Raw genomic sequence first — 567,849 nt, forward strand, 5'->3', positions numbered from 1 at the left:
GGATGGCAGGTATATTTTTTTTAAAACGTTTTATTTATTTTTGAGACAGGGAGAGATAGAGCATGAACAGGGGAGGGTCAGAGAGAGGGAGACACAGAATCTGAAACAGGCTCCAGGCTCTAAGCTGTCAGCACAGAGCCCGACGCGGGGCTTGAACCCACGAACTGTGAGATCATGACCTGAGCCGAAGTCGGCTGCTTAACCGACTGAGCCACCCAGGTGCCCCGGCAGGTATAATTAAGAGGTATTTGATAAGGCTTGGTAAAGCCTTCTAATTGTATTTCCCAGAAAATGAAAAAGTTAATACTTCTAAGACCTAGGTAAAAAAGTACTTGGGAAGTCAGCACTTTTCTATATTTGCCTTCAACAAAATTAAAAATAGGTATAGCAGCAGTCTGTAGCTAAACTTTTAAATATAAGTCTTGACATATTATTGTGAATTTGAGTATATAACTTGGAAGAATTGCTAAGAATTGAGTGATATTATAAAAATTATTCAATTTCCTTCCATTTACTGTGTAAATAATTCTCATTACATACATAAAAATGGGGATATAGTTGATGCTGAATCCTGTCTCATTCTAGCAATGTCATATTTACCTATGGATACATGACCTAATTAGAAAAAAACTTTCTCAAAAAGCAATGCAGTTCCCAAAAAAATTTACTTTCTAGATTTAATAATTATCATTATATATAACAAATTCATTTTATAATCATGTATTAAAAATAAGTATAACTTACATTAAGACATACTGCCTTATCTTTGAGAAAAACACAAAAATTTCCATTTATATACATGTTTTCTTACAGGGAATTTTGATAAAATGATACATAAGATTATTAAGCATAAAATTATATTACATTAGGATACAATTCTGTGGGGTAAAAGGAATGAAAATACTTCAAGGAGAAAAGGTAATGATGGAAATTTTTCATTGGTTAAAGAAGAGTTCATATACATATTTTTAAAAAATAGATGATGGTGAATATCAAATCATTGTGAAATTTAGATTTCCTTGTTTACATTTGAGAGAGTGATGTCACAGTTTTGTCTTTTAAATGAGACATTTACATGCAGCAGAAATTACATCCTTTTCAACTATTTAAACTTAGGATGAAGAATTTTAGATATTTTCATGAAAATATGTAAGGGGGTACATAGTTTTTAAAAATTTATTTAGAAGTTATGTGGGCAAAAATATTTGAAAACCACTGTATTAGTTTCCTTTTGCTTCTGTGACAATCACAAACTTGGTGACTTAAAACAATACACATTTATTCTACACAGTTCTGTAGATCAGAAGTCTGATATGAGTCTGTCTGGGTTTAAAGCAAGATGTTGGCAGAGCTGTATTCCTTCAGTGGGGAATCTAGGAGAAAACCCATTTCCTAGTTTTTCTAGCCCCAATTCCTTAACTCCTGACCCTGTTTCTCCATCTGAAAAGCCTGCAATGTTAGGCCGAGTCCCTCTCACACCGCCGTCTATGTCTCTTCTGCCTCCCTCTTCCATGTACAAGGATGCTTGTGATTACATTGGGCCCACCTAATCAAACATAGTCTTTCCATCTCAAGGTCAGTAGATTCGCAAACTCTAATCTCAACTGCAACCCACATTTGCTTCTGCCATAACATAACCTAACATGTTCTTCAGGTCAAAGATTAGGACATGGACATCCTTGTGGGGCCATTATTCTGCCTACCACAACCATCTCTTTCTTCATTTTCTGGTTATTCACCTTGTGCCCCAATGGTTGCACATAAATGAATTAATAAAAATCATTTAACAAAGACTTCTCTCCAGTTTAAACTCCCCACGTCGAATGCCCCAGATGCCGCCCTTTTTCTCTCTCCCCTTCACAGCCAAATATCTTGAAATAGCTATTGCTTTCTCATTCAGTTTCTCTACTTGTGACCCTTAAATCACAACCTGGCTTTCATCTATGAAAACGATCCTCCCCCAGTGGCAAACAATGGAGTATGTCATTACATCCAAAGGCCATTTGACACAATTTTGATCAGTTTCTCCATCCTGAAACTCCTGATTCGCTTGGTTTTTTTGGCCCCACAGTCCTGGCTTTCTTCCTATGTCTGTGTTAGGTACTGCCAGTCTCCTTTGTGGAATCCTCTCCTCATGCCTAGTCCATACATTTTGCTGTTCATCAGGATCCTGTCCTAACCCGTATCATAATTCTGCACACTCTCTAGGCAGTCACATAGCTTGATAAGCCAACTACAGGTAAATTGCTCCCAAATTCTTATCTCCAGTCAGACCTGTCTCCTGAGCTTCAGAAATACATATTCTACTGTTTATTAAATGTCTCCATATGATGTTTGACAGGTACCTCAATTTTAACATACTGAAATCTGAATTTGTCATTTGCTACTACATGTCAACCTACTTTAACTCTTATATTCTCTATCTCAATAAATGCCACACCAATTCCCTGGTTGAACAAGACAGAACCCTAAGTGTCATAATCTCCACTCTCATGAATCATCATCAAGTTCTGTCAGTTCTACCTCCTAAATATATCTTGAATCCTCCATACAGCCACTTCTCAAGTTTATTTCTTGCTCAGATTTCACCATTATTTCTTGCTTGGATTACTGGTCTTCCTGCTTCCAACTTTGACACCCCCTTTGTTTTCTCCATACTGGACGCCCACAGTAGCCAAAATGATTTTTCTAGAAGACAAATAGCATCATATCATTTCCCAATTAAATCACTTCAATGGCTCCCTACTGCCATTAGGATCAAGACCCTAGCCTGATCTCTTACTCCAAATATGCTAAACTTTTTTCACTTCCTTGAACTTGTCATCTTGCTTCTCTTATCCACACCATCTTACATGCTGTTACCCCTGCCAGACATGAGCTTCCCACACTCCTTGCCTCCTGTTTAACTCTTACTTAATCTTGATCAGGAATGCATTTCATTTTCTGAAATTGGAGAGGGAAAGGAGTGGATGGGTAGGAGAATAAATTATCTTGTAGTTTGGAAGTAAGGAATTGGAATGCATACCTGATGCACTTCTTAGTGAAGTGGTAAAGGCATTCCCTTGGAGTGCAATAAGTAAAAGTAGGTAGAGAATACAGAGGCAGGTGAAGTTTTCCTGATGTCATCCTTTATGGGAAATAGGAAAGAGGATGAGCCAAAGACAAGTAAAAGGATTGTCAAATGGAACCTAGTAATGATCCATCTGTAGCTTTCAGTCTGTTTGCTTGAATGGATTTTTCCAGCAATGCTAAATCAAGCCTGTCCTTCTAAAGCCCATCTACCTGATGTCCAAATAAAATAACCAGATTGTTGACAATTCAGACCTCTTTTTAATATCTTTACAATTCTTCACATGTTCTGTTTTCATTTTTGCTGAAAATAATAATTTGATCATTGTAATCAAAACGTGTTTTGATATATGTATATACTGTGAAAAAATTACCACAGTAAATTTAGTTACCATCCAGTACCTCACATAGTTAAAATCTTTTTCTGGTGGGGACTGACAACTTTTAAGATTTGCTCCAGTATTGTTCACTATAGTCACCATGCTTTACTTCATATCCCTAGGGCTTATTTGTCTTGTAACTGGAAGCTTGTCCCTTCTCACAACCTTCACCCATTTTGCTCACTTCCTACACCCTCCCTCTGGCAAAAACCCATCTGTTCTCCATATCTTTTAGTTCAGTGTTTTTTGATTCCAAATATAAGTAAGGTCATACAGTACTTATCTTTCTCTGTATGACTTACTTTATTTAGTGTAACACCCTCGAGTTCCATCAGTGTTGTTGCAAATGTCAAATTTTCTTTCTTTATGTCCAAATAATATTCCATTGTAGATATACCCCACATCTTTCTCCATTCATCTGTTGATAGACATGTAGATTGTTTTCATGTCTTGGCTATTCTGAATAATGCTGCAATGAATATGGGGGTGCAGATATGTTTTCAAGATATTGATTTCTTTCCTTCAGATAAATACCCAGAAGTGGAATTGCTGGTATGGTATGGTATTTCTATTTTTAATTTTTACTTCAGTTTGAGAAACCTCCATACTGTCTTTCACAGTGGCCATACCAATTTACATTCCCACCATCAGTGCAGGGGGTTTCCTTTTTCTCTATATCCTCACCAACAATTATTATTATTTTTTTTATTTGAGAGAGAGAGAATGTGGCGGGGTGCAAGTGGGGCAGAGGGAGAGAGACAGAATCTTAAGCAGGCGCCATGCAGAGCTTGACGTGAGGCTCAACTCCATGACTCTGGGATCATGACCTGAGCTGAAATCAAGAGTTCAACCTTCAACCAGCTGAGCCACCCACGCGTCCCAACAATTATTATTTCTTGTCTTTTTTATAATAGCTACGTTCTAATAGATCTGAGGCAAAATTCATTGTGTTTATTTTATTGAGATATAATTGACATATGACATTATATTTTCAGGCATACAACATAATGATTCAATATTTGTATAATTTGCAAAATGATCACCACAACAAGTCTAGTTAACATCTATTACCACACACAATTACAAATTTTTGCTTCTTGTGTTAAGAACTTTTGAGATGTTCTCTCTCAGCAACTTTTAAATATACATTGCAGGATTATTAACTATAGTCACCATGCTGTACATTGCATTCCCATGACTTATTTATTTCATAACTAGAAGTTTGTAACTTTGACCATCTTCACCATTTTGCCCATTCCCCACCCCCATCTGGCAATAACCAATCTGTTCTCCATATCCATGAGTTTGGGAGGAGGTTGGGGGTTAGATTCCACATATAAGTGAGATCATGTGGTATTTGTCTTTCTCTGTCTGACTTATTTCACTTAGCATTTTATTGCAGTTTTGATTTGCATTTCCCTGATATTGTTGATCACCTTTTTAATGTACCTGTTGTCCATTTTTATGTCTTCTCTGGAAGAAGGTCAACTCAGATCCTCTGCCCATTGTTTGTCTGTTTTTGTATTGAAATTTGCTTGACACACAAGGTTATATTAGTTTCAGGTTTACAACATATTTATTCAACAATTCTATACATTATTCAATGCTCACCATGATAAATGTAGCCATTTTCTGTCAACATACATTATTACAATATTATTGACCATATTCCCTATGCTGTACTTTTCATCTCCAACTTATTTATTTTATAACTGGAAGTTTGTACCTCTTTATTCTCTTTATCTATTTTGCCTATCCTCCCACCCACTGCCCTCTGGCAATCACCAATTTGTTCTCTGTATTTGACTTCTGTTTTTTTGTTTGCTTGTTTTACTTTTTATTTTCCACATATAAGTAAAAGCATAGGTTAGCTATCTTTCTTGTTTGAATTAGCATAATAACCTCTATTCCATCCATGTGGTTCCAAATGGCAAAATCTCATTTTTTTATGTGGCTGAATAATATTCCATGATAGATGGATAGATGGATAGATAATCACATCTTCTTTTTCCATTCATCTATCAATGGACAGTTGAGTTGCTTCCATAGTTTGGCTATTATAAGTAATGCTGTAATAAACATAGGGGTAAATATATCTTTTCCAGTTAGTATTTTGTTTTGGGGGAGTAAATATCCAGTAATAGAGTTTCTGGATCATATGGCATTTTCATTTTTACTTTTTTGAGGAATCTCCATACTATTTTCACAGTGATTGCACCAATTTACATTCCCATCAACAGTGCACAAGGGTTCTTTTTTATCCACATCATTCCAACACTTGTTATTTCTTGTCTTTTCAATATTAGCTATTCTGACAGATGTGAGGTGATATCCCATTGTAGTTTTGATTTGCATTTCCCTGATGATGCTGAGCATCTTTTCATATGTCTTTTGGCCACCTATATGTATTCTTTGCAGAAATGTGTTTCAGGTCCTGTGCCCATTTTTAATTGGATTATCTGTTTTTCTGGTGTTGAGTTATGTAAGTTTTTCATATATTTTGGATATTAAACCCTTATCAGATATATCATTTACAAGTATCTTCTCCCATTAACTACGCTACCTTTTCATTTTGTTGATGGTTTCCTTTTCTGTGCAAAAGGTTTTTATTATCTAAAAACTATCCCATTATTTTATTTTTATGTTTGTTTACCTTGCCTCAGGAGACTTATCCATAAATTTGTTGCTAAAATGATGTCCAAGAGATTACGGTCTGCTTTCTTTTAGGATCTTTACAGCTTTAGGTCTTATATTTAGGTCTGTAATCCATTTTTAATTTATTTTTATGCATGGTGTAAAAAAATGATCCAGTTTCATTCTTTTGTATCTGGCCGTCCAGTATTCCCAGAACCATCTGTTCAAAATACTGTCTTTCCCCATTGTATATTCTTGCCTCCTTTGTTGTAGAGTAATTGACCACATAGGTGTGGGTTTATTTCTGGGCTCTGTATTCTGTTATGTTGGTCTATGTATCTGTTTTTGTGCCAGTACCATATTGGTACTTTATGCACCAAACCATATATATAGTTTGATTACTATAGCTTTGTAGTATATCTTGAAATCTCAGTTTGTGATACCTCGAGTATTTTTCTTCTTTCTTAAGACTGCTTTGGTTATTTGAGGTCTTTTGTGGTTCCATACAAGTTGTAGGACTACTCTAGTTCTATGGGGCGGGGAGAATGCTGTTGGCATTTTGATAGGGCTTTCATTGAATCTGTAGATTGAATCTGTAGTATGGAAATTTAAGAATATTAATTGCTCTAATCCATGAGTATGGTATATCTTTCCTTTGCGTCATCAATCAATATCTTACTGTTTTTAGAGGATAGGTCTATTACCTTCTTGGGTAAATTTATTCCTATGTATTTTATCCTTTTAGGTAAAATTGTAAATAGGATTTTTATTAATTTCTCTCTCCAATACTTTTTATTTTATTAGTATATAGAAATGCAGCAGGTTTCTCCATATTACTCTTCTATCCTGTGACTTTACTGAATTAATTTTTCATTTTAGTTGTTTTTTGGTGTTTTGGTTTTAGGGTTTTCTATATATAGTATCACCCATCTTCAAATAGTGACCATTTTACTTCTTCATTACCAATGTGGATACCTTTTTTTTCGTTATTATTGTTGTTGTTGTTTTACTTTAAGTAGGCTCCATGCCCAATGTGGGGCTTCAACTTACAACCCAGAGATCAAGAGTCACGCACACTACCAACTGAGCCAGTCAGGTGCCGCTGATTCCAGTCTTCTTAAATTTGAGACTTTTTCTATGGCCTGACATATGGTATATCCTGGAGAACATTCCATGTGCTCTTGGAAAAATGTATATTGTTTTGAATGGAAGGTTCTCTGTATATCTCTGAGGTCCATCTGGTCTAATGTGTTGTTCAAAACCACTGTTTCTTTATTGATTTTCTGTCCCAGTGATCTATCCATTGCAGTAAGTGGGGTATAAAAGTCCCCTACTATTATTGTTTTGCTGTACATTTTTTCATTTATATCCATTAATATTTGCTTTGTATATTTACGTGCTCCTATGTTGGGTGCATAGATATTTACAATTGTTATATCCTCTTGTCAAATTGATTACTGCATCATTATGTAGTGACCTTTGAATATGTTCATCCATCCCTTCACTCTGTCTCTATGCGTCTTTAAATCTGAAATGAGTCTCTTTAGACAGCATATAGATGATGGGTCTAGTTTTTTTTAATCCATTTAGTCACTCTATATATTCTGATTGGAGCATTTAGTCCATTTACATTTAAAATAAGTAATAGGTATGTACTTACTGCTATTTTGTTCATTGTTTTCTGGTTCGTTTTGTAGTTCTTCTCTGTTCCTTCTTTTCCTCTCTTCCTTTTGGGGATGGCTTTATTCAAGGGTATGCTTGAATTCCTTCCTCTTTGTTTTTTATATATCTATTATAGGTTTTTGACTTGTCATTATGCTTGGGTTCATATATAACTTCTTATATGTATAGCAGTCTATATTGAGTTGATGATGATTTAAGTTCAAACGCACTCTAGAAGCACTAAATTTTTACTTCCCTCTCCAATTTTTATGTGTATAAGGTCATATTTTTTACACTTTTATACTGTGTATCCTTTGGATAATTTTTATAGGTAGTTATTTTACTACTTTTGTGTTTTAACCTCCATACTGGCTTTATAAGTAATTAATCTACTACTGCCTTTATTATATGTTTGCTTTTACCTGTGAAATTTTTTTCATAATTTTCTTCTAGGGTATGGCCTTTTTCTTTTTCCACTGAAAGAATTCTCTTTAACATTCTTGTAAGAGTGGTTTAGTGGTAATAAACTCTTTTAAACTTTGTTGGGAAACTCTTTATCTCTTTTTTTCTGAATCATAACATTTCTGGGTAAAGTATTCTTGGTCGTAGGTTTCTTTTCCTTCAATTGCTTTGAATTTGTCATGCCACTGCCCTTTGGCATGGAAAGTTTCAGCTGAAAAATCACCTGATCAACTTATGTAGTTCCCCTTGTCTGTAACTGTTTTTTCTTACCTCTGTTAAAATTATTTTCTTATCATTACTTTTGGACATTTTAATTAACATGTGTCTTGGTGTGAGTCTCCTTGGTTTTATCTTATTAGAGGCTCTCTCTGATTCCTGGGCCTGGATGTCTGTTTTCTTCCCCTGGATTAGGAAGGATTTCAGTTATCATTTCTTAAATAAATTTTTTGCCCCCTCTCTCTTCTTTTATTGGGATCCTTATAATGTGAATGTTATTGTGCTTAATGATATCAGAATTCCCTTAGCCTATTTTCCTTTTTCATTCTTTTTCTTTTCACTGTTCAGCTTGGATGCTTTCCATTATCCTTTCTTCCAGATTGCTGATTCAGTCTTCTGCGTCCTCTAACCTGCTGTTTATATTCTCTACTGTATTTTTTAATTTCTATTATTGAATTCTTCAGCTTTGACTGGTTCTTTTTTATATCTTTTATCTTTCTATTGAAGTTCTCACTGAGTTCATCCACTCTTTCCTCAAGTTCACTGAGTATCTTTATGACCATTACTTTGAATTCTCAAATCAGCATTATCTTTTTTTCATTTAGCTCTTTTACTATGATTTGTCCTGTTCTTCAATTTGGGACATACTCTTCTGTCTCCTCATTCTGCCTAACTCTCTGTGTTTCCATGTATTCATAGGTCAGCTATATCTCCTGGTCTTGAAAGTAGTGGCATTGTATAGAAGTACTGTGGTGCTCTATGGTGCAGTCCCCCCTGGTCACCAGAAACAAGCACTTTAGGGGGTGTCCCCTGTATGGGCTGCAAGCATCCTCCTGCTATGGGTGAGCTAGACTGCCTTTAGTCCAGCCAGCTGCAGTGACCTGCTTGGCCTCCTGTGGGCATCTAGTGAGGGTTTGCTCCTGTCACTGTTGAGAGGCTGGTCTGTGGCAGTCATGGACTCATTAGTGGTTGAGGCCAGCAGTCAGCCTTGCTGTCTGCAATCAGCCTCTCTGCCACAGTCATACCAAAGTACAGAGTTTTCTCCCTGTGTAGCCAGCTAAGACACATGCCTACAGGAACTTTAGGCATGCTGATGTGTGTGCTTTTCCCTCCTCCCCCTCCCACAGGGCAGGAGCTACTTAGGAATGGCATCATCTCCAGCAGGGGTTGCCACCCAGGTTTGGTGGGGCAGGAGCTATTTTGGAGTGGCATCTACTGAGGCAGTCAGGTTGGATGTGGGAGGTTCACAGGGGAATGCCAGGACAGGGCACATGGTGCTAGCAAGACAGATGGAGAACCTTAGTGCTCACTCTCACAAGCACCCAGCTAGGGTGGGAGAGGGGAAGACAAATGGCATCCACCAGCACTCTTATTCCCAGGGAAATCTGCAATTCCCCGCCACGCCAGCACATGCTGTAAGATTAGTCAATATACCTCCTTCATGTAGGGGCACCTCGGTGGCTCAGTCAGTTGAGTATCTGACTTCGGCTCAGGTCATGATCTCACCTTGGTGGGTTTGAGCCTCACATTGGGCTCTGTGCTGACAGCTCAGAGACTGGAGCCTGCTTTGGATTCTGTGTCTCCCTCTCTCTCTGCCTCTCCCCCATGTGTGCTCTGTCTCTCTCTGTCAAAAATGAAAATAAACATTAAAAAAATGTTTTAAATATATCTCTTTCATGTATACCCCAGGCACTTTTTAGGCTGTTATTTCAATGCTGTGTCTTGGGCCAAGTTATTTAGTTTGCTGGCCCTTTAGGGTGGGGACTTAGTTTCTTACTGCCTTCCAGCTTTCCCAGAGTTAATCCCATTGATTTTTTAAATCTCCCAGAGTTAAACCCCACTGATTTTTAAAGCTCCTGGCATTAAGTCCATCTGGTTTTCAAAGCCAGATATTTTGGGGACTCAGTTTCCCAGTGCAGTTCCCCAGTGCCTGTAGCAACTGGTGTGGGGGCTGATCTGGCTTCCCTGTGTTTGTGATAGCCTGGGATTTGGTTCCCAACCAGGTATCCACTCCTCCTACCCTTTTTGGTGTGACTTTCTCTACATGATCAAAAATGGATTCTGCCAGTCTCTGGATCATTGTCAGAGTTCACTACATAGATGCATATCCATGGGACAAGGTGAGCTCAGGATCGTCCTACTCTGCCATCTTCCTCAAACCCTTACTTGTTTTATTCTATTGATTTGTATGCATTCTTGATACATTTTGGATATTAACCCCTTATCAGATATCAGAAGCTTTTTAGTTTGATGTAGTCCCACTTGTTTATTTTTACAGTTGTTGCCCTTGTTTTTGGTGTCAAATCCAATTCATACCCAATTAGTCAAGCGTAAGTGAGAATCTGCACTTAAAATTGGCATCTGAAGTCAGGGGGCAGGGGGGTTGTCTTGTGGAACTGAGCCTATAACCTATGGGATTTGATGCTATCACAAAGTGAATACTGTCAGAATGGAGTTCAATTGTAGGGCACCCAGCTGGTGTCACAGAAACACTTCATATAGGAAACCCCCACACACATTTGGTAACCAGAAGTGTTCTGAGTATGGTAGTAGTGTGAGAAGTAAAGAGACACATAGGAGAGAAAGACTGGATATTTTTTCCAAAAACAACCATACCGTTTTGATTATTATAGCTTTATAACATAATTGGAAATCAGGAAGTATGACACCTCCAGATTTTTTCTTTCTCAAGATTACTTTGGCTATGGTGTGGTTCCATACAAATTTTTGGATTTTTTTCTGTGAAAAATGCCATTGAAATATTGATAATGCCATTGAAATTTTGATAAGGAATGCATTGAACCTGTACATTGCTTTTTGTGCTATGGACATTAACAATATGAATTCTTCCAATCCATGAGCAAGGTATATCTTTCCATTTATGTGTGTGTTCTTTAAGTTTTTCATCAATGTCCAATAGTTTTCAGTGTACAGGTCTTTGACCTCCTTCGTTAAATTTGTTCCTAGGTATTTTGTTCTTTTTGATTCAGTTATAAAAGGAATTGTTTTCTTAATTTCTCTTTCTGCTATCCCATTTTTAGCATATAGAAACACAACTCATTGGGGCGTCTCAGTTGGTTAAGTGTTTTGACTTTGGCTCAGGTCATGATCTCACAGTTCGTGAGTCCAAGCTCCACATCAGACTGTATGCTGACAGCTCACAGCCTGGAGCCTGCTTCAGATTCTGTGTCTCCTTCTCTCTCTGGCTCTTTACCACTCGTGCTCTATCTCTCTCCCTCAACAATAAATACTAAAAAAAATTAAAGAAACACAAATGATTTTTGTATACTGATTTCATCTCCTGCAACTATAATGCATTTGTCTCTTAGTTCTAACAATTTTTTGATAGTCTTTAAGGTTTTCTATATGTAATATCAATGCATCTGAAATAGTTTTACTTTTTCTGTTCCAGTTTGAATGTCTTTTAGTTTTCTTGCCAAATTTATCCAGCTAGAACATTTTGTAATATGTTGAGTAAAAGTGGTAAAATGGGTATACTTTTTTAAATTATTTTTTAAAATTATTCTTTAATTACAGCATGATTAACATTTGTTGTATTAGTTTCAGTGTACAATATAGTGATTCAACAATTCTATACAAAATTCAGTGCTTATTATAATTGCACTCTTAATCCACTTCACCTATTTTACCCATCCACCTACCATCTCGCCCCTGGCAATCACCAGTTTTTTTTCTGTATTTAACAGTCTACTTTTGTCCATCTCTTTTTTTTTTTATGTTTTTTCTTTTTTTTTTCTGTATGTTTTGTTTCTTAAATTCCACATATGGGTGAAATCATATGGTATTTGTCTTTCTCTACACTTCACTCAGCATTATATCTTCTAGATCCATTCGTGTTGTTGCAAATGGCAAGATTTCATTCTTTTCATGGCTTAATAATATTCCATTGTGTATATATACCACATCTTCTTTATCCATTTGTCTATCAATGGACACATCTATCAGTGGGTTCTTCTATATTTTGGCCACTGTAAATAATGCTGAAATAAACATAGGGGATATATATCTTTTCCAATTACTGTTTCTGCATTCCTTGGGTAAATGCCCAGTAGTGAAAACACTGGATCATTTGGTAATTATATTTTTAATTTTTTGATGTACCACTGTACTATTTTCCACAAAGGCTGCACCAGTTTGCATTCCCACTAATTGTACATAAGAATTCCTTTTTCTTCATATCCTCACCACTATTTTTTGTGTTTTTTATTTTACTGTTTTTTGTGTTTTTTAACACAGGTGTGAGGTGATATTTCATTGTGGTTTTGATTTGCATTTCCCTGATGAGTGAGTGATCTTGAGCATCTTTTCATATGTCTATTGGCTATACGTATGTCTTCTTTGGAGAAATATCTCTTCATATCTTCTTCCCATGCTTAATTGGATTACTTGTTTATTGGTGTTGTATGAGTTCTTTATATATGTTGGATACTAACCTTTATTGAATTAATTGAACATATTTGCAAATATCTTCTCCCATTCAGTAGGCTGTCTTTTGTTGTGTTGATTGTTCCCTTAGCTGTGCAAAAGTTTTTATTTTGGTGTAGTCTCAATAGTTTATTTTTGCTTGTGTCTCCCTTGCCTTAGGAGACAAAACTAGAAAATTTTGCTATGACCAATGTCAGAGAAATTCGTGCCTGTGCTCTCTTATAGGATTTTTATGGTTTTAGGTTTTAGGTTTGAATTTATTTTTGTGTATGATGTATGATAGTGGTCTAGTTTCATTCTTTTTGCATATGGCTGTTCAGTTTTTCGAGCACCATTTATTTCAGAAACTGACTTTTCTCAATTATATATTCTTGTCTCATTTGTCATAGATTAATTGACCATATACACATGGTTTTATTTCTGGGATCTGTATTCTGGTCCATTGATCTATGTGTTCATTTTTGTGCCAGTACCATACTGTTTTGATTACTATAGTATTGTTTGATTACATACTGTTTGATTACATTGGAGTAGATCTTGAAATTGTGATATTTCCAGTTTTGTTCTTCCTTTTCAAGATTGCTTCGGTTAGTCAGAGTATTTGGGGGTTCGATACAAACAGTGGAATTATGTATTCTAGTTCTGTGAAAAATGCTGTTGGTATTTTGAGAAGGATTGCATTAAATCAGTAGATTGTTTTGGATAGTATGGACATTTTAACAATATTTGTTTCCCATTCCATCAACATGATGGCATATCTTGCCACTTGTTTGTGTCAGGTATTCCACCTAATTGTTTATTTATAGGTATTTTATTATTTTTAGTACAATTGTAAATAGAATTATTTTCTTAATTTCTATTTATATTACTTCATTATTAGTGTATAGAATTACAAAGGACTTCTGTATATTAATTTTGTATCCTGCAACCTTACTGAATCCATTTATCAGTTCCGGTAGTTTTTTGGTAGATTCTATAGATTTTCTACATATGGTATTATGTCATCTGCAACAGTAAAAGTTTTACTTCTTAATTACCAGTTTGGATGCCTTTTATTTCTTTTCTTGTCTGATTGCTGTTACTAGGTTTCTAAGTACTGTGTTAAATAAAAGTGGTGAGAGTGGACATCCTTGTCTTATTCCTGATCTTAAAGGAAAAACTCTCATATTTTCACCATTGAGTCTGATGTAGGCTGTGAGTTTTTCAGATATGGCCTTTGCTATGTTGAGATATGTTCCCTCTAAACCTACTTTGTTGAGGGTTTGTACCATGAATGGATGGTGTACTTTGTCAAATGCTTTTACTACACCTATTGAAATGATTATATGTTTTTTAGTCTATCTTTTATTTATGTGATGTATCACGTTGATTCATTTGCAAATATTGAACCACCCTTGCATTCCAGGAATAAATCATACTTGATCATGGTGAATGATTTTTTAATGTATTGTTGGATTTGGTTTGCTAATATTTTGGTGATTATTTTTGCACTTATGCTCATCAGAGATATTGGACTGTAGTCCTCTTATTTGTATTCTCATTATCTGCTGTTGGTATCAGAGTAGTGCTGGTCTCAGAGAATGAACTTGGAAGCCTTAATTCCTCTTCTGTTTTCTGGAAATTTTTGAAAACAGTAAGTATTAACTCTTTAAATCCTTGGTAGAATTTGCCTGTGAATCTATCTGGTCTTAGATTCATTTTTATTGGGAGGTTTTTACTATTATTATTATCAATATTATTATTATTACTATTATTATTAGTTCAATTTCATTGCTGGTAATTGATCTGTTCAAATTCTCTATTATTCAATTTTGTGAGGCTATATGTTTCTAGGATTTTATCCATTTCTTCTAGGTTGGGCAATTTGTTGGCATATAATTTTTCCATAATATTCTCTTATAATCCTTTCTATTTCTGTAGTATTGGTTGTTATTTCTCCTCTTTCGGTTCCAATGTATTTGAGTCCTCTCTCTTTTTTGTTTTTCTTTTAAGCTTGCTTATTTATTTATTTATTTATTTTCAAATCAATGTTTTTATTTTTTTCTTGTTTTGCTTTTTTTTTTACATGTAATTTATTGTCAAATTGGTTTCCATACAACATCCAGTGCTCATCCCAACAGGTGCCCTCCTCAATGCCCATCACCCACTTTCCCCTCTCTCCCACCTCACATCAACCCTCAGTTTGTTCTCAGTATTTAAGAGTCTCTTATGGTTTGCCTCCTTCCCTCTCTGTAACTTTTTTTTCCTCCTTCCCCTCCCCCATGGTCTTCTGTTGAGTTTCTCAGGATCCATATATGAGTGAAAACATATGGCATCTGTCTTTCTTTGCCTGACTTATATCACTTAGCATAATACTCTCCAGTTCCATCCACATTCCATCCATACATGGCCAGATTTCATCCTTTCTCATTGCCAAGTAGTATTCCATTGTGTATATAAACCACATCTTCTTTATCCATTCATCAGTTGATGGATATTTAGGCTCTATCCATAATTTGGCTAATATGGCTGAGATTAGTAAATAAATCTCTTCCCTGTATACCTTTTTCAAACGACTGCTTCTATAGTGTATCTCAGCAGGGTTGCTTGTTTGGTGTCTCTTTAAGGGTAGTGAATCAGTGTCCTCTCACCCTCCAGCTCTCTCAGAGCTGAGTCTTTGATTTTTAAAACTCATAAAGTTAAGCCCTCTGGTTTTCAAAGCCAAACATTATGGGGATTCATCTTCTCAGTGTGAGTCCGATGTGTTTGGGGTGCCTGGTGTAGGGACTACTTATCTCCCTTTTCCATTCTTGCAATGTCCCTCCCTCCTACATGTCAATGGTTCTCAACTGTATCTCTATCCTTCCTACAATTTTTTATATGGTCTCTTCTCTACCATTTGCTGTGAAGAGTCTGGTATGCCAGGGTTTGTTTTATTGTTTTCTGGGTTTTTTACACTGACATGGGTGTTATCTAGGTATATCCATTGGAAGGTTAGCTTAGGATCCCCTAACAACCATATCTAATCCAGAACTGCTGAGATGTGAATCCTTGTGTCTTATTCCTTATTTTAAGAGAAAACAATTTAAGATTTTCACCATTGAGTATTATGTTAAAAATGGACTTGTCATAAAATGGCCTTTATTATGTTGAGTTACATTCCCTCTATACCCATTTCATTGAGAGTTTTTATCATAAATGGATGTTGAATTTTGTCAAATGCCTTTTCTCCATCTATTGAGATGTTCGTATGATTTTTATCCTTCATTTTGTTAATGTGTCATATCACTATATCATATTGTTGTGTGGATGTTGAACCATCCTCATGTCCCTGGAATAAATTTTTCTTGATCAGGTTGAATATCTTTTTAATGTATTGCTGAACTCAGTTTGTTAACATTTTAATTGAGGATTTTTATTTACATCTACGTTCATCAGGGATATTGGACTATAATTTTCTTTTCCGTGGCATCCTTACTTTGGGTATCCAGATAATTCCAGCCTTGTAAAATGAATTTGGAAGTGTTTCCTCCTCATATTTTTTGGAAGAGTTTGAGAATAATTTTTATTAATTCTTATTTGAATGTTTGGTAGAATTTATCAATGAAGTTGTCTTGTCCTGGACTTGGTTTGTTGGGAGATTTTTGACCCTTACTGGTTACTGTTCTGCTCAAAATTTCTATTTCTTAATGATTCAGTCTTAGTAGGTTGTGTGTATCTTAGAATTTATCCATTTCTTCTAAATTATCCAATTTGTTGGCCTATCATTGTGCACAGAGGTTTCTCTTGCTCCATTGTATTTCTGTTGTATTAATCTTAATATCTCTTTCATTTCTAATTTTGAGTCCTCTCTCTTTTTTTATAAGGTGAGTCTAGCTAAAGGTTTGTCAGTTTTATCTTTTTGAGAAACAAGTTCTTATTTTCATGGATCTTTTATTTTGTCTTTTTAGTCTCTATTTCATTTATTTCTACTTTTTTCTTTACGTTATTGCTTCTACCAAATTGGGACTCGTTATATTTTTGGAGTTGTTTGGGGTTTAAAGTTGGATTGTTTATTTGAGATTCATCTTATTTTTGATGTAGGCACTTATTTCCATGAACTTCCCTCTTAGAACTGCTTTTGTCATATGTCCTAGCATGTGTTTTTATTTTCATTTGTCTTCAGGTTTTATTTCTCTTTTGATCTCTTCTCTGACCCATTTGTTTTTCAGTAGCAAGTTGTTTAATCTCCATATTTTTCCAGGTTTCTTTTTGTAATTGACTTCTAGTTTTATATCATTGTGGTTGGAAAAGATGTTTGATCTGATTTCAATATTTTTAAATTTATTAAGTCTTATTGTATGATCTAGCATATGCCCTATCCTGGATTATGTTTCATGTGTGCTTGAGAAGAATGTGTATTCTGCTGTTGGATAAAATGTTCTGTTTATGTCTGTTAAGTCCATCTTGTCTAATGTATCATTTAAGGCCAATGTTTTCTTATAGATTTTCTGTCTAAATGTAGACAAAAAGATCCATCCATTTTTGAAAGTGGGGTCTGTAAGCCCCCTACTATTATTGTATTGCTGTCTATTAATATTAATCTGGTCTGTTAGTGTTTATATATTTAGGTGCTTCTATTTTGGGGTGCATAAATATTTACAATTATTTGTCTTGCTGAATTGACCTTGTTATTATGTAGTGTCCTTCTTTGTATTAGTCTTTTTTTAAGTTTTTAATGTTTTATTTTATTTTTGAAAGAGAGACAGGGTGCAAATGGGGAGGGGCAGAAAGAGAGAGAGAGAGGGAGACAGTATCTGAAGCAGGCTCCAGGCTCTGAGTTGTCAGCACAGAGCCTGACGCAGGGTTCGAACCCACAAACCATGAGATCATGTCCTGAGCCAAAGTCAAACCCTTAACCAACTGAGCCACCCAGTTGCCCCTGTTTTGTTTTGGTCTTTAGCTTAAAGTCTAATTTGTCTGATATAAATATAGGTACTCCAGCTTTCATTTGGTTTCTATATACATGAAATATCTTTTCCCTCTCTTCACTTTAAACCTGTGTGTTTTCTAATATCTGAAGTCAGTCTCTGGCAGACAGCTTATAGATGGGGATTTTTTTCCCATAAACTCAGTCTTTTGATTGAATAATTTATTCCATTTGCATTTAAAGTATTTATTGATAAGAATGGGCTTATTGCCATGTTGTTCATTGTTTTCTAGCTACTTAGTAGTTCCTTTTCTCTTGTTCTGTTCCTTTATGATTTGATGATTTTCTGTAGTCAAATGCTTAGAGCCTTCTTTTCATCTTTTATATATCTCAATAAGTTTTTGTTTACCATGAGGTTTACATAAAACAACTTAAACACTCTATTTAAGTTGCTAATGACCTAAATTTGAACACATTCTAAAGCTCTGCATTTTATTACCCCCAACTTTCATGTTTTTGACATAACAATTAAACATCTTTCTTGTATATCTCTTAACAAATTATTAGTTATCTTTACTACTTTTGTTTTTTACGATTCATACCAGCTTTATAAGTGATTAACTCACCACCTTTACAAGATTATTCTGAATTTTTACTAGATATTTATATTTGCCTGTGAGATTTATACTTTCATACATTTTTCTATTACTAATTAGCACACTTTCTTGTCAGTTTTTAAAAGTTCCTTTTACATCATTTGGAAGGCTGATGTAGTGGCGATGAACTCCTTTAGCTTTTGCCTGTCTGGAAAACTATTGTCCTTATTCTAAAGGACAGTTTTGCTGGGTATAAAATTCCTGGTTGGCAGTTTTTTCTTTCAGCACTTTGAAAATATCATACCACTCCCTCCTGGCCTGCAAAATTTCTGATAAAAATATGCTTATAGTTTTATGGGGGTTGTCTGGTATATAAAAATCTGTGTTTCTCTTGTTACTTTTCAGATTCTCTCCTTTGACAATTAAACAAATTGACAAATTAACATTTGACAATTAAATTATGTACTCTGTGTGGGCTTTTTGAATTCATTTTGTTTAGAACACTTTGGACTTCCCAGATCTAGATGTCTGTTCTTTTCCCAGGTTAGGGAAGTTTTCAGCCAGTATTTATTCAATTAACTTTTCTTCCCCTTTCTCTCTCTCCTCTTCTTCTGGGACACCTATAAAATAAATATTGAAATACCTAATGTTTTCCCATAAGACCCTTAATATGTCTTCACTCTTTTCATTTATTTTTCTTTTCCTCTTTTTATTGAATGAACTCCTCTGCTGTGTCTTTGTGTTTGCTGATTTTTTTTCTTTTGCTTTATCTAGTCTGTTGTTGAAACTATTAAACTTTTCAGTTCAGTTATTGCATTCTTCAACTCTGTGATTTCTGTTCGGTACTTATATTTTTTATCTATGTTAAAATTCTCACTTTATTCATTCACTGTTCTCCAGACCTCAGTAAATATCTTTGTGACCATTATTTTAAACTCTTTATCAGATAAAACACATCTCCTTTTTATGAAGGTCTTTTTCTGAGGTTTTATCTTGTTTTTATTTTGAAACATATCCCTCTGTTTCTTCATTTTCTTTGATTCTCTATGTTGGTTTCTATGCATTACATAAAACATCTACCTCTCCCAGTCTTGACACAGTAACATTATGTAAAGAATGAATCTTAACATTCAACTCTGCCCTAGTTCCTGGTCATGTCTCAAAACTTTGTGATTATACAAGCTGCTTCTTTATTGTTAATGGTTCCCAGTAGTTGAGGAAGTGTTAAAACCTTTCAGTGTCCCAAAAGGGAGGCTCTCATTTAGCACCTAGATACAGGCTGATTGGAGTCTGGATTCTCAGGCAGGAGCTTTTCAAGGTTGGTATGCTTCTTTCAGGGATGACTTGAAGATGGGTGTTTGTGCCTGTTCCTTCTTCATTTATCCCTGGCTTGAAAGAAGTTAAGAATGACTTACTTGTTTGCTATTATCTCATTGGACCTAAGATCCCCAGCCCTTGGGCCACGAGAGTCAAGCTATCAAGGGATGTATCCTCTGGGCAGCAGCCATAAAAGCCTGGATATCAGATATGTACAAAACTCCTTTTGCAGAGACATTAGTGACCTGGTGGGGGCATGGGGGACTAGGCAGAAATAGATTATAAACATAGTGCCCACTGACCTGCCTGATCTCTGGGGAGGATTTCAGTCAGCCCCTAAATGTGTGTTAAATTAGAAGTATATCCCTCAGGGGGCACCTGGGTGACTCAGTCGGTTAAGCATCCAACTTCAGCTCAGGTCATGAACTTGCGGCTTGTGAGTTTGAGCCCCACGTGGGGCTCTGTGCTGACAGCTCAGAGCCTGAAGCCTGCTTTGGTTCTGTGTCTCCCTCTCTCTCTGCCCCTCTCCTACTCACGATCTATCTCTCTCTGTCTCGCAAAAATAAACGTTAAAAAATTTTTTTTAAAAAGGAGTGTATCCCTCAGGCCACAAGTTTTAAGATCTACAAATATGCCTCTTTTATGGAAAGACTGAGAGTTTGTCTGTTGTCTTTGTGTTGTGCCCTGGTGGGATAACTGTTTAAGAACTGTTTCTCTGTTACAGTCCTATGGAACTCATGAATGTAAGCCCTTGGCCACCAGAGCCAGGTGATCAAGGAATGTGTTCCCTGGGTGGCAGCCACAAAAGCTGGGGAGTCAGACATGTACACAAGTGCCTTTCCAAGAGATACCAGAAATCTGGGGCAAGGCAAAAGGAGAGTACAAAGATGGCACCCACTGGCCCCCCAGTCTCTGGAGAGTATTGCAATCAACTCCTAGATCTATGTTAAATTAGGAGACTGCCACTCAGACCAGAACTTTTAAGATAAGTGAATAGGCCTCTTTTGTGGAAAGATTTTCAGTCTTCTGTCTTTCAGACTGCATTTCAGTCTGTTGCCTCTTCACTAAGCCTGAGTCAATAGTCACAGCAACTCTTCACAAGGCTGTTAAGAACTATATTTTGGTTTGTGATAATCTTGTGGGTCTTGTGAATAGATAAGCCCTACTGACTTTCAGAGCTAAATGCTTCAGGGGCCCACCTCTCAGGTAGAAGTCTTAAAAGTTTGGGCCCCAGATGAAGGTCCAAACACTTCCCTTCTCAGGGACAAGCTGAGAGCCATGCATTCCCTACCAATTGTATGTTGTCACACCATGGGATGGGTTTACAGTGAGATTGTGTCTCAGCCCCTCTTACCTATTTCAATGTGGATTTTTTTTTTACCTATCTGCCTGATGTGTAGGAATTACTCAGCTAGTTTCTGCATTTATTTCATAGGAAATTATTCCATATGTTTCTATAGATTTGGTATGTGTCTATAAGGAAGTAAGTTTAGGATGTCACCATCTTGAACCAATCTCTCCTGATCTCTGGAATTTAAATTTTTTTTACCATTCCCATGTGTGTTCTTTTATAGGGCTATTATTAAACCTTTAAAGAGCATTTCAGTATGACATTTCTAATTTCTATAAATATTTATCAAATTTGTAATTCTGTGTAAATTATGGGACTATTTTATATCTTTATAGTTGACTTTTTTTCTATTTTTCTTTTGAACCCTTTAAATAACTATTAGCCAGTTTGTACATAGTAGCTATGTTTAATCATAATTATTATATATTTTGCACCATTTATCTTATCATTAAAATAAATTAAGTTATGAAACTCTTTGGACACCAGAATATACATTCCCAAGGCAGAGAAGCTAGGATCACAGCAGGTGTTATACATGTTTTCACCGCCTGAGGTGTGCTGTGGGGATTTCCCTATGGCAGAGACCAAAGGGCAAGCTTCTCACTGAAGGCTTTTATAAAATGCTAACAAATAACCACTGGGTATATTTACAAGAAATGTGAGAGAACATGACTGGTGCTGTCATGCACAAATTGATGGGCACCAAAATCCCATGCACTCAAAATAACAGTTAAATGAGGTTTGCTTAGTTTTTATTTCCTATTTACCTACAAGGAGAAACAATCAAACAGCTGTAGTGAAAACTTAGGATTTTTCTTACTAGATTCCATCACTTGAAATAATCACAGAATTTTTCCCTGGAAATGTCTTTAGAGCTCATCTAGATCAACAACACCTCCTCCTGGGTTTTATTTCATACTCCATTTACCCATTTGCTGGCATGGACAATGCTTCTTTTTAAAAATATCTGTACATATAAATATTTGTGCATGAATACCCAGTGTGAAAGTTACACAGGTTGTGCTTATTATAGATTATGTGATTTCCTTTGCATCTTTCCTCCTTAAAGCTATAATGCAATGACCTTTCCTGAGTAAACATTAGAAAAAGCACATTAAATACTTGATTTTGTGATGCCTAAATGTTAGGGGAACAAGGAGTAGTTTGGAATGCAGAAAAGGCAAAACCATAGCAGACACATATGAGAATCTGAGGGCCAAAGGAGGTGTAGGACAAAGACTCTGGTTCTCCCCAAGCACTCACTTGAACTAAGTAGGTGATCAGAGTGGCTCACCAAGTAGAGGTAGGAAATGAGTCAGGCTACAGTAATTAAGACCCTCAGTTTGGAAAAATACATCTTAGTCAATTTTCCTTCCATGTCCAATTATTTGCATTTGAAGTAAGAGAGATTTAATGTGTCCATCCCCTTTTCTTGCCACCCCTATGCTTACTGAGCAGCAAAGAAAGTATAGGGCTGGATATAAAGAGCAGTGAATAACCTGGTATTGGGAAGTGGGAAGGTATTTCAGGTTCCAATTTTAGCTCTGATACTAGCTTGTTGGGTTACCTGGAGCTTTGCTCAAACTTTTCTAACCTCAATTTCCCCATTTGATTAGTTGACATTCAACTGGTGATTTCTATAAGATCCCTTCCAGCTCTAATATCCCATGATTACAGGTGTTGATCATCTCTTGACCAGAGACTTGCCTTAACATAAACTGCCTTGCATGGGCTCTGTGAAACTTTATCCCAATGAGCCTCTGAGTGTGGTAGAAGGACCTTATGAGAACCCTGTATCTTTTATAAAGCCATCACCTAAAACAAGAGTCACACAAACTCAGTTTTAGAAGTTTCATCTCCCACAAGGCTTAACGGCATGCCTATAAACTGCAAACCTGAAATACAATTCATTCACTCATTAAGTACAAATGCCAAGATTACCCTCAGGAAACCACATATAACTTTTATTCTGTGAGTACTGGAGAGACAATGTGCACAGAGGGCTAAGAATGCCAGATGGAATCATGAACCATTTGCAAGGAGGAAGAGATGATCCAGAGAAGGCTACATGAGCATTGTAAGCATTTGTGAAGGATATCAGAAGGCTCCACAGCCTTTGCAAGGGTTAGAGAAGCATGAGCATTTGTAAGATAGTAATGGCAGAGAACATTTTCAGGCTGAAGGAACAATTTGGATAAAGGCAGAGTGAAGGCCATTGCTGTTTCAAGAAATGCTTAAAAATGAACTGAAGCTAAAATGTAGGGGCATAGGATAATAGTGACCAGGAAGAAAAGGTGTGAACAAGGCTGAGACCAAATTGTAAATGTTCTGATATGCCTGACAAAGGAATTTGGAATTACTCATGTGGGCAACAACTGGGGGTTGAGATGTTTGCAAGCATGTGCTAGACACAGATTTGTGTCTAGGAGGAAAATGTGCTGATAGCAGCAAGGAGGATCAAAGAGACTAAGAAAAGACTAGTGGAAGGGAAACCAGAGAGGGGGCTACTGCAGAGAAGATATCTAGCTCATCCTGGCTCGCACCACTTGCCATTTGTAGGGCGGAGTCTGAATTATATTAGCATATCCATTCTGGTCTGATCAGGAGTATAAACAGAGATATAGAAAGACTTACCAGGAATCATAATGGGAATAACACATGTCGCTAGACAAATAGTGGCAGTCTTTTATAAAATTTTTAATTCCAGTGTAATTAATGTATAGTGTTCTATTAGTTTCAGGTGTAAAATATGGCGATTTAACAATTCTATACAAAACTCAGTGCTTATCATGGTAGGTGCACTCTTAATCTTCACCGATTTCACCCTTCCAGCCACCCATCTCTCTTCTGGTAATCACCAGTTTGTTCTCTATGTATAAGAGTCTGTGGTTTGGGTTTTTTTTTTTATTTGGAGAGAGAGAGAGAGTAGGGCAGAGGGAGAGAGAGAGAATTCCACGACCCTAGCATCATGGCTTGAACCGAAATCAAGAGTTGGACACCCAACTGACTGGACCACCCAGGTGCCCCAGATCTGGTTTTTTGTCTCTCTTTTATTTATTTCTTTGTCTTACTTCTTAAATTCTACATGTGGATGAAATCATATGGTATTTGTCTTTCTGTGACTGATTTCACTCAACATTATAGACTCTAGGTTTATCCATGTTGTTGCAAATACCAAGATTTCATTCCTTTTTATGGCTAAGTAATATTCCATTGTTTATATATACACCACATCTTCTGTATCCATTAATCCATTTATGGACAATGCTTCAATATTTTCACTATCGTAAATAATTATGCAATAATCATAGGGGTGCATATATCTTTTTAATGTAGTGTTTTTATTTTCTTTGGGTGAATACTAGTAGTGAAATTACTGGATCATATGGTAGTTCTATTTTTAATTTCTTGAGAAACCTCCATACTGTTTTTCACAGGGGCTGCACCAGTTTGCATATCCACCAATAGTGCATGAAGGTTACCTTTTCTCTACATCTTTTCCAACGCTTGTTATTTCTTGAGTTTTTAACTTTAGTCATTCTGACAGGTGTAAGGTAACATCTCATTGCGATTTTGATTTGCTTTTCTCTGATAAGTGACGTTAAGTATCTTTTCATGTATCTGTTAACAATCTATATGTCTACTTTGGAGAAATGTCTGTTCATATTTTCTGACCATTTGTTAATTGGATTATTTTGGGGGTGGAGTTTGGTTTGAGTTGTAGAAGTTCGTCATATATTTTGGATACTAACCCCTTATTGGATGTATCATTTACAAATATCTTGTCCCATTCAGTAGTTGTCTTTTTGTTTTGTTGATTTTTTTTTCCTTAGGTGTGCAGAAGCTTTTTATTTTGATGTAGTCCTAAAAGTTTATTTTGACTTTTGTTTCCCTTGCCTTAGGAAACATATCTAGAAAAATATTCCTTCAGCCAATGTCAAAGAAATTACTGCCTGTGCTCTCTTGTAGCATTGTTACAGTTTCAGGTCTCACATTTATGACTTTAATCCATTTTGAGTTTATTTTTGTGAATGGTGTAAGAAAGTGGTTCAGTTTCATTCTTTGCATGTAGCTGTCCAGTTTTCCCAACAAGTTCATTGAAGAGACTTTTTTTTCCCATTGCATGGTTCTTGCTTTGTTATAGATTAATTGACCATATAGGTGTGGGTTTAATTCTGGTTTAAGTCTCTGTATTCTGTTCCATTGATCTGTGTGTCTATTTTTGTGCCAGTATGCCAGTTCCATACTGTTTTGATTACTACAGCTTTGTAGTACATCTTGAAATCTGGGATTGTGATACTTCCCATTTTGTTCTTCTTTTTTAATATTGCTTTGCCTATTTGGGATCTTTTGTGGCTCCATACAAATTGTAGGATTATTTTTTCTAGTTCTGTTAAAAAAAATTAAAAAGAAAGTTGGTATTTTGATGGGGATTGCACTATATCTGTAGATTTCTTTGTGTAGTATGGACATTGTAACAATATTTGTTCTCCCAGTCCATCAGCATGGAATATCTTTCCATTTGTTTATGTCATCTTTGATTTCTTTCGTCAATACTTTTCAGAGTACAGGTATTTCACCTCCTTAGATAAGTTTATTCCTAGGTATTTTAATATTTTGGGTACAATTGTAAATGAGATTGTTTCCTTAATTTCTCTTTCTGCCACTTGATTAGTGTATAGAAATGCAATGGATTTCTTTATATTGATTGGGTATTCTGAGATTTTACTGAATTTACTACTTCTAGTAGTTTTTTGGTGGAGTCTTTAGGGTTTTCTATATACAGTATCATGTCATCTGCAAATAGTGAGAGTTTTACTTCTGCCTGACCAATTTGGATGCCTATTATTTCTTTTTGTTGTCTGATTTCTGTCACTAGGACTTCCAGTACTATGTTGAATAAAAATGGTGAGAATGGGGGGAAAAAACAATAGTTATGGAGGTTTCTCAAAAAATTGCCCTATGACCCAGCAACTCAATACTAGGCATTTATCCAAAGGATACAAAAATGCAGATTTAAAGGGGCACATGCACCCCAATCTTTATAGCAGTGTTATCAACAATAGCCAAATTATGGAGAGAGCCAAATGTCCATCAACTGATGAATGGATAAAGAAGATGTGGTTTATATATACAATGGAATACTACTTGAAAATGAGAAAGAATAAAATTTATTACTGGGTTTTTATTTGTGGTTACCATTATTTTTATATATAACATCTTATACATATAACAGTCTATATTAAGTTGACAGTTGCTTAAGTTTGAGCCTATTCTAAAAGCACTAAAATTGTACTCCTATTCCACCCTCCTAAGGTTTTCAGTAAATAACAGCATAGTGTACATCTTTTTATTTTGTAAATCTTTTGATTTTTATAGATATACTTAATTTCACTGCTTTTGCACTTCCTACTTTTCTTACTCCTGCTTATGGTGTTTTCTTTCTACTCAAAGAATCCCCTGTAACATTTCTTATAAGGCTGGTTTAGTGGTGATGAGTTCCTTTAACTTTTGTCTGGGTAACTCTATCTGTCTTTCTGAAGAGATAGCCTTGCTGTATAGAGTACCCTTGGTTGCAGGGTTGTTTTTTTTTTCTTTCAGCACTCTGAATGAATCATGCCACTCCTTTCCAGCCTGTAATATTTCTGCCAAAAATCCAGCTGGTAACCTTATGGGGTTTCCCTTGTACGGAACTGTTGTTCCTTTCTGTTGCTACTTTTAAAATTCTCTCTTTGTCACTACTTTTTGCTAGTTTAATTACTATGTGCCTTGGTGTAGATCTCCTTGGGTTGATTTTGTTGGGAGGACTCTGTGCCTCCTAGATCTGGATATGTTTCCTTCCCCAGAGTCAAGAAGTTTTCAGCTATTATTTCTTCAAATAAATTTTCTGCCCCCTTTTGTCTCTCTTTGCCTTCTGGGATCCCTATAATGTGAATGTTACTATACCTGGTAGTGTCACTGGTTCCCTATGTCTATTTTCTTTTTCTTTTTTTTTTTTTTTTTAAGATTTTTTAAGTAGGTTCCATGCACAACATGGAGCCCAGAGTAGGACTCAAACTCACAACCCTGAGATCAATACCTGAGCTGAGATCTGAGTTGGATGTTAACCAACTGAGCCACCCAGGTGCCTCTCATTTTTTATTATGATTTTTTTCTTTCTGCTGTTCAGCTTGATTGCTTTCCATTACTCTGTCCTCCAGGTGTTACAACCCCACTGCTGTCACTGAGCTACGTTTGCCTTCAGTTCAGCTGTCTACAGTTTGCCTCTTGTGGGTAGGGTTTGGTCCACATGTTGTTAATGGGCCAGTCTAGGGCCACCTTGGTCTTAAGTTGGGTCAGACCAGATGTTTTCTAGAGCTGCTGTCACACCAAAATGCAAGGCCCTTTCCTGTGTTGTCCCTAAGAGGCTTTCATTGGTGGGTGGGGCTTGTAGTCAGACCAGCTGTCTGCACCCAGCCCTGCTGTGTGTGCTTATATTCTCCTCTCATCTCCTCTCTAAAGGGACAGGAGTCACTTTAGAGTGGGGCTAGCCTCTGTTGGTGCTGCTTACACAATGTCATGCTTCTGGCACTGCTTTGGATGGACTTCAATGTAGGACAGGTTGGAGAGGGGTGGATCACAGAAAAGCATAGGTGTGGGGCATGCTGTTAGCAAGCTAAAAGGAGAGTCTTCACACTACACTGGTTCCCACAGATGTCAGTGTATCTGTGGCGGGGGGCAGGGAAGAGAAATGGCACCCACCAGATCTTTTGTTCTTGTAGAAATCTCCTAAAGATCCCTACCCCTTCAGCACACATTCTGAGATTAGTAAAATAAATCTTCCTATTTACCTCAGGCATTTTTCAAACTGCTGCTTCTATGCTACATCTCAGTGGGGCTGTTTGTTGTACTGTCTCTTTAAGGGAGGAACTCAGTTTCCTATATCACCCTCTGGCTCTCCCACAGCCAAGCTGCTGTTTTTTAAAGTTCCAAGTGTTAAGCCCCACTGACTGCAAAAACTTGCAAAATTAAGCCCCTCTGGTTTTCTTTTTTTTTTTTTTTTTAATATTTTTTTAACGTTTATTTATTTTTGAGACAGAGAGAGGCAGAGCATGAACGGGGGAGGGTCAGAGAGAGAGGGAGACACAGAATCGGAAGCAGGCTCCAGGCTCTGGGCCATCATCAGCCCAGAGCCCGACGCGGGGCTCGAACTCACGGACCGTGAGATCGTGACCTGAGCCGAAGTCAGACGCTCAACCGACTGAGCCACCCAGGCACCCCAAGCCCCTCTGGTTTTCAAAGCCAAATATTTTGGGGATTTGTCTTCCCAGTGCAGGCCCCCATGCCTGGGGTTCCCAGCGTGAGGTCTGCTCCTCTCCTTTCTCCCATTTTGCAGTTACCCTCCCTCCTGTGGACAATCTCATAGGTCAGCTTGGTTCCTGACTGCATCTCTGCCCCTCTTCCTATCTTCAATATGACCTCTTCTCTATGTTAATCTTAGTCTGTTCTGCCAGTCTTTAAGCCATTTTCTTTCTTTTTTAAAAATTTTTTAGGTTTATTTACTTAAAAGACAGAGAGAGAGAGAATGAGCATGGGAGAGACAGAGAGAGAATCCCAAGCAGGCTCAGTGCTGTCAGCACAGAGCCCAATGCGGGCCTCAAACTCAAAAACCATGAGATCATGTCCTGAGCCAAAATTAAGAGCCAGACACTTAACCAACTGAGCTACCCCGGTGCCCTTGAATCTTTGGGTCATTTTCTGAGTTATTTACACTAAGATGGTTGTTCTCTATGTGTTTCCATGGCACAAGGTGAGTTTAGCTGACAGTCTTACTACATGAATAAAACCATCATATCTCTTATTATATAATTTGTTACACAAATTCATTCCATAATTCTTAATACATAATTTATTACAGAAATTAGTAGTATGCTACTATCTGTGTTATAATCCACATCCTTAAGGAGGTCTTCCAGAATGAATGTCCATTTCACCATCATCATTCTCTTTCCTCTAATGCTGGCCTTGTCTGAACTGTAGAATTTTGGGTATTGATACTTGCCTTGTTAGAAATAAAACAGATATTTCCAAGCTTTATTTTGTTTTTATTTTATAAGGAATAACCAAGATAACTAATTTTATAGAATCACATAGGTATACAGAAAACTCAGGTCTTGGGTAAATATGAAAAATATTTTAAGATTTCCAGATTTCCAGTTTCTTCCTACTAAATTCCACTTCTTATTTATTTATTTTTTTTAGATAGAGTGAACAAGCTGGGGAGAGGCAGTGGCAGTGGGAGAGGGAGAGAAAATCTTAAGCAGGTTCCACACTCAGTATGGAACCCAAGGTGGGGCTTGATCCCACAACCCTGAGATCATGACCTGAGTCAAAATCAAGAGCCAGATGCTCAACCTACTGAGCCACCCAGGTGCCCCATCTACTTCTTATTATTAACAATAATTTAAAAGCTGATAGTGTTATTGCTGTCGTGCTGAGAGAATACATTTGAAATACCAAAAATAAGGGTACTTTTCTGTTTCTACAGCTGCCCAAACTCTCCCAGCACCCCTTGCCTCAGGATCTCACAATGCTTTACAAAAGTAAAATTCATTAAGGCTTCCCTTGTAAAGTGGGAAGCATTATTATTCTCATTTCTCACACTGACAAGACAAAATAGAGAGATGTCTTTCAGTTTCCTGCCCAAAGTCAAATCTAGTGGCAAAACTAGAAACAACTCAGTTATCGGCCATCAACTATTATCAAGCAGCTGTGCACTTTCAAGTAAAGCTGAAGTAACTTACCTATAACTAGAGTAAATTGCATTTCAAAATAGAAATAAGAACGTGGGCTACTGCTAGCTCTTACACATTACCTGTATCTTCTCCACTGAGCACCAACTGACCTTCCCCAGAAGGATGCAATCTGATTACTACCTAAATAGACTGATATAACACATTCCAGATCACATCAGCCCTACAAATGGTGACTAAAAGAGTCAAACCCATAAATAAACCATGCCTATCCTGGAGACACAGGTGAGATGAGGAGGGAGAGGACTTTTAAAGAATGAACACTAGAAAGAGAAAGTAAAAGAACTAAAATAAAGTTATAAATATATGTATGTGAATACAACATATAAACATATGACATGATATATAAACATGATATATATTATATACAATAAATGTGAAATGTGTAACATGTATTGTTTTATATACATATTGTATATAACATATATATATTATATATAATAAATGTGAAATGTGTAACATGTATTGTTTTATATACATATTGTATATAACATATATATTATATATTTACATGTTTTATATATTATATACTGTTATATATAATATGTCCATGTTATATTTATATAAATACATATTTTATGTTTGTATGTATATATGTATGTATGTATGTATATATACATACATATATATGTATACATATGTATATATGTATATGTATGTGTGTGTGTGTGTGCATATATATATATATATGTGTATATATATATATGAGATACAAGACACAAGATATGATGGCTGTGTATCAGCCCATTGAAAATCTAGCATGGAATTCAATAATGCACCTCATGATATTTAATATGGAAAAGATTTAATGCCATGGTAGTGGACTGACTTTCTATTAGAAAAACTATATATATTTTTAAAGATGATTTTAATTATATACTTATGAAATCTGTGCTTTAATTTATATTTCTATAATAAAAGAAATGTCATGTTAAAAACATACATTTTCAGGCAATAAAGAAGTACATTTTGGAGAGAAAAGCTAATTACTTCAAATTAAGCAAACATCTTCTTACAATAAGAAATCTAAGGGGAGCCTGGGTGGCTCAGTCGGTTAAGTGACCGACTTCACCTCAGGTCATGATCTCATGGTTCATGAGTTCGAGCCCCGTTTCAGACTCTGTGCTGACAGCTCAGAGCTTGGAGACTGCTTCAGATCTGTGTCTTCCTCTCTCTCTCTCTGCTCCTCTGCTGTTCACACTCTATCTCCTTCTCTCTCTCTCTCTTTCTCTTTATCTCTCTCTCTCTCAAAAGTAAACATTAAAAAAATTTTTTAAGAAATCTAAGATGATAAAATACGCTTAAGAAGCAATAGTCTGTACATTAAATTGATGTACTATGATAGCTACAATGTTACTAAACCATATATGCCATAGTTGAAAAAAAACATGGTTTAGAATTTTAGTTACTTAACCACAAGTTTTTTATACCAGAGAATTAAGTAGGAAGATAAATAATGACAAATTATTATAGGGACCAATAGAGATTTGACAAATAAAGTTTAAGTAAAATTGTCATATATAGATATACATATATATATCTGGTCTTTACAAAATAGTTTCATGGACTGATAGGTTTTGAATAAAGAGAATATCTAACTTCTTGAATATATACATTTATACCATTTATTAGTAACAATAAAATTGTATTCATTACTATGTGTAGAATGACCTTAGCCATCTAAAGTTCTTCTGAATAATGTCCTACAAAAGGATGCTAGAAAATAAGTGGTTGAGTTTGGAAATTTTCTAGTCTTGTCATATTTGAACTTAATTCTTCTCATGAGTTTATTTTCTAAAGTGGTGTTAGTGCAACATGCATCTTTTTTTTTTTTAATATTTATTTCTGAGAGAGAGAAAGCACAACAGGAGCGGGGGGTTGCAGAGAGAGAAGGAGACAGAGGATCCAAAGCCAGCTCAGTGCTGACAGCAGGGAGCCTGATGCAGAGCTCAAACTCACAAACCATGAGATCATGACCTGAGCTGAAGTCAGATGTTTAATTGACTGAGTCACCCAGTCTGCATCGATGCAGAAAAAAGCATTTGACAAAATTCAGCATCCTTTTTTGATAAAACCCTGGAGAAAGTTGGGATAAAAGGAACATACTTAAACTTCATAAAAACCATTTATGAAAAGCCCACAGCTAATATCATCCTCAATGAGGGAAAACTGAGAGCTTTCCCCCTGAGATCAGGAACACGACAGGGATGTCCACTCTCACCACTGTTGTTTAACATAGTGTTAGAAGTTCTAGCATCAGCCATCAGACAACAAAAGGAAATCAAAGTCATCAAAATTAGCAAAGATGAAGTCAAGCTTTCACTTTTTACAGATGACATGATACTATACATGGAAAACCCGACAGACTCTACCAAAAGTCTGCTAGAATTTATACGTGAATTTAGCAAGTCGCAGGATACAAAATTTATATACAGAAATCAGTTGCATTTTTATACACCAATAATGAAGCAACAGAAAGACAAATAATGAAATTGATCCCATTCACAATTGCACCAAGAATCATAAAATACCTAGGAATAAACCTAACCAAAGATATTAAAGATCTATATGTTGAAAACTATAGAAAGCTTATGAAGGAAATTGAAGATACAAAGAAATGGAAAAACATTCCATGCTCATGGATTGGAAGAAAGAATATTGTTAAAATGTCAATACTACCCAAAGCTATCAACATATTCAATGCAATCCCAATCAAAATTGCACCCGCATTCTTCTCGAAGCTAGAACAAGCAATCCTAAAATTTGTGTGGAACCACAAAAGACCCCGAATAGCCAGAGTAACATTAAAAAAAAAACCAAAGGAGGCATCACAATCCCAGACTTGAGCCTCTACTACAAAGCTGTAATCATCAAGACAGCATGGTATTGGCACAAAAACAGTCACATAGACCAATGGAATAGAATAGAGACTTCAGAATTGGACCCACAAAAGTATGGCCAACTAATCTTTGACAAAGCAAGAAAGAATATCCAATGGAAAAAAGACAGTTTCTTTAACAAATGGTGCTGGGAGAACTGGACAGCAACATGCAGAAGAATGAAACTAGACCACTTTCTTACACCATTCACAAAAATAAACTCAAAATGGATAAAGGACCTGAATGTGAGACAGGAAACCATCAAAACCCTAAAGGAGAAAGCAGGAAAAAACCTCTCTGACCTCAGCCACAGCAATTTCTTACTTGACACATCTCCAAAAGCAAGGGAAATTAAAAGCAAAAATGAACTATTGGGACCTCATGAAGATAAAAAGCTTCTGCACTGCAAAGGAGACAATCAACAAAACTAAAAGGCAACCTTTGGAATGGGAGAAGATATTTGCAAATGACATATCGGATGAAGGGTAAGTATCCAAAATCTGTAAAGAACTTACCTAAGTCACATCCAAAAAACAAATAACTCAGTGAAGAAATGGGCAGCAAACATGAATAGACACCTCTCTAAAGAAGACATCCAGATGGCCAACAGGCACATGAAAAGATGCTCAACATCACTCCTCATCAGGGAAATACAAATCAAAACCACACTGAGACACCACCTCATGAATGTCAGAGTGGCTATAGATGCTGGAGAGGATGTGGAGAAACAGAAACCCTCTTGCACTCTTGGTGGGAATGCAAACTGGTGCAGCCACTCTGGAAAACAGTGTGGAGGTTCCTCAAAAAATTAAAAATAGATCTACCCTATGGCCCAGAAATAACGCTGCTAGAAATCTACCCAAGGGATAAAGGAGTGCTGATGCATAGGGGCACCTGTACCCTAATGTTTATAGCAGCACTTTCAACAATAGCCAAATTATGGAAAGAACCTAAATGTCCATCAACTGATGAATGGATAAAGAAGATGTGGTTTATATATACAATGGAATACTACTTGGCAATGAGAAAGAATGAAATCTGGCCATGTGTAGCAACGTGGATGGAACTGGAGAGTATTACGCTAAGTGAAATAAGTCAGGCAGAGAAAGACAGATACCATATGTTTTCACTCATATGTGGATCCTGAGAAACTCAACAGAAGACCAGGGGTAGGGGAAGGGGGTAAAAAAAGTTACAGAGAGGAGAGGAGGAAAACCATAAGAGACTCTTAAATACTGAGAACAAACTGAGGGTTGATGGGAGGTGGGAAAGAGGGGAAAGTGGGTGATGGGCATTGAGGAAGGCACCTGTTGGGATGAGCACTGGGTGTTGTGTGGAAACCAATTTGACAATAAATTATATATTTAAAAAAATATTGATTGATTGATTGATTGATTTTGATGGGGGGGGGGGGGCGGGGGAGAGAAGGGAGAGCATCCCAAGCAGGCTCTGAGCTGTCAGCACAGAGCCCAACACAGGGCTCAATCTCCCAAACTGTGAGATGATGACCTGATCTGAGATCAAGAGTCAGACTCTTAACTGACTGAGCCACCCATGTGTCCTGAGTGCAACATGCATCTTAATTAACACTGTACCTGGCATTTCATCATGATCAATCAGTATTCATTGAAGGGATAAACTCTTCCTAAACATAGTTGGAGCTTTTTACTTCTCATGTCCCACTCTCAGCCCAATAAATGAGAACACAGGGTCCTGGGAGGACACTGTCTGTTAACTCCTCTCAGACAACAGTGAGGCCCAACCATCTGTAGGTAAGCTGCCCAGCTGATACTGGCACTTGGTAAGCCTGGGTTTAGTAATCATTGCTTTTCTACCCACCTACTCCACAAAGCTACTCAAAGAATATAGGGACACAGAGCCTTCAGTTTGCAATTCATTTTGTACCACATTGCTCTTTGCAGATTCTTTCTCACAGTATAGAAGGCAGATGAGCAGGTCAGCAGGAAAATTTCCCCTGTCATCATAGCTTTCATAATTATGTCAGTGATATATGAATTGTGCAAATCCGTTTGGACACAAATGCTAACTATTCCTAAACTCTAGTGTATCATAGATCATATATTTTAGTCAAGGTTTCCCAGAAGTAGATCCCAAAAGGATTTGAAGGTAGGCAGTTTATATTTGAGATGATCGCAAGAAATACCAGTAGGAGAGTGAGACAGGAAAGGGAAAGATGCCACTAGAAGATGTGTTGATAAGCCAGTTACTACTGGAGGCAATTAGGACTTAGTCCTGCTAAAGACCTCTAAAATATGGCTGAGAATAGACTACACAGGCTACAGAGTTGTCCCCTACTCAGGAAGGAAGTTAGGAAAGCTATCTTCCAACTCATGTCCACCATTGACTGAGATGATTCCTGGGATGTTCATTCTGCTGGTACATTCAGCCTGCTTTATAAGTGTCCAAGCTTCCTCCTGAGGCCAGAGAAGTGCCTTGAGAGAGTCACAGGTGCTTGTTGCAAGACTATCTAACACAAGATCTTACACAGCATTGCAATTTGAATCTATCCGGTTATTTACAAAACCCAGGTCCATCCTTTTCTGTGATGGATATCTTCCATTCCCTTTATGTCTATTAATATTTACTTTATATATTTAGGTGTTCCTATATTGGGTATCCAAAATACATAAAGAACATAGAAAAACTCAATACCCAAAAACAAAATATTCCAATTAAAAAGTGGACAGAAGACATGAATAGACATGTCTCCAAAGAAGACATCCAGATGGCCAACAGACACATGAAAAGATGTTTATCATCACTCATCACAAATCAAAACCACAATGAGATATCACCTCACATCTGTCAGAATGGCTAAAATCAACAACACAAGAAACAACACTTGTTGGTGAAGATGTAGAGACAAAGAAACCCTCTTGCACTGGTGGGAATGCAAACTGGTGCACCCACTGTGGAAAACAGTATGGAGATTCCTCAAAAAGTTACAAATAGAACTACCCTACAATCTAGGAATGACACTACAAATACAAAAACACTAATCCAAAAGAACATATATACCCCAATGTTTATAGCAGCATTATTTACAATAGCCAAGATATGGAAGCAGCTCAAGTTCCCATCAATAGATGAATGGATAAAGATATGAAATATATATACAATAATATTATTTAGCCATTAAAAATAAAATCCTGCCATATGCAACAACATGGTTGGAACTAGAGAGTATAATGCTAAGCAAATTAAGTCATATGATACTTAGAAATGAAACAAATGAGCAAAGGAAAAAAGGCAAAACAAGGAACAGACTCTTAACTAGAGAGGACAAGCTAATGGTTACCAGAGGGGAGGTGGATGGGCGGATGGGTTAAATAGATGATGGCGATTAAAAAGTACACTTGTCTTGATGAGCACCAGATGATAAATGGAATTGCTGAATCACTATATTATACATCTGAAACTAATATAACACTAAATGTTACTATACTGGAGTTAAAAACTTAAAAATTGGAACTGCCATACAATTTAGCAATTGCACTTCTGAATATTTATCAGTGGTAAATGAAATGCTAATTTGAGAAGACACATACACCCTTATGTTTAGTGCAGCATTGTTTGCAATAGCCAAGATATGGAAACAACCTAATTGTCCATTGACAGTGAATGGAGAAAGAGGATGTGCTATATGTACACAATGGAATATTACTCAGCCCCAAAAAAGGAATGAGATCTTGCCATTTGTAACAACATGAATGGACTCAGAGATATAATGCTAAGTTAAATAAATCAAAGAAAAACAAATACATGATTTTATTCACATGTGTAATCTAATAAAACAAACAGTCTCATAAATACAGAGAAGAAACTGATGGTTGGCAAGAGGTGGACAGTATAGGGAATATAGTAATATTGTAATAACTTTATATGATAACTAGTCATATGGTTGTGATCATTTTATAATAATGTTGTAAACCTGAAACTAATAAATATTGTATTTATTAGGTTGGTAGGTGGCAATTATTTTTTAGTTTTTAATATTTATTTTTGAGGGCAACAGAGACAGTATATGAGCAGGGGAGGGACAGAGGGAGACACAGAATCTGAAGCAGGCTCCAGGCTCCGAGCTGTCAACACAGAGCCTGAGGCGGGGCTCAAACTCACGAGCTGTGAGATCGTGACCTGAGCCAAAGTTGGTCCCCCAACTGACTAAGCCACCCAGGTGCCCCAATAGGTGGCAATTTTAATAAAACAAAGATAATTTATATACAAGGCATGTCTTAGGCAGCAGCAAGACAAATGGATCTTTGCACCCACCCACCAAAACTTAAAAGTTTATAAAGAGCCCTTAACTGGGTTTAGTCATGTATAACATGCAGGTGTTCTCAACACCACATTATTATCTCAAGGCTATGTCCTTGAAACAGCCTCTGGGAGGGGAAAAGGCAAGTGGGACTCAGATTCCAAGAACAGGGGAGAACATGAGGAGCTTCTGAGTGCCTGGGTCCAGCTCACAGGTCAACTTTTTTATGATGTTCCCCCAAAAAACGTGGATTCATTTTTTGCTGTGAGAATTCAGTACGATGATGTATGTAAAGGAATTCACACATAATCTGGAACATCGTTAAGTGCCTATTCAGTCATTCAAAAAATACATATTAAAAATCTTCCATGTACTTATACAGCTCAATACACCAAAAACACAAATAATCCAATTTATAAATGGTCAGAAAACATAAACAGACATTTCTCCAAAGAAGACTTATAGATTGTTAACAAACACATGAAAAGATGCTCAACATCACTCATCAGGGAAATGCAAATCAAAACCACATGAGATATCACCTCACACCCATCAGAGTGGCCAAAAGAGTATGGAATTTCCTCCAAAGTTAAAAATAGAACTACCATATAATCCAGTAATTCCATTACTGGGCATTTACCCAAAGAAAGTGAAAACACTAAATGAAAAAGATATATGCACCCTTATGTTTATTGAAGCATTATTTACAATAGCCAAATTATGGAAGCAGCCCAAGTGTCCATCGATAGATGAATGGATAAAGAAGAGGTGGTAAATATATACAATGGAATATTACTCAGCCATAAAAAAGAATGAAATCTTGCCATTTGCAACAACATGGATGGATCTAGAGAATGTAGTGCTAAATGAAATAAGATGAATATCATATGATTTCACTCATATGTGTAACTTAATAAAGACAAACAAAGGGTGGGGGAAAGAGAGACAAACCAAGAAACAGACTCTAACCTATACAGAAAAGATGGTTACCAGAATGGAGATGGCTGGGTGGATGAATGGATGAAATAGGTGAAGGGGTTAAGAGTACACTTATCTTGATGAATACTGAGTAATACATAAAATTGTTGAATCACTATATTTTACTAGTGTGAAACTAACACTGTATGTGAACTGTACTGGAATTAAAATTGTTTTAAACTTTCATGTACTAAGTACCAAACTAGATGCTGGGTTTACAGCAGTGAACATTATTCCCTATTCTTAGATCCTAAAAATGAAAAAATTATATATATCAGGTGGTAGTAGGTGTTAGAATAAAGGATGAAGATATTCTAGATAGGGAATGATGGTAGAGCAGAGATATTTTACAGGGTGGTCAGGCCATTTTGATAAATTTGAACAGATAACTGATCTGAAGGAATAAACTATGGGATATCTGAGGAAAGCCTATTTGAGGCAGAGAGAAGAGCAAATGCAAAGAGGAGACGTGCTTATTATAGTCCAGAAATACTGAAGAAACCTTGCAACCACAGCAAACTGAGCAAAGAGGGGAGTACAGAGATGAGACCAGAGAGGTGACAGAGACCTAGACCTGATAGACTACTGTAGGGACTTCCAATTTGACTCTGTGCAAGTCAAGCAGCCATCTATGGGTTCTGAGCAGACAGACATGATCAGACGGCATTGCTCTGGCTGTTCTGTTCAGAATAGACTGAAGAAGGGAAGAGCAGAAACTGGGATACCAGCTGAAAGGCTATTGCAATGATCTACATAAGAAATGATGGTACTAGGGCAGTAGCCATGGAGATGGTGAGAAGTGACAAGATTCTGGATATATTTTGAAGCTGTTGAGATTGTTAGTTCGGATACAGAATATGAGAAAAAGAAGCATAAGAATGAGTCTAAGTCATTTAGCCTGAGTGACTAGAAGGAGGCAGTTGCCATAACTAGCTGGGGACTGTTGAAGTGAAGCAGATTTGGAGGGTAGTGGTTACAGTTGAGAGCTCAGTTTTAGGCAAACATAAGATGTGGAGAGGTGTTAAGAGAGCTGAAGTGAGTAGTATAAGTTGAGTCCCACAAGAATATATAGTTTATATATGATAGAGCTTTGGAACTAGATGATACAACCACTTTAATGATACAGATAGTCCATTAATAAGAGCACCCAGTGTCATGCAATAAATAAACATATGCCTTACAGGAAGTTTCCAGAGTAGAATGATATTCTTGGTCCCTTTTGTGAAAGAAAGAATCTAATCCAACTTGTAAATGCAACAGAAAATGGAGCCACATAAAACATTTGTTGAAATTTGGCCAGAGCATTAATTTTAAATTGTGGTGGCCTGAGGACTTTAATTACTTCAATTGATAGGATATTGGTTTCCAGATCACTGGAACTGAGTTTATGTATCTTAAAAACACCAGGGTTGTGTTAGGGAAGGCAACTTTTCTGGGTTAGACTTTTGACAAAATTTCTTTACATAAGTATTCTGAAAGTTTAATAATAATGCCTCTAGAAATTTACTGGCTAGACTTAAGGAAAGCAAACATAACATGCTGTTTTACAATGATTTTACAAGAACTTGAAATATTATCTTATAGCTCAGAGACAAGCAAGCTTTTTCATTAAAGGCCAAATAGTAAATATTTTTTCCAGTTTTATTGACAAGTAATAGACATACATCACTGTATATGTTTAAGGTGTACAAGATGATACTTTAATTTACATATATTGTGAAGTTGTTACTATAATAGGTTTAATTAACATCTATCATGTAGATACTTTTTTTCTTGTTTTTTAAAATTGGGTCTTTGTTATGAGAACTCTTAGGATCTACATTCTTAACAACCATCCTGTATATCACAAGCAGTATTACCTATACCTAATGTTATATATTACATTCCTAATACTGTACTTGTAACTGGAAGTTTGTACATTTTGACTACTTTCCTCCAGTTCCCCCTCCCTACAATCCGTGCCTCTGGTAACCACAAATACGATCTCTTTTTCTATGAGTTTGGGGGAGTGTTTTTCAAAGAGTAAATATTTTAAGCCTTGCAGATCAAATGGTCTCTGTTTACACTACTCAACCCTGCAGTTCTAGTGTGAGCAGCCATACACAATATGCAAATGAAGGAGCATGGTTGTGTTCCAATAAAACTTTATTTATAAAAATATGCAGTAAGAATTTGGCCTGGTGGCCATAGTCTGCTTCTCCCCATCCCCACACCCTGCAAAAGCTTGGAAAAACAGCTATATAAATTTTGCTCAGCTTCCCGTTCATAAACAAATAAAAATATATTGTCTTTTCTCAAGCTGTCATTAAATGTTTAACAAATTTAGAAATAAGTTATACCAGTTAAATATTTTTGCAACAATTCAGACGATACTTCATAAGACCTTGGAACTGGGTAGGAACAGTAGAGGTGACAGAAAATGGTCACATTCTGAATATATTTGATGATAGAAGCAACAGGATGTGCAGAATGATTGGATGTAGAATGTGAGAGGAAGAAAGGAGTTGAATATGGCTTCATGGATTTTGGTTCACCCAATATGACAGCTATTATTATTATGTTTATATAATTATAGTCTATATCTTACTTCCTTAACCTGGCTTCTGTAAGCACAAAATTAAAAATGTGTTCTATGTATATGAGATACTTGCCATCTTACTGAAAAAAGAATATTCCAAGAAAATTGTATTTTAGGAATCTTATCATATTATTTATCAAGGATATACTTCATAAGGATCATACAATAGCAGCATAATCATTATCCCAAAGCCAGCTTCCAGTTCAGATTTTCTTTATTTATCCTATAGAGCCTCACTGGCTGCCAGAGATACAGCCCTGATGAGAATCTTTGCCACAGTATGAGTTCCCTTGTGTACAACCACTTCCTGTGAGTTCATCAACAGTCCACAGCACTAGTACATTCACTCGGCAAAGTGACTCATAATCATTTGCATTTTGCTTTGACATACTGATCATTAACATAAGCCTACTCCTGCATGACTTTCCTAAGGACATATGAAGATGTTCATGGATAGTTGAGCTGTAAATTTCATAAAGAATTTAAATTATTAAAAGTTAAACTTTGGGGTCTTGTACTTCTTGGTTTAACTATGAAAAACAACTGGACAAGTGAACCCCATTAAAGAGCTCCATTTTAGTCTACTGGAGAAGGGGGCCCAAAGAGTCAGATAGGGAGTTATTTACTGTGGTGTAACTTGCAGTAAGGCATCCTTAAGGTCTTGGGAAACTTTGAAAATACAACTGAATAGGAGTCATTCATTCATTTACTTATTCATTCAGCAAGTATTCCTTTAGGACCTACCAATTGCAGGAAATATTCTAAATGCTGTGCTCATGGAAATAAACAAGGTGGACTAAATTCCTGCCATTAAAAAACTCATATCCATGAATATCTTAGGTGAGGGTAACCAGACAATAAGCATGTAATCAAGCAAATAATTTGAGATATAGATAAGTGCTATGAAGAACATACCATAGAGCAGTGGGAGAGAGAATGCCCTAAGAACAAGGGCATTGTACATAAGTCATTTTTTGGGAAATGATACTTTAGATGAGTCCTAAATGATGCTAGTTGCAGGAAGATTGAGTGGAAGAGTATGGCAGGCAAAAGAAGAGCAAATTCAAAATTCTGACTGTGGAATTGATCTTCATGTATGTGAGGACACTAAGCATCCTTTTAACCCTTAGGCATTTGGTGATTCAAAACAACCAGTCAAAAGAGAGGTTGGGTATATTTTTTGGCTATCTCATGATACAGAAATTGGAGCTCAAAGCTAAAGTGACTACTTGCCCAGTTTTCCTGGGACTGAGGGGTTTCCCAGGATGCAAGCAAGGCATCTAATAATAAAACTGGGAAAGTCCCAGACAATTGTCCCAGACTAGAAGTTAGTCAACCTTTCAAGGCCCAGCAAGATAAAAGGGCCCTATTAAACACCCTGTACTTTCATTTTGAAAGACTCCTTAAAAGCTATACCTTTGAGTAAAATAAGCCAGGATAAGGCCATTCCTCACAAAGCCTAAAACCCAGCCTTTTTTTTCACCCTAGTTTCTCTTATGTGTTACTACATATTTTTTCAAATTGATTGAGGTATAATTGACAAATAAAACTGTGATATATTTAAATGTACATTGTGGTAATTTGATATATGTTTATATCCCCCCCATCTAGTTAATTAACACATCCATTACTATACAACACACACGTCTGTGTAATGTGAAAACTTTTAAGTTCCACTCTCTTAGTAGATTTCATTTATATAATACAGTGTTATCAACTACAGTCACCATGTTTTACATTACATCCCAAACCTTATTCATCTTATAACTGAAAGTATATGCTTTTACCAACCTCTTCTCATTTCCCCCAGCCCCAGGCAACCACTTTTCTACTCTGTTTCAATGACTTTTTTTTCTTTATAATTCTAATGTCCTAATATGTCATTGTATATGTATATATCTTCTTTATCCATTCATCTGTTGATGGACACTTGGGTTGCTTCTATATTTTGGCTATTATGAGTAATGTTGGAATGAGCATGGGAGTACAGATCTCTTCAATATCTTGTTCTTATTTCCTTCTATATATACACAAAAGCGGTATTGCTGGATCATATGGTAGTTCCATTTATATTTCTGAGGAACCTCCATACGTTTTTCATAGTCACTGCACCAATTTACATTTCCACCAACATTGCACAAGGATTCCCTATTCTCCACATCCTTGGATCATCTTTATTTTTGATGGTAGCCATTCTAATATGTGGGAAGTGATATCTCATTGTGATTTTATTAATATTTTTCTGGTTATTAGTGATGTTGAGCACCTTCTCATGTACCTTTTGGCCATATGAATGTCTTCCTTGGAAAAATGTTTATTTAGTTCCTCAGTCCATTTTCTTTTACTTTTTCCAATACTGGTTATTTTTAAATATTGGGAACCTTTATATTTAAAGAATTCAATATCTGTTTCAAATGAGAACTCTGGTACTGAGATCTGAATAAGTTGTCTCAGGAAAATTGTTGGTAAACACTAAAAATAGCATTATTGGTGGGGCACTTGGGTGGCTCAGTTGGTTGGGCATCCAACTTCAGTTCAGGTCATGATCTCACAGTTTGTGGGGTTTGAGCCCCGCATCAGGCTCTGTGCTGACAGCTCAGAACCTGAACCCTGTTTCAGATTCTGTGTCTCCCTATCTCTCTCTGTCTCTCACCTACTTGCACTCTGTCTTTCTCTTTCAGAAATAAATAAAACATTTTAAATGAAGTTCCCAAAGGTTTTGTTAAAAAAAATAACATTATTGGTTTGCAAAAGTCACCAACATATTATGATGGTTTTGGTAAAGCGAGGCACAATATGTGGGAAAAAAGAAAATTAAAAAAAAGCTTTCATCAGCAGCAATGTTGAAAACCATAAAATCAGTAATTAGATTTAGAGGAAAAGCCAGTGGGGGGCAGGGGGGGAGGGAACTACACTGATGCAATCAACTAATCTAGAGCTAGTTAAACTATAGCTTAGCTTGAATGCCAATTGATATCTATTGCTGATACAGACTGAAGGAATAAAAATCAACCATAACTCAGGACCAAGATGACAGAGTAGGAAAGCCCTGAGCTCACCTCCTCCCACAACACACCAAAATTACAACTGCATATAGAGCAACTCTGAGAATGACCTAAAAACCAGCAGAACACCTCTTCCATTAACTAAAAATATAAGAAAAAGCCACCTCAAGTATGCAGAAGGGGTAAAGATATGACCTCAGGATACACAGTCCCAGCACAGATACCAACAGTGGGAGCAATATCACAAACACAGAGGTCCTTCCTGAGGAGAAACAGAGTTCAAGCCCGACACTGGGCACACACACGACATACACACCCAGGGAACTAGTACTGGGGAAACAAGCCTATATACTATCTGCCTTTGAAAATCAGGAGGAAACCAAGGAAACCAAGGACTCCACTCTTAAAGGGCCCATGCACAAACTCACTTGCTCCAAGACCCAGCAGAGGGAAAGCAGTTTAGAAGTTCTTGGGCCTTATGTAAAGATTTATTGACGAATTTAGGGTATACAACGTAGGGGCATGGATCTAGAGAAACTTTCTCCAGGAATGGAGCACTTGCAGGCATCATTATTCTTACCCTCCTCTACCTTGCTGGCCCAGTGCCAGCAAGTGCCATTTCTGAAACTCTCCATCCATCTTTCTAGTACTGCTTACCTAGACTTGGTTTTCTCCTATGGACCTGCCCCAGCAAGAGCCTCTCCAAAGTGGCTCTTATAGTGAATCACTTGGCTAGAACCAGCTCTTCCCCAAAGTGACTTCCATACTGTCACACTCAGCAGATAGACTCAGCTGGGATCAATGCCCCACCAAAGCAACTCCTGTTCCACAATACCTAACAGGTGACCTTGAATGTCACCAGTGTCTCCCTAGAATCTTTTGCCCTATTGGGACCAGCAGCAATTGCCACCAGCTTAGCCGGTTCCAGCCCCACCCATGAGCAACACTTAAATCACAGTCATAATAGAATGGTTCACACAATACATACAAAGGACATCCCTGGAGTCCCTGGCTCTGGTGACTAGGTAGGAGTACACTTGTGGAACACACAGGACACTTTCTACATATGGCCACTCTTTCAAACCTGGGAGACAGCTATCAGTTTAATATATGAAAACAGAGAGTCAGGCAAAATGAGAAAACAGAGAAATATGTTTAAAAAATCATTAAAAAGTTCTTTTTAAAAATGGAGATAAGTAATCTACCTGTAAGGAATTCAAAGTAATGAGGGTGCCTGGGTGGCTCAGTCAGTTAAGCGACCTATTTCAGCTCAGATCATGATCTCACAGTTCATGAGTTTGACCCCCACCTCAGACTCTGTGATGACAGCTCAGAGTCTGGAGCCTTCTTCAGATTCTGTCTCTCTATTTCTGCCCCTCCCCTGCTTTCTCTCTCTCTCTCTCTCTCTCTCTCTCTCTCTCAAAAATAAGTTAGCATTAAAAAAAAAAAAAGGAGTTCAAAGTAATGCTCATAAAGATGTTCACCCAAATCAAGGGAAGAATGAAGAAAAACAGAACTTGAACAAAGAGATAGAAGACATAAAAAATAAATAATCAGAGCTAAAGAATACAATAACTGAAATGAAGAAGGTAGCAGAAGGAAGCTGTGGCTGATTAGATGATGCAGAAACATAGATCAGTGATCTGGAAGACAGGATAGTGGAAATCAACCAAGTTAAACAACAACAAACAACAACAGCAAACAGAATTTTTAAAAATTTTAGGGGACTTCAGGAACAATATTGAGTATATTAACATTTGCATTTTAGGGGGCCCAGGAAAAGCAAGACAGACAGAAAACTTCTCTGAAGAAATAACAGCTGAAAACTTCCCTAACCTGAAGAAGGAAACAGATACCTAGGTCTAGAAAGCACAGAGAGCCCCAAATGGGATGAATCCAAACAGATCTATGCCAAGACACATAATAATTTAAATGCCAAAAATTAAAGATAGAGACTCTTAAAAGCATCAAGATATGGTGTGGCTCAGTCAGTTGAGTGTCTGACTTTGTTCCAGGTCATGATCTCTCAGTCTGTGAGTTAAAGCCCCATGTTGGGCTCTGTGCTGACAGTTCAGAGCCTAGAGCCTGCTTCAGATTCTGTCTCCCTCCTCTCCCTCTCTCTGTCCATCCCCTGCTGGTGCTCTATCTCTCTCAAAAATAAATAAACATTAAAATTTTTTTAATTTTTAAAAAAAATTTTTTTAAAGCAGCAAGATAAATGAAAATAGCTATGTACAAGCTAATACCCATAAGACTATTAGCTGATGAATAGCTGATGAATGACTATTTAGATGAATTTTTGCAGGCCACAATGAAGTGGTATGATATACTTAAGATGCTAAAAGGAAAAACCCTACAACCAAGAATATTATATCTGGCAAGGTTAATATTAAGAATTCAAAAAGAGATTAAGAATTTTCTAGACAAAAATTTTAACAAAAGTTAAAAGGCTTTATTGCCACTGAAGTGGGCTTACAGGAAATATTGCAGGGACTTCTTTAAGCAAAAAAGAAAAGGTCATAACTAGAACTAAGAAAAGTATGAAAGAAGAAAGGTGGCAAAAGCAAACAGACAGTAAATGTAGTGGATCAATCACTGATACAGCTAGTATAAAGGTTGAATGACAAAAGTAGCAAAATAAACTATACCTACAATAATTAGTTAAGGCATACACAACATAAAAAGAAACAAAAATATGACAATAAAAACCTAAAATATGGGAGAGGGGAGACTAAAAATATAGAGATTTTAGCATGTGTTCAAATATAAGCAACCAGAAGTTGAAATGGGCTTCTAGGTACATAGGATGTTATATGAGCCTCATGGTAACCACAAAACAAAACCTATAATAGATACACAAAAAATCAAAAGAAAGGAATCCAAACATAACACTAAAGAAATCCATCAAATCATACAAGAAGAAAGCAAGAGAAGAAAGAACAGAGAAGAACAACAAAAGCAACCAGAAAACAATTAACAGTGGGAAAATTACATAAAGTATCAGTGATTACTTTAAATATAAATGGACTAAATACCCCAATCAAAGGACACAAGGTTGTGAATGGATAAAAAAATAAAAAAATAAAAAGACTTAACTATATGCTACCTAAAGAGACTCACTTCTGACTTAAAGATACATACAAATGGAGAGAAGAGATGAAAAAAGATATTCCAGAAAATGAAAACAAAAAGAAAGCAGGGTTACACTTTAGAGATTTTATCAAGAGACAGAGAAGGGCATTAAATAGTGGTAACACCTATAAATATCTATGCTTCCCTTTCTCTCTCCCGGCCATTTTGGCGGTTGCTTCTGGTTGGGTCCGCCCCGCACCTAAGGCAGGAAGATGGTGGCCGCAAAGAAGACGAAAAAGTCACTGGAATCCATGAACTCTAGGCTCCAACTCCTTATGAAAAGTGGGAAGTACGTGTTGGGGTACAAGCAGACTCTGAAAATGATCAGACATGGCAAAGCGAAACTGGTCATCCTTTCCAACAATTGCCCAGCCTTGAGGAAATCTGAAATAGAATACTATGCCATGTTGGCCAAAACTGGTGTCCATCACTACAGCGGCAATAATATTGAATTGGGCACAGCGTGTGGGAAATACTACAGAGTGTGCACACTGGCTATTATTGATCCAGGTGATTCTGATATCATTGGAAGCATGCCAGAACAGACTGGTGAAAAGTAAATCACGTAAAATTTTTCATTAATAAAATTGGCTAGAGCTTGTTTTAAAATAAATAAATAAATAAATAAATAAATAAATAAATAAATAATAAAATTGGCTAGAGCTTGTTTTAAAATAAATAAATAAATAAATAAATAAATAAATAAATAAATGTCTATGCTTCCAAAATAGGTATGCTTAAATATATAAAGCAAATAGTAACAGATATGTAGGGGAAAAATTGACAGTAAGGCAATAATAGTAGGGATCTTTAGCCCTCCACTTACATCAATGAATATATTTCTCAGACAGAAAATCAGTGAAGAAACAGTGGCCTTAAATGATACATTATACCAGATTGACTTCATAGATGGTACAAAACTTCACAGCCAAAAGCAACAGAATACACTTTTTTTTGTCAATTGCACATGGATCAACTCCAGGATAGATCACATGTTACATCACAAAGAAAGTCTCAATAACTTTAAAAAGATTGAATCATATCAAGCATCTTTTCCAACCACAAAGTATGAAACTAGAAATCAATTTCAAGAAAAAACTGGGAAAAACAAACACATAGAGGCTAAATAGGATGCTACTCAGCAGCTAATGGGTCAACATGAAAATCAAAGAGGCAATCAAAAAATACCTGGAGACAATTGAAAATAGAAACACAACATTCAAAAATCTATGGGATGCAGCAAAAGCAGTTCTAAGAAGGAAGTTTATAGTGATAAAACTTTACTTCAAGAAACAAGAAATATCTCAAATAAACAATCTAAACTTACAGCTAAAGGAACTGGAAAAAAAGAACAAATCCTAACATTAGTAGAAGGAAGGAAGTAATAAAAATCACAGTAGAAATAAAGAAAAAAACAAAATAATAGAACAGTTCAATGACAGGGCTGGTTCCTTGAAAAGATAAATAAAATTAATAAGCCTTCAGGCAGCCAGACTCATCAAGAAAAAAGGATACTGGGCCCAAATATATAAAATAAAAAATGAAACAGAAGTTACACCAAACCCACAGAAATACAGAGATTAGAAGAGATTGCTACAAACATTTATAGGCCAACAATTTGAATGACCTAGAAGCAATGGGTAAATTCCTAGAAACATAAACTTTCAAGCCTTGATTAGAAAGCAAAATCTGGATAGACTGATATCTAGTAATGAAATTGTATTGGTAATCAAAAAACTGCCAATAAACAAAAGTCCAGTTCACACAGCTTCACATGTAAATTCCACCATTTAATGAGTAGTTAATACCTGTCCTTCTCAAACTGTTCCCAAAAATTGATGAGAAAAGAACATTTCCAAATTCATTCTGAGGCCAACATTACCCTGGTAACAAAACCAAAGTTACTACCAAAAAACAGAACTATAGGCCAATATCCATGATGAACATAAATGCAAAGATCCTTAAAATATTGTAGGAAACTAAATTCAACAATACATTAAAATGATCATACACTCTGATCAAATGTAATTTATCCCAGGGATGGAATAATGGTTTGCTTTACACAAATCAAAGTGATACACCACATTAACAAAATGAAGGATAAAAATTATATAATAATCTCAATAGACATAGTAAAAACATTTGATAAAATTCAACATACATTTATGATAAAAATTCTCGGGGCACCTGGGTGGTTCAGTCGGTTAAGGGTCTGACTTCAGCTCAGGTCATGATCTCACAGTTTGTGAGTTTGAGCCCTGCATTGGGCTGTCTGTTTTCAGCACAGAGCTCACTTCGGATCCCCATCCCCCTCCCTCTCTGCCCCTCCCTGTTCGCACTCACTTTCTCTAAAAAGTGATAAACATTAAAAACTCTCAACAAAGTGGGTTTGGAGACAACATACCTCAACATATTAAACAGTGTGGTAAAGCAACAGCTAACAGAATACTCAATGAAAAGCTTTTCTCAAAAGCTTTTGGCTTTTCATCTAAGATCTAAAAACAAGAATGTTGGCTCTCATCGCATTTATTCAACATAATATTGAAATTGTAGCCACAACAATGAGACAAGAAATAGAAATAAAGGCATCCATTGGTAACAAGTAAAACTGTCACTGTATGCACATGACATGATACTGTAGATTAAAAAAAAACCTAAAAACCACCACAAGACTAGAAGTAATAAATGAATTTAAGAAAGTTGCAGGATAAAAATTAATATACAGAAATCAGATAAATTTCTACACAGTAATAACAAACTACCAGAAAAAGAAATTAAGAAAACATTCCTACTTAAAATTGCATCATAAAGAATAAAATACCTAGGAATCAATTTAACCAAGGAGGTGAAAGACCAGTACTCTGAAAACTGTAAGACATTGATGAAAGAAATTGAAGATGACACAAATAAATGGAAAGATATTTTATGCTCATAAGTTGAAAAAATTCATATTGCTAAAATGTAATTAGTACCCAAAGCAATCTATAAATTCAATACAATCCCTATCAAAATACCAAAGGCATTTTTTACAGAATTAGAACAAATAAAGCTGAACGTATCATTCTCCATGACCTCAAACTATACTATAAAGCTATAGTAATCAAAACAGTAGGGTAGAGAACAAAAACAGATACATAGACCAATGGAACAAAACAGAGAGTTCAGAAATAAACCCACATTTATGTGGTCAATTAATCTAAGACAAAGGAGGTAAGATATACAATGGGAAAAGGACAGTCTTCAAAAAATGTTGCTGGGGAAACTGGACAGCTAGAGGAAAAAGAATAAAACTGAACCAGTTTCTTACACCATATACAAAAATAAACTCAAAATGCATTGAAGACCTAAATGTAAGACCTGAAACCATAAAACACCTGAAAGAAAACATAGGCATTAAACTCTTAGACATTAGTCTTAGCAGCATTTGTTTGGATCTCTCTCCTCACGGAAGGGAAACAAAAGTAAAAATAACAGATGGGATTACATCAAACTAAGAAGTTTTTGTACAGTAAAGGAAACCATCAACAAAACAAAAAGTCAACCTACTGAATGAGAAAAGAAATTTACAAATGATATATCTGTAAGGTGTTAATATCCAAAATATATAAAGCATTCATACAAGTCAACACCAAAAAACAAGTAATCCAATTAAAAATGAACAGGAGACCTGAATGAATATTTTTTCCAAAGAGAGCAGATGGGCAATATCACTAAATATCAGAGAAATGCAAATTTTAAAAAACACAGTTAGATATCACTTCACACAAGTCAAATGGCTATTGTCAAAAAGACAAGAAATAACGAGTATTGGCAAAGATGTGAAGAAAAAGGAACCATTGTGCTCTACTGGTGGGAATGTAAATTGATGTAACCACCATGGAAAAAGAGTATAGAGTTTCTTCAAAAAATTAAAAATAGGGGCGCCTGGGTGGCTCAGTTGGTTAAGGGTCTGAAACTTGGTTTCATGATCTCAGGTAATGATCTCAAGCCCCATATTAGGCTCTATGCCGACAGTGCAAAGCCTGCTTAGGATTCTCTCTCTCCCTCCCTCTCTGCCCCTCCCCCACTCACTCTCTCTGTCTCTCTCTCAAAAATAAATAAACTTAAAAAAAAATTTCTTAAGCAAAAATAAAGCTACCATATGGTCCAGCAATCTCACTTCTGGGTAATTACCCAAAGAATACAAAAACATAAATATGAAGCTATATGCACCCCTGTGTTCATTGTAGTATTCTTTATAATAGCCAAGATATAGAAGCAAACTAATTTTGCTTAGATAGTTTGCTTTGCATTGATAGTTGGATAAAGATGTGGTGTATATGTACAATGGAATATTACTCAACCATAAAAAAGAATGAAATCTTGCCATCACGACAACATGGATGGACCTAGAGGGTATTATGCTAAGTGAAATAAATCAAAGACAAATACCACATGATTTTGCATGATACATACATATGATTATATGTATAATCTAATATATATATATATATATATATATATATATATATATATATATATATATACAAACAATATAAAACAGAAACAGATTCACAACAATAGAGAGCAAACTGCTGGTTGCCAGAGAGGGACTGAGGGGAATGGACAAAATAAGTGAAGGAAATTAAAAGGTACAATCTTCTAGTATAAAATAAGTCCTGGCATGTAAAGTACAGCATAGGGAATATAGTCAATAATGTAATAACTTTGGTAACAAATGGCAACTAAATTTTTGATGGTGATCATTTCATAAATTATATAAATTTTGAATCACCATGTTGTACATCTAAAACTAATATAATATTGTATGTCAAGTATACTTCAGTTAAAAATAAAATCGGGGGCTCCTAAGTGGCTCTGACCTCAGTTCAGGTTACGATCTTGTGGTTCATTGGTTCGAGCCCTGCATAGGTCTCTGCACTGGTGGTGCAGAGCCTGCTAGGGATTCTCTCTCTCTCTCTCTCTCTCTCTCTCTCTCTCTCTCCTCTCTCTCTCTCTCTCTCTCTCCCCACCCCTCTCAAAATAAATAAATAAGCTTTAAAATAATAATAACATAAAATCATAATAATTAAGGAAATATAACATCAAAGCTCCATAAAAGAAAAAAATAAAACAACAATAGATAATAATAAAGATACCCATTGTAGTTTGCAACTGGATTTTTTTGATAATCATTTTCCAAACATACCATGCAGGAGTTTATCAAAGTCTTGTGGTTTCATTGTGCAGATATTTCACTTGGACAAATTTATTCCTAAGTATTTTATTATTTTTTATGCTATTGTGAATGGGATAGTTTTCTATTTAATTTTCTGATGTTTTGTTGTTTGTGTATAAAAACACCACTGATTTATTATGTTGATTTTATATCCTGCAACTTTACTGAATTCGTTGAACAGTGTTTTGGTTGAGTAAATAGAATATTCTATAAGATCATATCATCTGTACATAGTGACAATTTTACTTCTTTCTGATTTGGATGCCTTTCATTTATTTATTTTGCCTGATTGCTCTAGCTAGCACTTCCAATACTATGTTTAATAAAAGTGATGGCAAAAAAATAAATAAATAAAAATAAATAAATAAAAAAATTAAAAAAAGTGATGGCAGAGGGCATCCCTGTCTCTACCTGATCTTAGAGGAAAAGTTTATAATTTTTCACCACTGAGTATGATAATGGTTGTGGCTTGTCATATATGGCCTTTATTGGTTGAGGTATGTTCTTTCTATACACAATTTGTTGAGGGTTTTTAATCATGAAAGGATACTGAATTTTGTCAGGTGTCTTTACTGCTGCATCTATTTAGATGATTATATGATTTTTGGTTCATTCTATTAATGTGGTGTATCTCATTTACTGATTTGTGTATATTGAACCATCCTTGCAAACCAAGGATAAATTCCACTTGATCATGATGTATGATCCTTACAATGTGTTGGTGTTAATCCCCAACACCTATTTTACCCATCTTCCCACCTACCTCCTCTCTGGTAACTATCAGTTTGCTCTCTATAGTTAAAAGTTTGTTTCTTGGTTTTCCTCTTTTTTTTCTGTTTGCTCATTTGTTTTATTTCTTAAATTCCACAGATGAGTGAAATCATATGGTATTTGTCTGTCTCTGACTGACTTATTTCCCTTAGCATTATACTCTCTAGTTCCATCCATATTGTTGCAAATGGCAAGATTCCATTCTTTTTTATGGCTGAGTAGTATTCCACTGTATACATATACCGCCTTTTCTTTATCCATTCATCAATCATTGGACATTTGGACTGTTTCCCTAATTTGGCTATTGTTGATAATGCTGCTATAAACATTGGGGGTGCACATATCCCTTTGAATTAGTATTTTTTATTCTTTGTGTAAACACCTAGTAGTGCCATTGCTAGATAATAGAGTAGTTCTATTTTTAACTTTTTGAGGAAGCTCCATACTGTTTTCCACACCAGTTTGCATTCCCACTCACAATGCAAGAGAGTTCCCCTTTCTCCACATCCTTGTCAATACTTGTTGTTTCTTGTGTTGTTGATTTTAGCCATTTTGTCGGGTATGAAGTGGTATCTCACTGTAGTTTTGATTTGTATTTCCTTAATGATCAGTGATGTTGAGTATGTTTTCATGCATCTGTTGGTCATCTGTCTTCTTTTTAAAAATGTCTATTAATGTCTTTTGCCCATTTTTTAATTGAATTATTCATTTTTGGGATGTTGGGTTTTATAAATTCTTTATATATTTTGGATACTAACCCTTTATCAGATATATCATTTGCAAATATCTACCCCCATTCCATAGGTTACCTTTTAGTTTTATTCATTGTTTCCTTTGCTAAGCAGAAGCTTTTTCTTTTGATGTAGTACCAATAGTTCATTTTTGCTTTTGTTTCCTTGCCTAAGGAGGAAATTGCTACAAAGAAATTCCTACAGTTGATATCAAAGAAGTTACTGCCTGTGTTCTTTTCTAGGATTTTTATGGTTTCCTGTCTCACATTTAGGTCTTTAATCCATTCTGAATTTATTTTTGTGTTTGGTGTAAAAAAGTGGTCCAGTTTCATTCTTTTGCATATTGCTGTCCAGTTTTTGCAACACCGTTTATTGAAAAGACTGTCTTTTTCCCATTGCATATTCTTTCCTGCTCTGTTGAAGATTAAGCAACCATATAGTTGCGGGTTCATTTCTGGGTTTTCTATTCTGTTCCATTGACTATTTTTGTTCCAGTACCATATTGGTTCAATCACTACAGCTTCTAACATAACTTGAAGTCTGGAATTGTGATGCCTCCAGCTTTGCTTTTCTTTTTCAAGATTGCTTTGCCTATTTGGGATATTTTGTTGTTCTGTGCAAATTTTAGGATTCTTCTAGCTCTATGAAAAATGCTGGCAGTATTTTGATAGGGATTGCATTAAACGTGTAGATTGCTTTGGGTAGTATAGACATTTTAACAATATTTGTTCTTCCATCCTTGAGCATGGAATGTCTTTCCATTTCTTTGTGTCATCTTCAATTTCTTTCCTCGGGGTTTTATAGTTTTCATAGTAAAGATCTTTCACCTCTTCGGTTAGGTTTATTCCTAGGTATCTTATGGTTTTTGATGCAATTGTAAATGTGATTGTTTCCATGATTTCTCTTTCTGCTGCTTCATTATTGGTATATAGAAATGCAACAGATTTGTGTACATTGGTTTTGTATCTTACAACTGTACCAAATTTGTTTATCAGTTTCAGCAGGTTTTTGGTGGAGTCTTTTGGGTTTTCTATAGAGTATCATGTCATCTGCAAATAGTGAAAGTTTGACTTCTTCCTTGTTGATTTGGATGCTTTTTCTTTCTTTTTGTTGTCTGATTGCTGTGGCTAGGACTCTAAGTATTTTGTTAAATAACAGGGGTGAGAGTGAACATCCTTGTCTTGTTCTTGACTGTAGAGGAAAAGTTCTCAGTTTTTCCCCATTGAGTATAATATTAGCTGTGGGTTTTTCATATATGGCCTTTGTTATGTTGAGGTATGTTCACCCTAACCCTACTTTGTTGTTTTATATCATGAGTGTTGTACTTTCTCAAATGCTTTTCCTGCATATGTTGAAATGATCATATGGTTCTTATTATTTCTTTTATCAATGTGGTATAATTGATAATAATTCACTGATTGATTTGTGAATATTGAACACTTGCAACCCAAGAATAAATCCCACTTGATTGCAGTGAATGATTTTTTAATGTATTAATGAATTCAGTTTGCTCGTATTTTATTGAAAATTTTTGCATCCATGTTAATCAGAGATATCGGGCTATAGTTCCCGTTTTTAGTGGAGACTTTATCTAGTTTTGGGATCAGGGTAATTCTCCTCAAAGAATGAGTTTGAAAGTTTTCCTTCTTTTTCTATTTTTTGGAATAGTTTGAGAAGAATAGGTATTAACTCTTCTTTAAACATTTGGTAGAAATCACCTCTGAAGCCATCTGGTCTTGGACTTTTGTTTGTTCAGTTTTTTGATTATTGACTCAGTTTCTTTGCGGGTGTTGATCAGTTTTGGTAGTTTATATGCTTCTAGGCATTTATCCATTTCTTCCAGGTTGTCCAACTTATTGGCATATAGTTTCTCATAATTCTCATAATTGTTTGTGTTTCTGTGGTGTTGTTTTTATTTCTCCTCTCATTCTTGGTTTCATTTATTTGGGTCCTTTCTCTTTATTTTTGATAAGACTGGCTGGAGGCTTATTAATTTTATTAATTTTTCAAATTCTTTCAAAGAACCAGCTCCTGGTTTCATTGATCTGTTCTATTGTTTTTGTTTTTTGGTTTTTGTTTTGTTTTGTTTTAGTTTCTGTATCATTTATTTCTGCTCTAGTCTTTATTATTTCCTTCCTTTTGCTGGCTTTAGGCTTTGTTTTTCTTTTTCTATTAGATGTAAGGTTATGTTGTTGTTTAGTTGAGATTTTTCTTGCTTCTTGATGTAGGTCTATATTGCTATATACTTCCCTCTTAGGACTGCTTTTGCTGTATCCCAAAAGTTTAGACCATTGTATTTTCATTTTCCTTTGATTCCGTGTATTTTTTAATTTCTTCTTTGATTTCCTGGTAGAACCATTCATCGTTTAGTAGCGTGTTGTTTAACCTCCACGTATTTGTGGTCTTTCCAAATTTTTCTTCTGGTTGATTTCCAATTTCATGGCATTGTGACCAGAAAAGTTGCATGGTATGATTTCAATCATTTTGTATTTGTTGAGGGCTGTTTTGTGACCTACTATGTGATCTATTCTAAAGAATGTCCCATGTGCACTTGAAAAGAATATGTATTCTTGGGGTACCTGGGTGGCTCAGTCGGTTAAGTACCCAACTTGGGTTCAGGTCATAATCTCACGGTTCCTGAGTTTGAGCCCCACATCAGACTCTCTGATGTCAGCCCTGAGCCTGCTTCATATCCTCTGTCCCACTTTCTGTTTGCTCCTCCCTCACTCTCTCCCTCTCTCTCAAAAGTAAATAAACATTTTTTTAAAATGTGTGTTCTGCTGTTTTAGGATGGAATGTTCTGAATGTATCTTTTAAGTCCATCTGGTCCAGTGTGTCATTCAAAGCCATCGTCTCTGTTGATTTTCTATTTAAATGATCTGCCCACTTACATAAGTGGGACATTAAAGTCCCCTACTGTTATTGTATTATTATTGATTAGTTCCTTTATGATTGCTATTCATTGTTTTATATATTTGGATGCTCCTATGTTGAATGAATAAATATTTACAATTGTTATATCTCCTTGTTGGATTGTCGCCTGAATGATTATATAATGCCCTTCTTTGTCTCTTTACAGTCTTTCTTTTAAAGTCTAGTTAGTCTGATATAAGTATTGCTATACCGACTTTCTTTTGACATCAATTTAAATAATAGATGTTTCTCCACCCCTTCACTTTCGATATACAGGTATCTTTAGGTCAAAACGAGTCTTATGCAGGCAGCATATAGATGAGTCTTATTTTTTTTTATCCATTCTGATATGCTATGTATTTTGATTGGAATATTTAGTCCATTTATATTCAATGTAATTATTGATAGATATGTATTTATTGCCATTTTATTACTTGTTTTGTCATTGTTTCTGGAGATTTTCTCTACTCCTTTCTTGTCTTTGTCACTTTCACTCTTTCCTTTGCATTCAAAAAATCTTTAATATTTCTTACAGGGATGGTTTAATGGTCACAAACTCATTTAGTTTTTGTTTGTCTGGGAAACTCTTTACCTCTCCTATTCTGAATGATAACCTTGCTGGATAGAGTGTTCTTGGCTGCAGATCTTTCCCATTCAGCATTTTTAATATATCATGCTACTCCCTTCTGGCTTGCCAAGTTTCTGTTGAGAAATTTCCATCTAGGCTTATGGGTGTTTCCTTATAATTTAAGGACTTCTTTTGTCTTGATGCTTTTAAGGCTGTTTCTTTATTACTATATTTTGCAAAATTAATGACAATATGTCTTGGTGTTGTCTTGTTTTTGTTTATTTTTATGGGAGTTCTTTGTGCCTCCTGGATCTGGATATGTTTCCTTCCCCAGATTAGGGAAGTTTTCTGCTACGATTTCTTGAAATAAATTTTCTGCCCCCTTTTCTGTCTTCTTCTTCTTCTGGGACTCCTATAATTACAAATGTTATTACAATTGTTGGAGTCACTGAGTTCCCTAAGTCTATTCTCATGTTGCATAATTCTTTTTCTCTTTTGTTCAGCTTCATTATTTTCCATTATTTTGTCTTCTAGGTTACTAATTCCTTCTGCTTTTTCCAGCCTGTTGTTCATTACATCAAGCCTGTTTCCAATCTTACTTATTACATTCTTCATCTCTGATTGATTTCTTTTTTAAAAGAACTATTGCTCTGGTAAGGGTCTCACTGATGTCTTCTTTTCTCAAGCCCAGTGAGTTTCCTTATTATTGCTGCTTTAAATTCTCCACCAGCCATGTTACTTATATCTGTTTCACTAGATCTCTGGCCATGGCCTTATCTTGTTCTTTCATTGGAGATAAGTTCCACCCTCTTGGCATTTTGTTTAAGTCTATGCCTACTTCTCTGTGTTCTAAAAACCAGTCATGTTCCCTGCTCCTGAAAGCAATAGCCTTATAAAGAAGTCTTGTAGTGCCCCATGCCTGGTGCTTCAGTGAGTGTCTCTGTTGTGTGCTGCCTGCTCTCTACTATTGTGTTTTGGCTGCTCTATCCTTCAGGCCAGTTGTCTGAAGAGGCTCTCCTTCCCTGTTGTGGGCCGTGTTGGTCCTGGCCTGAATGTGGTGTTTTAACTAGGTATGCTTTGGTCTGATTGTGAAATGAGACTTGACACCAACTCCACCAGAACTGAGATCCTGCAGAACTCTCTGATGATGAGATATGATGTGAGCAGGGGGTTGTGCTGATATTCTGGTGGAGGGGCTGACCATGCTGGTACTGAGGCAAGCTTGACTGAGAAGGGCAGTGCCACCAGAGCACTGGGTGGGGTGTGGGACTTGGTGTAAGCAAGTTGGGCAGCCATTGTAGGCACTGCACTGCTTCCCACAGGTTTATGCTATTTATGCTAAGGGGTGGAAGAGGGAAATGGCACCAGCCAGCTTCTTTATTCCCAGAGAGATATCTCTGTGAATGCTGCCTCTCAGGAAAGCACTCCTATAATAGTGAATAATCTCCTTTCTGTGTGCCCCAGGCATTTTTCAGATTGCTGTTTCCACATTGTCTGCCCCTGGATTTTTTGCCTGCCTTCTCTCCAGGAGCAGGGAATTGCCCTCCGGGCTTTATCCCAGCCAAGTCTACTGACCTTTAAACCTCAAGGCTTTAAGCTCCACTGGTTGCAAGAACTCACAGTATTCAGCCCCTCTCATTTTCCAAGCCAATGGCTTTGGGAAAACATTCTCCTTTGTATTCCCCTGTGTGCTCCTCTCACTTTCTTGACCTTCTCCTCAACTATGACTCCTTCCCCTCTGCAGCACCCACAATTCGTTTATCCCCTAAACCATATCTTCACACTTCCTACCTATAGCCTTTTCTCTCCCTCTAGTTGTGGAGTTTGTTCTGTCAGTCCTTAAGCCATTTTCTGGGGTAATTAGGATGATTTGATAGTTATCTAGTTTTGCTCATGGGAGGAGACAAACCTAGGGTCCTCCTACTCTGCCACCATATTCTAAAAATTCTCTTAGCTCCCACTTTAAAGAACTGAAAACCCCAGGACTGTTTTGATTGAAGGCATAGTTTCAATACACTCTCACAAAGGAAGTAAATTCACAATACTTATTATTTACAAATCCCAGAAGTGGAATAGGGGTATGATGAGCTGGGAGAAGGCCTCCATCCCAGGCCACGAGCAAGCAAGAGCTAGGGGGCAGAATAGCAAGTAGCTACTACTTATAACATGGTGGGGTGGTAGTCACTAACTTTTTGCAGGTTCAGCTTTAAGTGTTTATTTTAAAATGTGCCCTAGGAAAAGCAAAGTAGGGATTTGTGGTGGGAATCCTAAGCTTGAGTTCTTATCTAAATGTCTAGACACTGGGTATGAACAGGGCTTTCACACTGTAAATGCCTAAATAGCAACTCAAAATAACTCTGTTTCCTCATCACAGTTGACCTCATAATACATAGGCATTAGTCTTTAGGGAAAATCACAAGTTCTGTCTGGATGGTAGAGATATTAAAAGCCACTGGCAGGGCTTTAAGCACCCAGCACATGAAACATTTGAGCAAAATAAAAATGCCAATCAATAATAGCAATAGACTAATGGTAGTCTGAAATATTGTCTGTAACTATAGATAATGTAACACATTGGGCGTAACAGCCCAATGTGTTCAGTCAGGATGGCTGACAAGTTGGCATTTGCCTTAATTTGGTTTTATCTTTTTTTTTTTAAAGTAGGCTCTATGCCCAATGTGGGGCTTGAACTCATGACCCCAAGATCAAGAGTCATATGTTCTACCAACTGAAACAACCAGGTAGCCCTAGTGTTTTTCTTTTTAATTAAAGTATACAAATACAATATTATATTAGTTTCAGGTGTACAACATAGCGATTTGACAATTCTATACATTACTCAGTGCTTACCACCGTAAGTATAGACCTTATACTGTTGTTACATGTGTATGGTGGAGGCACCTCACACAGTTCCCATGAGAAATAATTGCACACCTACTCCCAACATAATGGAGATGAATATTGCATACTTTTGACAGGAGGGAGCAGAAAGACAAATGGATTGGGAGTTGGTGATTTGTAAAGGTAGTCCCAGGAAGAATAAAATGTGGTTGGTATGAACAGACAGGAATCTCCAGGGGACATCAAGGAGGCAAATGCATTGGAGATTAAAGGAAGAAGTACACATATAGAGAACTACGTAGGTGTGAAGGCCCCGGGACACTAGATTCATAGTGGACACCAACTTTGATTAGGAAATCCAAAGTAAGTTGGAATTCTGGGTGCCTGGGCCTCAAGGTCCAAGACCATGTGGATTGTGCTCCTTGGCATGAGGTGTAGGTCATATTCATCCATGTGATGTTGGTACCTGTACAGATATGGATAATTATAAAGAGCATGGGAGGGGGAAGGAGGCTCCTGCCAGGCACCACTTACTATATTGCAAAGTATCCTATGTGAGAGCAGTTGAGTACCATAGAGAGCAGTCAGGCAAGGTGCAGGACATGTGAGTGCCTTCTGTTGGGAAAACAGGGGCAGGGTAAATAAATCATTCAGATAGGCCACTAACTTGGGGAAAAGTCTTTGTTGAGCCCAGTAACATGTCCGGCCATTACAATGACCAAAAAAATGAGCTTCAGTTTCTGGCCATTGTATAAAAATATTAAGACTGCTAGAGGGTTCAAATGGGAGGATTTTAGAGCCCAGCAGCTTGCCTGACTGCTCTCTATGGTACTCAACTGCTCTCACATAGGATACTTTGCAATATAGTAAGTGGTGCCTGGCAGGAGGAGCCTCCTTCCCCCTCCCATGTTCTTTGTAATCATCCATATCTGCACTGGTACCAACACCACATGGATGAACATGACCTACACCTCATCCCAAGGAGCACAATCCACATGGTCTTGGGCCTTGAGGCCCAGTCACCCAGAATTCCAACTTACTTTGGATTTCCAGTTTCTGGCCTTTGTATAAAAATATTAAGACTATTAGAGATTAGAGGGTTCAAATGGGAGGATTTTAGAGCGCTGTATGGTGATGGTGGGAAAGGGTCCCCTCAGGATGGTGTAGGGTAGTGACACTGTTGTGGTGGTAGCAGTATCTGCCACCAGAGAAGGGTTCTCCTAACAAATTAAATTCACTCACCCGCAGTAGGGCACATAATATGGACCAATCTAATGGGTGTGATGAAGGCAAGCAATTGAATAAAGTGTTTGAGGATGCCTCTGTACGATTATGAAACTCAACACATACCTTGGCCTTCCAAAGTTAAAGGCCCTGCAAAGAGCAACCTGGCAATCATTGTACTATTATCTTACTCTCAAGCAGCAAGCATTGTAGTTAGCAAGGGTGCCTTGGGGTAGATGCATAGTTAACTCTGCAAATCTGCAAAACACCATTCAAGGGGGTCATCAGTAGGGCATTTCGGTAAACAAGTGTTCAATTCAGCAACCAAGTACCAGGGAGTGCTCACCATCATCAGCCACCATGTCTTCCTCAGCATTATCACTTGATATAGTGGAAGGCTATGGAGGCAGTATTCAAAATAAAGTTGTATCCCATGTTGTCATGAAGTGAGGCATCATCATCTCGAATTATGTCCCACAGTGCTGGCATTGTCATTTCTTGAATTGTCATGTCCTGCACCATCGTGAGTTGGGGTACAATCATCTCCAGTGCTGTTGCCTGTAAAGGAGGTATCCCAGATGAGCTTGTTGGCTTCCCAGAGAGCCACCCAAGAGGGGAATTGAGGACCCAAGATGTCTGCCAGAGTCACATAGATTTGGGATGCCCTGATTAAGATTTGTTTGCACCACTGGAAGAATGTACTGATGTCACAAATTCTTAGTAAATTTGGGAGGTCTTCAGGGATACAGCTCATAAATGATTGGGCAGTGCTCTCCTCCAGGGCATAGGTGGTCTCCATCCATAAATAGAAAAGGTTGGAGGCATATGGATAGCCTTGGTTTAAAGAAATTTGGTTATATGCTCCTGAAAATCTTATGTTTAGCCTTATATTACCAGAGATGGGTCTGAACTGCACAAGCCTGTCATTCATTAGGGTCAAAATTAGGGCAGTGATGGCCAATGCCCAGAGGTCAGAATGTTGGTGTTTGGGCAGGGAGGATGGCCTGTAAGCATTTGTGCCAATGATCTTATTTAAGATAGAAGGTTTGAATTACCCAGCTAGTATCCATACCTGATGGCATTTCAGGCTCAGCCCTCCTAAGGCTGACTTCCAACACATACCACCCCCTGATTGTGGGATACAATTGTGGATGAGTGCTATGTGGTTCCAGCAAGTTTCTTGTATTACCTTTCAAGGGTCAAGGAGAAGGCCCATGACCCACATAGCACAGAAGTTACAGAGTAAAACCAACAGTAGAAAGCATTTGCATTTTGTAGTTTTGCATCTACCTGTGGACTGCCCCATGTGAATATTTATTATAGAGCCACCATGACTCAGCAGCTCACTGGTGGCCTCCTCCAAAGTTGGGCAGGGCCAAGTATTGTAATCTTATTTCCATGATGTCATCTTCTAATGTTTCAGGTGTCAACCAACCTGGTTGTGTCCCCACACCTTTTAGAGATCCACCCTGTTCCTTTGATGGGTCTGGGTGCAATTATTTCCACTTCTTTTATATTTTTTAATGTTTATTTATTATTTTGAGAGAGAGAGAGAGAGAGAGAGAGAGTGTGTGTGTGTGTGTGTGTGAGCAGAGGAGGGGCAGAGAAAGAGGGAGACACAGAATCCAAAGCAGGCTCCAGATTCTGAGCTGTCAGCACAGAACCGGACACCAGCACAGATCATGACCTGAGCTGAAGTCAAATGCTTAACTGACTGAGCCACCCAAGTGCCTCTTTTCCACTTCTTGTGGAGAAGTATAATTAGGATAAATGAGCCATCCACTAAAGCCACTATACATTAGAATTCAACTGGAATTTTCATATCAAGTGGGCAAGTGTGGTCCACCAACAGCATAGTGGGTCTGTATTTCTCTAGTGGGCCAGGACTATCTATGACCAGGAGGTCATGTTCAACCACAAGTCCCTAATCAACTTGCCAACGAATATTGGAAGGCAAGATGAGTGACATTTTCAATCTGCAAGGGGACTCAAAATTGCTGGGAAAAATGTAAATAATATTGTCCCACAAGATGAAGACATCAAATTCCCCCATGATAACAATTATAAGCAGTATGATTGGTGAGTTGTAGTTGTAGCAATATGGTCTAGAGTTTAAAGTGGTAAGTGCCTATGGCAGCAAGGAAGTCCATTTAGGAGTCCATTTACCACTCTGTAACTTAAGGAGCAAGAATCTTAGGGGCACCTGGGTGGCTCAGCCGGTTAAGCACTGACTCTCGATTTTGGCTCAGGTCATGATCTCACAGTTCATGGGATTGAGTCCCACGTCGGACTCTGTGCTGACAGCACAGAACCTGCTTGGGATTCTTTCACTCCCTCTTTGCCCCTCCCCAGCTCAGAAGCACCCCCTCTTACTCTGTCTCTCAAAATAAACTTCGGAAAAAAAAAAAAGAAGAAGAAGAATTTTAAACTACCAGGCTTTCAATAATGCCTGTTTCTGGTATGGGAGATAAAAGTACCTTTGAATTCCTGGGGGAGAACCTGGTGCTGTGCTATATTGGTAATAAAATGAGATCTTGATCTGAGTCATTTCCAAGAGGGCCAAATGAGGGCAGTATATTTTTAGAAAAGAAAAGATTACCTGTTCCACAGAGGTGTTCTTTTAGGTGTAGTAGGTCAGTAAAAGAATCCATATATGTAATGGCAAAGCAGACAGTGCCCATGGAAGGAGGAAGTGGCCATATGAAGTTAGCCTACCAACAGCTAAAAGGACAAGGGTGGTCCCCTCACAGAACTGAGGCATGATGGGACAGTTTCCAATGTTTGGTTTGGGAGCATAAGTTGCATTTTAAAACCATGCATTTTGCAAGGGTGAATAAGCAGACTGTCCCTGTGGTAGGCCCAGGCCAATGTGGTAACAACTTTTCCATAACCTGAAGAGAAATGGGAGTATTTGGCCTGGGAATAAGGAGTATGGAAGTGATGAGTAAGAAAGGCCAGAATGGTGGTGGAATCAAGGATTGATTGAGAAGGGAGAGGCTGTGATTTTGTGGTACTGGATGGAGCTGATGTAATTGGTGATTGAAAGTGCCAAATGGGTGATGACATGGATTTGGATAAGGGCATCCACCTTGCAGTTAAAGACAGACTCTGGTGTAGGCAGTGTTTTTATGTGGTGAAACAGGGATAACCTTAATTGTGACTGGTGCCTGGGCAATGTGTGTCCAAATTGAGACACCCCAAATGAGATGGCCTTGAATGTGAAAGTTGTCCTGCTGCCGTTGTCCCAACCAAACTTCTAACCTATTAGCAACCACTCCTGAATCGTAAAAATATGGACAAGAGGCTTGCCATGGACAATGGTGTGCACAATCATTTGTACCACCATAAGCTCAGCAAACTGCGCTTACCCTGACTTGCTGTCTTTGATAAGCCTGGCACTGCTGCTGGCAGGATGGTACACTGCCCCTCCACCAGATGGTGGCACTACTATCCGTAAAGTACACAGACTCCTTTCCTCACTCCATCAACTCATCCCAGGGGCTACCCCAGGTTGCTAGACACTTAGGCAATTCCTTGAGGCCTCTGGGCAGAGACTGGAGGAGTATGGAAACCACATCTTCCTGTAATTTGGAAAAACCTACTACATCAGGTTTAGCCCATTCCTGAAGATACCATTTCCATTTTAACAAGGTCATGGCTGTGCCAAGTCACTGTTAAGAGGCATTCCTTATCCATGACATAATAGGAATATGCGTACACAGGAGAACAAGCTCCATTCCCACGGGGATTTCTGTTTCTAACCAAGCCCAATAAATGGCTAGAATTTGACGTTCTAAGGGGGTGTAACAGGGGTTACGGAGAGAAGCCATCTGCCCAGATGCCCATAAACAACCAAAAGAAGCCATGTTTAGTCCATAGGCTCCCAAATTGTCCATGGTGGTCAGTGCCTCATCCCAGAAGAAGGAGCCAGGAAAACCAGGAGGAGGACTTGACGAATTGATCTTTGTGGCAACTGCAAAGCTTGTTGTTGAAATTCTGCCCCCCACACACACACAAAATGTGGAGAGTTTGTGCATGACTACATAAATAGGTTTAGGAATGATGGATCAGTATGGTATGTGTCCCTGCCAAAATGTGAAGAGGCTTTAAGACATGTTGAACTTGCAATAGCATGGTAGGAGACTGAATGGTTAACAATTGATGTAAAAGCAAGCAGAATTTCTCAGCCTTTAGAGGACTAATTAATACCCAAAAATTTAACAGTTGTGGATTACCCTTAAATTTTATGGGGGCAGTAGCCCAACCTCTGTATTGCAGATGGGTCACCAGCTGTATTAGGGCCTCACACACCATATCCTCCAAGGGGCCCTGGATTAGAATGTCATCAATATAGTGTCAAAGAGCACAAGGGGACACTGTAAGGGCATCCAGGTCTTGCCAGCAAAGACTGTGGGCAGGAGTCCAGCCATTGAGTTAACCCAGAACCAGCCAGGTAAGGGTATATGGAATGTCTTCAAAAGTGAAAGCAAACTGTGGCTGGGACCTGTCAGGTGACTGAAACTGAATAAAATGTTTTAGCTAGAGTAATCACAGCAAAATAGTCCCATGGAGCCCTTTGGATGTCCTCAATTAACTGGACAGTATTGGGAATGGGATTCTTAATAGGGGGCATCAGAGCATTTACATTTCCATAGTGAACTCTAAGGCACCACTCATGAGTAGTGGAATTTAATACTAGACATATGGGGAAGATGAAAGAAATGATATGTTTAATGACTCCATTTAATAAATCTTAAATTTTGAGTGGCAATCTCTCAGTCCCCATTGTAAGTGCTATGGGATGGTATTTACCATCTTAATTGAAGGCAACAGTCTAATGGGCTCCTAATGTGCAGCTCCCACCAGAAAGTTCAGGAATTTGGATTTGTTCTAAATGGCATGGCTTTGAGTCAAAGCATCAATACATAAAAAAAAAGGAAAGGGTAGGGTCAAAAAGGCTACCACCACTAAAAGATTTTAAATAAAAAATTGTTCAGGGGCACATACATGAGTGGCTTAGTTGATTGAGTAGCCGACTCTTGCTTTTGGCTCAGATCATGATCCCAGGGTTGTGAGATCAAGTCTCGAGTTAGGCTCTGCATTGAGCATGGAGCCTGCTTGAGGTTCTCTCTCCCTCCCTCTCTCTCTCTCTCTCTCTCTCTCTCTCTAATAAAAATTAAAGAAAAAAGAAAAGATTGTCCAAATAGTGACATCCAATGAAAGTTGAGTGCCTTTTATTACCTTACCTGTTATGCCTTGTAATTTGAAGGGCACCACTCACTTATGTTTGGAGGAGGTCCTGGGAAGCACTGTAATTTGGGCTTCCATGTCAATGAGAGCTGTAAAATCTTTGTTATGTGTGTCTGAATAGATAATTAAAGAAGCATATGAGCAGTTATCCCCTACAGGAGGGACATGCTCTGGGGACCTGCTGGTCCCAAAAGCAGGGGCCTTGGTGGCTACTACTCTGAAAGATCAGGGTATTGAATCCTGGATCCCACTGCAGGGACTTGGGACTGGGGCATTTGAAAGGTGATGGCATATGCCTGCAGAGTGGGACAGGAGGTCTTTTGAAGAGCCTGAGGTGCCCAAGCAAAGGTTTCTAAGTTATGTTTGGGCTTTCAGAAATTAAGTCACTGGAAACCCCTGTTCTCCAGAGCTGCCAGTACAGGGAAGCCTATTGATCATCTCATGAGAGAAAGGGCTTGTTCAAGGTGCCATCCCTTGGTGAGGACCAATAAGGGGCCTGAAAGCTCCTATATGTCCTAGAGTCCCTCCATTGATGAGCTCCCATATGTCCTAGAGTCCCTCCATTGATTCTTGGCTGAGGGACAGCATGGCTCATTTGCCTTCATCAGCAAACAAGATTGGGCTGCAGGAAAATTCTCTTTTTCGTGTCTAACTACAGCATTGATGTAATCTAATGCCTCTTGTATATATCTGACATTCCAATGAATTATAATGGCCTTATAATTATGGAGAATGCCCATTAAAAGGAACTCCTTAGATTCTGGCCCCAAGGGCACCTACTCTGAGTTAAAAAGGTCAGGGGGTCTGTGAGAGCATGATGCTCAACAAAAATATATAGCCACTGAACCATCTCTTTTTAATATAAGAGTAGATATGCTTCATCTAGGATTTTGAACTCACCGTGTGCCTTAGCTCTAATCACCATAATGGATGGATGGGTTTGGTGCCAAGCCATAAAAGCCCAGGTCAGGAGCGCCTGGATGGCTCAGTCGGTTAAACAGCTGACTTCAGCTCAGGTCATGATCCTATGGTTTGTGTGTTCAAGCCCCGCATCAGGCTCTGTGCTGGCACCTCGGAGCCTGGAGCCTGCTTCAGATTCTGTGTTTCCTTCTTTCTCTGCCCCTCTCCTGCTTGTGTTCTGTCTCTCTCTCTCTCTCTCTCAAAAACAAATAAACATTAAAAATTAAAAAAAAAAAAAAAAAAAGCTCAGGTCAGGAAAGCCAGACCTTCTTCCTCCTTATTCCTGTTGGCTTTGGAGGTTTGTAGGGATCTCTTTCTCAGAGTCCATTTCCTTTTTTATTTTGTCTGTATCTCCTGTTCTGGTGGCTCCATGCATTCAGGAGCACCCTCACTATAGCAATAAGTTCAGGGGCTCCTCTCAGGAACCTAATAAAATGGGCCATCAGTATCTTGGAGTTTTTAACAAACTATAAATTTTGAGTCTTAGGCCAAGTTGGTCAGCTGGCATATCTCAGCCACTGTGGGCAACATTAGAGCCAGTTCCAAAGACCCATAAAAGCCAATCCAGGAGAGTCATACCATCATCTTTGTTCTTTGGGGTCCTTTGTGGTTCCATACAAGTTTGGAGATTATTTTTTCTACTTCTGTGAAAATGTCTTTGCAATTTTAATAGAGATTGCACCGAATATGTAGATCACTTTGACACTAACAATATTGATTTCTCTAATCCATGAGCACAGATTATCTTTCCATTTATTTGAGTCATCTTCAGTTTCTCTCATCAATGTCTTACAACTTTCAGTATATAGGACTTGTACCTCCTTAGTTAAATTGATTCCCATGTATTTTATTCTCTTTGATGCAATTGTAACTGGGATTGTTTTTTAATATTTCTTTCTGATAGTTCATTATTAGTGTAATTTTCCTTTCTGATAGTTCATTATTAGTGTATGGAAGCACAGAAGGTTCTGTGTATTGATTTTGTGTTCTGCAACTTTACTGAATGTTTTAGTTCTATCAGTTTTTGATTGAGTCTTTAGGGTTTTCTATATATAGTACCATATTGTCTGAAAACAGTGGCAGTTTTATTACTTTTTTCTGGTTTGAATGTCTTATATGTTTTTCTTGCCTAATTTTTTTTGGCTAGAACTTCTAGAACTATGTTGAATAAAAGTGGTGAGAGTGAGCATCTTTGTCTACTTCCTGATTTTTAGGAAAAAAGCTTTCAGCTTTTCACCATTAAATGTGATATTAGATGTGGGCTTGTCATATATGGCCTTTATTGTGTTGAAATATGTTCCTTCTTTGCCCACTTTGTTGAGAGTCTTTATCACAAATGAGTGTTGAATTTTGTCATCTGCTTTTTCTGAATCTATTGAGGTGATCATAAGATTTTTTTATCCTTGATTTTGTTGTGGTGGTATATCAAATGATTGATTAGCAGATGTTGAACCATCCTTCCATCCCTGGAATAAATCCCTTGATCATCATGCATGATCCTTTTAATATAATGTTGAATTCGGTTTGCTAATCTTTTCTTGAGGATTTTTGCATCTATGTTCATCATAGATATTGGCCTATAATTTTCTTTTCTTGTGGCATCCTTGTCTGGGTTGGTATCAGGGTAATGCTCACTTTATAAAATGAGTTTGGAAGTGTTCTGTCTTATTTTTAGAATATTTGAAAAAAATGGTAGTAATTCATCTTTAAATATTTGGTGAAATTCCCAGTGAAGCCATCTGATGCTGGACTTCTGTTCATTGGGAGGTTTTGGTTACTGATTCGATTTCCTTACTATTAATTGGTCTGTTCAGATTTTCTATTTCTTCCTGATCCAGTCTCGATAGGTTGTAAATTTCAATGGATTTATCTATTTCTTTTAAGTTGTTCAACTTTTTGGTGAATAACTGTTCACAGTAGTCTCTTATGATCCTTGTTATTTCTCTGATACCATTTGTAACATCTCCCTTTTTTCCTGATTTTATTTATTTGAGGTTTCTCCTGGTTTTTTTTATAAGTCTACTTTAAGGTTTGTCAATTTTGTTTTGTTTGTTTTTTCAGACACTAGCTCTTAGTTTATTACATCATTTATATTGCCATTTTAGTCTCTATTTCATTTATTTTTGCTCTGATATTTGTTATTTCCTTCCTTCTACTTACTTGGGTTTCTTCTAGTTCATTGAGGTATAAATGTAGGTATTTTTTTGAGTTTTTCCTGTTTCTTAGTGTGGCATGTATCTCTGTGATCTTCCCTCTTAGAACTGCTTTCATTACATCTCATAAGTGTTGGTATGTTGTATTTCTGTTCCATTACTCTCAAGATTTTTTTAAATTTCTCTCATGATTTCTTCTTTGACTCACTGGTTGTTCAGTAACACATTTAATCTCCATATATTTGTGAATTTTCCAGTTAACGTATTGTAATTGATCTCTAGTTCCATGCCATTGTGATCAGAAAAGATGGTTAATATGATTTGAGTTTTCTAAATGTATTTAGACTTGTTTTGTGGCCTAACATATGATCTATCCTGGAAAATGTTTCATGCGTGCTTGATAAGAACTGTATTTTGTTGTTTACAATAGAATGTTCTATAAATATCTGTTAAGTCCATCTGCTCTAATATCATGTAAGACCAATGTTTTCTTATTTGTTTTCTATCTAGACTATCCATTGATGAAAGTGGGTATTAAAGTCATCTATTGTTATTGTGTTTCTCTCTATTTCTCCTTTTAGGTCTGTTAATATTTGCTTTATACGTTTAGATACTTCTATTTTGGCTGCAAAAATATTTAAAACTGTGAAACTCTTTTTGGATTGACCCCTTCATATATTTATTTTCTTTGTCTCTTTCTACAGTCTTTGTCTGTTTACATTTGCATTTACATTTACAGAAATTTTTGACAGGGGAGCCTGGGTTACTCTGTGAAGTGCCAGAATTCAGCTCAGGTCATGATCTCCTGGTTTGTGAGTTCAAGCCCCACATTGGGCTCTCTGCTGTCAGTGTGGAGCCTGCTTCAGATCCTGTTTCTTCCTCTCTCTACCCCTCCCCCACTCATGCATTTGCTCTCTCTCAAAAATAAATAAACATTTAAAAAAATTTTTAAGACACTATTGAGAAATATGGAATTATCACCATTTTGTTAATTTTTTTCTGGCTGTTTTGTAGTTCTTCTGTTCCTTTATTCTCTTGATTTCTTCCTTTGTGATTTGATGATTTTCTATAGTGGTATGCCTAGATACTTTATTTTACCTTTTGTGTATCTTTTTGTTTTTATTTTTTTGTATATAATTTATTGTCAAGTTACGTAACATACAGTATATATAGTGTGCTCTTGGTTTGGGAGGTTGATTCCCATGATTCATCACTTACATACAACACCCAATGCTCATCCCAACAAGTGCCCTTCTCAGTGCCCATCACCCATTTCTCCCCTTGCCGACCCCCACCCCCATCAACCCTCGGTTTGTTCTCTGTATTTAAGAGTCTCTTATGGTTTACCTCCCCCTCTATTTGAAACTATTTTTTCCCCTTCCCTTTCCCCATGGTCTTCTGTTAAGTTTCTCAAGTTCCACATGTGAGTGAAAACATATATCTGTCTTTCTCTGACTGACTTATTTCACTTAGCATAATACTCTCCAGTTCTATCCACGTTGCTACAAATGGCCAGATTTCATTTTTTCTCATCACCAAGTAGTATTCCATTGTATATATGAACCACATCTTCTTTATCCATTCATCAGTTGATGGACATTTGGGCTCTTTCCGTAATTTAGCTATTGTTGAAAGCATGGCTATAAACACTGGGGTACATGTGCCCCTATGAATCAGCACTTCTGTATCCTTTGGGTAAATTCCTAGTAGTGCTATTGCTGGGTTGTAGGGTAGTTCTATTTTTAATTTTTTGAGGAACCTCCACACTGTTTTCCAGAGCAGCTGCACCAGTTTGCATTCCCACTAACAGTGCAGGAGGGTTCCTGGTTTTCCACATCCTTGCCAACATCTGTTGTTCCTGAGTTGTTAATTTTAGCAACTCTGACTGGTGTGAGGTGGTATCTCATTGTGATTTTGATTTGTATTTCCCTGATGATGAGTGATGTTGAGCATCTTTTCATGTGCCTGTTGGCCATCTGGATGTCTTCTTTGGAAAAGTATCTATTCGTGTCTTCTACCCATTTCTTCACTGGATTATTTGTTTTTTGGGTGTGGAGTTTGGTATGTTCTTTATAGATTTTGGATACCTTTCGTGTATCTTGATAGGGTTTCATTTTGTGTCTATCATGAGCCTTCAATCAAGCAATTTATATTTATCCCAGTCTGTTTTAAGTTGATAACAACTTAAGTTTGAATGTATTCTAAAGTTTTACATCTTACTCCTCCCCTAAGTTTTGTTTCTCGTGTCACAAACATCTTCTTATGTGGGGAATAAAAATGGTGAAAGTCAGCATCTTTGTCTTGTCCCTGATCCTAGAGGAAAAGCTTTTAACTTTTCACCATTGAGTATGATGGTAACTATAGGCCTGCCATCACAGCCTTTATTATGTTGAAGTATGTTCCCTCTAGATCCACATCTTTTTATATTGTATATTCCTTGACAAATTTTCATTTGCTTCCATATATTTTGCTAAAGGCAAAAGGCAATATTAGCTTGACATTAGTCCAACCTCCAGAATCCTGTAAGTCTCCCTTGAATGTATGAAAATCCCTTTGGAAACTTCCTTTATCTCTATCCACCCCAAGATATATGTTTTCAATCATCCTTCAAGCATATGGCCCACTGATAAACATCTGAAGGGTCTCATGACTAAGGTTTTACTAAGACAGTGTTAAATGACATTTTCCTAACAACAACTAGCGCCTCAAGGTCCTGGAAACCTTCCTTCCAAATTCCTTAGAGACTTTTGATATCCCTGACCCCCTTCCCCAACTTAAAAATATGTAATCAGCCACTCCTCACAATCCCCATGCAGCTCTTTCTGCCCATGGATCCTGTCCCTGTGTTTAAATAAAATCACCCTTTTTGCACCTAAGACATCTCAAGAATTCTTTCTTGACTGTTTGTTTCTGAACCCCAACATTTCACATCATTTTGATGCCCAGTGTGGGACCTGAGTCTTTTCATCTGGACACTGAGACTCATTCAAACTTGGTGAGTACTTTGTCTTCTCTACTATTATTTCAGGGCTTTTTAAGGACTATGGTCTTATTGGAACACTTTCATGTCAATTGTTCAGGCCATACTCTGCCCATGGCTACTCTACAGGACGGAAAATGCCTGCCTTTTGGCTGAAAGTTAGTACCATGGCTGGAATGGTAATAAGATCTAGAAACGTGATGTCCTCTCTTTATTCCTGTCCTTATACAAAGATGTTTGTCTTGGGCATGGGACAGTCACCTAAGTCACTAGGATGGCTACTAATAATCTTTTTTTTTTTTTCATTTTTTTAATGTATATTTTTGAGAGAGACAGAGACAGAATTCGAGTGGATCAGGAGCAGAGAGAGAGGGAGACACAGAATCCGAAGCAGGCTCCAGGCTCTGAGCTGTCAGCACGGAGCCCGACGCAGGGCTCAGACTCACAAGCTGTGAGATCATGACCTGAGCCGAAGTCAGACGCTCATCCGACTGAGCCACCCAGGCACCCCAGGATGGCTATCAATCTTAAGACTCTCTTGTGAGGTTTCCTCCTCATTGGTCTAATGTGACCCCCTCCACATCTCTGGTCCAGCCATTTCTGGTCATGAGATCTCCACTCAGAGTCAGCCAAAACCAGCACCTGATTGAATTAAAACCCAACCAGGCACCATTTCCTAGGGAAGTTGGCTTTAAAGACTACATGTCTTGGAATGTTACTTAGATTGTGATGGATTTTTATCTTTACTGTTTTCCATCAATTTCCCCTGCTAACTACTTAAATTACAAAATCAGGTAATTTTCCCTTGTAAAACTTTTCTAGTATTTTCTATGGATTAAAAACGGCAGATCCTTCATGGCACAGCATAGTATTTTGGTCCATTCACTGGAACCCATTTGTAGCCTAGGATGCATTGCAGAAGTTGGGGAATGCTGGCACTCCCTCCTACAGGACCTTGACAGCAAACAGAGTGATGATCAATAGCGATTTCTTTGAAGGGACACCTTGGGTCACTTTGACACCAGGAACCTTTGATATATCCTGAATGTGGGAAGCCACCCAGAGGTGGGGAGGGTGGATTTTCTTGGTCAAGGACCTTCTCTAGCCATCTTCTTCAGTTTCCAAGGACTCTCCCTTGGGATTCCTTTTAACCCACTGGAAACAATATGGATTACAACGTTTAAGAAAAGACTGATCTCTTCTGTAACAGTGAATGACCTCAATTTGATCTATCAGTTTGATCTCTTTTGTAGGAAACATGGCAAATTGACAGAGGTACCTAGGTCCAGACCTTCATGGTTCTAAATCAGGACCCAAACCTAAAGTCCTCTTACAGAATGAGTTTGGTCAGTAACCAGACTGATAAACTCCCTCCTGATGTTTTGGATGATAATTGTCTAAATAGGCTTCCTAAATCCAGGTTGCTGGAAGAAACACAAGCCATCCCTAATGAAGGGAGCATTGACCATCTCTCACTGTTATTCCTCCTAATAGATGTAGGGGCTTCTCCCCCATTCATTTCCCAGGTTAATGGCTCTGATAATTGGAGCCAACTGTCTCTTGTTAGTTTATCTTGGGATGAGGACTTTAAGGAAAATTCCCAAGCAATTGCCAAAACTTCCTTTGTTTCAGGGATATTCCCTGACTTCTGTATCTGACATGGACTGCCTATATTTTCACTTGTTGGCAGGAGAAAAACATGGCATCTGTTCATCTGTCCAAACTGATGAAATTTAGAACCAGGAGTCCTCTTTCTCTGCCCTCTGACAGCACTTTCCCTTATTTTTCCTTCCCCCACCCCCCACTTCTATTTCTGTACCACCTTGCGTGTGGCCTGCATAACTGGCTCCTATTCCACCCTCAGTACCTCCAGCACCATTGGTTCCTCCTTCTACCCTTGCTGTCAAGGAGCAAAGAGCACCCTCTTGGACTTATATCACCCACTTCAGATTTCCCCACCAGTGCCCACAGGTAGAAACTGACAATGGGAAACAAATTGACTGACTTTTAAGCAGACCCAGATGGAACAAAATTCAGTATTTAAACTAATTCAAGTTTTTTGGTTTAATTAATATTGACATATCTAGAGTTATCCACATTAAATATGAAATTTTATTCTAACGAAGTGTACTGCAGGTCAAATAAGCTCGTGTTATTTGTGTTGCAATTTGTTAGCAAAAAGATGACTTAAAATGATAGTTAATTTTGTCTGTCTCAAAGTTTTCATGGATAATTGTTAAGATAGTCTTTCTTCAGTAACCTGAAATTTTAAATCAGTGCTGAAGCACTGATTACTGAACATAGGTTTGTTCTTTTGACTTCTCATTGCAGAGAAACTAAGAATATTTGAGTTTGTTGGAAAATGTGTTTTGTGCTTAAATGTATTCATAAATTTGCCATCTAAAGAATTCTGGTGCAACAGATTACAATTAGTTACTACTTAGTTTTCACTGGAGGCTAAGATTTCTGAGAGTTAAAATTCTGTTAAATGTAATTAAGATCAATGGAAATTAGGGAAGAAACTCTGTATGTAGGAAAGCAGGAGATGTGTAAGAAAGATGTAAGGAATGGGAACACATTTTTGTTGAAGGAAAAAGAAAGTAATTTGTCCTAGAATGAGACTGGTTATTTCAAAAGAAAATGCTTAGGACAAAATGTAAATGCAAAAGAACGTTGTAGAAAGTTTGTGAAGAGGAATCTTTGAAAAAGGAATTTTATGCATGGTCAGGATAAACTTAGGTTTAAATAAGTGGATTTTAAAAGTACACTGATATAAAATTGAAATTCTGCTTTCTCTCTGTTAAAAAGACAAAGTTTTCTTGGCTTGTTGGTCTGCTCTTGATAAGAAAATGTAAACAAAGTTGTTTTCTCTTTCCTTTGCCTCTGCAGAAAAACCAGTTTCTATTTTTGTCTTTATCAGGTCTTTGATGAGCTGTAATCCTATTTAGGCATGTGCTTTAAAACTTTCTAAGGTTTCAACAAACTTCTCTAAGATTTACAATTATGACTGAAGTCTCCAACTAATTAGACTTGTTAATTTGGTATGTTATGTTCTGGTACAAGGTCATCACTCAATATTCTAATTATTGACATTTTCTGTGTCACAGAAATAACTGGATCTCCTTGTCAGATTCTCAGATCATTAACAGTGCCCATTTCTGAGCTTTTTGTCATTTGTAATTATTCTTATTCTTTTATGAAACATGTTTCATTTTCAAGGAGATTCAAAAAGGGCTTTTGACAAATATAGGTATTCAATATCTTTAAGATCATAGAACTGAAATGGGAAAGAATTTCCAGAACTGAAAAATCTACATTCAAACTAAATAAGAATTAGTAACACGGGACTAAATGAACTGAAAAAGATGATTATAGTTTTTGGGACTCTTGTTTAAAACATTGCTGGTTCTCTAATGTTTGCTCTTCCATATTAAGAAAACTTTCTCTTAAGATATCTATGACTGGGGCCCCTGGGTGGCTCAGTCAGCTGAGCATCCAAATCTTGATTTCAGCTCAGGTCATGATCTCAGGGTAGTGAAATTGAGCCCCGTGTTGGGATCCATGCTGAGTGGAGCCTGCTTAAAATTCTCTTTCTTCCTCTCTCTTTCTGCCCCTCCCCTGTGTGCATGCTCTGTCTATATATGTAAACAATTTTTTTAATTAAAACAATAAAAAAGACATCGCATGATTTATAAAAATATGATCAAGTATTCATTTGTGAACAAATTGAAGCATTTAACTTTTCTCTCTACCTGACCCTCTAAAATTCAGAAAAGTCTCAGTGAGTATTCTTTCATTCATGGTAATCATAGTTATTTACATAGGTTCAATAAGAATCTGTTCTCCTTGTAACAGGACACCATTGGAAATATTGGTTATTTTACCAAGACTTTGACTGGAATATCATATTTGAGAGACACGGATAGAGTCACATATGATTAGGCAGCTTTACGGAACTGAGATTGACTTTAAAAACAGAGAGTCAATAAAGCCCCTTGGAAATGTTAACCTGATACCTTGCTTACAGAGTTCCCATAAGCCCTACCAGTAAAGAATGTCACTACCTGGCAGGTGCAGGTACATCAGGATATTTTGGGTACCTCGAGAAGAGGAATTTGCCCAAATCTACAGGTGTTGCAGGCAGGTCTGATGGCAAGTACTTGGGCTGGCTTCTGGCCTAGAAAGGCTACTAAAAGTTCAATCCAGATTCCTATTGAAAAGTTGCAGCAAAGCAGACATTAAAAAATCTATATGGTCAATCACTATTCTTGCTGAGCTTACGTAAATAACTAGGCCAAGTTTTTTAAAATTGGACTTGTTTTGCAAATGAATTAATCTTGATTTGGTTATCTCCAGAAATGAGACTTATAGAGAGAAACTTATGTTTCAATAACACACCTTTGTGAATATTAATTTCTAGTTCTGATTGTCTTTGAATATTATTTGCCTAAGCTAGGCAACTTGAGCCAAACTTCAGAGAGATTGCCACAATAGCTCATGTATAGACAATCTTCATGTTTGTTATTCTGGGAGGATAACAGGATCCCATAGATATATATTTTTTATTTGAACAGCTGGAAAAATGAGATTGATTCCCCAACAGTTGTATAATTCAACTATCACCTTGACCAATTCTGTGTGGCTGGAATGACAAAATCACTCCTTAAAAGCTAGAGTGCACCCCACTCCATGGGATTAACTATGAACTTGTAGAATGATGGATAACCCCAATTTCCTTGTGATTGGACCAGATAATGAACTTAGGGATGCCCATATTCCCAGACAAGTCTTCTCCCATTTGCCAGTGATTCCTCATAATTAAGATGTTGGTAAGGCTAACCATCAAAAAAAAAGAGGGCTTCGTGATAGTTTTATCACTTAGCCATATTTGTCCTAGGAGCTGCTTCGATTGCTATCAAATTGCAAATAGAAGCTTTAGCCAAGCATACAGCAGCCTTTTTAAGTAAACCCAACTTCTCAGTATATACGGGATGGAATATATCAAATCTGGGATAGATATTTATGGCTTACCCCCACAACTGGACAGTTAAGTCAGAAAGCAATTCTATGCTAGAAACAAAAAAAAACGTACTTACAATACATGGACAAACCGCACATGGCAGTTAGGATAGCTATCATTAGAAGTATGCTGACAAATCATTGCTCTCCAGGCCACTGATTGATTTGCTACTGACTGAACAAGAAGGCCTACACTTAGATGGCTGGTTCTTAATGGGACCCAATGGCTATGTGGCTCTAACTTATGGCCATGGCTTTCTCCAGGCTGTATACTCCTCTGTACTCTGGATTCTGCCTGGATGCATGGACACATCATTAAAACCATTACTAACACAGCCAACCTTCCAAATTTAAAACAATAGTGGACACATTCTGTTTTTCATTGGTATGACCCCCTCGCATCTATCTTTATTCCCTCTTTAGGACTGGAGGATTTGGTTTGGCACATGAAACTCTCAATAAGTACACAGTCAAAGCCCTAAGTGACACTGAAAATAGCATTTCACTATCAAATATTGAAGTAACACAAATGTGTTTTACTTCAGTTTTACAAAATAGAATAGCATTAGATGTTTTAGCTGCTGCACAAGGTAGCCCTTGTGCTTTCATAAATGCAGAATGCTGTGAGGGCACCTGGGTGGCTCAATTGGTTGAGTATCTGACTTCGGCTCAGGTCATGATCTTGCAGTTCTTGAGTTCAAGCCCCACACCAGGCTTTCTGCTTTCAGCACATAGCCTGCTTTGGATCCTCTGTCCCCTGTCTCTGCCCTGTCCCCACTTGTGCTCGTTCTTTCTCCCTCTCTCTCAAAAATTAACAAAAACATTTTTTTTAAAAAAAGCAGAATGTTGTGTATACTTTCCAGATTACCATATTTCTGGATTTCTAATGGACATAAACACTCAAATTGGTGCTTTAACTGATCCCTCTATTTCCTTTAATGATTGGTTAAACTTCTGAACTAGAGGAGGATTTTTGTCAACTATCAAAGGACCCTTATTTAGGCTTCTTTTTTGTTGTTATTTTGATTTTGTTTTGCTATTTTCTCCCATATCTCTTCACCTGGTGCTGAGACTCCTTCACTACCATAACTTCAAGCCAACAGATAATCCTTTCTACTCAGGGAGATCCATACATGTGGTTTTCCTTGGATTCAGCTGTCTCTGCCTTTCATAACTCCTATATACATAAGTCCTCAACTGAACAATATTGACCCATAGTTTGGGATATCTCTATGCTCTGATTCAGCAGGAAGAAGTTACAGAAGTCAAGACCTTCCACCATCAGCAGCCTTAAAGATTTAAGGGTCAAAATTGTTTGGGGGGAAAGATATGATGAATAAAGGCAAAAGAAAAAAATTAAACTTCCTTATAACTTACAGCCCAATTACAAGCACTTGTGACAGGCAGAGTGACCTTCCTCCAGGAACTCAACTGCCTCAATGTTAATACTTTGCTAAAGGCAAAAGGCAACCCTAGCTTGACATTAGTCCAACCTCCAGGATCCTGTAAGTCTCCTTGAATGTATGAAAATCCCTTTGGAAACTTCTTTATCTCTACCAGCCTCCAAGATGTATGTTTGCAATCATCCTCCAAACAGTTGGCCCACTGATACACATCTGAAGGGTCTCATGACTAAGGTTTTACTAAGACAGTGTTAAATGACATTTTCCTAACAACAGCTAGTGCCTCAAGGTCCTGGAAACCTTGCTTCCAAATTCCTTAGAGACTTTCGCTGTCCCTAACCCCCTCCTTGAAAGTACATAATCATCTGCTTCTCACAATCCCAGTGAAGCTCTTTCTGCCCATGGGTCCTGTCCTTGTGCTTTAATAAGACCACCCTTTTGCACCCAGATCATCTCAAGAATTCTATCTTGACTGTTTGCTACTGAACCCTAACATTTCATATCATTGTGGACCTAGTCCCATTGACTTTTAGGACTGGGTGTTTTGAGGGCCTGTCCCTCAAGTGGAAGTCTTTTTTTTTTTAATTTTTTTTTTAACATTTATTTATTTTTGAGACAGAGACAGAGCATGAACGGGGGAGGGTCAGAGAGAGGGAGACACAGAATCTGAAACAGGCTCCAGGCTCTGAGCTTTCAGCACAGAGCCCGACGCGGGGCTCGAACCCACGGACCGTGAGATCATGACCTGAGCCGAAGTCGGCCGCTTAACCGACTGAGCCACCCAGGCGCCCCTCAAGTGGAAGTCTTAATAGCTGTAAATACCCAAGGATTTCAGCTGAGAATCCTGAAAGGCTATAGGAAGATGTGTAAAGTAAAAAATAGAAAAGCTGTTACAAAGACCAAAATCATGCCTTCAATCACCTCAATTCCTGGATTGGGATATACTGGATATACCCCTACTGAGTTACCTGACAGAACCAAATGTAAATCATTTCTGAAGGAAGATCAATTATCTCTGCAATTTTTCCTGTACTATTCTGACATTGAATAAAAAGTGTGACACAAACTTGAAGACCATCAAAAACCAAGGAAAAATCAAACAATAGCTATAGACCACAGGCAATGACAGATATTGGAATTAAACAGAGGCTTTAAAATAACTATGAAAGGGGTTTTTTTGAAAGTTAAGTTTTTAAATTGGTAATTAGATGGAAAATCTTAATAGAGAACTTGAATTCATGTTTATGTCTTCCAAGACTATTTCCTATACGAACATCCTTGAAAATATAGATCTTATAAATTTGTAGAAATGTCATTGAGAATTGTTCCCTGACAAAAATATCCACACTAAAAAATGGAGAGTAAAACGATAATCTCAGAAGTAGAAGAGAGAAAAGATGATGAAGCAATATTTGAAAGACAATGGCTGAAAATATTTCTATAACTGAAGACAGTGTTTCATATTCCAGAAGCTCCACACACCTGCAACAGAATTACAAAAGAAAACTACTCTATGTATAAAATGATCAAACTGTTGGAAATTAAAGAAAAAGATAAAAGCTTAAATGCAGGAGGAAACAAAAGATACCTCCCTCGGAAGATGGCAAAGTAAGAGTATCTCAAGCTCACTTCAATCCATGAACCTAGATAATAATCACATCACTGCAACGAACCCAGAAAATGACTTGAAGCCTGGCAGACCAGACTCTTCAATCACACAGAGGAAGCCACATCAAAAATGGGGGGCATCTGGGTGGCTCAGTCAGTTAAGCATCTGACTTCAGCTCAGGTGATGATCTCATGGTTTGTGGGTTTGAGCCCCACATAGGGCTCTGTGCTGACAGCTCAGAGCCTGGGGCCTGCTTGGGATTCTGTGTCTCCCTCTCTCTCTTCCCCCTCCCCCATTTGCACTCTTTCTCTGAAAAATAAACATTAAAAAATGGTAGGAAGGTTGGAGACCCAGTTGGGAATCAAACTCCCAATGAGACTAACCACAAATAGGAGGAACACCACCAGCACACAGAGAAGAGAGGAACAGACCCCACTCCAGGCATCCCAGACACAGGGGACCTGCACTCAGAAGATGATTCTCCACGGCACTTGGCTTTGAAATTCAGTAGGGCTTTAGTTCACAAGTTTTTACAACCAGCAGTGCTTAACTCAAAAATCGGAGGACTCAGCTCTGGGAGAGCCAGAGAGTGATAGAAAACTTTAAGAGTTCCCACTCTTAAAGTGATAGCCTAACAAACAACCTGCCTACATACAGCATAGAAGCAGAAGTCTGAAAAGCCCTGCAGTATATATATGAAGATTCATTTACTAATCTCAGAATGGTGCTGGAGGGGCAGGAATGTTTAGGAGAATTCTCCAAGGAAAAGGAGCTGCTGGGTACCATTTATCTCCCACCCCCACCCCAATCCAGCCTAAATATCTGGACAACTGCAGGAACCAGTGCAAACACTTACCACATAGCTTGCTAACATCATATGCCCTGCCCCCATGTTCTCCTGTGGACTTGCCTCATCCAACCGTCTCCACCCGGCAAGAGTCCCTTCATATTGGTGCATGGTGCATCTCATTTTACAAGCAGCCCTGAAAGTGACCAGCACCACTCCAAAGTGAGTCTTGTCCTAGAGAGAGGGAAACATAACCACACATACCAGTTCAACTGCAGCCCCAACAGTGGTCTGGGAACTGAAATCTGATCTGACTGCTGGACTTGCCCACCAACAAAAACTCACAGGGGCAGCACAAGGAGACAGCCCTGCATTTCAGGATCACTGCAATCCCAACAGACAAACTAGAAAAATAATGCCTGCTCTGACTTCAGGCTCTGTCCACCAACTAAAAGCTCTCAGGGGACAAGGCAAGGACAGTACCCTGGAGTTTGGTGTAACTTCATCCCTGGCAAATGAGCTGAGGGCAGACATCTGGTCTGACCCAACTGGCAACCCCAGGCTGGACATGTAACAGCATGGGGACCAAACTTACCCACAAAAGGCAAAGGGGGCCATTGCAGCCAAATGAACTGAAGGCAAATGCACACAACCACAGTAGTACAGTGCACACAAACAGGTACACCTCTGAAGTGCATGGTCCTGTTGAACAGGGGACATTACATTACAGGTCTTTACAGGACTTCTTCATAAGACCACTACTTTCAAGATCAGAAGTATATAAGTGGCTTTCCTAATACATAGAAACAAACAGAGACAGAATTAAGAGGCAGAGGAATATTTCCCAAATGAAAGAACATGATGAAATCACAGCAAAAAGGCTAAATGGAATGGAGATAAACAAATGCCTGATAGAGGATTCAAAGTAATTGTCACAAAGATACTTGCTGGATTTGAGAAAACAGTGGAGGATCTCAGTGAGAACTTCAACAAAGAGAAAAATGTAAAAAAGAACCAATCATGGATGGTTCATTTCAGCTAACCTCAATAACTGCAATTAAAAATACATTATAAGGAATAAATAGTAGAAAAGAGAAAGCAGAAAAACAGATCAGTGAGCTGGAAGACAGAGAAATAGAAAGCAACCAAGCTTAACAGCCAAAAGACCAAAAACAAAAGAATAAAAAATAAGAATAGGTTAAGGAAAATCAGAGACATCATCAAGCATAATAATATTCACATTGTAGGGATCCAAGAAGGAGAAGAGAGAATAAAGAAGGAAGAAAATTTATTAGAAGAAATAATAGCTGAAAACTTCCCTAAACTTGGGAAATCCAGATCCAGGAGGCACAATGAACCCCTAACAAAATCAACTCATGGAATCTACAGCAAGACACATAGTAATTAAAAAGGCAAAAAATAGTGATAAAGAGAATTTTAAAAGGCACAAGAGAAAAAAAAATACAATTACATACAAGGGAAACCCCATAAGGCAAATATTAGGTAACTGAACCAGCAGTATATAAATAAAACAACATGAACCTAATAACATCATGAACCTAATAAAAGGTTAATTTAACATGAAATAAATCAGTGTTGAATACAAAACTAATATATCAAAAAATACCTTATATTTCCATATACTAGCAATATTTACAAAATTAAGTTTAAGAGTGGGACACTAAAAAAATAATAAATAAAAAATTAAAAAAAATTAATTTTAAAAATTATAGCATTTATAATAACATCAAGGAAAATATTAAATTCCCAGATAGAAATCTAACTAAAGATGAACAAGACTTCTACACTAAAAGCCACAAAATATTAAGAGAAATTTAAAATGACATAGATAAATGAAGACTGAATAGTATAAAGATATCAATTCTTCTAAAACTGATCTATAGATTCAATACAAATTCAATAAATTTCCTAGGTTTTGCATGGGTGTGTGTGTGTGTGTGTGTGTACAAAATTAACAAATTAACTTTTAAATTGAAATAAAAATTCAAAGAGACAAAAATAGCTAAGATAGTCTTGAAAAAAACAAGTGATTAGAAATTATGCTGCTGGAATGACACATCGGACAAAGGGCTAGTATCCAAAATCTATAAAGAGCTCATCAAACTCCACACCCGAAAAACAAATAACCCAGTGAAGAAATGGGCAGAAAACATGAATAGACACTTCTCTAAAGAAGACATCCGGATGGCCAACAGGCACATGAAAAGATGTTCAACGTCGCTCCTTATCAGGGAAATACAAATCAAAACCACACTCAGATACCACCTCACGCCAGTCAGAGTGGCCAAAATGAAGAAATCAGGAGACTATAGATGCTGGAGAGGATGTGGAGAAACAGGAACCCTCTTGCACTGTTGGTGGGAATGCAAATTGGTGCAGCCGCTCTGGAAAGCAGTGTGGAGGTTCCTCAGAAAATTAAAAATAGACCTACCCTATGACCCAGCAATAGCACTGCTAGGAATTTATCCAAGGGATACAGGAGTACTGATGCATAGGGGCACCTGTACCCCAATGTTTATAGCGGCACTCTCAACAATAGCCAAATTATGGAAAGAGCCTAAATGTCCATCAACTGATGAATGGATAAAGAAATTGTGGTTTATATACACAATGGAATACTACGTGGCAATGAGAAAGAATGAAATATGGCCTTTTGTAGCAACATGGATGGAACTGGAGAGTGTGATGCTAAGTGAAATAAGCCATACAGAGAAAGACAGATACCATATGGTTTCACTCTTATGTGGATCCTGAGAAACATAACAGAAACCCATGGGGGAGGGGAAGGAAAAAAAAAAAAAAAAAAAAAAGAGGTTAGAGTGGGAGAGAGCCAAAGCATAAGAGACTGTTAAAAACTGAGAACAAACTGAGGGTTGATGGGGGGTGGGAGGGAGGGCAGGGTGGGTGATGGGTATTGAGGAGGGCACCTTTTGGGATGAGCACTGGGTGTTGTATGGAAACCAATTTGACAGTAAATTTCATATATTAAAAAATAAAAAAATAAAAATAAAAAAAAAAAGAAATTATGCTGCTGGAAATTAACTGGTTGCCATGACTTACTATAAAATTATAGAAATTAAGAGAGCTTGATACTGACAAATAGCTAAACAAATAAATAGACCAATGGGTTAGAATAGAGTGTCTGTAATCATACCTACATGTAAATGAACACTTAGGACAAAAGTGACATTGAAGATTTGAAGGAAAGGAATTGGGCCAAATGTATATCCAAATGGAAAAAATATAAATGTTGACCTCTACTTCATATCATATTCAAAAATCAATTCCAGGTAGATTGTAGATTTAAGTATGATCTGTAAAATGATGTCTGTTCTCTTATGTGTTTTATTTTGGGATATTTTCTCCATTACATCTTTCTTCTCTAAATGAAAGACTTTGAAGGTGAACAACCATACCATGGGGTCTTGTCCAAGTACTCTTATTTATTTCTAACAAACTTGTTTAAGAGAGAGCTGGTGGAGACATTAGAGAACACATGGGAAGAACTAGTAAACTTCCTTCAAAACTTAAAGAATAGAAATACCTCCTTCTGAAAAAGAAAAGAGTCATTGCAAAATATTTGTTCTTATGTTTTGTTCGTTTAAATAATTCTTATATTAAAATAACATATTTAAATTCATATATATGAATACACTTTCTGCTGTTTTCGTTATGAAATAATCCAGTTGTTCCAGCAGCAATAGATTAGAAAACTATTATTTCCTTCCACCATTAAATAACATTGTCTTCTTTGTCCAGAATTATTTGATTATAAATATGCAGGTCTATTTCTAAACTCTCTGTTTCTTTTATCTATATGTTTGTCCTTACACCAACACCACAGTGTCTTGATTACTGTAGTTTTTATAGTGAGTCTTGAAATCAGTTAAGGAAGCCTTCCAAATTCATTCAAAATTATTTTGGCTCTTCTGGGTCTTTTGTTTTTTCATATAGATTTAGTATCACCTTGTTAATTTATACAAAAACAAAACAAAACACTTGCAAGTATTTAGATTGGGATTACATGGAAACCACAGATTGATTTGGGGAGAATTGAAATCTAAACAATATTAAGACGTCTAATTCATGAAAATAGTATATCTCTCCATTTATTTAGGTTTTTTAAGATTGCTTTCAGCTATGTTTTGTATCAGTGTGTAAGTCTCACACATATTAAATTTATTTCTAGGTATTTCATATTTTGAGCACTTAGGGTAAATGATATTTTTTAAATTTTCAATTTTTCTCTTTTTATTGAGATATAACTGACATGTAACATTATATTAGTTTCAGGAACACAACATAATGATTCAATATTTATATATAAGTGAAATAATCACAAGTATAGTTAAATCCATCACCATATATAGTTATAAATTTTTTCTTGTGATGAGAACTTTTAAGAGCTACCTTTTCAACAATTTTCAAATATATAATACAGTATGATTAACTACAGTCACCATGTACATTATATCCTCATGACATTTATTTTATGTCAAGTTTGTGCCTTTTGATCTCTTTCATCCTTTTTGTCCACTCCTTTTCCCCCACTTCTGTCTATCACCCATCTGGTCTCTGTATCTATGATTGATTCTTTGGTTAGTTGTTTTTGTTTTTGTTTAGATTCTACATATGAGTAAGATCATATAGTATTTGTCTCTCTGTGTCTGACTTATTTAACTTAGCATAATTCCCTCAATATTCGTCAATGTTACAAATGGCAAGGTTTTATTCTTTTTTTTTTTTTTAACGTTTTTTATTTATTTTTGGGACAGAGAGAGACAGAGCATGAACGGGGGAGGGGCAGAGAGAGAGGGAGACACAGAATCGGAAACAGGCTCCAGGCTCCGAGCCATCAGCCCAGAGCCCGACGCGGGGCTCGAACTCACGGACCGCGAGATCGTGACCTGGCTGAAGTCGGCCGCTTAACCGACTGCGCCACCCAGGTGCCCCAAGGTTTTATTCTTTTTTAGGGATGAAAAATATCCCATTTTTTTCCCATTCATCTGTCAATGGACACTTAAATTGTTTCCATATCTTGGCTATTATAATAATGTTTCAAGGAACATGATGGAACATATATCTTTTTGAGTTGTGTTATTTTCTTTAGATAAATAGAAGTGAAATTGCTGAATCATAATTGTAGTTCTATTTTTAATTTCTTTAAATTTTTTTACTATTTATTTTTGAGAGAGAGAGAAACAGAGCTTGAGTGAGGGAGGGGCAGGGAGAGAGGGAGAAAGAATATGAAGCAGGCTCCAGGCTCTGAGCTGTCAGCACAGAGCCCAACATAGGGCTTGACCCAACTAACTGTGAGATCATGACCTGAGCCAAAGTTGAACACTTAACCACCTGAGCCACCCAGGCACCCCCATTTTAAATTTTTTAAGGAACCAACATGATGTTTTCCATTGCAGCTGCAACAATTTACATTCCCAACAATAATACACAAATTTTCCCTTTTCCCCACATCCTTGCCAACACTTATTTCTTATCCTTTTGATATTAGCATTATAACAGGCATAAAGTGATATCTCATTGTGTTTGTAATTTGCATTTCCATGATTAGTGATGTTGAACACCTTTTCATATACCTGTTGGTCATCTGTGTGTCTTTGGAAAATGTCCATTCAGATCTTCTGCCTATTTTTTAATTGGATTGTTACTTAGTTTTATGAGTTTGTTTTATATATATATATATATGTATATGTATATGTACATATATATATATATAATATCACAAAGCTATGGTGATAATGCTAGCTTTATAAAATTAATATATATATATGTGTGTGTGTGTGTGTGTGTATAATGTCTATCCTTATACCAATACCATAATGTCTTGAATACTGATAGAATGTATATATAACCACATATCAGTTAAATGATTTGCAAATATTTTCTCCCATTTGGTAGGTTGCCTTTTCATTTTGTTGATTTTTTTTTTGCAAAAGATTTTTAGTTTGATAGAATTCCATTTGTTTACCCTTTGCTTTTGTTGTCTTGGTTTTTAGTGTCAAATCCAAAAATTATCACCAGGACCAATGTCCTTATCACCTATGTTTTCTTCTATGAGTTTTATGGTTTCCAGTATTATATTCAAGTCTTTAATCTATTTTGAGTTTTATGTATGGTGTTATATAGTGGTCCAGTTTCAGTCCTTTGTGTGTGACTGTCCAGTTTTCCCAACTCCATCTATTGAAAAGACTGTTATTACCCATCATATACTTGGCTTCTTTTGGTCATAAGTTAATTGACCATATAAGCATGGGTTTACTTCTGGGCTCCCTATTATCTTCTTTTGATCTGTGTGCCTGTTTTTATGTCAGAACCATACTGTTTTGATTACCATAGCTTTGTGATATAGTTTAAAATAAAAAAAGCATGATGCATCCAGCTTTGTTCTTTCTCAAGATTACTTTAGCTAATTGGAGTCTTTTGTCATTCCATAAAAATTTTATGGTTGTTTATTTCTTTAAAAATGCCATTGGAATTTTGATAGAGATTCCATTGAATCTATAAATCCATTTGAGTAGTCATGGACAATTTTAAAATATGGATTCTTCCAATCCATGAGTATTGAATATCTTTGCATTTATTTGTGTCTGCTTGATTTATTTCACCAGTGTCATAATTTTTCAAGTATGGGTCATTCACTTCCTTGGTTAAATTGATTCCTACATATTTTATCCTTTTTGATGCAATTATAAATGGAATTGTTATCTTAATTTCTTTGGACCGCTTCATTATTACTGTATAGAGGCACAACATATTTTTGTATATTGATTTTGTATCCTGCAACTTTTCTGAATTTGTTTATTAGTTCTAATAGTTTTTTGGTGAGATCTTTAAGGAGTTGTATATAAAATATCATATCATGCACAAATAATGGCAGTTTTATATCTTCCTTTCTGATTTGGATATCTTTTATATCTTTTTCTTGACTAATTGCTCTGGCTAGGACTTCTAAAACTGTGGGGAATAAAAGTGGTGAGCGTCAGCATCCTTGTCTTGTTCCTGATCCTAGAGGAAAAGCTTTTAGCTTTTCACCATTGAGCATGATGTTAACTATGGGCCTGCCATCATGGCCTTTATTATGTTGAAGTATGTTCCCTCTAGATGCACTTTGTTGAAAATCTTTATCATAAATGAATGTTGAATTTTGTCAGATGATGATTTTTCTGCACTTATTGAAATGCCCATATGATTTTTCTTATCTTCATTTTCTTAATATGGTGCATCACATTTATTGACTTGCAGATGTATCCTGCATGGGAATGGCATGGCACTTGTTCCCTGAAATAAATCCCATTTGATCATGGTACATGATCCTTTTAATATATTGTGAAAGTTTGTCAGCTAATAATGAGGATAATTGCATCTGTGTTCATCAGGGATATTGGTCTATAATTTTATTTTCTTATAGTGTCCTTGTCTGGTCTTGGTATCAGGATAATGCTGGCTTTATAAAATGAATTTGGAAGTGTATTCATCTCTTCTACTTTTTGGACCAGTTTGAGAGGAGGTAGTATTAATTCTTCTTTAAATGTTTGGTAAAATGTACCAGCGAAACCATCTGGTCCCGGACTTTTGTTTGTTGGGGAGGTTTTTGATACCAATTCAATCTCCTTACAAATAATCAGCCTATTCAGATTTTCTACTTGTTCCTGATTCATTCTTGTGAGGTTGTAAATTTCTAGAAATTTATTTATTTTTTTATGTTGTGAAATTTGTTGGTGTATAGTTGTTTATACTTCTTTCCATTTATGTGATTTCACTTGGAATTTCTGGCCTTATTTCTTTCATTTCTGGCTTTATTCATTTGAGTCTTTTCTCTTTTTTCTTTGTGAGTCTAGCTGAAGTTTTGAGAATATTTATCTTTTCAAAGAACCACCTCTTAGTTTCATTAATCTTTTCTATTGTCTTTCTAGTCTTTATTTTATTTATTTCTGCTCTTTTATAATTTCCTTCTTTCTACCAACTGTGTGCTTTGTTCTTTTTCTAGCTCCTTGAGGTGCAAAGTTAGGTTGTTGGACATTTTTCTTGTTTTATACTATAAGCTTTAAACTTTTTGTAATATTTATTTATTTTTGAGAGAGAAAAAGAGACAGAGACAGAGAGAGAGCATGAGTGGGGAAGGGACAGAGAATCTGAAGCAGACTCCAAGCTCTGAGCTGTCAGCACAGAGCCTGATGTGTGACTTGAATTCATGAGCCATGAGATCATGACCTGAGCCGAAGTTGAACACCTAACCAACTGAACCAATCAGGCGCCCCTATAATGTAGGCTTTTTACTGCTATGCAATTTCTTCTTAGAACTGCTCTTGTTGCATCCTGTAAGCTTTTGTACATTTTATTTCCATTTTCTTTTTTTTTTTTTTTAATTTTTTTTTTTCAACATTTTTTATTTATTTTTGGGACAGAGAGAGACAGAGCATGAACGGGGGAGGGGCAGAGAGAGAGGGAGACACAGAATCGGAAACAGGCTCCAGGCTCCGAGCCATCAGCCCAGAGCCTGACGCGGGGCTCGAACTCACAGACCGCGAGATCGTGACCTGGCTGAAGTCGGACGCTTAACCGACTGCGCCACCCAGGCGCCCCAATTTATTTCCATTTTCACTTGTCTCAAAGTATTTATTGATTTCTCTTTTGGTTTCTTCTTTGACCCATTCGTTGTTCAGTAGCATGTTGTTTAATCTCCACCTATTTGTGAGTTTTCATTTTTGTTCTTATACTTGAATTCTAATTTTTACTGTTGTGGTTCAAATGTTCTGTAAACATCTGTTAAGTCCTTCTTAATGTGTCATTTAAGTCCAATGTTTCCTTATTCGTTTTCTGTCTGTGGATGTGAGTATTAAAGTCCCCTATTACTATTGTATTGTTATCTGTTTCTCCTCTTAGGTCTGTTTCTACTCTTAGGTCTGTATTGTTATCTGTTTCTCCTCTTAGGTATGCAAATATTAACAAACAGAACTTTGTTTCTTATTACAGTCTTTGGCTTAAAATCTAATTTTTCTGATATAAATATAACTACTCCAGCTTTAGTTTGGTTTAAGATGCATGGAATATCTTTTTCCATCTCTTTATTTTTTTGTCTGTGTTTGTCCTTACATCTGAGGTGAGTCTCTTAGAGGCAGCATATAGATGTATCTTGATTTTTTAATCCATTCAGCTGCCCTACATCTTTTGATTATAGAATTTAGCCCATTTATATTTAAATAATTATTGGTAGGTATGTATTTATTGCCATTTTTTAAGTTTATTTATTTCTTTTGAGAGAGAGAGAGAGAGAGCACACATGAATGAGGAGGGGCAGAAAGAGAGGGAGAGAGAGAATCCCAAGCAAGCTCCACACTGTCAGTGCAGAGCCCAATATGGGGCCCAGTCTCATGAACTATGAGATCATGACTTGAGCCAAAATCAAGAGTCAGATGGTTAATCAACTGAGCCACCCAGATGCCCCTATTTCTTGCCATTTTGTTAATTTTTTTCTCTATTCCTTTCTTCTTCTCTTGCTACTGATTCCTTAGTGATTTGATAATTTTATGTAGCTATATGCTTAGATTCCTTCCTCTTTCTCTTTTGTATATAGGTTTTTGGAGTTTTTTTGTTTTGGGGGGGTTTTTTATTTGTTTTTTTGCTCTGTGGTTACAATGAGGCTTATATAAAACAACTTATTTTATAAGTCTATTTTAAGTTGATAAGAACTTACCTTTCAATGCCTTCTAAAGTTCTACCCCTCAGACCACAGCATGAAGACGAACTTTGAGATTTTTTCACAGAATGACTGGGTGACTCAGTCAGTTGCTTCTAGGCGTGCTCTTGGTTTGGGGGGGGGGGGAGGAGTAGCTAGTTAAGAACTTTTTTTTCATTTGTTACAATCCTGTGGATCATTGAGCATAAGCCCTGCTGGGCACTAGACCCAGGCAATCTAGAGGGTCCTCTGAGTGGAGCCACAAACATCAGGTACCAGATGTGTGTACAAGCTTCCTTCTGGGAGATACTGGTAAGCTTAAGCATGGCTTAAGGAGGCTTAAGGAGAGTGCAAAAATGGTATCTGCCAGCATTTGACTACAGAGAGTATTTCAGCAGGTCCCTAGATATGTGTTAAATTAGATGCCTGCCATTCAGGTTGATCCTTTAAGATAAGCAAATAAGACTCCTTCACAGAAAGTCTGGGTGCTTTCCAGATAGCTGCCCGTGCACTAAGCCCTGGAATAGGTGAATCTTCATGTGTGAACTTTTAAAAAACTGTTTCTCAGTTCAATGTAGTTCTGTTGGCTTTCAAAGATAGATGTTTTGGAGCCTCATTTCTCCCAAATATCTTCCCTCATGATTAAAGCCTTTCATCTCATAATGTTGGGTCATTGGTTCCCAGATAGTCACCCACATGTAAATCTGTTTATCTCACTCATTCTTACTGGAGCTGCTCCTTTACAGAAATAAAATAATTCAAGATGTAAAAAGCTCTGTTGGGAAGCCCTGTTCCTATAAAAAGTTTTGAGTGAACTTTCCCAATCTCGTTTGAATGGAATCCAGACAGATTAAAAGTGTCAATTATATTTTTGGCACCATGATTTCATTTTTTTTTTTTTTTTCAACGTTTTTTTTTTTTTTTTTTTTTTTATTTATTTGTGGGACAGAGAGAGACAGAGCATGAACGGGGGAGGGACAGAGAGAGAGGGAGACACAGAATCAGAAACAGGCTCCAGGCTCTGAGCCATCAGCCCAGAGCCCGACGCGGGGCTCGAACTCACGGACCGTGAGATCGTGACCTGGCTGAAGTCGGACGCTTAACCGACTGCGCCACCCAGGCGCCCCACCATGATTTCATTTTAAATTAAGCAAATATACATTTAATTGATAAGATGGGTTGATTCTTTTTTACCTTTTAATATTAGTTATAAACTAGTATTTTAACTGGTTTAATTTAATTTAATTATATTATCTTTAGGGATCCTTATTTTAAGGGTACAGGTCTTAAGTGTAAGGGTGTGTGATATGGGCTTCAAATATTTTTGCTCTTCAGGATGAAGTTTGGGGTTTTGAGTTCCCTCCTTTTGTGGGTTGCTATATTGGGGATAATGGTTTATGGCAAGATTGTGTCTCAGCCTCTTCCACCTGCTTCAATAGGTTTTCTTTTTTTTCTCATTTGTCTGATGTGTAGGAGTTGCTCAGCTAGTTTGGTGGGGGGGAGGTGGTTTCAGAGAAAAATTGTTCCATATGTAGCTATAGATTTTGTGTGTCCATGGGAAGAGGTAGGTTCAGTATCTTCCTACATTGTCATATTGAACCAGAGCCCCTAAATTTTCCTTTTCTAATTGTTTACTGCTAGTATGTAGAACTATAAGTAATTTTAGTATATTGACTTTGTATCCCCTGGCCTTACTAAAGTCATTTATCCATTCCAGTAACATTTCTGAAGCTTCCATAGAATTTTCTTTATACACAACCATCCCAGTGAATAAAGACAATTTTCTTTCTACTTTTCCAAATTATGTGGCTTCCATTTCTTTTTCTTGCCTTATTGCATTAGCTAGCCCCCCCAGTATAATGCTGAAAGAGAAATGATGAAAAGGGATGTCCTTGTCTTGTTCCAGATGTTAAAAGGAAAGCATTCAGTCTTTTTCAATTAACTATGATGTTACCTCTAAGATTTTCTTAGTTGTCTTTTATCAGGTTAAGGAAGTTCCCTTCTGGTGCTTGTTTACTGAGAGGTTTTATTTTGTTTTTATCATGAACAGATAGATGTTGAATTTTGTCTAGATCTATTGAAATGATTATGGGGGAGGGTTCTCTTGTATTTTGCTAACGTGTTGAATTACATTAATTAATTATTGAAAACCTAACTTTGTAATTTGGGGATAAACCCCATTTGGTCATGATATATTGTCCTTTTGATATATTGCTTGATTTTAGTTGCAAGCATTTTGTTACAGATTTTTGCTTCTTCTATATATGAGGGACATTGGCCTGTGATTTTATTTTCTTGTAATGTGATTGGTTTTGGAATTAGGGCAGTGCTAATCTTATAACATGCATTGGGAAATGCTCTGTCCTCCATTTGTTTTTGAAAATTTTTCCATAGGATTGTAATTTTTTTCAGTATTGTATAGAATGTATCAGTGAAGCCATCAAGTCTAGTTTTGTGGGAAATTTTCAAGTTGTAAATTCTATTATTTGTTTGTTTCTTTATTTATTTATTTAAAAATTTTTTGACATTTATTTATTGTTGAGAGACAGAAACAGAGACAGAGCACAAGCAGGGGAGGGACAGAGAGAGAGAGGGAGAATCTGAAGCAGGCTCCAGGCTCTGAGCTGTCAGCATAGAGCCTGATGTGGGGCTCAAACCCATGAACCTCAAGATTATGACCTGAGCCAAAGTCAGACACTTAACCAACTGAGCCACCCAGCCACCGCTATTTATTTTTTAAATGTTTATTTATTTATTTTGAGAGAGAAAGAGAGAGATAGAGAGAACAGGGGAGGTACAGAGAGAGAGAGAGAGAGAGAGAGGATCCCAAGCAAGCTCCACACTGTCAGCACAGAGCCCAATGCTAGGCTTGATCTCATGAACCTTGAGATTATGACCTGAGCTGAAATCAACAGTCAGACACTCAACCAACTAAGCCACCTATGTGCCCCTATTTTTTATTTATAAAGGGCTATTCAGGTGATCTATTTCTTTTTGAGTCAGTTTTCATAATTTTTATTCTTCAAAGGGGCAAAATTTTGCCTCTTTCATCTACATGAAATTTTGCTAAACTATGGTTCATGTATCAAATCTGGCCCATTTAGGGCCAATCTAGCCATACCCATTTATTCATGTGTTATCTATGTTTGTTTTTGTAATAACAGGGTTGCATAATTACAATAGAGATTATAGGGCCAAAAGCAGAAAATATGTATTATACTGGGTTAGAGATTTAACTAGGGCACTTCTAAAGTGTCCTGCTGTTAGATAGGCTCCAAAGGAAGAAATACACAAGTGGATTAGTGGTGGATTGTATTTTCCCAGTTTAAATGGCAGGAATTACAGATATCCTTTCTCATTAATTTTGTCCTATACAATGAATAACACCATCACAAATAGGCTGTTTTTCCTAATGTGAGGATAAGGTCACCCAGAGGCAGTATCCCATTCTGCCTTGGTGCTTTTTATAGCCTTCAATTTGAGTATGGATAGAAGTTGTACGTAACTCTGGTGCTTGTCTTAGTTTAATGTAGAGATCCAGTTGCATATGGATTTAAGTGTTACGCTTTAAGAAGTTGCGTGTGCCCCAAGGCTTCTAGCTTCTCTTGGAACCTACTGACAGGGGACATCTGCCATATAGAACAATGGCCTGGATGGGTCATTAAGAGAAAAATCCAGAGCTTCTCCCTTTGATTTCTGTGACTAACAACTCAGATTACTTCCTATGGAAGGTACATTGTTGTGGTTTAGGGAGGTGAATTGAATTAAGATGACAGGGAAAATGCCATGGTGTAGAAAAGGGAATAAAATCGTAGTCCTCCGACCAAGACCTGACATGATATGTTAACTATTCTTGAGAAGCTGATGGACAGCACAAGGCATATAAATTTTCTCATGATTTTTTATGGCAGTTCTGGCTCTCCTTTTTCTATATTGTCCCATGATACCAAAGAAACCACAGTTAGGAGAAATTCTAGTAGTTGAAACTCCTCATGATTTTGAGTCTGTAGTTTGCTTTTATCAGAAGAGCTAAAGATTCTGGAATTTTCATTTTGTAGAGTACAATTAAAATATAACTCTTATTCTTTAATAAAATAAATATTCTATTGTAGTTTCCAAAAAATTTTAATAGAGCCACTGTATAATAGCTAGCAATTATTTACAGCAAATGTACAAAGCATTTGACAACAAGTCATCTCATTTAATCTCACACCAATCCTAGGATGTGGTTAATATTATTGTCCCAATTTTATAGATGAGGAAATTGAAGCACGAAGGCTAATTAACTTGCCAAAGACAATAGAAAAGTTCTGGTCTACCTGGGGCCTGCAATTTGGGCTGCTCAGCTATGGAGGGTGGTCCTAAGGCCTTTGGGTGAAAACCAATGATGAATAAAAAAGTCCATCCAGAGAATCACAGTGCCTGATTTCATCAGGGAGTTTGTGACCCAGCTCAGGGGATTTAACCTCTCCATGTGTCATTTTCGTTTTTAGGGAAAATGCAGATGATTTCTATTCTTATCTACTTCTGGAGGTGCCATGGTAGCACCTGATCTGATACGCCAGAAAGTACTTTTGAAGTGCATGGAGACTATAGCATACAGGCATTGTTGTCATTGGGAATCATATGTGGGCCATCAAAATACTACAACCCTAAGCAAGGACATTATATGATGCCTTCTATATGTTAAAGTTCAGGTTACCTCAGTTCTTCCCTTTAAAAGCACAAGCAGTACTCTGTGCATCATTTCAGCAACTCTTTATACTACAGTATATGCCATATATAGAGATCCCACAGTTTCAGGGTTTTTAAATCTCCGTTTACCCTGCCTGGACACAACAGTGTCAAATGTGAGGCAAAGGGCGAATCCACTGACATTAATTCCTTTTACTAAAACCTTGTTTGACTTGTGATTTTTTCCCCTACCTACCACAGTATAGTGCATTTAACAGGTTCACTCTAGGTAAGCATGGTTTTCTAGAGTGTATACCCCTCAAAGAGGGAGGACCCATATGTAACATTTGTTGGAAGGGTTGATTATTAAATAGCAACTTCTAACATATACTAAGAGTTACCATGAGCCAAGCAGTATTCTAAGTGCTGTAGATAAAATAACACTATTCTAACAGAATTTTCTATTCTGATAGAACAACCCTTCAAGTGGATGTAATTATTATCCCCATTTCATACGTGAAGCAAATTAAGCATGTGAGAATTAAAGAAGTTGCCCAAGGTTAGTCTGAGGCCCTGTGTCCATTCTACCCCTTTATTTGTAGGTTTTAGAAACACTGAGGTTGATATTGCATGGGATAAATAAATAACCATTCATTCCCTCCACACACATTTACTGAGTACCCAAGATTGTCATGCAGCATTCTAAGAACTAGAGACAATGCTAAATATTAAGGGTTCAAATATGAAAGTAATATAGTTCCTTCCCTCAAGGACTTTACAGTCCATTGAAGGGGAACATAAGTAAATGGATGATTATAAATACTGTAAGTACTGTGATAGAAATACCAGATGGCTTAAAAGGACAATGAACATATATTGGGTCATCAGAGAAGGCTGAAAGAATGTGTACCTAATCTGAGCCTTAGAGGAGAAAGAGTAATTGGCAGGGCAAGGAATGGATGGGTGTTCTCAGCAAGAAGAGTAACAGGAAGCAAGAGATGAGAGAGCATAGTGAATGTGCAGGGCAAGAGTATTTGGAATGGCAAACCGCAGGGTTGGATCAGAGAAAAGAGGGCGAATGGCAGTCAATGAACTAGAGAGGTAGGCAGAGGTCAGGTCATGGAGGGCCTCATACATGGAATCATGGGCAGCTGGACATCATCATGTAGGTAAGGAAGTGCCATGTTTAAGGACGGTTGTGGGAATAGATGGAGGGTAGGCAAATGGAGACTAGATAGTAAGTTCAAAGATCACTGTGGCAATACAAGTTAGAAGTGATGAGAGAGAAATCCAGTGCAGTACAAGTGCACTGGGAGGAGAATGAATGGGAGGAGAAGAAATTGTTTTGGATTTCTCAACCTTGACACTACCAACATGTTGAGTCAGATATTTGTTTGTTTTGAGGGGCTGTCCTGTGCATTATAGGCTGTGTAGCAGCATCTTGGCCTCTACCCGCTAAATGCCAGGTAGCAGCATCCTCTCTAGCTGTGACAATCAAAAATGTCTCCAGACATTACCAGATGTCTCCTGTGGTCAAAACTATCCCCCAGTTGAGATCCACTGGTTTAGATATGCTGGTATTAAAACAAAATCAACTGGACTTGGATGTATGGACAAAGTGAGGGAAAGGATAGTCAAGGTTAACTTCAGGGTGCCCACAATGACAAACTTAGCAAAAGAATAGGTTTGGTTTGGACACATTGAGATACTTGTGGGACTCCTAATGGAGAGGCCCAAGAGGTAATTGGATGGGTGGGTCTGTGCTCAGAGGAGAGATCTTGGTCTAAGATGCAGATTTGAGAATTATTTGCATAGAGATAGGAGCAGATGAGATCACCTACGGAGACTTATGGAGTGAGAAAAGCATGAGGCAGGAACTTTGGAGAGAACCAAGAAGAGTTAATGGTGGTAGAGGATTATTAAATTGCCATTCCAATTCTCTTCAGTGAAAGGGAAGATAAAAGAGAAGCATATAGCACTGTGTCCTTTTTAATCAGTAAGGAAGATCTTGGTATCCTCTATGACCAAAGTGGAAGTTAAAATTAAAAAAAAAAAAGTGGAGGGGGAATCAGGAAAATTTTCATGATTTGCATGAGATGGATAGTTTTCCTGCTGCACAGTCTTAAATGCATCATTTGCTGAATTTATTTTGTCTCTGTGCTTGCAGTGCAAAACTAAGACAAAACCCAAAGACCCTTAAAGAGCCTCATAGTTCTATTACAGTGAATGAATACTTAGAAATGCGGGACTGAATTGAAAAATCCATCATGCATTTATTAGCAGGGTTGTTTCACTACCTTGTCATCAGTGTTCAAAAACAGCACTGCAACTGAAGGCTCAGGGGAAATACAGAAGCTTTATACACAGACATATTCTTTAGCTTTTGATAAGGTTCTAGTGTGATAATTCTCGGAGAAAATAAAATGTCATGGAGCTATGGACAAAAAGAGCTTATGGGATAAAAAGCAAATCCAATAACAGGAAATAGCATCACTTTTGGCAGGAAGGTCAGATGAAGTGGGAAGATAATTTCCTGCAGGTGACAAGATTTCCATAGAGTCGCCAAGCTAATTATGGTGAAAAGCCTTAGTCTGGGGCAATAGCTACTTGTCAGGAACTCAATGTTGAAAAAAGGCCAGATGCTTTGGGTAAACAAGTGGTTACCTGAATGTGAGTTTAGATACCCTTGTGAAAAACACTAACTCTTTGAGCCAACGGTGTGTTAGGGAGACCCGCTCCCAAGTAATGTGTGTCTTCCTGACCAAACTGGCACACCTGTTCAAAATGAAACTTGGACACACTGCAGTTCTGTGTGTTGAAAGGGAGACAAACCAAATGAAGTTCTTGAAATCACTTCCCCATCTTACTCGCTTGTTAGAGGAGATATTTGCTATTTTTCTTTGGAACACAGGACCCTGATTGCCCGATTTCTAGAGGGAGCACTGCCTTTCCAGCTTCAGCCCTTCCTGCCTCTCCATCAACCTTCTCTCTCCCTCCCTTTGCCAACAGTGGAAAAGAAGTTAACAAATGGATCTAATTACCACAGTGGTTTGAGGCTTCTCAACTTTTTTTTCCCTTCCAGCTGTAAAGATGTCCTCAGACTGAACTTCACATTCAGAACTGCTGTCAAACTCTCACTTTAATGGGCACTTAAATTTAATGTCAAGCTGATGCCTGTGGAAGACCTTGATTAAATTTGCAAACAGTAGACTCTAACCAAGCCAGAACTTTAGAGCTGTCTCATTTTGCCTTTCAAGCTTAAATCCCAGAAGTTTTCTTTTCTTTGCAAAGAATTACAGAAGTTTGCTTGCAAAGACATTGAGTATCAGTAAGACAGCAAAGTGTAACAAACAAAACAACTCCGAATGCTTTTAGAGAGAGAAAAAATCCCTTGGCTTATTAAAATTCTATATGAATTAAAGATTTTTCCCATTGCTTTATTTTGCTCCCTCTCATTCAAAATCTATAACTATTTACTTTTATGACTCTATAATATTATAAAGCAGTCCTAAAAAGTTTATTTAAAATCTTCCTAGTGTTCTTTTATGCACATTGCAATTAAGAGTTTTATACTGTATGGGCACAGTGAGAAACATTATGGAGAAACAACATGAAAGAAATATGATAGAATCTCCACTAACAATGTCATTGTTTCAACCAGCTACAAATTTCCAGCCTGTGTCATTCTTCTGTTTCTTTTTTCCTCTCTGATAATCATACAGCCTCTTCTCTTTCCTCCTTGAAGAGGTAATAAAAAAAAGACTAGAAGTTAAAAGATCTGGAAGACTCATATTCTTTTTCATTGGCTACTGTTTTGAAAAGAGCCTGCTGGCTTTGATTTTTCTTTTGGGTTCTTCCTGCATCATCCAATTCAAACAGGTCTTCTTTCAAAGAAAACAAATCAAAATTGTCAAGACCTGTGAAGCATGAAAAATAAATTGCTTTTTCCAACTCCAAAAAGCACCAGAAAGACATTAATTTCTATCTTCTTATATAAACCTCTAACCTCTATCCTCTAATCTATAGACTTCACAAAATATTTATATATTCTTCTGTATAATACATGACAGGATATCAAAACTTATTACAAAGAAATTGAACTTGTAATACAACTAATATTTAAACTAGTGTTATTTTGGGGTTTGACTAGACATATATAAAACATTCAAGTAGGATGACAAATTCTTCAGGCTGCCAGTATAAAATAAATAGTAAACTAAGATACATCTACTGTGCTGTTAATGGCTCTATCCTTTTAGCTGGTGGGAGCACAGGCTTCATAAAAGAAAGAGAACTTGCAGCTGTAGAAAAAGATTCTTGCAAAATGTTGCCAGATATGAAATATCTTGTCATAATATTTCTCATTGAACTACAGCAGGGAGACTGCTTCTAATATTTTCATTTAAAAAAAATACAACAGAGGCCTACATTCTATGCTTGGCTTTCTAAAACTAACCTAATTCTGTGGTTAAAACAGCCCCATGTAGCATTTGTTCTTAACATTAAAAAAAAAAAAAAAGACTTGCGGTTTTGCAGTTCATGGATAAAGTGGTAGTCAGTCATCAGATTCCTGTTGAGAACTATAAATGGTAAAAGGAATAGCAGATGGTTTCAGAAGGGAAAGATTTATAGCGGTAATTTGCAGTGGAGTAATACTATTTTCTGAACTAGGTAATCATAATTCACAAAGACAAGTAAAGATTCAGATAGTATCTCATCTAATGATATGTTACTAATATTCCAAGAAATCTCTCAGTGGCTTAAAATAAAAACTCAGCCAACATTTTTAGGTTCTGGTGATCTGATGCTGTTTAAAACCTTTTCATATTGCCATAGCTTTTTACAGAGTTTAAAACGTGGTGCTTCTAACAGTCCCGTCTTCTGAATACAGTATCCTCTTTTTAATTTAGGTAGTATCTGGGGCTCCTGGGTGGCTCAGTCGGTTGAGCGCTAACTTTGGCTCAGGTCATGATCTCGCAGTCCATGAGTCCGAGTCCCATGTCAGACTCTGTGCTGACAGTTCAGAGCCTGGAGCCTGCTTCGGATTCTGTGTCTCCCTCTCTGCCCCTCTCCTGCTCATGCTCTGTTTCTGTCTCTCAAAAATAAACAGAAATAAATAATTTTTTAAAACCCTGCAGTAATGTCTAATTTCTTGTGATAAGATGACACTTTTTTATTTATTTACCTTTTAATTGAAGTATAGTTGATATAAAATATTATTTTCAGGTGTACAACATAGCAATTCAAAAATTCTGTATATTACTCAAAGCTCACAAGAAGTGTGATTGCCACCTGTCACCATACAATTTATTACAATATTATTGACTATATTTCCTATGCTGTACTTTTTATTCCTATGACTTTTATTCCTATAACTGGAAGTTTATACCTCATAATCCCCTTCATCTACTTCACCCATCCCTCCACCCACCACCCACTACCCTCCTCCCCTCCAGGAACAACCAATTTGTTTTCTGTGTTTATGAGTCTATTTCTGTTTGTTGTTTGTTTATTTGTTTTGTTTTTAGACTCCACATATAAGTGATATATGGTATTTGTTTCTGTCTCAGTTATTTCACTTAGCATAATACCCTCTAGGACCACCCTTGTTGTTGCAAATGGCAAGATTTCATTCTTTTTTATGGCTAAACACTACATCCTCTTTATTTAACTATCAGACACTTAGGCTGCCTCCATATCTTGGCTATTGTAAATAATTCTGCAATGAACATAAGTGTGTATATATCCTTTTGAATTCATGTTTTTGTATTCTTTGGGCAAATACCCAGAATGAAATTACTGGGTCATAGGATATTTCTATTTTTAATTTTTTGAGGAAACTCCATACTGCTTGCCATAGTGGCTACACCAATTTGCATTTCCACCAACAGTACATGAGGATTCTTTTTTCTCCACATCCTCAACAACACGTGTTACTTCTTGTCTTTTTAAAATACTAGCCATTCTGACTGGTGTGAGGTCATATCTCATTGTGGTTTTGATCTGCATTTCTCCAGTGAGTACTGATGTTGAGCATCCTGTCATATGTCTCTTGGCCTTCTCTATGTCTTCTTTGGAAAAATACCTATTGTGGTCCTCTGCCAATTTTTAAATCAGATACTAGTATTAACATTATTTGTGTTGGTGTTTGTCTGGCTTCTTTATAGTTTGTATATTAACCTCTTATTGGATATGTCATCAGCAAATATCTTCTCCCATTTAGTAGGTTACTTTTTTATTTTGTTAATGGTTTCCTTTATCATGCAAAACCTTTTTAGTTTGGTGTAGTCCCAATTATTTATTTTTGCTTTTGTTTACCCTGCCTGAGGAGACAGGTCCAGAAAAATATTGCTGAGGCCAACGTCCAAGAGATTACAGAATATTTTTATGGTATCATATCTCACATTTAGTTCTTTAAACTATTTTGAGTTTATTTTTGTGTAAGGTATAAAAGAAGTGGTCCAGTTTCATTCTTTTTCATGTAGCTGTCCAGTTTTCCCAACACCATTTAGTGAAGACACTATCTTCACCATTGTATATTCTTGCCTCCTTTGTCATCAATTAATTAATGATATAAATGTGGGTTTATTTCTGGGCTCTCTGTTCTATTGATCTATAGGGTCCAGTTATAGGGTCTGTTTTTGTGCCAGTACCATGCACTTTTGATTACTATAACTTTATAGTATAGTTTGAAATCTGGGATATGATACACATGCAGCTTTGTTTTTCTTTCTTAAGATTACTTTGGCTATTCGGGGTCTTTTGTGCTTCCATACAAATTTTGGTATTATTCTAGTTCTGTAGGAAAATACAATTGGTATCTGCATCAGATTTATAGATTGCTTTGGGTACTATGGACATTTTAACAATATGAATTCTTCCCATCCATGAACAAGGGATATCTGTCCATTTATCTGTGCCATTTTCAATTTAATTCACCATTGTCTTATAGTTTTCAGAGTATAGGTTTTTCACCTTCTTGGTTAAATTGATATGTAGGTATTTTGTACAGCTTGATACAATTGCAAATGGAATTATTTTCTTAAGTTTTCTTTCTGGGGGTGCCAGGGTTGGTTAAGTGTACAACTCTTGACTTTGGCTCAGGTCATGATCTCACAGTTGGTGAGTTTGAACCCCTCATTGGGCTCTGTGCTGACAGTGCAGACCCTGCTTGGGATTCTGTCTCCCTCTCTCTCTGCCACTCCCCTGCTTGCTCTCTTTCTTTTTCTCAAAATAAATAAAAATCAACTTTAAAAAAAGATTTTCTTTCTTCTACTTCATTATTAGTGTATAAGAATGGAACCAATTTCTGTGTATTGATTTTGTGTCCATCTTTACTGTATTTATTACTTCTAATCGTTTTCACTGAATCTTTAGGGCTTTCTATATTGGTATCATGTCATCTACAAATAGTGACAGCTTTAATTCTTCCTTACTAATTTGGATGCTTTTATTTCTTTTCCTTGTCTGGTGGCTGTGGGTAGAACTTCCCAGTATTATGTTGAATGAAAGTGGTGAGAGTGGACATCCATGTCTTTTTCCTACTCTTAGAGGTAAGACTTTAAGACTTGCAACATTGAGTATAATGTTACTTGTGGCTTTTTCATACATGGCCTTTATTATGTTGAAGTGTGTTCCCTCTAAACCCACTTAGTTGAGAGTCTTTATCGTGAATGGATGTTGAATTTTGTCAGGTGCTTTTCTGCTTCTATTGAGATGATCATATGATAATTATTCTTCATTTTGTTAATGTGATGTATCACATTGGTTGAGTTCCAAATACTAAACCATCCTTGTATTCTTGGAGAAAATCCCACTTGATTGTGGTAAATGATCCTTAATGTATTGTTGAATTTAGCATGCTAATATTTTGTTGAAGATTTTTGTATTTACATTCATCAAAGGTATTGACCTGTAGTTTTCTTGTTTTCTCTTTTTCTTTTTTTTTAAATGTGTATTTATTTTTGAGAGACAGCATGCGCACACAAGCAGGGGAGGGCAGAGAGAGAGGGAGACACAGAATCCAGGCTTTGAGCTGTCAGCACAGGACCTGACGCAGGGCCCGGACTCACGAACTGCGATATCATGACCTGAGCTGAAGTTGGATGCTCAACCAACTGAGCCACCCAGGCGCCCCTGACCTGTAGTTTTCTTATTTTGTTGTGTCTTCATCTGGTTTGGGGATCAGAGTAATGCTGGCCTCATAGAATGAATTTGGAAGCCTTCCTTCCTTTTCCTCTTCTGTTATTTGGAATAGTTTGAGAAGAATAGATATTAACTCTTCTTTAAATGTTTGGTGGGGTTTACGTGTGAAGCTATCTGGCCCTGGACTCTGTTGGGACTTTTTAAATTACTAATTTAATTTCTTTACTAATATTTGGTCTGTTCATATTTTTTATTTTTCTAATTCAGTATTGGAAGATTGTATGTTTCCAGGAATTTATCCATTTCTTCTAGGTTGTTCAACTTCTTGGCATATAACTTTTTATAGTAGTGTTTTATAATCCTTTGTATTTCTGTGGTGTCTGTTGTATCTTCTCATTCATTTCAGATTTTATTCTTTTGAGTCTTCTTTTTTTTTCTTGCTGAGTCTGGATCAAGATTTATCAATTTTCTTTTTCTCTTAAAGAACTCTGTCTTAGTTTCATTGATCTTTTCTATTGGTTTTTAGTCTCTATTTCATTTATTTCCACATTGACCTTTATTATTACCTTCCTTCTACTAACTTTGGGCTTTGTTCTTTTTCCAGTTTTTTTAGGTGTAAGATTAGATTGTTTGAGATTTTTCTTGTTTCTTGAAGAGGCCTATATTGTTATAAACTTCCCTCTTAGAGCTGCTTTTCCTGTGTCCCAAAGATTTTGTACCATTGTGTTTTCATTTTCATTTGTCTCCAGGTATTTTTAAATTTCCTCTTTGATTTCTTTGTTGACCCATTGGGTGTTCAGTAGCATAAGCACATTGCTTACCCTTCTGGTGTTGTCATTTTTCCAGTTTTTTTCCCTTGTAATTGATTTTTCCTTGCAATTTTATTTTTCCTTAAAATTTATTTCTACTTTCAAACTATTGTGGTCAAAAATGATATGATTTTGATCTTCTTAAATTTATTGAGACTGGTTTCGTGGCCTAATATGTGATCTATCCTAAAGAACATTCTGTGTGTATGTGAACAAAAATGTGTAGTTTACTGTTTAGGGATAGAATGTTCTGTACATATCTGTTATCTGGTCTAATGTTATTCTATCTGGTTATTCAGAGACACTATTTCCATCTTGATTTTCCATCTGGAGGATCCATCCATTGATGGAAGTACATGTTAAAGTCTCTTACTATTATTGTATTACTGTCCAGTTCCTCCCTTTATGTCTGTTAATATGTGCTTTATGTGTTTAGGTGCTCCAATGTTGGGTGCATAGATATTTAAAATTGTTACATCCTCTTGTTGGATTGATACCTGTATCATTATGTAATATTTCTCTCTGTCTCTGGTTATAGTCTTTGTTTTAAAGTCTATTTTGTCTGATATAAGTGTATAAGCCATAAATATTATATATATAAGTATTGCTACATATATATATATATGTATATATATATATATATATATATGTGTGTGTATATATATATATATATATATATATATATAGTTACTCCAGCTATTTTTCTTTTTTCATTTGCATGAAATATCTTTTTCTATCGCTTTACTTGCAGTCTTTATTTGTCTTTAAGTCTGAAGTAAGTCTTTTGTAGGTAGTACATAGATGGGTCTTGGTTTTTTTTTTTCTTCTGTTTTTTTTTTTTTTTTTTTTTTTGTCCATACAGTTGCCCTTAATCTTTGGATTGAAACATTTAGATAATTTACACTAAAGTAAATATTAATAGATATGGACTTATTGCCGTTTTGTTAAGTACTTTCTGCTTGTTTTTATAGTCTTCTCTTATTCCTTTCTACTTTTCTTAACTTCCCCCTTGTGATTAATGACTTTATTGGGGTTATGCTTGGATTCTTTTCTCTTTATTGTGTATCTATTATAGGGTTTGATTTGTGGTTACCATGAGGTTCATATATATAGCATTTTAAGTAGATAGCAGTCTACATTAAGTTGATGGTCACTTAAGTTTGAACACATTTAAAAAGCACAGCTTTTTTACTCCCCACTTTCATGCTTTAAGTATATGATATCATATTTACATCTTCCATTTTGTTAATACCTCAACTATTTTTTGATATGATTGATTTTATTATTTTGTCTTTTAACCTTCTTATTAGCTTTATAAGTGATTGATCTACTACCTTTACTGCATGTTTGATTTTATCAGTAAAATTTAATGCTTTCATAATTTTCTTCTAGTTATGCTCTTTTCTTTTTGCTTAAAGAAGTCCTTTTGGGGCATCTGGGTGGCTCAGTCGCTTAAGCATCTGACTTTGGCTCAGGTCATGATCTTGCAGTTGCTGAGTTTGAGCCCCACGTCAGGCTCTGTGTTGATAGTTCAGAACCTGGAGCCTGCATCAGACTCTGTGTCTCCCTCTCTCTCTGCCTCTCCCCACCTCGCACTCTATCTCTCAAAAATAAACATAAAAAAAAAAAAGAGGGATGCCTGGATGGCTCAGTTAGGCATCCACCTTCAGCTCAGGTCATGATCTCGCAGTTTGTGGGTTTGAGCCCTGCGTCGGGCTCTGTGCTGACAGCTCAGAGGCTGGAGCCTGCTTCAGATTCTGTGTCTCCCTCTCTCTCTCTCTGCCTCTCCTCCATTCACACTCTGTCTCTCTGTCTCTCTCTCAAAAATAAACATTAAAATTTTTTTTTAAAAGAAGTCCCTTTAACATTATTTGTAAGGCTGATTTAGTGATGATGAATTCCTTTAACTTCTGTCTGGGAGATTCTTTATTTTTCCTTCAAGTATAAATGATATACTTGCTGGTTAGAGTATTCTTGGTTGCAGGGTTTTTTTTTCCCTTTTAGCACTTTGAATATATCATTCCACTCCCTTCCGGCCTGCAAAGTTTCTGCTAAAAAAAAATCAGCTAATAGCCTTATGGTTTCCTTTGAACATAACTAGTTGCTTCTCTCTTGCTTCTTTTAAAATTCTCTCTTTAATTTCAACATTTAATTATTATGAAACTTAGTGTGGACCTCCTTAGGTTCATGTTGTTAGGGGCTTTTGTGATTCCTGGACCTGGTTACTGTGTCCTTCCCTAGATTAAGGAAGTTTTCAACTATGAGTTCTTCTTCAGCTATTATTTCTTCAAGTTTTCTGGCCCTTTCTCTCTCTCTCTCTCTTTTCCTGGTAACTCTACAACATGCAATTTTTAGTATACTTGATGTTGTCCCAGAGGTCCTTTGCTCTAACCTCAAACTTTTTTCTTTTCTCTATTTCCTGTTGAGCTTGAGTGCTTTCCAATACCCTGTAATTCAGACCACTAACCCATTCTGAATCCTCTAATCTGTTGTTGATTTCTTCTAGTACTTTTCATTTCAGTTATTGTATTCTTCCACTCTGATTGGTTCTCTTTTATATTTTCTTTTTTTTTGTTGATGTTCTCACTGAGTTCACCTTCTGTCAAGTCTGGGGAGTATCTATATGACCATTCTTTCAAAATCTTTTTTTAATTGAAGTATACTTGACATGCAATGTTACTAATGTAACAACATTAGTTGCAGTTGTGTAACATAGTGATTCAATATCTCTAAATGTTATGCTATGTTCACCACAAACATAACCACCCTCTGTCTCTAGACAATGCTATTACAATATCATTGACTATTCTCTATGATGTACATTTTATCCCCCTGATTTATTCATTCCATACCTGGAAGCCTATTATCTCCCACTCCCTTTCATTCATTTTCCCTTCGCACCAGCACCCTCTTCTCTGGCAACCATCGGTTTGTTCTCTGTCTTTATGGATCTGTTTCTGTTGTTTGTTTGTTTGTTTTGTTTTTTAGATTCCACATATGAATGAATTCATTTGTTGTCTTTCTCTGTCTTGACTTATTCTACTTAGCATAATACTCTCTAGGCCCATCCATGTTGTTTCAAATGGCAAGATCTTATTCTTTTTTTATGACTGAGTGAGATACCATTGTGTGTGTGTTGTGTGTGTATGTGTGTCTGTGTGTGTGTGTGTGTGTGTGTGTGTACACCACCTCTTCTTTATCCATTCATCCATCAGTGGATACTTGGGTTTCTTCCATACTGTGGCTATTATAAATGATGCTACAATAAACATAGGGTTGCATATCACTTTTCAAATTAGTGTTTTGTATTCTTTTGGTAAATACCCACCAGTGGAATTACTGGATCATATGGTACTTGTTTCTTTTCTTTTCTCCCCCCCCCCTTTTTTTTTTGAGGAAACTTCATTCTGTTTTCCACAGTAGATGCACCAATTTACATTCTCACCAAGAGTATATACATGGGTTCCTTTTTCTCCACATCCTTGCCCATATTTATTTCTTGTGTTTTTGATTCCAGCCATTCTGACAGGTGTAAAGTGATATCTCATTGTGGCTTTGATTTGCATTTCCTTGATGATTACTGGTGTACTCCTCTTTAAATGTTTGATAAAATTCACTTGTGAAACCATCTGGTTGTGGATTTTTATTTATTGGGAGTTTTATGATACTGATTCAGTTTCATTACTGGTTTGTTCATATTTTCTACTTCTTCCTGATTCAGCTTTAGAAGGTTGTATGGTTTCTAGGAATTTATCCATTTCTTCTAGGTTGTCCAATTTGTTGGCATATAGTTTTTTCTTTTTTTTTTTTGTAATATGTTTGAAGTATTCTTTTATTATCCTTTGTATTTCCATGGTGTCCGTTGCTTAATTTTACTTCTTCTCTTTTATTTGAATCCTTTCTCTTTTTTTCTTGATGAGTCTGGCTAAATGTATTTCAATTTAGTTTTTCTTTTCAAAAATCTAGCTCTTGGTTTTATTGATCTTTTCCATGTCTGGTTTTGGTGTCATTTACTGCTGGCCTCATAGAACGAATCTGGAAATTTTTAGTTCTTATGTCATTTATTTATGTTCTGATCTTTATTATTTCCTTCCTTCTAATAAACAGGGGCTTTTTTAAAAAGTTTATTTAAGTAATTTCTGTACCCATTGTGGGCCTTAAATCCACAACCCTGAGATCAAGAGTCTCATGTTTCTCTGACTAAGCTAGCCAGGCACCACTAAAGATATTATTTTTAAGTAATCTCTTTACCCAATGGGGGGCTCAAACTCATAACCCCAAGATAAACTTGGGCTTTGTTTATCCTTCTTTTGCTAGTTTCTTTAAGGGTAAGTTTAGATTATTTATTTGAGATTTTTCTTGTTTCTTGAGGTAGGCCTATATCACTATAAATTTCTCTCATAGAACTGCTTTTGCTGTGTCCCAATTATTTTGGACTATTGTGTTTTCATTTTCATGTGTCTCAATGTATTTTTTTTACTTCGTCTTTGATTTCTTCCCTGACCCAGAGGTTGTATAGTAGCATGTTGTTTAGCCTCCACGTGTTTGGGTTCTTCCCCCTCCCCACCCCAAATTTTTCTTGTGATTGATCTCTAGCTTCATACCATTTGAGAAAAGATACATGATGTGATTTCAGTCTTCTTAGACTTCTTGAGACTTGTTTTGTGGTCTAACATGTGATCTATCCTGGAGAATGTTTCATGTGTACTTGAAAAGAATACGTGTTCTGCTGGTTTTGGATGGATAGTCTGTATAGATCCGTTAAATCCCTCTGGTTTAATGTGCCATGTAAAGACTTTGGTGATTGATATTCTGCCTAGATGATCTATCCATTGATGTAAGTGGGTTGTAAAGTCCTCTACTTTTATTGCATTACTGTTAATTTCTCCTTTTATGTCTGTTAATATTTACTTTAGGTGCTCTAATGCTGGGTGCTTGGATATTTATAATTGTTATATATATTTTATTTGTATATATGTTATATATATTTGTATATATATGTTATATATATTTTATTTATTTATATATAATTGTTATATATATATATATAACTGTTATATATATAACAGTTATATATATATATAAATGTTTTATATATATATATATATATATATATATATATATATATATGTCATTATGTAATGCCCTTCTTTGTCTCTAGTTACAGTCTTTGTTTTAAAGTCTATTTTGTCTAATATAAGTATTACTACCCCAAGTTGTTTGTTTGTTTGCTTCCATTTTCATGGAATATCTTTTTCTATCATTTTACTTACAATCTTTAGATTTTTTTTTAATCCATTCTGTCACCCTATGTATTTCAAAAGGAGCATTTAGATATTTTACATTTAAAGTATTATTGATAGGTATGATAGGTGTTACTGAGAGATATTTTCATTTTGTTCATTGTTTTCTGGTTGTTTTTGTAGTTTTCTGTCCCTTTCATCATTTGCTCCCTTTCCTTATAATTGATGAATTTCTGTAATGTTATGCTTGAGGGTTTTTTTTTATTTTAAATTTTTGTGTCTCTGTTTTAGATTTTCAGTTTGTGGTTAACATGAGGTTCATATGTAATATCCTAAGTATATAGCAATCTATATTGATTGATGTTCACTTAAATTTAAATACATTCTAAAAGAAACTTTTTACTCCCCAGTCTTATGCTTTATGTACATGTTGTCATATTTTTCATCTTTTTATTCATAATTTTCTTCTATATGGTCTTTTCTTTTTCACTTAAAGGAATTCCTTTAGACTTTTTTTTTTTTTTTGCTGTCTCAGTAATGGAAAATGAGAGTATGGTAGTGAATACATCCAAGTCACTGCCTTTATTGAAGCGTACACATAACAAATTCACAAAATCGAATTCACCTAGTATATTGTGCTATGAATTTCACCAAGGTAATGGTCAATATTATAATTACATATTTGTACAAATGCATTCTGTTTTTCTTTTAGATAGTAGAAGTGTTAGGTGAGATTAAAATAAAACGTTTCATACATTTATATTAAGATTGACATTCTGAAAATTTTGCTAATTTACTTTCTTACTCTGCCATGCAGGATATGTTCAACTAAACATTGCTCCTAATTTTATGTCATATTATGATGGGCCATATTTCTAAACATTTTGCTGTAGAACAAAGCCTCTAGCATGGCCTCCAGGGACTCTCCTCCTGTGATTCTGGCTGTTGGATAATCCCCTCCCCTTGAGTGTATTCTGGACCTGGTGACCCACTTCCCCAGCTGATACCTTAATTTCAGACTTGTGAGTTACCCTGAGCAAGATGACCAAGCCAAGTACAATCATTTAGTTTTTGGTTTTCAATCCTATAAGTTGATATTTGTATATATTGCAAAACAATCACCACACTGCGTCCCACTAACATCCTTCACCATATATTGTTGTTTTTTTCTTGTGGTGAGAACTTTCAAGTTCTACTCTCTTATCAACTTTTAAATATGCAGTACACTGTTATTATATTAACTATAGTCACCATACCATACATTACTGCCTTGTGACTTATTCATTCTATAACTGGAAGTTTGTACCTTTGACCTTCTTCACCCATAAGTTTTGTACAGACAGGTATTTTTTAAAATTATCTTTAGATTTATTTTAAAAGTTTAACTCATGCATACTTATTTATATTTCTGTTTCATGAATGTTTTAAATTAAGTTTTAAATTTTAATTCCAGTATAGTTAATATTCAGTGTTATATTAGATTCAGGTGTACCATAACAGTGATTCTACAATTCTATACATTATTCAGTGCTCATCATAGTAACTGTACTCTTTAAACTTCATCACCAACATCACCTATTTCACCCATCTGCCCACGCACCTCTCCTCTGACAACCATCAGTTTGTTCCCTAGAGTTAGGAGTCTGTTTCTTGGTTTGTCTCTCTCTCCTTCTCTTTTTTTTGATTTGTTCATTTTTTTTGTTTCTTAAATACCACATACAAGTGACATTATATTGTATTTGTCTTTCTCTGACTTAGATTATACTCCCTAGTTCTATCCATGTCATTGCAAATGGCAAGATTTCATTCCTTTTAATTGCTGAATAATATTCCATTGTATATATCTACCACATCTTTATCCATTCATCTATTGATGGACACTTGGGCTGCTTCCATAATTTGACTATTATAAATAATGCTGCAATAAACATAGGGGTGTATGTATCCCTTTGAATTAGTGCTTTTGTGTTTTGTGGGCATATAACTAGTTGTGTGATTTGTGGATAATAAAATAGCCTTATTTTTAATTTTTGAGGAACTTCCATACTGTTTTCCACACTGGCTGCACCAGTTTGCATTCCCACCAACAGGGCACAAGGGTTCATTTTTTTCCACATCCTAACCAACACATGTTATTTCTTGTGTTTTTGATTTTAGCCATTCTGGCAGGTGTGAGGTGATATCTCATGTAGTTTTTTATTTGCATTTCCTGATGATAAGTGATGTTGAGCATCTTATCATGTGTCTGTTAGTCACCTGTATGTCTTCTTTGCAGAAATGTCTATTCACGTCTTCTGCCCATTTTTAATAAGATTACTTATTTGGGGGTGTTGAGTTGTATCAGTTTTTTATATATTTGTGACACTAACCCTTTATTGTATATATTATTTGCAAATATCACCTCGCATTCAGTACATTGCCTTTTAGTTCTATTGACTGTTTCCTTTGCTGTGCAGAAGCTTTTCATTTTGATGAAGTTCCAATAGTTTATCTTTCCTTTAACTTCCCTTGCCCCAGGAGAATTATCTAAAAAAATGTTGCTATGAATGATATCAGAGAAATTATGGCCTATACTCTCTTTTAGGAGTTTTATGCTTTCAGGTCTCACATTTAGGTTTTTTTTGTTTGTTTTTTTGTTTTTTTCAATATATGAAATTTATTGTCAAATTGGTTTCCATACAACACCCAGTGCTCATCCCAAAAGGTGCCCTCCTCAATACCCATCACACACCCTCCCCTCCCTCCACTCCCCATCAACCTTCAGTTTGTTCTCAGTTTTTAAGAGTCTCTTATGCTGTGGCTCTCTCCCACTCTAACCTCTTTTTTTTTTCCTTCCCCTCCCCCATGGGTTTCTGTTAAGTTTCTCAGGATCCACATAAGAGTGAAACCATATGGTATCTGTCTTTCTCTGTATGGCTTATTTCACTTAGCATAACACTCTCCAGTTCCATCCAGGTTGCTACAAAGAGCCATATTTCATTCTTTCTCATTGCCACGTAGTACTCCATTGTGTATATAAACCACAATTTCTTTATCCATTCATCAGTTGATGGACATTTAGGCTCTTTCCACAATTTGGCTATTGTTGAGAGTGCTGCTATAAACATTGGGGTACAAGTGCCCCTATGCATCAGTACTCCTGTATCCCCTGGGTAAACTCCTAGAAGTGCTACTGCTGTGTCATAGGGTAGGTCTATTTTTAATTTTTTGAGGAACCTCCACAGTTTTCCAGAGTGGCTGCACCAGTTTGCATTCCTACCAACAGTGCAAGAGGGTTCCCGTTTCTCCACATCCTCTCCAGCATCTATAGTCTCCTGATTTGTTTATTTTGGCCACTCTGACTGGCGTGAGGTGATATCTGAGTGTGGTTTTGATTTGTATTTCCCTGATGAGCAGCAACGTTGAGCATCTTTTCATGTGCCTGTTGGCCATCCGGATGTCTTCATTAGAGAAGTGTCTATTCATGTTTTCTGCCCATTTCTTCACTGGGTTATTTGTTTTTCGGGTGTGGAGTTTGGTGAGCTCTTTACAGATTTTGGATACTAGCCCTTTGTCCGATATGTCATTTGCAAATATCTTTTCCCATTCCGTTGGTTGCCTTTTAGCTTTGTTGATTGTTTCCTTTGCTGTGCAGAAGCTTCTTAATTCATAAGGTCTAAGTAGTTCATTTTTGCTTTTAATTCCCTTGCCTTTGGGGATGTGTCAACTAAGATTGCTGCAGCTGAGGTCAGAGAGGTCTTTTCCTGCTTTTTCCTCAAGGGTTTTGATGGTTTTCTGTCTCACCTTCAGGTCCTTTATCCATTTTGAGTTTATTTTTGTGAATGGTGTGAGAAAGTGGTCTAATTTCAATCTTCTGCATGTTGCTGTCCAGTTCTCCCAGCACCATTTGTTAAAGAGACTGTTTTTTTTCCATTGGATGTTCTTTCCTGCTTTGTCAAAGATTAGTTGGCCATATGTTTGTGGGTCTGGTTCTGGGGTTTCTATTCTATTCCATTGGTCTATGTGTCTGTTTTTGTGCCGATACCATGCTGTCTTGATGATTACAGCTTTGCAGTAGAGGCTAAAGTCTGGGATTTTGATGCTCCTGCTTTGGTCTTCTTCTTCAAAATTACTTTGGCTATTCGGGGCCTTTTGTGGTTCCATATGGATTTTAGGATTGCTTGTTCTAGCTTCGAGAAGAATGCTGGTGCAATTTTGATTGGGATTGCATGGAATGTGTAGATAGTTTTCGGTAGTATTGACATTTTGACATTATTTATTCTTCCAACCCATGAGCACAGAATGTTTTTCCATTTCTTTATATCTTCTTCAATTTCCTTCATCAGCTTTCTATAGTTTTCAGCATACGGATCCTTTACATTTTTGGTTAGATTTATCCCTAGGTATTTTATGCCTCTTGGTGCAATTGTGAATGGGATCAGTTTCTTTGTCTTTCTGTTGCTTCATTGTTAGTGTATAAGAATGCAACTGATTTCTGTACATTGATTTTGTATCCTGCAACATTGCTAAATTCATGTATCAGTTCTAGCAGACTTTTGGTGGAGTCTATCGGATTTTCCATGTATAATATCATGTCATCTGCGAAAAGTGAAAGCTTGACTTCATCTTTGCCAATTTTGATGCCTTTGATTTCCTTTTGTTGTCTGATTGCTGATGCTAGCACTTCCAACACTATGTTAAACAACAGCGGTGACAGTGGACATCCGTCTCGTGTTCCTGATCTCAGGGAGAAAGCTCTCAGTTTTTCCCCATTGAGGATGATATTAGCTGTGGGCTTTTCATAAATGGCTTTTATGATCTTTAAGTATGTTCCTTCTATCCCGACTTTCTCGAGGGTTTTTATTAAGAAAGGATGCTGAATTTTGTCAAAGGCCTTTTCTGCATCTATTGACAGGATCATATGGTTCTTATCTTTTCTTTTATTAATGTGATGTATCACATTGATTGATTTGCGAATATTGAACCAGCCCTGCATCCCAGGAATGAATCCCACTTGATCATGGTGAATAATTCTTTTTATATGCCGTTGAATTCGATTTTCTAGTATCTTATTGAGAATTTTCGCATCCATATTCATCAGGGATATTGACCTGTAGTTCTCTTTTTTTACTGGGTCTCTGTCTGGTTTAAGAATCAAAGTAATACTGGCTTCATAGAATGAGTCTGGAAGTTTTCCTTCCCTTTCTATTTTTTGGAATAGCTTGAGAAGGATACGTATTATCTCTGCTTTAAACGTCTGGTAGAATTCCCCTGGGAAGCCATCTGGTCCTGGACTCTTCTTTGTTGGGAGATTTTTGATGACTGATTCAATTTCTTCGCTGGTTATGGGTCTGTTCAAGTTTTCTATTTCCTCCTGATTGAGTTTTGGAAGTGTGTGGGTGTTTAGGAATTTGTCCATTTCTTCCAGGTTGTCCAGCTTGTTGGCATATAATTTTTCATAGTATTCCCTGATAATTGCTTGTATCTCTGAAGGATTGGTTGTAATAATTCCATTTTCATTCATGATTTTATCTGTTTGGGCCATCTCCCTTTTCTTTTTGAGAAGCCTGGCTAGATTTTGAGTCTGGCTCAATTTTGTTTATTTTTTCAAAAAACCAACTCTTTGTTTCGCTGATCTGCTCTACAGTTTTTTTAGATTCTATATTGTTTATTTTGCTCTGATCTTTATTATTTCTCTTCTTCTGCTGGGTTTGGGGTGTCTTTGCTGCTCTGCTTCTATTTCCTTCAGGTGTGCTGTTAGATTTTGTATTTGGGATTTTTCTTGTTTCTGGAGATAGGCCTGGATGGCAATGTATTTTCCTCTCAGGATTGCCTTTGCTGCATCCCAAAGCGTTTGGATTGTTGTATTTTCATTTTTGTTTGTTTCCATATATTTTTTAATTTCTTCTCTAATTGCCTGGTTGACCCATTCATGCTTTAGTAGGGTGTTCTTTAACCTCCATGCTTTTGGAGGTTTTCCAGACTTTTTCCTGTGGTTGATTTCAAGCTTCATAGCATTGTGGTCCGAAAGTATGCATGGTATGATTTCAATTCTTGTAAACTTATGAAGGGCTGTTTTGTGACCCAGTATGTGATCTATCTTGGAGAATGTTCCATGTGCACTTGAGAAGAAAGTATATTCTGTTGCTTTGGGATGCAGAGTTCTAAATATATCTGTCAAGTCCATCTGATCCAATGTGTCATTCAGGGCCCTTGTTTTTTTATTGACCGTGTGTCTAGATGATCTATTTCTGTAAGTGGAGTGTTAAAGTCTCCTGCAATTACCACATTCTTATCAATAAGGTTGCTTATGTTTGTGAGTAATTGTTTTATATATTTGGGGGCTCCTGTATTCGGCACATAGACATTTATAATTGTTAGCTCTTCCTGATGGATAGACCCTGTGATTATGATATAATGCCCTTCTTCATCCTTGTTACAGCCTTTAATTTAAAGTCTAGTTTGTCTGATATAAGTATGGCTACTCCAGCTTTCTTTTGACTTCCAGTGGCATGATAAATAGTTCCCCATCCCCTCACTCTCAATCTAAAGGTGTCCTCAGGTCTAAAATGAGTCTCTTGTAGACAGCAAATAGATGGGTCTTGTTTTTTTTATCCATTCTGATACCCTATGTCTTTTGGTTGGCACATTTAGTCCATTTACATTCAGTGTTATTATAGAAAGATACGGGTTTAGAGTCATTGTGATGTCTGTAGGTTTCATGCTTGTAGTGATGTCTCTGGTACTTTGTCTCACAAGATCCCCCTTAGGATCTCTTGTAGGGCTGGTTTAGTGGAGACGAATTCCTTCAGTTTTTGTTTGGGAAGACCTTTATCTCTCCCTCTATTTTAAATGACAGACTTGCTGGATAAAGGATTCTTGGCTGCATATTTTTTTCTATTCATCACATTGAAGATCTCCTGCCATTCCTTTCTGGCCTGCCAAGTTTCAGTAGAGAGATGGGTCATGAGTCTTATAGGTCTCCCTTTATATGTTAGAGCACGTTTATCTCTAGCTGCTTTCAGAATTTTCTCTTTATTCTTGTATTTTGCCAGTTCCACTATGATATGTCGTGTGGAAGATCGATTCAAGTTACGTCTGAAGGGAGTTCTCTGTGCCTCTTGGATTTCAATGCATTTTTCCTTCCCCAGATCAGGGAAGTTCTCAGCTATAATTTCTTCAAGTACCCCTTCAGCACCTTTCCTTCTCTCTTCCTCCTCTGGGATACCAATTATGCGTATATTATTTCTTTTTAGTGTATCACTTAGTTCTCTAATTTTCCCCTCATACTCCTGGATTTTTTTATCTCTCTTTTTCTCAGCTTCTTCTTTTCCCATAATTTTATCTTCTAGTTCACCTATTCTCTCCTCTGTCTCTTCAATCTGAGTCGTGGTCGTCTCCATTTTATTTTGCAGCTCATTGATAGCATTTTTAGTTCCTCCTGGCTGTTCCTTAGTCCCTTGATCTCTAGCAATAGATTCTCTGCTGTCCTTTATACTGTTTTCAAGCCCAGTGATTAATTTTATGACTATTATTCTAAATTCACTTTCTGTTATATTGTTTAAATCGTTTTTGATCAGTTCGTTAGCTGTCGTTATTTCCTGGACTTTTTTTGAGGGGGATTCTTCAGTTTTGTCATTTTGGATAGTCCCTGGAGTGGTGTGGAACTGCGGGGCACTTCCCCTGTGCTGTCTTGAATAACTTGCGTTGGTGGGCGGGGCCACAGTCAGACCTGATGTCTGCCCCTAGCCCACCACTGGGGCCACAGTCAGACTGGTGTGTGCCTTCTCTTTTCCTCTCCTAGGGGTGGGATTCACTGTGGGGTGGCGTGGCCCATCTGGGCTACTTGCACACTGCCAGGCTTGTGGTGCTAGGGATCTGGCATATTAGCTGAGGTGGGTAGGCAAGGTGCACGGGGGCAGGAGGGGCAGGCTTAGCTTGCTTCTCCTTAGGTGATCCACTTTAGAAGGGGCCCTGTGGCAGCGAGAGGGAGTCAGACCTGCTGCCGGAGTGGTGGCTCCACAGAAGAACAGCGTTGGGTGTTTGCACTGAGTGAGCAAGTTCCCTGGCAGGAACTGGTTCCCTTTGGGATTTGGGCTGGGGGATGGGCAAGGGAGATGGCGCTGGCGAGCGCCTTTGTTCCCCATCAAGCTGAGCCCTGTCCTCTGGGGCTCAACAACTCTCCCTCCCGTAGTCTTCCAGCCCTCCTGTTCTCTGAGCAGAGCCGTAGCTTATTACGTTCCAGATGTTAAGTCCCGCTTGCTGTCAGAACATACTCTGTCCAGCCCCTCCGATTTTGCAAGCCAGACTCGGGGCTCTGCTTGGCCGGGGGGCCGCCCCTCCGCCCCGGCTCCCTCCCGCCAGTCCGTGTACCACGCACCGCCTCGCCACCCTTCCTACCCTCTTCTGTGGGCCTTTCATCTGCGCTTGGCTCCGGAGACTCCGTTCTGCTAGTCTTCTGGCGGTTTTCTGGGTTATTTAGGCAGGTGTAGGTGGAATCTAAGTGATCAGCAGGACACGGTGAGCCCAGCATCCTCCTACCCCGCCATCTTCCCCAGGTCTCCACATTTAGGTTTTTAAGCCATTTTGGGTTTATTTTTGTGTATGTTTAAAAAATGGTCTAGTTTCATGCTTTTGCATGCAACTGTCCAATTTTCCAATACCATTTATTGAAGAGACAGTCTTTTTCCCATTGTATATTCGTTCCTCCTTTGTCGAAGTGTGGCTTCATTTCTGGGTTTTCTATTCTGTTCCATTGACGTATGTGTCTATTTTTTTGTCAGTACCATACTATTTTGATTACTACAGCTTTGTATATACCTTGAAGTCTAAAATTGTGATATCTCCAGTTTTGTTTTCCTTTTTCAAGATTGCTTTGGCTACCAGGGGCTTTGTGGTTCCATACAAATTTTAGGGTTGTTTGTCCTAGTTCTGTGAATAATGCTCTTGGTATTTTGATAGGGATTGCATTTTGTCTGTGAATTGCTTTGGGTAGTATGGATATTTTCACAGTATTTGTTCTTCCAATCCATGAGCATGGAATGTCTTTCCATTTATTTGTGTCATCTTCAACTTCTTTCATTAGTATTTTATAGTTTTCAGAGTGCAGGTTTTTCACCTCTTTGGATATTCCTATAAACCTTATTATTTTTTGAGCAATTATAAAAGGGATTGCTTTCTTAATTTCTCCTTCTGTTTCTTCATTAGTGTATAGAAATACAATAGATTTCTATACATTGATTTTGTATCCTGTGACTTTACTGAACTTGTTTATTACTTCTAATGTTTTTTGGTGCTTAGGGTTTTTATATAAAATATAGGGTCTTTAAGGTTTTCTATATAAAATATCATGTCATATACAAATAGGGAGATTTACTTTTTCCTTACCCATTTGGATGCCTTTTTGTTGTTGTTGTTGTTGCTATTGTTTTCGTTGTTGTTGTCTGATTGCTGTGGCTAGGACTTCCATTACTATGGTGAATAAAAGTTTTGAGAGTGGATATCCTTATCTTGCACCTACCATAGGGAAAAGCTCTCATTTTTCACTATTGAGTATGATGTTCTCTGTGGGATTTTCATATAAAGCCTTTGTTTGAGTTACGTTCCTCTAGAACTACATTGCTGAGGGTTTTTTTTAAATCAGGAATGAAAGTTTTACTTTGTCAAATGCATTTTCTGCATTATTGAAAAGATCATATGGTTTTTATCCTTTCTTTTATTAATGTGATGAAACACACTGATTGATTTGCAAGTATTGAACCACCCTTGCAACTCATGAATATATCCCACTTGATCCGAGTGAAAGATTTTTTAATGTATCGTTGAATTTGGCGTGATAATATTTTGTTAAGGATTTTTGTATCTATGTTAATCAGAGATGCTGGCCGATAGTTCTGGGGGTTTTGTTTGTTTGTTTGTTTGTTTTGATTTTGCCATGTCTTTATCTGGATTTGGTATCAGCATAATACTAAGCTCATAGAATGAGTTTGGAAGTTTTCCTTTTTTTTTTAGAATACTTAAACAGACTAGGTATTAAGTCTTCTTTAAATGTTTCGTAGAATTTGCCAGTAAAGCCATCTGGTCCTAGATTTTGTTTGTTGAGAAGTTTGTTTTTTTTAACATAATTTATTGTCAAGTTGGCTAACATACAGTATGTAAAGTGTGCTCTTGATTTTCGGGATAGATTCCCATGGTTCATCGCTTACATACAACACCCAGTGCTCATTCAAGCAAGTGCCCTCCTCAATGCTTCCCATTTTCCTCTTTCCCCCAGCCCCCATACACCCTCAGTTTGTTCTCTGTATTTAAGAGTCTCTTATGGTTTGCCTCCCTCCCTCTCTGTTTGTAACTATTTTTTCCCCCTTTCCTTCCCCCATGGTCTTCTATTAAGTTTCTCAATTTCCACATATGAGTGAAAAAATATGACATCTGTCTTTCTCTGCCTGACTTATTTCACTCAGCATAATACCTTCCAGTTCCATCCACATTGCTGCAAATGGCATGATTTCATTCTTTCTTATTGCCAAGTAGAATTCCATTGTGTATGTAAACCACATCTTCTTCATCCATTCATCAGTTGATGGACATTTAGGCTCTTTCCATAATTTGGCTATTGTTGAAACCACTGCTATAGACATTGGGGTACACATGCCCCTATGAATTAGCACTCCTGTATCCTTTGAATAAATTCCTAGTAGGGCTATTGCTGGGTCATAGGGTAGTTCTATTTTTAATTTTTTGAGGAACCTCCACACTGTTTTCCAGAGTGGCTGCACCAGCTTGCATTCCAACCAACAGTGCGAGAGGGTTCCCGTTTCTCCACATCCTCGCCAGCATCTGTTGTTTCCCAAGTTGTTCATTTTAGCCAAACTGACCAGTGTGAGGTGGCATCTCATTGTGGTTTTGATTTGTATTTCCCTGATGAGGAGCGACGTTGAGCATCTTTTCATGTGTCTGTTGGCCATATAGATGTTTTCTTTAGAGAAGTGTCTATTCATGTCTTCTGCCCATTTCTTCATTGGATTATTTGTTTTTTGGATGTGACTTTGGTAAGTTCTTTACAGATTTTGGATACTTACCCTTTATCCGATATGTCATTTGCAAATATCTTCTCCCATTCCAAAGGTTGCCTTTTAGTTTTGTTGATTGTTTCCATTGCAGTGCAGAAGTTTTTTTTTATCTTGATGAGGTCCCAATAGTTTATTTTTGCTCTTAATTCCCTTGTCTTTGGAGACCTGTCAAGCAAGAAATTCCTGAAGCTGAGGTCAAAGAGGTTGTTGCCTGCTTTCTCCTCTAGGGTTTTTATGGTTTCCTGTCTCACATTTAGGTCTTTCATTCATTTTGAGTTTATTGTAAGCAAGTGGTATAGTTTCATTCTTCTTCATGTTTTTGTCCAGTTTTCCCAGCACCATTTGCTAAAGAAACCGTCTTTTTTCCATTGGATACTCTTTCCTGCTTTGTGAAAGATTAATTGGCCATACATTTGTGGGTCCAGTTCTGAGTTCTCTATTCTATTCCATTGGTCTATGTGTCTATTTTTGTGCCAATACCATACTGTCTTGATGATTACAGCTTTGTAGTAGAGGTTAAAGTCTGGGATTGTGATACCTCCTGCTTTGGTTTTCTTTTTCAACATTACTTTGGCTATTCAGGGTCTTTTGTGGTTCCATACAAATTTTAGGATTGTTTGTTCTAGCTTTGGGAAGAATGCTGGTGCAATTTTGAAAGGGATTGCATTGAATGTGTAGATTGCTTTGGGTAGTATTAACATTTTAACAATATTTATTCTTCTAATCCATGAGCACAGAATGTTTTTCCATTTCTTTGTGTCTTCTTCAGTTTCCTTCATAAATTTATATAGCATACAGACCTTTTACATCTTTGGTTACGTTTATTCCTAGGTATTTTATAGTTCTTGGTGCAATTGTAAATGGGATTCGTTTCTTGATTTCTCCTTCTGCTGCTTCATTATTGGTATATAAAAATGCAACCGATTTCTGTACATTGATTTTGTACCCTGTGACTTTGCTGAATTCATGTATCAGTTCTAGCAGTCTTTTGGTGGAGTCTTTTGGGTTTTCCATCATGTCGTCTGTGAAAAGTGAAAGTTTGACTACTTCTTTGCCAATATTGATGCATTTTATTTCATTTTGTTGTCTGATTGCTGATGCTAAGACTTGCAACATATGTTAAACAACAGTGGTTAGGGTGGACATCCTTGTCATGTTCCTGATCTCAGGGGGAAAGCTCTTGGTTTTCCCCACTGAGGATGATATTAGCTATGGGCTTTTCATATATGGCTTTTATGATGTTTAAGTATGTTCCTTCTATCCTGACCTTCTTGAGGGTCTTTACTAAGAAAGGATGTTGTATTTTGCCAAATGCTTTTTCTGCATTTATTGACAGGATCATATAGTTCTCATCCTTTCTTTTATTAATGTGATGTATCACATTGATTGATGTTTGGATATTGAACCACACCTGCAGCCCACTTGATCATGGTGAATAATTCTTTTTATATGCTATTGAATTCAATTTGCTAGTTTCTTGTTGAGAATGTCTGTATTCATGTTCATTAGGAATATTGGCCTGTAATTCTCCTTTTTTGTGGGGTCTCTGTCTGGTTTGGGAATCAAGGTAATGCTGGCTTCATAGAATAAGTCCAGAAGTTTTCCTTCCATTTCTATTTTTTGGAATAGCTTGAGAAGGATGGGTATTAACTATTCTTTAAATGTATGGTATAATTCCCCTGGGAAGTGATCTGGCCCAAGACTCTTATTTGTTGGGAGATTTTTGATAACTGAGTCAATTTCTTCACTAGTTATGGGTCCATTCAAATTTTCTGTTTCTTACCATTTGAGTTTTGGTAGTGCGTGGATGTCTAGAAATTGGTCCATTTCTTCTACATTGTCTAGTTTGTTGGTATATAGTTTTTCATAGTATTCTCTGATAATTGCTGTATTTCTGAGGGATTGGTTGTGATATATCCATTTTCATTCGTAATTTTATCTATTTGGATTCTCTTTTGTTTTTGAGAAGTCTGGCTAGGGGCTTATCAATTTTGTTTATTTTTTCAAACAACCAACTCTTAGTTTCATTAATCTGTTCTACTGGTTTGTTTTTTTTTTTGAGTCTATATTGTTTATTTCTGCTCTGATATTTATTATTTCTCTTCTTCTGCCAGCCTCAGGGTTTCTTTGTTTTTCTGCTTCTATTTCCTTTAGGTGTGCTGTTAGATTTTGTACTTGGGATTTTCTTGTTTCTTGAGATAGGCCTGGATTGCAATGTATTTTCCTCTTAGGACTGCCTTTGCTGCATCCCAAAGGGTTTGGACTGTTGTGTTTTCATTTTCACTTGTTTGCATATATTTTTAAATTTCTTCTTTAGTTACATGCTTGACCCATTCATTCTTTAGTAGGATGTTCTTTAACCTCCATACATTTGGAGGTTTTCCAAACTTTTTCCTGTGGTTGATTTCAACTTTCATAGCATTGTGATCTCAAAGTGTGCATGGTATGATCTCAATTCTTTTTCATTTATTGAGGGCTGTTTTGTGACCCAGTATGTGATTTATCTTGGAGAATGTTCCATGTGCACTTGAGAAGAATGTGTATTCTGCTGCTTTAGGATAAATAGTTCTGAATATATCTGTCAAGTTCATTTGGTCCAGTATATCATTCAGGCCCATTGTTTCTTTATTGATTTTCTGTCTAGATGATCTGTCCATTGCTTTAAGTGGAGTATTAAGGTCCCCTGAAATTACCACATTCTTACCAATAAGATTGCTTGTGTTTGTGATTGTTTTATATATTTGGGTGCTTTAGAATTTGGTACATAAACATTTATAATTGTTAGCTCTTCTTGATGGATAGACTCATAACTATGATACAATGTCCTTCTTCATCTCTTGTTACAGCCTTTAGTTTAAAATCAAGTTTTTCTGATATAAGTATGGCTACTCCAGATTTCTTTTGATTTCCAGTAGCATGATAGATAGTTCTCCATCCCCTCACTTTCAATCTGAAGGTGTCCTCAGGTCTAAAATGTATCTTTTGTAGACAGAAAATAATTGGGTCTTGTTTTTGTATCTATTCTGATACCCTATGTCTTTTGATTGGAATATTTAGTCCATTTACATTCAGTGTTATTATTGAAAGATATGGATTTAGGTTTGTCGTGTTATCTATAGGTTTCATGCTTGTAGTGATGTATCTGTTCCTTTGTGGTCTTTGCAACATTCCACTCACATGGTACCCCTTAGGATTTCTTGTAGGGCTGATTTAGTGATGATGAATTCCTTCAGTTTTTGTTCGTCTGGGAAAACCTTTATCTTTCCCATTCTGAATGACATACAGGTGTGCTGGATAAAGGACTTTTGGCTACATATTTTTCCTATTCAGCACATTAAAAATTGCCTGCCACTCCTTTCTGGCCTGCCTAGTTTCAGTAGATAGGTCTGCTACTGCCCTTATGTGTCTACCATTGTAGGTTAAGGCCCGTTTACCCCTAGTTGCTTTCAGAATTCTCTCTTTATCTTTGTATTTTATCAGTTTCACTATGATGTCATGCAGAAGATGGACTCAAGTTACATCTGAAGGGAGTTCTCTGTGCCACCTGGATTTCAATGTCTGTTTCCTTCCCCATATTGGGGAAGTTCTCAGCTATGATTTATTCAAGTACACCTTCCACCCCTTTCTCTCTCTTCTTCTTCAGGAACTCCTATGATAATATTATTCCATTTCATTGAATCACATAGTTCTCTAGTATTCCATTTCATTGAATCATTAGTTCTCTCTCCTTGTGGTCCAGAATTTTTTTAACCTTTTTTTTCAGTTTCATCTTTTTCCATAATTTTACCTCCTATTTCACTTATTCTCCCCTCTGCTGTTTCAATCCTCGCTGTCACCACCTCTAGTTTATTTTGCATCTCCTTTACAACATTTTTTAATTCATCATGACTATTTTTTAGTTCCTTGATCTCTGTAGCAATATATTCTCTGCTGTTCTCTATGCTTTTTTCAAGCCCAGCGATAAATCTTATGACTATTATTCTAAATTCTTGTTCAGTTATACTGTTTATATGTGTTTTGATCAATTCTTTAGCTGTCATTTCTTCCTGGAATTTCTTTTGAGGAGGATTCTTCTGTTTCATCATTTTGGCTAGTTTTCTGTCTCTCATGTGTTTTGAAAGCTTATTATGTGCCCTGCACCTGCAAGTACTACTATTAACGAGGGGTCATACACTGTCAAGGGCCTGGCCCTTCAGGAGGTGTTTTTTGGAGTGTGTTACTTGCTCTCTGTTGTTGTGACTTTGGTTACTATATCTCCCTACTTATAGTGATGTTTTAGACCCTCCACCAGGTGTGGTTGATTGAAGTAGCCCTGGAAAGGAAAACAAACAAACAAGAAACAAAAAACAAAAACAAACACACACCAAAAAAATCAAAACAAAAAACCAAACACCAGCTACACGTAAACAACAGGGTAGAAGCAGTGCTGATGGAATAGGTCTTATCCCTTACAAAGAGTGAAATGACAAGGGTGAGGAAAAATAAAGTAAAATAAAATTGACCACACAGAGAAACTATATGGCTTAATCCAGAGAGAAAGAAAGGAAAATAAAGAAGGAGGCGGGGAAAAATAAAATAAAATAAAATTGACCAGATATAGAAACTATACCACTTAATCCAGGAAGAGAGAAAGGAAAATAAAGAAGGAGGTATAGAACATGTATAAAGAGAATAGATTAAATATGTTTGCATAAACAAACCAACAGCCAGAGTAGCCAAACTAGAGGAAGGAAGAGATAAGAAGGAGAAAAGGAAGGAAGAATTTATTTATTTATTTATTTATTTATTCATTCATTCATTCACTCATTCATTCTGGGGCCCTGGAGGAGGGCTATCTGGTTCGTCAGCGTCAATCCCATTCCTGTAGATACACAGTTGCCAGGCACAGAGGGGCGTAGTTTCATGTAAGCAGGTCCCATTGTGGGCCCACTGTCAGTTCCCTGAAGGGGATGGGGAGAAAAGTGGTGACACCAGTCTCTCCTCCACAGACCCGGTGTCCCAAACCACTCTGTTCAAGCCGTCCTCACTGTGCCGTGGGCGCAAACAAGGTGGTTTGTCCCACTCCACCGACTCCTGTGCCTCCCTGGCACTTGGCTGGGATTTAAACCCCGATGTCTTAAAGAGTCCTGCTCTATGTGCCCCAGTTCTGGGAAAGAGCTGCCCATACTGCCTCACAGCCACCTCCAGAGTTTTTTTGTTTGTTTGTTTGTTTTTGTTTTTGTTTTTTACTGATTCAATTTCATTGCTGGTAATAAGCCTGTTCATATTTTCTATTTCTTCCTGTTTTCATTTTGGTAGGTTATATGTTCCTAGGAATTTATCCATTTTTTCTAGGTTGTCCAATTTGTTGGCATACAGGATTTTACAATATTCTGTAAAATTGTGTGTAAATCTGTGGTGTTGGTTGTTATTTCTTCTCTTTCTTTACAATTTCATTTATTTGAGTCCTATCTCTCTTTCTCTCTTTTATGGGTCTGGCTAGAGGCTTATCAATTTTTTTGATCTTTTCAAAGAACCAGCTCCTGGTTTCATTGATGTATTCTATTGTTTGTTTGTTTGTTTTGGTTTTTTGGGGTTTTTTTAATTTTAGTTTTTATTATTTTTTTCATCTCTAATCTTTATTATTTCCTTCCTTCTGCTGGTTTTGGATTTTGTCAGTTCTTGTTTTTCTAGCTATTTTCAGTGTAAAGTTACATTGCTTATTTGAGATTATTTTTACTTCTTCAGGTAGGCCTGTATTGCTATAAACTTCCCTCTTAGAATCACTCTTTCTGCTTCCCCCAAATTTTGGATCATTATGTTTTCATTGTCATTTGTTTCTAATTAATGTTTTATTTCTTCTTTGATTTCTTGGTTGACCCATTCATTATTTAGTAACATGTTATTTATCTTCCATGTATTTGTGGACTTTTCAGATTTTTTCTTGTGGCTGATTTCCAGTTTCATAGCATTGTGGTCAGAAAAGATGTATGGTATGGCTTTGATGTTTTTGAATTTGTTGACACTTGTTTTATGGGCTAATAGTTGGTCTATTCTGGATAATGTTTCATCTGCACTTGAAAAGAATGTGTATTTGCTGTGTTAGGAAGGAATGTTCCCACTGTATCTGTTAAGTTCATCTTGTCCAGTGTGTCATTCAGAGCCACTGTTTCCTTTTTTGGATGGAAATAGTTCATTTATTTTGGATGATATGTTCATTGATGTGTGGGGTGTTAAAGTCCTCTACTTTTATTGTATTACTATCAATTAGTTCCTTTATGTTTGTTATTAACTGTTATATATGGGTATTCCCATGTTAGGTGCATAAATATTTACAGTTGCTATATCTTCTTGTTGGATTGTCCCCTGAATGAGTATACAATGTCCTTCATTTTCTTTTGTTACATTCTTTGTTTTAAAGTCAATTTTTTTCTGATATAAGCATTGCTACTCTGGTTTTCTTTTGACATCCATTTGCATAATGAGTGTTTCTCAACCCTTTCACTTTCAATCTGCAAGTGTCTTTCAGTATGAAATAAGTCTCTTGTAGGCAGCATTTACATGGGTCTTGTTTTTTTAATCCACTCTATCACCCTTTGTGTTTTGATAGGAGCGTTTAGTCCATTTACATTCAAAGTAATTATTGATAGGTGTGTATGGTCATTTTGTTACTTGTTTAGTGGTTGTTTTGTAGGTTTTTTTAAATCCTTTTCCTCTCTTTCATGGTTTGTTGGCTTTCTTTAGTGATACACTTGAATTCCTTTTACTTTATTCTTTCCAGATCTATTGCTGTTTTTTTAATTTGCATCTTCTGCATATAGCGGTCTATATTAAGTTGATGATTGCTTAAGTTTGAACCTATTCTTTTTTTTAATATGAAATTTACTGTCAAATTGGTTTCCATACAACACCAGTGCTCATCCCAACAGGGGCCCTCCTCAGTGCCCATCACCTACTTTCCCCTCCCTCCCACCCCCCATCAACCCTCAGTTTATCCTCAGTTTTTAAGAGTCTCTTATGGTTTGCCTCCTCCCCTCTCTGTAACTTTTTTCCCCCTTCCCCTACCCCATGGTCTTCTGTTAAGTTTCTCAGGATCCACACAAGAGTGAAAACATATGGTATCTGTCTTTCTCTGCCTGACTTATTTCACTTAGCATAACACTCTCTAGTTCCATCCACGTTGCTACAAAAGGCCATATTTCCTTCTTTCTCATTGACAAGTAGTATTCCATTGTATATATAAACCACAACTTCTTTATCCATTCATCAGTTGATGGACATTTAGGCTCTTTCCATAATTCGGCTATTGTTGAAAGTGCTGCTATAAACATTGGGGTACAAGTGCCCCTATGCATCAGCACTCCTGTATCCCTTGGGTAGATTCCTAGCAGTGCTATTGCTGGGTCATAGGGTAGATCTATTTTTAATTTTTTGAGGAAACTCCACACTTTCTTCCAGAGTGGCTGCACCAGTTTGCATTCCCATCAACAGTGCAAGAGGGTTCCCATTTCTCCACATCTATAGTTTATAGATCTATAGTCTCCTGATTTGTTCATTTTAGCCACTCTGACTGGCGTGAGGTGATATCTGAGTGTGGTTTTGATTTGTATTTCCCTGATGAGGAGCGACGTTGAGCATCTTTTCATGTGCCTGTTGGCCATCTGGATGTCTTCTTTAGAGACGTGTCTATTCATGTTTTCTGCCCATTTCTTCACTGGATTATTTGTTTTTTGGGTGTGGAGTTGGGTGAGTTCTTTATAGATTTTGGATACTAGCCCTTTGTCTGATATGTCATTTGCAAATATCTTTTCCCATTCCATCGTTGCCTTTTATTTTTGTTGATTGTTTCCTTTGCAGCGCAGAAGCTTTTCATCTTCATGAAGTCCCAATAGTTCATTTCTGCTTTTAATTCCCTTACCTTTGGAGATGTGTCAACTAAGAAATTGCTGTGGCTGAGGCCAGAGAGGTTTTTTCCTGCTTTCTCCTCTAGGGTTTTGATGGTTTCCTGTCTCACATTCAGGTCCTTCATCCATGTTGAATTTATTTTTGTGAATGGTGTAATAAGAAAGTGGTCTAGTTTCATTCTTCTGCATGTTGCTGTCCAGTTCTCCCAGCACCATTTGTTAAAGAGACTGTCTTTTTTTCCATTGGATATTCTTTCTTGCTTTGTCAAAGATTAGTTGGCCATACTTTTGTGGGTCCAATCCTGGAGTCTCTATTCTATTCCATTGGTCTATGTGTCTGTTTTTGTGCCAATACCATGCTGTCTTGATGATTACAGCTTTGTAGTAGAGGCTGTCTCTCCTTCTGTTCAGAATGATAGCTTTATTGGATAGAGTATTCTTGGCTGCAGGTTTTTCCTTTTCAACACTTTGAATATATCATATCACTCCCTTCCAGCCTGCAGTTTCTGCTGAAAATCTGATAGCCTTATGGGGTTTCCCTTGTATGTAACTGTCTTCTTTTCTCTTGCTGATTTAAAATTTTTTTATCACTACTTTTGCCATTTTGAATATTATATGTCTTGGCACGGACCCTTTGGGTTGATTTTGGCAGGGAGAATCTCTGTCTCTCCTGGATGTTGATATCTGTTTCTTTCAACAGATTTGGGAAGTTTTCAGCTATTATTTCTTCAAATGAATTTTCTGCCCTTGTATCTCTCCTTCTCATGGGATGCTTTTAATGCAAATATTAATACGAAGCTACTGAGTTCCCTAAGTCTATTCTCATCTTGCATAATTCTTTTTTCTTTCATTTGCTCAGCTTGATCACTTTCCATTACTCTGTCTCCCAGGTCATTACTTTGTTCCTCTGCTTTCTCTAGCCTGCCACCCCTTAACGTTTCTTATAAGGTCAGTTTAGTGGTGATGAAACTCCTTAATTTTTGTTTGGGAAACACTTTATCTCTCCTTTAAGTCTGAATAATAACCTTGTCAAGTACAGTATTCTTATAGGTAATTTTTTTCCTCTTAGCTGATTTAATAAATCCTGCCATTCCTCTCTGACCTACAAAGATTCTGCTGAAACATCAGCTGATATACTTGTGGGGTTTCCCTTGTACGTAACTAGTTTCTTCTCTCTTGTTGCTTTTAAAATGTTCTCTTTATGTTTAAACTTTGACATTTTAATTATTATGTGTTGTGGTGAAGACCTCCTGGGATTCATCTTATTTGGAACTTTTTGTTCCTTCCTGGATGTTTGTTTCCTTCCTCAGGTTAGTAAAGTTTTCAGCAATTTTTTTTTCAAGTAAGTTTTCACTTTTCTTCATCTCTTCTCCTTATGGGACCACTATACTGTGAATATCTATTCACTTGGTATTGAAGAGATTCCTTAACCTATCCTCATTTTTTAATAAATTCTTTTTTCTTTTTACTGTCAGCTAAGCACTTTCCAGTACACTATCTTCCAGATCATGAAGCCCTTCTGCATCTGCTATTCTGTTGATTCCTTCTAGTATATTTTTCATTTCATTTATTGTATTCTTCAACTCCAATTGGTTCTTTTTTATATTTTCCATATCTTTGTTCTGTTTTTTTTTTTTTTATGTTCATTTATTTTTTTTTTAATTTTTTTTTTTTAACGTTTATTTATTTTTGAGACAGAGACAGAGCATGAACAGGGGAGGGGCAGAGAGAGAGGGAGACACAGAATCGGAAACAGGCTCCAGGCTCTGAGCCATCAGCCCAGAGCCCGACGCGGGGCTCGAACTCACGGACCGCGAGATGGTGACCTGAGCCGAAGTCTGATGCTTAACTGACTGAGCCACCCAGGCGCCCCCTTTTTTTTTTTTTTTAATTTTTTCTTTAACGTTTATTTATTTTTGAGACAGAGAGAGACAGAATGTTCATTTATTTTTAAGAGAGAGAGCACGAATGGAGAAGGGGCAGAGAGGGAGACAGAGGATCCAAAGCAGATTCTGCACTGACAGCAGAGAGCCCAATGCAGGGTTCGAACCCATGAACTGTGAGATCATAACCTGAGCAGAGTAGGGTGCTTAACTTGCTGAGCCACCCAGGTGCCCCCTCAGTTTTTCCACTCTTCTCTCCAGTCTAGTGAGCATATTTGTGATCATTACTTTAAACTCTTTATCAGGCATATTTACCTGTTTCATTTAGCTTTTTTTTTTGAGGGTTTGTCTTATTCTTTTTAGGGGGGAGTTTGGCTTTTTGTGTTTCTGTGAATTAGTTGGAACAGCTACTTCTCCAAAACTTGAAGGAGTGATCTTGTGTGTGGTCATCCCATGTCTTTGCTGTGTGCCTGGTGACATTGGCTGGCTGGCTGGAGCTGCGGCTGGCTTGGGCTGGGGGTCTGAAGCACTTTGTGCTGGCCTATCTTGGCCAGCTGAAACTGGCTGAAACTGAGATGGGCATGGGCAGTTCTGGACTCTCCTCATAGGGCACCCTGGTATGGTGGCTGAAGCTGAAATGGGTGCAAAGCAGGATGGGTCCTGGGCCACTCTGTGCTGGGAGCACTCTGGGAGCTGAAGTGAGTGCAAGCCAGTGTATTGGGTGTACTCAGCACAGGGGGTGCCCTGTTGGGGTAACTAAAGCCAAGGCCGGTGTGCTCTGGGGTGTTCTGAGACACTTCATACAGTAGATGCCCTGGTAGGGTGACCAGTACAGAGGCAGGTGGGGGACTGGGGGTTCCGGAGCAGTCTGCACAGGGGATGCTCTGGTGTGGAGGCTAGAGCTGAGAGGCAGGCTATGGACTAGGGGTTTCCAGGATGCTCTATGCAGGGGGTTATCTGGCTGGGTGGTTAGAGATGAGCAGGCATGAGCCAGGAGGTCCCACAGTGCTCTGCTCTAGGGGTGCTCTAGCAAGCTGTCTGTAACCAAAGTGCTGTGGCCCTGGAGTATTCTGGTATGCTTTGCACCTGTGTCACTTGGGTGCCAACCAGAGGCATCCGTGTGCACCATTCTGTGGCCTCCTGGGTTGGCATAGGCTAAGAGTCTAGGGGCTCACTGAGACACCAAGCTGGCTGTGGCATCCAGAACTCTGCTACCGTCCTCAGTATCAAGGGGTAGGGAGCATAAACCATGCTGCTTAACATCCCATCTGGCCTGGATAGAGTCCCACCAACTCCCTGTTTGGTGGAGTTGTAGGGCTGGATCTTTTATATACTAGTTGCTCTTTTAAACTGGCTTTTTCTTGTGTTCTACTCCTTCAGTACTCTCTCTCCCTACTGCACTTTGCATCAGGGATGGGGTTCCCTTGTTACTGTGTCTCTCTCTTGTCATTCTCTATGTGGCCTATCTTTTGTTGTACATAAGCTGTCCAATTGGCCCTTAGTTCTTCAGGAGGAATTGCTCTATAAATAGGTGTTGATTTGGTGTGTCCACAGAGGATATGACTTCAGGGTCTTCCTACCTCACTATCTTAGGCCAGAACTCACTTTGGTATTCTTTTACCAAAAGGTAAATTGCTTATCTCCATTTTGTTTAGTTCTTTCCCTGATTTTGTCATGTTCTTTCTTTTGGACAGTATCCCTCTGTTTGACTTTCTCTGTTGCTATGAATTAGGTGGAATAACTACCTGAGTGTTGAAGGAGTGGCCCTGGGTAGTGGCATGGACTGTGTGTTCGGTGGCTCTGGTTGGCTGGCTAGAGCTGGAGGGCTCGCGGGCCGGAGGTCCTGACGCACTTGGTGCCAGGGCTGCATTGGCCTGGACAGCTGGAGCTGGAATGGATCCTGGGGTGCTTGCCTTGGTGCCACGCTAGCAGAACAGCTAGAATAGGGCAGGCATGGGCTGGGGCTTTCTCTACACCGGGGCGGCCGTGGTGAGATGGCTGGAGTGGAAGCCAGTGCCGGCTAGGGGTGTCCTGCCATGCTTAGCACCTGGGCCACCTTGGCAAGATGGTTAACATATAATGGGCACAGCCCAGGGATGTCCTGGTGTGTACCACACTGGGGCAGTTTGGTAAGACAGCTGGAGCTGGTGTGTGCTAAAGGCCCAAGGCTCACTGAGGCAGCAGATTGACTAGAGTGTCAGGATGCTGCTCCTGTCTATACTGCCAAGGTGGAGGGGGAACATAAATAATGCTGGTCACCAGTGCCTTCAATCCTGGAGAAAATTTCCAGCAGTTCTCTACTGCTTGGCAGATGCTCTAGGTTTAATAGTGCATTGCCTTCACTTATATACAGTCTAGTTGCTCTTTATGTTACTGTTTTACGGCTGTGCCCTAGGTTAGGCGAATCTGCATCCAAGCCCTTCAGTACCATCCCTCCCTACTGCAGCTTGTAGCACTGGGAGTAGGATTCCCATTACTGTGTATCCAGCTCTCCTACCCTTCTTTGTGTGGCCCCTCTCTATCCTTTGTTGTGCAGAAGCTATTCATCAGCCTTTAGTTCTTCAGAAAGAACTGCTGTAGGTGTAGGTGTAGGTTGGGTGTGTCCCGTGTAGAATTCAGGATTTTCCCATGGCACCGTCTTGGATCCCTCCTCATAATATGACTCCTTCAACTACACACATTAATACACATTTTTGCATTTATTGACAAAAATGGTCCAGAAAAGGATTAAGTAAAAATTACAGTGGTAAGGGTTAATAGTTGTTCTCAGTTCTACTGTCTCTAGGAAACCGTAAGCAGTCTAGAAAGCTGTTATGTCTCCTAAAACAGGACTTAGATCACACCACTCAAGTGTTAGATTTCAAGAGAAATTCTTCCTTTTTTCCCTTTTGTCAAAGCAAAATAGAATGGAGGTCTTTGTTTTTACCCGTAAGCCTGCTTTCCAGAGGATGAACTGGGGTGGGGTGGAGGGAGTAGACAAAGAGGTTAAAAAAGAAACAGGCAAAATCTTGAAAGAAATGAAAGCTAGAGAGGAAAAAGGGTTCTTAAGCGTTTAAGAATCATTCATTGAAGTAATCCTCTAGTCCTTCCATATCCACTTCCAGAGAGGAATTCAGAGAGGCCAGAGCAGATGATGCATCCTTGTTTTTCTGGACACTTGGTTTGGGTTGAGGAGCTTCTGGTTGGATGGACTCCTTTCTGATGTCTTTACTACCAGTTAGAATCCGTTGGCTCTCAAAAAAGAACTGGTTAGGATGGCTCAAAGAAAAGCCACAATCATCCACCTGTGTAAGAAAGCAAATGTATGTATTAACACAGAGCAAAGGTATAAATAGAGGGACTTCATAAACCAGTCTAGACCTTGTTCAAAAACTATTTAATGCCCAGAACATGGATCTTAGTAGTTCTCGGTCATAATACTCAATCCAGTACTTACATGATTTCATTCAGAGGGTGCTTCAACTACTACCTAAACATTAATGGCTTCTTGCATTTGTATTTCCAACCCAAACCTCTGCTCTTAGTTCCCGTTCCCTATCCAACTCTACTTCCAGATCTACCTCTTAACATCTCAGATGGCTAAGCAAAGTGGCTGCCATATTGTCTGTCAATAAATATTTTGTTGTTTAAAAAAAAAAAAGAAGAAGAAGGGTATAATCTTTAAACATTCCAGAATTGGGGCACCTGGATGGCTCAGTTGGTTAAGCATCTGCCTTCGGCTCAGGTCATGATCTCGTGGTTTGTGAGTTTGAGCCCCACATCAGGCTCTGTGCTGACAGCTCAGAGCCTGGATTCTGCTTCTGCTTCTGTGTCTCCCTCTCTCTCTGCCCCTCCCCTGCTTGCACTCTGTTTCTCAAAAATAAACAAAACATTAAAAAATAAACATTCCAGGACCATAGGGAGTGGACATAAACAGACACTGTTTTGATATTGGTCCCTGATACCACTCATGTTTTAGAGTATATTTATAAATCTGGCCTATGTAATCCCACTTAGTATCATAAACACTGAAAAAGCAACCTAATGTAATTTCTTCATTCCAATCTTGAGTTTTCCCTGCTCTTACTTTTTATATAAAATATTTTTCTTTTGGTAATTTTCAGTGGGACTTAACATAAAACTATGAACCTGCTCATGTTTGCATTATTTCTTTTCACAAATACTATCACTAAACTTTAAATTAAATCTTGAATATCATTTCCAATTACCCATTACCCTGTGCCTTTACTATTCAATGATGCTTTATAAGGTGTTCAGATGATATTTGAACATTTAGCAAATACTACTTTTTTTAACTTTGATTCTAGAAACTTTGATTCTAAAATTTATTAATAAAGAAAACTATATTCCTTAATATTAGCAAGCACTTATTTAATGACTACTGTGTGCCAGACATTATTCTAAGTGGCATAAAACACACATATATACTCATTCACAAACATGCATATATTTAGTTAACTTCCATTAAGAGCCCTGTGAAGGTAAATTATCAGTATTTCCCACTTTAGAGAGAGGTTAAATAACTTACCCAAGATCACGCACTGGCAGGGCTGGAGATGGGATATGAATTAGCACAGTCCATGCTCATAACCAGTATGTTCTGCTGTCATGTCCTTGTGCCAAGGTCAATGATTTTATGATGTATTCATTTCTTAAGTTGTATAAACCTTTACTAACTCTTGGGCTGTGACCTAAGAGCAAGATAGCTCCTAAAGTGTAAACCTTTTACATGAGTCACTTTCTACACACTCAACCAGTGGGTCAGATTGAATTGATCACATGTCGAATCTCTGCCCTCCCTGCCTTCTGCAGTGGAAGCTGACAACCAAAGGATACCATTTTACTGCAGTTATTTGTTGTTTTTTTTTTTTGTTGTTAGGGGGTATTTTCATTTTTTTTTTTTTTTTTTTCAAACAGAGAAGCCATTACACTTTTTTGTTCATTTGTCTTATATTAACCTTTTTATGTCTCTCTTTGTACTGAAGTGATTTGTATATATATAGTAGGTATCTAAATATTTGGTGAGTTGAGCCCAGAACCAACAGTGTATACCAGTCATATGTGCCACGTTATGAGCTGGTAGTTTTTCACACAAGAATGCATTTGACTAAGTCTAAAGAAATTTCCAGACTAGTGAAGTCAGTCATATACTTAACACTCTTTTATTCTTGATAGAGGTTTTTAAGGGTCACAGATAAAGGCTTATTATCTCCATATTAGAGACACATTCTGGCTGGGGAGATCAAGGAAGGCTTTGTGAGAGAAGTGCTATATGAGTTGAATTTGGGAAGATGGAGAGAGTGAAAAGCTGGGATAATGAGGTCAAGGTTAATACAAACAGCAGAGCCACATGAGCAGGTAAGAAGCAATGTCCCTGGAAGGCAAGTAGATCAGATGGCCTGATGTAAAAGGCATATAAAAGGGAATAATAGGAAATGAAGTTGGAAAGACAGACTGGGGCCTGACCTCAGAGAGCCTTGAAAACCAGGGTAAGTAGTCTAGACCTAATTTTGCAGGCATCAGGGAGTCACTAAAAATCCTTGAGAGGGGAGGTGATGTGATTAAAGCAATGCATAATCGTATGGTGGATTAAAATGGATTAGCAGGGGGTTAAAAGAATTGCTGTCATGGTTCAGATGGTTCAGAATCAACCCTTTTAACAGGTGAACCAATAAACAGAAACAAGGTGTTTTTTGGTAATACTTGAATACCCCAGGATTCTCTGATTCTCTTTAGTCAGTTGTTGATAATATGTTGGGCCAATAATTTTATAGTAAAGTCAGTGTATAGTAGATTGATAGCATTTAGACTAATTCATTTTAAGAGTTATTACTCAGGTCACTAGAACAAATTTTTATCTGCTACCTTGCTGCTTAATTTTAAAATGTTTCCTGAATGTTTTATGATAAATCTATAATTTTTATTAACAATGGAGTCATTTGTGAACTTCATTATATTCGATTTTTCATGCAATTCATTAAAAAGTAGGAGATCCAATATAAAGTTTGCATTTTACCAAGTGTTTCATGAAAAGTTTATTATGTAACATATCAATCAGAAGGCTTTACATTTTATAGAGAACATTAGAGATTGGAAAGACCTTGAAGATCCTTTCAATTGAACCTTCTACATGTAAAACTAGGAACATGAAGCCTAAAGAGATTACCTAGTTTATGCAAAATCATTGAACAAGTAACTGGTTTTGTCTGAATTATAATTAAGGCCTTTGACCAGATCACTTAGTTGCTATCAAATCTGTTTTAAGAGGTTTTATGCAAAGTCAAATAAACTTACAATCATAACATAATATTTAAAAAATTTTTAAAGATGTTTATTTGTTTTTGAGAGAGAGAGATGGTGTGAGCAGGAGAGGGGCAGAGAGAGAGGGAGACACAGAATCTGAAGCAGGCTCCAAGCTGTCAGCACAGAGCCTGACACAGGGCTTGAACTCATGAACTGTGAGTTCATAACCTGAGCCAGAGTTGGATGCTCAACTGAGCCACCCAGGCGCCCCAAGATTATAAAGATTATAAAAAACATAGTGGTATTATTTCATGTAAAAAAACAGAATCTACTGCTTTGGCTATAATTACATTGGAGATTTTCTACACCTAAAGTTTCAACGCGTTAAAATTCTCAATACATCTATCATCACGGAGAGGACTCTTAGGATTAAAATAAATTAAACTTCAATTTGGACAAAATGAAATCTTTATAAGCCTCAGTTTCCTCATCAGTGAGGTAGAGATATTAATATGGTTGCTATGGGGAAAACCAAGAAAACAGGAGTGTAGAAAGAAAGTTGTTGGTTCTATGCTATCTACTGGCTTTGCAAAGACTCAAGAAAAGCAAGTCACTTAAAAAAGAAACAAGTTGAGGGGATCTTGGGTGGCTCAGTCAGTGGAGACTCAGACTTCGGCTCAGGTGATGATCTCATAGCTCCCTCTTCTACTTGAAAGAAACCTGAACTGGAAATTATTGATGGCATATTATAGGTGTAGTTAATTAAAAAAAAAAAAAAAAGTTGAATTCCAGGGTAACTGGGTGGCTCAGTTGGTTAAGCATCTGACTCTCTTGATTTCAGCTCAGATCATGATCTTACAGTTTGTGAGATCAAGTCCAGTGTGGAGTTCTGCACTGACAGTGTGGAGCCTGCCTGGGATTCTCTCTCCCCACTTCTCTCTGCCTCTCCCTTGCTCTTTCTCTCTCTCAAAATAAACTTAAAAAAAAAAAAAAATTGAATTCCAATCTCAAAACTATACTCAAATGAGACCTTGCCCGTACATTGAAAGATGAATAAAAGACCTTTAAATGTTTTTAACTTTAAAATATATTGTTTAAAAAATGCACATATTTTTTATTCCACTTTAATTTTCTTATTAACCAACTAAAACAGTGACAAGGGTCTTGAATCAAGGGCATGTACCATGTTACTATGTGACATTTGGGTTTTCAACTGTCTCTCTTAGGTTTGGGATTGCATTTTTGTAACTCATTTTGCTAATAAGTTCATTTTACTGAACTTATGGTCTAATTCAGTTGCTTGATAGCATGATGAAATTATGAAGTTTCCTTCTGTATGGTGGATTGTACTTTTTTCTAAAATAGATTGTCTTTTAAATGTTTTTTCTTTCAGTTTTATTTCTGGCTAAAGGAAGCGTAATGGCTGCCATACAGTTTCCTTTCAGCTTGTCCAGAAAAATTAACTTTGGTTTATGCCCCCCCCCCCCATGAAAACAGATTTTACTTCAAAATGAATTTAGAATAGAGAAAGCAAATTATCCCCATAGAAACCCCCAATTTTAATTTATTTCTGCTTAAAGGTCAGCAGCTATTTCCTTTACTCCTTATTTTTAAAAAAGTAGGAACATTCTAGATTTGGAAACAGTGAGAATTTTTGTTTCTTTCCTTGCCGTTTTTCTTAATTGGCTGCTATTGGTGATGTTTTCCTTTGGGTGGGTCATTTTTTATGTTTTGTACATTGTGTTCACTAGTGAGAAAGGGAAATTCTGTGATACATTTTCATTCTGCCATATTAGCTTAGTAGTCTCAAAGTACTGTAAGGGATATGAAATAAGATCAGTGTAGTTGGCATCCAGGAAGAAGGAAATGGGTTGGACACCTTTATAGGCTACATTATAAATTTTGGATTTCATCTTCAGAGCAATTGGGAAGCCATTTAAGGTTTTTTTTTTTTTTAAAGCAGTTTACTAAAATAATCATGTTCCTCTGTTTTAAAGATCATCCCAACAGCTGTGTGGAGGGTAAAGACCTGGAATGGTGCATGTGTTGTAGACAGTGGGAAATGAGTTAGGAAGCTACTACTGTGATCCAAGCGAGAGACAAGATGATGGCTTCTAGTCCAGTACTCTAATTGATATCCATAATAATGACCCTGAATTATTATAAAAGAGCTTAATTCTATTTGGTATATCCTGTTCAAGATTGCAGGCAAATGTGATAGAATTTAATAAGATTTCTGCAAAGATTTATATGGTGGGAAAAAAATGCTCGGCTATTTGGAAAATAAGTATCAAGAATGACTCAGTTTGCTAAAGAAATTATTTTCAATTACAATTCGGAGATTAATCCACACAAGGCCGAGTGTTTTCATTTACACACGGAGCATACCAAAAGCAAAAAACAGACCACAGTATAAAACATTGCTCCCTAAAAAACACTGAGGAAAACAGATTTCAAGCAGCCCAGATTTTGACATCTACTAACAGAATCTCTCTCAAACATTTGCTTGGAATCAACATGTTCTGCACACGATGACCTTCACACAAACATAGGTCTCATATTTCTGCCACAGCAAATGTAGATTTTGAAGGAATGGAAGCAATATTGTTTTACCTATGGGATGTTTGGGTTTTAATCAAGAGATTTTGCAATGACAGCTTATAATGAGGCAGCTGGTAATACCAAAAAAGCCATATGGAACTATCATAGTGCGGCTGTAAATGGTATCAATTAACTGGTTCATTTTCAAAACTTTCGTTAAAATGAGTTTGATCGCAAAATCCTCAGGAAAATAAATGTAGCTTTAAAAATTTTTGTTAAGTGGGGAGGCAGGCAGGATGGCAGAAAACTGACAATAAAAATGGATTCTAGTTTTAATTTAATGAGAAAAAATAATAGATATTCACAACTAAAAATCTATAATGAGACATCTAGCGAATTCAAACAGCCTGTTTATTCCATTGATTTTTATGTGGCTTAAGTTATATGTGGGAGGATTTAGACATACATCTTTTCAATATCTTCACTAATCTAAGGCAAGTTTTTAAATTGCCCATAGCAGTAATATTCCTGTAAGAAAAGAATACTCAGTAGATACTACAAAAGCAGATCTGGGACTAGAAAATTTCTTCTTATTTTTTGTGATTATGTCACAAACTCAGTGTTTAAATCTAATTTTCACATCTTATTTTAAAAAAAGGAAAGAAGTTGAATGACAGACCTTAATTTGTGGAAGTTCTGAGGCGTCTTATTAAAGAGAATCCACAAATAATTAAGAACTCTCAAGCTGAGTAGGCAAATTAAGGAATATGGTCTCTAAGAAAAAGGTTAATTCAAAACTGGTGTGGAAAATATCAAACAAATGTGGGTTACCAGGTGAGATTCCTAGACTGCTAAAACTAATGAGAATTTGTGCTTGTTTCTATTTAAGTGAGGTTTATTTTGTCTTTTAAATTTTGTGAAAACAAAGTCTTTATGGTGGTAAATAACAGTAATATTTTCAACAGTTAGGTGTAATAGAAAGAAGGGGAAGACCCACAGCAGACAGTGGTGGGGATGGTTCTGGCTCCGGATCTCCTATTTACAAATTATGGTACCTTGGGCAAGTCATGTAGAATTGTTGGTTTTCAGGTTTTTTTTTTCCTTAACATAAACTATGATAGTTGGATCATAAATGTAGACAAGAAAATGCTAGTGACCCTCACAGTCATTATTACAGGTACAGTATCAGATTCTATAGAAGCACACAGTCATGGTCAGGCTCATAAGCTTTAATGACTTACTTAGTCCATCTCTTATAAGCAGTAGGACCTTACACAGGTTGCTCACCTTCTCTAAACTTTATTCATAAACGGGAATAAAAATAGTACCTCACTGTAGTACTGTATTGTGCATCAAAAGAGCTAATATGGTCAAAGTACTTAGTGCTGTATTGGGCATGTGTTAAGGGTTCTACAGATGCCGGTTACAGTACTGTATTCATTATTGGTAATATTATAGGATATACTTTTCCTATGAAATATTTTATACTATAAGAGATTCTGTTATTATATAACCAAAATATAAAAAATATTCCATAAAAACTAAATAGGAAAAATAAAAATGATTATAAAAAGCATAGCATGGTAGCTGATGATGAATTCAGTGAATGCAACATCTTTTGGGGGAGGGTCACGGATGAATCCCTTTGAAACCTGATAAACAACAGACTCCGAAAAAATGCACATATACATTCGCAGAAAAAAATGTCTCAGGAAGTTGGATGTCTGTCCTAGGTTAGGGAGCCATGATCAAGACCAGCAGTTGCAAACAGGGGGTCAGTGAGCTGCATTTCACCTGCAGATGTATTCTACTGACTTGTATACAGTCTTCAAACTTGTCAATGTGAATGCCCCTAACAGGATGTGAATTCATCAGCACACCATGGTGCCTCCCATACTCTCTGGTGTTAATCTCAGCCACCTTCACAGTTTTTTTTTTTTAAAGTGAGAGAGAGAGAGAGAGAGAGAGAGCATCTTAAGCAGACTCTATACCCAGCACAGAGCCTGATGAAGGGCCTGATCTTACAACGCTGAGGTCATGACCTGAGCAGAAATCAAGAGTCAGACACTTAAATGACTGAGTCACCCCGATACCTCTACCTTCACTTTTTTGGGTTATTTGCCTAACCTCTGTAGGCCTCTGAGTTGTGACCCTTGCTTTACACATTTCAGAACCTACTAGTAGGTCTTCTTATATAGGCATATTTTGTTTTATTGCATTTCCCAGATATTGTGTTTTCTACAAATTGAAGGTTTGTGGCAACCCTGCAGTTGAGGGAGTCTATCGGCATTTTTCCAGCAGTACTTGCTCACTGTATGTCTCTGTCACATTTTGATAATTCTTACAGTATTTCAAACTTCGTTATTTTTGTTATGGTGATCTTTGATGTTACTACTGTAATCGTGTTGTGGCATCAGAAACCATGCCCATATAAGATGCCAAACTTAAACTGATAAATGTTGTATGTGTTCTGACTCCTCCACTGACTGGCCATTCTCCTGTCTCTCTTTCCTCCAGCCTGCCTATTCCCTGAGACACAGCAATACTGAAATTAAGCCAAGTAAGAACCCTACAATGGCCTCTCAGTATTCAAGTGAAAGGAAGAGCCACAAATCTCTTACTTTAAATCAAAAGCCAGAAATGATTAAGCTTATTGAGGAAGGCATGTTGAAAGCTGAAATAGGCCAAAAGCTAGGCTTCTTGTGCCAGTTAGCCAAGTTGTGAATGCAAAGGAAAAGTTCTTGTAGGAAATTAAAAGTACTACCCCAGTGATCACACAAATGATAAGACAGCAAAACAGCCCTATTGCTGATATGGAGGAAGTTTTCGTGGTTTGGACAGAAGACACACCAGCCACAAGATTCCCTTAAGCCAAAGCTAATCCAGAGCCAGGCCCTAACTCTCTTCAATTTCATGAAGGCTGAGAGAAGTGAGGAAGCTATAGAGGAAAAGTGTGAAGCTAGCAGAGGTCGGTTGGTTCATGAAGTTTAAGGAAAGCAGCAGTCTCTGTAACCTCAAAATGCAAGGTGAAGCAGCCAAGTGTTAATACAGAACCTGCTGCAGGTTGTCCAGAAGATCTAGATAAGGTAACAAATGAAGGAACTACACTAAACCAACAGATTTTCAACGTAGACAAAAGAGTCTTCTTATGGATGAGCACAGAAAGTGGTTTCATGATATGGAATGTACTCCTGGTGAAGATGTTGGGAGGATTGTTGAAATGACAACAAAAGATTTAGAACATGACATAAATTTAGTTGAGGAAGCAGCAGCAGGGTTTGAGAGGACAAACTCCAATTTTGAAAGATGTTCTACTGTGGGCAAAATGCTACCAAACAGCATCGCATGCTATAGAGAAATCATCCATGAAAGGAAGTTAAGTTGATACGGCAAACTTCTCTGTTGTCTTATTTTTAAAACCAACCACAGCCACCCCAGCCTTCAGCAACTACCACCCTGAACAGTCAGCAGCCATCAACATGGAGGGAGGAACCTCCACCAGTAAAAAGTTATAACTTGTTGAAAGCTCAGATCGTGGTTACTATTTTTTAGCCATAAAGTATTTTTTAATTAAGGTATGCAAAAATACCTATTAATACCTGTCATAATGCTACTACACACTTAACAGACTACAGTATAATGGAAACATAACTGGTATCTATACTGGGAAACCAAAAAATGCATTCAGCTCACTTTATCATGATGGTCTGGAGCCGAACCCGTAATATCTCCAACGTATGACTGTACTATAGAAGCATGGCAAAAGAGGCTAACAAGATAAAAACCAAACACATTTCCTTGAGTCCCTTGCAGTCAGGGGTCTTACATGTAACTAAAGTTCAGCCATGCAGGTAAATATGAGATATGGGAAATAAGAGGAACATGAGGTGGCAGCCAGAAGTAAAACAGATTTTCTACAGGGAAGATGGCAAAAGCCTCTGGTTTTCCTAGGCACCTAGGGCAACTGTTCTACAGCTACTCCAAGATTTGGCTACCTAAGGCCGTTGGTCAAATCCAGCCCACTATCTGTTTTGGTAAATAAAGTTCTACGAGAACACAGTCATGCTCATTCCTTTATATATGATCTATGGCTGCTCTGGACTACAAAAGCAGAGATGAGCAGTTTGACAGAGACCATATGGACAATACGGCCTAAAATTTTTACAATCTGGCACTTTCCTAAAAAAGTTTACTGGCCCTCGGTCTCATCCCTAGACGTGAAATGGTGGGTGGCAGCTATAGTAGAATAAGGTTTTCTCATTGTGTAGCTTCTCCTTGTTACAGTATTTCTGGGTCTGTAGATTCCTAGATTAATTCTCTGGCCCCTCTATCAATTTTATAAGTTACCTAATACCATGTGATAAATCCCTTTCTGGTGAAAATAGCTGGAGCTGCAACTAAAAACCCTGAATGAAACACAGAATAACAACAAAACAAAGGATTAGGCCATAAAGTTTAAAAATGTACTTACATTATGTGTCATCTCGAAGTACTTCTGACAGGCTACTTGGTAATGTGTCCCTTTTACTAAATCCAAAATCTAAAATGAATGGGAAAAGGAGAAAGCAAAATTAGAAACTAAGTCTCTCTAAACCACTGTAGCTCATGGTTGTTGGCCTTTTCATAATCTTTATTCCAGACAGGAAATGCATTAAATCATGTAGCATGTTGTACTTCTGCAGCCTGGGCACCGTGATAATTTTGACATTATACACCAGCCGCTTAGGTCAGCATTAAGCTACAGATGACAAGAGATAGTAAGTGATCTTTGTGACCTACCAACTGTGAATTTCAATAACTTTACCTTGACAACAAGATGAAAACAGATCCTAGTATTAGGACTTTGACAGTTATTGTCAGAACATCACCTTGCAACTTCTCTTCCAAAATTATAGATATAAATCTAGTAATCTAAATGATTGGTGCATGAAGCAATCAGGTGTACTATTTAGATTTTTATTTTCCACATTACAGTTTTATACAGATACAGCTCAAAATACAGCTGTGTGCCCATCAGGAAAATTTAATGTAAGTCCTTTGGAAGAGTGTCTGTGGAGAGGGAACGCTTTTACCTTCAATCAGATTTGTTCTTTTTTTGAAATGAAGTTATTTCTAGTAAAGCTCAGCAGAATATGAGAGTGAATAGTCTATTCTGAACACCTATTAGGAACATCATCCTATCTTTTGTAAATACAATTTGCTTTCCAATTCTACTTCATGTAATCTCTTCAGAGCGGTACAAACTCCCATTCTTATCAGCCAAGTGCAATGCCAGTTGAAATTTGTAAAGTTTCACTACCTCCCCTGCCAAATAAATAAAATATATATTTGGCCTATTTATCAAACACAGTAAAAATGCTGGAATTAAGAGATAGCCTAAAATGAAGGGAAATGTAATTCTGGAGAAATGTTCATTTCTATCCCTTTTCAAAAGGCTGACCTTCCTGTGACAACAGAAATGTACATGAAGTCTCAAATTCCTGCTATCCTCATTATTGAATATAGCTTACATCTTTCGACAAACACACAAAATTATTACAGTTACAGAGCAGGAATCATACAATACTGACAGTGTGCTTAAAAGAACTGTTTTCTTTGATTGTCTTATAGATTACATTTCTGCATTTCAGGTCACCTTTTATTAAATCCTTTATGAAAGACCTATATAAATGCCAACCAACCACAGCACCCAGGATCCTATTTGACCTGTCCATTTTTCTCCAATTCATTAGAGCAGAAATGAAAAATAAATCAATTTAAAATCAATGGCTATAAAGTTTTAAAACTGAAGCAAGCAACAAAGTTTTCAAAGTAATTTTAACACTGAGTTCATATTCTCCAATGTTTTTACATACAGATATTCAAATTGTGTTGAGATGAACTTATAACTGATTATTTGCAAACATCAATGATACCATGAAGGAATATATGTGAACTACAATTTTGGAGAAGCAAAGCCTTCAAACTTTAGTTAAATTTAAATGATACCGTAAATTACCTGAAGAGAAATGAATTCACAGAAATAAAAAGCTCAATTGTGTGGTATATAACAAAGCTCTTTTATGTAAAAACACAACAATAAATCCAACATCATATTCTATGTATATACATATTCTTAAGATATATATATTTAAATATATATGAGCTTATATACATATATTTAAATATCTTCCTTGGAAAGTAAATATGTAACATTATATACAAACATTCTAATATATATATTTGGGAAACATTTTTTTTTAATTAAAAAAATTTTTTTAAATTAAGTTTATTTATTTAGAGGGAGTGGCACAGAGAGAGGGAGACAATCTCAAGCAGGCTCTGCACTGTCAGTGCAAAGCCTGACATGGGGCTCGAACTCATGAACCGTGAGATTATGACCTGAGCTAAAACCGAGTCGGACACTTTACCGACTGAACCAATCAGGTGCCCCAAGATTTAAAAAATATCTAGTTGGGGAAGCCTAGCTGGCTCAGTCAGTAGGGCATGTGACTCTTGATTGTAAGTTCAGGGTTGTGAGTTCAAGCCCCATGATGGGCAGGGAGCCTACTTTAAAAAATAAATATAAAAAATTAAAAATAAAAAATAGTTGGGTGATATATGTTAAAGAAAATGGACACATAAGCCAAAGAAGGAGAAAAGCTTATGTATTTTGAAATTTTAGGTTCCATTAAAATTAAATTTGGATTAATCACAGATCAACCCTTCCCCTCCACCCTGCTCCACTCCGAGAGAATGCTCTTAACAAAAATCATTTAGTTTTCCTTTCACTTTTTGCTTTATTTTTCTACAATGAATTGTTACTTGAAAATTTCTTGCAAATCCAGAAATAAATCATTCAACCATCATCAATCCCTAAGTAACTTTACTGATGTCACAGCCTATTTAGGGTGAATGAAGGTTTCTACACATATGTAAAGGTGTAATAGGGGGGAAAAAAGACAATAGAGTGCTTTTCATTGCCCAAAAAAGCTATTCAAAGAAAGACCTAAAGAGAGGTTCTAGAGAAGGAGAAAGAAAACCCTCCACAGTAATGGAGATGTGAGGACAATATATGAACTACTAGAAGAAAACCAAGAGAAAGACTGCTTTGAGACAATTAGATATTATTTATAGGTATTACCTTCATTTCAGAGATGAAGAAATATATCCCCTTAAAATAGGGGTATCTATCTAGTGAGTGCCGTTTACTGTGGGAAGAATTAAAAAATCCTATGCAATTTATGATTTTTTCTTTAAGGGGAATAAGTGAAACATTAACTCAAAAAACCCAGTAACTAATAAACATATATACTTTAATTTCACATTATGATCTAGATTATACATATACAGGAGGAGAAAAAAGAAAGAGAAGGATGTTATGGACCAATGAATGAAGTTTGGTTTTTTTCTCTGAGTAAAATGGGGAGCTACTGCAATTTTCTTGGCATAGGACTGGCATGACCTGACACTGTTAACAGGATTATTCTGCATGATATGATGGAAACAAACTAGAGGGAGTAGGGACAGAAATAGGGAGCTCATTACAAGAATCCAGGGAACAGATGGTACAGGCTTTGGCCAGGCTGGTAAGAGTAGTGGTTACAAGTGGTCACATTTCCCACTTACTGGCCATAACCATTTTTGAAAAACAGCTGTTCTGCACAAAAATGCTCAATAGGAACCTATTCCCTGATGTTTTAGAGTAATTCATTACCTATCACTCAACACTTTCCCACTTTGACTGATTTCCTAAATAAAACTAAGTAGTCTAAAAACTCAGTAAAATGCAGGGATACCTGGGTGGCTCAGTCAGTTGAGTGGCTGACATTGGCTCAGGTCATGATCTTGTGGTCCGTTGGGTTTGAGCCCTGCATCAGGCTCTGTGCCAACAGCTCAAAGCCTAGAACCTGTTTGGGGTTCTGTCTCTGTCTCTGTCTGTCTGTCTCTCTCTCTGCCCCTCACGTGCTCACACTCTCTCTTTCTCTCAAAATAAACATTAAAAAAAATTAAAAAATTAAAACTCAGTAAAATGCAAAATGTAAGTAACAAACTATCATGTAAAATAAATGTAGAATACCAAAAATGCCACTTACTAGTCACTAAACAATATGAGTTAACAAATAGATACTTCTCATACAATAGCCAGTGAGTAGGACACCTGAAATCTCTGTCAGGCAACATCTTAGATGCACACCCACTCTGTGGACTTCAAAATATTCACAAGTGATTATGATGTTCTACCATTTTTTAAAAATAATATATTTATTATTTTTTTAACTTACATCCAAGTTAGTTAGTATATAGTGCAATAATGATTTCAGGAGCAGAATCCAGTGATTCATCCCCTACATATAACACTCAGTGCTCATCCCAACAAGTGTCCTCCTTAATGCCCCTTGCCCATTTAGCCCATTCCCGCCCCCCCCCCCCAACCCCCTCCAGCAACTCTCAGTTTGTTCTCTGTATTTAAGAGTGTTCTAACATTTCTATATGGAATGCAACTTGGGGCTTTTTCTGCACCCAATTTTCTTTAATTTTTCTGATACAAACCTCACTAGCAAATGCTATACTAAGATAGTCTACAGGTATGTTGAGGATGGTACTGGTATAATTTGTCAATGGGTTGGATGACTCCAAGGCAGGAAATACAAAGCTAAAAATCAAAAGAAAAGAGAACTGAGGTATCAGCAATATACTAAAATCAGTTTGTGAAATAGAAGCAAAGACAGAAACTTGACCAAAAAACCACCAAAATCTAAGGACAGATGCCTGAGATAGACTGTAGAAAAGAATTATAGGTCAGAAGCTAAGTTCTCATAACATGTTTTACATGTCCTTGGAAAGATTCTTTGCTTTTCTGAAGGTGGACCACTTATATGTTAATGTACAGATGCTGAAAATGCTCACTGCTAAGTCACAAAGGCTGGACAGGGATGGTTAAGCAGTGATGGTTGGCATGCACGATGACAGTGGTTACTGACCCTTCTTTATTCTTTAGAATTCAGGGTCTCAGCAATGGTTGGGCTCATTTAGAGTTTAAATTTTGTGTGTAGGTATAATTCAAGTAATCACTTTTTAAAAAATGCTGAGTTCTAACAGAAGAGCCCATGTCCCAGGCCAATGGACATATATGCTTGATTGATAGCCAGACTACTGTGAACCTGAAAAAGACCTAGGGTTTAACCAAAAGTGGTGTGCTTTTCTTTGAAACTAAAAATTTTTCTTTGATGCTTTCAAGAATGAAGAAATATTGGCTGTGGTAATATTTTTATAGTGTTAATTTTGAACTTACCTACCTAATCTTGTCCTTTTTTTTTTTTTTTTTAAAATATGCTTTGGGGGTAGGGGAGGCATATGGGGAGTTATTTCATATTGTGCTTATTTATACATATTTTTTGTGTTGGAACCATATATAATATGACATTAAATTTTTTTAAAGAAAATGAAATTCTGTGGGAGGCTGGCTTGGTTAAGCGATTGACTTTGGCTCAGGTCATGATCTCACGGTTTGTTGAGTTCAAGACCTGCGTTGGGCTCTGTGCAGATAGCTTGGAGCCTGGGGCCTGCTTTGGATTCTGTGCCTCCCTCTCTCTCTGCCCCTACCCCACTTGTACACGCGGGCTTGCTTTCTCTCAAAAATAAACAAACTTAAAAAAATAAAAAATAAAAAGGAAAATGAAATTCTGTAAAGAAGCCAGAATGAAGATGTAGTTAGTCAACAGTACTTTTTTGGCAATGTTCATTCAGCCAGATATCTTCTGAAGGGTCAAACCTCCATCCTCCTAAATTGGCCTTTGCTCTTCTTAGAGGGATAGCTCCATAAGGTTCCAGTTCAGCAGGCAGGGACTGGCCAGAGAAGAGGGTCAGAAATAAAACAGGTGAGGGAAACTAAATGAGATGAAGAAATGTGAGGAGGAGACAAAAAGAAACAAACAGGAAAATGAAAGAACCAGGTAGAAGAAAAATGTAGAAAGCCAGAGGAATGGGGTAAATGAAATGGAGATCACAGCTTACTATTTACGTGGCCTGTAAACACCAAAGTATAACCCATAGCTCACAAAAGGTGTTTCAAATTCCATTTTGGAAGAGCAAGAGCACACCATGATTTCCTCTGGTATATGCCAAAATAAGTGTCAATTCTGATGACGAAGCTAGAAGTTTTTTTTTCTTTTTTTAACGTTTATTCATTTTTGAGAGACAGAGTGCAAGCAGAGGGTGGCAGAGAGACAGACACACACCCAGAATTCAAAGAAGGCTCCAGGGTCTGAGCTCTCAGCACAGAGCCCAACATGGGGCTTGAACTCATGAACTGTGAGATGACCTGAGCCAAAGTCAGAAGCTCAATCAACTGAGCCATCCAGGCACCCTGGCTAGAAGTTTTTCTAACTCTGCTTTAGAAAAATGTAACCGAAGAATTTGAATAATCATATCAAATAAGGCTCCTTTGAAAATACAAACATTTTTTTAAGTTATTTGAGAGATAGAAAGTGTGTGTGCACATGTGAGTGTGCATGCAAGTGAGCAGGAGGGGGGGAGGGGGCAGAAGGGAGAGGGGAGGAGAGAATCCCAAGTAGGCTCCATGCTCAATGTGGAGCCCAACACGGGGCTCGATCTCATGACTGCAAGATCACAACCTGAGCAGATATCAAGAGTCAGACACTTAACCCACTGAGCCACCCAGGTATCCCGAAAATACAAAATTGTTTAAAGAAAAATTTCTATGAAGATTTAAGACTATTGATCAAATGGAAATTTTACTTTTGGTTTTTAATGCCAATATTTCCAGAATAAAGTACAAAATGTCAAGCATAACAATCCATTTATTGTTCTAATTCATCAGTGACCAAAAGGCTCAGAAAAAAATAAGAGTAGTGACATCAAACTAGATTTTGGTAATTAATATTCTTTAACTTTGCTTTTTATTTTTAATTATTTTTTAACAGCTGACCAAAGCCCACCATGAAGAATAACACTTCATCTACCTCTTCATCCTCAGGGCTAATAATTATTTTCGTTTTGAATTTTTTGTTTATTTGTTTTGAATTCTAATACAGTGGCTACCCAAGATACCCTTCCAGTAGAGGAGGAAGGAGCATATTAGGTGATGTTTTCCTTATTTCATTGGTAATATATCACAGCTAGTTGACAAACATAGGATATACAAAATACTGATGGGAAACCTTTCTATTTACATACGCACACACACACTAGAAATATAGAAAAAAATTTAAAACAGAAATGTACATAACATTTTATAACTTTGAGCCACACTTCCTTCTTTCTTCCTAATGCTCTCTACTATTCCCTGCCATCTGTAGCTTCCTCTATGCCCTTTGCTTCAGAGCCTGCCAGTGAGGTCCAGATGATTTCCTGGCAGCAGAACATAGCCACCTGCCTGTCCTTGGCTTTGGTGAGTCAGGTGCTGCACAGCTAGGTGTGCTGAGCTCACCAATTAGACATGCAGTTAATCTGTCTCTAATTCAAGGTCATATTCTGTCTTATTTAAAAGTGATAACAAGCTTGTTTCTTTGTAAAAAGCTCAACCTTTTGAAAGTAGACCTGCTGATATTTTTCCACTTCATCTCTAACCATCCTTTATTTCAAAGGTGAAAGAAAATGTGGTACAGATGCAGAGTCTGGAACACTTTTGAACATATTACTTTGCTCCTATTTCTTACACACTCAGCATAGCTTAGGCAGCCGCCACCTTACATCTCTGCTGTGACCTTCATTTATTGGCAGATCAGGGGCAAGTTTCCCTCTCTTGAAGATGTACTTTCACTCATTTAAAACATTACATGCCAAGAATTTTTCTGACTCACTCTTCATTTTCTATAAACACAGTTATCTGACTGAATCTATTCCACCTCCAAATGTCTCTAAAAACATACCCTTTCCTCCCCATTGTTCAGGCTGTAATCATTCTCTTTTTTATTGAAAAGCTTCTTGACTTATTCTTTCCTCACTCAAGACAGCTTCCAAACTGCCACCATATTAACTTTTCTAAAATCAAATCTAATCCTGGCATTGCTGGTTTCCAGCCGAAAACGGGTCACAAATTCATTATGGTCCAAAAGGCCTTGTTCATCAGGCCCCAAGTCTCCTTCTTTGGGCCCCTCTCCTGCTCTGCCTGGTCACTGGGGTCCTTACGCTCTAGTCCAGGTCCTCCCACAGTGTATTCTTTGGAATTTTAGCTCACAAAATTCTAATGACTCAGAGGGTTTTTTCACCTAATGCCTTTTTTGGTTTGGTTCCAATAAGAATTATCTAAGTTTCTTTATAGCAGGACTTAACAGGATAGTGTTCTTCAGAGTAATTTGTCTCCAGAACTTGTTCCATAGCTCTCCCAGGACTAGGGCTCCTCAAAACACACCCTGACAACCTTGTCTACATAGGCTCACCTCCCCAAGTCTTATGCTATTTCCTGGTCTTGGCTAGGTTCCTCTTACCACACTTAATTTGTTCACTGTCTCCCCTACTAGAACAGCAGCTCCATAAAGGCAGAGGTCTTGTGCCTTGAACAGTAACTGGAATATAGTCATCACCTTGTTATTATTTATTCATGTTGAATGAATGCTGTTCCTTTTGCCTCATAAGCCTCACTTCCCTCCACTGGGGAAACTCCTACTCAATTTTCAAAAGCAATGTAATGACCACTTCCTACAGGAAGCATTCCCTGAGTTCACACCTCTCTCTCAGCAGATCCCGCCCTCTGATTCTCCAGCTGGCACTTTAAATGTATTTTTATTAAAGCACTTATCACACTTTATTATAGTGAATTATGCCTTTTGGCACCATTAGACTAAAAGCTCTAAAATAGTTTCTTAATCATTCTATTTCCAGATTTGAACATACTGAAAACTCAGTGACATGTCAAGTGCTCAGTAAATGTTTATTGAGTAATAAAATGTCTTTCCTCACCAAGGCAACTTACTTCTATTTAAATCAGTCTTAGAGCACTGTTACTAGAACTGTTTCAATTAGTTGCTTTACATTTCTTTCTAACTTTGTCTGGGACGGGGGGGGGGGGGGGGGGGGAGGGGGGGGGGCGGTGTGTGTAGACCACAGCAAAAAAATTACTAATTTAGTTCTTCCACAAGGTGTTAACAGAGCTTGAGAGGTTTCTCTAGTCACATCTGAAGACACTCTGGAGAAAAGAATGAAAATAATCTATCACATTAACTTGAATCCAAATGTAGAAATCTGCCATTGCTATATATAGTTTTACACATGCAGGCAAACGCTAATATATGCAAACACAGACAGGCCTCTGCCAACGCCTCTCAAATAAGCTTTCAGACTATGAACTGATTGAGTGAGTCATTCATTTGCTTACTCCATTCATTCAGCCCACATTCATTAAGCTCCTATAATGAATTCCAGGCACTGTAGTTAGAGACTGGTTTTATTCAGAAGACAGACACCATTTCTGCTCCCAGGGAGGATAAAGTCACAATGAGTCTAGAGGGGAGGGCAAACAATAAGCAGGATGTTACAGAGGAGGAAAGGGAGGAAAAGTGATTGAAACTTCCAGAGGAGGGCCCTACTGAGTGAAATTATAATAAATGAGTAATAGTTACCAAGATAAAGAAAAGGGTAAGGACAACCCAGACACAGGGAATAACATGCAAAGGAGGCAGAGAAACTGGACAGCAAAGTGTTTAAGGATGGGCAGAAATTAAAGTATATTAGAAAGATTACTTTGGCATCGTCTGAAGGGCTTTTGGGGGAAAGAGAGACTGAAAATTAGGAATTAAAGTGACATGACATCCTAGGTTACGGAAGACAGAGACAAAAGAGCGAACAGATCCAGTAACACTTAAAAACAGAAAGGAGCCTTGAATATTTTCCTGATTTCTGGCTTGAACATCCAGTGTTTCCTTCACATTCCGTGGAGATTATGTAGTGGACTCTGTGGTATGCTGTGTACATCCCCTCTCCTCAGAACAAGGACACACATTTTTCCAGGGTCAGAGAGTGTTCATGACTGCCAGCCTGCGGCAGAAGTCCCTCTCAGGTGAGGCTGAGGAAAGCCATTTTGCTCAAGGTGCTGTTTCCTTCCGGAGAGCAGCCAGATCCAGTGACTGGTTGGTGCAGTGATAGAAAGGCCAACAGCCCTTGCTCCAATTAGGGACACCTCTGCAGGGTCATCCAGCCTCAGAGTTCCCTGAAGGATCAACTAAAGACCACCTTCTCCTTCTGCTCAAGCCTGTCTTCACTCCCTGACAGATATGGATCCTGAGAGAACTCCCCAATGAACCTCCTGCACACCAATCAGCACAGTGAACCAATCTGTAACACAGTCCAATTATTTTTTGCTTGTTAGTTTTTGCAGGAAGAGGGATGGAAAAATGTGAATAATAATAATGATAATAAGCTACTATGTATACTGTTCTAGTTATTGTACTTATCTGCTCTCTAAATGTCTTCATGTGTGCATATATATGCAAACACATTAGAAAAAGAATGATGATAGCTATTTCTTAGATCTTTGAGAAGCCATGAGAATCTTATTAAAAGTGTGAACCTCCTCAATTGGAAAATGTACTATGCCACAATTCATAAATCCTGAAATATTCTCACAAATCAGCCAACTACTAAATAGAAGTGAGGCTTTCTGGAAGGTGTATGACACTCAAATTTGGTAATCATATTACTCCCTATTATGTTTTTTTGTACAATATAAAAATGCTAATATTGAAAATTTCTCATTGTCTTTTAACTTACTATATTTGAATAAAGTTTTGAATCATTAAAAATAGGTACCCAAAAAGGATTCTTGAGAAGCTATTAAACTGCCACCCAAAATACTGAATTCCTTAGTGCAGTTTAATACTAACATTTGGGTTAAAGGATTTAAGCTTTAAGGGAACATCAACGACTAAGTGAACTTGGAATAAGGGGAGGAAGGGAATGAGAAGAAAGAGAAAAGGGAAGAAGGAGGACAAATGAGAACATATATGTAAAGTCTACTCAGCAACATGGACAAAAGTACTGCCAAAATCAATCCCACGACTCACTAATTAAAACTGTGCTTAAGTATTCTATTTTTGTGCCTAATATAAACGCAAGTCAGTCCAGAATCCCTATGTCCTATGATCTTTATGGAAATGATGAAAATATTTATACCAATTTAGTAGTTATTTTCAAATATCTTACTTATAAAAAGAAATGTATCATATCAGACATGATATTGAAACAGAAAGTAAAATCTGTCACTTAAAGGTCTGTCCAAGGACTACAGGATTAAGAGAAAAATATATGTAAATTTGCATATATATAATATTTTACATACACATATGCATACAGGTTTACATACATCCATATGCATATATATAAATAAAGATCAGAAACAGAAAACAACATGAAATACACTGTAAGCTGATGGGAAACAATACCAAGAAGTCTGAAATGGCTTAAAGCTAAGCAGACTAAGACTTTCTAACACTTGCTATATAAAGTAAGGTTAGTTAATTTTTTGTATTCTTTAAGTTTGCTTCTCTTAAAAAAGGGGAGGAAGGCTCTGGGAGAATACTCTATAAAATGGATCATGAAATAGAATTAAGCTAGGTGAACAGTTATGTCTACAGGTAGACAGACTAGATTTTATTATAAGTATCATAAGTGACAGCATCATATGCTACTGAAATTCCTCTATAGGTATAATTTTCATGTAATGAACAAATAAAATAATTCTAGAAATAGAAATAATTATAAACAGGGTACTAAATTTCCTTTAAAGAAAAACTATGTCTTCTATTTTAATGCAATTTTAATAAAAGTAAACTTCAATAGGTTTGGCTAACAGTGGCAAATGTTATTTGACTTTTGAAGTGATTTTTCCTTTGAAACATATTGAACAATATTAAATAATCTTCAAATGACCATTTATTTTCAGGGTGCCTGGGTGGCTCAATCAGTTAAGCATCTGACTCTTGATTTCAGCTCAGCATGATCTCACAGTTTGTGAGCTCAAGTCCAGTGTTCCAATCCCCCCTTGGGACTCTCTCCCTCTCTCTCTGTCCCTCCCCAGCTCACACACTCTCTCAAAATATATAAACATTAAAAAAACAAAAACAAAAAAATTGCACAAATGACCATTTATTTTCAATCTATAAAAAAAGGAAGGATATATACAGAAATATATTTTAGATATTCAATGATTTTTGTGATAAAGCCAAAAATGCAATCACATCCTCCTCACCCCAATTCTAATGCTCAACTTCCAAACTTTTCCTTAATGTAGTTCTAAGATATACCAAGAACAATGCACACATCTTCAACTACAACTATAAGAAAAGCAAAGCTAAGTGCAGCAATCTAAGTACTGTTCTCATAAATCAAGAGATGCTCCTAGAGATGAAATAGACAGAAAAGCTGCTCTTCGAAGCAGTTACTGTTCATAAAGTAATGGACAGACTGAATACTATCTATTGACAAGTACTCCTTACCTAAGAAAATCATAGGAGTTTTAGGTAGTTCAGATTTATATGAACATTGAGTAAGGAGTCACTGAAGTTTATCTTTGCCATAAAATCTTCTTGACATAGTGTTACTTCTGTTTCTTAAGCTGTCCATTTTGAAAGATTTCTTCATTAAAAGGCATTTGTCAGTTTTAGATTTAAGATGGTCACTAACTTGAGAACGCTTGTACTAGGAAAATGAAAGGTTAACCTACCTCTCAAAAAGTAAAAAGAGCATACATCTTTACATATTTCATAATTTTAGTATCACTATTTAGTTTCTTGAAAGCACCAATTAGATTTGCTTTTAAAATAATTATTGGAACACCTGGGTTGAGCATTTGACTTCGATCTATTTGAGCATATGAGCTAATCGATTTCATAGTTCGTGAGTTTGAGCCCTGCATTGGGCTCTGTACTGGTGGTACAGAACCTGCTTGAACATCAGTTTTAATTGGTCAAATACAATTGTATGCTAGAAGCAAATATTAAATTATGATAGGGAAATAGAAACTAATCACTCTAATACTTAGTCCCAAAGGCTCAGTAGTCCCATGTAACTATTTAGAGCATTGTTCTCCAACAGAAATATAATGAATGACATCTATAATTTTAAACTTTCTAACTATAATTAAAAAGGTAGCAACAGGGGTGCGTGCCTGGGTCTCTCAGTTGCTTAGGCATCCCACTTCGGCCCAGGTCATGATCCCGCGCTTCATGGATTTAAGCCCCACATCGGACTCTGTGCTGACAGCTCAGAGCCTGGAGCCTGCTTCAGATTCTGTGTCTCCCTCTCTCTCTGCCCCTCCCCGGCCTGCACTCTGTCTCTTTGTCCCCCCCAAATAAATAAACATTAAAAAAATAAAAATAAGCGTTGCCTGGGTGGCTCAGTTGGTTGAGCATCTGACTTCAGCTCAGGTCATGATTTCATGGTCCGTGAGTTCGAGCCCCACATGAGGCTCTGTACTGACAGCTCAGAGCCTGGATCCTGCTTCAGATTCTTTCTCTTTCTTTCTCTCTCACAAATAAACATTAAAAAAATAAAAATAAAGGTAGAAACAAATCAAATTAATTTTAACTTATTTGAATTAATAGTTCATTGTCATTTCGACATGTAATTAATATAAAAATATTTCTGAGATATTTTATAATGCTTTTTTACTTAAATTTTTGAAACCTGGTATATATTTTATCCTTTAAGTGTTATACTAGAGCTGACTCACATTGGCTTCTGAGAATCAATTGTGCATTATGACTTTCCAAGTCAGGGTTTTGACATCACTTTGGTAGTTTAAAATTGGCCACAACAGAAGTACTTACATTAACAGAAACCAACAAATGACATAAATCAAGGCTCTCCTACCCGACCCCTCCACTAGCTGGTTTACCAATACACCACTGCCTTCAGTGGTACATCTTGATTTGGACCAGCCACATTTCAAGTGCTAAAAAAATCAATCACAGAGATTCTTGTTTTTAATTTTAAAAAATATTTATTTATTTTTGAGAGACAGAGACAATAGCGTGAGAGTGGGAGGGGCAGAGAGAGATGGAGACAGAATCTGAAGCAGGCTAACCTCTGCTGTTAACACAGAGCCCAATGTAGGGCTTGAACTCACAAGCTGTGAGATTGTGACCTGGGCTGAAGTTGGACGTTTAACCGACCGAGCCACCCAGGTGCCCCAATCACAGAGATTCTTGATCAAGATGGTGGAGCAAGAGGATACTGTCTCACCTCATCCCACAAACACACCAAAACTGCAACTACATATAGAACAGCTCTCTCTGAAAACAACCTGATGAATAGCAGAACAGCTTTCCACAACTAATGATATAAGAAAAAGTCACATCGAGATGGTGAGGGGAGGCAGAGGCACAGTTTGGTCAGGGCCCACACGTGGGAGGGATATCACCAATGCAAAGGTCTCTGAGGAGTGAGGGGTTCAAGCCCCATTTTAGCTACTCCGGATCTGGGGACCTGTGCTGAAAAGACACATCCACATAACTTAGGGCTTTGAAAATCAGTGGGGCTTAACTTTGGGAGAGTCAGGGGGTTACAGGAAAAGAAAAGTGTGCACACAAAATCACTTGCTCCACAAACCCACACAGAGGCAGCAATCTGAAAAGCAAGCACTTTGGCCATACATGAAGGAGATTTACTGGCTAATTTTAGGCATGTGCCAGAGGTGAAGGAATCTATAGGAATTTTATCTGGATTGGAAGTGCTGACAGGCACCACTTTTGGTACTCTGATCAACATAGCACTGCTCACCTTGCCCCAGCATTCCCCTACAAACCTGCCCACCCCAACAGATGCACCGCCAAAGTGGCCCCCATTCCCATCACACCTCCCAGTGGGTGGTGTCAGCCTGGAAACAACTCCTGCCCCTAGTGGCAGCCCTACCCATCAGTATGCCTGCAGCAGCCATGACCGACCCTACAACAAGAGGGTACATGCAGCCCATACAGGGTATACCCCTGGTGTGCATGCTTCTGCTGATTGAGGGGACTGTGCTTATGGGTCCCAAAAGACACTTTCTACATAAGGCTACTCCTTTAAGAATGGGAGACTCAGCTGTTCTATATTATACACAGTAACAAGACAGAATCAGGCAAAATGAAGAGACAGAAGAATATGTTCCAAATAAAAAAAACAAGGTAAAACCTTAAAAAAGAACAACACTGACAATGATGGGGAGATAAGCAATCTACCTGATAGAGTGCAAAGTAATGGTCATAAGGATGCTCACTGAACCCAAGAGTGGATGAACAAAGTGACAATTTCAACAAAGAAAGAAAAAAAAATCAGAGCTAAAGAATATAATAACAAATGAAAAGTAGAGGGAATCAAAAGAAGATTACAGGATGCAGAGTAGATCAGCAACCTTAAAGAGAGTAGAGAAAATTATCTAAACTCAATAGCAAAGAGAAAAAACATTAAAAAAAAATGAGGATAATTTCAGGGACCTCTGGAACATCAAGTGTACTAATTCACTTACGTACAAAAAGGAAAAGAAAGAAAGGAGCAGAATATTTATTTGAAGAAATAATAGCTGAAAACTTCCCTAATCTGGAGAAGGAAAGACATCCAGGTTCAGGAATCATGGCGAGCCCCAAACAAGACAAAGAACCCAGAGGTCTGCATCAAGACACATAATTGTTAAAGTGTCAAAAATTAAAGATAAAGAGAGAATCTTGAAAGCAGCAAGAGGAAAGCAACTAGTTTTATACCAGAAAACCCCCATATGACTATCCACTAATTTTTCAGCAAAAAATGAGCAAGCCAGAAGGAGGTGGCATGATATATTCAAAGTGCTAAAAGGAAAAAACCTACAACAAAGAATACTCTATTCGGCAAGGTTATGTTTCATAATTGAAGGAGAGATAGTTTCCCAGACAAACAAAAGTTAAAGGAGTTCATCATCACAAAACCAGCCTTACAATGTTAAAAAGACTCCTTTAAACAGAAAACAAAAGGCTGTAACTAGAAGAAACTTATGAAAGAAAAAAAAAATCTCAATACTCTGGTTTCTCTTCAGATCGAATAAATCTTTCACCTTTTAAAGAAAGAAAGAGAAAGACAGAAAGAAAGAATCTCACTGGTAAAAGCTAATGTGTAGAAAAGGTAGTTGATTAACCACTTTATAAAGCTAGGATGAAAGTTAAAAACCAAAAATAGCAAATCAACTATATCTGTAACTATTACTTAAGGAAAACACAAAATAAAAAGTTGTAAAGTAGGACTTCAAAAAACATACAACATGGCGGGGGGGGGGGTGTAATGTTTTTAAAATGCATTTGAACATAAGTAACCATCAACTTAAAACTGCTGATTGTTATATATGAACCTCATGGCAACCACAAACAAAAAACCTAGAATAGAACAGTTCCTTGGATCTTCTATCTACTAGATTGGGTGCTGCCCAATTCATCAATCATTGAATAAAGCCAGTAAGATCTATAAAAATGTACTTAGTTGATATTTGTTCAACAGGCTGATGGAAGGAGTGGAACCCAGAAACTTCTGATGGCTTCGGGAATAAGAAACGTGAGAGTTGAGGCCCATGAACCTTTGGGTTCTAGGTCTTTCTCACTGTTTCTGAGGGACATGGGTAAGTTCCTCTTGGTTCTGAGCTCCACTCTCTTTGTGTTGCACGCTCCTGATCTAAATGGCTTTCCAGCCCAGGATTAATGGGTCAATCTAGACTGACAGGAGGCTCTAACAGAGAGCCAGTCCTTAGTCCATGGTTAGTCCACAGTCCCAGTCAAGGGTTTATTTAGCAGGTAGGCTTGAGCTGGCAGATGATTACATCTAAAATCGGAGTTCCTTGCCCTTGGTTCAGTCCATGGTCCCCATTTGCTGCAGTATGATGGTTCAGTCTCTAGTTCCACTTTGGAAACTGCTAGTGGTACATACCTAAGGCCTTTTCTTGGCCAGTCCACAGTACTCTCTCTTTGGTTACTGCTGATATGCACAGTCCATTTCCTTGGTTACTACTGGTTTCTGTTAATGTGCACATGAGGTAAAATGATTAACAGATCTGCTGTTAATGGAAGTCACAGAAGCCAAAGTTGCAAAATTGGTAGGCATGGATCAAGCGCTTAAAAGCTGTATTAGAGTCCTTGACACCTAACTCTAAGACTCCCATACTAGGATAAACTGATCATGGAATGGGTTAGATTGACACTAGGTCACCTGCCAACCTCAAAAAAAATTCTATGCAACGAGGTACATTGTAAAACACCCTAAATCCCCAACCTAGCGGCATATCCCTTTTCAGGCATTAACTTGGCTCCAAGAAACCAAAGGCCTAATTAAAGAAATGGAATCCTCATATTTCAAAAAAAATGAGTATACTACCATCTGGCACAACTGCTTATTTTATATCTAAAAACTGTGGTCCTAGAAGCTGCACATATCTATAAAAATGGCAAAATCTTATTAAGACAACCTAGAATTAAAACGCCTTTACAGGGAACAAGAAGTGCACTTGAAAGCAAGAGTTCCCAAATCAAACAATTAGGATACCCATTTGAACTGGTATGCAGAAGCCTCGAAAAGGCTATAAGATTCAAAAACAGGTTCATTGAATGATTCAGTGTAAAAGGCTAATGAAAAGACTTAAGAGGCACTTACAAGACTAAGGCTGATGTGACTTCTACTACTCCCCTCGATCCTCCTTTACCTGAGTACTCAGAGTCTACTACTAATCTTCTATCTGAACTGCCTTCCCATTCTGAAAAGACTGTCATACAACCATAAGAGAAAGTCCACCAAGTTAGTGACTTTACAGATGCCACCATATTTACTCTTGGAGGGTCCTCATATAGGCCCCTCTCAGAGTTGATAGGGCTCTAGGAATTCTCTTGCAAATTGCTACAAATTATTCCATTAAATAGCCAAGAATAAATGAAAATTAAGGGAAAATCATGCCAATATTGGACCTACACTCTGAAACCCACTCACTCTGGAACCTACAGATGAGATCCTGGGAAAACTGGCAAAAGCCAGTGAAAGGTGAAAAATCTTAACAAAGTCAGCTCTCCTGGATCTCTATCTGTAGTACTCAGCTGAGAGAAGGTAAAATTTCACATTGTCCCTTCCTTTCCAAATCCAGACCCACTGGTTATTGATCCTTTCTCTCTCACAGACAACTATTTCCTTCTTGTATGTCTCATTTTGTGTTCTGATGACTTGGCTTGGCATGTCAGGTTAGGGGCCCCCCAAATATGGTAAGACAGAAATGATGGTACCACTCCATTTGCAGTTTGGGCCTCACCACATGCAGACCCTGAGGGGAATTGTGAAAGTCTTTCTTTTCTTTCGACTATCTTTGGGAATGGCTCTGGATCTTGGGAGGGTTGTATCCTTTGTACCCTCTTTGGGGACATGTCTTGTATCCATAGAGTTGTTTCACTTTGCCAGAAGTATTTCCTGTCTGTCTGGCTAAAAGCTGACAAGATTCTGAAAGGATTTTTTAAAGTAGCTCTACTGACAGAGATAGGCAAACTGAAAGCTGATATTTAAAGCCTGACAGGAACTTCTAGGCCTTGTCACCTAAGCTACCCAGAGGTAAAGACAAATATCCCAAAAACAGAGCTCTAAATCTGGAATAAAGAATTCTTTTGATTTCCATCTTCATTGAAGATATTCTCCTTGGTAAAAACAAGCAAATTGAAGATAATGTAGTTGCATGAGTGTGTAAAGCCTTTGAATTCAGGTTGCTACTGACTCACTGAAGAATTAAGAACTGTTCTTTTCATATGAACTGGGTCTTTACCAGGACAGAAAATGCAGCTCTAGAAGCAATTCAAAGCCACTTATCCTTTCTGTCAATACCAAAACCCTTATTCATCTCAGAAGGCTGGTTAAGTACTGTAAAATTCTGAATTCAGGAAACAAAAGCCCTGCTTAGAAGGACATTCATTCTTTCCCTGGGTCCTTGAAATGCAAATGTTCTACTACTATCTTCTCAGTAACTCCTATGTAGGCTATCTCTTCAAAATACTACATCTTCTACATCTGCTCAGTAACTCCTACGTAGGCTATCTCTTCAAAATGCAAACTTCAGGGAGGAATTTTTATCAGAAGATAAAAAAGGGGGGGGGGGAGGACTATTTGAAAACAAAGTCTATGAAAATCTTAAAAGTCTTCTTTACAAATGAATAAAAGCTTTAGGCATCTGAGCAGGTAACCTTAAATTATACCATCTGTCAGAAATATGATTTGGATTCAACTGCTTTTTTATAAACTAGTAAGTTTTGCATCATCACACCTGACTCATGGCTAAAATTTTATTTTTATTTTACTATTATTACTTTTTTGAGGAAATAGAAAAGGAATTTGTTTATTGAGGGCAAGAGGATGCAAGCAATATAATAATCAAAAGTTTATCTGGTTTTCACTGACTTTTCTTTCTCTGTTTCTCAAATGGGGGTTAGGTTTTATTTGTACATTTTCTGAGAGTCTCAGTTTGCTCATGGAATCCTTTACACAGGGGAGGGAGCTGTGGGGCAGATTCCTTAAGAGACCCCGTGGGAGGGGTTCCGGAAGATGGCGGCGTAGGAGGACGCGGGGCTCACAGCGCGTCCTGCCGATCACTTAGATTCCACCTACACCTGCCTAAAGAACCCAGAAAACCGCCAGAGGATTAGCAGAAGGGAGTCTCCGGAGTCAAGCGCAGACTAGAGGCCCACGGAAGAGGGTAGGAAGGGCGGCGAGGCGGTGCGCGCTCCACGGACTGGCGGGAGGGAGCCGGGGCGGAGGGGCGGCTCGCCGGCCAAGCAGAGCCCCCGAGTCTGGCTGGCAAAAGCGGAGGGGCCGGACAGACTGTGTTCCGACAGCAAGCGCGACTTAGCGTCTGGGAGGTCATAAGTTAACAGCTCTGCTCGGAAAGCGGGAAGGCTGGAGGACAAAGGGAGGGAGAGCTGCTGAGCCCCGGACGGCAGAGCTCAGCTTGGCGGGGAACAAAGGCGCCAGCACCATCTCCCCCGCCCATCCCCCAGCCAAAATCCCAAAGGGAACCAGTTCCTGCCAGAGAACTTGCTCGCTCCGCGCAAACACCCAACTCTGTGCTTCTGCGGAGCCAAACCTCCGGCAGCGGATCTGACTCCCTCCCGCTGCCACAGGGCTCCTCCTGAAGCGGATCACCTAAGGAGAAGCGAGCTAAGCCTGCCCCTCCAGCCCCCGTGCACCTTGCCTACCCACCCCAGCTAATACGCCAGATCCCCAGCAACACAAGCCTGGCAGTGTGCAAGTAGCCCAGACGGGACACGCCACCCCACAGTGAATCCCGCCCCTAGGAGAGGGGAAGAGAAGGCACACACCAGTCTGACTGTGGCCCCAGCAGTGGGCTGGGGGCAGACATCGGGTCCGACTGCGGCCCCGCCCACTAACTCCAGTTATACACCACAGCACAGGGGAAGTGCACTGCAGGTCCTCACCACGCCAGGGACTCTCCAAAATGACCAAACGGAAGAATTCCCCTCAGAAGAATCTCCAGGAAATAACAACAGCTAATGAACTGATCAAAAAGGATTTAAATAATATAACAGAAAGTGAATTTAGAATAATAGTCATAAAATTAATCGCTGGGCTTGAAAACAGTATACAGGACAGCAGAGAATCTCTTGCCACAAAGATCGAGGGACTAAGGAACAGTCACGAGGAGTTGAAAAACGCTTTAAACGAAATGCAAAACAAAATGGAATCCACGATGGCTCGGCTTGAAGAGGCAGAGGAGAGAATAGGTGAACTAGAAGATAAAGTTATGGAGAAAGAGGAAGCTGAAAGAAAGAGAGATAAAAAAATCCAGGAGTATGAGGGGAAAATTAGAGAACAAAGTGATACACTAAAAAAAAATAATATACGCATAATTGGTATCCCAGAGGAGGAAGAGAGAGGGAAGGGTGCTGAAGGGGTACTTGAACAAATTATAGCTGAGAACTTCCCTGAACTGGGGAAGGAAAAAGGCATTGAAATCCAAGAGGCACAGAGAACTCCCTTCAGACGTAACTTGAATCGATCTTCTGCGCGAAATAGCATAGTGAAACTGGCAAAATACAAGGATAAAGAGAAAATTCTGAAAGCAGCAAGGGATAAACGTGCCCTCACATATAAAGGGAGACCTATAAGACTCGTGACTGATCTCTCCTTTGAAACTTGGCAGGCCAGAAAGGCTTGGCACGATATCTACAGTGTGCTAAACAGAAAAAATATGCAGCCGAGAATCCTTTATCCAGCAAGTCTGTCATTTAGAATAGAAGGAGAGATAAAGGTCTTCCCAAACAAACAAAAACTGAAGGAATTTGTCACCACGAAACCAGCCCTACAAGAGATCCTAAGGGGGATCCTGTGAGACAAAGTACCAGAGACATCACTACAAGCATAAAACATACAGACATCACAATGACTCTAAACCCATATCTTTCTATAATAACACTGAATGTAAATGGATTAAATGCGCCAACTAAAAGACATAGGGTATCAGAATGGATAAAAAAACAAGACCCATCTATTTGCTGTCTACAAGAGACTCATTTTAGATCTGAGGACACCTTTAGATTGAGAGTGAGGGGATGGAGAACTATTTATCATGCTCCTGGAAGCCAAAAGAAAGCTGGAGTAGCCATACTTATATCAGACAAACTAGACTTTAAATTAAAGGCTGTAACAAGAGATGAAGAAGGGCATTATATAATAATCACAGGGTCTATCCACCAGGAAGAGCTAACTATTATAAATGTCTATGCGCCAAATACCCGAGCCCCCAGATATATAAAACAATTACTCATAAACATAAGCAACCTTATTGATAAGAATGTGGTCATTGCAGGGGACTTTAACACCCCACTTACAGAAATGGATAGATCATCTAGACACACAGTCAATAAAGAAACAAGGGCCCTGAATGATACATTGGATCAGATGGACTTGACAGATATATTTAGAACTCTGCATCCCAAAGCAACAGAATATACTTTCTTCTCGAGTGCACATGGAACATTCTCCAAGATAGATCATATACTGGGTCACAAAACAGCCCTTCATAAGTTTACAAGAATTGAAATTATACCATGCATACTTTCAGACCACAATGCTATGAAGCTTGAAATCAACCACAGGAAAAAGTCTGGAAAACCTCCAAAAGCATGGAGGTTAAAGAACACCCTACTAACGAATGAGTGGGTCAACCAGGCAATTAGAGAAGAAATTAAAACATATATGGAAACAAACGAAAATGAAAATACAACAATCCAAACGCTTTGGGATGCAGCGAAGGCAGTCCTGAGAGGAAAATACATTGTAATCCAGGCCTATCTCAAGAAACAAGAAAAATCCCAAATACAAAATCTAACAGCACACCTAAAGGAAATAGAAGCAGAACAGCAAAGGCAGCCTAAACCCAGCAGAAGAAGAGAAATCATAAAGATCAGAGCAGAAATAAACAATATAGAATCTAAAAAAACTGTAGAGCAGATCAACGAAACCAAGAGTTGGTTTTTTGAAAAAATAAACAAAATTGACAAACCTCTAGCCAGGCTTCTCAAAAAGAAAAGGGAGATGACCCAAATAGATAAAATCATGAATGAAAATGGAATGATTACAACCAATCCCTCAGAGATACAAACAATTATCAGGGAATACTATGAAAAATTATATGCCAGCAAATTGGACAACCTGGAAGAAATGGACAAATTCCTAAACACCCACACTCTTCCAAAACTCAATCAGGAGGAAATAGAAAGCTTGAACAGACCCATAACCAGCGAAGAAATTGAATCGGTTATCAAAAATCTCCCAACAAATAAGAGTCCAGGACCAGATGGCTTCCCAGGGGAGTTCTACCAGACATTTAAAGCAGAGATAATACCTATCCTTCTCAAGCTATTCCAAGAAATAGAAAGGGAAGGAAAACTTCCAGACTCATTCTATGAAGCCAGTATTACTTTGATTCCTAAACCAGACAGAGACCCAGTAAAAAAAGAGAACTACAGGCCAATATCCCTGATGAATATGGATGCAAAAATTCTTAATAAGATACTAGCAAATCGAATTCAACAGCATATAAAAAGAATTCTTCACCATGATCAAGTGGGATTCATTCCTGGGATGCAGGGCTGGTTCAACATTCGCAAATCGATCAACGTGATACATCACATTAACAAAAAAAAAAGAGAAGAACCATATGATCCTGTCAATCGATGCAGAAAAGGCCTTTGACAAAATCCAGCACCCTTTCTTAATAAAAACCCTTGAGAAAGTCGGGATAGAAGGAACATACTTAAAGATCATAAAGGCCATTTATGAAAAGCCCACAGCTAACATCATCCTCAACGGGGAAAAACTGAGAGCTTTTTCCCTGAGATCAGGAACACGACAGGGATGCCCACTGTCACCGCTGCTGTTTAATATAGTGCTGGAAGTTCTAGCATCAGCAATCAGACAACAAAAGGAAATCAAAGGCATCAAAATTGGCAAAGATGAAGTCAAGCTTTCGCTTTTTGCAGATGACATGATATTATACATGGAAAATCCGATAGACTCCACAAAAAGTCTACTAGAACTGATACATGAATTCAGCAAAGTTGCAGGATACAAAATCAATGTGCAGAAATCAGTTGCATTCTTATACACTAACAATGAAGCAACAGAAAGACAAATGAAGAAACTGATCCCATTCACAATTGCACCAAGAAGCATAAAATACCGAGGAATAAATCTAACCAAAGATGTAAAAGATCTGTATGCTGAAAACTATAGAAAGCTTATGCAGGTAATTGAAGAAGATATAAAGAAATGGAAAGACATTCCCTGCTCATGGATTGGAAGAATAAATATTGTCAAAATGTCAATACTACCCAAAGCTATCTACACATTCAATGCAATCCCAATCAAAATTGCACCAGCATTCTTCTCGAAACTAGAACAAGCAATCCTAAAATTCATATGGAACCACAAAAGGCCCCGAATAGCCAAAGTAATTTTGAAGAAGAAGACCAAAGCAGGAGGCATCACAATCCCAGACGTTAGCCTCTACTACAAAGCTGTCATCATCAAGACAGCATGGTATTGGCATAAAAACACACACATAGACCAATGGAATAGAATAGAAACCCCAGAACTAGACCCACAAACGTATGGCCAACTCATCTTTGACAAAGCAGGAAAGAACATCCAATGGAAAAAAGACAGTCTCTTTAACAAATGGTGCTGGGAGAACTGGACAGCAACATGCAGAAGGTTGAAACTAGACCACTTTCTCACACCATTCACAAAAATAAACTCAAAATGGATAAAGGACCTGAATGTGAGACAGGAAACCATCAAAACCTTAGAGGAGAAAGCAGGAAAAGACCTCTCTGACCTCAGCCGTAGCAATCTCTTACTCGGCACATCCCCAAAGGCAAGGGAATTAAAAGCAAAAGTGAATTACTGGGACCTTATGAAGATAAAAAGCTTCTGCACAGCAAAGGAAACAACCAACAAAACTAAAAGGCAACCAACGGAATGGGAAAAGATATTTGCAAATGACACATCGGACAAAGGGCTAGTATCCAAAATCTATAAAGAGCTCATCAAACTCCACACCCGAAAAACAAATAACCCAGTGAAGAAATGGGCAGAAAACATGAATAGACACTTCTCTAAAGAAGACATCCGGATGGCCAACAGGCACATGAAAAGATGTTCAACGTCGCTCCTTATCAGGGAAATACAAATCAAAACCACACTCAGATACCACCTCACGCCAGTCAGAGTGGCCAAAATGAAGATATCAGGAGACTATAGATGCTGGAGAGGATGTGGAGAAACAGGAACCCTCTTGCACTGTTGGTGGGAATGCAAATTGGTGCAGCCGCTCTGGAAAGCAGTGTGGAGGTTCCTCAGAAAATTAAAAATAGACCTACCCTATGACCCAGCAATAGCACTGCTAGGAATTTATCCAAGGGATACAGGAGTACTGATGCATAGGGGCACCTGTACCCCAATGTTTATAGCGGCACTCTCAACAATAGCCAAATTATGGAAAGAGCCTAAATGTCCATCAACTGATGAATGGATAAAGAAATTGTGGTTTATATACACAATGGAATACTACGTGGCAATGAGAAAAAATGAAATATGGCCTTTTGTAGCAACATGGATGGAACTGGAGAGTGTGATGCTAAGTGAAATAAGCCATACAGAGAAAGACAGATACCATATGGTTTCACTCTTATGTGGATCCTGAGAAACATAACAGAAACCCATGGGGGAGGGGAAGGAAAAAAAAAAAAAAGAGGTTAGAGTGGGAGAGAGCCAAAGCATTAGAGACTGTTAAAAACTGAGAACAAACTGAGGGTTGATGGGGGGTGGGAGGGAGGGCAGGGTGGGTGATGGGGATTGAGGAGGGCACCTTTTGGGATGAGCACTGGGTGTTGTATGGAAACCAATTTGACAGTAAATTTCATATATTAAAAAAAAAAAAAAAAAAAAAAGAGACCCCGTGGGAGAACTCTCATTGGGTGGGAGTATTGCTCAATGTTGCCTACTTCTTTCCCTTGTGCTTCAGGTGTACTACAAAATAGTCATTTTATGGAATGGTGAGCCCAGCCATTAGCAAAAAGAAGTTCTGGAAGCCCACTTTGCCATCTTGGGACTGGTTTGGGTCCTACATTATTTTGTCCACAGCCAGAGGATCTTTTTGATTTTCCAAAAATCCAGGGAACTCCTTTTCCATGAGTACTCTCAGGTCCTCCTTTGTTAAGCAGCCTTTATCCTCAGCAAACTTTGTGAAACATGAACATCATGGTTTCCATGGCATGTTCCATTTAAGATGGCGTTTTTGTGGCTGGGAGCCTTAGCACCAAGTAGGTGTGGGGGGAGCTCATGCCTAGCCTCCACCAGCTCTCACCTCTGCTGAGAACATTCCTATGGCTAAAATTTTAGAACAATAAGGTATTTGTTTGCATCTTTCTATATGTTCATGTGTGTTTATGTATAAATGTTGTAGTTATGTCACATTTTTCTACCTCTGGATGGTACTGCCAGAATTAATTTGTATAACAGCTCTATTCAATTGGCTTAAAGAAAAATAAGTGCCTATAAAATTAAGAATTTCTAGACTCAGAAATACTGAAACCAAACCAAATACTTTCAAATTCATCTGGGTCATCTTCAGTAAACAAAAGCTAGCTTAAGTTTGTTACTCTAATTAAAATAGGTATGTCTTTACAGTCATCAACATCAAATAATAGTGCATACAAATGACTCTCATTCTACTTGGTTTACTAGTCAAATAAGTTCATGTGATATGTTACAAAAAATATGTCAGCAACAAAAAAAAAAAAAACCAACTTAGCAGGATGTCTAATTTTGATTAACATATTGTGAAATTTTTAAGAGTAATCTAAATACATAAAAAATGATTTAAAGAGAGATAAGTTGGATGAGAGTTTACAGATAAACTTTTTAGCAATGATTATGTCTAACAGGCAAGGAAAGTAAAATAGTTGTTGTAAAGTAACTATAAGTATATGACAAAATCATATATAAAATCAGGATAGAAAAGTAATAGAAAGTTTGTATTAAAAAACTGGGGAAATAAATTTTATGTGTGATCCAGCTGGCTATAATTAGAATGGATTTAATTTTTAAAATGAATTTTAAATTCAAAAGTACACTGTTGCACAATTAGAATAGTTTCTTGGACTTTTGGTCTGCTTTAAGCAACTATGAAAGTTTCTTTACCTTTTAAGTAATCTGAATGGTCGGCAAAGATTTTGTGTCTTATGAAAACAATTTACTGTGTTTCCTGTTGTCTTTACTAGCTCTGTGATTGCTTAAGAAAACCCAATATTCTCAATATTAAGAGAGCTAAGTTTTGTGCACAACTATGTAACCTTCTGTATGTCTTTAACATCTACTTTGCTTAAATTGGCAATTAGGTATTATTCCATAATGACCTGTGATCATATTTGGTCAAATGTGCAAACCTTTTGAATGTTTGATGACTTCCCCAAATCAAATTCTAAACAGTCTTTTTTTACATGAAAGAAGCTTTGAGATTTACCAGAAGGCCCCTGAAAAATATCAGAGGATTTGTCTCTCACCTGGTAAAATGTTAAACTAATTTGGTTTATTTGATATGTTCAATTAAGTGGAAAGCATTATCAAATAAGAAGTGATGTTAAAAGTTATTAGGCAATATTTGTATGGATATGAGTTATTCATTATGTATTCTAGAAACTGTATGAAATTCCTAGAAATCTGATATGTCCTGGTATAATGTTATCAGTCATAATTCCAGTCATTTTCTTAAAATGTTGTGTATCACAGAAATAAGCAAATTTCCTGGTAAATTACATTAAAATAAACTCTCATCACATCTTTAGCCACAGGCTTTTTAAGTCTTTTGTCATATGTAGACAGTTATTCTTTTACTCTGATGCTTTTGCAAAAGTGAGATTCCAGAAAAAGGGCCTTACTTTTACAAGGTATTGAATCTTGGCTGCATATTTCACAGCTGAAAAAAGTCCTCACATGACATCCTGTTCTTTGAAAATAATGGCCCTCTAAATCAAATTGACTAGGGAAAGACGTAGCCTAGGTTGAGGTAGACTGCTTCCACCTAAGACATCAGATCAAGAATGTTTCTTTGCAGGGACACCTGGGTGGCTCAGTTGGTTGACTGTCTGACTTTGGCTCTAGTCATGATCTTATGGTTAGTGAGTTTGAGCACTGCACTGGGCTCTCTGCAGTTAGTGCAGAGCCTGCTTCGAATCCTCTGTTCCCCTCTCTCTCTGTCCCTCCCCAGCGCGTGTGTACATACTCTCCTTCTCAAAAATGAACAAACATTTTAAAAAATTTAAAAAAAAAAAGGATGTTTCTTTGCATTCCTTCTTTCCTCTGACCATCCTTTTCCTGAATTCTCTGGCTACAAGTAAGATCAAATTAGTATCTTAATTAGGAACATCTTTTTTACTCTTAAAGATATTGAAGAATCTACTGCTAAAGCAATATATATAGCAATAAAGCCTAACAAAAATACCTAGACTCTCTGGCCAAAGTTGCTCTTGATTATCTTTTAGCACAGCAAAGAGATGTTTGTGCTATGGCCTACACCCCTCACTTTACTTGGATTGACACTTCTGGGACAGTTGGGATTCTGCCACAGTAGTTCAATGAAAAAGCCAGATGGCTTAAGAAAGTAACTCCTTCAATGCAGTTTTTCTTTGACTTACTTGATTCGAATTGCTTTGGGTTCTGGGGACCATGGTTCTGATATGAACCCCAAACACTGGGAATTATGTTGCTTTTAATAATCTAGTACTCTCCCTGGTGCACACTGTTCTCTCAAAAGCTTTAAACGCATGTTTACAGCTGCTAATCAGCAAGCAAACGATCCTCTTTAGATAAGCATGTCAGAAAAGGAATGAAGAGAGTGACCAACTTAAAAAACATAAATGCAACATCATGACCCAAGAGTTCCACTAAGAGATTCAGCAAAAAGACAACATGATTGATGAATAACACAGAGATTCAGCAAAAAAGCCCTCAGAACTCCGGAGTGGGAGCTGAGAGTAGTGGTAGTACCTTCAATTTTTATCACATCTCTCAGGCTCAGAGTCTGATCAAAAGAGTGAATTATAAACAAGACACTAGGACCATAAGGAAGTCACTTTTGCTAAGCCCCATCTAACCAAAATGAAATGTGATTTAATTATAGTTTCAGCTCTCGCAGAAATAGAATCTTAAACTAGCTAATCAGGAATCACCTAGTTGGCACCTAAGCTGCCTGAAAGACACCTGCCATCCTCTAAAGGAAAGTGACCTTACAATAAGATATCCACTTTTTTGGCCAACTGTAACTTCCCTGTTCCACTCCTTTCTGGCTATAAATGTCTTTAATTTGTACAGTGCCGAGGAACTCATTTCTATTTCCTAGATTGCATGCTGAGTAATTTGTGCATCACTGAATAAAGACATTAAGGGGCGCCTGGGTGGTTCGGTTGTTTAAGCGTCTGACTTCAGGTCAGGTCATGACCTCATGGTTTGTGAGAACAAGCCCCGCGTCTGACTCTGTGCTGATAGCTCAGAGCCTGGAGCCTACTTCAGATTCGGTATCTCCCTCTCTTTCTGCCCCTCCCCCATTTGTGCTCTCTCTCTCACTCTCAAAAATAAACATTAAAAAAAAAAGACATTAACTTTAAAATATATTCAGATGCATTTTTTATAACAATAGCTCAAAAAGCTAAGTGAGATGTAAAGCTTTAGAACCTGAAAAGTGTCTTCTCCCATACATTCACTCATTCAAGTTTTACTGAAGTACTATTTTACTAGTCATCGTTACAAGTAATGGAGAGATAAACAAGATGAACATAATACTGCTCTCTTGGGAGTTTATGCTTCAGACAAAAAACAAATAAAAATGAACATTCACCAAATGATGTTGATGTGAAGAAAACAGAATAAGGTGCTATCATAAAGCACTTGGGGTATCCCCTGAAGTGGCTGCTGACTGAAACCATCAAGTAGGCAGCCTCAACTAGAACTGCCATCCCTACAAAGTGGCTTCTGCAAAGGGGAGAGAGTGTTCAGCACCACCCACCAGCACACCTGAAATAGCTGTGGCCAGACCTCGGCGCCCAGCAAATTAGGGTCCAGCCGTGACCACCTGCATTACTGCAGTAGTTGAAGCCATATATAAAGCTAGTATGAAGGATAAAAGACCAAAGTAGTAAAATCAACTATACCTTCAACGATTAGTTAACAAATACACAAAATAAAAATATGTAAAATATCTTTATACACATCTATATAAAAATGTGGTGGGGGTTAGTAAAAATGTAGTGATTTTAGAATGTATTCAAACTTAAGTGACCATCAATTTAAAACAGACTGCTATATAACAAAGAGTATTATATATAAGCTTCACAGAAACCACAAAATATTATGATACATGAAAAACAAAGAAAAAGTCCAAATAAAACTGTAAAGAAATTCAACAAATCACAAAAAACAGAGTAAGAAAAGGAACAAAAAAGAACTACAAAAAATACCAGGAAATAATCAAGAAAATGGCAATAAGTACATACCTATAAATAATTTAAATATAAATGGGAAAAATGTTCAACCAAAAGGCATAGGGTGACTGAATGGATAAAAAACCAAAACACATCTATTTGCAAACTACAAGAGATTCAATTCAGACCTAAAGACCCATACAGTCTGAAAATGAAAGGATGGAAAAAGGTATTCCATGCAAATGGAAACAAAAAGAAACCTAGACAAAAATATCTCTCAGACAAAATAGACTTTAAAACAAGGAATGTAACAAGAGACAAGAAGGGAATTACATAATGATAAAGGGATCAATCCAACAAGAGGATATAACAATTCTAAATACCTATGCACCCAACATAGGTGTACCTAAATCCATAAAGCAAAACATTAACAGATACAAAGAGAAAAATAGACAGCAGCATAATAATAGTAGGGAACCTTAACACCCCACTTATGTCACTGGATCAATCATCCAGACAGAAAATCAATAAACAATGGCTATAACACATGAGATCAGAGGGACCTGACATGTGAAAGTTTTTTTAAAAAATAGCAAAACACATATTGTTTTCAGGTATAAACATTCTCCAGGACAGATCACATGAAAGGCCATAAAAAACAAGTCTCAGTAAAATCACAAAGACTGAAATCATATCAAGCACCTTTATTGCTAATGCTTTGAAACTAGAAATCATTTACAAGAAAAAAAATGGAAAAAAAAAACTAGTAGAGGCTAAACAACATTATACTAAACAACTAATGAGCCAATAAGGAAAACAAATGGGAAATCTAAAAATACCTGGAGACAAGGGAAAATGCTAACACAAATTTCCAAACAAAATAGGATGCGAACAAAGCTGTTCAAAAGGGAAGGTTTTTTTTTTTTAATGTTTATTTATTGCTGAGACAGAGACAGAGCACGAGCGGGGGAGGAGCAGAGAGAGAGGGAGACCCAGAAACCGAAGCAGACTCCAGGCTCTGAGCTGTCAGCACAGAGCCCAAAACGGGGCTCGAACTCACAAACCATGAGATCATGACCTGAGCTGAAGTCGGTTGCTCAACTGACTGAGCCACCCAGGCGCCCCAAAAAGGGAAGTTTTTAATGATAAAAGTCTACCTCAGAAAACAAACAAAATTTCAAATTAACTTTACACCTAAGGGAATGAGGGTGGGGGGAAATGCCTAACATTGGTAGATGGAAGGAAAATAATAAAGGTAAGAGCAATGATAACGGAAATAGGGACTAGAAAACAATAGCAAAGATCAATGAAACTAAGAGCAGATTCTTTTAAAAGATAAAATCAATAAACTTTTAGCAAGATTCATCAACACAAAGAGAGGACTCATAAATAAAACCAGTAATGATGGAAAAGTTATAACTAACACTACAGAATTACAAAAGATTGAGACTACTATGAAAAATTACATGCCAAAAAATTGGGACAAACTGGAAGAAATGGATAAATCCCTAGAAACATACAAGTTTACAAACACTGAATAAAAAGAAATAGAAAATGTGAGCACACAATTACTGACAATAAAATTGAATCAGGAATCAAAAATTCCCAATAAATAAAACTCCTAGATATGTCATTTGTAAATATCTTTTTCCCATTCTGCAGGCTGCCTTTAAATTTTGTCGATTGTTTCCTTCACTGTGCGGAAACTTTTCATCTTGATGAAGTCCCAATAGTTCATTTTTGCTTTTGTGAACTCCCTTAAGTTTATTTTCATTTTTTATTATTTTCTCTATCTCCTGCTCAGCTTGATTGCTCTCCATTACTCTGCCCCAAAGGTAGCTCATCTGCTTTTCTTCTTCCCCTAGCATACTATTTATTCCCTCTAGTGCATTTTTAATTTCAGTTATTGAGTTCTTTATCTCTGATTGGTTCTTTTCGATGTTTTATATCTCTTTGTTAAGGGTCTCACTGAGGTCCTTCACCCTTTTCTCATATCCAGTGAGTACTGTTATGACCATTACTTTAAATTCTCTCTCAGGCATATTCCTTATCTGTTGGATTTTGGTCACTTGCTGTGATTTTGTTCTGTTCTTTCACTTGGGACATATTCCTCTGTCTCCTCATTTTGTCTAACACCCTATTTCCGTGTGTGAGAAAAGTCAGCCACATCTTTTGCTCTTGAAAGTAGTGGTCTTATGAAGATTTTTTGAGTGCTCTGCAGTGAAATGTTCCTTGTGCACTAGACCGTGTCACTTCACAGATGTTGTGTGGCTGAGCTGCATTTACTATCTGTCCAGTCATCTGCAATGGCTCTCTGCGTGTTGTGGGCAGGGTTTGGCCCCTGTATTTTTGGTGGGACAGTCTGGGACTGCCTTGGACTTGAATTGAGGCAGACAAGGCATTTGCCAGAGATGAGGTAGCACCACAGCTGGTGGGTTTCTCTGTGTTGTACTCTGAGATGGCTTTTGTTGGTGGGCGGAGGCTACAGTCAGACTAGATGTATTCCTCCAGCTCACTGGTGGGGCTGCTACTGGACTGGTATGTGTTATCTTCCCCTCGCCCTGGGGTAGGAGTCAGTTTGGAGTGGTATTCCTTTTGGGGCTGCTTGCTCACTGCCAGGCTTGTGGCACTGCTTTGAATGGGTTCTGGCCAAGGGCGTAGTGGTGTCCACAGGAGAATGAAGGGTGAAGCATGCTGTTAGCAAGGTAGGTAGTGTGTGTGATGCTGTGCTGGTTCCCACAGGTGTCCCTGTGTTTAGGTTGGAGGGTGGAAAAGGAAAGGGCACCCACTCTTTTAGAAGTCTCCCAATGATCTCTGCCCCGCCAGCACACATTCTGAAATTAGTAAAGAAATATCCCTTCTGTATACCCCTGGCATTTTTCAAACTGTTGCTTCTATGCAGTATATCTATGGGGCTGTTTGTTGTGCAGTCTCTAAGGGTGGGGACTCTGTCCTTGCGGGTCTCCCAGAGCCGAGCCTGATTTTTTAAAGTTCCAGGTGTTAATTCCTGATGATTACAAGAACTTGCAAAATTAGGTCCCTCTGGTTTTTCAAAGCCAAATTTTATAAAGATTTTTCTTTCCCAAGTGGGTCCCCCATGCTTGGGGTACCTGGCTTGGGGATCTGCTCCTCTTGGGTGTCCATGCCTGAAGTGTCCCTCCCTAATGTATCTCTGCCCTTCCTTTCCTCTTCAATGTGGCCTCTTCTCTATGTTTATCAGGGAGAGTTTGTTTTACCAATCTTCAGGTCATTTAAACTGACAGGGGTGTTATCTCATTGTATCCATGGGACAAGATGATCATATTAGAGTCTTCCCACACCACTATCTTCCTCTATCAACAATTTTAAGAAGAGTTAATACCTTTCCTTTTCAAACTGTTCCAAAAAATTAAGAGAAAGAGTGCCTCAAATTCACTCTATGAATTAAGCATCACCCTGAAACCAAACGTATATGAAGACATTAAAAAAAATTACAAGCCAATTATCTGTGATGAACATAGATGTTGCAAAAAATCCAAATATTACATTCAACGATACATCGAAAAGGTCAAGTGTGATTTATTGTGATCAAGTGTGATTTATTCCAGGGACCCAAGGATGGTTCAACATTTGCAAATCAATTAACTTGATAAAACACATTAACAAAATGAAGGATAAAAATCGTATGATCATCTCAATAGATGCAAAAAGCACTGGATAAAATTAAACATCTGTTCATGATAAAAACTCTTAACAAACTGAGTACCAAGGAACATACCTCAACATAATGCTGGCCATGTATAACAATGCCCAGCTAACATTTTACTGAACAGTAAAAAGGTAAAACTTTTTCCTTTAAGATTAAGAACAAGAAAATGATGCCCACTCTTGCTACTTTTACTCAACATGGTACTGAAATTTTAGCCATAGCAATCTGACAAGAAAAGGCAGTATAAGGCATCCATATTAAAAGGAAATAGTAAAACTGTCATTATTCGCAGACGACATGATCTTAAGGTAGAAAACACTAAAAACCACCACAAGGCTGTTAGAGGTAATAAATGATTTTAGTTAAGTTGTAGGATACAAAATTAATATACAGAAATTGGATGCATTTTTACACACTAATAACAAACTATCAGAAAAATCAGGAAAACATTCAAATTCAAAATGCCTTAAGCACTGGTGGTTCAGTTATAGAATTCTTGCTTCCCACAGTAAATTAAGACCTAAATGTAGGACCTGAAACCATAAAAGTTCTAAAGAACATGCCATAATTCCATGGACATCGATCTCAGCAATATTTTTTCTGAATTTGTCTCCTCACACAACGAAAACAAAAACAAAAATAAACTATTGGGATTACATCAAAAGAAAAGTCTTGCATAGCAAAGGAAACCACCAACAAAATGAAAAGGCATCCTACTGAAAGGGGAAAGATATTTGTTAATGACATTTCAATAAGGAGTTAATATGAAAAATATATACAGAACTTATACAACTCAACATCAAAAACCCACCTAAATAATCTGATTAAAAAATGGCCAGAGGACATGAATAGGTATTTTTCCAAGGAAGACATAGAGATGGCCAATAGACACATGAAAAGATGCATCACTTATCATTAGGGAAATGCAAATCAAAACCACAATATCACCTTATACCTGTTAGAATGCCTTAAAAAAAAAAAAAAAAGGCCAAGATATAAGTGTTGGTAAAGATGTGAAGAAAACCCTTGTATGCTCTTAGTGGAAATGTAAATTGGCATAGTCACTGTGTAAATGAGTATGAAAGTTTATCAAAAAATTAAATATAGAAATATCATATGATCCAGTAACTCCACTACTGAGTATTTACCCAAAGAAAATGAAAACACTAATTCAAAAAGATATATGCACCCCTGTTTATTACAGCATTATTTACAATAGCCAAGATACAGAAGCAACCCAAGTGTCCCTCAACAGAATGGGTAAGGAAGATTTGGTATATATGCACAATGGAATATTACTCTGTCATAAATAAAATGAAATCCTGCCCTTTGTGACAATATGGACAGTCCTAGAGGGTATTATGCTATGTAAAATAAGTTGGGAGAAAGACAAATACCATAAGTAAAATAAAAAACAAAAACAAAAACATACTCATAAATACAGAGCACAAACTAGTAGTTGCCAGAGAGAAGGAGGTTGTGGGACCAGGAGGAATAGGGGAAGGAATTAAGAGATACATATTTCCATTCATAAAATAAATAAATTATGAGGACATAAAGTACAGTATAGGGAATATTGTCAATAATAATGTAAAAACTTTGTATGGTGACAGATGGTCACTAGACTTATCATGGTGACCATTTCATAATGTATATAAATGATGAATCACTATGTTGTATACCTGAAACTAATATAATATTGTATGTCAAGTATAATTCAATTAAAAAAATCCTGGTGGTAGAAAAAAATTAATAGTCATCACATGTACCTAGTGATACACTGGACAGCACAGACCAGACATACAAAAATAATTAGACTTCCAGAATGAGCAGTGTGTAATATTCAAAATGTTCAGGTTTCTAAAAAAAAATTTTAACACTTATTTTTTAGAGAGAGAGAGAAAGAGAGAGACAGAGACAGAGTGAGAACAGGGGAGGGGCAGAGAGACGGAGACACAGAATCCAAAGCAGGCTCTGAGATCTCAGCTGGCAGCACAGAACCTGATGTGGGGCTCGAAATCATGGACTGCAAGATCATGACCTGAGCTGAAGTCAGACGCTTAGCCGACTGAGCGACTCAGGCACCTCCTGTTTTCTAAATAAAGCATAGAAACCACCCAGAAAGTAGGACCCATCCTCGGGAAAAATTAATACAAAGTATCCCCAAGGGAGCAGAGACCTTGGACTTACTAGACAAAGACTTTTTAAAATTAACGGTCTTAAATATGCTGAAAGAGCGAAAAGAAACTATAGACAAAAAGCTAAAGGAAACCATAAGAATGCTGTCTTAACATATCAAAAAGAGTAATAATAAGAATGAAACTATAAATGGAAGCAGATGGTAACTGTGGAGATAAAGACTGTAACTAAAATGAAAAATGAAAAATAAAACAGCTGATTTCAGCAGACAGAAAAAAGAATCACTAAACTTGAAGAGAAGTCAGTTGGGATTATCTGGTCTAAAGAGCAAAGAGAATAAAGAATGGAGTAACAATGGGAGAAACACAAACAGAACTAAAAAGACATGTGAAACACCGCCAAGTGTACCAAGACCCATAGGTGAGAGGTAGAAAGGATGTTTGAAGAATAATAGCCAAAAATCTCCCAAGACACACAGGTACATGTCCAAGTAGCTCAACAAACTCTAAGAAGAATAAACACAAAATCCACACAGAAACACATTATAAACAAATTAGTGAAAGACAAAAACAGGAGCGCCTGGGTGGCTCAGTCAGTTGAGCCACCTTCAGCTCAACTTCAGTCCAACTTCAGCTCAAGGAATGAATGATCTCATGGTTTGTGATTTTGCCCTCTGCATCTGGCTTCCTTCTGTCAGGGCCAGAGACCATTTTGGATCCCTTGTCCCCTTCTTCTGCCTCCCCCCACCCCAAATTAAATAAACATCTAAAAAAAAAAGACAAAGGGAGAATATTGAAAGATAAACCACCTGTCACATAAAAGATACTCAAAAAAAATTAACAACTAATTTCTCAGCTCAACCATAGAAGCTAGAAGGCAGTGGGATAACATTTTGTTGAAAGAATAAAACTGTCAACCATGATTCATAGGTCTAACAACATGATCCTCCAAAAAAAACCAACCAAACAAACAAAAAGCATGTATTCCGGGGTGCCTGGGTCATTCAGTCATTAAACATTTAAGCATCTCACTTCGGTTCAGGTCATGATCTCACGGTTTCTGAGCTCCGCTTCAAGTTTGAGCCCTCCTTCTGGTGAGCACAAGCTCCATTATGGGTGAGTTCTGCTTTTCTCTCTCTCTCTCTCTCTCTCTCTCTCTCTCTCTCTCTCTCTCTCTCTCTCTCTCTGTCTCTCTGTCTCTCTCTCTCTGCCCCTTACTCACATGCATCCCCCACCCTGCTCCTTACTCATGTGCACCCTCTCTCTCTAAAAAACAACAACAAAAACACACACAATCCCAGATAAACAAAAGCTGATGGAGTGTGTTGTTAGTAGATTTGTAAGAAATAGGAGATGGAGTCCTTCAGGCAGAAATGAGAGGTCACTAGACTGTAACTCAAATAAGAAATAAAAAAAAAATACTAAAATAAAGAACACTAGTAGAGGTAACTACACAGACATAAAAAAGCCAGTATTATTGTATTTTTGGCATATAACTCTTTTCCTTATAATATGATTTAAAAGACCAATGCATAAAACACTAATTATAAATCAATGTTAGTGGGATTACAATATAAAAAGATGTAATTTCTGACATCATAAAGGGAAAGGGACAGAGCTACAGAGAAGGAATTTTTATATATTACAAAGGTTAAATTGGTACTGTTATAAGATTAAGAGGTTAATTATAATACCTAGAAGAACCACCAAGAAAATAACTAAAAACAGATATACAGAGAAAAGAGAAAACTGAAACAGTACACTACAAAAATATTAATTGCAAAAGAAGGCAGTAATGGAGGTATTGAGGCACAAAAAAGTATGAGATATACAGGGAAGAGAGAAAAATTATGAAAGTGAATCCTTTCCTACCAGTAATCATTTATTATTTTTTAATTTGTTTTAATATGGGAAAATTATTGTCAAATTGGTTTCCATACAACACCCAGTGCTCATCCCAAAAGATGCCCTCTTTAATGCCCATCACCTACCCTCTCCTCCCTCCCACCCCCCATCAACCCTCAGTTTGTTCTCAGTTTTTAAGAGTCTCTTATGCTGTGGCTCTCTCCCACTCTAACCTCTTTTTTTTTTCCTTCCCCTCCCCCATGGTCTTCTGTTAAGTTTCTCAGGATCCACATAAGAGTGAAAACATATGGTATCTGTCTTTCTTTGTCTGACTTATTTCACTTAGCATAACACTCTCCAGTTCCATCCAGGTTGCTACAAAGAGCCATATTTCATTCTTTCTCATTGCCACGTAGTATTCCATTGTGTATATAAACCACAATTTCTTTATCCATTCATCAGTTGATGGACATTTAGGCTCTTTCCACAATTTGGCTATTGTTGAGAGTGCTGCTATAAACATTGGGGTACAAGTGCCCCTATGCATCAGTACTCCTGTATCCCCTGGGTAAACTCCTAGCAGTGCTACTGCTGTGTCATAGGGTAGGTCTATTTTTAATTTTTTGAGGAACCTCCACAGTTTTCCAGAGTGGCTGCACCAATTTGCATTCACACCAACAGTGCAAGAGGGTTCCCGTTTCTCCACATCCTCTCCAGCATCTATAATCTCCTGATTTGTTCATTTTGGCCACTCTGACTGGCGTGAGGTGATAGCTGAGTGTGGTTTTGATTTGTATTTCCCTGATGAGCAGCGACGTTGAGCATCTTTTCATGTGCCTGTTGGTCATCTGGATGTCTTCTTTAGAGAAGTGTCTATTCATGTTTTCTGCCCATTTCTTCACTGGATTATGTTTTTTGGGTGTGGAGTTTGGTGAGCTCTTTATAGATTTTGGATACTAGCCCTTTGTCTGATATGTCATTTGCAAATATCTTTTCCCATTTCGTTGGTTGCCTTTTAGTTTTGTTGATTGTTTCCTTTGCTGTGCATAAAGTTTTTATCTTCATGAGGTCCCAATAGTTCATTTTTGCTTTTAAATTCCCTTGCCTTTGGGGATGTGCCGAGTAAGAGATTGCTACGGCTGAGGTCAGAGAGGTCTTTTCCTGTCTTCTCCTCTAGGGTTTTGATGGTTTCCTGTCTCACATTCAGGTCCTTTATCCATTTTGAGTTTATTTTTATGAATGGTGTAAGAAAGTGGTCTAGTTTCAATCTTATGCAGGTTGCTGTCCAGTTCTCCCAGCACCATTTGTTAAAGAGACTGTCTTTTTTCCATTGGATATTCTTTCTTGTTTTGTCAAAGATTAGTTGGCCATACGTTTGTGGGTCTAGTTCTGGGGTTTCTATTCTATTCCATTGGTCTATGTGTCTGTTTTTGTGCCAATACCATGCTGTCTTGATGATTACAGCTTTTCAGTAAGAGCCTAAGTCTGGGATTGTGATGCCTCCTGCTTTGGTCTTCAAAATTACTTTGGCTATCTGGGGTCTTTTGTGGTTCCATATGGATTTTAGGATTGCTTGTTTTAGCTTCGAGAAGAATGCTGGTGCAATTTTGATTGGGACTGCAATGAATGTGTAGATAGCTTTGGGTAGTATTGACATTTTGACAATATTTATTCTTCCAACCCATGAGCATGGAATGTTTTTCAATTTCTTTTTATCTTCTTCAATTTCCTTCATAAGCTTTCTAAAGTTTTCAGCATACAGATCTTTCACATCTTTGGTTAGATTTATTCCTAGGTATTTTATGCTTCTTGGTGCAATTGTGAATGGGATCAGTTTCTTTATTTGTCTTTCTGTTGCTTCATTAGTGTATAAGAATGCAACTGATTTCTGTACATTGATTTTGTATCCTGCAACTTTGCTGAATTCATGTATCAGTTCTAGCAGATTTTTGGTGGAGTGTAACGGGTTCTCCATGTATAATATCATGTCATCTTCAAAAAGTGAAAGCTGGACTTCATCTTTGCCAATTTTGATGCCTTTGATTTCCTTTTGTTGTCTGATTGCTGATGCTAGCACATCCAACACTATGTTAAACAACAGCGGTGAGAGTGGACATCCCTGTCGTGTTCTTGATCTCAGGGGGAAAGCTCTCAGTTTTTCCCCATTGAGGATGATGTTAGCTGTGGGCTTTTCATAAATGGCTTTTATGATGTTTAAGTATGTTCCTTCTATTCTGACTTTCTCGAGGGTTTTTATTAAGAAAGGATGCTGAATTTTGTCAAATGCTTTTTCTGCATCCATTGACAGGATCATATGGTTCTTATCTTTTCTTTTATTAATGTGATGTATCACGTTGATTGATTTGCGAATGTCGAACCAGCCCTGCATCCCAGGAATGAATCCCACTTGATCATGGTGAATAATTCATTTTATAAGCTGTTGAATTTGACTTGCTAGTATCTTATTGAGAATTTTTGCATCCATATTCATCAGGGATATTGACCTGTAGTTCTCTTTTTTTGTTGGATCTCTGTCTGGTTTAGGAATCAAAGTAATACTGGCTTCATAGAATGAGTCTGGAAGTTTTCCTTCCCTTTCTTTTTTTGGAACAGCTTGAAAAGGATAGGTATTATCTCTGCTTTAAATGTGTGGTAGAATTCCCCTGGGAAGCCATCTGGTCCTGGACTCTTCTTTGTTGGGAGATTTTTGATGACTGATTCAATTTCTTCGCTGGTTATGGGTCTGTTCAAGCTTTCTATTTCCTCCTGATTGAGTTTTGGAAGTGTGTGGGTGTTTAGGAATTTGTCCATTTCTTCCAGGTTGTCCAGTTTGTTGGCATATAATTTTTCATAGTATTCCCTGATAATTGCTTGTATTTCTGAGGGATTGGTTGTACTAATTCCATTTTCATTCATGATTTTATCTATTTGGGTCATCTCCCTTTTCTTTTTGAGAAGCCTGGCTAGAGGTTTATCAATTGTTTATTTTTTCAAAAAACCAACTCTTTGTTTCGTTGATCTGCCCTACAGTTTTTTCAGATTCTATATTGTTTATTTCTGCTCTGATCTTTATTATTTCTCTTCTTCTGCTGGGTTTGGGGTGTCTCTGCTGCTCTGCTTCTATTTCCTTCAGGTGTGCTGTTAGATTCTGTATTTGGGATTTTTCTTGTTTCTGGAGATAGGCCTGGATTGCAATGTATTTTCCTCTCAGGACTGCCTTCGCTGCATCCCAAAGCGTTTGGATTGTTGTATTTTCATTTTCGTTTGTTTCCATATATTTTTTAATTTCTTCTCTAATTGCCTGGTTGACCCACTCATTCTTTAGTAGGGTGTTCTTTAACCTCCATGCTTTTGGAGGTTTTCCAGACTTTTTCCTGTGGTTGATTTCAAGCTTCATAGAATTGTTGTCTGAAAGTGTACATGGTATGATTTCAATTCTTGTATACTTATGAAGGGCTGTTTTGTGACCCAGTATGGATCTATCTTGGAGAATGTTCCATGTGCACTTGAGAAGAAAGTATATTCTGTTGTTTTGGGATGCAGAGTTCTAAATATATCTGTCAAGTCCATCTGATCCAATGTATCATTCAGGGCCCTTGTTTCTTTATTGACCATGTGTCTGGATGATCTATCCATTGTTGTAAGTGGGGTACTAAAGTCCCCTGCAATTACCACATTCTTATCAATAAGGTTGCTTATGTTTGTGAATAATTGTTTTATATATTTGGGGGCTCCCGTATTTGGTGCATAGACATTTATAATTGTTAGTTCTTCTTGATGGATAGACCCTGTAATTATGATATAATGCCCTTCTTCATCTCTTGTTACAGCCTTTAATTTAAAGTCCAGTTTGTCTGATATAAGTATGGCTACTCCAGCTTTCTTTTGACTTCCAGTGGCATGATAAAGAGTTCTCCCTCCCCTCACTTTCAATCTGAAAGTGTCCTCAGGTCTAAAATGAGTCTCTTGTAGACAGCAGATAGATGGGTCTTGTTTTTTTATCCATTCTGATACCCTATGTCTTTTGGTTGGCGCATTTAGCCCATTTACATTCAGTGTTATTATAGAAAGATATGGGTTTAGAGTCATTGTGATGTCCGTAGGTTTCATGCTTGTAGCGATGTCTCTGGTACTTTGTCTCACAGGATCCCCCTTAGGATCTCTTGTAGGGCTGGTTTAGTGGTGACGAATTCCATCAGTTTTTGTTTGTTTGGGAAGACCTTCATCTCTCCTTCTATTCTAAATGACAGATTTGCTGGATAGAGGATTCTTGGCTGTATATTTTTTTCTGTTCATCACATTGAAGATCTCCTGCCATTCCTTTCTGGCCTGCCAAGTTTCAGTAGAGATCCGTCACGAGTCTTATTGGTGTCACTTTATATGTTAGAGCACGTTTATCCCTAGCTGCTTTCAGAATTTTCTCTTTATCCTTGTATTTTGCCAGTTTCACTATGATATGTCATGCAGAAGATCGATTCAAGTTACGTCTGAAGGGAGTTCTCTGTACCTCTTGGATTTCAATGCCTTTTTCCTTCCCCAGATCAGGGAAGTTCTCAGATATTATTTCTTCAAGTACACCTGCAACACCTTTCCCTCTCTCCTCTTCCTCTGGAATACCAATTATGTGTAGATTATTTCTCTTTAGTGCATCACTTAGTTCTCTAATTTTCCCCTCATACTCCTGGATATTTTTTACCTCTCTTTTTCTCAGCTTCTTCTTTTCCCATAATTTTATCTTCTAGTTCACCTATTCTCTCCTCTGCCTCTTCAATCTGAGCTGTGGTCGTCTCCATTTTATTTTGTAGCTCATTAATAGCAGTTTTTAGCTCCTCCTGGCTGTTCCTTAGTCCCTTGATCTCTGTAGCAAGAGATTCTCTGCTGTTCTTTATACTGTTTTCAAGCCCAGAGATTAATTTTATGACTATTATTCTAAATTCACTTTCTGTTATATTGTTTAAATCGTTTTTGATCAGTTCGGTAGCTGTCGTTATTTCCTGGAGGTTTTTTTGAGGGGAATTCTTCCATTTCGTCATTTTGGATAGTCCCTGGAGTGGTGTGGAACTGCGGGGCACTTCCCCCGTGCTGTCTTGAATAACTTGCGTTGGTGGGCGGGGCCGCAGTCAGACCTGATGTCTGCCCCAGCCCACCGCTGGGGCCACAGTCAGACTGGTGTGTACCTTCTCTTCCCCTCTCCTAGGGGCGGGATTCACTGTGGGGTGGCGTGGCCTGTCTGGGCTACTTGCACACTGCCAGGCTTGTGGTGCTGAGGAAATGGCGTATTAGCTGGGGTGGATCGGCAAGGTGCACGGGGGCAGGAGGGGCAGACTCAGCTCACTTTGCCTTCAGTGGTCCTTTTCGGGAGGTGCCCTGTGGCACCGGGAGGGAGGCAGACCGGTCGGAAGGATGGATCCATAGAAGCACTGCATTGGGTGTTTGCGCCGTGCAAGCAAGTTCCCTGGCAGGAACTGGTTCCCTTTGGGATTTTGGCTAGGGGATGGGTGAGGGAGATGGCGCTGGTGAGGGCCTTTGTTCCCGCCAAGCTGAGCTCTGTCATCCAGGGCTCAACAACTCTCCCTCCCATTGTCCTCCAGCCCTCCCGTTCTCCGAGCAGTGCTGTTAGCTTATAACCCTCCAGATGTCAAGTTCCGCTTGCTGTGGCAACACCCTCCGTCCGGCCCCTCCACTTTTGCAAGCCAGACTCGGGAGCTCTGCTTGGCCGGCGGGCTGCCCCTCCGCCCCGGCTCCCTCCTGGCTCCCTCCTGCCAATCCGTGTAGCGTGCACCGCCTCTCTGCCCTGTCCTTCCTACCCTATTCCGTGGGCCTCTTGTCTACACTTGGCTGCGGAGAATCCGTTCTGCTAGTCTTCTGGCGGTTTTCTGGGTTATTCAGGCAGGTGTGGGTGGAATCTAAGTGATCAGCAGGACGGTGAGTCCAGCGTCCTCCTACGCCGCCATCTTCAAGCTGTAAGCCCCCCTCAGTAATAGTTTTAAATGTAAATTAAACTCTCCAATCTCAGAAATTGGATAAAATAAAACTAGATGCTCTCTAGGAAAGACTCAGTTTACATCTGAAGACAAAGATAGATTCAAAGTGAAAGGATAGGAAAAGATAATCCATGTAAATAGTAACCAAAAAAGACCTGGAATGGTTTTACCAACCTCAGGCCAAATTGATTTTAGGTCAAAAATTGTTACAAGAGGCCAAAAAGAGCATATTATATACTGATAAAAGGGTCAAGCCATTAAAAAGATGTAATAATTACAAACATATACACATCAAAAAAGAGACACAAAACATACATGAAGCAAAAACTAAAAGACTTGAAGGTAGAAATAGTTCTAAAATAATAGTTGTAGACGTTATTATCCCACCCTCACTGATGGGTAGAACAACTACACAGAAGATCTGCAAGGAAATGAAATTTAACTCTATAACCAAGTAGACATAATAAGCACATACAGAACACTCTATCCAAAACAGAATACATTTCTTCTCAAATGCATATGGAAGGAACACTCTCCAGAATAGACCATATATTATGTGACAAAACAAGTACTAATAATAAATTTTACAATACTGGAATTATATAAAATACCTTCTCTACCACAAAGAGATGAAATGAGAAACTTATAACCAAAGGAAAACTGGAACAGTAAATCAAAGGAAAGGAAATTAAACAACACATTTGTAAACAATTAATGGACCAAGGCAGAAAAAAAATCACAAGGAAAACTGTAAAATACTTTGAGACAAATGAAAACAAAAATACACCACCACCAAGCCATGTAGAATATCAGAAAAGCAGTTCTCAAAGAAAAATTTCTAGCTGTGAACACTTAAAAAAGAAGAAAGATCTCAATCAATAACCTAATTTTATGCTTTTAGTAAATGGAAAAAGAAGAGCAAACTAAACCCAAAACGAAGAGAAGGAAGGAAATAAAGATCAGATTGAGGGTGACTAGGTGGCTCAGTTAGTTAAGCGTCCAACTTTGGCTCAGGTCATGACAGCTCAGAGTCTGGAGCCTGCTTTGGATTCTGTGTCTCCCTTGCTCTCTGCCCCTTCCCTGCTCACACTCTGTCTCTCTCTCAAAAATAAACATTGAAAAAAATCTTTTAAAAAAAATGATAAGTGAAGATAAACAATAGAGAACAGAAATGCAAAAGAGAAAATTTTAAAAAAAAGTTGGTTCTTTGGAAGGATCAATAAAATTGGTAACGCTTTAGCTAGATTAAGTAAAAAAAATCAGGGATGCCTGGGTGGCTCCTTAGTCGGTTAAATGTCCAACTGTTGATTTTGGCTCAGATCATGATCTCATGGTTTATGCGATCAAGCCTCTGTTAGGCTCCGTGCTGGGTGTGGAGCCTGCTTAAGATTCTCTCTCTCTTTCTCTCTCTGTCTCTCTGTCTCTCTGTCTCTCTGTCTCTCTCTCTCTCAGGAAAAAAAAAAAAAAAAGGAAATCAAAGACTAAAATTACGAAAATCAGAAATGAAAGTAGGGACATTACTACTGACTTCCCTAAAATGAAAAGGATTATAAAGGAATTCTAGGTACAACTGTACATCAACCAATTAAATAACCTAGATGAAAAGGATAAATTCCTAGAAACACATAAATGTCCAAAACTGAGTCAAGAACATGTAGGAAATCTGAAGAAACCTATGACAGACAAAGAGTTTGAATCATTATTTAAAAAAACCTCTCAACAAAGAAAAGCCCAGTACCAGAGGGCTTCACTGGTCAATTCCACTAAACATTTAGAAAAGAATTTACACCAATCCTTTTCAAACTCTTCCAAAAATAGAAGAGGAGTCAACATTTTCTAACTCATTCTCTGAGATCAGCTTTACCCTGATAGTGAGGCCAAAGACATCATAAGAAAACTGCAAACAATATCCCTAATGAATACAGATGCAAAAACTTCAAAAGAATACCAGCAAACTAAATCCAGCAGCACATTGAAAGTATTATAAACCATGTCCAAATCGGATTTATCCTAGTAATGCCAAGGTGGTTCAACATATGAATACCCGTCAATGTAATAAATCACATTAACAAAATGAAGGACCAAAACCCCATGATCATTTCAATTGATGCTGAAAAAGCTTCTAACAACATCCAACACCTTTTCATGATTAAATACACATATACACATGTATCAACTAGGAATAGAAGAAAACTTCCTTAACATAAAAGGACACTTATGAAAAGCCTATAGGTAACCTCATAATCATGGTGAAATTTTGAAAGCCTTCCCCAGATCAAGAAAAGACAAGGATGCCCACTTTCACTGCTGCTATTCAACATGGTACTGCAAGTTCTAGTCAAAGTAATTAGGCAAGAAATAAATGGGATCCAAATGGAAACAAAAAGGTAAAACTATAACTTCTTCACAGATGCCATGATTCTATATGCAGAAAAATCCTTAAAGAATCAAATTAAAATTGAAAAAAAACCTACTAGAACTAATAAGTGAATTCAGCAGAGCTGCAGGATACAACATAAAGAAATCAGTTGTATTTTTAGTACAAGCAATGAACAATCAGAAAATGGAAATTCCACTTACAATAGCATTCACAAGAATGAAATATCTAGCAATAAACTTAGCCAAGGAAGTGAAAGACATGTGTACTGAAAACTACAAAACAATGCTGAAAGTCATTAAAGACCTAAATAAATGGAAAGAAATCCCTCATTCATGGATTGAAAAATAATATTGTTAACATATCAATTCTATCCAAAGCTATCTATAGATTGAAAGCAATCTCTATGAAAGTTCCAAAGGCACAAATGGAGAAGACAATCTTCAAATTCATATGGAATTGCAAGGGACTCTAAATAGCCAAAATAATATTGAGTAAGAACAAAAACGCCAGAGGATTCAAAGTTTCTGATTTCAAAACTTACTACAAAGCTACATTAATCAAAAACGTGTCATACTGGCAAAGAGACAGACATACAGACCAATGCTACAAAATTGAGAGCCCAGAAATAAATCCATATAAACCCAATCCATGTCCAATTGAGTTCTGACAAGGGTGTAAGACCATTATAATGGGGGAATAGTCTTTTCCATAAGTAGTGCAGGGACAACTGGCTATCCACATGAAAAATAAAGTTGGACCCTTAGGCTATTATCACATGCAAAAATTGAATCAAATGGATTAATGGCCTAGATATAAGAGCTAAAACTGTAAGATTTGTAACCAGAAAATATAGGTGTCAATGTAACACTGAATTTGGCAATGGACTTTCAGACATGACATCAAATCTACAAGTAATGGGGGTGTCTTGGTGGCTTGTCAGCTAAGCATCTGACTCTTGATTTCGGCTCAGGTCATCATCTCACAGTTTATGGGATTGAGCCCCTCATCAGGCTCTGTGCTGTCAGCTTGGGATTCTCCCCCACACTCTCTCTCAAAATAAACAAATAAACATAAAAAAACAAAAAAACAAAACCAAAAACACCAAACTACATGCAACAACAACAGAAGCAACAAAACCATACCGGATTTTCATTAAAATCATAAAGTCTTGTCCATCAAAAGACATTATTAAAAAAGTGTTGATCAAACAACCTAAAAGATGGGAGTAAATATTTGAACCCTGTTATAGAGTGAATGTTTTTGCCCCCCTCCCAAATGCATATGTTTAAATCTTAACCTCCAATGTGATGGTATTAGGAGATGGGGCCTTTGGTAGGTGATTACTGCCCTTATAAAAGATAGCCCAGAGAGCTCCTTCCCACTTCTGCTGTGTGAGGACACCATGAGAAGACAACCATCTATGAACCAGGAAAGCAGGGCCTCACCAGACACTGAATCTGTTGGCACCTTGATCTTGGAATTCCCAGGCTCCAGAACAGTGAGAAATCAATTTCCGTTGTTTATAAGCCATCTAGCCTACAGTGATTTGTTTTAACAGCAGCCCAAATGGACTAAGGCAGGAATCATATATCTGATAAGGGTCTAGAATCCAAGATATATAAAGAACTCTTAAACTCAATAATAAAAAGATAACTGAATTTAAAAATAGGCAAAAGACTTGAATAGACATTTCTCTAAAAAACATATACAAATGGCCAACAAGCACATGAAAAATACTCTAATTTATTAGTCATCAGGAAAATGTTAAATAAAAACACGATGAGGTACCACTTCTCACCTATTAGGACTGGGTTATGGACTGAACTGTGTGTCTCCTCCACAAAAGATATGCTGAAATCCCAATCCCCACCACCTCAGAATGTGACCGACAGAGAAAGGGTCTTTACAGATGTAATCAGATTAAAATGAAGTCATAAGGGTGAGTCCTAATCCATTATGACTGGTATCCCTATAAAATGAGGAAACAAAGAACTCACAGAGGGAAGATGATGTGAAAACATATAGTAAGAACATCATGTGAAAACGCAGGCAGTGACTGGAGAGATGTGTCTTTAAGCCAGAGACTGCCAACAAACCACCAGAGACGAGCAGAGAGGCCTGGAATAGCTACTCCCTCAAGGCTCTCAGAAGGAACCAAACCTGCCAACGCCTGGATGTTGGCCTTCTGGCCTCTAGGACTGTGAGACAATGATTTTTTTTTTTTTAATCCACCCAATTTACCACGCAATTTATGGTACTTTGTTAAGCAGTCCTAGAAAACTAACATAGACAGCTATAATTATTTTTTAAAAGGGAAAGTAACTGTTGGCAAGGAAGTAGAGAAATCAGAACCTTCATAACATTGCTGGTGGGAATGTAAAACGATCCAGTCTCTGTGGAAAACCTCTTAACAATATCTCTTCAAGTTACACAGAATCACCTTATGACCCAGCAGTTCTACTTTCAGGTTTATCTCCCAAAGAACTCAAAGTAGGTACTCAAATACCTATGAACGTATATGAACGTTCATAGCAGCTTTATTATACTATACAACCAAAAGGCAGAAACAACTTAAGTCTATCAACGGATGAATGGATAAATATGGTATAGATATGCACTGGAATATTATTTAGCCATAAAAGGAGGAAACTATTGATACATGCCACAACATGAACCTCAAAAATACACTATATGAAAGAAGCCAGATACAAAAGTCACATATTATGTGATTCCATTTACATGAAAAATCCAGAATAGGCAAATCCACAGAGACCGCTGGTTGCCAGGTGCTGGGGAGTGATTAATGAATAGAGTGTACTTTGGGGACGATAAAATGTTTGGAACGTGACAGAGGTGGTAGTTGCACAACATTGTGAATATACTAAGTGCACTGAATTGTATACTTTAAAATTATTAATATGTTTATATTATGTGGATTTCACCTCAATAAAAAAAGTAACCAGGACTTTTGAAACGCTGTTACTTTCTACAATTTATACTTCATGAGTTATTCTTTATTCTCATCTTTGTTTCTTATTATTTGCCAGTGTTTAAATAATGCGTTAACCACATACACAAATTTAGGTACATAAAAATTCACTTCACATTAATGACCTTCCCTGAAAGAAACCAAAGAGAATCTCAACTGAATTTAAAGTAAAAAAAAAAAAAAAAAAAAAAGAATAAATAAATAAATAAGAAAAGAAAAATACTATACAGAAACAGAACAATGCAGTGGAGGCAGGATGAGCTTCAGGGCTAGATGAGGTATAAATCCTGCTCTTCTTGTATATTAGCTCTATGGTTTTGAGCAGCCTTTTATCTTTTCCAAACCTCAGCTTTCTTTTCTAGGAAAGGATACTACTCTGGCAAAATCAAACAAGATACAGTTTACTTGTGTAAAGCCCCATCATAGTGTTAGACACAAAGAAGGCCAAAATATAAAAATAAAGTACTGTAGCTACAAATTGTACTGTGGCCAGTGACAAATCAGGCACAGAAGTCATTACTATATAATAAGAAAAAAACCACTAAGTAGTAAAAGAACTCCTAGATTACAACAAAAGATGTTAACTCAATTGTGGCATGTATTACAATGAACTATTACCTTTAGGTTAGCCTGTAGGCAGCAATTATTGTTTATTGATTCAGCTCTGTGAGAATTAAAGATATGCCATATGTGTTTTAGTATAGTAAAAAGACACTTTCCCCATTAAAATAGGATATAGCACACTATTATGGACACCAGTAAAAAAATATGAACATTTCATGTGTACCTTATCACAATAGAAAAAGAATATTTTCAGGAAAATAAAAGCATTTAAGATCAAAGACTTTATTCTCAATAGTTTGAATGCATATTCTTAAAATTTCTATATTTCGAAATATTAGTGTTTCATCATGAAACTGTAGTTTCTTTTTAAGCAAAATGAAAACTAAAATGCCAAAAACTCAGTAAGTTATCTAAATTAGGCAATAACTATGGATAGATATGGTTAACTGAACAAACTAACGAAGAATTGAAAGGATTATTACCTTGCTGGAAATTTTTAAAAGAAACATTATGGAAGGAAATTGACAATAAAATGCATACCGATACTTTAAGGAGAAAAAGGGAAAGTGCCAATAGAAAAATGGCCGGCACAGCTTGTAGACTTATATATTACTTATTCACTTGATCACCTGCTATGTACTACTGAGAGATAATTTTCCAGGGGTCTCAAATTTCTGGACATTTTGCAAGCAGAGAAAACAATGGGTTTTGCTCCAGATCACTTTTCAAGGATGTGCATATAATGAACAGCTTTAGAAGATACAGTACCTTCCACTGAATGAAAGAGGAGACATGCTACTACTGTCCACTGTAAAAGATTCAGATTCCCTACACTCAGGATTTTTCTCTTCCAACATAACCCATGGTAAATGCCAGTGGTACCTGGCCTTCTTCATGTCGCTCTCTGGGAATGGTGCAAGAAAGTGCTGATCTACTACAACTACTGCTACAACTTTCATGCCTTCTGCCATCACCCATGAACTAAGTAACTAAGTGGGGCAAAATCTTAGACCTTTCACAATTCTTTTTTTCTTCCCCCCAATGTTTATTTATTTTTGAGAGACAGAGAGACACAGAGCATGAGCAGGGGAGGGGCAGAGAGAGAGAGAGAGAGAGAGGGAGACACAGAATCCGAAGCAGGCTCCAGGCTCTGAGCTGTCAGCACAGAGCCCAACACGGGGCTTGAACCCACAAACCGTGAGATCATGACTTGAGCTGAAGTTAGACGGTTAACCGACTGAGCCACCCAGGCACCCCTAGACGTTTCACAGTTTTTAACCATGGACGAGATACTGTGGGAGGTCTGTAAGGACAGAGGGATAAATGTTAAAATCTCACACCCGAAGATGTCACAGTCATCTATTACCACTTCTTTTGTCATCTATCCATGAGGCACATTATCACTTAACTTAAACTTCATATTTAACATGAAACTTTTTTTTTAACCTTGAATCAAGTAACACATGTGGAACTGAAGAAAAAAATTTAAGTACACAGTATGGCTAATAATTAACGTCAACAGCTTCCACATCACATTTCTTTCCTGCCTGGTCTGCCCCCAAGAAGCAATTTCTAACCATTTCCACTTGGAGCTATAGTAACATCTTTGGAGAAGATGTTACCTACATAATTCTAAATTACATGCTGACACTTTGAGTTCTTTATTTAAAAGATGAATATTTGGCTTACTTATGCTATTTCTGTCTTTTTCAATCAAAAAAATTTAATGTATAATTTTCATGCAATTAAATATACCCCTTTCAGTGCATAGTTTTGTAAAACTAGACAAACTCAGTCATGCTATCCCACTACAATCAAGACAAAACATTTCCATCACCCAAAAGTATTTCCTTATCTGTTTCTAACTAATACCTGGGCCCTGCTCCCAGCAATCTGTTTTCTATACCTATACATTTCTTTTTCAGAATATAACATAAAAGGAATCACATAGTATGGCCTCTTTCACTTAGCATGATATGTGCTATTGGGTCTACCAGTAGTTTGTTCTCTTTTTACTGCTGAGTAATATTCCATTGTATGACTATACCACAATCTGTTTATTCAGCCACACACTGAAGAACAACTGGGTTGTTACTAGTTTTGGCAAGTAGAATAAGCAACTACAAACATTTATATACAAGTTTTTGTGTGGACTTACACTTTTATCTCAAAGGTATAAATAGCAGTGGTAATACCTAGGTCATACAGCATAAGAAACTATCAAGCTGCTTTTCACAATGGCTCTACCACTGGATTTCCTCCAGCAGTGTATCAAACTTTCAGTCATTCTATATCCTCACTAGCATTTGGAATTATCAATTTTTTAAATTTACTTGACATATAGTGTTCACTGTAATTTTAAACTGCATTTCCCTAATACCCGATAGTGAGTTTTTTTTCATGTGCTCATCTTCCATGGATTTGATACAATATCTGTTCAAACTTTTTATTCATTAAAAATAATTTTCTGGGGCACCTGGGTGGCTCAGTCGGTTAGGCATCCAACTTCAGCTCAGGTCATGATCTCATGGTTTGTGGGTTCAAGCCCTGTGTTGGGCTCTGTGCTGACAGCTCAGAGCCTGGAGCCTGCTTCAGATTCTGTTCTCCCTCTCTCTCTGCCCCTCCCTCGCTCATGCTCTGTTTCTGTCTCTAAAAAATGAATAAATGTTAAAAAAATAAAAATAAAAATTGAGTTTCTGATCACTGAGTTTTGAGAGTTCTTTATATCTTTTTTCAAATTCTAATTTAGAGACAGAGAGCACGAGCAGGGGAAATGGGCAAGGGAAAGAGAGGGAGCTCAGTGTGGAGCCCAATGTGGGATCCAATCCCATGACCCTCAGATCATGACCCAAGTCGAAATCAAGAGTTGGATCCTCAACTGACTGAACCACCCAGGTGCCCCAAGAGTTCTTTATATCTTTATACGTTCTGGATACAAATTATTTTTTGAAATGTGTGACTTACAAATATTTTCTTCCAGTCTATGGCTTATTTTATTCTCAATGTCTTTACAGAATAAGAGTTTTAAATTTGACAAAGTATGATCTATCAATATTTTTCTTTCATTGAACATACCAAACCCAAGGTCGAGAGTTTACATTTTACATTTAGGACTATAATCCACTTCAATTTAATTTTTATATAATATTTGAGGTATGTGTCCAGGTTCTATTTTTTGCATATGGACATTCAATTGTTCTACAACAACTTATTGAAAAGATCATCCTTTTCCTATTGAATTGGTTGCCCATTGGCTCAGTGCGTTAAGCTGCTGACTCTTGATTTCGGCTCAGGTCATGATCTCACAGTTCATGGGTTTGAGTTCCACATCAGGCTCTGCACTGACACTATGGAGCCTGCTTAAGATTCTCTCTCTCCCTCTTTCTGTCCCTCCCCCACTCACTCTCTTTCTCAAAATAAATAAAACTGAACTTAAAAAAAATCTGGTTGCCATTTACAGGGCACCTGGGTGGCTCAGCCTGTTAAGCTTCCGACCTTGGCTCAGGTCATTATCTCAGTGTTCAAGAGTTTGAGTGCTGTTATCAGGCTCCACGCTCAAAGTGCAGAGCCTGCTTGGAATTCTCTCTCTCCCAGTTGCATGCACGCTCTCTCGCTCTCTCTCTCTCTCTCAAATAATAAACAAACTTTAAAAAAATCAGTTGCCCATTTTTAAATATGTGGGTCTATTTCTGGACTTTTAATTTTTCCCAGTTTATCTCTATGTTTATCATTTCTCTAATATCACATTGTTTTGATTAGAGCAGTTTTCAAATAAATCTTGAAATCATGTAGTAGGGGGACAGGTGAGAGATAAATGCAGGCTGCCCATTCTCTTTGGCTTTATTCTGTTGTTCAACTGCTGTTTTCTGAAGCTTGAGTATCAAGCTCATTCAAAAAGGGAGAAATGTGATCCTATGAATGTCCTTTTTTTTAAAAAGTAGGTGATGCCCCAGCAATAAATAGCACTACTAAGAATATGTAAGTGATGAACCATGGGAATCTACTCCCGAAGCTAAGAGCACACTGTATACATTGTATGGTAGCTAACTTGACAATAAATTGCATTTAAAAAAAAAAAAAAGTAGGTGATGCCATGTAAGTCACAATGATCTCTTTTCTGATCATCAAGATTCTGATTATTAGCATCTAGGTATTTTTTATAGTGGAAGGTATCTTTCTCAAGTAGTTCTCCGAAATAAGAGTAGCTACATTGAGTTTTACCTTACATGCATTTTAATGTTTCTCTTTACTTTTTTTCCAATATTTTAAAGTGCACTTGGAGTTTTTAAGATCTAATTTGCACTCATGCCAACCTGTAACTGAGCATTCATCAAAATGTTTTACATGGATTTTTCATTCATCAACTTTTTGCCCTTTAGAACACAGTCTCCCAGCTGCTTCATTCTACTGAGATCCACTCAAAAAAGACATCAATTGAAAGCAAAATATTATTTACAGCTTGCCCACATGCACTATACATCTGTGTTCATCTCAGATAAAAGGTTACCATGCAAGTCCAAAGGCTGATGTGGAAATTACTAGTCAGCTTCAACTCAGTAAAGGATCTGCTTAGAGACTGAGGGTAAATGGAGGAATGCAATGGAGTCAAAAGCAAAACATGTACAAACATAGTGTAGGAGTGCTGACCCTAGTGACTCCATCTTTGGCCCACCACCTTGTCCATGTCCACATGATGACCTCCCTAAGTGCTACATGTTTCAGGCCCCTTGGAGGTTAAAGTATTCCATGACCAGAACACAGGAAGGATTGTTCTGGTCTTTCTTAAATCTGATTAGGTAACAATTAGAAATAACATAGTTTCTCCCCCTTCCTGACTCACAGATGGCCACACGAGTTCTGTTAAATGTTAGCTATCAATTAGGTAAGTGTATGTAGATCCTCTGACTGCACAACAGAGCCCTCCAGTGTCCCCTTACTCTATAAAATCATGGACTGAAGTCTGGACTCTGAGGAAAACAGCTGTTCAGCTGTCCAGATCATTGCCTGTTCAATCCCGTCAGTAAGTTACCCTGAAAAAAAACGCTGTGTAAACTGAATGGAGTTGCCTCTTTAGTTTCTCGGTCTCAAACTGCCTTCTCAGTTTGGGGGATACTTTACTGTCCTTCCTCCTCTTTCCAACACATAGTTATTACTATTAAATAAAAATAGTGATATTCTCAATAGACACAGTAATTGCCTGTATTTTTAAAAAAGTGATTCTTTATGATGGCTAAAAAAGCCTTTAGTTAATTCTTTTTCTAGAATCCCTATCAAATTTACTGTCAACAGTTCCCAACCTTTCCTACATCCAGAACACCATTCTTAACCTCTACTCTAAGCTAATAACCAGACCTTTTCCTTTGCAAGTTAGAGTTAAGGCCTCTTAATCCACTCCACCAATTTCCCTTTGTTCTACACCTCTACATTTTCCTCTATATTCCCAAATGGGCAGAAAGAGATGCCTTTTTCTGTCACTATCCTTTTGTGCAAGTATACAGACTCCTTTCTTCAAGATTTTCACAAGATTTTTTCTCACAAGATTTTCACTTGTGTCACTGAATTCCCATGTGGCTCTTTCTGCACCCCTCCAAGCACAACCTAGCATCCAACTCATACAAAAACTATGCCCACTTATTTCTCCAACATTTTTTTTTAAAGCAGCTACCAAGTGCAAACTCACTGAATTACTATGAGAGATAAAGTTAAAAAAAAATCTAATCTTTGTTTCAGGAAACTTACAAGTTAGAGGGGAAGAGGAACAGTTAAATAATTATAATCTTGTGTAATAAGTTTAAGAGCAAAGGCATGTACAATATAGTCATAAAGGAAAGAAAAGTTAATTTTGCTTAATTCAAGAGGGATTATCTTTTTAAAAGTATTTTTATCAAGATTACCCTCAAGATACAAACAGGTTCAGATCTCCTCTAAACCATCACAAGATGTTTAAACTAGTATCACCCTGTCATCCCTTTCACCAGCACATTTCTTGAAAAGGCCACTTATATCACTATCTACAAATCCAATGTGCTGTCTATCATTCACTTACCTTCTAAGCAAATGTGTTCTGGCTTTTGATTTCTACCACGACAATGACACCTTTCACCAAATCGAAATTGGGTAACCCACTCAACACACCCAGTCACCACCTTTTCTCAGTCCCCCTCTCTCTGCTATGAAGGACACCTGTGGACCCTCTCCTCAAAATTCTTGGTGACTTGTATGATACTTCATTTCCCTAATGTATTCCCCCTTCTCTCCCTTTTTTGTTCAGTCTTTCCGATTCTGCTTCCCTCTGCTGACAAAAGGGAAGTGTTAGCCAAGCCTCCATTTTAAGACATGGTTTTTGACTCTCTACCCCCTCTCTCCATTACTTTGTTCTCCCTTTCTCCTCCAACCCACCACCCCCTGCCACCACACACACACAACACACAAAACTCATGATAATCACCCTCAAGTAAACTGGAGCTGAGAGAGGGGAAAAAACAAAACAAAACAAAACAGAACAAAACCCATGGATTCAGAAGGCCTGGCTTTAATTCTGGTTCTATCACTGACCTATTAGCTGCATACCCATGGCATGTCACATCCTATGTGGCTCTATAAAAGTGAATAGCTTCCTAATGTCTCCTCAAACCCTACAGTTCTACATTTCTAACTGGGAAGAACCTCAAATTTCCACTTTTTTTTTTTCAATTTTTTTTTTTCAACGTTTTATTTTATTTTTGGGACAGAGAGAGACAGAGCATGAACGGGGGAGGGGCAGAGAGAGAGGGAGACACAGAATCGGAAACAGGCTCCAGGCTCCGAGCCATCAGCCCAGAGCCTGACGCGGGGCTCGAACTCACGAACCGTGAGATCGTGACCTGGATGAAGTCGGACGCTTAACCGACTGCGCCACCCAGGCGCCCCTCAAATTTCCACTTTTAACTTCTCTAATGAAGCACAAATCTACATTCTGTCTGCCATTTAAATATCCCACCTCTAAACCTAATCTCACAAACCTATTTACTTCTCTCGTCTATTAATGTTTATGTACTAGCACTTCCATTATCTTAAGCTTCAAATCCTAATAATCTATATACTTACTGCTTTTTATTCTTGCGTTCTTTTTTTAAATTTTTTTTAATGTTTATTTATTTTTGAGAGAGAGAGACAGAGCACGAGTGGGGGAGGGGCAAGGAGAGGGAGACACAGAATCTTAAGCAGGATCCAGGCTCTGAGCTGTCAGCACAGAGCCCGATGTGGGGCTTGAACCCACATACCGTGAGATCATGACCTGAGCTGAAGTCGGACTCTTAACCAAATGAGCCACCCAAGCGCCCCTGCATTCTCTTCTTTTAATTCCCACTCCCCATTCTCCACTCCTGACCCAGGCATAATTCAAAGAGTAGATCTTCCAGAGGTTGGAAGGTGGCAGCGGAGTAGGAGGACCCTAGGCTCATCTTGTCCCATGACTATAACTAGATAACTATCAAATCATCTTAAATACCCCAGAAATTGACCTGAAGATGGAAAGAACAAACTCTACAACTAAACGTAGAAAAACAGTGGCCACTTCAGTGGAGAGGGAGCTGCAGTTGCCGTAGAAGGGCAAGAGACAGACTACCTCACAGGGCAGCTCAGGGGAAAAGGAATCACCAAAGCAATTGGCTTGGAAAGTGAGAGGGAATGAATTTCATAAATTCTTGCAACCAGTAGGGCTTAAAGCCTAGAGTTTTAAAGGTCAGCAGGCTTGGCTCTGGGAGAACTTGGAGGGCACTGGCACTGCTCTCTGAAAAAAGGCAGGGAAAACAGCCTAGGAACATACAGCCTGGAAACAACGATCTGAAGGGTGCCTAAGCACATAGTGGGGAGGTTATTTACTTATTTCAGAGCATAGCCCAGAGAGACAGTGTTCACAGAGAGATCCCTCTGGGAACAAAAGAAAATGCGGGTGCCATTTCCCTCCCCTGACCCTCAGCATAAGCACAGAGCCACCTATGGGAAGCCGTGCGGCACCAACATTTGCTACCTAACTTGCTTATATCAAGCCCTGCCCACCCCCCACCCCACACAATGGTGGAATCACCCTTTCCACTCACCTTGCCTCAGTCTCAGAGCTCAGATCCCCTTTTCCCAAGAAGACTAGCCCAAACACCTGTTCACACCACATCTCCTCACTTGGGAGTTTTGCAGAGCCTTGGTTCTGGTGACATTGGAAGTAGGTCTCATTTCATGCACAGACCACAACACATCTAGCTAAAATATGTCACCTTCAGGAAAGGGATGAAATGCTACTCACAAAAGGCAAAGAGAGCCTTTGTAGATAACTTGCCAGAAAGATTAGGCCAGGACAAAACAGCAGATTGCACGCAGTACACACTGGAGACACTCCCAGAAGCATCAGGCTGGGGGGAACAGGGATCACTACAAGGCAAGGAAGAACAGGACCACTTTTTCATAAGGGCATTACCCTCAAGAACAGGAGACATAGCTGACTTTCCAAACACAGAGAAAGAGGTACAGAGACTTAGTCAAAATGAGGAGACAAAGAAATGTATCCCAAATGAAGTAAAAGGACAAAGCCACACCCAAATACCTAAGTGAAACAGATATAAGTAACATAACTCATAGAGAATTTAAAATAATGGTAATAAGGATACTCAGTGGAAGACATGAATGAGACCCTTCACACAAAGATAAGAAATAACATAGCAGAGAAAAAGGGTATGATACACAAAATGAGAAACATGCTTAATGAACAGCAGGCTAGAAGCAGAGAAATGAATTAATGACCTAGAAGACAGTGATGGAAAGTAATCAAAATGAACAAGAGGAAAAAAAAGAATTCTGCAAAACAAGAATAGACGTAGGGAAGTCAGTGACTCCATCAAACATAGTAACATTTGTATTATAGGAGTCCCAGAAGAATAGAGAGAAAGGGGGCAGAAACTTTATTTCAAGAGATAATAGCTGAAAACTTTCCTAAAGTGGGGAAGGAAACAGATATCCAGATCTAAGAGTCAAAGAGTACTCTCATCAAAATCAACAAAAGCAGACTGACACCAAGATATATTGTAATGAAATAGCAAAATGTACCGATAAAGAAAAAAAAATTAAAAGCAGTAAGACAAAAGAAGGTAATAACTTCCAAGGGAAAATCCATAAGGCTAGCAGATTATTTTTAACAGAACCTTTCCAAGCCAGAGGGGAGTGGCATGATATATTCAAAGTGATGAATGGGAAAAACCGCAGCCAAAATACTCTATCCAGCAAAGCTATCATTTAGAATAGAAGGAGAGATAAAGAGTTTCCCAGACAAATAAAACCTAAAGTAGTTCATGGCCACTAAACCAGTCCTTCAAGAAATATTAAGGGGACATTTTGGAAAGGAGAGACCAGAAGTGACAATATAAAGGTAGGAAACCCAAAAGCAGTACAAATGAGTATTTCTATAAAAAATCAGTCAAGGAACTCGCAAAATAATAGAATATAAAATATAACAACAGTGGGGAGGAGAAGAGTAAAGAGTAAAGAGTAAAACTTTCACTATTGGCAGATTACATGATACTGAATATAGAAATTTTGAGACTCCTCCAAAAAACCCCTAGAATTGATAAAAGAATTAAGTAAAATCACAGGATAAAAAAAAAATCAATGTACAGAAATCTACTGCATTTCTACACACCAATAATGAAGCAGCAGAAACAGAAATTATGAAAACAGTATCTTTTACAATTGTACCAAAAGTAATGAGATATTTGGGAATAAACTGAACCAAAGAAGTGAAAGATCTGTACTCTGAAAGCTCTAAGACACCGATGAAAGAAAGTGAAAATGACACAAAAACATGGAAAGACAAGCCATGCTCATGGACTGGAATAGCAAATACTGTTAAAATATCTTTACTGCAATCTACACATTTAATGCAATCCCTATCTAAATACCATCAGGATTTCTCATAGAACTAGAACAATCCTAAAATTTGTATGGAACCACGAAAGTCCCTGAATAGCCAAAGCAATCTTGAAAAAGCAAAGCAAAGATGACAGCATTATAATTTCACACTTCAAGTTATATTACAGAGCTGTAAGAATCAAAACAGTATGGTACTCACATAAAAATAGACACATAGATCAATGGAACAGAATAGGAAGCCCAGAAAAAAAAAAAAAAAAAAACAACCTACAATTACATGGTCAGTTAATTTTTGATAAAGCAAGAAAGAATATCCAAAGGGAAAAAAGAAAATCTCTTCAACAAATGGTGCTGGGGAAAATCAGACAGCAACATGCAAAAAATGAAACTAAACCATTTTCTTACACCAAACACACACACACACACACACACAAAATCAAAGTGGAGTAAAACCTAAATGTAAGACCTGAAACCATAAAAATCCTAGAAGAGAACACAGGCAATAACCTCTTTGACATCAGTTGTAGCAACTTCTTTCTAGATGTCTCCTGAGGCAAGGGGAACAAAAGTAAAAATAACTACTAGGACCAAATCAAAAAGAAAAGTTTCTCAATTAAGCATCCGACTCTTGATTTTGGTTCAAGTCATGATCTCAGGGTTGTGAGACCAAGCCCTACATCAGGCTCAGCGCTGGGCATGAAGCCTGTTTAGGATTCTCTTTCCCCCTCTCTCTGCCCTTCCCCCACTTGCATGCACACTCACACGTGCACTCTCTCAAAATAAATAATAACAAAATGAAAAGTTTCTATATGATGAAGGAAATAATAAAATTAAAAGGCAAACTATAGAATGGGAATAGATATTTGCAATAACATATCCAATAAAGGGTTAGTATCTAAAATATATGAAGAACTTATAAAACTCAACACCCAAAGAACATATAATCCAATTAAAAATGGGCAGGGGTGCCTGGGTGACTTGGTTAAGCGTCTGACTTTGGCCTAGGTCATGATCTCACCATTCCTGAGTTTGAGCCCTGTGTCGGGCTCTGTGTGGAGAGCTCAGAGCCTGTTTCAGATTCTGTGTCTCCCTCTCTCTCTGCCCCTCCCCTGCTCATGCCCTGTCTCTCTCAAAAATAAATTAAACAATGGGAAAAAAAAAAAAAGGGCAGAAGACTTGAAGAGACACAGCTCCAAAAAAGACATACAGATGGCCAACAGACACATGAAAAGATGTTTACCTCATCACTTACCATCACGGAAATGCAAATCAAAACTACAATATCACCTCTCACCCATCAGAATGGCAAAAATCAACAAAAGAAACAACGTGTTGGTAAGGATATGTAGAAAAAGGAACCTTTGTGCACTGCTGTTGGGAATGCAAGTTGGTGCAGCCTCTGTGGAAAATAGTATGGAGGTTCCTCAAAATGTTAAAAAAAAAAAAAGATCTACCTTATGATCCAGCAATCACACTACCGGGTATTTACCCACAGAATACAAACTATGAAGTCAAAAGCATAATTGCACCCCCATGTTTATAGGAGCATTATTTACAAGAGCCAAGATATGGAAACAGCCAAAGTGTCCATCAATGGATGGATGAATGGATAAAGAAGATGTGGTATATACACATATACAATGGAATATTACTCAACCACAAAAAAAAAAAAATGAAATCTTGCCATTTGCAACAACATGGAGTATAGAGTATAATGCTACATGAAATAAGCCAGTCAGAGAAAGACAAATCCCATATGATTTCACTCATATGTGGAATTTAAGAAACAAAACAAATGAACAGAGAAAAAAGAGAGACAAAGCAAGAAACAGACTCTTAATTACAAAGAAAAAATTCATGGTTACCAGAGGGGAGGGGTGGATGAATGGTTTATTAAATAAGTGATGAGGATTAAGGGGTGTACTTGTTCTGATGAGCACAGGGTGATGTATGGAAGTGCTGAATCACTATATTGTACACCTGAAGCTAGTACTACACTCTATGTTAACTAACTGGAATTAAAATAAAAACTGGAAAAAATAAAACAAAACAAAAAAACAACGGAGTATCTCTTCCAGATAGTGTTCCTTGGCCTCCCCTATTTGGTTATATATAGGCCGCCCTCTTCAGAAGATCTAAGACATTCTATGTGTACATCTCTCATAACACTTGGCATGTTTTCTTCCAGACTCTGGTTCTGTAGGAGCAGGATTTATACAATTCTTTGCATTTCAAAACAGCACTTTGACCACTGCCTTACCCAGAGAACCACAAAACTCTCAAGATCTGAAATAAGTTAAATTCAAAGTTTGGACATAGTGAAAAAGTAGAGTTTTGTACAGTAATTAAGAAAAAATAATTAAGGACATATAATGATTTGAATGTCACAGCTCTAAAACATGTACTGTTCTTCTTAAACTAAGGAAGCAGATACTCCTCCTGAACTTCAAATCCCAAGTCAATTCAAAAGCACATAGAGATAGCAGCCTTTGCAATGTCACAATATTTTTTAAAGCACATTTACTAAATTACTCTTAAATATTTGGTTTTACATTTGAACATTTCTTTTTTTATCTCAATTATTTACCAAAGTATTTTTGATAGATTATTCAACCCTATGAACTACCATTAGAAGTGTAAATTTTTTTTTAATGTTTACTTAATTTTGAGAGAGAGACAGAGAACATGAGCAGGGAAGGGGCAGGGAGAGAGAAGGGAACAGAGAATCCGAAGCAGGCTCTGTGCTGAAAGCAGAGAGCCCAAAGTGGGGCTCGAACTCACGAACCAGGAGATCATGACCTGAGCTGAAGTCAAGCTTAACTGACTTAGTCACCCAGACGCCCTTAGAAGTATAGCTTTAACATGGTAAGAGTTGATGCCAATCAGAATATTAGCCACTATATTATATCTGCTTTAACCTATAAGCAGCACAGAAAATTTCCCAAAAATATGATGCCATTACTTTTCAGCTTCGTTAATAACCTTCAATGTATTCCTCTAAAAATTTATTTTTTTAAAAATACTCCTAATTGAGAAAATAAAACAAATTGAGAGAAAAAAGGTTTCCAGCTTCCTTTCTTACCAAGAAAAATAAGACTGCAGCCTGGCAGATAGGAGAACTAGAATTTCCAAGGAATCTAAGCCAGGCAAGTCAAAGCTTTAGCTTACTTCATGCAGAAGACAGGATGTGTGGTGTGAGCCCTGACAAGCAGTACAAAGCGCCACTGCAAGAACAGTAAGTGAAACTCAGCGACTGTCTGACTCCTCATTACTGAGGATGTGCGGCAGCGTCTGACCTACCTGGCTTATCCCGTCGGGAGAGATCTTGTATGACTGCAACTTCTGCTTCAGCAGCTCTGGATCACTGTGACGGAATGGGCACCCTGACAACGAAAAACAAGCCAGCACACCAACAAGGTTATTTACCCGGGACTTAGTACAATACCACACTCGAGAGACTGTCTAAGCTCCCCTTAATTGTCTAACAGCTTATTAATAAAAAAGTTAATTGCCCATGGGTGCAACTGCTTTCCTCTCTTTATCTAAATGACGATTTAGTTGTACGGTTATCAGGACACTACAGGCTCAAGAGTTACATAAAACATTACAGCATTCTCAGGCAAAGTTGCCCATTCGCTAGGAAGAGGAAACAGTTTTAATTATGCTACTTGCTAACAAGTAGAGATAACCACAAGGTAGCTATAAAACAGTTTATCTAGAAACTTTATACAATCTCACATTTTATTCTTATTTTTAAAAATTACATTAAAAGACTATGAGAAGATAATGTAAACAAAAGGAAAAATGTACAATCTCCAAAAAATATAAAAATCTCACATCATTTTCAGATGTAAATTTTATGTCTATTTCCCACAAAGTAAAATCCATACAAATTTAACAGGAACCACAGATGGGAATGAGACGGACAAATGAGAAAGTGTTTCACAGAAAAATAACTTTTGTAGATACACGTCATCTCTGTATTATTTCATGAGATGAGTAACGCAATAATAATGATGAACTACTAAAGTATTTGCATAAATAAGAACACAGAAGAAATGAAATGTAAAAACTGTATTATAAGGACAAAATCTAGAAAATTTCATATATTTTAATAAGAAACAGCAATATAAATGAAAATACTTATTTTAAAATTTAATTTTGGAAGGCAGATTACTTTTTTTTTTTTTAAGTATACAGATGATGGATCTATAAGTTAATTAGAAACAATTATGCATTTTTAACGAAAGCAATGGGAAATGGGTTATAGCAAAAACAGGAAAGGGCCTAGATGCCAAACAAACACGTTTACCAAAAATCTTAACTATAAAAAACATCCACTAACCCTATGGACTCCTACAAATAATGAAAATTCACAAAATTCATAGTTTATACTTCATTCAGATTAAAACTGTAAACCTGTAGTACAAGGAAACATACTGAGCAGCTGTGTAACATGTGGCTAAGAGTCTGGAGCTGTAACACCTAGGTCTGAATCTCAGTTTCCCGCTTAGCAGGTGGGAGACCACAGGCAAATTCTTATCTTGTCGCTGACTGAGCTTCACTTTCTGTCCAGTGAAGGAAATAATCACTCACAGAACTCTTGTTGAAAACACAATATAAACCTTTTATATGCTCCTGGCATATAGTAAACACTCAACATGTATACGCTGTCGTTATTATTCTCAAAAATAAAAATAAATAAAAATCTGATAATGAAATTGCAAAAGATACAAATAAGAAAGAAATGAGGCTGCACAAGGAATTCTTGGGTAAGCCCAGAATTATTAAAGGGCACAAAAAAAGGAGATTAATTGAATTATCCAAATTACATTTGAAATAATGACTGTATCTGTATGGAAAAAGTTATAAAGGGCAAAGCCAAGAAGAAAATGAAGATTGCCAAGGTACTAAAGGTCACAAAAAAGTGTTATTAAGCTATGCTGACAATAAGCAAAAAACAGAAAAAAACGATTACTACTTAGAGAAGCTGGTGTTATTTTAACAGATAACAGAAAATAAAGCTCAGTAACTCCTGTTTATTTTTTTTCTTCTTCCACGTCAAAGAAAATTATCTTCCAAACTGGACAGGGTTGAACCAGGTAACCAAAAATGAAGTGAATGCACACCCAGTTAAGTATCTGACAAAGCTTTCCAACATCCATTTGCAGAAGAGACGGATAAACTTAGTCTGGAATGTAGTTATGTATAGATTCATAACAGTGCTGGTTAACGAAATGATATCAACACAAGGGACTAAACAGTTTTATGAACAACGTAAAACTAAAAGGACAGGGACATCTCATTTCTAGTCTGGCCTGTGAAGAGCTTATACACTGCTCCATCCTAACCAGGAAAAAGTTGAACTGAAAAATCAACAACTCTGCTTAGACTCATCAAAGAAATGAGATCACAGGGCACACCACTGTCCCCTAAAATTGGAGAGAGTGGCAGATACAGAAAATCACAACATACCAGAGCAGAAATCTCTGCAGGAACCAGTGCTGGGGTAGGAAAAACCTTACCTATAACTGAGAAATTTTTGAAGTCTGGACAAGTCTGAGCATCAAAAACTCCAAGGAGACGCAGTCATAGGGAGGCCCCATACTTCGTAAGCCTAACTTCCAGGAGCTCTACCAAGTGCTCACGGTGGATAATAGAGAGAAATTCTCTCAAGCTTCTGGCATGGGGAGGGGAAAAGTAACCATTTTAATACTATAGAGCAATCTACTCTTAATAAGGCCTGCCCTCAGAACAAACTGTTTTACTGGAGCCTAAACTTCTGGGGTTTTATCAGAGGCTAACCTATCAGGGGTAGGGAAATACCCAACTCCGGCCTCCTCTAGGCATCCTGTCCCACCTAAGGGAGAAAAACTGAGTCACTGTTGAAGTTAATAGCCGAGGGCCACAGACTCACTAAAAGACTAAGCAGAGGACTACAGAACACCAACCTCTCCACCTCCCTGCTTACCACCATATTACTAAAGGTCTATTTATTGGAATTCTTTTCATCCAGAATGTCATGTCTACTTTTTAACAAAAAAGTACAAGACTTATCAAAAGGCAAACAATACAGCTTTGAAGAGACTGAACAAACATCAGAACTAGAGTCAGATATGGCAGGGATAGTGGAATTATCAGATGGAGAATTTAAAATAACTATGGTTAATGCTAAGAGCACTAATGGAAAAAGCAGACAATGTGCAAAAACAGATAATGGAGGCAGAGAGATGGAAATCCTAAGAAAGAATCAAAAAGAAATGCTAGAGAACTAAACACTCTAATGGAAATGAACAACGTCTTTTATGGGCTTATTATAGACACGGCTGAGGGAGGAATCTCGAAGTTTGAGGTTATGCCAATTGAAACTTCCAAAACTGAAAAACAAAGACAAAACGACTAAAGAAAGACAATAAGAACAGAATATGTAACACCTGTGGGGCATTATGAAGGGTAGTAATGAGAATACCAGAAGAAAGGAAGGAATAGAAACAATATTTGAGGCAATGGAGAATATTCCCCAAATAAATGTCAGACACCAAACTACAGATATAAGAAGTCCAAAAAACACCAAACAGTATTAATGCCCCCCAAAATATAGCTTAGATATATCACATTCATATTTGAGAAAATAAAAAATAAAGAAAAAATCTTGAAAGAAGCTGGGGGGGGGGGGACACCTTACCTACAGAGAAGCAAATATAACAATTATATCTAATTTATCCTCAGAAACCATGCAAGCAAAAGACTGAAGTGAAATATTTATTTATTTACTTATTTATTTTTTGGACTGAAATATGTAAAGAAAGCATTTAGAGGGGGGAAAAAAACCTCTACACATCTAGAATTCTGTACCCTGTGAAATTATCCTTCAAAAGACAAGAAGAAATACTTTCTTGGACAAACAAAAACTGACATGATTTGTTACCGGTAGACCAGCAAGGCAAGAAATGTTAAAAAAGCTCTTCAAAGAGAAGGAAACTGATAAAGGCCAGAACTTGGGTCTACCTAAAGAAAAGAACATCAGAGAGTAAGTAGAGGTAATATAAAAACTTCAGAGTGGGAAAATATATCGAGGATATTACATAATGATAAAGCAGTGCATACACCAGGAAGACATAACAATCCTTAATGTGTATCCATCTAGCAATAGATCATCAAAATACAAGAGGCAAAACTGGTAGAACTGCAAGGAGAAATTGATGTATCCCCTATTACAGACTCCAATACTTCTCCATGAGAAATGGACTGATTCTGGGGCGCCTAGGTGGCTCAGTCGGTTTAGAGTCCGACTTTGGCTCAGGTCATGGTCTCCTGGTTTGTGAGTTTGAGCCCCAGGTTGGGCTCTGTGCTGACAGCTCAGAGACTGGAGCCTGCTTCGGATTCTGTGTCTCCCTCTCTCTCTGCCCCTCCCCTGCTTGTGCTCTGTCTCTCAAAAATAAATAAACATTAAAAAAAAAAAAAAAAAAAAAAAAAAGGAAATGGACAGATCCAGCGGGCAGTAAATCAGCAACAATAATCAGAATTCAAAAGCACCATCAATTAATATAATTGATATCTATAAAATGCTATATCCAATAATAGCAGATTACACATTCTTCTCAGTTCACAAGTAACAAACCACTCTAGTGAAGGATGCTGCTGATAGTGGCAGGTTGTGCAAGTGTGCGGCAGAGAGTATGCGAGAACTCTTTGTATTTTCTGCTCAATTTTGCTGTGAACCTAAGTGCTCTAAAAAAATTAAGTTTACTCATTAAAACAAGGACAGATCAATGTTTCTAATAAATAATACGAACTTACTGAGTGTCTGCTAAGTAGATTATTTTTTAACTGATAGAGTTTAAATTAAAAATAAAATAAAACAAACAATGGACTGGAATAAGATTCAGTTTAACAGGAATAAGCAATATAAAATCCTGCATTTGAGCTAATAAAAATCAACTACATAAGTGGGAGTTCTAGGATCTGGTAAGTGATAAAAGAATCCCTGGGAGTTTTACTAGGCCAAACTAAATGGCCTAAGAAAAGTAATATATTTTCTCAATAGAAGTATGTGGTCAAAGTGTAGAAGACATAAGCAATTATTCAGGGCACGTGCAAATAAATCTGATTTTATAAGTCTGAGGGTGGAGCCTGATAATATGCATTTCTAAAAGGTACCTTAAAGTAACTGACACAAGTGAGGAGAACCACTCACTGTGAATACCAGTACCGGCCAACTTTTATCTATTAAATATGAAAGTAAAGGCATTTTTTTAATGCTCTGGACATGTCAAGCATCTTCCTCAACATTCTGTTTGTGATTATTTGGATCTTGATCCATAACAGCCTATAAATGCATAATCTTTTAATAAAGAATTACATTCAAGATGCTGAAACAATAATTAACAAACCTCCTTCTACACATTAAAAAAAATGCCAAGGGCGCATGGGTGGCTCAGCTCATTGAGCGTTTTACTCTTGATTTCAGCTCAGGTCATGATCTCACAAGTCATGGGATCAAGCACACATTAGGCTCTGCGCTGACAGCACAGACCTTGCTTAGGATTCTGTTTCTCCCTCTGTCTCTGCCCCTCCCCTGCTCATGTGCATGCTCTCTTTGTCTCTCAAAATAAATAAGTAAACGTTAAAAAAAAAAAGTGCTAAAAGAAAAAAAGTTCTGACACATACTGCAGTAAGCTTTAGTTATCTAAAGTATTTACTAATGTGGATTATTAAAATCATTCTCTGACATACCAGACAAATGAGGAACTTTTCAAGGTATGTGCAGAGAACTATTGTAGAAAAAAATTGTTGAACTAAGAAGTCTACAAAAAATAGTTTAGCCTTTTTTTTTTTTCAACCTACAGTAACTCAGGTGAATTGACAGATGTTTGATACCATGACCCGCTAAATTCCTCACTCAGTCTCATTCATTAATGATACTAAAACACACCTTTCCTCAGTAGTCTTTTGAAAATTAATGAATCAACTATTCTATAATTCAAGGTACTCAATTTCAAAAACCTTTGAAGAACCTGTATTAGTCTCCTAATCATGAGAGAAACAGAAAATAGCAGGTGAAGGGGGACACTGAGACTAAAGAGCCTGGTCCAGCACAATCTTTAGCATAGCTGAATAAACTCTCTTGCTGACCTAGTTCAGTAATACGACAGATCTCTAGAACAGTGCAGGAGCACAGTGGTGACTGACACAAGCTACAAGGGATATGGTGATACAAAAAGCCATCAATCACACTGCTTTACTGTTTCCTATAGAGCTAGTGGGGTTTCTACACTTCACAGAAATGTATCCAGTGGAAGCACTTACCATGATAATCCCCTTGGCCTGGTGGATTGGTTAGAATAATCTTCATGCAACTGAAAGGTGTATAGTCAGTTCTCTTGCCTTCCTTTCCAAAGCTATGACGGATATTGTAAGAGTAGCCTTTATCAAACTGGAGGAAAAAGAAGAGGCAAAGTAAGTCAATATCATCTAGTGGTGTCAGCAGTGATAGACAGCTATAATTAGAGTACAAAATGGTATTTTCTAAAATAAATTCAGCATTCATAGGTAGATGTACATATCCTATACATCATTCGAGCCCTTCATGTACAAATACATTTTTTTAAAAGTGCAAAACTTACAGGAAACAAATTATTCAGGTAAAGACAGCAAATGTTTACATGTATAAATGTTTAACAATGAGGATAATCCTTTCCTGAGAGTAATCAAATCACCCATTTCTTGGTTTGATTCCAGAGCTTATAATGAATGTATATCAGTTTAGTCTCAACCCCCTTATCTTAGTACTCCCTGAATTCCTATATCCTACCTATGCTACTTCTGAAATGCATAACACAATTAATCCCTTCTTCTGTATTCTCACTACAGGAGAGAAGCAATGTGTAAAAGAGAAGCAAAGCAAGAAGAAATGCAAGCAAATGCTTGATTAATGAACTACTGCAATTGCCTCCCACCTGGAATTCCTGACTCCATGTTTACAAAGCAAGCTAACAGTATAAAAAGGAGTTTGAAGTAGGTGGGAAAGAAAGAAAACAGGAACTAACATTGATTGAAAAGCTCAGAATAGTAGGACTTAGCTAATACTTCAAGGAAAGTAAGAAAGAACTAGATTAAGAGAGTAATATACTGTATTATTTTGGAGGGTGAGATTTTTAAATTTCAAATTACAACCTGAAATACACAGATCTCAAGTCTACTGCTTTATTGGTTTTGACAAATCACTGTACCTATGTAATCCATACTCCTATCAAGAGACAGAACGTTTCCATCACCCAGAGTTCTCTGGTGCCCCTTCCCAGTCAACATTCTTCCCTCCCCTCCATACGTACGAGAAACTACCGATGTGATTTTCATCACCATAGTTTTAACTATTCTACAACTTTATATAAATGGAATCACACAGTATAAAGTGTTTTATAACTCACTTGTTTCATGACTTTATATGTTTTGAGATTTATGCCATTCATTACACATACTGTCAACAAGCCCTTTTACTCAACTATAGACCCCAACAGTTAAAACCAAAAAAAGACAAGATTGCTAATTCATGCTCTAACTAAAACCTGCTGCACTTATTTCTTATCACGCTTCCTTGAGGCATTGATAAAGATGTTTTGGCAATGACTGGAATGTTCCAACCACCCAGACAGAAAGGCCTTGATAACAAAGAATGCCTAGAAGACCATACCCCACCTGTCCCATTTTGTGCCCATGATCCTGTGCTGAACACATACCAACGCCCAACCACGATCACATGTTCTCTGCATGCTTTCTTGCCCGTACCTCCCTGAATGTCTATAAAACTCTAGGCATCCATCTTGCCAGGAAAGAGGTTGGATATTAAGACTTAAGCCTGCCACCACCCTGGCTGCTGGCACCCAAAATAAATTTCTCCCTCTTTTCTAAACCTTCATCTATTGGGTTATTAGCTTCTCTCACGATGAGTTTATCCAAGTTTGTTCGGAAACAGTGTAGGCAAACCCAGCCAGGAACTATGCTTTCGATTTGTCCATCCCTCTCAGTATTCCCCAGGATGGGGCAGTTGGCCATGGCAGCATGCCGGGGCTTACCCATTCACTTCCTGAGTTAGCAGCTGCGATAGACTGATTGGTAACACTATCAGCAGTTTGTTCCTTTTATTGCTAAGTAGTGTTTTATTGTATGAATATACCAGATAGTTTATCTAGTTCTCTGGTGATGGACACCTGGGCCATTTTTCCAGTTTGGGGCTATTACCAATAAAGCCACCATGAACATTCTTGTAGATGACTTTTGTGGGCCTATGTTTTCATTTCTCTCAAATGCTGCCAGAATTGCTGCCAATAGTTTTCCAAGGTGACCGACCATACTATTTTATAGCCTACCAACAATGCATGAGAGTTCCACACTGTCCCCAAAGTTTGGTGCTGACTCAATTTTGTTCATTTTAGCCAGTCTAAAGGGTAGGTAGTGATATCTCACTTTGCATTTCCCTGATGAGTAGTTCTTGTGAGCACTTTTTCATATCCTTTCTTTTCATATGCCTTACTTTGGGTTTTTTGTCTGTTTCTTTGAATCTTTACCTTTATTCAAACATGTTCATGTTTGCAATATTGACTTCCTGCATCACTGACCATATATAGATACATATATGTATATATGCATATGCAGATATATTTTTTCCCAAGATTTTATTTAAATTCAAGTTAGTTAACATATAGTGTAGTACTGGTTGCAGGAGTAGAATTTAGTGATTCATCACTTAACATATAACACCCAGTGCTCATCTCAACAAGTGTCCTCCTTAATACTCATCCCATTTAGCCTATCCTGCTGCTCACCCCCCTCCATCTACCCTCAATTTTTTCTCCACAGTTAAGAGTCTGTTTTGGTTTGGTTCCCTCTTATCATATAGTATTTGTCTTACTCTGACTGACTTATTTTGCTTCGCATAATACCCTCTAGCTCCATCCACATCATTGCAAATAGCAAGATTTCATTCTGTGGGTTTTTGGTGGTTTTTTTGTTTTTGTTATTTATTTTTGAAATAAGAGCATGAGCAGGGCAGGGACAGAAGGAGACAGGATCTGAAGCAGGCTCTGCACTGTCAGCACAGAGCGCGATTCAGGGCTCGAACTCATGAACTGCGGGATCATGCATGACCTGAGCCCAAGTTGGACACTTAACCAACTGAGCCACCCAGGTGCCCATGATGGCTGAGTAATATTCCATTGTATGTATGTATATGTATGTGTGTGGGTGTGTGTATACACGCACGCACGCGCACACACACACACCCCAACTCTTCTTTATCCATTCATCATGCCTTATTTTGTGAAGTGTCTGTTCAAATCTTTCTCCCATTTAAAAAAACAGATTGTCTTCTTGTAGGAATTCTTGATAAGCTCTGGATATAGCCCTGGTGTCAGATATAGGTGTTAGAAATACTTTCTTACAATCTGTGGCTTGTCTATATATTTTCTTAACGTTGTTGTCTTCTGGTAAGTAAATGTGTTTATTTTTCATGAACCCTAAGTTATCAATTTTTTTTTATGGTAATGCTCCCTGTGTCCTCAGTTAGCTTACAAAGATATTCTCCCATGCTGTCCTTTAGAAGCCATGATGTTTAATTTCTAAAGTCAGGTCCTTTTCATCTCAACTTTTGTGTGTAAGGTAAAGTACAAGTCCAGGTTGTTTTCTACCCCTCTAGGGGAGGAAGGATCTTCATGGCTGGTTCATGGTTCATGGTTCATGGCTGGGGCTCATTAATCAAACTGATCAAACACATTCACAAGAAAAAAAAACCCATTTAATTACATATGTACATAAAGTGTGCTGATGGCAGTCTTAACAAAGAAACAGGACTCAAGGAGGTAGCCAGATGATTGAGGCTTATATACCATTTTAGGCTAACCCAAGAAAAAGGGATTCTTGGCGGGAGAGGCAAGTTCTGAGAAGGTGAGCGGAGGAAATATACGGCAAATAAAGGTTGTACTGTTTTGCAGATGAGTCTCTTGGGTGATAAGAGTTGTCTGGAGTAGCTCTCTTCCCCATACAGAGACATCTTAACAAATGTAAATTTCCTTTAAAAGGGGAAATTTATTTTTTATTTTTAGGCAGTTAGGAGGAGGTAAAAAGTTCTGGCATCTGCTGGTTTTCAGTTGCCTTTAGCTCAAAATAATTCTTATGTCAAAGTGACATATTTTGGGGTGGCATATTCTAGTACCCTTCAATACTATTTGCTGAAAATATTTTTCTTTCCTTACTAAATTTCTTTGAATAGAAAGAGACTCATAAATACAAAGAAAAAACTAGTGGATGCCAGAGGGAAGGGAAGTGATGGTATAGGTGAAATAAATTAAGGAGATTAAGAGGTACAAACTTCCACTTATAAAATAAGTCATGGGGGAGGGGTGGCACCTGAGTGCCTCAGTTGGTTAAGTGTCCAGCTTTTGATTTAGGCTCAGGTCATAATATCAGAGTTTATGGGATGGAACCCCATGTCAAGCTCTGTGCAGCCTGCTTGGGACTCTCATTCTCTCTGGCTCGCTCCCTCTTTTTCTCTCTCTCCCCCTCCCTCAAATAAAAATTTACAAATAAGTAAACAAGTTACGAGGATAGAAAGTACAGCATAGGGAATACAGTCAATAATATTGTAATAACATTGTAAGGTGAAGACTACCCTTACTATGGTGAGTGTTTTGTAATGTATAGAATTGTTGAATTCTACAAAGGAGAATTGTATGTTCTTCAGAAAACTTTGGGTCAGCTATTCTATGCAAGTAATGGTGTTAGAAATAAGCCCATTGACCCAATCGAAGGAGGGACCAGGAAACATGGAGCACAGTGAAATAAGGCTTTAATCAATATTCTTCCAAGAGCAGGTGTCTGTTGGACAGGCACACTCAGGGCGGTTACAGCAGACAACTTACCTCCAAGCATTCAAGTCCCTCCCCTGATTCCTCACTGGCTGAGTAGTACATAGGTTACAGCCTTACCTTGAAGTCGCCTATGCCCAGGTAAGGCAAAAGGTAGTCTGACTGGAACAAATGTACATTCCCTGAGATTACGAGAGACTTTGAGTCCCTCCTCCCTTTGTTCTTTGGTTCATGCTCATTGCAAAGCCCCCCAAAATAAGCCCATGAAACGGAGAGGGGAAGAACCTGGAAGTGAAGTATCTAAGGGTTTGGGGTTCCATTGAGGGGGGAGCCCCACATATTTCCAATAGGTTGTAAACCTATTGTTAATTAGACAGCACAGCTTTCATTAGGTATTTTTGAAAATGAAACATCTCCCTTCTCACAATGGCAAGATACTCTCTAAAGGAAGAAAAGCTAAAACTAGTATCTTTCACCTCCCTTTTCTTTCCAACTTATTTACTGCCTCCATGTATGTATGTATGTCTAAAATTTGGACCATATAATTAAGTTTTCAGCCCATTCATGTATTATCACACAAACTGTCTTCTCTAGTTTTCAGACTAGCAAACTCTTGCAATATTGTACAGAAGGTACACTGATTGCGAGATGTTTTCGTTACCAAATGATCTATCACAGCTGCTAACTCAGGAAATAAATGGGTAACCCCTGGTGTCCCACAGCAGCCAAATGCTCCATCCCAGGGAATCTCCAGGGGGCTAGGCAAATCAAAAGCATAGCTGCTTGGCTCTGTTTGCTAATACCGTAGCCGAACAAACTCCAGAAAAACTTGTTGCAAGAGAAGCCAATAACTGGAGACGTGGGTTTGGAAAAGAGAAAGGGAGAGATTTATTTTGGATGCCGGCAGCTGGGGGAGGTGGCAAGCTCAAGCTTTAACAACCAACCTCTCCACTGATAAGAAGGAGACCTAGTGTTTTCTAAAGGGAGGGTCAGGAAGGTATAGGCAAAAGAGCAGAAAGAGAGAGCACATGACCACAGGTGGGGGTGGTATGTGTTCAGTATGGGATCACAGGCAGGGAAGGGGACAAGTAAGGTGTGATCTTCTAGGCATTCTGCTCCTGTTTCTGGTCTGGTACTTAGAATGTTCCAACACTGCCAACGCCTCAAGAAAATGCAGTAAGAAATAACTGTTGGGGTCTATAGTTGAGCAAGAAGGCTTGTGAGAGGCCTGAGAAAATTAAAACTTAAAAGCTTAAGTTACAGGAAACTGAAACCTAACCAAGCTTAACCAGCTTGTTCCGCTTCTGTACAATTGCTTGGCGCGCCCATGTATTCCTGATCAATCATTGTTGCCTGGCACATCCGTATATTCCTGATCAACCATTGTTACTTGGCACATCCGTGTACTCCTGATCAATCATTGTTGCCTGGCACATCCGTGTATTCCTGATCAATCATTGTGATACCCGTACCCCCGGTTGTGGTCTGACCTAAAGGCAGGAACCAATCAAATACTGTTAAGTGTCCCACTTTAAACACCAACCAATCGCAGCTCTGTAACTGTGGAAAATTCCTGATTTCCCCATGACTTGTTTGTACCTGTCTATAAAAGGGGTGTAAAAACCTCTCTCAGGACCTCTCGGCGTCACCGGCAACAAGGGCGCAGAGGTCCAGGTTCGAACCTGCAATAAATGACCCTTGCTGCTTAGCTTTGACTCTGGACTCTGGTGGTTCGTTTTTGGGGGTCTCTTAGACTCTGGGCATTTCACTTGCTGACATTTTCTTAGAGAACACTTTCTAGGTATCCACCTCTACAAGTCAAAGAAATATTTTTTTAAACTTTTTTAATGTTTATTTATTATTGAGAGACAGAGAGAGAGAGACAGAGCATGAGCATGGGAGGGGAAGGGGCAGAGACAGGAGGAGACACAGAATCCGAAGCAGGCTCCAGGCTTTTAGCTGTCAGCACAGAGCCTGACGCGGTGCTCAAACTCACAAACTACGAGATCATGACCTGAGCCGAAGTCGGACGCCCAACCGACTGAGCCACCCAGGCGCCCCTCCCTTTTTTTTTTTTTTAAGTTTTATTTATTTATTTTGAGAGACAGAAAGAGAAGGTGTGTGAACATGAGCAGGCAAGGGGCACAGAAAGAGGGAGACAGACAATTCTGTCCAGTGATGGGAAATGCCAAAAATCAACACCGGTCTTTTGGCGGTAAGTGGCAGTTTTCAACCTTCCAAATTAGTCCTGACATGCAAGCCATGGCACTGGCAACACACCAATTTCTGTCAAAAACAACAGTAAATTATTTTCAGGGGCACTATGTTACCAATGGAACACAAGAAAAATTATACAATAGGTACTTCTTTATCCTGCTCCTACCCTGTCTCTTTCAAAGTCTCTCTCAAAGTTGGGTTTCCCTTTTTTTAAATGTTTATTTATTTATTTTGAGAGAGTGTGCACTTGCATGCATGAGCAGAAAAAGGATAAACAGAGAGCGAGAGAGAGAGAGAATCCCAAGCAGGCTTCACATTGTCAGCACGGAGCCCTATGTGTGGCTTGAACTCTCTGTGAGATTATGACCTGAGCGAAAATCAAGAGTCAGACACTTAACCAACTGAGCTAACCAGGCACCCCATCTAGTGACCTTATCTTATTATGTTTTAAAAAGTGTTTATACCAGAATCTACTCAGAAGCTATGAGTATATATATTCAGAGGCCATGGCGTAAACATTCAATTGCCTAGAAGAACAATGTGTGGTTTCCCTGGAAGAATGTCTTTCCTACCAAGAAAAGCCCCAAGCCCAATTACTATTCCCATTGGCAGAGCAACAACTGCCATTCATTATGGTCAAGCTCAGCTTGCACAATGAAGTGAGACTGGGTAAACAGCAAGTACCCTCAGAGACACATTTATATTTGAAAAGGAAAATCTTCTTGACCTAAGTGAGGCAAAACAGCCACATATATGAAGGCAGAGAAGAGGGTAATGATATAGTATTTCTTAACAGGATATTTTCGATCCTTCCTTAGTGACACTTGTTTCCAACCCACAAGAATTTGGAGCTCTAATTTACATATTTAAAAAACACTAAGGGAGGGTCTGCTAAACTACAAAGACAATTAATTCAATACCCACAATTCAGCATATCAAGGATCATTACTTTGGTCCCAGGAAGTTTAGCTATAAGTAACAACAGGAATTCACAGCTTAGCAGCAGGGTTATACAAGTGGACCTACAACTAGGAAAGAACATGAAATCATCCCAATGCCTTTTCTCAGCATGTTCTTGTTCGATCTTCTACAATTTCTAACCTGTTGATAACTTCTTCTTGTGTCATTTCCCTAAAGCTTCACTTATAATGTTAATAACCAGAATGCATACTACAGGCATTTAATGTATTGTGACCCCCTTTTAAATGCCTACTTACTAAACTACTCAATTATTACCTATAAAACTAATTTTGTCATCAGTTACCTGCAGATTCTAAATACTTCTCTTTAACCCTTAACTTCAACCACAGTTTCACTCTCAAGGTCACTGAAAAATCACACATACCCTAACCAAAAACACACTGAAGGAGACTAGGAGGCCCCACAGAGTATGGGAAGAAGAAAAGGCTACTAAGGCAGGGCTTTAAGTCTAATACCCAAGTTTAAATCCTGTCTTACCACATGCTGTTACTAACCAATCTGTAAAGATCCCATATATACAGTTCGTACACACACACACACACACACACACACACACACACACACACACTCACACGAAGTGATAGGGTTGTGAAGTGATGGGGGTTTGGAGCTGATGGCCAAGAAAGAATTCTTGAGACGTGTTTTGGTGTAAAAAACTTGGGAGGTGGGGAAGGTAAAGTCAAGGGGAAGTTTCCAAAGGGATTTTCATATGCTAGGGAAGACTCACAGGATATTGGAGGCCTAGTTATTATCAAGCTAAGGTTGTTTTTCCCTCTAGCAAAGCATTAACATTAAGACAGTAGGGAGTTCCTGGAGAAATGTTATACTCCGTATTTGCCTCAAGAATTTGTCAATGGGCTGCAGGGTATAAGGAAGTTTAATTTTACCTGCCATTTCATTCTTGCCTTTGTTCCCCACATCACTATGGAAGAGAGGGTGATGTTGGGGTTATAGGTTTCTGGAGATTAAACTATTGATAAGATTGCCTTTTTCTTGTAATTTACTAGGATATTTGTAAACTAATGGAGACTCATGTCTTGCATGACTGTTATCTCTATCAGTTAACCATTTGTTTTCTTTCCTTTGTTCTTGGGCAGCAGGAGTGCCTAAGGAATGTTACACATATCCCACTTGGGGCTGGGGGAGGGACTGTTAGTTTGTGCTTTGCCCTCAGCTTGCCTTATGCTCCCTCATCAGAAGGAGTAGTATTTAACAGATAGGGTGATGTGGGGATTAATTAGCTCATTTTCATAAAGCAATTGGTATAGTATCTAGCACAGAGTCAATACTTTAGAGCTGTTATCATTACCAAGGTAATCAGTTTTATTATTAACCAGAAAAGGCTATCTTAAGTGGGTCAGATCGGGTGTGTTATTTAATATTACTTAAATTACTTACATGTTTTGCCTCCAGCTTTCTCATCAGAAAAACCTGGAATCTAGTTCCTCCCTCTAACTCTTTATAGAACCTTTAAAAAAAAAATCAGTTAAGCAATTTCAAATCTGTACTACAGCTGGAAGGCATTGCTGCTATTAATATAATTCAGTAAAATACCTCCTATGGTGTACTAAATATTTCCTCTGCTGCTCTGCAACAGTTAATTCGTTTCTCATGGGTGAGAACTTTTCACAAGCTTATGAGGCAGCAAGGTGTTAGAGAGATAACACAGATTTTGGTTCTAACTCTGCCACTCCTAGCTGAATAATGTTAGGCAATTATAAATTACCTCAGTCTGTTTTTTCATTTTTAATATTGTAGTAATGAGACCTGTACTTCACTCTATGCAAAAGAAATCTGTAAACTGTAAAATGCCAAGTATATACTATAATTATTCGCTACAATTATTTGCATAAAATTGTATAAACTTGTTTTACCGTGTTTGAAAAGTGAAATGTTAAAAATCAGTTCCATTTTATATGCAAGTATATCACTGAATACTCGTGGGAGTTCACATGAAAAAGTGTGAACATTATATATATTTTGAAGGGTGCCAGAATATGCCACTCAAAATATGCCACCTTAGCATATGGATTATTTTGAACAGCCACTGAGAACCAGCAGATGAAGGACAAGCTCTAAAAACAGGTACTAAGTTTTCTTTTTGTAAAGGGAATTTCCAAGAGTAAATATGTCTCCCACTCCCTACCAGTGAGAAAATCACATTAGAGAACACACTGACTTAAAACCACATAACAAAGCTTACTGAATAACCCTTGGTTAGCATTATTTTCCCAATCAACTCCCCAGAACTTGCCCCCCACCTCACAAAGCCCAGAAGCCCCAATCCTCTTTCTTTTGTTTAGCCTAAAACAGCATAAAAGCCCAAGTTGAAAACGCCCCTTTGAGTTACTCATTTCTGGGTGTTCCCATGTGTATGCGCTATGTATACGTTAATAAACTTGTTTTTTCTTGTAAATCTGTTCTATGCCAATCTGATTTATGAGCCCCAGCTGGGGAACTTAAGAAAGGTAAAGAGAAAAGATTTTTTTCCTCCTCTACAGTTTCATCTGAAAAAGTGGGCCACATTTTCCATCTTAACACCCTAATCCCCTTCCCTGAATTTATGGAGAACACTTGCAGTTCTAGACCCCAGGGCATGCTGATTGTCTTTCCTTCAAATTTCCCTGAGGCAAGATCAAGCTAAAATCTTAAAATTTTGATGGGCTATTTTATTAGAAAAAATTTTTTTAAAAAAGTGAAATGCCAAACCCACAGGAAAAGTATGAAATGGAATGATCCTATTGTGAGAAATAAGCCCACTAACCCCATCAATGAAGGGGCGCGGAGACTCTGAGCACAATGATGTGAGGTTTTAATCAACATTCTTGCAAGAGTGTGGTGGATAGGCACACTCTGCGCGTTACAGCAGGCAATTTATCTCCTAGCAGGAAGTCCACCCCGATTCCTCATTGGCTGAGTAGTAGAGAGGCTACAGCCTTACCCTGAAGTCACCAAAGCCCATGCAAGACAACAAATGTACATTCCTTGAGGTGACGCAGAGACTGCAGTTCTTTAGTGCATACTCATTGCAAAGCCCATGAAAAACAAGCCTGAGAAACCGCGAGGGGTTAGAAGAACCAGGAAGTGAAGTGTCTAAGGTTTTGGGAGTCCATTGTGGGGGCAGGGGAGGGGTTCGTACATATTTCCAATAGGTTGTAAACCTATTGTTAAATAGACAGCACAGCTTTTATTTGGTATTTCTGAAAATGAATCGTCTCACTTTTCACATCTATATAATCTGATAAAGTAATTGATTAAGCAGATCACTTTCAGTAAAGCCAGTATATCAAAAGATCACCTGTGTATATTAAAAAAAAAAAAAAAAAAAAAAACCTGCCATAATCATCAGAGGAAAATGGAAAGCTATCTGTTCAGGAATGCAGATGCGGTGTGGGCTAGGGGGTTTGTCTTCTTCATATTCATTGTACCCAAGTGACTCAGAAAACAAGATTTGAGGGTCGCCTGTGACTGTGTAATCTACATCACTCTAACTGTTCATTCAGACAGAAGGAAAGAACATCACTTCTAAATTTCTAATGTGCAATTCAGTACATATGCACTGCTGTTATCAGCAACAGAAAAATAAATAGTGATATCGCAATAATAATAGTTTACATTTCTATAAATCTTTAGCAGTGACACAATGATACTTCTTAGACCTTTTACTACCTGTAAGGTATGGAAGTTAGGTAGCTCTATACATGAGCCAACTAAGGTTTTAAGAGGTCACGTGAATAGTTATTTCAATTACTTAGTGGACAAGTTGGAATTAAAATCCTAGTCTTCTACTTTCTAGAAAATATGACAACATTATAAACAGAGACAATTAATAAATAAGTATTAATTTATGTGTATTATGTATAACTTCAGTTATCTATGGCAAACATTCAGCTGCAGGCTGCTTCCCTGCTCTCAACTGTTTCGGGACCATCTGAAAGTCACACTGAACCAGAGTTAAACAAAATGCTTCTGATTCTACTGAAAACCAGAGCAAAGTACCTACTCAAAAGAAATACTAACTCCAATGAGCCACTCACATATCATTTACTTGGTTTCTAATCTACCATGATTTTATTATTAAAAAAAAAAAATGGTAAACTGAGAGTTAAACATTAACAAAATGAAAGAACACTAGGTAATATTCCACATGCTTTCAAACACCAGGCACACTTGATATTCCTCCTTCTATAATCTAAGTGGGGATGTAATAACGAACTGGAACACAAAACCCGTGAGAAGAAAGCATGAAAACGGACATAAAAGCATGCAGAACACACCACTGCTTATTTAACTGGCAACTTATTTAACTTCATTTGGAGCTTTGGCAAATTTAGCTTCCTTACCAGAATCAAAATGGAAGAGCTAGAAACAGGCTTTAACCATCATCTAGTGCAGGCATTACTAGACATAGAGAAGCAAGTAATGGCAGTCTAACTTGCAGGGGAGTTAGGGAAAGCACCTTAGTCCCTGCATTCCCCATCCCAGGCACCTCTCATTCACTCCTGTCAGCCTCATGCCTAGCACAAGGCCCAGCAAATTGCAGTTGCTCACTAAATGTTTACTGCTCTGGAGTTAAGAGTCTTTCCTGCACTGAATGTTCTCTGGGTCCTGGGTCCAAGAGGAGTTAAAGCTAATTTTGTACTTATTACCATGTTAACTTTCAGTGACAAAAGAGATTTAGCAAATTCCTATCAGTAAACATTGTAACTTAACATGTTATTTCAATAGAGGCCTGAACAATTCCATATGGAGGAGATGGTCTGGGGAAGTTGTGTAGTAATTTCACCTGGCTATTTGTTCAGCCAAGTGTGCTGATATTAACAAAGGGGCAGATTAATGATGGAAGTTTCAGCATTTCACTTGGAATGCTTACTTTAGAAAAGTCTACTTTATTCACCGGTATGAATACCACTAACGTAAGTGAACGAAAATTATTAAGATTCCAAATATAATTTTCCAAAATTTGAACACAGAAACCATTGACAATCCTTCATTCACTGAAGTAAAAGCATTTACTGAATCACATTCTTACAGCCTAAAAAAACTAAATTTAGTAACCGTTAAGAGGTGATCAATTTAGTTTCTATCTCACTGGTAGGGGAAGAGCTAACATAAAACAAATTATCACCAGAAAACCACAGGAGCAGGCTGACTGATGTAAATGCTCTAGTCCAAGATGAGTTGGCTCAGCTTGAATAAATTGGTCTTTTCATTCGCTGAAAACAAGAGAAGCAAACTGAAAACATCATCCAAGCCTGCAATCAAAGACTACACAAAAGTTAGCAGATGAGAGCTTCTAATCTCCAAGGGAAAGGCTCCCTCTTCTTCGCAGATGCAGGAATTTATTTTTACAAACATTTTGAAGTAAAAGTTAAATGTAAATTTACTTAACTTCTACCAGATTAGTTTCATCCTATTTACTCATTTCTCAGATGTTCTGTCAATTTTTTTTTTGAATAGTTTGCTTTTCTAGATTTTTTTATCTGGCAACTTCAAACCAAAGCAAGTAATTTCTGGAACTAAATTTCTATTATGAGAGAATTTTAAAGATCTAGTCTGATCATTAAAAAGACATTTTATGGGGTGCCTGGTGGCTCAGTTGGTTAAGTGTCCGACTTCCGCTCAGGTCATTATCTCAGTTTGTGGGTTGGAGCCCTGTACTGGGCTCTGTGCTGACAGTTGGAACCTGGAGCCTGATCCAGACTCTGTGTCTCCCTCTCACTCTGCCCCTCCCCCGCTCATGCTGTTTCTCTGTCTCTCTCTCTCAAGAATGAACATTAAAAAAAATTTAGGGGTGCCTGGGTAGCTCAGTCGGTTAAGGGTTCAACTTCGGCCTAGGTCATGATCTCACAGCTTGTGAGTTCAAGCCCCGCATCAGGCTCTGTGCTGACAGCTCAGAGCCTGCAGCCTGCTTCAGATTCTGTGTCTCCCTCTCTCTCTCTGCCCTCCCCGACTCGTGCTCTGTCTTCCTCTATCAAAAATGAATAAGCATTAAAAAAATTAAAATAATAAATAAAATTTAAAAAAGACATTTTAAGTATTATTCATAGCCTAGTATATATGTTATATATAACAAGTCTAAGAGTGTTGTTTTTTTTTTTTATTTTTATTTATTTTTGAGAGAGAGAGCTTGCACAAGCAGGGGAGGGGCAGAGAGAGAGAGAGAGAGAGAGAGAGAGAGAGAGAGAGAGAAACAGAATCCCAAGGAGGCTCCATGCTGTCAGCACAGAGCCCGATGCGGGGCTCAAACTCACGAACCAAATGGTGAGGATCATGACTGGAGCCTAAACCAAGAGTCATGCACTTAACTGACTGACCCACCCAGGTCCCCAGCAAGTCTAAGGTTTTAAAGAGCTACCAAGATAATCACTAAAATATAGTTCCCAAATGCTACAAATGTTTAGAAATATGTATTTTATATAAACATTTAAATATTTATATATATTGACATATTTCAATATATCTGGATAAAGGTTCAGAATTGTCACATAGTCTTGATGGTGTATGCCTCTTGTCAACATGTATGTGTCCTGTTTCATACTTTTCTCCTTGGACTACATTTTAATACCGTCACTCAGTTTTTTGATTCTGCTTGCTGGTATTCCCTTCCCCCTCTTTATTGTCAATCTTTCAGTATCAGAACGTTGCAAATAAAGAGCAAATGGGTAACTGGTTACCTATGACCACCCTCTAGTGGTTACTCATAGCATATTAAAATATGTATTCTATCAACGTCAAAAATGAATCACTCTCTACAAAATAGACTTTAGCACACTTTTACTGACATCATTAATTACAAAATCAGCTCCAAAATAACTTTAAAAATGAACTGCTAAAAGGATTAAATGATTTTCTCAAATTCACAACAATACAGGAGATATTTCACTGATTAGATTACATGTCATCTTCTAGTCATCTAAGTTTGGCTACATAACCAGTGACCAAAATAAAAAATTTTAGGGGTGCCTGGGTGGCTCAATTGGTTGAGCATCCAACTCTTGATTTCAGCTAAAGTCATGATATCATGGTTTGTGAGACTGTACCCGGTGTCATGCTGACAGTGAAGAGCCTGCTTGGGATTCCCTCTCCCCTCTCCCCTCCTCTCTCCTCTCCCTCTCCCTCCTCTCCCTCTCCCTCTCTCTCTGCCCCTCCCCTCCTCCTCCCTCCCTCTCCCTCCCCCGCTCAAAACAAAAAATTTATTAGATTAAAAAAAACTTTTTTAACATTTATTTATTTTTGTGAGACAGAGACATTTATTTATTTTTGTGGGGGAGGGACTGAGAGAGAGGGAGACACAGACTCTGAAGCAGACTCCAGGCTCTAAGCTGTCAGCACAGAGCCCAAGGTGGGGCTCGAACTCACAGATGGTGAGATCATGACCTGGGCTGAAATCAGATGCTTAACCAAGTGAGCCACCCAGGTGCCCCAAAATTTATTAGATTTAAAAAGCCAGCAATAACTGATAGAAATGACAAAGGGCATGAGACAAAGTTTTAATGCATAGTAGTGACAAGCCAGATTGCTCCTCTACAACTTCAGGGACGAGAGAAAATCTCTTGCCTCCTGTTGTAGGAAGTGTTTTGTCTCTCTTCTAAAGATTAGCAACCAATAGTTCCCACCTAAATTCTCTAAGGCTGCATCTTAAGGAGATGACAAAGAGAAATATACAAAATATATCAAGAATTAGAAAAATGTATGTTGGGTGACAACGGCAAAATTATTCTTTAAGGGATTTACAAGGCTTTCTGGAGAACTGGTTGATTCTAGGACTGGGGCAGGGAAATTACAACATGAGCCTAGGGCATCTTGTGTACCTGAGATGTGCTCAGAAAGAGGATAGGGGCATGTGCAACAGGCACCGGAACCAACCTGAAAGGTGGCCAAAGCTGGAACAATCTGAGCAACAAAGTAAGGAATAATAGCCTGAAGTTATAACCCCTAAAATGAAATATATAATTCAAAGGATATGCATGAGTACATACTGATAAAAATAACCAAAAAATAAATAGATGGGGGAGAAGAGACAGCTTTTCCTTACAGAAGAATTGCAATTAATAAATGTAGAAGGATAGGGAAAGAGAAAATAACCATTAGAACACCATACTAATAAGAGTTGCAGGCAAGATGTACTGAGGGATGCTAAATTCGGCGGGTAAACAGGTTATTTACACAGTCTAAAAGTATTTCCACCAAGACATTTTGAGGAGAAAACACTTAACTTTATAGTGGAGAAACCAGCAGATACCAACTTAACCAAATGATCAAGGTTAATATCACCAGTAAGGAGATATGCTGACATCATATGCCCCAGGTATCTCCTATGGTATCCTTGCCAAAAATGTACAACCTCAATCTAATCCTAAGAAAACAATAAATAAACCCAAAGTGAGAGACCGTCTACCAAAAATTGACCACTATCCTTCAAAAATATCAAATTCATAAAAGACCAAGACAGACGGGAAAAGCCACTGGAAGATACTAAACAGACATGACAAGTAAACGCAATGTGCAATCCTGGATTGAGTCTTGGAGCAGCAAAAGGACATTTGCGAGAAAACTGGTAAAATCTGAATAAAGACTCCAGTTCATATTGTACCAATATTAACTTATTAATGGTGGTAACTATGTAACAGTTAGTTAAGACCTGAAGATTAGGGGAAGATGGGTGAAGTGTTTATGAAACTCTGGGTATGATTTTTGCAATTTTCTGTAACTCTGAAATTTTTTCAAAATGAAGTATTTATATACCAGGCAATGGACTAGGCATAACACCAACAATCTCATTTTTTTAAAGGTTTATTTAGTTATTTGAGAAAGAGCAAGCAAATCCCAAGCAGCCTCCGTGCTCAGTGCGAGCCCAACACAATGCTCAATCTCAAGACACAAGATCATGACCTGAGCCAGTATCAAGAGTTGGACACTTCACCAACTGAGCCACCTGGAAGCCCTACCACGGATTTTGATTGTCCTAATGACCCTAAAAAATTAGTATGGTTATCCCTATTTTACAGCCTGGAAAACTGAGACTGGAATGATTAAGTGAAATGTTCAAATGTACACAGTGAAGGGTGTTAGGACTGAAAACTTTTTTATGACTTGCTCAGAGTCCATGTTCTCTCTACCATGTTATGATAAACACATGTAAAAATAGCAAAGGATATTTTCAGAACTTAGTGGTAATTTTCAATTCACTTAAAATATGAGGTATCAGGGAAACAAAAAAGGTTTTTTATCATAATAACAAAAGGCAAATTACTCTCTGTTTAAGTGAAGCCATTTAAATTTACTGTAGCATTTAGCAAGTCATGCCAAACTCTAAAAATAACAGCACACTTCTAGGCTTCCCAACATGAAGTATAAAAAAGGTTGATTTGTTACAAGGGTCATTTGATGTCAACAGGCATAGCTTTTTCCTATATAATTCAAAGATTCTACTATAGCAGTTTCTGCTGGCTCAGTCGGTAGGACATGCAACTCTTGATCTCAGGGTTGTAGGTTCGAGCCCCGTGTTGGGTGTAAAGATTACTTAAAAATAAAATCTTAAAAAAGAACTTCCAAAGATATCTAGAAAACTTAAGTGAATTTATCTTAGTAGGTTTTTCCCCTTGCAACATTTATACCACTTACCTAAACAAAATCAACATATAAATATTATTTAATACAAAGGAGCAACATACCAAACTCCAGGGAAATACTTGAGAAATAATAATATATTCATGACAGAGGAGAAACACTTTTCCCTTTCCCCTTTTATTGATATGTTACTCACAGGCACCACTGTAAGGATAGGTTACTTTACCTCGTGAATTATGATAAAGAATCGGAATTAAAGTCTCAAAGCAAAGCAGCTACTTTCTTATAACCTAATGTAACTAAACTGAATTATTGATGGATTAGGTTCTGAGCAATGCAGGAAGATGGCTCTACCAAAGGAAGGCTATGTAAACTTATTGTATAGCTTCAGGTTATCTGTCTACTTCTCAACTTTGATGTGGTATCTCATTAAGAAATGAATTTATTTTGCCATGCTAGTCTTGTGAATGAACTAAACATCAGGGGTATGTTAAAAAAAAAAAAGGATGATAAAACAAACCAGGAAAATGCTTTTCTTCCCAATTTTATCACCTTAAAAAAATTTAAAGCATATATTTTTAAATGTTAAAAGATGCTTTCAATAGCCTAACAAACCTCTTTTATATTCATTCACGGGAATTTAATTTAAAAATATATCAATGCTATATTATGATGAGCTCGGTCAAAAGAACAGCTGGCTTCCCTGCTGAGACTCAAGCTGCCTGTTGAGCAAAGACTAAATCACATAGTTTGATACATTTCAAAACAAGGTTTTTTTTGGGTTTTTGTTGAAAACAAAATTTTGTAGTACCTTAATCAAGAAAACAAAACAACAAAAACAAAAGCCTCACAGATTAAACTATGAATATGAAACTATGACTATCTGTATTTTTATAACAATTCTCATCCCTCAAAAGTGAATTTTCAAGCCACTTGGTAATTTTATCCTCATTTATTTTCACATCACTGAAGTATGTAAAAAGTTAACTTATATTTCCTGATGGATACTTGAGTAACGGAGCTCCTCAATAGCAAATCTGAAACTCCAATCTAGCTCCATAGATTCCCTATCCAGAGCACATTCACTGAGTCATAACACGTCTCAGCTATTTACCATGTGTAGTGAAGGATACAGAATAGCTTGTCGCAATGTATTTAGGAAGAGCAAATACATCATAGTTGTGTTTAGCAGTCTACCAGGCTCCATTTTCATGTCTGAGTACATTTTAAAATTCAATAGATAAAAATCACCATTTGGTGCTACAAAAATTACTGCCTTATTTATTGGCTCTATTACCTTGATAGAGACAGAAAAAGAGAGGTGTAGGGCTAGGCCATACATTCATGATCCTACTGGCTGTGATTTCTATCTACAAAGCAAGCAAAATCTGGGGGAATTGTTCATTCACTAGGAACTTGGTTTGGAATGTGTCTGGATGCCTTTATGGCAGCCAGGTGGAGGTGTAGAGTAGGCAGTGGATATACTAGTGGGTCAAGAGAGGTCTGGCTGGAGAACCCATGAGAACACAAACCTCACGCACACAGGGATTATGTCTATTTTGTTTACTTCTATGCCTTTAGCTCCTACAACAATGCCTGACACCTGCCAGTGGCTCTGTAAATATTAAGTGGGACCAAATGCAACTGCCATGACTACATATTGCTAATCTACATAAATGGTAATTTCATATGGTTCCACCTAACACTTACTGAATGAATGATACACCATAATTTTTCATTTCACAATCTCTCCTCTGGACCTGGACTAGAAAAATTACTGTCGTTTAGAAAGAGTATAATAACTGGAGGAAACCAAGGTTGGTGCTTGCTCATTTTGAGTCGTCTAGGTTCTCAGGTTTCTGCTTCCAGTCTAGTGCATTACAGGCACTGAATAAACCTTTACTGTTGGTGGTGATGATATCCGTAACTACTATTTCCTATAAGTAATTGTTAGAAAATTAAAGATAGCCACTTGTAAATTATATAAGCAGTTGACTGAATATATTTGCAATATCCTTTTCAGTACTACAATCACCATTTTATAGCTAAAATAACCAAGTAATGAGCATTATTTCTCTAATGTCATAGCAGGATAGAGAAATAAACTTAAAGTCCCCAAGTTCACTTTCCTACTAAAATCATTATAACCTATTCCTATTACCAACTACCCAGAAATATACATGTGTATATGTAGGTATGTTCCTATGGTATTTAATTACATTAAGGGATTTTCCCCCTTCATTTAACTTTTTTCAAATTTTGTTGTTGTTGTTGTTGTTGTTGTCGTAGTCGTCTTTGAGAGAGAGAGAGAGAAAGAGAGGGAGCAGGGGAGAGGGGCACAGGGAAGGAGAGAGAATCTCAAGCAGGCTCCATGCTCAGCATGGGGCTCGATACCATGACACTGGGATCATCAGGACCTGAGCCGAAATCAAGAGTTGGATGCTCAACTGACTGAGCCACTCAGGCACCCCTTAGCTTTTTTCTGTGCTGTGTCACATTTAAAAACTTTTCAAGAAAAATCCATTGCTGATAATTTACCTGGGTAGTTACCTAGATAAATTATCATGTGAAACACCCACACATATCCATATATAATCTTCAAAAGATGTATGAATAATGCTTCAAAAATTATCATACTGCTACAAAAAATTTAAGTAGCTCTCTTTTTCATTTCATCATGTCATAAATTACGCATTTACTAGAAACTATCATTGTCCATTCTGTTTTACAAAGAAAAGCTGTTTCTGAAGTAAGAAGTCTCAGCGTACATTAATTCAAAATTAATGACTTAAGTGACAAGGTAATAACAAAAACTAAAACTGGGATTGCTGTGAAAATCCAGGCACGGTGCTCTGATATGACAACTTCTAGGATCACAAGTCTACTAGCCACTTAATATGTAGATTAATTTTCTTTAAAATTCAAAAGCTGCCTCTGGAGCCCCATATAGCATACAAATGAGGAGAACAATAATGAGAAACATAACACACATAAAATTACAGGAATAATAATATTTTGATATGCGGTTTTAAAGAGTAATTTGTTGAATACTAATAGTCCCCAAATCAAGTTGATACACCTAATTTGTTTTTAAAGAAAGCAAAGCACAATATCACTTTTGAAACTTAAGTAGTAGCAGATAATGAGAACCCTTTCACCAAAGAGCTACATTAGATGATTTATATAAATGCTAAAGAATGTGCTTTATTTTAGAACACTAAAATTTCACAGAACAGGCTGCTCTGACTTGTGTTAAGCCATGAATGAGAGCACCCCATCATGTGGTTTAGATTTCTCTTTCTTAGCTGTATTAAATCCAATCCAGACAGTGAATTGTCATAGCAGGGACTTCTATTTCCTTAAAACTCTCTGCTTTTTGCCCACTATCCCTGATAGTGAGGATCCTCAAAATTTATAAATTAAATTCTATAGGTATGCACAAAAATTGCATATAAATGTATAATGAACTGTTAAATCTCCATTCCTTAAAGGTTCAGAGGATTATTATCTACTCTTCCCTTCTGTTATGAAAACATCATGTCCCATAAACCTGCAAAATTAAGCTACCCGACCAACAAGCACAAGCTGTTTAGCTCCTAAATTGAGGTGACACAATGTGCAAAGAGGAAAGTCACCTTAATTCCACTAAGGGAAAAAAAAATGTACTAAAACCCATCACTCTCAGCTGAGCCTTCATTCAATATTGAAACAAGTAATCTCAAATTCCATGGTTTTGGCTGCTGCTCAACACTATTCCATTCAACAGGGGATTGAACAAAAGAATAAAAAGGAGCTTTAATCTGCCTTTTCTTCTTTTTGCTATACTACACTGACAGCATCTTGTTCATTAATTAAACTTTTTTGCCTTAAAAAAATAGACTTTAGAGTAGTATACTGGACAATGGAGCAAGAAGGCAAAAAATAAAAGGCATGGTTTAAAGAAAATCTAGGTTTTAAAGACTCTAGTTACAGATGTAAAATATTTATAAATGATAAGATCAATACAAAGAAACATTTCAACAAATACAAAGAAAGATGTTAAGAATTTAACACATACAGGAGTAACACAGAGGCAGGACCGGGGTGGCTGTGGGTTCCTTTTACAGATTACACATAAATAAAGATGGCTCCATTCTTTCATTCATGTGCATTGCCCATTTCTGCTCATCCCCTCAAGAGATGGGGGCCATAAACTTGAAGTCTTTAGAAACTATCAACCCAGCTAATAGTAACTGTAATTTGCCAAATTTGCTGGAATCTCCAAAAACAATTTTTGGTTTTGTGAACCTGACTTTCATTGTGTTTCTTAAGAAGAGAATGTATTCACTGCAATTTGCTCTAATAATATTAATCAGCATAGGGAGATCATAGAGGAAAAATAACCTACAATTTATATTCATGGCCTTATTTATACGTAGGAACTTTAGCTTTCATAATAATTTAAAGAAGATAGGTCATTTCTGGTTTTGCCATCTTAAAAGTCAGAGTAATAATATAATAACTAAGCTTATGAAAAATCTTTTGACAGAAATGGCAGGTTCTAAAAAAGGATGATTGAAAAGTAAAAAAAAAAAAAATGAGAAAATGCTTTTCCTGTATTTCTTATTGGGTTTTTGATGCCATAATACAAGAGAACTAGAGGAACAATGACATTCTTTATTATTTTATCATTATGTAAATCAAATAGATTTTCTTTTCCAATAAAATTCTATTGTGTAAACTGCCAGTGTGAGTATTTTGGGGGCAAAAAAATTATAGGAATGATGCCAGTTTGAGAGTAACCTCAATTAAAAAACAAAAATAGCTCCTCAGCTTTATAACCTGGAGATCAAGAAACTTACACATTTTCCTGAAGTCTCTCACTAAAATCTAATGGCCGATATGAATGAACTATATCTTCTCATGGCTCATGCAACAGTGATTCCAAAACTCAAACAATATCCTGAATTCATATCCTAACATTTGTGGTCTTCTTTCTGGCAAAGAAAAGTGATTTTCTAACCACAGTAACAGTTATCTTTTATTGAGAACTTACCCTGTTCTAGGTACTGTTTTACATACATTAATATAGCTTCATATTTTTTATTTTCCTTAAGTCCTAACAAAATGGCTTCAGTGTCATTTTACAGATAAGAGAATAGAAGCTCAGAGAAATGAAGTCACCTGCTTAAAGAAGGCTGTTATCTAGTCAGTGGTGGAAATGAGATCAGAACACAGGTCTGGGTAACTCTAAAGCACTTCCTATGAAAATGGTTTTTTTTAGGGGCGCCTGGGTGGCTCAGTCGGTTAAGCGTCCGACTTACGCTCAGGTCACGATCTCGCGGTCCGTGAGTTCGAGCCCCGCGTCGGGCTCTGGGCTGATGGCTCAGAGCCTGGAGCCTGCTTCCGATTCTGTGTCTCCCTCTCTCTCTGCCCCTCCCCCGTTCATGCTGTGTCTCTCTCTGTCTCAAAAATAAATAAACGTTAAAAAAAAAAATTAAAAAAAAAAAAAAAAAGAAAATGGTTTTTTTTAATCTGACTAATGTGCTATAAATCTGAAATATAAAATTTAACAAGGGAATAGTAATATTTTTAAAGTACAGTTATTCCTATTTTCCCCACACTGAAAAGTAGACATCACAGTCACTTATTTTTTTCTACAACATACTATTCGATTTGAAATATATACTGTCTATAAAACAAATAACTATACCAAAAGTTATGTTTAAAGATTAGATCTACTTTATGTGAGTTAAAGGTTGAATCACTTTTGCTAATGAAAACATCTACAACATTTTTACAACAGTCTTCAAAAACCGTCATGAAATGTGACATTCTGAGAACAAGAAGTGGCTACGGTGAATTACAGAATATGAAACTACAGTCATAGTGGTACACCCTAGCTCCTAATTATCTCATAGGAGAAGATACTTAATTTTTCAAACAAAAATCTCAATGCTTTAATTCCAATCATGCAATTAATTCAATTACAGAAAATATCATGAGTGCATCGTTTATTTTTCCCCTAAATTAACTGCAGTTTTTATAGGCAGAAGGCTGGTAAGAAGCTCTACAGTTTATCTAGGACATGCCAGAAAGCCACTCAAAACCTTTTCACTAGAATTGCTAGAAAAGAATAACTCTTTCATTAAGTATTTGGGTACTTAACAATCAGAAAAGTTATCTTAATGTTAGAATAACAATGCTGTTTATAGGCACCAAGAAAAAGCCTCAAAGGATAGAGAACTGTGATGACCAAGATTACAGATAGTGAGTGGGAAAACTCAATCCAGTTCATCAATTCTAAAAGGAAATTAAAGACATTTGTTAATTAGATGACAACAAAAGAAATGGCAAGGAACTGTTTTCCACCCTATGATACAGACAAGGGATCAAACCAAAAAGGTGAAACAAAGGCATCTGGCTTTACTATAAACCCATATAAAACAGAATTAAAAAAAAAAAGTCTTATACACAGCTCTTTCACATCAGTTAACTTCGATTCCTAACATTTTCCCAGACAAGTGTTTCTATTACCTTTCTTAAAGATGTTGCCATGGCTCAGCAGCTGCCATGATGAGTTAACGAACTAAAAGATGGTTTCTCATGCACACACGATTCATTTCCACATCCACAAGGAAATAATGGGCAAGAATAACTGATAGAGTTAACCAAAGACTGAGAACTGAAATGAAAGCTGAAGGCTTTTGAATTCACCTTAGAATTCATAGGCAGATACTGAACTTCAATATATAAATTTCTCATTTAATTATACTTTTACTTTTTCAACTTTATGTTCAAATTCTTAAAAAAAAAAAAAAGGCTGAGTAATGAACATAGATGATAGCATTCAGGGAAAAGGAAAGCTCTAAAGTATAAATTAAATCCAAGCTTAGAAATTTCCTTACTTATTTTAATTATCAATGTTTTGGTTTCAAGAAAAATCGATATTGTTTGCATAATTTTGCAACATTGGTTTTTAATTAATCCTAGTACGTTAAAAAAGAAAATTATTAGAAATTGACACTCTCCACAAATGGCATATTGTATTAATATTCAAAACTTGCTCCTTCTACCAAAAGGGCTGTTACTTTCTTACATGTTAATATGCCTGAAATGAGTATTCATTAATCATCAATAATTTTTTTAAAAGCCAAGTGACAACAGCAGCTACCAGGCACAGAGCACCTACATGTGCCTGGCAGTGTGCTGGGCACTTGACAGACATTTTAAGAACTAATGCAAAACAGTGATTATTATCCCCACATACAGATGAAGGCATAGACACACCTGAGGGAAGGTAGGATCTTGACCAAGATCATAAAATGAACCTAGGCAAATCTTAACAGGCCCAAACAACTATTACTGTACTCTCTCATAACCAATATGGCTTATCCTAACTTTGATGCACTAGTAATCTGTACTTGAGAAAGAATTTTCACACCCAGAAAACTTACTTAACCTTTGATCCTCACAGAAAAAGCAGGTATAATTCAGAAGCCCAAAAATGGTAAATAGTTTTACAGAGCTCCCAAGGCAGAGACAAGGGCCTTGTCTGTGACTGTTAACCTTCAGGTCCAGTATTCTTTTCAACACTCAGGCCTTACCAGAAGTTAAAAAGACATATATCTGCAGGGTGCCTGGGTGGCTCAGTTGGTTAAGTGTCTGACTTTGGCCTAGGTCATGATCTCACGATTCGTGAGTTCAAGCCCCGCCTTGGGCTCTGTGCTGAAGCTCAGAGCCTGGAGACTGCTTCGGGTTCTGTGTCTCCCTCCTCTCTCTCTGCCCCTCCCCCCACTCATGCTCTGTCTCTTTCTCTCAAAAATAAACAAACATTAATAAAAAGGGGGGGAGGGGTGCTTGGGTGGCTCAGTTGGTTAGGCAACCGACTTCAGCTCAGGTCATGGTCTCACGGTTCATGACTTCAAGCCCCGCTTTGGGCTCTGTGCTGACAGCTCAGAGCCTGGAGCCTACTTCAGATTCTGTGTCTCGCCTCTCTCTACCCCTACGTTGCTCACGCTCTGTGTCTGTTTCTCAATAATAAAAAAACGTTAGGGGCGCCTGGGTGGCTCAGTTGGTTAAGTGTCTGACTTCAGCTCAGGTCATGATCTCACAGTTCATGAGTTCAAGCCCCACGTAGGGCTCTGTGCTGACAGCTCAGAGCCTGGAGCGTGCTTCGGATTCTGTGTCTCCCTCTCTCTCTGCCCCTCCCCCACTCACGCTCTGTCTCTCTCTGCCTCTCAAAAATAAATAAATAAATGAATGAATGAATGAATAAATAAATAAATTAAATAAACGTTAAAAAATTAAAAAAAAAAAGACATGTATCTGCATCAAAGTACATGGATAGGCACACCCCTTGAAGACTTTGATAGCTCCCTGATCTTCACAATTTAACCACATAGTTGTTCACCATTTTTATTATTCCCTTAATGTCTTTGTAAGAATAGAAATGTATACACACTTTTCTTTATTTGGAAATCAAAACTGCTATAATTAGAAAGCTACAATTCCTACTAATTTTATTCTATTCAATCAGAACTTTCTACAATAGTGTTTCATTTGCAAATACAGATATTCTACAGCAGGCGGTAAACAAGTAATACTGAAAAGGTGGTTCAGTGGATAAACAGTGTTTTCGTTCATAAAATATTAATACAGGCCTCCAAACCTGCAGTTGTGCACATGGTATTGCTTCCCACTTCTGGCTAGGTGATGCAATCTCACATAAATAATGAGGGAGAAGACTGACAAAAACAGTTAAATCCTTACAGTAATAAAGCCAAGTTACTCACTGCATTTGGGTCATATCATAACGAATCACATTATTAAAGGTCATGGACACACATGTCCACCTATATATATACACCTAAAAGACTGGTCTAGCTGCATCCATTCTGATTCACATGGCCAAATACAAAGCATTTTCAAATAGAAAAATCTTAAATGAAGTATAACACATACCTAGAGCAAACTGTCCTTTTGAATATAGCTCAAAAGATACCTGACAACTCAGGCAATAAATAGTGAAAAACCTTTCATAACACTGTGTAACAAACTGGAGAAGAAATGGCTAGGAACAAATAGAACGGTCTATGATCAAACCAAATATATATACATACTTTCACCCAGTCTTAAAATGCCAACCATAAGAAAATAATGCAAAATGATAAGGTTATAAGCAGATTTCACATCTGGAAAATTACAATTATGAATTCCACTACTTTATAAAATGATGAAAAATACTCTGCTGAAATGGTCCTTTACAGTCTCTAAAAAGTCCTGCAAATAGGACAAAGATATGATTATAAACACAACTTAAATATAGTGATACCATCTATCACACTAACAAGTAGGTAATGGAAAAGGGGGAAAAAGGCAGAGTGCATTTTGCTTTTCCCACATACTACACAATAAAGTATTTTATGTTCTGTTGAAAATATGACAATACATTTGACAGCTTTTCCTACTGTGCTCAGAGAAAAGCTTTAAGACTCCAAAAAGAAGTATTGTTCACTTTAAGATATCAAACATAAAAAATCTAAAATGCAGAACATTCAGGTTACATGCATCGTTTCACCAATTCACTAGATAACTAATCCTATGTATATAACTAAAAATTTAAAACAAGTTTCTCTGCAGTTACAACTGTTACAGAAATGCAGCATCTACAGCTTTCGTTCTTTAGATTCATGCCATTTCTTAGGCTGCCAAGTAAGAGAACCCAAATATTGACTTATCACTTTTAGCATCAACAAACAACATAAAACTGTTTTCCTAAAAATTACTGTATTATTTTGAGTGTTTGTTTGGATGGCTGGTAGAATTAAAAGTATACCTACGGAACAGTTTTATTTCTGAAAAGCTAAATGATACTGAGTGCTTCCTATATGCAAGGCACTATTCTAACCCCTTTACTTGTATCGACTTCATTTAATTGTTACAACAACACTTTGAGACAGATTCTATTAGGATCCTCATTTTACAGACAAGGAAACTAGATCATGGAAAGGTTAAGCAACGTGCCAAAAGTCAGATTATAGCTGCTAAGTGGTAAGAACAGGAATGTGAATCCAAGCAATTTGACTTCTAAGCATTCAATTGCTCTAGAAAACTATCAGATAAAACTACCTACTCTCCTTAACTTACCCGGGAAGAGACAGAAAGGAAAGAGGAATCATCCTAAATCATGCTACTTCTCCGACTTTAACTTCTGAACCAAGAAGAATTTGTTATGCTAGTCCATTGGCTCCCACTGGTTATCTGGGATAACAGAATTGGTATCAAAAACTTTGGTTTTGATTCTGAGCTAGTTAGGTTACTAAGTTTGTAACTTCAGGCAATTCATTTAACCTTTGAGAATCAATCCCCATCTATAACGTGAAATTCAAAAGTATTGCCTTCCTTATGAACTGCATTTTGGGATAACGAAATACTCAAGATGATTGGGGAACATTCTTTCAGAAGAATTCCAGCCAGTAAATGTAGAAATGAAAATAAGATCATTGATTTGGGAAGGATGATTCAATGAATAAAAACATTAGATGAAAAGTTGAAGGGGAACTTTACAAGGGAAGGTTCAGGCTACAGATATGACTCCTGATATGACAAAATATGAAAAACAAAGTACCACTTAGGAAGGACTATTGCCAAAAAGGCTGAACCTAAATTTATATAAGTCTTTACAGCTAACTTCATTTATAGGAAAAAATGGGAAATATGGTAACATACAACAGAGGAAGCAAACAAATCTAGAATGTGAAACATTCTACAGAACAGGAACAACTGGCTAATTCCTTCAAGGAGCTAGAGACTGAAAACAAACAAAAAAGGAAAAGTAAGAAAAGGGGAGATTAAGATTACTAGAAGAGACTTATGAGGCAACAGCCAAATGTAATATATTACTTGATGTAGGTCCTGGTTCAAACAAATTAGATGTTAAAAAAATATATATGTTTTAAGGCAACTGGGTAAATGTGAACCAAGCCTGGATAACAGATGTTATCAAAAAAGTACTGTTGGGGCACCTGGGTGGCTCAGTCGGTTAAGTGCCTGACTTCGGCTCAGGTCATGATCTCGCAGTTCGTGAGTGAGTTCAAGCCACGAATCGGGCTCTGTGCTTACAGTTCAGAGCCTGGAGCCTGCTTTGGATTCTGTGTACCCCTCTCTGCACCCTCCCCTCCCCCGTCTCAAAAATAAATAAACATTAAAAATTAAAAAAAAAAAAGTATCGTTGATTCTGCCAAGTGGTAAGATATAGTGGTATTACAATTACATAAGAAAATGCTCACATTTTCTAGAGACACATAGTAAGGTATATAGGCATCACAGGACATTTAAAGTTTAAAAACTTACTTTAAAATACTTCAGCTAAAATACAAAGAACAAAAAAATAATAAAGAAAGAAAATGAAGAATAAAAAGGGATAAATAAATGAAATAGGGAAAACACTACCTACTGTTTGATATGATGATGGATATATGGGGATTTGTTTTTGTATATGTTTGAAATTTTTCATAATGTAAACATTTTAAGAAGTATTTTCCCCATCTGTCTCATAAGCCATTATGATGATCATTGATCAAAAGTATATAAAAAGACCTAAATATACATCAGGCATGTGATGAATGTAGTCTGGAAAACAAAGAAAAAAATTAAGGAATCCAAGTTCTAAATTAGGAGTCTGGAAACTAGGTCCAGCCTATAGGAAAAATTCAGAAAGCTGCCTGTTTTTGTCAATAATAACACAGTCTCATCCATTCAGTTAGATATTACTTATGTTTGCTTTCATGCTACAGCAACGGAGTAAGTACAACTGAAACCATATAGTCCACAAAGCCAAAAATATTTACTTTGTCCCCCTTCAAAGACAGGTCACTTACTCCCATTCTAAATTCTGTATTTTCATTGTCTCTTTGGGAGTAAAGTTGGCCTCAAAAGATTTTCTGAGCCTTTCTCCTTAGAATTTACCAAGGATTTCCTATTCTAGCTTCTTACAAATAAAAACAAAACCACACACAAAGCAGGGTTTAAGTAGCCCCATGCCTTTTTCCTATAAGTGAATAAAATCATTCCATAGCTTTAGGGTAGTTGCTACCCTTATTAGATTGAGTAGTCTGCTAAATCTAGAAACTTATAATGAAAGTAAACAAGTCAAAAAGCAGAGGTAAAAAAAATACAAATAAAAAAATCTATTATTATTTTACCTCAAGTTCCCTCAGTTTACTAAAAGAGCCTGAGGGAAACAATATATTACATGTTTCAACACATTACAACCAAAGGGTGTTTTTGTTTAGGGAAGAAGGCAGGGAGACAGGGAGGAAACACATACACACAGTGCTGGGAATTTCTTTCTTAAGAATCCAGCAAAGAACACTATAAACCCATGGGCCATTGTTTCTAACTATAAACTTCTGTATATTTTGGATTAATAGTTTAAACACATTTCTTTGGCAGTCTTCAACTTAGCTTACATAACCTTCGGGTACACCCATGAGCTGATTAGTAATTTAAGGCCTGAGAAAAGCAAAGTTTCAGAGGGAAATACACTAAGACACGAATGAGTTTAATATGCAAGTACACTAGCTAAAGGGCATAATTAAAACTACATCAGTCCTTTAAATCTACATAATTATGTCCCAAAGACATTCTCATTAGTATCTTTTACTTTGCCACTAAACCAGAAACAGCCTCAGGTCTATAGGGTTGGGAAATAAATATAAAATAAAAAGTTAAGGAATATTCAAGTCAAATAAAATACCTGCAAAATTCAATTACTGACCTTTCCTTTCTTAAATAATTATAAAATCCACCAGTCAATAATCACTGCTAGTGAGTCCACAACAAAATCTACTACCATAATATCCATAGATTACCTTATGCCCCAAATTTCAGAGGGGAAATAACCAGAAATGTTTAATAACTATTTTTAATTTTAGGAGAGAGAAAGCTGCTTTTTCTGGAAATGTCTACTAACCACCACTTCCTTTACTATGCAATGATAACTGATGCTTCTAATGATCAGCCTGCAGCAGTTCCAAATTCTGAAGTTCATTCTAAATCATTAAAAAGAAGATGAAATTATGTTCAGATACTTTCAGCAGTGAGTGCACTTCATAATATTCTCATTATTTTAAGACTAGTAATATATTTAAGATACATAGGGTAACTGTCCATCAAGAGACTGTTCAAGTCAGACATTCACAGGGGCCCTACTGAGAAGCTCTTACATTACCGGCAACAATACACAGGGAGGAAAAAAATCACTTCTCTCCAAATCTAGGGCATGAAACTACAGGAGGTATTAACAGAAATTTTGTCCAAGGGCTTCAAAGAATTTTAAATTCCTTTTAGGGAAAATACTGGCCTAAACAGTGACCCTTTCCTCCCCCCCACCCCCCCGCTTCTATTGACACTGATTAAATCTTCTGAGAAGCTAAGAAGCAATTAGAAAGCTACTGTTAATAATCCAAATGAGAGATGGTGATGGTGTGGCCCAGTGTTGTGACAGTAGGGATAGTCAAAGATGATAAACTTTCAAGGTTGAGCCTAAAGGATTTGATGACAGCATAGGTATGAGAAAAAGAAAGGAGTCGAAGATTGTGTACATGAAGGTTTTTGCACTGAGCAACGGAGAGAATGGAACTGCCATTACCCGAGACAGAAAAGGCTGCAGGTGGACTTGGATGGGGCAGGTTGGTAGACCAGGAGCTCAGTTTTGGAAACTTCAAAGTTTCAGATGCTTCAAACATTACTGCGTGTGTATGATCTAGTGCACTTAGGAATCAAGGCCCAGAGCTCAGGGAGAAGGCTTAGCTGAAGATATACCTCAGAAGCCTTAAAAGGAGGGGAGTTCATCTATGGAATCAGTATTCATTTTAAAAAGATCTTGTGCTCTGTCTCTATCTCTCAAAAATTATGTAAGGTAAAAAAAAATTTTTTTTTTAATTTTTTTTTAACGTTTATTTATTTTTGAGACAGAGAGAGACAGAGCATGAACGGGGGAGGGGCAGAGAGAGAGGGAGACACAGAATTGGAAGCAGGCTCCAGGCTCTGAGCCATCAGCCCAGAGCCCGACGCGGGGCTCGAACTCATGGACCACAAGATAGTGACCTGAGCTGAAGTCGGACGCTTAACCAACTGAGCCACCCAGGCGCCCCAGATAAATTTTTTTTTTTTTAAAAAATGTCCTCCATTATGTTACCAATAGCCTTCCTATAAATACTTCATAGATCACGAAATACTCATTTGTCTCAATTCTGTATATTCAAATCCTGTCATCTTTTAAGGTTCAATTCAAGCATCAATTTCCTCATGAAGCCCTCTCTGAGTACCCTGGGTGGATGTAATATCTCACTCTTGAGCTGCCTTCATAGTGTACTTATCACTTTCTATCTCAAATGAGAACCAAGGGAAAATTTTATTAATTATCTACTATACATTAGACAGTGTGTTAATAAGCAGTATACTAAGAGTATTATATGCAATCCCTATACCAATGCCATCAGTATCTTTATCTGAGGGATGAGAAAATTGAAGTTGAGAAAATATCAGTCACACAGTTAAAAGTTAGCAGATGAGGTCTGAGCTGCAATCTCATTCCAAAGTATACATTCTCCCTTCAGACCACATTGCCTTCCAGAACTACTGAACTAGCTCAGGGGGCTAGTGTTTTATTTATTATGTTATGAGAAAGATTTCCAAGTATCCAATAAATGTTACCTGAATTTAAACCTGAAAAAAACATGGTCTTCACTCCTCAAAAAGGGTAATTCAATAGTTGGATTCAATAGTTGGGTAATTCAATAGTTGGATTATACTAAGATATCAGTCTAGTATAGACTATATTCCTAGAGGCTATGAGTCATGTCTTATGCATATTTTTTTATTCACCTCTTAAAACATTAGTATTTATATAGAGAGTTTAATTAATATGAATATATAACTTCTCCTACTCTAAACAGAAAGATTATGTGAACCTTGGAGCTTCCACTTACTAGGAAATTCACTGAGCTTCAAGGTGTATCTTTGTAAAACTCAAATAATGATACTACCTACTCTCATATGATGAATTCCTGAAGATTAAATAATTATTTACATAAAGTGTCAGTCACACTACAGGACTCAGTAATTGCTAGCATTGCCCATTCTAACAAATTACTCCAAATGGCTTAACTATGCCAGAGAATAGCAAGCTTACCCTAAATCAGTCATCTTTCTAAGAGTCACTTAAATAATGGGAATGCTGGGTGGTTCAGCCAGTTAAGCATCTGATTCTTGATTTTGGTTCAGGTCATGATCTCAAGGTTTGTTGAGTTCAAGTTCTGTATCAGGTTCTGAGCTAACATTGCAGAGCCTGCCTGGGATTCTCTCTCTTCCCCCCCCCTCTCTCTCTCTGCCCCCCCCCCAAAATAAATAAAATAAAAACTTAAAAATAAAATAAAATAGTAAATGTTTCCAAGAATGACATTTTCTTATTTCATTTGCCTCTATAAACAACCTTAAATATTATATCTCCTATTAATGGCTGTTCTTTCCTTCACTGTAGATAAACCCTACAAACATTTTAAAAATATTCTCTTTTTGGATTTTGGCTTATTTTTTATAAAAAGAAAACACCACAAGCCATTTCACCCTGGCACTCAGGGTCCACATGCTTTAAGGATGAGCCACCTTATAAGCAACAGTCAGAAGAGCAAATTATCTTGCTGGAGGGGTTCCCTGAAAGAATGACAACACGTTCCTGATCTTTTATCTTTCATGTTCCTTATACTTTTAAATTGAGAAATATGTCTTATTACTACAGTTAAATTCAAATGTGAAGGGAAAAGAAAAAGAAAGTGGCACACCTGGAACTTAAAAAAAATTTTTTTAATGTCCATTTAATTTTGAGAGAGAGAGACAGAGAGAGACAGAGAGACAGAGAGAGAGACAGAGAGAGCACGCACGTGCATAAGCAGGGGTGGGGCAGAGAGAGAGGGAAACACAGAATCTGAAGCAGGCTCCAGGCTCTGAGCTGTCATCAGAGAGCCCGACATGAGGCTCGAGCCCACGAACTGTGAAATCATGACCTGAACCAAAGTCAGATGCTTAGCCAACTGAGCTACCCAGGTGCCCCACACACTCTGGAACTTTTAATGAGGAAAACTAATAGCCTGACATACTGAAGACCATTTTTAACCAAATACATGTTACAGAAAGGCTAGGTGCACAGCATTCTATGCAGTGCAATGAGATAGATGGAGTCTTTGCTACTTAGACACTTAATATGCAGTTGAGATTAAAAAGGATATTCAGGGAGTAGTCAATGCTGGTGCAGATATTCAGGAAAAGATCAACACAGGGGATGGGCCTTAGATGATAAACAGGAAGGGTTCTTTGGATCTTGTTTAAATCTAAGTCATTCCCAGTAGTACAGAAATTAATTCATCTAGCTAATGCTTGGTTATTCAGAATTCCCTCCTCCATCAGAAAGTAGAAGCTCTCCTTTTTTTCTAGATAATAAATTTATTCATGTGATGGGAAGACTAAAATTATCTTTTAAAAAAATCACATAAAATTTTGAGTAACCCTGAGTGTCAACATCTAAATCTAACAAAATATAGCTTATAAAATAACATTACACGTAAGCCATATAAACCATACATGCTATGGAGTCCCTAAGAAAGGAATTACTATATTACTGGGGTGCCTGGGTGGCTCAGTCGGTTAAGCATCTGACTTCAGCTCAGGTCATGATCTCACAGTCCATGAGTTCCAGCCCTGTGTCAGGCTCTGTGCTGACAGCTCGGAGCCTGGAGCCTGCTTCAGATTCTGTGACCCTCTCTCGCTCTACCCTTCCCCCACTCATGCTCTGTCTCTGTCTCTCTCTCAAGAATAAACATTAAAAAAATTTTTTTAAAGAAAGGAATTATTATTGGCTGAAATGAAACATAATACAACTGTAAACAAAGACTAAATGGGATTGCCACAGTATTATTGAAATTAAGTCCTTTGTGTAAAAGGCCTCAAGGTGCAACCAACAAAATTAATAATTAAAATACATAAAACTATGTTAAAATAATCTTTAAATGTTGAGTTATGAGAAAGAGCCCATTACTAAAGACAGAGTTTTTTTTTCACTATTCTTAGAAGGTTCATACATTGAAAAACAATGGTAACAGATGAAGAATGTCTTACATAAGGTACATTTTGGAAATCATCCTGACTCTAGTTCTTTTCAGTAAGAATTTAGAAACTGCAGAAACATACTGGATGAATTCATGTGTGGCCAAGGCAATGCTTTGCAAGGGATAAGGAAACAATAACAGGGGACAGAAAGTAGGCTTAAGTGTTATGACATCCTTGCAACTCCAAGGATTAGGCTAGAGTGTTTCTGTAGTCACAATATCACTAAAGAATGAGTATACCAACATCAAAGAAGTAGGAGACTCAAGGCTTTCATGGTAAGTTAATACGGATGTACCAGGAAGCAAGAAGAAAGGGCAATCAAAGTGCATATATAACATTAGCAAAAAAGAAGTAACACGTCTAACTAAAGACAGAAAGAATGGGACATTTCCTGGAAAATGAGGAAAAATACTTTATAATCTCTCTTTTTTTTTAATTTGAGAGAGAGAGAGCGAGTGAGCATGAGCGGGGGAAAAGGGGAAGAGGGGAAGAGAGAGAGAGTCTTAAGCAGACTCCAGGCTCTCAGTGCAAAGTCTGGTGTGGGGCTCAATCTCAATAACCTGGGACCATGACCTGAGGTGAAATGAAGATTCAGACGCTCAACTGACTGAGCCACCCAGGTGCCCCTGTAATCTTTTTCTGAATTATCTTGAGTGAAATCATTTTTGTTAATTAGTGAATATGGTAGTCAAATAAACTGATAAAAAATGACTGTCTTAAATTTTTGTTTTCCTAAATATTTTCAAAGGGAATTTTCAAATGGCTTTAAAAACTGAAGGTAGAAATAAAAGTGAAAATGATAAATTCATATCCAAGAGAATTTATCAATATACATTTTTTTCCTACGTGGGTAAAGAAACATCACATCTATGATAAAATTTAAAACCATCAAAGGGAAATGTACACATCACCTTTAAGTAGGTTTAAAAGTATATCATTAGATCTAAATTACCATAGTTATACCAAAAAAAAAAATGTCTTTAATGAACAGTTCCAGTGAAATGTCAGTTTTTACTATTATATATGCATTAACTCAACAATATTACATAGTCACTACCTAAGCTAATGACAGTGATGTATTGTTTCATAAATATTTACTCATTCTGACAAATGCTTTGTTTTCCACTGCACTGTCTGAATAAATCTAATAGGATAAAATATAATTTATTTCCAGTGTTTTTAATATTACTATGCAGCATATCTGAAATGAATTTTCATCATGAAGTTTATTTTAAAAGGATTTGGGAAATAAGTGTTTATTTATAAAAAGAAGTTCTCCCTAAAAACTAAAAACTGTCCTAGGAAGGGGAAGAAGCTGGAGTTTTTGCATGGTGATGACAAAGCTGATCTGCCAGAGGCAAGGCTAGGACTTCAGTGTATAAGGAATACTTTTTTGAGATCCATGTGAAAATTTAGAGAATAAGGATGAGATATAGAATCTATTTGGACAGTTGAGGAAGTGTGAGACAGACTGAACCAACGCAAAGGAAAAAGAGAAAGAAAGGTGGAAATAAAAAGTTTTTAGGTACAAGATGTGGAGGAAAATTAAAGGACATAGTAGCTTAAAGAGGACTAACTGAGCTCAAAATTCATGGATAATATTGTAGACATCAATCATCTCTCTTTGGGGTATCTTTCCAGTGGGGATAAAAAGCCAGGAGCTCTTCTGAGATTTTAATTGAGATTTCCTTTCTCAAACTTTAGGATCTTGACTAATTCACAGCATCCTCAGGTCCAGGTATAATTAACAGAGTGTTACTTTAATCACCCTACTAAGCTATAGGGAGCATAGGTCTGAGAAAGCCCCAATCAGTCCTAGAGTGATCACAAAGCCTGGTACATTTAAACCATAACCTTTCCAAAATGAAGGGTCTGAAAGCTGAGATGCAGTGAGCTCAGTACAGGTCTCAGTATATGCACAGGTCCACCAAGGCATGGCTTCCCACCTGATTTCTACGAAGTCTTAAATAGGATTGGGAGTTAGCCTCAACCTATAAAGGTGCTCCACTGTCTCCTGCTGGCCTTTCCCAAATCCCTAACTTTTTGGCTAAATCTGGCTTCAGTGCAGGTCAACTTCCAGAAACCCAAATCACAATATCCAAGAGTTCTAAAATCCAGTGTCTGGTGTTTCTCGGCACATTTGGACAGTTTTCTCACCACAAGTTTTCTTCATTGTAAAATGGTGAACACTGACATTTGCTCATTCCAATTCTACTAGATATGATAAATGACAATGCCAGGCCTGGAGATCTTATGCAAAACTCAAGTTGTGGTTAAAATGGCATCTTTTAAGTTTTCCCTAACTATCCTATTCAAAGTACATTCCCTATCTTCTCTGCAAATTTTTCTCCAAAAATATGTAATTTACTTTTTTTCTTTACTGTATCTCTCACATCAGAATATCAACTCCAGAGGGCTGAAATTTTTGTCTATTCTGTTTACTAGTATATCTCTAGTATCTAAGAGAGTGTCTGGAACTAAGAGACACTCAATAAATATTTGTTAGATAGATGACTAAAATCCAGTCTTAACATAGCCACCTAGGAAAAGACAGTTAGCCTGGACATACTTGAGATAATACAAAAGAAAACAAGCTTATTCTGAAGACCCTAGGTCAAAAAGCAATCTACTTGTTAGGCTGCCTCATCAATATCATCCCAACCATTCAAATTTTTTAACCCGAGTATCTATGCCTCATCCTTTGTGGACCTATATTCTCACTTAAAAGCTGGCATTCTTGCCAGTCCAAAACATGAATCATCTAGACCTCCTCTTGAGCAAACACCCCTCTAATGCCTTACCTGGTTAGGGTTCCTACTTTTCTGACTAAGTCACATACCACCATAATCACACCATTAAGGCACAATCATTCTCAGAGTCCCCAGAGCCACGCAAACTTACACTCTCTTACTATAAGAGGAAATGCAAGTTGACAGATACAAAATAGATATTTGGTTATTGTTTAAATAAAATGAAATCCTACTTTACATAGAAGTAAACTAATTGGAAAGATGATGCCAAGTATTTTTTTTTTAATTTTTTTTTTTTTAATGCTTTTTTATTTTTGAGAGAGAGAGACAGAGTGCGAGCAGGGGAAGTTCAGAAAGAGAGGGAGACACAGAATTCGAAGCAGGCTCCGGGCTCTGAGCTGTCAGCACAGAGCCCAATGCGGGGCTCAAACTCACCATGAGATCATGACCTGAGCCAAAGTCAACTGACTGAGCCACCTAGGTGCCCCGTATTTCTTTTTTTTAAAGCAAAACAAGAAAAAACGTAAATCAAGGAAGATTTATAGGAACATGACGAGTGATAAAGACATAAAGGGTTAAAAAACCAAGACAGTACCCTCTCCACACACCAAGCCCTTAAGAGTTCCTAACGGCTCCAAATCTTCCCAAGAGGGGGAAAATCCTTTAGTATCAAAGTGTGACCCATTTTATTATTTTCTTAAAATTTTTAACGTTTATTTTTGAGAGAGAGCTAGAGAGAATGAGCGAGGGAGGGGCAGAGAGACAGGGAGGAGACACAGAATCCGAAGCAGGCTCCAGGATCCGAGTGAGGTGTCAGCACAGAGCCCGGCGAGGGGCTGGAACTCATGGACTGTGAGATCATGACCTGAGCCAAAGTCAGATGCCTAACTGACAGAGCCACCCAGGCACCCCAAAGTCTGACCCATTTTTAGAACTTCTTCATCCCCAATTTATCTAGAGACAATGTGCCACCAAGACATGGTCGGTGAAACCTTAAACTGGTACTTTCTTATTGTCATTTTCTCCTAAAAGCAACGTATATATTAGCAATAAAATTTTAACCTACCTTTTAAAATGTTAAATATCATTTTAATACAACCTAAACCATAAGGTATCACTGATAAGACAGTTATAAATAAATGATTAAAGTTTAAGTCTTCTACTTTTTATCTCATTTTCATAATTAAGAATTAAAAAGCATTTGGAGTAGAACACCAAAAGCATTTAGATTTACTAATGCTAATTTTTCCAGAATAGTTTTGGGAGGGAGGGATAATAACACCTGTTTTATTCCAAAGATAGACTTAACACAATACATAATTTGAGATCTAACTAGCTATGACAATTCATGAAATCAAGTCTAAACTCCTCAAGTCAATGTTTAAATAACTGTGTTATCTAAAATTTGTATTCCAAATGCAATGAAAGGCATGGAGATAAGACATAAACCCTTAACATGCACATATCTTTATCATATATTAAAATGTTTAGAAGAGAGAATGTAACAAATCTTATACCATAAAACTTTAAAAAATATATTCCAGATGACTTGGTAACTGCTAAAGTTACCTCTAAAATTTGTACCCAAGAACAACAGTGACAAAGATTAGACTACTTTTGCAAGAGACTACTTTTTATTATATTCAAATTACTTTCCCAGGATGTCACTAATGTGAATATTCAAGCAAAACAAAGTTTGCTTTGAAAGAAAAAACAAAAACATAATCAACTATGATAATTAACATAACCACTTAGTAGACTAATTAAGGTTTCAGACTACAAGTTAAAAGACTTATAAATATACTGAGAAAACATGTGAATGATCGTAGAATAATACATTTATTATTTCTAAATTACTATTAACTAATATTGGTTTAATGCTTTACTAATTACATAGTATTGCATGTATATACATATTTCCTTGCAACATTTTAGCAGGCATTACTATTGTCCCCATTTTAACTTACGATATAATTGAAGCTCAGATGATTAAACAAAACTGAAAACCTCTGTTTTTTTTTTTTTAAGATTATTTTTTTTAGGTTTACTCATTTTGAGAAAGTGTGTGAACATGAGCAGGGGAGGGGCAAAGAGAGAGGAAGACCAAGAATCCCAAACAGGCCCTGCACTGTCAGCAAAGAGCCCGACACGAGGCTCGAACTCACAAACCATGAGATCATGACCTGAGCCAAAATCAAGAGTCAGACACTTAACTGACTGAGCTACCCGGATGCCCCAAAACCTGTGTTCTTAATTGTGTCCTCTTAAGTCTATATGGTTGATCACACCAATGTCAACATAAACAACATGTCTGTTTTTCTTGAGAGTGCTGGGTAAAAGCACAGGTTGTAGAATAAAATAGACCTGGGTCTAACTGGGGTCTGATCATTGACTACCTCTGCCACCTGGGGAAAAATCATTAAATTCTCCATAAAAGGAGGGTAATATTTACTTTGCAGTGTTGTTGTGAGATTAAATGAAATAAGGAACATAGGAAGGATTTAATAACAGCATGCCTGTTTTGCCAGTTCGTAAGCCTGAATAAATTTTACCTTCTGCCCTTTCTGCTTCTGCTCTAAGGCCACAAGACATTGCTAGAGAAAGCAATATAACAGTGCTCACTTAGCCAATCACAAATTTATGGCCTAGTACAGTTTTCTCATTAGTAAACTAAGACATAAATAAATACCTATTTCCTAGGACTGTTTTAAGGATTCCATAAGATGGTGCATGTAAAATATTAATTATAGTGCTTGGCATATGCTAGGCACTTGGTAAATGACCAAATTGTAATCATTCTGTAGCTTTGCAATCTTTTTTATTTATTTTAGGTGAACTCCTTAGCATACTTCCAGGAAGTGTTACTCTACACTCTCTTCAACATTCCTTAAGCCGTAAATGCATCAGATCTTTCTGGTAAATAATTTGCCTGCCTACTTTATTGAAAATATGGGCAGTCAGCATGACCTTCCCCAGCTCTTTTCTTCTTTCAAACACTCCTTTACCAACTTAAAATCTCTCGTACATTCTTCAGGTCTCAGACAAATAGGGATCCTCACTGAACTCTTTATGCAATTCATTCATTCATTCAACAAATTTTACTGAACATCTATGACTTTTCAGATGTTGTGCCAAGTGCTGAGTATGGTGGTAAAAAAAAAAAAAAAAAAGGCAGAAATGGTCCCTACTCTCAGGGAGCATCATATGGGAGGGGAGATTGACACTATAGAGAGATGTTTACAAATTCCCTTTCTCTTTCCTCAAGCCTTGTTTCCTCAATTATTCCAGCACATCCTCCACTTCCAAGAGTTTCACTGATTCTGCCCTCATGAAAACAATCTTTGGCCCAGTCGTCCTCTATAGCTAATATGTTCTATTGCCCTTCTTCCTAACTTCTCAAACTTCTAGAACAAATACTCTATTTCCATTGCCTCCCTTTCCACATAAGGTCAATAAAGACTAAGAAACTTGTGTAACTTCCTAAAAATATCATCCATGCTGAAAGTATCAAGTACACCCTACTTTTGAGATTTTTCTCTTAGTGCCTAGGATCCCAGACTGATAATTCTGCTTTCACTTTAGGTTTCTCCATTTCCATTCCAAATAGTGATTATTCCTTCAAAGTTGAGTCCCCTGTTCTCTAAACTTCTCTCTATACTCTCCATCTGATAGCTTATTTACCCTCAAAGGATTTTTCTCTTATTTTTATTTCAATGATTCTCAAATCCACATATCCATTTTTCTTCTCAAAGAACAAGGCCTTTCACAATACAAGTACTGAATAAATAATCACAGAATGAAATCAGGAACAAACAAGCCAACGAGTCAACCAATAAGAATTTCTACTTGGACATCATTTCAAATTTACACCCAAAACGAAACTCATGATCAATTTCTCATCCACTCCAATTCCAGACAATTCAGCTCCATGCCCATCACCTATGTTAAATTTAATTCTTTCCTCATGTTTCTCCATAAACTGTTCCTCAAAATGTTTCTTAAATCCACTTTTTCCACTTTGTTCTTATCATTATCACAATAAGACCTAATCTGGTCAACTATCCCATTTCTACTCTCTACCCACTTTAATTAACTGTGTACACTTTCTCCAGATTAATCTTCTGAAAAAAATAATTCCCCTCCCTATTTAAAATTCACTAACGACTGGGGTGCCAGGTGCCGGGTGTTAAGCATCCGACTTCGGCTTAGGTCATGATCTCAGGGTTCATGAGTTCGAGCCCCAAGTCAGGCTCTGTGCTGATAGCTCAGAGCCTAGAGCCTGCTTTGGATTCTGTGTCTCCCTTTCTCTCTGCCCCTCCCTCACTCATGCTCTATCTCGCAAAAATAAATAAACATTAAAAAAAATTTTTTTTCACTAACGACATTCTCTTGACTAAAACCAAAGTTCATTTAAAGCAACTTATTGCTTTAAATGATAAGTGCATTCTAGCACTCATCTCTTTCTCCTCTTTTTCTCTCTCCTCACACCCTACTATTTTCCTAAATTAAACCAGAATAGTATTTTGAAAACATTTTTAAGTAGCAAAATCCTCCACTTAAGTGAAATCTTACACAGAATTCTAACACATGAAAGCAGAGGAAGATACAAATGTATGTTAAAGGTGGGGGGCAGGGCACGAATCAGAGAACTCAGCCTCCTTATGAATTTTTGCCCCCTTTTGCTAATTAAAATCAAGAGCTCCCACGAACACAGCCTGAAATACATTCCATTAATCTATATCCCTTGAAAATTTCCTAAAACAAATGATCTCTGCTGGAATTTGGTCCCCAATTCCCTTCTTTCCCTTTAAATTCCCTCTCCATGACACCTTTTAATAAGCCAGCACAAATTTTATTCTACCTGTAGAAACTTTACTGAGTACTCCATGTCAATCTAACCTCTCTTTCCTATGAATGATTCACACTTACAATATGTAAGAATCGATACCAAACCTTGAATGAATCCTCAATCAATAAAGTACAGAGATGTAACTATACATCTACATACATATATGAAATTACCATCCACATTCATATGATTTTCCAAAGGTATGTATATAATAGAACCAAATCTGAACTCAGTCCGCCTCTATATCTGTACCCTGTATTAGTTCTTTCCAACATTTTCATGTCACTAAGCACACATAAAATGATATTTGTAAAGCACTCTACAGTAATGGCAGAAACTGCTCACAGTTGAAGGCAATTAGCTTTGAATAACCCAGGTCTAGCCCAGCTTCATCAAGGGTTCAAGGGATCAACATTGGAGTGCACTGGAAATTCACTAGCTGTACACCAGATAAGAAACTCTGCTGTACACATTCACTGATTTGGTATATACTAGGACCTGCCATATAACAGGGACTCAAATATATATACGTACGTGTGTGGCTTACTGATAAAGGACAACATTGTTACGTTCAAACTGCCTACAGGAGAAAAATGAGAGCTGAAGATTTTCAATGTCTATATTTTTATAACCAATTTATATAACGCTGGTTCATAATCTTTAGTGTGCATCAATTTCTCCTGGGATTCTTGTTAAATCACAAATGGTGGGACCCAACTCAGAGTCTGATTCAGAGAGCATGCATTTCTAACAAATTCCCAGATGATGAAAAAGCTGATGCTGCTGGGATAGGTCTTGGGAGAACCACTGGTCTTAAAAACAAAAACCTAAGCAATAAATATGACCCATACTTACACCACCACCCTCAGCCAACTATTTAATCCTTTGGTAGTCAAATTTTGATGACATAAGTCTGTTTTAAGTCATGATGCAAGCTGGATTCTAGAACCAAAGATAAGGTTTTTAAACAGTGCTAAACGTTCCTTGACCCAATTATAACAACATGCAGTAGACCTTATGTATGCAATCATCAGGGACAGGAATTTCAGCAACATAAAATGTTCATGAGATACATATTGTGCTTAATATCCAATAGAGCCCGGTCAAAGCAATTCAGAACAACAATACTATAAGCAATCTGATTAGGAGGACACATTGCTTTGAATTTATTAGAAGAATTATCTAGTCCAATTTAATTCTTAAAGCTAGTGGCTGATACAATTTAATATTTAAGTTCCAAGTGAAAGAGTATTTTAGGGGTATGTTCTTTTCAGGCTTTAAATAGAGGTTTGATTAATTTTATCTCTTACACACAGGGTGAGGCTTTTTCTCAGGTAGACTGGCATGTAAATTAAAATTACAAGTAAGAACAACTCGCATAAAACTATCCTGTAATTAATTAAATCTATTTTACTTCCATAAAGCATAGGTGCATTTACTTTATGAATTTAAGAAATTGTTTATGGAATAAGGCATTTAAAACTTCAAATACCTCTTATAGAATCATTCACAAATCCAAAGAATCCAATTTGGCAACCTAAATACAATTAAAAATTTTTTTAATGTTTATTTAGTTTTTGAGAGACAGAACCCAAGTGGGGAAGGGGCAGAGAGAGAGGGAGACACAGAATATGAAGCAGGCTCCAGGCTCTGAGCTGTCAGCACAGAGCCCGATGCGGGGCTCAAACCCACGAACTATAAGATTATGACCTCAGCTGAAGTCGAATGCTTAACCAACTGAGCCATCCAGGCACCCCTCTAAATGCAATTTTAAAATGTCCTCACGCCCCAGTGACAAGGGTAACTGAAAAGGCTTTTGTTTTTCAAGTTCTAATCTAAGAGAGTGACATAGGAAGAACCTACACTCACTTTTTCCATGGACACACAAATCCACAGCTCTTCATAGAACACTTCTTCTTAAAGAAGAATGGAGGGCTGACTAAACAGCTTCTGCACAACAAAGGAGAGAATGGCAAGAACAGCAAGAGAGGCAGATACAAGGTAACTAACAAAGGGAATCCCCAACTGGAATGTTGCGGTGGGGAGGGAAAGCATTGAGGGACCGGAAGCAGGTCACCTGCCCTGGAACACAAGAAAAAGAAAAAAAAAAAAAAAAAAAAAGGCCTAATTTAAAAGAACAATGAGCATATAAAAGAGCCATCCCTATAACACTGCCAAAGGGCAGGGGTGCTGCTGGAACTCACTGTGGCTCTAAGGGACTGGTGAAGACCATGGTTTACACTTTCCCTCTACCTTGAGAGGGCAGAATGCGGCAGAGTCTGGTCCCCACAGACAGCTTGCTGCCTTATCCAGCACCATGTCCCTAGCCCACATCAGCCCCTGAAGGACCAGGGAAAAGAAAAGAAACCGTGGTTTCAAAGGGCAACTAGCGTACAAAAAAGCCAGCTCTAGAACTTGGCCAAATGGTGGGAAAGAACTCTCTCCAGGTTAGAGTGGCTGGCAAGAGCCTTGGTTTATATTCCCCCTTCATCCAGATGATGTGAAAGGGGGCAGGGTCCGCGCATCCTAACTGACCTGCCACCTCAGTGAGCCCTGGTACCCTGGCCTACACCAGTCCTAGCCATTCCACCAAGGTGGCCCCAGGGCAGTGCACACATGGACACCCCTAAACACTCCAGGTTCATGCCACATCAGATTCAGGCAGCTTGCTGGGTGACATCCAGTGCAGAGCACTCTGGGGCCTCCCAGCCAACACCTGCCTCAGTTCCAGCCATGTGACAGGGCACACTCTGAGCAGAATACCCAGGACACCCAACCCAGGGTCATCTGGCGGGCTCTGTCAGTGGAGCACATGACTTGATCTCAGGGTTGTGGTCTTGAGCCCCATGCTGGGTATAGAGATCACTTAAAAAAAAAAATCTTAAAAAAAAAAAACTTCTCTTATTATTATTATTATTTTTTTAAAGGACTCTCAACCCATCCTCTGCTCCAGCTACCCTGCAGGGCCCTCCCTGCACTTAGCAGCCTGGGTTACCATGACTTATACCCACTTCAGTTTCAGCTATCCTGCCAGGGTACCCTCAGTGTGGAGAAACCCAGAATCCCTGGGTTGCACCTACCCCAGCATTGGCTGTCCTGCCAGGGTACCCTTTGCATGGAGGGCCCAGGGACCACAGTGACCCATAACTACTTCAGCTTTAGCCATAATGGCAGGGTTTCCTCTGTGCAGAGTGCCCCAGGACTACCCCAGCCTGTGCCCACTTCAGCTGCAGCTGTCCTGCCAGGGCATCCTTTGCATAGAGAGCCTTAGGACGAACCCCAGCCTAGGCACACAAGGGCCACACAATGACCATACACAAAATCATTTCTTCAAGTTTAGAAGCACCTGTCCCACCTAATTCATAGAAACAAACACAGAGAGTAAAGCAAAATGGAGGGACGAAGGAATATGCTTCCCCCAAAACACAAAACAAAACCTCAGAAAAATAAATGAAAAAGAATATTCCTAATAAATAGTTTAAAGTAATGATCATAATGATATTCACTGGAATGAAGAGGAGTATGGAATAACTCAGTAAGACCTTCAACAATAAGAGAGAAAATATAAGAAAGAACCAATCAGACTTGAAGAATACAATAACTGAAACAAAAAAATATACTAGAGGGAGGCCAGAGTAGATTACTGGATGCAGAAGAATAGATCAGTTATCTGAAAGACAAGATAATGGAAAGTACCAAGGCTGAAAAGCAAAAAGAAAAAAGAGTTTTACAAAATGAGGATAGGTTAAGGGATATCTTGGACAAAATTAAGTGATCATTCACATTATAGAGGGCCCCAATGGAGAAGACAGAGAAGGGGGGCAGAAAATGTATATGAAAAAATAATAGCTGAAAACATCCCTAAACTATAAGAAAAAATAGACCTCCAGGTTCAAGAACCACAGAGTTTCAAACAAGTTGAACACATGGAGGCCCACGCCATGAAATATAATAATTAAAATATTAAAGGTTAAAGATAAAGAGAGAATTTTAAAAGCAGTGAGAGAAACAATAAGTTACATACAAGAGAAATCACATAAAGCCATCAGCGGATTTTTCAACAGAAATTTTGCAGGCCAGAAAGGAATGGCATGATGTATTATTCAAAGTGCTAAAAGTAAAAAAACCTGTGATCAAGAATACTCTATGCAGCAAGATTATCATTTAGCAATGAAAAAGAAATAGTTAAAAAAAAAAAAAAAGTTTTCCAAATGAAAGTTAAAGGAGATTATCACCACCAAACTGGCTTTACAAGAAATGTTATAGAGTGCTCGATTTGGCAACACATATACTAAAATTGGAATGATACAGAGAAGATTAGCATGGCCCCTATGCAAGGATGACACGCAAATTTGTGAAGTGTTCCATATTTTTTTTAACAGAAGACCATGGGGGAGGGGAAGGGGAAAAAAAGTTAGAGAGGGAGGGAGGTAAACCTTAAGAGACTCTAAAAAACTGAGAATAAACTAGGGTTGATAGGGGGTGGAAGGGAGGGGCAAGTGGGTGATGGGCACTGAGGAGGGCACCTGTTGGGATAAGCACTGGGTGTTGTATGGAAACCAATTTGACAATAAATTTCATATTAAAAAAAATAAAATAAAATGTCCTGAATGTAAGGTTGCTCTAATAAAAAAAAAAGAAAGAAATGTTATAGAGACCACTTTAGAAGAGGCCATAATTAGACATATGAATAAATAGAAAATAGGTGAATAAAAAGATGTAAAATATGATTCTCTCTCTCTCTCTCTCTCTCTCTCTCTCTATATATATATATATATATATGGTAGAAAAGGGAGTTTGGAAGATGGCGGTGTAGGAGGACGCTGGGCTCACCGCGTGTCCTGCTGATCACTTAGATTCCACCTACACCTGCCTAAATAACCCAGAAAACCGCCAGAAGACTAGCAGAACGGAGTCTCTGGAGCCAAGCGCAGACAAGAGGCCCACAGAAGGGGGTAGGAAGGGCGGCGAGGTGGTGCATGCTACACGGACTGGTGGGAGGGAGCCGGGGCGAAGGGGCGGCCCAAGGGCCAAGCAGAGCCCCCAAGTCTGGCTTGCAAAAGCAGAGGGGCCAGACGGAGTGTGTTCCGACAGCAAGCAGGACTTGACATCTGGAAGGTTATAAGCTAACAGGTCTGCTCAGAGAACGGGAAGGCTGAAGGACAACGGGAGGGAGAGTTATTGAGCCCCAGACAACAGAGCTCAGCTTGGCAGGGGGGAAAAAAGGTGCTCGCCAGCAGCATCTCCCTCACCCATCCCCCAGCCGAAATCCCAAAGGGAACCAGTTCCTGCCAGGGAACTTGCTCGCTCAGCGCAAACACCCAACGCTGTGCTTCTGTGGAGCCACCCCTCCGGCAGTGGGTTTGACTCCCTCCCGCTGCCACAGGGTCCCTTCTAAAGTGGATCACCTAAGGAGAAGTGAGCTAAGCCTGCCCCTCCTGCCCCCGTGCACCTTGCCTACCCACCCCAGCTAATATGCTAGATCCCCAGCACCACAAGCCTGGCAGTGTGCAAGTAGCCCAGATGGGCCACGCCACCCCACAGTGAATCCTGCCCCTAGGAGAGGGGAATAGAAGGCACACACCAGTCTGACTGTGGCCCCAGCGGTGGACTGGGGGCAGACATGAGGTCTGACTGCGGCCCCACCCACCAACGCAAGTTATTCAAGACAGCACAGGGGAAGTGCCCCGCAGTTCCACACCACTCCAGGGACTATCCGAAATGACGAAACGGAAGAATTCCCCTCAAAAAAACCTCCAGGAAATAACGACAGCTACCGAACTGATCAAAAATTATTTAAACAATATAACAGAAAGTGAATTTAGAATAACAGTCATAAAATTAATCGCTGGGCTTGAAAACAGTATAAAGGACAGCAGAGAATCTCTTGCTACACAGATCAAGGGACTAAGGAACAGCCAGGAGGAGCTAAAAAATATTATCTATGAGTTGCAAAATAAAATAGAGACAACTACGGTTCAGATTGAAGAGGCAGAGGAGAGAATAGGTGAACTAGAAGATAAAATTATGGAAAAAGAAGAAGCTGAGAAAAAGAGAGATAAAAAAAATCCAGGAGTATGAGGGGAAAATTAGAGAACTAAGTGATGCACTAAAGAGAAATAATCTACGCATAATTGGTATTCCAGAGGAGGAAGAGAGAGGGAAAGGTGTTGAAGGTGTACTTGAAGAAATAATAGCTGAGAACTTCCCAGATCTGGGGAAGGAAAAAGGCACTGAAATCCAAGAGGCACAGAGAACTCCCTTCAGACATAACTTGAATCGATCTTCTGCACGACATATCATAGTGAAACTGGCAAAATACAAGATTAAGAGAAAATTCTGAACGCAGCTAGAGATAAACGTGCTCTAACATATAAAGGGAGACCTATAAAAGCGTGACTGATCGCTCTTCTGAAACTTGGCAGGCCAGAAAGGAATGGCAGGAGATCTTCAATGTGATGAACAGAAAAAAATATGCAGCCAAGAATCCTTTATCCAGCAAGTCTGTCATTTAGAAGAGAAGGACAGATAAAGGTCTTCCCAAACAAACAAAAACTGAAGGAATTCGTCTTCACTAAACCAACCCTACAAGAGATCCTAAGGGGGATCTTGTGAGACAAAGTACCAGAGACATTGCTACAAGCATGAAACCTACGGACATCACAATGACTCTAAACCCATATCTTTCTATAATAACACTGAATGTAAACAGGCTAAATGCGCCAACCAAAAGACATAGGGTATCAGAATGGATAAAAAAAACAAGACCCATCTATTTGCTGCCTACAAGAGACTCATTTTAGACCTGAGGACACCTTCAGATTGAGAGTGAGGGGATGGAGAACTATTTATCATGCCACTAGAAGTCAAAAGAAAGCTGGAGTAGCCATACTTATATCAGACAAACTAGACTTTAAATTAAAGGCTGTAACAAGAGATGAAGAAGGGCATTATATCATAATCACAGGGTCTATCCATCAGGAAGAGCTAACAATTATAAATGTCTATGCGCCGAATACAGGAGCCCCCAAATATATAAAACAATTACTCACAAACATAAGCAACCTTATTGATAAGAATGTGGTGATTGCAGAGGACTTTAACACCCCACTCACAAGAATGGATAGATCATCTAGACACACAGTCAATAAAGAAACAAGGGCCCTGAATGACACATTGGATCAGATGGACTTGACAGATATATTTAGAACTCTGCATCCCAAAGCAACAGAATATACCTTCTTCTTGAGTGCACATGGAACATTCTCCAAGATAGATCACATACTGGGTCACAAAACAGCCCTTCATAAGTTTACAAGAATTAAAATCATACCATGCATACTTTCAGACCACAATGCTATGAAGCTTGAAATCAACCACAGGAAAAAGTCTGGAAAACCTCCAAAAGCATGGAGGTTAAAGAACACCCTACTAAAGAATGAGTGGGTCAACCAGGCAATTAGAGAAGAAATTAAAAAATATATGGAAACAAACAAAAATGACAATACAACAATCCAAACGCTTTGGGATGCAGCGAAGGCAGTCCTGAGAGGAAAATACATTGCAATCCAGGCCTATCTCAAGAAACAAGAAAAATCCCAAACATAAAATCTAACAGCACACCTAAAGGAAATAGAAGCAGAGCACCAAAGACACCCCAAACCCAGCAGAAGAAGAGAAATAATAAAGATCAGAGTAGAAATAAACAATATAGAATCTAAAAAAACTGTAGAGCAGATCAATGAAACCAAGAGTTGGTTTTTTGAAAAAATAAACAAAATTGATAAACGTCTAGCCAGGCTTCTCAAAAAGAAAAGGGAGATGACCCAAATAGATAAAATCATGAATGAAAATGGAATTAGTACAACCAATCCCTCAGAGATACAAACAATTATCAGGGAATACTATGAAAAATTATATGCCAACAACAAACTGGACAACCTGGAAGAAATGGAGAAATTCCTAAACACCCACACGCTTCCAAAACTCAATCAGGAGGAAATAGAAAACTTGAACAGACCCATAACCAGTGAAGAAATTGAATCAGTCATCAAAAATCTCCCAACAAAGAAGAGTCCAGGACCAGATGGCTTCCCAGGGGAGGTCTACCAGATGTTTAAAGCAGAGATAATACGTATCCTTCTCAAGCTATTCCAAAAAATAGAAAGGGAAGGAAAACTTCCAGACTCATTCTATGAAGCCAGTATTACTTTGATTCTTAAACCAGACAGAGACCCAGTAGAAAAAGAGAACTACAGGCCAATATCCCTGATGAATATGGATGCAAAAATTCTCAATAAGATACTAGCAAATCGAATTCAACAGCATATAAAAAGAATTATTCACCATGATCAAGTGGGATTCATTCCTGGGATGCAGGGTTGGTTCAACATTCACAAATCAATCAACGTGATACATCACATTAATAAAAGAAAAGATAAGAACCATATGATCCTGTCAATCGATGCAGAAAAGGCCTTTGACAAAATTCAGCAACCTTTCTTAATAAAAACCCTCGAGAAAGTCGGGCTAGAAGGAACATACTTAAACATCATAAAAGCCATTTATGAAAAGCCCACAGCTAACATCATCCTCAATGGGGAAAAACTGAGAGCTTTCTCCCTGAGATCAGGAACACGACAGGGATGTCCACTCTCACCGCTGTTGTTTAACATAGTGTTGGAAGTGCTAGCATCAGCAATCAGACAACAAAAGGAAATCAAAGGCATCAAAATTGGCAAAGATTAAGTCAAGCTTTCACTTTTTGCAGATGACATGATATTATACATGGAAAATCCGATAGACTCCACCAGAAGTCTGCTACTAGAACTGATACATGAATTTAAAAAGGTGCAGGATACAAAAATCAATGTACAGAAATCAGCTGCATTCTTATACACTAATAATGAAGCAACTGAAAGGCAAAGAAACTGATCCCATTCACAAATGCACCAAGCAGCATAAAATACCTAGGAATAAATCTAACCAAAGATGTAAAAGATCTGTATGCTGAAAACTATAGAAAGCTTATGAAGGAAATTGAAGAAGATATAAAGAAATGGAAAGACATTCCATGCTCATGGATTGGAAGAATAAATATTGTCAAAATGTCAATACTACCCAAAGCTATCTACACATTCGATGCAATCCCAATCAAAATTGCACCAGCATTCTTCTTGAAACGAGAACAAGCAATCTTAAAATTCATATGGAACCACAAAAGGCCCCGAATAGCCAAAGTAATTTTGAAGAAGAAGACCAAAGCAGGAGGCATCACAATCTCAGACTTTAGCCTCTACTGCAAAGCTGTAATCATCAAGACAACATGGTATTGGCACAAAAACAGACACATAGACCAATGGAATAGAATAGAAACCCCAGAACTAGACCCACAAACGTATGGCCAACTCATCTTTGACAAAGCAGGAAAGAACATCCAATGGAAAAAAGACAGTCTCTTTAACAAATGGTGCTGGGAGAACTCGACAGCAACATGCAGAAGGTTGAAACTAGACCACTTTCTCACACCATTCACAAAAATAAACTCAAAATGGATAAAGGACCTGAATGTGAGACAGGAAACCATCAAAACCCTAGAGGAAAAAGCAGGAAAAGACCTCTGACCTCAGCCGCAGCAATTTCTTCCTTGACACATCCCCAAAGGCAAGGGAATTAAAAGCAAAAATGAACTATTGGGACCTTATGAAGATAAAAAGCTTCTGCACAGCAAAGGAAACAACCAACAAAACTAAAAGGCAACCAACGGAATGGGAAAAGATATTTGCAAATGACATATCGGACAAAGGGCTAGTATCCAAAATCTATAAAGAGCTCACCAAACTCCACACCCAAAAAACATAATCCAGTGAAGAAATGGGCAGAAAACATGAATAGACACTTCTCTAAAGAAGACATCCTGATGGCCAACAGGCACATGAAAAGATGCTCAACGTCACTCCTAATCAGGGAAATACAAATCAAAACCACACTCAGATGTCACCTCACACCAGTCAGAGTGGCCAAAATGAACAAATCAGGATACTATAGATACTGGAGAGGATGTGGAGAAACGGGAACCCTCTTGCACTGTTGGTGGGAATGCAAACTGGTGCAGCCACTCTGGAAAACAGTGTGGAGGTTCCTCAAAACATTAAAAATAGACCTACCCTATGACCCAGCAATAGCACTGCTAGGAATTTACCCAAGGGATAAAGAAGTACTGATGCATAGGGGCACTTGTACCCCAATGTTTATAGCGGCACTCTCAACAATAGCCAAATTATGGAAAGAGCCTAAATGTCCATCAACTGATGAATGGATTAAAAAAATTGTTTTTTATATACACAATGGAGTACTACGTGGCAATGAGAAAGAATGAAATATGGCTCTTTGTAGCAATGTGGATGGAACTGGAGAGTGTTATGCTAAGTGAAATAAGCCATACAGAGAAAGACAGATACCATATGGTTTCACTCTTATGTGGATCCTGAGAAACTTAACAGAAACCCATGGGGGAGGGGAAGGAAAAAAAAAAAAAAAAAGAGGTTAGAGTAGAAGAGAGCCAAAGCATAAGAGACTCTTAAAAACAGAACAAACTGAGGGTTGATGGGAGGTGGGAGGGAGGGGAGGGTGAGTGATGGGTATTGAGGAGGGCAATACCCTCCTTTTGGGATGAGCACTGGGTGTTGTATGAAAACCAATTTGACAATAAACTTCATTAAAAAAAAAAAAAAAAAGAAAAGGGAGTTAAAAAAAATTTTTTTGAATGTGTTCAAACTTAAGTGACCATCAACTTAATATAGACTGCTATATACTTAGGATGTTATACAGAACTTCATGGTAACCACAAAACCAAAACCTGCAATAAATACACAAAAAATAAAGAGAAAGCCATGGGGCGTCCGGGTGGCTCAGTCAGGTAAGCATCTGACTTCGGCTCTGGTCATGATCTCATGGTTCATGAGACTGAGTCCAGCACTGGGATCTCTGCTGTCAGCGTAGAGTCTGCATAAGATGCTCCATCTCCAGCTCTCTGTCCCTCCCCCACTTGTGTGCTTCCTCCCTCTCACAATAACAAATAAACATTAATAAATAAAGAGAAAGCCAAATGTAGATTGTGCTCAGCAACCACAATGAAAGGGAACAAGAGAAGAAAAAAGGAAAGAGAAGAACTACAGAAACAACTAGAAAACAATGAACAAAATGACTATAAATACATACCTATCAATAATTTCTTTAAATGTAAATGGACTGAACACTCCAATCAAAAGATACAGGTGGAGGGATTAAAAAACAAAACAAAACAAAAAAACCCCACAAGACCCATCTATAATGTACCTACAAGAGATTCACTTCAGAGCTAAAGACACATACACACTCAAAGTGATGGGATTGAAAGAGACAGTTCATGAAAATGAAAGAGAAAATAAAACCAGGGTATCATTACTTACATCAGACAAAATAGGTATTAAAACAAAGACTGTAACAGGATATAAGCAGGGGCATTACATAATGATAAAGGGATCAATCCAACAAGAGGACATAACAATTGTACATATCTATGCACTCAACATTAGGCACCTAAATATACAAAACAAATATTGACAGAAATAAAGGGAGTAATTGACAGTAATGCAATAATAGTAAGGAACTTTAAAACCTCATTTATGTCACAGTGTAAATCTTTCAGGCAGAAAATCAATACGGAAATAGTGTCTTTGAATGACATATTAAACCAGATGGATATAACATAAACAGATCCAAAAACAACAGAATACGCATTCTTTTCAAGGGCACATGGAACATTCTCCAGGATATGTTAGGCCACATAACAAATCTCAATAAATCTAAGAAGACTGAAAGCATAACATGCATCTTTTCCAACCACAACCACAACATGACAATGGAAATCACAAGAAAAAAACTGGAAGAAACACAAATACATGGAACTAAACATGACACTAAATAACCAATGGGTTAACAAAGAAATGAAAGTAGAAATAATAAAATACATGGTGACAGATGAACGTAAAATCACAATGGTCCAAAATCTTTGGGATGCAGCTAAAGCAGTTCTAAGAGGAAAATATATAACTATACAAGCCTACCTCAAGAAATAAGAAAAAGCTCAAACAATCTAAACTTACACCTAAAGGATCTAAAAAAAGAACAAAGTCTAAGGTAGAAAGAAGAAAATCATAAAGATATGAGCACAAATAAAAGACACAGAGACTTAAAAAAAGGAAAAAAAACATACAAAAGATCAATGAAACCAAGAACTGATTCTTTGAAAAGAAATACAAAATTAATAAACCTTGACCTAGTCTTACCAAAAAAGGGAAAGAGAGAGAGAGAGAAAGGACCCCAATAATCAGAAACAAAAGAGGAGAAATAATAACTAACCAACAGCACAGAAATACAAAGGATTATAAGAGACTACTATAAAAAATTATATGCCAAGAAATTGGACAACCTAGAAGAAGTAGAAAAATTCCTACAATCATACATTCTTCCAAAAATGAATCCGGAGGAAATAAAAAATATGAACAAATTACTAGTAATGAAACTTAATCAATATTCAAAACACTACAAAAAAAATAAATAAAAGTCCAGGACTAGATGGATTCACAGATGAATTCTATCAAGCATTTAAATTAGAGTTAATACCTAGTCTCAAACTAATCCAAAAAAATAGAAGAGGAAGGAAAGCTTTCAAATGCAGTCTAGGAGGCCAGGATCACCCTGATACCAAAACCAAACACACCATTAGAAAAAAATAAACCTACAGGCTAATATCTCTGACAAACACAGATGCAAATATCCTCAAAATATTACCAAGCTGCACTTAACAATACATTAGAGCAATAATTCACCATGATCAAGTGGGATTTATTGCAGTGATGCAAAAATGTCTCAACATTTACACATCAATGTGATACATCTTATTAATGAAGAATAAAAATGCTATGACCAACTCAGTAAATGCAGAAAATGCATTTGACTAAATTCAATATCCAATCATGATAAAAACTTTCTGAACAAAGTAAGTTTGGAGGGGCTACCGCAACATAATAAAGGCTATATGTGAAAAACCCACAGCTAACATCATACTCAACGGTGAAAAAAGCTTTTCCTCTAGGATCAGAAACAAGACAAGGATGTCTACCCTCATCACTCTTATTCAGCAAAGTACTGGAAGTTGTACCCACAGAAAACAGACAAGAAAAAAGAAATAAAAGGCATCCATATATGTAAGGAAGAAATTAAACTATCACTATTGGCAGATGACATGATACTAGACATAGAAAACCCTAAACACACCACCAAAGAACCACTGGAGGTAATATATGAATTCAGTAGGTGCACCTGTGTGGTCCAGTCGGTTGAGTGTCTAACTCTCGGTTTCAGCTCAGGTCATGATCTCAGAGTTCATGAGTTCGAGCCCTGCATCGGGCTCCCTGTTGATGGTTTAGAGCTGCTTGGGATTCTCTTGTCTTCCTCTCTCTCAAAAATAAGTAAAATTTTTAAAAAATAAATGAATTCAGTAAAATTGCAAGACACAAAATTAATACACAGAAACCAGTTGCATTTCTATTCACTAACAGCCAAGTGGCAAAAAGAGAAATTAAGAAAACAATTGCATTTACAAATGCACCAAACAGAATAAAATACCTATGAATAAATATAGCCAACAAGGTGAAAGACTTATACTCTGAAAATTGTAAAACACTGATGAAAGAAATGAAAACCAACACAACAAATGGAAAGATATTTCATGCTCATGGACTGGAAGAATTAATATTGTTAAAATACCCATTCTACCCAAAGCAATCTACAGATTCAGTGAAATCCCTATCAAAATACCAATAACATTTTTCACAGAAGTGGAACAAATTTTCCTAATATTTGTATGGAACCACAAAAGACCCTGCACCACCAAAATAATCTTTAGAAAAACAACAAAGCTAGAGGTATCACAATCCCAGATTTTAAGATATACTACAAAGCTGTAGTAATCAAAACAATATGGCTCTGGCACAAAAACAGATACATAGATGAGTGGAACAGAATAGAGCCCAGAAATACACCCACACTTATATGATCAATTAATCTATAACAAAGGAGGCAAGAATATACAATGGGGAAAAGATAGTCTCTGCAATAAATGGTGTGGGGAAAATTGGAGATCTATGTGCAAAAGAATGAAACTGGATCACTTTCTTACACCATGCACAAAAATAAATTCATAAAGGAGTAAAGATCTTAAATGTGAAACTTGAAACCATAAAAATCCTAGAAGAGAACACAAGCAGGAATTTGACATTGGCCTTGGCAACATTTTTCTAGAAGATCTCCTAAGGCAAGGGAACAAAAGCAAAAATAAACTACTGGGACTACATTAAAATAAAAAGCTTTGCACAGCAAAGGAAACCATCAACAAAACAAAAAGTCAACCCATTGAACCTATTGCAAATGATGTATCCAACAAGGGGTTAATATCCAAAATATAGAAAGAACTTCTACAACCCCACATCCCCCAAAACAAGTAATTCGATTAAAAATAGGGCAGAGAACCTTATCAACATTTTTCCAAAGATGACATACTGATGGCCAACAGACACATGGAAAGATGTTCAACATCACTAATCATCAGAAAGATACAAATCAAAAACAATGAGATATCACCTCACACCTGTAAGAATGGCTAGTATCAAAATGATGAGAAATAACAAATGTTAACAAAAATGTGAAGAAAAATAATCCCTCATGCACTGCTGGTGGAAATGTAAACTGGTACAGCCAGTGTGGTAAAGAGTATGGAGTTTCCTAAAAAAATCAAAAACAGAATTACCCTATGACCCAGTTACTTCACTTCTGGGTGTTTATCCAAAGAAATGCCAACAATAATTTTTTTAAATGTATATATCCCTATGTTTATTGCAATATTATTTACAATAGCCAAGATACGGAAGCAGCCCAAGTGTCCATCAATAGATGAACAGATAAAGTGGTGTGTGTGTGTGTGTGTGTGTGTGTGTGTGTGTGTGCGCGCGCGCGCATTATAGAAAATTACTCAGCCATAATAAAGGATGAGATCCTGCCATTTGTGACAGCATGGATGGACCTAGAGGTTACTATGCTAAGTGAAATAAAACAGAGACAAATACCACATGATTTAACTTATGTGTGTAATTTAAAATCAAAACAAATAAACAAACAAATGAAAAGCAGACTCAGACCTATAGACAGAGAAAACAATTTGCTGCTTGCCAGAAGAGAGGGGAGTTGGAATGAGCAAAATGAGTGAATGGGAGTGGGAGATACAGGTTTCCAGTTATGGAAGAAATACATCATGGGAACAAAAGGTAGAGCACAAGGAATATAGCCAGTAATATCATAATAGATTATAAGTATACTTGTGGTGAGCATGGCATAAGCTTAAGTTTGCTGAATTGCTATGTTGTATACATGAAATTAAGGTAACATCACGTGTCAACTATACTCAAAAAAAGGCTTTATTTTTAAATTTTTAATATATCATAAATATTCATACTCAATACAATTAAGTCCAAGAATAAAAACCCTACCTTATGAAACTAATATTTTGGGAGTCAGGTATGCCCTAAAATAATTACTCTGCAAGATCATTCATAACAACAGAATATTCCTCTTGGAAATGGTTGATATTTTAATACAAAAATCCCTTATCCTGTAGTACAATATGCACCCAAATAAAAATGGTGTTCAAATATACTGACAAGGTAAAATCCAAAAAGAAGCCTGAAAAAAGCAATTTAAAAATGACAACATCCCCAAATCTCAGCAATTCCCAAATTAGCTGGCCAGAGAAAAAAGCCCTCAGTGAATAAATAGTAAATAATGAAATAATTATCAAATAATAAAAACAAATAATAGAAGCATGAACAATGCTTTGACTACCTTTCCCTCATTTCCTGTTCAGTGTACATTATTTTCCTTCCCTACCTCTGTATTCATCCATGTCATTCACTTCTTTCAAATCCTAATTCAAGACTGATGTCCAAGAAACACTAACACGATCCACTTTAATAACTTCCTCTAGCAATACTTTCCTCTCACCAATCATGTTTTGTAATTGCTTTCTTGTTACTTCTATCTTTCAACTCACCTTATTACCAAGCAAATGGAAATCCTAAAGCAAAAACATTTTTAAAAAATTAATGTTGGCCCATAATCAGAAATCCTTATTTAAAGAAGCCAAATTCATTTGAACCAAGTGGAAATGCAGGTGGAAATTTTGTTCAAACTATTTCTCTTTGTCAGTAAACCTTCATAACATCCCAGATTCATTATGCAATTTTAGTAAATATTCAAGCTTATGAAATTATGTATATCTAACTAAACTACAGTTATCAACTGACTATACAAAGATGACCTAACCCCAGTCAGAAATTACCTATCTAGCAATACCACCTCTTACTGGCCTACTAATCCATCCATCTTTAGTAATTATGTTAAAATAAAAGCCTGTATCTACAGACTTCATCTCTAGCCACAATTCTACTTTTACAGTTCAGATTTCTACCACCTAGAGCAGAGGCTACACTCTCTTACCTAACATTTCTCTTGAAACACAATCCACTCAACATGGAATTCCCTTGCAACTTGACCTGGCAAATATGACATCTCCACTGCATAACACATTCAGTTACTATTCTCCTTCCTGTCAGCCCCTTCCTATGTTTTACTACAGAATCCTATGACCATCTCAACCATGGCAATTATCATACTGAATTTGTATATTTGCACTTATGTTTTTTCCAGGAGGCTATAAAGTCCTCATAAAACAAGGGCTATGTCTTTTTTTGCAGTAGCTCCAGAACACTTACCCATGATGAAATAAAATCTGTTGAGTAATCAATGCAAAGTAAATGGATTAAGTATGTATGTGTATACACACACACACATGCATATTTCTTTGTACTTTTAATGAGAATCAGAATTTGACTACTATACTTTGTATATAACTGTAACTGAAACTATATTTCTGGACATTAAATAATAGTGATGATAACTGGCTACCACTTCCTTTGTAGTTATATATTCTTCCAACCTATAATTTTGATTTAGAAAGATACATGTAAGACAACAAATTTGGTTAGCTACTAAAATAACTGTTAATATTTCATAACTTGTTAGAAATATACCGCTACCTAAAAAAGAAACAAAACAAGTATTTTCTCATACACAAAGCCACTTTCTAAAGCTTAGGCAGAATCTACCATGTATTCACAGTGCAGCGATAACAGCACTGTGGCTCAACAGCTAACATCTAACATCTAACAGCTTCCAGGTCCTGTGCTAAGCCCTTGAGACCAAAAGTGGAAACGTCATAGTCCCTCTATTCAAGTAGCTCAAAACCTAGTCATAAGACATACATGCAAACAAAGATATTACAATTTGTTAACAGTTCTAAAGATGGTATGTGCAAAGTGCAAGTACACTAAGTGAAAGTACACTATCAATACTGATATTCTATATAGCAGGAGAAAAATGAAAACTGCAATTACTAAATAAATAAGTACAGGACATTAAACTAAAAGCCCTGTCCTCTGCTATGATAACCTTTAAAAGTTCTTAACCTTTTTTATACCACGGACCACTTTTGGCAAGCCCATGATGAGAAATCTCTTCTAGTTTATAAAATAAATAGCTTATATAGCAAATTTCAGGTTCTATTAAAATTCTTGGTTTAATTCAGCTTCAAGTTCACTATAAATGGAATAAAAGCACATTAACAAACAATTGTGTAAGTACTGTGTTCTGAGTTATATGAAGGAATTTGGGGAAAACATGCAATTTTCTAGTTTTCCACGGATTTATTTGTATGGAGACTTATTCTTCAGTTCATTCAATAAACATTTATTGAGTGCCTATTATAAGTCAGGCACTGTTCTAGGTGCTTGGACATGCAACAGTGAACAAGACTGACAAGATACCTGCTTTTATATAGTTTTTCTTCTAACTGTAGGATATAGATAATAAATTAAGAAACAATAAATATAAAGTAGTGATAAGTGCCCAAAACTAAAGAGTATAATCTGGTAGCAAGTAACTGGTAGCTATATAAGGTGGTACCTCTACATTACTAACACCATCTGCTGGAGACTGTATGCTAGTCTGAAAAAAATTTAAAGAAACAGGAAATAACCAATCCAAACTAACAACTCTGGATAAACAGATGGCTACGTTTTGCATACATAGAAGCACTGACTTAATACACTGAATTCCCAATAAAAAATAACAGTGAGCATCAGAACCTTAACTTGCTTCCACAACTGCATTAGTACTATTTAAAAATGTTTATAAGATAAAACAAGAAACTGTAGACTGTAATACAAAAACTGCTAAACCTTAGTAAAAGATATCTCGGGATTTGCTACTTTAATATTTATACTCTAGATGACAGTTACAAAAACTAATACATGCAGCTTTAGGTTATTTTACAGTCAGCAAATTCCCCTCCAACATGAACTATAACTTTAGATTGAAAAGTATTTGAATACTGTGGCTCAAAAGTGCTGGAGGTACGAATGACTTCTCTGTTGCCTCAGAAGCAATGGCTAAGTCCCCATAATTTTTGCTCAGATGTCCAAAGCAATGTATCTCAAATAATGTACAATGAGGACATATGCATAAAGAGAAAGAAATCAGATATGTGGTATTTTGGGAAGCAATAGTATAGAAGAATTTCAGTTGAAACTGACTCTATCACCACAACATACAACAGAAGTGACTGAATGTTCCAAATCATTCCTAGCTTTAACACCAAGGTCCTTTAATTGGAGCACTACAAAAAAAAAAAAAAAAAAAAAAAAAAAAGCCTAATATACTTCATTCAAAATCACTCTCTGTAAACAGTATTTTAAGCCATCAATTTTCTATACTTCTTAAAAGGAATATTTTTAATTTTATGTGACAATAAATAGGTAATCAAACTGAAGAGAATATTTTAATAAACTCAGGGATACTAAATGACATTCCGTTGCAAAAATATGTGAGAAGATATAATTGAGAAAAGCATGAACATTTATTTACAAGTACAGACTAACAACACTAGACAGACACAGTAAATTATAAGTGTAACTTAAAATCTTCAGTCAAAATAATTTATTTTCTGTAATCAATAATAAGCAAATGAAAATACAGACTGCAATATATTATCTAGAAAGGTAAAAATTATTTGATTTTCTTTTACAATAATTTTTGAGGAAACTACTTTTACACTGCAAAATAAAAGTCACATTTAAAATCGTTTTTCAAAAACACTGATTTAAAATAATTAAATACTGACGACATGGATATATAGACCATCCCAGACACACATGAAAGAAGGTGGTCAGTGAACAGGTGCACAAGACAAAGGCCTAGCACTTGCAGCAAGTTTCCCTTTCTCTCCCTTTCTTCTTTCCCCTCTCAGTTTACAGCACAAACCAAGCTAAAATGCTAGCTCAACTTCTCTCTCTTTTCAAAATCAAGGCTCATAAGCACTTATCTACTATGACAGTTAATTTTATGTATCAATTTAACTGGGTCACAGGGTGCCCAGACATTTGGTCAAACATTATCCTGGATGTGTCTGTGAGGGTGTTTCTGGATTAGATTAACCTTTGAACTGGTACACTGAGTAAAGCAGACTGCCCTCCCCAGTGTCAGTGGGTCTCCTCCAATCCTCTGAAGTCCTGAATAAAACAAAAAAGCTGACCGACCCTCCAGTGAGTAAGACAGAATTTCCTCCTGCCTGACTGCTTTGAGCTAGGACATGGGTTTTTACTGCCTTCAGACTCAAACTAAAACACTGGCTCTGCCTGGGTCTCAAACCTGCCAGTCTTCCAACTGGAACTATACTATCACCTCTCCTGGGTCTCCAGGATGCCAACTGCAGATCTTGGGACTTGTCAGGATCCAAAATCACCTAAGCCATTCAATATAGTAAGTATCTTTTCTCCTTCCCTCCCTCCCTCTGTTTCTCTTTTGATTCTGTTTCTCTGGAGAACCCGAATACCCTTGCCCACTTAATACATCAAATTCCTAATAAAAAGATCAAAAAATATTTTAAAGTAATAATATATAATGATGCCAGTGACAGAGCAAGATTCTCATAAAGCTTGATAAGAGTCTAATTTAAAACCTTTTAAATAGTCATTTTGTGTAACATGCATCAAAACTTTAAAGCTGTGTATAGTTTTTTTACCAGGTAAATTTATTCCCTGGTGAATATATACAGAGGACATAATCAGAGCTATAATCAAAGATTTATGTGCTGAGGATATTGGTTGCAATAACATTTATGACAGAGTCAAAAAGACACAACGAAATGCCCAGTAATAGGGGAATGATTAAACAAATTCTAACACGTTCAAAGGATGAACTGTCATGCAACTCATCCAAATGATATTTTCAAAAATCATTCAACAACCTGTGGTAATTAACGTTAAAAAAATGTCAACTTTTAAAACACAATATTCTAGCTAGTTATCTACACCCTGGAGAGAAAGGCTAAAGGTGATAATAGTTATTTCTGAATGGAGAAACGGCAGGTAAATTTTTCTGTATTTTTCACATTTCCTATAATCAAAACATGTTACCTTTAAAATAAAAAAATATATAATAAAGGTCTAAGAAACATTATCCAAAACTGTGTTTAAAGAAAACTATTAAATGATAAGTTTAAGATTCTTTGAAAAATTTACAATAAAGCCAGTTTTAAAAACAAATCTGTAATATTATAAAATGATCTGAACTTTTTAAAAAAGATAAAGCTAGAGATGTGTTATAAGCTGAGGTGTATCTTCCTAAGATTCATGTGTCGAAGTCTTAACTCCCAATGTGACTATATTTGGAGATATGGCATTTAAAAAGATAATTATGAGACACAGGCAAACTAAAAAAGCAGACTCTTAACTGTGTAGAACAAACTGATGGTTACCATAGGGGAGGTGGGTGGGGGAATGGGTTAAACAGGCGATGGGGACTAAGGAGTGCACTTGTTGTGATGAGCACCAGGTACTGTATGGAAGTGCTGAATCACTATATTGCGTATCTGAAATTAATATCACACTGTATGTTAGCTGGAATTTAAATAAAAACTTAAAAAATAAAAATAAGAAGTTAATTAAAGTTAAATAAGGTCATAATGGTGGGACTCTACCCCAATATGATTGATGTCCTTATAAGAGGAGGAATAAACATCAGAGAAGTGAACAGAGAGAGAGAAAGGGTCACGTGAGGACAGAGCAATAAGGGAGCTATCTGGAAGCCAAGGAAAGAGGCTTCAGGAGAAACCAAATCTGCCAACACCTTGATCTTAGACTTCCAGCTTCCAGAACTGTGAAAAAATAATTTTTTGTTGTTTAAGGAACCCAGGCTGTGGGATTTTATTATGGCAGCTCTAGCCAACTAACAGAAGACTTAATAAAGTGTCATTATGAAATTTACTTGGTAAATATTCTTTGTTCTATATAATTTATCTTTTCTAAGAAAAAGCAAACCAACAAATAAGCATTAAAGAACTTAATTCATGGCACACAAGGGACAAAAAACTCTATTTCCAAAATAAAATGTTATTAGCTAGTACTACTGAAGAGAAATAAGGAATAGGAGTGGGGATCTGAGTACTATGAATAGATTGAAAAGCAGTTCTCGGGTTTCTAGTGATTAATGTCTAACTAAAAATGCTCAATGAAAGATTCTGCAGAAAAAAATTTAAAAACATCTAAAATTGTTTTTGTTCTCAGTATCTCCTAGTTCAGTCTTATAATGGCTATTGGCAGTATACCTTCAGAGACAATGACTCTTAAGCATGACTTTACCACTTACAATGCTGTTTCAATCTCATCCTTTGAATTAAACTTTCCCAATCTTTTGTTTAGAATCTATTAGATTAATATGGGAGTTTTTTACCAAAATGAAATTGTAGACACATTTATCTTTTAGAATGTTCAACTATATTTCAGAGGTATATTTAAAAAATAGACCAACAGACCTTAAGTTTTCAAACCAAATTAAAATTTCAGCTACTGTTGTGAGTTTTCAAAATTACCTTGTCTGGATCCATCTTTCCTCTGATAAATTCCTGCTTCCAGAATTGCAATGCCTGTTCCAGTGTTAAACCAATGCCCTTCAGGAAGAGGCCATACTGCATTCGGCCCCCATGACGAAGATGGTGATTTTCCCGCAAAGCTTTATGTAACTGTCGCATGCAAGGTGGGAAGGATTTGGTAGAAAGCTACGAGAAAAAGAGTTTTTTGTTATGTGGAAGGTTTACCAGGTTCCTCACAATAGCTGTTGCAAACTCAATCTAATTTGCAAACTGTAAATTTAGTCTAATTAGAATAAAAACAAAAACTATAAGAAAGCATTTTTAATGCAATTACAGATGAACTGTTTTCTTAACATTTTTATACTGATTGATTACATGTTGAGATGATAAAATTTTGGATATACTGGATTGAATAAAATATATTATTAAAATTTATTTCACTTATTTATTTTTCATTTTTAATTAAATTTTTCTTTTGAGGTAATTATAGATTCACATGCAGTTGCAAGAAAATAATACGGAGGCACCTGGGTAGCTCAGTCAGTTACCCATCTGACTCCTGGTTTCAGCTCGGGTCATGATCTCAGGGTTCATAGGTTTGAGCCCCTTATCAGGCTCTGTGCTGACAGTGAGGAGCCTGCTTGGGATTCTCTCTTTCTCCCTCTGTCTCTGCCTCTTCTGCGCTCTCTTTCTCTCTCTCAAAATTAATAAATAAACTTTAACAAAAAGAAAACCTTTTTCATTTATGGTTTCAATTGCATTCTCTTTGACTTCCTCAATATCCTTCTCCCAAGACTTAATTCTCATGCCCTCACATATTTTTTCACAAATTCAACTCTCCCAAAGCAGGAGCAGGTATCACTTTGTTTGCCTTTGCTGCTCCCTCTAGGGACCATCCAGTTTCTTTATCCTCTCATCTTAACAACTTTGAAATTCTTCCATCCCCAACCTAGTCCAGCCAGGCCTCTATCCTCCCTTGTCAGGTCTACTGTTTTCATGTGTTCCTTCTTGTATCTTCATACTATTACCAAATTATTTTTCTTAAACATTTTTCTAATCCAAAAACACCAATGAATATTTAACCTCCTTAGTATGAACATTCAAGGTTCTGTCAATGTCTGTAACTAGCTACTTTTCAATTATGTGCAACAGAACAAATAGGTATTAGGTGGCTTGGGAAACAAGAAGATGAATACAATGTAATTTTCCCCTTTAAATCACTTACACAAAATAAAAAGAAACAGTCACTATTATACAACTAAAACTCACATAAATCAATCTTATAATGGGTGCTCTAACAAGGGCATAAATCAAGTGCCATGGAACTAGGGTAAAAAAGCCCAGTGTGTTACCATACCTATATGAATCCTTTGCTCCAGTCAGTTGGGTTATTCCATGATCACATGGTCATGTTTTGTATGTTCCTTCTCACTTTTGTCACTCCACTGGCCCTGCCTCGGGTAAAACCCTTCCTACTTCCCATGCCATCTAGCCAAAGCCAAGCCATTGGTCAAGACCCAGTTCAACTTCAGCTTCCTTTGGCACAATTCCTTGAACACTGTTTACTCATTCAATCACTAAATATCTACTGAACACAACTCTGTGTGCAGCCTTGGGGAACTAGCAGTGAACAAAGAAGTCAAATACCCTGTCCTCAAAGAACTTACATTCAAATGGGAGAACAGACAATGAATGCAGACATAAAGGTAACATCTAATTCCAAAAACCTTGAAAATAAAACAGATTAGTGGGATCAAGTGTGAATAGGAAAGGAATACTTTAGGTGGCCAGTAAAGCCTCTCTGAGGAGTTGGCATTGCAGCTATGATCCTATTTTAAGCAGGATTCCAGTCAAATGAGATCCAGGAATACTGCTTCAAGTAAAGGAAACAAAAGCAAAGATCTTGAGAAGGAATGAACATGGTGTGCTCCAGAGATAGCAATAAGGTTCAAGTGGTCCAAGTGGCTAAACGTGTGAATGGGACAGAATGGAGAAGATGAAACTGGAATCATGAGTACACATGGCATTAGAGGCCATAGTTATAAGTTTGGATTTTAGTCTAGATGTGATAGAAACTCAATACAGGGTTCAGATCAGAAGACTGACATGATGTGATAAACAAAGAGAACTCTGGCTGTGGTGTAGTGAACAGATTATATACGGAAGCAAGGAAGATACTCTGGAAGTAATCCAAATAATGGAAATGGAAAACATACAGTCTAGGTTGGCAGCAATGGAACAGAAAAATGCTTATGGATAATGAGCAAAGGAATTGTAAGACCAGAGCATGGATGAATTATCAACATGGATGTTGCAGAGGCCAAGAAACAGTAACAAGAGTAATGCTAGTGCAAGAGACCATGACAGCATGCTACAGTCACCCGTGAACAAGAGCAGGAGACAGGGACGCAGGCAACAAGGAGAACTCTAATGGGATTACAGGGCTTTAAAGGAGCTATAGCTCTGCTAATCGAAGGCAGGAAGGCAGAGAAATGGTTTGGAAATGGTAACATAGACCAAGGAAGACACATCTCATAGCAAATTAAGGTGTGTGTGTGTGTGTGTGTGTGTGTGTGTGTGTGTGTGTGTGTGTGACAGAGAGAGAGACAGACAGACAGACAGACTGACCAACTGACCGAGAGGCACAGGAGAAACAACATCATTGAGAGAGCCAGATTTCAATGAGAAGAAAACTCTAAAGAAAACATTTGAAGAAGAAACTGAGAATATCAAGGGATGTGATAATGACATGCTGTTATAAGGACGAGGCAGTACAGATAGTTAGGAAGAAGTACAGATAAAGATACATCTTAATCAATTTAGCACAGGGTCTCAAGCATAGACCCACAGATATGATCATCATAGCACTTAAGATAATTTATCATTATATTGATGATTTATTATTTACATGTTGTCTACCTCCCTCATGTAAGGTCCATGAAGGTTGAGGAATTTTCTGTTTTATTCACCTCTGTATCCACAGCACAGTGGCTGGTATGTAATTGATGGGTTCAATATATATTCAGTAAATTAATGATTTCTATGTCTTCCCACAGTATCCAGTGAAGTTCACAGTTGCTTGTGAATGGCAAAACATCTTGATTGAATCAGGAATAGAATTAACTTCTAACCATTCACATAGTATAAACACAAATCATATGGCACAGAGGAAGTGTTAGAGATAATAACTGTTTGAGGAAAGTAAAGGATGGGGCATCCTTGAGAACAAATTTCAATTCAACTGTACAAAGTGAGCAATCCTTATGTTATTTCTAGACATATTAACTGCAAGTACTTGATTATAATTTTTCCAAACAGGAAGACAACCTATTCATTCTGGTCTCTAAAAACTCCTGGTCTCTCCCTACTCACCTTATTCTTATTTCCAAGCATTAAAATGTCAATGTATTTTTAATTTATTGTAAATAATTTGGTAACTGTCTAAATAAAGATTATTTATGGCTGGTTTAGTTTCCCTTTTTGGGGTAGAGCAGAAATTCTACAATGCATTAAAAAGAAAAACTCTATAAATTATAGTAAAGCATACTACTCTTTCATTCTACAACAGAACCACAAAGTGAAGTTGAAATGAGCTGTCCATTAATCTAGTAGCAACACAAGCATGGGAGCCTATACTTAGTGTTAATGAAATCAACTGTAACCTACCAAAATTCATATGTTGAAGTCCTAACCACCAAGACCTCAGAATGTGATTGTATTTGGAGTTGGGGGTCTTTAAAGAGGGAATTAATATAAATGAAGTCATGCGTGTGGGGCCCTGATCCAATGTGACTGGTGTCCTAAGAAGAGGAAGAGACACCAGGGATGCACAAGCACACTGGAAAGACCACGTGAGAACACAGGGAGAAAGTGGCCACCTAAAAGTCATGGAAAGAGGCCTCAAATTTGCCAACACCTTCATCTCAGAATTCTAGCCTCCAGAAGTGTGAGAAGATAAATTTCTGTTGTTTAAAGCATCAGTCTGTAGTATTTTGTTATGGCAGCCCTAGCAAACTTAGCATTTTCCATTTCTCTTTTTCTCAATGTATAAGGTTGGTGTGTAGGTAGGTGGGTGGGGCATTCATTTACTCATTCATTCATTCACTCAATGTATTTTAAACTTTTTTAAGTTTGTTTCTTTATTGAGAGAGAGAGAACAGAGAGAGAGATAGCGTGTGCTTTAGCAAGTTACTCAGACTCTCTATCCCCCAGGTTTCTGATCTTTCAAATGGAGATAATAATGCTTGCTTTTCAGGGTTGATAGGAGATTTGAACTAAAGTAACTTCTGTTCCAAAATCTGACATATGGGAAGTAATCACTATTTAAAACAAGTAACATCTGCATGTCTGAATAGCACTTTGCATGTGCAAAGAGTCCTTACCTATATCCTCTAATTACATCCTTGTTTATTTATTTGTTTATTTATTTATTTATTTAGAGAGTGAGAGCGGGGGAGGGGCAGAGAGCGAGAATCCGAGAAGGTTCCACACTGTCAGTGCAGAGTCTCACACAGGGCTCTAATTCACGAACCAGGATACCATGACCTGAGCCGAAATCAAGAGGTGCTCAACCAACTGAGCCACCAGGATGCCCCTATTTTAAAGTTTATATATTTAAGTAATCTCTACACCCCACATGGGGCTCGAACTCATGATTCCAAGATCAAGAGTCACATGTTCTTCTGACTAAGCCAGCAGGCGCCCTTCTAGGTATAAGGTATTTAAATACAAACATACAAATACCATTTAGCTATCATCACCTAAAAGAATACCCCTTTGGAAAAACTGATTAAATTCTGTTTATCAGAATGCAAATAATTTCCTGATTAAGTTTGATTTTCCTATGATTACAAAAATTCACCTGTATAGCACATGGGACTTCCTTTAAAAATGGCTGGCAAGCAATAAAATGAAATTCTCTCCCATCTCCTCACCCCAAAATAATCTTTGAAGAAAATCTGTGCTTCCTCATTGACAAAGGTTCAAGTTTAGAAGGATGCGATGCTTACCGAATCGATCTGATCCAAAGAAATCTTCCCAGCATTTCCCTGTGTACTGTAATCTTGACCAGTGTAAGAATGACTAAAATTAAAAAGAAGAAAATATTAAAATAGGATTTTTACAACATATTTTAATCATTCCAAAGGAAATTTATTCTGATACAGATTAAAATCACAATAAGACATTTTACATATAAACGTTGGCAGAAACATAGCCAAGTATTTTAAAGGTATTTAACAGAATACATTTAAGTAACTTACTCAAAATAATACAAAAATATAGTGACCATCTGGATCTCCTGACTTCTAAAGTGTCATTTCCATTTCTTAGAAGCATAATGCAATTTATTTTTAAAGTCCAAGTCTCTACTATTGATCCCTTATTAACAACAGGGCAGTAGAGCAAGGGATACACTGGAGCTTAAATAAGGAACCATCACTTACTAGTGTGGGTCCTTCAGCAAGTTACTCAGACTCTCTATACCCCAGGTTCATTATCTGTCAAATGGAGATAGTAATGGCTGCTTTGCAGGGTTGATAGAAGGTCTGAACTGAAGTAACTTCTCTTTAAGGACCTGACATATGGTAACCACTGTTTATTAAAACAAGTAACATCTGAACAGCACTTTGCACATGTGCAAAGAGTCTTTATCTATATCTTCTAATTACATCCTTTTTTTTTTTTAATGTTTTATTTATTTTTGAGTGAGCACAAGTGGGGGGGGTGGGGCAGAGAGAGGAGGAGAGTGGATCTGAAGCAGGCTCTCAGCTCACAGCAGAGAGCCCGATATGGGGCTTGAACTCACAAACCCTAAGATCATGACCTGAACCAAAGTCAGACCTCAACCAACTGAGGCACCCAGGTGCCTTCATCCTTACTTTCTTTTTAACTTTATTTATTTATTTTGTGAGATCATGACGTGAGCAGAAATCAAGAGTCCAACGCTCAACCGACTGAGCCACCCAGGGACCCCAATATCCTCTAATTACATCCTCACAACAACCCTGAGAGTGTTTTAACCTTACATTTAACAAATGGGGGGCCAGAGGAGTTAGAGACTTGTAAGATCAGAAGGCAAGTTTACAGTGCAGTGGGAATTCAACCTTTTATTTCTCAATTCCCTGTTTCTTGACTATACCACACCATCCTCTTCGTTGCTGTATTCTCATTTTCCTGTTGTATTATTTACAAATTAAGAAACAACATGGTATATACCATCTAAAGCCATCTAACTTCGTAAATTTTCAGCTTCTTGACACAATGCCCAACTCCAACACTGATTCAGATGCAGACATTCAGGAATGACACAACAAACAACAGCTGCTAGATTACACAGAAAACCACAGTCAAACCAAGGTTTATGCAGACTCCACAACTAAAGAAAAATTCTGAAGTAGCACTACAATCCTAAAGAATTCCAGACTCTCTACCTAATACCTGCTCAGTATAGACTCTTGCTGCTAAACAACACACACACTCGAGATGCTCTGTAGAAAGGCTATTATTCTTGCAATCAATCCATCTGCTGATTAAACAATGGGTATGAATTATGAAGCAAAACCAGAGTGTATCTTGGGATGCTGCAGCCACTGCCTAGGAGACTGTTCCAAATGTAGATTTCCCATCCCGAGAGTTCTGCCTCCATAGGCTAAGAATGGCCTCAGAATTAATCTGAGAGCAGGAGGAGCAGAATGCCAATGAGTAGTACAGGATGATCCCAATCTCTAAAATACATTTTCTTGCCTGTGGTATTATTTCTCCTTTCAGTAACATATTTCGGACAATTAATGTATCATTGGATTCTAACCATTCTGTTTATCATAGTAGCATGGCATACAAAACTCATGCTAAATTAAGCCAATAGTAGCCGTCATTTAATTTTAATATTTCACATTTTAATATACAGTATAACGGAGAGTTGTTTCAGTGAAATCCCCCAAATAAAAACCTACTTCACTTTCCAACTTATATTACAGTAGAGCAAAGAGGCAACATGAGGCAATGGAAATAGCAGTAAGCTAGAATCTAGAGATATACTCTTGTTTTTTAATCATTAGTTTGGCAAACTGGGGCAAGTCATTTAACTGCCCTGATTTGCACTATCCTCATTTGTAAACAGAATTAATAATGCCAGGCTTGTCTAACAGAAATACCGGAGAAATGAAATGATATATTCAAAGTGCTAATTAAAATTGGTAAACTGTATTTTAGTACACAAAGAAACTGCAGTCTTGACCACTAAGCACAAAAAGACAGGATGGGAAAGGAGGCAGCATGATCCTACAGAGGAGCCATCAACCTGCTAGGAGGTACTGGGACACTGTTGACCTTTACAAGCTTCAGCTTTTCAGTCTACAAATACTGTTTAGGGTTCCTGGGTGGCATAATCGATTAAGTGTCTGACTCTTGCTTTCGGCTCAGGTCATGATTTCACGGTTGTGAGATCGAGCCCTATGTTGGGCTCCATGCTGAGCATAGAGCTTGCTTAGGATTCTCTCTCCCTCTCTGCCCCTCCCTTGCTTGCACTCTCTCTCTCTCAAAATAAACATTTTTTAAAAAGGACTATTTAGATTTAAAAGATTAACAAATATAAATGTCCTCTATAAATGGTAAAATGATGCACAAACATGACTACTTATTGAGTATACAGAACCAAATGATATCCTATCCCACAAAGAAGTTTTTCTCAGCCCAGATTATTGCAGTATACTAAATACAAAGAGAAGATATTTAAGAGGACACACACTTGCCTGAATGGCACTATAAAATACTTGTTCCTCCACAGTTTAATGGGCTATGCAAAAGAGCTAAATTTCAAGGGGGAAACAAAAGAGACCGGTAGTAATGATTAATGTAAAGACTAATGAGTATAAATAACTACAGACAGAATATAAGGAAACTGTATAGAGACATCATACTTCTAAAAATATTATCTATAGACAGAAAGATGGCCACCAGCCAACCCCGTAAGGGCAAGCATGAAACCCATGGGAGGAAAAATGACTCAAATGAAGATGTTAAGCACCAGAATTAGGAATGAGATTTCTCCTCTACTCATTCATGATCTGAAGGGGTAACTTATATCTTGGTTAGGGAGTTGGTACATATGGCTATTTAATACATGTTTGAACCAGTAATGGATGGATGAAATGGAGGTGGCAGGAATTTTCAGATACAGTACAAAAAAGGCAAATCACAAGAAGTGTTGTACCTAACGCTATGTACGCAATAAAAAACTATGAAAAGATTTTAGGCAAGAATTCACATAAATGTTTATACTTGAGAAAGAAAGCAATGTGGAGAAAGAACTAAAAAGGGCAGTGCCTGGGCAACAGAAAATCAGTTGGAAGAACACTGAAATATTACAGGCAGAAAAGGTGAGAGGCTGAAGAAAAGTGGTGGCACTCGATGGAAAAAGGAAGGCAATGAAAGAAGAAAAAGAAACAAACAATGCCATCATAAATGGATAAAAATCCTTAAGAAACAATTCACATGAAACTGGCTCTTTGGCTTTTACTTGGAAGTGCCAAGGGATGTTACTAACTGAGATTCATAGCAGGGACCCAGGAAAGGTGAGGCACTCTGTACCACATTCAAAGCTCATGTCAGCTTTGTATCATCCTGCTTCCAAGTGAAAGCAGCTGCTACACTAACAAACAAAAATATAAAAAATAGACTGTCAAGATACATTCTTATTTTCACAATTTAAAAAAACAGATCAATTTTATGAACATTTTTTAAATCGCTGTATTGGGGAAACACAGAAATAGTAAATTTTAACAACAAAAAATTGGTTCAAGATACACACACACATACCTACATGTGTGCACGCAAACTCACCAGAAAATACGGTTTTCTATTTTAAATAATCAGTTTTATTTTGAGAAACACTCACTGTCACTTATGTACAGTTTTCAACAAAGGAGATTAAGTAGGCAGCTTCTAAGCTTTCCAGCTTCTAAGCTTTCATTAGAGAATAAATTAAGATGTACCACAAATACCCTTTTTTCAATACAGCAAACCAAAGCATGTTAATGGGCCACAAAATTCAAATTATGTCACTAATAACTATTTTGTGAAATATGAAGAGGAACTTTTGATCACAGAATCTTGAAAAATCAAGGTTTGACTTCATGTTTGGTGGTAAGGGATTAGGAATTACAGTGATTTATTTAGCTGCATCTTCCATGCATAAGTTATCTCTTACTTGCTATAGTAGCAAATGAAAGACACAAAGGTGAAATGTTACAGTTTTCTCAAGTTGCCAAAGAGCCAGAAAAGTAGTGAAAACATAAAGATGTGATTCAGTGAGTATTCAATTACATTAGAATAGTATCTGAACACATCCAGTTGTATAAGGATATAGCACAGTTGCGAAAATGTAACAGTTACTACAATGTACCTGAATCATAAATAATTTCACTCCCCAGCAGAACCATGTAAATGCATAAAGTCCAAGGACAAAGCTTAATTTTTTTAATGTCATTAGACTGTCAGACTCTCTAGCAAACTTCTCCCACATCCCAGCTGTTGTCCTCATCAGGATATAACAGATTCTAATTACCGAAAACAAAACAAAACAAAAACACAAAACAAACAAAATCCCCCAAAACTTTCAAGAGTCCCTTTAGCCACTCAATCACTCATTAAGCATCTCTGTGACCATGGAAGAGTCAAAAAGTAATGAAGGATCCAGAGACAATTCAGAAAGCACAGTGTGAGGAGTGCCACAACAATGCTCAAAACAAACGCTCCTGGAGTCCACAGAAAACAGGTCTCTTTAAAAGAAGGGTGTGAGGAGAAATAACCAATGTGCAGCATTAAAGCTTCTTGAGCAAAGAAATGGCACTGAACAGAGTGATATGTGTTGGAAACACAGACCTGAGGCCTAGTACAGAAGGATGAGATAAGAGGAGGACAATCAGCGAGAATCGGGGACTGCAGAGTAAGCAGAAGAGCAGGAGATTATAGTCAGAAAATAATCTGAGCTCAGAGGTTTAAAACTAGGATGTCATGACCACAGAAAAGGCAAAGTCCTGGTTATTTTAGTACTCTTATCATTTGCATGCAGTTTACCAACTGCATGCATATGCATTAAAACATTCTTAAATTTTGACCAGGTTCATAAAAGTATGTGATGTCATAGGAGTTTAACAGGGTTATTGGAGGGGTTTAAAAGTAACCATGTGATAAGGAGGTGGGATTCTGGGCTAATAAGAAAGTCTTTCTCAGGATCTGGAGGGTGGACACGTTATCAGAGGGACAAGCAGAAAGAGATAAGCAAAGCCACGGAAATCTTTTTTTTAATGTTTATTTTTGAGAGAGAGAGAGAGAGAGAGAGAGAGAAAGAGAGAGAGAAGTGGAAGCGGGGGAGGGGCAGGGAGTGAGGGAGACACTGAATCTGAAGCAGGCTCCAGGCGCTGAGCTGTTAGCACAGAACCTGACTCTGGGCTCAAACTCTCGAACTGTGAGATCATGACCTGAGCCGAAGTTGGTCATTCAACCAACTGAGCCACCCAGGGGCCCCAAACCATTGAAATTTCTTTAAAAAAAAAATTTTTTTTTAAGCATTTATTTATTATTGAAAGACAGAAAGAGACAGAGCATGCATGAGCATGGGAGGGGCAGAGAGAGGTGGAGACACAGAATCTGAAGCATTCTCCAGGTTCTGAGCTGTCAGCATAGAGCCCAATGAGGGGCTCGAACTCACCAACCAGGAGACCATGACCTGAGCCAAAGTCGGATGCCTAGCCGACTGAGCCACCCAGGTGCCCACCCCACCATGGAAATTTCTAAATCAATTTCTTTACAGATGAAGAAGTTGGGTTATGTAGTGGAAAAGACAAGGAGAGGCAAAGGAGGGGGGGGGGGGGGGGGGAAACAAACTGAAATTGGGTAGATACGTCCTATAGTGCAGGTCTCTAAACAAAAACCATTAAAATTAAAAGCAAACTTTAAATCCTATCTCCTTTTCCAATTACATAGTGCTAAGGCACCATCCTAATGAAAATGTGAGGTTTTGTCAAGTTTAAACCTTTAAACACCTAAACATACTTAAAGAGTCAGGATGCCTGAGTGGCTCAGTAGGTTAAGTGTCTGACTCTTGATTTCAGTTCATGTCATGACCTCCTGGTTTATGAAGTCAAGCCCTCAAGTCGGGCTCGACAATGTCGGAAGGGGGCCTGCTTGGGATTCTCTCACTCTCTTCTCTCTCTCTGTCCCTGTCCTGTGCGCGCTCGCTCTCTCTCAAAATAAATTAATCAGCTTAAAAAAAGAAAAAACTAAATATATGCAAATTAAGTATTTTCTAAGAGAAGAGAATTTTATGATTGTATACAAGAAATCCTTTGATTACACAGAAGTAATTCAGTGACTGTCCGTATTTTTTTGTTTTGTTTTGAGGCGATGGTGCTAAATTATCTAATCTCTACAATAAGAGACTAGCATACAAAATAAAAAAGCATTTTATTACTGTATCATTTGTTCAATAAACTTACACGCAACTTAATTAAAACTCAGTCACATTTGAGGAACTTTTTCCTCCCCTATTTCCTTGCTCATTAAACAGTAAGAGGTAAGCACAGTTAGTTTTCCAATATAGCTAAAAATCACAGTAAATAGAAAATTATAAAGCTAACAGTTTCAAATGAATTAAAACCTGAAAGGTTGAAAAGACTTTCAAAATATCCAGAATACATATCTATGTAACCAAATTTAAAATGATCCTAACTGAACTCAAACTGAACCATTCAAGGGTGGGGTGGTGGAGGGACAAATGAGACAGGAAGGTATATTTAATTATATCAACACAGAACTGGAGTTTTCCCCCAAACACTACCACACAACATCTACTTTACAGAATAAAAAATACAGTGGATATACATAAAGATAAATCTGCACACATTTGATCTGTGAATCATAGATGAAAGGCAGATCTACTCCTAGTCTTTGTAAAAACGAGAAATTTAAGTCCTGTTCAATACACCACAAATATCAATATGAGCACTTAGGTACTCAACAGGGAACTGTTTTTGAGTGTTGAAACTGAGCACTGGAAACGAAATGAAGAAATTATATGAAAGTGGATCTGTGAGTCTCCACTGCAAGATTAGCTGGTTAAGGAAAAAAAAAAAATAGTCTTTTCATGCTGTGGTGCTTATCGTTAGCAGAAGAGGGATCACTGCACCTTGGCTCCAAGAGTGGATTCAAGAGCTCTGCTACTGTGACATAAATGCCACAGGGCAAAATGGACAAAATGAGAGGTTAAAAGTCAGCTTTTCACAGGTGATCACTTCTCCAATCATTTTCTCCCTTTCTGACTATATGAAAACATGATGGAATAAACAAGGAGTCATGGAATAGTTATAACACTTCAGGAATTCTCTGCAGCCCCCCTGCATTTGCATACATTTTCCAAGTCCAGTTTGCCCAAGGCAAACACGTGGGCAGAACAGAACAATAAGGGAGTAAGGAGAGTGATGAAGATGACAGATTTCAGAATCCACTAGTCATGGGTTTGCATACACTCACTATCTGTGTGACTTTGTAAACACCTTTTATTTATTCTTTGCTTCCTCACTGGGAAACAGAGATCATAAAAGGGATCACAAAAGTACCTTCCCCAAAGGGCTGTTGTGAGGATCAAATGAGATATCTGTCAAAGAGTTTATTACATTTTTCACTCAAATTGTTATCATTATCATCACGAACATCCAGGCTTAAATTTATTGCATTTAAGCATTTTGGTTATTGATTTTCTCTATTCCTAAAATTCACCAGCTTCATCTCTTAAATATTAGTAAATATATTTCTTTCCTACCTTCTTTATACTATCACATAAAATATTCAGTTTGCAAGTGGAATAATTTAGATGTCTTTGAATAATCTCATGATCTGGAAAGTTTTGTCTAAACTAACACTCTTAGGAAGTTTACAAAGTGTAAAAATTCAATGTCAAACACTGGAGATTTCAATGGAATCCAGTCTTGTAGAGCTACATTGTTCAGTATAGTAGCCATTTACCAAATGTGACTACTGAGCACTTGAAATGCAGCTTAGTCTAAATTAAGATGTTCAATACATGTAAAGTATACACTGGGTTTCAAAGACTTAGTATGAAAAAATTACTGTAAAACATTTCACTCAACTTTTTTCATATAATTACATGTTGAAATGATATTTTGGGTATGAGTTAAACAAGGTATTATTAAAGTTAATTTCACTTAAGTAATTTAAAATTACCTATGAAGCTCACATTTGTTTCCTGGGGCAATCATGTTTTCACTGGACAGGACTGTTACAGAGTGAGGAGGACATAATGACATTAGGCAATCAAATGATTCTCTTGAGGACTAGGCACACCTATATAATAGCCAACTGACTCACCCTGACTTCAAGTTAAGACTCATCTCTGCAGGTCATTAGCAAAATATAAACTGCAACTGGGTCCACTAAAGGAAGTGCCTCAAGTCTACTGCAAATATGCTTGCTTTCACATTTTACTTGGGAATCAAGTTTTTAAATTTTAGCCACAGGTTGCCACCTATAGTATTAGGAAAGCAATCTTGAATCCTGATTAGCTTGGAAGGAGCATGAAAGGTTTCCTTGGGAAAAAACAAAGCTGTGACACATTTCTATCTGGGAGTTTGGGGGGCTGCCTGGCTCACTTCAACACCTAATGACAACTGTCCATTCTTCTCTCATTTGTAAGAAGACATGCATGCTGAGTGGGGTATGAATAGGATGACAGGAAAACCCTGGGCCAGACTGGAGAGAATTCCTCTCCCATCCTCGGAAATGTCTCTCTGCCCTCCCTCCCTGTCAACAGATTCTGAGGGTCATAAAATAGCAGCATATAAAAAATATTTCCTTTCTTTGTTAAGCATTTCCCAGTCCTCTTGAACCTGAAGAGGTTAATACTATTTACTTCTATCCGGTAGCCTACAGTTTATCATATCTTAAAAACTGGTATAAAATAAAAAATCAGTGAAGAATGCACCACAAGTAATCAAAACTGATGTCTATATCAAGGAAACATATTTATTTGAACCATTAAAAAGTAATCTAATACATCTTTCAAAATGAACTATATTCTTCTACATCATTCTATAAAAATATACCAAGTTCCAATACAACCTTTTCACATAAAGCCAGGTGCGATGATGGCGCAAATGGAAAAACAATTTCAGGAAGAGGAAACAAAGGTTTTGTGTATCACCCATATATCCACTTTTGCAATCACAATTTTACCCACTTTGGACGTTGAAAAAAAATAGTCTACCCACATAAGCCAGGCTATTCAGACATTTAGAGAGCACAGTCCCTGCGGTTTGGATTTGTTGGGTGGGTAAGATATCAAGGAAGATGAAGTTACAATATATCATTTCCTGCTGTGAAGGGTATCACAGGAAAATTCACTCAACAGCTGTCACCACAGAAATTGAAATGAGTTTCTTTTTACAAGCTAGGTCCCTAGTAAATGGTATCCAACTCCTGTTAGCCCAGGTGATTTTCCCTGCAGTTATTCCAAATGAGAACACAATCAATAACATTCTGTTATAAATTGAATGTAAATGATTTTTCCACAAGCATGAGGTTTACTCAAATTTTGCACTTAAAAAACTCCCCAAAAAACTACCAGCAGACAATACACAGTGGAATGATCTATATTTCTCTACAACTGAGAGAAATTGTATGATTCTAGGAGACTCACATATCCAATAAATATCAGGACCATATGGGTTGTCACATCAGGTAAGAACCATAAATGGCACAACTTCTACTTTAATTAGGTTGGCCACATCTTTCCATATTTTCCTACTTATTCCAATTTCTAATCTGCAATAATCCAATGAACTGTAAGAGAGATGAAAGCTGCATCTCATTTCTCTATCAACAACACCTCTACTTTACAAAAGTCAAGTCATTAAACTATTCCATTAAAATGAGTGCATTTCATTGTGTATAAATTATACCTCAATAAAACTGATTTAAAAAGCAAAACACATACATCCTTATAAGATACAAACTATAGCCTTACATAGGTATTTTCAATATACACACTTAAAGCCCCCAACAGGGGCACCTGGGTGGCTCAGTCGGTTGAGTGTCCAACTTCAGCTCAGGTCATGATCTCACAATCATGAATTCAAGCCCTGCATGGGGCTCACTGCTGTCAGTGGGGAGCCTGCTTTGGGTCCTCTGTCCCTCTCTCTCTCTCTCTGCCCCTACCTGGCTCATGTGCTCTTTCTCTCAAAAGTAAATAAAAATGTTAAAAAAAAAAAAAATAAAGCCCCAAACAAATATCTCTATTTTCCTAAGTAAATTTTTCATATTCCTTTACATTCTTAGTGTATATTCTGGTAGTATAATAACCCCCTAAAGAGAGGCTGTTCTGAATTGGATCTGACTTAGAGTAGTCAAATGATTACAATAAAGAAAAGCTGCCTGAGAGAGTGATAATAAAATATAGAGGGATGGGGGACCACGGACTAAAGATCAAACATCCAGCAGAATACATTAAATTGATGGATATCTTCCCATTCCCCCACAAATAATTACACAGTGTAGAATGCTTCTGAGATTGGCTATCACAGGTTTATGTAATTCTAGGATTACCTCTCACATCTTTCCCTAATAACAGCAGAGAATCAGGGACACAATGTTTTGGGGTTTTGGGGGGAAAGTGGACAAAGACAAGATAAAGGGAACAGCTAATGAGGACTTAAAGTGACAGTCCAGAAGTCACACACTTTCCCTATACACTCCTTTGGTTTTGAACAGCCATTAATGATGGTCATAATGTTTAAAGCTTTCATTTCATAGATAAAAACAGCAAGGAACATAACAGGCTTTGTTGTTTCACTTTTTAAATGAGCGTTTTCAAAATCCGAATTCAATGGGGAGAAAAAAAGGTATCTCTCTTCTGAGGTCACATTGAGGAACAGAAAGCACTCTCAGTCCTCCATGATTAGTTCCTGATTTATGAAAGAATCCCAAATTCCCAAACAACAAAACCAGGACTGAATTTCTGCAAAGGTAGAGTATCAGAATTTTTACTTAGAAATTAGAGAAAGCCACCAGCTTTCTATCCAAACTACCATCTCATCCAGTCTCAACACTTAGTAGTGTTAAAAACAAGACAAGAGGCCCAAAATGGAGTCACTTACACTAAGACTTAATTACAGTTTCAGTTCTCCCAGAAATGGAATCTTAAACCAGTTAATCAGGAATCACCTAATCAGCACTAGTTAGGTAATCTACCCAACAGACCCCTGCCAAGCCCTAAAGAAAAGTGACTTTGCAACAACCAAGCCTCATTTATCTAGTATAATTTCCTTGTTCCTACTCCCTTCTGCCTATAAAGGTCTTTCATTCTGTACAGTTCCTAGGAGCTCATTTGTATCTGTTAGATTGGATGCTGCCTGATTCACGAATCACGAATCGCTGAACAAAGCCAGTAAGTTCTTTAAAATTTATTTCATTGAATTTTTTAACAGTAGCTTTAAAAAACTAAATGAGAGGTAAAATTTTAAAACCTGAAAGTGTTTTTTCCCATTCATTCACTCATTCAAGGGTTTACTGAGGTCTTATTTTGCCAGCCACTGTTGAAAGTAATAGAAGGATAGCAGTAAACAAGGTGAACATTATTTCTTGTTCTCATGGAGCTTATGCTGCAGACAAATGAACAAAACAAAATGAACAAACAAATGAACAAACAAACAAACAAAACACCAGCTAGTGATATTTCTGTGAAGAAAAAGGAATAAGGTATATCATAAAGCAATGGAGGGGTGGGCTTTAATTCGGGTGGTTAGGGGCAGACCTCTCTTAAGATCTGAGAAGACACACCGTTAGACTCCTTTGGTGGATGTCCTTAGTAGCCTCCTTTAGATCGTCTGTGCACAATATGTCAAGGACCAAGGTAGCTCAATTAAAAATAGGCTTTTTAAATTCACTTTGTATTATCGTTTATATAATTACTTTCTCAGTAGTAGTTGTAAACAACTGAAAGGGTATTAAACCTTTGGTGAGTCTCAGTATCAGTAGTCTGTCTGCCCTCAGCTCAGTTTATCAAATTTTGTTTTATAAACAAAACTGGATGGAATAGCACAGAACACTTCCATCATTATAGAAAGTACAGCACCAAACAAATTAGTTGTTAGCTGCTAATGTATTACAGGTACGACCACAATGCTTTTTCAGACTCTTTAAGAAAGCTATTTCATATAGCATCATCATCATTTTATACTTTGTTAGCACTTTATGCCTAACACAGTATAAAATAATTTTCTTTATTACTTAACTAGAGGACAATCAATGTTTTAAAGAAACCCACTAAGCAAGGGGTGCCTGGGTGGCTCAGTAGCTTAAGTGTCCAACTCTTGATTTGGGCTCAGGTCCTGATCTCATGGTTCCTGTCGAGCCCCATGTCAGGCTTCACATTGACAGCATGGAGACTGATTGGGATTCTCTCTCCCTCTCTCTCTCTGCCCCTCCCCACTTGTACAGGTGAGCTCTCTCTCTGAAAACAAAAATAAATAATCTTTAAATTTAAATAAATAATCACCCACTAAGTGAACAGGAAACTTAATAAATGTAGATAATACAACTACTTGAAAAGCATAAGCAATCATAAATTTTGCTTCTCAGGAAGACAACCAGCTTCCACAATCCAGAAATCCCTAAGAAAACTTTGGAGTAAGAAGGCTAACAGAAACTTAAACCTCTAGTTACAGATAAGCTACAAGAATACTACGCAAGGCTTCAGTGTTTCCATGACACTGTGTACTCCCATGGAATCATGTACCTCTACAATGCTAACAATCATTATGATTTAGTGTAATTACTTTAGTTAAACTTCTGTATTTTCTGATCAAGATTAAGCCCTATAAGAGCAGATGCAAATATGTATCCCTAGAACTGAGCACCATGTCTTGCGCTGAGTAGAATTTCCCTTAAAATATTTCCCTTAAAATATGTTAGATAAATGATAATAAAACTCCTAGAATGCTAAAAGGTTTCTAACCATTTATTACCAAACAGCTCTCACACCAAAGTTCCTCTGTAAGTCACAGCCACTGTGCACAACCTGATTACAAAGTCTAATATTTACAAAGGTACATATTTGGCATGACTACATAGCCAGTCAAAAAGACAGGAAAGATTTTCCTATTTTCTTTCTATATCCTTAAAAAGAAAATCAGTAACTAATTTATGTTTCCATAAATATATTTTTATTTTACATATATTCATGTTTGTGTAAATCATTTGTTAACTTTTTTCAACTTTAAAACATGTTAAGCTAGCAAAGTGAATTAACCTACCAAAAAAACCCCAGGGAAATTTAGTATTCTATATATATTAAGAGTGGTGGCTTACTTGTACAACTGATGAAAGGTGATGCAAAAGCTGTTTTCAACCCCCTAAACAACTTCCTCATTGTAACAGGCAAATCAATGCCCTTCCAAAGATGTTCACACTCTAATCCTGGGAACCCAAGAATATGTTAGGTTACATGGCAAAAGAGACCATACAGATGAAATTTAGGTTAAGGACCTTGAGATGGGGAGACTATCCTGTAAATTTATGTAGGCCAATCTAATCACATGAGGTGGTAAAAGCAGAAAACTTTCTCAGGATAGAAGCAGAAAGAAGCAGAAGACATTAGAGAGGTCTGAAGGCATAAGAAGGGCTTGATGAGCGGTTGCTGGCTCTGTGTTAAAATCCACATGCAAGCACCAGAAAGAGACCTCCAGGAGCTCCTAGACAGCCTAAGGAATGTGGGCAGCCTCTAGGGGCAAAGACAGGACCCTGGGTGACAGCCCACAAAGAAACGGGAACCTCGGAAGGAAGCATATTCTTCCCCAGAGCCTCCAGTAAGGACCAGAGCCTTGCTGACATCTTGATTTTAGTTCAATGAGACACATGTAGGATTTCCAATCTATACAACTGTATGACAGTAAATGAGTATTGTTTTAATCTACTAAACTTGTGGTAATTTGACATGGCTACAACAGAAGGTTCCAATCTAGATGCATAAGGTTTAAAATTCAGCTTCGTGAACTTTTTCAAGTCAGTGGTTAACTTAAGAACTCTGCCACTTTCTCACCTGGACAACACGACACTTTTAGAATAATGAATTCCTTGTATCTTCAAAACTATACACCACCTAGTTTGCTGCTGCTCTTTGTTCTTAGCTCCATCTGCTAGAAAACATCTACATTACAATTCATTCGTCATGAAATCATCGTGGCATTTCTTCTCCCCAGTTTACTTCACCTGGCCATAAAGAACCTGCTAACATTTTTTTTTAAGTGTATTTATTTTGAGAGAGTGCGTGAGTAGGGGAGGGGTAAAGAGAGGGAGAGGGAGAGAAAGAGAATCCCAAGCAGGCTCCGCACGGTCAACATAGAGCCTGATACGGGGTTCAAAATCAAACCATGAGATCTTGACCTGAGCTGAAGTCAGACACTTAAGTGACTGAGCGACCCAAGTGCTCCCAAACTGCTAACATTAAAAAAATTTTTTTCACAGATTTATTCAACCAAAACAAAAAAAAGTAAATACCCAATAAAATGGGAACAATTAAGTAAAAATAGATCTATCTTCAATTGAGCATTACAGAGTCACTTAAAATTAGACTCATGGAAATAAATTTTATACTTAGTTATGACATATTATAAGAAAGAATGTTTAACTTTAACCACTTTAATTATAACTACATAAAATTACACATAGAGATTACAACAAAGGCTTGGCAGTGGTTTTATTAGTAACACAGGGTTCATTTCTTGTATTTGGCCAAATTTTATATATTGTGCCTACAAATTTTTTTGAATGTTTATTTGTTTTGATAAAGAGAGAGAAAGCACACAGGTGTGTACTGGAGAGGAGCAGTGAGAGAGCGAGAGAGAGAATCCCAAGCAGGCTCCACGCTGTCAGCGCAGAGCCCAATGTAGGGCTCGATCTCACGAACCCAGAGATCATGACACGAGCCAAAATCAAGAACCAGATGCTTAACTGACTGAGCCCCTCAGTGGCCCCTATATTTTATCAGAAACAATTTAAATGACATTAAACTTGTAACATAATCCACATAAGATATCACCTCTCACAAATAAGATTTCCTATCTCTATTTACTCTACTTGATTAAGCTGTAGCAATTATTCTAGTACAGCTTTGGTGGGGGGGGGGGGTGTGGGGGAGAGGCACTGTATAGGGGTGTGTGTGTGTGTGCATAAAATGGTCTTCTTTCCTTGTTAGAATATACATTTTTAAGGGATCACATCTATTAGTTCCTTTGTATATAGTCAGAATATCCTTTATAGTGCCTTTAACACAACAAGCTGATTTTAATAAACACTTTTTGTGCATTTCTAAGAAGGCATGAACATGTTCCATACAGAAATGAAAATATTCCAAGGACAATAAATAACAGAAAAGAATATATTGTTTTTAATTTATTAGTATCTTACAAGGCACCTAGAACACCCTCACAATAGTCACTGAGCTGTAAAAGCTTGTGTTGTTGCATGCAGGAAAGGAAATACATAGTTCAAAGCACTGCTGGAGGCTAGAACTGGGGATAAGAGAGGGTTGACAAACAACTGAAGCATGTGGACCACATTAATGAGGCTTTCATTTCAGTCCTCAATTGGTGGAAGTCCCTATCCACTAAACCTTTTTCTAGCACATGAATGCCCACACAATTTTCTGATTTCAAAATGAGAATGAACTCAAAAAGAAAACACCACGGGGCGCCTGGGTGGCGCAGTCGGTTAAGCCTCCGACTTCAGCCAGGTCACGATCTCGCGGTCCGTGAGTTCGAGCCCCGCGTCGGGCTATGGGCTGATGGCTCAGAGCCTGGAGCCTGTTTCCGATTCTGTGTCTCCCTCTCTCTCTGCCCCTCCCCCTTTCATGCTCTGTCTCTCTCTGTCCCAAAAATAAATAAAAAACATTGAAAAAAAAAAAAAATTAAAAAAAAAAAAAAAAAAAAAAAAAAAAGAAAACACCAAGAACTGCACCATGATATACACTGGGAAAAGTCTCTTACAGAGATTGCATTTCTGATATAAAATCTATGACAGCAAGAGCTTTAGAGAAATAAATAAAAATGTGTACATACTGGGGCACCTGTGTGGCTCAGTGAGTTAAGTGTCTAACTCTTGATTTCAGCTCAAATCATGATCTCAGGGTCGACTGATGAGCCCCATGTCAGATTCTGCGCTGGGTGTGGAGCCTGCTTGGGATTCTCTCTCTATCCCTCTCTGCCCCTCCCCCCATGAGCACACACATGCACTCTCTCAAAAAAAACAAAAGTGTACATATTAACCAAATGTACTGCATTAGAAAAAAAATTTACAAGAGCAGTCTGTAATAATACCAACTGAAGGAAGATGCTCATTATTTTAAATGATTTTAAAATAAAGGGTTAATATAAGCATGTGTTTACAAATTCAGGATGCATTACAAGTTAATCCATGTGATCCAGTCCAAGTATTTACTCTAGGCTATATGCTGCTTTGCTGGTTTATTTTATCCTTATTTGATTTCTATTTCATTGTTGAGCTCAAATATGCTAACAAATTTAGGAGAAACAGCATAATAAATACATGTTTTTTAATTAGTTGTTCTTTAATGAAAGGCAAAGCATTACTTAAGAGCAGCTATTAAAGTAATCTATTAATTAGATTACTAATTAATAATCTAGGGCACCTAGATTATTGAGGCACCTGGGGGGCTCAGTCAGTTAAGTGTCCGACTTCAGCTCAGGTCATGATATCACTGCTTCTGAGTTTGAGCCCCACATCTGGCTCTGTGCTGACAGCTCAGAGCCTGGAGCCTGCTTCAGATTCTATGACTCCCTCTCTCTCTGCCCCTTCCCTGCTCATGCTCTGTCTCTCTCTCTCTCTCAAAAATAAACATTAAAAAATTTAAAAATAAATAAAATGTTAAAAAAATAATTATAATCTGCCCCCATTCATTTCAAGTCTTGAGGTGGAAGGGTAAAAGAGGATACACACACTGTGGGGAAAGGCATTATTTCTAAGGAAAAAAAAATTCACACAACTAAAGTTCTCACGTGAGTTGAAAGTTTTCCTCTCTAGTCTCACCTGTTCATACTTACTTGTTTTTAAGTGACATAATAAAAATCATCTTTAATATATGCTCTTGATAATCTAATACCATTTTATAAGTATAATCCCATGGGTAATATAATTAGGTTAGCAAAGATATTTATTTACAATAAACTTCTACATTCACAAGAACATAGTCCAAGACCTTTATATATCTCCAAATTTAAAAATCAGTACATTATACAATTCACCCTAGAAAATGCAGTGATGTGAGGATGACAGCAAAGTCACGATGAGATGAGACCCATTAGATGACACATCTAATGATAGGTTCTTTACAGATAGCAGAGATAAAGATTTACACAAATTCTCTCTGGCATTTGGAAATTTAACTTTTTTTTAAGTCTAAGCAATTTTATTTCTTCCAATTGAGGAGTTCTTGGTATCACTTTTTAAAAAATAGTAAAGTCTTATGAAATCATTCATTCATTCATTTCTTTTGAGAAGGGAAATGTAGTACTTTTCATTAGAAAAATCAGGTTTCCTTAATAGTAAACATCTTGAGGTTCTATCACCAACCAAACTTTAAAACAGGAATAATGAGGGGTGCCTGGCTCAATCAGTTGGTGGAGTGTACAACTCTCGATCTCAGGGTTGTGAGTTTGCGCCCTATATTGGGTGTAGAGATTACTTAAAAATAAAATCTTAAAAATTAAAAAAAAAAAAAAAGGATAATGATAAAGGACCATCTGTCATGAATTGGTCTTATGGGATGAGATGGTCTGAATTAGAACTATAAAAAGTACTTTGTGAACTCCAGCCAGTGTGATTTCTTGGTCCCATCTCCTCCTACCTCTTCTAAAAACTCGCCCCTTCAATTATTTTCTCTTAGTTCCACAGACTTCATTTCCCCCTTAACCTGTATATATTCACCTTTCCAATCTTAAGGAAAAATACAACTTTCTCCAACTATGAAACTCATGGATATTGTCTACTTTTTTCCTTGCTCTGCCAAGAGTAGGCTACACTCCCTTGTATTTCCACAGCATAATTTCTCATTTACTTCTGGACTCTTCACAGGAATCAGAATGGCATCTGCACCACTACAATGTTGTAGCTAAGCCACCAGTGGCTCCCACATGCCTAATCCAACTGACATTATATAATTCTCAACTGACTTTTCTATGGCATCTGACAATGTTTACCATTCCTTTTTGAAATCTTTCCCTTAGCCATCTTTGATCCCGTTATCCCTTGTGTTCCTGTTTCATTCAAGATTCCTCATTACTTTTCACTGGTTTCTTTTTTAATTCACCTCCTACCTTCATCACTGCCCATTGCAAGTCAGTTAAACACTGATGTTCTACATATGAGTTTTATCCAGGGCCATGTCCCCTTGTCACTTTATACTCTCTCCCTGAGTGATATCAACCATTGTCCTGATTTTACCCACCACCTAAACAGTGATGATTAGCAAATGAGTCTCTCTCTGGTGTAAACCTCACTCTTAAACTGTGGTCTCTATTTAGCCACTTACTAAACATTTGCCCCAGAGCTCCACAGGCACCTGAAGTTTAGAATGTCTTAAACTACCAAACCTATAATCTCAGCAACCATATTCATTCCCTAATCCCCTTGTCTTCCTCTATGCTCCTTCTTCATTAGTGACAACATCAGCTCTCAAGTGAGAGTAAAGTTCAGTCCAATGTGAGTACCCACTGGGAGCCACTACTGTGCAGGAAGTACAGAATCCAAAACAAATCACGACTCTACTATTTAAGGAAATAATTCCATGAGAAACACAGTTAAAATAATAAAATTATGTATTTTGTGTTTAATTCTATTAGAGATGTTTACAAATTTTGTGCCATATTTAAGTGCCTCTCAAATGAAGTCAAAACTTAAAACTCCTTGTGAACAGAAAATGGGCCTTATGTTTTTATTCCAAGCTTATAACAGGCACTCAGTTGCTGATGAATGGATGGACACTACAAATGAATAAAAATAAGCTTGTATTTCCATAAGACATTGAAGCAAAATGTTTCTCTATGCTTAATTTAACTTTTAACTAGAGAACTAGGTTAAACTAAAAAAAATGGACACATCACTTCAACATCCTCAGAATAATATATATTGTTAAGCAATATCCTAGATTAGTAGGTTGGCAAAGTGTTACACTAATTCTCTTTTGAGTGTCTAAGTCCTGTAAAAAGGATTTGAGAATTTCTCTGTAGTGCTACTTTAATTTTTACAGGTATTTGTATCATCTCCCAAATTAGTTTTATTGACAAATTTAATTAAAATGCAATTCATCATTCTTCTTTGATCATTAGAGGCACTAAACAAAATTAGACCTAATAATGATCTCAATCTCAACCTCCTAACGTCTATACCCCCTAGGTAACATCTAAACTATACAGGTCATGCAAATCAATGATGATTACTATTTTGTAACAAGATTATCATTAGAACCTTTCAAATCAAATAGCATTATTTCCTATTTTAACCTAAGCAAAAGAAAGGTAAAAAGAAAAACATTACATTTAGACACCCAAAAAAGACAATTCAATATGCTTGAAATGCATATCACAAGGTTACTTTCTTTGTACAAGAGAAAGTGTCAAACTATGCACATCAGCTGCCACCCTACATACAGACGTCTCTGACATGGTAATAAAATGAGAAGCCATTTCATTTAATAATGATAAAAAAGAAACATCAGTTGGTGCATATTACATGTAGCATCTAGCCCTCGTTGCCTAGCAACCAGTCCTGAATGAACTCTGCTGAGAATGAGAGGCCTAAACGAATGTACAGTTTGTGCAAGTTTCAAGGACTTGAAGAGATGTGTCAGTAGTTAATCTAAATTCTAGTTGACAATTACCATACTGAGGTGGAGGAAGAAGAACCCATCATTATTGCATAAAATCAAGCATTAACTAAAGGTGAGATTGACGTTTAGGTTTATATCTTCTGAACCAGGTTTTATACCGGAAAAAATGTGGCAATATGACTTACAAATTACAAAAACATCATGCAGGAAACAAACAGAATATTGCTGTTATAACACACATTCATTCATTCAATGAAACACATAATGAACACCTATCATGTGTCATATACTGTCCCAGCACTGGAAATAAAAATTTGAAAGTCACCTTACAAGCTCTCAAGCAGCCCATACTATAATGGAGTCATCAGAAAGTAAACAAATGATTACCACATTATAAGTTCTGTAATACACAAGTAGCCATGGGGATATTATGAAAACACATATTAAAAAACATCAGATTCAAACTGGGGGGAGTGGCCTGGGAACTAAATAGTCAGGGAAAACTTATCAGATGAGGTAACATGGGCTAAGTCTTAAAGGACAAGCAAAAATTAGTTAAGTTACTGAAATGAACGAAGGGGAGAACATTCCAGGCAGATGGAAAGATATTCTCAAGGGCAGAGAGGTCAACAACAGCAAGCTGTATTAGAGGAACTTCAGGCATTTGGTGGCACTAGAAGTTGGGGGACCAGTACTAAAAGCATCCAAAGAGACACAGCAGGCCCTTCTAGAAGGACCTCACATGCCACTCAAGAAGTTCAGACTTCCTTTGCAGTGAAATTGGGGAGACAGAGAATGATTTTAAGCCAAGGAATAATATAATTCTGGCAATCGTGTGAAATATTTTAGAGGGCAAACAGGGCAACAAGGAAAATATAGAAGAAGTTACTACAACAATAGAGATACTCAGGAGACAAAATCAAGAGATTTGGATGGGCAGGAGAGGGAGGTTGGGGAAGCAACTCAAACATGATTCAGTAACAGTGCTCTAGGAAATGCAAAAACTGTGTACAGTATTCATGCTAGTCAATCCAATGAAATGTTAGTCTGAACCATTCTCAACAACAAAACAATTATACAGAGGTTAAAAAACGTGTCTCTGGGAAGGAAAAGTTACCAGAGAGAAGAGTAAGAGAGGTGGGAAAGAGAAAGAAGTGAAAAGGAGTAAAGAAAATTAAAGAGCACTAACAGATACTAGAAATCAATATCCATCTAAGTTTCTGAATGAGAAGTAACATTCTAAGTTTTAAAAGAATAAAAAGTTGGTAGCTACACTTGTGGGGAGCACAGCATAACAGATAAACTTGTTGAAGCATAATGTTGTACACCTAAAACTAAGGCAACATTATGCTTCAACTATACTTCGATTAAAAAGGTGGGGAGGGGGGATTAGATGGGAAGTAGGGCCAATTTTCTATAACTACGTTTTTATCCATTCTCACACTTCAAACATGTGCCCAAAGTTTATTTACATCCTATCTACTGAGTTGCCCACTCTCAATAACATCCATCCTAGGGTCAGGTAAGTCAAAATATGAAGTGGGGCCCAGATTAAAATTGCTCTGGTCACTATTAATCTATTTGATCTGACTCCTTAAAATATTAAAGCCAAATCTACTTTACATGTTACAATTCAAAGGCACAATTAGCAAATGCTTGGATCAGTATCATTTTCAAATTGTTACTCATTCTTTAGCTCAGAAATCCACTGTTTTTGACATTTCTCATCTACTTTTATGATGACATTTTATCTTGCCCTAGCCTTTGGGAGAAAACAATGTAATTCTAACTAAATAATTATAGAATTGTATTTTTTAAAACAACAATCAGACAGACTTCTTGAAACATATTTTCCAGAATGTTGTGTGATTAATGGATACCATATCAGTTTTCAACCCCTGACAAATAAGCAACTGAGATTCAAAACACATAAAAATTGAGAAAGAAATCTTGTAAAGCCATACTTTGTGCTGTTTGATACAACAGCAGGATCCTGATCTCCTTTCATTCTCAATGAATTCTGTCTAACTGAGCTCTGTGCAAAGGTAAATCCCAAAGACATTAATATACACATTTATACCTAAGACAAATATGTCAATTATGACAAGCGTTTAATTCACCAATATGTACTACTTGGATTTACTGAAAGCATTTCCTATTTTTCTTTTACTTCTCAAGCTTTACTTCTGATTTGAACATTTTGCCTTTTGTCTGTTAGAAGCAACAGAAAGAGGAGTAAAATCTTGAAACAGAAATAGGTTGTGAAGAGACAAACAGAGATCAAAATGGAATAAATTAGGGTGATTCAGGGTTGTTGAATGAACTTGGGAAGTGTGGGAGGGAGGGAGGAAAGAAGTCACATACAAACAGGTTGTTTAGAACAGAAGCGGGCTGAGCCATAGTTATGTTATTGGCATTAAATTCAAGAACTAAACTCTCTCAAAACAGGTTAATTGAAGAGAACTGGCAATTCTGGTAACCAGTGCAAGCAGCAAGAAATTGGCCCTCAAACTTACTTTGTAATTCATGACATGTTTTGTTTCTATCGTTGGAAGGGAAGGGAAAGCATGTGCTGTCAACATGTGAATTCCACACAATCTAAGATAGCACAGTGATATATAGCCATTTAATAAAAACTTTGTCCCTCTATATTTAGGTCCCTTGGACACACTCAAAAAGAAAAAAAAAAGAATAAAAAGATTTGCCTACATAAAACTTGAAAACATAGGTATGATGGATAATGCACCATTTTCAAAAACCTTCAAGAAAAAAATGTAATAACAAATACACCTCAGAATTACTATCCTTTACATCTAAAATACGTAAGATCAAATAAAATCAGGAGATTCGAACAACACATGAACAAATATACAAATAGTTAATTCTACTCCAAAATGAAAATGGATAATAAAATGTTTTAGGATCATTCTTACTAAGAATCAATGAAATGTACTTGGTCACAATAGTATCCTCTGTGATTAACTATTAAATTAGCAATGGTTTTAGTTGTCCTCTCTTCTTCAGGGTACAGTAAAATGGGCGATCTTGTATAATATAAAAATATAAGCAGAATAAGGTTTTTGAAAAGTACATATACTTAAATCTTTAAAATGGTTCATATGCCTTGACAAAGTAATTGCACTTCTGAGAACCTATGCTAAGAAAATGATAAAAAATACAGACAAAGATTAACATATGGCATTTTTTACACTAGTGAAAAGAACTGGAAATGATCTAAATGCCCCCAAAAGGATGAATAAACTACAGTACAGTCATACAATAAAATAGCATGCAATCACTAAAAATAATGTTTTTGAAGAGAGGCTAATAACAGAAAAGTCTTGCATTTATTTTAAAATGAAAAAAAACCAGCAAATTTAAAGTATAATTTCAACACTAGGTTCCAAAACAGCACAGAAGGAAGTATTACTTCTGAGTGGTAATGATGGGTTTTTCCTTTCCCTTTCCTGTACTTTCTAATTTTTTAAAAAATAATGAGAATATATTATTCTTGTATTTAGAAAACAAATCCTTCCTATTTCATCTATCCCCAATAAAATTGTGGGGGGTCCCAGAAGTATGCTTTCACTTTGCATGTAAATAGCTCATTCCGTTGAGATCTTTCTGTAGTTAGTCACCTCTGCTTGTTTTAACTTCAACTTATCAACTAGTTCTACATACTTTCATGGAATTAAAAAGCTTCGAACAGACCCCAAAGTCAAGGGTAGCAAGTGTATTATATTAAGAACTTCAACTTGCATCACAGAATTAAAGCAAGGAACAAAAACTGTTAAGTTTTTAGTAACTGAACGGGTTTTAATCACTTTAATACACTTTGCCCACTTTGATGCACTTGCAATCATAAGCGTAAGAAGGGTTATGTCATCTTATTACCTGAGATGGTTAAGCAGAGGCTGAAGTCTCTCATCTGACTGCACAGCAGGCAAGGACCTGGCTGTTAACTAAAAGCAGAGAACAGCGTTAGTAAAAACGGCAAAGATCAATTACTGAACACATCTGAACGCTAAATGCAAAATGGGGAGAGGGGGTACTTAAAATGTAAGCACCATTTTTTTCTTTTTTAAATTAAAGAATTGCACAGTTATCGCTTCTCGGCCTTTTGGCTAAGATCAAGTGAAGAATTGCACAGAAAGCTGACACATGTGAGTAAAGCTAACTACATGGCCCTAAGTTTTGCAGGGTAGGTCACTGAGTTTAGAAGTAAAGAAAAAAGAGGTAAAGCAAAAAGAATAACGGAAGAATATCTTGAGAACATCTTTTCATGAGTTCATGAGAAAACTTCTAGTTATAAAAATATTATCTTTGTAGGTGCACCTGGGTGGCTCAGTCAGTTAAGCGTCTGACTTTGGCTCGGGTTGTGATCTTGTGGTTCATGAGTTTGAGCCCTGCATTGGGCTCTGCGCTGACAGCTCAGAGCCTGGAGCCTGCTTCGGATTCTGTGTCTCCCTCTCTCTCTGCCCCTGCCCCACTTGCACTCTCTCTCTCTCTCTCTCTCTCTCAAAAATAAACAAACATTAAAAAATTAAAAAATATACATACATTATCTTTGTAAATAAAAATGGAAAAACTTCTAAATTTACAGCAACCAACCTTGTAGCACTGAATCGTGGGATGATGAAGAAACTGGGGAGAGGAACTTTCATTTATAGCTAAGCCACTGTGAAATTGGTTACATGCAGAATTGGTTACACACACACACACACACACACACACACACACACACACACACACACACACTCTTTTTCTCTCTCTCTACCATGTACTCCTTCATTCTGATAACCACATTACTATAAGAAACCAAGAATATCTTTTAAACACACAGAAGCAACTCAAAAGTATTTAATATTGACAACTGACACCAAAATGATCTAGAAAAGAAAATGTAAGATTCAAAGCCTTATTGTTAAATATTATACCTCAGGTTGAAAGTGTATCATGAAAATGTGAGCCTCTGCTATACTTTATTGCAATATGAATTATATCTCTATGTATCTCTCATTCCTTTCTGTTCTTAAAAGAAAGCCCTCTTATACTATATGAATTTAACTCCCCCAAAGTAAAAACATTCATCCAAAGCAACCAGAGAGCCTGAAGTAAGTAGCCTTAATAAAACACCAAAACAAAAGTAAAAGATTTCTTCTAGATCCTATTATGTCAATATAGATATTGAAATGTACCAGTGAATTATTTGACAGTTCACAAAACAGAACCTTCCTTAAGGCAAACGACAAACTGAAAGATAGCCTTTGCTTTTATATAGGGTATCCTTTCTAATTATTTCATACATTAATTAAAATGTTCTAAAAACAAAACACATTTAACTCATAACACCTAACTTTCAGTATTATACAAGTAAAATAAAATCACTTTTAAAACATCTAATATATACCATGCTTGTGGGGAAAAAATGTTGACCAAAATGCCACATGTGAAGTCATTCTAATTAAATCATCTAATTAATAATAATGGAGAGACATTCCCACTTTGGGACAAGAGTTAACACGAGTCAACAGTCATCAACTAATTTAAAATAAAGTGAGACCGTCTGCTGCAAATTTAGCATAGACAAAAGACTCTCAGTATCTCTAAGAAATGTTAAATCTATACTTCATGACATAAAATGTATGTTTTATAAGGTTTTATAAACAAAACACTTTTGGGGCACCTGAATGGCTCAGTCAGCTAAGCATCCAACTCTTTTTTTGTTTTTGTTTTTTCATTTAAAAAAACACAGCAGAGAGCCTGATGGCAAGGCTCAAACTCATGAACCACGAGATTATGACCAGAGCCGAAATCGAACGCTTAACCGACTAAGCCACCCAGGCACCCCACATCCCATTCTTGACTTCAGCTCAGGTCATGATCTCACAGTTTGTGAGTTCAAGCCCCACATTGGGCTCTGCACTGAGAGTGTGGAGCCTGCTTGAGATTCTCTTTTTCTGCTCTTCCCCAAGTGTGTACTCGCTCTCTCTCAAAATAAATTAACTTAAAAAGAGCCAAAACTTTATAAACATAACACCTTAATACACACGATATCTGCTAGTGTCAAATCCCTTAATAAAATATCATCTAAGAGACTGCATGGCTCAGAACCAGAGTTATGCTCAAAAAAGAAAATTTATCTAGATATTTCAAAAGTGAATTTTCTGAAAACAGATGGAGAAGACAGACTGGGCTTTTTCAGTTACTTCTGTCAATCTACATAGCATGCTTTCTAACTGCATGCTATGCAGAAACTGTCTTTTCTAAATGAAAGCAAACAAAAACACTCCAGTAACTGCAATATATTTCAAAATATATTGTTCATTCCATACAGAGAAAATTTCTCAACTCAATGCTATCATAATCTTAGCCTTCATTTCCTTTTTCCTAAACTATTAATACATCTCCACTCACTGTTGTTTCTGCTTCCACTCTTGCCTCTTCCCTAATTTATTCTCCACACAAAGGCCAAATTGAAATTTTCAAAATGAAAGTTAACCATTCCCCTCATTAGGCTGAAGTTATTACACCTGCTCTTTCATTAGACATTCTAAAATGTCCTGTTGAGCCACACTGCTGAAACACTGGGCACAGGATGAGTGTGACTGACGACAAGCACACTTCAGAGATACTGCAGGTTCCGTTCCAGACTAACATAATAAAGCAAATATTGCAAAAAAAAAAGTGAATCAAGTAGATTGTCTGGTTTCCCAGTGCACATAAAAGTTATATTTACACTATATTGTAGCCTATTAAGTATGCATGGCATTACGTCTAAAAAAAATGTACTTACTTTAGAAGTACTTTACTGCTAAAAAATACTAACCATCCTCTGAGCTTTCAGCAAGTCACAATCTTTTTGCTGGTAGAGGGTCTCACCTTAATGTAGATGGCAGCTGCCTGATCCAGGGTAGTGTCTGCTGAAGGATGAGGTGGCTGTGGCAATTTCTTAAAATAAAAGAGAAGTCTGCCACATCCATTAACTCTTCCTTTCAGGAATGATTTCTCTGTAGCACACAATGCTGTTTGATAGCATTATACCCACAGAAGTTCTAGGGTCAATCGTCTAAAACCCTGCCGCTGCTTCCTCAACTAAGTTTATGTCATGTTCTAAATCCTATGTTGTCATTTCAACCATCTTCACAGCATCTTTACCAGTACCTTCCATTTCAAGAAACCACTTTCTGTGCTCATCCATAAGAAGTAGCTCCTCGTTTGTTCAAGTTTGATCATGAGCTTGCAGCAATTCAAGCGCATCTTCAGGCTCCACTTCTAAGTCTAGTTTTCCTGCTATTTCCAACACATCTGCAGCTACTTCCTCCACTGAAGTCTTGAACCCCTGAAGTCATCCATGAGGGTTGGAATCAACTCCTCCAAAATTCCTATTAATGTTGATATTTTGACCTCTTCCCATGAATCACAAATGTTCTTAATGGCATCTAGAATGTTGAATCCTGTCTGGGTTTTCAATTTACTTTCCCAGAACCATCAGAGGAATCACTATGTATGGCAGCTACAATGTCACAAAATACATTTCTTAATTAATAAGACTTGAATGTTGAAGTTACTCCTTATATATTGTATTGGCAGGCATGAAAACATTAATCTTGTTCTATATCTCCGTCAGAGCTCTTGGGTGAGCATTGTCAATGAGCAGCAATATTTTGAAAGGAATCTTTTTTTCTGAGCAGGAGGTCTCAACAGTGGACTTAAAATATTCAGTAAACCATGCTGTATACAAATGAGCCATCACTCAGGCTTTGTTGTTCCATTTACAGAGCACAAGGAGAGTAGATGTAACATAATTCTAAAGAGTCCTAGAATTTTCGAAATGATAAAGAAAGAGCATTGGCTTCACCTTAAAGCCACCAGTTGCCTTAAGGCCTAATAAAAGAGTTAGCCTGTCCTTGGAAGCTTTGAAGCCTGACACTGACTTCTCCTCTCTAGCTATGAAAGTCCTAGATGGCATCTTTTTCCAATATAAGGCTGTTTCATCTACATCGGAAATCTGTTGTTTAGTGGAGCCACCTTCATTAGTTATCTTGGCTAGATCTTCTGGATAACTTGCTGCAGCTTCTACATCAGCACCTGCTGTTTCATTTTGCACTTTGATGCTATAGAGACAGCATAGTTCCTTGAACCCCTGAAACAACCTCTGGGAGCTTCAAACTTTTCTTCTGCAGCTTCCTCACCTCTGTCAGCCTTCACAGAATTAAAGAGAGTTAGAGCTTTGCACTGGATTAGCTTTGGCTTAAGGGAATGTTATGGCTGAGTCAGTCTTCTATCCAGATCATAAAAACTTTCTCCATACAGCAATAAAGCTGTTTTGCTTTTATCATTCATGTGTTCACTGGAGTAGCACCTTTAATTTCCTTTGAGAACTTTTCCTTTGTATTCACAACTTGACTGGTACAAGAGGCCTAGCTTTAGGCCCATCTCAGTTTTTAACATGCCCTTCTCACAAAGCTTATTTCTTTAAAGTGAGAGACAAGTGAACACTTGTCTCATCTGAACACTTGTAGACCATTTTAGAATTGTCAACTGGCCTAACTTCAAGATTGTTACACATCTCAGGGAACAGGAAGGTCCAAGGGGAGAGAGAGACAGGGGAATGCGTGGTTGGTCAAACACAACACAGAAAACGTTTACCAATTAAGTTTACTATCTTCTGTGGGCACAACTTGTGGTGCCCCAAAACAATTACAATGGTACCATCAAATATCACCAATCATAGATCATCATAACAAATATAATGATAACGAAAATGTTTGAAACATTGGCAGAATTACCAAAAAGTAACATAGAGACAAAGTGAGCTAATGTAATTTGAAAAATGGCACCGATAGACTGGCTCAATGCAAGGTTGCCACAAACCTTCAATTTATAAAAAAAAAACGCAGTATCTGCAAAGCACAATAAAAGAAGGTATGCCTGTATACAGTTTCTGCCAATTGCACAAGACACAACGGGAGCATATCAGGTAGAAATCTGCCATAGCTCCAGTTTCTGGAACACATATACTTAATGATTTGACTCCCATCTCACCCCTTCCCATTCCCTACAACTTATTTTCAAACGTCTTAATCACTGACAAGAATAATTCCTCAATCACTGGTCAATGCTCTGAGTAAAATTATTTCAAGGAAGATTTTGAATCTTCCAAAGGTTTTTGCTTTCAACTTTTAAAACAATTAGCATTTTCAAAAAGAGCATGTATCTCTTCATGGTAAGCAGATGAGGTTATAAAGCTCTTTCCAAAGCTCTTTAAAGCCATCTGCTGACCTTTTGCTGACAGAACATAAACCTCATTTTAGGGACTGCTGGCTCCATCATTTCTTCTGAAATTTCTTTCTGAGCCTAAGTAGCTATGAGTTCATTACCTGGACTATGAGGGGCACTGCATCCCCAGCACTGGCATAACAGATATTTAATAAATATTAATGTGTCACAAATCCAAAAACTTCCAAGTGTATAACTCCATGCAAATATATCCATATCTACATCTCATGGTTAAAGCTTTTCAAATTCATGCTTTGAGCAAAACTAAATCTAAATCAAAACTGAATCACAACTGTCAGCCTTACAAAAAAGCAATACACTATCATAAAGATTTTCAACATTAAAAACTTTTCTCTATAACATGAAATGAATAATTGTCTAGTTTAAATAGGCTTTGGTTTGCACATTTTGTTTGTTGTTTTTAATTAAAAAAAAATACAGCAATGTCCTTGACATGTAACAATGAAAGAGAAGGAAGATCTAGCACAGTTTATATCTGTGATGGCTAAATGGGCTGTTTGAGGTGGGGATGTTTCATGGGAACCATAAAAAAAAGTTGGCATACATAACATATACTTTATTTCTTATTACTATTGAGAGGTTGGGGTGAGCTGTCAGAATGTCCTTTCATTATTAAGAATGCATCTAGTAAACTGAATTAACTAATGCAAGGCTTGTGTGGTTTTTAGACAAGTATAACAGATTACTGATTCTTTTTTTTTTTTTTAACATTTATTTATTTTGAAAGAGGGAGAGCACTGGAGCAGGGGAGGGGCAGAGAGAGAATCCCAAGAAAGCTCTGCACGGCCAGTGCAGACCCCAACGCTGGCCGAACCCACAAACCATGAGTTCATGACCTGAGCCAAAGTCAGATGCTTAACTGACTGAGCCATCCAGGTGCCCCAAGATTACGGATTCTTAAAAAAATGTCATTTTAACGGTCAGTATCACTGAGTGTATCTAGCATTTTGCACTATATGTAAGTACAAAAAATAAGGGATTCTGCCATCTAATAACTCTCCTTTTAAAAATGTTTTAAATGTTTTATTTATTTTAAGAGAGAGTGACAGCATGTGTGCATGCATGCACGCACGCAAGTGGGAGGAGGGGGAGGGGTGAGAGACAGGGAGAGAGAGAATCCCAAGCAGGCTCAGTGCTGTCAGCACAGAGCCCAATGCAGAGCTAGATACAACAAACTGTGAGATCATGACTTGAACCAAAATCCAGAGTCAGATGTTTAAACAACAGAGCCATTCAGGTACCCCTAACAATTCTCCTTTTAATGCCAATAAATACCACATAGATTCAAAGGTACAAAACACAAGAGAAAGTCTGCAGGCATGTGGTCCAACTTTGTCACTATACTTCTGAGGAAACCAGGATCTATTTTTTGTTTTTTTAATGTTTATTTATTTTTGACAGAGAGAGAGAGACAGAGAGAGAGACAGACAGAGACAGAGCACTAGTGGGGGAGGAGCAAAGAGAGAGGGAGGCACAGAATCTGAAGCAGGCCCCAGGTTCTGAGCTATCAGCACAAAAGCCCAGCATGGGGCTCGAACCCACACACTGTGAGTGAGATCATGACCTGAGCCAAAGTCGGATGCTTAACCAACTGAGCCACCCAGGTGACCCGGAAACTGGGTTCTTTAGACCATAAGCAGCTAGCTACCGCACTCATGTAGAACCTGTGCTAGCTCCTGAAATCAGCATCTACACGGTAGACAGCACTCTCCACGATTCCCAGCAAATCACACTACAGCTGTAAAGCAGTCAAAGGCCCTTGCCTGATCCCAGTGTGATTCTGTCTCCTCTTATTTCCTTCACTTTTCAGAACAGGGCAGTGCTCTTCAAGAACCACCAACCCATAAACTTTCAGTCTTGAAGATTCCCAAATTTTGCACTGAAGGCTCCTTAGCATTATTTGCAACTTGGCTCAAATGTAACTTCCGCCCACAGGCCTTCCCTAATCACTGGTGGTAAAGCAGCACCCTCTCTGCAGGTATCGTTACTCAGTCATCTCACAACATTCATCACTATCTGAAATTGTGCTTGTCTTTCTCTTACTTGTGTCTTTCTCTTCCCAAAAGAATATAAACTCTGTCTATTCTGTCTTGCCCCCCACTTTTCCCCCACTGCTTAAAACGGCATATGGTGTGGCATACAGTAGGCACTCAATAAATACTGTAGAGAAGATGAAAGATTCACCTCGCTCAAACATTTCCAATGGAACCATGAGCTTAGAAAAGTCTCCCCTAGACACTGGCCTTTTTGGTGTTGCCTTTCTCAAGTTTTCGTAAGTAAATATGACCTATCAACTAGAGGGACCACACACATTTCTCTTTTCATTTCTAGCTGACTGGAGTATCTTAAGTCCTCCTTTTACAACGAGGGGAAGCACTCAATGCAGTTGAAACTATAGCTCCCTATTTCAAAGGAAACAAGTAGCCCAAAAACACTAGTCCAGGGGCACCTGGGTGGCTCAGTTGGTTAAGCGTTCGACTTTGCGCAGGTCATATTTTCGTGGTCAGTGAGTTCCAGCCCCGCATCGGACTCTGTGCTGACAGCTCAGAGCCTGGAGCCTGCTTCAGATTCTGTGTCTCCCTCTCCCTGCTCCTCCCCTGCCTGCACTCTGTGTCTCTTTCTCTCTCAAAAATAACATTAAAAAATTTAAAAAAAAAATAAATAAATAAACCAGTCCAAAAAAAACAAAACAAAACAAAAAACCAGTCCAAAACTCAAATTATGGATATACTATAACAGTAATCTAAATCTAAATACTAAAAAGTAATCACAACATAGTTCCTTCCTTCTAATCTATGTCTTTTGATGTGGGTTTTTTTTTTGTTTTGTTTTGGTCATTCAGTAATAGCTACAAATAAAACAAAAATGTCTACTAAAATATAATTTTCCCAACAATACTGAAAGTTTAAAACATACATCAAAGTTAAAAGTCTTCTACAGTGAACACCCATTAAAAAACCATAACCTGGCAAGACACATCCGTTTCAAAAATTTACAGAAAATGAGTCAGGAACAGTGTACAAGTGATTCTATTCAAATACAGCTCACTTAGATGTAAAAAAAAAAAAAAAAAAAGTCCTTTGTCATTTATGTAAATTGTTACATAATGAAGGAGCTATGTTAAACAATTTTCAAGATACTATTGTTAACTATTTAACTATTGTTAAATGGGATGCACTTCCTGGTAGAGAAGTTATTTTGAAAGGAGTCTTAAAACACTTCCAGCTCAAAAGGACACAAAGTTGCAAGAAAATTTAAATTCAAATAGCAATTAGAAGATTAATCTACTCAAGGATGGAAACCATAGATATAAAGCATGCTTGGCTCTCCTATCTTTTCAAGAGTAAGGCAAACACACAAATATTTTCTTCTGAGACTTTCCACTCCAATCAGATCAGCATGGAAAGAGTAATTTTTAGAATTATGATCCTGGAGTTAAGTACATGCATACATTTATTCTGCATACATTTGTGTTTGAAACAGTTCAAGAGAGGAAAGTAAGGCTGAGTGATTTTCTAGCAGTATGAGGAACTGTTTGTAGGTGAGTGATCCAGGTATCTAAGATAAAGAATCCAACTATGATAGAAACAGTGGCAAGGAAGTGGAAAGGAAGACATGAATGTGAGAAGTATGAAGGAGGTATACTCCGCATAATTTTATGCCTAAAACAGAAGCATATGCTATAGAGGACATCTAGGCAGGTAGATTACTCTATTAACTGCAACATAGTAGCTATAGGAAGAGGAGGTTGGGAAGAAGAAAGGCAATCAAGTGTTTTGGCATGCTGAATTTGAGGTGCTTCTGAATACCCAAGTGGCAACTGAATATGTGGAGCTAGAGCCCAGGAGAGGATATGGTGTTAAAGATATAAATTTAGGTGTTATCAGCAAGTAAGTCACAGGTAAAATCATGGACTGGCAAAAAAAGCCAGGGATTACACATAAAGCGTGATGTCCAACTGTTATTCACGAGTAGGGTTATAGAGCCCAGTGTGGAGGGTTCATTCCAAGCTACATCCAGGAAAGAGGACTGACTGCCAATATCTGCTCTGGATATGGAATGGGAAATTAGAGGTTATCTGCCTGGTGTGGGCTATCCCTAGTGGGAGTAATCAGAAAAATAAGGAATTTTGCCAATAGACTTAAAGTTTATAACACTGATTCTGAGAAATTACAGATTTACTAGAAAGAGGGAGAGAAAGAAAGACAATACAACCAACAGCTCCTTTAACTCTTTCAATAAACACCTGGAATAAATGAATTACAGTTTGTAAATGAAAATGTTCCCTAAGGAAAGCATTCTGCCTCCAGCTGTGAAGCTGTTGCTCTTAACATGTTAAAGGAGACTGTGCTATCAGCCAGTCGTTATTTTGAAGCAGAATTTTTAAAGGGCCCTGTAGAAAGGGGAAAAAGAAATCATGATTTTCTTCTTCAAATGATGGGCATGAAGGGAAGGAGCAAAAATACACAAGGAGCTAAACTACATAGGTAAATACGGTACATGATTCTTTAAGAGTCAATAGACATTTCAAAAACAAAGGTGACTCAATCAGTTGAAAATGAAGAACAAAAGGGTGGCTTCATTTTAAAATAATAAATCCCTTCTTTCTGAACGACTAGCCCAACACTGGCTAAATTAAAACACATAAAAATGACAAGAAAACAATGCTCACTTGGAAAATATTGCTCAATTTTGTTCTCTGGGGTTTTACCCTCTACCACTGATTTCACCTTCCTTACAAAACTCAAGAGGAATGACAATATGCACTAATATCAAAGTTGTACCTTAAAAGAACTCCAAGATAGGTAATCAGCACGAGTTAGACCTTTCCTTTCATACAATCTTGTTCTGCTCAAAGAGGCAGAATAGTACTTACTCTCTCTTCCAGTGATATTAGGGCAGTGGCATTTATATATATCCACAAATGACAAAGACACCAAATTTAGTGTTTTTTGTTCTGGTTTGGTTTTTTACTTTTTTACTTTTAATAGACTTTATTTTCACAGCAATTTTAGGTTCATAGCAAAACTGAGAGGAAGATATAGAGATTTACCATGTACTCATCTGTATAACCTCCCCCATTACCAACATCCCCCATGAAACTGGCACAGTTACTACAACTGACGAATCTATGTTGACAAACCCAAAGTCCATAGTTTACATTACGGTTCACTCTCCGTGCTATACATTCTATGGTTTTGGACAAATATATAATACATGTATCACCACTTTAGTGTCATACAGAACAGTTTCAATGCCCTAAAAATCCTCTGTGCTCCACCCATTCATCCCTTCCTTTCCTCTCCCCTCTCCTCCCCAATGCCTGGCAATCACTTATCTTTCTACTCTGCTGTCTCCTTAGTTTTGCCTTTGCTAGAACACTGTAGGGGCCACAGGCAGACCACCCCAAGATGGGCCACTTGGACATAAACATTATGTTGAGTTCAAAACAATCAAAACCCAGCAGATTCAGGAAAAGCTCTTTACTTCCCCTTCAACTGCCTGCGTATACTAGAAAGAGAGTTATTAACAGTGATTCCTCTTTACCTAAGAAACTTCCCTACCTAACAGGGCAACCTTAGTTTTGCAAACATCTCCTCAACTTCCTGCTAATGGTTTCCTCCCCTATGTGTCTTCAGACCATATCCATCTCCTTAGGTCATACAAGCAGTGCGTTGTCACGCTGTCTTCAGAATTTCCACGTCCATATCGATTCCCCATACATATGCTATTAACTTGAATTTTCCCCCATTGATCTGTCTCATATCAGAAGGACCCAGAGGGAAAGAAATCCTTCCTCCCCAACAATATCACATAGTTGGAATCAGAGAGTATGTAGCCTTTTCAGATTGGATTCTTTCACTTAGCAATATGATTTTAAGATTCTTCCATGTCTTTTCATGGTTTGATAGCTCACTTCTTTTTAGCATTCCATCATCTGGATGTACCATGGTTTACTTATCTATTCACCACCTGAAGGATGTCTTGGTTGCTTCCAACTTTTGGCCATTATGAATACAGCTGCTATAAACATCCACGTGCAGGTTTTGTGTGGACACAAGTTTTAAACAGGTGTGTTTTTAAATTAAGAACAAGTGGGAATGCTTTTCAAAATGCCTTCATAGTCTCATTTCATACAAGATTTGAGATGGCTTCCACTGCACCTTACTTCACCCACGAATACCAACTCAAAATCTAGAATACTAACACTTTTCTAAATTGAAGATGCATATATTATGCTTATACCTCAATTCTAAGAGATAAAAATTTATAGGTTGAAAAAACTTTTTTGAAATCTAAAGGCAACAATTTATTTAAATGGAGGCCTTACAGCAACAAAAGATATAGCTCTAGAGAGCACAGGTTGCTGAACAGAACTATCACTTTTATTACTGGGACCAAGGCAGATGCCAAGTAAAATTAACTTTTAGAAGCAGCTGCTCTTTTAACTTCATTGATGTTAACCAATGGAAAATCCTGTTCTTTTTGAACTCCATTTTCTTATAATAGCAATGGATCCCAATTACAAATCCCAAACTGTGAGAACCCACATTATATTCCCCCTTCCTCCTGGAACCAAGTTTGTTGCCCAGTTTCATGTTCCCCTTTGGCTGCCTGAGATGCTGTTCATCACTAATCCTAACACTCTAGTGCTCAGATGCCCACAGTACTTTCTGGTTTTCACTGGGCTCACACACACATTATCTTACTTGATCTTCAAAACAGACTTGGTTTCATCAGTACAATGCTTCAGTACATGAAAATTTCCCTATCAGGTAGCCTCAAACATGATTTTCAATATGTAGGCTCTAAAAACCAACCAACAACCTTGTCAAGCAAAACGCATAGATTTCATTTGAGCTCTAAACATGCCCAAGTAGTTTAATTGCCAAAGAATATTAAACAGCGCAGAGTTAACAAGATATTTCCAGTTCAGGGGTCTGGATGATATGAAGAACTGAGAGAGTAAACCTGGGAATAACGCAAGCAGACATCCCAGTGCTGATTTTTTATCATGAAACCTATGGTGTGAAAAGAAGCTTGTTATTCAGAGGCTAACCTAAGCACCTTACTGATGCTCTACATCACTTAGAAATGTAAAACAATTGCTTGAGCAAGGAAAAAAAGGTATTAAGAGATATGCAGTGATAAATGTACATGGATCACTGGATTTTCTTCCATAAAGTAAAACACCTATAAAACCATTTTACTTCTAAAATACTCCAATAATTTTGGTTCAAAATTCTCAAGCTACTATAGCAAGCAGTTTCACAATTAGACTTCTCACAAGCCAAACAAAGATCTGGCAAGTGGAATTTGACACACTTTGTTTTTCATGTTGGCACCCAAGAGATAATGCATTGTCAAACTTCTGTTTGTCTTCTTAAAGGACTGCTCTTGTGGAGGCAACAGCAAACACAGCCAGCTCTCCTCATGTTTTTACTACATGCAGGGCATTTTCTTAGAAGTTCTATACAGACTGTTATCCTCACAATATCCCTAAAAGTGATATTATCCCCAAGGCACATGAGGGCTTCATAAACTGTTCAGCCAAAGACACCTGGAACACCCAAGTAAAGGGAACAGGTGACCTCTGTGTCCTAAGCACCAAATTTTTTTCAGCCTCATGTATTTGTCTTACATACTCATCCAAAATTTGCATTTGATTCTAGAACCTGTCCTTCTTGGTTTTACTATAGAGATGTTTACTTTACCATTGAGTAAAACAGTACCATTACTGTCCTAAATATACTTTTTACATTCCCTAATATATCTAGTCCTAAATATTTGGCCATCCTAAAGCTTTAGAAAACATAATATACCACATCTATACTCTTTACAGCTTCCCTGAGAGAAATCTCCAGTGCTACATTTGCGATAGGGAAGTCAGCTGAGAGGATTCTGGCCCCTGCTGGATTTCACTGGCCACATTCTCTCTCATTTTGTATAAGTACCACAATTACACAGAGGCAGAACTGACATTTGTTCAGCCATAAATCTTTATATGCAAAGACTCTAAAAATCACTTAAGTTCCTAAGTTTTTCATTCATTTAATAAATTTGTGAGGCAGTAACAGAAGTTCTAAAGTTCCTTATTCATTACATTTTCATTCATCATTTCTGTCTCCCAAAACATCTATACCATATTTAGTTAAATTTACCCCTCAAATTCCCATTTAATGTAAGAAATATACTTATCTGGGTTTTCCACAACCAAACTGTTCCTTTTCTGTTTGTTATTTGTAACCATGAATCTTAGGCAAAATATTATGTGGAAGTTTTTCATAAAGCTTCCTAAATATGCACATAAATTGTACTATATGCACTGAAATTGCCAACTGCATCTATAGGCTTCTAGTAAATGTTTAAAAGACTGCCCAGACAGAAGAGTGGCTTTCATAGTGCATGCTATTTATCTTCTTTAAGTAGTACAGTCCACAATTCTTTAAGTTCCTGCTGAGTCTGTTTCCTGGTATAAATGGCAGACATAAGCTACACATTACATTGGCAATCTTATCTCCATTCTAAATATTACTAAACAATGTACCACTGCTGATACTGGAAATTTTAATTAAACATAATCCATTCTGCACTACACTTACATACTTAAATTTATTAAATAATCTAAAACTAATGTCAAAGGGTCTACAATTATGTTTATTAGTAAAGTGGAGACACACACAAAAGATATGTATGTCTAAGTACATATTTTAATTTTCTACAAGAATTCTTTTTCCGTTGACATGGACTTTTACTAACACTTGGAAGTAGAGATAGAGCAATAGGGAGTGTAGTAAAGGGGGTGGATAGTATCTATCAAAATAGCACCAGCATTCTTCACAGAGCTAGAACAAACAATCCTAAAATTTGTATGGAACCAGAAAAGACCCCGAATAGCCAAATTAATCTTGAAAAAGAAAACCAAAGCAGGAGGCATCACAATCCCGGACTTCAAACTGTATTACAAAGCTGTATTCATCAAGACAGTATGGTACTGGCACAAGAACAGATACTCAGATCAATGAAACAGAATAGAGAACCCAGAAATGGACCCACAAACATATGGCCAACTAATCTTTAACAAATCAGGAAAAGACTATCCAATGGAATAAAGACAGTCTCTTCAGCAAGTGGTGCTGGGAAAACTGGACAGCGACATGCAGAAAAGGAACCTGGACCACTTTCTTACACCACACACAAAAGTAAACTCAAAATGGATAAAAGACCTAAATGTAAGACAGGAAGCCATCAAAATCCTCAAGGAGAAAGCAGGCAAAAACCTCTTTGATCTTGGCTGCAGCAACTTCTTACTCAACACGTCTCCGGAGGCAAGGGAAACAAAAGTAAAAATGAACTACTGGCACCTCATCAAAATAAAAAGCACAGGTAGCCTACAGAATGGGAGAAGATATTTGCAAATGACATATCAGTTAAAGGGTTAGTATCCAAAATCTATGAAGAATTTATAGACACTTCTCCAAAGAAGACATCAGATGGCCAACTAACACATGAAAAAATGCTCAATATCTCTCATCCTCAGGGAAATACAAATCAAAACCACAATGAGATACCACCTCACACCTGTCAGAATGGCTAACATTAACAACTCAGGCAACAACAAACAGATGTTGGCAAGGATGCAGAGAAAGAGGATCTCTTTTGCACTGCTGGTGGGAATGCAAACTGGTGCAGCCACTCTGGAAAACAGTATGGAGGTTCCTCAAAAAACTAGAAATAGAACTACCTTACAACCCAGCAATTGCACTATTAGGTATTTATCCAAGGGATACAGGTATGCTGTTTTGAAGGGACACATGCACCCCCCATGTTTATAGCAGCACTATCAACAATAGCCAAAGTATGGAAAGAGCTCAAATGTCCATCAACGGATGAATGGATAAAGAAGATGTAGTATGTATATATATACACACACACACACACACACACACACACACACACACACACAATGGAGTATACTCGGCAATCAAAAAGAATGAAATCTTGCCATTCACAACTACATGGATGGAACTAGAGAGTATTATGCTATGTGAAATCAGTCAGAGAAAGACAAATATATGACTTCACTCATATGACGACGTTAACAGACAAAACAGATGAACATAAGGGAAGGGAAACAAAAATAATATAAAAACAGGGAGGGGGACAAAACAGAAGAGATTCTTAAATATGGAGAACAAACAGAGGATTACTAGAGGGGTTGTGGGGGGGGGGGGGGGGGCGGTGGCCTAAATGGGTAGGGGGCATTAAGGAATCTACTCCTGAAAGCTTCGTTCCACTATATGCTAACTTGAATGTAAATTTAAAAAATAAATTAAATTAATAAAAAAATAAAAATAAAACAAAATAAATTTTAAAAAGAGGGAGTGGATAGGATTTTTATTAAAGCATCAGTAACAGCGATGTATTATGTGACAAAACACTGTCCTTGGGAAGGCACTTGAAGAAATGGAGGGTCTTGGGTTGTTAAAAACAACTGATCAACAAGGATACTTAAGAGTTCCATTTCCTTCCACAGCTGAACTTCAAATCACTGATCCAAATGTATAGTTCAAGTATGGTAGCCCCAGATGGCTAACAACATATTTCTAACATTTATGTTAACAGATGCTGCAAAACGTATTCATTTGTTTAGTACTTCAGCTACTTTTTCTTGCCTTTATGACCTAATTTTCTTGCTGTCTTAAAACACCTTGATTTCTTCCTTGATAGAGACTCTGACTTTGTAGATGTAGCAAGTGTTTTTAGTTAAATGTAAAAAAAAAGCCCAGTGCTCCTTCACATCTCATTCATAGCTTCTTTCTCTAACCTGAAGCGAGATACTGCACTATTTTTGGATTCATTAAGTCCTACAGTTTTCCTCTAAAAGGTGTTTCAATCAGTTAAGTGTCCAACTTTGGCTCAGGTCATGATCACATGGTTCAGGGGTACGAGCCCCCATTGGGCTCTGTGCTGACCGCATGGGCCCTTCTTGGGATTCTCTCTCTCTCCCCCCACCCCTTCTCTCTCTGCCCCTCTCTGACTCATGCTTTCTCTCTCTCTCTCTCTCTCTCTCTCTCAAATAAACTTAAAAAAATAAAATAAAACTATTATATAATTTGTATCCTCTAATAAAGAATTTGTACATTTAGGCCCTTCTGACATGAGCTTCTTAACATATCTGACTAGCTTCCAATTACACAAAATTAGAGTCTTGTGATTAATTATAGAACTTCTGATTATATTGAAAACAAATCAGAATAGGAAAAATAATTTCCATTGCTAGGACATAAAAATCAGTGACAAACTCTAATTATGAAAAGGAAATAGAAAAGTATAATCTCTTTACTGTGGTAAAGACATTTATTTAAACAATGCCAACTGGACTTCTCACCTCAGTATTCTATCAGATAAGATGCATTTTCAAAAGGGTTTATCATAAACTTAGAGACAAAATTCATCAATATGATTAAGGAAGTAGGAATATGAAATAAATGTATTTTGAAATGCTTCAACAAACACAGCAGGGTACCCCAAATGCTATTCTTTTCTTTCTTCCTTTTATTTTTTCAAAATTAGGCATCATCACAAGTAACAACCTGAATCACTGATGTCTTCTCATTTCTCATTTCAAATAATATACAATCCCTTTAAGAACACAGACCCAAGCTCCTGAATTTAATTTACTTAGTATATAAAAACGAATCATTTCATTATTAATTTAAATCACGTAGTAAATTTAAACTGCATGCAAAATTCTATTTTCCTAAGAAAAACAGGTATTTTTCTTATTATTTCCTTTCAGGTTATGACCTTTTCTATTATTTTTAAGGTTCGAGATAATTACTAGATTCTATGGTAAAGAAGAAATGCTGGTCTCAGAACTGAAAGAATCCTTACCTGCTGGCTTAGCTAGAGAAGGTTTTCTTTTTTTGTTTTTTAATAATGTGGCTATAAAAATTGCCTATTGTTCTGACTGCCCCAAACTATAAGCTGATATTTTAGTGATGGAATGGACCCTAGCTAATATTTCTTGCAAGTTATAGTATACAGGGTTTGGATTCTAGACCACTATGACATACTATTAAGTGCACCTATCCCATCTGAATCAAAGCACAAGGTATGAAATCAAGAAAGGGGTAAAGAAAGCATGTTTAAAGATACATTTCCTAAGAGTAATCATTTCAGTATATCATATTTGTAAAACATCCTGTGATATCAGAACAGCTAGTTGAGACTTTTAAAAGACCTTGACATCATTTGACTGATTGCTTTCAAATGACATTATTTCATACTTTCTGGCACAATCAGGCTGATAGTGTTTGATGGATAACCAGACAAGCAAAGGACAAGTCTGAGCAATAGCCATCCTTTATATCTGACATCTTCATGTTTTATTACATATCTTAGGAAAAGAGAAAGGGAACAAAAACCCCTAGGCAATGCTAGTTCCAAAAGATCTTACTACACACAAAAAGGCCCAAATCAGTATGATTTTAAAGCAGCCAATCTTGACATAAAAATCCATTTTGTTGCAACTAAAGAATCATCAACAGTTCTAAAATTGAGAGGAATAGAGATCTGCATCTTACACTTCTTCAAGTTTACTTTCTCTAATAAAGTGCTTTAAACAAACGGCCACAAGATCGCCTGTACAAAGCACAGTATACCAAATGCAAAGCTTGGTTTTTCCTGTTCTGCTGTCTGTGCCTGACTTATATTGCCCTCTCAGCTTGTTCATTTTAATCAAATGTAAATGAATGCCAGCACAAACTAAATCAGTCCTACCAAGAGGCTTCAACAGTGTTGGCATGTGAACTATCAGACAGCTGACAGAATTTTAAAGTCAACTACTGAAAAATACATATATTTGTCCTAAATCTCCACTGAGTTTTTTTTTTACGTGACATTAACATTACATAAAAGTGCTCAGCAGACTTTTTTTTTTTTTTATTATAGACACTTCATAGTGAAAGTATGGAGAACTAAGGATTTAAGCCAAGTGGACATTTGCAACAGCAGACTGTGACTTTTCATCAATGTTCTAGCTGGAAGTCAAAGAAAGAATTTTTGGCCCCTGTGCCAGGAAAGAACAGAAATACCATTCACTAATATGAGCAGGAATCTGGAAGGAAAGGTCAAGGTTCAGTTTTGCCCATGTTAAATCTGAACTGCCTGTTGGACAATCAGAATTATCTGGACTTAAGAAGTAAAACTATAAAACCAGTCAGTCAGACTCAGAACATTCTACACATTTCTGTGTTTTAACATAATTTCTACCCTGAAAACTATAGCAACCAAATAGTGTCTTGCAGTCTTGGTGTTCCTTTTCATGACTAGCTACAATTAATGGATATAAATATCACTTGCTCCAAGAGCATTCAGTTCTAAGATTCCTTACAGCAACTGAAGTCTTACAAAAAGCTCTTACGCCACCCAACAATTAGAATGCTGAACCATCATTTGTTTCAGGGATGCACTGACAGTATGGTAGCTACTAGCTCTATGTGGTATTGAGTTCTTAAAATGTGGTTAAATTGAGATATGCTGTAAAATACACACCAAATTTCAAAGACCTACTATGGAGAAGAGAAGGTACAGTATCTCATTAAGGGGAGCCTGGGTGTGTCAGTTGGTTAAGTGATTGACTCTTGATTTCAGCTCAGGTCATGATCCCAGGGTCATGAGATCGAGCCCCACGCTGGGCTCCACACTGAGCATGAAGCCTGCTTGGGATTCTCTCTCCCCACCCTCTCTGCCCTTCCCCCGCAAATAAATAAGTAAACTTAAAAAAAAAGTTTGTATATTGATTACATATTGACATAATATTTTGTATGTATGTAATACAGTATAATTACTTTCATCCTTTTAAAACTTTTTTAATGTGGATACCAGAAATTTTTAAATTACATATGTGGTTTACATTATATTTCTACCAGACAGAGGATTTCTGAGCCAAAAATGAGTATGACTTCTTTTGGGTATACAAGCAGTGATAACAGACAATGTAAATAATTAAAATCTAAGAGCACAAAGAAGAGCAACTGAAAATTACTTGTGTCATATTCAATTACTAGAAACAGAAAATCATCCCTTTTACATCTATGGCTACAAAAACACATTTCTTGCCCCAATATGAGGTCAAATAGAACTATACCCCCCCAAAAAAGGAGAGATAGAATTCTTTAATGAAAATAACTTTTCTCAAATATTTATACAAAATCACAAAATTATAGATTTTGATCAGCCACCCTAAATCTGTTTTCAAGAAGTAAGGTTCTAAAGAAAATATGTCCCTTATTACATTGGGAAATAGTTTATCAAATGCAATATGAATTAATGAATTTACTTTTCAAGTTTTGAATTATATATTACACAAATAATTTCCCTAACCTCAAATATGCAGAATAACAGAGAACCTCAGGGCTAAACAGGTAATTTAGTCTGATTCATGTTAATGTGTGGACAGTCAATTCTTTTGCTCCAAAAGTTTAGATTTCTTTGGCTATGGTATTCCTAAATTTCACTAGTCTATCAAGATGTGCTGGATTTTTTTTATCTTTAGGTTTTTCTTACCTTTCATCTTTGGTATCCTATTAACCCTTGAAAGTCTCTGTTCTTTCTTAATTCTGAGTTATTTACCATCATCATTTCTTTGAATATTTTTCTCTCTGCCAATATCTTTTCTCCCTTCAGAGAATACTATGATCTTAATGTTGGCATTACTATTTCTGTCCTCCATATTTCTTAGCTTTCTCAATATTTTCAATTTCTGCTTTCCTCTGCCTTCAGAGGAATTCCTCAACAGGATCTTCAAGTTCATCAGAGCATTTTTCACTTGTATTCATGCTCTTTATCTAATTCATTAAGTTCTTTACTTCAACTACTATATTTGTCATATCTAATATTTCTACTTTATTCTTTTTATACTTAATACTAGTACTGTCCTCTTTTATTGCTGAGTATATTTATTTCTATTTATTGCTATCATTTTCATTATTATATTTGTGTTTCCAGCAGTGGCTATACTCTTCATATATCTAATCATTTTGGCCTACAAGGTCATATTCACCAAAGGATAGGAGTTAGAAGATCTAGAAACATGTGTGAAAAATGGCCAAAAAACCAATTCCTACTATTATTCCTCTTGGTAAATTTGAAAAAGATGAAGGAGATGAGCCATAGGCACCAAATAATCACTCTTGACCACTTCTTTCTGCTACCTACAACAAGGCAATTCCTTTGGAAGGGATTAGCCTTTAAACTCTTAAAAGCAGCAACACTGGGAGAAGGCAAACTCGGGAGGGACAATCTGCAAGTTCTAGGAGGAAGGAGTGCTGTCTCTGGGTTTGCTGGTTAGTTGATACCTGTTTTCATTAGCTCCTCACCCCAGCAAGGCTTATGCCCTCCCCTGACAGGATCCTACTGATACGGATTTCTGTAGCAGAGGGGTAAGCAATTAACATCTTAAGGCATGTGGAGGAAGTCAAGTCAAAAACAACTTTTTAAAAGGAAAAAAACCTTAAAACAATGTATTTTCTCTCAATTCCTCAAGCTAGCCTGTATCCCAAGCTAAGAGATTTAGGTTTTCTTGATGATTTTAGTTATTTCCTCAGATCCATGGTTTCCTCTTACTTCTGTCATCTCTCCATGGTTAGTTTTGGGGAAAGGAGACAAATGCCCACATTCACTCCATCATGACAGAATCCCAAATAACTCAGCAAATGAGTAAGCTACAATTCAGTAAACTGATAAAATATTAGAAAATAGGATTACTTTATTTTTTTTTTTAACGTTTATTTATTTTTGAGACAGAGACAGAGCATGAACGGGGGAGGGTCAGAGAAGAGAGGGAGACACAGAATCGGAAGCAGGCTCCAGGCTCTGAGCCATCAGCCCAGAGCCCGACGCGGGGCTCGAACTCACGGACCTGAGATCGTGACCTGAGCCGAAGTCGGACGCTCAACTGACTGAGCAACCCAGGGGCCCCAAAATAGGATTACTTTAAGTAACTGATGATTAATGAATTGGTAACTGAATATAAACAGCCCAATGGGTTTTTTTTTTTTCTGAATAATATAACACTTTTAAAGCACCATACATAAAAGTAAAAATAAATGGGAATGCAAGCTGGTGCAGCCACTCTGGAAAACAGTATGGAGGTTCCTCAAAAAACTAAAAATACAACTACCCTACGACCGAACAATTGTACTACCAGGCATTTTTCCAAGGGATACAGGTGTGCTGTTTCGAAGGGACACATGCACCCCCATGTTTACAGCAGCACTATCAACAATAGCCAAAGTATGGAAAGAGCCCAAATGTCCATCGATGGATGAATGGATAAAGAAGATGTGGTGTACACACACACACACACACACACCGGAGTATACTCAGCAGTCAAAAGGAATGAAATCTTGCCATTTGCAACTACATAGATGGAGGGTTTTAGGCTAAGTGAAATTAGTCAGAGAAGGACAAAAATCATATGACTTCACTCATATGAGGATGTTAAGAGACAAAACAGATGAACATAAGGGAAGGGAAACAAAAATAATATAAAAACAGGGAGGGGGACAAAACAGAAGAGACTCATAAATATGGAGAACAAACTGAGGGCTACTGGAGGGGTTGTGGGAGGGGGGATAGGCTTAGTGGGTAAGGGGCATTAAGGAATCTACTCCTGAAATCATTGTTGCACTATATGGTAACTAATTTGGATGTAAATTTTAAAAAATAAAAAATTAAATTTAAAAAAATAAAAATTAAAAATTAAAGTAAAAATACACACCTCAACACACCTCAAATCCAAATGTTGGACTAACACCAACAACTAAGAATAATTCTTAAACAGTGCTTGTGATACAATCTAAGTATCGTTAGGAAAGCAGTCACTTGCAGGTTGCTGCCCTTGAGTAGCTACAGAAGAAATGTCATGGGCTCAGAACACTTCCTTACAGAGAGATAAAGAGCTCTCACAGCCTGTGCTGGTCACATTTCTCAGTTTGGGAATATCTTTCCCTGTTCTGGGTCTGATGTGCAGACACAGGTTTGTTCTGCTTAAACCTGTGTATCATGTGGCACGTGGCCAACTCCACTGCTATCTCTGTTCCTGGCAGCAAGAGAATGGTGTCCTTCACGTGCAGCACAGAGAGGTGAGTAAAGACCATCTCCCTACATCAGACAGGCTGTGGAGCAAGACCTCCTGGCCGGAGAGAGCCAAGGTTCACTACAGAAGCTGATCTTGTTCTGCTTCTTCTCTATGTGAATAAAGCGTTCCTCTATCCAATGTTTGCCTGAGTCATGGCTTTTTTGGTGACCTCAATACCTGCAAACCACACAGTGGGTTGACATCCTGGGATTGCTGTCCCTGGTGACAGGGATGGTCTTGCCCTTTGCTAGACTCCACAAAGTGGGACTCCTCCCCTGGAGATGGTAACAGGTGTCACTTGCTTAACAAGTATAAAAACATTCTCAGAATCTCAGATTTTTCAATGAAATTCCTAGTGACTTAAATTACATTCTACTTTGAAACTAATCATAGTTCCTAATGTTAAAAAGGCACAGCTTCGAAACCTCACTGTATCAACTCTGGAGTTTTCCCAGGACTACTGCTCCTGGCCCACGTTATACTGCAGATGATGAGGGGCACAGGAAATGCTGCTGAAACAATGATCCTGGAAAATCTGATCTACTGGGATTCCGACCAACACCACCAAGAAACATCACATCATTACTGGCCATTCATTTTACTGGGATTCTCCTTTCCAACCACCTAAAATATAAAATCAATACTGTGTATGCTCTGACTGTAGCCAGGGTGAGAAATCTGGTATAAAGAACACAGTAATGAATGATGTCAACTGGAGCTTAAAGTCAGGCCCAGATTCAAACACCTAGCCCATGTAAGTTATATGGCCTTGAAGTATTCAGTTCCTCAGTGCCTCAATTTCTTCATCTGTGAACTGATGGGACTGGTTCTTATGGCTACTGTAAGAACTACACAGAGTAAATGAAAGAAACTTACAGACCTAATATGCCTTCAATTATTTATTCAGCAAATATGTACTGTGCAATACATGCGGCTGTCCACTAAGAGCTCCTGGCTGCCGCTAACTCACCACTACTAAAAATACCACCATCACCATTACTGCTACTTCCATGATTTTACATAAATTGACTGAGCTTCACTCAGAATTAATACGTTAACCCTTGAGGCAATTACCCTCAGAGTACATTTACTGACTGAGTTCTCAAATTATTTCAATTTCCAATGGATCCAAACCTGCTTCTTTAAAAAAACAAAACAAGACAAAAACCTATTACCAAATAGTTTTTAGTAAAATGTTACCTCCACAAGCCGGTAAACATGTTTCTCATTATCTCTAAATACATTATTAGTACCATAAGAATAAAATGACTTTATATTTTTAAAGATCAAATAAATTCAGCCCCCAACATGATATAGATTGCTACATTTTTACCACAATATTATCCCAAAAGTGGACAATTCTTTATAAAGCAACATATATACATTCATATATACAAATACACATACAGACACCCGACACACACATTAGATATAGGTCTCTTTTATGCTAGCTTACACCTTCTTGTCCATCTTCACTACATGAATATTTCATAGAAGAGGGGAGACTTGAAAACACTGATTCAAAACCAAGTTGAGTGCTTGTTTCAATTAAAATTTAATATTAAACAAGCTTATTAGAAGACATTTCTTTGCTGTAACTTTCTAGGGGAATTGTCAGAACTTGACTTGTCATCTTTTAAATTGTTTTTCTGATGCAACAGTGACTGTAAAGATTCAAGGGCTAAATAAAAGGCACCAAAAATAAACATTAAATGTATTTGCCAAGCAGCATACAAGTTTTTCTGAACTGCTTTATTTTTATAATATGAATAAAATCCTTATGCTTCACACTAGAAGAAATCAAATGTATATTCTATGGAATATACATTGGAGGGGGGGAGACTGTGGCTCCAGTAACTTTTATATAAATAATTAACCAAATAAATATTTATTGAATGTCTACTCAATTTTGCTCCACTTTCCCCAGCTATCCATGTCACAAGACCAAGCTGCTTCACAATAAATATTGGTCAATGCTGGTCATCTAGCAGTTTTCCAAGACCTCATTTCTGACTCCTACATTTCTCATTTAATGTGAAATATGACTGGTTGAGTTATGAAGATAGTGCAACTGTTAGGGAAGTTGAGTATGTCATGTATACTAAACATATCAGGAATCTGTCCATGTGCCCAGTGCCCTCTTGTATTTTTTAATGTTTATTTACTTTTGAAAGAGACAGAGAGAGAGAAAGCACATGCATGTGCAAGCGGGGAAGGGCAGAGAGATAGAGGGGGGGAGAGAGAGAGAATACCAAGCAGACTCAGCAAGCTTCAGCCAGAGCCCAACATGGGGCTCGATCCCACAAACCGTGAGATCATGACTTAAGCCAAAGTCAAGAGTTGGACGCTTAACCAACTGAGCCACCTAGGCACCCCCTCCAGTGCCCCCTTGAAGCTGAATCTAAAGCCTCTGCTAGGTAAATTCTCTGGATTATCTTCTTTTGCTAAGGATGATTCTGTGTCTAAGAACATGAGAATTCACATATCTGCTTTCTGTGGTCTTCCTGTCTTGTCTTCCAGCCTGTATTCACTCTACTTTGTTTCTGCTAAAGCACAAATCTGTTCTGCTATTATTCCCTGAAATAAATCTTTTAAGTGACTCCTCATTGCCCTCGAAATATAGTCCCATTCACTTAGACTGTTCGACCTCTTTCTGCCTCCTCTTCAGCCCCATCTCTCATCTAACCCTCCCTCCACTTGGGCTATGCGCTCCAGTCATTCTAGAATGCAGCTTTTCCCATTGGTCCAGTAACTACATACCTCTGCTCTTTGGAATTCCAGTTCTCCTTATACACACCCATGTCCCTCTCTGGCAAATACCTATTCATCTTCTCCACTCCTTAAGAACCTTCTGGGAAACTTCTGCTATCTGTCTCATACCTTAACCTTAAAGCTAACAACTTCCTCTTTGGTGTCCCTACAGCATGCACCTCTACACTGCTATGCACACATCTGTTTGCTTACTGCCCTCCCTCTCCTGGACTGCAAGCTCCTTTAGGGCAGAGGCCAGGGTTTATTCATCTCTGCCCCCAAAATAGGCAGCATAGTTTTCACTCAATAAACGACTCTGTCAAATGAGTTAAACTCTGCATGTAAGGAAAATGTCCTACACAAAGGGCTAGTATCCAAAATCTATAAAGAGCTCACCAAACTCCACACCCGGAAAACAAATAACCCAGTGAAGAAATGGGCAGAAAACATGAATAGACACTTCTCTAAAGAAGACATCCGGATGGCCAACAGGCACATGAAAAGATGCTCAGCGTCGCTCCTCATCAGGGAAATACAAATCAAAACCACACTCAGATATCACCTCATGCCAGGGTGGCCAAAATGAACAAATCAGGAGACTATAGATGCTGGAGAGGATGTGTAGAAATGGGAACCCTCTTGCACTGTTGATGGGAATGCAAACTGGCGCAGCCACTCTGGAAAAGACTGTGGAGGTTCCTCAAAAAATTAAAAATAGACCTACCCTATGACCCAGCAGTAGCACTGCTAGGAATTTACCCAAGGGATACAGGAGTACTGATGCATAGGGGCACTTGTACCCCAATGTTTACAGCAGCACTCTCAACAATAGCCAAATTATGGAAAGAGCCTCAATGTCCATCAACTAATGAATGGATAAAGAAATTGTGGTTTATATGCACAATGGAGTACTACGTGGCAATGAGAAAGAATGAAATATGGCCCTTTGTAGCAACATGGATGGAACTGGAGAGTGTTATGATAAGTGAAATAAGCCACAGAGAGAAAGACAGATACCATATGTTTTCACTCTTATGTGGATCCTGAGAAACTTAACAGAAACCCATGGGGGAGGGGAAGGAAAAAAAAAAAAAAAGAGGTTATAGTGGGAGAGAGCCAAAGCATAAGAGACTCTTAAAAACTGAGAACAAACTGAGGGTTGATGGGGGGTGGGAGGGAGGGGAGGGTGCATGTTGAGTATTGAGGAGGGCACCTTTTGGGATGAGCACTGGGTGTTGTATGGAAACCAATTTGGCAATAAATTTCATATATTGAAAAAAAAAATGTCCTACAAACACTTTAAGTATTCATTAAATACCCACTGAATAAATGAATGAATGAAAAATTCTCTAGCCATAATGTGTGGACTACTACCAACACTCATATTTCCTATAATCTAAGAGTTTTCAAACTACAGATGTTAATTCTTTTCGTATCTTCTACTGTCTTGTAGAGACAAAACAAACAAACAAACAAAAAAAAACCACAGGACTATATTCATCAGCCCTTTCCACAGACCAATACCCACTCAGATCTAATGGTAACAGTTACAAACATCTGAACTAACCCACATGACATGTCTCTGCCCACCCTTATTAGGCAGCACTCTTAGGGGCAAAGAACAGATAGAAAATTTTAACCACCCAAGGAGGAAAATAGCAATTGTTAAAAGGAGCCCAGGTTGAAGTAAAGTAGCTCACAGAGTCTAAGAAAGAGCTTCAGTAAACAGAGGAATGGCAGGGCCTCAGAGAATAGAGCCAAGTACTCTGCCCACCAGCTCAGTTTAGGGTAAGATGCACTAAACTAACCCCTGTGTCCAGAAGTCTGTGAAACTATGATCTCCTAGCTTATGTCACATGGTCACAGAATCTGAACTTTCACTGTGGATATTTATCCCTCTACTAATCACCCCATATAGCTAACCTAACAGTCAAATACTATCTCCAAAATACCAGCTTCATAGTAACTGGTCTTTTCAACTTAATTAGGCAAGTATTCATCCATTCATCAATACTTTAGTCCCTCCTCCCTGACAGTCACTGCTCAAGATGCTAAAGATGGAAAAATGAGCAAGGGGAAATCCCTGCCCGGTAGTGATGGGAACAATAAACAAACACAAAATTCCACGTCAGGTACGAGTGCTAGACTGAAGATGACATCTAAGGGGAGAGGGAGTAGTGAGGAAGACTTGGGGGGTAAGACTCTTCTAAGGAAAATTTTCTATTAGAAAGTCTTACAAGATGACATTTGAGGAGAGAGACCTGAATAAAGTGAGAACACAAACCACATAAATATCAGGGGGGAAAACATTCTAGGAAAAGGGAAAAATAAATGCTAAGGGCCTAAAGTTCAAGTGTTCAAGGGACCACAAAAAAAAAAACAAAAACAAAACAAACAAAAGAAAACTGGAAAAAGAGTGGTCCATGGTGAAGGAGAACAAATACAAAGTCCCTGAAACAAGAAAAAAAAAAAAAATGGTACAGCTAGGGAAGAAAGGCAATAGCAGTTTTACAAAATTGATCTGGACAGGCTATGAGTTGGGATTTTTTTTTTTTTGATTCTGAGTGTGACAAGAAACCAGGTGAGTTTTTTCTCATTCCAAATAGTTTCCAGTTGACACTAATGTCTATACTTTCTTGTGGGGGGTGGGGGGTGGGGGGGGTGGCGGTGAGCAGACGGCAAGTTCAACAGCTAGTGACAGCATAAGCCGGTAACAATCCCTACCTCTATTATTTACTTTCTCAACATCTATGTAAATACTATCATGCATCAGGTTTTAGAATCTGCTACAAAAAGATTTGGTGCAATCATCCAAGTGAAGAACATGATTTTAATTTTCCATGTTGTAAAGCTTTTAAATCTATAAAGCTCAAGCAGTCAAAATAATATTTGTGAACAAGCAAAATGAAGTAGATTTTAACTATTTTAACAACGATCATAGAATCAAATATTTGAAATAGCATAAGGTACTGTAAATAAAATAAAATAAAATAAAATAAAATAAAATAAAATAAAATAAAATAAAATAAAATAAAACAAAGCCCAGTACTATTTTAATGACACCATAACTACTTAATATTTTGGGGCACCTGGATAGCTCAGTCAGTTAAGCATCTGACTCTTGATTTTGGCTCAGGTCATGATCTCACGGTTTGTGGGCTTGAGCCCCACATTGGGCTCTGCGCTGACAGTGTGGAGCCTGCTGGGATTCTCTCTCTCCCTCTCTCTCACTCTTTGTCCCTCCCTCTCACCCTCTCAAAAATAAATAAACATTAAAAAAAAAAAAAAAAAAAAAAAGAACTACTAAAATACCTTTCGCTTTAGCACCAAACTCAGGCCACTTCATTTACTTGTTTACTACTTCTGCATCACAATTTATCTTCTGGTGCCTTTCTTTAGTTCAGACCAATACTGGCTCACATTTCACTCCAAGTTATGTAACTGCATTTCAAAGAAAATAAATATTTCACCTTACAACAAAGGTAATTCTGTTAGGTGAAATACCAAGTCTCAGTGATTAATGATGGTGTAATGCCAACACCATCTCTCCCAATCAAAAACCCTAGATGCGACACAACAATGGCTTTGCCTTCAATATTCCCACTCTCCTACTGAATGAGTCTTCTCCTGCTTTTGCTTCCTAGACCTACAGAACACCATCATCAACATTGAGTCAATAGTAACAATGCCTTGCCCAGTAATCCTCTCATCTATCCTGTATCACTAAAAAAAACCCTTAGTTTATGGGGTGCCTAGGTGGCTGTCACTTAAGTGTCTGACTTCAGCTCAGGTCATGATCTCGCGGTCCCAGAGTTCAAACTCTGCGTCGGGCTCTATGCTGACAGCTTGGAGCCTGCTTTGGATTCTGTGTCTGTCTACCTCTCTCCCTCTCTCTCTGTTCTTCCCCTGCTTGCACTCTGTCTCTCTCTCAAAAATAAATAAAGATTAAAAAAAATTTTTTTTAATCCTAGCTTCTGACAGAGAGTTATAAATTTTGCTTTGGATGTTTTAAGCTATAAATCATAGGTGATTAGTGTATTTTCAGTTAGCCATAAACTGTTTTAATTTTTTTTTAACATTTATTTATTTTTGAGAGAGAGAAACAGAGACAGAGACAGAGTGTGAATGGGGGAGAGGCACACGCAGAATCCGAAGCAGGCTCTAGGCTCTGAGCTGTCAAGCATGGAGCCCAAGGGGCAGGGGGGGGGGGGGGGGGGGGGGGTGTGCTCAAACCCACGAACCAGGAGATCATGATCTGAGCCAAAGTCAGATGCCCCAGCCAGAAAATGTTTGAAAAGACAATTTCTTAGTGGTACCTTGGGGGCTCAGTTAAGCATCCAACTTTGGCTCAGGTTATGATCTTGCGGTTCATGGGTTTGAGCCCCGACTTGGGCTCTGTGCTGACAACTCAGAGCCTAGAGTCTGCTTCGGATTCTGTGTCTCCCTCTCTCTCTCTGATTCTGCCCCACTCACACTCTGTCTCTCAAAAATAAATAAATGTTAAAGTAATAATTAAAAAACCCCGACAATTTCTTTCTGGTCAGATATATCAGTAAGACAGCAGTGCATCCCTTTTAACACAAGCCCACTGATAGAATAAGATATATTGTTTATGCTGCTGGCATTTCTTTTTGCTGCTGCTGTTTAAACATTTTAATGAAAGATTGTATTGTGCTCATATCCTAAGGCTTTAATCAAAGCCATTGTTTTAAAAATAAATAATCTGGAATCATCTAAAATGCTTATTTAAAAAACCATCTATGTTCCTAAAAGGGTCAAGGAGGCAATGTGATGCTGTTCCTCAGTCTACCTCCTCAAAAAAAAAAAAAAAATCTCTGTTTGGCTCATCCACCTCTTTCTTCCTTCTCGGGTACCATGCAAGATATATTTAATTTCCTTGACAAAGATGATGTTTGCTCCTGTCTCTTGATGCTCTCCCTAACATTATCATCACATTTTGCTTTGACCAAGTTCATCTGCCCTGCAGCTTTGAGATGATTTGCCCTCACATACATCTTAAATCTTTCATGGTCCTATTGGTTCCTCTTTCCTCTTCATATAAACATGCTTATTTCTCCTGTGTTTAAAAAAAAAAAAAAAAAAAAGAAATCTCAAGGGGCATCTGGGTGGCTCAGGTCATGATCTCATGGTCCATGAGTCCGAGCCCTGTGTCAGGCTCTGTTTTGACAGCTCAGAGCCTGGAGCCTGCTTCAGATTCTGTGCCTCCCTCTCTCTCTCTCTCTGCCCCTCCCTCACTTATGCTCTCTTTCTCTCAAAAATAAATAAACTTAAAAAGAAAAATCTCCATAGTTAATGCTCACATTCACACTACAATCCCTTCAGATTTGGCACTCGTGTCAATAGATATTGGCCACCATTATCTATTAAATGGATTCCCTCAGGTTTTCTTCTAAATCTCTGATTTATAAATTTCTTTTCTTTACTATTGCCCCTTTGCAAGCAAAATGTGAACTATCATCTCTCCATATTTGATTTTTTTCCAATACTTCTGGCCCTAACCTTTCTAAGCTACAGACTCCAATGTATAACTTTCTGGACATCTCCACCCAAATAATCTATCTGCACTCAAACTGAAACCAAATTCTTCATTTTTCTAAAACTAAAAATAAAATTCTGAATTATTTATTTATTGTCAAAAGCACTCTAAACATCAATGCCCAAATTTTCATTTTACTTTTTCTGTGCTCATCCATACCTGTCCAGACATTCCCACCATTCCTTCTCCACTGACCTTGGCCACCCAAGAAGCTTTCTGAATGTCCCACCTAAATTAGTTCAACAGCTTCTAAATTAATCTTTCTCTTATTTCACTCCTCACCTATCCACACCAGAAAAATGTATCAGCTAAACATATCAGTTTTTAATTCAAATTCTTTAATGGAAAAAAAAAAAATCACCTCAACATCACTAGCCATTAAGGAAAAGCAAATTAAAACCACAGTTATCACTACACATCTGTAAGAACAGAAACAATAAAATATAGCAATAACACCAAATACTAACGAATAATTACCATATGATTCAGTAATTGCACCCTTGGGTGTTTACCAGAAAGAAAATCAGAATCTATGTTCATACAAAAACCTGCACACAAATATTGACGGCAGCTTTATTCATAATAGCTCAAAAGTGGAAACAATCCAAATGCCCTTCAACAGATGAATGGTTAAACAAATACCATGCAGTGATAAAAAGAACAAACTACTGACACATGACACAACTTGGATGGATCTCAAGGGCATAATGCTGAGGAAAAAAAAAAGTCAATCTTAAAGGTCACATACTGTGCAAGTCCATTTACATAATAGTCTTGAAATGATATAATTATAGGGAAAGCAGATTAGTGACTATCAGGGATTAGGGATGGAGTAGAGGCGGGAGGGATATGGGTGTGACTGTAAAGGGTAGAATGAGGGAAAGGTTCATGATGACTGATTGGTTCTGTGTCTTGACTTCCATGATGGTTATGTAAACCTACCATGCGATAAGATAGCACAGAACTATACATGTACATTACACCACTGCCAATATCCTGCTTTTGATAATTAATATAGTTCTGCAGGATATGAACACTGGGCAAACTAAGCAAATGGAGGAAACTGCACTGTATTTGTAACTTCTATATATCTATTATTATTTGAAAATAAAAGGTTTTTATTTTTAAAAATTACATACTGTGTGATTCCATTTATATAATATTCTTGAAATAATAAAAATATAGAAATGAAGAACAGATTATAGTGTTTTCCAGCAATAGGGTGGAGGTAGAGAGGAGAGAATGGGTGTAGCTATTAAGGAAAGCCCTGTGGTGATAGTTACACTAAATCTATACATGTGATAAAATTACATAAACACACACATAATACAAACATAAAACTGGTGAAATATGAATAATTCTGTGGGCTATACCAAAACCAATTTCTTAGTTTTCATGTAGTCCTACAACTTATTATGCAAGATGTTTCCACTGGAGGAAAATGGGTAAAGGATATACATTTTTTTGCAACATCCTATGAATCTACAGTTATTTCAAAATAACCTAAAAAATAAAAAATTTTAAAAGTCATAGATGGGTTTCCACTGCCTACTTAAGTACAAATGCACTCAGATTTCAAGGTCCTCTCACTGTCCCCTACTCTTCACCTTACCTCACTTCCAAGTGGACATCTACTATATCCTAAACATAAGTCATGCATTTATAATTCTAACTTTTACCCTACAAGAGTCTCTCTGGATCATCTGCCTAACTAACTCTTTCAACTCCATCCCATCTGGGGAAATCCTTCTTATCCCTTAATATCCATTTCAAATTGCACCTTCTTCCGAACACTTCTGCTTCCTTCAACTAGATACTATCTCTCCTTCCTCTGAATGCCACAACTATTTATTCTATAATGCAAACTGCCATATCCTGCCTAATATTATCATTACTTGTTTTGGCTTCCCTTCAGACTAGTGGCTCTCCATATTCATGGCTATTCTCGCTCATCTTTTTATCTTGCCTACCAACTAGCTAGTGACCTTGCATATGGTAGGCAATATATATTGGCTGAATTTTCTTTTTTTTTTTTTTTTTAACGTTTATTTATTTTTGAGACAGAGAGAGACAGAGCATGAACAGGGAGGGTCAGAGAGAGAGGGAGACACAGAATCTGAAACAGGCTCCAGGCTCTGAGCAGTCAGCACAGAGCCCGACGCGGGGCTCGAACTCACATACCGCAAGATCGTGACCTGAGCCGAAGTCGGACGCTTAACCGACTGAGCCACCCAGGCGCCCCAATATTGGCTGAATTTTCAACAGGCAAAGTGTTTTACAAATCTAAACACCACCCCTCCCAATACACACATCCTTATATATGCTGCCAGGTCTTTTTATCTGCTATTTTCTTAGCCATCTAAGCACCATAAGGTGGACAGTGGTGCACCTGAGTACTCTTCAAAGGCCATATATATATGGGACAATATATCCATCCAGCTGCGAGGGAGAAACAAGAGAGAGAACGTTTTTGCCCCCTGTAAGACAGGAGAAACAACATTTTAGACTTTGCTCAAATGTGTATCTTTTAGAATTCTCCAAGGAATAGCTTCAAATTATCCTTTACTCAGACAAGAAAAATCATTATTTCTCTCTCTGCTTAAGACCTGAGAAACAAGATGAATATCATGAAAAGGGTATGAATAAAAGCACTCACATAACTTTTCCTACTCCTGTTCCTTTTGCAAGAATTATTTTAAGTTTTGATGCTTTTGTTTTTGAGCAACCCACAAACACATCAACCAAATAACCATAGGCAATCAAGCAATTTCAAATATTTTACTGTATAAAAAAGACCATCACTTAATGCTCAGAATTATCAACTAACACTCAAATCTGTTCCAATGATCCATTTTTTTAAGTTTGTTTTATTTATTTTGACAGAGAAACAGCAGGGGAGGGGCAGAGAGAGAGGGAGAAAGAAAATTCCCAACAGGCACCACGCTGCCAGTACGGAGCCCGACACACGGGGGGCTTGATCTCACAAACCGTGAGATCATGACCTGAACCTAAATCAAGAGTCGATGCTTCACCAAATGAGCCACCCAGGTGCCCCCAATGATCTATTCTTAATTCAGAGGATTTCTTTATATTTTTGGCCAGCTTCTAAAATTTATATGCAATGACTATAATAAGTTTTTAACCTAGAATATAGTTTAAGCAATTATCGCCACTCTCCAGGACAATCAGTTAACAGAGCCACAGAAATAATGATAACCACTTCACAGAAGAGGAAACCCAGCCTTAGAGATGTTAAAAAAACTTGCCCAAGGGATCAGTTAGGAGATTGGCATTGCTCAACTTCAAACCCAGGTCTGTATAACACCAAGTAGATACAAATTCTAGTACTCTCACCAACGAAAGCTCACTTGCAAATTTCCATCGAAGATACATTCTTACAAAGGCAAAAAAGCTTAAACAATATTAGAGTGTGTTAATCTCTATATATCTTATATGTGTTTTGTATACATCAAGAAATGATATACCTCTTATTTGTTCAACCTGTTACAAAGATTACACAGTATTTATCACTTAAGAAAAAGAATCCAACAGAAAATAACAAAACAAGGTAGTGGAACAGTGGTAAAGAACACAGATAACAGGATTAGTCAAAATTAAGTGACCTTTAGCCAGTAATTTTACCTCTGAGTCTCAGTTTCCTTATCTGTAAAAAATCACTACACCTGACAAGATTACGAGTGTTAAACATACACAATTACCTGGCCTATAGTAAACAACACACTCTAGACATTAGTAGTGTTAGTATTTATTATCTATGTTTTAGTACAGTGCATGATTCTGAATTCTCAGACACACTGAATATCTAGTATGTCTGTGAACAAGGAATAATATGCTACCTCAGACACGAACAGCTTACAACACAAGTAGGGTTTATACTACTTTAATACCTTCTATAATCACCCATAGATACTACTTGCTTTATGCTGACTTCTTCCAAGTATGTCTTTCCTCACTCAAGTCTCCAATCCCCTATTACCCTTCTCTCTTACTACTATAATTTCCTATTATTCTACCCTTAAAAATCTAGTCTTTACTATTTACTACTTAATTAAAATACCTATTGTTATTTTGTTATTAGTAGCAGTAGTAGCAATATACAGCTTGGAGCCATATGAATATGAAAAAATTACCTGTGAACACAGTATAAAAATAAACACTCATCAGAAAATTTTTATACAAATAAAAGGCATTTTGGTTTCCTTTGAAGAGTGGAACAATTTTCTCTGGATATCAAGTCCTTTTTTTGTTTTGTTTTTTAATTTTTTAAATGTTTATTTTTGAGAGAGTGAGATAGAGACACAGTGCAAGCAGGGGAGGGGCACAGAGAGAGGGAGACACAGAATCCAAAGCAGGGTCCAGGCTCTGAGCTGTTAGCACAAGGCCCAATGTAGGGCTCAAACTCACGAACCACGAGATCACAACCTGAGCCCAAGTCAGATGCTTAACCAACTGAGCCACTGAGGTGCCCCTGGATATCAAGTCTTAAAGAAACATTTTTGATACTAAATGGTATTAATTTTCAAGATGTCATTATTCTACTTTTAAATATATACACTTCAAACTATAACTATTCAACACTATTTGTAAGTAATATCGAATATATCATCTTCAAAAACCAGCAATTAAATTTTACAAAATTCTTAAAATCTAACTAATTCACAAATCAGGAAGTGGAATCACATAATCATATTACTTACACTATAGGATATTTAAATCAATGAATCAAGACAGTCTACAGAGTTTTTAGCAAAGAGCAAAATAAGTACACAGTGAAACATTCCTAATAGTGCCATATTACAATGACGGTGACACTGAATATTTTCATGTGGTATAATGTTAAGTAACATTAAGCAACAGGGAAGGGCGACACGCTAGCTACAAAATCTAACTGAAGCACACGGATGACACTTCAAAATATCCTAAAGAGAATTTCTCTCGTGGATCCGTAGTTTACTCAAGTGGCTGAACTGGTACTGATGCAATGCTTACCAGGGTGCGCAGAAGCTATAAGGTTTTCCATCCATCAAACCTGCCTTTAACTTGAGTTCCAACTGAATTAAGTATGATATTATCATTGTGCAATTTTGGTGGCTGAATATACTTTACCATTTCTGAACATTTCTGTAAGTTGGACTAATATTCTAAGTTTTTAGATTCATTAGGACTCATGACCTTCCAGTTTCTAATAAAATTTTAATATTTATTAGTTTTAAACTGGAAAAATTCCAGAATGATTCAGACTCACATTTTAACATTTAAATTCACGGGAGGGTGGGCTAGGGATGAACTTACTGAATATTAGCTCATATCTAGGAGACCTAAAAGCACTTCAGTGAAAGGTAATGATTTAACAACAAACAAGCAAACAATAATAAAACAACAACACGCTGGGCACAAGAACTGGCACCCACAAATCTCAAAGAGAATTCTTTCCTTACTCTGAACCTGGCTTTGCTTCTAACACACGTACAGCATAGGTCACATATTACATCATATCTTTTGTTGTTGTTGTTGTTAGTTTACTTATTTATTCTTGAGAGAGAGAGAGAGAGAGAGAGAGACAGAGAGACAGAGAGAGAGACAGAGAGAGTGACAGAGAGAGAGTGCATACACGTGTGCAGGGGAGGGGCAGAGAGAGTTAGACAGAGGATCTGAAGCAGGCTCTGTGCTGACAGCAGAGAGACCCAATGCAGGGCTCGAACTCATGAACCGTGAGATCATGACCAGAGCCAAAACCATATGCTTAACTGACTGAGCCACTCAGGCACCCCATCAGATCTTTTATATACTATAAAATCTAGCAGAGTGCTGTACATATACTAGGTACTCAATAAAAAGGTAATAAATGCACACAAAAAAATGGATGGTTCTATTTTACTCCCACTTAAGCTGTGCAGCTGGGTCTCTTTTCTTGTGTGTTATTAAGCTGTAATAGTCAAAACAATGCTGGGAGCCAGGGGTGTAAGATGTAAAAGCCAGAACACAGACACCAAGCAACTACGTCCATATAAAGACATATTATTAGATAATAAAGAGAAATTAAGTTGATACATGTTACCACATGGATGGAAATAACATGCTAAGTGAAAGAAGCCAATCACAAAGACCACATATCATATGATTCCATTTACATAAAATAGGCAAATCTATAGAGTAAGGAGATGGGTAGATTGAGGCAGGAAGCCAAACATTATAGGGTTTCTTTTGTGGGTGATAAAAATGTTCTGAAATTGATTGCAGTGCTGGTTACACAACCCAAACCACTGAATTGCACACTTTAAATGACTGAATTGTATGTTATGTAAATTATACCTCAATAAAGCTGTTAACAAGAAAAAAAAGAATACAGTTACCAATCAAATTATATTTACTTCTGTAAGGGAAATGTATTCAACACTCTCCGCAGGGCTTTCTGGTGCCCCCTTCACTCTGCCAAGCCCCAAAGCATGCCTACATTCATTAAGGCCTAGTCTACTACATGTGCAAGAAGGATGCCAAAAGCAGATGGTTGCCTATATTCAAGTAGGGAAGAAAGCAAAAGGCTGAAGCAAATTAAGTCAATGAGTTCCTCTGGAAGGAAAGGGGATGCAAGCAAGAGCTCTCTGCTAGAATGTGTCAGCACTGAGATACACATAGGTAAGAAAAAAGGCAGAACACCATGGGTTAAGAGTCAGGCGCTGGTTCAGGCAAATCTGGGCTCTTCCACCCACTGGCTTCCATTTTCTTCACTATAAAATAGGAACAACAACAGTATGTACATCTCATAAGATGAGGTGAGGCTTCAACTGGCCTTGCATGGGGAGCACTTAGTGCTGTTTAACATCAACTAAGCTTTCACAAAAACTGTAGGTGCCACTACCATTATTAGATTTATTAATATTTTTCCTTCAGAACTTCTTACATCATTTAGGACCACCTGCCACAACTAAATTACTACTTCCAAATATATTCAAACAAAAGAGAGCATAGTAGCATTTGTAGACAGTGAACACTAACCCCATTTTCAAATGGACAACCTGGTGCCTCACAAGATAAATCTGTACTTACTTTGCCTCCTCTCATTAAAAAAATTCTTCAGGTATGTATATAAATAAGTAAATAAAATATATATATATATATAACCAGAAATAATAAATACATACATACATACATACTTCAGGTATGTGAAGTTTAATGAGTAACAACATGTAAGAAAGATGTAATGTAAAACACTATAAATCCTTATTTTAAAATGTTTCTGAGTTAAAATGTAGTTTTAAATATTCACAGAGAAAAAAATGACAAAACGTCACTAAAAAGCAGGTCCCTGATCAGACTATAAAATGGCCAAGTTTAGCAAAGAAACCTCAGATTAGACACTCGTCACATGGGGGGTGGGGGGAAAGTGAAGTTACAAAATTTAAGGGAGGTGCCAGGAAATGTTTGTCCCTGAATAGAATTAGACCATGGCAGAAGCCCAAGAGAAAACAATGCAATCTGGTTTTGTTCATTTGTTTTGCTTGATCATATTTTCAACTTCTAGAAGGAATATGGAAATACAAAGCCAAAAAAACAAAGAGGAAATATAACTTTTCAGGTGAAAAGCCACCAAATAGGACTGAATAGACTTGTGTTTTCATTCTTGGCTACACATTATATTCAATAAGGAGCCCTTTAAAAAACATCCACACCTGGTATTTAGTGGAGGCGGGGGGGGGGGGGGGGGGGGGGGGGTGGGTGGGATTCAAGCCCCCAGGTGGATCTAAAGAACAGCTGGGGCTGAGAAGCACTGAGCTGTCCAGGAAGAGCGTGTACTGGGTACAGAGCCTGGCACAGTACTACAAAGATGATCAACAGCTGGTGGATGAATACTTTCTGATTAATGCTTTGCAGTCTTCCCTTTGAGCCGTGTTGTGGGAGGCCTCCTCATTATAAGACCAGTAGCTCTTCCAGTTAGCTCATCACCCTACAAAGTTAAACAGCTTGACTGGGCTGCACTTAATGTCAACTGAGAAGATCTCACTGCACCAAGTACTTTTGATGAGATTCTAAAAGACAGGACTCACTATTTAGCATAACACCTAATGTAAGCAATTCTTCTTCAAAAGGAGAATTTAGGTTTACTGAAGCAGAAAACTAAAAGCCTTTAATACAAAGCTGTAATTAATGGGTATTATAAATCATAGCAGCGCATCTGTGATTTCAGGTTTGCGGGATGCGCTGCGTGCAACACACAGTAATTCAACAAAAAGTGGCCTCCTGCATATAATTGCCTTTCTTGGGGAGAAAACCAATTTGATCCCAAAGAGGCTGGAAAGGAATGCAGATAATTACACACACTCTTACAATACAACTGCTTTCTGCTCTCTAAAGCAAACTTTAAAAAATATGCTTTTATTTTAAGCAAAATAATTTTTCTGTAACTAGCCCTTTTTACATTCAATCTAACAGAATAGTAAATTTTCTCATTTGCCTATTATATATTTAATTAAGTTATTCTGAGACTTGAACATTCCTAGATTTGGCACTGACTAAATTCCTCTATTCCACCAACAGAATGATACATTAAGTATAACTGCCCCAACATAAAAACACAAATCAAGAAGAATTTTAAAGGGGCGCCTGGGTGGCTCAGTCAGTTAAGTGTCCAACTCTTGATCTCAGCTCAGGTCTTGATCTCCGAGTTGTGAGTTCAAACTCCATATTGGGCTCTGAGCTGGGGGTGAAGCCTACTTAAAAAAACAACAAAGTATTTGAAAGACACCATTCTTACAGTCTATCTTCTTGTTCTGTTAGTTCCCTCCCCTTGCCTCTCCTGCTCTCACTTCTGCCTTGGCCATTTCTCTATCTCTACTATTTGTTTAGTACCCTGTTCTGGTCTTCTTTCCTCAAGCTCACATCTCATTTCACTGTCCAAGTACTTTTCCCTAATGAGATGCCCCCTAGAGAAAGGCAAGATCTAAAATGCCAAAGGACAAGAAAAAGTAGACTCTGGATTAAAAAAAATAAAACAAAACTCTAATATCTCTATAAATCTGTGTCATATGGGGCCAATTCAATTGCTATCATTGTAATTTTCCACAAATGCTTTTTCAAAAATTGAACAGAGAGAATCAGATTCCGATCTCACAGAATTTAAACAGGTGGTTTTATTCATCTTCGTAACTGTACCCTAGAAGCTGCTACAGGGACTCATCCTGGCTTCCCCCCACTCAATCTCTGAGGTTCTTAAGAGGAAAGAATAGTTAGTGGGGTGGAACAACCACAATGCCAAACTCTAAGAAGAAAGCACGGTATTCATGACAATCTAGAATCCATGCACTATTTGTACCTTAAAAATGAAAGCACAAGATAATAGGCTATAACTAAACTTAGCTGTAACTGAAATCCAGTAAGATTTTAAAAGACAACATATATTAATCCTAGCAAACTAGAATTAATGTCTGCTAACAGCAAGGTTATGTGTAATTACTTAATAAATACCTTTTCTGGAATAAATTCTCAACAGCAGTTAAAAATTAAAGCAGAATTCTGGAATTTAAGGTTTCTAAAAGTCATTGTGAGATATGACAGTTCCTATTTATTCTCTACACGTTCTTCTACCAAACAGCAATGCTCCTTGCAGTCTTAAGCTTTGCTAGATATTACCCAAAGAGAACTTTGCCCCCTCATCTTAAAGAAACTAGCACACTAAAAACCCAAGCCAACTGATTTGTGATGGAATTTAAATAAAAAGGCAGTAGCAGAACAGGGCATCACAAAGAGAAGATGGCAGCATGGACAAGAGAGTTATCCAAAGAAATAAAAGTGTTTTCAAATATTTGTAAGATGTGATTGAAAAGATTAAGAGAAAATGAAAAACATTTCTGATAAAAATGCCGCATCGTTCAAATAAAAATCTACTTGCATTACTGTTTTAGGGAGCAGAATTTTTTGAATACTGTTTGTCCAAAAGATAACCTGTGTTTCTTAAGGTGAACTTAAATTAAAATGGAAAGGCTTCTTTAAGAAGTCACGGTAACTCAACTTACTATATTTTTCGCTTTCAATGGACTAGAAATTGAAAGATAATCTAGATGGGTAGTTTTACAGAAAAACAAATTTTAGAAGGCTGAGAATGTAGAAAAGGAGTATGTTCAAATGTGGGCAGAGGAAGTTTATAACCCTGTATGGCTGGGGACTGAAGATACTACACTAGGTTCTTTTTTTTTTTTTTTTTTACACTAGGTTCTTAAAAACAGTATATATTAATAAATTAATACCATTTTAATTTTAGAGAGAAAGCACAAACAGGCAAGCACGCATGAGCATATCTTAAGCAGGCTCCATGCTTCGTGCACAGCCCAACACAGAGCTCGCTCTCATAACTGTGAGATCATGACCTGAGCCGAAATCAACAGTTGGACACTTAACTGACTGAGCCACCCAAGTGCCCCTTAATACCATTTTCAAACCAGAAATTAATATGTAAATACTAATTACTGTGTTTTAAACACACAAATATAAATACATGAGAAAACTGAATATCCCTTCTGGTAATATATGTTAAAATATTAAAAGTGTATACTACTCAACATAAATTCAAATCTACTGCATAGAACCCTGGCTCTCATTGCTTATTCTGAACCAAGGACAAAACTCATACGATTTTCATACCTTGCATACAAAACAGCTTGGTTCTCTAAAAAATCAATAAGTCAAATATTTGACTGCTCTGTATGCTCTGATTAGAGAATTCACATCACTAAGGTCACAGTGTTCTACCTGCTTTTTCAAGTTTTTCACATTAACAGTCAATATCGGGGTGAAATTTTCCTAGGTTTAAATGTCACTATCTGTTCTCATTGTAATGATGACAAAACCATAAATGTGATTCAGTAGTGTTTTTATACTGAGGGTGGTGAGAATTTGCCTGCTGTGAAAATACCAATAGTTCACCTTGCATGACATTTTCCCGTTTGAAAGTATCTGCTTTCACAGGCTGAAAGCTAATCTGCCAGGAGACATTGTACTCCTCAGCAACATAAAAAGGGTTCCAGAGGGAAACTCGGGCTCTGGATGGCCCTTCACTCAGGATGAGAAGTGAGTTAAATAGGCTTTTCACAGATTATCAGCAATAAATGTATGCCAAGATAACTGAAGTGGTAAAGATAATGAAATCACTACCTGACACCAGCCAGATATCCTAACATGTGATGCATTTCACCCTCAGGGAGAATTTCTCTTTCAGATTTTGCTCAAACAAATATTGCAATAAGCCTGAAGTCAAAGTATGAGATATTGAATGAACTAAGTCAATCCAAAACAAATTAGAGAGAAAGTTATGTATTTTAATAAAAATAATACAAGCTTTGGCCCCGACACGCATGTAGAAATGGTTCTATAAACCCCTTCTGAAAAAGAAACCTGTGACTATGGCTATACCCTACCCACAGTTATCATTCAACAAGTGTGTGTTGTAAATATCAGTCAGGGCACTAAGTTGTAAGCAATATAGTCCAAAGGATAATTTAAGCAAAAAAATAAAAAATAAAAATAAAAATAAATAAATATATATATACATATATATGTATATATATATGTATGTATATATATGTATATATATATGTGTGTGTGTATATATATATATATATATATATATATATATATATGATATATACTTCCAGAGAATACCCAGAGGGTCAGAAAATAATGATAGAAAATACTAATAAACATTACAATAAATATACCAGATACTGTTCTAAGAGTTCAACTCACCTAATCGTCACAACAACCCTGTGACATGTATCTATTATTTCTCCTCTTTACATTTGAGGAAACTGAGCCACAAGAGATTAACTTCCCCAAGCAAAGTTATAGCTAATGGCAGAGCTGAGATGTGAACACAGCCAATCTCGTACCAGAGTCCACTCTCTAGGCTGCCTCAGAGCAAGACAAATACCATGATTTCACTCATATGTGAATTTAAAAAGCAAAACAGATGAATATAGGGAGAAAAAAACAGAGGCAAACCAGAAAACAGACTCTTTAAACTACAGAGAACACATTGAGGATTACTGGAGGGGAGGTGGTTGGGGGGATGGGCTAAGGGTGATGGGTGATGGGCATTAAGGAGGACACGTGTGATGAGCACTGGGTGATATACGTAAGTGATGAATCACGAAATTCTAAACCTGAAACTAATATTGCAGTATCTTAATGAACTGGAATTTAAATGAAAACTTGGGGGAAAGAAAGCAATAAATATAAAGAGAGCAAAAATGGGCATGATCTGCATTCTCGTGGAGCTTACAATACATAGGAGAAGGAACGAACTAATCAACCACACAAATAAATGACATTATAATAATGGCAAATGCTACAAAAGAAAGGTATATGGTACTGTAACTGTGTATAAGCAGAAGTGACCTTGTCAGCTGGGTCAGAAGAATGGTTCTTTTTAAGCGATGTTTGAGGGGAAGACCTGGAAGTGAGTAGCAGTTAGCTAACTGAAAAGAGGTTGAGAAGGCTAAGAACATTCCCCTAGGAAGGCAGAACAGCAAAGAACATTTGTTAGAAGGTGGAGGAGGGACAGTAAAGTATCTTCCAAAATGAGAAGGTACTTTGAAACCAAAAAGTGAAGCAGGCAGCTCCATCCAGTTTACAGTTTTATTGAGAGTAACTTACTGACAGCGGGGATCGATCAGGTAACGATCGGATGCTGCATGGCCATTCTCCGCAGAAGTCGGACCTTAGCCTACAGATTTTATAGAACAAGAAGATACATGGGAGGGCACTTCAGTAAGATCAAAGGGTCTGCATGCACCTGACTGACAGCTAACATTTAATTAGATTTTGTGGCACCACCTATGCTTCGGGAAGGGGAGAGACTATGTTATCTTTACCAGTCTACAGAGGGCCAAAGCAAGCTCCCCCCATCCCAGCCTTGGTGGACATCTGTCTGTTAATCTCCAGGGGACCTGGAACACACAGCCCCAGGGGAGTCAGCGAGCGACCTGAACAAGATAGAAGGCTAAAGATGGAGTCAGTATTGTCAGCTGTCCTACAGCATTCCTGGCAGAGAGAAGAGCAAATATAAAGTGGACCCAGTGTCAGGTAGAAGCACGTGGCATTTTAGGAACTAAAAGAAGGCCACTGTGACTAGACAGGAAGAAGCAGGAACCATATTACAAGAGACGTACAAATCACGTAATGAATGCTGATCCAATCACAAGGCCAATGAGTTAAGACAACAGCCATCACATTTCTCTTCTTTAATCAGCCAACTAACCCACCCTATGACTGCTGGAATATCACCACCACCTGAAGGTGGGAACCTCTGTGTGAGGAAGATGGTGTACATGGGTTTAAGATACTGTTAACATCCAATGCTTAATGTACATTGTGAAGACCTGAACAGTTTGAAATCTATGAAGATGCTTTGAAAGATATTTGTGAGCACTTCTGCCCTCCATCTCCAAAAAAAACAAACAAACCACAAAGTGTTTTGAATCACAGAATCAAAGAAGGAATAAGTTAACGACACGAAGGACATCATCTGGCCTAATCTCCCTCATTTGCTAAGTTGAAGAAATCATGCTGGTCGTAAGAAAACTAGGTCCAAAACGCAGTCCTAGATTTACAATCCAATGCTCTTCCCGCTAGTCGACTGCCACTCAGAAAATCCCATCTCTTTAATCTGTACAAAAGCCAGAACGGTCTCAACATGCTGCAAAAGCTGGCTCATTTCTCACTACTGAGCACAAGTTTGCCCTGATAGAAACAATACTAACACGCAACATAATGAACCAGAAACTGAAGAGTAGCAAATAGCTGGGGATGTCAGGCTGTATTGGTTTAACAGCTGTCAGCTTTCCTCCAAAGCAGTTAAATCCTGATTAACTGGAAACTTCCCCCTTTTTTTGTTAAAGACTCCACTTTCAAGAGAAATCAAATTATAAGCAAAGAACATCAGAGATTTTTTTGTTGTTAAAAATAATTATGAAAGGGAATACAAACTTCTACAGCATGCTGGGTGACACTCTGACATTAACTCAATCCTAGGGAAAAAGTCATGGTCACAATAGCAGCTCCAGGGATGTAGGGCTCTTTTAAGTGAAAAAGGACGCACTCCTTCCAACACTGAGCTCTCCAGGTACAGCATCCGGCAGAGGCCAAAGTCTGGGCCACAGCAGGTCACAGATGAAAAAACTAGGAGAGTAAACTCCTGCACACTACCTGACAAAATCCTACACAAGTGTTGGGCCAGACATATGAAAAGATAATTTATAGTTTTGAAGACTGGTAACTAAGACGCTAGTTAATCTCATTTATTTTTTTTTTTTTTCTTTAAATTTTAAGGGACCCCCTCAATGGCTCAGTCAGTTAAGCGTCTCAATTTCAGCTCAGGTCATGATCTCACGGTTTGTGGGTTTCAGCCCCGCAAAGGACTCCGCACACACTGTCAGTACAGAGCCTGCTTAGGATTCTCTCTCCCTCTCTCTGCCCATCTCAAAATAAACCTGAAAGAGAGAGAGAGAGAGAGAGAGAGAGAGAGAGAGAGAGAGAGAGAGAGAGAGGAAGGAAGAGAGAGAGAGAGAGAGAGAGAGAGAAAGAAAGAAAAGAAAGAAGAAAAGAAAGAGAAAACTCAACAGCGTACCATGATTTCTAATATTTCTCCTCTTCTAAAAGTTGACTTACACTGAATTCACCATCAGATTAAGATACCAAGCATGCTAAAAGCTCTTCTATACCACTCAGACATTCAGACACTCTGAAAATGCACTTGCACATCTGCCAGAAGCTTCTGTTGCCAGAAGTTGTCAGAGCGAGAATGATTTAGTACTAATTGCAGTGCCCTTGACAGTCTTGAACTACAAGGTTTATCCGTCTCAGTAAGATGGAGCAGGTGAGGTAGCATGTGAGGGCAGATGTAGGAAGCAGCACAATCTTCTCTGACAGCTAAACAACAAGACAATCAGTAACAGTGCTCATGTTTCTACTATGTCAGCAAAGCCACTTACTTACCAAGGTTTTGTGTAATGTTTTGCTGGCTTCCCAGATGACCCCCCTCCCCTTCCCACAAGTAATTTTCAAAACTATACTGCTGCATGAGCCTTCTCTGTTCCTCCTCTCTCTGATCCACATGGCTTAACTAAAACCTGACTTTTCCTTCTCTTTCATGGATCATATCATCCTTAAATACAGACTTTCAATGGTCTCACAATGAAATGAGAGATTTCTAGTTTCCTTGATTCTAATCCCACTGCAACAAGGTACATTTTTCTTATCTGTGTCATTAATCAATAAAGTAGCTGACGAGAGAGTCACTCAACATTATGAGCCATTCAGTTGAGCTGGAACATTGCTCAGGTAAAATTCAGAATAAGAAGTCGTCAGGCTTCATAAAATTGATCTTACCCCAATAAAACTTGGTTAAGGAGTCCTTCTTCATTTTTCATAGGGAAAATCCAAAAGCAAGGAAAACACAGCTTAGAAGCAGTAATATAAAATTAATAATATTACTTTTGCAGTAAATCAAACCTATAGATTCAGAAGTTATACCTAGAAGTCAACCTTAAAGTTCAATTTAAAGGCATTTTTAAAAAGTAAAATCAAGCTGACACCTATAAGCAAGGCCTATCAAAAGACTTAAATCAGTAAACTCTTAAAAGGCACTCTTTAAAATGACAGAAGTTTAAAATCCAGTAGATATATTTAACCTGATAAAGAAGACAGAACTTGACAAGCATTACAGAATAATATCCTCCTGATGGTTTTCAGAAGTATTGTCATTTGTGAAATTGCACAGACTGTTCAATTCTCAAAGGAGAAGCTTACTGAGACTTGGGTGTATTCCTGAATACCTTAGAAAGCACCACAAAAGCCCATCAAAAACTATCACTAAATTCAACATTCCAACACATTTAACATGTTCCTAACTTTTCTATTGGTAGCAAGTGACCAGCAGCAAAAACAATTTTTCTAGACCCATCCTCTCTCTGATATCTAACAAGCTACTTTTAGATCTAATAATGAACAAAATATACTTTTTCTTTAAAAATAAGTTTGAGGAACAAAGCTCCCAGTTTGGAGACCAAAACAAAGCTGTTCAAACTGGTTTATATATTACTGTTCTCACCACATGGCATCAAAGGTACTAAGAAAAGCATGGAGAACAAGGCTGCAACAACCTTCAATACAAGTAGGTGAGAAAGGAGGGTTTCTGAGTGTCTGGAACGCTCATCTTCTGCCCTTTTCATCTGCGGGATGATTAATTTCACATGTCACCTTGGCTAGGCTATGGTGCCCAGTATGGTCAAACACTAATCTAGGTATTGTAATGAAGGTATGTTGGAGATGAAATTAATATTTACTATCAGCAGACTTTATGAAAAGGAGATTACCCTTGAAAACGTGGGTGAGCCTCATTCAATCAGTTGAAGGCCTTAAGACCAAAAATAAGTTTCCTGGAGAATCTGTCTCTCTCCATATTCTCTCCTATTGGGTCTGTTTCTCTAGAGAACCCAGACTGGTACAAACCGTTTGAAGTATTAGGCTCAGGAAATATTTGGAAAATCACTGGGGTAGAAAATCAAACAAAAAATAAACACCAATGAAAAAGTCTTCAGAGGGGTGCCTGGGCAGATCAGTCAGCTAAGCTCCAACTCTTGGTTTCAGCTCAGGTCATGATCTCACAGTTCATGAATTCAAGCCCCTCATCAGGCTCCATGCTGACAGTACAGAGTCTGCTTGGGATTCTCTCTCTCCCTCTCTCTCTCTGCTACCCCTTCCTTACTTGAGTGCTCACACACACACTCTTTCTCAAATAAACTTAAAAAAAAAAAAAAGTCAGATAAAAATAAAACAGAATACTTTATACTTTTCCAAAACAGGCTAAGCTTTTTCCATCTCTGTACCCCTTTTAAGTGTGTTATTAAAAACATTTTTTAAAGTTTTTAAGTGATTGTTTGTTTTTGAGGTAGAACATGAGCAGGGAGAGGCAGAAAGAGGGAGACACAGAATCCAAAGCAGGCTCTGTGCTGTCAGCCCAAAGCCCGATGCAGGGCTTGAACCCAAGAGCCACGAGATAATGACCTGAGCCAAAGTCAGATGCTTAACCAACTAAGCCACCCAGGTGCCCCTTAAAAACATTTTTAACTGAGGGGCGCCTGGGTGGCTCAGTCAGTTAAGTGTTGGACTCTTGGTTTTGGCTCAGGTTGTGATCTCACGATTTCGTGAGTTGAAGTCCCACGGTGGGCTCTACACTGGGAGCGTGGAGCCTGCTTGGGATTCTCTGCCCCTCCCCAACTCAGGCTGTCTCTCTCTCTCAAAATAAATAAACTAAAAAAAAAAAAAAAAAAAGCATTTCTAATGGAGAAAAAACGAAATGTAAATTATAAATGTGACAACTCTTTTTTTGAGTCATTCTGTCCAACTGAAAGGACATACTGTATATTGAAAGAATATATTGGATGTCACTTAAAAGATACTTTACTGAGAGATTTCACTAAGCATTAATTACCCATTGCTGTGTGATAAATAATTCTAAAATATATTGTCTCACATAGTTTCTGAGAGTTAGAAATTCAGATGTGCCCTAGCTAGATGGTAAAGTTGGTAGCAAGGGCTGCCATCACCTGAAGACTTGACTAGAGCTGAAGGGGCTAGAGATCTGTGTCCAAGATGGTTCATTCACATTGACTAGTGGCCCCAATTCCTCCTAGCTAGTCACAGAAAGTGTGCATTCTTTCATATATGTACCTTTCCACAGGGCTGCATGAGTGTCCTCCTAACATGGCAGCTCGTTTCTCTCATGGTCACATGAGCAATCCAAGAGCAAGAATATGAAGGATACCACAATTCCTATTATGAACTAGTCTTGTAAGTCACATGCATCACTTCTGCCACATTCCATCCAGTAAATAGCCACTTTCCACCTTTTGAAGGGAACAATATCAAAGAGTTTTTAGCCCTATTTTAGAACCACCATAAGGCATGAAACCATATTCTTGATTTGATCCTTGCCACAAGGTTGAGCTTTAACTGGTCTTAGTCTCTTCTCTCAGTTTTATCCTTATTGTCAAGATTGAGAATTAGTTTGTCTGTTTTTATCCTACACGTCTCTAAATGTGTAGACTACATACTTTTTCATTACTACTTGTGACCAGGATGCTTCATCTCATTTTTAATAGCAGCGAACACACACACTATTAGCATCATCTTATCTCTTCCCCCATGGGTACAAGTTCATTGTATATATATTCACAGATGTCTCTTCTTCTTGAGCTATGGCAAATCATGGGTCACTGACAAGCTATTAAATTAACTCTTCTTAGTGCCTGTGTAACAGGTAAACCTCCATGGACAAGGTTGGTGGTGGTAACAATGGGGCTCCTTTATGCAACCTGACTATTCAACAGGCAGAAGAGTTTTTCTTTGAAGGGTTGGAGGTTTGGGAGGCATGCTATAGCGGGGCTGATTCAGCTCAGTTAAAAACCTAGTTGACTTATCACTACGTAGAAACCCATCATTTGCAAAAAAGATTAGTTCTTTTTATTTTTTAATTCTTTTAATGTTTATTTATCCTTGAGAGATAGAGAGAGACAGAGCACAAGCAGCGAGGGGCAGAGAGAGACAGAGAATTAGAAGCAGGCTCCAGACTCTGAGTTGTCAGCACAGAGCCCGACGTGGGGCTCAAACCCACAGATCATGAGATCATGACCTGAGCCGAAGTCAGACACCTAACCAACTGAGCCACTCAGGCACCCCAAAAAAGATTAGTTCTAAGAGTACCCTGGACTCTCCTCAGAAGGAAACTCTTAAATTTGGGCTAAAAAGGCCCACTGGAGGCAAGCATTGTATTCAATCCCTTATCTCACAATTAACTCCAATTACTTAATTTCTTTTAGATAATCCTGTATTCAAACAACTCTGCTAACTGGGGAAGCAAGGTGGAAGATAAAAGGAAGAGAAATGACACTTACTGAACCCTTCTCTCATATGTTGAGTGCTATATTAAATATTTTACAAGTTATCCAATTTAATCCTCACATCAGAACTGTAAGGTAGGCCTTATTATTACCTCCATCATACAGAGAAGAAACCCAGTCTCAGGGAACTTAAATAACCTACCCCAAATCACACAACCAGAAGAGTTAACACGCAAGCCCAGTTTGTCTTAACTCCAAATTCCATTATGTAAAGTAAGCTTTTGTGGTAGCAACAAATCCAAAATCTCAGTGACCTACCACATCAAACATTCATTTTTTTGTTCCTGTTAAATGAAAGATAAAGACTGGGTCAAGCTCTGCTCCATGTTGCAGGTCTACTCTACATGTCTTCTCATACAGGGATTCCAGCAGAAGGAGCTATTTCCTATCTGGAAAGAATTCAAGTCAGACCACACAAACCACATTTAAAGCTTCTGCTCAGAGTTGGATACATCATATCTACCCATGTTCCATTGACCAAAAAGTTACATGGGAGAGTACACTTTGGCTACCAGAGTTATTGGAAGTCACATGGCTAAGGATATGGATATGAATGCCTGTAAGATTTTTAAACTGTATCCTAAGAAAAGAGAGAATGTATTTCACGTAGGAAGAAAAGTAAAGTGAATAGCTCATAGCTAGAGGGGCCAACTGCAATAGTCATTGCTGTTGTCGTCCACTAAGATAACTGCAGTTCTCTTCCAGGGCACATTGAAGGAGTATACTTTCTCATCCCATTAATGTCATGGGTGGTGAGGTAACTTGGTCAATGAAGTATGAGCCAAAGTGATATGTCACTTCTGGGTGAAAGCGGTATAAGCTGGTACATGATTGGCCTCTCTGTTTTCTGACAGTGCTTCAAAAAACGGCTGCGGCGTGGGTCCTGGAATGAAGACAATATGGGAGCTGCCAACCAATCCATGATGAACATATAGCATGAATAAGGAATTATGTGAATCATTTCTGTTACCTCAACATAAATTAGCCTATTTTGGCTGGAATACAAGTCAAGTAGATTATTTCTTCCAGGAATGTAAAATAAGAAAGAGAAAGACCTAGGTGATGAGCAATAAACAAATGCCAAGGTTGAATCTAATATACTTTATGACAAGCCAAAACTAATTATAAGTAGAAGCTGGGAGACAAAAAAAGAGAAACCAAATAAATGATGAAGGTAGTATGCAGTTAGAATTCTAAAAATGGACCAGACACAAAGAAAGAAAGAGTCATATAAAAAAGAGATCATGTGGCTCATTAGTATATTGATGAGAGTTTCCAAACTCTGGAGCTGACTTAAACACTATAGCTTTCTGACCCTATTCAGGATGAAGGAATCATTACAATCCCCTGTTTTCTTAAAGAGCCCAAGTGAGTCTTCAGTGGGGGAAAAAAAGAGGGTGGGACAAAATAAGACCTATTAGGTGCTCTAATGCAATTATGGTAAGTCCAATTACAGAATAAAGATTCACTTTCTAATATAAACATTATTTTTTCTTCCTGTATCAATTTTACTTAAGGTAATGTTCACATATAATCAAAGATATTAAATATATAACTTATATAAACTCATCAAATATCTCCTACTAAATATCATCCAGATAAATTTCAGAAAACTAGATAATTAAGGCAAAAATAAGAAAATATTTTCCCAGAATCAAGAGGTTAAAAAACAAAACAGAAAGAAGATCTCATCTTCCTAAAAACTGTTTTTATGTGTCAGGTTAAGAAGAGAAACAGATTGTTTTATACACACATGTTGATCATGTACAACCTCCCAAGGAGGTTTCCCAAGGAAAGCCTTAAAGCACATGAAAGTACCTACTATAATACTGGGCTCAGAACTAGAATTCAATAAATACTTGGTTGACTATCACATAAATCATTAGGGAAAGCAACTGCTTTATAAATCACTTAATACATGCATTCATACTTCAGATCCCAGACAAAAAACTATTGGTGATAATCACACTGATTGACTATCAGGCCAGATGCTGTAATTTAGATCTAAACTCCAAATAGAAATTAATATATTAAATTAGGAATATGATGGGTGAAACAGAATAGCTCAAGAGTATACAGAACTTTATTTTTGTTTAAACACAAGCCAAGCCTCTTAAATCAAAATAGGAAGTACTTACTAAAAACCTACTTTACAGGTGGCACAATGCTAAGATTTTTCAAAGGGAAGAAGTAAAAATCATTCAAAAATCTTTTATAAACTATGGTATAGTATCTACTGAAGCACTGAAGTTATTAGTAAGTTCAAACAGTTAATTGGCCAAGTGGACAACAAAGTACATGAAATAAGTTTCCGACACGTTTGGGAACTAGACAATGAAAAGAGCTAATAACCAAAAAGTTGTAGTGGTAGTTTCAGCTGCATTTTGCAAATCAATAAATTTAAAATTGCTAACTTTTTGAAAGTGCTATTATAATCTGTACGCTTGCCTATTACTTAAATCTTGTTTTTGTGTTTAATTCAGCTAGGATGATGGACAGATAGGAAAGCAACAAAATTTATACTTAATTGGTTTTTAAAAGATTGGATAAATTTTCACCTTTAAGTGACAGGCTCTCTAAAATGACAAGTAATGTGGCAGGTAAAAGTAAATGAAACAAAACCGAATTACCCTTGTCATCAATCTTGTTCCTTTGTGTAGTAAATCTAGTTTGGGAGTGACACATTCTGAATTTTACTATTCAAGCACTAAATGAATCTGTCTCTTTCACAATGATAGTTTCAGCACAGCAGTGATACATATCCTCATTTTAATTAACCTAATGGTCTATTCACCGATCATACTTGGAGGTCTATTTCATTACCCTAAATTAACATTTTCTTTTCATTAAAGTTACAGATAATAAAAAAAGACATTGCTTTCATGTGTGGTTTACAACACATTTAATCTATAGTACTCCTTTGCTTAGCGATTACAAGCACTTAAATGCTCTCTGAAAAGCACTTAGAACCACTAGCAGCCCCATGATTTATTTACTCCTTTGTAGGGAGGACCATTAATAAGGAGAATAAAAAATGCAGTATTTCAAGAATAAAAATATCTATTCATTAGCTCAATGAAAGCAATTCTAAGAAAGGTGTTGATTGATCACATTTTAAAAGGTGTGATGGTTCTCCTAAGTAAATGGGTTTGTATTTACATAAAATAATTGAATAATCCTAACTGACACATTTTGTCATTTTATTCTCCTTGCAATTAGAAGATTTAGTTTCTGAAGTTTAAAGTCAAACACAAGAACAAGGTAACTTTAATTGTTCAAGAGGACTTTTTAATGTGAACGCTTGACAATTTAATGAGAAATTATTTGATCATAATTTTTTTTTTTTAATTTTAGAGAGAGAGCACACATGCTTGAATGGGGGGGGAGGGAGAGAGGGAGAGAGGGAGGGAGGGGGAGAGAGAGAGAGAGAGAGAGAGAGAGAGAGAGAGAGAATATGAATATCAAGCAGGCTCTACGCTCAGTGCGGAGCCCCACTCAGGGCTTGATCCCATGACCCTGGGATCATGATCTGAGTTGAAATCAAGAGTTGGACACCCAACCAACTGAGCCACCCAGGTGCTTCTTGATCATAGTTTTTCGATACAAACTCAGCACCTAAAACTAAAATGTCAACTTTGGATAGAAATTTACATGTATATCAGCCGATTATTTTTTACTTTCCAAATTAATCCCTGTTGATCAAAATGAAAACATAAACCTCAATTTGATTTAAAGATGGTTTAAATTTTTTTCATATCATCCCAAGTATAAAACACATCCTCAAAAGTGTTAACTGTCAGACAAAAATGTATTCCTTTGAACTCTTCCTCTTCCCATCCAATTCCCAGACTATATCAGAATTTACTCTCAAAAACTATGCTAATGCCTCAAAGAAACCGTAAATTATAAATGAACATTCTATTATCATTACATGGTATTATGAAACTCTTGTTGATATGAAAATATATCTCTTAAAAGTGATCGGATTTCCAGTTAATCTATTTTGATTCAAATATGTTGCCAGAAACACATTTTAGTTAGTGTTAAATTTTTCTATAGAAATTTCTATATAGCATTATCTTAATAAAATAGTTTTGGAAGTATGCACCTTAGAAAGTGCTTGCTACACATTAAAAAAAATACATTTAAAAAATGGGGGGTGCCTGGGTGGCTCAGTCACCCGACTTCAGCTCAGGTCATGATCTTGCGGTTCAGGGGTTCGAGCCCCACATCAGGCTCTGTGCTGACAGCTCAGAGCCTGGAGCTTGCTTCAGATTCTCCCTCTCTCTCTCTCTCTCTCTCTCTCTCTGTCCCTCCCCCACTTACCCTCTGTCCTCTCTCTCAGAAAAACAAACATTAAAAAAAAAAAGTGGTTGCTATACAAAGACAGAAGTTTTTCATTCTTTCAAATTTCTTTCAGAAAACTGAATGATGATTTGGTTATTGCACCTTCCAGAAGTAACTGAAACAAATAGTAAATAAACACTTCAAGATGAACTATCTCCAAAGTTAGCCTTGGAAGCCTGGGAATATTTTTGCTGTCAATTAGGATAACGTCAAAAACAAAAGGTTATGGATTCCAAATATTTTTCTTCAGTGATTAATATAGATGGTTCCAAACTTATGATGGCTTGACTTAAAATTTTTTTTACTTTACTGTGAAAAGGGATAAGCATTCAGTAGAAACCATACTTAGAATTTTGAAATTTTATCTTTTCCTGGGCTAGTGATATGTGATATGATACTTTCATATGCTGGGCAGTGGCAGCGAGCTGCAGCTTCCAGTCAGCCACATGATCAAGAGAATGAACAACCAATACACTTAACAACCATTCTGTACCTGTAGTAGGTAAAGCCAGCAGCAGGTGCAGCCTAGTGAACAAGCAATTGGTAGACTGGTGGGTAAACCAGGATAACATACAGAAATGGAGATGGCCAGCTGAGTCTGGACTCCTCTTAAGGAGAAGGTAAACAGATCCCATTCCCAATATCTACTCCAGGAAAATAGCAAAGTCCTATGCAGAAATTTAAAGTTCAAGGGCTGCTTAATCAACAACCCTGGACCCAGTCCAGGATAATGGACTGGATATTAATTAATCCTGAATAGATATTCTTGATGGTTCTCACCTACCCACTTCATTGCCTGTGCCTAACAAAGCAGCCTCTTTTTTTTTTTTTTTTTTTAATTTTTTTTTTTTAACATTTATTCATTTTTGAGACAGAGAGAGACAGAGCATGAACAGGGGAGGTGCAGAGAGAGAGGGAGACACAGAATCTGAAACAGGCTCCAGGTTCTGAGCTGTCAGCACAGAGCCCGACGCGGGGCTCGAACTCACGGACCGTGAGATCATGACCTGAGCCGAAGTCGGACGCTTAACCGACCGAGCCACCCAGGCGCCCCAACAGCCTCTTTATAAACCCAAACAAGAGACTGTATTCTATTTCTTCTGTTTCTAGGAACTGAGACATTTCACCATTCACTTAACAATGTTCTATTACTTACCTTTCAGACATTGTACTTTCAAACATATTTTCATGAAAGTATTATAAGTGAAAGTAAAGAGTGAAATTTCCTCTATCTTAAACCCCATTTTGTCTCTCCTCTAGCTTAAATAGTTGCTATCCATTTTATATGAGTTAGAGCTACTCTACAAAATTAAGATTGGCACTGCAACTTAAAACTTAAGAGCACTGGCAAAGAAAGAAGATATAAATAATTCAACATTTTTTAATACTTGCATTTAAAAAACAAAACTCTGGGGGCACCTGGGTGGCTCAGTCGGTTAAGCATCCAATTCTTGGTTTGGGCTCAGGTCATGATCTCACGGTTCCTGAGTTCGAGCCCCGTGTCAGGCTCTGCCTTGACAGCTGCAGAGCCTGCTTGGGATTCCCTGTCTCCCTCTCTTTCTGCCCCTCCTGCACTGTGTCTGTCTGTCTGTCTCTCTCTCTCTCTCTCTCAAAAATAAATAATAAACATTTAAAAAAATAGAATGAAAAATCTTTTTTAAATACCCCCACCACTGCCCCTCCCTGCTCACAAAATTCTTTTCTTAAAGATATTTTTAATGAATAAACACATTACCCTAAATGTTATGAAAGCCAAAGTTACAATCACTATTCCATGAGAATTACTTTACCTTGTCGTGCCTGTACTGTTCTAGATGAAATTCATCTCAGCCCCATCTGCAAGGGTATGTCTGAATTAACCTCAGCCAATCAGCATAATTTCATTCCCTTGCTACAATCTTTGATTCAGGAATAAATACATGACCTGAATTGCTCCAATCAGCAAAAAACCAAAATGTTAATACTCTTTCCCTCTGGCCCATGTGGTATATACGGATGCAAAGCCTGAAACAACTGCAGCCATTTTGTTGCCACAAAGGAAGCTACCCAAAGTCAAAGCTGATACAGAGAGAACAGAGCCAAGAGAATCACAAAGAAATGGAGCCAGAACCTGCCAGGCCTAAAGTCCACCCTGATTCTGAATTTTGTTAGTTGTATGAACAGATACATTCACCTGCAGCTAAAAAGAAATGTCACTCATCATTCTGAGGCACGAAAAAGAGTAAGACCACAGGTTTAGGAACAGAAAGGAGGCTTCTATCCTCATTAGGATGGTGAAGTTTTATGAGAGGCATTTTCAGATACAATGCTGGCTAGAGCTACAATTTCTGACCCAGTGCCTGGGTCTAAGGTGGTGAATACCAAGAAATGGCTTTGTGTGTCAGCACGTGCTGAAGAAGCTGGAACTAAAGAGCTGGAAAGACACTGGCTGAGCCACCCTCCACCCTTAGAAATAAATTCTAGACCATCAGTGACAGTACATATACCCAATACTGTTGGGGATTAGGCTGCTGCCAGAACAACGTTCTCTCTACTGAAGGAAGATTGCACCAGGCTGCAGGGAACACAAGCCTCTTGGTAATCTTCTTCATGCTTCCATTCTATGAAAATAGTCACCAAGACCAACCTGCCCTTTCCTTTCCATCTTGCTCTCCTTTTTGTTTCCAGCATGGAGGAGTCAGCACAGTGGCTGAGGTGAGTAAGGACGCAGCAGTGAGAAAGGGGTTGGAGTCTATGCAGAGGCCCAGACCAGTCAGGGCACTGGCAGAGGTGGCCGAGAGGTGGTAAGCCACAAACACAGCAAGGCAATTGGGAGATCTACGTACAGCAAATTATTTTTGATTGAGCACATAAAAAAATATATCAAGAATAAAAGGTGCTGTGTTTCTCACTGCCAGAGAAAGTTTTTAAAAAGAACTCCAAGACTCTGGGTGTGAATTGAAGGTATCATTATGTAGCCATGATTTTATTATACACACCCACACAGACAGAGATAAAAATGTTTACAATGTGTGTATATGTGCATCTGAGGGGAGTGTGTATATATGCATGTATCTTCTAATTCTGTCCACAGATAACATCTCATTTTCTTCAGTTACGAAAATAAAGGAATACCCTAGAGTCATCCTGAATCCCTTCCAGCATTAAATGTTGGCAAACACAAAGACACCCACTTTTCTGCAATCTGCAAAATAAAAATACCACTTCAAAAAGACATGCGTCATGACAGTTAGAAATTATATATCTAACAGGAGAAAGCAGAATTATCAATTACATCTACCACACAACACAATAAGAAGTCACACATCATAAATGATCACTCTCTAGATGCTGTTAGTTAGCACTCACAGAAACTGTCACCTCAGCAAATGATTTCTCTCATTGCTAGAAAGACACACAACACAAACATTACCCTGCTTTAAAAAAGGGGCAGGGAGGACTATCACTGACAAGAGGCTACCACTCTATTTCACTTCCACTTTACACTAGAGATGAAATTTTAAATATTTAAAAACCAAACTGCGTAGCATGCAGAGAGGAGGCAAGCAAAAGCAATTAGAATTGTGAAATACTCATTTTAGCTTTTGCTTCTTATAACCTTGATAAATGCATCAATCAAATTGTTAACTTTTCTGTTAAAACTAAAGTGCAAAATGCCCTTGCAAAATGAGCATGTATCTATTAAGTCTTCTACTCTTTTTTTACAACGTTGCCACTCCCACAAGTAATAGGAAGAAGTTTAACATTCAACACCCATAACACCAGAATTCTTACTCTGCTTAGTGATTAGATTATTCTAGGAAATACACATTTAAGTCCTTGCCTACCATATAATTAGATGGGATTATATATAGTCACTACTCCCAAACAATATCAATAACTTTTTAAATACATGAATGAATTAACCCAAATTCAATTTAAATTAACCTTTAACAGTACCAGCAAGTGAAATCATTACACTGATGGCAGAATCAATACGACACCACTTAAATTAAAAGAGGTAACAAAAATCAGCAAGGAACTACACCAAGTTTGCCTCCCTAGAGAAAAAAAATGCTTCCTGATCATAATTCTCTGGCTCTCTGGGAATTTACATGTGCTACTTTTCGTAGTTTTTTACCTTCTTGATGTCTTCAATTCTGACCATATTCTCATCTAAACTCCTACAGCATTTACTCTATTAAGCACTCATTTAATACTCTGTATAACATTCTGTGTTATGAGTTCTTTAAAAAATAATACTCAGCACAGCCACTGTAGAAAACAGTATGGGGGTTCCTTAAAAAATTAAAAATAAAAAAACCACAGAATCTAATAATCCCATTACTGGGTATTTACTAGGGAAAATGAAAACACGAACTCAAAAAAATATAGGCACCTCTATGTTTATTGCAGCATTATTTACAATAGTCAAGACATGGAAGCAACCTAAGTGTCCATCAAAAGACGAATGGATAAAGAAGATGTGGTATATTTATACAATCAAGTATTACACAGCCATAAAAGAGGATGAGTTCACACCATTTGAGACAATGTGGATGGACCTAGAGGGTATTTTCCTAAGTGAAATAAGTCAGATTGAGAAAGACAAATACTATAGGTTCCTGCTCATAAAAGAAATCTAAAAAGATGAATATACAAAAAGCAGAATCAGACCTACAAATACAGAAAACTGATGGCTGCCAGAGGAAAGAGGAGTGGGGAATTGGGCAAAATGGGTAAGGGAAGAGGGAGATACAGGCCTCTAGTTATGGAATAAACACATCATGGGAATAAAAAGAGCATAAGGAATACAGTAATGTTATGACAGTGATGAAATGGGATAGAGTAGATATACTTGTGGTAAACACAAAGTAATGTATAAACTTGTCAAATTACTAAGTTGTACACCTGAAACTAATGTAAAACTGTGTGTCAACTATAAATTTAAAAAACAATTTTTTTTTTTAATTTTTTTTTTTTCAACGTTTTTTATTTATTTTTGGGACAGAGAGAGACAGAGCATGAACGGGGGAGGGGCAGAGAGAGAGGGAGACACAGAATCGGAAACAGGCTCCAGGCTCCGAGCCATCAGCCCAGAGCCTGACGCGGGGCTCGAACTCACAGACCGGGAGATCGTGACCTGGCTGAAGTCGGACGCTTAACCGACTGCGCCACCCAGGCGCCCCAAATTTAAAAAACAATTTTAAAAATTAAAAATAATATTCAGTCTTTTCAGCTAGAGCTTAAGCCCTTCAAGAGTAAGGACCATAATTTTTGTAGTTTGAATATCCTGCACAGAGTTAGCAAAATAATGGTCACACAATAAATATTAAACAAGAATTTTAGTTTTCTAAGTGCTAATGTTTCACAATTATGCATGGATGACAGCACTGTATCAAAAAAAACTAAACATGGATTTTAGTTCTCATTCTGTCCACAATAGCCAATGAGTCACTTAACCTCACTGGGACTCAGGTTCCTCATCCATATAGAGATGACCTCTAAAGTCCTCAGGTCCAAGCTTGTAAGACTCTATTCACAGTTAAAACAAAGTTTACTTAGTATTATCAGTGGAATTACATGGCTGTCATCTACATTTTTAAGACTTTTTAAAACAATTTTTTAAAAATATTTATGTATTTTGAGAGAGAGAGAGTGAGCGAGTGAGCAGGGGAGGGGCAGAGAGAGAGAGAGAAAGAGAGAGAATCCCAAGAAGGCTCCACGCTGTCAGCGCAGAGCCTAACATGGGGCTCAATCTCACAAATCAGGAGATCATGACCTAAATCGAAATCAAGAGTCGGACACTTAACCAACTGAGCCACCCAGGCACCCCTAAACAATTTTTATTTCTCATGACAGAGCTGCATCTCACAAATGAATCAAAATATAAAATGACTCAATAAGTCAACTGTTTAAATTTAATTGAATCATGGCTCTACTAAGAGATTCATTCTACTCAACTGTGAAACAAACATAAAGCCCTAGAACATGAATGATTCAACAATACCTAAGCTTTTCCACCAGTTTGTAGAGAAGCACCTGCATTACAGCCCAGGAGGAGACAAGAAGATGTTCCCTATAACATGAAATGTATTTGGTTTTTTACATCAACCACTATCAAAGTAAAAGTTCTTTTACTAATCAATTCTTTTTTTCCTAATCTGTTTCCCTTCGTTTTCCTCTTTGTAAAAGCAATCATCATGTCCCTTCTGTTTTTTCCTTTTCCTCATGTCATAAAAAGTATCTAAAACATGGAAAACATCTAGACCCATCTTTTTAACATTAAATGGGGAGGGCAAAGGTACCTAATGCAACTCATTGTGTACTCTTGATTAAAGTCCCAGACTGACTGATGTCACTTGTTAACTTGTAGATTTTTATTCAACTGAGATGCAAAATCTCTGGATTGATGGCTCGGTTAGGCATTAACCAATTTTCTATCTAACCCAGAAACACTTCTTTGTTCAACTGCTCACATGTGCCTAACTTATCAAATGCTCTTTGAACCAGACATAACATTGTACTGATTTCCTTATTAATTTCAGGAGTTAAATAACATTAAATTTTTGTCACAGGTTCATTTCATATTTACCTGAGTGATGATTTTACCTTTTTGAAAATTATCCTTCAACACGAATAAAAACAGAAACCAAGTCTGTACAGAATTATGATGGGTCTGTTTACGCAACCACCATTTGTTAGTGACTGCTTAAATTAAACAAAATACTGATGAAAATCAAAATGATTTACATGTTATCAGATACTATTGTGTCCCTTATAAGAATCACTATTTTCAGTACGAAAAAAAGAATTAATATACTGGTTGATTTTCTCCTGTTGGGTTCATTACAATTTCTCTGGTAAGCTCAGAAAAGCTAAGGGGAAAAAAAAGATGCTGACCATTAAGTTTGGCAAAATCAAAACCTCAGAGCTCTGGCAGCTGGCAAGGGGTTCTCTTCTGGATTGGGCTTCTCTTCAAATTATGCTTGGGAATGAAAGAGCACATAGAAATGTGAAAACTCCTTACAAGCACATGGGTTAATGAGCAGTGGGACCTATGCAGCTACAATCAGTACAGTATCACCGACTCTTATTAAATGACAAAACACATTTGACGTCAGCAAACAACATAAACAGCAGCCTATAATTTCAGTCACTTTCACAGAGATGCTAAGTCTGGGATGTAGACATTTCTTGGAGTTAGGCTCAATGAGAGGCTGTGATGCTGTTTATGCCAAACCAGCACGATTTCTGTTCTGCTACGTTTATTTTGCACAAGGGTATTATTTGAATTTTGCTGTTAAACGGCAAGTACAAAGGTCTTACTTGAAGATTTTTCTGTGGGAATTTCTATAAGGAAAAGATTTAGACAGAGGGAGCTTTATAGAGAATGAACAAATAAGCCTACTGGGAAGCAATTTAATTTGGTCAAGAAATACAGTTACTGTAAAACCTTGTTAGTTGATGGAATCATTCAAGGTGCTGCCTGTCAAAAGTCAAAGTTATTCTCTGAATGACAGGTGACTTCATGAAGAGTGGATTAGTCAGAATACTGGATTTCCTGCAACCAGAGAAAACTCTTGAGTCAAGGGCAAGCAGGATTGTATGCATATGCTTCAAAGTAAATCAAACAACTACAATTGCTTTTTCAAAAGAGAAAATTAAAGGGGAATATGATCCCAACCAAGTACTAATCTCTAACTCCTTTTCTTACATTTCTCTCTTGCTGTCAAAAAATAGTCAATACTCTTTACACAATCCTTGTAGGAGTCTTACTTAGAAGGTTCTCCTAAACATAAAACACAATTTAAACAAGAAAAAGTAATGGAAAGCTATTTACCAGAATGTAAATTGTGGCTACTTCTATGTGATGACTTCTAAGTTACTTAATTTTCTTACTGGCAATGTTCTGTGTTTTCTTAAATTTCCAAAGGGAACATGTAAAAGCATACAGGCAAATACATAAACATATGCATATATATGTGTAATTTCAAATATTTTTAAATGAACCGTGATCATTCAAAAGTCTTCTGCTTTAAAATAATTTAGAAAATAATCTTGAATTTTAAAATAATAATCAAATTATTAGTTTCAAAACAACACTTCAAAAAATTTCAACTACCCTGTCTGATACATGAAAACTAAATTGTTGACATCCGCATTAAACATATTTTACATATAATCCAGGGCGCTTGGGTGGCACAGTAGGTTGAGCGACTGGCTTTGGCTCATATCATGATCTTGAGCCCCACATGTCAGGCTCTGTGCTGACAGCTCAGAGCCTGGAGCCAGCTTCGGATTTTGTGTCTCCCTCCCTCTCTCTCTTCCCCTCCTCTGCTTACATGTTCATTCTCTATCTCTCTCTCTCTCTCTCTCAAAAGAAAAGCATTAAAAATTTTTATTTTAAAACATATTTTACATAATCCTAAATAAAGCAAATGAAGTAACATAATTTATATATTTTCACAAAAATAACAAAGCCTCTGTCCTCAACATTCATGGCAGTCTAACTAACCCTGTCAACATAAGAGAAAGGCAATAAAATAGTTCAGACTACTTACCAGGATAGGGAGACTCTCTGAAAAAAAGTCTGCCCAGTTTACATACACACACACAAAAAAAAAAAAAAAAAAAAAAAAAAAAAAAAAGTTAAAACAAAAATGTAATTTTTTCCATACAATACTGTCAACTCTGCTCAGAAGGAAAAATACTAGGGGCGCCTGGGTAGCTCAGTCGGTTAAGCGTCTGACTCTTGGTTTCTGCTCAGGTCATGATCTCACAGTTCGTGAGTTCGAGCCCACGATGTTTTGGACTCTCTGTCTCCCTCTCTCTTTGCCCCTCCGTCACTCCTGCACATGCTGTCTTGCTCACTCTCTCTCTCTCTCAAAAATAAATATTTTTTAAAAAGACAAAATACTAAATATTAAAAAAAAAAAAGACAAAATACCTAAAGCCTTCAACACCTATCTCTCTAAAGTCAAAGTAATCACAGCTAATTTTTTTTAAAAATCAGGGGCGCCTGGGTGGCGCAGTCGGTTAAGCGTCCGACTTCAGCCAGGTCATGATCTCGCGGTCCGTGAGTTCGAGCCCCGCGTCAGGCTCTGGGCTGATGGCTCGGAGCCTGGAGCCTGTTTCTGATTCTGTGTCTCCCTCTCTCTCTGCCCCTCCCCCGTTCATGCTCTGTCTCTCTCTGTCCCAAAAATAAATAAAAAACGTTGAAAAAAAAAAAATTTTTAAAATCAAAAAGACTTTGATGTAAACCATATCACAAATTCGAGTTATGGCTGCTGAGCTCCCTTAAAAAAAAAAAAATACAACCTAAGTGATTCTTTTTTTATGCTTTTAAGTAATCTCCACATCCAACATAAGACTCGAACTCACAACCCCAAGATCAAGAGTCTCACGTTCCAATGACTGAGGCAGCCAGGAGCCCCAACTAAGTGATTGCTATCCTAAGATGCAACATCTCCTTAAAAAGCTCTAAAGCAAGATACAGAGTTCATTAACATGGGGAATAAACCTAAAAGAGCCAGGGACCACCCTACCTTGGAAATAGTATAGCTTTCTGCTCATATAAACAAGCACTGCCTTTAAACAGACCCCACAAAATTCTCCAAGTTTCAGAAATGATCATTCTAAACTAATCTCTCAAGGAACTTTTAAATGTATTTCATATTCCTTCATGCTTGAGGTAATACAACTTCTATGCACCAACACCCAGAATTAGTATGATTTCTGAATATCTTAATTTTAACATATGCTCACACTCATCAAGCTCAAAGAGAGCTACAACAGCAGGCAAGTCTTGCTTGGTAATTCTAGAGGCCATCACCTCTTCACTGGAGTTGTAAGAGCCAGTAAAACACTTCCCATATTATTTTCAACTACAATTTTCCTTCTCTTGGTTTCCCTTCAAACAGTCCCTATAATTCAAGAGTATTGCAACCCAGGCCCAAACAATAACCCTTCCTTGAAGGGTATTTTGTTTCAAAGCAGTAAGCTTGTAAAGTTTAACTTTTCAAAGGGAAAAACTTTAGTTACTGATACACTACTAAAAGGGTAATCTTGCATTTTTTGAGGTTTTAGAAAAAATCTTAAAGAGTAAATCATATATTTGAGAAAAATAACTAATGGACTTTTATCAATTTAGGCAAAAGACTACATTTTAAAAATTCTAAAACTGAAAACAGACTTTTAAAAATCAATTTTAAAAATGCTATTAGGAAAATATTTAACGAATTCTTCTAGTGACAAACACCACTTAAATAGGGAGTATATTTAAAAATTCTTCCCAAGATCTGTTAGTTGCTAATGTATAGATCGTCTTTCTTTCAATCACTTTATCTCATAGAATTCTATAATAAAAACAGAATCTGGGTCTTAATCCTCCCCTCCATAAAATGTTATCACCTATGCCACTCTACCTCTGCTAGGCAAAGGGTATGAAAGAAAGCTTGAGCAACAGTACATTAGAGTCAACCAGATGAAAAGAGAGTAACTAAAGACAAAGAGTGAATAAAGGTGGGGGAATATAATGATAGCATCCCAAAACTTGACGAGAAGAGAAGAAGAAAAAAGAAAAAAGCAAAGCAAACAGCTGGTAGCACTTTCAATTTCAAAACCAGTGCACACCTTAACTTTTGTTAGGAATGTACACAGCCACAAGATTCCCAGGACTTGTGAAATTCAATTAAATATAAGAAAAAAATCTCTGGGGAAAATGTCCCAATTTTATTCTTTCACTCAAATTCTTGGCCAATAGTAAAGTAAATCTGTTCATCATAACAAAAAATAAGGGCTAAACCTTTACATGAAATGTACTGCACAGAAATATATTTCATTACAGGTCCTTTGCACATCAACATTCAGGCCTAATGCACAACTCAAAGGCCCTAAGGGCTGGGTAAGCAGCATCCAATCTAAGACAAGTCAGTCTGTATTTCACTCATGAACACTCCCCAGTGGTCAGCACTACCAACGGGAATCCAACTCATTATTGCTTATAAGTTTTGTGATTCTAAAAAAGTTGAAAATCACATTTTCTCAAGACAAATGATCAAACATTTAAATAGGAGTTTTTCTCTCATGATTAACGACATCTGCAGCTCACAAAGGGCAACAACTGACAAATCACATTATGCTCTGGAAGACACCTAGGGACCTTATAAGGATTTATAAGATATGATGTAGTTTTTTCATACCTTTACTCATTCAAATCCTCTTTGTCCGAAATAAAGCTGTCCCCACAGCTCTTAAAAATTACAACCCAGTCAATACCACCGTTGGCAAACACCAGCAAAGGCTCTGAGATCAAATATTAGCCTCCTCATTGTAATACATGAAAATGGAGGGGGTGAATCCAAGGAAAAGACATGTAAAGAGAAGATGGGAAAGAACAAAAGAATGAGATGGGAGAAGTACTGAAAACTAACAAGCTGAACTTAGAACTCATTTTATTAATAAAAAGAGGATGGCATAGTTTTCCTAGACTCTGAATGTAATTGCCAACTGCTGACAAGAAGAATCAATCAGCAGCTCCAGAGAATTATAAATTAAAAATGATCAGTCACTACACTCAAGAAAAATAAAGCCTGCTGATGAATTAAAAGAAAAAACCCAAGAAACAACAGAAGCAATGTCTAGTCACACAAAGGTGGAAGCAATTAAAGATATCCGAGTCAGAATGGACACAAGTTTAATCAATCAGCATTAAAAGAATGTTTAAAAGAAACTTTATGTGAAATACAGCTTGATAGTGGTACAGAAGAAATGCATTACAATCCATGATGTTCACTAAATATTGGAACAGATTACCATGACAGGTTGTGAAACTGTCTTTCTTAAACACTTTTGAAAATAAGAACAGAACAGTTTAAATGCAGGCCTCTCCATAGTCAGAAGACATAAAAAAGGGCCCCTGCTGGCATTCAGATTACCCCGTAACCCCTATAACATCATTTACTAAAGACACACAGTTTACAGTGATAGTCACTGAGTAACTCTCAATGATCCACAATAATGGGGACCGGAAGTTTCACGTCAAAAGAACTTTGCCCTTCCTCTGTTGTATCTAATTCTGAAGACAATAACACAACAAATTAACATGGAGATAAAGTACTGTTATATTGTTATACTCTCCTACACAGAGGACTTAATAAAGGAAAGGAAAAGGAAAACTCATTTTGTAGGAGTTGTGTCAATGGGATGCAAAGTAAAGGAGTAGTATATCTAGCATTAAGATTCGTTAAGCATTAATCACCCTTATTTACAAAAAATACTGAACTTGGGAGGATAGATGGAGTCTGGAAATTTTCAAAGGAAGTTGGGAGTAGGCACTGTCTTGAAGTGAAGAAAAATGAGCAGGTAGATGGCCTCAATGTAGCAATAAATAAGAAGGTGGACAAAGACAACAACTGGAGGAAAAGTTCAGCCAAGCAAGTCAGACCAGCTTATTAAGTGCTAGAAAAAAAAGGATCTGAAGCTCAATAAAGTTCTTCAGTCTCTTCAATAGGATTCTTGGAAGCAGAAGCCCATACTTCAGAAACATATTTTTACAATGTTTGTCCCTTAAGTATTTGTTTTCTCCTCACTTTCCAAAGTTCTGTTGGAACTATCAGGCTGTCTTAACAGGGCTAGTTCAGTGTAAGCACAGTTTAGGCTGGAGGTTAAAACGGGAGAGAGTAATTCCAGTGACAGAAGGGAGTCCCAGAACAAGGACAGCAAGAAAAGGGCACAAATGGTCACACCTTTGAAATCATGTCCTTCCTCCACAGTCCCTATTCAAGCCTCAGCAAATTCTGTGACACTGACAGAAACCCAGTCTCTGTCAACAGTTTTCATCTCCTCCACAGTCCAGCCTCTTACCAAAATACTGAAAAAGTCAGAGAACTCAATGGTTTTCAAATTATTTTGTTCCCCATATCTGGTTCTCAGATTTCAGTGTGCTTATGAATCATCAAGGGTCTGTCCATTGAGGTTTTGATTCCGTGAGGTCAGAGCAGAGACTCAGGAATCTAGTATTTTAAAAAGTACACCACACTTTCAGAAATACAAGCTGATGGAGAAAAGTATTTAAATGGCTGAAGGTAAGCAATGAAAAGAAAAATTAAATCAAAGGATTAAAAGAATATTTGCCTTAAAGAGGTTAGAGTGGGAGAGAGCCAAAGCATAAGAGACTCTTAAAAACTGAGAACAAACTGAGGCCTGATGGGGGGTGGGAGGGTGGGGAGGGTGGGTGATGGGCACTGAGGAGGGCACCTTTTGGGATGAGCACTGGGTGATGTATGGAAACCAATTTGACAATAAATTTCATATATTAAAACAAATAAATAAATAAATATCAATCAATCAATCAATAAATAAAAGAATATTTGCCTCAATTAACTTATTACTCAATAACTAAAATTAATTGTACTATATGGGTAACCTGCATGTCACTTGAAAAATGTACCTCCTTGGCTGGGGTTCAACCCTCGTATCTCATATGAACAGCATCACTTGAAAGCTATTGCTAATTACAGAAAGAGGTGGGGTTTCAGGGCAAATTCTCATGAAATTTTTTCAACCTTCATCTGAGCACAGTTGCTTTCAATAACAGAGGCTACTACCTTGTGACTGGAGGAGCTTCAATAAAGTATTAGAAAAGCAAGCCATACTAATTATATTAAGCATTTACAGTATGCAAGGCACTGTACTAAGTGCTTTACATGTATTAGCCCAACAACCCTATGAGATAGGCCTTATTGTTATCCCCATTTACAGATATGAAAATCAGGGCACAGAGAAGTTACTTGCTTCCACAACTAGTAAATAGAGAAAACAGAATCCAAACCCAAGTCTCTCTAGATATGCCACATAAAAGACTCAATTCAGGCTGTAGGGAAAAAATTAAAAATTGATTTTTCACATCAAAATATAAATAACTTGCGAACAAATGTGGTGCAACAAAATAAGATACGGGGCACCTGGGTGGCTCAGTTGGTTAAGCGTCCAACTCCTGATTTTGGCTCAGGTCATAATCTCACAGTTTGTGAGTTCAAGCACCACGTCGAGCTGTGCACTGACAGCACAGAGCCTGTTTGGAATTCTCTGCCTCCCTCTCTTTTTGCCCCTCCCCTGCTCACTCACTATCTCTCTCTCTGTCAAAATAAAGAAATAAACATTAAAAAAAATAAAAATAAAATATGAATATAGATCTAAACATCTGCTTAAAGTGTCTTCTATAACTTAACTGTTAACTTCTCAAAAGACACTGGTTTGTTGCTAAAACTTCTGGCTGTTTAAGGTTTCTGTAACTGCTAGGTTAAAGGTAAAGCTCATTTCATAATTCTATTTCATAGCTGAGGGGCCTTAGTGTGTCACCATCTGATTTGGGAGACACTACTATTGGTAAAAGAATTTAGGAAAAGCTGGATTGCTTGTTTTGTCAATTAAAATTCCTAACTCCTAAAAAAGAAAAAAATTCCTAACTCCTTTCAGTAAATGTTCCAGTTTAAGTTATGGTGTGGACTATCCTTTGGCATTCTGCTAACACTGCTAAGCCACAGCGAAATTTAGGTTTTTTTAATCAGATAACAAATATTCGATTGCCTACTATGTAGATGACCAAAAACTAGTCAGTTCCTCAAAGTTCTACAGCAATTTTATAAAAGCTTAACGTCATGTGAGCCATACAATATAAGGCTCTTAAAATGAAGAAAAAAAAAAAAAGACTGAAAATATGGTTATAGGTCTGTGACTTATATAAATTCTAATTTTTTCCAGTAGTTTATTTTTTAACGGTCATACTCTTAAAAGTAAAATGCAAAAAATGAAATTTTTACTTTAGTACCATTAGAAATCTATTTATGGAGGTTTTCTTAATGCAAATATTTTACTTGAGAATTGCCTATAATCAAGGCAAATAGGTTTTCTTTTGTTCATTCTCTAAAAGCTATTAAGTGTCTGCTCTCTTCAGCTTTAACAGTCCCCATCACAGAATACATGGAACAGAATTCTGGCCTCCCAGATTCCTCATTCAATACCTTTCAGTCTTCCTGATTCACAAAAAAACACGAATACAATTTTTGGTATCTTAACACGCCAATCCTACGTTTTAAAATATTCTCAAACTTTGTCTCTTTCGCTAGAACCTAAACAAATTTCTTTTATGAAAACGACCGTACCCCCTAAAAAATGGAAGCTTTTCTCATTTCTCATACTTACAAGTTCAGTCAGTTCAAGAGCTGGCAAATTTAAAAATCTTATTTCCTCTCCTTTTCACACACACACAAAAAGAAATCTTAAATACCAGTACTCCATTCACCTTACTTCTATAAAAGCTGAGTTGGTGATAATATATTACTCAGAATAGACTATATTACAGAATAAAATAAGTGTTACAATTATCTTACAATTCCTGTGGTAAAACCAAGTGCTACAGAAAACTCAAATCTAAAAAGACTGCTTAAGTCTTACTGCATTTCAGCCACAACTGGTCAGAAAACTCTCTTCAGGTCCAAAATATATAATTAAAACACACACAGACACACACACACATATGTAAGTACATATATTTTAGGAAATCTTAGAAGAGTGAGACAGTATTCTACATAGAAGTAGAGGAAGAGAGATAATGAGATAAGTACAATGAAGCTAACCAAAGCTAGATCTGGGACACATTACCAGCATACATGTGGCAGCTTCTGTATGAAAATATCATTAGGTACACGATGACTACATATCTAGGTTTATATTTCAAAAAAGAACAGTTCAAATTTTTTCCAAAAGTATATCAAGATGGTCTAGTCAATGGAGAGTGAAACAGGCAAATCTTACCTGATCTCTAGGAAGTATATTTAACAAAAATGAGGTAGTTCACAGTTGTTAAACAAAGTAGAGAAATATGGTTTGGTTATATGACCACCTGAGAAAAGGCAATGCTTCTCTGAGTATGCTCTCCACTGTACTACAGATTACAAAGACCTAAGAACAGTCGTTTGCTATTTTCTGCGTGGACACATTAAAAAAGGAAAGATGAAAGAGATAAGGAGAAATATACAATCCAAAGGAAAGGAAAAATAAAAGGGACTGGAGTACTGTGCACACGCGCACACACACGTGTGTGTGTGTAGGAGCATTCACTCTTACAACCGTCCCTAAAATTGCCATCTATAAATCCACAACAGTTATGAATGCTATGTGAGAAAGTGGTCTGACTTGAAATAATAATGTAACTTCAAAAACAGGTAAAAGCTTTTCTGTTTTGGGAGAACTACTGCCATTAAAACTAGGAAAAGCTATCTGAAGGAAATGACTGGAGTCATCGAGCATACATTTAAAAATTATTCATTATACAAATAATCTTCAAAACCTACATTAAGGGATTTAATTATATGTATTACTTACTCCATTAGTCTAGCTTGCTTCTTTCAATAGTAGCTTTCCAGGGTTTGGGAAATTTGTGTTAGAAGAGGACATTTCATATAAAATTGCTTTCTGTTTTCCATTACTTATTTATAGACTCAGCCTTTAATCCAATACCCTCAGTATCATAGTTTTTACTAGTTAGTAACTAACCCCATAGAACACTATGAGCAAATGTATAGAGGGGTAGAAATTAGTTCACCTATTACCCTTCATGAGTAACATTCATGTATTTTAATAGTCTCCAGCAAAATGGATTTCTCATTCAAGCACTGATTTTCCTTAATACAACACAACCCAAAACAGCAGACTTCAAAGAGCTATTTCACTGTGGCTGAGCTAACAATACACCAGTCCCTTAGAAGTATCCCACTTCCCCTACTGCCAAAAGAGCTTTATTGCCATCCTCGATTCCAATTTCCTGTCCTTGCTCTAGGCTTGCAACACTCTACATCTGAAGTATCTCCAAGCACAGTTACTCCAATACTGGGTGCTGGCGTTTCAACATATGAATACAACTCAATAAAGCACGTAACAGTATGGTTCCATTTATATAACATGCTCAGTATGACAAAAGTATAGTGATGAAGAATAGGTCAGTGTTTGCCAGAATTGAAGGGAAAGTGTTGGGGGTAGCATGAGAAAATCTCTTGGGCATAATGAAGAAGTTCTGTATCCTGTTTGTAGTGGTGTTACAAGTGTTAATGCGTGTGGTAAAATTTCATAAAACACTCACACGGAGAATACATATAAAAACTGGTGAAATGTGGAAAAGGTCTATAGTTTAGTTGACAGTACTACTGTGGTATGTAAGATGTTATCTTTGGGGAACGATGAGTGAGGAGTGTAGTAGAAACTCCACTATTTTTGCAATTTCTATGTGAGTCAAATAATTTCCAAATAAAAAGTTAAAAATATATATTTATAGTTCATAGAATCTCTGCGGAAGCCTGGAGAATCATACCTAATGGCTATAATGCCAGGCACAAAAGTCTTTCCTCCACCCAACCCCAAGAGAAACAATTATGGTATCAGGCTACTCCCTTATCCCAAACACCCAAGTTCCACCACAATACTATGGGTATGTTTTCAAAAGGCTAAGAAAACCTCAATAGAAAGCCCTAGTGGAAAAATATTTGAGAATCAATGTTTTAGGCAGAGATTATCAATGGTTGTATTATTTCTTTCTTCAAAGTATCTTTATGTAAGGATTTGAATAATTTACCTTAAAACATATTATAGAATTAAGATAGAAAGGAAAAGTAAACAACTTTATGTCTTAGTATTGAGTCATATTCAATTACTAAAGAGTTGCCTCAAAAATGATTACATTTCAGCAATAAGACAATGACAGGTTGCATACATTTCTTGTGTATATAATTTTTTTTTAAGAAAACCATTTTCCAGGGTATAAATCAACCCTGACTTTAAGATATATATCAATTCTGGGGTGCCTGTGTGGCTCAGTCAGTTGGGTCAGGTAGTAATCCCACAGGTTTGTGAGATGAACCCCCACATCAGACTCTATGCTGACAGTGCAGAGTCTGCTGGGGATTCTTCCTCTCCCCGTCTCTCTGCCTGCCTGCCCCTTCCTCCCTCCCCCCCTCAAAATAAACTTTAAAAATAAAATATATTTATCAATTCTAAATATCTAAAATTAAGTCACAGGCCTAATACATTCCTTTTCAAGTTAATTTTTAATCTAGCTTCTCTCCTGTCTAGATGTAGCCACAGAATTCACACAGTACCCTAGGGAAACAATCACTAACTGAGTATTCCATACAAATATAAATTAATTTGTAACAGCTTGAAATTTGCAGTTAATCTGCAACATTTTACTTATAAGAATAAGGTTTAAATTTATAGTATTCTTACTTCAAAAGAAAGCAGCATTACAATGCACAAACCATATGTTAAGGATTCAGAATTTCTGACTTCTGATCTTATGATTTTTCTACCTTCTCAGTAAGTATTCCTGATAAGGCCCTTAATTCTTTATCCTTAATGAATTCATACAGTACAGCTTAATTTCATTTATAAATAAACCACATACCCAAAAGAGACTATGACTACAACACAGACAACACTGATATAAATTCACTATTCAATGAGGCTGAGAATTGAATGTTACAGTTCAAATACAATTCTGCAAGTTTTTGGTTTAAAGGACAATCTAACAGTTCTTGACATACCCATTCTCAAAATCTTAAATACCTATGAAATTTGGAAATTAAGAAGACTTACAACACAACAACTAAGTCTGAAAGAAACTGAAAGGAGTCAAAACAAACTATTATTTTAGCCAAGTTGTACCAGGGTAATACAGAAGTCCATCTCATTTTCTAGATAATTCAGTTCTAACCCAGGAAAAGAGAGTTTTCAGTGGGCAGCTATTTTCAGTCAGGCAGGAACATGGCTATGCCACATAATTAATCAGATTCTACAGGCTTATTCTAGGTCACATAAACAACGCAGAAATTCAATGCATTTCAGTGGGTTAGTGATACCTGTTATCACAACACCTGGGTGGCTCAGTCAGTTGAGTGTCCATCTGACTCTTGATGTCAGCTGAGGTCATGATCCCAGAGCCCTGGGATCAAGCCATCAGGCTCTGCACTGAGTGTGAAGCTTGCTTAAGATTCTCTTTCTCCCTACCCCCACTCGCACTCTCTCTTTTAAAAAAATAAATAAATAAAATAAAACCTGTATTACAATGTGTTTATTCTCTTGTTGGTTGTCATTTGGGTTGTTTCTAATTTAGAACTATTCTGTATAGAGCTGCTATGAATATTCATGAAGAAGTCTATGTACAAGTATGTTTGCTTTCTTTTGGGTAAATACCTAGGAATAGGACTGTTGCATCATATGGTAAGTGTATGTTTATAAGAACCTGCCAAGTTATTTTGCAAAGTGGTTGTACTATTTTATAACTCCAGCAGCAATGCATGAGAATACAATTTAGTCACCAACACTTGGTTTTACCAGTTTTTTGAATTTAGTCATTCTGGGAGATATATAGTTCTATCTCACTTTGGCTTTAATTTGCATTTCCTTGGATAACAAATGATGCTGAGCATCATTTTCACAGATTTACACGTCATTTATATATATGTAATCTGGGATAGTCACACAATGAAATATTACTCAACAATAAAAAGAAGTACAACAAATGATGAACCACAGAAGCATCTTGCTGAGCAAAACAAGCCAGATACAAGGGTGCATACTGCATAATCCCACTTATATAAAATTCTAAAATAGGCAAAACTAATATATAATATGCAAAAGCATTCAGTGGTTGCTGGAGCAGAAAGCTGGAGAAGAATATAAGGGTATAAGATAATACAAGGGTACTTTCTGCATCCCAAAGCAACAGAATATACTTTCTTCTCGAGTGCACATGGAGCATTCTCCAAGATAGATCACATACTGGGTCACAAAACAGCCCTTCATAAGTATAAAAGAATTGAGATCATACCATGCACACTTTCAGACCACAATGCTATGAAGCTTGAAATCAACCACAGGAAAAAGTCTGGAAAACCTCCAAAAGCATGGAGGTTAAAGAACACCCTACTAACGAATGAGTGGGTCAACCAGGCAATTAGAGAAGAAATTAAAACATATATGGAAACAAACGAAAATGAAAATACAACAATCCAAACGCTTTGGGATGCAGCGAAGGCAGTCCTGAGAGGAAAATACATTGCAATTCAGGCCTATCTCAAGAAACAAGAAAACTCCCAAATACAAAATCTAACAGCACACCTAAAGGAAATAGAAGCAGAACAGCAAAGGCAGCCTAAACCCAGCAGAAGAAGAGAAATAATAAAGATCAGAGCAGAAATAAACAATACAGAATCTAAAAAAACTGTAGAGCAGATCAACGAAACCAAGAGTTGGTTTTTTGAAAAAATAAACAAAATTGACAAACCTCTAGCCAAGCTTCTCAAAAAGAAAAGGGAGATGACCCAACTAGATCAAATCATGAATGAAAATGGAACTATTACAACCAATCCCTCAGAAATACAAGCAATTATCAGGGAATACTATGAAAAATTATATGCCAACAAATTGGACAACCTGGAAGAAATGGACAAATTCCTAAACACCCACATGCTTCCAAAACTCAATCAGGAGGAAATAGAAAGCTTGAACAGACCCATAACCAGCGAAGAAATTGAATCGGTTATCAAAAATCTCCCAACAAATAAGAGTCCAGGACCAGATGGCTTCCCAGGGGAGTTCTACCAGACGTTTAAAGCAGAAATAATACCTATCCTTCTCAAACTATTCCAAGAAATAGAAAGGGAAGGAAAACTTCCAGACTCATTCTATGAAGCCAGTATTACTTTGATTCCCAAACCAGACTGAGACCCAGTAAAAAAAGAGAACTACAGGCCAATATCCCTGATGAATATGGATGCAAAAATTCTCATAAGATACTAGCAAATCGAATTCAACGGCATATAAAAAGAATTATTCACCATGATCAAGTGGGATTCATTCCTGGGATGCAGGGCTGGTTCAACATTCGCAAATCAATCAACGTGATACATCACATTAACAAAAAAAAAAAAGAGAAGAACCAAATGATCCTGTCAATCAATGCAGAAAAGGCCTTTGACAAAATCCAGCACCCTTTCTTAATAAAAACCCTTGAGAAAGTCGGGATAGAAGGAACATACTTAAAGATCATAAAAGCCATTTATGAAAAGCCCACAGCTAACATCATCCTCAACGGGGAAAAACTGAGAGCTTTTTCCCTGAGATCAGGAACACGACAGGGATGCCCACTCTCACCGCTGTTGTTTAACATAGTGCTGGAAGTTCTAGCAACAGCAATCAGACAACAAAAGGAAATTAAAGGCTTCCAAATTGGCAAAGATGAAGTCAAGCTTTCGCTTTTTGCAGATGACATGATATTATACATGGAAAATCCGACAGACTCCACCAAAAGTCTGCTAGAACTGATAACATGAATTCAGCAAAGTTGCAGGATACAAAATCAATGTACGGAAATCAGTTGCATTCTTATACACTAACAATGAAGCAACAGAAAGACAAATAAAGAAACTGATCCCATTCACAATTGCACCAAGAAGCATAAAATACCTAGGAATAAATCTAACCAAAGATGTAAAAGATCTGTATGCTGAAAACTATAGAAAGCTTATGAAGGAAATTGAAGAAGATATAAAGAAATGGAAAGACATTCCATGCTCATGGATTGGAAGAATAAATATTGTCAAAATGTCAATACTACCCAAAGCTATCTACACATTCAATGCAATCCCAATCAAAATTGCACCAGCATTCTTCTCGAAACTAGAACAAGCAATCCTAAAATTCATATGGAACCACAAAAGGCCCCGAATAGCCAAAGTAATTTTGAAGAAGAAGACCAAAGCAGGAGGCATCACAATCCCAGACTTTAGCCTCTACTACAAAGCTGTCATCATCAAGACAGCATGGTATTGGCACAAAAACAGACACACAGACCAATGGAAAAGAATAGAAACCCCAGAACCAGACCCACAAACATATGGCCAACTCATCTTTGACAAAGCAGGAAAGAACATCCAATGGAAAAAAGACAGTCTCTTTAACAAATGGTGCTGGGAGAACTGGACAGCAACATGCAGAAGGTTGAAACTAGACCACTTTCTCACACCATTCACAAAAATAAACTCAAAATGGATAAAGGACCTGAATGTGAGACAGGAAACCATCAAAACCTTAGAGGAGAAAGCAGAAAAGACCTCTCTGACCTCAGCCGTAGCAATCTCTGACTCGACACATCCCCAAAGGCAAGGGAATTAAAAGCAAAAGTGAATTACTGGGACCTTATGAAGATAAAAAGCTTCTGCACAGCAAAGGAAACAACCAACAAAACTAAAAGGCAACCAACGGAATGGGAAAAGATATTTGCAAATGACATATCGGACAAAGGGCTAGTATCCAAAATCTATAAAGAGCTCACCAAACTCCACACCTGAAAAACAAATAACCCAGTGAAGAAATGGGCAGAAAACATGAATAGACACTTCTCTAAAGAAGACATCCGGATGGCCAACAGGCACATGAAAAGATGTTCAACGTCGTCAGGGAAATACAAATCAAAACCACACTCAGGTATCACCTCACGCCAGTCAGAGTGGCCAAAATGAACAAATCAGGAGACTATAGATGCTGGAGAGGATGTGGAGAAACGGGAACCCTCTTGCACTGTTGGTGGGAATGCAAATTGGTGCAGCCGCTCTGGAAAGCAGTGTGGAGGTCCCTCAGAAAATTAAAAATAGACCTACCCTATGACCCAGCAATAGCACTGCTAGGAATTTATCCAAGGGATACAGGAGTACTGATGCATAGGGGCACTTGTACCCCAATGTTTATAGCGGCACTCTCAACAATAGCCAAATTATGGAAAGAGCCTAAATGTCCATCAACTGATGAATGGATAAAGAAATTGTGGTTTATATACACAATGGAGTACTACGTGGCAATGAGAAAAAATGAAATATGGCCTTTTGTAGCAACGTGGATGGAACTGGAGAGTGTGATGCTAAGTGAAATAAGCCATACAGAGAAAGACAGATACCATATGGTTTCACTCTTATGTGGATCCTGAGAAACATAACAGAAACCCATGGGGGAGGGGAAGGAAAAAAAAAAAAAGAGGTTAGAGTGGGAGAGAGCCAAAGCATAAGAGACTGTTAAAAACTGAGAACAAACTGAGGGTTGATGGGGGTGGGAGGGAGGGGAGGGTGGGTGATGGGTATTGAGGAGGGCACCTTTTGGGATGAGCACTGGGTGTTGTATGGAAACCAATTTGACAATAAATTTCATATATTAAAAAAAATAAAAAAAAAGTAAAAGTGTATCTCTAAAATAAATAAATAAATAAATAAATAATAAAAATTCAACTGAGCGGCAAAAAAAAAAAAAAAAAAGAATATACAAGGGTACTTTCTGGGAAGATGGGAATGTTCTAAAATATATATATATATATATGGGATAGTGGTTACATGAGTGTATACTTATGTGAAAATTTAGAGACATGTATTTAAAATCTATGAAGTTCATTATATGTAAATTATATCTGAGTAAACACATGAACTACTTTACATATCTTCAAACATCATATCTGAATTACAATGTTTCTTGTGTGAAAAGAAATGCTGACTCATTAACTATCCATATACATTTAAGTTTTAAAACTCCTTCATAACAGGAAACTGACATCTGACTCTGAGGTCTATGTTCAGGTCCCTTCTGAACACAGGCAGGTTTTAGCTAATAGACCCTGTCATTCTGAATTTCCATCTACTTTACAACACTTCAACTAACATTGGGAAGAAAATGAGTTAAAAAAAGGTACACTATTTTTGAGAAACATGATTTACTACTGTGTCTGCCACTCTCTGTCCCTCAGAACCCCGGCCTCCTGAGAGTAGCTTGGAATTGTATTCCTAAATGCTGTCATCGTTACTCAAACTATTAATGACTTCCAGCTTCTGAGAATTACTTACCTGGTCTTTAAAAAGACCATTAGGACCCACACCACAAGAAATGCTAAAGGAGGTGTTCAGGCTAAAAAATGATACCAAATGGAAATGCGGATCTATGAGAAGGAATAAAGAACACTGAAAATAGTTTAAAAAAATAAAAAGACCATTAAACTTACGCTGACCAAATGTTTCACATGCATGAAGGAGATTTCTAATCTTCAAGATTTCAAATATCTAATGTTATTATAAATTAGACCACATTATGAATAATATAAAATTCCATAAAAGAGTGTTTAGAATCCAAATCAAATATTAACTCCAAAAGGAGAGGAAATAAAAATTAAATACACAATCAGACAAAGAAACTAGACACACATAGCACACAGTGTGAGAAAAGTTAGAAAAGTCAAAGCCATTCCTAAGTATAATTCTATATTCACCTACTTAACCAAGAAAAAAAAAATGTTTGATGTGTATCTGTTCTTTCATTCAATATTCTACTTTATATGTGAGGGAATCCTATCAAGGGGGCAGGGGGGTTAGTTATTTTATTTGAATAGCATTTAATACATATACATTTGCATATGTTTAAAAAATCTAAAGCAATTCTTGTTAGTTCATTTAATAATTAGTAATAAATTTTAGGTGTCTCAAATTATGCTGATTGCATCAAGAATAATAATTACTTTTTAGTAAACACTTTGCTGATCAAAAAAGGTATTTCCAGCATCAGGTGCAATAACTGAAATCAGAAATGTGCATTCCAGTCTCTTCCATTTGCAATATCCAACTGGACGTTTTTAAATGTATTATTCTATATAAATACAATGCCCTTAAATTACAGACCAGTATTATTATTTAAGTGTTTCTTGGATTTAATGATAATTTAATCTCCTGAATATGAGAATTTCCCAAATTTGACAGACTCTTAATAAGGCTATTACAAAGATCAGTATCCTTGATATGCTGTTTACCAACTACCCAGCAAGTTGAAATATTTTATTTTCTTGTAGCTCTTACCTTATCTTCAGAAGTCAGGCACTTGCTCTTATCTTTGGCATCTGTTCTCACACAATTAACTAAATATTTTAAATGTGGTTGTTTCTCTTTGCCCAGACCTTCTCTTTCGTTTAATCTCAATGCAACTTTAAGAACTTTTTCTTCACTTTGGCTAAACGTTTACTACTTTTACATTAACACTACTTCAAGCACTGTAGGATGTGCTGATGACAAACAAGAATTTAATTCATCTTGGTCTTTTAGTTAAACCCCAGAGAGTTAACAAAGAAGAAATAAACGGAGAAAATTTCTCTACTTTCTGGAAGTTATCTGATACTTAAATCCATAGTTTTTTTGTTGTGTTTTTCTTATAATTTACTGAAATAAATGCACTTTTTCACAATCCATGCTGTCTAAAATGCACTCCATCTCTACCTCTGTACCAATCCGACCACCACTAGCCTCGCAAACAAAGATTTCTGGTCAGCCCAGAGACAAAGAGCAAGAATGCCATTCCTAAGAAATAAAGTATTAAAAACAAAGTGTTCAGAACATAACTTGAACAGATATTGACGAGGCTTCCATCAAGCTGAAATTGTGTACGATGCGTGGACATGCGCGCGCACACACACACACACACACAGTGCACATGCAGGCAGAGAAGGAGTTCCAAATACAGCTGAAAGGTGTAACTCCATCTTCAAATATGAGTCCTTCAGCTTCTGCGCTAACTGTATAAATCACTGGCTCATGGGGGTGAGTTATTGAATTAATATATATCCATAACCACAGTGAGTATCACTCCAGGGGCTGTACTCAGCAGAAAATGTTGGGTCCTTCAGAATTATATTGGTCAGAGATATTTATTAGGACAGCATGAAGTTACCCCTGGTTTTGTACATACCATTCTTAATTTGCTACTTTGCCATAATCATCTCCAGAGGACTTGAGAGTGACTACAGCTCAGGCCCTAAACCTTTAAATCCTACTGCCTAGTAACTACTGACATCTTACTAGACCCTAATTTTGCTGCCCCCAAGCTTCTTGGCTTTGCCCCAGCCTCATCCACTGCACTTACGTCACCCCAGCTATCAAGGTTCCCATCCCTCAAACCCATTCAGGGGAACAGGATCTAAGGTAAAGTTTGTGTTCTCTCATATTTTGCACTGCCCCCCCCCCCAGATTTCTTTTGTATTAACAATCAACTGAACCTTATTAATTCTATATATTGTTGACTTCTCAGCTCACAGGCCCATAATGAAGTTTACATACATGGTTACTTGAATAATAACAGAAAACTAAACTATGTGAAAGCACATAAAAGTATATTAAATATGTTCCTAAAAACTAGACCTTCTCAGACCAAACAAAAAAAAAAAAAAGACCATAAATTGTCAGAAAAATACCATGGTATAATACTAATGAATACAGGAAAACAACCTTTCTAATAGGCTAACAAGTCAACTTCAAAGTGAAAGAAGGCAAATGACACCAGGCTTTTATTGTGCTGCTAAATTATTAGCTTACTTTACTAACCTGGCGTGGGCATATTATAAAAATCATCCATTTGTGCTACAAGGAATTACTTTGGGCTAACACTGCCAACACAGTACCTGAAGTGAATTCTAAGTGACAGCTCCTCATTAATCATCATTTTGAAACATTCATGCTTCAACATGGTCTTTTAAGCTCATTGTTTAAAATTTCAAGTAAATGGAGCATCCCAAAGATTCACCTGCAAAATACTATGTTTTTCAACCATTCTTAGCTCTCAGCATCTGACATGCTTGACAATTTATTCTGAAAGGTCACAGTGTAAACAGAGTCCTGCTATATCTAGGAAGAAAACCTGTTTAGTGTAAAACAGTTATTTGTATACTATTAATACACCATAGGGAAAAAAAATTCCATCAAGAAAAAAATGTAAATGGTATCACTGCCATTGAAATTCTGACAGGAGTTCAAATAAAGTTAAGTTTTTTTTCTATAGCAATTCAGTCTCTAAATTCTAAATTTCAGTAATCAACATAATCAACATAGCCACACAAAAAAAAAAAAAGAAAAAAGATTTATTTTTTGGACTACCTGAATATCTTAAAAATACTTCCATCAAAACAGCTTATTAATAAATAAATATCAAGTAAGGAATTCAAAGTCTCTAGTAAATATCCATTCTTCAACAGACCTCCACCAGGTAGAAGTCAACTCCACTGAACCTCATTTTCTTCATTTTGGGAATGGGGACAGAAGTAACTCTCTACCACCAGGATTAAATAAGATTTAATTTACTGTGTATGCTGTTGGGGATTAGGCCATAAACTTAATATCTAAATGATACTTTAAGCTTTCGTATGCATAAAGGAGTAATTTATAGATTCTAAACTAGATGACCACTGAAATACCCTTAAAGTTCTATATGTCATAACATCCATATCATCTTCTATAAATTGAAAGTGAACTGAAATTAATTTTAAAACACTGTGCACGAAAATAATGACAGAAGAGGGGCACCTGGGTGGTTCAGTTGGTTGAGCATCCTAACAGCTCAGGTCATGATCCCAGGGTCCTGGGACACAGCCCCGCATCAGGCTCTGTGCTGAACGTAGAACCTGCTTACGATTCTCTCTCTTTCTCTCCCTCTGCCCCTTTCCCCTGCTCACATGCTAACAAAAAATAAAAATAATGACAAAAGATATAAATAAATCTTTATTTTAAGAAAGGTTTTGAATTTTATGTTTTCTGTTTGACTATATAAGTTAAGGTTAAAAAAACAGGATTCTATGGGGCGCCTGGGTGGCTCAGTCGGTTAAGCATCCGACTTCAGCTCAGGTCACGATCTCGCGGTCCTTGAGTTCGAGCCCCACGTCGGGCTCTGGGCTGATGGCTCAGAGCCTGGAGCCTGCTTCCAGTTCTGTGTCTCCCTCTCTCTCTGCCCCTCCCCCGTTCATGCTCTGTCTCTCTCTGTCCCAAAAATAAATAATAAAAAAAAAAAACATTAAAAAAAAAGAAAACAGGATTCTAGAATTTAAACTTTATACTTGATGAAATACCATAACTCAAATTATAATGCAAGATACATTTTTAAAACTGGCACAAGATCCAGCCTTGTTGATAATAAACCTTTGCAAATTAAGAATGGCATCTTTGCATCTTTCATCTTACTCTAGTATCTTCTGTCTATTCTAGATAATTATTTCGAAGCCAGAATTCAAGGAGCATTAGACCTTCATTTTGAGCAGATAACTCTACCAGAATATCAAACATAAAGAGAGAGTTCTTTACAATATAGAAAAGGAAAATGTGAAAAGACGGCACTTCCAAATAAAAAAAAAAATTAAAATCTTGTGTGGCACAGCTCTAACCAACAACAGTAGTCAAGCTTTTCTCATTCAGCAATAACGAAGTCACTGTTTATGAAGACGGGGGCGGTGTGGGGGGGAACTGGAATAAAAGAATGCAGTAGGTATCACTTTGTAGTCTGGCAAAAATGTAAAGCAAGGTCAAACTGTTAACAATAATCATTGTAATACAAGAGAGAACTTCTTACATTCACATAAAAACACAGATGTCACAAACATTTAAATTCTCTAACATTTATTTACAGCTTACATAATAATGTTTAATGAACACTATAATTGTAAAGCAAAATATTTCCCCAAGTTTTCCACACTAGAGTTGCTGCTTCATTAAAACAGAATTTGACACATCAGGGCAGATACTCAAAAAGACAAACTAAACAACTAGACTGATAAAAATCCGTTAAAGAAAAAGATATGGGTTGTTTTCTGGTTTCAGAATTTATTTTATGATTTAGATTCCAAATCTAACAAAATTTGACCAGAATGTCCACTTAACCTCTTTTGTTCCAAATATAACCTCAGCCCTTCGCTCTGCTACGGTTTAGTTCTATTTTCCATGACTTTCTTCAAAGTTAAAATATAAATGGCCTCTTCTCAGGCTTTTGTCTCCTCTGTATGATTTGATACTCCTGCTTATCTGCTCCTTGGAACTCTACCTTCTTTGAGCTTCCCAAATAGCATACCCCTCAGCTCTCTTCCATCCTTCCAGAACACTCTTTTTCAGGCATCTTCACTCTCTCCTTCCCCTAGCTTCCCTACAATTACTAACTGTCCCCAAGGGTCTGTCCTCAACCTTCTTCCCTCTTCATTCCATGTTGCTACCCTTAGCACTCTCATCCAATTTCAGCAAAGCCTTGAAATAACTGTCAGCTGAGTAACTCACTTCTACCTCCAATCCCTTTTCTGAATGTTAACAATGCATTTCCAGGGCACCTGGGTGGCTCAGCTGGTTGAACATCTTGATTTCAGCTCAGGTCATGATCTCACGGTTCATGAGATCAAGCCCAGCATGAGGCGCTATGGTCAGAGCACAGAGCCTGCTTGGGATTCCGTCCCTCCCTCTCTCTCTGCCCCACCCTGCTTGCAAGTGTGCACACTCTGTTTCACTTAAAATAAACCATCCTCCTGGGTTAGCCCTTCCCCATCAACTGACCACCAAGATCCCAGGGCACATCTTCCATTCACCCCTCCCCTTCTATCCCCACAGTCACCATTTCATTCCAGGTTGTCATAACTTCTTATCTAAATACTGCAACAGTGTCCTAACAAATCCTGCTATGCCAAAGTTCCCTTTGCACCACCTCTACTATTACACATGCATATAAAATTCATGTCAAGTATTTAATTCCTTGGGAAAATGAACATCTTAGAAAAGCAAACTGTGTATAAACACAGAAAGCACTGTGGAAAATGTGCTCCAAAACAACTGAATCTCAATGTCCTAAAGTACATTCCTAGAAACCAAGAGATCTACAACTATGTCATCACCCTTGTCACTTTCACACATGAGTATGAGTAGAGATATGAAAGAAAATCCCATTCAACAAGTGAATAACCCCAGTCTTTTCTGACTGCTCAGGCAAAAGTAAAATATGAAAAACACTTCCTAAGTTCCTCTTTGCAGACTGTGGAGTTGGGAGCAACCATGCAATATTTAATGAATAAGAATATAACGAACAGTAAGGCAACATGACCTTATCCCATTACTACCTTTAAGTTTAGTTCTTAGCCACACTCTAAATTCATCTGTTACCTTTTTTAATTTAGGCTTAAACTTTTCTAAAAACCCCTCCCAACAAATAGAAACTTTTCCTACTTGAGTTTCCTCCCTAAAATTTCCACTACGTTTTGTCTAATGTAAATGTAGTCTTCTGCCTAGCTCTTTTCTCCAATCTTGTTATTATAGCATTTGTATACGGCCATTTTTAAGACTTCTTATTTGTAAATACCTCCTACTCTCTCCTCTGTGGTGAAGCATTTTTTTGCACTTATTTTACACTACAATTTTCCTCAGAGCTGCATTGTAGAAACCTTCCGGCCATAAATACTCACATATTTGCAATGAGGCTAAGTTCCTGTTAAAATAATGATTTACAATCTTTGTGTTCTAACAGATTAGCAAGATCTAGATGGCTGCACACATACTTGAAAAAGAAGACCTAGTTCCTTTTCTTTTTTTCTTTCTTTAGCCAGTAAAAAGTGGTTGAATAAATTAATGAACTTCTATCTTCCTTTTAAAGATTAATCAGTGTAGGGGCGCCTGGGTGGCTCAGTTGTTTAAGTGTTCGACTTCAACTCAGGTCATGATCTCACAGTTTGTGGGTTCGAGCCCTGCATCGGCCTCTGTGCTAACAGCTCAGAGCCTGGAGCCTACTTTGGATTCTGTCTCCTTCTCTCTCTGCCCCTCCCCACTTGTGCTCTGTCTCTGTCTTTCAAAAATAAATAAATGTAAAAAAAAAAGTGATCAAAAAAATAAATAAAGATTAATCAGTGTTGCTTTCACAGTCTTTAACAAATTTGAGACTCCTTTCCTTTTCCAAATTGGCAAGCTGGTTGAATAATGTTTTTATTTTGCTGTATTGTTATGTTTATTTGTTTGTGTCAAGTAAAAAGAGCACATAAACTACTCTGTCTTAAACCACTTGTATTCCACATTTCATATGCAGAAAGCACTTAGAAACATTTGTTCACACATTCCATAAATACTGTGTTAAATACTAAAATAGGTGTCAGAAATATAAAATGTAAAGTCTAGCAATCAAAGAAGTTTGATAATTAAAAAGCAATTTTTCCTAATCTACTACATTCAGCTATTAAAATCTGTCATTTTTTTACCAGCTGAGTGACCAATAATTTCATACATGGGATTATCTTGTAAGTACATACATACAACTTCCTATAAAGTAGTACTATTTCATTTAAATGCTGAAGACAAACTAGATGCTTAAAAAAATGACAAATTGCCCCTTAACTGTAATTAGAAAAATAAACAGCTCTCATTACCTAATCCCTTCTTTAAAAAGTTTCTAATTTTACTTGATAAATATTTTATTTCTCTTACAAATTGTTATAGAGCACCTCTCTTCCATTCTTCCTTTCATTCATTCAATAAACATTTATTAAACTTCTATAGGGGAGCCTGGGCAGCTCAGTCGGTTAAGCATCCAACTGTTGGTTTCAGCTCAGGTCACCGATGTCAGGGTTTGTGAGATCGAACCCCGCATCAGCCTCCGAGCTAACAGCATGGAGCCTGCTTGGAATTCATTCATTCATTCATTCATTCATTCATTCTCTCTCTCTGCCCCTCCCCCACTTGCTCTCGTCTCTCTCAAAATAAACTTAAAAAATAAAATAAACCTTTATAATATCCAAAGCAGTGTGGCAAGCACTGAGGATTCAAAGATGAAAAGAACTATCTATTCTTTTCTTTTTTTTTTTTTTTTAAGTAGGCTCCATACCCAACATGGGGCTCGAATTCACAATCCTGAGATCAAGAGTTGGATGTTCTACCGACTGAGCCAGCCAGGCACCCCATATTCTTTCCAATCTCAATTGTCATAAAAATTCATGTCCTTCAAATGGGTACCATTTGTGACCATCCTTTGCAGAAGATCTGAAAAGTGGTCTCTTCTTCTCCACTTCAATGTTATGTGGGCTCTGAACTGAATTCAGAAGGATGAAACCAAGCTGCACTTCACCATCTCCAAAAGAACTTCTTCCTATCCCCAACTTATTTCCCACTTAACCAAATATTTCTAGATCCAAATCAAGTAATTTGCATAGTACAAGCAATATATTGATAGCTGGTACCTTTAAGCTTGTATTTAATTATTTTCGAAAATGTTTCCTGTTGTTCATTTGCCTTCCTGTCTAGAACTTAAGCTTTCATGATACAGGGACCATCCGAAGTGTATCTGTTTCCTTCCAAAGCCCTGGGAACAATGCTCAGTGTATAGGAGCTTTTCAATGAACACTAGAGAGATGGGATAAATACCTAAATATCAAGTTAGATACGTAAAAGTTCAAATCAAATATGTCTACTATAGTGTTTAACCAGAGTTTGAAATATACTAAAGGATTCTACCATTTTGATGATTCTTTTTTCTAACAAAACATATATGCTCCAGTAAAAATTTTTATTTAACTGGCACAGCACAGTCCTTAAGTTACATAAAAAGCCCCTCCCTTTTTATGTAAATGATAGTTTTCTTTTTTGCCTTTATTCTCAAGAAGTTATAACTAAAAATGAAGCCCAACCACAGCATCCACATTGACACTTAGTATTTATGAACAGATCGTAACTCTTAATTTCTTCTTTTTTTTACTACTCCAAGCTGCCTCAGATGTTTGAAACAAGTTATAACTTATTTTACCTACCATGAAAAAGATACACAGATTTTTATTTAAAAGTCCCTATTTTCTTTTATCCACCAAAGCATATTTTAATTCAAACTTATTCCTCCCCATTTTTCTTTCTCCTCTAAGTTTTTGTTAGTCATCCATGTTCTTAAATTGTATCGTCTATCAAATTTACTATAAAGACCAAATTTTCTGCTTATATCTTCACACAGTTTGAGTTTCACTGCTATTTTCTTTCACTTTTTTCAAATTACTGCTTTTGAGTGGATCAATAGCATAGTTGCAAGGCTGAATGTGGTCACCTTCTCTGTGCTTTTGACACCTATTTTTAGATAATGGGTAGCTATTCTGCAAAAACTTTCATCAGTGACACAAGCTATAAAAGTCAACTTTCTAAGTATTGAGATGCTTTAAGTTTATGAAGTGTTGGCATAATATAAAGAAATCAGAATAGGAGATTCATGGATCTTATGTCATATTCTACCCATTTCCCAGTAAACTAGTAAGGTCATTTAATAGAAACTAAATTCTCTTTCCCTTTCTTTACGTTAAAGAAAGTCTATAACCTTATGCATTTGTTTTTCTATTTGTTTCTTTTACTTCAAGAACTTACTTCCCATATATTCATATCCCCTTCATTCTTCTGTTGCATAACTCTTCTGAACTAGTCTAAAAGTCTTCAAGAAATTTTTAAAAATATTTCCCAAGTAATTAAAGAAATGGAATTAAGCACAATTTAAGATATACAGGGCACCTGTGTCGCTCAGTCAGGCAGTCATCCAACTCAGGTCATGATCTCATGATTTGTGAGATTGAGCCCCATGTCAGGCTCTCCACTGACAGCATGGAGCATGCTTGGGATTCTCTGTCTTCCTCTCTCTCTGCCCCTCCCCAATTTGTGCTCACGTGCTCGCTCTCTCAAAAAAAATAAAAAATTTAAAAAATTTAAAATTAAAAAGATACTCATTTTACCTATCATATTAGCTAAGACTTCTAACTGTAAAATCCCGTATCACTGAAGAGTGAAACCAGACATCCTTATACATTGCTTGGGGAAGAACAAACTGAAGTAACATAGAGAAAAACAGTTCCATAACATGTATCAAGAACTTTAAAATAGATTTTTTGACCCAATAGTTTATTTTCTAAGTCAATCTTTAAAAAGATACAAGAAAAAAAATAAAGAGGATACAAGATAAACAAAGGCTAACATCAAAAATTAAAACTACATAAAATATTAGAAACAGGATAAAATTCCAATTATCAACAGAATTACCTTAAGTTCACATGATAATCTAGTCATTAAAAATGCTGTTAATAAACATAGTATTTTTAGGAAATGCTTATGAAATAATGTTAAGACAATGGATTCTAAATGTTAAATACCATATTACCCAGAATATAACTATATAAATCTTTTGTTGTCATACATTCCTATATTTCCCAAATTTTTCCAAATTTCCTATGAAAAGGCCTATTGTCCTAAGATTATTAGCATACCTACTTTTTAAATCACAGAGCTTTTTCCGTATGTTCTTAAAAACTTATGAAAATATTAATTTTTAATTATAAAACATTAAACCAGCTTATAACACAAACTTAGTTAAGGTCTATTTTAAGGGAAAAGAAGAGAGAAGTTAAAGATAATTTATATAATTCCACATATAAAATAATTAAATTGTATGTTTTATACTATACTGTTACATAAACTGTTACATAAACTTAAGGAAACATTTCCCAACTCATTTTATAAGGCCACCACTAACCTGATACCAAAGTCAGACAGATATTAAATTAGGAAAAAAAAAAAAAAAAAAAAGCTAGACTAGTATCTCTTAGGAGCAATGATGCAAAATTCAGCAATATATAAAAAAGATAAGCCACCTGGACACAGAAGGTTTAGTCCAGGAATGCAAGACTGATTTAATATTTTAAAAAAGAATCAACCACATTAAGAGACTAGACACATTTTAAAACCACATGATCATCTCAATAAATGAATAAATGCTCACACCATAAGACAAAGTTCAACAACCATTCATAACCATCCCTATCCCCCAAAATCAGCAAAGCAGGAAGAGAAGGAAGCTTTCTTAACCTGATAAAAGGACATCTATGAAAAACCTACAGCTAAACTCATACTTAATACTGTAAGACCAAATGTGTTCCCCCTAAGATCCAGAACAAGACAAGGATGCCCACTCTCACCACTTCTATTTAACACTGTACTAGAAGTCCTAACCAGTATAATAGGCAAGAAAAATAAATACAAGGCATACAAATTGGAAGCAAAGAAATGAAACTGTCCTTATACACAGACTATATGGGTGTCCATATAGCAAATACTAAAGAACCTACCAAGAAGCTACTAAAATTAATAGGTGAGTTTAGCAAAATTCTAAGATGCAAAGCAAATATTTAAAAAACAATTCTGGGGACACCTGGGTGGCTCGGTCGGTGCAGTGTCCAACTCCAGCTCAGGTCATGATCTCATGGTTAATGGATTCAAGCCCTGCATCAGGCTATGTGCTGACAGTTCAGAGCATAGAGCCTGCTTCAGATTCTGTGTCAACCTCCCTGCGATTCCCCTGCATGTGCGCTGTCTCGCTCTCTCTCTCAAAAATAAACATTAAAGGGGCGCCTGGGTGGCGTAGTCGGTTGAGCGTCCGACTTCAGCCAGGTCACGATCTCGCGGCCCGTGAGTTCGAGCCCCGCGTCGGGCTCTGGGCTGATGGCTCGGAGCCTGGAGCCTGTTTCCGATTCTGTGTCTCCCTCTCTCTCTGCCCCTCCCCCGTTCATGCTCTGTCTCTCTCTGTCCCAAAAATAAATAAAAAACGTTGAAAAAAAAAAAAAATTAAAAAAAAAAAATAAACATTAAAAAAAATGTTTTAAATAAAATAAAATATATAAAAATAAAAATCAATTCTATTTCTATACTAGCAACAAAAAATGAAAATGAAAATACTATTTATTAAAGCATCAAAAACAAAATACTTAGAAATAATTTATATAAAAACTTCTACACTAAAAACTATAAAATATTGCTGAGAGAAAATTTCAAAGACCTTAGCAAATTAGATACATACAATGTTTGTGGATTAAAAGACTCAATACCATTAAGACATCAATTCTCTCTAAATTGATCTACAGATTTGATGCAATCCCAATCAAAATTCTGGCAGACTTCTTTGTAGAGATCAACAAGCAATTCTAAAATGTATATGGAAAATTCAAAACCCTAGATGAGCCAAGACAGTTTGTTTGGTTTTTTTTTTCCCTCACCACAGTAAGTACAGTCACCATCAGTCACTATACAACATTACTACAATGATACTGACTACATTCCCTATGCTGGGCTTCTCATCTCTGTGACTTATTTTTAACAGAAAGTTTCTGCCTCTTGATCCCCTTATTTTACCCACTCTCCTTTTCCTCTGACAACCACTAAGTTTGTTCTCTGTATTTAAGAATCTAGTTTGTTTTGGGGTGCCTAGGTGGCTCAGTCGGTCAAGCATCCACCTCTTGGTTTCAGCTCAGGTCACAATCTCATCGCTTGTGGGTTCAATCCCCACGTTGGGCCCTGTGCTGACAGTATGGAGCCTGCTTGGAATTCTCTCTCTCTTCCTCTCTCTGCCCCTTCCTCACTTACACTCGCTCTTTCAAATAAATAAATAAACTTAAAAAAAAAAAAAAAAGAATCGTTTGTTTTTTAGATTCCACATGGACATGAAATTATATGGTGTTTGTCCTCGGATTTATTTCACTTAGAATAATGCCTTCTAGGTCCACCCACATAGTTCCAAATGACAAAATCTCATTCTTTCTTAAAACGGAATAATATTCCATTGTGTGTGCGTGTACACACACACACACACACACACACCTTCTTTACCTATTCACCTAACAATGGACACTTCACTTGCTTCCATAATTTGGGCTTCTGTAAATAATGCTGTAATGAACACATGGGTGCATGTATCCTTTCGAATTAGCAGTTTTGTTTTCTTTGAATAAATATCCAATAGTGGAATTGCTGGATCATATGGTACTTCTATTTCTAATTTTTTGAGGAACCTCCATAGTGTTTTCTACAGTGACTGCACCAATTTACATTCCCAACAGTGCATGAGGGTTCTCTTTTCTCCACATTTTCACCAACATTTATTTTGTCTTTTTTTTTTTTTAATTTTTTTTTTAACATTTATTTATTTTTGAGACAAAGACAAAGCATGAACAGGGGAGGGTCAGAGAGAGGGAGACACAGAATCTGAAACAGGCTCCAGGCTCTGAGCTGTCAGCAGAGAGCCCAACGCGGGGCTCGAACTCACGGACCGCGAGATCATGACCTGGGCCGAAGTCGGCCACTTAACCGACTGAGCCACCCAGGCGCCCCTATTTTGTCTTTTTGTTACTATCCATTCTCATGGATGTGAGGTGATATCTTACTGTGATTCCGATTTGCATTTCCCTAATGATGAGTATGCTGAGCATCTTTTCATGTGTCTCTTGGCCATCTGCATGTCTTCCTTGGAAAACATGTCTGTTCAGGTCCTCTGCCCATTTTTTAATCGGATTGTTTTATGGTGTTGAGTTGTGTAAATTCTTGATGTATTTTGGATATTAACCCTTTACTGGATATATCATTTACAAATATTTCCTCCCATTCAGTAAGTTGCCTTTTTGTTCTGTTGACAGCTTCCTTTGCTGTGCAAAAGCTTTTTATTTTGGTGTAGTCCCAATAGTTTATTTGTAATTTTGTTTCCCTTGCCTCAGGAGACATATCTACCAAAACGTTTGCTATGGTTGATGTCAGAGAAATTACCACCTGTGTTCTCTTCTAGGAATTTTTGTGGTTTCAAAGTCTCATGTTTAGGTCTTTAATCCATTTTGATTTTATCTTTGTGTGTGGTGTTAGAAAGTGGTCCAGTTTCATTATTTTGCATCTAGCTGTCCTGTTTTCCCAACACAATTTATTGAAGAGACTATCTTTTCCCCACTATATTCTTGCCTCCTTCATCATAGATTAATTTAGAAAAAAAGACCAAAGTTGAAATGCACCACCTGATTTCAAAACTGTTATAAAGATATGGTAATCAACACAGAGTGGTACTGTTATAAAGACAGACATATGTACCAATGGAGTAGAATAAAGAACAGAAATACACTCATGCTTACATGATCTAATGATTTTCAACAAGGTGTCAAGGTCATCTAACCAGATTAGGTAATTAAATCTAGAAAAGATTACAAGTGCTATTGAAACAACTGGAAATCAATATGGGAAAAGGTGAATGCTAACCTTTATCTTACACCATACTTTAAAATTAACTCAAAATGGATCAAAGAGCTAAATAAAAGCTAAAACTATAAAAGTCCTAAAATAGAGGACAAATTCTGTGTCCTTGGGTTAGGCAAATATTTCTTGGATGGAAAATGAACCATAAAAGAAAAAACTGAAAAAATGGGACTTTATCAAAACTTGTAACTTGCTCTTCAGAAGATATTGTTAAAGCAATAAAAAGGTAAGTCCACACAAGGAGGAAATATTTCCAAAACACACACACATATATATGCATACATTTGTACATAGATGTGTATGTATATATACATATAATTATGTACACACACAATTCTATATACATAGAATTGTATATATACACACATATACATATAACATCTAAAGAATATATAAAGAACTCATAAAAACCCAGTAACAAAACAAACAACCCAATCTCTAAAATGGGAAAACAGGGGTGCCTGGGTGGCTCAGTCAGTTGAGCATCTGACTTCAGCTCAGGTCATGATCTCACGCTTCCTGAGTTCGAGCCCCATGTCGGGCTCCGTGCTGACAGCTCAGAGCCTGGAGCCTGCTTCAAATTCTGTCTCCCTCTCTCTCTGCCCTTCCCCCACTCGTTCTTGGTCTCTCTCTCTCAAAAAAAAAAAAAAAAAAAAAAAAAAAAAAAAATATATATATATATATATATATATATATATATATATATATATATATAATAAATAAAATGGGAAAAAATATGAACAAGACATTTTACCAAAGGAAATTGATGAATCACAAATAAGGACTGAAAATATATTCAACATCATTCATCATTAGATAAATTAAAAGAACAGTAAGATATCATCATGCACCCTCTAGAATGTTTGAAATTTACAACTCTTACAATACCAACTTTTGGCAAGGTTCTAAAGTAACTGGAACTCATATACTACTGGTGGGAATGCAAAAAGAGTCTAGGCACTTTGGAAATAGTTTAGAAGTTTCTCATAAAATTGAACAAACCTTAAACTTACTTACCATCCATCCCAGCAATACCACTCATAGGTATTTATCCAAATGTTCACAGCAGTTTTATTCATAATAACCAAAAACTAGAAATAATCTAAGTGTCCATCAAATGGGAATGAGATAAACTGTGGAGCATTCATAAATTGGATTATGCAACAATAAAAAAATAAATTGCTAATACATGAAATGACACAGATGATTATTAAAAACATAATCAAGATCAAACAAAAGCCAAACACAAAAAAATACATTCTGTATGATTCAATTTATATGAAATTCTAACCAGACAAAATTATCATTATAGAAAACAGATGAATGTTTGCCCAGGGCCAATGGTACAAGAAGGGGATTCACTGCTAAAGGGAATAGGGAATTTTAGGGGGGTGATGAAAATTCTATATATCTTGATTGTGATGATGGTTACACAACCACATAAATATGTCATCCAACAGTACACTTAAATTTCATGTATATAATGTATACCTCGATAAAGTTGGTTTAAAAATGCAAACATAATACAAACAAAAAGCACAGTCCCAATCATAATAAGAAAACGAGAAACAAGTATTAAAAAAGAATAGGGGCGCCTGGGTGGCTCAGTCGGTTGGGCGTCTGACTTCAGCTCGGGTCATGATCTCACGGTCTGTGAGTTCGAGCCCCACGTCGGGCTCTGTGCTGACAGCTGGGAGCCTGGAGCCTGCTTCGGATTCTGTGTCTCCCTCTCTCTCTGACCCTCCCCCGTTCATGCTCTGTCTCTCTCTGTCTCAAAAATAAATAAACATTTTTAAAAAATAAATAAATAAATAAAAAAAATAAAATAAAATAAAAAAGAATAAAATAGGGTCATAAACATTTAAAAAATAACCTGCATATTATTACTAACCTAAGGTATAATGTGGTCATATGTAATTCTAGTCTTTGCTATAGTACACTACAAATCTTTAACAAGTCAAAAAACCTATACTCTTATTTCAAATAGCTTCTATTCTGTTTGATAGTCATGGGAAAAGTAGATCTGATCCTTAAAGAACAAGATTACAAAACCAAGAGTGAGGGATTCTTAAGTGAATTGGGGCCCAGCTGCTGAAAAGGAGGCCCCATTGTGAGACATTTCTTAACAAAATGTCAGTTTCAATGCCTCAGAGGCCAAGGATGGCCTTAAAGAGAACTACTAAGCACAGTTAAAGCAAACAGACTAATAAGAGCAAAGAGGATAACTGACATTGTTCCCTTAGGGACACACACACACCTGGGAATAGGAGTTTTAACAATTTCCAGAGGATGACCCAGAAAGAGAAAATAGCCTGCAATACATATAAAGGACAGAACACTTTTCTATTAACAAAGTTTACAGTAGAAGGAAAAAAGGTGTAGAACTTAAACTATGACACTCAACTTTCTCCTAATTTTTTTTTAAGTTCATTTACCCATTTTGAGAGAAAGAGAAAGAGAGCAAGTGAGGGGCAGAGAGAGAGAGACAGAGAGAGAATCCCAAGTAGGCCCCATACTGGCAGCACAGAGCCTGACGCGGGGCCCAAACCCACAAACCATGAGATCATGACCTGAGCCTAAATCAAGGGTCAAATGCTTAACACTGAGTCACCCAGGCTTCCCTATTTTCTCCTAATTCTTAAATTAAGTCTTCTCTACCAAAAGTAAAATATAATCAACATTTGGATGTTTCTTTAATAAAGAATTACATATTTACATAATAGACGTTATCTCTTTTTTTAATGTTTTATTTATTTATTTATTTTTGAGAGAGAGAAAGAGACAGAGACAGAGACAGAGACAGAGAGAGAGAGAGAGAGAGAACGGCGGAGGAGCAGACAGCAAGGGAGACAGAATCCAAAGCACGCTCCAGGCTCTGAGCTGTCAGCACAAAGGCTGAGGCAGGGTTCAAACCCACAAACTGCGAGATCATGACCTGAGCCGAAGTAGGACACTTAACCTACTGAGTCACCCAGATGCCCCAAAAGACATTATTATATCTTAACTGAAGGTGTTCTGCCCAATAGACCTAAGGTACTTTAAAGCAAACTACCTATTACTGCCTTCTTGGTTGAATTTTCCCAGAAGTTGTTAATCTTGCTCACCATAACATTATAACAATAATAGCAGAGCCATGAGTGAAACAGTTTAAAAAGTAAAATTGGAGAGTGTATGTAAATGCATGCGTGTTTACACACTGAACCATATATTAATGTCCAACACTGAATTATGAATTAAATCCAAAATGTGAAGTATTCTAATAACATAATAAACAACCAGCCAAGAGTGTAGCTGAATCATCTGACACTATATGAAACCTTAAAAGTCCCATAATCATATTTTTTTAAAGACACTAAAAATATTCTATTTAATACTGATTTCTTCTTTCTAAATAAAATGATGAGTTCAAATATATGGTATTCTCAGAAGCTGAGAACGTACTGGCGCCAAAATAAATGTCAAATTGTTGGCTAGTCCAATAACAAGCACGATTCATACATTGTTATTATTTTTTTTTTTAAACAGCACTCATGCATTATGTACTTTTAGCAATGGTACATACAGAAATTACAACATGAAGTGGAGAATTATAAATTATATTGGGCCACAAAATCACAATAAAAAAAGAAAAGTTGTGACCAAGCAATAAGAAACACAACTATGGTTCACCACTGGAAACAGAAAAAGAACCCACACGGGTTTCCACAGTTGCAAGATGAGTACATAAGTGCTTTCCTCACTGGACATTTACCTGCCATACAAATCAGAACCAGGTACAATTTTCCCATTGATGAAACTGCAGTATCTTCAAAAGTCAATTACAGCTTCAATAATTTAAAATATATTGTAGATTATAAACTATGACTTTCTTCTTCCTTTATACTTTACAAAGTGCAATAAAATCTACTTCTCAGCTGATTCCATATCCTTAATTTATTCTCTCATATAACTTATTATGCAATTTCGTCTGCAAAGTTGCATCTTATTTACCATCTTACCTGAACAGCATACTTTACTGTGCCATACTGATAACTTTCCTCCTGCCAGTGCAGGTCTTATTATATTGATATTTCTTTTTTTTAAGATTTTAAGTAATAATCTCTACATCCAACTTGGGGGCTCAAAGTCACAACCTCAAGATCAAGGGTTGCATGCTTTAGTGATCAGGCCAGCCAGGTGCCCCTGATATTTCTTTTAAGAAATATTAACAATATATTTATTGAGATAAATTGTTCTATAATTATATATTAATATATCCCTTACTGATAGTTAATATATATAATATACTATATACATTAATACTTCTTTCAAGGCAAATTTAAGAAACCGTTGAGGAAAACATTGACAATATTCAGGCCAACATGTTTCAAGTACAATCTATACACCAAATACTAACTAGGAAACAATAAGGACAGAAAGTATGGAAAAGTGTGATACAGGGGAAACATTTAAACAAATTAATGCAACAGAATCCCAAAATAAAATATGGTAGATACAAAGCCCTACAGTAAATACACTAAACAACTTTCTCCTGTATTTCTCACATTTTCATTAAATAATATTAACATAAATACTTCATTTTACTCAACTAAAGACTAAGTGTTATTTACTAATAAATTCTTCCATAACTCACTTTCCACCTTGCCTTGCTTTATTTATCACTGAGAGAAAGTAAAATAATTAAGATACAAGAAAAAGGAAAGAAACACACAACTAGAAATATGACTAAAGAGTTAAGAGGGACCAAAAAAAAAGTGCATTTTCAAAGAATATATTAAACTCACATTATGGGAAAAGAGTAAGTTTTCTTACAAAATCTTATAAAGATGACAGGTAGTCTACTGTCAAAGACACATTCCAAAAGGGGAACCCTCTTACACTGTTGGTTGGAATGCAAATTGGTGCAGCCATTCTGGAAAACAGTACAGAAGTTCCTCAAAAAACAGAACTGCCCTATGATCCAGCAATTGCACTAAGTATTGGCCCAAAGGATACAAAAGTACTAATTCAAAGGGATACATGCACCCCAATGTTTACAGGAGCATAGTCAACAATATCCAAATTATGGAAAGAACTCAAATGTCTGTCAACTAATGAATGGATAAAGAAGATATGGTGTGTATAGATATGGACTATTACTCCGCCAACAAGAAGACTGAAATCTTGCCATTTGCAATGGCATGGATGGAGCTAGAGAGTATTATGCTAAGCTAAGTAAGTCAGTCAGAGAAAGACAAATACCATATGATTTCACTCATATGTGGAATTCAAAAAACAAAACACATGAACGTAGGGGTGGGAGGGGGGGAAGAGAGGCAAACCAACACACAGACTCTTAACGATAGAGAACAAACTGATGGTTACTTGGAGGGGAGGGGAGCAGACAGATGGGTTAAATAGGTGATGGGCATTAAGGAAGACCCTTGTGGTAAGCTCCAAGTGTCACATGTAAGTAATGAATCACTAAACTCTATACTGAAACCAATATTACATTATACCTTAACTAACTGGAATTTAAATAACTTGGAGGTAAAACAAAAAAAAAAACACCACATTCAAATCAAAAAAGGAAATAAACTCACTATCTTGAAAATACATCTGCACTCCCATGTTCACTGCAGCATTATTCACAATAGCAAAATTATGGAAACAATGTAAAAGTCTGTTAACAGATGAATGGAAAGAGAAAATGTTCTGTGTATGTATGTTTATATGTACACACACACACACACACACACACACACTGGAATATTTTTCTGCCTTAAAGAAAGAAGTGAATCCTGCCATTGGTAACAACATGAATGACTCCTGAGGCATTATGCTAAATGAATAAGCCAGGAAAAGAGAGGCAAATATTGAATAATCTCACTTATATGTGAAACCTTTTTTAAAAAAAAATTAAGCGAAATTCGAGTGACAGTGAGTAGAACAATGCTTACCAGAGGCTGAGGATGGGGAGAAAAGGGGGGGGGGGGGGGGGGGGAAGGAAGTAGAATGGTGGTTGCCAGGCATTGGGAACTAGGGGCAATGGGAAGTTACTGTTTAATGCGTACAGTTTCAGTTTTGCAAGATAAAGTTCTAGAGATGGATCGTGGTGATGGCTGTACAACAGTATGTATGCACTTAATACCACTACACTGTATGCTTAAAAATGGTTAAGACAGTAAATTTTATGTCATGTGTATTTTACAATAAAAAAACTAGGAAAAATATAAATGAGAGACACAAGACATCAGGTTCAAAGTTCATGGAGTATGTAAGTGATAATAAAAAAATGAGTATAGGGCATGTAAGACATGGGATGGATACGCTGTAGGATGAGTAGGGAAAGTGGGAGTCAGAATCTCAGTGTAACTCAGACAGAAGGTTTGAACAATTAGGATTATCTACTTAAGTTTTTGCATCCAAGATTAAGCTGATAAAAAATACGTATTTTCTCTCTCCTTCTCCTTCCCCTCTCGCCCTCCCTCCCTCTCTTTCTCTCTCACACAGACACACAACAAAGACACTACAAAATGCCTGTTCTAAAATCTAAAACAACAATGAATTAAGGGACCTCATTCAAAAGAACAATCTACCATAAAAGAACCATAAAGAAAGGAACTTATTTTTTAAAGTGAGGGGAAACTTATACAGCTAAGGGCTACCTTGTCACCTGCCAGGCACTGAGACCCAACAAAGTGAATGACAATAATCTTGCATTTGCTGCAACATCCTTCACTGTCCGCAGACTTTCCCTTTGCACTGGTGAGCGAAGAGGGCGCTTTTCTTCCTTCCCAGTCCACCTTCTACAGCCATACTTGTCAACTGGGGACACGACAGCAGAAATGATCAGCACCTATCCATTCCCAAGAGTAAATGGATAGTGTGACTTACCCTCACTCCATCACTCAAGAGACTAATCAGTCTGAATTTAGTGATTCAAACGATAAGAATAAGGCCTACATGTTCATTTCAAAAACACCTGCTAAAAACAGGGGGGGGGGGGGGGGGGAGGACTGGCTAGTAATTTATTAGTGAGCCCCAGAAATACACAAACTACCCAAGAATTCAACACATTCTTTTTTTAAAAAAGATTCTTTTTTAATGTTTATTTATTTTTGAGAGAGACAGACAGCACATGAGTGGGGGAGGGGCAGAGAGAGAGCCACAGAATCTGAAGCAGGCTCCAGGGTCTGAGCTGTCAGCACAGAGCCGGATGTGGGGCTTGAACTCACCAACCATGAGATCATGACATGAGCGGAAGTCCAACACTTAACCAACAGAGCCACCCAGGCGCCCCAAGAATTCAACACATTCTTGATTTTAGTTTCTCTCTCTCAATCCAGTTTTTCTCAAAAATAAAATCCAAGTTCCTCTTCCTCCAAAGCCTTGTCCTTTATTCACAACTTGCTGAAGATGACCAGCCCTTTCACCCAAACCTAAAGGTATGTTCCAGTTACTCATCAGCAACAGTACCAACTCCTGGTACTACCCACCATGCAGTGCAGAATACAGTTCATGCCCACCAGGTACACAGTTATGAGGTCCTCTTCCCTAAGAGACTAGAGAGCTTAAAGTTCTCATCCTAAGAGAAAAAAACCTTGTAACTATATACGGTAACTAGACTTATTGTGATGATCATTTTGCCATTATACCAATATTAATTTGTTTCATCTCGCCTAAATTCAGCAGAACTGATCAATCTTGTGGCAAACACGTAGGCAGGCTAATTCAATCAATCCCTTACTCCCTGGCCTGCTTCTACCAAAAGGGGCTGAAGAAATAAAGCATGTGCCCTCCAAAACAAAAGAGGCCATGAAACACAGCTCTGGCTAGAGAAATAAATAGAATTTGCTAGAGAAGAATAGCAAAGGATACAATTCTAAGAAAACATTTGCTCCTCTTGCTCCTCTGATGAAGAGGAGCAGAAGTAGCCGATCTTCCTAACAAACACAAGAAAACCGAAGCTAAGCAGCCATGAATCCTGCAACTGAAAGACAATAATCGTGAGGAAAAGTATTAAGAGGATTTAAAAAGCACACCCTGACACTGTTAAGCCATTGCAGTATAGTGAGCAAACACCTATCTCAAGGTGAGTAAGAAAAATAACTCCTACGTGAGGAGTTTAAGATATTTAACTGGTTTAAGGTATTTCTAACCGGTAAATTCCCAATTCTGCCATTACTCTGTAGTCATGGGCTGACTGACACCTTTATGCTCATCTACACTCATCCAAAAGGAAAAGGAAAAAAAGAATCCTACTAGTGTCACTTCCCACAGAGAAAGATATCATTAAAGATCACGAGCAGAGAAATTATGGATTCAGGTGGACTGGCCTGTAATTCTGGCTCAGCAACTAACCAGCACTGGGGTCCTGGAGAAGTTATTCAACCTTTTAAAGCCTCAGTCTCCTCATCTGCAAAAACCATGCTAGTAATAACCACTTCATAATGTTACTGACAGGATTAAATCGTAGTATATATAACAAATTAAACAGTGTCTGGTATAGAGTAAGTGCTTAAAAAACTTAGAAACCTGCCTCCATCACCACTACGACAATCACATAACCCAGCAAGCCAGTTCTCCAGCTGAAGTAAGTAAAGTTCAGAGGCTCTTGACCTCTGAAAAGAAATATGATTCCACACTACATCATACAAGGGGAAAATACAGTTTGAAAATATTGTACCCTGCCGTACGCCCAACCTACAGCGTGCAATTGATAAATATTTGCTGAAGAATAAATCCCTTAGTCAAAGTGTTAAGAAATCAAATTGGAAACACATAAAACACTGAAATTATCAAGATAAAGAAGTAATTTCTAGGACCTTCAGTACACAATTTTTTGAGCCATCCTCAAGAAGTAGAGATGATTTCCTTCTTAATATTTTAAACAAAACTCAAAAGTAGTCTGAAGGACTAATGAAAATGTACTTACAAAGCTTTAAGCTACTTGGAAGAATAGACTATAAATGCAAATTGTTATTCTCTTTCTTTGGGATTACAGGGGATTTTGTCCTGCCAAAATCCAAAACTGTATTAGTTTGTTTTTTTCCTCAAAGATTGAATACTATTTCATCTTCTTTCATTATTTTAGCCTTTCATAGTCAATGTGATAACCGTTAGATTTTTTATGGAATGGCTATAGAAGATAACATTCTGGTTAGCAATCTTGCTTGCTATTCTTCTGTTTTCAAATTTATGACAAAGAAATCCGTCTTCTGTACCTTCTTCCAGTTTCAGTTCTCTATTTTCTAGATCATTACCTCATTCAAGCTCAATTTAGTAAGCTCACTGACACTGCTCACCTGTTTTGCAACTCAACAAATATAGTATTGTATGTGGACAAAATCATAGTTTCATAAAGAAGAGCCATAACTGCTCTTAAACCACAGCTTCAATGCTTTCCATATTACTCAAGTTTCATAATTCTGCTAAGTTTATAATTTAAAATGTAGGTATAAAGACACAAAGTCACCTAATAATCAAGGTTTAAAATGTACCCTAAAAGTATAAAATGATAAAAACAAAAAGGATTTTATACAAATAGCAAGAGGCTCATAAAACATTTATTCCTACTGTTAATGCCTCCTTAAAAATGTAGGGGAAACCAAACCTGTGCATTTAGTTATTCTCAATTCTATCATTCCTTGATTACTTCTAGTATCAACGAGTCTAGAACAATTTTCATTTGATGTTTTTATTTGAACATCAAATATGAAAATGATGTTTTATCTGAAGTGCTCTGAACTTACACAATGCTTCCTAGAACATTCTAGATAACATTTTCCACACCACCCCAATTTTAGTGTATATGCTGCCTGAGTTCACAGGGTTCTGTATCACTTAGCTAAAGATGTAAAGCCTTAATAAGATTTTTATTTCTGAGGCAGAAGATTCACAATGCATGTAAATCAGAAGATGGATTCTGCACTCCCTGACTAGTTCCTCAAATATATGTGTGCAACTAAATAGACAAGCAGTGAAATTTGAAGGTACAGAATTAGAAACTGTATATGGACAGTACTCGTCTGCCTGAATGGAGTGGGCAGGATGAGAAATGCCAGGGTTTGTTGTCAGCCATGGGTATGGACAAAGAGGGAACTTAAAAAAATGAAGAAAAATAACAGCAGCCTCATTTACCATCCCCTACTTCTACTCCCCAAAAAAAGACAAGGTCAAGGAATTGTTCATATCTAAGAAAGAGCTCTGCAAAATCCAGACCAGAGTTGACATTTTCTTTGAAACTCTGAGATCTCCACACTAATTCATCCCTCTCTTTTCTATGCAACCTCTGTACTTTTGCTTTTACTGACCACAGTGTAACATGGCCATTTATATCCCTCTCCCACTGCTGCTCCCTCTCACACTTTCTGAGCACCCTAAAGCTTAATCATACCTCTGTTTTTGCCTGGCCAAAGGTGAACACTCAAGAAAACGTACTGAATGTGAATAAAAATCTTTTTGTAAACATTACATAACTATCACAAAATTAAATGACATCTAGTTATAAAAGAAAGCCAACCTGATTATAAATAAATACTTATTTTTTTTTCAACGTTTTTTATTTATTTTTGGGACAGAGAGAGACAGAGCATGAACAGGGGAGGGGCAGAGAGAGAGGGAGACACAGAATCGGAAACAGGCTCCAGGCTCCGAGCCATCAGCCCAGAGCCCGACGCGGGGCTCGAACTCACGGACCGTGAGATCGTGACCTGGCTGAAGTCGGACGCTCAACCGACTGCGCCACCCAGGCGCCCCAATAAATACTTATTTTTAATATTTACTTTATCTGGCACATATGTTAAGTATTATAGGTAAAAGAGCAAATACAGGATGCAGCCAATCCTACTTCTACCAAAGTTGGTTTAATTAATATAATATTTTACTTTGGTTAAATCCTGTGTCCTGTGTGTGTATGTTTTATATGTATCTCCCTCCCATTCTCATTCTTTCATTAATGATGACTCAAACCTTTAAGAAAACTAAAATTCAGGAGCAACTTGGTGGTTCAGTCCATTGAGCATCTAACTTCGGCTCAGGTCATGATCTCATGGTTCCTGAGTTCAAGCCCCATATCAGGCTCTCTGCTGTCAGCACAGAGCCCGCTTCAGATCCTCTGTTCTCCTCTCTCTCTGCATCTCCCCTGTTTATGCTCTCTCTCTCTCTCTCAAAAATAAATAAAACATTGGGGCGCCTGGGTGGCTCAGTTGGTTAAACATCTGACTTCGGCTCAGTTGATAATCTCATGGTCTGTGAGTTCGAGCCCCACATTGGGGCTGTCAGCACAGATCCTGGAACCTGTGTCAGATTCTGTGTCTCCTTCTCTCTCTGCCCCTCCTCTGCTTTTCCTCTATCTCTCTCTGTCTCTCAAAAATAAATAAATAAATAAATAAATAAATAAATAAATAAATAAATAAATAAATAAATAAATAAATAAAGCAAGCATTTAAAAAAAACACTAAAATTCCAAATTGTCTAATCAGTACTTTTCAATGCCCAGTCACTGTTACAAATTACACTCTAAACATCTAATCAATCCTCAAACATTTTTCATATTCCGAGCTCCCTTGTACAAATTTTTTAAACTGGATAACTAAATATAACACTGTATGCTATATGTCAGCTAACTGGAATTAAAATTAAAAAATAAATAAAATATAAAAATACTTCATATTTTTAAAAATTGGAAAACTAACAGGTGATGCGTCTTTCCTTGCAGTGACTGAATAAATTTTTGCTCTAAGAGAGTAAAAATGTCAAAGATTTGAATTTACAAGTACCCCCCCCCCAAAAAAACCTATTTCAGTATTCAGCTGTTTCCTAGCAACTGAATCTGTTGATATTTTCTCATCACAAGTATAAAAATCTGTATTTCAGTATACTCAGATATCAGTTAAAGCAATGCAGCTGAGCAAAAAAATAATAAGTAAACCATAAATAATGGCATAAATTTATGGCATTTTCTAACCAATCTAGGCTACAGCCTTAAAATGGGTAACTATAATTCTTAAATATGATAAATGACCTGAGAAACAGGAGTACTTATGAAAGAGTGTAGGAGGGATCTTTTCTGTGACTGGGGGTAGGTAGGGTGCACAGAGGACAAGAGGTGACCACAAAAATAGTAACCTAAGAATTACTCTAGAGAGTTAGTCCAACTATGAAGAATGAAGCTGCTATTCTCAAGGTGGCTAGAGTTTAAGCCTGGTTTATGCTGCATCATGAGAGTTTCTAAACAAAATACAAAATTCACATCTTACATACTCCAGAGGAAAACCGTCAAAAGAGTTAACTACTGCAGCCAACTGAAGGAGTTCTTCAGAAGTGTTTTGAGGTTATAAACAGTTGCACTTAACACATTATCAAGATTTCATTCTTTTATAAACCGTACACTAAAGTGCAACCTCAATTTAACTTTAGCTTCCTCGATATAGCCAGAGAAAATATAAACAGGCAGTTCTCACAAGGTACTTCATCAGATCCTGAGGACCTTTTCTGCACAAGGCACTGTGACAGGCTTCAAAGATAATTAAGCTGAATACAGCACAATGCCTACAATGGAGAAGTAGAGTATGGCTCGATCTCTACCCTGGTGAATTCTACATTTAAAACACGTAATGAAAATATTTATTGAGGGCAAGTGAGAGAAAGCAGTAGAAGGGCAGAGGTATTTGACTGGGCCGGGGAGAGGCAAAAAAGTGTAGCAAAAAGGAAGGCTACTGGACTTAACGAGCTTGGGGAGACCTGGGTCCTTTACTAATTAGCTGAATGAATTCTGATAAACCATTCACCCTTTGTGAGGCTAACCTTTCACGGGCAAAATGAAGAGACATTGCTGGTATTTACTGAGAGCCTCTCATAATAAGAAAGCATTGCACTAAAGTACTACCATACATAATAGGACAAGAAAGCATGCCCACTGATATCTATAAACTTAGAGTTTGCCTTCTAGTCACCAAGAATCGGGGCAAGAAAGCACAAATTATTACCACACAGCTCTAAAATCCTTTCCTGCTCTAAAGAAATCTGTGTATATGTACCGCTAACATTTCCTGGCAAAAAGCAAAGAAAACGTGAAATAAGTGGTTCATTAAAATTCTTGCCACCAATAATTTCCATAAACACAAAATGCAAAACTGCACTAAGCACTATTGGGGGAAATAAAAAGAAAAGTCAAAACCTCTTAAAATACTATTCTTCCCAAGAACTAAACCCTTCAAATGAGTATCTAAAAAATATACAGCACTTTGCAACTTTTAAAAAAAGCACTTTCATATACATTACTGATTTTCCTCAGTGAGTAAAACCTTTCTATCAAAAATCTAGAATATTTCACTAAGACAAGAAAATAACTGTTACTGAATCTTATTCTGTGAATGGTGCCAAAAGTCTCATTTTGTAAAGTAAAATACAATTGGTGAAAAAAGCCAAGACTGATTTGTTCATTTGTGGTATCCAACTCATAGCACCTGACTGATCCCCACACCCAACCTTGAAATCGTTTGGTATTTGATCCTCTTCTCTCTTTATTTTTTACTCCTTAGAAATTGAACCCACTATTTCATGTTCAAAAACTTCACAACCATGTGTGACTCCCAAATCAATGTCTTCGTCTCCAAGCACTCTTCTAAGTTTCAACCCAGATTTACTAGAACGCCCTATTAGTCCAAGAAATTCAACACGCCCAATACAAAAATCATTTTCTCTCTCAAACAGCTCTTACATTCCTATTGCTAAAACACATCTCCAATGGTAACACCAGCAATTTATCAGTATTGTTTCCAAAATGGATAATGAAAGATGACCTACTGAGATAGGGAAAGAAATTATTAAATATCTATTCCTATTTTCTTCTAATTCTTTTTTAAAAGCACCCTTTTCTAATATCTACATCTGTACATTAAAGATGTGTGATATTTTAACAGGGAGTATACCAAAAATGTCTGGAAACCATTAGCATACAGACTAAAACTCAAACTCCTTAGCCTAGTGATATGCATTGCTACAGTTTATCTTCTACTATTCATCACAGGCATTAAATCTAAGCAAACAAACCACTAACCAGTCCCCAAACACAGCCCAGACATTCCAGCAACCCAATCATTTAGCTTTACTGCTCTCTGCAAACTGTTCATCTCCCTATAGCAAATCACCTAAAGCCAACGTCAATTCCATCCTTTCTCAAAATTCCCTGTGTTGAGGGGACAAAACTATCAGGACAATCCCCATTACCAACCTAGTCACTGAGTCTTTAATGTACACACTTTAGCTCCCCCTACTAGATAAGATAGTTCTTAAGGGTCAAAGCCCTGTCTCATAAATTTCCCATCTCCCTTAGTACCAAGGCACTTATATAGTAAACCTGACATGTTTAAAAAATGCTTGTTGAATGGACAAAATTGTAAGCTGGACATTATATAACGCTTAATAACAGTATATATTAATAAATTAATACCATTTTTTTTTTATTTTAGAGAGAGAGCACAAGTGAGGGAGAAGGGCAGAGAGAGAGGGAGAGAGCTTAGTGTGGAGCCTGACACGGGGCTCAATCTCACAACCATGAGATCATGACCTGAGCTGAATCAAGAGGTGGATGCTTAATTGACTGAGCCACCCAGGCGTCCCTAACTGTATCTTTTTAAGGAGTTGTATTATCAAGGGATTTATATTTTTTTTAAACTGAGCAAATATTAAAAATTATATTAGGGTCCGGTTACAGAGGAGGCATAAAGGTTGAATTAGGAGCTGAGATACAATGAATTGATAACTAGTTAGGGGAAAAAGAATGAAGGAAAGATATATTTCTTTGCCTCACATAACAATTTTAGAAGCTTTGGCCAGTTCTTTCAGTTAATAGTTTATTTTTTTTAATAACTTTCTGTTTACCCACATATTGTTTTGGGTACTAGGGACACAGTACTTAACAAGATAGATAGATGAAATTTTTTTTTATAAAGCTTATTTTGTAGTGGAGGTAGACAATTACCAAAGAAATAAACAATAACAATATTATATCTAACATGAAGGAGCCAGCTGAACAAATACAGAGGAAAATGTGTTTTAGGCAGGAGACAATCATGGCACTTTTGCAGAATAAAAAAGGCCAGTATGGCTGGAGTGTCATGAGCAAGCAGAAGGTGGTACAAGATGGGACTACGGTAACTATCTATAGGACAAATTCATTAAAATTAAGTCAGAATCCACTAAAGTGGAACATGGACATACCCTATTTACCCTACATTTCCAATCCTAGGCATATAACAACAGAACTGTGTTTTCCAAAAATGTCCTAGAATGTTCGGAGCAGCAGTATTAGTAATAACAAAAAGAAAGAAAACAAAACCAAATGCCTCTCAACAACAGAATGAGAAAATACACTAAGTCAATCAGAATTGAGATGAATCAAAATCGTGGATTACCTAACAGGATCCAATAAAAACAGCATATCACCAGTTTTATGATATTCCTGCTCAAGATGTATAACTTGAATCTTAACATGCAGAAACATCAAACAAATCCCAACAGAAATATTCTACAAAATAACTAGCCTATTTTCTTCAAAAGCAACAAAGTCATAAAAGTCGAAACTAAGAACCTGTTCCAGACAGACTAAAGAGACATAACTAAATAATACATGCAATAGAAGATTGGATCCTTCTGAAATAAAGGACATGATAAAGGCAACTGTGAAACTTGAATGGGGTCTGAGGATTAGCTGGTAGTCATGTATTGGTGCTAATGTGCTTATTTTGAAAGGTGAACTGTGGTTATATAGGAGAACATCTTTGTTTATAAGAATTACACCCTAAAGTACTGGGGGGTAATGAGACATCAGGTTGGGAACTTATTCTCAAATGGCTGTGGCAAAAAGCTAGTTTTTTACTTGCAACTGTTTTTGAATTGCAATTTCAAAATTGTAAAAGATTATCAATTTTGTTTAAAAGTTATTTCGGGGGGAGAAAAGAATAAGCAGGAGGGAAGCAACAGAAAGGAATTCAAAGTTCATATGTTACGTATGTTTTTAATGTGTATTTATTTATTTATTTTGAGAGAGAGAAAAAGAGAGAGTGCAATCAAGGGAGGGGTAGAGTGACAGGGAGACAGAAACAATCCCAAGCAGAGAGAAATCTCTGAGCTGTCATTGCAAAGTCTGATGCAGGGCTCAAACTCATGAACCGTGAGATCGAGAGTCAGAAGCTTAACCAACTGAGCCACACAGGTACCCCCATATGCTGTATTTTTTACCAACAAGATACAAAACTTAAATGCAATTTGCTGAAAAAAATAAAGATATTACTAACTTAAGAACTTAAAGAGTTTGCCCTTGGGACACATGGGTGGCTAAGTGAATTAAGCATCCCACTCTTGGTTTTGGCTCAGGTCACGATCTAATGGTTCTTGGGTTCAAAGCCCCATAGCAGGCTCTGTGCTGTCAGTGTAGGCCTGCTTAGGATTTCTTTCTCCCTCTCTCTCTGCCCCTCTCCCTCTCTCTCTCAAAATAAATAAACTTTAAAAAAAAAGTTTGTCCTTAACCTCAGTATATTTAGAGGTTGCATCCTCTGCACAAAACAAAAAAATAAACTTTGCAAAAACCTGCACATATCCTTTCTACATTAAATTATTAGGAAGATAAACTGAAAAAAAACTGAATAGCAAATATGCATGTGCCCATTTTTTATTAGTAAGAAAAACTTTCTTTCAGAAGCACCCGAACAATTCAAATTTTCAGCCAAATTACATATACTATGTACACAGACTAACAATTTGGAAGAAAAAAAAAGAAAATAAAACTTTCCTTTTCAAAATCTTTTCAAAACTTTTCAAAATCAGCACAGGGATGTTACCAATACTCTAGAAGCTTTCTGCAAATGTACGATGATATTTTTGGTTGTCATGGGAACTGGGGAGGGCCACTATTAGCATTTAGTAAATTAGAGCTAGAGATGCCCAACATCCTGAAAAGTATACAGCTGTTTCACACAAAGAAGTGCTGTCCAAAATGTCAGCAGAGAGAAAAATGGGTGAACAAAACCAGTAATAATAACACAAGGGGAATGGGCAACCAGGAGGCAAACATCAGTGTTTGCCACAGAGATTCATAGCAGTGAAAGACACTATCTTCATCTGTAAATAGATGATGGTCCAACATAAGTCACAGACAACTAAAGAAACTACTTAAAAACATCAACTATACTGAGGATTTTTTAAATATGAAAAATACAGAATTAGAGAGAAAGAAGATTTAAGTTAGTTAACACCTATGATACTAGGTGGTTTCATTAACTGCCTTATCAGTCAAACCACAGGTAATATTTTAGTCTTCGCAAATGCTGAAATAGCTGAATTATACATGTTTAGGTAACCCCGGTCAGTAATAAAAATTATTTATGCCAGAAAATATAACAATTTTTAATTCAAAAGAAAAGGTTGGCCTATCATTCTACTGTGTGTATAGGTATAAAGAGTAACATCACAACTTTAAAGTTCTCTTCTGCACCAAGTACCAAAAACAGTATTTTTAAAAACTAAATTCCTATTAAAAGGCAACAATACTGCAAAATGTGTATTTTTATTCAAGTATAATAAACATACAGTGTTATATTATTTCAGGTGTACAATATAATGATATAACAATTCTATATATTGCTCAATGTTCATCTTGATTAGTGTATACTCTTAATCCCCTTCGCCTATTTCACATAACCCCCACCCACCCTCCCTCTGGTAACCATCAATTAGTTCTCTGTATTTCAGAGCCTGCTTCTTGTCTCTATTTTCCTTTGGTTTCTTAAAGTCCACATTAAGTGGAATCATATGGTATTTGTCTTTCTCTGACTTATTTCACTTAGCATTATACCCTTTATATCCATCCATGTTGTTGCAAATAGCAAGATTTCATTCTTCATGGCTGAATAATATTCGTGTATGTGTACATCTTCTTTACCCATTCATCTATCAATGGACAGTTAGGTTACTTCCATGTTTTGGCTATTATAAATAATGTAGCAAAATGTAAGGGTGCATATATCTTTTTGAATTAGTGTTTTCATATTCTTTGGGCAAATAGTAGTGGAATTGCTGGATCATATGGTAATCCTATTTTTAATTTTTTGAGGAAACTCTATAGTGTTTTCCACAGTGACTGCACAACTTTGAATTCTTATCAACAGTGCACAGGGTTCCTTTTATTCTGCATCCTTGCCAATACTTGTTTCTTGTGTTTTGGGTTTTAGCCATTCTCTCAGGCGTGAGGTGATATCTCATTGTGGTTTTAATTTGCATTTTCCTGATGATGAGTGATGCTGGGCATCTTTTCATGTATCTCTTGGCCATCTATATGTCTTCTCTGGAAAAATGTCTATTGAGATTCTTTGCCCATTTTTTATCAGATTATTTTTTTGGTGTTGAGTTGTATTAAGTTCTTAATACATCTGGACATTAACTCCTTATCAGACACATTATTTGCAAATCTCTCTCATTTGGAAGGCTTTTAGTTTTGTTAATGTTTCCTTTGCTTTGCAAAAGCTTTTTATTTTGGTGTAGTCCCAATAGTTTAATTTTGCTTTCCTTTCCTTTGCCAAAGGAAACTACCTAGAGAAATGTTCCTACAGCTGATGTCCAAGACATTACTGCCCGTTTTCTTCCAGTACTTTTATGGTTTCAGGTCTCACATTTAGGTCCTTCATCCATTTTGAATTGATTTTTATATATCATGCAAGAAAGTGGTCCAGTTTCATTCTTTTGCATGTAGCTATCCAGTTTTCACATTTACTGAAAAGACTTTCCTCTTGCATATTCTTGCCTCCTTTGTCATAGATTAATTGATCATCAAAGCATGAGTTTATTTCTGACTCTCTATTCTGTTCCATTGATCATTATTTATATTTTTGTGCCAGGATATGACTGTTTTGCTTACTATAGCTTTGTAGTCTACCTTGAAATCTGAGATTGTGACACCTCTTTTTTTGCTCTTTCTTCAGATTGGCTATTCGGGGACTTTTATAGTTCCATACAAATTTTAGGGTTATTTGTTCTAGTTCTACGGAAAATGCTATTGGCATTTTGATAGGGATTGCATTAGTTCTGTAGATTTCTTTGGGTAGAATGGACATTTAAACAGTATTAGTTCTCCCAATCCATGAACATGGAATATCTTTCCCTTTGTAGATGTCATCTTCAGTTTCTTTCATCAGTGTTTTACAGTTTTCAGAGTACAGGTCTTTCACTTCTGTTGTTCAGTTTATTCCTAAACACTTTATCTGATTTGTTTTTTCAAATACCTTTTTTGGTACTTGATTCAGAACTTCAAGTTTACATGATGTGGCTCTTTTTAAGCTATACTAATTACAGTTAGAAGTATAGGCCAACCTTTCCTTTGGAGTTAAAAAGTATATTTTCTGGTATAAATCATTTTAATCACTGACTGAGATTACCTAAATGTGTATAATTCAGCTATATCAGCATGTGGGCGTGATTATAAACAGAAATGTTTCCTTGGGGCGCCTGGGTGGCTCAGACGGTTGAACATCCAACTTCAACTTAGGTCATGATCTTGCAGTTCATGAGTTCGAGCCCTGCGTCAGACTCTGTGCTGACAGCTCAGGGCCTGGAGCCTGCTTCGGATTCTGTGTCTCCCTCTCTCTCTGCCCCTTCCCCACTCACGCTCTGTCTCTCAAAAATGAATAAACGTTAAAAAAAAAAAATTAAAACAAAATGTTTTCTTAATTTCTCTTTCAGCTACTTATTATTAGTGTATAGAAAGGCAATATTTCTGAATATGAGTTGTATATCCTATGACCTTCCTGATTTCATTTATCAGCTCTAGTAGTTTTTTAGTGGAATCTTTCCGATTTTCTACATACAGTATCACGTCATCTGCAAAGAGTAAAATTTTTACTTCTTCCTTACCACTTTGGATATCTTTTATTTCTTTTTCTTGTCTGACTGCTCTGGCTAGGACTTCCAAAACTACGCTGAATAAAAGAGGGACAGTGGACATCCTGGTCTCATTCCTGATCTTAAGGGAAAAGTTCTCAGTTTTTCACCACAGAGTATTATGTTGTTATATGGCTTTTATTATGTTGAGGTAAGTTCCCTCTAAACCTGTATTACTGAGTTTTAATGATGAATGATGTTGTACTTCTCAAATGCTTTTTCTACATCTACTGAAACAATCATATGGTTTTTACCTCTTTTTGATGTGATTTATCACATTGATTTGTGAATATCAAACCACCCTTGCATACCTGGAAGAAATCCAACTTGATCCTGGTGAATGATTTTTTTTAATGGATTGTTGGATTCAGTTTGCTAATATTTTGTTGAAGATTTTTGTATCTATGTTCATCAGAGATATTGGCCTATAGTACTTTTTTGTAGTATCTTTTGGTATGAGGGTAATGCTGACCTCATAAAATGAACGAAGCTTTCCTTCCTCCTCTATGTTTTGAAATAGTTTGAGAAGAATACGTATTAACTCTTCTTTAAATGTTTGGTAGAATTTGCCTGTGAAGCCATCTGTCCCTGGACTTTTGTTTTTTGCGAGTTTTTTGATTACCAATTCAATGTAATTGCTAGTAATGAGTCTGCTCAAATTTTCTATTTCTTCATGTTTCAGTTTTGGAAGGTTAAATGCTTCTAGGAATTCATCTGTTCCTTCTAGGTTGTTCAATTTGGTGGCATATAATTTTTCATAATATTCTCTTACAATCCTTTATATTTCTGTGGTGTTGGTTGTTACTTCTTTCCTTTCTGATTTTATAGGAGTCCTTGCTCTTTTTTTCTTGAGTCTTGCTAAAAGTTTATCAATTTTGTTGATCTTTTCAAAGAACCAGCTCTGGTTCTGTTCTATTGTTTCTTTAGTCTCTATTTCACTTCTTTCCACTCTAATCTTTATTATTCCCTTTCTTCTACTGGCTTTCAGCTTTGTTTGTTCTTCTTGACTTGACCACTACTGTTATTATCCTCCCTCTTAGACCTGCTTTTGCTGCATCCCCTAAGTTTGGGCACTGTATTTTCATTTGTTTCCATGTTATCTTTTGATTTCCTATTTCTTTGTTGACCCATTCATTATTTAGCAGCATGTATGTAACCTCCAAGTATTTGTGTTCTTTCCGAGGTTTTTCTGTGATGATTTCTAGTTCTATATTACTGTGACTCCAAAAAATGTATGACATGATTTCAATCTTCTGGAATTTGTTGAAACTTGTTTTGTGGCCTAATGTGATCTATTCTGAAGACTGTTCCATGTGCACTTGAAAAGAATGTGCATTCTGCTATTTGGGGATAGAATATTCTGAACAAATCTGTTATATCCATCTGGTTCGATGTGTCATTCAAAGCCACTGTTTCTTACTGATTTTCTGTCTGGATGAGCAACTCAGTGATTTAAGTGGGGTGTTCAGAGCCCCTACCAAAACATATATATTTTTTAAGATGTTATCACTTAATTGTAACACTTGCAACAAATCCATTGAAAAGCACTGATCGTGTTATTTATTCAAACAGCTACCACCAATTGCATTCAGCAGGTTGTTTACTGCAGCCCTAGCATATCACTGTTTTTATTACTTAATATAAAGACTTTCTTCTACATTACCCTCTACTGACACAAAATACCAATTTAGGACAGAAATCTAGGTGTTATATACACCACAGGCCACAACAAATGTGAAGGGCCTTATATGAAATGCATCTCCAAGGAAAAAAGGCATGACCTTGCAGACATAACCCATAGAAGCTTCTCACAAAATTAATCAGCTCACTATTAGTATTACTATGAGAAAGATAAGTAAGAAAACTAATTATGGGCAGTAACAAATAAAAACTTAGTGCTTCCAGAATTACCAGTACATCATAAGCAATTTGAATGTTGTTATAAAAATTAAATTAACTTATTTCTTAAGAAGTGTAGAACAAAACTACCAAGGGTATATAATTAAAACATGTGTCTGTGGACATAAAGTAAAAACAGAAATAAAGTGAAATACTTACTGCCAAAGCCTTGGACAGCTTGGCTCTAAATTCGTTCAGGACAATTGCCACAATATCTTTAAGTGGTACATAAGCAAAGCCATCTTCCAAATAGACTTTCCTTCCTCGGAACAAATCCAGAGCATCAGCAAAAGGGATCTGAATTCATGTGAAACAGGGAAAGTAAGTCGGTACCTGTCATGAAATCCTCCTAAGTCTTCATACACACTAAGTCTAAACAAAATACTTCCTGCGAGAAATTCATTTGTCCCAGCAGATTAAAAAAAAAAAAAAATCTATTTTTTAAAGCTAAACAATAAACATTAGGAAGAGATGACAGCCAAAAATGTGCTCATTTCAGAGTAGATGATTTGAAAAATAACTTAGTATGCATTATTTTACTCTTAACTCATGAATTTACAAATTAAAATCCTCAGAATTTTAAACTCTCAACTCAAGCCCTCTAAGCACATTGCATTCCCCTCATATGACATTTTCCACAACTTTATTCTGCATCTATTATCTATATACAATATGTTCAGTGCTGAAAATTACTAAAGTAATTCCAAATTTCTTCATCTGTTTCCATTCTTTCTCCAGAAAAATATATTGGAAAAGCTAATCTCAATACCAAGAAATGGAAATAGTAAGTGTTCAGTTCTGCTACTGAAGTATTTGCCAGTAAACACCATTTAAAAAAAAAAATACCACTCCACTTGGATTTTTTAAAATCCTAAGACCTACCCTAAAATTTTATGATATGAGCAGAATATGGTATTAGTAAACTGAAAATCATCCTCTTTCTACAATATAGTTTTTCTTTTTAAAAATGAGGTTAAAAAATCAGGTGAAAGAAATAATCCCCAAATTGCCTAGTCACCCAAGTTTTAGAGTAATTAAATCAATATGCCTAAGATTCTTCCATATATCCAATACCACCACCCAATAAGCAAATCATGTTTTTTTTAACAGATCTGTTACTAAAGTTCATCACAGTCCTAAAGTTCATCACATAGTTGAGAAAACAAGACAGACACATATGGGAAGTCAAACAGCTCTACAGGGTGGTATGTGTCTGACAGAGCACCAAACAACTTACACAGAACATATTAGAGGAAGAGGTTAGAGGGTTTATTTCAATGATGCAGGGAAGAGATGGGGATAGTTTGGAAACATGAGTTCTAGTCCAAGTTCTGTGACTGACCAGACTTATGATTTCTACACATTTAATGAATGCTTCTAAACCATGGTGGCCAAATCTACAAAACGGGGGAAGGGGAGAAAGGGATGGTATAAATGACCCTTAGGGGTTCTTTAGCTCCAATATTCCATGATTCTAGATTAAGGTAGTCACAGTGGAAATAAAAATGCCCAAGGAGAAGCAGAAAATGATGTGAAGGCAGAGTTATGGGAAATGTGTGGTATGGGAGGAATAAATGTTGATTCCCATACTCTAAGTTTGGGAAGCTTACTGAATGGTGGCCTAACGAGTAGAAGGCGGAAGCCTAAATAGGGAGCTCATGTGGAAGCAGGATTTTAAACTACTGGCACTCACCAACAATAATCAGTACATCCTTTTCAAAGGAAATTGTAGTGTTACAACTGTCAGATTTTAAAATCACTTTCAGCTCTCCCCCTTCCCCTTCTGAATTATTCAGTCCAAAAGCTGTTCACTGGGTGCAAGCAAAGTAGGTACCTGTGCTGAGGAATAGAAGGCAGCAGAAGTGGCCTGGTTCAAGAGGTCAGAACCTGAGTAGGTTAAAGAAGGTCTTGCCATGAGAGAGCAAGTAGGAAGATGGCATCATAGCCCAAACAGAATAAGAAAGAGTGCAGGTGGAGAAGACAGTCCAAGCATGGCATCAGAGCCCAAGAGTGATGTAAAAGGCTATCACACAGCAGTGATCCAGAACGAAGTGTTGAAGTCAAGTAGACTTCAAGGAGGGGAGAGTACTCCTGCCAGTGCAACTCAGCATGACGTGTAAAAGCCTAAGCATTGTGAGCAGAGTATTTCTTGAAGAGAATGGTCTGCCTTGGCAGGGTCAGAGTTCCAACAAGGTTACAAGGGTATGTAGGCTATGTAGGAGGACAGCCCAGCACAGAAGGGTTGGCACACCCTCAGTGGGGTGAAAATGAATTCTGAACAGGACAGAGAGAAGCTACAGTGACCAGAGGCTATACAACTGTATTAATTAAATACGTATATAAAGCTCAATGTGATATATTTAACAAAACCCAGGAAGTATTTTAAAAGTTTATGTACCTTATAAACTGACTCCAACTCCAACTCCGACTTAGGTGCACTCGAAGAGGTTGATGAAGCAATAATCTCATGTTCTCGGAGACTCCTCTCTTCATCACTTATCTAAAAGGAAATACATTTTATGTGGTTTAAGAAATTAAAATTTTTAAAAGAAGCCTTCATTCAATAAAACACTTTCCTATTCTAGTAAAGATACTGTACTTTCACAAAATTTTTTTAAAAAATCCTGATATCTCAAATAATTCCTAATATGAGTACTAAATCATTAAGAAAGTCAAAATATGAAAGAAATTTTAAATTCAACATACTTTCAAATTCCTACTCTGCCAATTTCTTTTTTTTTTTTTTTAAGTTTATTTTGAAAGAGAGACCAAGAGTGCATGCGAGAGGGGGAGGGGCAGAGAAAAGAATCCCAAGCAGGCTCCACCCTGCCAGGGAGGAGCCTGACATGTGGCTTGAATCCATGACCAGTGAGATCATGACCTGAGCCAAAACCAAGAGTCAGATCTTAACCAACTGAGCCACCCAGGCACCTCTACTGTGCCAACTTCTGAGGACATATACCACAAAGGAACAACAGCAAAAAGAAAAAGTATTATACTAGGAAAGAAATTATAATAAAAACACAGGGTAATACAGACCAAAAAGAACCATAATCTTAATTCAAGAGTTACATTAATTTCTTAAACTATGTATTTGCAGGGGCACCTGGGTCACTCAGCTGATTAAGTATCAGATTCTTAATTTTGGCTCAGGTCATGATCTCACAGTTCATGAGAAGATAGAGCCCCGGGTAGGGCTCTGTGTTAACAGCGCAGAACCTGCTTGGGATTCTCTCTCTCCTCTCTCTCTCTGCTTCCCCCCTGTTCGAGTTCACGTACATGCTCTCTCTCAAAATAAACATACATTTAAAAAAAATGCGTATTTGCATTTAAGAGTGGTTTAACTGTTTTGTGTTTTTTTTTTTAATGTTTATTTTTGAGAGAGAGACAGACAGACAGAGTGCAGGGAGGAAGGGCAGAGAGAGAGGGAGACAAAGAATCCGAACTAAGCTCCAGGCTCTGAGCTGTGCACACAGAGCCTGATGTGAGGCTCAAACTCATAAACCATGAGATCATGACCTGAGCCAAAGTTGGACACTTAACCAACTGAGACACCCAGGTGCACCAGTTTAACTATTTCTCAATTTTCTTTTTTACCAATTTAAGTTTTTTTAATGTTTATTTATTTTGAGAGAGACAGAGCATGCATGCAAGCAGCGGAGCGGCAAAGACAGAGATAGAGAGTCCCAAGCAGCCTCCACGCTGTCAGTGTAGAGCCCAATGCTGGGGATCTCATGACCTGAGCTGAAGTCAAGAGGATGCTTACCCAACTGAGCCACCCAGGCACCCCCTAAAGATTTTATTCTTAAGCAATCTCCACACCCAACATGGGGCTCAAACTCACAATCCCAAGATCAAGAATCATGTGCTCAGGATGCCTGGGTGGCTCAGTCAGCTAAGCATCCAACTTCGGCTCAGGTCTTGATATCACCGTTCACAGGTTGGAGCCCCATGTCAGGCTCTCTGCTGTCAGGACAGAGCCCACTTCAGAACCTCTGTCCCCCTCTCTCTGCCCCTCCCCTACTCGTTATCTCTTTCTCTCAAAATAAATAAACTTCAAAAAAAAAAAAAAAAAAAAAAGAACCGTGTGCTCTACGGACGGAGTCAGCCAGGTGCCCCTATTTCTCAATTTTCTAGCCATACACAACAACTTCAAACTTAAACTACCAGCTTTCCTAGGAACAACTATAGATCTACTAGCTCAGACCATTATGTCTTCAAAAAGGAAAACACTGATCTGACTGGATAAGAATTTCAAACTTTGAGAAAAAGAAAAGATCTGAAAATGAAGATAAAATATAAACAACAAACTGAAAGGAATATTTATATCATTTAACATCCAAATTACTCTCAATAAACCCCTAGGTTGTAAGGACATAAGTACAGTAATCTAAAAGCAAAACACAAACAATCATATAAATGACAAAAATAAAAGTAAATTAAAATTCCATTCATTTATAATTGTCCAGATGATCAGCCTTTGTACCTTTCCTGATCACTTTTACAGTGATCTACATTGGTTAAGATTGGTTAGGTTATACTACAGTTAAAGAATTTGAAATTTTTAATGGGTTAACAAAAAATGGTATTTCCTGCTTTTCTGCATGTTCGTGAAGGGGTGGTGGGAAGGCGGCAATGGGAAGCAGGAACACTTCACTACCAGTGGTTCTCACCACGCAATCAGATAGCTTTTGGATGCTCCAATCTCCTGCATAATGGCAAACTGGTTCTTTCTAAAAGTTATACAGGTCAACTCCACTCACATTTCATTGACAACAGCAAATCTTACAGGTGTGCAATGTCCAAAGGAGCAGGAAGTATAATTCTACTACTTGCCCAGAAAGAAGGAAACCAAATTTACTGGTGAACAGCACCAATGATTATGGCAATCCATTCTTCCAGTCACTAATTTACAGTTCACTCAACTTATGCTACAAAATACATTCAATCCCATCACAAGTGAAATAATCTAAAAGTTCTATTCAGTAATGGCATTAGTCTCAAAGTTCAGCATCTGTGGATGATGCTTGGTGGTCTCTGTATTAGAAAACGATAAAGCTTCTCATTTCAAAGACAAGGTATCTATCCTCTGCACGTGCGTGCACACACACACACACACTCAATAAACAGTACTAGAACAGGGACAGAATAACCATGGTAAACATTCCTATTTAGGACAGCGAAGAATGGGGAGGGGAGTCAATTAAAATAATAATGCCATATTAATTTATACCTATTAAAAAGGCAAAAATTAAAAAGACTTAGAAAACACAATGTCAGGACAATCTTTGTGTAGCGCACTTTGACAATACGTATCAAAAAGCCTTAAAACAAGCAGACCCTAACAATTTTACTTCCAGAATTAGTATGAAGTAAATTAACAGGACAAATACAAATAAAGGAATAATTTCTTTTCATCACAATATTATTTATAAAGTAAGAAAAAAAAAATCTCAATGTCCAACAACAGGTATTTGGTTAAAGAAGTAGAACATGATGTTTCAGTAAAGCAGGCTTTATAATTCAGGTCAATCTCTCACAAAAATCAAAGAAAGAATACTGATAAAAATTTTAACAGCATCTTCTTTAAAGCACAGATTAATATTCATATATAAAGTCAGATTCAAATGAAAGTGGAGTATCTAACAAAAGATCCCCCTACTTAAATGCCATTAATGAAATCCCAAGCCTTGAACATGTTTTAAAGTGGTCCTTGGTTCAAATACTCCAGACACCTGGCAGAAACAGACTCAAATCCTCTCTGAAGGGAAACACATTCCAGCATGCCTGAAACGATTCCTGCAAATACAGCTTCAAATACAATGTCAATCATATTGTCTTTTATAACAAGGTTGACAATAAAACATCTCTTCATGAGCAAAGAGAAAAAGACTCAAAGTATATAGATAATAACTATGTTAATATGTGTAAAGAAAAGACAAATATGACGATAGCTATATGAATGGGAAACTATAAAAAGTGATTTGCAAAAGAGAGAGATTCTAGAAACAGAAAAAAAACTCAGGAACAGAAATATAAATTCAGTGGAATCATAAAAAAAACCTCTTCAAGTTGTAGTGATTGTGGACTAGGTAGGTGATTCAGACCAATCCATCTGCATCAAAGTTCTCACAGGTTACTTGGGAACTGTCAGACTAACAGGTACGCCTTGTCATGTAAAGCCCGCTTTAATATTTGCTAAATTCTGGGAAAGCAGCTTCATAGAGACCCTGCCAAAAGTGGTAACTATGCCCCACTCTCTAGCACACTGAAGGACTTAATATTTGCTAAATTCTGGGAAAGCAGCTTCATGGAGACCCTGCCAAAAGTGGTAACTATGCCCTACTCCCTAGCACACTGAAGGACTTAAGTGGGTATGAACCAGAAGTTTATCAGCCTTCATATGGAGTTGCAGCCAAGTATTCAATTATTAGTGGGACAGGGACTTCAGATTTTAGATTTAAATTAAAATCATCCTGAACTAGCACTTCCTACAATCCCATGAAAGAAACAAATGAAAATCCTTTGGAAGAAAGACAATCCTCCTTGGCCTCAATAAATATGGTCCTCCAAATAACTTCCCAAATAGTCTCTAGCACACAAAAATAACAAAGTACACAAGGAAGTAAGACTCCATCAACAGGAACCAGATAGGTAAGACCAAAAAAGGGTAAGGACTGAAAAAGAATAAAATAGTCATTATTCACAGATTGTATGATTAGTATCCTTAGAAAATGCAGAAAAAGCCACAAATAATTAGACCTACTGAACTAATTAAACAAGATTTCTGGAGACAAGGTCAAATACAGAAAAACCAGTTGTATTTCTGTATGTCAGCAGCCAAATTCAATAATGGAACTTTTTAAGGTTACTCTTTACAAAAGGATTAAAACTATCAAGTACCTAGGAATAAATCTAACAAAAGACGTACAAGGCCCCCACAAAAAAAACAAAAACAAAAAAACAAAAAAAAACTATGCTCTTACTTAGGGAAATTGGAGAAAACTAAAAATAACAGAGAGATATCCCATTTGTGCCAGAAGACCAAATATTGCAAATGTACTGCTTCTCCTCAAATTGACCTATAAATTCAAAACCCTCTCAAAATTAGAACAGTTTCTGCATCTCTATGTGTGAACATTTACAAGTTGGTTCTAAAGTGTATATGGAGGGGCACCCTGGGTGGCTCAGCTAGTTGAGCATCCAACTCTTGATATCAGCTTAGGTCATGACCACACAGTCGTGAGATCAAACCCCACACAGGGCTCCATGCTAAGTGTCAAGCCTATTTAGGATTCCCTCTCTCCCTCCCTCTCTCTCTGTCCCTCCCCAGCACGTGTACACCATGCTCTCTTTCTCTAATAAATAAATAAACATTAAAAAAAATTATGAAATGTATATGGACACACAAAGGCCCCAAAATAGCCAAGACAGAAACAACAAAAAAAGATAACCACTTCAATGGAAAAATAAGCAAAAAACATGAATAGGCATTTAACAAATGAGAAAATTTAAAGGGTCAATAGTTCTATGAAAAGTTGCCCAATCTCCTTGGTCATCACGTAAGCACAAATTAAAACTACAGTGAAAAACTCCATGACCTAACACTATACAACCATTAATAGTTAACATTAAAAAAAAAAAACAAAAAACAAAAAACAAAACGTTGGTGAAGGTGTGGAGGAATTGGAACTCTCAAAGATTGTTGGTGGAAATACAAATGGTGCAGCCACCTTGGAAAAAGATCCACCACTTGGTTATAAAACTAATGACAGCTGCCACTATGACTCAAAAATCTGACTCCCAGGTATCTACCCAGGAAAAGTGAAAACATATGACCACAAAAAGACTTATTTAATCCCACTTATATAAAGTTCTAGAACAGGCAAAACTTCATGTGGTAGAAAAAGATGTGAACAGTGGTTTGCCTTTTGGAGGGCAGGAGCAGGGATTTTCTGGGAGGCTGCATGCAGAAACTTTTAGGGCTGACAGTTATGTTCTGTTATCTTGGGAAGTTTGAGTTGCACACATTTATGCATCTGTCAGAACTCATGAATGGTGCACTTAAAATTTGTGCATTTCATTGTACGTAAGCTTTACCTTAAATAAAAAGAGAACTGTTAACAAACACTGAATTTCAGGATATACAGGTGGGAATTGTAACCACTTCTGTAACTTACTTAGAAATGGACTTACTCTGAAATGGATAGATACAGGAATGGAAAATAAGTGATAAACAAGTACAGTAAAATGTAAATTGTAGAATCTAGATGATGAGTACATATGGGTATTCACTATAAGATTCTTTCAACTTTTCTGTATTTTTGAATCTTCTCACATTACAATTTGGGGGGCAAAATAACACAATGAAGGTATTACTACTCACCAGAACTAAAATTAAGTTGGACAATACAGATGAATGTGTACAGCAATGAAATTCTTCAAAACCCACTGACAGCAGTACAAATTTGTATAAACATTTTAGAAAATCTGGCATTATCTTATAAGTTGAAGGTAAACATATCCCACAACCTAGCAATTTTTCTCCTAACTATATATACTAGAGCAGAGATAAGCAAACTTCTTCTAGGAAAGGCCCAATAGTTAAAATTTTAGGCTTTGTAAGCCACAAGGTCTCTTTCACAAGCACACTGTTTGTCCTTATGGAAAGGAAACAGCCATGTATAAATAAATGGATACAGTTGTGTTACAATAACACTGTATTTATGTACTCTGAAACTTATATTTCGTATAATAATTTTTCTTTAATAAGAAATCCTCTTTTAATTTTTTCAACTAATTAAACATGTAAAAACCAACCTTCACTCACAGGCCACACAGAAACAGCAGACGGGATTTGGCCCACAGGCCACATTTTGCTGAACCCTACCCTAGAGGAATGGATTTCAAGCAGTACTATTCATGAGAAACACCTAAAAGGTTTGTTAAAATAGAAACTGCTGTACCCGGCTCCTACAGTTTGATTCATAATCTCTAGGGCAGGTCCCAAAAATTATCTAACAAGTTCCCAAGTGATGAGAATGTTCCAGTTCTCAGACCACAGCCCTTTAGAGAAGCATACATACAAAGAAACATGAACAAGCACTTATCATATAATCATAAAGCAACATTATTCACAACAGCCAAAAATTAAAACCCCAAAATGCATCAAAAGCAGAATAAATGTAATATATTTGTAGTATAGACTATGCAATAGCAAAAATAAACTTCACACACTATGCATAAATCTTAAAAACATATTAAGCAAAATAACCCAGATACAATATAAAACATAGCCCATTGCTCCATTTACATAAAGTTTTGTTTTAGTAAGAAAAATTATACTGTTTAGGGATGAACACTCAGGTGGTCAACTCAAAAGAAAAAAAGGAAAGGAAATGATTACCATAAAGTCAGACTTCAGTGGTTTCCTCTAAGAGAGAGAAGACAACTAGTTGAAGGAAAACACAGGAGGAACACAAGGATAAGTATGAAGAGTAAGAGTAATGCTTTATTCCTCACCTGGATGACAGACTAGTGTTCACTTAATAATAATCTACTGAACTGTATCTTTTTGTTTTATATATATTTTTCTGGATATGTGTTAAACTTCCTACTCTTTAAAATACTAAAAAGGAAAACAGAACTATACCATAATGAAATATTCTACACTTGGTAAAATTCTTCTTAAAATTATGACAACTTATGATTATTGTTATAGAAAAATATCCATGAAATACTGTTAGCTGAAAGTAAATTAATACAGTTAGGTGAGGACAAATTAAAACAAACCTTTAAGAGATTCCATGCCAGTATCTGTGCCTAAGTTTATGTGTTGGGAGAAAGTTTAGACCAAAGTAAAACTGTCTAACTCTAGGTAAAGGGATTACATATTATTTTTATTTTCCTCCTTAAGCTTGCACATATTTTAGTAAATTTATTCCTTACCCATTTCATGAATGTTATTATAATGGTGTTTTTTAATTCAATTTCTAAATGTTGAATGCTTTCTTACATATCCTTTTACTTTGGAAGAAATTGTTGACTAGCTTAAGTCCTATAAGTATGAGAGTGACACTACAGAATCACCACTTTGCCATGGCTAATGATTTCCATATTTATCCAAATCTGTTGAGTCTAAGGTTAATGTTGCTTAACTACTAATATTAGTTAAGCTTTTCTTTCTCTGTGTTCCCTGAAAGGTAAAAATCAAGCATATTCTGAAAGCTACCTTAAAAGGAAATCTTAACCTGGAACAATGTTATGTTACAGAAATTAGGAAAAGAACACACTCTAGCTGAAGTGAGGCTGGGCCCAAACCATACCCATTCAACCCACCATCACTCCATTCCTGCCCTTCCGTTGCCCATTTCTATAGAGCACAGGCAGAAAAAGCTCTACAAAATAGTTAAGTAATAGCACAAACCATACCATGAAGAGAATGCTGGCACTACAACTGAAACAGAATCACTGGCTGGTAGACAACTATCTCACCACCGTGTAATGGCTTAAAATGTCTGCTCTCCAGCTGTTATATGAAAGCTGAAATAAAGTACAGAGGAGGCAGTTTAGGTGTGTCCACCCATAGATTATTAAAAAGCCAATGGAGGGTGAGGCCCATGCATACCATCTGCTAGTTACACTAATTTATACTATTTCATTTAATCATATCAACAACCCTACAAGGTTGATATTATCTTAATTTAATTAATAGAAATAGAAATCAAATTGGATCTTCAACTAAAACCTGACACTGAAGTTCACAAGGCCACGCAAGCAGTCTCCAAATAAACAAGATGATGCTCTGCAAGAGAGGTGAACAAACATGTAACATCAAGAAAAAGTCGTTGATTAAAATCTTCACCTTTTTAATTCACCAAAAATTCCTTTTTGGTAATGAACAGGATAAAAATACCAACACTAGGGGCACCTGAGTGGCTCAGTTAAGTGTTAAGTTAAATTGGTTAAGCGTCCGACTTCGGACCGGGTCATGATTTCACAGTTCGTGGGTTCGAGCACCGCATTGGGCTCTCTGCCCTTAACATGGAGCCCACTTCAGATTCTGTTTCCCTCTCCCTCTCCCCTATTCATGCTCTCTCAAAAAAAAACAAATATTAAAAAAAAATTTTTAAATACAGAAACTAAAAATGTAATATAACTAGATGTCATGGTAAGTGTTACAGGTAAAAATTTTAAAGGGTGTTAATAGCACAAATTCTATATAATCAGTACTCATTCTACAGTGTTTTAAGTTGAGGTTTAGCAATAGCAAGTATTTTCCTAAGAGCTAACACCAAATTATTCTGCTTCAGCATTTGTTTTATTTATGTCTCTGTTGACAGTATCTTCTCAACTTAATGGACTATTTACCTTTCCTTTGCATTCCATACAGGAAATCCTTCAAAACTTAAATATGCAACCAGATACAAACTACAGAGAGTACTTGGACAAAGGCAGGTATATTTTAGACCAATTTTAGAGTCAAACTGTAATTCTCACACAGCAACTAATAAAGTAAGAAACTGATTAGGGAGATAAAATGAAAGGAGAAGAAATCTTAATGTCTTTATGAAAGTTTTATTTTTAAGTGAATTTCCAACTGGAAATATAAAAAGATAAAATAAAAATGTATTTTGAATTTGCTCAATGAACACTTATTGAATTAAACAAAATTCTAATATACATGTCTGTTCTCCCCACTATTGATGAAGATAATCATAACTGACTGTGTATACTGTTTTTTGCCCCCCAAAAGTGTGATGAATCAGCCTAAAAAACTGAAGTTCAAGTATGTTAACCCACAATGGCTCTTTTATGATCACTTACAAAGAAATAGGTATCTTTGAACGTATAGATGTTTCTCCTAATATTTTGGGTTCTAACTAAACAAATCCGACAGCAATATATAATGCTAATACTTCTCCAGGGTAATACAGTATCTCCCTTTCCCCTAAACTCAGCTCAAATATTTGCATTAACAATACCACAGGTGTTTGTAAGCAATTAATTGCTTACCTAGTAAATATTAGGGAAGCAGTGAAAGCACACATCACTTATGCAACATAATAAGTTACAAGACTTTACTTGTACAAATAGTCTTTTTTTTTTTAATGTTTTTATTTATTTTTGAGACAGAGCATGAGTAGGGGAGGGACAGAGAGAGAGGGAGACACAGAATCTGAAGCAGGCTCCAGGCTCTGAGCTGTCAGCACAGAGCCCGACGCGGGGCTCGAACTCACAGACTGTGAGATCATGACCTGAGCTAAAGTCGGATGCTTAACTGACTGAGCCACCCAGGTGCCCCAATAGTCTTTTGCCTTAGAAACAGAGTCAAGACTAAATTATTCTTTTAATTCAAAAATTTCTGAATAAAAACTAGAGTATTAAAGAATGTAATTAAAGGGACGCCTGGCTGGCTCTGTCAGTAGAACATGCTACTTTTGATCCTGGGGTCATGAGTTCAAGCCCCACACTGGGTATAAAGCTTACCAAAAAAAAAAAAAAAAAAAAAAAAATGTAGTAAGATTTTCTTTCATTGAAATGTTACCCTCCCCCAAAAGATAGGGGAAAAAATGCCTACTCTTGCTTAGATTAGAAATAATGAAAAAATTCTAAGGAATTCAATATGTTTCTAAATCATTCACCCAAAGAAACCAGGTGCATTCTAAATAACACATGTTCTATCTAAAATTCATGTCACTGCTTGTGTTATAGCCTTTCGGTAAATACTGTTTTTCCTTGGTGAATTAAAAAGTTCATCCGTTTGTCACACACATTCTATATTTTCATTTATCAATTTAGTTATAACCAAAATATAAACAGCCAAAGTAAGAAAATTCTCATCGGAAAACACAGGATGCTTTTACAAAACTTTATTAATTAGTATAAACTGCTACAGACTCGATTATTTCAAATATCTAAAATAACTTTGAGTATTCTCTTCTGTTTTCTGTCTAAAAACTACAGGTAAAATATGAGCATATTTCATATTCTCAGACTCCCTCAATGAAGTTACCTACTACATGCCCAGAAAATACCCTCTAAAACATCAAGACAAGATTAAATGGCTTCCTGCTTCTACAAAGAATCTCACGTAACAAAATAAAAACAGACACAGTGGAACAATTATAAAAGCAGAGTAACAGAGTGGAAAGTATATAGTTTTTAAATGCAGAACCCTGAGTTCACATCTTAAGTTAATTAACCTCTCTGCACCTCAGTTTCTTCATCAGTAAAATTAAGAAAGTAATACGTATTTTACATAGCTTTTAAGTAAAATAAAGTATGGAAAGTGCCTCAAATAGGCATCGCCAATAGCATGACCTTAATACATGGTAAATATTTATTATTAACATCACTAATGTTTACAGATTACATTTTGATTAGTTTCTGTTTTCCAGGCATAAATTGAAATGTTTGGGGCAACTAACCTAGTTTCTATACACTTGTCATTTTATTAAACATAGGACTGATCTCTGGGGGGTACTCAAAATAACTAATAAAGATCACTGCAACATCTTACAATCAAGGTGTATCACACTCCACAAAATAAACATCTTCCTGAAAAGAAGTATATAAACAAATTGCTCTAAACGAAATCAAATTTCCATAGTAACTGACATTACTATTCTACAGATGCTCAACCTTTACTCTGATTAATTTTCAATTAGCAAAGACCCTAAACATTTGAGCTCTGAAGTTCTTTTGTTTCTACCACGACTCACAATTCCCCACATCTCAATCCCTGTTATCCAGACACACCCACCAAACAGCACCTCAATGTTTCAAATGGCGTATGGTATAATGGTATAAATCTTTTTGTCAAACAGAAATTACTGGGCTTTAACAGTTTTGATAAAGCTGTATTTCTATATTTTATAATTAAACTGTTACAATTACATTGCTTTACATGCTGCTTTACTAACAATATTAAGTACTTGGGCTTTATGTTCTTTTTCTTTTTGATGTTCTCCATCAAACCAGGAACTGGGAGAGCAGCTTCACTCTGCCAGCTCTCCTAAAAAGAGATTAAAAGTGAGCTCTGGTGAGGCAAACGTTCCACAGAGTAACAAGTTAGAAGCTATCTGTGTAGACTGTATTGCTATTCACCCTGTGCAGAGTCCCGAACTAAGAGAGGGTTGTATGTCCCCTACCTGCTGGACTCCTACAATGCCATGTGACTTGCTTTGGCCAGTGAAATCTAAGTGACATGTGTCACACTCCAGCAAAAACTTCATAAGCACATTGTTTACCCAATTCTCTCCTCCCTCTGCCACAGCAACTGGTGAAATTTCAGATAACGCCTGCTCAACCAGTTTGAGTGCCAGCATCTATATGACACAGAGCAGGGCTAAAGATGGACCACACAATATATACAACATGAATGAGAAACAAACCTTTTTGATAGTCAACTGAAATTTAGGGCTCATTTGTTAACACTGCATAACCTATCCAGACTGGCAGAGTGATCTCCACGCTCTTTGGATCCCACATTTTCACAAACAAAATATCTTGAGCACACACTTTCTTCCACCATGTATTACTATGTATTATGTACTTAAAACATGCTTCCATCCCCTCAAAACTGTAAAGGGAAATTCAAACTATATAAGGCATATTATTTATTTCCTTCCCACACTCCCAAATGATCAACTTTAGCACATCACTTTGGAATCACTAGTCTATTACAAAGGCCTCTTAAGTAAAGATATAAATAAGGCTTCCCAGAGATTTCATCTATAAACTTCACATCAACAATATTCAATTCTGTTTATAAATAATTTTGGTCAGAAGACTTCTACTTGAATCCACACAGCTTTCTCTCTCTCAGACCCTGGTCCTTAAATAAGGCTGTATATTAGATCTGCGGCGGAGCTTTTCAAAATTACAGATTCCTGGTGGCTCCCAGACCTACAGAAGTATATATTTTTTTAAAGGTCCATTAGTGATTTTGATACATATCACCAGTCTAAAGAGTAAATCCCAGCGAAAGAATTCTCTTTTTTAAGATTTTACTTTACTTTTTTTTTTATTTTTGAGAGACACAGTGTGAGCTGGGGAAGGGTCAGAGAGAGAGGAAGACACAGAATCCAAAGGAGGCTCCAGACTCTGAGCTGTCAGCACAGAGCCCAAAGCAGGACTCAAACTCACAAGCCATGAGATCATGACACCAGCCAAAGTCAGATGCTCAACTGACTGAGCCACCCAGGTGCCCCTAAGATTTCATTTTTAAGTCATCTCTACAACCAATGTGGGGATCAAATTTTCAACCCCAAGATCAAGAATTACATGCTCCACAGACTGAGCCAGCCAGGCGCCCCAAGAATCCTCTTTTCTAAAATAAATTTATCACATTCTGGAAATATCACCATCAATTCTAAATTTGATTTTTTACATATAATTCTTTCTAAAAACATTGAGGACCTACTATGTACCAAGCACTATTTACAGAAGATGAGATCCAGCTGTAAACAGCAAAACAAAACAGAACTGCACTCATGAAACTTATATTTTAATGAGACAGACAATACACAATAAACAAACTATCAGGCAGCAATCTAGGATGAAAATAAAACAAAAGAAAAGTGCTACGAATGGATTTATACTCTGTGTTGTGTGGTCTCTCTAAAGAAGTGACATTTAAAGGGAAATCTGAATGTAAAGCAGTCAGTCACGCAAAACCTATGGCAAGAGCATCTCAACCACAGAAAAGAGCTGGTGCAAAGGTCCTAAAAGGTCCTTTTTTTCAGGGGGGGGAAAGGGCTAGCAGGATGAAGCAAGAGAAAGAGGCTGATGGAGAGCAGTGGCAGGCAGGGGTGTTGAGAGGCAGACAACTAACCCTCAGACCTGGTTGAGATAGAGTTTTATACTATGAATGGTACATTAAACTGAGGTTTTAGGGAGAGGAAAGTTAAGATCTGATTGTTTACACTGTGGTTTTGAAAAGGCCATTATTGTGCTGAAAAGAGAAGGTAAGGTAAGAGGGATTGAACTGGAAGAAAGGTAGAAAAAAACAAATAGATTTGGAATATATTTTGGAGTAGCACAGATGGATGGATTGTAAGAGAAGGGGATGAAGAAAAAGCCTCCGAGGTTTGGAGCTTTAGCCATTGGGCAGACGGTGATGCCATTTACTGATGGTTTTTCTTGACCCTCATTATCCACTGTTAATTATATTTTACTCCAATACAGATGTGTCATATGTGTCTTGTTGCAGGTCACCTCAAATCCTTTGTGGAAAGGAGCAGGACATCAATAAATGTAAATAAATGATTTAAAGTATTAGTTTTTCTTAAAATGAAACATACCTGTACTAGCAGGTAAAAAGCCATGTCAAAAATTCCAATATTAAAACTACAATTAGGGGTGCCTGGGTGGTTCAGTTGGTTAAGCGTCCGACTTCGGCTCAGGTCATGATCTCGCAGCTTATGAGTTTCAGCCCCACATCAGGCTCCATGCTGATAGCTCAGAGCCTGGAGCCTGCTTCAGATTCTGTCTCCCTGTCTCTCTGCCCCTCCCTTGCTTGCACTCTGTCTCTCAAAAATAAAGAAAACATTAAAAAATTTTTAAAACATCTAAAATTAAAAACTACAATTATTAATGAAAAGACTGTTTAAAATATACAATGCTTAATGAAACAATTACAAATCATTTCTTATACAAGGAAATAAAAAATCTGTGGATGAAACAAATACCAAAGGCAAATATCCTGATTTTTAATACTGCTATCACTGTTTCTAATAAATGCAGTTCTATATTGGTACTAAGTATTGTGATCTATAAAGGGCACTTTGTTTCTCAAATGCACTGTGACCTATTAATTAATATTACTGTGGGGATTAATGGCTGCAAATTTTTTGACACTTCACCCATTAAGAGCTGAGATCTATTTGTCTTCCTTTTAATCTGGACTGGACTGTGACTGCTTTCACCAACACAGTACGGCACAAGTGATGCCAGTCTCTCACGCCTGATCTTGAGAAGACTGACAGCTTCTGCCCTAGGTCACCAAAGCAGTCTAACCTCCTCGCTTTCAGGATCACATGGAGAGGATCCCAGCAGAGTTCAGCATACTAGAAGTTCTCACCTCAGTACTGGGCATGTAAGTGAAGCCGTCTTGGACATCCTACACCAGACTAGCTGCCAACCGAGTAACCTCAAACGAGACCATGGGGAGCAGGAAAATCACCCTGTTGAGAGCCCAGTATGAATCCCTCACAATCAGAATTGTGAGATATGGTTTAAGTTTTAAGATTTGGTTTTAGTTTTCAGTTTTGATATCAGATTTTAGAATTGTTACTTAGATTTGGGCTTAAGTTGTTACATAGTAATAAATAACCAGAACATTCTCAACCTAAAATAATAGTTTAAAACATTTTTTTCTATTTACAATCCAATTCTTTTTTTAATACATTATTTTTTATGAATCTCTACAGCCAATGTGAGGCTCGAACTCAAGACCCCAAAATCAAGAGTCACACACTCTTCCGACTGAGCCAGCCAGGAGACCCTATAATCCAATTCTTAAAATACATTTTCTACATTTAAATGTACAAAAGAGAGCCATATAATGGGAAAAAATGAAAAATAAATCGCTAATAATTAGTAAGTTTTTAGGAAAGAGGAAAGACAGCAAATAAAAAAGGAAATAATTATCACTGTGCTGCTGTGTTAATTAACTAAAATTGATAGCATAGTATATCACTTACAAATTCTTTGCCATTTAAAATCATTCAAAACATTCAGTTAGAAAACAAACAATAGTTTAATATCCTGAGATTCTAATTAGTATGTTGATGTCTCAGTAATTCTGCCAAGCTGATCAATGGAAAAATCAATCGTCTGGTTACTTTATTACTGTTTTTTTTGTTTTTTTTTTTTTTTGGATGGCATAGGCACATATGAATATACTAAAATTTATACTAGAGAGAAAAGATTAATTACTTATACTTAAGCCCATTTCTTCTCTTCTACAAGAAAACAAATCTTTTTTTTTTTTCCTCCAAAAAACTGGTTAATTTATACAAGAGTTCTTAAAAGTCTCCTAAGTAAATCAAAACAGCAGTAATTTCTAAGCTGGGCATGACAGGACCAGAACCTTACAACCTGCCAGGATACATCAGATACACATTCTATCCTATCCCACAAACATTTCTTCAGCCTCTTCTGTGAGCCAGGCACAGTGCCAAGAGATAACACAAATAAAAGATGCTACCTTATATATTAACTGTATTATTTAACCATAGCATGACCTTATAAAAGAAGTTGACTCTGCTAACAATTAAATCTGAAAGCAGCAGCCACTCACAAGAGGAAAAAAGCCTGGCTTCCAGGATGCAATGGAAGAAGAGCAAAAGGTCTGTGAGGGCCTGAATGTCCACAAGGTCTGATACTTAGCCTTGCTTACTACAGGAGTTAGAAATGGTCAGAGTGAAAGCAAGCACACTCATTAAAGTGGAAAAGACGCGACAACATGATCCATCCCAGGAACCTAATTTCAGAACCCACCTCCAAGACTGTTTGCTCAAACAACTGTAGATAAACTGAGTGCAAAGAACAAAAATCCATAACATAGCAGATCTCTAACAGAACCAAACAGAACTTCTAGAAATTACAGTAGACAAAATTTAAAACCCAATGGTAGCAGAACTGACAAAACAGAAGACAGAAAAAAAAACTGGGAAATGGTTCAAGAGGAAAAATCCATGACATAGCAGATCTCTAACAGAACCAAACAGAACTTCCAGAAATTATAGTAGACAAAATTTAAAACCCAATGGTAGCAGAACTGACAAAACAGAAGACAGGAAAAAAAAACTGGGAAATGGTTCAAGAGGAACAAACCATAAATCAACAGATAAAGAATAAAAAAGGAAAACACAAATTTGAGAATAAGATGTGAAGGACTAAAAAGATCTAAAATACATTTGGAATTCCAGGAGGGGAGAAAGAATTAGGACAAGACAACCAATGTACAGATTCAAGAAGCCTCATGAAACTCAAGACAATATATAAAAAGAATCCCACTGTGGGGTGCCCAACTGGTGCAGTTAAGCATCAGACTCTTGATCTCAGCTCAGGTCATCACCTCACAGTTCGTGAGTTCGCATCCAGCTCTGTGCTGATAGTGTGGAACCTGCTTGGGATTCTGTCTCTCCTTCTCTCTGCCCCTCCCCGGCTTGTTCGTCTTCTCAATCTCTCTCTCTCTCTCTTTCTCTCTCTCTCAAAATAAACTTAAAAAAAAAAAATTGTTTAAATAATCCCACTACGAGACAAACAGACTGTTTAAATCAAGCAAAAGCTGGGGCTCCTGGGTGGCTCAGTAGGCTAAGCATCCAACTTTGGCTCAGGTCATGATCTCACAGTTAGCAAGTCTCTGCTGTCAGCACAGAGTCCGCTTCAGATCCTCTGTCCCCTCCCCTACTCTCTCTCAAAAATAAACATTAAAAATAAAAGAGAAGTGATCCAAAGTATCTTTTTATTTTTGGGAGAGACAGAGACAGTGTCAGTGGGGAGGGGCAGAGAGACAGGGAAAGAGAATCCACAGCAGGCTCCGAGTTATCAGCACAAGGCCCAATGAGGGGCTCAAACTCATGAAACTGTGAAATCGTGACCTGAGCAGAAACCAAGAATCGGACACCTAACCAACTGAGCCACCCAGGCTCCCTGGGAACCAAAGTATTTTAAAAGGAGACAACTAGCAGTATGGCTTTTTTTTTTTTTTTTTTAACTTCAAAGATTGGATTTGGAGAAAACGAACCAAAAAAAACCCACAACTCAAAGCATGGGATTTTACATTTCAAGACAATCTCTCATGCATTAAATCTACAGATTATAAATCATTTTCATAGAAGATAATTAGTATAGATTTTATAACTATTAAGGAGCAGGAAGGACATAATGCTTGTTTCTGTTTTAACAGGAGAATAGGAGAGGGGAGTAGGAAAAAAAACAGCTTTTATTGGATGTAACTATTTGGAAGGAACAGACCTAAAGAAGGCCCTACCTTTTTATCATCTACAGCAAAAGTTTTTTTTTAAGAGAAAAAAAAAAAGCCTTTCAGAGGCACCTGGATGGCTCAGTCAGTTGAGTGTCTACTTGGGCTTAGGTTATGATCTCATGGTTCATGAGTTCAAGCCCCAAATCGGGATTGTTGCTGTCAGTGCAGAGCCTGCTTCAGATCCTCTGTCCTCCTCTCTCTCTGCCCCTTCCCCACTTTCTGTCTCTTTCTCTCTCTCTCAAAAATAAATAAAAAGCATTTTTTAACTTTAAAAAATAAAGAAATAAAAAACTGTTTTAATCCCTTTCAGCCTTGGGTATCTCTGTCTAAAACTCACTTCCTGGCTACTGGCCAATCCAAGCCAATTATTTAAAGGTAAGTCACTAGTACACGATTCATTATTCCCACCACTGCAGCACTCATAAACCAACATGTCTACATGGCCACACAGGGTCTAACCTAGGACTGATGAAAGAAGGGCTTGCAAATAAGAGACCAAGGTGTCACTTCTCTGCTGGTACCACTATCACCCATAAGGATACATCTACTGGGCTGACAATACAAAGGTGCACATAAAAGCAGGCAACCTAAGCTACTGTGTTGCAGGAGAAACCAACACCTGGTTAAACTGTTCCCTCCATTATCATTTATTCTCTAAAGTTAAAAAAAAAAAAAGCTTTAAAAAGCTTAAAATAAGAATTAAAAAAAAGCTAAAACACACACACACACACACACACACACACACACACACACACACACACACACAGGTTGAGGCCCCATTATAAATCCAAACATTGGTGTAGGATTTCAGTAGCAAGAAGAAATCTTGTAAAAACATAAACAAAAGACCCAATCATGGTCGTAAAAATGGCTCACAAAATTTTTTATTTACTTATTTTTTTTAATTTAGAGAGAGAGAGAGAGACAGAGAGAGAGACAGAGAGAGAGAGAGAGAGAGAGCGCAAGCAGGGGAGAGGGGCAGAGGGAGGGAGACAGAGAATTTCAAACAGGCTCCCATGCTCAGTGCAGAGCCAGTTCCAATCCCGTGACCCTGGGATCATGACCTGAGCTGAAATCAGGAACAGGATGCTCAACCGACTCAGCTACCCAGGCATCCCAAGAATGGCTCGCATTGTAACTGTCCCTCTTTATCCACCCTCACTCACCACCTAAGACCATTAATTCTAGAGTTTTCAAGGTATAAAAGGGGTCGAAACGGAGGGAAGGAATGAGAGTCAAAAGACATGAAAACACCAAGATTTGCTTGAGAGAAACAGTGATTCCTCATTTGCTTCTGCTCCCTGGGGCTGACAGAGAATGCCCAGATCAGATATGTGATTTAAACAGAAGCTCCTCAAGGTGCCTGGATGGCTCAATCAGTTAAGAGTCCAACTCTTCATTTCAGCTCAGGTCATTATCTCAGTTTGTGAAATCAAGCCCCCCATCAGGCTCGGTGCTGACAGTGTGGAGCCTGCTTTGGATTCTCTCTTTCCCTCTCTCCCAGCCTCTTCTCCTCTCATGCTCTCTCATATCTAGATAGATAGATAGATAGATAGATAGATAGATAGATAGATAGAAAGAAAGAAAGAAAGAAAGAAAGAAAGAAAGAAAGAAAGAACGAACGAACAGACAGAGGCTGCTTTGTGGTAGGTAACAGTAAAGAGTAGTATGAGGGAGACATTTCAGCCAACATGGCTGAGAAGTAGGGGGAATCCATACTTAAGTGTAGAAGCCAAAGGACTTTGAACACCAAAGCCTGGGAGGAAAAGAGACTGAATCTACTACGAAGAAAATGGGAAAGCTGGAAAAAAGATGAGTGGGTAACTGCGAACTGGGGGAGATAAAAAAAAAAGGCCTCGCGGGCATGGAGGGGAGGAACCCCCTTCTGCGGAGAGACAAAGGGCAGAGAAAGAGCGGCTAGGGAAGTGCAGGACCATAGGTGGACAGGAGAAAGATCTCAGAGTGAGACTGAGAGGGATCTGATCTCTAACTGCGGGGCTTTCTTCGGACTGGAGCCGGCTCCCTGTTTGCGCACTTGGGGAGGAGAGGAGCCAGCCTTGGGTGCAGTGGTAGGTCAGGGGCTCAGTCCGCAGCTGGAGAAAGGGATTCCCTCCCTGGAGGGCTGCTCGATAGCACGGAACCTGCCTGCGTCTGCCACTCCCGGGCGCAGTGGCCGGGCTGAGGGCTCAGTCTGCAAGAGGAAAAGCCTGCTCTTTCCCTGAAGTACTGTGGGAAAAGACAAAGCCTGCCTGCATCCGCCACCCCAGGGGCTCGAGGTGGCTAGGGCAGCAGCTCTCAGTCCACACTAGAAGGCTGTCCTCCCTGAAATACGGCAGCACAAAGCCAGCCAGGACCACATATCCTGTGGCATGGAGAGGCGCTTCCCCAGTGCCAGAGCACACGGAGCGAGACTTTGAATCCTAGCCAAGCGCAGGGTCAGGGGAATTGGCGGAGAGAGAAGGGTCCGCCCCGTCTGCACCCGTGGCACAGTGAGGACGACTCCAACTGAGTCCACTGGGTCCAGCTCCATGGAGGAAAGACTGGGAAATCACCATTCCCACCGCACCCCCACCACCCAACCACCAAGGCAGGGCCTCAGGGATCACTCCCGGGGCCCATAGTGGAGGTCGTTCCAGAAAACACCAAACCACACACTTTTGCACTGGGTAACTGCATATCCACCAGAGTGGCACAGACCCGGCAGACAGCTCCTGCAGACAAGCGATGCAGCATTGCCTGGATTAACTCTAGGTCAATTCTGCATAAATAGATATACTCTCCCTCCCCCCTTTTCTCCTCCTTATCTCTTCCCTCCCCTAGGCCAGTTACTCTGGTTATTGGTCTGTCTAAACAGGCATATTGAATCCATTGTCTTGATACATGTTCTACACCTCCGTCTTTACACTCCTTTCTCTCTCTGGAATAATCAAGCCATATAGTTTCTCTGTCTGGGTAAGATTATCTTCGTTTCATTTTCCCCGCCTCCTTCTTTATTTTCCTTTCTCTCTCTCTCTCTCTGGATTAAGCCTTTTAGTTTCTCTACCTAATCAATGTTTACTTTTTCTCCCCCCACCCCACTCGTGTCATTTCTCTTCAATGTAATGAACAGAAAAATTATGCAGCCAAGAATCCTTTACCCAGCAAGTCTGTCATTCAGAATAGAAGAAGAGATAAACAAAAACTGAAGGAATTCATCACCACTAAACCAGCCCTACAACAGATCCTAAGGGGGACTGTGTGAGTGAAATGTTGCAAGGACCACAAAGTACCAGAGACACCACTACAAGCATGAAACTGTAACAGACATTACAATGACTCTAAACCCGTATCTCTCAATAATAATACTGAATGTAAATGGACTAAATACTCCAACCCAAAGACATAGGGTATCAGAATGGATAAAAAAAACAAGACCCATCTATTTGCTGTCTACAAGAAACTCTTTTTAGACCTGAAGATACCTTCAGATTGAAAGTGAGGGGAGGGAGAACTATCTATCATGCTACTGGAAGTCAAAAGAAAGCTGGAGTAGTGATATTTATATCAGACAAACTAGACTTTAAATTAAAGGCTGTAACAAGAGATGAAGAAGGGCGTTATATGATAATTACAGGGTCTATCTATCAGGAAGAGCTAACAATTACAAATGTCTACACACCGAATACAGAAGCCCCCAAATATATAAAACAATTACTCACAAACATAACCAACCTTATTGATAAGAATGTGGTCATTGCAGGGGACTTTAACACCCCACTCACAACAATGGATAGATCATCTAGACACATGGTCAATAAAGAAACAAGGGCCCTGAATGATACATTGGATCAGATGAACCTGACAGATATATTTAGAACTCTGCATCCCAAAGCAACAGAATATACTTTCTTCTCAAGTGCACATGGAACATTCTCCAAGATAGATCACATACTGGGTCACAAAACAGCCCTTCATAAGTATACAAGAATTGAAATCATACCATGCATACTTTCAGACCACAATGCTATGAAACTTGAAATCAACCACAGGAAAAAGTCTGGAAAACCTCCAAAAGCATGGAGGTTAAAGAACACCCTACTAAAGAATGAGTGGGTCAACCAGGCAATTAGAGAAGAAATTAAAAAATATATGGAAACAAACGAAAATGAAAATACAACAATCCAAAAGCTTTGGGACGCAGCGAAGGCAGTCCTGAGAGGAAAATACATTGCAATCCAGGCCTATCTCAAGAAACAAGAAAAATCCCAAATACAAAATCTAACAGCACACCTAAAGGAAATAGAAGCAGAACACAAAGACACCCCAAACCCAGCAGAAGAAGAGAAATAATAAAGATCAGAGCAGAAATAAACAATATAGAATCTAAACAAACAGTAGAGCAGATCAATGAAACCAAGAGTTGGTTTTTTGAAAACATAAATAAAACTGAGAAACCTCTAGCCAGGCTTGTCAAAAAGAAAAGGGAGATGACCCAAATAGATAAAATCACGAATGAAAATGGAATTATTACAACCAATCCCTCAGAAATACAAGCAATTATCAGGGAATACTGTGAAAAATTATATGCCAACAAATTGGACAACCAGGAAGAAATGGACAAATTCCTAAGCACCCACACACTTCCAAAACTCAAATAGGAAGAAATAGAAAATTTGAACCGACCCATAACCAGTGAAAAAATTGAATCAGTTATCAAAAATCTCCCAACAAAGAAGAGTCCAGGACCAGATGGTTTCCCAGGGGAATTCTACCAGACATTTAAAGCAGAGATAATACCTATCCTTCCCAAGCTGTTCTAAAAAATAGAAAGGGAAGGAAAACTTCCAGACTCATTCTATGAAGCCAGTATTACTTTGATTCCCAAACCAGACAGAGACCCAACAAAAAAAGAGAACTACAGGCCAAGATACCTGATGAATATGGATGCAAAAATTCTCAACAAGATAACTAGCAAATCAATCAACAGCACGATCAAGTAGGATTCATTCCTGGGCTGCAGGGCTGGTTCAATATTCGCAAATCAATCAACATGATACATCACATTAATAAAAGAAAAGATAAGAACCATATGATCCTGTCAGTCGATGCAGAAAAAGCATTTGACAAAATTCAGCATCCTTAATAAAAACCCTTGAGAAAGTTGGGATGGAAGGAACATACTTAAACATCATAAAAGCCATTTATGAAAAGCCCACAGCTAATATCATCCTCAATGGGGAAAAACTGAGAGCTTTCCCCGAGATCAGGAACACGACAGGGATGTCCACTCTCACCGCTGTTAACATAGTGTTTGTTGGAAGTGCTAGCATCAGCAATCAGACAACAAAAGGAAATCAAAGGCATCAAAATTGGCAAAGATGAAGTCCAGCTTTCACTTTATGCAGACGACATGATACTATACATGGAAAACTTGACAGACTCCACCACAAGTCTGCTAGAACTGATACATGAATTCAGCAAAGTTGCAGGATACAAAATCAATGTACAGAAATCAGTTGCATTCTTATACACTAATAATGAAGCAACAGAAACACAAATAAAGAAACTGATCCCGTTCACAATTGCACCAAGAAGCATAAAATACCTAGGAATAAACCTAACCAAAGATGTAAAAGATCTGTATGCTGAAAACCACAGAAAGACCAGGAAGCTTATGAAGGAAATTGAAGAAGATACAAAGAAATGGAAAAAAACATTCCGTGCTCATGGATTAGAATAATAAATATTGTTAAAATGTCAATACTACCCAAAGCTATCTACACATTCAATGCAATCCCAATCAAAATTGCACCAGCATTCTTCTCAAAGTTAGAATAAGCAATCCTAAAATTTGTATGGACCCACAAAAGACCACAAATAGCCAAAGTAATAGTGAAGAAGAAAACCAAAGCGGGAGGAATCACAATCTCAGACTTTAGCCTCTACTGCAAAACTGTAATCATCAAGACAGCATGGTATTGGCACAAAAACAGACACATAGACCAATGGAATAGTATAGAGACTCCAGAATTGGACCCACAAAAGTATGGCCAACTAATCTTTGACAAAGCAGGAAAGAATATCCAATTGAAAAACGACAGTCTCTTTAACAAATGGTGCTGGGAGAACTGGACAGCAACACGCAGAAGAACGAAACTAGACCACTTTCTTACACCATTCACAAAAATAAACTCAAAATAGATGAAGGACCTGAATGTGAGACAGGAAACCATCAAACTCTAGAGGAGAAAATAGGAAAAAACCTCTCTGACCTGAGAGATAAAAAAGGAAACAATCAACAAAACTAAATGGCACCAAATGAATGGGAAAAGATATTTGCAAATGACCTATCAGATAAAGGGCTAGTATCCAAAATCCATAAAGAACTCACCAAACTCCACACCCGAAAAACAAATAATCCAGTGACGAAATGGGCAGAAGACATGAATAGACGCTTTTCTAAAGAAGACATCCATGTGGCCAACAGGCACATGAAAAGATGCTTAACGTCACTCCTCATCAGGGAAATACAAATCAAAACCACACTGAGATACCACCTCATGGCAGTCAGAGTGGCTAAAATGAACAAATCAGAAGACTATAGATGCTGGCGAGGATATGGAGAAACAGGAACCCTCTTGCACTGCTGGTGGGAATGCAAACTGGTACAGCCACTCTGAAAAAGTGTCGAAGTTCCTCAAAAAACTAAAAATAGATCTACCCTATGACCCAGCAATAGCACTGCTAGGAATTTCCTCAAGGGATACAGGAGTGCTGATGCATAGGGGCACTTGTACCCCAATGTTTATAGCAGCACTTTCAACACAGCCAAATTATGGAAAGAGGCTAAATGTCCATCAACTGACAAATAAAGAAGATGTGGTTTATATATACAATGGAATACTACTTGGCAATGATTAAGAATGAAGTCTGGCCATTTGTAGCAACGTGGATGGAACTGGAGAGTGTTATGCTAAGTGAAATAAGTCGGGCAGAGAAAGACAGATACCATATGTTTTCACTCGTATGTGGATCCTGAGAAACTCAACAGAAGACCGGGGCAGGGAGGGGAAGGGGGGGTGGGGAATGTTACAGACAGGTGGAAGGAGGCAAACCATAAGAGACTCTTAAATACTGAGAACAAACTGAGGGTTGATGGGGGGTGAGGGGAGGGGATAGTGGGTGATGGGCACTGAGTAGGACACCTGTTGGGATGAGCACTGGGTGTTATATGGAAACCAATTTGACAATAAATTTCGTTAAAAATAAAATAAAAAATAAAATTTAGATGAATGAAAAAAAAAAGTAGCATGAGGAACTAAGACCAGGACAAGAGCCTAAATTTTTAAAGCTTCAAGATTTCAACAGTTCAGGGTTTCAGAACTTTCAGAAAGGACACTCACTGTTTAAGAAAAGGCAAAAGCAGGATATATAAAAGAGTTGGGAATTCCCACAACCCCTAAGTGCTTCCTGCTCCAGTGTTTACTGGAGGTCATACCATTTCCCCCTATTAATGGTACAAAGTAATTTGTTGCCTCGCCACAGCTTCCTTTCAAACCACAATTTTCTCACTTATTTTGGTCACCAAGCAATCCTATTCTTATTCTTTAGTGGCCAATAGATTCACTCCTTAACTATTCCCCTGGAGGTGAAGAGGTATAAAAATGAAGAAATTCCCCTTAGGCTGGCCCCAGTAACTCAGAATTAAATAAGAGGAGGGGCTAGCAGCCTCCTAGAGACTAAAACAACTTCAGAGACTAAACCTACTTTTCCAAGGATGGAAAATTTATTCAGATAATGTTTGAGAATTCATATATGCCACAATAGGATAAGAATGAAAAGGTAGAAATCTCACACTCTTCCTTATACCTGCCCAAGTGCCCAACCAGATCCAAACACAGCATCACTATCACTTGCCATTTTGCTGAGTGGAGACCCCCAGGCACTAATCACACAGGCCAACTGCCTATGTCGTAAAACTGTACAACTTTTCCCTTCAAAGCTGTACGTCTCTTTCTCTGACTACACTGGCGATTCTCCAGTTAATTCAATACTGTAAAGGCTGCAGCAGCATGCAAAAGAATTTCATTTTATTTCTGTTTTTAAAGAAAGGTCTCCAGGAGATGGTGGGTTTTACAGTCCTGTCTGGATAGAGGTTTGATTTGCTCTCGAATGTTCCTAGTGAGACTAGAAGGAAAGCACAAGATGCAGAGGTCCATTCAGTATAATCTTCTCCCTCATTCCCATCTTCACCAACAAATCAAGCAGAATACTTGCTTGCCGAACCCAACTTGGAAGTTGGATTTTCTTTAGGTTTCTTTGACTCAGGTGCAGATTGGGAGTCTTGATCCTTTTTGCCATCTTTCCTATCTGTCTCCTTTAGGTGGTCTTTGTTCCCTCCATCTTCCGGACAACGGCTGGAGTTCCCACTTTGGCCCTTTGGGACACTCACCTCATTTACTTTATTTTCATCTTTCCTTGCTGGTCCTTCCCCAGATGGTTAAGCCTGAACTATTTTCCCCCCACTGGTAGGGGACTGCTGCTCTGTATCTGAGGTCTAAGATGGAGCAGGAGGGTTAGAACTTGGCTTCATTTGAGCATTCTCCTTTGGTGGAGGGGCTGGCATTACTTTTAAAGGCTGTTCAGGTTTGGGAGGCTTAGAAGTTGGAGAGTGACAGTCTTCCTCTTTATTGAGTGTTTCACTTTCTAGAAACTTTCACTCTCCTTCGTGCATTTCTGCCAGATGGGGCTGAGGTCCCAGTCTGTGATGACTCAATTCCTGTCCTGGACTGTTCTGTTCTTGAGTTTCTTCACTTCGCCAGCTTGCGTGTCTCTCCTGAGGCTGTTGTTCTAGTTTTGGCTCATGCAGCTGGTGTCGTAGTTTCTCCCATTCCTTCCGTAGCTGCTATTCTACTTCTTGGTCTCTAGCTGCTGTGTTAACAAGCTTTGACCCTCCAAAGACAGAGGCTGCTCACTGAACCAGAACCTCTGCTAGCAGAGGAATCTTCTTCGTTAGGAGTACTACGAGGATTTAGATTCAGTTTGGGTCTTGGGGGTGGGGTAGGGAAACTCTACCATCATGCTTATGATTATCCCAAGAGTAAACATCTCTGGAGCTCCATGACCCATCATCTCATGTGTCATACCGGTCTTCATAGCAGTCCCAGCCTCCTCTATAGTAATCATCCCTACAATACCCACTACCAAATGCTCTCCTACTACTGCCTATCCTGTTATCATAGTCTCTACTGCTTCAGTCCTCATAGCAATCTCGACCCCCATATCGATCTATATCCTGACATGGGGGCCATCACAATAGCACAGTGGCTATCTTACCCTCAAAGGAGCTACAGTTAGACTATCAGTTGACTTCTCAATAGCAAAAATGGGAGCCAAAACACAGGAGAATTATGTATCTTAAATGTGTTAAAAGAAAGTACCTGTCTAAAAATCTCTTTAAAAATAAATAAAATAAATAAAATAAATAAAAAAACATAAGGGAGGCCTGGCTGGCTGTCAGTAGAGCATTAGACTCTTGATTTTGGAGTTTTAAGTTTGAGCCCCATATTGGGTGTAGAGATTACTTAAACATAAAATCTTAAAAAAAAAAAAGTACCTGCCAACCTAAAATTCTACATCCAGCAAAAATATCTTTCAATAAAGAATGCAATCTCCTTTCTTGCTTTTTTTGGTTTGGGTGACAATGCCTAAAAGACAAAAGAAGTATAGTAATAAAACCTTAAAGAACCCTACTTCACTTCAAACTAATGCAACATAAGAATAGCCAGACATTTATGGAAAGAAGAACATTTAATGTTTTCTTGTACATCTCCTTAATACATACAAATGTTTTCTTTTATTATTAATTGGTTACTTATACAATTGTGTCACGACTATTCAACAGATAAGGAGACCAAGGGTTAGACACCATTTATATGCTTTATTGGATAGCCTTCCTACAAACTCATAACCACACTATGCCCAGTTTGGGAATTATTTACTGACTGCTAGGACAGTCAACAGTTCAAGACTGAACTCCTATGATCATAATTCATTTCACCTAAATATACCTAGAATTTTATTTCAATGGTTTAACATAAAATACTAAATTAACAATTCTGATTTTACATTTAACATTATAAAAACTAAGTATTTTGGAGCAAAACTATAAAGAATAGCAAATATGCTTTACAACTCCCATAACCTGAAGTTTGTTCTCCACTCCCCAGTTTCTTTATGAACTAAGTTAATCCAGTCTTTGAAATTTGCATCTGTTTCTTTAATTCCAAACTATTTATCTCAAGCACCCAGCTAATTGGCAGAATGCCTATTTCTTCACACAGCTTTCTATTACTGAGCTTCAAATTTTCTTCTTTATGACATTTCCCTTATGTTTTCTTCTGCAATAACCTTTTGGTGCACAATTAAAGGCCTCCCAAACTCAATCTTTGTTGAGGTTCCAACTGGCAAATGTCCTCCAAATAAAAAACAAAACAAAACAAAAAAAAGTAATTTTCCTTTCCCATTTTTACAATGTAGCCCAGTAGAAAATTGTTCAACTTTACTTGGTTCTAAGTTTTTAAACTATATAGCACTGTGGACATTTTCAAGATGAATGGAAGAAGGGGAGCCAAACTGATTCATGAAAGATATGGTTAAGGACTGAAGCTTTTGAAGTTAAGGAGCCTACAGCAGATTATCAAAATATGGCTTTACTTAGCTGGGGAGGAAAGGTTGAAACTTAAGAGTCAATATGGACCAATGGTGCAGTACGTTTATTCAAACACATGGAGAATGAAATAAAAGCAGGGAAAAATAAGGTACGAAAAAGAAATTGACTTGTTACAATTTTTTCGTATAAGCCATGGGAAATCAAATCTTATTTATTATTAAATTTACATTTTGATCATTATCTGAAATTCAAGCGGATAGAACACTAGCTATTTTTTTGTGTCTGGGGTAAAGGGAAAGGAGGTACTTATTCCAAGAGATGCTCAAATATATTTGCAAATGAAAATATTAGAAAGCAGTTTTATGGCTTTGACAAAGGTTTCCCATTTTGTTGACCCAATTCAATATTTTTACTTCCTCAGAAAATTATTCAAGTATTTGAGGATGCAGTTGGCACAATATCCCACCCATCAGAATACCTGTACCTCCTTTATCTCTTATCTTTTGAAATTCAGTTCAAACACTGTCAGCTCAATGATGCCTTCCTAGATGAATCCAGTCTGTAGCAATATCCCCCTTACTTTTTCATAACTCTTAGAGACTGTATCAAACATTCTGGCAGGTTATTATTTTGCACTTTGTTTCATGAAAACAGTCTCTACTCTCTCAAACTAAAAAAATATAAATCCTCTGTGACACCAAACATAATGCTGGACATACATACAGCATTTATTAAGTTTAGCTATGAAGTATTATGAAGGACCCCAGTAGCTCGAGATTTTCTATGTAGCATGTGCTTCAGAGAATTTTGGCAGTTAGGGACTTAGATTAAAGATATATCAGAACAGCAAGCACACTTTTTATTTTTTTAATGTTCATTTATTTTTGAGAGAGAAAGAGAACACACATGTAAATGGGAGAGAAGTGTGAGAAGGGACAGATGATCCAAAGTAGGCTCTATGCTGACATCCTACAGCCTGATGTGGGGTTCGAACTCACAAACTGAGATTATGACCTGAGCAGAAGTCAGATGTTTAACCAACTGAGCCACCCAGGCACCCCAGCAAGCACACTTTTTATAAACTGTGTGTTAATCTACATACCTCTCACTCTCTCTCTCAAAATAAATATTTAAAAGAATAAAACAAAAACATGTTAATTTAAAAAGAAAAATCTGCAACCATTTCAAAACAGCACACAAAAATCAAGGAGCCTCTATAGTAATGGTGTCTATAATAACTTATGAGTGCTTTTACTCACTTATTTATAACCTTTCTATGTAATAAAGTGCTTTAGGGGGCACCTGGGTAGCTCACTTGGTTAAGTGTCTGACTCTTGATGTCTGTTCCGGTCATGATCTTGGCAGTCGTGGGATCAAGCCCTGCGTCAGTCTCTATGCTGGGCTTGGAGCCTGCTTGAGAGCCCCTCTCTCTCTCTTTCTCTCTCACCCTGCCCCTCTCCCCAGCTCACAGTCTTTCTCTCTAAAATAAAGTTAAAAAAAAAAAAATGTTTTTTTAAGTGTTTTAAATCCCCCATAGCACCTACATAAGGCCCTAACCATATCTCTTAGTTCACCATCTCTTAGCTGATTTTTGGTCTACTCTAAATTTTGGCAAACTCTGAGAGGGTAAGAACGCTGAAAACATCAACTACCTTATACCTTATTACCTCTCTTCCTCAGGTCCTGAAACATAAAAAGGTATCTCTGAAAATAAAGACGACCTCAAAAGATTTTCAAACTCCTGGCAGATCTCAGAAATGTAGCAAGCTTCTGTTCTTCAAAATCAAAAAGGCATCAACTTCTCAACTAACTCTTTTTAAGCAGCCTCACCAATCAAACTTGTGAAAAGTGGAAAGCATTCATCAAGAATGTTCCTATTTCTGTTCCTTCTGAGTAATCTGAGGGAGCTCAGATTATCTTCTCTACTCATCTAATTACCAGAATTTCATTTTCCATACTATTAACTATAGTTCTGAGTTATAAAATTTTCACTATGTTTCAAAGTCTTTCCAAATCATGGTAGAGTTGAGGGTATCTAGGGTACACTGCTTTGGTTTCTGCTTAAATTTAAGAAGCCAGAAGCTCTAGCTTACCTATGGATTCCAGTTACATGTTACCGCATAATAAATTACCCCTAAAACTTAGCAGCTTAAAGCAACAACAGTTTTATTTTCTCCCAATTTTGTTGGTCAGAAATTCAGAAAGGATACAGTCAGCAATTCATCTGTTCCGTATGGCATCAAATGAGGTCACCTGAGGTCTTGAAATCATTAATAAATAGACTGAAGAGCCCAAGATGGCTTCACTCACGTCTGGCACCTTGGCAGAGATGGCTAAAAGGCTGAGCTCCGCTGGGACTGTCGAGAAATGCCAAGACATGGCCTCTCCAGTATGGCAGTTGCTAGTTTATGCCAGGCTTCAGAACAGACCTCTCCACCAAGCAGATCTGAGCAAGTCTAGCTAGACTTCTTACATGACATCTCAGGATTCCCAAAGAAAGTATGCCAGATACAGGAAGTAGAAGCTGCCAGTTTCTTAAGGTCTGCACTCAAAAACTGGTACAGTGTCACTTCCATCAAATTCTACTGGTCTAAGTATTTACAAAACCCATGGCATTCTTTACCCTTTACACTCTTTATCCTATTACATAGTAACCTTTTAGTCTTCTGAGAGCTAGAAAAATAACTGAATTTCAAAAGCACCTCCCATTCCACCCTTTGAATCCAGATGTAAAAACTACTCATGATCAGGAACCATCCAGTTGTCAGTCTAGCAACTATCTATACATACTGCTAAACTGACATAAAAAGAACTGGACTAAAATTAAAATCTGCACTTATTCATTGTAATAAAAATTCTAGTATTCCAAATTCTATTAGCTTATCTCATACAACTCAAGTTCTTATATATTTTTTTGTTATTATACACATATTTGTAGCAATCATTTTTAAATCACTCAAAGGGATATTTGGGGAAAGAACCCAATGTTCTCTATGTACACCATCTTTTGCAAATCTCACAAAGAAACTAGAAAGTAACAAATAAGTTATAGTTACCTTTTTTTTTTTTTAATTTTTTTTTTTTCCAACGTTTTTTATTTATTTTTGGGACAGAGAGAGACAGAGCATGAACGGGGGAGGGGCAGAGAGAGAGGGAGACACAGAATCGGAAATAGGCTCCAGGCTCCGAGCCATCAGCCCAGAGCCTGACGCGGGGCTCGAACTCACGGACCGCGAGATCGTGACCTGGCTGAAGTCGGACGCTTAACCGACTGCGCCACCCAGGCGCCCCTATAGTTACCTTTTATTATGTGCTTACTATCTGCCAAACAGTGCTCTAAGTACTTTACATGTATTAACTTTATTAAAGCTTCCTAACCTTATGAGACAGTATTATTATATTTTCTATTTTTCAGACGAGAAAACCAAATTGAAGAAAAAATATAACCACCATTAAGAGGCAGCTCCAGTATTCAACCCCAGGTAGTAAGGCACCAGAACCTGTCTGTGCTCTCCACCCCTAGGCCATATGACATACAGATTATCCCCACTTAGACATCATGCTGCCTCATCCTACTACCCTCGACCTTGGTGCAGATCAAAGTAGGACCATATTTATATACCTCAAATCTTGTATCCTAACACCCTAAGTCTAAAATGAAAAACCCCAAACATTTTCTGTTACTGGGCTGTTTGTATCTAACTCAGATTAGGAATTACGCAGTCTCTGCCTAGGTTTCTCTACTCTTAACCCTAAATCAGCCACAGACACTTGACTGAACTGTAAACAGTTTTCTGTCCTTCCTCTGAGGAATTTAGTATACCTATTTGAGATACATCTGCCTATATACCTATGTATGGTTTAAATGTACACGCAGGATTGTCTTGGCTCCCCTGCAACATTGTTTTCCTTTATAGGAGAGGGAAAAAAGAGGCAGAAAAAATGTCAGAGACCCAAAGGACCAACAAAGGTATGATGAGACAATCTAATGAGCTCAGTAAAAAAGCCCAAGTTCAGCTCTTAAACTTTGAGAGTACTGAAATTCATAATGACACTGCATACACCAAGTCTTTGGTGTAAAGCATTTGTGAATTATCTCGCCTTGCATTACACTGAAAGTCTATAGATAACTACTGGTATTTGTTATTCCTTAAATTTATATCTTAATTAGTTTGACAAGTTGATTTTAAATAATGAAAGCCATCTCTGAAAGGTCCATTTAGACTTGTGCAGATAATCAGCATCTGCCTCTAATCAAACTGAGATGATTAGCAAATTAAACCCTTTAATTAGCATTTTGCATAATTTAGACAAATTATGCTTCTTAGGTTTAAGAAGGTGAAACAGGGTGAATTTATCAGATATTCCTTTAAATCTTTATTAATTATCAAATTTTACATATATACAGTAAAAATAAAGAAACACAAATTAAACTCAGTTTGCTAAAATCTAACACTTCACAACATTTAAGCTAATTAGGTCATTTGGAGCAAAGTAACACAATACTCAGAAGAAAAGAAAAATATTTCATTTCAATTATCCTCCATCAACTACCCAGGAGGTCAACTTTATTCAAACTTGATTCAAACAGCATTTTTTAAGGAAAAAAGGAAGGAAGGAGCACGCTTCTCTCCACTTCTGCCATTCAGTACCACAGGAGCCAAGGCTAATTTCACTAAGCATTCAATCATACAGTTTTAAAGAAATGCACTCATAAAAAGGTAAGTAACCTGTCAATTTTGTTAGACAAGAGACCATAGGACAATATAAAGTAGCAAAGCTCATCACAAGAAACTAAGATAAGCCATTACTTTTATCCACAGGCACTACATTCTCTCACACACAGAGTGATGCTTTTTTTTTTTTTTCAAGTATCTCCTCTCTTAAAGGACCAAAACACCCTATTAGCTAACAAAAGTACCAATTTCCAGGATTTGATAAACAAGTAATAAATAACAAAAGCTTAAGAGACAGTAGAGGAAGCATGTATCATTTCTAACATATATTAAACCCCAGCTTCTGATAAAGATGTGGTCTTGGAAAGAGCCCCTCTGTTCTAGAATTAATCCTCTTACCAAAAAGAGGCCGTGAAATTCAAAAGTAGACTTTTCTCATGACTACAGACATCAACCTACTAAAAACTTTCAAACAAATTATCTTTATCCTTCTATAAATACTACCCAAAATGTAACTCTTCACAGTGTGTGCATGTGCCTATGTGCCTGTGTGTCAAAGGGAGTGGTAAATAATAAGAAAAATAATCATATTAAGCTTATGTTAAAAAGGGACACTAAGGGGCTCCTGGGTGGCTCAGTCGATTAAGTGTCCAACTTCGGCTCAGGTCACGATACCACAGCTGGTGAGTTTGAGCCCCTTTGTGGGCTCTGTGTTGACAGCTGGGAGCTTCAGATTCTGTGTCTCCCTCTCTCTCTACCCCTCCCCCACTTGTGCGGGCCTATGTGTGTGTGTGCACGCTCACTCTCTCTCTCTCAAAAATAAATAAACATTAAAAAAATTTTTTTAATAAAAAATAAAATAAAAAGGGAACTAAAATGAATTCTAATTCATTTGAAAGGATATACAACAAACCAAATGAAAACTGACACAGAATAAGCAAGAAACTATCTTTCCCAAATCCAAATTTCAATCTATCTGTATGCAGATTCTACTGCATCCCCGAACAACCTGGATCTAGAGACAGCACAAACAATACCTCTGATATACACTAATCAACAAACAATAGCTCTGATATACACTAATCAACAGTACCAAATCTTTTCTTCAAAGACTTAATCAAGTGGCAATATTTGTAATATAATTCAGTGTTTTGCATCTACAGGCACTCAGAAAATATTAGTCAGTTCAATGACTGGAAAAATCAAGTCTACATTCCAAACGCAGTATTCTGGTATTTCATAGTAGGTCTCAAAGGAAGAATCGGCAACCTGATTTGGAACAACTACAGCTCTGAAGCAACAGGACACATATCCAGCTGAAAATACTTATTTCTCTTAACCACTGAAATATCAACAGGACATCTAACATGCAAAAATGAAAAGTTAAACTTTAGGAATACAAATGCCCAACATTTAGCCTTATTCATTTGCTATTTAGCAAACCCCAGCAGCCATTTACTATTAAAGCAGAAGGAAAAACATATAAACACCTGCAAACCATGAACTTCAATTCATTTCACTACTCTTCCCTTCCACACTGAATGGACGATTGGAAGTTTAAGTACAGTGCTTTGGCTCCCCCAAATGACACGTCTAGAGCATAATAACCCTGTCACAGAGAAATGAAACAAGCCAAATACAGCTGGGTTCCTTGTATCATTTTCATCAGAAGAAACCTGGCCAGTACTAAATTCAGTTTTAATATCATCACTGGTTTACTCCACTCTCAACCTAATCAAAGAAAAATATTATATATTCAATCAAGAGTTTGTCTCCAAGTGCCAAAAGGAGAATGGATTATATAATTAAGAAAAGAGGAGAAAAGTGAAAGTCAAAGTATTGTACCAAGGGCTCCTGGCTGGCTCAGTCAGAAAAACCTGAGACTCCTGATCTCAGGTTGTGAGATAGAGCCCCACGCTAGGTGTAGAGATTACTGAAGAGAAGAGAAGAGAAGAGAAGAGAAGAGAAGAGAAGAGAAGAGAAGAGAAGAGAAGAGAAAAGGTACTGTGCCAAAGTTTGCATCACTGAAGTATTAATAGTCAAGAAAAGTGACAGCTTTCTATAAAAATTCCTTAAAGTAATTAACCACAAAGATTAGTTCCGAGATCACAACTGACCAGACTTTCAAAAACCAAAAAGTTCTAATTTGAAAAATAAAAAAATACCACTGCTAATAAGATCACTTGTTTAATTTTAAACATACATTACAACTTCTAGAGTTAGTCAGTTGTTTTCGTATGCATTATCAAAGTGATTACTAAATAATAGCCAACCTTTAGTAAGTTTATAATATGCCAAGTACTATGCAATATACATAGATTATTTCACTCAATTTCACAATAATTCTATGAGGAATATACTATGATGTTCTCTATCTTATTGTAGAAGAAAATGAGGCATCAAAAGGTTAGGTAACTTACCCAGGGTCATAAATTATCCATTGTGAGATTAATTTTCCCAGTTCTCGCTCATACACTCTCCCTTAGCAATGATCTATCCCACAGTTTCAAACACTAATATTACATAGCATTTTTATTATATATTTTCAAACATAACTTCTTGAACACAGCCTAATACTCTGAATTACCCACTGCCTATCTCCATTGGCCCACCAGCACTCACAAGCAGGATGTTCACAAGCAAATGTACCATCTTATCCCAAAACCATACTCCTATTTTTATATTCCCTACCATCACTAACACACTATTTTGTACCCTATATACCAAATAGCTTGGAGTCATCTTCATTTCACATTCCATTAGTCATCAAATCTTCAGGCTACTTCCATGTCGACCATATCTGCCTCCTTCTTTCCACTGCCACAGCCATTGCTATAATTCAGACCCTCATTCAGTCCTTCATTTGGACATTTACTCAACAAATTTCTCCTTGTTAACCCAGAAATTGGAAACATCCTAACAGAAATCTGCCCTAAGTCTCAACATTCTTTTACTTGAGATCTTTTTTCTTTGAGCTTTTAAGTTTAAAATAATTATAGACTCACAAGAAGTTACACTGCAAAAATACTAGAGAGTTCCTGTGTACCCTTCACCAAGGGTCCCTCCATGGTTACATCTTACATAAAACTACAGTACAATATCTAAATCAGGACAAATGACGTTGGTACAGTGCATGTGGACAGTTCCATGCCATTTCCTCACATCTGTAGATAGATGCAACAACTACAATTGAAAGGAATTATTTTTACTCTGAGGTTCTTAGGGCTAATTAATCTCATTGAGGCTTTAGTAGACTCATTCTCACATTCAGCTAGTAGACAGGTCCACTAAAAGATACACGAAATGATGTCTAATATTACCTGACAATCCTGAATCTCAATTTGGGTCTCAACTCTGCACTTCCTTATCCATTCAGCTACTGCCATTATCTTTTATCATACTAGATTCAAACATGTCAGTCCACTCCTCAAAAAGTTTCAACAATTCCCTCCTACCTTTATTCTATCTCACTAGCCTCATCTTCCACTCTCCCCCATAATCTAACAACAAACTTCGTTGTCATAAAAACGTACAACCAAAACCAAGATTAATGTGGGCAATACATGAATGTACTTCCTTGAAATAAAAAAGGGGAAGAAATCATTAAAATAACACTAAATGAACAGAGTATATGATATCTAGGAGATCTCACAGTAGGGGTGATGCTGTGGTTAGGAAAAATACAATTACGGAACTATGCATGTTCAAGCTGGAAAGAAGAAAGAGTAACACACTACATTAAGGAAGAACAGGCTGCTGTTGCTAGGAAAAAGAGAAAAGAAGGGTCCAAGGCCCTCTATCACCAACCAGTCCTCGGAACAGAGCTCCATCAGCCACTAAGCCCCCACAAAGAAGCATAAGAGATCCCATCCAATTCCATCCCTCAAGTTTATGTTCAGGATCTGTAAGCTGTTACATGTTACAAGTTAAAGAAATTTCAGAGGTCCCTAGGTCCAAAGGCAAAGTTATCTCAATGGTTTGATGCTTTGAATTCCTCAATTGTTTATACACATCATCATCATGCATTAAAATATAAATAATTTTTTTAAAAACTAGAGTTTTTGTGATTAATACTCAAGACTATTTTAAGTCATTGTCATAAACATATAATTTTTAGGAATTACTTCTATACAAAAGTGACCCAAAGACCAGACACCTCACTATATGAACACCACAATCTAAAGAGAAAAGCACCTTGACTCTATGTTCTACAAAGACATGTCCAAGGAGAAGAGAAAGAACTCAATGTCCCACCCCAGGCCCACCAAGTGATCTGTGAGCAGACAACCAGTTTTTTTTGTTTTTTTAATTTTTTAATGCTTATTTAATTTTTGAGAGAGAGAGCAAGTGAGCAAGCTTGAGTGGGGGAAGGGCAGAAAGAGGAGGAGACAGAATCTGAGCTGTCAGCACAGAACCCGATGCAGGGCTCTAACTCACGAATTGCAAGATCATGACCTGAGCCGAAGTTGGAGGCTTAACCAACTGAGCCACTCAGGCACCCCAAACAACCAGTCTTAATTCTCCTCATCTGTAAAGTCTGCTTGCCCTATTCCACTAGGATACTGGGAAGTTCCGTATTCACAATGCATGAAGACTTTTGAACTGTTATGAATGGGACTACAAAGAAGTATTATTTTGATGCTACTTTTGGCTGTTTCCTTCATCTACTATGTTCACGGTTATTGTGCATACTAGAAGTAGGCAATATTGAGGGTTTAAGAAGTTTTGTTTTGTTTTTAGAGAGAACACGAGCACGGGAGGGGACAGAGGGAGAAAGAGATTTTTTTTTTTTTTTTTGTGAGAAAGAGCAGGCACAAGTGAGCAAGGGACAGAGAGAGAGAGAGGGGGGGCAGAGAGAGAGAGAGAAGGGGAGGGGGAGAGAGGGGGAGAGAGAGAGAGAGAAAGAGAGAGAGAGAGAGAGAGAGAGAGAGAGAGAGAGAGAGAGAGAGAGAGAGCGGGGATGACCCGAAGCAGGGCTCGTGCTAACCCTAAGTGGGGCACAAGCTCACCCCAAGTGGGACTCACGCTCACCTGAAGCGCAGCTCAAGCTCACCCCATGTGGGACTGGAACTCACAAACCATGAGATCATGACCTGAGCTGAAATCGGATGCTTAACCCACTGAGCCACCCAGGTGTCCAAGAGAAGGAATCTTAAGCAGGCTCCATGCTCAGTGCAAAGCCCATTGCGGGGCTAGATCCCATGACCCTTAGATCATGACCTAAGCCAAAAACAACCGTGAGATGCTCAACTGACTGAGCCACCCAGAAACCCCAAGAAGATTATTTTTCACAAATAATCGGAAGACATCCAGATCTAACCTTAGTTATGGAAACAATGTGTCTGAGGTGACAGCTACTTTAGTGTTAGTGACATAATCTGTTTTTTAAATAGGGGTAACTCCATAACTAAAATATAAAGAAACATAAAAGCAATCTAAAATAAAATAATTTTGACATACATAAGTAATCACGTACAGTGCATTAAATGCCATAATCAAGTAGTTAGGTACTGTACCCACTCCTAGAAACACTGCGAATGCAACACCCACCAACGCAGACTGGTATAGTGAGTGTGTGGTGCCTCAAATGCCATATCAGTGAAGTGCTTTTCCAAGAAAGTGAACTTACAGAAACATATGGAACAAAACAAAGTATAATCTCCCATCAATTCACACAGTAGTTGCATTCCAGGAATTATCAGGATACACAAAAACCAAGGGGAAATATTTTATATTTATAGAATAGTGTTTGGTTCTAGATTCAGATCATTAGAAACAGGTTTTTTTCTTTTACTCCACATAAGTTTTTTTTTTTAATTATTTTTAATGTTTCTTTTTGAGAGAGAGAAGAGTGAGAGGGGGTGAGAGGGGGAGAGAGGGGGAGAGAGGGGGAGAGAGGGGGAGGGAGGGGGAGGGAGGGGGAGGGAGGGGGAGGGAGGAGGAGGGAGAGGGAGGGAGAGGGAGGGAGAGGGAGGGAGAGGGAGGGAGAGAGACAGACAGACAGACAGACACAGAATCTGAAGCAGGCTCCAGGCTCTGAGCTGTTAGCACAGAGCCCAACGCAGGGCTCGAACCCATGAACTGGGAGATCATGACCTGAGCCGAAGTCAGACGCTTAACCAACTGAGCCACCCAGGTGCCCCTGCACATAAGTTTTTTAAAGGAACCTTAAAAATCAAGAAGGGGAACACTGGGTAGCTCAGTGGGTTGAGCATCTGACTATTTCAGCTTGGATCATGATCCCAGGGTTGTGAGATCAAGCCCCATGTTGAGATCCACACTGAGCGTGGAGTTGGCTTGAGATTCATTCATTCATTCTTTCTTTCTTTCTTTCTCTCTCTCTCTCCCTCTCTCCCTCTGCCCCTCTCCCCTGCTCTCTCTCTCTCTCAAATTAAAAAAAAAAAAAAAAAAAATCAAGGACATGGGAAGATTCACTGTAGAGAATTATCCAGTGCATTGTAGACACTCCAGCATCCCCATCTCCCTTCTATGAAATGCTTGTAGCACCCACCAGTCACTATAACAACCACCAGAAACACCATAAAGATGTCCAAAGTATCCAGTAGGGGAGTAGCTCCTTGAGTCTAGAACCCATAGAAGGCCCAGTCTGTAACAACCAGTGGACCTCCCTCTAAAAAACGTCCTCCTCCTTCCTTGTAAGGCAAGAACAAAACCAAATCAAGCCCATAATCTTTTATTACTGGCCTGTTAAATTCTTATCTCAAGCATAAAATCTCTTGAATTTTGGTCTCCAATGACCCTTCTATGTTACACGAGTCTATTGCTGAACATGAACTAAAACATACAACGTGACCAAAGAAAATTTCAAAAAAAAAAAAAAAAAAAAAAAAAAGAAGCACCAAAGAAGAACCGCAACATAGGGTATAGAAAAGCCATGGGCTAGATAATGAGACCTTCAACAACTAAGATGTGAAAATATATAATGTTTTCCCTAGAGGTAGCACACATAGTACACTGGGAAAACTTATGGCATATTTAATATACTTTGTTTCCATTTCTGCCAAGAACTGTGAGCTAAAATAAAACACCTTAGTAAAATTACAGTTAATGCTTTAATTTCCTACAATAATGTAAATCTCTAATCTCACACCTGTGTTTGCACATCCCTTTTGATGGGCACTGTCACCTTAAATGTCAGCATCTATTCCACTTGATTTCAGTGCTAGTTAAGAACTAGCTGGGAAGAAATGTGCTCATAATTTTAGTAACATACTTTGTGATTTACACATTTCAAAAAATCTAGAGGTTGGACTTTTGAGTTCCAGTTCTATCATTTAACTCTGGGGAGGTTATTTCACCTCTCTAAGCTCTCCCCAAAGCACTACTATAAGGAGTAAATTATACAATCCATAGAAAGCATTTAGCTTAGTGCCTGGCAGTTAGTAAACACATCACAAATGTTAGCTATTTAGTGACTAACTTCTGTCTCCTTAGATCACTGTAAAGACCCAAAACTTAACAAGTCCACTGCTCATTTATTCACCAACAAGTATTCCTTCCTTGGGGAACAAGAACCCCATACAAGCTCCAAAACAGTCCTCTGTATTTTCTAGCATTCATACAGGGGTGTCAACTCCCTGGATCAACTAAACGAAACTAAAATATATTTGGCTATTAGACTCCAGTATAGTCAACAGAAGGATTCTCTTGCCCAAAAACCTTCATGAGACACTGGATTTAGAAGAACAACACTTTGACCAGATATGAACAGGTGAAAAAGCCAGACAGCTGACAGGTATCAATAGTGAGAATATGGCACCACGAATCTGAAAGCCAAGGAGATTAGCAATCAGTGGCAATCAAATAGCAATCTGTTAGGAAGTAAACAGAGAAAAGGAAGTACAGAATAAGAATTTTAACTGCTTTATCTCTATGCCTTCAGAAGGGTGGGGAGTAGCAGGATAGATCTAGTGATTGAGCCTAGGCTAACTGTAGTTATGCAACTACTTCCTCCTGCCTTTATAACTGAGATTTAGCCACTCAATATGACTGAGAACACAAAATGATTTTTTTTCTGCAACTCCATCAGCCTTGTTCCTATTCTCATCCCAAAGACCTAGGATAGGCACTCTGAGCTAGGCTCAGAACTAATCCATAACACAACTTCAACTAAAAAATGATTAAATTTTCAGGGAGTTGGTAGAAGTTGGGAGTGGAGGGAGAAGAGGAAACAACAAAAAGTGAGGAAGATTATAGAATGAAAAAATAAAGTATATGTTTAAAAATCCAGTATCTTTTTTTGGAACACTTTCAGAAAACATGAGTAACACTTTACAATGTGAATGTTTAACCACTGAGGCATCTGGATGGTTCAGTCAGTTAAGCATCCAACTCTTGACTTCAGCTCAGGTCATGAACTCACAGTCATGAGATCAAGCCCTAGAGCCTGCTTGCTATTCTCCCTCTCCCTCTGCCCCTCTACTGCACACACTCACAAGCATGAGTGCTCTCAATCAATCAATCAATAAAAATGCTTAATCTCAGAGAATATGAGAACACTAAAGATGTTATTAAGTAAATTAATTTCATTCTTTTGAGTTCTAAATAGTAACATATATATAACATTATACGACGATTAGGTGAGAAACTTCAGCTAGGTCACAATCATACTTTTTCAAGGGCAAAGCTAGAGGCATGAAGTCAATACCAATAAGAGCACAATGAATTGTGTATTCAAAAGCTATACAAAAACTTTAAAAAAGAAAAATGACTTTCATAAGTAATTTGAAAATTTTTGCATATGTTAATTTTAGCCTTCAAGGGTAATTCAGCTTGAAGTTTCACATTTAGTCATAGCATCTCTAGGTTTAAACTATCTTATAATGAGCAAAATCTAATTTTGTAGCTTGATCAGGAAAATCCAAATTCTGTGAAGTTCTAAAATTATTGCCACTAAAGACCATCTGCTATGGTGTATTTTTACAATTATATACATAAATGGTGACGCCTCAATTAACTAAAAAATTCAATGAATCTTTTCCTCACTCTCCAAATATAATACTAGAGCTGCCAAAAATATATATATAAACTAATACAAGGTTAGCTTCCATAATTATCTGGCGTCAAAAAAAAAAAAAAAAAAAAAAAACCACTGTCAGGATGTAAGTATTGTATTTGTGTAGTGTGCTTACAGAGGGGAAGCCCTGGTAATGCCTTCACTTAAATCATTTGGAAAGAAGTTAAGGGTATGCAGTTGTAACAGGAACACATAAAGGGCTCTGCGTAAAACATAAATTGTTCTGTACAGAATACAAAACAAATTGAAATCTGCTAACCAGCATAATTCCTCAAATTCAGTTCAACAGAAAAAGGTCATTTCATTTATAACATATATCACCTGATATTTAACCCTGAGAAACGAAAAGTATCTCATGTTACTGTACTCATCTTAAAGATTACCTCGAGTTTATTAAACACAAATTGAACTAATATTTTCTCTGCAAGTTAACTCATTTACTCAACACTCAGCATCATGCTTGAATCTGTTAAGCAGTGCAACTTAAACTTGCCTACTTCAGGGGTGCTTGGGTGGCTCAGTTGGTTAAGTGTCTGACTTCAGCTCAGTTCATAATCTCACGGTTCATGAGTTCAAGCCCTGTGTCGGGCTCTGTGCTGACAGCTCGGAGCCTGGAGCCTGTTTCAAATTCTGTGTCTCCCTCTCTCTCTGTTCCTCCCCTGTTCGCACTCTGTCTCTGTCTCTCTCTCTCTCTCAAAAATAAAGATCAAAAGAATTAAAAAAAAAAAAAAAAAAAAAAAACCTGCCTACTTCCAATTCTTAGAAGTAGGCATAAAACATAAAACAACTTACTTCTCCATTATAAAAATCAACTTGGGGCGCCTGGGTGGCTCAGTCAGTTAAGCGTCCGACTTCGGCTCAGATCACGATCTTGCAGTCGGCGAGTTCGAGCCCCGCGTCCGGCTCTGGGCTGATGGCTCAGAGCCTAGAGCCTGGAGCCTGCTTCGGATTCTGTGTTTCCCTCTCTCTCTGCCCCTCCCCCGTTCATGCTGTGTCTCTCTCTGTCTCAAAAATAAATAAACGTTAAAAAAAAAAAAAATTAAAAAGAAAAAAATCAACTTGACCTTTCATCTGATTATTAATCCTTTCTCCCTTAGTTCGTTTTAAGTCTGCAATTTCCAGCAAAAGTTAACAGTATGAGTCTTACCACCCCATTTCACTCTTCTCCAGGCCCCTTTCCACTCACATCATAGTCAATGGCTTGTCAGAAGCCCTATGAAAAGCTTCCATGCTCAAACACATTTGTTGCCTAGTGTATTCCATTCTCACATCTGCATGTCCTGTCTCAGCTATATAACATCAGATTCTGAAATTTACTTGTTGCCTGAAATTTAGTCTGCATCAAAGGGAATTAAAGGTACACGTTTCTCCATTTTGCAGGCATATTAAAATCAGTTCACAAGTTACTAAGAGGCTTATGATAATTTGTAAACACATCCCAGAGGGTAGCTACAAACAGAGGCATATACATCAGATGAATGGCATTTTCCTACCTTATGTAACAGAAAGAGCTGACCACAATGATGAATGCACAGTCCGAAAGAGCTACAACAATCCAAACTAGATCAACTAAGAATGAAAACAATATAAGAACCAAAATGATCAGAAAACCCTGACTACCTCAAGGCCAACTTGCAAATACCTAAGAAATAATGTAATACACAAGTGAACACCAAAAACTATTTTAAAACTCAACACATGAAACTATCAAATAAATGTAAAATCAATGTTCCAATGTTAACTGGAGAAATGCATCCCCAAGTTCCTAATAAATTCACACAACTGACATTTCCAATAACAATGACAAATTAAACATTAATTCATGTGCAGTGAAAAGTTATCAGCCAAAAATGACATGAAATAATTTCTAAGACAGAAGAAATTAAGTTTTCAAACTATAAGGGATAAGAAACAAATTTCACATCAGATTCAGGATAAGGAAAATTATTTTAAAATGGGTAAAAATAAGCAATACAAAGTTTTACATGTACTTGTTTTCAGTGAGCCACGCAATAATGTTACCATCCACAATCGCCTTCACTCAAAAACCCTCACTTCCTAAAAAGATTTGCCAAGTGAATAACACTAACTCTATTTAATATGCAATGGACTTCTCATTTGTGACACACAGAATACTCTCCATATCTTTTAAGATGCTCATCTTCACTGTCATTCTGGGCTGTATAAATGAAATGCCTGCTACCATTAAATCCACTAGTATTTCAAATCAGGTAAAAAATATTTTCTGACTGTTCCAAGAAGGTTTTGTTTTTTGTTTTTTGTTTTTAAACATCAAGGCAAATTATAAACAGGTATCTGACTCTGAACTTCAACAGCACAGAGAACCTTTGTCTGCGAGGCTGACAGGTGTCAAAACCTGACCTTTCCCTAACTGGCCAAGTGAAAAATCACTAATAGCATATTTGACCTTACCCACTCACCTTTAATGTGACACAAGGTTAAGTCAATCAACTCAGCAATGAGATCCAAAACAGCCTCCAAAGACAATATTTACTGATTTCTAATCCTTCCTAGAAATTACAGATTTAAAATCCAAATTATTTACATGTAAGTCCAAGAATGAAAAAAAAGCTTTTCCTTTCTGAATACTTCACATTAACATTTTGTGTTTTATATATCAGAATCTACTATGCACTAGGAACCCAAACACAGACTTCAAAAGCCAAATTATCAAAACACAGCCAGAATGAGAAATACAAGAATCTGAATCTGATAACTGGCCCCATTCCCCTCCCCCAAATTTTTATCCAATAAAATTACATCAGCTATGGCAAACTGAACAAAAAAAATTTAAGAAAAAAACTACGCAAAAAATTGTTCCTTTCTCTGTAAATATTTCTCCATTATGCAAACATAATGCAATTTAGTTATAACAATGCATCTCCTAACGTAAAAATATATTTATTTTACAGAAACAGATCCACATAGAAGTCACTGCAGCCTTAGGGACAACTGGGTGGCTCAGCAGGTTAAGCATCAGACTTCTGCCCAGGTCATGATCTCATCGTTCATTAGTTCAAGCCCAGTATCGGGTAAGCATGAGCCCCACTTCAGGTGAGCCCCGCTTCTCTCTCTCTACCTGCCCCTCATGGCATTCTCTCCCTCTCTCTCTCTCTATTGCTCTCTTCCCCCACCCTCACTTGCACCCTCTCTCTCTCAAAAAATAATGAATAAATAAAATTTAAAAATATTTTTTTTTAAAAAGTCATTGCAGCTTTAATGAAACTGTAAAGATAAACAAAGACATACAAACACAGAGTCCAGGTAGACTCTAAGATGTGTGTGCCAGGAACCCAGCTTCTGTAGCCTTGTGGCTCTCCACTCCCCGATGTTTCCTTCTGCCTCAACTTGGGCAGCAGGATCTATTATACATCAGAGACCAGTTTATGCAATAAATGCAAATAACGTTTCCCTAACTCTTGCTTTGCCTTAAGTCTAAAAGCACGTGTTTAAGCCCAACAGTTTCAAATGCAAACCAAATATTCCAATCAAAGTGAAAAAAAACTGTGCATGTTTCTATTAACGAAATGGTAAAAGTTGGTAAATGGGAAGAGCCACAGGAAACTAGAGGTGAGCTAATCAAAAGCACCTGAATTCAAGCGCCTTAATTACCAGCACCAGTTGCCATGAGAGTATACCAGAAGGAAAAAGTCTCAGCCAGGAAAGTGATACAATGTATCACAGGAATGGGTTTTCTGCCAAGCTCCTGCAATGCTTTCTCACTTTCTTCCATGAAAAGTGAGCTACAAACACCAGCTACAAACACTTGATCAAGTTTTACATTCCAGTTTATTTCAGAAACAAAAAACGTGTTTTTCACTCTACACACCTTCAACCAACATTCTAATAAACCCCCAGGAGGACTATCTACATCCCATCTCCCAAATGAGAATCACTGAACTAAAAAAACAGTCACACTAGTAAGCCAAAAGTTACTATTCCTTTTAGAAATTGCAAGCCTCCGACTTCAGCTCAGGTCACGATCTCACTGTCCGTGGGTTCGAGCCCCGCGTCGGGCTCTGTGCTGACGGCTCAGAGCCCGGAGCCTGTTTCAGATTCTGTGTCTCCCTCTCTCTGACCCTCCCCCATTCATGCTCTGTCTCTCTCTGTCTCAAAAATAAATAAAAAAACGTTAAAAAAAAAAATTTAGAAATTGCACAGGACCCCCTGTGACATACAAATGTAGACATTAATTTTCCCTACAATCAATTTCCCAATCATCTATATTTCTACATCTTACTTTAATGCATGTTTATTATAATGCACCTCAAACGACTTGCAGAATGAAATAAAATATAATTATAGCAAACACACTGGAAGCAACCACAATATTAAAAACCAATCATGACCCAACACACATTAGTTTCAGGGATACAATAGAGTGATTTAAAAATTCCACACATCACCCACTGCTCATAACCACAAGTGCACTCCTTAATCCCAATCACCTTTTTCAATCCATCCCCCGACCCACCTCCCTTCTGGTAACCATCAGTTTGTCCTCTATAGTGAAGAGTCTGTTTACTGATTTGTCTTTTTTCCCTTTGCTCACTTGTTTTGCTTCTTAAATTCCACAGATGAGTGAAATTATATGGTATTTGTCTTTCTCTGACATTTTGCTTAGCATTGTACTCTAGCTCCATTCACGTCATTGCAAATGGCAAGATTTCATTTTTTATAACTGAATAACATTCCATTGTAAATATATACCACATCTTCTTTATCCATTCATCAACTGACGGACAGCTGGACTGCTTCTATAATTTGGCTGTTGTAAATAACGCTGTAATAAACTAAGAGTGCATGAATTAGTGTATTTTTGTATTCTTTTGGTAAACACCCAGTAGTTTGATTGCCGGATCATACAGTAGTTCTATTTTCAACTCTGTGAAGAACCTCCATATTGTTTTCCACAGTGGCTATACCAATTTGCATTCCCACCAACAGTGCACAAGGATTCCTTTAGCTCCACATCCTCGCCAACACTTATTGTTATTGATTTTAGCCATTCTGACAGGTGGGAGGTGATATCTCACTGTAGTTTTGATTTGCATTTCCCTGATAAGTGATGAAAAACATCTTTTTGTACATCTGTTGGCCATTTGTAGGTCTTCTTTGGAGAAGAAGAATGTCTTCTGCCCATTTTTAACTGAATTATTTTTGGGGGGTATTCAGTTTTAGTTCTTTATACACTTTGGATACTAACCCTTTATCAGACATGTCATTTGCAATATCTTCTCCCATTCCACAGGTTGCCTTTTAGCTTTGTTAACTGTCTTCTTTGCTGTACATTAGCTTTTTATTTTGATGTAGTCCCAGGAGTTTAGTTTTGTTTTTGTTTCCCTTGCCTCCGAAGCCATATCTAGAAAAAAGTTGCTATGATCAAAGTCAAAGAACTCACTGCCTGTGTTCTCTGCTAGGATTTTTATGGTTTCAAGTCTCGAAAATAGATTTTGTTTTAAATTGCAGCAAAAGTATATTAAATCTAATTAACCCCAAACTTCTCCAACATATAGGCATTTGCTGCTACCTCTGTATCTGCCATAGTATTACTAGTTAACATATATGCCAACCACAGTACTAAGAACTCTACATATCCTAATCCATTTAAAACTCACAAATCTGTGAGGTGAGGATTAGGATTATCTTCATTTTATTTTTTATTTTTGAGAAAGTAGGGGAGAGGGGGAGAGGGAAAGAGAGAATCTTAAGTAGGCTCCACATTCAGCATGGAGCCTCATGAGGGGCTCAACCCCAGAACCCTGGGATCATGACCTAAACTGAAATCAACAAACATTCAAATGACTGAGCTACCCAAGCGCTCCAGATTATCTTCATTTTAAAAAAGAGGAAACTCTGGGCGCCTGTGTGGCTCAGTCGGTTAAGCGTCTGACTTCAGCTCAGGTTATGATCTTGCGGTTCATGAATTCAAGCCCTGTGTTGGGCTCTGTGCTTACAGCTCAGAGCCTGGGGACTGCTTCAAATTCTGTGTCTTCCTCTCTCCCTGTCCCTCCCCCCTCATGCTCTGTCTCTCTCTTAAACGTAAAAAAAATTTTTTTAATAAGGAAACAAATACAAATTAGAAAATTTACTCTAAGGGGCCCCTGGGTGGCTCAGTTGCTTAAGCATCTGACTTCAGCTCAGGTCATGATCTCACGGTTCATGGGTTCGAGCCCCACATCAGGCTCCATGCTGACAGCTCAGAGCCTGGAACCTGCTTCAGTTTCTGTGTCTTCCTCTCTCTCTGCCCCTCCCCTGCTCATGCTCTGTCTCTCTCTCTCTCTCTCTCTCTCTCTCTCTCTCTCAAAAATATATAAACCATTTTAAAAAGAAAAGAAAAAAGAAAAGAAAAGAAAAGAAAATTTACTCTAAATCACATAGCTGATTGTCAAGTCTGGGACTGAATTTTATGCTACCTGTAAGTCAAAAGTTAGCCTACTACTGTTTAATGGATGCTGACAGAAGACACAGACTCCTGCATTAGAGACAAAGAACTTTATTACTCCTATCACAAGAAGCAGCAAGAGAGCCAACATGTTGTGTCATTCGCCTTAACCCTAAGTTCCTGGGGGGCAACATGACATAGTCCAGATGAATGGTCAAGTAGAGTAGGTTTGCACTATGAGGGAACACGGAGAAACAATCAACTTTGTAGCAGGCAGTAAGCAAGCCTCCTTTATATACCAGGAAGATATTTCTTCATCCCTCAAGGCTGCTTACTAAAATCACAGCTGTGAGAAATGGCCTGGTAAAGAGTGATCATGACCATGTTTTCATGACATACCAAGCAAGATATGTAGGATCAGAAGAGACCCTTGGAGGTGTTTTCCCAACACTGATGTGTGCCAGAGAGAAAACTCAAACTAAACAAATACAACACCATAGTCTGGACTATTGACCACTATTAATGAAACATTCAAAAACTTCACCTTTGTTCCCTAAATTTAAAACTATAATTACTGAGGTCATTAAGGCCTCTGGCTAAACACAACATATTTGTTTCCATTACCTCCACAACAAAAGAAAAAAAAAGTCTCAATAATTTTAAAAGGACTGAAGTCACACAAAATATGTTCTCAGACTAAAATGAAATTAAGTTAAAAATCAGTAACAGCAGCAAGTTTAGAAACTTCAAAAATACATAGTAATTAACACTCAAAATAACCAGTAAGTCAAAGAACAAACAAGGAAATACTTTCAAATGAATGAAAACAAAACATGACATAGCCAAAACTCATGGAATGCATCTAAGGCCATGTTCAGAGGGAAGTTTTAGCTATAAATGCCTACATTAAAAATGAGAAAAAAGAAAAAAAAAAACTCAGATCAGTAACCTAAACTTTGACCTTAAGAAACTAGAAGAGCAAACTAAACCCAAAGCAAACAGAAGGAAGGAAATAATAAAGATTAATTAGTGATAATAACAAAAACTAAACACACAAGAATAGAAACACAGTAGAGAAAAATTAACAAAACCAAAAGATAGTAATTTGAAAAGATCCACAAAATTGACAAACCTCAAATTCAATGACAAAAAAAACACAAAAAACGACTTAAATGAAAAAATGAGATCATTACCAACCGTATAGAAATAAAAAGGATCCCTGAAACTAATATAACATCAGATGTTAATTATATCTCTATTTTTTTTAAAAAAAGGATTGTAAGAGAATACTATGAACAAGTGTAGACATCAATTAGATAACTTAAATGGACAAATTCCTAGAAAACACGAATTACCAAAACTGACTCAAGAAGAAATAGAAAATTTGAATAGATCTATAATAAGAGTGAATTAGTAATTTTAAAGCACCCCACGAAGAGAAGCATAAGCCCACAAAGATTCACTGGTTAAATTCTACCAAATGTTTAAAGAAAAAATAACACCAGTCTTTGACAACCTCGTCCAAAAAAACCACAAGAGCAGGAAATACTTTTACAAACTCATTATATAAGACCACTATTACCGTGATACCAAAACAAGACAATGACATCACAAGAAAACTACAGACCCACATCCTTTAACGATAAACACAAAAATCCTCCACAAAATACTAGCGAATCAAATCCAGCAACATATAAAAAGAATCATACAGGATAATCAAGGGGGATTTATCCCACGAATACCCCAGCAAGATTGGTTTAACATCCAAAAACCAATTAATGCAACACACGATATTAATAAAGGACAAATCCCTAAGATAATCTCAACAGGTGGAGAAAAAGCACATGACCAAATCCAATACCCTTTCATGATGAGAATGCTCAATTACAATTAGAAGGAAATTTTCTCAATCTGATAAAGGGCATCTACAGAAATCATATATCTAATATCATAGGTCATGCTAAAAGACTGAATGCTTTCCCTCTAAAATGAGGAACAAGATGGGTGTCCACTACTGCCACTTCTATTCAACATTACATTGGAGATTCTAGCTAGGGAAATTAATCAAAAATGGAGAAATAAAAAGCCTCCAGATTGGAAAGTAAGGAATAAGATTATCTCTATTTGTGAGACATAACCTCCTAAGGAATCCACTAAAACCAATTAGTACTAACAGAGTTCCATAGGTTGCAGGATATAAGATCAACATGCAAAAATCAACTGGACTTCTATACACTAGCAAGAAACATTCCAAAAATGAAATAAAGAAAATAACTCCACTTACAATGACATTAAAAAATAAAATACTTAGGTATAAATTTAACAAATATAGTACTCAATCTTGTTGAGAAAAATTAAAGAAAACCTTAAGAAATAAAGGACGGAGGGTGCCTTGGTGGGTTCGGTTAGTTGAGCATCCAACTTGATTTCAGCTCAGGTCATGATCCCAGGGACATGGAATCGAGCCCCACATTGGGCTCCATGATGAGCATGGTGCCTACTTGGGATTCTCCCTCTCTCTCCTTCTGCCCCTCTCTCCCACTTGCACTCTATCTCTCTATAATAAAATTTTAAAAAATAATTTAAAAATAAAATAAAAAACATCCCATGTTCATGAATAACACTTAATATTAAGATGGCAATACTCCCCAAATTGATCTACATATTCTCTGCAATCCTAGTCTGAATCCTAGCTGACTTATCTGTAGAAAGTGGTAAGTAAATCCTAAAATTCTTAAGAAAATACAAGGAACCAGAATAACTAAAATAATCTTGAAAAAAGAATAAAATTCATTTTATTCTCCTACTTCTCAATTTCAAATCTTACTACAAAGCTACAGTAGTCAACATTCAAGACCACAATAGTACTGCCACAATGATAAGCATACAGCTCCAAGAAATAAAATTAAGAGTCCAGAAATAAACCAACTTATAGTCAAGAGTAACAATTTGGTGAGGAAAGAACAGCTGTTTCAACAAATGATGCTAGAACTGGATATCCACATGCAAAAAAAATGAAGTTGGGACTCCTACTTCATATCATATACAAAAATTAACTCAAAATGGACCACAGACCCAAATATAAAAACTAAAATTATAAAACTCGTAGAGAAAGCCAGAGGAGTAAATCTTCATGACCTTTAGACAAAGCCTTCTTAGATCTGACATCAAAAGTACAAAACAAAAAAACAGACTTCACATAAATTAATAACTTTTATGTTGCAAAAGATAACCATCAAAATGAAATGACAATCCTAAGAATAGGAGAAAATATTTGCCAATCATAGATCTTATAATGGACTTGTATCCAGAATATGTAAAGAATTAACACTCAACAATAAAAAGAGGACTCAATTTAAAAATGTACAAAGGAAAAAAAACAAATGTACAAAGGATTTGAAAAGACATTCCAAGGATATACAAATAACCAATAAGCACATGAAAAGATGCTCAACATCATGTGTCATTAGAGAAATGCAAATCAAAACCAGTGTTATGTTATCATTTCACATCCACTAGGATGGCTACATTCAAAAACAACTGTGGATGACAATGGTGGAGAAAGTGAAACCATCATATACCGCTAAGATGTAAAATAGTGCAGCCACTTTGAAAAAGTTCGTCAGTTCCTCAAAAGCCTAAGCACAGAATTAATTACCCTACAACCTAGTAACTCCACTCCCAGATATATACATAAAATAAAAAAGACATCCACAAAAAAAAAAAACTTGTACACAAATACTCACTACAGCATCATTCCTATTAGCCAAAATGTAGAAACCCAAATGTCCATCAACTGTTGAACAGAGAAGTATCATTTGACAATAAAAAGGAATGAAATACTGACATAGGCTACAACATGGATGAAACTTTAAAATACTGTGCTAAACAAACCATTATTCACAATAGCCAAGATATGAAAGCAATGCCAGTGTTCACCCATAGATGAATAGATAAAAAGATGTGGTATATTATACAATGAACTATTCGGTCATTAAAAAAAAAAAAAAAATGCATTCCTATACACCAACAATGAAGCAACAGAAAGAGAAATCAAGGAATCGATCCCATTTACGGTTACACAAAAAACCATAAAATACCTAGGAATAAATCTAACCAAAGAGGTGAAAAACGATACACTGAAAACTATAGAAAGCTTATGAAAGAAACTGAAGAACACACAAAAAAATGGAAAAAGATTCCATCCTCCTGGATAGGAGGAACAAATATTGTTAAAATGTCGATACTACCCAAGGCAATCTACATATTCAATGCAATCCCAATCAATCCCTACCAGCATTCTTCAGAGAGCTAGAACAAATAATCCTAAAATTTGTATGGAACCAGAAAAGACCCCAAATAGCCAACGCAATCTTGAAAAAGAAAACCAAAGCAGGAGGCATCACAGTCTCAGACTTCAAGCTACACTACAAAGCTGTAATCATCAAGACAGTACGGTACTGGCACATGAACACTCAGATCAATGGAACAGAGAACCCAGAAATAGACCCACAAATATATGGCCAACTAATCTCTGACAAAGCAGGAAAGAATATCCAATGGAATAAAGACAGTCTCTTCAGCAAGTGGTGCTGGGAATACTGGACAGCGACATGCAGAAGAAGGAATCTGGACCACTTTCTTACACCATACACAAAAATAAACTCAAAATGGATGAAAGACCTCAATGTAAGACAGGAAGCCATCAAAATCCTCGAGGAGAAAGCAGGCAAAAACCTCTTTGATCTTGACTGCAGCAACTTCTTACTCAACACGTCTCCGGAGGCAAGGGAAACAAAAGCAAAAACGAACTTACTGGGACCTCATCAAAATAAAAATCTTCTGCACAGCAAAGGAAACAATCAGTAAAACTAAAAGGCAACTGTGAGAATGGGAGAAGATATTTACAAATGACATATCAGATAAAGGGTTACTATCCAACATCTATAAAGAACTGATCAAACTCAACACCCAAAAAACAAATAATCCAGTGAAGAAATGAGCAAAAGACATGAAGAGACACTTCTCCAAAGAAGACAGCCAGATGGTCAACTGACACATGAAAAAATACTCAACATCACTCATCATCAGGGAAATAAAAATCAAAACCACAATGAGATATCACCTTACACCTGTCAGAATGGCTAACATTAACAACTCAGGCAACAACAGATGTTGGTGAGGATGAGGAGAAAGAGGATCTCTTTTGCATTGTTGGTAGGATTGCAAGCTGGTGCAGCCACTCTGGAAAACAGTATGGAGGTTCCTCAGAAAACTAAAAATAGAACTACCCTACAACCCAGCAATTGTACTACTAGGCATTTATCCAAGGGACACAGGTATGCTGTTTGAAAGGAACACATGCACCCCAATGTTTATAGCAGCACTATCAACAATAGCCAAAGTATGGAAAGAGCCCAAATGTCCATCGATGGATGAATGGATAAAGAAGATGTGGTATATATATACAGTGGAGTATTACTCGGCAATCAAAAAGAATGAAATCTTGCCAACTGCAACTACGTGGATGGAACTGGAGGATATTATGCTAAGTGAAATTAGAGAAAGACAAAAATATTACTTCACTCATATGAGGACTTTAAGAGACAAAACAGATGAACATAAGGGAAGGGAAATAAAAATAATGTAAAAACGGGGGAGACAAAACAGAAGAGACTCATAAATATGGAGAACTGAGGGTTGCTGGAGGGGTTCTGGGAGGGGGGATGGGCTAAATGGGTAAGGGGCATTAAGGAATCTACTGAAATCATTGTTTCACTATATACTAATTTGGATGTAAATTTTAAAAAATAAAAAATAAAGTTAAATCAAAAAAAAAAAAAAAAAGAGTGGAAACTTCCAGTAGAATGATGGATATAGTTAACAATACTATATTATATAACTGAAAAGTTGCTATGTGAGTAAATTTTACATGTTCTCACCATAACCACAACAAAATGGTAATTATGTGAGGTGAAGGATGTGTTAACTAGCCTTACTGTGTAAAACATTTCACAAGGCATACATGTATCAAATCATCACATCTGACACCTGAAACTTACACAATGTTATATGTCAATTAGGTCTCGATAAAGCTGGCGAAGAAAGACATACTATACAATACCATTTATATAAAGTCCAAAAAAGTCAGAATTAACTTATGATATTAAGAGTCAGACAGTGGCTAATTTTCGGTGGAAGATAGGAGATAGTGAATCGGAGGACGCATAAGGTGCACAGGTGATAGCAACATTCTATTTCTTAACTCTGTTAATGTTCACTTTGTGATACTTCACAGAGCTATACAATTACAATCTGTGCACTTTTCTGTGTGTGTTACGCTTAAATTTTAAAGTTTTTTTTTTTTTAATGTTTATTTTGAGAGAGGGGGAGAGAGAGAGAGATAGCGCGAGCACACGTGTGAAGGAGGCGCAGAGAGAAAGGGAGAGTGAGTTTCCCAAACAGGCTCCACACTGTCAGCACAGAACCCAATGCAGAGCTCAATCTTATGAACTGTGAAATCATGACCTGACCCAAAACCAAGAGTCAGATGCTCAACTGCCTGAGTCAGCCAAGCGCCCCAAATTTTAAAGTTTTTTAAAAGAAACATGGTTTTTGCTTTAAAAAATTACACGTGACAATACATGGAGACACCGTAGACACATCTATAAAAAATAGATCTTCTCAAAGACACTCCTCTATTCCTTTCCACAGGAAAATATACACTATTTTTATCATGAAAGGATAAAGTAACTGTAATTGAATTAGCAATAATGGACTTCACTAAGGATCTAAGTTAAAACAAAGGGAAAAAAGCATGGGGCTTGGGTCAGATGATCTGAGCTTGACACTCTTCTATGCCCACATACATGTTATTTAGAAATCTCACTGACCTCTTATGAGAAGGGAGAGAAACTTGAAAGTGCTTCCCTAGCACATGCTAAACACTAAACGTCTATCAAATATTTACTTCCCTTCATGCTATTTCTTTCCACCAACTTCAAAAACCAACAGTGTTCCTGTATACAGTAGGTACATTTTCCACTTCTCAGACAGGACCATGTATTTCACTCCAACTTCTACTTTATTTGGCTTTAAGTTACTCACTCTAACATCAAAATCAAGACTCACCCAATGCTACTACCATCTGAGTCTAAGTCTTCCAGAACAGAATTTTTCAGCCTTCCCACTACAACACAGATCCACCTAAAAGACATAAATCCTATTTCCACCCACAATACTTATACCTGCTAAATATATCCCAGACATTTCTTCTTTAATATATAGTTATGATACATGAATTAAATATATCTGCAGAATAACTATTCAGAGGTTCTACTGACAACTGACTTTTCAAATAAAGTCTAAATTAAACATCATCATTAGAAGTAAATACTACCACCTCTCTATTCTCTTTAATGTATATTATTAGCTTTAAATTTTCAGCCTAGAAGATTAAAGATGAACTCTTATAAAGTAAACCTTCTTGTGCTTTCACAAGTCACATATTTAATAAAGCAACTAAATGTGAAACTTCGGTACTAAGGAGTCCCTTTTCTTCTAGTCACAGAAAGGCAAAGTTTCATTGCTGTGCAAAGCCAATAGCTATTGTTTCAGGCAAGTACTTAAGAAAATGTAAACAGAAAAAACACCTCACGGGCACCTGGGTGGCTCAGTCGGTTAAGCGTCCGACTTCAGCTCAGGTCACGATCTCGCGGTCCGTGAGTTCGAGCCCCGCATCAGGCTCTGGGCTGATGGCTCAGAGCCTGGAGCCTGCTTCCAATTCTGTGTCTCCCTCTCTCTCTGCCCCTCCCCTGTTCATGCTCTGCCTCTCTCTGTCCCAAAAATAAATAAACGTTAAAAAAAAAAAAAATTTAAAAAAAAAAAAAAAACACCTCACATTAATACTCGCGCTTAAGGTGAATGGGAAGGGATGAATGGTGAAAACAACTGAAAATGGCTACAAAACCATACTCACGGCCTCAAAATGCAAATGGCTATCCTTTAAGAAACTTTGAATCTTGTCTTTGGGTAAAATACTGAATCGAAATCGAAGGAGATCCATTTCTTGTTGAATGAACCAGCGTCTAAGATCCTCACTGAAATCAAGACAGAGAAATGATAAGTATAAATGAAAAGTCCACTGATTATTTTAAAAGTCCATGGATTATTAAAATCAAGAATTTTTTATGAAATAAAACTCAAATATGAGCAAGATGCCAACAGACAGAAGTTAAAAGCACACATGTCGTCTATTATGATAAACAGTATACAGAGCACATACCACGATCTTCAAGGATGCGTACATTGGGAGAGGTATTATGAATATAGAATTAAATACAGAATACCTTGAGCCTAGCTGATTATCCAACAATATAAAAGAAAACAGTTCATTGCATTTAACTGCAAAACGGTCATTTACATCAGAAAATGGGGTATTCCTTCAGTCTAAGGTGGTTCCATCAGTGCCAAATCAACACCAAAAATTTTTTTTTTTTAACATTTATTTTTGACAGAGAGGGAAAGACAGAGCATGAGCAGTGGAGGGTCAGAGAGAGAAGGAGACACAGAATCTGAAACAGGCTCCAGGCTCTGAGCTGTCACCACAGAGCCCGACGCGGGGCTCGAACTCACAAACAGGGAGATCATGACCTGAGCCGAAGTCAGACGCTCAATTGACTGAGCCACCCAGGTGCCCCAACACCAAAATTTTTAAAGGTCACTTTATCTCTGAATAGATTATGATCAGATAAACTCTGAAAGTAAACTTTGTTTACAGCTTTATAGTTAATAATTTCACAAAATTTAATATGCACAACTACATCGTGATTTTTGAAAAAGCAACACAAATATAAATTCATAAAATACATAATGGTTATTACTATTGTCACAAAATAATTATACTACTATACATAAAATATGATGTAGATCCCCCCCTCAAAGGGACTTTCACAGATTGTCAGCAATTCATTTACTGCATAAATTACATAAACTGCACGTTCATCTTTACAAAAGAAAACCTCCAGAACCAAAGATGGTCGTGGATAGGATCACCTGTCCAGGGATAAGTGGGATAGTAAACAATTCAAGATTCTCATTTGATAAGACTCTTAACATAAAGAAACAGAAAAGAAACTTACAATAAGTATATTATTTAACCAAAATTAGTACAGAAAAAAAAAACAAAAAACACAGTTTAAAAAAAAAAAAAAAGAAAAAGGCAACTAACTCCTTCTCCCTCTGGGTGGCACTGTAGACTTACAAGAAACCAACTAGCAAAGGGAAAATAGCTTACATCTGTACTAAATTCAAGTATATGTTTGAGGTATTATTTCTTATAAATAGTGCCACTTTTTTTCTGAGAAAACAGGATCAAAAAGTCCTTTCTTACCGAAATCCCACCCCCACAATTGCAAATCCCAAATGAAGAGCCTCTCCCATAAAACTAGTAAGTGTTTCAACAGGCAAGTTTTACAATAGAATTTTTTTCAATTTTTTTTAGTAAACAACTGGCTTCAAACAATTTGCAACAACAGTGTTCAACCCATGAATCACCAGCTTCTGATGTTATTCTGAGTTTTCCTATGTGCAGTACAATACATGTCAGCTTCCCACGTACCAATTTGTAACCCAAGATAGCAGCTTTGACTATGAGAGTCTAAACGTATACTCACGACTGGCAATAAGCAAGGCGTAAAATAAAGTGAGAAATATGATCTCTTCTTCGGCGTTCATATTCATTTTCTACATTTTCCTTAAAAATAATGACACATGAATAACATAAACACATTAGAATGTTAAGAGGTATAAAGAAAAATGGAGTCAATATAAGCCAATGCTAAAATAAAAGTTTCAAAAACAAATTTCATAATATGTAACTACCATTTTACTTACGTTAGCAAACCAAGTGACACTGAGATCTGACCTGATCTCAAACAAAACCTCCTGGGTTTGGACTCTCTTCTATCAACTCCTCTCTTAACTTTCTTTCTTACCCAGCATATATCCAGGGTTCTCCCCTCTTCCACCACCTCTGGCATGAACCTTCATTTAACCATTTGGCCAAACCTAGATTCTAAATAAATCTGCAGTCCTATTCCCAAAACACTAAGAATCTCTGGGGGAAAAAAATACACAATTACTGAGAATTTGGAATATTAAAAATTCACAACCTCTAACCTGAACTGGACTTTTACAAGCACCAAGAAATTCTTATTCAAGTCCAACAGAATAAGAGCAAACATGTCTTGAGCACTTATGAGGTACACTTACAGCACTGTTGTAAGCATGTTTAATCTATTAACTCACTTAATCTTTAAAAAAAAAACTCTCATGAGGTAAGCACTACTATATCCCTATTTTAAATATGAGGAAACCGCCTAGGTGGCTCAGTCAGTTAAGCATCCAACTTCAGCTCAGATCATGATCTCACGGTTCATGAGTTTTTAGCCGCGCATCAGGCTCTGCTCTGACAGCTCAGAGGCTGGAGCCTGCTTTGGATTCTGTGTCTCCCTCTCTCTTTCTGCCCCTCCCCTGCTCACACTCTCTTTCTCAAAAATATATAAAAATTAATTTAAAAAAAATTTTTTAAGGAGGAAACTGAGGTACAGGGATGTTCTGAAATTTTTCCAGAGTCATAAAGCTTATTAAACAATAGAACAGGGATTTGACACATAATCATCTCTTTCCTCACTGTTAGAAAAGCTGCTTCAGTCTTCACTACTTGACCCAAGCTCCCTACCACGCCATCTTCTCTCTCAACAGAGAACTTCACTTACTTTACAGAAAATAAAGGCCACCAGGCCAACTTCTTCAGCTCCAAGCTTGTGCATCCACTGTATTACTTTCCCTTCCATCTCTATGGACAAAGGATCTCCCCCTCCTCCTGAATAAGCTCATCCCTAAACCTGAACCATGCAATCCATCTGCTCTTGGCTCCTAAGGATCTTGATTTATCAAATGCTCTCTCCAAGTATCTTTAAGCTCCCCTCCTCTTCTTTCTCTTCTAGATTTTTTCACTCAGCTTATAAGCATGTTCAAGTGTCTCCTGTTATGTGTCCTCTCTTTTTCCCTACAAATTCTTCTATATTCAGACCTATTTCTCCCCTGTCTTTTCAGCTAGCCATCTTAAAAGAGTACATATTCTACACCCACCTCTCTCCTCCAAACACTGTCCTCATTTTGGCTTCTGCCTCTATCTACAACTCATCTATCCGTACAACTCATCTTACATGAGCCTAAGCTTCTGAAATTATGTGGTTAAGAGTATCACCTGGAGACAAAATGTCCAGTTCTAATCTTGGCCCCACCATTTACCATCTCATAAGCCTGGGCCAGTTACTCAGCCTATCAATAACTCTGTACCTTTATCTATAAAATAGGGATGACTTGGGGCGCCTGGGTGGCTCAGTCGGTTAAGCGGCCAACTTCGGCTCAGGTCATGATCTCACGGTCCGTGAGTTCGAGCCCCGCGTCGGGCTCTGTGCTGACAGCTCAGAGCCTGGAGCCTGTTTCAGATTCTGTGTCTCCCTCTCTCTGACCCTCCCCCGTTCATGCTTTGTCTCTGTCTCAAAAATAAATAAACGTTAAAAAAAAAAAAAATTTTATAAAATAGGGATGACAATTACACCTGCTTCATAAGACTATTAACTATATTACATGGATTAATATATGTAATGTGCTTAGGGCAAACTCTGGGATACACTAAGCATAATATGAATGCTTACTGTTATTATTCCTATGGGATCAGTATTTACATCATAATCATCATTATGGAAACTCCAAATTTCCTTGGCTACCATGCCACTATTATCCCTGCTGATCTCCCACCTCTCAGGCAGCTCCTTCTCAATCTCCTTCCCAGACTCCCCCAATTCTACTTCACCTTCAGTACTGGTATTCTTCACATCTTGTCCTCCATCGTCTTCTCACTCAAATATTTCCCTCCTCCTGATGATTCCAACCTTCTTCTTAAATCCATACTCCCAACTCCAGCCTTAAGTCCAAGCTATATGCATATCCAATTATCTACTACACATTTCCACTAGAACCTCAAATTCTTGTCTAGAACTCAACATGTTCCTTCTAAGACTTGCTTCTCCTCCTATATGTTACCTCTCAAAATACTACCACCATCCATAGTTGTCCTAACCAGAAACCTAAGGTGTCATTCATAACTCTCTTTTCCCTTCTCCCTGTAATGTCACTAAAATCTTTTGATTCTACCTTCATAATATCATTATACTAGTCCTCTTCTCCAATTCAAATCACTCTCATCCTTTTCTCCAATTCGAATCACTCTCATTATGTCCAAGCTACTTGGTTTTCCTCCCACAGACATGGCCCTCTCAATCTGCTATCTTCCCAAAATAAAAATCTGATCACATCTATCGAGTTTCAGTTCCAGCACTACCTGGAACTTTAACACCTTCCCAAACCTCCCCAAACTGGGTTGGGTAATCCTATGTGCTCTTGGAGTTCCTGGAACACATATCTAGTAACGGTACTCATCCTGTGGTGCACAGGGTACATCTGGCAATGTCTGGAGATACATACCAGGTAGAAGCCAGAGATGCTACTGAGCACTCTACAATGCACAGAACAGTCCCCACACCAAGAAATTATCAGGCCCAAATGTCAGTAGTTCCGAGGCTGAGAAACCCTGCTGCATTATAATCGTCTGACTATATATGGCAATCATTCCTAGTGGACTGCAGATATACCTTCAGGCACAGTCCATGCTATTTTAGTCTTTTTAAAAGCCCTGTGCCTAATACAAGAGATTTTCCACAACCAAGACTCAGTATATAAATATATACAAACTGAAAAACATTTCTTTCCCACTTTTACTTACTCTGAAGGAAAACTTGAGCCTTCTTATCTCAGCCTCCAACTTACTCTGGTATTGCTCGGTTCCTTTCACATGGCTCACACCAAGATTTTCGACTGTTTTTAGCACTAGAAATTTTTTAAAAACAGAAGAAAGAAAAATGTATGAATGCAAGATAATTTTTTTTAGAAGACAGCACACACACAAGCAGAGAAGAGGGACAGAGAGGGAAAGGAAAGGGGGGAGGGACAAGGAGAGGACAGGGAGAGAGAATCTTAAACAGGCTCCGCGCTCAGCACAGAGCCCAACGCAGGGCTTAATCCCATGATCCTGGGATCATGACTTGAGGTGAAATCAAGAGTCGGATGCTCAAGTGACTGAGCTATCCAGGCGCCCCAAGATAGTTTTTAAAAACTAAATCCCAAGACAAAGCCTATGAACAATTCCATAATTACTTGTTTTTAAAAGATAAGTTATAGGGGCACTTGGGTGGCTCAGTCAGTTAAGCATCCAACTCTTAATTCCAGCTCAGGTCATGATCTCACGGTCCAGGAGCTCTAGCCCTGCATCAGGGCTCTGCACTGACAGGGAGGAGCTTGCTTGGAATTTTCTCTCTCCTTCTCTCTCTGTTCCTCCCCTGCTTGTGTTCTCCAAGTAAACAAACTTGAAAAAATAAATAAATGATAACAAGTTGTAATAGTTTTATTTTCTGCAAGTACATTATATAAATTATATAAATTTATAAGAAGATAATTTCCATCCATGTGCAGAAAATATCCATGTCCCATAACACAAGTTAATACCAGGGATTCTCAGAGAGTGAAGGATGGGGAATAATCACTGTTGTACTGAGCCACCATTGTCGAGGAATGCAAGTGTGCTGGTATGAAAAAAAAAAATTAAGTACCCTTGTTTGCATCCCTTCTGTGGAACTGTTAGTTTGTTTCATTTACTCAGCATAGAATCATCAGAAAAAACAGCCCTTCCTTTCCTGATGAAGTAGAGGAGAAGACACAACAGTGAAGAAGCATAGCCCTCCAATGACACAAGTGAACTGTCCTGATTAGATGCATATTGTTCAAAGGTTCCTTGTCAATTCTTTCTCAGATTAATTCTACTTCCATCGATATAAAAAAGATTTTTGTAATTCAAGGATGAAAAACTAAAAATGAATCCTGAACATAATTCCATGTCCCACAGGTACCTCCTTATTACAGTATCTCAAACTAAACTCATCATCTTCCCCTCAGTCCTGCCCCTCTTCCTATCATCCCCATCTCAACTACCATAGTTTTTTTTTTTTTTAATTTTTATTTATGTTTGAGAGAGGGAGAGACAGAACGTAAGCAGGGGAGGGGCAGAGAGAGAGGGAGACACAGAATCTGAAGCAGGCTCCAGGCTCTGAGCTGTCAGCACAAAGCCTGACGTGGAGCTTGAACTCATGAACCATGACATCATGACCCGAGCCAAAGCTGGATGCTTAACCAAGTGAGCCACTAGCACAGTTTCTAACCAGACCATCCAGACTGGAATTTCAGCCACCCCCACTGGCCCCCTCACTCCTCACATCCAAACAACTCCCAAATCCTGTCAGGAATACCTCCTCAGTATCCCTTAAATCTCTCCCTGCCTACACACTGCCACTTGTCACTGCCTTAGTTCAGGCACTTACTAGCTCACCCCTTAAGTGCCAAATCCAAGGGACACTCTTCAATCATCCTCTTAATCTCCATGAAGCATCTGACACTGTTAAGGTTCCTAAAACCCTTTTCTCCCTTGTCTTCACTCTTTCAGTCAACAGACACTAAGTGCCCCCTCTGTGTATTAGCAGTTGTCACTCTGCTCTTCTAAAAATGATGAACAGTTTCTCACCTTACCTTCTGGTTTTCCCACAGGGATATCCTGGAACATAAACTCAGAAAACACTGCTTTTATTTCTGTTTCAATTCATCCTAGCTTATTTCTTTCTTCCACTAGCACACAGAGGATAAGTAGGCCACATCCCGCCTACACCCTCATATTACACTGTTAGCTTGGCAAAAAAATGCCCTTGGTTATCCATTCTTCTCCATTTGCTCTGAACTTGTCACTGTTCCCTCAGATATAACATTCTCTCTTTTGCCTCCCAGCCTTAGTACAGTTTGTTATCTTGGACTGAAAAAACCTTTAACTACTTCTCTTTTCAGAAATTTCTACTCATCCTTCAAGGTCCAGATTATACTTCAACTTCTCTAAGAAGTCTTACTTAATCAAACTAAGTCACCCCTACTTCTGTTTTAAGAGCATTACTATTTGGGGCGCCTGGGTGGCTCAGTCGGTTAAGCATCCACCTTTGGCTCAGGTCACGGTTTCATGGTTTGTGAGTCCAAGCCCCGCGTCCGGCTCTGTGCTGACAGCTCGGAGCGTGGAGCCTGCTTTCGGATTCTGGGTCTCCTTCTCTCTGCCCCTCCCCCACTTGTGCTCTGTGTCTATCAAAAATAAATGTATAAAAAAAGCTCTTTTAATAAAAAAATAAGAACATTACTATTTACCTCTAGTAAGGCACTTACAATACTAAATTATGATTATTATTTTGGATGCCTTTAGTGTGTACTAGAATACAGCTTCAAGAAATATGAGAATTACATTATTCATCTCGAAATCCCCACCCCAGAATATAGTGGCACTCAATAAATATACACTGAACAGTAAATAGCAAACCCTCAATAAATATTTCGAGAATGAACTGAATGAAGGAAATTACCCTCATTCATTCCACAAAGTATAAGTGAAGTTCTCAAGAATATATAAATTCTAATTCAAATATCACTCACGTTTAACTCTATCAATAGCCAAGCTTTCAAACTCAATCAAAGATATGTTTTCAGAAGGTGGCTCCAAGTAAAACTGAAGGCTATGAGGATAGCAAGCATTCCTTTGGTCACCTCCCAACCTCAGTCTTTTCCGATTTCCTCCAGAAAACTGCATCTCATTATCTTGGAAGGAAACATAAAAGGGTTAAAAGGATGGCAAATGGAGTTGAAAACAACAAACAACAAGCGCAAAAAACAACTCCACATACACAGCAAAAAACTGAAGGGCATGCATAAAATGTTAAAGTGGTTATCCCGAGGCAATACGTCTTTCTGTATTTTCCAGATTTTCTACAACACACCTGTAACAATTCTGTAAAGGGGGGGGGGGGGGGCACGGTGAAACGCAGGTGGTGGTCATAACTTCCAGCAACGTCAAAGTCAAGCGATATTGCCAGTTCACTATAGGTCTGTGTACCACCGTCCTTAGATCTCTACAGTCCCAAGAGTTAAGATGAGATTTTAAACCCGTTGCAATCGTAAATTCGGAGGAAAGCGCGGTAGATTCTGGCTTTCCAGAGAAGAGACTTAATGGTCCGGGTCCAATTCATCACTTCCTATATTATGACCCCGGAAAATAGAACACGTCTTTCTAATCCAGTCCTTCCGAACCCCTTTTAGGAAACATCCTCAAACTCCTATAAAAATTAAGCCCCTCAATCCTACCTGAGCACTCCTCCGACGAAGCTGTTCTGTCCTCAGCTCGCTAACACCTGCGTCTCTGCCTCAACCAACCAATACTCAATACACCCACTCCACCATGTCATTCTTCTGTTCCCACGGCTCGCAAAGTGCTCTCCTTTCTTTCTCGACCTGCAAGCCTTAACACCAAGACTACTGTCCGTGGTAAAACCGCAGGAGATCCTCTTACCTGCAACCACACCAAATGCGATATGCAGAAACGCCGATAGACGCTTTTGTCAGATGGCGGGAGAGTTCATATAGGGCCGGAAACGGAAGTGACTGGACCACAAAGCCCGCCCTCCGAACCTCCCGCCCACCCAGCGCGCGCCCTGCGCATGCTCAATGTGGCGCTCCTCGGTTCCTGAGGGCGTGTAATCCACGTTGCCCGCTTAAAGTTTTTTAAATAGGATTGTTTGTGTCTCCAAATTAAAAGCTGCACGGCCTGTATGTGCAGTCGATAGCTTTTTGACGATTGAAATTGGGGAACTGGAAAGCTATCGGCAGAATTTCCAGACTCCCAAGAGTGTGGCGCTTTAATCCACAGCCTGGACTGTGGAGCTAGCGGAGGAAGGGAGGAATAGGCGTTTACGGAACTGCTCAGTATTAGAGGTTCTCTTCTTTTCTTGCTTAATCTTTCAGCGACCTTATGAGGTATTACCCCCATTTTACAGATGAGAAAATAGAAGCTAAAAGAAGAACGTTAGTTAGCCTATGTATAGTACATATTTTGATTTTTCTATGGGACGTCAAGCCGAGTAAAAACAGATTGTACCTTCATTTCTTCCCCTTCCACGCCTCGCGCATAGTAAGCGCCCCGAAAAATAACTGGAATTAGAATGAATGCACACACGCAGAAATAGCTCCGAGCCTACAGAAATTAGAAGAGATTCGACTCAGAGGGAAGAAATAGGGGTCGAACAGAAGCGGTGAGTCAGCCACAACAGCTCTCCGACTGAGGTCTGTATGGTTTTCCAGAGCTGGAAATAAGCTTCACCTGTGGCCTGTAGGAGGCGTGTCTCACTAAAGTAGCTGAGGAAAGATCTAGTAAAGGTAATTATTGCAGGTGAAGAGCGCTTTGAAGTTTCTAGAAACGCAAAATATATTGAAACGGTATCAGATTTCAAAGCACATACCTATCATGGACCAAAATGTGGCTAGCACTGACTTTGTATCAGGACACATTCTAAAGGATTTCCATATCAATTCATTTTATTCTCATAACCCTGTGACATAGGCTTATTATTAACCCATTTTACAGATAAGGAAACCGTAGAACAGGGAAAGAAGTTATCTCAAAGATGACAGAGCCACGTTCAAAGTGAGGGAGAATGTCCCCAAACACCACAGTGCTAACCAGCATACTGTACTAATTACGTGTTATGACAACAGTGCCTCACTTTAATGCTTTCCTGTCTGTATCAGACAACATAATTAACATCACCTGGTACAAAGAAGGTATCTGAAAGCATGAGAGCTGCCTGAAAAAATCTGGAGCACAGACGATAAGAACATTTATTTGAATGTTCATCTGATCTCTGGATAGGAAAGGAAGGTAAATAAATTACAAAGAAATCTAAAGATTTCACTGTAAAAATGTAAAATTGGGCATCTAAAAAAAAATCAAAACTAGAGGGAAAGTTTACCGTAACTAATACCATCAAGATGCAAAGAGCTTGTGTAAATTAATTAGAAAAAATCCTGACACAAATTGAAAACTGGAAAAAGAACAGCAGCAAATAACTCATAGCCAATAAAATGTGAAAAAATGTTTGTTGTTGAGAGCAAAGAAATTTTCCCCAAATTGGCAAGGATTTTACAATGGAAATACCCAGTGCTGAACAAAGTCCAGTACAATGAGCTCACATAGGAATTGATCTTGGCGCTAAAATTCTGGAGTACAATATAGTAACGTGTATTATGAGCCCTAAAAGAATTCATACAGTTTGACCAAATAATTTCAATTATATGAATCTATGCAGAAATGGACACAAAAATTTGTATCCAAGTAACTTCATTACATCATTATAAGAGTGAAAACCCAGAAAAAAGAATAAATGAGCAATGATATAGTTGTGTCATGGGACATTACACAACCATTCAAAATATATGTTTTTGAAGAATATTGACTTGGGAAAATGCTCAAGATACTACTCATATAAAACCACGTATGTCATATGAGCCCAATTTTGTAAAACAACAAACAAACAAACAAACAACAAAAAAAAAAAAACAAAAAAAACTGACAACAGTCATTTTTAAGTTACTTTTCGTAGTAAATAAAACTGTAGAAATTTTGGGAACTGTCAAAAAGAAAACCCACCTATGATGTTGCTTTCTACTTATGCCATCACCCAGGGACAGGCACTGTTAACATTTTGTTTCAAGCAATAAAATTTCACGGTTGGTGAGAATGAACAAAAGATAGTGGTACCATACCAGTATATTTTTCTGCAATGCTTCTGACTTCCAGAAGGAGGCTGCCCTCTGCAACTCCTTCTCCCTCCAAATGTACACCAATCCACAACCTCCCCTCCTCTTATGATCTGGGCAGATGGTATCCGTCGCAAATAGAATTTTAGGTGCAAGACAGCCACTCTGAGCTATACATAGTTTTTATTTAACTTTTCTTAGCTTTATCTTCAGTCCAGTCTAAAAAAATTGGTCTACTGCAAAAATAACAATGCTTTACACTGATAGCAACTAAGCCACTGGCAGTGCAGTAGTATTTTTCTGGTATTTTTAAAGTTCTATTTTAATTATTCAAACACATCTTGGGGACACCTTGGTGGCTCAGTCGGTTGTGTATCCAACTTCAGCTCAGGTCATGATCTCCCGGTTTGTGAGTTTGAGCCCCGTGTTGGGCTCTGTGCTGATAGCTGGGAGCCTGGAACCTGATTCAGATTCTGTGTCTCCCTCTCTCTATGCCCCTCCCCCACTTGTGCTCTGTCTCTCTCTGTCTCTCAAAAATGAATAAATGTAAAAAATTTTTTTAAAAAAATTCTATGTATCCTTCAAGGAGTCAAATGCTGCCCTCCTCCATCCTATTGAGCCTTTGCTTCTGCCACCTGGGTTGCTCCTCATGTAAATCGCCATGCTCTTTGTAATTCCATACAGTATAATTCTTTCTCTAGTTATATCCCTATACTACAGAAGTTCTTAATCTTTTCAGAATGTGAACTACTGTATGATTTGATGAACACACTCCTCAAAGTACACTCCTTTGGTCACTACCTCACTGTAAAGAGTGTTTTCTGTATCCAGAGGCAACTGTAATATGCATCTACCTATCACAGCACCAATAACGGACAACAGTGTCATACATTTCAGTAGCCATATTTGGTAAATCACTGTAATCTCTTTCATGTATTTATTTTCATCAAAAAAAATTAATTAACACAATGCTCAGCCCTGGCAACCAAGATGCACATAAATTACAGACCTTGACCTCATAATCCATGGGAGCAAAAACACATATAAACATATAACTTTTACTTCCATTAGACCATAAGCATCTCAGAAACAGGGACCAGTGCATCATTCATCTTTGTAACCCCTACAAATATCTATTATTTTGAATTGATGTAAAATATGAAAGATGCATGAAAAAACTGATGGGTTCAGCTTGCCATGCAACAGATGGTTTGAATCAAAGGTGGCTCAACATATAAAACTTCAAGTCCTCATCTGAAAACTACATACACATTCCTTCCAGAATGACTTGGGTCCCAAGTTTAGCCTATAGTAAGCACAGAGTACCATCTCTGATGAAAATTCCATGATCATCACTGCTAAATTCAGTGCCTGCCCTGGACATCACCCAGCTACAGGCAGACTGTCCCACAGAGGGGCATTCACTCTTAGATGACTCCACAGCTCCAAGAGTTATGTCCTGTAATGTGTCGTACTTACAACCAAGATTTTCGTTACCATGCTTAGCAAATCAAAATGAGTGCTCATTCTTCCCCTATGCAGGGTATGCTGCCCTAAAAACCAAAGGTCTGGTACATTTCTTTATCCAGTGATGACTCTATAAACTCTAGGTCCAGCCAGCTCTGCTTGCCAATGAAAGCAAAGACAGGAGGGATTTCCAGCAGGATAGCTGACCCATAAAATAATACAGTTAGCCAATACTGATCTCTCCACCTTTTTCATTTCACTTCCCACCTCTGGACATGGCAAAGAAAGAAACCTGAAGGAGCCCTTTGTTTTTATCCCTTTGTTTCAGATTGCTTTTATTAGTCGAGCATCAAGTAGCAAGAGAAGTAGAGAAAAAGCATATTCCTTTTTTTAATGTTTATTTATTTATTTTGAGAGAGAAAAAGAGAGTGCAAGCGCTGGAGGGGCAGAGAGAGAGAGAGAGAGAGAGAGAGAGAGAGAGAGAATCCCAAGCAGGCTCCACGCTGTCAGCACAGAGCCCAACATGGGGCTCAATCTCACAAACCTCAAGATCATTACCTGAGCCGAGATCAAGAGTCTGACGCTTAACCAACTGAGCCACCCAGGCGCCCCAAGAAAAAGCATATTCTTAAAGGAAAGTACAGGGAGAAAAGATTACCCTTCCACGTATCAAACTTAGGTGACTTGTTTTAGAAATACTAATTCAGTACCTACTAAGTGCCAGGCAATATTTTCTATGTCAGGGATATAAGAATGATGACACAGCCAAAAATCCCAGCCATCACAAACCTTATATTCTAGTGGAAAAGAGAGACAACAAAGAAGAGAAGAATACACATTACTATGTTAAATAATAACTGCTAAGCAGAAAAAAAAAATTAAAGCAGAGTATGAGGATATAAAGCGTTTGGAAGAGGCATTGAAATTTTGAAAAGGGTAGTCAGGAAAGACTAGCTAAGGATATGACCATAAGAAAATTATGGATTTAGTTATGTGTATCTTTAGAAGAATAACATTTCAGGCAGATGGAAGGCATATCATAATTCCATAGTAATAGACAAATCAACAATAGCAACAGAACAAAAAAACCCAGAAATGGACCTACACTTATGAAGAAACTTGGTATAGGACACGTCCACTCTATGACTCAGAGAAAAGATGGATGATTCTAAATGGTCCTGTGACCACTGGCTATCTATATGGGGGAAATATATTTCTTACCTCTCGCTATACACAAAAATCAATTCCAGATGGTTAAATGACTTACATGTGAAAGGAAAAACTTTAAGAATTTAGAGCAAATATATGGATGGTCTTAATATAGCAAAGAATTTCTTAAATAAGATATTATGAAAAAGCACAAGCCATTCTGGAGATGGACAGCGGTGATGGTTGCACAACAATGTGAATGAACTTAATGCCACTGAACTGTACACTAAAAATTGGTTAAAATGGTAAGTTTTGCACCACAATTTTCTTAAAAAGCACAAACCTAAAAGGGGAACATTGATAATTTCAGCCACATTAAAATTAAGAACTTAGGTTTAAGAAACACATAAAGATATATTTTTTTAAATCACCCACAAATTGGGAAAAGAAACTTGTCAGATATGATTAACACAGGATTAGTATCAGAATACACTCAATAGAAAAAAGATAAAAACACAATAGAAAAGAGGGGGAAGAACAACCCTGAACAGGTATTTCACAACAGAAGAAACATAAATGATCAATAAACATACAAAAATATGTTCAACCACATTAGGAATTGGGGAAGTGCAAGTTAAAACCACAGTGAAGTAATAATCTATATCCACTAGATGGGAAAACATTTTAAATCTGAAAATATCGAGTATTAACAAGGAACTCCTACTGTAGGTAGGAGTATTAATTGGTGCAACTACTTTAAGATTTTAAAAAATTTTTTTTAATGTTTATTTATTTTTGAGAGAGAGAGAGAGAGAGCGCAAGTGGGGTTAGGGCAGAGAGAGAGAGATGGACACAGAGAATCTGAAACAGACTCCAGGCTCTGAGCTGTCAGCACAGAGCCCAACAGGGGGCTTGAACTTGGGATTGGTGAGATCATGACCTGAGCCAAATTCGGATGCTTAAGCAACTGAGCCACCTAGGGGCCCCTTTTTAAGATTTTTTTTTAAGTTTATTTATTTATTGAGAGACAGCACAAGTGGGGGAGGGGCAGAGAGAGAGAGGAAGAGGGAGAGAGAATCCCATGCAGGCTCTGCACCACCAAGGCAGAGCCTGACATAGGGCTCAAACCCAGAAACGTGAGATCGTGACCTGAGGTGAAACCAAGAGTCAGATGCTTAACCGACTAAGCCACACAGGTGCCCGTAATGCAACTACTTTTAAAAACAATTTGGCATCATCTGGTAAATCTAACCCTTTGTCTCAGTATATATAATAATTCTACTCTAAGTGTATTCTCTAGAGAGATTTTCATGCATAGACATCAAAAACCCTTAACAAGAATGTTCATAACAACATTAAGATATTAAAACACTGAAAACTATCCATCATCAGGAAAACAGGTGAATAAATTGTAGTCAATTCACAGAATGGAATAAAACAAACAAAGATAGCAGAAATGAATGAACTACATGTTTGCAACAACGTGGATGGAGCTAGAGAGTATAATGCTAAGTGAAATAAGCCAATCAAAGAAAGACAATACCACATGATTTCACTCATATGCAAAACTGAAGAAACGAAACGAAGAAAAAAAAGGCAAACCAAGAAACAGTCTCTTAACTATGGAGAACAAACTGATGGTTACCCAGAGGGAAGGCTGGGGGATGGGTGAAATAGGTGAAGGAGATTAAGAGCACACTTAGCATGATGAGTACTGAGTAATGTATGGAAGTGTTGAATCACTATACTGTATACCTAAAACTAATATAACACTTTATGCTAAATACACTGGAATTAAAATTAAAAATTAAAGAAAGAAACATTAACACCAACTGAAAGAAATGAATGAACTACAATTAAAGTAAATACATCAACATGGGCGAATCTCAGAAATATGTTGAAGAAAAAGCAAGTCTAAGGAATATATATCTATGTACTAGATCTCTTCCATTCCACCCCTCACCCTACACTCCCGCCCTCTCCCATACTCTCTGATCCTGACTGGCATGGACCATATATCTTCCTGTGCCTTCTGCGTTCTGCTTCCAGAACTTTTTTTTTTTTTTTAAGATTTATCTTTAAGTCATCTCTATGCCCAACATGGGGCTCGAACTCAGAACTCTGAGATCAAGACTTGTATGCTTCACCAACTGAGCCAGCCAGGTGCCCCTGCTTTCATAGCTTCAAAAGTTACTTTGGGAGCCCCAACAGGAGATGGGAAGGAGAGAAGAAAGTGAGATCAAAGAATTGATTCTGCTAGCTGCTTCCCTGCAGAGCTGCCTGTGTTCTCAACCTGTCCTTGCTCTCTCAAGGTGACCCTCACCCTGGGTCTGGAACAGCTCCCATCTCTACTTTTCAGGTCCACACACACTAAAACATCAACTTCAATTAAGCCCTACTTGGTTAGACTATCCCTTATGGTTCCCTACTCCCACATCTTTGTAAATAGTCTCTGCAAATTCTGGCCTTCAATTAGGCTATTTTGAGTGTGCCATCTGTCTCTTGTTGAATACAATTCAGCCTTTATATAAAAACTAAAAAAAATGGGGCACCTGGGTGGCTCAGTCGGTTAAGCGGCCGACTTCGGCTCAGGTCATGATCTCGCGGTCCGTGAGTTCGAGCCCCGCGTCGGGCTCTGTGCTGACAGCTCAGAGCCTAGAGCCTGTTTTGGATTCTGTGTCTCCCTCTCTCTGACCCTCCCCCATTCATGCTCTGTCTCTCTCTGTCTCAAAAATAAATAAACGTTAAAAAAAAAATTTTTTTTAAATGGAATAATACATTGCTCAGGGATACATACTGCAAGTGGAAAATTATCAAGAAAGCAGAGAGTGGGGCGCCTGGCTGGTTCAGTTGGAAGAGCATGAGACTCTTGATCTCAGGGTCATGAGTCAGAGCCCCACATTAGATGTAAAGATTACTTAAATAAGTTTTTAAAAACTAAAAAAGAAAAAACCCAAGAGAGTGATTCATACAAAATTCAAGATAGTGGTTAACTAAGTGGGGGAAAGGGGAGGATGCACTGTGTGGGTACATGGACTTTGAAGGTTCTGGTCCTGTTCTAGTGATTATGCTCAATCAGGGGAACATGAATGTTCTTTTTATTATTCTTCTTTACTCCTATTTCCTCCCCCCTCCAACCTACATCTCATCCCCACTTCATATCCCTCCAAAACTCTTATGCCTTCTCCTTTCTCTCCCTATTAGACCCAAGACAGAGCTGACATTGTAATAGGGACTGAGTGTTCCAAGCATGGACTCATGGAGACTCAGTGTGAAGTCCCCAGCCACTTCCATCCATTCTCCTGGGACCAGGAGCTCATTCTTATGATACAGGTCCTCTTCCTTGTCTTCCTCATCTCTGAACCTCTCAGGTGTCAAGATCCATGTCTTTTTTCTTGAGAGTCACCACCTTCCCCTAAATTCTCACCTCCACTTGCCGGTGTCATTCACCCCTTGCTGTAATGACCTGGTAGAGGGAGGGAGTTGCCTGAGCCTCCCATGAAGTTTGTCCCACTTGGGGCTTTTCATCAGCCCAGATACCTGGAAGTTGGATGCACTAGGCTGGCCCTCTCACTTGGGATAACACAGTATGGAGCTCATCTCAGAATCCTGAATCTGGGACTGGGGCTGAAGAAGGAGACATGGGATAGGAACTATGTGGGGTTTAACCCAATACCTCTGCTTTGAGTTTATCCATATGGTGTATGAGCGTGTGTAGGGGTGAATGAAGGGTGTGAAATGAATTTCATGAAAACATCCAGTAAAATTATCCACTCTTGCTGCTGTTTATAAATACAGAAGACTAATAATGAATACAGAAAAAGTCTGACCTTGGTTTAGCCATGGGGAAATAATTTCAGATACCAGTATTTATAAGCACTACTTATCATTTCTGGATAATTATCCTAACAATAACTTGAGGCATTTCATTACTCTGCATCAGATTACATTTGGGGCAGAATTTATTTTATTACAGTCTTAATTATTTATGCCAGCTCAGGATATCCAAAGAGTATAAGAAATTCCTATTTTGAGTAAGCACACAACCCAATTTGGTCCCTAACAACTTAGTAGAATGTCCCTTATTGTTCTTTCCCTATTTAAATTTCAGCTGACTGGAATCCACTGAACTAGACCCATCTACTTAGAACCATCTTATTTGTGTTTAAAGGAATTTAGAGAAAGGGAACATAAGAATTTAAGTAATCAAAAAACTATCCTCAAGTACAAATTCACTTTATGCTCTATAATTGATGGCATTTTTCAATAATGTACTGTCCATATAACCTGCTAAAATAAATTAGTGAGTTCACATGAATTCAACTGGATCTTGGCAACATCAGTTTTTCTTTGCAGTGACACCACCCCAAATATTTGAATTTGTAATATGAGACCAGTTATGAGCTCCTTTACACCATGAGCTCCTGTAGATCAAGCCAACTATCTCATTCACTCCTGCCTCTGCCACAGTTCCTGGCATAGCTGTCTGCTGAACTGAATTGAACTCTTCTGTATTTATCCTTAATTCCAGATGGGTCCTCTTACGCTTTATGATGTAATCCTTCACAGAAGATGTGTTTTCACTCTAGATTTTGGCTTTCCCACTAAAATTCCTGATGAAAATATTTTCTCTCAGTTGGCTGAGTTTTGGAAACTGAAGTAGGTGTAAATACGATCCCATTATGATGCCAAGATTTCATTCCAACTTGACTAACTGACTGATCATCATATCCAAAAGTTAACATTCTCAGCTAGATAATGATTTTAACATTCTAGAAAATGGAAATAAAAAAGTAAAAAAATAAATCTACTCTGACTAATCTAAACACTCCAGCATCGATGTTCAGGGTTATCCAAAGCATGGAGAGAAAGGACATTCCTACCACATGTGGAATCCCATCATCTGCATTTTCTTCTCTTGGAACAGTAAAACATAATCTGTCAGCCGAGGGCTCATGTGGTTAAAAACTTCATCCGTCTAGAAGGAACATGTTTTTTGCCTACGAAGTTAAATATTTTAGGATCAGTGGCCCAGAAGCAATGCAGTATGTACTTGGGACTCCACCCTAGGTGGGCTTCATACCTGCTGCTCTCTGTCCAGACCCCTCTACCCCAGGCAATGGGCTCCCAACTCAAATGTCCGGTCTCTTTCACAGGGACAGTCTTCTTCCCTTCCAATTCAATACCGCCCCCTCCCCCCAACCCACACAAATACCCCGCCACACAGGCAACTCTTAGAACCAAGGTCAGTCTTCCTCAGAGTATATTTATGAAGGAATGAGGTTGTTTTGTGCTTTTTCCAGTGGAGTGATAGGAACAGCTGTTTTCTTGGAAACTCTGTGTAATGACCTTTATTGTGGGAATTTTCTATGTAGAGTTAATGTGAGCATTTTTAGAGTTTGCTATGTAGAGTTAATCCAAGCATTTTTATATTATAAAAACATAATATTATTAACTCCAGACTTTTCCAATTAGATCTGTTTCCTAATAATAATGCTATTGGCATTTGTGGAGCACATTATAGTTTTCCTTTTTTTCTAATTTTTTTTTAATTTTTTTAAAGTTTATTTATTTTTGAGAGAGACAGAGAGAATGCGAGTGGGTTAGGGGCAGAAAGAGAGGGAGACACAGAAGCAGAAGCAGGCTCCAGGCTCTGAGCTGTCAGTACAGAGCCTGATGCGGGGCTCGAACTCATGAGCTGTGAGATCATGACCTGAGCTGAAGTCAGACGCTCAACCGACTGAGCCACCCAGGTGCCCCACACATCATAGTTTTCAAAGCACTTTTATTTGTATGATCTAACCCAGGATTTCTCAAATCAGTTGAATCTCTGGGGTTCCTTCATTCAACATAATTTCCATTTTTCCCTCCAATCTTCTATGATAAGCTTGAAAAGTTTAATAAAAAGCATATCCTGTGTCATCTGGAAGACGGTGTTATTTCCAAATGGTGCTATATGACTTCAGTGCCAGCCACTGCATATGACACCAATCCCACTGGTGTCATACGATCGTCTGAAATGACATGGTTTGATTTGCCGTGCGTTGCTAAACATGTCTATCTGCCTTTAGATTAACAAGTTCTAAAGTCAAAATGTCAATCATCATGCTGCATTGCCATTGTTCTTAATTCGGATTTTTTTCAACAGTTATACAGATAGAAGGAGCTTCTATTTTGCAGTCATAATTTGCATAATTTTCAATTGCAAGACATTCTCAAGAGTAAGACTTTGGTTTCTTAAAATATTTAATAGTCAACGTTTGATTTGATATTGTGAAAACAAACCAGAGTAGAAAATAAAGTACTATTGAAAACACAATAGAGGTGAACTTAAACATGAAAAGGATTCATTGGAATCAAATAAGGTAAATGATGCTTTTGTTCACTAAACAAAGATTTCACAGCAGTTGGAATAGAATTTGTGGTAGGACAGCTGGATTTTCAGAGCGTTTATAATTCAAAAGATATTTAGAGGTTACAAAGAGCCTGCTCAGCCCATTCAGCCAGTGCTCAATTGGTATTGCAAGTAAAAATGTTGCTCCGATTCTGCCTTTGAATGTACCAACTTGCAACAATGTACAAGCATTATATATAAAAGTTAATATATATTTAAGGGTGTTCAGTCAGTGGCATTTTCAATTTTTTTTCTCTTGTGTTTTATAGTGAACAATTAACTTGATTGTTGCTCCAATCAATTGTAGTGGTTAAAAACAAACCCATTGTTTAAAATAAAATAATAAATAACCAACTATGGTAATGACAGTGATTCAGATGATGAGTTACTATGTTCAAAATAAAAAATATCAAGTAAAACAGTGACTGAATTTTCCATTATTAACCTTAAAATATGCTTTTTAATTTCAGCAAACATCCAACAAATTAAATACTGTCAAGTGGAATTGTATTAGCTTGCGTGGCTCAGTCAGTTAAGCATCTGACTTCGGCTCAGGTCATGATCTCATGGTTCACAAGTTTGAGCCCTGCATCAGGCTCTGTGCTGACAGCTCAGAGCCTGGAGTCTGCTTCAGGTTCTCGATCTCCCTCTCTCTTCTCCTTCCCAATTCACACTCTCTCTCTCTCAAGAATAAAATAAAATAATGGGGCACCTGGGTGGCTCAGTCGGTTGAGCGTCTGACTTCGGCTCAGGTCGTGATCTCACAGTCTGTGGGTTCAAGCCCCGCATCAGGCTCTGTGCTGACTGCTTGCTCAGAGCCTGGAGCCTGCTTCGGATTCTGTCTCCTTCTCTCTCTGCCCCTCCCCCAGTCACGCTTTGTCTCACTCTGTTTCTCAAAAATAAATAAAATGTAAAAAAAAAAAAAAAAATTAAAAAAAAAGTATAAAATAAAATAAAATAAAATAAAATAAAGGAATTGTATCAGCTTTACAATTCTGAGCTTAATATATAAATGTACTTAGGTTTCATGTGGATTTCTTAGCTACATACACATAAATATTATGACGAAAATTACAATGACATCAAAATGATATGTGTCAACTCTAGGAATCCTTGATAATTTTCTTCCCCTTAAAGACTTCTTTACATTACTCAAATTTGAGAAATACTAGTCTAATCATGAAATAGATTAACAGTAAACTTTTTGATTTATAATGCTACTCAGGATAAATGCTACCCACAGTTACTTAAAACAATTTTTGACAAATTTAGAAATTTAAAATCAATTTAAATTTAAAAAATTTTTAATTTAAAAAATCAATTATTACTTTCTGTTTCAATAATTATTTTATTTGAGTTGAAAACAATGGACTTTTATGATGGAATCAATTCCAGAAGGCACTGGTTTAGGGATAGAAGAACTAGCCCTTTGGAGTATTTATTTTGTGGGAGATAAACAGTGTTGTTATTAAAAAGCACTCTTCCAAATGCCTCATGGTTATTTATAACATCCATTAACCCTAATGGAGTTACAAAATGTTAAGGAAGAAAAATGTGTTTTAGTAGTTGTGTCTTTGAGAGATAAAGATAATACTTTCATTGCTAAGGTATTTTATATATTTACCTCTTAGTTGTATGTGCATAACCAAGCAACAATTTTCATATCTCTGTTGGACACATAATTTTTAATGAACTATTTAAAATTCAACAGCTTCCTTAAAATCAATTAAACACATGGAAAAGTGCTAGAAAAAAAAATTGAAAGCCAAAAACATTTGCTTACAATTCAATGATGTACTTAATGGAGCACTTAAAGATTCAAGAGTTAAATAACCTGGATTGAAACTAGATGGATAGATAGGTAGATAGATAGATAAGATATAGAAAGAATAATGAAAATTATTTATATAAAATAAAAAATATATTAAATAAAAAGAAATATATTCTACTTTTACATATATTCAAATGGAATTCTGTTTTTAAAAAAAACTAAATAACTAAAGTATTTAGCAGATATTCATGTTTAAGTGAGTTTTTTTTCCTAAAGAAGTTTGTATTCTCATCATAAAAGGTGCAGGTAAGGCCATGTTTCATATTTGATGTTTCAAATTTGGAAATGAAATCAGTTCAAATTTGGAAGCAAGAATCTTGTGACCCCTAAGGATTGGGACTGAAAGTCCTATCTTAAGTTTTGAACTTCTAGCCATAACTGGGATTGTGTTCTGAAGTATCTGTACTTAGGTGGGTACAATGGAAAAGACAAAGGAAAATAGAACCAGAGTTGCATCAGGATTCAGTCTTAACTCATTCCTCACCTCAACACGCATATAATCAACAATCCACAAAATCTTTTTGTGAACTCCTTCTTGGTAGTGCCCATGTGCAGGAAATCAGGTTCTGACTGTCAGGCTTTCTCCACTTTATTCTTAAGATTAATCATTTCATCATCAGGTATGAGGTTTCTAGGGCTACTTCTCCCATTCTTAAGACTACCATGCCTGACAATAATCTGCATTCAGGGCCAACACGAATCTCACTTCAGGCAGCAGCCTTTAATGGAAGAGGAAGGAAGGTAGTAAAACTTAGAAAAGGGATCTTATCCACACCAGGAACTGCAGCCACGGCTATCCTGTGCTTAGGGTAGTCAGATATTACTTTTGTTTCCTTGCTACAAAGACCTTTCTGCAAAAAAAGACCTAAAATATCAGGTGTTTGAAACTACCTATTTTTCTGAAATCAGCTTCTCTCACACCAACATTAATAGTAAAATGGCAAAGATAACCAGTAACCCTCCTTCTCACCTTTTGATAAGAAGGACATCCTTTATTTTTTTTAATTTTTTAAGTTTATTTATTTATTTATTTTGAGAGAGAGAGAGAGAGCAAGCAGGGGAGGGACAGAGAGAAAGGAAGAGAGAGAATCCCAAGCAGGTTCCATGCTGTCAGCATGGAGTCCAACACAGGGCTCAAGCTCATGAACAGCAGGCTCATGACCTGTGTTGAAACCAAGAGTCAGACACTTCACCAACCAAGCCACCCAGGTGCCCCAAGAGGGACATCCTTTAAATCAAGATACTTTAATAAAGATTACTACCTTGCACAAGTTGAGGCAGAGATCAACCAGTAAAATTTATCTGTGTTGCAGCTGTTTCCCCCAGAGCAAATTTAGAAAGAAACTTTGCATCTCAGCATGATGATAGGACTATTGTGTCTAAAGGCAGAACCAGAACTATGCTAGTAGGGAAAATAGCAATACATGTTTAAATCAAGATTTATCCAGAAAAATTAATGTCTTTGAGGAATGTACTCATTTATTGTCAACCAATTAAGAAACCAACAACCTCATTATTCTTACCAGAGGGAAGATTGAACTCTTAAGTAGAAGATATACATGAACCCACACTCAAGGGACTACCCAGTCACCAGACCCAAAACACACACACACACACACACACACACACACACACACACACACACACGACAGAACAGCAATGTACAGCCAGTTTAAACACACCCACCTCATCCACCTAGATCTGAAGCCCAGAGAGTCATTCTGATCTAAATCTTCTCTTATACACAGGGACTGAAATTTCCCCAGGGAAGCTGAGGTTATTGCACCAAGATACATGAAGTATACCTGAGGTACATGTGGGAGTAAGGGGAGCACAGGGTGCTGGTGCAAATGTAAGCCACATCCAAAGTGAAGGAAGTATATGCAGGACTTGCCTCCTAATACAAGTTGGCTAAAACTTTAACACTTGTCCCTCCTCTACTGTAAAGTGCTTTTTCAAAAAATGTCTATTTATTTTGAGAGAGAGACATAGAGGTAGAGAGAGAGCATGAGCAGGGAAAATGGAGGGAGAGAGGGACACAGAGAATTCTAAGCAGGTTCTGCACTGTCAGCCCAGAGCCCATTGCCAGGCTCAATTTCACTTTGTCAGATCATGACCTGAGCCGAAACCAAGAGTCGGACATTTAACTAACTGAGCCACCCAGGTGCCCCTCTACAGTCCTTTTGAAATCAACCCTAACCCTTCACTAAAGGATTTCCTATATATAGATTTCACATATAGAAGACATGAATGGACACTTCTCTAAAGAAGACATCCAGATGGCCAACAGACACATGAAGAGATGCTCAACATCACTCATCATCAGGGAAGTACAAACCAAGACTTCAATGAGGTATCACCTCATTCAGTCAGAATAGCTAAAATTAACAACACAAGAAACAATGAGTGTCAGCGAGGATGCAGAGAAAGGGGAACCCTCTTACACTGTTGATGGGAATGCAAACTGATGCAGCCACTGTAGAAAACAGTATGGAGGTTCCTCAAAAAGTTAAAAATAGAACTACCCTACAATCCAGCAATTGCACTACTAGGTATTTACCCGAAGGACACAAAAATACTAATTCATAGGGATACATGAACCCCAATGTTTATACTGGCATTATCAAATAGCCAAATTACGGAAAGAGCCCAAATGTCCATCGAGTGATTAATACATAAAGATGTGGTAAATATATACAATGGAATATTACTTAGTCATCAAAAAGAATGAAATCTTGTCAATTGCAATGACATGGATGGAGCTAGAGTATAATGCTAAGCAAAGTAAGTCAGAGAAAGACAAATACCATATGATTTTACTCATTTATGGAAATTAAGAAACAAAACAAATGAATAAAGGGGGGAAACACAGAGGCAAACCAAGAAACAGTCTTAACTACAGAGAACTGATGGTTCCCAGAGGGGAGGTAGGTGGCAGGATAGGTTAAATAGGTGATGGGGATTAAGGAATGCATTCCTTGTGATAAGCACTGGGTGTTGAGAATGTTGAATCACTAAATTCTACACCTGAAACTAATATTACACTGTATGTTAACTAACTAGAATTTAAATAAACACTTAAAAAAAGAAAGAGAATTGGCAAGTGACAAATGGGGCATGGGAGAATAGGAGAGAGGAGGCAGGGGGGAGAATGTGGAATCAAAATGATTCAGATTTTGGTGTTGTTTTTTTTTTTTTTTTTACTATACGTATGTTTTATTCCAAAATGCATTTTCTGTACATGATGTTAGGCTTGACTGTCATCTTACACAACTGAAAATAACAATAGCATTCACAATTTTTGTTGTTTAAAAAAATCAAATGCCTCTCAGAATCTGGAGGGAGAGAATGAAGGGGAATCCACTCCTTTACACAAAAGCCCAATTTTCTAGCTGTTAAAATTTTGCTCTCCGGGGTGACATTTAACCCCTCTCACATCTGACTCTAGCCCCGCTTTCCAGGGTCAACTCCCCATATGCCCTGCATGAACCAGCATTCCTAAACCAAGTGTACATGTCCATTCCTCGTTTCTTCAGTGTTGTCATTCTGTTAGCATGGGGTACCATTCTGCAAACTGGTATTTTTTTTATGATGTTTAAATTTTTTAAATTTTCAGTTTGAAATAACTGGCTTACAAAACAGTATAAAATAGCACCAAAAATTACCTATTGACCTTCCCTTCATCAGCTGACCCCAAAGACATTGTCCCACTGATGTCTTTCTGTGTCATCCAGGATTCCACAATACATTTAGCTGCCATGTTTCCTTAGTCTCCTTTATATGGGACGGTTTCTGAGCCTTCCTTTGTCCTTCACGTCCTTGATACTGTTGAAGAATGCTAGCCAGCTATTCTGTCGACTGCCCAAGTTTCCTCATGATGAAATTCAAATTATGGAATTTTGGCAGGAGTGTGTCTTTCCAGGGGAAGATGTTGTGCCCATTCCTCCATTCTTCCCACCCAGACTTAGAGATTATTTTAATCTTGGTCTTGGGGAGGAAGGTTTTACTCTCATGTCGGGGAACCAACGAATAGAGGACAGATGTGTGGGGAGAAGATGATGCACTCAGTTTTGCAAATGAGGTGCCTTAAGGTGCCTGTGCACCTGTTCACATGGAGCTAAACATCAGGACTTGGGCAATTAGGATTTGCCACTCAGAAGATATTTTAAGCAGTTCTTCTGTCAGTGCCTGGAAATGTTGTATTTTCTTCTAGCCCCTCCCTGCACTTTCTTTTTCTTTCTCTAAAATCAGTCAGTTCATTAAGAGCAAAGCTAAAGACTATAATTCTAACTCATTAAATCACAATATGCTATCAATCAAGTATAAAACTGGCCTTTTCTCATGCCAAATATTTCCTTTGGCAGAAGAGAGATTTAGGATTCTTTTTTTTTTAAATAAGATTAGTGCAGACTAATTCACTCCAAAATAAAATAGTGGTCTGGTGCTGGTTAAACCTCTAGGCATCGGATCAGATATTCCCTATCTGAATAGTTATTGTTATAAAATCCAATTCTTGCTGATAAAAGATTATCTTGCTTCAGAATATAGATGTATTTGATATGTAGAAGTAATTATTGGCACCAAAAATGTTGGCAGCATTTCCTCTCACCAGCTGGCGGAGAAAAAAAACAACAACTCTTAAATAGACAACTTATGAGTAAAGTAAAACTGGAATTCTGCTAATTTTTTAAAACAAAAAATGAAGATACCTTTTTTTCTGATTATGAGATATATCTTTATTGTGAAGATCAGTATAAAATATGACAAAGTAAAAAAATTCTAACACTCTACCACTTAGAAATAATTACTGTTATTTTTTTTGTATTTCCCTCCATGTATTTTTTTTAAGTTTACTTATTTATTTTGAGGGCAGGGAGGGGCAGAGAGAGAGGTAGAGAGAGAATCCCAAGTAGGCTCTGTGCTAACAGCACAGAGCCCAACATGGGGCTCAATCTCACAACCATGAGATCATGACCTGAGTTGAGATCAAGAGTCGGATAACCAACTGAGCCACCCAGGCGCCCCTCCCTCTATGTATTTTTAACTGTCTTTTTTTTTTTTTTTCCAAGTAATCTCTACACCCAGCATGGGATTCAAATTTACAACCCTGAGACCAAAAGCTCCATGCTCTACCAACTGAACAAGCCAGGCACCCCCCTCCATGTGTTTTTAATGGATATACATAAATAATTAAAGTTTATTTTATGTGTATGCATGTATATATACATTTATATATGCTTATATATAAATTTATATATATATAAATGTGATAATTCTCTATAAACTTTTTGAGTCTGCAATTTTTTTTAACTTTTTTTTTTTAATGCTTATTTTTGAGAGAGAGAGGGAGATGGAGACAGAGCCTGAACAGCGGAGGGGCAGACAGAGAGGGAGACACAGAATCTGAAGCAGGCTCCAGGCTCTGAGCTATCCAGCACAGAGACTGATGTGAGGTTCGAACTCACGAACCGTGAGATCATGACCTGAGCCGAAGTGATATGCTTAACTGACTAAACCTCTCAGGCACCCCTAGTTTGCAACTTTTTAATTTTCTTTTGGAGAGAGACAGAGAAAAAGTGTGCGAGCAAGGGAGAGGGGCAGAGGGAGAAAGAGAGAGAATCCCAAGCAGGCTGCACACTCAGTGCAAATCCTGACGTGGGGCTCGACTCCACAACACTCAGATCATAACCTGAGCCAAAATCAAGAGTCTGAACACCCAACCAAATGAGCCACCCAAGTACCCCGAGTCTGCAATGTTTTACTAATGATAACTTATTTGTACTCAATCTTTGTTTTGTGCTGTTTACTTATGGAAGATGGAGATCGAGTGGATGATTGGTGATGGACAGAGGGACTTATTTTTACTCTCCATATGTGATACCATTTCAGCCAGGCACACCAAAACTGTGTGCATATATTACATGGGCAATGAAAAACAGACAAAAACTATTTAAAATCAGAATATAGACTCATCTTTGACTTTTAACAACACACACTTAAACCATCTGATTACTAGCTTTTCGAGCTGTACAGCATCCAAACATATCTGCCAAAAGTTAAAGTCGAAGACTAAACTTGGCAATATTGCTTGCAGTGAAGTGCAGCTGGTTTATCTTATCTGACCTCTGAACATTTAAGGAAAATAAATTTACCCGCAGGCTTCTCAATGGCCATTAGCTGAAATATTCTCCTAAATAGAACTTTTTACTTTTGGGTTCAACTCTCTTCATCTTCAGACTTTTCTTCCTTCAGAGAAAGTTTGTCCCTTGCCCCTCTTATCTTCATTAAACAAATTCCATGGTTCTTCTTAAGCCGGGCCATTCATGGGGAAGGCAACCCCATGATTTGTTGTCTGGGGACGCCTGGATGGCTCAGTCAGTAGAGCATGTGACTCTTGATCTCAGGGTTGTGAGTTCAAGCCCCATGTTCGGTGTAGAGATTACTAGAAAAAATAAATAAACTTTAAAATAAAAAAAGAAAAGAAGGCATATAGTTTTATGTATAGATCCACAAATTACTAGGCCTTGGAGAAGAGAAGGGGCATTTCCAACAGAGGTAACAATAAAAAGACATGGTCAAATTGTCAATCATTCAGTATGAGTGGTACTCAGAGTACATATAGGACCATATCATAAAAGAAAAATCTGATACTGAAATCTGTATATAAAGAAAAATGTGCTGAGACTATTCAATAAGAATCAACTTTGGGGCCCCTGGCTGGCCCACTCAGAAGAGCGTGCAACTCTTAATCACAGAGTCATGAGTTCAAGCCCCACATTGGGCATAAAGCCTACTTAAAAACAAAATAGAACAAAACAAAAAGAATCAACAATGAGTGGACTAGAATAACAGCACTGCCAGTAAAGGGAAAGAAAGAAAGCAAAACAAATATTTAGTGATGATAAAATGGGTTGAGAGTATTAGAAAAGAGACTTCCAAATATATATGCCTGAGAGAATGCTGGTAAGTGCAGAAATATGGAGGAACATTGGGAAAGCCAGTTTATACTTCAGATAAAGAAAATTTATTAGTAAAAAAAAAAAAAAGTCTATTAGGTTACTTGGGATGCCATAACATAGTACCACAGACTCAGGTTGGGGGCATAAACAACAGAAATCTATATCCTCACAGTTCTGCAGGCAAATAGTCCAAAATCAAGGTGTTGCCTGTGTTGGTTTCTTCTGAGGCCTCTCCTTGGCGTGTGGATGACCACCTTCTCCCTATGTCTTCATACAGTCTTCCCTCTGTCCCTGTCCACATCCCAATCTTCTCTTCTTATAAGGACAACGAGCAAAGGAGATTATGGCCCACCCATTGGACCTCATTTTACCTTAATCACTTCTTTAAAGACCGTATTTCCAAATACAGTCTCATTCTGAGTCACTGGAAGTTAGGACTTCAATATTTGAATTTTGGAGGGACACATTTCAGCTCATCACAGGAAGAGACTGGCTGGGTGCGGGGGGGAGTGGGCATTTTAATTTTAGCCTTTTGTAATTTGCAATGAAATTAGATTATTGGAGTAGAACTATGTAGGAAACAGTTGGAGATAAGCACCAAAATGTGCATACTAAAAGCAGACAAAACTGAAAGACTATGACTTCTCTGAGGGAAAGAGTATAGAAATAATGTTTAAATGAAAAAAAATCTATTTACCATGTAATAGCAAGATAGCATGGTGAGCACTGTGCAGTCTGCAAAACTGAAGAAGATACTGTCTTACTCTCAAAAATGTGCAGAAAACGAGAAACACACAGATCACATGCACACACACACACACACACACACACACACACACGAATGGCATAACCTGAAGATGGTCCTAAGATAGGACAAATAAGTATCAAGTGTGATTTTTTTAATGTTTATTTTTGAGGAGGAAGAGGGAGAGAGAGAGGGAGACAGAGGATCCAAACAAGGCTCTGAGCTAATAGCAGAGAGCCCAACACGGGGCTCAAACTCACCCACCACGAGATCATAACCTTAGCTGAAGTCAGACACATAACTGACTGAGCCACCCAGGCACCCCTCACGAGTGCTTTTTAAAGGAAGAAAGCACTTCCGATAATGAAAAGGAACAAGCAGAGGGTCTAGGAATGAGGCTTGGGGTAATTTCTCCTATCATTAGTGGTGGCTTTTGCCAGTACTTGATGTTTCCCTCAGATGATCTATGAGGATCGAGGGACTTAACTGAGTACTTTAGAACCGAGCACAAATCATTCAGTATTGGCTTTGAGCAATGCCAGTAAATGTTGGATCAGACTCGGGGTTTAAACTGGTCTAGATCACGCAGAAACTCAGCTTTAATACTCTTTTAAAACATAAGGAGAAGCATCTGCCAACCACTTGTAACTATCTTAGGGAGTGAGGACTCCTCTGGAAGTACTGCCCAAAGCTGCTGCCATAGGTAAGTTAAGCCGTAAGGTCCTGAGAGTCCCATCTGCCCAGGACCACATCCTGACTCAAGATTCTCTGCTTTCTTTGACCCAGAATTCCCACTTCTCCGGGTCATTGCGCTGTAACTCAGTAGCCCCCTGCTTCAGGCTGGGAATGTCCACTGACTTAGAACACTGCGGGTCAGTTTTCCAGGTTAGTTAGTGGAAATAGGATAGAAGTAAGTATATTCTGACAGAGATGAGACAGAGAAAGTAAATTGTTAACATGAGGGAAAGCTAGGTCGCAGACACCCAGGAACTATATCTTGCACTGTCTTTGGAACTCTTCTATAAATCTAAAATAATTGCAAATTTTAATATTTGTTAACAAAAAGAATATAGAGTAGGGAAATGTCTAGGAGGTGATGTTAGTGGAAAAAAGCAAAATATAGTCTTATACATAAAATGGTCACAAACATCTAAAAAGTTATATACCAGATATACCAATATATTGGCCAGGGTTATCTGTGTGGTGGAGTTAAAGGTTGATTTTAAGTTTTCACTTTATGCCCTTCTATAACCTCCAAATTTTTTTCAGTGAGAATTTTTCAATTTCATAAGAAAAAATACAAAGATTAAAGAAACAATATAAAGAAATGTTTATACCTTTTTGAGAGAGAGAGAAAAAAAAACACAAGTGGGGGAGGGGCAGAAAGAGAGGTGGAGAGAGGATCTGAAGTGGGCTCCGTGCCAACAGCAGAGAGCCCAATGTGGGGCTTGAACTCACAAACTGTGAGATCATGATCTGAGCCAAAATGGAACGCTTAACCGACTGAGCTGCCCATGTGCCCCCCAACCCCCTTTCAAATACTCACCGTCTTACTTAAGATTCCTCAATGTCTCTGTGGAGTGTTGAGGGGGCTGTCTAGACTTCTCAGCATGGTAGGCGAGGGGCATGATATCTGGGCTCTGCCCTTCTCTGCAGCCTCACCTCTTGCCCTCCTCCCTTCTAATCATTCTGAACCACTTACAGGCCTCCAGCCTACCTGGTCCATGTAGGCTGTTCTCAATGTGGACGGCCCTTTCCCCAAATCTTCCCCTGTTTAAGGGCTACTCTCTCAGAACTCCGCTCAGGACATGCTTGCCTCCACTCAATCCATACTGCCATAGTATCATATTTTGCCTACTTTTAGCGTGTACCATACATTAATCCCTCTCAGTCACTTGTCTGTCGGAACTCTCTTATTTTCCACTTCAGAGCCTAGCACAGTGCTGGCACAGAGTAGGGCCTCAAACATGTTTTGAATGACACTAATCCCATTCACTACTTTATGTTCCCTCTAGCCCACCCCAACCTACCTTCCCCTAAACCTCTATATGCAAAGAGGAACTTGTCTCAATCTAGTCATACAGCTCTCCACAAAGAGGGTGGCTGTACCAGCCTGGCGTGGACTGATCCAGCAGCGCTGAATTCCTGAATTCTCCCCAGGGCACTGCAGTTACTGACCCAAAAGAGTTCAAAATGACCCAAAAGAGTTCAAAAGACAGCAACTTCTTAAGGTATTTCCCTACAGTTTAAAAGCAATCTACCCCATGCGGGAATTGAAAAGGGGTGAACCAGGGATTCCCTTCTCCTCCCAGACCTAGGGGATGCAGTTTCCAGAAGTTTAAAAAGAGAGAGAGACCAGTAAAGTAAGCAGTAAAATTTTCCAGCTTTAATGTGTGGCTTCCCCCATCTAAAATCTTTACAAGCTCAAGTGCCTCTTAAGACAGGACTTGGAAACACGATTTTAAATCATCTTGGAAGCCAAACCTCTAGTAACATGCCCTCAGTGAGTTGGGCTTAGGTTTCACAAACCACCATTTCACCCCTCTGGGTAGAACAAACACTCTAAGCAGTCACAACCTACTGTCTTTAATGGATGCTTCAGGCCATGCTCCTGGTGCCCAGCACAGTGCCTGGCAAGTAGTAAGCACAAAACACCATTACTGAGTGAATACAGAGTCTTTGGTTTTTTGTTTTTTGTTTCTTATTTGCTTCATTGTGTCGATATAATGATCACTCGAGAAGGAGGAAAATATTCCATAGAGTTCCAGAGCAATGTTGATGGAAGAGGTCTCCTCATCTGTATCTTGGTGCCCCCTCCCCACCTGCGGGACACCCTTTCCCACCTCCTTCATGGGTCCCTTCCAGCTGAAGCTGCTCCCTCATCCGCAGCTCTTTTCCCTACAATCCTCTTCACAACTCGGAAAAGCATGAAGAAGAAAACAATAACAAAGACACCTTACATCCATATGTAGAATTCTATTATGTCTCTCAGGATGTCAGATATTTATATGTTTTTGTCAACAAGACATTTGGGGGATGTAGTTCTTGCCAAAACATTATATTACAAATTAAATGATAAAGAATTTATTTGTAAAATATCTTTTCATACAATAGCTTGCTATGCAAAATAACAAAAGTGTATTGAGGCAATGAAATGAATTTCTAACAATGACATACCGGTGCTGAGAGAGCAGACAAAAGGGTAAGGGGACAGGTTTTGGAGAACAGACTCTTCCCAGCGTCCTAGAGCATAGAGCTGGACCTTAGGTACCGGCTGCCCAGGCAGAATCTTTCACTCATGCTAATGACCTGAACCGGGCTTTGAATTCCCGTCACGGTCCTCCAAGATCACCAAATCTATTTCCAAGCAGAAGCAAACTCCCAACACTCCCCACCACTTTGTTGCCAAGGTAGCTTGGGTATTCCTCCCACACACGGAGCTGCAAATGTCTCAGTGGATATAGAGCTCTCCCCAGGAGAACATGAGCTCCTTGAAGGCAAGGATTCATTCCGTATCCCCAGAATCCCACAGAGTCTGCCATCTGTGAAGCGTTCAGTACATATTTGTAGAATGAATAAACCCCTCTCTTTCCCTGGGTGCCTTGCTGGGACATTCACACACAAACAAGTTGGACACAGAAAGAATCTGCCTTCCAGACACCTCGGGTCCATGAAGGCAGATTTTTTCGTGGTTTTGTCCACTGCTGTGCCCTGGAACAGTGCAGAGTACATACAGTTAACAAATATATGTTGAATAAATGAATTAATGGATCTGCTTCATTGGAAAGGGTGCCTTTCTGTCCTTTCTATATCATCTGATTTTCCTAGCAGTCACACACACTGACCTCAGATTCATCCTCTCAGTGTTCCCTCTTTTTGCACTAAGTCTCTGTGGTGGTGACCTCTTTTTTCTTTTTTAAGTTTTACTTAAAACTTAAGTTTTAAGTTTTTTTAAGTTCTACACCCAACATAGGGCTCGAACTCACAACCTCGAGCTCAAGAGTCACATGCTCTTCTGACTGAGCCAGCCAGGTGTCCCTGTGGTGATAACCTCTTGACTAAAATCACATACCTCCTGGAACTCACTGGCCTGCAAGTTCCCATTCCTGATCCCTTGAGTTGTCTTCTCCTTCTTCCTCTTCCTCTCCTGTCTCCTTTCTTTTCGTTCCCCTCTTCCTCCTCATCCTCTTCTTCACCTCCCGTTCTTCTCTTAATTATTTGAGACAAGCAAAAAAGTATAATGTCATCATGATTGTGCCTCTACCGCCATTCAGCTCACAAAAAGATATTACAGTTAAAATTGAAGTCCCTATATATGTGTCCCCACCCATGCTCTTCCCTTCTTAAAAGTAACTACTATGCTTTGCTTTACTACATATGTCTATATATATGTATATATACAGTGTGGTTTGACAGTTTTTAACTTTTTATTCATTATACCATATTCAGGTACACCACTGCTACTTGCTTGTTTTCACTTGGAAACATGGAGCCCTCGTTCCTTCTTTATCACTGCTGTGTTATATAGTATTCCATGGTATAAATATATCACCGTTGGTTAATGCATTTTACGACTAATGTGAGGTTTTCAATTTTTGCTATTATGACAACTGCTGCTTTGGACATTTTTGTTACCTTTTAGGCAAGAGTGAAGGGGCGGGGTACATTTGGCCTTTGGGGATAAAGTCCAATTTGCTTTTTCATGAGAACTCCAGCAGAGGTAGCCACCTCAGACCCAGGAACTGAGTAGCTCAGGAGTAGGAGCTATGTTGTGTTGGCAGTGAATTAAAATTACCATCTGTCCAAAATCTGACTTTGTAATAGCACCAACATGTCCTCTTATAAGATATTCCTCTAGCTATCAGCAGCCCAAGAGTAGACTGCAGAAAACAATATCTGGATTTATCCAGAACAAGGTATGGGGGTGGGGGTGGGGGTGGGGGGACTATTTTTTTTTAAGTAGGCTTCACACCCAGCATACAGCCCAACGCAGGACTTGAACTCATGACCCTGAGACCAAGACCTGAGTTGAGATCAAGAGTTGGAGACCTAACTGACTGAGCCACCCAGGTGGCCTGGGTGGGGTACCTGGGTGGCTCCATTGGCAGAGCATGGGACTCCTGATCTCAGGGTCATGAGTTCCAGTCCCACATTAGGGGTAGAGATGAAAGAAAAAGAAAGAAAGAAAGAAAGAAAGAAAGAAAGAAAGAAAGAAAGAAAGAAAGAAAGAAAGAAAGAAAGAAAGAAAGAAAGAAAGAAAGAAAGAAAGAGGGAGGGAGGAAGGAAGGAAGAGAGAGAGAGAGAAAGAGAGAAAGAATTGTGCCTTAGGTAGTCTGAAACCATCCAATTGTAACAGCATCTACTTTTAACTCTAGCCTTGCTTCCAGGCACCTGAGTGGCTCAACTGGCTCAGGTCATGATCTCTCACAGTTTGTGAGTTTGAACTCCGCATAGTGCTCTGGGCTGACAGCTCAGAGCCTGGAGCCCTCTCTCTCTGCCCCTCTCCTGATTGTGCTCTTTCTCTCTGTCAAAAATAAATAAACATTAAAAAAATTAACTCTAGCCTTGCTTCCTTACCTCAGCAATTGGCATTTCATTCTGCTTGCCTTCCCCCCCACCCCCCCCACCCCCGCCTTCCCCCCAAATCATTGCTTTTCAGAGTTATCAATCCACATCTTTCCATTTTGGAGATGACATTGAAAAACTGTATAAATGTGGAAAAACGGGTTCTTAACAGTGTTGGTAGGCAAAAGACATGGTAACATAAATCGAAATCTTCATAAATTCCCAGAACCTACTGTATTACAATCATTCTTGAAGCTCAATAGAAAAAAAAATACTGAATAAAATCCACTTTCCTACCAACAGTGTTAACCTTGACTCTGAGGTAGCATTTTTTTCACCTTTTGTGCATAGATGTTTTGATATCCCATTATATATATTTTTTAAAGCCATGATCTCTCAGTATGTGAAAACCTCATGTCCTGAGGCTCAAAGCATAGAATATGTTCTGCTCTTTGGTTCTAACATTTAATGTCCTTATAGCCCACTAGAGGTCACGTAATTCCATACAGTAATTTGAGCACCACCTAGTGGGCATTCTGGCTACATTCCTGATTTGAAAGAAACCAATAGTTCTTTGAGACCAAGGAGTTAATGTGAGCCAACAGGGGCCTCTCGACTGAAATGACAATTTACATAATTCATAGAATCTTTCTCTGCCCCCAACACGTTAACAGTGTTCATAGGCCTATTCTGAATCTCACTGAAATTGCAAAACCAGAAACAAGAGCTGTTATTCTCTTAAAGCCCAGACAACACTGCATAGACAAAGCTGATTTTGCTCCTGCTTCCATATGCTCCTCATGTAGCTCAACAGCCCCTTCATTTTGCATGAAATCTTAGATCGTTCCTGTGATACAGTTTAACATAATCTGCCCTTCTGCATTTTCAATATCTGGGCTTCATTTTCGTTTCCATTTCTAGCCTTTAATTTACAACCTTCTCACGCTTGATCATTTTAATCGCCTCTGGTTGCCTAAGCTATTCTTGATTCAAACAGCACATTCCAGTCTAATTAAAGAGAATAGCTAATAATCAGTGCTTTAAACAATTAACAAGCCATTTTTATTAGTATCAAGTCAGAGGTAATTCAAAAACAGTTAATGTCCATTAAGATAAACAAGAACTTAAATTCTGAATTTAAGAAATAAACAATTCTTAAATTATAGGAAGAATTGATGGCTTAGCATACGTTAAAAGTTCAGAAATAACAGAAGTAAAAGCAGTGAATCGCCAAAGTAGTTATTAGTAAAAATTTATAGTGCATGCACCAAAAAGGCAGCTGGCAAATCAGGAGCACTCAAACCAAACACAGAATGAGGCCCAGGGGTATTGTTATAAAGCGGCTTATACAGTGAGAAAGCAGGGACTTTATATTTTACAGTGATTGGTGATAACATGAGAATTTTCTTAAATGACAGGGAATTGGTCACTGAATACCTCACATCAACTTGGGGAAACAGTTTAAGTTTTGCTTGTGATTTCCAGAGGTGTAAGCGAGAAATGACTCAGGTCAAGTTAGTCTTTCAAAATAAGTTAAATTAAGCTTTGTCTACAGGACTACACTGGTTTTGTCTCCTCAGAGAATTTTCAAAACTGGTCTCCACTTGTTTTTGATTTTAACACTATTACTGTTACTAACATTATGACCACTTACGGATTCATGAATGGCAGAAACCTTGAAAGTCATCTGGTTTTATACCATGGTATAGGAATTCCTCCCACAGTTTGCAAGTAGTCAACCAGTCTCTGCTTGAACACTTCTGGGGAGAGAGAACAAGTTCAGTGCGAAGTGGAGAAAAGGGAATGGGATCCAACACCAAACGCATCAAAGTCCTAATCTTTGCACTTGCAGTTACTTTGTGGTGAATAACAAGACCTCTGAAACTTCCCTTTTCCCATCAGTAAAATAGTTTGGTTGGGGCTGTGGGAAAAACTAAAGATCCCAATACACATGATTCTTACAAGGATCAAATGAGACAACCTCCCTTTCAGTTTTCAGGTACGCAAAGACCATAAGCCTCCAACTTCTGACCTCACATCTTCTAACCCCACTACTTAACTAAATTTTCCTTTCTCCAGTCTTGGTCTCTGTATATCTACCAACCAAGCTTTGTAGCAATGCTTCCCAAACTTCCATGTGGTAAAACTCATAGAAAGTGACAAGATATGTACAGTGTTGAGCTAAATGGCTGAGGTTGGTTAAAGCCAACAGGTTTTGAAGTCTCTCAGAGGGACCAGTGGGATTGAGCCCCCCTTGACCACTACAGCAACCTGCTTATCAAGTTTCCCATAATAACATTCCTTTCTTGTCAATATTACTTTCCCACTCCCTAATCATGCTTGCTAGGGTCACATGCCAAATAAACTACTTGCACCCAAACTCTTAGCACATTGTAGTAGATAATGAACACCAAAAAAACCCTGGTAAAATGGTAATAACCATAATATCCAGGCAAAGTAAAGCTTTGTGTATCAAGTTCTCCTTCAAAGCATACATCAACCAATAAGGTAAAACCATGTCTTAATTAATAAAGGTAGTTGCTTAAATTCTTTTTCTTTTCTTTTTAAGTAGGCTCCACACCCAACGTGGGGCTTGAACTCATGACCCTGAGATCAAGAGTTGCACACTCTACTGACTGAGACAGCCAAGCATCCCAGTTACTTGAATTCTATATTCACTTTGTGTGTGAAAGCACCGTATTCATTCTAACAGCATTTTCAGATTTATATCAAGACACCCTCTTTCACAGCTAAGAAACCAGACCACAAAAAGTTTAATGACTTCCAAGATCATATCTTTATCAGTAAAAGTAAAAAATAGTTTAGATTTTTTGAGCTTTGACTATATATGAGGCCCTGTGTTAAATACTTTGCCCTATTTCACTAATCACTGCAACAGCTTTATATTATTTCAGAGGTTTTAATTATATCTACTCCACAAATGCAGAAATTGAGGCTTAAAGAGATGGGTTCCAAGGGGTGCCTGGATGGCTCAGTCAGTTGAGAGTCTGACTTCGACTCAGGTCATGATCTTATGGCTCATGAGTTCAAGCCCCACATGGGGGCCTGTGCTGACAGTTCAGAGCCTACAGCCTGCTTTGGATTCTGTGTTTCTATCTCTCTCCACCCCTATGCTGCTCACTCTCTGTCTCTGTCTCTGTCTCTCTCTCAAAAATAAAAATAAACATTAAAAAAAATTAAAGAGATTGGCTCCAAACTGGCACCAACCAAAAATTAAAGAGAAGTGGGGCACCTGGGTGGCTCATTCAGTTAAGTGTTGGACTCTTGGTTTTGGCTTAGGTCATGACCTCATAGTTCATAGGTTCGAGCCCCACATCAAGGAAATTCTCTCTCTCTGCCTCTCCCCCATGCACATGCATATGCATTCTCTCTTTCTCTCCCTTTCTCTCAAAATAAATACATAAAATTTTGAAAAGAAAAAACTAAAGACAAAGTTTTGAACTAGCAATGAAGAGGAGCTGTGGCAGAATAAACTGTTTTTATCCTACAAAATATTATTTTAGTAAAGGCTACATATACACCCAAACTGAAATGGAAGATCAGGGCAAATAACCAAGTAACTCAACAGCAACAAATCATCCCTTTCCTTGGCAATTCATGAGGAATTTTTTTTTAAGATTTTATTTTTAAGTAATCTCTACACCCAATGTGGGGCTCAAAATTAAAACCCCGAGATCAAGAGTTGCACGCTCCACCGACTGAGGCAGCCAGGTGCCCCATGAGGAACATTTTTTGGGTGAACTATCCATAAAGTTGAATCAAATCTCTGCTATTTATTGTATGCTTAAATAACTCTGGACTTCATCTTAAAAAAATGGTCACTTTGCTCAGTCCCATCAGAAACTATGACTGCAAAAATTGTCAAGGTGATTATTAGATTAGGTAGAACTAAAAATTCTGATATTTTTAGGGTCAACATTATTGGCGTTTTACTGAAATGAGTCCCTCATTATTGACTCTGTAGGCCTTCTGGGTTTGTTTTCTAGAGACAAAGATGGAATTTGCACCAAAAATCTAAATACGTAGGAACAGTCCTGAGCATATGGCCAAGTTTTTGTGTTGAGATGCTTGTCTGCCCACATGAAATTGCTACTGTCTTCCATGAAAACTTTGGTTTCTTGGTTTATTTATGTTGAATCATATTACAGCTATTTGATATTTAAAGCAAAATGGAAATTTTGATGCATTCCACTCAAAACCATACAAACTGCAGATTTTGTTTTTGGGTGTCTCATCTGGTTAAGCTCTTTATAAGAGTCCTAAGCCTGAAAATTAGTTAGGTTTCTGACTGTTCCTTTTTTTATTCTCCTTTTATTATCATTTAAAAATCAAAATACGTGACTTCATTCTACTTTTGTAAGAGTGGGCAAGAAGCCCTTTCCTGTTCATGATGAGCTGACCATATTCTGACAGGACATTAAGGAAGAGTTGGACGACATCCTGGCAGGAGAAAATCAATTGGAAAAAAAAAAAAGTGTACTTGTATTCGGAAAATGAGTCAGTGTCTAGGAACCAATTACATTCAACACACAAAATTTGCTCCAAATGAGCAAATTGAAAATGCTTCAAGAGAAGCTGCATAATGAATATATATCTGGAGTGGTCAGGCACAAAATGCTTCATAAAGAATTCTGTTTAATTACAATGGTATCAATTTCTGGAGCATCTCCAGAATAAATTAACAGATTTTCAAAAACTGAAATACATAAATCACTAAATGTATTCAAAACGTTCTCTGGAATTGTCGAAGTCTGCATGCCTAAATGTGTTCTAGTAAGTGTCTGAGTGTCTACCCTAAACTAAAGTCCTACAAAAAATTTTTCTGGAGAAGCAAAATTATAATGGCACAGGCCAACACACCAAACAAGCAAAAGATACATCACAAGGCATTATGTTAAAGAACTTGGGAAAGATCATCAACAAAAAATCAAGATTTTTGCTCCTTTATAGCTTGATAATTAACATCATAGTATCCCTTCCCTCCCCAAAGTAAAAGATGATGAAAGAATAGAAGAGGTTAACACACAGAAGCTGATGACCTTGAAAATGCTGCTAAGTGGCCTAAACACTTATTTGCCCAGATGGCTTAGTAAAGAGGCCAACTCAGGTCTTCACCAGAGATTAAGTTGCTTCCCATGGTCACCCAGGTCAAAGACAGAGCCAAGACTATTAAGATTGCAGCTGATGTTATTCACAATGGCATTTGAGAGCATTTACAACATTGTATAGCTTACAAATTGCTTTTGTAGACATTAATCAAGTTATCTTTACAACAATCCTATCAAGTAGGTGGGACATGCATTACTATTACTTTCCCAATGACAAAAGACATCAGAGTCCAAGTCTCCAGACTTGGATTTTTCTCTCCTCCACCTATTACTCAGTCTCTATCCTTAAAATCTACATCCTTAAAAGATTTCGAGTGTTTTAACCAGCCTAGATCACCCCTCACCGCATTAGTATCAGAAAGACTGGATCTGTTTACTGATTTATTCAATGATAAGAAGACGGGCTGGCTCTGTCATTACATCCTGTGAAATAATCGGTTGAGTATTTAAGAAGATGATGAGCACTCCAGAACCAATGAAAAAGAAAATCAATGTAACAAGTCAGGGGACAAAAATAAAGGCACATCACTCCCCTGTTGACAACCAGTTACGAGGTCAGAAAACTAGCAAATGAAACCCACGGCTTGGGCATCATCATAAATCTGCACTAAAGAGGGCTCTAGGCACCACACCACCCAGCACTGCAGGAAACACTACAATATTTCCATAGCAACTGTAACTAAGGACATCATCAGGATGCTGAAAATGCAAAAGAAGAAGAAAAAGAGGCATAAACTGGGGACAAACAAGATTGTTTCCCTGGCAGAGTGAAGCCCACTATTCACCCCCAGAAAACATAAATATTTCACCACCTGAAGCAGGCAGTAACTAGCTTTCGGCCAGCCAAAACCATCCTCCCAATTTATATTTTCCAAGAAAAGAAATCAGCCAAAGGGTCAAAAACACAAGGAACTCAGAAATACATATACCAAGCAGGCAGCAGCATGCTTGAGTGTCACAGATTGGTCATGAGTCAGGAAAAGAGCCCAGTCATTTATTAAACTATCAAACCTGTTATGGCCAGGCAGGTACTGTCAGGAACACAAAAGTGAACCAGAAATACATTATGTCCTTGGAGTGTTCAGGGTTGTAAGGGGAGATAAAAGATCAATTACTATAAAACAAACTAGAATGTGATAGACATTAAAAAAAAAAAAAAAGAAATGAATGTTGCTATTAGAATTTAGATTATTGGAGGGTGTTATGGATTGAATTGTGTTCCCCAAAAAGATATGTTGAAATCCTAGCCTCCAAGTACTTCAGAATGTAACCTTTTTTGAAAATAGGGTCTTTGCAAATATGATGAAGTTAAAGGAGGTCATAAGGGTGGGCCCTGATCCACTAGGCTGATGTCCTTTGAAGGGAGAAGAGCTTATAAAAACTGAGACAAACCAAGAAGGTGGCAATGAGGAGGCGGAAGCAGACTGCAGTGATGCAGACACAGGCTGCAAGGACCAAGGATTGCCGAGCTCCACCAGAAGCTGCGAGAACCACCAGAATCTGCAAAGGGCCTAGGAAGCATGCTTCCTTGGAGACAGCAGAATCGGGGCGGCTCTGCTGACGCCTGGATTTCAGAACTGTGAGAGAGAAATTTCTGTTGTTATAAACCTTTCAGCTTTTGTTACTTTGCAACCGCAGCCCTAGGAAACTAATTCAGAGGGAAAGATTACTTCACACTAAACAGATTACAGCAAGTCTTCTTGTAAGCAATGACGTCTGAATGTAACCTTGAAGAAGTTGCAGTATACCAAGAGCGGGAAATGGGATTTCCTATTTATATGATAATAGCATCTACCATTTACTGAGAATCCACTCTGTACCAGGTATTGTACTAGGAATCATTCATACGTAACTGGCGTGGTCTCTGGCTCATAAAGGAGTGCATACAGACCTCACCTCCCTAATTGACCCTTGTTCTTCCATTTCACAATGTCTGATATGTAAAAAAGTTTCCGTTTAGGGGTGCCTGGGTGGCTCAGTCATTAAGCATCTGACTTCAGCTCAGGTCATGATCTCAGTTCATAAGTTTAAGTCCCATATGGGGAGAGCTCAAGCCCCGCTTTAGGTGAGCCCCACTTCTCTCTCTCTCTCTCTTTCTCTTCCTCTCTTCTTCTCTCTCTCTCCACCCCTCATGGGAGTCTCTCTCTCTGCTCCTCGCTCACTTTCACCCTCTCTCAAAAAAACAAAAAAGAAAGAAAGAAAAGAAAGAAAGAAAGGAAGGAAGGAAGGAAGGAAGGAAGGAAGGAAGGAAGGAAGGAAGAAGTTTCGGTTTAATAAATGGAAAAGGAAGGAGGGCTTGGGGTTTGTGGACAGATGTGGAAGGGAGGGAAGGAAGCAGGGAGCAGATGGCAAAGCATCTGTTCCCCTTCCAGACTGGCCATGATCTCCTTCTAGAAGAGAGGGTGGAAACAAGGCCCGGAACCTCTGTGAGTTGTTTTTGTTTTCATGTGAAACTAGGTGAGGAACTAGTCAAGGGAACTTCAACAGGCTCTGCATGTTTGGGGCTAATCTGTCTCAGAGGCAGGGGAGGCCATTCTCCCCTCCTCTCCACATGGAGGCCTTCCAAGGACTAGACTCTGAGAGCACAGAGAGTCAACAATTTTGGCATAGGCAGTGTTCTTATGATGGACAGTGGCCCTGGAAAGGCTTCAGCCTTGGCAAAGCCTCAGCAAGTGGCCTTGCAAGCAGATGCTGGACATGTGGGAGCTAGGATGGAAGAAAATTAACAGGGCAGAAATCCATGGCAACTGCAAAAGAAAGGTTAGCAAGGGAGTTTCTTTGAGAATTTCTAGAAATAACTGGAGATACTTTGAAGGGAATTAACTTCCTTAAGCCAAATAGGATGGGGATTCACACCATAAAAATTGGGATATAGGGCGCATGAGCGGCTCAGTCGATTGACCATCTGACTCTTGATTTCAGCTCAGGTCATGATCCCAGGGCCATGGGATCAAGTCCCACATTGGGCTCTGAGCTTGGATCCTGCTTAGAAGTCTGCCCCTCTCCCCTCCTTGTGTGCTTTCTCTCTAAAAAAGAAAATAAATCTTTTAAAAAAATTGGAATATAAAAAGAATGTGAGACAATGGAGTACTACAGGGCAATGAGAAAGAACGAAATATGGCCCTTTGTAGCAACGTGGATGGAACTGGAGAGTGTGATGCTAAGTGAAACAAGCCATACAGAGAAAGACAGATACCATATGTTTTCACTCTTATGTGGATCCTGAGAAACTTGACAGAAACCCATGGGGGAGGGGAAGGAAAAAAAAAAAAAAAAGAGGTTAGAGTGGGAGAGAGCCAAAGCATGAGAGACTCTTAAAAACTGAGAACAAACTGAGGGTTGATGGGGGGTGGGAGGGAGGGGAGGGTGGGTGATGGGTATTGGGGAGGGCACCTTTTGGGATGAGCACTGGGTGTTGTATGGAAACCATTTTGACAATAAATTTCATATATTGAGAAAAAAAAGAATGTGACAACTTGTTCTGTGACAGCAGGCTGATGAGGCCTGGAATATACCAATCAGGCACAGATTTTATTTAATCCAGCCAATCCCCATCATTATTCCCACTCTACAGGCAAAAAAACTGAGGCTCAGTTAAATAACTTTCCCAGCCAGTAACACAGTTTAATTCTGGATCAAAAATAAAACCATGTCTGTCAATGGCCAATGCGTTTCCCACTATACACACTGTGGATCTAGGCAGAGGAAAGAAGAACACTTGCAAAGAGTTGGGAAAAGAATAGAGGGGTACTTGGGGGGCTCAGTCAGTTACGTGTCCAACTCTGGATTTTGGCTCAGGTCATGGTCTCACAGTTCATGAGTTCAAGTCCCGCATCAGGCACTGCACTGACAGCATGGAGCCTGCTTGGGACTCTCTCTCTTCCCCTCTGTCTCTCCCTCCCTGACTCATGCTCTCCCTGTCTCTCTCAAAAATAAATAAATAAAACTTAAAAAAAAAATAATACAGTAGGTCAGGGTATCAGCCAGAATTCTGGCAGGAAACAGAATGCAACCTGAGTTGTTTAAATGAAGAGATTTGTTTATTTATTTACTTACTTACTTACAGGCTCCACACCCAGCACAGAGCTCACAACCCTGAGATCAAGACCTGAGCTGAGATTGAGAGTCAGACACTTAACCAACTGAGCCACCCAGACACCCCTGAAGAGACTCTAATAAAAGATATAGTTGACATCGCTATGGGCAGGATTAAGAGAATCAACAACAGGGGATGTTAAGATACCCAGAAACCAGAAATAGAGGATTCACTCCTAGTGAATCCTAGTGAGACTGGAAACCATGCAGAAGAGGCTGCCAGAGGGATTGGTAACCAGGGAGGGACACCTACAGGGAGGTGGGGGGCTGGAGAATAATCTGACCTTTCCTCTTACTCCCAACCTTCTGACTGCACCACCTACTGATGGTGCCAAACTGGAAACTGGCTACCAAGGAAGCCTGGATGAGGCCAGTGTCAGGGATCAGAGACTCACAAGTGGAAGAGAAGGAAGACATTTCCATGGAAAGAAGATGAATTGAGGCTATGTGCTAATCCTGGCCTGTTTTGCTCTTGGATCCATTCCCTGCCCTACTCTGTCCTATTCTGTATCATGAGAATTTCCATCCCCACCTTCCTTGGCCCTCTGGTTTCTGCATCAATTCAGCCAGTGGGAGGCTCTGAAGGAAGACTAGGGGGAGGAAACGGAGAATCCAGGCTATTTCTCCCCCTCTCCTTCTGCTTCAGGCACCGTCTGTGGCAGTGGCTGTCTTTTCTGTGAACCCAACTCTTGTGGCAAGGCCTGCCAAGGTGCCCGCTTCCGCTTGGTGACCCTGGATCCTATTGCCCCTTAAGCTTAGGCACTGATAGTAGCTTCTTGCTCTTAACCTCAGGGATGCTGTACGATCCCACTTTAGGTTTCTCAGCTCTGTCAGTGCCAGTGGGACCAATTCTTTGTACTAAGTTCTCTGTTTTAAAATATCAAGAATATTTCCTAGACCCTAGCTGATATAGGAAACTCACACCAGAAAGCTTCAACCTGTGGCACCTGGGTGGCTCAGTTGGTTGAGTGCCTGACTCTTGATTTCAGGTCAGGTCATGATCTCATGGTTTGTGAGATCAAGCCTCATGTCAGGCTCTGTGCTGACTGCACGGGGCCTGCTGGGCATTCTCTCTCTCCCTCTCTTTCTGCCCCTCCCTCTGCAAAATAAATAAATAAAACAAAAACAAACAAACAAACCGCCAACCTTCCTACAGAAAATAGGAGGAAAATGAATATAAACATGACTTGTATATCCTAAGTATTGAATAAATTTTTGTTTATCTATCACTGTTGTGAGCCTGTTTCTCCATCTTACTGGGGCCTCCTGTCCCTTAGCCACCAGTGTTCGGATATGCTCTCTGGCCCCTCTTGCCCTTCATACCCCTGGAGATGACAAATAGCCACATAAGCAATAGTCTGTTAGAACTCTTAGCTTCCTTGCCAAATGGTCCTTCTATCTTATCAAGACACATCCCTGAGTAGAACAAATTCTCTACTTTCACAGTTCCTGCTTTTTTTCTGGAGAAATACTATGTGGCCAGAGAAATACTATGTGTTTCTTTTCCTAGGATGTTCATGTGCTCTGTTCATTATATCCATAGTGCCCATTTCCAACAATTCTGCACACATATCTTTCCCCCAGAGTCCCTTGAATTCACTAAGCTTCACATCAGTTTAAAATTGATGCAAAGGAAATCCAGTAAGAATCAGAGACTGGGGTGCCTGGGTGGCTCTGTCAGCTAAGTGTTTGACTTAGGCTCAGGTCATGATCTCACTGTTCATGAGTTCAAGGCTTGCATCGGGCTCTATGCTGACAGCTCAGAGCCTGGAGACTGCTTCAGATTCTGTGTCTCCCTCTCTCTCTCTGCCCCTCCCCTGCTCACACTCTGTCTCTCTCCCAAAAATAAATAAACATTAAAAAAAAAAAATCAGAGACCAAAAATAAATTTATGACAACATGCCATAATTTCATACATGGAATGATTTCCTAAAAGCAGAAGAGGTTGGGGCAACTGGGGGGCTCACTTGGTTGAGTGTCCAATTGTTGATTTCAGTCCAGGTCATGATCTCATGGTGAGATTGAGCCCGGCATGGGGCTTTGGATTTTCTCTCTCTCCCTCTCTCTGCCCCTCATCCTCCTTGCACTTGCTCTCTCTCTCTCAAAATAAATAAACATTTCTTAAAAAGTAGAATGGGTTTGTTCAGAAAATGAAATAAACTGCTGATATATAAATCCTGACATGGAAAAGAATCAATATTATTAAGTCAGTTATATCTATAAAACAGTTCACTGCATTTTTACCTTTGGAATACTGAACTGCCACCACACACTTGGAATTTAATTCAATTTATGAAGCTTCCATTTGCCCACAACTTCTCCAGAACACCAGATTTTGCACATTCAGTTCCACCTCAACCATATTTTAAGCTCTAATACCAATGGTTTAAGTATACATTAGGATATTTCAGACCCTCAATAGTTTCTCCAATACATACTTTTGTCCTAACCTTGAATGCAGTTTAGTCTAGTTGTTAAATGCAAAGGTGTGGTAAATTGCATTGTTGGTCCTGACTTTCCTATATTCCATCCATGTCCTTTGCCATTGTCTTCGGAATTCCTCCCCAGTTGAAGATTAGATTTGTATGTGGCAATTATCGAGGAGTGCTCTTGGGAACAGCACTTTCATCAGAGCAAGGGAAGCAAGACTAGGCAAGGGAGAAAAAATAGGACTTGGTCTGTTGCACCCAAGGCCTCAGCCAATCCCACAGGAAGCTCTGGAACTGGGATGGCCCTTCAGAAATGTTTTGAATTGGGGCATGGGGTTGGGTCTTTGCACTGTCACACCTGACCTGTAACTGCATGTGGGTGGCCTGTGGGGGCACCCTTGAGCAAAGCAGCTGCCAGCAGGCAGTGGGGATGGGAGATCAGGGGTAAGGGTGGTAGTGGGAGGACAGGAGGGTTGGGGGGGTCTATCTGTGAGTCTTCATCAGCAATAAATATTCAAAGCAGCTGAGGGAATGAGAATAATTCTGAAGGGGGATCGACAGGTGTTTCACAGCATGTGCTATATTCCATAGAGGTAGAGTGTATCTCTTTGCTGCTTGACATTGGGCTCAGCCTTGTGACTTAGCTGGACTAAGTGAATGAGGCAGAAGTGAGTATACTGGTCTCAAGCTTAGGCCTTAAGAGACCTTGCATATTTCCAATTTCCTTTTTATACACGTCCAGGCTAACCTGCTGGTCTCAGGAGGAAGATTAGAGGCACATAGAACAGAACCATCCCAGCCAGCCACCCACCCAGGCAAGCCCAGCTTAGATCAGCTAACACCCAAGATGACCTGTAGACACTATAGAAATTGAGTGCTTGCTTTTGTATGATGTGATTTGTTATGCATTGATAGCAAGTCGATATAACAGACTCTGACCCAACGGTCAAATCTGATTCAAAATCCAGTACTTCTGGCATTGATGATTAACTTTATGTGTCAACGGGCTACAGGGTACACAGATTAAACATTATTTCTAGATGTGTCTATGCAGGTATTTCTGGATGAGATTAGCATTTGAATTGGTAAACTCTGTAAAGTAGATTGACCTCCCCAATGAGTGGGCATCACCCAACCCAGGGAGGGCCTGAATAGATCAAAAGACAGAGAAAGAAAGATATACATATCTCCCACTGGTTAGGTTTTTCTGGAAAACCCTAACCAATACAGTGACCTACTTGTGATCTTGAACAATTTGCCCAATCTTTTCTTGTAAGCCTCAAGTTTACCCTTGATATAGAAACGGTATCTGCTCTATAATGTTGTTGTGAGTTTAGCGTGGTACATGGCAACTTAGAAGCACTTAATCACTATAAGATATGCTCAATATTTGTATGCTTTTATTTCTAGGTGTAAAAATCATGACCCTAGAAGATATTGCTGGGTGACGGGGGATAGCAAAGGAAGGGTCAGTTCCCACTGCTCTCCAATCCCATTGGCTGCTCTTATCCTACCCTCCACCCTTCAAATGTTTAGGTCTGGCAATGGAAGAAGTGACAAAGCTGAGTCCAGCAATGTCAGCAGTAAATTGGTGTATCTGCCCTTCGATTCCTGGACTATTAAGCCAAAGATAATATTTGCTGGAAGGGGCAAGAAAGAACAGAGGACAGGTGCCTTCTAGTCCTGCACTGGTCTTTTCTTGTGGCTTCCAGGCTCTCGAGCTTTCTTAACTATTCATAACATGGTGTTCTGATGCATCAAGAATAGTCTGTGGAGCCCTCACTGTGTAGCCACTTCAAACAGTACTGTAGGCGGAGAATTTTTGCTCACTGAAATTCTACTGCCAAGTTTTGGCACGGTGCTTTACTTTTTTCCTCTTCCTTTTAAAGCTGACAAGGAAAAATAAAGTGCAGAAATACTGTTAACCAAATAAAGAGACACTGATTTTTTTTAAACCTCATTTGCGTCAGAAAATTCATTCCCCAATGAGCCATAACCAGATGAGACTGAACATATCCCAAGCCTTACAAGAGAAAGTTTTAATTACAGACTTCATGTTTCATCACCAGCAAGTCCAAGCCATGGTTTCCAAAGGGAGTTGAGACTGAAACGCCTCCCATCTATATCTCCAAAATCTTATCTTGGCTTGCTTATTCCCAACTATTAGGTTATTTCATTTTATTTATTTATTTATTTTTTTTTTTTTTTTTTACGTTTATTTTTGAGACAGAGAGAGACAGAGCATGAACGGGGGAGGGGCAGACAGAGAGGGAGACACAGAATCGGAAGCAGGCTCCAGGCTCTGAGCCATCAGCCCAGAGCCTGACGCGGGGCTCGAACTCACGGTCTGTGAGATCATGACCTGAGCTGAAGTCAGACGCTTAACCGACCAAGCCACCCAGGTGCCCCAGGTTATTTCATTTTAAATAGAGTGAAACTGAGACTCATTCCCCTTCATTTCCCAAATTCCTAAAACAGCTACTCTTTGTTTTTAATGGTGCTACAAAAAGAGAGAGAGAGAGAGAGAGAGAGAAAAGAAAACAGCACATTCCTGAAATATTACAAGAGACCAACAGAGGAGAAGCAAGTGCAGCATGGAGAGACTCCTGGGGAAGGGCTTCTTGAACTTTTGCACCAAGACGCCTTAACAAAAGAGGAGAACAAAAAAATTGCCCAGGGGCACATGGAAGTATACACAAAAATGAAAATAGCTAACATTAGTGAGAGTTCACTGTGTACCAGCCACTGCTCTAACATTTAACATATGCTTGTCATTTATTCTCATGATAACTCTATATGGCAGATGACATTATTATTCCCACTTTATAGATAAGGAAAATGAAAAACTGAGACACAAAGAGGTTAAGCAACTTGTCCAAGCTAAATACACAGCTATAAAAAGGCTAAATACAAATAAATAAAAAGGCTAAATATAGCTAAATTTGGCTATAAAAAGCTAAATTACAGCTCTACAGCCTGTAGTTTCAACCACAAGTTGCCATGAGTAGTCTACTAAACACTCAAAGTGTCATTAAAGTTTCACCTTAAAAATGCATGTGAATAAAATGACATAGGGTATAAGAATGGATTAAAAAAACAGGATCCAGGGGTGCCTGGGTGACTCAATCAGTTAAGCGTCTGACTCTTGACTTTAGCTCAGGTCATTATCTCATGGTTTGTGTGTTTCAGCCCCACATTGGGCTCCATGCTGACAGTGCGGAGCCTTCTTGAGATACTTTCTCTCTCTCTCTCTCTCTGTCTCTCTGCCCTTACCCACCCCCTCTTTCTCAAAATAAATAAATAAACCTAAGAAAAACAAAAACAAAATAAAACAAGATCCATCTATATGCTGCCTACAAGAAACTCACTTTAGACCTAAAGACACCAGCAGACTAAAAGTGAGGGGATGGATCTATCATGTTAATGGATGTCAAAAGAAAGCCAATGTAGCCATACTTATATCAGACAAACTAGATTTTATTTTAAAATATTTATTTTTGAGAGAGAGAGAGAGAGAGAGAGAGCATGCACTTGAGCAGGGGAGGGGCAGAGTGGGAGAGAGAGAATCCCAAGCAGGCTACCCATTGCCAGCACAGAACCCAATGTGGAGCTCAATCCACAAACCATGAGATCATGACCTAAGTCAAAATCAAAAGTCGGATGGATGGTCGACCAACTAAGCCACCCAGGCATCCTCAGAAAAACTAGATTTTAAACTAAAGACTGTAACAAGAGATGAAGAAGGGTATAATATCATAATAAAAGGGTCTATCCAAAAAGATCTAACAATTGGGTGTATTTATGCCCCCAATGTGAAACACCCAAATATATAAATCAACTAATCACAAACATAAAGAAACTTATTGATAACAATACAATAAAAGTAGGGGACTTTAAATCCCCACTTATAGAAATGAGATCATCTAAGCAGAAAATCAACAAGGAAACAATAGCTTTGAATGACACACTGGATGAGATGGACTTAACAGATATATTCAGAACATTCCATCCTAAAGCAGTAGAATACACATTCTTCCCAAGTGCACATGGAACATTCTCCAGAATAGATAACATACTGGGTCACAAACCAGCCCTCAACGGTACACAAAGATTGAAATCATACCATTCACATTTTCAGACCACAACACTATGAAACTTGAAGTCAATCACAAGAAAAAATTTGGAAAGACCACAAATACATGAAGGTTAAAAAACATGCTACAAAGCAATGAATGTGTTAACCAGGAAATTAAATAAGAAATTAAAAAATACATGGAACCAAATGAAAATGAAAATGAGAGGGGCCTGTGTGGCTCAGTCTGTTAAGCATCTGACTTTGGTTCAGGTCATGGATCTTGCAATTCATGGGTTTGAGCCCCACATTGGGGCTCAGGTGCTGATGGCTTGGACCCTGGAGCCTGCTTCGGATTCTGTGTCCCCCTCTCTGCCCCTCCCCCACTTGTGCTCTGTCTCTCTCCCAAAAATAAATAAACAATTTAAAAAAAACAAATGAAAATGAAAATGTGACAGTCCAAAACTCTTGGGATGCAGCAAAAGTGGTCAGAAGAGGTAAGTACATAGCAAGACAAGCCTACATCAAAAAGCAAGAAAAATTTCAAGCATACAACCTAACCTTAAAAAGGAGCTAGAAAGGGAACAGCAAAGAAAAAAAAAAAAAAAAAAAAAAAAAAAAAAAAAAAAAAAACGGCAGAAGGGAAATAATAAAGATTAGAGCAGGAAAAATATAAAGAGAGAAATTACAAAAACAGTAGAACAGGTCAATGAAACTAGGAGCTGGTTCTTTGAAATAATTTATAAAATTTATAACCCCCTAGCCAGACTTAACAAAAAGAAGAAAGGACCCAAAGAAATAAAATCATGAATGAAAGAGAAGAGATCACAAACAACACCACAGAAATACAGCAATATAAGAGAATATTATGAATAATTATATGCCAACAAACTGGGAAATCTGGAAGAAATGGATAAATTCCTAGAAACTCACAAACTACAAAAACTGAAACAGGAAGAAATAGAAAATTTGAGCAGACCCATAACCAGTGAAGAAATTGAATCCTTAATCAAAAATCTCCCAACAAACAAAAGTCCAGGACCAGAAGGCTTCCCAGGGAATTCTACCAGACATTTAAATAACAGTTAATATCTATTTTTCTCAAACTGTTTCAAAAAAGAGAAATGGAAGGAATACTTCCAAACTCACCTACAAGGTCAGCATTACCTATTCCAAAACCAGACAAAGACCACACTAAAAAAGAGAATTACCAGCCAATATCCCTGATGAATATGGATGCAAAAATTCTCATTAAGACTAGCAAATGAAATCCAATAGTACATTAAAAGAATCATTCACCACGATCAAGTGGGATTTATTCCTGAGCTGCAGGTTTGGTTCAATATTCGCAAATCAATCAGTGTAATACACCACATTAATAAAAGAAAGGATAAGAACCATAGGACCCTTTCAACAGATGCAGAAAAAGCATTTGACAAAATACAGCATCCATTCTTTTTTTTTTTAAGTTTTTTTTTTTTTAATGTTTATTTATTTTTGACAAAGATAGAGACAGAGCATGAGCAGGGGAGGGGCAGAGAGAGAGGGAGACAGAACCCAAAGCAGGCTCCAGGCTCTGAGATGTCAACACAGAGCCCGATGTGGGACTGGAATCCATGAACTGTGAGATCATGACCTGAGCGAAAGTCAGACACTTAACTGACTAAGTCATCCAGGTGCCCCCATTCTTGATTAAAAACCCTCAACAAAGTAGGGATAGAGGGAACATTCCTCAATATCATAAAGGTCATATATGAAAGATTTACAGCAAATAGTATCCTCAGTGGGGAAAAACTGAGAGCATTTCCTCTACAGTCAGGAATAAGACAAGGATATCCACTCTCACCATTTTTATTTAACATAGTACTGGAAGTCCTAGCCTCAGCAATCAGACAACACAAAGAAATAAAAGACATCCAAATAAGCAAGGAAGATGTTAAACTATCACTATTCACAGATGACATTATACTCTACGTAGAAAACTTCAAAGACTCCACCAAAAAATTTCTAGAACTGATACACAAATTCAGTCCAGTTGCAGGATATAAAATCAATGTGCATCAATCTGTTGCATTTCTGTACACCAACAATGAAGCAGTAGAAAGAGAAATCAAGGAATCAGCCTCATTTACAATTGCACCAAAACCATAAGATACCTAGGACTAAACCTAACCAAAGAGGTAAAAGATCTGTACTCTGAAAACTATAGAACACTTATGACAGAAATTGAAGAGGACACAAAGAAATGGAAAAGCATTCCATGTTCATGGAATTCCACGCTCCATGCTTTGGGTCTGTGCTACCCAAAGCAATCTACACATTTAATGCAATCCTTATCAAAATACCACCAGCATTATGGAACCACAAAAGACCCTGATAGCCAAAACAATCTTGAAAAAGAAAAGCAAAGTGAGAGGAATCACAATTCTGGACTTTAGGCTGTATTACAAAGCTGTAATTATCAAGACAGTATGGCACTGGCACAAAAACACATATATAGATCAATGGAACAGAATAGAAAACTCAGAAATGGACTCACAACTATATGACTAACTAATCTCTGACAAAGAAGGAAAGAATGTCCAATGGAAAAACTCTCTGCAACTCTCTTCAAGTTGTGAGTTGTGGACTCACAACTATATGACTAACTAATCTTTGACAAAGAAGGAAAGAATGTCCAATGGAAAAACTCTCTTCAACAAATGGCATTGAGAAACCTGGACAGAGACAGGCAGAAGAATGAAATTGGACCACTTTCTTACACCATACACTAAAATAAATTCAAAATGGATGAAAGACTTAAATGTGAGACAGGAAATCATCAAAATCCTAGAGAAGAACACAAGCAGCAACCTCTTTGACCTTGGCCAGAGTAACTTCTTACTAGATACGTCTCCAAAAGCAAGGAAAACAAAAGCAAAAATGAACTATTGGCACTTCATCAAGATAAAAAAAAAAAAAAACTGCACAGAGAAGAGAACAATCAACAAAAGTAAAAGGCACCCTATGAAATGCGAGAAGATATTTTCAAATGACATATCTGATATAGGGTTAGTATCCAAAATCTGTAAATAACTTAACAAACTCAACACCCCAAAAACAAATAACCCAGTGAAGAAATGGGCAGAAGACATGAACAGATATTTTTCCAAAGATGACATCCAGATGGCTAACAGACATATGAAAAGATGCTCAACATCACGCATCATCAGGGAAATACAAATCAAAACCACAATGAGATATCACCTCACACCTGTCAGAATGGCTATACTTAACAACTCAGGAAAAAACATGTTGGTGAGGATGCAGAGAAAGGGGAACCCTCTTACACTGTTGGTGGGAATGCAAAGTGGTGTAGCCACTCTGGAGAACAGTATGGAGTTTCCCCAACGTGTTAAAAATAGAATTACCTTATGACTCAGCAATTGCACTACCCAAAGGATACAATAATACTGATTCAAAGGGGCACATCCACCCCCGATATTTATAGCAGTATTATTAACAATAGCCAGAGCCCAAATATTCATCGACTGACAAATGGTTAAAGATGTTGTGTATATATATATATATATATATATATATATATATATATATAATGAAATACTAGTCAGCCATCAAAAAGAATTAAATCTTGCCACTTGCAACAACGTGGATGGAACTAGAGTGTATCATGCTAAGTGAAATAAGTCAGTCAGAAAAAGACAAATACCATACGATTTCAATTATACATGGAATTTAAGAAACAAAACAGACGAACATAGGGGAAGGGGGAAAAAAGGGAGGCAAACCGTAAGAGACTCTTAACTATAGAGAACAAACTGAGGGTCGCTTGATGGGGAGATGGGTGGGAAGATGGGCTAAATAGGTGATAGGTATTAAAGAGGGCACTAGTTGTGATGAGCGCTAGGTGTTTGTTGAGGTACAATTGACATAAAATAAACTCCATAATCACAGTGTGCAATTTAATAAATCTTAACCTGTCTTCCACAAAAGGCAGCGAACATAGCCATCACCCTCAAAAGTTTCCTTGTTCCCATGTATTCCCTCCCTCCTCCCCTCACCCCTCCACTTTTCTGATATTTTTAATGTTAAATGTTGTGGGTTTTTTTAACCACCCCTCTTTACGGCTCTAAAAAAAAAATTCTACTCCTGAAACAAATATTACACTATATGTTTAGTAACTAGAATTTAAATAAAAATTTTTAAAATATATTTTAAAAATGCATATGGATACTTCATTCTATTCGATAATTCACATTTGCTTTAAGATAAAATCTGCCCTCAAAGAGTTTGGTTTACATTTTTCAATGTCCTACTTCCCCTCCAAGCAAATCTTCAACCAAAATTGCTGTTCCAAGATGGTAGACCAAGTGTTTAAGGTGGTGTGCCCAGTTTGAGAAGCACTGGCCTAGGGCAGCTACCTTGCCCAAGAAAAATAAAAACACCTTTATTTTATCAGCCAGAATTAATTTGTCCAATTAACCGTATTTATAAGAGATATTAGCTTCTTCTCCACTGTCAAGGCACCTGATTCTAAAGGGTTGTGGGTAAAATGGAATTGAACCAAACAGATTAACTGAGTAATTTAGCAGGAGAAAGGAGACAAACACATCAGTTAGACAGATGAAGTTCATCATGGCTAAACTCAAAATAAGCGTAAGGCTTGACATAAGGCAAAGCATCTTATGAGCAGGATATTTTTAGCTTGGACTGAGATGTAAGGACATGTGAGAGAGAAAGGGGGAAGGAATGTGTGTGCGTGTGTGTATAAGAGGGAGAGAAAAAGAAAATTTGGAGAAGGAGCAAAAAGTCTGTTTTTATTAGAAAAGAATGCGGTTGGGCACCTGGCTGGCTCCGTCAGAAGAGCATGCAACTCTTAATCTCAAGGTCATGAGTTTGAGCCCCATGTTGGGGGTAGAAATTACTAAATAAAATAAATTAAAACTTTAAAAAAAGAAGAAATAATGCAATTTAATGGGGGAAAAAGCACAGGAATTAGAGTCAATTCAACCATGAATGAGAACATTATATGTGTTAATAATAGTGCAGCTTATTTTATCAAATCTAAGACACCATCAATTGTAAGATTCATTCAAATATTCTTTTAAAATTAAGAAAAAATTTTAATGTTTAATTTTTTTTTTAATTTTAGAGAGAGAGAGCACAAGTGCAAGAGAGGGGCAGAGGAAGAGAGAGAGAATCCTAAGCAGGCTCCATGCACACTGCAGACAGGGCCAGAAGCAGGGCTCCACCCCACAACCCTGGGATCATGACCTGAGCAGAAATCAAGAGTCAGATGCTCGACCAACTGAGCCACCCAGGTGCCCCCATTCAAGTATTCTTTTAAAATGTCATCTCAGAATTGATGAACTACAATAATTTCTTTCAGTCCCATTTGAAAAATGAAGATAATACCTACTATAGCCCTTTTTGTTTTGTTTCATTTATTTATTTTTGAGAGGGAGTGCAAGCAGGGGAGGGGCAGAGAGAGGGAGAGAGAAATAATCCCGAGCAGGCTCTGCACTGCCAGCTCAGAGCCCAATGCAGGGCTCAAACTCACGAATCATGAGATCATGACCTGAGCCAAAACTAAGAGCCAGCCACCCAGGCGCCCTATTACCTACCTACTACAGCCTTGCAGGGAGACGGTGACAAATAAAGTAACATTTGCCTGACATATGGAAGGTCCTCAGGAAATATAAGACATATTATTTCTACTACTTTTTGCCAAAAGCAAGTTAATTCTTATCCAAAATAATATTTTTGTTTTTATTGGAAAAGTTTACATTGTAAAGGGGAGCATTCATCTAATCACAAATGAAAACAATATACTGATGGGTAAAGCAAGACAGTATTTATCCTCTCCAGATTTTTCTATATTTATACAACAAATATATGTGAGTATTGACCCACACACGAGGTGATAAATTGCTTTTTAAAATTTATTCACTTGAGCACCTTTAAGGTTTTTCACACCGCACTGCATAATGGACAAAGAGTCATACTAGAGGAGATACAACTCATTAATTGTCTTTCTAAGAACTGCTAGGTTCTATCACTGAAATTAATATAAATTACCATACCTATACTTAAAATGTGTTAGGTTCTAATAGTGTTTTACTCATATTTGTATCTTCCATAATAGACTTGAAGATTTTTCTGATCATTAACTAGATGTGCTCTTTCCCACCTTTACAAGGTCATGGATTTCTGTATTATGCTTATAATTGTTATGGAATACTGCTGCATATTGCAGTTATGTGTGTTTATATCTTATCACCTCTGCCAGCACATTGAAAAATGGAAATGACAGGTTGTGGTAATGACACAGCATTGGTCACTAGAAAGAGTGGTAGAAAGATAAGATCGCAAATAAACTGAGAGCAATTCTAATGATCAACTGTGGTTTCCGGGCTGTATAGAGAAGGGTGAGAAGCCAAGCAGGTAGTAAAAGATGAATTAAATAGAGGGATCAGGGGGATCAAGCTCTCCTTGTGCTCAAATAGTGGAGTTGCAGAGAGATGCAAGAATTAAGAGCAGATGTTAGGGGTACAGAGAAAAAAAGTAAAATACACATTCTATGTGGTAGAGAAGCTCAGAGTGATGATAAACTTCAGCTGTAACTCTCCAAGTGGGTAATGGAAATGAGATTTAAGAGTTGGGGAAGGGGCACCTGGGTGGTTCAGTCAGTTAAGAGTCCGACTCTTGATTTTGGGCCAGGTCATGATCTCACAGTTTGTGAGATCAAGCTCCAGTAGGGCTCCAAGCTGACAGAGCAAAGCCTGCTTGGGATTCTTTCTCCCTCCCTCTCTGCCCCTCTCCTGCACACGCATAGTCTCACACTCTCTCACTCTCTCTCTCAAAATAAATAAACTTAAAAAAAGGAGTTGAGGGGAAAATTGGGGTGCCTGGGTGGCTCAGTTACGTAAGTGTCTGACTCAAGCTCAAGTCTTGATCTCAGGGTCATGAGTTCAAGTCCCGTATTGGGCTCTGCCCTGGGTATGGAGCCTACTTTAAAAAAAAAAAAAAAAAAAAAAAGAGTTGAAGGGAAAATCTGTGGACCTGAGGAGGTAAATACATTCTGAAAGCTAGGATCCTAAAAGGTCCCATGGGTGCTGAAACTCCTCAGAAAACCTCGGGAGCTGGAGTAGCAGGGAAGACAGTGAACTGGGCATCTATAACAGGAAAACTCGTTTTCCTCCTTCTTTGGGGAAAATCCAGTTCTTCCCTGTGTGTTTCTTTCCTAGGAGTCTCCTTTACTTTTACCCAGAACACTTCACTTCTGGTCACTTCTGGTTACCAGATATGTGGAGGCTTTTCCCCATACCAAGCGATTCTCTGGGATACAGGCTGGGTATCTTACAATTTAACTCAGTTCTGATACTATCTACCCAGATATAGTGTCAGATCCCACAGGTTAAGGCCTCAGTCTCACAAGACTGCCCCCCCTCCCCTGATGCAAAACACACATCAAATGCAAGTTGTAAATCCAAGTTATCACCTGGACTTCTGACCAGCTGGCTATAGATTGGAGGTTCCAAAGACCCCCAGCTTGGGTTTGATTCATTTGCTAGAGCAGCTCACATAACTCAGGGAAACACTTAGGTTTGTCAGTTTCTTAAAGGATATGATAAAGAATACAGATGAATAGTCAGATGAAGAGAAACATAGGGTGAAGTGTGGTAGCATTTCTGGTGCAGAAGCCTCTGTCCCCATGGAGCTGAGGTATGTCATCTTCCTGGTATTGATGTGTTCCCCACCTAGAAGCTCCCTGAACCCAAACACTACTGGGATGTTATGGATGCTTCCTCATGTATGCATGATCAATTATTTACTCTGTTTCCAGCCCTTCTTCCCTCTCTGGAGAGTGTGGGGTAGGCCTGAAAATTCTAAGCTTTTAATCTTGGATTGGTTGTTCTGGGGACCAGTGCCTATCTTGCAGCCATCCAGGAACTCACCCAGAGTCTCCTCAATAGAACAAAAAATGTTCTCAGTGCTCTTATTCTTTAGGAATTTACAAGGGTTTTAGGAGACCTGTGCCAGGGATGGAGGTCAAAGACAAATATTAGAGCAAAAGGTGCTCCTTGTGTTCTTATCATTTAGGAAATCACAAGGGTTGTAGGAGCCCTGTGCCAGGAACCAGGGGCAGAGACCAATATATTTTTTTTTCATTTTTTTAAAGTTTTTAAATTTATTTTGAAAGAAAGAGAGAGAGCAGGAGAGAGGCAGAGAGAGAGAGAGAAAGAAAATCCCAAGCAGGCTCCTTGCTGTCAGCACGGAGTCTGACTCAGGGCTCAATCTCACAAACCATGAGATCATGACCTGAGCCAAAATCAAGTGTCAGACACTTAACGGATTGAGACACCCAAGCACCCCTACTTTTTCTATTATTTCATAGTGCCATAAGATCTTCTGAGAGTGTGTGTATGGGGTGACTGGAATGTCAGTAGACAGCAACTACAAGTTGGAGAGTGCATGGCATAATGTCAAAGGTATCAAAGGAAGAGGAACATTTTCACCAGCATAAAGGAGTAATGATTTCCAATGGTGATTCTCAGAGTCTAGTTCCTAGATAAGTTACACCAGCTCCACCTAGGAACTTGTTAGAAATGCAAACTCTAGCCTCCACTCCAGATCTACTGAATCAGAAGCTGGGAGTGGCCTCAGAAATCTGTGTTTTAAGAAGCCCTCCAAGTGGTGCAGAGGCTTGCTAAGGTTTGACCACCGTCGGTTTAGAAGTGGCTACAAAGCTGAACAACAGGTCAGCATCCACCCATTTACCATCACAGCCTTTTCTTTAGTCATCTGTGGGATTCAGATTTCAGTTAAAGCCATAAAATGGAGGGAGCATTATGAAGAAAAGCCGGGGCAATAGAGGGGTTTATTTGCAATGGAAGAAGGGTTCCAGAGGCAGCCCTGAATGTTGACTCTCTTCCTTCCTATCCCAAGCCCTTGCATGGGCTCAGCCATCCTGACAGAAACTGAGGACAGGAGTACACAAGGGGGCAAGCTGAATTAATAACTGTAACAGCAATATTTTATAATAACCATAATTATACTATTAATAATTACATATAATTGGTAGCTATTAATCCCGTTTCATTCATAAAAACCAGCAAGAAGATAAGTGTCATGGTCTCCCAGGGCTGAACGTGGAGAAAATGTTCACTCTCACACTTACAGTTTTCAGATGGAACAGACACGGCCACATGGACTAATGTTTTTCAGTTTATCCTTAAACTAACCAAATAGGTCCAGTAGCATATTAACAAGCCCACAGTACCTAAAAAGCACTTAAGTTCATGGAGTTAGTATAAACTTATACTCATGGTCTCTTCCTTTGCTGTGATACATACCCCTCCCAATCACCACTGAGATGGTTCTCCAAATGGAGCTGACCATACCACGTGTTGCTTCAGCTTTAATTACATAGGTTACATCACACCTAATTACCATTTACTTCATTTGCATGTTGTTGTTGTTTTAGGAGATTGAGGAGGGGATCCTGAAATTTCAAAAACTGGGAACAACACCTGCAGAGTTCAATTACAGTTGGACCTTCTCCTCCTGGCTAAACTTCAGCTTTGTTCTTGGCTCTCTGCCCTGGAGTCACAGGAATGTAAACATTAGAGAACCTCATCCTCTTTATCTTGTCTGTTACTTCCAATGTCCCTCCTGAATTTACTGATCTAACATATTCTGTTTCTAATAACTACTAAAGTGAATACATTTCTTCCCTTCAATAAAACAGATCTCCTTTCTGATCAATATAACTCAGAGTGAAGGGTGCCTGCATGGTTCAATCGGTTAAGTGTCTGACCCTGATTTTAACTCAGGTCATGATCTTGCAGTTCATGAGTTCCAGCCCCATGTTGGGCTCCATACTGTCAGTGCAGAACCTGTTGGGATTCTCTCTCTCTCTCTCTCTCTCTCTCTCTCTCTCTCTCTCTCTCTCCCTCTCTCTCTGCCCCTTCCCTGCTCTCTCTCTCACACACAAATACAAAATTGAGAGGTAGGTATAGAGATTTCCAATATACTTCCTGTCTCTACAACTGCATAACCTCACCTATTACCAATATCACTCACTAGAATGGTATGTTTTTTACCAAGGGGGAAATTACATTGGTGTATCATAATTACTCAATGTCTATAGTTTACTTTACACTTCACTCTTGGTGTTTTACATCCTGTGGATTGAGACACAAGTATAATGACCTATCATTATATCATACAGAGTATTTACACTGTCCCAAAAATTTTCTGTGCTCTGCCTATTCATGTTTCCCTACTCCTACCCCTGGAAACAACTCATCTTTTTATTGTCTCCATATTTTGCCTTTTTTGGAATTTCTTATAGTTGGAACTATACAGTATGTAGCTTTTTCACAGTGGCTTCTTGCACTTAGTAATATGCATTTAAGTTTTCTTCGTGTTTTTTTCATGGCTTGATAGTTCATTTCTTCTTAGCACTAAACATTTCCCTTGTGTGGATGTACCATAGTTTATTTACCCATTCACATACTTAAGGACATCTTGGTTGCTTCCAAGTTTTGGCAATTATAAACAAAGCTTCTATAAACATCCATGTGCAGGTTTTTGTGCAGACGTAAGTCTTCAACTCCTCTGGGTAAGTACCAAGGAGCACAATTGCTGTATTATATGATAAGAGTATGTTTAGTTTTGCAAGACATTCACCAAAATGTGTTGGCTATACCATTTTGCATTCCCATCAGCAACGTATGAGATTTCCTGTTGCTCCCCACATCTTTGCCAGTATTTGGAGTTATCAGTGTTCTGGATTTTGGGCCTTGTCATAGGTGTGTAGTGATATCTCATTGTTGTTTTAATTTGCATTTCCCTAATGACATATGATGTGGAGCGGAGCATCTTTCCATATGCTTATTTGCCATCTGTACATCTTCTGTGGTGAGGGGTATATTAAAACCACTGACCCATGTTTTTAATTGGGTTGTTTGCTTTTTCACTGCTGAGTATTGAGTTCTTTGTATACTTTGGATAACAGTCCTGTGTCAGATGTGTCTTTTGCAAATATTTTCTCCCAGGCTGTGGCTTGTCTTCTAATTCTCTTGATATTGTCTTTCACAGAGGAGAAATTTTTAATTTTAATTCAACCCGCTTTCTCAATTGTTTACTTCATGGTTTATGCCTTTGGTGTTGTATTTTTAAAAACATCATTATACCTAAAGTCAGCTTGGTATTCTCCTATGTTATCTTCTAGGAGTTTTATAATTTTGCATTTTATATTTTGTTTTATTTGTTTTTGTCATTGTTTAAGTGAGCTCCAAGTTAGGCATGGCTTGAACTCACAACCCTGAGATCAAGACCTGAGCTAAGATCACGTGTTGGATGCTTAACCAAATGAGCCACCCAGGCGCTCTTGCATTTTACATTTAGACCTATTATTCATTTTGAGTTATTTTTTGTGAAGGGTGCAAGGCAAGACATAGAATTTTAAGAGCTAAAGGTTAACACTATGCGAAAGTACAAGCAAGGTTAAGGGTCACTTGATTGGGTGGATCAAGTCATGTAGGAATTGAGCACGAGGGAATAATTATTAAATGTTTATTTTGAGAAAGAGCTAGAGAGACCATGCATGCATGCATGCATACACATGCACCCAAGGGAGAAGCAGAGAGAGAGGGAGAGAGAATCCCAAGCAGGCTCCATGCTGACATGGGGCTGGATCCCACGTCCATGAGATCACAATCTGAGCTAAAATCAAAGTCAGACACTTAACCAACTGAACCATCCAGGCGTCCCAGAGAACTAAAGAATAATTATTAAAGAATGGAGTTAATTAAGGACGTCTTCTTAGAGGGAGGAAATTTGAAGGAAGTTCACAATTGAAATGTGAGGAGGGAAGTTGATGAGCTAGTTTAAATAACCTGAATTGCACAAGCTGCAGAAAACAGACAATGTTTACCCTGAAAAGAAAAGAATGAAGCTCATGAGAAAGAAGATGACTGGCTATTTTCTTCAAATATGTGAAGATCTGTCATATGAAGTAAAAATGGCTGCATGAATAATACCTGGTTGGATGGTATCTGCCCGGCTCATTTCCCCTTCTGTGTAAATGGTCCAATTCAAAAAATGACCACTGCAGCCACATTTTTTAAAATATTTGTTTACTTTTGAGAGAGAGAGAGACAGAGACAGAGTGTGAGCAGGTGAGGGCCAAAAAGGAAGACACGGAATCTGAAGCAGGCTCCAGGCTCTAAGCTGGGGCTCGAACTCATGAACCGCAAGATCATGACCTGAGCAAAGTCACACGCTTAACTGACTGAGCCACCCAGGTACCCCTGTACCCATGTTTAAAGTACATGACCAGCCCCTCTTCATGGCTCAGTTGTTTGGACCCAAGAAAGCATCTCATCCAAGTTAGATATTCGGATTCTCCCTTTTGGAAATTTGAGATGGTTCCAGTGGAGGAGGTGAAAACCTAGGGGGTAACTGACCCACTAAATGAAGTGACCTGAACTACTAAATGACTACATAGAGACACTCCCCTGCCAAACTGCATTACACTGTGAGCCTGCAAGAAACAAGCCTTTATTGTATTAGGCCACTAAAATTTAGGGGTTGTAATAGTGATTCATCCACCTTGACTAATAACAGCAATTTATACTACATCACCTCTAAATATCCCTTCAAACTCTTAGATGCCTTAATTAAAGTAAGATTTAAGAAAAAAATCTAAATAGATGATCTGCAAGATGGAGCAAAGGCAAAAGAAAACGGAAGCAAGAGATTAGTTATAAATCTAACACAGAAATTTAGAATCTAAATCATGTCACTTTTGGGGCGCCTGGGTGGCTCAGTCCGTTAAGCATCCAACCTAGGCTCAGGTCATGATCTCACGGTTCGTGAGTTCGAGCCCCGTGTCATGCTCTGGGCTGACAGCTCAGGGCCTGGAGCCCCCTTCAGATTCTGTGTCTCCCTCTGTCTGCCCCTCCGCTGCTTGCACTCTGTCTCTCGCGTTGTCTCAAAAATAAATAAACATTTTAAATAAATAAATAAATAAATAATGTCACCTTCATGAGAGGCTTTCCTTCACTCCTCAATCTAAATTAATTAATAAATAAATGAATAATTAAAAAATAAATAAACAATAAATTATGTCCCTCTCACTATTATTGCCTTTCATACTCCCCTAAACTTTTCCTGTAATAGTATGTACTATAAATTACTATTTAATTTGTAATTATATATATCTGTAGGGGTTTATTTATTTAAAGTTAATCTGTCTCCCTGGATTGTAAGTGTCATGAAGAAAGTGACCATCTCTTTCAGTTCACTTTTTTATACCCAATGCCCAACACAGTAAATAGCCAAAAAAATATTTGCTGAGCTAATTAAGTAATTCTCAGATTTCTAATCTGAAACACTGAAGAAATGTTACGTATTGTCTGAGTCAGTATTCACGTATTGAAGAAACGGCAATATTTGTACAATCAAAAAATTAACGACTTAGGGAATATCAACTGTCTGCTGCAGTGTGCAGCACTCCAGAGTAGGTCAGTCAACAAATATGAGTTCCATTCCTCCAACTCTCAGGACATATGCCCCAAACCACCAGATGAACTGTCTGCAACAATGGAACGTGCAATGAAACAAGAAAGATGGACATTTAGATACTGGTCTTCCGAATACCAGGAAGGCCAAGAACTAGTCCAGGTAGGATGTCATTACTTGAGGAGCATCAGGGCCATATTAGAGCAACAGTGCCCCTCGGCAGTAACCAATATTCCATTGAAAGCCCCTGGACTAGGGGTGCCTGGGTGGTGCAGTTGGTTAAGCTTCCAACTCTTGATCTTGGCACAGGTCATGATCTCACAGTTCATGAGTTCGGGCCTCGCATCAGGCTCTGTGCCGATGGTACAGAGCCTGCTCAGGATTCTCTTTCCCTCTTCCTCTGCCCCTCCCCCACTTGTGCACGCTCTCTCACTCTCTCTCTCTTTCTCTCTCTCAAAATAAATAAATAAAACTTAAAAAAAATTTATAAAGCCCCTGGGCCTATGTTCTCAAACTTAGTGTGCCAGGTCCTGTCTTGGCCCAATCTTTTCGTTCTAAGCCTTTGGCCAGCACATTAACCTGGGTAGTCCTTATCTCTCATTAGATAACCTATCTCCCGTCTTGGCAAACATGACCTACTCTGTACTGGACACACTTGTACTATTCTTTTTTTTTTTCTTTTTTAACATTTATTTATTATTGAGAGAGAGAGAAAGACAGAGCATGAGGATGGGAAGGACAGAGAGAAGGGAAGACACAGAATCCGAAGCAGGCTCCAGGCTGGGAGCTGTCAGCACAGAACCTGACGCGGCACTTGAAGTCATAGACCACGAGATCATGACCCCAGCCCAAGTCAGATGCTGAACCAACTGAGTCACTCAGGTGCCGCACACTTGTGCTATTCTTGCTCTCAATTAAGAGTAAGATATTCTTACTTCAATTTCTAAACAAGTTGTCCAACTAGAAAAGGACTTCTTTCTTCCACAAGTGACCCATTTTTTCGTAATCGAGAATTGCTCAGCAAATAATATGAGGAAAATGTTCTCTTTGGAAAAGCAGAAGAGGAAAGGAAAAGGTAGTTTAGATTTTCCAAGAATATTTCTTATAAAATACTCCTACAAAATATTTCCTGAAACAGGCATGTCGCACCCAAGCTCTAAGTGTTTTGGGAGGACAATTTTTTTTTAAATTTGTGGCATCATATTACAGCCTTTCATATTTACATTTCATAATTGTCCTTTGATAACTGTTCAAACGGAGTCTGTTTCCCCGGTATATTAACGGTGGCTTCAAAAAAGTAGGGGAGGGGGAGTGGAAGCCATCAGTTCTACAAAGAACAATGTGCTAAGCAAATTGACATAAATGGTATTAAGGGAATTCTGGTATTTTCTAAGTAATAACTTAAGGATATTGAACAGAAGTCACTAGCCCACTGCAAGGCATCTTGTGAAATACTGTCTTCTGTCTCAAATGGTTATGAAATGAAAGTTAAAGGAGTACAAGACTGAACCTCACATTGCAAGCCAAGGACAATTAGGTAAGTTAATAGGTGTGATTTATCTCTCTCTATGGATAGCAAAATGAATTTGAAAAGTGCTTTGTAACCCAAAGAGCTTGGCTCAAGTTCAAACTGCTCCTACCATCTGTTTCCAATGTTGATTTGCAGAGTCCTTGGGTACTACTCTTTCCTGACCAACTCTCTGAAGTTACAATGCAAAGTCCTGTGTAACTACACTTGGATACATTTGCTTATGCCATGTTAGGTATGATACATGATTTGGATATGGCGCTTCACATGTATTATTTATATAGTCCAAGATTTTTAAGTACATTCCTTAATTCTCCACTTGGTCTCGTTCTGACCATTGGCACCTGTGATGGATCCAATTATTTTTTGGTTAAATTCAAAATCTCCAAGCATGACTTGAATTACATACTATGTTGACTTGTGTTATTACACCCAGTATCCTGATTTTTCTTTAATCTCCCTGTTCTATAAAAATTTCAGAAATAATCTCATGCTCACTCACTGGCTAGGGCTACAAATACATTCAGAGTGACAAGAGTTTATTTTAAAAAGCTCAAATAGATGTTTCCACTGCTAGGAGAAATCCTTTGAGTCATACAGAAATTAGTTCGCCAAAGGTTTGTAGGCCATGTCCAAACAAAGCCCCAAGATTATTTAAATCACAACTTAAAAAAAAATTTTAGTATCCAAAATGACATCCTAAGATATAATTTTGATAGTCCTGTGAAGCACTTTCTCACATAGACCAATCACGTAGAGAACATTTTCATTTTATCTGCAGTAGCTAAAAATGTGAATTTATGCTATTTCAGCAGTTCTTGCTATTTCTCATTAGTTTCTTTGACATTTATATGCTCAAAAAATACAAAAATAATTTTGTTCTGAAAAAGCTTCAATTCTAATATTGTCATTTATTTGATAATACTTTTCTACCTTCCTTCAAAGCCCACGCACTAATGGATAATTAAGCACTTTTCAAATTCCTAACAATATGTGTGGTATGAAACAGAGCCTTGAAATCTGACAAGCTCTAAAACTCATTATAATCTATCCAAGCCATAGACATGATGGATACTCTTACACAATTCAATCAATGTCACCCTTGGATGTTAGGGCAGTGAAAGAGGGCTGGCCAGAAGGGGCTAGAGCTACTTTTCCAGCAAAATGGGAGAGATGATGAATACCCTAGGTCTAGGTGGTCAAGAAATCATGTCCAGAGATGTCAACCAGACAGGAAGCAGCACATGAGGATTATAAAGGCAGGTACAGAAACTAGCAGGTGAGGGAATCAACAGGAACGGTTACCTTGGTACACGTCTGCCGAGCATTCCTTGCACCGGTGAGCTGCCCCTCCCTGTGCCAGCCTAATGGTTCTGGCCAGGGCTTCTTCTGTTCTCACCATTCTCCACCCACCTGGGCACAGGTATGGATTTCTGAAACAGACTGAATAAATCATAGTGCTAGTGCATTAGGGTTAACTGTGCTCCTAGTTTCTGAGCTGGTATAACACCATCTTATCTTTAACTCCTACTTTTACCCCATTGCCAGAACAAAGTATTGATGGGTGAGTGGAGACTGACAAGGGGGGAGTTGTAGGTAAGAATTGGGCCAGAAAAGGACTGAGCCAGTTCCTTTTTCTTCACATCTGAGGAAACCTAGAAACTGGCAAATGTAGAATAGCACCGTCTCCAGTATTGCAGCCATTTTCTGTTGGCCTCCTGGAGACAGGAAATCAAGTGATTTCTTATAGTTTTTCGCTTGAAGATGTGAGAAGTTATAGGAACAAAAAGAGTTACTGCCTTTGAAACACAGACCAAGAAAACTTGTACTGAAATAAGTTTCTAGGTCCAACATGGATCTACTCCTGCCCAGAGTGCCTAGTCAGTAAAAGAAAACTTAAATAATTTTCATGTCTCTGTAAATGCTCCTCTTGACCAGAAACACAGTATATCCAGTCAGCCAGTCCCCAAACCAAAGCCACTCTGGGGCCTTATCATCCCCAACAAAGAAGACTATTGGCTCCAACCAATCAGATATTTTTATTTGTCTCTCTCTAGTTCTCTATTCTTTATTCTATAAAAGCTTCTTGCCTTCTACCCCATTTGGCAATTCTCCAAATGGAGACTGTCCACTTCATGAAGTGTTAAATAAAGTTTGTCTGTATCACATAATTTGTCTTCTTTAGGCATTTTTTTTTATCACTTGTAACACCCTTTCACTCATAAATGGGCTGTAGAACAGATAACACAGGTTTCTGTAACACAATTTAACATTTAAATGAGTTTACTGGGGGGGGAGGGAGTCTTAGAAAATAAAAATTTATTTCTAAATAAATTAAAAATTTTTATAGTATTGGGGCCCCTGGGTGGCTCGGTCAGTTAAGCATCTGACTTTGGCTCAGGCCATGATCTCACGGTTCGTGAGTTCAAGCCCTGCGTCAGGATCTGTGCTGACAGCTCACAGCCTGGAGCCTGCTTCGGATTCTGCGTCTCCCTCTCTCTCCGCCTCTCCCCCAATCATTCCCTCCCTCTCTCTCTCTCAAAATAATGAACATTTTTTTAAGCTTTTAAATTTTTTACAGCATCGAGATACATGATATATAGATATGATACTATAAGTGAGCAACCACTAAAATAATAGAACTCTTCTGACACAAAACTAGGACTAGATTTATTATATTTTCAATGACTCGCATGGCACTAGAAATAATTGTCTAGTCTTTCTCAACAATTTGAAAATTATAATTATGGATGAAAAATTCAATCATCTATTCCACCACATTCTATAAAACAGGAACACTCGTGTCCTACCATTTATAATCTAGTACTTCAGGCATGCTGTCCTCTGCCTGTGCCCCCATTCCCTCCACCTCCACTCCAGGGCACTCAGGACTCAGGACCCCATAATTATTCTCTTGCTGAGCTACTCTTTGACCCTCTGAGCTCTGAGATCCCAGCAGTTGTGCTAAACCAAAACCCGGCATTAGTCAGTTCTCTGTGAGGTGGTCAATAACCTAGACCAAAATCTGCAAAACTGAGACCTCAGAGGGGGAAGAGAGTAAGACAAAGAAGGTGAAAAATGGAACCTTGATGCAATTCTTTGAGCAACCTTGGTTGTTTGGTTACCAGGCCCAAGGCAAAGTCAACCCTGTGAGTTTACTGGTACATACTTCCAAAGATGACAGATATAATTCATCTTTAAAGCCTAAGAGGTAGGCAAACTGGGCTTCATGGGTGTGTGACCTGGGTTCTGCTATCAGAAAGGCAATGTCTTGAAATTATTAATAATTTAATCTTTACGCTTGTACTTTGAATGTTTACTTATTTATTTGGGGAGAGAGAGAGGGAGGGGTATATATATAGAGAGAGAGATAATCACAGAGCCTACGTGGGGCTCAATCTCACGAACCACTAGATCATGACCTGAGCCAAAATCAAGGGTTGGACGCTTAACTGACTGAGCCACGCAGGTGCCCCTGCACTTGTACTTTGTCAATGAGGCGTGATGGGGTAATGGAGCATGCACGTGAGCAGAGCAGATACAGGCTGTCGGCAACAGTAAACTCGGACCCATGAACATAGTCTGCGGCACAAAAGTCAAGCCAAGAGACTAGGTGTCCTGGGGATCTGGTGAGCACCTGCATGCCTCAGGGCTCCAAGGTGATTAGAGATGGGTGGTGGCAAAGGTAGTAGCAGAAGCAGCAGAGGACTGGCCGCACCAGGGAACAGTGCTGGCACCTGTGGTGGGAGGGCAGCAGCCAGTCCATCCCCTGAGCCAGTTCTTCCTGGGGAGTCTGCACAAGTATTAACTCTCCCACCTGAGCTCTGGAACAGGCGCTGCTGGTGCTCAGGTAGCAAATCCTGTCTGTAATTATTACAGAGTAAAAGCATATACACAGACTTTCTGGGTCCTGGACACAATTCCAATGTTGCACGGGGTGGGAGGTAGTACTTGCCACATACCACCAAGCAATTTCTGGAGAGCAGCAGGCACCTGAGAATTCAACCCAGTTCTGACACTATGCATTTGGAGATGGCATCAGCCTCCATAGGTTCAGGGTATGATCTCACAAGATTGCCTCCCTGCACACACACATATACACTTCAGACGTCTACAGTGAGCCCAGGTTGTTACCTGTATATCTGACCAATTTGCTATAAATCAGAGGTTCCCACAACCCCCACCTTGGATTTGATTAATTTGCTAGAGTGGCTCACAGAACCCAGAGAAACATTTTACTTACTAGATCACCGGTTTATTAAAAAGGATATAACCGAGGAACCGCCATATGGAAGAGATACACAAGATGACATAGTAGGGCACAGAGTTTCCATGCCCTCTCCAGGCATACCACTCTCCCAGCACCTCCATGTGTTCACCGACCTGGAAGCTCTTGGAACCCACTGTTTTGGTTTTTCACACAGGCATAGCAGATTAAATCATTCACCACTGTTGACTGATTAAACCGCCAGTCTCCTCCCCTGCCCAGAGGTCAGGAGGTGGAACTAAAAGTTCTAACTCTCTATTCACAGGTTGGTGTCCCTGGCAACTCAGCCCCCACCCTTTAGTGGGGTTTAAAATTCACCTCATTAATATAATAAGGAACAACTTTGTTACTCTCATCAGTTAGGAAATCCCAAAGGTTTTAGTAGTTCTGTGCCTGGAATGAGGAAGACCAAATTTGTTTCTTATTATAAATCACAATATTACACACAGACATTGCAATAAGGCATCATAGGGAGTTACGGCAATTCTTTTGTTTAGAATCTTTGTTTTTGAAAACCGTGCAATGTAGCAGAACAAATATCCACAGACTTAGAAATTAAGTTTCAAGATTGTCATATTCAATGGAAAAAAATGGAAAGAGATGCTCTCTCTTTCTCTGCCCTTCTCTCATTCTCAAGCTCTCTCTCTCTCTCAAATTAAAAAAAAAAATTTTTCCTTGTAATTAAAGATAAAGTACAATCCTTATCAAAATAACACCAGCATTCTTCACAGAGCTAGAACAAACAATCCTAAAATTGTTTGTAAAATTGTTTGATAACCAAAGGAATCTTGAAAAAGAAAACCAAAGCTGGAGAAATCACAATCCCAGACTTCAAGATGTATTACAAAGCTGTAATCATCAATACAGTATGGTACTGGCACAACAACAGACACTCAGATCAATGGAACAGAAGAGAGAACCCAGAAATAGACCCACAAATGTATGGTCAACTAATCATTGACAAAGCAGGAAAGACTATCCAATGGAAGAAAGACAGTCTCTTCAGCAAGTGGTGCTGGGAAAACTGGACAACAACATGCAGAAAAATGAACCTGGACCATTTTCTTACACCATACACAAAAATAAACTCAAAATGGATGAACGACCTAAACGTAAGACAGGAAGCCATCAAAATCCTAGAGGAGAAAGCAGGCAAAAACCTCTTTGACCTCGGTCGCAACAACTTCTTACTCAACACATCTCCAGAGGCAAGGGAAACAAAAGCAAAAATGAACTATTGGGACCTCATCAAGATAAAAATCTTCTGCACCTCAAGGGAAACAATCAGCAAAACTAAAACGTAACAGACAGAATGAGAGAAGATATTTGCAAATGAAATATCAGTTAAAGGGTTAGTATCCAAAATCTATAAAGAACTTGTCAAACTCAACACCCAAAAAACAAATAATCCAGTGAAGAAATGGGCAAAAGATATGAATAGACACTTCTCCAAAGAAGACATCCAGATGGCCAAGGGACACATGAAAAAATGCTCAACATTGCTCATTATCAGGGAAATACAAATTAAAACCACAATGAGATACCACCTCACATTGGCCAGAATGGCAAACATTAACAACTCAGGCAACTACAGATGTTGGCAAGGATGCAGGGAAAGAGGATCTCTTTTGCACTGCTGGTGGGAATGCAAACTGTTGCAGCCACTCTGGAGAACAGTATTGAGGTTCCCAAAAAAATTAAAAATAGAAATACCCCATGACCCAGCAGTTACACTACTAGGTATTAATCCAAGAGATACAGGTGTGCTGTTTTGAAGGGGTATATACACCCAATGTTTATAGCAGTGCTATCAACAATAGCCAAAGTATGGAAAGAGCCCAAATGTCCTTCTAAGGTTCAATGGATACAGAAGATGTGGTATGTATGTGTGTGTGTGTATATATATATATATGTATATATATACATATATGTATATATATACATATATATATGTATATATATACGTATATATATACATATATATGTGTGTGTGTGTATATATATATGTATATATATTACTTGGCAATCAAAAAGAATGGAGTATTACTTGGCAATCAAAAAGAATAAAATCTTGCAATTTGCAACTACATGGATGGAACTGGAGGGTATTATGCTAAGCGAAATTGGTCAGTCAGAGAAAGACAAATATCATATGACTTCACTCATATGAGGAATTTAAGATAAAAACAGATGAACATAAGAGAAGGGAAGCAAAAATAACTTAAAAACAAGGAGGGGGACAGGGGCGCCTGGATGGCTCAGTTGGTTAAGCGTCTGACTTTGGCTCAGGTCATGATCTCACGGTTTGTGAGTTTGATCCCCACATCAGGCTCTGTGCTGACAGCTCGGAGCCTGGAGCCTGTTTCAGATTCTGTGTCTCCTTGTCTCTCTGCCCCTCCCCAACTTGTGCTCTGTCTCTCTATGTCTCTCAAAAAATAAATAAATGTAAAAAAATTTTTCAAAAAAAAAACAAAACAAGGAGGGGGACAAAACATAAGAGACTCTTAAATATAGAGAACAGAGGGCTGCTGGAGGGGTTGTGGGGGGGATGGGCTAAATGGGCAAGGGGCATTAAGGAATCTACTCCTGAAATCATTGTTGCACTATATGCTAACTAACTTGGATGTAAATTTTAAAATTAATTAATTAATTAATTTTTTAAAAAGATAAAGCATTATAATGCATAAATGGGCCTACTGAATTACATACAAATTATATACAAATGATGAAGGCAGTGGCAGGCTGTTGTACACAAGTTACAGGAAATGTCAGAACAAACATTAAAATGCCAATGTATAAGTTTTCATGGAAAGTTAAATTCACACTCAGACATACACATATGGATTTTTATGAAGGGTTAAATCTTTCTAGAACAGTTGTGCCATGAGAATCATCAGGTCTAGATGTACTAAAATTTACATTTCAAAATAATTGATCAGAAATTTATCCTAATGTAGGGGTACCTGGCTGGCTCAGGCAGAAGGCATGTGACACTTGATCACATGGTTGTGAGTTCAAGCCCCAAGTTGGGTGCAGAGATTACTTAAATAAAAATAAAACTTAAAAAAATTTTTTTGAATGTATCCCAAAGTTGTCACAGCCTATCAAATACTCTTAAGAGCTCAGGAACAGTTGTATCAGTCGATCCCAAAATTTTAAATTATAAAAATATGTGTGTGGGGTGCCTGGGCAGCTCAGTCCATTGAGCATCTTGCCTTCAGCTCAGGTCATGACCCCAGGGTCAAGGCCCTGGGATCAAGCCCCATAGCAGACTCCAACTGTATCAAATGAAAATAAAGCTAAAAGTGTAAATTTTGATCACATAATAAATAAATTTGCAGAAATATGAGCCAGAAAAGTCTTATGATCAATCAAGATATCACATTAATCAAGTATTATTATTTTTATTGCATTCACAAAATTATGATATCAGAAATATTATTTTAAAATGTGTAAGTTATGTTGTTACTCTGTTATCAATATTTTCCCAATTACCTTTCATAAATAATATAGGGATTTTTGGGGTGCCTGGGTGGCTCAGTCGGTTGAGCATCTGACTTCAGCTCAGGTCATGATCTCACACTCCATGAGTTCGAGCCCTGCGTCAGGCTCTGTGCTGACAGCTCAGAGCCTGGAGCCTGTTTCAGATTCTGTGTCTCCTTCTCTCTCTGACCCTCCCCCATTCATGCTCTGTCTCTCTGTCTCAAAAATAAAATAAAACGTTAAAAAAATAATAACATAGGGATTTTTTAAAAGAAAAACCTTTAAATTTTAGTTCCTTTTTTTTAAATTGATTTATTTAAGTAATTTCTAGTACCTAATGTGGGCCTCAAACTCAGGACCCCTAGATCAAGAGTGGCATGCTATTCAGGCTGAGCCAGCCAGGGGCCTCTATTTTAGTGCCTTTAATGGCACGTTTTCCCCGCTCTTTGAACAAGGGGCTCCACAGCTTTTTTTTTTAATGTTTATTTATTTATTTTGAGAGAGAGTGCATGCACACAAGGGGAAGGGGCAGAGAGAGAGGAGACAGAGAATCCCAAGCAAGGTCTGTGCTGTCAGCACAGAGCCTGATGCAGGGCTCGATCTCATGAACTGTGAGATCATGACCTGAACCAAAATCAAGAATTGGATGTTTAACCAACTGAGCCATCCAGGTGCCCCTTTAATAACATTTTCTTTTCTCCAGCTTACTTTATTATAAGAATGCGGTATATAACACATACAGCATACAAAATATGTGTTAACTATTTGTTATTGGTAAGTCTTCTGGTCAACAGTAGGCTATTAGTAGTTAAGTTTTTGGGGAGTCAAAACGTGGATTTTCAACAGCATGGAGGCTTGGTGCCCCAACCTCCATGCTTTCAAGGGTCAACTATATTCTTGGAGAATCTACTATGTGCTGGACCCATTGCCATACTGGGATACAATGGTGAACCTCAAAAGACAAAGTGCTTCTCCTTAGGGCATTTACAGTCTAGTGGGTGAGAATAATAAAATAAAAGAATCACACAAATACATGTAAAATACAACCTCAAAAAATACTTAGAAGAAAGGAATATAATTGGGGAGATCAGGGAAGTCAGGAAAGGTTTTCTCAGGCAATTGAAGTATCTGTGTTTCCCCATTATATTAGCTAGATTCAAATGATATAGAAGGAACAGTAAGCCAAACACTGTGTGTCTCATTCTGAACACTCAGTTTTAATATAGAATTTCACTGGGTCACCTGGGTGGCTCAATAGGTTGAGTATCTGACTCTTGACTTCAGTTCAGGTTGGGATGTCAAGGTTCATGGGTACATGAGTTCGAGCCCCACATCAGGCTCTGTAAGTGCAGAGCCTGCCTGGGATTTTCTCCCTCCCTCTCTCTCTGCCCCTCCCCTACTCAGTCTCTCTCTCTCTCAAAATAAATAAATTTTTAAAACTTTAAAAAATAAGGTAAAATAGAATTTAACCTCTTCATCTGTGCTAATAGTCTTTTCTTTAAATGTTTATTTATTTTGAGAGAAAGCTTGAGTCAAAATCAACAGTCGGACACTTAACTGAATGAGCCACCCAGGCATCCCTATCTGTGCTAATATTCTATTGACATCCCCTCTTAATCTTTATTTTAGGGGACCAGCACCATTCCTTTCTGGATCCTTTGTCCCTTGGTCCCCACGTGCACACAGCAGCCTATTCTACACTCAGGCTCTCCACAGCCACCACCATCACCTTCACACACCCACACCTTGTCCTCGTTGTCTCCCCACTACAGCTTCCTTTCCCTCTTCTCAGGCAATTAATCAGGGTGAAATATTCAGTAGTGAATGACCATTACCATTTGCATTTCTTTCACCATTTGCATTTTCAGAGTATATGTAATAATGACATCTGGAAAGTGTAAAAAGGTGAAACAATGAATTACAGACTGCAGAGGAGAGCTGACTGAACACTATGAACCTTCTGAGAACTTATATTTTATAGGTGGCTGGCCTTGGTAGATGGTATTTTGTTGGTACTAAACTGGGAAACGTGGTCTTTGGAACAAATAATACTATGTTGTTTGAGAATATCCACAAAATTCATAAAAGGTATTTAAAACAATTTCTAGAGGGCTGCCTGGCTGGCTTAGTTGGTAGAGTGTATAACTCTTGATCTCAGGGTCATGAATTCAAGTCCCATGTTGGGTGTAGAGCCTACTTGATTAAAAAAAAAAAAAAAGGGATTTCTATAAAATTCTGTAAGAAATCATTCCTAAAAAAAAGCTCAAGGCAAACATCACTGTGAGATTGCCTGTAATCAGTTAAGATACAAATACAGATCAGGTTACATCATTGCTTAATTATAATATAATATAATATAATATAATATAATATAATATAATATAATATAATATAAGGAGCCTGGGCTTTTCAGGGCTCTAAATAAAGTCTGGGCAGCAATTTGGTTACACACACACACACACACACACACACACACACACACACACAAACAAACACACACAAACCAAAAACCAAGCACATGATATGTTACTAATCTTCCTCTGAGAGTTAGGAAAATACACACCCTAAGATGTCATACAGTAAGAACTTTACAATTGTTTATACCATATTAGGAAAAAAGCTTATGCTATGATTAACTAGCATGTTTTTCTTTTTGATTTGGTAACCGTCATATTGGTTTAGGAAAACATGAAACAATTTAAGTCAGTTGTAAGTTACTTGATTTCCATGTTGTAGCTATACGACTATAATTCTTTTCAGTATTAAGTTGTGATTACAAGTAATCTAATTTATATTATAATAATTCCCTTAAGGAATATTTATTGGTAGACAAAAAAAAAATCAAAACATTTCACTTTTTCTATCTGTTAACACAATATCATATTACATTTTATTGGCAGGGAATTTTTAATGCTTTATTAGAGGCTTTTACTATATTTTGACGTGAAGGAAGTTAGAGGTACTTTCATTTAGAGGTACTAGAAGAAAGAAATCATTATTTATTGAGCATTTATGATATGCCAACCAGTGTTTTGGATATTAACATGTCAGATCTCATTTAATTAGCTGAACATTGTACCAAACCAAGTAAAGAACTAATTATTGTTAATATCATTATTAATAATAGTGATAGTCTTTATCTGTCACTTAACAGTTTACAAAGAAATTTTAATATAATTTTATCTTTATCAGTTTACATATTCATAGTTTAAAAAATTAAATAGTTCCACAAAATTTATTATGAAAAACAGTAATCCAATAGCTTCGTATGCCTCTGATTTTTGTTTCCAAAGGACGAATTTTCAGTCCTTTTCTGTTTCTTTTAGTATTTATAGCCATATTTCTATACTTAGTTTTGTTACTTTAAACATGTCTTAATCTTCTATATCCATCAACTTTCTATTATGGAAGACGAGAAAATGATTCTCTTACATACTAACTGCCCCCACACTCACATCCACACATCCACACTTACGAATCTTCTCCTTCCTCATAATACATAATTGTCTCATGCTTTGATTAGATCAAACAGTATTTACTTTGTTATGGCCATAAAATAATTTGCATTGTTGAGCTAAGTAGCACAATGTGATTATATTTCCTCTCTTGTACTTTTCCTTAGTGCTTGTTTTTCATTTGCTTAGTTTTCTATGTAACTTATATTAATTTACCACAAACTCTTTCCTAGAAATGTAAATCTTCTCTCAAAACATTTTTAAACCCTTATATATTCTATCAATTTCATCCCCCCTGGAGACAGCCATTCTGGAGCCTCTCCCTTTTCTACCATCCAGGACTTGCTGCTCCCCTACCTCTCACAGCTGCTGGCACCAACCCCCCCCCCGCCCCCCCCACTCCTCACCTGTGGTGGACCTCCCATTTCCTGGATCAGGTGTATTTCTCCTTGTTAACTCTTTTAATAACGTATCTTGTCAAGTAACTTCCTGAAACATATATTTAGAACGTAAGTTTTTTAAAACCTTTCACGTTTAAAAATGCTTTGATTATACCCTCATATTTGTTAGTTTGGGTAGGCGAAGAATTCTGGGTCAGGAATTATTCACTCTCAGAACTTTGAAACCCTTTTCCACTGTCATCAGCCTTTCTGTGTTTCTGCTGAGAAGTCTGATCCCTGGTCTCACTCCTGATCCTTTGTATGTGACTGTTTTTCTTTCTAGAAGCCTTTAACATCTCTGTCCCAAGAGTTTGGAAATTTCATAATGATGTACTTGGATTTAGGTCTTTTCTCCTCCACTGTGCTGGGAACACGTTGGACCTTTTCAATCTATAGAATCAGGTCCTTCCATTCTGAAAATTTTTCTTGAGTTATTTCTTTGATTTTTTTTCACTTCTAGTCTCTTTCTATAACCTTCCTGGAATTCTTGTTTTATAGATGTTGGATTGAAATTTGATCAAGTCCTTTAATTTTTTTATCTGTTCTCTCCCATTTTATCTCTTTCCATTTTTATTCTATTTTATGGGAGATTTCCTCAGCTTTCAATCCTTCCATTGAAATTTTAATTTTCCACAAAAAAATTGCTTTTAATTTTCCACTATCATATTTTAAGTTTCCAATAATTTTTTTACTCTTATAATTTTCCTTTTAGTTATCTATTGTTTCATGGATATGTTATTTTTGTATTATGTCTCTGTAGATTTTAATGAGCTGTGGTGTTGGGATTTTTTTTAGCTTTTTTTCCTCCCTCTTAGTTTCTATTTTCTCTAAGCTTTAGCTTACCCTTGGATTTTGTCTCTGTCTTTGAGGTTGGAGGCTTTACTCAAATGTATGGGGATCCTTGACAATTCATTCACATTTAAGAGTGGAACGTTCAAACCTGAATTGAAGCTGTGTGTGCATGGGCAGGGCTTTGTCAACTAGTGAGCTGGTTGAGGTGATTCCTGGGGAGATTCCCAATTATCAGTATCTTTAGGCCTTTTCTTAGATTTCCAAAGAAAGGCCTTTTCTTAGATGTCCAATGTTCTTTAAAAAAATTTTTTTTAATGTTATTTTATTTTTTAAAGTTTTTTTTTTTTAAATGTATTTTGAAAGAGAGAAAGCACAAGCAGAAGAGGGGCAGAGAGGGGAGAGAGAATCCCAAGCAGGCTCTGCACTGTCAGCATGGAGCCCAACATGGGGCTCGAACCCACAAACCGTGAGATCATGACCTGAGCCAAAATCAAGAGTCAGATGCTTAGCTGCTCTGGAAAACAGTGTGGAGATTCCTCAAAAAAATTAAAAATAAAACTACCCTATGACCCAGCAATAGCACTGCTAGGGATTCATCCAAGGGATACAGGAGTGCTGATGTATAGGGGCATATGTACCCCAATGTTTATAGCAGCACTTTCAACAACGGCCAAATTATGGAAAGAGCCTAAATTTCTAAAAAAAATTTTTTTTAACATTTATTTATTTTTGAGACAGAGAGAGACAGAGCATGAACGGGGGAGGGTCAGAGAGAGAGGGAGACACAGAATCAGAAGCAGGCTCCAGGCTCCAGGCCATCGGCCCAGAGCCTGACGCGGGGCTCGAACTCACGGACCGCAAGATCATGACCTGAGCTGAAGTTGGACGCTTAACCGACTGAGCCACCCAGGCGCCCCAAGAAAGAGCCTAAATTTCCATCAACTGATAAATGGATAAAGAAGAATTGGTATATATATACGGTGGAATACTACTTGGCAATGAGAAAGAAGGAAATCCTGCCATTTGCAGCAACATGGATGGAGCTGGAGGGTATTATGCTAAGTGAAATAAGTCAGTCAGAGAAAGACAGATACCATATGTTGTCACTCATAAGTGGATCTTCAGAAACATAACAGAAGACCATGGGGGAGGGGAAGGGGAAAAAAAAGTTACAGAGAGGGAAGGAGGCAAACCATAAGAGACTCTTACATACTGAGAACAAACCGAGGGTTGATGGGCGGTGGGGAAGAGGGGAAAGTGGGTGATAGGCATTGAGGAGGGCACTTGGGATGAGCACTGGGTGTTGTATGGAAGACAATTTGACAAAAAATTATATTAAAAAAAGAAAAAGAGTCAAATGCTTAACTGACGAGCCACCCAGGTGCCCCAAATGTCCAGTGTTCTATGTGGAGGCTCTAAGCCTGCTTGCTACTGATCCTGGAACTGAGTGGATTTAGAGTTTCTCCCTTCAATATGTAGACTTGCACTTACTACTCGTTTTCAGTGTGGTACTCTCCTCTCAGCTGGGCCTGGTACTCCCTCTGGTTCACTTTTATTCAGAAAGCAAACAAAATCTGCTATAGTGAGAGAGGGGCAATTGACCAGCTCTACATGGTGGTAGACAAGGCAAGTAGCAGGGAGAGAGCAAAGGAGATCTGGAGTATCTAACTGCTTCTTATAAAAGCTTTCAGAGGCGCCTGGGTGGCTCAGTCGGTTAAGCGTCCAACTTTGGCTCAGCTCATGATCTCATGGTTCATGAGTTCAAGCCACACCTTGGGCTCTGTGCTGACAGCTTAGAACCTGGAGCCTGTTTCGGATTCTGTGTCTCCCTGTCTCTCTGCCCCTCCCCTATTCGTGCTCTGTCTCTCTCTTTCTCTCTCAAAAATAAATAAACATAAAATTTTTTTTAAAAAAATCAATCAATCCTATTTTACCCTTTTATTTCAGAGATTCCTGGTTTTTAACATTTAGGTTTTATTAGTACTGAGGTCAGGAGATACTTGCCATTGAAAAAATCTTTTGTTATTCACCATTCCCGGAAGGAAGCATGCCAACCCACAAAGAGCCACAGGGGAAGCCCCAGGGTTGGTTCAATAACAGGGAATGAGGGAGAAACAGGCTTTACTGCAATTTCCTGAGAGGACTGGGAAAGGCAGGGTAAGCAAGCCAAGGACTGGCTAGTTCAAATAATCTCAGCAGGCTCTGGGACACAGGGGTTGTCCTTAGGTGTTGACTCCCGGCCTAGGATGATTAGGGCAGCAGAATATTAGCCCCGAATGGAAGAACCTCATAGGAGAGGTGGGGAGAGAAGCCCTGGGAGGTTCAGTCTCCCCACCATCAGAGGTCAAACATCAGAATAAAAAGGTGTATTTAACACACTTAGTCCTGCCAATTTGAGCCTCTGGGAGGACTGTGGTGCAAGATGGCTCACTTCTGGAGCTCCTCCACTGCTGTTTACGGTTCTGCTTTCCTGGATATAATATGATTATGACAAGTAAGGACTTCTCCCCAATCCATCGACTCTCCAGCTTTCAAAATTGTATGCTGTTGCTCTCCCTTGTTGTCTTTGAATATGAGATATTTGTAACTTTTTAAACATCTTTAAGGTCATTTTAATGGGATTTGGAGAGGTGGCAAAGATGAATGGTCATGTTCAGTCTACCATCTTTAACAGGTGGTGACAAGTAAGTACAAATACTTTTTCCTCTTACTTTGAAAGAAGGGAATATTTAACCATTGTACTCCACCCTACCCTACTCCTGCTCCAAATAAGGCCATATAACCATCTTAAAATATTCGAAGGGCTACTATATAGAAGAAAGAGTCAACTTACCCTGAGCTCCTCCAGAATCCATAACTAAGAACAGTAAGTAGAACTTTGAGAGAGTTGGTTAAGCATCTGACTCTTGATCTCAGGTTGAGTCATGATCTTACAGTTCTGAGTTTGAGTCCCACAACAGGTTCTGCACTGATGGTGCAGAGCCTGCTTGGGATTCTGTCTCTCCTTCTCTCTCTGACCCTCCCCAGCTTGTTCTCTTTCTCTCTCTCTCTTTCTCTCTCTCTCTCTCTCAAAAGAAATAAACTTAATTATATACATGTACTACATCTTTATTCATTGATCAGTCAATGGACATTTGGGCTCTTTCCATACTTCGGCTATTGTTGATAGTGCTCCTATAAACATTTGGGTGCATGTGCCCCTTCAAAACAGCACTCCTATATCCTTTGAATAAATACCTAGTAATTAAATTGCTGAGTCGTAGGGTAGTTCTATTTTTAATTTTTTGAGGAAGCTCCATATTGTTTTCCAGAGCAGCTGCACCAGTTTGCATTCTTACCAATAGTGCAAAAGGGTTCCCCTTTCTCTGCATCTTCACCAACATCTGTTGTTGCCTTAGTTGTTCATTTTAGCCATTCTGACAGTGCAAGGTGGTATTTCATTGTGGTTTTGATTTGTATTTCCCTGATGATGAGTGACATGGAGCATTTTTTCATATGTCTGTTAGCCATTTGGATGTCTTCTTTGGAAAAGGGTCTACTCATGTCTTCTGCCCATTCCTTCACTGGATTTTTTTGGGGTGTTCAGTTTGATAAATTCTTTATAGATTTTGGATACTAACCCCTTATCTGATACTTCATTTGCAAATATCTTCTCCCATTCTTTCTGTTGCCTTTCAGTTTTGCTGATTGTTTCCCTTGTGGTGCAGAAGATTTTTATCTTGATGAGGTCCCAATAGTTCATTTTTGCGTTTGTTTCCCTTGCTTCTGGAGACATGTCAAGTAAGAAGTTCCCCTTGCCTAGGTCAAAGAGGTTGTTGTCTGTTTTCTCCTCTAGGATTTTGATGGCTTCCTGTCTTACATTTAGGTCTTTGATCCATTTTGAGTTTATTTTTGTGTATGTTGTAAGAAAGTGGTCCAGGTCAAAAAGAATGAAATCTTGTCATTTGCAACTATGTGGATGGAACTGGAAGGTATTATGCTAAGCAAAATAAGTCAGTCAGAGAAAGACAAATATCATATGACTTCACTCATATGAGGAACTTATGATACAAAACAGTTTGTTTTGTTCTTTATGTTCTTTATGAACATAAAGAAAGGGGAGCAAAAATAATATAAAAACAGGGAGAGGGATAAACTAGAAGAAACTCTTAGAGAACAAACTGAGGGTTGCTGGAGGGAAGGGGTGGGGGAGGGGTGGACTAAATGGGCAAAGGGCATTAAGGAGGACACTTAATGGAGATGAGCACTGGGTGTTATATGTAAGTGATGAATCACTAAATTCTATTCCTGAAATCATTATTACACTATATGTTAACTAAATTGAATGTAAATTTTAAAATGAATAAATAAATAAACTTTAAAACTTTTTAAAGAAAAAATATTAGAGGAGGTCTGGGGCCTCCTAAACCAAGTGCAGCTGACCAGGTGAGGGTTTCGGGTTGCAGGTTTTTAAGTGGAAGAATCTCAGTGCTTCACCCTGGGATATGGGGAAAGAACCAAAACCGAACCGAACAAGTCTAAAAATTTAATCTGCTGCCTCATGAAATAAAGAGCTTTCCATCATGGAACATAGGTATTCACTCATGAACAGCTATGAAGTGCCCATTAAGACCAACATAATTTCTCACCGGTCTCAAGTTGCTCATGGTCTAATGGAGGGAGAGAAATGTCTCAGCCTAAAGATTCCTGATCCCTGAGGTCTCTCTGTTATACTTACCATAGAATTTATATTTCTTTTGGAGCATTTACAATTCCTTGCTTAATTTCTGACTTCTTTTTAGTCTCTGAAGTCCCTAAGAGCAAGAACTGTGTCTTTGTTGATCATTACTTTACCTCTTAGATTTAGTATGGTGCCTGATACATTGTAGGTGCTCTGAAGCAGACCAAAATTTAAATAGCAGATTAAGAAGTAGTATGGTATAAATATAATCATAGAGGGGAATCATAGAGGGGAATTCCAGAAGAAGTAGAATTAAGTGAAGACACTTAATTTAGCACACGATGATAAGGGAGGACTTCCTGAGGGATGAAGGTACTGACATGAATTCTTAAAGAACATTCAGGAGTTAGGAAGGCAAGGAAGGAGAAGAGTAAAATTCTAGGAGAAGAAACAGACTGATCAACATCACAGAAATTTTAAATAACAGATGCAATCTGTGAACTACAATGTATTCACTATAGCAGATTAGAGTGAAGACTAGAGAGCAATATAAGAGCAAGGTCCTACTAAAGAATTTGACAATATGGCAATGAATATGATTCAAGGCTCTGAAGCAGAATATTTTACAATTTATTATTATTATTATTATTATTAATTAATTTTTTTTTAAGTAGGCTTCATTCCCAGTGCAGAGCCCAACACGGGGCCTGACCTCACAACCCTGAGATGAAGACCTGAGCTGAGTCAAGAATTAGACACTTAACCAACTGAGCCACCCAGGTGCCCCAATGATTTTACAAATTAATTTCGCTTAAGATCATTCTGGCAGCAATGTGTAGGATGCATGAGAAGTGGCAAGTAGAAGCAAGACCAACTGGGAATGTGGAAGGTAGAACAAAACACTAAAACATGAACACAATTCAGCCAAGTTCTTTGCCACTTTATAACAGATTGCCTTTCCCCCAGTTTCCCTAACAGGTTCTTCACTTCTGTCTGAGACCTCACCAGAATGGTCTTCACCATTCATGTTCCTTCCAACATCCTGCTCCGAATTACTTCAGTATTCTCTAATAGGACTGAAGCTTCCTCCACAGCTCTCCTCTTTTCTTTCTGAGGTCTCACCAGAATCACACTTAATGGTCCATTCACGGACATACGGGGTTTTTCTAGCATGTACCTCAAAACTTTACCAGTCTCTGCCCATTACTTAGTTCCAAAGCTACTTCCACATTTTTAGGTATTTATTATAGCAGCACCCCACTTCTCAGTACCCATTTTCTGTCTTAGTTCCTTTGGGCTGCTTTAAGAAAACACCATAGGGGCGCCCGGGTGGCTCAGTTGGTTGGGCATCCAACTTCGGCTAAGGTCATGATCTCACAGTGTGTGAGTTCAAGCCCTGCATCAGGCTGTGTACTGACAGCTCAGAGCCTGGAGCCTGCTTCAGATTCTGTGTCTCATTCTCTCTCTGCCCCTCCCCTACTTATGCTCTGTCTCTCTCTCTCAAAAATAAATAAACGTAAAAAAAAAAAAATTTTTTTTAAAGAAAAAGAAAAAACCACAGCATCCAGGGGCATCTGGGTGGCTCAGCTGGTTGAGTGTCTGACTTTGGCTCAGGTCATGATCTCACGATTCATGAGTTCAAGCCCCACATTGGGTTCACTGCTGTCAGCACAGAGCCTGGTTCAGATCCTCTGTCCCCTTCTCTCTGTTCCTCCCTGCTCTCTCTCTCTCAAAAATAAACATTAACACACACACACACACACACACACATATATATATATACACATATATACAGCATCCATAGAATGAATGGCTTATAAACAACAGAAATTTAATTCTTACAGTTCTGGAGACTGGGAAGTTCAAAACCAAGGCACCAGCAGATTTGGTGTCCAGTAAGAACCTATTTCCTGGTTCATGGGTAGACATCTTTTGTAGTGTCTTCACATGGCAGAAAGGGCAAATGAGCCCCCTGGGGTCCCATTTATAAGAGCACTAATCTCATTCATGAAGGCCTTGCTCTCAAAGGCCTTACCTCCTGATACCATCACACTTGAGATGAAGATTTCAACATATGAATTTGAGGGTTAGGGGGGAGGGGACACAATCAGTCATAGCACCTGGCATCTATAATTAAAGATAGAATCTACTATATCTTTTGCCATGCTGTCTGTTCTGTTATTATTTATGGAATTATTCTTCACCACAAACCTACAGACTCCTTCAGCGTTATTCCCCTCTTAATTTACCATTAGCTGACACTGCTCATGGCTTCACATCCTACTGCATCATGATCTGGTTCAGGATGACAGTTTAACTCACCTCCTTACATGTGAACCACTGGCATTAACACAACTCACATGTCAATAGATAGGCTCTGTATATTGTCACAGTTTAAACTTCGATATTTTTAAACATTTAGACACACAAAATATAGTTTTGATCAAAGAAAACATTTTCTTCCAAAGTTTAAGCATGATTGGTTTAAAAAAAAAACATTACTACTTATAGTGTTTGGTATATGAGGCAGTCCACAACTATGTGATAAATGAGTGGACATTTGGGGTCAGGAAATAAAAGACCCAAGATGGCAAACTCAGGGTATGTTCTAAAAGCAGTAATGGTCAAAATATCAGATACATAAAAGCAAAGTAAGAAGGTGAGCTGGAGTAAAACTTTGGGGAGTCCTGAATGCTAAGATATTTGGATTTTAAAGAGAACCATTAAAATTTGGTTATAATCAGCTATCTGCTTAAGAAAGGTGTTCTGGGAGCAGCTGGGTGGCTCAGTCTGTTAAGCGTCCAACTCTTGGCTCTTCGGCTCAGGTCATGATCTCCTAATTTGAGTTGTAAATTTGAGCCCCACATCAGACTCTGTGTGGGTAGCATGGAGCCTGCTTGGGATTCTCTCTCTCCCTCTCTCTACCCCTCCCTCACTCATGCTGTCCCTCTCTCAAAATAAATATATAAAACTTAAAAATTTTTTGAAAAAATATAAGAAAAAAAAAAGAAAGATAATTCTGAAACTTCCCATTTTAGGGATGTTTTCAAAAATGGCCAGTATAATATAAATACAGGAACAATTCTGTTTCAGGGATGGAAAAAGAGATGGTATAGGCCAGAGCAATTTCTATAAGACAAAGTGCAAACAAAACCAGAGGGGGTGGAGGTGGGGGCGAGGAGGAAATGAGCAACCTGCAAGTCAATAAATGAAAAAGGAAAAGCCTGCTTGGGTAATTAGTGATGATGTCCATAACTGAACCCACACCCCCATACTAGAGAGAGGGCAGTAGAGCTTCAGGCTGTCAGCAGGAGGCCCTGCCAGAACCGCAGCTCCTTAAGCCTGCCCTTGTGAAGTGGAGCACAGAGGGGCCTGTGAACCTCTAAAACGAGGATCAGTGCCTGTTGCCAGGGTGAGTGTGGGAAGGGGGGGCAGTGCCAAGGAACAAACCTTGAGAACAAACCTTGAGAGGCAACGGATTAGCACATCAGTGAAAAAAAATTTTTAGAGAAATTGTTTGAGATAGCTTCCTTCCTACTTCAAACAAGCTGTTTATACTATAAATCTTGCAAAATCACTGAAGAAAATATAAACTTTTACACCTTTTTTTTAAATTTTTTAAAAATTTATTTATTTTTGAGAGAGAGAGAGAACAAGTGGGGAAGGGGTACACAGAATCTGAAGCAGGCTCCAGGCTCTGAGCTGTCGGCACAGAGCCCGATGTGGGGCTCAAACCCATGAACCATGAGATCATGTCCTGAGCCGAAGTCGGACACCCAACCGAGCCACCCAGGCACCCCAACTTTTACCCCTTCTTGAAACCAAAAGATTTGCCCAAGGACCCAGATAATCTCCAACACAATTTATTTGAAATCCTAATACTGGACCAATATAGATACTTTGTTAGGATGAACAACCAGAAAAGTTAACAAATTTCAAAGTTTACTGGCAAATACACACATACACATAGACTTGAGTAAATAAATGTTGTAAAATGAGTAAATATGATGTTCCTGAAGACTCAACACGACGAAGATGACAATTCACCCCAAATTAATCTATAATATGTATACAACCCCAACCAGAATCCTAAAAGGTTTGTGTTAAGCATTTCATCAGAATTTCCTCTACATACTCTCTGAAGCCCAGCACTCCTTCCTTCCTCAGGAAAGGAATTATGAGCAAGCCCTACATGTCCTACTTTGATCTGGTTCCATATATACCACTTGGGAAAAACTCCTTGAAATTTGTGCCATGTAGTTGGTATTTTCCATATCCTCATATTAATGCAAGTTGTTTTAATTACCAATTGTTATGTAACACACAACTCCAAAATTTAGTAACTTAAAGCAATAATCAATTTCTTTGCTTGTGATTTTGTAATTTGGGCAGGGCTCAAAGGGGCACTCATCTCTGCTCTGTATGGCACTAGTAAGTTTGGTTTGACTCAGGCTAGGGGATCCATTTCCAAGATGGCTCCAGGTTGGTGCTGGCTATCATATGTGAGCTCAGCTAGTACTACTAGGTGGAGCCCTTTATCCTTTTCCCCTTGACTCAAGTTTTCTCATAGCATGGCTACTGGGTTTCAGAGGAAGGAGCAGAAGGCTTATTAATGCCTGGTTTCAGAGATCCCAGAATGTTTCTTCTCTGCATTCAACTAGGTAATGCAGTTACAAGCCCACATCAGATTCAAGAGGAGACATAAATTCTCCCTCCTGATGGAAGTAGCTGCATATATGTACAAGAAGGGGCAGAATTATTTGGGGGACATCTTTGGAGACTATCTACTACTCAGGTTGTTCCTCTATTTTATATTCCATTGGTCATTTGGTCAGTTTCCATAAAGGATATCCAAATGGCTAGTGCTTAAGCCACCACCTTTCTTAGAAGTAGTCCCAAATAATTATTAATCTAAATATAACTCATCATGAAGGTAGTATTTCCCAGAAAAGAAGCACATTATTTTTCTAATTTTTTATTGAGGTGTAATTTAGTGAAATATACAGGTCATAGTGTAGAATTCAATGTGTTTTGATACACGCATATAGCTGTGTATGCATACATACATACGCATGTGCATAGTTGTCTAACACATACCCATATCAAGATATCTCCCTCACCCAAAAATATTCTGTGCCTTTTTCTTGTCAATGCATGTTTCCAGAGGCAACCACTGTTATTTTTTTAATCTTAAATTTGCCTACTCTAGAACTTCATATAAATGAAATTATATGCACATACTCTTGTTTCAGACTTCATTCGGCATAGTTTTTGAGATTCATGTTGTTTTGTATATTAATAATTTGTTCTCTTTAATTATAAGTAGCATTTCATTTAATGAATATACTACAATTTGTACAACTTCATGTGTTGGTGGATATTTAGGTTGTTTCCAGTTTGGGGCTATTTAAAAATGCTATGAACATTCATTTTCATATACCTAAAATTTTATTTCTCTTAGGTAAATACCTAGAAATGAAATTTCTGGGTCATACAGATGACATATCTTTAATTTTAGTAGAAACTGCCAAGGCTTCTGAAGTGGTTGAGCCAGAATTCCAGTTTCTCCACATCTATGCAAATATTTTGTCAGTCATTAATTTCAGCTATTTTAGAGGTGTCTGATATAATCGTATTGTTGTATTAACTTGCATTTATACGATGATTAATGATGTTGAGCGTTTTTCCATGTACTTAATGCCCATTCATATACTTTTCCTTGTAATGTGTCTGTTAAAGTATTTTGCTCATTTTTACTTTTATAAATGAATTGTAAGGTTTTAAAAATATATATTATGCTTTTTATTATTTTTTTAAATATGTATTTTTGAGAGGAAGAGAGAGGGCAGGGGAGGGGCAGAGAGAGAGGGAGACACAGAACCCGAAACAGGCTCCAGGCTCTGAGCTGTCAGCACAGAGCCTGACACAGGGCTCAAACCCACGAACCGTGACATCATGACCTGAGCCGAAGTTGGACACTTAACCGACTGAGCCACCCAGGCTCCCCAAAAATATATTATGGATATAAATCCCTAATGACATGATCATTACGAATATACTTCTCTATTCATTTTCTTAACCAAGTCTTTTGATGAGAAATTTTTTGTTTTGTTTTTAAAGTTTACTTATTTTGAGAGAGACAGAAATAGAATCCCAAGTAGGCTCCAGGCTGTCAGTATGGAGCCCAACATGGGGCTAGATCCTGAGAACCCTGAGATCATGACCTGAGTAGAAACCAAAGTCAGACACTCAACCGACTGAGCCACCCAGGTGCCCCTTGATGAGGAGAAATTTAAAATTTTTATTATGTACAACTTATCAATTTTCTTTTATAGTTAGTGTTTTCTGGGTTCGAAGAAATACTTGCTTACCCCAAGGTCATGAAGGTATTTCCTGTTCTCTTTTAAAAGCCTTAGCTTTTGCTTTCATTTACATTTAGGTTAATAGTACACTACAAATTACTTTTCAAGGGTAGTATAAGGCCTGAGATTCAAAATATCGTTATTCCAGCACATTTTCCCTTTCCCCATGGAATTATTGTGGAGTATTTTTTAAAAATCACTCGATAGGGGCACCTGGGTGGCTCAGTTGGTTGAGCATCTGACTTCAACTCAGGTCATGATCTCACGGTTTGTAGGTTCGAGCCCTGTGTCAGGCTCTGCACTGACAAACGCAGAGCCTGCTTCAGATTCTCTCTCCCTCGCTCTCTGCCCCTCCCCCACTCATGCTCACGCGCTCTCTCAAGAATAACCAAACATAAAAAAAAAAATCATTTGATCATATTTGTGTGGGTGTATTTCTGGACTCTATTTGTATTTCAATGATCTATGTGTCTTGTTTACAGTACCCATCCATACCCAAGGTCTTAAAAATCATAGAGACTCAGTCCCTCAACTCTGTTCTTTTCCAAAACTGTTTTAGCTATTGTAGGTTCATCACATAGCTTTTACATAAGCTTGAAATTTTTAGTGAAAAGCCTACTGGGATTTTGACTGCACTGAATCTACAGATCAATTTAGAAAGAGCTGACAACAAAACAATATTGAGTATTCCAATCGTGTATATAATATATCCATTTATTTAAATCTCCTTTAATTTCTCTCAGCAATAAGTATCACACATTTAAATCTTAGGTGTTTGTTTATAATCTGCTGATTAGTGTAACTTATAAATCTGTGTAAAGCCATACGAGGAAATTTCAAGATTGGTATGACATGGTGTTTTTTCTTATACTCTAATAGGAGAGCAAAGTATCCTCATTACAGTTTTAAAAATAGAAAAATTTGAATAACATTTGAATTAGAAGAGATGAAATATGTACACATTTAATGACAGCACAAAGATAGAATATAAGAGATATAAAGGAATCACACATGCTACAACAACCAAGGAGAAAGCAAA

General features: G+C 37.7%; 2 protein-coding genes, 1 long non-coding RNA gene, 1 other non-coding gene and 1 pseudogene across 5 annotated transcripts; 2 read left to right on the plus strand and 3 right to left on the minus strand.

The window, feature by feature from the left end:
* The first annotated feature begins 46,816 nt into the window (after positions 1 to 46,816).
* Positions 46,817 to 47,265, plus strand: LOC109271826 (60S ribosomal protein L30-like). The gene has a single exon (XM_019457522.2). The coding sequence runs from the start codon at positions 46,877 to 46,879 to the stop codon at positions 47,222 to 47,224; it is 348 nt and encodes a 115-aa protein (XP_019313067.1). The 5' UTR covers positions 46,817 to 46,876; the 3' UTR covers positions 47,225 to 47,265.
* Positions 47,266 to 133,173: 85,908 nt separating this feature from the next.
* Positions 133,174 to 486,307, minus strand: PRIM2 (DNA primase subunit 2). 2 transcript variants are annotated; one of them, XM_019457515.2, is made up of 14 exons: positions 486,213 to 486,307; positions 485,303 to 485,464; positions 482,514 to 482,617; positions 479,335 to 479,414; positions 477,639 to 477,759; positions 421,290 to 421,391; positions 419,051 to 419,188; positions 304,982 to 305,049; positions 281,184 to 281,256; positions 276,175 to 276,360; positions 212,023 to 212,149; positions 206,014 to 206,096; positions 143,747 to 143,815; positions 133,174 to 133,775 (listed from the first exon to the last, which is right to left on the minus strand). In XM_019457515.2, the coding sequence occupies exons 2-14, from the start codon at positions 485,454 to 485,456 to the stop codon at positions 133,551 to 133,553; spliced, it is 1,530 nt and encodes a 509-aa protein (XP_019313060.1). In that variant the 5' UTR covers positions 485,457 to 485,464; positions 486,213 to 486,307; the 3' UTR covers positions 133,174 to 133,550. The 2 variants fall into 2 exon arrangements, with proteins under 2 accessions (XP_019313060.1, XP_053760751.1); XM_053904776.1 differs by lacking the exons at positions 133,174 to 133,775; positions 143,747 to 143,815; positions 206,014 to 206,096; ... (5 more) ...; positions 421,290 to 421,391; positions 486,213 to 486,307 and adding an exon at positions 486,008 to 486,159 and having other exon boundaries at positions 477,621 to 477,759.
* LOC128777951 (U6 spliceosomal RNA) lies at positions 258,361 to 258,467 on the plus strand. The gene has a single exon (XR_008423241.1). It is a non-coding gene; the product is annotated as a U6 spliceosomal RNA (small nuclear RNA).
* LOC109271371 (eukaryotic translation initiation factor 4B-like) lies at positions 446,980 to 448,170 on the minus strand (annotated as a pseudogene).
* A 24,451-nt stretch (positions 486,308 to 510,758) lies between the features above and the next one.
* Positions 510,759 to 542,864, minus strand: LOC109271793 (uncharacterized). The gene is made up of 3 exons (XR_002082112.1): positions 542,759 to 542,864; positions 514,220 to 514,325; positions 510,759 to 511,209 (listed from the first exon to the last, which is right to left on the minus strand). It is a non-coding gene; the product is annotated as an uncharacterized LOC109271793 (long non-coding RNA).
* Between the last annotated feature and the right edge of the window lie 24,985 nt (positions 542,865 to 567,849).

The sequence above is a fragment of the Panthera pardus genome, unplaced genomic scaffold, assembly GCF_024362965.1.
Source record: "Panthera pardus isolate Hobbes unplaced genomic scaffold, ASM2436296v1 HiC_scaffold_17, whole genome shotgun sequence".
NCBI lineage: Eukaryota > Metazoa > Chordata > Mammalia > Carnivora > Felidae > Panthera > Panthera pardus.

What these genes read in the sequence shown, in the direction of transcription:
- LOC109271826 (XM_019457522.2), top strand. Translation starts at nt 46,877, where the DNA reads ATGGTGGCCGCAAAGAAGACGAAAAAGTCACTGGAATCCATGAACTCT.
- PRIM2 (XM_019457515.2), bottom strand. Translation starts at nt 485,456, where the DNA reads ATGCAGTTTTCTGGAGGAAATCGGAAAAGACTGAGGTTGGGAGGTGAC. An exon ending in GGCTCAAGTTTTCCTTCAGA is followed by an intron (nt 479,415 to 482,513) that starts GTAAGTAAAAGT and finishes ATTATTTTTAAG; the next exon opens with GAAAATGTAGAAAATGAATA. An exon ending in CCTCTGCTTAACCATCTCAG is followed by an intron (nt 281,257 to 304,981) that starts GTAATAAGATGA and finishes TTTTAATTTTAG; the next exon opens with TCATTCTTACACTGGTCAAG.